Source organism: Muntiacus reevesi, chromosome 4 (genome assembly GCF_963930625.1).
Source record: "Muntiacus reevesi chromosome 4, mMunRee1.1, whole genome shotgun sequence".
NCBI lineage: Eukaryota > Metazoa > Chordata > Mammalia > Artiodactyla > Cervidae > Muntiacus > Muntiacus reevesi.
The window spans coordinates 30,791,086-31,367,801 of record NC_089252.1 but is presented as its reverse complement, the minus strand read 5'-3'; the positions used below and the strand labels follow the sequence as shown (position 1 = coordinate 31,367,801).

The window sequence follows — 576,716 nt, the reverse complement described above, 5'->3', positions numbered from 1 at the left end:
CCTCGAGGAGAAGGAGGTAGGTGGGGGGTTTGGAAGGAAGGAGAGGAATTTTCTTGACTTTCAGATGGAAGAGTTATTTGAAAACTGATGGCTTGGAGGGTGTTATGCTTAGTGAAATAAGTTAGACAGAGACAAATACTATGTTTTCTTTTTTTTTTTTTTTAATTTATATATGTATTTTTACTGTGCTGGGTCTTCATTTGCTGCATAGGCTACTCTCTAGTTGTGGTGCTTGGACTTCTCATTGTGGTGACTTCTCTTGTTGTAGAGCACGGGCTCTAGGGTGTGTGGGCTTCAGTAGCTGCAGCATGTGGGTTCAGGAGTTGCAGCTCCCGGGATCTAGAGTACCAGCTTAATTGCTCCAGGCACCTGGGCTCTTCCCAGATCAGGGGTCAAACCCATGTCTCCTGTGTTGGCAGGTGGATTCTTTACCACTGAGCCACAAGGGAAGCCTCTATATGTCTTCATTAATCATTGGAGTCTAAAAAGTAAAACAAATGAACAAATATAATAGAAACAGATTCACAGATACAGAGAGTAAACTAGTGGTTACATGTAGGAAGAGGGATGGGAGAGAGACAAGACAGGGGAAAAGGATTAAGAGGTACAAATTACTGGGTATAAAATAAATAAGAATCAAAGATGTGATGTGCAACATAGGGAATATAGTCAATGTTTTATAAGTTTCTGTGAAATATAATCTATAAAAATCTTGAATCAGTATGTTGCACTCATGAAACTAATGTAATATTATAAGTCAGCTATAGTTTAGTTAAAAAATAAATACATAAGATAAAAGCTGATGGGAAGCCAACAGAAGGCAGGAGGGGAATGAGATCAGAGCACAGAGGGAGGGATTGGCTTTTTGCAGAGGAGTGGGGAGGCTCCTGCTCTCTTGGTCCAGAAGGAAAGAGGGGGCTGTGCAGATGTAAGTGTGCTCATGGATTTGGGATGGGAAGGCAAGGGATTCCTTTTTGATAGTCTTAATTTTACCAGTGAAAGAGTCACCTTTGAGGATGGAGGGAGAGGATGTGGGGTAGTGCGGAGGGGGCTCTGAGAATCTCAGAGAATCAGGTTCAGGAAATAGGCAGAAACCAAGGAGGCTGCACAGTCAGAACCACAGGTCCCTCTGCGAGGACTCAGCTGTGGCTGAGCGCTGGTGGCTGCGGCTGGTGATGGCCACACGGTCAGCTTGGAGCCTGGGCTCTGGACTCGGTACATTCCTGCTGGTGTCATTGCTTTCCCAGCAGCCAGATGGGGCTGCCATGTTTGTAGCTTCTAGAAACAGTTCTTCAGTGTCCCTGCCTTTTGGTATCATTTGCTCTAGATGCAAAATCTTGGAAGGAGACATCTAATCCTTGAGCTCGAATCAGGCACCCGTGCTGACTTACCCGTCAGGGGAGTTGGAAAACTGGCATTTTTCAGCTTCTAAGGGGCAGTGGGGAGGATTCATAGGGTGGGAAGGATTCATAGGGTGGGAAGGATTCATAGGGTGGGAAGGATTCATAAGGTGGGAAGGACATTTGGAGCCTCAGAAGTCCAACAAGCAAAAGGCAAAACCTCCGTCAGGTCCCTTTCTTCAGTCTCCTCACCCAGGCCTGGCTATGATCTTTCTCAGGGTGGAAGTTGATGTCTCTTCATATGCATAGTCTTTCTCCTTACTGGGGTTTGTTCTTGTGAATACCTGATGGCTCAGTTGTAAAGAATCTGCCTTCTAGTGCTGGAGATGCAGGAGATGTGGGTTCCGTTCCTGGGTCAGGAAGATCCCCTGGAGGAGGAAATGGCAACCCACTCCAGTATTCTTGCCTGGAAAACCCCATGGGCAAAGGAGTCTGGTGGGCTAGTCCACGGGGTGGCGAGGAGTCAGACACGACCACGTGACTGAACACGATTATGACAACCAATAAAAGACCCCAGATGGCGATACCATCCACTTTGCGAACTGCCACTCTAGGGGATTTTGTGTTCCCAAAGTAAAGACAGCTTTTGGCCAAAGAACAGGTTCTAAGATGAATATTTAATCTATAGCCCTGTTGATCTGAAATGACACTTTAGCCTAAAGCTCATTCCAAAAAAAAAAAAAAAATTGCTCACTAACAAAAATGAATATGCCGAGTCAATTTAAGTGACCAGCATTATTCCCTACAGAAAAGCACAGCTGCTGTCAAAAAGGTCTCCAATGTGCCCTGCCATTAGTAAGAGCATTGGAAACCCAGCCAAAGGGATGATTTTAGCCTTAGGTATCACTCTGATTTAGCATCTTAAGAAAGATGTAGCAGAAGGAGAAGGTAAGAGATGTGACAACTAAATTTAGGAAAGGAGCATTCTGAATGTAGGCTAGAAATGAGAATACTCATTTAAAAAAATAATATTAAAATTATTTATTACTTTATTTGGCTGCACTGGGTCCCTGGCATGCAGGATTTTCGATATTCATTGTGGCATGTGGGATCTAGTTCCCTGACCAGTGATTGAACCTGGGTCCTTTGCACTGGAGTATGAAATCTTAGCCACTGACTTGAAATGACACTTCAGCCTAAAGCTCATTCCCCAAAAGGAATATGCTGAGTCAATATGCTGAATAGACTTGGAAAGTCCCAAGAATACTCTCCAGTGAGAAAAATATTGGCAAAGAGGAGGACTGGAACATGATGGAGGGTGTGGACTTGTTTATGAAAAATGATGATAAATAACATCATTTATAATCTGATTTACAGTGAACCATAATCATTGAGAAATACTTTGTTGAACTTCATCATGGTATAAGTTACATGTAGAAATCAGTATTTTTTTTAGGAGTTGTGGAGTTTAAAAATGTGAATTCAAGGAGGAATTAGATACCTTGGTTGCTGATTATTAAAGTTGAGTTATTTAAATCTCTGCCTTGGAAGAACATGATTATCATTTCCCTTGTCCTGTATAGTTTGTCAAACAAATTCCAGTGCTATTTATTGGTTCAGGGAGTGAACTAAATGTCATCCTCAATTTTATTATATAGCAAAAAAAAGTGTGACTGAAGGAAAGTGTGTTTTATAGGGAGAATCAAGTCCTTGACAAAAAAAATTCCCTGAGAGTTCAGTGTAGCAATAGAGTTGGATAAAATATTGAGCTTCATTGTGAAGCTGAGCTCAGTTCTTGGATTCCAAAGCGCTTCAGCTAATTTAAAGTGAAAGTGTGAAAGTGAAAGTTGTTCAGTCATGTCTGACTCTTTTCGACCCCATGACCTATACAGTCCATGGAATTCTCCAGGCCAGACTATTGGAGTGGGTAGCCAGCCATTCCCTTCTCCAGGGGATCTTCCCAGCCCAGGGATTGAACCTAGGTCTCCCACATTGCAGGCGGATTCTTTACCAGCTGAGCCACAGGGAAGCCCAAGAATATTGGAGTGGGTAGCCTATCCCTATTCCACAGGATCTTCCCAACCCAGGAATCGAATGGGGGTCTCCTGCATTGCAGGCAGATTCTTTACCAGCTGAGCTACCAGCTGAAAGTAAAAAAAGTGAAATTGAAAGTCGTGCAGTCCTGTCTGACTCTTTGTGACTCCATGGACTATACAATCCTCAGCTTATTTAAAATCACCACCAAATCTATCTGTAAATTTTTAGTTGTGACAAAATGCTCTTGAGTAACATATGTTAATTTCAAACTCTACCTTTTGAGTCTACTTAGGAAATAATATTGAATAGTTAACATCTACAGGGACTGAAAACCATGCTATATGTCTTCAATCACTTTTTTCCTCCAGAGTTAAGAATTCATCAATCATGAAATATATATGCAAATGTTTCACCTTCTCCCTGCCTTTTGATTTTTTTTCTTGAAATCTTCCACTGAAAAATAGCAGTCTTGTCATTTTTCAAGTTATTGGACTGACCCAAATCTTTAGACTGTATTTCAGCTCAGGGTTTTATTGCATGGGGTTATTGTAGTTATTTTTAATGAGGAAGTGAGATATTTTAATTCTCTTTTCCTTCCCACTTCCTACCCTAATCCTTGCCTCCTGGTGACTTGAATCTTAATTCCTTAAAAGAAACCTAGGAAGATGTGTTGTTGGTATTTAAATTCTGGGCAGGCAGTAATGTGGGATAAATGGTAGAAATCTGTGCTACTTCAAAGAACAGGAGGAGGAATTATGAGAAAAAAATTTCAAGACAGCAAGGAAACATGAAGTGGCCAGAACTTGTTAGCAATGCAATGTTTTCTCTTAAAAGGAGATTCTAGGGTGAAGGTTCTTTCCCAGAGCAAGAGATTGACCTGGGACCTCTTAAGTCCCTTCCTTTAAGTTTCTGGAATGCTCTACCTTCCCTGAAAGGGGAGCAGGTGCTTTTGGGAAACAGTAAGAGGAGCTGAGGGACACAGTGACTTTTCTCCCAAGCACCCTCTTACCGATGGTGCCAAGGTCTGGATTTCATAGGGCAGGGTGGTGATAAACCCACAAGAAAGAAATGTCCTCCCCAAGCTGTTGGCAGACATGCTGTTTGGACCGGGATTAAAAGGATCTGTTTTCAGGCCAGCAGAGCCGTATTTTCGTCACTGGACTTGATTGTTTAATGGGGATTGTATTTCATTTTGTAAGAAGTTTTCAAACATTACTAAAACGGAGTTTAATTCCACATGACCTGCATTTTTCCTTCTCAGTTAAAAAGTTTCTATAATATTCAGTTCAATTCAGTTCAGTCACTCATTCGTGTCCGGCTCTTTGCGACCCCATGGACTGCAGCACGCCAGGCCTCCCTGTCCATCTCTAACATTAGCTCATTAGATAAAGTTTTCAACTGGGCATGAGCCTCAAAGGAAATGTAATTGTTTGGTTCTGGATTTTGGGACTTATTTTTCATAACTCTTACTTGTATTTTTACATAGATGTAGGAACATTTTTAATTGAGTTAATTACAATAAATGTTTTAAAATGTCTCTCTATGGGTTACTTATTAATGACACAGGAAAAGGTAACTTTATAATTGGGAAATCTGGTGGACATCTTAAACAAGTGGTCAAACATAGCATCAGTGATAAAGGACAGCCTGGCATCCCGTGCCCCCTGGTATGATGCCACGAGAAGAGGATGTCCCATGGGTAGTAATCCTGCCAAAATGTTTACCCTGAATCAGATCATGAGGAAATAATCAGACACATTCAGATAAGGGAACCTTTCTGTGATAGAAAAATGCCAGTACCATAAAAGAAAAATCATGGAAGAACTGCTATAGATTAAAGGAGACGAGAGACTTGAAAGGTAAATGCTATACGTAATCCTTGATTGCATCCTAGATCGGAAAAATACAATGGGCATTTTTAGGAGAATCAGGGAAACTCAAATATCCTATTCAAGATGATATATGATTTTTGTTTAAATGATAAAAATTTGATGGGCATCAAAATGTTTATGTAGAAGAAATGTCTGTTTTCTTGGAAGATACATGCTGAAATATTTAGGGTTGAATCATAATGACATCTGAAATTTGCTTTCAAAGGTTAGAAAAAGGTATATGTGTGTGTGCAGACACAGAAAGAGAGAAAATACAAATGTGGCAAATGTTAACATTAGGTGAATCTAAGTGAAAAGTGTAGGAATATTCATTGTACTATTCTTTGAGCTTTCCTATAGGTTTGAGAATTATGCAAAATAGAAAGTTGGAAGAAGCAAATCAGGAAATGCTGCACTGTGGAGCAATATTTATCAAATTATAAAACGGTGATACCAGATTTATTTCATATTATAACTTAGACTTTTTTGAAGGAAGGTGTCCTGTTTAGTTGAGTCAGAAGTTAATTTTGGATGTGACTTTAAATACATTTGCATAGTATTTTACAATTTCACATGTCCCACTGAATAAATTTCATTTCGATTCAATGACATTTATTAAGCACCTACTCTGAAGCAACAGGAGTGATTAAGACACGGAGATGTCAGTCTAGTGGGAATATCATATGAAAACAGATATATGACACAGAGCTTAACAGTGCTTTTTAAAATGGAGAATGTAAAATTTGTATGAAGTGGATATTCTTGTCCCTCATGTATGTATTAAATGTCTTTTATGATTGTTTTATATTATGATTTTATGGACAAGGAAATAAAATTGCAAAGTGCTTCAGTGATGGACTTAAGAGTCACAGGACTGATGGATCAGAGATTTGCTGCTGGAAATTGATTCTTCTCTGCCATTATCAGGCCACTGCCGAGAACACTTTGGGGCTCACCTCTGTCTCTGTGTTGCCAACGGGTGCCCACCCCCTCCCCCCAAAACTAGGTGGTGACTGCACAACTTTAATATTCAGCCCTTCATTTGTGGCATTCATTGCACACCTACTGCCTGCATCTGGGGAGGAATGAGTAGATGCTGGGCTATAGGAGCTGGAGTCTCAGAGGCTTCAGGGTGATGAGCATAAGGATCAGACAGGGCTGGCTCATCCCACCTGCTCTCCCTGGAGGCTTTTAAGTCAAAGTGCCTTGGGCCGAAGCTTTCCAGGTGGCTCAGTGGTAAAGAATCTGCTTGCCACTGCCAGAGACTCAGGTTTGACCCCTGGGTTGGCTGAAGATCCCCTGGAGGAGAAAATGGCAACCCACTCCAGTATTCTTGCCTGGAGAATCCCATGAACAGAGGAGCTTGGTGAGTTGCAATCCATGGGGCTGTAAAGAATTGGACTGTGCGTGCATGCCTTCTTATGATTATTATCTGCTTCATTAAAACATTATTTAGGAATTTCCTTGGTGATCCTGTGGCTAAGACTTTACACTCCCACTGCAGGGGGCCTGGGTTTGCCACATGCTGCAACTAAGAGTTTGCATGCCATAACTAAGATGTTGTGCAGCCAAATAAATATATTTTTAAAAACTTTATTTAAAAGACTACTTTGTACCTCTGCCTAAATACTCATTAGCAACGTTCAAGCCATCTTAGCTTGTCTTATAAGCACATGGAGAAAGAATGACAACTCAATCCTTCTCGGCTATTTTTCCCTCTTTACTTTATCTCCCAAATGTTATTTCTTCAAAAATGCACAAAGTGACCTTCTCTTTTCTGCTTCAAGTGACTCCATAGCCTGGCGCTTTCTTGTTTCACCAAGGGCCCTCCTTTACATCCGTGAGTCTCAAGTGTCGCTCCTGCTGCTTTGAAGTATTTTGAGTGATCAAAGAGCAAACATATGATAACTCGGGTTAACAGAAGGAGCCATTTAGAAGCCACAGCATTTAAAACTGTCAAGTAGAAGAGAATAAGTCCATTACCTGTTGGCTTAACACACGTGAACCCACCGTGAACCCACTCTGGAGGCTGCCTCCCAGTGCCATCTTGAATCTGTACGTTCAAGGGGAAGCTGGCGGCCATGCAGGAGAGCTTGGCAGGAAGCCACTGCATGATGAACCGCAGTGGTGGGGAGAGGGAAGCAAGAGTCCGTCAGTGCAGATGGACTCAGAAAGAATGAAATGGGGCCTCCCAGTGTCTGGGCACAGAAACAGGTGCTGAGGCATCTCAGGGTTAAGTGCCTAAGACAAAAATGGAAGGGAAACATTTGGAGTGGAAAGTCCTGTTTGGTATGTGGTGGAATCCCAGGACTTACTACACTAGATCCGCATGACGGCTCAGGGAATGCTGTGGTATGTCTTCCCTTGCTGCTAGATGTAGGATTTTTTAATTTTTATTTTTTAAAATCTTATGGCTACACCACTCAGGTGCAGGTACTAAGAATCTTAGTACCTTGGTGGTGGTGGTGGTTTAGTTGCTAAGTCATTTCCAACTCTTGCAATCCAATGGACTATAGCCTGCTAAGCTCCTTTGTCCATGGATTCTCCAGGCAAGAATACTGGAGTGGGTTGCCATTTCCTTTTCCAGAGGATCTTCCCGACCCTGGTCTTCTTGTGTTGCAGGCAGATTCTTTACCAACTGAGCTATGAGGGAAGCCCTTATAGTTCTTAGTTTCTTGACTAGGGATAAAACCCATGCTCCCTGCATTGGCAGATCAGTCTTAACCACTGGACAGCTAGGGAATTCCCTCAATGTCAGATTTTTAAATGCTATGCTGCTTTCAAGGAATCACGCATTATCTCAGAGTAGGATGAAGCAAAACAAAGAGAGGTTCCCCCTGAACCACCGAAGCTATTTCATTGATGAGAATTTGTGGTAGCAGAAAGTGCAGCTTTGGAAAACCAATGCACTCAAATATCCATCAAGATGTATGATCACATAGCTCCCTACCTCCTGGCTCCCTATGATGGAATCTTAGCCTATTTGGAAATAATGATGTTTAGAGCTTCTTTGACAGTTATTTCCCTCAGGATGAAACAGATCAAATATGAGGATTGATCAGGTTTGGTGGCATTGCTAATTATCAGTGAGTAGAATATACAAAAGTGCTGGATTTTTACACCTGCAAAACATGGGCAAGTTGCTTCACCTCTCAGAGTCACACTTTCCTCATATGTAAAGTGGAATGAATGAAGTTTCACTTTTATTGTGAGAATATTTGTGAGATGCTTAACATATATGGTACCTAGAATATAGTAACCATTAAATCATACACTATTAAATAAATAGGGTCTTAGGGGGTATGCTATGATTATAGTATTTTCATGGAAGAGATTAAGAACGTTTAAATGATTATTCTATCCTGCAATGTTTCCTTTGTATTCTCTTTCTCATATATCTGAAAGCAGTCTTCTTTTGGTGTGATCTAAGAGAGATGTGCCGCTTTTTTTGTTTGGTTGTGCTGCATGGCCTGTGGGATGTTAGTTCTCAGACCAGGGATCAAACCCCTACTCCCTGCATTGGCAGCACGAAGTCCGAACCACTGGACCACCACGGAAGTCCCAAGCTGTGTAGATTTTAAGGGAAATATATCTGTTCTGATTCTTCAAACTGGGAGTTCTCAGATTTCCTATGAATTCCTTCAGTATGTAATAATGGTGCATGTCTTCTTGGATTTATTTCTCCTATCTTTAGGGATTGTTTTATGGTTACCTTACCATTCTGAATTAGTTTTTCTCCATGACACTGGATCATTTTTTCCAAGGGTGGGTAGACAATCTGAGAATGTTAATCTGAACCCAGGGAAGCAGATTTTCCAACATCAAAGAACAAGTGTTTGGGACTAAACCGACTGAACTTAGGATTTCTGTAATTTGTATGACAGTTCTTCCTTCTTCCTTCCAGAGAAGTAAGAAATTGGACATCTTAGAGTGGAGGATAATCTCTGTGACCAAGAGCAGTCGTTCTCAAAGTGCAGTTGAGAACCTGTGTGGTTCCTGAGACCTTTCAGGAAGGTCCCCAAGCTAGGAGGTCCTTTTTCCTATTACGGATCTATGGGAGGCCAAATTTTCTTCCAGTACTTCAGCCAAAACATATTACAACAAATATGAGAATCCAGCTGTCTTCTATGAAGGCAGACATTTGAAGAGATCTTAAAAATGTAAATCAAAGCCACTGTTCTCACTATAATTTTTTATGTTTTGAAAAATATATGGTATTTTTCATCAAATATGGTATTTGTGTTAACATGTAATGGTTTATCATTTTAAATGAATTAGTAATAAATATTTTAAAAATTTCTCAGCTTTAATTTTTAATATGGTCCTTATTAATTAATAGACATAGCCCACTTAAAGAAAAACTTTTTGAGGTCCTCAGTAATTTTTAAAATGTTAAGGTGTTCTGAGACTAAAATTTGAGAATCATCATCCTAGAAATTTTGGCTTTGACATCAAGTTTAGAACATTTACAATTAGCTACTGGTTCTGAGACTTAAAAAAAAAATGACACCTACCGTACTATTGTATGTGGACAATATAAAAATGAAATCCCTTGTTTTTTGCCACCCCCTCCCCCAAGGAGTGAAAGGGCCCCACAGGGTCTGAGTACTGCCTCTCTCTCTAACTAGTTGAACTCATTATTGAAATATCTCTACTGGGCTAGTTAATAAGGTGGCAGAGTCCTGTTTTTATTTTTTCCTGTTCAAGGTCACACAGTTAAGCGGTGGTGAAGTTAGGACTTGAAAACTAGTGGTCCAGTGTCATGGTCCATTCAGTTGTTGGTTGTGGAAGTCCACTCCAGAAAGCCACAGTGCTGAGTGCTTTATGGTATCCTATTCACTCCCTGCAAGAACCCTTGAGAAAATTATAATTGTTTAGGAGATGAGAAAAGCAAGGCTAAATGGTGGTAATCTTGTCCATGGTCAAGCTCCTATTAAGATGCAGCTATACCAAAATAATAAATCCATACGTATCAAAGGACTAATATATGGAGATTATTAGGCTGTTTTTTTATATCTAAGCCCAAATCCTTCCTGTTCTCTTGCACTTCAAGCCTTGTTGCATTTATGTCCTCATCAATTTGCCTGATTCTGGAATTAGCCTGCTAAATAAATTTACTTTATCAAATAGGGCTGGCAGAGTTCTCTTCTCAAAGTCACTGTTGAATCTGTCCCCTGGTGTCGAGGAGTATGGAGGGTGGGGATAATCCTCACTCATTAACGTGTTAGCATATTTGTTTAACACCCCTATTCCTTGTCATTCTAGGCTTTTTGATAAACACATAGATTCTCAGGGTTCACAGGCAAGCCAGATGAGTTTGAGGGAAGGGGCAGGAGTAGCTTGCAAGGACTCCTGGGGTCCATCACTAAGGCGTGCTGGGATTCCAGGGTGGGAGGCTAAAGAATCTGGACCAATGCTGCACTTCATCTCTTTCATACCTTGGTGTTGTCCTGACCGTGGGCAAAGAGTGGTGAGGATGAACAAGAATATCAATGAGAGGGAGAGAAATCAGGAGAAGAGGTGATGAGTGGAGATGACACAGGAGTCGGAGATGCTCCTCTCTACCATGCAGCTGCTCAGGTCTCATCTTGCAGTCATGAGCTCTCCAAGACCTGGATCCAGGGTCATGTCACTCCTGGGAGACGCTTAGGGCTGTACTGTCTTCTCCAGGTCTTGGAAGAGCTTAGCACATGATGAGTGTTGTTGGACATCAGACATCTCAATGTACGGACTTGAAGATGCCGTGTAGGCTGGTTGAAATTCAAGGGTATAATGATTAAGATGTGACAAAGATTAATGTCTAGATTCAGTGGAGGAAGAAAAATGATAAGTTGGGGTATGAAAATGTTAAGCTAGAGAGGTCCAGTTGGCAGTTAGAAACGGGACCTGGATCTCGGGAGGGGCATGGCTAGATGTATCAGCTTGGGAACCAGCATCCCATAGAGATGGTGGAGGGTTTGGATAGACAAGGTGAGTTGAATAACTGTTTATCTTTTGCTCTATCAGCTTTTCCAGGTGGCCTATGTTTTAATCAAATTTGCAAATTCTCCTCGCCCTGATCTTTGGGTCTTGGAAAGATCTGTTGATTTTGGAAGCACCTACTCACCTTGGCAATATTTTGCTCGTAAGTAGTCTTGCCTACCATGTTATGAGAGGTTTGAATTATTTGCAGCAGACCAAGACTGGGGGTTTAACTAGAAAGTTAACCTTTCAGTGTGGGGTGTCAGGGACTGATCTGTTTTAACTTTGTAGCTTACCCTCGGAACTTCCGTTTCTCAAGCATGTGTGCCAGAGTACCAGGGATACACATGTATAACTGGGGTTGAAACACCTCTTATGATAATGGTACTTGCTACTATTCAGGGGGAAGCAATGTATCTATCTATAGGGCTTCCCAGGTGGCTCTTGTGGTAGAGAGCTTGCCTGCCAATGCAGGAAACATAAGACATGCGGGTTTGATCCCTGGGTTACGAAGATCCCCTGGAGGAGGGCATGGTAACCCACTCTAGTATTCTTGCCTGAAGAATCCCGTGGACACAGGGGCCTGGTGGGCTGCAGTCCATGGGGTTGCAAAGATTTGGGGCACAAATGAAGAGACTTAGCATGCATGTATGCAGTGTATCTATAACTGGGCCAGAGCCTCATTACACTTCCTTTAATGTAGAACTAGGAAGGAAGTTCCATCTTTATGGATCCTGCCTTTTCACATTACTTACTTTGACCTTGTTGTCTTCCCTAATGAAGAATGTCTGAGTCTCTGAACCCTATGATTAATTGAAGTGGACCAGATACTTGCTATAAAGGCATTGAGTTTTCCAGGAATGCTCCTTAGAGGGTTAACTTGTCTAAGAAAGAGCGAAGATTTAGAATGAAATCTTCAGACTATTCCTGTTGAAAGTTGCAACAGGGCTTTCAGTGACCAGCATTTAAGTGGCTTGAAATGGCTTGGTTTTTCTTTATGAATTAAGACTTTGATTCTAAGATTCTGTCTATATATCTTAAATGCTTCTCTGGTCTTTCCCTTTTTGTGTATTTTCTTAAGGAAACATAAGATTTCTTAAGAAATTTAGAAGAGGACATATTTTATTGTACAGTATTAATGTTTCCTTCCTAGATTCTAAAGTAGACTGTTTGGAACAGTTTGGGAAGGAAGCAAACAGGGCTATCACCCGAGATGATGATGTACTTTGTACTACGGAATATTCCCGAATTGTGCCATTGGAAAATGGTGAGGTAAGTAGCTTTGGGAAGCCTTGAGAGATAAGACTTAATTAAATATGAACATGAAGATGCACATTTTTTAATAATTGTGAAACTTGCATTTTCAAGGAAATCTAACATAGACAGAAAGAAACCACATTGAAGATGCCCAGATTGAGTTGCTGGAAATTCTTTTTTTTTTTTAATTGAACTATAATTGACATTGGAAATTCTATTTGAGGTCTTTGATTTTTCTTGGGAAGTCAGGATTCTGAATCCAAGACCCATAGGTCTTAGACTCTGTTTTCTGTTGGAATATTTAAAAAGTGGATCACTGGTGATTGCGGTAAAGACCCCTCCCACTGCTTCACAAACACCTTATCTCCCATGGGAGTAGGGGGATGAAGGGGTGGTGGCAGAGCTAACCCTGATCCTTTTTGGCAGGATCGATGTCATTTGTCGGGGAGGGTTGCCTGTGTTCCTTGTGAAGTCAGCCAGGCTATTGTTAGGGAAGATGAGAAAACAGCGTGGTGGGAATCAGAGAAGAATTTCGTGTAGTGAGTTTCAAGTGAATGTCTTTAAAGGGCACCAATCTCATTCTTCTTAGGTAGGGAGATCTTTCTTGAGCAACTGTATCCAGTATCTTCCAGTGACGGATCAGTGGTTCATGTCTTAATGAGTGGTTGGGACTTGGACTTCATCTACTCTAGCTTTATAACAAAACTTGGGTGGTCCAGTGGGAAAGAATTCACTTGCCAATGCAGGAGACATGGGTGTGATCTCTGGTCTGGGAAGATTTCACATGCTTCAGGGCAACTAAGCCTGTGTGCTGAAACTCCTGAGCCCACACTGCAGACCATGTGCATTGCAACAAGAGAAGCCACTGCAATGAGAAGCCCTCACCCCACAGCTAGAGAGTAGTCCCCGCTCACTGCAACTAGAGAAAGCCCACTCGCAGTAACAAAGAAGCAGTGTGGTCATAAATAAAGAAATTTTAAAATATAAAAAAATAAAAACAAAACCTGGGTTTTGAATAGATTTCTTTGTCCCCTTCACTGTGTATATCCAGAGACTTCCTTTTTTCAATGTCATTTAGGTTTTTAGATTACTTTAGCCTCCTTTCTTTGATGCAGCTTGACAAAAATTGTTTCCATAAATTCATAGATGTTAACATTATACTTTCAACATCTCATAGTGTTTATAGCTCCACAACATGGATACAGCAAATGGTTTGTGAATGGAAATGATTTACAAAACCCAAGAGCCCAGGTTTTGAAACATCGAATGACTCAAAGAAACCAAGAGTTTTGGAGCTTTAGTTGTGTGTATGCTAAATCATGTCAGTCATGTCTGACTTTTTGTGGACTGTAGCCCACCAGGCTCCTCTGTCCCGGATTCTCCAGCAAGAATCCTGGAGTGGGTTGCCATGCCCTCCTCCAGGGGATCTTCCTGACCCAGGGATTGAACCTGCATCTCTTGTAATCTCCTGCATTGGCAGGCAGGTTCTTTACCACTAGCGCCACCTGGAAAGGGGCACCTGGCAAGTCTTTAATAAAAGGACTTTTTTTCTCCTCTGTGTGTGTGGTGACCCTTTTAGGTTGTGGTGTCCTTGATAAATGGTCGACCAGGGGCGAAAAATTTTACTTTCTCTCACGCCCTGAGGGAGTTCACCAAGGCCACAAACATCCGCCTGCGTTTTCTCCGAACCAACACCCTTCTTGGACACCTCATCTCCAAAGCGCAGAGAGATCCAACCGTCACCCGGCGGGTGAGTGGTGCTCTTCACTGCCAGGACAGCAGCTTTTGGTACTTTGCTTGTTGAATTCATTGCCTCCAACTCTTTCAACTAAGCTTTTTTTTTTTTCAAATTGGAGTTTAGTTTCTTTACAATATTATGTTAGTTTCCACTGTGCAGCCAAGTGGATCAGTTTTCAATGTACACAATCCCCTCTTTTTTAGATTTCCTTCCTATTTAGGTCATCACAGGGCAGTCAGTAATGTTCCCTGCGTGCTACAGTAGTTCTCATACTATTTTACACATAGTAGTATATATATGTCAATCCCAATCTCCCGATTCATCCCACCTCCCCTTCCCCCTTGGATGTTTGTATGTGTGTTTGCTACATCTGTGCTTTCAAGTAAACTTTGCAGCCAGTAATGTCAGAGGCGTAGGAGTTGTTCTTGTCTGAAATATGAGATGTAGTTTAGAAGTTTGGCTGTTAAAGGCAAACCATTGTATTCAAAGGAGATGAAAAGCAAAAGATGACAGCCATCCTGGTATTGGTCTGCTGTTATAGCAAATGGTCCCCAAGTGTCAGAAATGAATACAATAAAGGTTTAATTTTTGCTCATGTCACAGTCTGATGTGGGGTCAGCAGATGGGATCAGCTCCACATGGCCATTCAGGGACTCAGGCTGTTTCTGTATAGAGCCACAGCCGTCCTAGGATGTCGGACCCCAGGTCCTCCTCGCATTCCCTGCACCTGGTCAGCTGATGAGGGAAAAGAGAGAGAGCAGAGGGAGGACGAGTCTCCTAACCACACGGCTCACTGCCATTGGCAGGAACTGGCTGTGGGACCCCTGGAGATGCAGGAGGCTGGATGATGCAGTGGAGAAAAGCAAGGGGTGCAGGCATTGGTGAGCATCAGTGCTCTCTGCTAATGTGAGGTGGCCATCCCTCACTGTGAATGTCAGGACAGTCCCCTGACTCCTGGGCACAGAGGGTACCAGCAGAATAAATATCCCTAGTTCATTCTCTTCCCATCCTCTGGTCCCTGAAGGAAAAGAGACCCTTGTCATCCCACGAAGTTCAGCCCCTGAGCAAAGGGCAGGGTGGAGAGGGATGCGTGGTGGACTTGGGAGGGTGAATGGAAGATGCCAGCTCTATTTTATAGAGTCTGGCTTCTTAGGTAGATAAGTGAGAGAGCTGGGAAAGGAAGGGAAAGAGAAAATTCAAATTTTGCTACAGTTTTGAGTGTTTTTCCAAAAGGCCAGTCCTCTAGAGTGTGGGTGGCCTATTTCCTACAATTTCAGCCCTCTTAGCTACCTCTGAGCTGCTGTACGTGGGAATTACAACTGGATCCGGGGGTGGAATTTACAAGGGAATCCTGGGTTTTCTGATCAACTGTAGCCAGACTGGGTTTCCTTTCCTCTGTATTTGAAGTCTCACCACAAATGTCCTCACCACATTTTTTTTTTTTTGTCTTTCTGAGGGTTGCAAGGATACTCATGTATGTAGGTTTCTTTTCACTTACATGAATGTAGTCTTCTCTATTAAGTAATTTTTAATGGAGTGTAATTGGTTTACTGTGTTGTGTTGGTTTCTGCTGTACAATGAAGTGAATCCGTTGTATGTGTACATATATCCCTTCCTCTCGGCCTCCCTCCCTCCCCCATCCCGCCCCTCTAGGTCATCACAGAGCACTAAGTTGAGTCCCCTGGTATACAGCAGCTTCCCACTAGCTATGTTTTACACAGTAGTATGTATATGTCAGTCCTACTCTCCAAATTCTTCCCACCCTCCCGTTCCCACGCTGTGTCCACATGTCTGTTGTCTGTGTTGGCGTCTCTATTCCAAAAGTCCGTGGACAGATGAATGGATAGAGAAGATGTGGTACATGTATACAATGGAGTATCACTCAGCCATAAAAAGGAACGAAATTGGGTCCTTAGTAGAGATGTGGATGGCTCTAGACTTTGTCCTACAGAGTGAAGTAAGTCAGAAAGAGAAAAACAAATATTGTGTATTAACACATATATGTGGAACCTAGAAAAATGGTACAAATGAGCCTACTAAGCAATTTTGTATGGCGTGCACCACATAGATAATCCACTCTCCCCCAGTCTAGGTTGCTTCTTTAAGTCGAGGAGCCCAGAATACCAGCTGTCCTGTTACATGAATGACGTGTGCCGCTGAGTGAAGGCAGATGGCGGGCTTCCCGCTTGCCGTTGCTGCCCTAACCCGTGTGCAGAGAGAAACTAGTGTGGCGAAAGCTTCTGAGTGTGCCCTTGTCTGAGAAAGCTCTCCAATGCTGCATTTATCTGTATTGACAACAAGGGCTGTTAATGTCTTCAGACTAAGTAAGACACTGTCAGGAAGTGTAGACGCCTCGCAACTTTTAGTGAGGAGATGGGAACAGAACCCTAACTTGGAGTGAGTGGGGAGGTTTAGAGGCTAACCTCAGCGACAGCTACCAGGTACAAAGCCCCTCCTGTCCTTGTGAGTTCAAAGACTTCCTCCCTGACGGATATATTCACTGATGACATCACCTCAGGGAGAAAGATTATTTTACACCCGTGACCCCCAAATTCCCTACTGAATCCTATGCTTCTCTGGCCAAGGGAAGGAAGGGAGCTGGCAGATGGTGCCACCCATTGTCACGAGTGGAGAGACTCCCGCCATGCTGGAGACGTGCCCTGTCCATGAGACGGCCGCCCATATGGCTGGACTGGCTTAGGGGACGAGCCTCAGCTGGGTCTGCAGCTGTCCGGCCATTTGGAGCTTGAACCTCTGCCTGTGGCTTTATTCACCCTGCCACAGGCAGGCGGACATCCACAGCTGCTGGTGGGCCTGCCAGTCTCAGTGCTGCATCTAATCCATCTTGGTGAATATTGTTCTCCTTTCCTGGAACCTGCACACAGCTGGTGCCAGATGTTTGATACAAAAATTATGTTTTTGGTAAATAGATAATGTGCAATATATTGTGCATTATATGGAACTCAGCTTTACATTAAAAAGAGAGAGAGAAGCTAGGAAGCAGGCAATCCTTTCCCCAAAAGCTATAGGGTAATTTCTTTTCCAAGGTAATTTCTCTTCATGCATTTAAAGCATTTAATTAAAAACTTTTAAAAGTTTAGTTTTATTAAAAAATTTTTTTTAACGTGGACCATTTTTAAAGTCTTTAGTAAATTCGTTACAGTATTGTTTCTGTTTTATGTTTTGGCTTTTCGGTTGTGAAGCATGTGGAGTCTTAGCTCCCCAATCAGGGATCAAACCTGTACCCTCTGCATTGGAAGGCGAAGGCTTAACCACTGGACTGCCAGGGAAGTCCCAATTATTTTTTATAATGTAACAATTTTTGATCATTAGTTGTGACCACTATACCATTTTTTTCATTTATTTTAATTTTTTTGTCTTTTGACCACGTGACATGTGGGATCTCAGTTCCTCAACCTGGGATTGAACTCACGTCCCCTGCATTGGAAGGCGAAGGCTTAACCACTGGACTGCCAGGGAAGTCCCAATTATTTATTATAATGTAACAAGTATAGTTCGTTAGTCGTGACAGCTGTACCATTTTATTTATCTATTTTTATTTTTTTTTTTTTTGTCTTTTGACCACATGTCATGTGAGATCTTAGTTCCGTGACGAGGGGTTGAACCCACGTTCCCTGAATTGGCTGCACAGAGTCTTAAGCACTGGACCACCAGGGTATTTTATTTTTAAAAATGGACAGATTCAGCAGGGTGCTATTACATTTGATTGGGGAATGTATTTCTTTTGTAAGAAAAGTTACATCCAAACGTGGCTCCCTTTTGTGCTGAGGGAGGCTTAGGAGGCAGGAGGGAGGGGAAGAGGTCAGTACAGGTGTGCGTTAAAGATCAGTAAAGTCTATGTCAGGGCTTAGTAAAACTGACATGTTCTGTTTTCTGCTCTATAGTATTATTACAGCATAAAGGATATCAGCATCGGTGGGCGGTGTGTTTGCAACGGCCATGCTGAAGTGTGCAATGCAAACAATCCTGAGAAACTGTGAGTCCCTTGTATAGATTTTTTTAACTTTCTGTGAATGTCTAATTGTTTCAGTGGTGTTGGCATCCTATTAAATACTTCTAAGTTCCTTCCCTCAACAGGAATGTTTCAACGTCAACATGAAGATGGTGTGTGTGTCTCCTCTCCTCCATCTCAACACCCCCCTTTCCCACCCCCGCTCCAGACGGTGCCCCAGGCAGCCACAGACAATTGAGTACAGTTGGCAGGAGAAATGTTTGTCATCCTTGGTGTATGTTTTCAAATCCTTTTTCATCTTTAAAGTTGTGGTAAAATACATATAAAGTTTACCACCTTAACCATTCTTAAGTGGTTTCCCTGGTGGCTCAGATGGTAAAGCATCTGCCTACAATGTAGGAGACCCGGGTTCAATCCCTGGGTTGGGAAGATCCCCTGGAAAAGGAAATGGCCTGGAAAATCTCGTGGCCAGAGGAGCCTGGTAGGCTACAGTCCATGGGGTCACAAAGAGTCGGACATGAAAATACATTTAAAGTTTACCATCTTAACCATTCTTGAGTGGGGGTGGTTTAAGTTCATTGGTTTTCAGTACATTCATAGTTGTGCAGCCAGCCTCCAGAACTCTTGTTGTCTTGCAGAACTGAGACTCTTTAAGCACTAAACAACACCTCTGCATTCTTTCCTCTCACAACCCCGGTAACACCGTCCTACTTTCTGTCTGTGAATTTGTCTACTCATAGAGTGTCTCATAGAAGACACAATATTGTCTCTTTGTGACTGGTTTATTTCACTTAGTATGAAGTCCTCATTGCATGTGTCAGAATTTCCTTCCTTTTTAAGACTGAATAATATTTCATTATGTATACACTGCATTTTGCTTACCCGTTCATCTGTTGATGGACGCAGGTCACTGCCACCTTTTATCTGTTGTGAATAATTCTGCTCTGAACGTCAGTGTCACTGTTTTGCTTTTCATTGAGGCGTATTTCACATGTAACAAGATGTGTGTACCTCTAATATTGTGTTCTGCAGTATGTGTGTAAGTGTTGCCAGGTGTGCTCAGTCATATCCAACTCTTTGTGACCCCATGGACTGTAGCCCACCCGGCTCCTCTGTTCATGGTATTTTTAAGGCAAGAAGACTGGAGTGGGTTGCCATTTCCTCCTCCAGGGGATCTTCCCAATCAAGAGATTGAACCTGTGTCTCTCTGCAATTGTACGCACTCACATTATCACTTCTAGAAGGATACTCTGAAGGACTGGAAATGACCAGATGCTATATATATAGTAATGTTTGTCTCTCAGTGTTTTAATTTAAAGTGTTCAATTCCCCATAGCAGCATTTACCAGGGGTACATTTTACTGTGAGTCAAATTCAAGTTTGTGCATTGTAAGGCCTAGCTACAGGTTTGGGCAGACGTGCCAGCTACCAGCGTATGTGGTAAGTTGGTGATGCCCTTCTGTCCAACTTGAAACAATCTCTAATGCTATGAGCCCCCCTTCAGGGATCAGGTGGTACTCTCTGAGATAGCACTGTGAATCTGTCAACCCACCGGTCCTTAATCAGTAAGGGTTTGCTTATTAATGATTAAATATCCTTGCCATGTAACTCCTGAACGGTTGGGCCCTCAGGCACTAGAAGCCGGATCAGGGAAGTCCAGAATTGGAAGAGAAGGAGAAAAGAGTTCACTGTAGGTCTCTGAGCCTGAGACAAAGTGGTGCACTGTGGGAGAGGAGGAGAAGTCATTGGAGAGAGGCTCAGCTTCCCATTTGGCCCTGTGGCCTTGGCAGACCTGCAGGGGTTCTGCACTCTGCAGTGAATTGCTCCCAGCATGTGTCATTGGACAAAATATCTCTCCATCCCTCAGTGAAAGGCTCAGAGTGCCACTGGTCTACATTAGTACAACTGCCTTGCCTCCCCATCTGCTGGTTGGCTTCTGCCCAACAGGCTGACCTGCCCAGATGATTCATGGAGCCCTCTATGAATAGGAAAAAAGTCTTCTGTTCAAGGGGATTCAATGACCTAATGGAGGGAGCCACGGCTGGGCAATGAGCAATCAAGTAGAACTCGTGGCAAGGCAAAAGAGGACTTTAATCAAGCATGGGCACTAGGCTGACTTTGATGTCCAGAAATGTGGAAGGGCCATGGGTTTAATTCTGAGCTTCCTAGCAGTCAACTCAAAAAGGGAAACCTGCTCAGTTTCATATTTCACTATGATCATAATCTTAAAAGTATCAGTTGTATAGGAGAAGGTGAATGTTGACACCAGGGCCCGATGAGACGTCTACCTGGAGGTGGATGGAGTGGTCATGAAGAGGATTCTCCAGTCAACAACATATTCAGTAACATCCTTCCAACAGGCACAGGGATAAATTTTCTACATCAGTCATCAGCCTGGGCTGAGAGAGAATCAGCAAAAGCAATTATTTGGGGATGATGATATGATTCAGACAGGTTCCCAGCTCTCTTTTCTTTTTCTGTACTCAACATGGATCTCCCTGTAAGAGTCATTGGGCACTTCACTGGTGGTCCAATGGTAAAGAATCAACCTGTCAATGCAGGGGACATAGGTTCGATCCCTGGTCAGGGAAGATTCCATGTGCCGAGGAGCATCTAAGCCTGTGCATCTCGGCTGCTGGGCCTGCACTCTAGAGCCTGGGAGCTTCAACAAGAGAAGCCACTGCAATGAGAAGCCTGAGCACCGCAATGAAGAGTAGCCTCTGCCTGCCAGCACTAGAAAAAAGCCCACACACAACAATGAAGACCCACCGCTGCCAAAAATAAATAAATACTTTTTTAAAAAGGAGAGAGAGTACTTGGATTCCACAATAAACTTCCCCTCCAGAAAAAGAAAAAAAAAAAAAAGAATAATAAGACTGTATGTTCTTTAAACAGTTTTCCCTAAATATTTGTTCAGTCCAGCTTAAGCAAATACCTCATTGGCAATGAGTTGAAAGTGCATCTCTGCCCAAAACCCATTTGGACTCCAGCTATTCTGTGCTGCCAGTTAAATCTGTGTCCATCTGCTTTAACAGGCAGCTGAGTTGGGAAAGGGATGACACCTTTTCTTAGGAGAGTAACTTTCCCATCTCCCCTGGGAAGGATTAATGGGATCCCCATGGGCACAGCCAAGAGTTTTCTTAGACTCTGTTTTGAATCCTCTTTCAAGCACAGATGAATGGAAGTTCAGAGCTTAGAGTTCTAATTCAGTGCCACGACTTTGGCATTTAAGCCTAGAAACATTTTAAGGCATGTCTATAGTGGAAAAGCTATGACAAACCTAGGCAGCGTGTTAAAAAACAGAGACATTAAAAAAAAAAAAAAAAGACAACACATCCCTTTGCCAACAAAGTTTCGTATAGTCAAAGCTGTGGTTTTTCCAGTAATCATGGATGGATAAAGATGCCATAAAGAAGGCTGAGCACCAAAGAACTGATGCTTTCAAATTGTGCTGGAGAAGACTCTTGAGAGTCCCTTAGACTGCAAGGAGAGCAAACCAGTCGATTCAACCCTGAATATTCGTTGGAAGTATTGTAGCCATGCGCTCCGGGAAACAAACTCACTCAGAAGGACAATGCTGATAGTGGAGTGCAGTTTATTACACCGGCAGGCCCAAGGCAGAGTCTCCTCTTAGCCAAGGACCCTGACCAGTTTTTGGGAAACCTTTTATACCGTAAGTGTACGTGCTCAAACCCACCTCCCCAAATTCTCTGAAACTAGTCTGAACAAAGGAAAAGAAAGATACAATCAAAGTTAACCTGTGATTCGTATGCCTTAAGCCTAGGTAGTTAACAGTGGACAACTATCACTAGGCCTGTGGTCATACCCCAATAAGCCTAATAGAATTTATGATTCTATTCGGTTACACAGATAATTAAGGTATTCTTTTAGGCAACGGAGTGTCTAGGTATGAACCCTGGGGCTCTTCCATCCGGAGGGGTCTGGTTTTTCCAGTTGGTATGTCGTTTCCATAGATCCTGGGCATATAGCTCAAAGGCCACAGTCTGGCCCAAGATGGAGACCTGCTTTCAAGATGGAGCCTGTTCTGTCTGTTTCCTCCTTCAGAAGGACTGATACTGAAGCTGAAGCTCCAATAGTTTGGCCACCTGATGCAAAGAGCCGAGTCATTGGAAAAGACCCTGATGCTGGGAAAGATTGAGGGCAGGAGAAAAAGAGGGTGACAGAGGGTAAGATGGTTGGATGGCATCAGCGACTCAATGGACATGAATTTGAGCAAACTCCGGGAGCTAGTCGAGGACAGAAAGGCCTGGCATGCTGCAGTCTATGGAGTCACAAAGACCCAGCCACAATTTAGCAATTGAAAAACAACAATTCTTTGAAAGTAGGTTTTTGGTTTACCCCATTGCCTTGCTGAGTAATCTGAGCTTTGGCCCAGTGATGGAGCTCTTTTTTGGAGCTGGACCCTTCAAGCAGGGTCCTCTGAGATGTTGTAAGTGACTGTCTCTTGGATTCTTTGTACCTCTGGGTCAGACACCAGGCTGAAAGTAAGAAATCTGACCCATCTCACAGACGACTCTAGATTTTTGTGAAGATGTTGATACTCCGCACACCTCAGTACCCTCAGCACTTGCTCCTGTGTTGATTTATTGTTATATAAGGTGGTAGAGAAGAGCTGGGAGTTTGGAGTCAGACAAACTTCCATTTGAAATCTGGCTCTCTGTTGATCAAATATTTAAATATCTCTGGATCTTAGTGTCACCACCTGTAAAGTGGAGTTATTAAGCAGGATGGAGGGATTTGAAATAACATATGCAAAGTGCTTTGTTCTCATAGTCACGCAGTGGTACCATAGGTGAGCATGATGACTCAGTTTTTCACGTGGGAGCAGCTGATCTTCAGTTCAAAAAAATGACTTTTCAGTAAAGATCTGCCTTGTCGTATGCCCAGGTTTCGGTGTGAGTGCCAGCACAATACCTGTGGGGAGACGTGTGATCGCTGTTGTACAGGTTACAATCAGAGGCGCTGGCGGCCCGCCATGGGGAAGCAGAGCAATGAGTGTGAAGGTGAGCCCTGGAGGAGGGACCCTGGGATGCAAGGCCCCACCCATGACCCCCTCCCTCATTTCTGCCTGAGGACTGAATGCATGCGTGCTCAGTCGCTTCAGTTGTGTTCGACTCTGTGCGACTTTATGGACTGTAGCCCGCCAGGCTTCTCTGTTCATGGGGTTTCCCAGGCAAGAATATTGGAGTGGGTTGCCATGCCCTCCTCCAGGGAATCTTCCCAACCCAGGGATCAAACCCACGTCTCTTATGTCTCCTGCATTGGCCGATGGGTTCTTTACCACCAGTGCCGCCCGGGAAGCCTGCCTAAGGACTGAGGGCAGTCCTTGCTTGTGCTTGTGACCAGGGCAGGGTCATGTCAGTCTTGGGAGTCAGAACTGTCCATCCCAACGAATAACTCACCGACTGGAGGTAAAAGTGCCCCTCTCTAAATTCAGATAGAAATATGTGAACAAAAATAGCAACAATCGTGACCATTAATATCTATATTAAACATTCACTGTATGCAAAGATTGGGCAGAGTGCTTTGACAATTGGCCTCTCTTTTTAGCAATCTAAAATGTGATGCAGCCACTATTAAATTTTAACCCCTTATAGTTTCTTAGGATGTGATACTGGATTGGAATCCTGATTTTTCTGAGGACCGACATCCAGAGAAGGTGGTGAGATTGATGTCTAAACAGAGAGCTGGAAGCACTGAGGGAATAGGACTGAGGGGGATGTAGGGTGGAGGGGACCAGAGAAGGAAGGAAGAAAGGCGAGAGGCTGCTTTTAATTATGGGCACAGTGTGAAGAAAAAAAAAATAAAGTGTTATTTTAACAAACAAGCTCTATGACAGCCAACTAAAGATTTTCTTTTAAACCCATCTTCTTAGAAATTCACATATTTATTCCATTTGCTAGAAACATTTTTTAACTTGTCGTTATTGACTTTGGAGATTGTGGCTTATTTTTTGCTGAATATTCTTAGCATCTGAAGATGAATTTGCTTTTATGAAATGACCAAAAGGTGTTTGGATCCAGGTTTGTGGAACTAGGGGGCTTCCATGGTGGCTTAGACAGTAAAGAATCTGCCTGCAGTGCAGGAGACCTGGGTTTGATCCCTAGTTCAGGAAGATCCCCTGGAGAAGGAAATGGCAACCCACTCCAGTATTCTTGCTTGGAGAATCCCATGGACAGAGGAGACTGGTGGACTATAGTCCATGGGATCACAAAGAGCTGGACACAACTGAATGACTAACACTTTCACTTTTTTGTTGTTGTAGTTTTAACTAGATGGGTAAGAAAGCATTTTGGCCAAATAATTCTTGTAACTGTTAAGAAATAAGACTGATTTCTGTCACCAGCAGAATTACTTAGAATGCATTTCTGGTGAGGCGTTCCAAGCGAGCTTGGAGAGATGCTAACCTTGCTGGATGGTGTGGATGCTGTCTGGGTGAATGCTCAGGTGATCTCCAGGTCCAGGGTGTTACCTGGATGGCCATTCTCACTTGATAGTCAGAGCTAACAGTTCCTTTGCAGTGAATCCCCTACTTCTTATCCCTAGATAAGAGGGCCAGGAAGAGGGAAAAGTAATAGTCAGGGGTCGTTTCTTTCAACACTTTCAGATGCTGGCTTAAAATAGCTTGATTGAGTAAATGTTATCACATAAACTCCAACACTAGTCATATGATTTGTTTTCCAGACTAACGGGACCCCTCAGTGAATCACATGCTTACTCCAACATGTGTGATGACTTTTAAGTAATTTCCTTTTATAAGTTTTTAACTTTCTTACACTTGCCAAAATGGCTAAAAATTACAGGCTGCATATGGAAATCAGACCTAGTAAGATATTTGCTAGATGCTGTCTAAATTCCATGTGAGTTACTGCAATTCAAAATAAAGACTTCTGAAGAAATAACTGATGTAGTAAATAGAAATGCTTAAAAAAAATCATGGTACCACTGAGGAAATGAAAATAAGAAAATGTTCAAGCTCTTAAAAACAGGATAACTGGGGACTTCCCTGGTGGTCCAGTGGTTAAAACTTCACCTTCCAATGCAGGGGGCTCTGAGTTGGATACCTGGTTGGGGAGCTAAGATCCGCATTCCTCAGGGCCAAAAAACCAAAACATAAAACAGAAGCAATGCTGTAACATATTCAATAAAGACTTAAAAAAACAGGTTAATTTGGAATTCTAACTCAATCTTCTTCCCTAATAGATTTATCTGAGAACTTGATTAGAATATACAAATTCCTGGAAAGATAGAAAATTCGATCTAGATGGAATGTAGTGAACATATATTTTACCTAAGAAACAACAAGAATTTTACTTGTGTTAAATCTTTTCTATCTTGGCAATGATGAAAATCCTAAATGGGTTTTAACTATATTTTCTAATTTTTTAAGTATCATATATTAACTGTAAATAATTTAGAAATTATTTCTTAAAGTAAAATTATCAATACTTTTATTACCCTAAGAGATCCACTATTAATATTTTGTTAGATATTCTAGTGTTACATACTTTAAATGCTCAAGAGTATATTATTTTATACAATTTTATATCTGGATCTTTTTCACTTAGTATTTAAAAATATTTTCCCGTATCATTAAAAACTCTTTGACATCCTTTTTGATGGCACATGGTATAGTCATTATTGATTCAAGTGTATCTAAAAAGTGTTTGTTTTGTTGAGTCCTTATTGTGTGCAGGGCACCCTGCTCTATTACAAACAAAACATGAGCAGTGCTTGCCTTCATAGAACTCTCAGCCAAGCAAATACACTGTTGTTTGCTTAGCCATTTCCCTGTGGTTAGATGTCAAGATGACTTCCATTGATCACTATTATAGATACAGCTGAGATGAAAGGCTTGGAATGTTGACTGAGAGAATAGGTTTTGGAGTCACTGAAAGACAAGTCAGGATTCTGCCTGTCTGACTTGTGAACTCTGTGAGTGAACACTTCCCTTCACCTCTCCAAGCTGCAGCGTCCCCATCTGGGCTCTGGACATCATCATCCCTCTCCTAGAAAGATATTATGCATATAAAATGAGGTAACGCACGTAATGCTTTCCCTAGTATATCAGGAGCTCAGTTATTCTCGGCAGTAGGAGTAGTAGTAATATTCATTTTGTGCAGCTTAATTGGCATTTGGTGTTCAGTCTTTGTGACCCCATGAGCTGCAGCACGCCAGGCCTCCCTGTCCTTCACCATCTCCCAGAGTTTGCTCAAACTCATGTCCTTGAGTCGGTGATGCCATCCAGCCATCTCATCCTCTGTTGTCCCCTTCTCCTCCTGCCCCCAATCCCTCCCAGCATCAGGGTCTTTTCCAGTGAGTCAACTCTTCACATCAGGTGGCCAAAGTATTGGAGCTTCAGCTTCAGCACCTGTCCTTCCAATGAATATTCAGGGTTGATTTCCTTTAGGATTGACTGGTTTGATCTCCTTGGCATGTTGGTTTATCTTACTTTGTTGTAATTACATATCTTATTTTTTTTTAAAAGAGAAGCTTTCTCATAGTTAATATCAAACAAAAGAAGGTATAAATTGCATATGGTTGTAGGCTGATCTTTGTGTAAAAGTCTCTAGAATTTTCCACTGAGGGTATCCATGGTGCCCCAGAATGGACTTTCTTGTAGTTCAGTGAGCAGTAATTCTCTTGGGGCGGGGAGTGCGGGGGTTTACTGAGGGTCTCCTAGTCATGATGCAGTACTAACTTAGAATGCTCTTTCCTCAGCATGCAACTGCCATGGCCACTCCACCGACTGTTATTATGATCCAGATGTCGAGAGGCAGCAGGCAAGCTTGAATATCCAAGGCCTCTATGCGGGTGGAGGGGTCTGCATTAACTGTCAGGTAAGGCGCTATTTAAGTCAGCCTCGGAAATGAACATTCAGGAAGCCCTACTCTAAAACAATATTACCGGCTTCCCTGGTGGCTCAGTGATCAAGAATCCGCCTGCCAGTGCAGGAGACATGGGTTTGATCCCTAGTCCAGAAAGATGATGCATGTGCCACAGAACAATTAAGCCTGAGTACCACAACTATAGAGCCTGGGAGCTGCAGCTACTGATGCTCATGTGCCCTAGAGCCCGTGCTCCACAACGAGAGAAACCACTGCAAAGAGAAGCCTGTGCACAACTAGAGCATAGCCCTGGCTTACTGAAACTAGAAAAAAGCCCACAGCAACAAAAACCCAGAATGGCCAAAAATAAATGAATAAGTGATATATATAATAAATAAAAATATATTTTAAAACATTTAAATTATAAGAAATTTAAAAAATAAATGATGTCAAGAAAGTGAAATGCAATTGAAAGGATTTTCTGACACCTTTTCTCCACTTTTGTACATAGAAAGCCTGCTTAGCTGGATGTAATTTAGAGATTGTAGGGAAAATGGACTGAGGTATATTTGCCCAAACTCTGTTGATTAGATTTTTGGGTCTTTGCCTAATTGGAGGGGATAATTCCTCTCGTCTCGACTGCTATCCATGTTATAGTAGAAAGGCTCTAAGATAGGACAATTTGGTATCAATTTCCATGCTAACTTTAAATCCCATTTTCAAATGGATTCTGAGTCTGTAGGAAGTATGTCATGATCAGTTAATGATGTCTGCCATTGACATTGACAGCAAATAAGAAAAACTGATTCTTCATCCCTACTGTAGAATGATTGGATTCACTGGAGTTTAGCTAAGAGGTATATATAGCAGAGGAGGGTATATGTATATCTGCCTCAAGATATTCATTAAAAATTGTGTAAAGTGTTCACGAATTTAGTCTATATTCTGTCTTGTTTTATTTTAGAATGATATTTTGTTAATGTTGCCATTAAAGAGGCATTTTACATGAGGTGCCTATTTGTATGGAACCAGGGATACACACCCTCAGAGAAACCCACCATTCTCTGCATGGCTCCCTCTCCACACATTTTATATCATCTGTCATCACAGTTAAATACAAGTAAATATGCACCATAGGTTTGTTATGAATCATTGGGTTTTGTGAGTCAGTGAAAGATCCCAGGATCTTGTTAAAGCTATGTATTACCAGACCTTCAGTTGATCTGCGTGCACATAAACGTTGCAGGTACACTGGATGGTCTGAAATTTGATGAAGGGTTTTTATGAAAACCCTATAATGGATGTCATGTTAGTGATGAAATACTGAACTCGTTCATTCTAAAGATTGGGAACAAGAAAGGATTCTTGTTAAAATGCCCGGGAGGACCCAACCACTGCATAAGACAAGGGGAAAAAAAATGTATTAAGGTCAGAAAGGAAGAAGTAGAACTAGTAGAACTGTTTTCTATTTGGAGATGACATGATTGTTTATGTAAAAAAGCCTAAGGAATATACAAGACAATTACCAGAACTAATAAGCGAATTTAGTAATATTGGAGGGTACAATGATAATATAGAAAAGCTAATTGTATTTATATATGCTAGTAACAAACAACAGGAAAATGAAATTAAAATTTGATTGAAACTAGTATAAAAAACATAAAATACTTAGGAACAAATTTAGCAAAAGACATATAAGACCTCTCTGTTAAAGCTAGAAAGCTTTGCTGAGAGAAATCTAGAAAAAACTAAATAAAATAGAAAAATGTAACATATTTATGGATTAGAAGACTCAGTAGTATTAAGATATCAGTTTTCCCCAAATTAACTCTGTACAGAGTTAATGGAAGTTCTTTTTTATTTTTTATAAAGACGTTGACATGTGGATTAAAATTTTATATGGTTATATAAATGACCTAGAATATTCAAAGTTGTCTTGAAGAAACTAAATACAATTGGTGAACTTATCATACTTCAAGATTAACTGTAAAGTTACAGTAATCGAAACACTGCTACTGACATAAGGCTGGAAGAATAGATCAGCATTGCACAACAGGGAGCACAGAAGCAGACCCAGACTTGGGTCATTTTATGTCCACAATGGACATTTTATTTTTGATAAAGGTACCGAGGCAATCTAGTGGCAGGAGGTGGGGAGAGAAGAGAAAGTCCTTTCAACAAATAGTTCTGGAGTGACTGGATTTTATATGGGAAAAAGTTAACTTTGACCATCCCTCTCAAACATACACAAAAAACTAAATTGATATGGATCAGACCCAAAACAAAGTTAAAACTTTAAGCTTTAGAGAAAAATATAAGAGATAATCCTTATGATTCAGAGGATGAGCAAAGTTTCCTTAGGTCACCGAAAACAATAACCATGAACAATAGACAAATTAGACTTCATCAAAATGAAAAACTTCTGCTCACAAAAGGCACTGAAGAAAATGAATAGGCAAGCCATGAATGGGGAGAAAATATTTCCAAAACATCAATCTGATGATTGGTTGGTATCCAGGATGTATAAAGAACTCCCACAGCTCAGTAATAAAAAGACAAATAACCTAATACAATTGCAGATGGTTTGACTATCCACTTCACAGAAAGTGGATGTATGAATGGTCAATAAGCATACAATAAACACTTCATTAAAGTGGGTATTTGAGTGGCCAATAAGCAGATAAAAGGCTTAACGTCTGCTTGGGTTGACGTTAAGTCATCAGAAAAAATTTGGACCCAAGTTCAACCTAATGTGCTCTATCTGTTGGAAGCCATAGTGGCCAAGAACAGAGTTGAGAGGGTCACTGGCATTTGATGTTTCTATTTCCTATAGCTGTTTCCTATTTGCCCAAGATATTTATGCATGTAAATGAAGTCAAAGAAGTGGCCAATGTGCTTTTGACCTCAATGTTAAAGTGAATTCAGATTTTAGCCCACAGGATAAGAAGTGGTAATAAATAAAAGTCTGTAATTAATAAAATCATATTAAAGGGGGAGAGGATCCAGAAAGGGTCCTTGTTCTCCTCTCTGTGTTCTGTGCAGACTCCTTTAGAATCAGTGTGTTATATATATATTTTAATTTCCTATTGCCTTTCCTTTCATCAATGAAAGAATATTGTCATTCTGATTGTTTTCCAGTGGTGGGGGGGGGGGGCGGGCAGAATTGAGTGAGCTAGATCCATCGTTTATAGTTCTTGGAGATTGATGGTGCATGTTGGGTAATTTGATTTTCTGACAATTACAAGGATTAGCTGTGAAGTATAAAAGGCTTCCTGTATTGTAGTTTAAAATGAGCTCTGTGTGTGACACACATGCCTACATCTTCAATTCTCATAGCAGAAATGTTTGGGAAGTGGTTTCAGAGTAAAGCACAGATACAATTTTGGAATGACGAAAGGAGTTGTAGATGCAGTTTCTTCCAAAATTGAAGAAGATAAAAATACACACATGGCCCTTTATTCCTAGGGTTAAGCCTAAAGGTGATCTGTTATCCATTCATCACTGTGGAATGAAGCTTGGAAGAGTAGCCCTCTGGAGTTTTTGCCCACTCAGGTATCAGGTGCTTCAGTGAGAGGTAGCGAGGAAAACTTGGCCTGTTCAGTTCGTGGCCTCATTTCCTCTTCCAATGGGAAAAAATTCCAGAGCCAAGTCAAGCCAGTGTCCTGTGATAAATCTTGGAGACTCAAGGTCAAGATCTGTGCTTTTTTTTTTCTTCAGTGGTTTTAACATTACAGTTGTGTACGGCAGAATTATTTCTCAGGATGAATAGCACAAAATAAGGGCTTCTCCTGTATTCTTCCCTCTAAGTTTCTTTTGTTTGTTTCTAGCATAACACAGCCGGTGTGAACTGTGAGAAGTGTGCTAAGGGCTATTATCGCCCTTATGGCATTCCGGTCCATGCCCCCGATGGCTGCATTCGTAAGTTTCATTCCAATTTGGTGTGTCTTAGACTTCAGGGAGATCATTGGACTAAATTACGGTTGGCTAATAATTCCTTTTGTTTTCTCTGTCTCTTCATATTGTTGGTTCTACTCCTTACAAACTGTGTGACCTCAGTTACATAGTCTTTCTGAGAATCAGATTTCTTCTATATAAATGGAAATGATAATCTAGTCTCTAAGATTAAGTGAATTGCCATCAAAACCGCCTAGGAAGGGATTTCCCTGGCAGTCCAGTGGTCAGGACTATGCTTCCAGTGCAGGGGTCATGGATTTGACCCCTGGTTAGGGAGCTAAGATCCTATATGCCACATAGCATGGCCACAAAAGAAAAAATAAATAAAACAAGAAGAAGAAGAAGAAAATAATTTTAAAAAAAAGAAAAAAAAGAAACACACCAAAAAACCACCTGGGAAAATACTGAGACTTGGGCTTGTCCCATACTAGGCTTGCAACAAATGTTTTCTGTTGTTTTGGCATGTTTCTGTGATATCCAGTAATTTCAGATTTCATCAGAATTAGCATAAGACACATAGCAATGATTTCATAAGGATTTATGAATATTCATAATATTCAAAATAGTTATGATTCTTCGAGCACTTGCTATATACCAGGCTTTGCCTGAATAACAAATTTCTTTTCTCACAACAAACTTAATGTATTATTAGTCTCCTTTTTAGATGTGGAGAAATCAAAGGGTCTGAGTAGTTAACTATTTTGGCCCAGAACCACTAACTAGTAGGTTAGGATATTGTTCACATCTGTCCAGTGCCGCTGTAACCTACTGCTTTCATTGTACAGAAAAACGCCACGTTTTTCCCCCTATGCAATTATTAGTCATAGATCAGATTATGGACTTTGTTATGCATGTGAAATTGTTTGATTTTTTTTGTTGTTGTTGTTGTTTGATTCTTTTATGTTCTCTGGCTATTGCAGTTAGAAAACAATTCCAGTCCTGAAGTTGACTTCCGTGCCCACCTTCCCCCCAAATTCATTCATTGTATCATTAAGGTTTGAGGGCATCATCGTTGTTAAAAGCCGGTCTCTGTTTTCCCTCGATCTTCCACATCACCCCATGAAGTATGCCCATTATTTTTCTTGTGTTCAGAAAAAATAGGCCTTGGCTAAAGAAAACAGGACATTGTGAATATAGTCTTGCCTTATCAGGAACCTCAGTTTTCCATCACTTTTCTAGTTTCTTTCTTTGTCACTGTGATGGTCTCCTGGAGGTATTAGAGGCGTAGCATTAAGAATCCACTGGACACATAAATAATAACAAATTAAACAAAGGACCCCAGGAGAGGCCAGGCTGGGGGATGCTTGATGCTCATGACTTGTGCAGCCTCCCAGGTCCTCACCGCACAGGGACTCGGCTGAGCTGTGACAGTATTTTCACTGCCCAAGGTGAGGACTCTGGCCAGGTCAGGGGAAGTGAGGGTGTTTCCAAGCCTTTAACAGCCCGTCTGTCCCTCTGGAGTGCAAACCTGACCATCATGTCGGTCACAAAAACTGCCTTCAGTCTGTCTTATCATTTGATTCTAACATTTGGATTACGGACGTGACCTTGCTGTGCTGTCCATGGATTATATATCAGTGTCTAGGCATCTCACACTCACGTCCACAACCCAGCTGTGTAACGAGGACCACTCTGGACATTGGTAGTTGGCTCACAGCCAGCAGAGGCTCTGCCTGACAGCCCTGCCAGGGGCTGCCATACAGCCCACCCAGCCCCTCCAATGGGGGAGAGTGCCTTTTGCCTCTTGCCTGGTGGGCTGGGTGGTGCGCACATCATAAACCTCATCCTCAAGGCCTTCCCAGTGTGACTAAGCATTAAAGCCTGTCTCTGAGGGCCACGGGGTTGAGTCACTGCAAACCATCCACCAGGTGTGAAGTGGAAAGCAGTGGCCTTTCAGGAACACATGTGGACCCACGATGAAGTACTGGATTGGCCAAACAGTTAGTTTGGGTTTTTCCATTGCACCTTATGAAAATACCCGAATGACCTTTTCAAACAACCCAATAATAAGGACATTAGGAAATGTTGGCTTTAAGAGGTGCAATGAAGGACGGACCCTCTGAAATCCGGGGTTTCTCTTAGCCTGCAGCTGCCACCCAGAGCACGCGGAGGACTGTGAGCAGGGCTCCGGCCGCTGCAACTGCAAGCCCAACTTCGGCGGAGAGCAGTGTGAGGAGTGTGCGGCCGGCTACTATCATTTCCCACTTTGCTCCAGTAAGTCCTGGTGGTAGAAAGGGAGGCCTGGCTCCTCGGCTCTTACCTGGGCTTTGTGCATCGACCTCTGAGGGCGTGGCGGGGGGGCGGGGGAAGAGAGGGGGACAGAAATAGAGCCAGGAAGGCTGTACTGGGTTGGCCAAAAATACGTTCATGTTTTTCCATAAGATGTTACAGGAAAACCCAGATGAACTTTTGGGCCAACCCAATATTTGTGTGAAAGTGTTTCCCAAAGTTTGGAACATTACATTTATATGAGTATGTTGTATAGTATTATTTATCTCCAATGTGTTAGGCTGTACCATAGACATGACCATCTCATCAGACCCAAGGGGCAAATATTGGCAATTTCAACTTAATAGTAATCCATGTGTGAAGTTTTTCTTCATAAACCTAGAAAAAAATGTCATGGGCTTCCAAATATTTATTTGCACACACGTGTATGTGTTGTATTTCTGGTGGCCAAGGGATGTGTCTGCTCTTACCCACTTTACAGGGGAGCCCCCCATCTCACCCTACTGTCATGACCTAAGAGAATGGCTCAGTACCTCAGAGAGAAAAAATATGTATCTGTTGGAAACACCGTAGAACAGGGAGCAAGTGTGTTAGTATTAGTCACTCAGTCCTGTCCGACTCGTTGGGACCCAGTGGACTATAGCCTCTGTCCACGGGATTCTCCAGGCAAGAATACTGAAGTGGGTAGCCCATTCCCTTCTCCTGGGGATCTTCCCAACCCGGGGATCGAACCCAGGTCTTCCACAATGCAGGCAGATCCTTCACTGTCTGAGCCCCCAGGGAAGAACACGGAGCAGGAGAGTCTGAAATCTGCCGTGCGGGTTGTGGCAAGAGCCATGGTTCTGTTTGCTCTGCGTCAGCCTAGAAACTGGAGTTTGGTGTCAGGACAGAGAAACACTGTCTCGGGAGGAGGCTGCCACACTGAGACCTTAGTTGTTGCCCATTCCCGCCTCACAATTCTATTATCCTGGGAAAATCACATTGAGTTTGAGGCTGTGCAGACAGGACGTGTATGGCCCCATCTGGCGTGTGGTCACCATCTGGCCCCGTATCCACCTGTGGTCCCAGGGTCACTGTTCAGTGAGGACCCACTTCCACTGTTGAGTGTCCCAGTTTAGAGGACGAATTATATAACCATCTTAGAGTTAAATGAGCCGACTTTTAAGCCCAAACATAGTAACACTGAATCAGGGCTTAATCAATTTAGAATCCTTAATTACTGGAGAGACGCCGAGCAGAAATTATATTTTCTTAAGCAAAGTTTTAGAGTGAAAACTTGTAAGGAAACATTTTTTAAAAACTAGTCTCAATTTTACATGAAAGAGCAATAAAGATACTAAAGGGACTTCTCTCGTGGCTCAGTGGTTAAGAATCCACCTGCTAGTGCAGAGGACACGGGTTCGATTCCTGCTCCAGGAAGATTCCACATGCCTTGGGGCAGCTCAGCCTGTGCAACGCAACTACGGAAGTCTGCAAGCCTAGAGCCGGTGCTCTGCCACAAGAGAAGCCGCCGCATTGAGAAACCCGTGCACAGCAATGAAGACCCAGTGCAGCCAAAGTTAGTTAACTGATTTTTAAAAAAGATACTAAAGAAGTCCAGTTCAGCCCTAATCGACTGGAACTTAGCTATTGTGAGCACAGAATATCCATTTCTGTTCATTAGTGTGCACATCATACTCATGTCTGACCTTCTTGGTTCTATTACTAGCTACCACACTTTTAAGTGTAGCAATATTTCCTTTTTTCTTTTTTGTCAGTTGGTTTTCACACACTGCTTTCACTTAAGTTGGAGCGGGTATCTTCCTAGTTACTGCAATTTACTGTTTTACTATGCTGTGTCCTTAATTTTTCTCTGTATTTTTTGATAAACTATTTTTCTAGGTATTCCCATCCTTCCTGTTTCTACTCCAAGTCCAGAGGATCCAATAGCTGGAGATATAATAAAAGGCAAGTAACTTCTGACTTGGTTTAGCTTCAGTAAAAGCGTTCTCCATATTCCTTTCCTGCTTCTATGCACACAGCTGTGTCCGAGTTCAAATCATCCTTACGGGACCTTGGTGGTGCCTTGTGGGCGTGTTGCATTTGGACTCCTCACCCCTCTGCCTCTTCATCCTCTAATCCTGTCTGTGCTTTGCAAAGGCACTGCCTGATGAAGGCGACTAAGCCATTTGGATTGTCTGTCTCCAGTTTGCTCAGCAACCTTCAGTGAGAGTCAGCTACCTGCCATGCGTCTTGGTTCTCCATGAAGGGACTCAGAAAGGGACTGAGTGCAAGCCGTTCATTTGGGGGGTGACCCCAGGAAACCTCAGTAAGGAAGTGAGTCTGAGACTGAAGGGGGCCTTTATGAAGATGCCTTAGCGAGCTTGGTCCTGCAGTAGCTCCTGGAGCTGCAGCCCTCGTGGCAGCTCTGGGAGACAGCAGAGAATTTGCTCACCGTTCTCCCAGGTGAATGGAGAACTTCAGTCACTTGCCGGGTGGGGAGGGCTGCCTCTGGGGCATTACCTCTCCGGACCTGGCCTGCAGGGGGTGCCAAGGAGCTGCTGCAGCCAGAAAAGTGCCCCGGGAAGAGTGGCCGGGTATGTGCGGAAGCAGGTTTTGGGGTGGAGAGGTGCTCTGCCTACATAATCCCTGATTCTGCATGTGTTTTGTGAGCACCTGCCATGTGTCTGGCACTGTTCTGGCTGCAGGGGACTTAGCAGTGAAATAAATTTCCCAGCTCTCCTATAGCTTATACAACTTAATATTTTAGTTCGGGGTAGGGTGGGGGCAACTCATACAGTAACTTATTTAACATATAAACAAGTAAAATCACTAATGTGTTAGATGGTTAATATGCAGGGTTGTGTCTTGTACAAGGCGCTCCTTTTAAATGGGAATCATTCACAATGGGGACCTTACGCATCCCTCAGACTGTGTCTCGTATCATTGGTGTAAAATATTCCAGTTAAGAATTTCCAAAGGCAGGTGATGGATCACACAGATTCAAGGTCGCTTTGGGGATATTTGAAGTTACTGTCTCCCTATAATAAAGGTTGGCCAGATTTCTGTTCATTTAATCTCATTAAAAGTATCACAAAAAGGTACTGATTTATTTAAAGAGAAGCAATTCATCTGCAACACAGAAGACACAGGAGATGCGGGTTAGATCTCTGGGTCGGGAAGAACCCCTGGAGGAAAAAATGGCAACCTACTCCAGTATTCTTGCCTGGGAAATCCCATGGACAGAGGAGCCTGGTGGACTACAGTAGTTCATGGGGTTGCAAAGAGTCAGACACAGCGGAAGCAACTGAGCATGCATGCGCACACACACTTGGTCTCTTGGGGACAGTAGCTGTGCTTGACTTACTTTCTGATCTCCACGCATGGTATTCTACCCACGGTGGGCACAGCTAGTGTGTCCTTGTTTGCCATTTGATTAGAATGGGGCTCCACTTTTGAGCCTGGATTACAATACACATCTCTGGTCTCCTTCCAGAAGCATGTTTTAGATACTCTGTTTCTGGTCTGTTTCCAGTAATCCCATTGTTATTCTGTTCCCTTTTCTCGCCAGATAGGCTGGTGGTGACTTAGGGAAGGAAATTTAATTGAGTTAGAAGGGAAGTTCAGACTTCTGTTACAAAATATTAGGGAAGCCTCAGAACACAGCCTGGAGGAAAAGAAATTCCACTTAGCGCAGTTAGATTTGTTTGGGAATTTGAAAGCAGAGAGATCCCATTCAATTTGATTTTCTACTAATGCACTTTAAAAAATACCCTGTTTGGGGCTTGACCTCTGGCAGTGAACCTTAGGAGCACAAACATCTCAACTGCCAGGAGATACACAACACTGGGTGATACCAGGTCTCTCCCGTCCCTGAGGATTTTAATTCATTGAGGCCCATTAATGCTTTCATGTCTTCTCAGTGGTTCTTACACAAAGCTGTGTTTAAGAACTTGCTTTTACAAAATGTAAATGCCTGTGTTTCACCCTGAGATCTTAAATCTAGATTTCCAGGGTGAAGTTCAGGCTGGTATTTAGAACAGATTTTCTAGATGATTCTGGCCTTTCTCTTGCATGCATGCCAAGTCGTTTCAGTCCTGTCCGACTCTTTGTGACCCCGTGGACTGTAGTCCACCAGGCCCCTCTGTCCATGGGATTCTCCAGGTAAGAATACTGGAGTGGGTTGCCATGCCCTCCTCCAGCAGATTTTCCCGACCCAGGGATCGAACCAGCTTCTCTTATGTCTCCTGCATTGGCAGGCGGGTTCCACTAGTGCCACCTGGGGAAATTTCCAGGGGTGAAGTTCAAGCTGGTATTTTGAACATATTTTCTAGATGATTCTGGTGTCTCTTGTTAAGAACCACTGCTCTGATTTAAAAAAAAAAAAAAAACAAAAAACCACTGCTCTGATTAGAAGAAATTTGTATTTCATGGTTGGCAGACTTTCCTGTAAAGATAATAGTAAGTATTTTCAGCTTTGTAGCCAAAGTTGCATGTACTCGACTGCTGTTGTAACATGAAAAGAATAGACAATATATGAATGAATGAGCTTGGCTGTGTTCCAATAAAACTTTGTTTACTAAAACAAAAGGATCTGACCCTCAGACCATAGTTTACAGATCGGGGACTCTATCAGCATCTCTTGAGTTTGGGATTCCACACCCAGGCAATGACGTTTTACCAGGAGATTCCAGTGTGCAGCCCAGATCGAGAAGTACTGTTCTAGAAATTCCATAGGCTCGGTTCCAGACACTTGAAACAAAGGAGACTTGAGGCAAAAGGACAGAACCATTTTGTAGGCCAGAATGTTTTTAGCTTTACATGACCGTGGATATTATTGGGATTTTTTGGGTCCAAGTGATCATTTATAACCACTGGGCATTTATTTTTAGAAAGTTCATGTTTAGTAGACATATCTTCAAGGGCTCTTTTGGAAAATGAAAGGATACATGAAACAGTCACTCTAGAGGGTCACTGGCCTATGGGCACTCTTTTATTCCTCCAAGTTCAAACAAAGAGTGATGAAGAGCAAAATCAACAGCTGCAGAAAGACTCTTAAGTGCTTGCTTTAGGAGAGTGATGCCATCTTGGGATGGATTTGTAAAGCAGCCCATTTGGTTGGAGGACAGGGCTGCCTGGAGGTTCCTTGACCCCATGAAAAGGTTTTGATTCCCCCGATCACTTTGTAAGGAGCTAGTTGTGATTGTTGTCTAGTTGCCAAGTCGTGTCCGACTCTTTGCGACCCCATGGACTGTAGCCTACCAGACTTCTCTGTACATGGGGTTCTCCAGGCAAGAATACTGGAGTGGGTAGCCATTCCCTTCTCCAGAGGAGCTGTTTGTCCTTGCCAAGTTGTGAGTCAGTGTGGGTGGGGCTGTGGCATGTGCTAATGATGAAAACTCTGAGAGTTGGGGGCGACAGCCTGCTGGGGCATGCCTTTGCGCTCTGTCCCTCCCCAGGCCGGGCATTTTAACCTGCCTGGCAGGGTGGGGCAGCCACTGTTGGCATGGAGACAGGCCACATATGGCTTAGAGAGAGACAGGTGAATTCTGATATCTTAGTTTGGTGGCTCTCTGTAGATGCCAGTAAAACAGAATTCAAGGAATGGTGTTTACTGAAGAGCACTGGAGTCTTGAATATTTAGCATATTCTTCATTCATTGAACTCTTATTAAGTGCCTTCTCTGTACCAGGCACGGCCAAGGCAGCTGCTAGTTCACAGTCGCTGCTCCCTGGAAGCCCCCAGGCCTGCAGGAGACACAGTGGCAAACAATTACAGCAGCAGGAGTTAATTCTATGACCTGGCAAGGTGGTGGTGGTTTTGTCTCTGAGTTGTGTCCGACTCTTGCAACCCCATGGACTGCAGCCCACCAGGCTCCTCTGTCTATGGGGTTTCCCAGGCAAGAACACTGGAGTGGGTTGCCTTTTCCTTCTCTAGGGGATCGTCCCGACCCAAAGATTGAGCCCGCATCTCCTGCATTGCAGGCAGACTCTTTACCACTGAGCCACCAGGCAAGAACACAGAGCAATAGGGGCAGACATGAGGGTCATCCTTATAGCTTCTTACAAAAGGGAGGGAGGGAAGGTAGGAAGGTAGATGGGAAGGATGGGAGGAAGAATGGAGGAAGGAAAGAAGGAAAGAAAAAGGTACAGTTCTAGAAGGGCTTCCTGGGACCAAGAGAAGGAGGCATTGAGGACATTACGAATTTCTATAGATTGAGGTGGCCTAAACATCATTTGAAGTTTTCCATTAGATGTTATGTTGACAATTTTACAGCAAGTGATAGGAAAGCATCTTGAAGAGACACCTTTTTTTAGTTTACACCAAAGTGCTGTGCGGGCTCTGGCAGCATGAAGATTTTGAAGGGTCTGTTGTGTCACACATGTTGAGGACTTTGAATTGTGTCCTGAAGGCATCAGGTCACCGTGGACGGGATTAATCAGGGAATGGTAACCCATTCCAGTATTCTTGCCTAGAGAACCCCATGGACAGAGGAGCCTGGTGGGCTGCAGTCCATGGGGTCGCAAAGAGTTGGACACGATGGAGCAAATAACACTTTCACCTTCTTTCATGAAATGATTGGCTTTTTAGGAAGATCACTCCTGCTACCAGTGTGGAGAGTGGGTTGGAAGGAGAAGATGGGAAGCAGACATCCTTGTTAGGAGAATCTTGAAATAAACCAGGCTAACAAGAGTGAGGTCCTGGAGGAAGGCTCTGGAACTCTGGAAGGAGGGGAGTATTCCAGCTCCCTTCCTAGGATACAGGCAGTACGACCTGGTGAGGAGGTGGGAGGTGAGGGTGGAGGAGAAGCAAGGGGCCTCAGAAATCTCTGGTTCCTGTACTGTGTGGGAGTATTTGCCAGATAAGTTAAAAAAAAAAAAAAAAAAGTGTCAGGAGAACATGATAATCACTGCACTATGGAAAGCACACCTAAGTTAAAAAGTAAATTTCAGAAACAGAAATTTAGCAAGCATAGGTACTCGATGCTTTCTTTCTGTTTACAAATGGTAGTAAATCTAGATTCCTTGGACTTCAATGCCAATGTCAAGTTCAAGTTTACTGAATTCCAATGCCTGACTTATCACCAAGACTGTAGTTGACAGTAAACCTCTGCATTTCACTGTGGTGGACTCAGCCTACGGGACTGTGGCACTGGGACCTCGTGTGGCAGCTGTGATGGACAGACAGGTTGGTGGTCATGCCAGCGTGAGCTCCAAGGCTTCTCGTGATCAGTATGCTCTTGGACACATCTAGTGCCACTTTTGTCAAGTTAGGTGACTGTTTGATTGAAGTACGAGCAAGTTAAAGATTATGCAAAGACTAGAATTGTTCTGACTTACCCTGATCTTTTTTTCTTCATTATCGTAAAATAATAATAATAATAATTCTACAGCTCTGTTACCAACCTTTTACATGAAAAAGGACAAAGGGAAGGAGTGGGATTTAGCTGACTCTTCAAATGATCTACTATTTTTAACCCTTGTAGAAAATCTTTCCAAAATGCATGAGACCTCTCTTGCTTGAGAAGTAGGGCTAACCCAGTCAGATCTTTGATCTACCTTAGGCCTCAAGGGACCGTGTTGCAGGTTTAGATGTTCACGTTCTTGATAGAAATGTAGATTCTTTAAATACAAGAATGGTTTGAATATGTATATAGGCTTCCCTGGTGGCTCGGAGGTTAAAACGTCTGCCTGCAGTGCAGGAGACCTGGGTTCGATCCCTGAGTCGGGAAGATCCCCTGGAGAAGGAAATGGCAATCCACTCTAGTATTCTTGCCTGGAGAATCCCATGGAGGGAGGAGCCTGGTAGGCTACAGTTCATGGGGTCCCAAAAAGTCGGACACGACTGAGCGACTTCACTTCATCAGCTTGTATCCTTCTTATCATATAAAGGGCATGGGGCTTTAAAACTAGGCTGACCTGGATTCACATTCCTACTCAGCTTTTCTGGCTGTGTGACCTCGTGCAAGTTAATTAACCTTTCTGAGCCTCTTTTTTCTCACCTGTAAAATGTTTATCTTAACAGGACTCTTGCTTGACCTCATTATCTATCCATCCGTAATGAAGTCGAGCAAGAGCCCTGTCTTTCTGAGAAATACTTACTGATTAAGACATCCTGTACATGGCAGCAGGTGTCCCGAGGTGAGTTCTCCCTAAGTGTTTAGTCTGATAGGTTTTTCCTTCATTTATTGCTGTCTTTCATTATCTATTTAGCCCCTAAATTTAATGGCTAAAGACATCATGGTTTATTTCTTGCAATCCTGTTGCTTGGCTGGGCAGTCTTTCTGCCGAACTTGCTGGAAGGTCCGCTGGGGACAGCTCAGTGTCTCTCTCCCTGTGGCCTTTTGTCCTCGAGGAGGTCAGACAGAGTACCCCTCCCCATCTCCAGCAATCTCAGGGTTCCCAGAGCATGAGAATGTAAGCCACAAAGCCTGTCATAAAGCCACAAAGCTACAAAATCTGGGTTCTGAAATCCCAGGACAGCGCTTTCCCCTTATTCTACTGGTCAAAGTCAGCCACGCAGCCAATAAATGTTTTCAGGAATTAAAGTGTGAAAGACAAACCCAAGTTAAGGCAGAGAGTGGACAAGGGACGGGGGAGCTGCCGGTACAGACTGGGGTGGGGGGGAGGCCTTCCTGAGGTGGTGACTCCCCGCACAGAGAACTGAAGGATGAGCGGGAACGCGGGAAGGGCGCTGCCCGCAACGACCCATCGGCCAGAGCGGAGGTCCTGAGATGGACAGGAGCACGCTATCTGCTGGGAAGGGCTGGTGCCTGCAGGCTTGAAACAAGCCCAGTGAGGTCCCCCAGAGCCACATCTGGCTCTGATCAGGGCTGAATGGATGTCTATCTCTTTTCTTCTAAACAATGGAAGTGGAAATATGTTTAATTCAAGATAGTCATTCAGTGGGAATCTATGAAGTTGAAATTTTACTAAATAAGGCTCGTGTGTGTGTGTGTGTGTGTGTGTGTGTGTGTGTGTGTGCGCGCGCACGCGCGCGCGTACTCAGTCGCTCATTCGTGTCCGACTCTTTGCAACCCCATGGACTGCAGCATGCCAGGCTTCTCTGTCCATGGGGATTCTCCTGGCAAGAATAGTGGAGTGGGTTGCCATGGCCTCCTCCAGGGAATCTTCCCAACCCAGGGATCGAACCCAGGTCTCCTGCATTATAGGTGGATTCTTTACCATCTAAACCACCAGGGAAGCCCAACTAAGGCTCAGTTGGGGGAAAAAATTGTTCCCACAGTCATGGATGCTAAAAGATTACAGATACTTTGTAAACTAATGTCTGCCGTAGAGGTTCCTGAATGGCATCTATGATCTTTCCTGTCTTACTCCCTTAAAGATGAATCTTTCTCAGTCTTCTGGGTTAGGACTGTATATAAACCATTTATTGTTCAGTCACTGAGTTGTGTCTGACTCTTTGCCACCCCATGAACTGCAGCACACCAGGTTTCCCTGTCCTTCACCTTCTCCCAGAGTTTGCTCAAACTCGCGTCCATTGAGTTGGTGATGCTATGTAATAGTCTTATCCTCTGCTGTCCCCTTCTCCTTTTGCCTTCAATCTTTCCCAGCATCAGTCTTTTCCAGTGAATTGGCTCTCCGCATCAGATAGCCAAAGTATTGGAGTTTCAACTTCAGCATCAGTCCTTCCAATGAATATTCAGGGTTGTTTTCCTTCAGGTTTGACCAGTTTGATCTCCTTGCAGTCCAGGGGACTCTCAAGAGTCTTCTCCAGCACCACAGTTCAAAAGCATCAATCCTTCAGCCCTCATCCTTCTTTATGGTCCAACTCTCATTTCTGTCCATGGCTAGTGGAAAAACCATAGCTTTGACTATACGTCCATTTGTCGGCAAAGTGATGTCTCTGCTTTTTTAATACACTGTCTAGGTTTGTCATAATTTTCCTTCCAAGGAGCAAGCGTCTTTGAATTTCGTGGCTGCAGTCACTATCTGCAGTGAATTTGGAGCCCAAGAAAATAAAATCTGCCATTGTTTCCGCATTTTTCCCCATCTATTTGCCTTTAAGTTATGGGCTTGGATATAAACTATAGATAACTCAGAATCTAGGTTTCCATGGCAGACACCTGGGTGAAGGAGAAACACACAAAGGGATGAAGGATGGAGAACCCCTCTGAACATCTCCTCCTCTTCGCAGGCTGTGACTGTAACCTGGAAGGAGTTCTCCCTGAAATCTGTGATGCCCAAGGGAGGTGCCTATGCCGCCCCGGAGTGGGGGGCGCTCGGTGTGACACCTGCCGCTCGGGTTTCTACTCCTTCCCTATTTGCGAAGGTAAGCAACCTTCATGAGCAGCATGAGCAACATGAACATAGTAACCGTCAGTCCCCTGAGATAAGTCTCCTCCTAAGGAAATTCAGAGTCTCCTTTTGGCACAACTGTGTGGCCTACCGTTTAAATGAATGAGTTGCTGGCTCATATGTGTACGTTACATGTGACCGTCCTCCTACCCCGGCCATGTCACCTCCCTGATTTTGCCTTTCAACCTCACCCTTCCTCCTCCCAGGGGTCAAACACGTGGGCTCTGGAGAGGAGGTGGTACCTGGACAGTGTTTAGGAACCTGCCAGGCAGACAAGGCGGACGAGGCTGGGGATTCCCGGAAGGAGGACAGCACCTGCCAAACCAGCCTCCTCCTCTCCGCTTGGTCTGTCTCTTAGTCTCCCATCCTAGTAAGAGTCACCGAAGGGGCTGGAGGGAGGGAGAGGGAGGAGTCTGGCCCAGGCCCCGAGGAACAATAGGCGTGCGGTCAGTGATGCGTGTGTGCTAAGTTGCTTCAGTCGTGTCCGACTCTTTGCCACCCGATAGACTATAGACCGGCGTGCTCCTCTGTCCATGGGATTCTCCAGGCAAGATTACTGGAGTGGGTTGCCATTCCCTTCTCCAGGGGATCTTCCTGACCCAGGGATCGAACCTGGGTCCTCCCCCATTGCAGGCTTCCCTGGTGGCTCAGACAGTAAAGAATCTGTCTTCCGTGTGGGAGACCCAGGTTCGATCCCTGGGTCGGGAAGATCCCCTGGAGAAGGGAATGGCTACCCACTCTTCTGAACTAAGGGCTTGAACCAAACCCATGAGGTAAATCCCAAATTAATTCAAGGTATCTTAACTCCAACATCTCATTATGTATCACAACATAATAATAGAAATAACACACACAGTAAATATAATACCCTTGAATCATCCCCAAACCATCTGCTCCTGCCCCAGCCTGTGGAAAAACTGTGTTCTATGAAACTGGTCTCTGGTGCCAGAGAGGTTGAGGACCGCTGCTGTACATCATTTTAAGAGCCTGTAACCCCAATCCTGGCCGATCTCCCTGTATGCACAGATGTCTGTGCCACATCCCCACTTGCTTTTCCTCTTGGTCCCTCGACCTGTCCTGGGCCTCTATCCTCTGTCCCTCTTCTCAGTCTTGGCCTCTTGGGCCACAGAAACCCTCTGCTGTCCCTGCCCAGAGATTTGGATCACCTGCAGATGGGAGGGTAAGGAAAGGAGTGGGGTATCTTTACTTTCTGTGCCTTGACTTCTGCCAGGGAAGTTCAGTGTTAGGAGTTGGAACACCCAGGTGTTTCCCGTTGAAACGTCAGTACAGCTGATCCTTATTTGGAGTTGTACTACTCATCCTAGAGGCAGATTCAGTACTGAGCTGACTCTGGTCTGGGGTGGTATCCTCATCCTTGCAGGTATGTTTTCTCCATGGAAGGACATCCCAAATAATGAAGGTTTAGAGCATGAGGTAGGGATGATTACATTTCTAATTTAAGCTGTATGCACCAAATGTCTCATTGACAAAGTGAAGAAGAATTAGCAGGTGGGAGATGAGTTGGAAACCTTCCATTTTAAGGTCCACTAGGGTCCAGTCTGGGCTTCCCTGATGGATCAGATGGCAAAGAATCTGCCTGCAATGGAAGAGACCTGGGTTCAATCCCTGGGTTGGGAAGATCCCCTGGAGAAGGGTATGACTACCCTCTCCAGTATCCTTGCCTGGAGATTCCCATGGACAGAGGAGCCTGGCAAGCTACAGTCCATGGGGTCACAAAGAGTAAGATTTGACTGAGCGACTGTACTTTGACTTTTCAAGGACCAATCCCAGAGGAGTTTATGTTAGGAGCAGGCGAGGTTATGAGTAGTGAAGATGAAGTCTGACAAAAAACAGGAGAAAGATCAGGGCAGCCTCGTTCCTGGTGGCGTGGAGAGGTGTGCCGCCAAGTTTGTTCTTCCAGATTTGAGCCATTAGGCTCTGGAAGCCTTTGGGATGCTCTCACATTCTGTTGCCAATGGTCTCCCTTCTCTGGTACTCACTTTTTCTAATGGCTTTTGTGATCTTTTAATTTTTTTTTCCTTTGGGCAGTGTTGAAGCCAGTGGCTGAAGGCCAGACATGCTGAAATCTGAACTTGGTCTAGCATCAAGGTCTGACCCAGTATTTCAATTTGTGATCTTTCTTAGATGAAGTTGATTGCTTGACCCATGGAATTTTAGAATCGAACCTGTATAGCCACAAATGCTACATCAGAGGGTCCAATATATCTAGCCAAAGAATGCTTGTGTGGCTTTGCTCTACATTGCCTTAAAATTTTTTAAAAAATCTTCTTAAAAAGAATCCTAAAACCCTTCCTAATTGTTCTTGCCAACTGCAGTTCAGCATTTATGTTTTGCATTAACTTAATTTGCTCCAGACTTTAAGCGCAAGGCTGTCTTCTCATTTTATTTTGGATTCACTGAAGTGCTTGCAGTTTTCTTGATTGGAGCTGAAAGTCAAATCATAGATGTGAGGCCATGACGAGAATCGTCTCTGTGTATTTCAGTTTTATGTTTGTGTTGAGGTCTGGCTTAACACTTTACCTGTAAGTGGAAAACATACCGAGGCTCTCTATGAACTTGGTCCTTTGGCGGGGGCAGGGGAGTTGGGGGGTGGGAGGTATTGTTCCCTTTCATCCTCTCCATCCATCCTTCCTTCCTTCCTTCTCCTTCTTCTTGATTTTTCTTTTCCTCTTCCTTCCTCCTCCTGCTTTTTCCCTCATGCATTTTGCTAAGTAGCTGCTAGTCAGCGCTTAGAGCAGAGACCAGGAGGGTGGGAGTGTAGAGAATGGGGGCCTCCCATGGCTAGCACTGAAACCTGTCACAGTGAAGCTGCCCCCAAACCTCAGTGTCCCGGGACCTGAACTGTCCCCCTTGGAGTTTGCCGTAGTCTTTGGATTGTGGTTACAGGTAGTTCCTTAGAAAAGTCCTATATATATGTTACCAGTGCATGTCTAACCTTTTCCTACATGTCAGCATATTCTCACAAATCAGACAAACTGGCCCTGGAAAGAGGCCAGATGCATCAGCGGATGGCGGGTGGCAGTTCAGGGGCAGGTTTCTGACCTGGGATGCTCCCGGGAGAACCCTCCCAGCCTTTCCAAGGGGGAAAACCAAATCCAGAGGGATGGGCCAAGTCCTGTGCGATTTTGCTTTGAACTGGCCCTTCGCTTTGCAGTTCAATGTTTATCTAGAACATTGAGGCGGTTGGAAGAAGCCTTGGGATTTTCTGTAGGTCTGATCAGTTAGCCAGAGAGGTGGAGGGTGTTCACTATGATGGAACTGAAATGCTGGCTTTGTGGCTCTGATGGAGAAGGCGCCAGCCTGCTCTTCCAACAGAAGGAAGAGCTCCAAAATCCTGGGCGTCGAGAGCACCCCTGAAATAATAAGGAGCTCGCTTTTTCTCGAAATTTAAGTGTTGCCTGGCAGTGTTGCCTCACTCTGAGTTTATTCACTGACACGGAAGAGGGTGGCGTTCCCCAGAGCAGTGCCTCACACAGCGGTGTTGCAAGATTCAACGAGAAAATAAACATCAGTTGAACCTCAGGGCTGGACCCGGGAAAGGATTTCAATAGTTGCTTATTCCTTCATTTAATAAATATCTGTTTGGCATGTCATAGAGACCAGGACCCTGTATGCAGGTCAAGAAACAATAGTTAGAACTGGACATGCAACAATGGACTGGTTCAAAGTTGGGACGAGTATGTCGAGTTTGTATGTGGTCAGGCTGCTTATTTAACTTATATGCAGAGTACATCAGGCGAAATGCCAGGCTGAATGAATCCCAAGGTGGAATCAAGATTGTTGGGAGGAATATCAACAACCTCAGATATGCAGATGATACCACTCTAATGGGAGAAAGCAAAGAGGAACTAAGGAGCCTCTTGATGAGGGTGAAAGAGGAGAGTGAGTGACAGAGGATGAAATGGTTGGATACCATCATCAACTCGATGGATGTGAGTTTGAGCAAACTCCAGGAGACAGTGAAGGACAGGGAAGCCTGGTGTGCTGCAGTCCATGGGATCGCAAAGAGTCAGACATGAGTGAGCGAGTGAACAACAACCAGAAAAAAGACCAGGACCGTGTTTGAGGCTGGAAGATTTGAGGGGGAGCACAGCAGACAGGCTCCCTGATTCCTTGTATTATTAAACATCATCATTTTTTAATACTCTTTAAGAATCAAAGTATCTCAAAGCAGAAGCACAGTGAAGAGCAGATGAGAAGAAAAGATTCCAAAAACTCAGAAGGACCTGGATCAAAGCAAAGAGCAGATTTAAAATATTTGCAAAGCCTAGTGGTATTTGCAAAGCCTAGTGGTATTTCCAAGAGTGAGAAACAGGCTGTCAGTGTTGGGGTTTGGGTTTGAGAGCTGGCAACTTTCATCGATAAGCTGGATAGAAACCCAAAGTGTGATGCCAGATTGAGTCATTCACAATTTAAAATACCTGTGTTTAATGCCGTGTCTTTGTTTTCACCTCTGGAGTGTGTCTGCGTCTTCTAAGGCTCCCTAGACAACCTCTCTGGTCCTGGGAGGAGTCAGTGTTTTTAATTTCACCCATGTGATGCTGGCTGGAGCTGCCTCCTCTGTTGCTCCAGGCTCCTGTTGCTGCTCCAACTGCCAGCGTGAGTGTTTGCTCTCTGCATTCCCTTCCTTAAAGGAAGAAGAGCAGAGAGGACCTGTGTCAGGGTCCCTCTCCAAAAGGACAAAGGGACAAAGGTTCTCTCCAAAGGGACAGAACCCATAGGATGTGTGTCTGTACAGTCATTCCCCCACCTATGAATGGGTTCCGGCCCCAGAGCACGTTCATTTGTCCTACAAAGTAAGCCTAGGTACCCACTGACACAATCGGTTATATAGTGCTGAACTCTGTGCATAGATGCTCAGGTGTGTCCGACCCTTTGTGCCCCCAGGGACTGTAGCCCACCAGGCTCCTCTGTCCATGGGGATTCTCCAGGCAAGAATACTGGAGTGGGTTGCCATGCCCTTCTCAGGGGCTCTTCTCAACTCAAGGATTGAACCTAGGTCTCCCACATTGCAGGTGGATTCTTAACCACCAGGGAAGCCCCTGTACCGTGCTGTAATGAATTTATAATACTTTTCACGCCAAGAATACATAAAAAACAAACACGAAAAATAAAGAAAGTGCTTTTAACCTTATAGTACTATACCTTGAAAAGTACAGTAGTACAGTGCAAGGGCTGGCACACAGGGGCTGGCATCACCTGACCAGGCAAGAAGAGTTACTAACTGGAGGAGGGAGAGGAGGTGGGAGATGGTAGAGCCGAAGCCTCGTCAGCAACAGGAGACGGAGGGCAAGCTGCAGTTTCGCTTGTGCCTGTCGTTGGAGGAGCACACGTTTGCATCTTTGAAAGCTTGCAACTTGAAGGTTTCTATATAAGGGACTGATTATATCTATAGATATAGATAGATGTAGATATAGATAGATAGATTTATTTTAAGGAATCAGCGCTTGTGTTTATGGGGCTGGTGCATCTAAAGTCTTCAGGGCAGATCAGTAGACTGGAAACCCAGGGAGTGAGGGGGGAGTTGATGCTGCAGCTGGCGTCCACAGGCTGTCTGGAGGTGGAATTACTTCTTCCTCCCGTACCTCAATCTTTTCTCGTATGGACTTCAACTGATGGGACAAGGCCCGCCCAGACTGTGCAGAGTAATCTGCTTTACTCGAGGTCAGCAGACTTAAATGTTCGTCACATCTAACAAAGCACCTTTTCAGCCGTACCTGGACTGGTGTTAAGCCAACATCTGAGCTCTACAGCCTAGGCAACGTGCAAGCATAAACCATCCCAGAGCCCAAGAACGTTTTCTCAGTCGTCTGCCCCTGGGTAGGGGCCTGATCTCTGCAGACAGGCCTGGAGGGAATCTGGGGCCTCGGAGGATGCTGGCCCAGATAGCCGAAGAGCTGAGTCCTTGTCCTGCTGTCTGACGTGAGCTGGCTGAGCAGCACTAGGCCTGTTTCTTCTTTTCTCTTATGTTTAGTTTCTTTGGACCATGTCACTAATTCTCTAGTCCCTCTCCTGAAGTTCTACCCCACTGGGCTCTTATCAGGTAGATGCTAATATTATTCCCACTTAAAAAGGGGGAAACTGCATTTTAGAGCAACAGAGCGATCTGTTTCAGGTTCCAAGTCTGATTAGAGGTGAAGCTGGAACTGCCTTTGGGTCTTTCGGGCCCCAGCTCCGTGCTCTTATTCGGGTCCCGGGTGCCCCTGCCGTGGCTCTGACTGAGGTCTTTTCATCCAGCCTGCCAGTGTTCAGCCCTTGGGTCCTACCAGACGCCCTGCAGCCCAGTGACTGGACAGTGTGCGTGCCGGCCGGGGATCACGGGGCGGCGGTGCGACAGGTGTCTCTCGGGCGCCTCTGATTTCCCCCACTGCCAAGGTAGGGAGGACCGCAGATGGCTGGGCGGTGGGCTCCCCTCCACCTGTGTGTGTGGCCAGCCTCCCAGCGAAGCCTGCAAGGCCTGCCAGGCCCACCGCTGGTCACCGCTTCACTTTTGACCCTAATCTGCCTGGTTCTTCCCCTTGTAATGTGAGATTGACGAAGGCAAGAAATTAATTAATTTTAGACATAATTTTCGTACGGGTGGAGAGCAAGGGGGCTGTGATAATGAAAGAAGTAAGTCTTGGTTAACTAAAAATTGTACTTACAAATTCTGTAACAGCTAATTGTTAGTATGTTAGTCACTCAGTTGTGTCCATGACTCCCACCAGGCTCCTCTGTCCATGGAATTCTCCAGATAAGAATACTGGAGTGGGTTGCCATGCCCTTCTCCAGGGGATCTTCCCTCAAACTCCAGTCTCCTACATTACAGGCAGATTCTTCATCTTCTGAGCCACCAGGGAAGCCCAGCATTGAATTGGACAATTAAAAAAAAAACAAAACAAAACAACAAAAAAAAACACCTCTTTGTATAATACTGCCCTCTTCTGGATAATTTTAAGGATGTTCAAAATTCTAGACTCATTTCCCCAGTCTCCTTTTCATCATTTAGAAATGAACTTTTAGGAGGAGATAGGGAAGAGAGTCGTTGAGTGACCAAAAGGGTTTGGGGAGTAAGCACCATGAAGGCTATTAGAGGTGTCTTTTTCTGAATTATTGAGGTGGCCCAGAAGTTCTTTTGGGTTTTACCATAAGATATTACAGAAAAATGCAAATGAACTTTTTGGCCAACTAAATACATGCAAAGTCCTTGCCACCCATCTATTAAAAAATATAAATATAGATGCACTAGTTTTAAAAACAAGGAAACCTTAAAAAAAACAAACCTTGAAACATCAAAACAAAGGGACAAATGAACATTAAAACCCCAGACATTTCTACACCATATAACTATTTATACATCATATCCAGGCTCAAGCAATGTCTGTGACCGAGCCGGAACTCTGGACTCCAGTTTGGTAAGTAGAAGATTGTTAAAGGGTTGCAGTTCTAACTATTATTCTGATATTTATTTGAGACTGACACATTTGTGAGCTTCCTGAAATTAAAAGTAAAGTAAATTAAGACCTGAGGCTGAATTGCTTGAAGAGGCTATTGCTCTTTTTCAAAGTGCGTATATGATATTGTAATTTCTTTTGGTCAAAAACAAAAGAATACGGTTTATTTAAACTTTTTGTAGAATTGTGGAGTCCTAGCGTTCCTCTGAAGGCATTGCCTCCCTAGAGACTTGCACATAAGCCTGACATACATAATTAAAATTAAGAAAATCAAAGGCCAGTAAACGTTTAATTAAGCTGTCTGTGTACAGAGTAATTGTAGTCTACTTGATGTTACTCCAAGCACAGTGCTGTGGCATTCTGATTCATTTTCTAAGCACTTTAGAAATTGTCTTCTTAGCCTCAAAGATGCAAAAGCTGGAACCCTAGGTTCTGGAGGGAAAGTGGGAGAGTGTCTCTGTCCTCACTGTGGGACTTGATGATGTTTAAGCAAGGAGGTGACTCTTGCATATTATAAACATGCTTGCAGATAAATCTAACTTCTACTGAATCTCAGCAAGTTAAATGTTCAGATATTTTCTGTTTAGATTTATATCCACAGTGTAACAGAATCCACAGATAATGACAATGTTGTAAATAAGAATCATTAAAATTTTTTCTTATTCTGAACTTTCCAATTTTAAGCACATATATGAATTCTGTGTATAACAAGTAAGTAAATAGTAAAACAAAAGCAATTAGCAGATTGTTAAAATCAACCCAGTACTTTCACTCCCCCTGAATATACTTATTTTACTTTTCATGACCAAAATATATTTCTGTGACCAGCTTTTCTCAGAATGCTTGTTTGGGAACCTCTTCATTCTAAGATGTCAGATAATTAATTTTCTTTCAAAGGGCCATTGCCAATGCAAGCTTCATGTTGAAAGTCCTTCGTGTAGCATCTGCAAACCTTTATATTGGAATCTGGCCAAAGAAAACCCTGATGGATGTTCAGGTAAGGTTTCCTATGTTCAGTGTTTTTTAATATATTGTAACTTCCTCTTAATTTTCTCTACCTCAGTGACTCAACTCACAGAAGAGCTATTGATTTAATCCATTCAGTTTGTTTGAAATTCTGTGTAAATGTTTTGATGTCTCACCCCTCCCCCCCCCGCCCCGACTTTTGGCAGAACTTCTATCATTTTCGAAATCTCAGCAAGGGATTTATATCCTGTTTCCATATGTATCATGTTGTTTGTCATGGCAGCTGCTTGATAAATGGTTTTTCCGCCTTGTTTTTATAATCCACACTTTCCGGTTTCACTTTATTTTCATTTTATGTTTAGTTGGAAGCCAGGATAGAACTGAAAAACACCAAGCTAAAGATAGCTCAGTGGAGTGAATATTTTTCAATAGGATATATTTTCATGTAAGCATATCAGTAATAACCTCGACCTTAGAATCGATTAAAATTCCCATGACGGTGCAGCTTTTGTCATTTATGAGTGGTCCTAAATGAACCAGTACTTCTTGTAGGTAGATGATATTGATCCAGTTGTTGGGTTCTGCTGAGCCCAGGAAGCAATCCAGTTTTAGGCCTGATGGATGCAAACTGGAATTCTGTTGGAGCATGCTGGAAAGTGATTGCACCTATGTTATTACTAGCGTGTCCTGTACCTAGAGGCGGAACTGGCCTTTCTGTAACCTTGATCCAAGAATGCTCTCTTCTCTTCCCAGAATGCCGATGTCACGTGGCAGGAACCATGAGCGGAATTGGAGAGTGTGGGCAGGTAACGTGGACCAATTTTTCCTGGGATGCTGGTAGAGTATAGTAACAGTTAATTATGGGGTTTATGCAAGAGGGGGTTAGTACCTCTGTAATTGTATAGCATGTGGCCATCTTCATGGGAGTTTTCAAATCCCATCTACCCTGCTTCATAGGACAAAACAAGCCAGTTTGAATTCTTGAAGATTAGCAAATTCTGTGAAAAAGCAGTGAAAGTGGCTCAGTTGTGTCCAGCTCTTTGCTACCCCATGGACTGCCAGGCTCCTTTGTCCATGGGATTTCCCAGGCAAGAATACTGGAGTGGGTTGCCATTCCCTTCTCCACGGGATCTTCTCAACCCAGGAGTTAAACCTGGGTCTCCTGCATTGCAGGCGGATTCTTTACCATCTGAGCCATTAGGGAAGCCCAGCAAATTCTGTAATCTCACCAAATTTTGTCATCTGCTCATTGTTCTGCAGTTAGATGGTGACTGTCATTGTAAATCCCATGTTGGTGGCGATTCCTGTGACACATGCAAAGATGGATATTTTGCTTTGGAAAAGAGCAATTACTTTGGGTGTCAAGGTAAATTCTCCCAGGGGTTCCTGTGTAAGGCAAAAATGTTGATGGGCAAAGACTGTCAGAGTAACCTTACTTCCAAGTTCACTGTCTTCTTGCTGACTTTCTGATAGAATGGGACTGAAAAGTTCTGTCTAGGGAAATTGGCCAAAATTCCCTTAAGACGAGTAGTAAATTTCAGCCAGAGCCGCTTCCCCTTGTCTTCTACCAGCATACTGTTGGGTCAATTATAAAAAATCATAATTGGGGTGCGGGGGAGCCCTGGGGGAGACGTAAGTAACATCAAGACTTAGTCATTTTAGAGATAAATTTAAATGTAAATAACATCTTGATTTAGTCATTTTAAAGATAAATTTGAAATATTAAAAAAGTTCACACAAGATAATACCACGTTAAATAATACAATTGCAGGAGTGGTTGCCCTACAAGGCCACTCTGATATCTTTCAAGCAGCCTCTCATTAGCACCTACTGTTTACAACATACTGTGTAGTGAATCATGTTTCGCTCCCGGGCTGCTGTCACCTTACGTGGTACAGCAGAGTTGGAAGTGGCCTACCAGTTCATCTCCGCGTTTCAGATGGACTCTTGAGCCGGGGGAGGGTGGGGGCGCTGTGCCATCTTTCTCTGGGATTTTCCTACAAATTTCAAATACCTCCTGGATGTAAAATGCGTCCTGGGAAAGAAGGCAACCCGGGCTTCCTGGTTTCCACTCCTCATAGAGGGAGGGAAGGCCTCCAGCCTGGAGATGCTGTGATGGGTGACCCCGGCTGTTTCCCGACTCTCAGGGTGTCGGTGTGACGTCGGTGGAGCCGTCACCCCTGTATGCAGCGGGCCCTCCGGAGTCTGCCAGTGCCGAGAGCACGTCGTGGGGAAGGCCTGCCAGCGGTGAGTCCTCAGGGAGATGCCTTCGTGTTCTGATGTTGTGAAGGTTTCCTCAGAGTCCCGTCTGTGCCGACGGTTCTGGGGAGAGAGGAGGGGTCCCACAGTGAGAGAGCAGGAAGCGAAGCTGTGCTGTCATTTGCAGTCTAGACACTCGTCTGTGAGTCCAGTTAAAGCAGGAGGTAGAGACTTCCCTGGTGGTCCAGTGGTTACCACTTCACCTTCCAAAGCAGGGGGTGTGGGCTCGATCCCTGGTCAGGGACCTAAGATCCCACATGCCTCACAGCCAAAAAACCAAAGCATAAAACAGAAGCAATGTTGTAGCAAATTCAGTAAAGACTTTAACAAAGGTCTACATCAAAAAGCAATCTTTTTTCTAAAAAAAAGCAGGAGGTACAAAGTTGCCCTAAAATGATTCCACTTTGCAGATCACAGAGTGTCCTCACTGGAAAGTTCCCAGAGGGGCAGAAAGCCAGCTGGGCAAGTCTCGGGCTGGAGGCAGAAGGTGGGTTCTCATGGCTGAACATCCATGTGAACTCCCAGCCTGGAGGAGCCTGGCAGTTGCACCGTCTGCTGCTTTTTCAGGACCCATGACTGTGGGGCTTGGGTGCTGGGGGTGGTAAGACAGCTTTAGGAATGAGAGGAAGTCCCCCATCTCATGCAGAAGCAAATCACAATGAACGGAAGGAGCAAGGGAGCCAAGTGGAAACTGAGGTCCCAGAGGGACTGCAGCGGGTATGGTACACGCAGCCTCTGTTCCGATTGTTTAGCAGTTTCTATATTTATCTGAAACCATGATCTATCCGTAAGTGTCCCTCCGTGGAGGGAGGAAAAATCTAATTTTTAATATGCCGACTTTGAATGATTTGCTGAAACTCTTGTGACATGCAGCATCTTCTTTTTTCTTTTCATTTATTTTTATTAGTTGGAGGCTAATTACTTTACAATATTGTAGTGTTTTTTGTCATACATTGACATGAATCAGCCACGGATTTACATGTATTCCCCATCCCGATACCCCCTCCCACCTCCCTCTCCACCCGATTCCTCTGGGTCCTCCCAGTGCACCAGCCCCGAGCACTTGTCTCATGCATCCAACCTGGGCTGGAGATCTGTTTCACCCTAGATAATATACCTGTTTCGATGCTGTTCTCTCGAAACATCCCACCCTCGCCTCCTCCCACAGAGTCCAAAATTCTGTTCCGTACATCTGTGTCTCTTTTTCTGTTTTGTAAAGACCCATACAGTATACTAATGCATATATATGGAATTTAGAAAGATGGTAATGATAACCCTATATGCAAAACATGCAACATCTTCTAAATCTCATCTTCACTGTTTCTGCCTTGTCATCAGGTTAATAAAGAGATCTTTAATGTAGTCAAGTGAACCGTCTTATTTATTGACAGAATGGAACATCTCTCCTTTTCCTTGATGTTCCCAGCATTTGAGGTCTCAGGCTCAGAGCTGCTCAGCTGTGCTTTCTCCTATCCTTTCTAAATAAATGATGGTCACAGGGGTTCATAATAAAATGAGTGTGAAGACGGGCGCGTCTGTAGTTTTGTCTTCCTGTAGACCAGCGAGGCTCATGATGGAACAGAGGAACTTTGTGAATTGGCTCAGAAACATTTTCCACCCATGCTTTGCCTCTTTCCTCCCTCTTGTTGATAAAGTGAGCTTTCCCCCTGTTTAACCAGCATGAGTTTTTTCTCCTTCCCGCTGTGTAGGTGATTGGCTAATTTGGAAGTTGAAGTAATGCGTCAGAATAAATTACCCAAATTATCCTGAGACCAAAATACTAACATTACAGTCAATACATATATACACGGGTTGTGTTGTGTTAAGTCGCTTCAGTTGTGTCCGACTCTTTCCAACCCCATGGACTCTAACCCACCAGTCTCCTCTGTCCATGGAATTCTCCAGGCAAGGATACTGGAGTGGGTTGCCATGACCTCCTCCAGGGAATCTTCCTGATTATGACGGATCAAACCCACCTCTCTTATGTCTCCCGCATTGGCAGGCGGGTCCTTTACTACTAGCGCCACCTGGGAAGCTCCACATATATACACATGGGATTTAAATTGTCCTTTGATTTAGTAGTGAATAATACTGAAATAAAAGGTTAGCAAACCAGAAATGTAGATGCCACACCACCTTTCTTCCAGGTTGATAAATCTTGCATCTTTTTGCCCTCAGTTCCTCCAAATATTTGTTTATAATATGCATTTTTAGTTTTCCCTACAAGTTGAGAAAGCAATCACATTCACTTTGTTTTCTAAAGTTTTTGTGATAATGTAATATGTATCCATTGTAAAATTTTAAGGAGTATGTGAAAGTAAAAAGGCAAAAGGAAGTCTTCATTCTACCACCCAGAGATAACCCCTTTTAATATTTTTTTGTATATTTTCTGGGCTTTGTCTATGAATAAAAATTAGTATTGAATTTGTTTATGTAATTTGTATCAATATATTCACATGATATCATGAACATTATCCATTTTAATTAAGTAGTGTTAAAATATTGTTGCATAATATTTTAAAATTTAATTATTTCATAATTGTACATTTGTATTGTTTCCAAGTTTTTCACTATTATAGACATTCTTTTATGTTAATTTTTGACCCTATAAAATCATTCTTTAGAAAATATTCCCCAAAGTAGAATTACTAGGTCAATGAGAATGAACATTTTTAGGACTCTTCATAAATTAGATCCAGAAAAATTGTAAGCACTCCTAATTCTACTTGCAGTATAGGAGCAGGCCTTTTATTTTCCTTGACTAATTGGTCTTTATGGCTTTAAATCCGTCGACACCTATTAGCTTAGGACTGGATTGTCAAAATCCTATCATTCTGAAAGACTTAAAGTTGTTTGAATATAGAATGTCACAGAAAGTTTAGAATATTTTGGTTTTGTTTTTTAACTTTTGTCACATGGCATGTGGGATCTTTGTTCCTCAATCAGGGGTGGAACCTGTACCCTCTGCAATCAAAGTGTGGAGTCTTAACCCCTGGACTACCAGGGAAGTCCTGCATTAGAATAATTTTGATCCTTCTCTGTGGTTACCAATATTGAATTCCTGAGTCCATTTACAGGTGTATGATAAGAGAAGACAAGGCATAGAAAAGTCATTCTAATGATCAAAACCTATATGTGTATGTAGAGAAAATGTATTTAACTTGTAAACTTAGCTTAGGAAAGTATTTGTCATAAAGTAATATGTATTCACGGTAAATTTCACGGTCGTGTTCACCATTACATCTATGCTGCTTAGCAACAGTGCTTGGCAAAGTCATTAATATTTATGTAATCAGTGAATATGAGTGTATAAATGAATGAATAATAGCAAATAACCCAGTTTGACTTTGCTAAATGGTTGGTAACCATTTAGAACATTTCAGAGGATGCCATCACTGGGTTGTTCTTAATTATTTTCTCTAACTGAAATGAGTAGGAGTTGGATGTATTTTTTGTGAATGTTTACATGAGTTAAAGCAATGATTTAGAGAAAAAGCAGGGGGCCTCTCTCCCTTGTCCATATTTAATGTGTCCTGTTAATTATGGGGAGTTCTTTTGGTGCCACCTACTGGGATTAAAGGATATTTGGGTTATCATTGAACCTCAGTTCACTGAATGCTCGTTTACTTTTTATTTATAAAAGGCCTGAAAACAACTACTATTTCCCGGATTTGCATCACATGAAGTACGAGATTGAAGACGGCACTACACCCAGTGGAAGAGCACTTCGGTTTGGATTTGATCCCCTGGAGTTTCCAGAGTTTAGCTGGAGGGGGTATGCTCAGATGACTCCGGTGCAGGTAAGCAGCCAAGAGGACCTGCCTCAGGGCAGAGCCTCCCAGACGTTCACCCACAGCCCTCTCAGTGGGTCCCCCAGAAGGTGGACTCTCCCCAAAACTGACTCCAGGATTCTTGTTCTTTGGAGTATGGATGGGGCTCGGGCTAAGGTTGGATTTTATATTAAGAGTATATATCAATTTCACAGCTTACTGTTACTTTAATTTGGTCACCAAATCAGAAAATGAAGCAATTAAAGATGGTATTTATCCCTGGAGACTTTTTAAAAAATCATATAACCTTTAAATTTCAACATAATAAAGATAATTCTTAAAAGTAACACAGACTATTGTCTAAAAAGTTTACAGCACATACAAAGGTAAGCGAAAAGCCACAAGTGAGAAATGTTTTCTCCAAAACTTAAAAAAACACAAAATCGTCAAATAAAAATAAATAATGTACAAAATAAGCAATGTATGAGGAGATAATCCTTTAAAGCAAAGAAATTTTCACAAACCTGCCCCTCTTTATTCTGACTGTATAAATTTAGGTGATACTAAACATAAATTACTCATGGCAAATAGATGGAGAAAGAGTGGAAACAGTGGCTGACTTTATTTTTTGGGGCTCCAAAATCACTGCAGATGGTGATTGCAGCCATGAAATTAAAAGATGCTTACTCCTTGGAAGGAAAGTTATGACCAACCTAGACAGCATATTAAAAAGCAGAGACATTACTTTGTCAACAGATGTCCACCTAGTCAAGGCTATGGTTTTTTCCAGTAGCATGTATGGATGTGAAAGTTGGACTATAAAGAAAGCTGAGTGCAGAAGAATTGGTGCTTTTGAACTGTGGTGTTGGAGAAGACTCTTGAGAGTTCCTTGGACTGCAAGGAGATCCAACTAATCCATCCTAAAGGAGATCAGTCCTGGGTGTTCATTTGAAGGACTGATGTTAAAGCTGAAACTCCAATACTTTGGCCACCTGATGCGAAGAGCTGACATTTGAAAAGACCCTGATGCTGGGAAAGATTGAAGGCAGGAGGAGAAGGGGAAGACAGAGGATGAGATGGTTGGATGGCATCACCGACTCAATGGACATGAGTTTGGGTGAACTCTGGGAGTTGGTGATGGACAGGGAGGCCTGGCGTGCTGCGGTTCATGGGGTCGCAAAGAGTCGGACACGACTGAGCAACTGAACTGAACTGAACTGAAACATAAATTATGTCCCATTGTGTGTCTAATATGTTGACTGTCAGCTCCATTCTTTTTATAAGAAGTTTCCCAGGGACTTCCCTGACTGTCCAGTGGTTAAGACACTGCACTTCCACTGCAGGGGGCTTGGGTTCGACCCCTGGTCAGGGAACTAAGATCCCTCATGCTTTGAGGTGTGGCATAAAAAATTTTTTTAATTAAAAAGAAGTTTCCCAAATGAGATTAGGCTCTATTTTAGCACGAGAGACCTTTTTCTTTAAAGCCATTTGTGGAGAATAAAAGTGAGTTGACAAATAATGCTAATAAAACCTGTATTGCTGATTTTTGACCAATACTTAATTTTTTTTTAAACTCTGAATTACTGTATGAACATAAACTAAGATAAAGGAGGAGTTGTGGTCAGTGCTATTCCGTTTTTCTTTCCATATTTCTTCTTTCCTGCAGTCCTCTCTACTGTATCCATTTCTTTTGACTTTGCAGTGGAATAATTAAGGAATTTACACATTGCCTGTTTGCCTTTGGAATTTATACTACATTTGTAACATTTCTGTATAGTCATTGAGTAGTTTTGTTGTCAGAATTTCTCTTTGAGGTTCTTCTCATTAAGCTGCTGCTTAGTGGAGAAATTGAGAATAAAGAGGCAAGTTGATGATAATTGTAAGTCAGTATGTGTTGCAACCAGGAGTTTGCAAGCCACAGCTGAAGTTCCTGTGTGCCGCAACTGAGATCTGGAACAACTAGACAGGTAGAAGATAGATAGATAGATAAAATAACTTAAAAATTCAGACAGCTCTTAGAGAAACAGGGATGGACTCACAATTCCCTAGGGGCCGTCATTGATTCTAACGTTGCTACTCGTTTGGCAAAGTCCCCTATCTAGGTTGCCTTTCTTTAACAGTACCTAGCAATCTTAGAGACATCACTGTTTTCTGTCTTCCCCAAATATAGCAGTTCTTTGATTCCCTACTCTTACTCCATTGTTCAGAAAAAGGCAGTGAATTCCACTGAATCATAATAGGATGTGAGTGGAGTGACTAAGAGCCCAGTTAAGGTATATACCTCCTCCCAGGTATTTGCAGTTTGAAAGAATAGCTGGTTAACACAGAGGAATGAATTTCTAATGATGGATTTTTCTGTTAGTATTCTTAGTCAGAGAACTTGGGTGGTGTTGCCTGGAATCACCACTTACTTTACTCTGCCCTTAATACATTCTTGCATTATTATTTTCCAGTGTGGACTTAACCCTTAATGATGTGAAAATGAAAGTGTTAATCCCTCACTCCTGTCCAACTCTTTGGGACCTCACAGACTGTAGCTCACCAGGCTCCTCTTTCCATGGGATTCTCCAGGCAAGAATACTGGAGTGGGTTGCCATCCCTTCTCCAGGTGACCTTCCTGACCCAGGGACCAAACCTGGGTCTCCTGCATTGCAGGCAGATTCTTTACCATCTGAGCCACCAGGGAAGCCCTAGAATCAACCCTTAAAGATGAATTCTGTCAAACTGTGAGGGCCATGGAGATCCTCAGGGTGGGTTGGCTGCCACCCCTTCTCCCAGAGCAAGGGATTCTACTTAGCACCAGTCTTTACTATCATTGATGTCCCATTCAACAAAAATCCCCTTCATTTCAACCAAAGGAGCTGGAGGAAAGACCTAAAGAACTACTGATTTAGAAATTTCCATGTTTCATGAACTTTCCCTGGGATGCAGCTAGATCTGGACATGTGATCTGTGGTTCGGAATTGAAGTAGTCTAGACTCTCCTTCAAGGTCATGGGCACAGCAACACTTACACAGCATTGTATGAGGACCAGGGGCCTGGGGACCAGCAGAATTCCCTGTCCCCAGCAGAGAGCCCACGTTTTTCTCCGATAGGGATTGAGATAAATTCCATGTTATTTAGCAGGTGTATTTTAGTTACCTCCAGATTTTATCACTGATGTATTTGGGGTCTTACAACCTCTCCTTGGGCTTCCTTGCTGGCTCAGGTGGTCCAGAATCTGTCTGCAATTCAGGGGATCCGGGTTTGATCCCTGGGTCTGGAAGATACCCTGGAGAAGGGTGTGGCTACCCAGTTCAGTATTCATGCCTGGAACATCCCATGGACAGAAGAGCCTAGTGGGCTACACTCCATGGGCTCACAAACAGTCAGACACGACTGAGCGATAACACTCACTTTTTCACAAACTCTCCCTAGCCTCCGCTGCTTTCTGTGACTATTTCAAGTGTTATGTATGGGAAGTAGACACTGGAGTTGTCTCTCCTGACGCGGCTGGTGGTGTTGTCTAATACACTCTCTTTTCCTTCTCTTCTGTCTTTTTATTTCTCCCAGCCAGTGGTGGTTGCCCCTGTCATTGTGGCTTTTCCTAAACTAGTTCATCTAACCTTCCGCTCTGTATGCCTGATTGCTGAAAGGGCAAAAGAGGAGCTTGGTTGCTGAGGGGAGTGTGTTTTCACTGTGACTTTAATTGTAAGTGATTTTAATTGATTGGCTGACTTGCCTGTTTTCATCTTTCACAGAGTTAGTCACTTGGTGCTTGTTGAGTGTGTGTGTATGTGTTTGAGTGTGTGCATGTATGTGTGTGTGTGGGTGGGTGGGTGGGTGTAGTGAAGCCCAGTAGTGAAACTTTTGAATAAAGTCGCTGTCTGGCTAGCATTTCTTTTAACCAGTTGTCTCTTCTATACTTTATGGGTTTTTGGTATTTTTCAGAATGAAGTAAGAATCATGTTAAATGTGGGGAAGTCAAGTCTCTCCTTGTTTCATGTTGTTCTAAGATATATGAACCCTGGGACTGAAGCAGTATCTGGTCGTATAACTATTTATCCATCCTGGGCTAAGGCAGGTGAGTAAATTTTCAAGCTGCTTTCGGATGAAGTGATTTATTAGTGAAACATTTTCTCCAATTTTCACAGAGTTGATCTCTTCAGAAAACATGAAGACTGTCTTGATTGGTACCCTTATGCTCTGTCCTTTGTACCTTTTCTGTCTCTGAATGTTCTTCATGTTTAAGTTGTGCTGTTAAATTTGTTACTAACTGTCATTTAAAAAACCAGTGAAACAGCCTGTGTACGCTGGCTGAACCCCATGGGCTGTCACATCACCACAGCTAATTTATAGCTCGTTCAGGTAAATTGGGTGTCACCTTTGTGGAGTTACTTGAGAGACCTTGGCCTTCTGCCCTAAATTCTCCCACTGTTTCAGGCAAACCAAGTAATTCAAGGAGAAACGGGTGAGGATAGGAATTTTTAAGATGAATGTGGTAGGGACTTCCCTGGCGGTCCAGTGGTTAAAACTCTGCATTTCCACTGCAGGGGACAGGGGTTCATTCCCTGATCAGGGAACTAAGATCCCACATGTGGTGTGGCATGGACAAAATATAAATAAATAAATACATGCTTTAAAAAGGATGAATGTGGCAAAGCATGAAGGCCAAGAGGGCTGCGGAGAGGAGCATGCCAATCTAATTTAGGGGTGACAGACTCCTGAGGAGAGAGGAGCGGCCCAGTCAGGGGGCAGGTCTCACCACAGTCAGAGATGAGGCCCGAACATCTGCTCTGCAGGGGGTGAGGGCTTCTCTTGGTCCTGGAAACAGATTCCAGGAATATACCAGTATGAATTCCATAGGGACACAAAACGGCACCAGTGGAAATCTAATTTAGGATGGAAATTTAAGCGACTTCATTGAGTATCCACAACAGATTGGGACTTGGGGTAAGAAATGGTGTTCCCAAGTTGTGTCAGTCAAGCTTGTAAGGCTGGGGGTTGATTTCTTGTTGTTGTTTGGTCACTAAGTCATGTCCGACTCTTTTCGACCCCATGGACTCTAGCCCATCAGTCTCTTTTTTTTTTTTTTTTTTATTTTATTAGTTGGAGGCCAATTACTTCACAACATTTCAGTGGGTTTTGTCATACATTAACACGAATCAGCCATTGAGTTACACGTATTCCCCATCCCGATCCCCCCTCCCACCTCCCTCTCCACCCGACTCCTCTGGGTCCTCCCAGTGCACCAGGCCCGAGCACTTGACTCATGCATCCCACCTGGGCTGGTGATCTGTTTCACCATAGATAATATACATGCTGTTCTTTTGAAACATCCCACCCTCACCTTCTCCCACAGAGTTCAAAAGTCTGTTCTGTACTTCTGTGTCTCTTTTTCTGTTTTGCATATTGGGTTATCATTACCATCTTTCTAAATCCCATATATATGTGTTAGTATGCTGTAATGTTCTTTATCTTTCTGGCTTACTTCATCAGTCTCTTCTATCCATGAAATTCTCCAGGCAAGAGTACTGGAGTGGGTTGCCATTTCCTTCTCTAGGGGATCTTCTCAACCCAGGGTTAGGGTTAGGGTTAGGGTTAGGGTTAGTGTTTCCTCCATTGGCAGGCAGTTGTTTACCCCTGAGCCACCCAGGAAGCCCAGAGGTTGATTCAGAATAACTAATAGGAAGAATTGGCAAGCTTGCTTTATTATTTCAAGAATACTTCAGCATCCATTTCCTCACATGGTGAGAATTTTGAGAGCTGAAGAGGGCTGAGGAGGAAACAGCTGAGAGACATAGTAAATTTTCTAAGCACACAGCTGATTTCTGTGGACAAGTCCCAGCCTTCAGACCCCAAACTCTTGTGGACCCACTGCCTTCCCGGTGACAGCGTCATCAGCAGTTTGTTCTTCATTAATTCAAACAGTCAGAATCCGCTGTGGCTTTTTTTCTTGTGCTTTGGGACACCTTTCCTAAGCCCCCACGTCTGAGTCAGGAGTCCAGTTGTGTGTTCTTTAGTGACCTGTACTGCTTCCCAGGTGATGCTAGTGGTAAAGAACCCGCCTGCCAATGCAGGAGACTTAAGAGACACAGGTTTGATCCCTGGGTCAGGAAAATCCCCTAGAGGAGGGCATGGCAACCTACTCCATTATTCTGGCCTGGAGAATCCCATGGACAGAGGAGCCTGGTGGGCTACAGTTCATGCGATCTCAGAAAGTCAGACACAACTGAGCGATTGAGCACACATCAATAGAAATTTTGAAAATTCAATTACCTATACAGAAAAGGAAAAAGTAGTTTAATATCTATGTAATATATTGAATACTTACTATGTGCAACAAACTTTTCTAAGCAGTTTGCATGTCTTCGTATATTTAATAAATTTTAAAATTACTCACAATTGCAGCATAGATAGCCACTGCTAATATCTTACCAATATGTCGCTAGTCTGTTTTGTACATAGGCATATGCAATTCATGGCTGTTGTTGAAGATAAGATCAGTAAATCTGATCAGTTCATATGATCAGTAAAGCATCTGAAAGTTTCACAGGTGTAAACTGAATGTTTTAAGTTGAATATATAAAATCATAACACTGACTGCTCAAAAAATGCCCTAAGCAATTCTTTTCATTTCTGATAGGTGCTGCTCAAAGCAAAGAGATCATATTCCAGCCGAGTAAGGAGCCAGCCTTTGTCACCGTACCTGGAAATGGTTTTGCAGACCCGTTTTCAATTGTACCAGGGATGTGGATTGCTTGCATTAAGGTGGAGGGAGTCCTGCTGGTAAGAGGGGGTTCTGAGTGGTGATTCTTCCCCCCCTTAGAGATGGTCCATCCATAGTGACCACAGTGAGCTGAAGACAGAAGAATCGTAGCTGATTCCCTTTTAGATATAGGAACCTGTAGTGACATTTGTCCTTACAAGGCGTAACAACATATGTTGTTCAGTCGCTAAGTCCTGTCTGGCTCTTTTGCGATTCCATGAACTGTAGCCTGCCAGGCTCCTCTTTCCATGGGATTTCCCAGGCAAGAATACTGGAGTGGATTGCCAGTCCCTTCTCCAGGGGATTTTCCCAACCCAGGGATCGAACCTGCATCTCTAGCATTGGCAGGCGGTTCTTTACCACTGAGCCATCAGGGAAGCCCGGCATAATAATATGGGAAACAAAATAGATTTTATAGTCTTTCAGCCAGTCTCTTACAGGCAAAAAAAAAAAAAAAAGAAAAGAAAATTGAACTCATGAACTTTTAACATTATCAAAATAAATACAAAACCTTGATGAGCTTATGTCCCAGCCTTTCAGAAATTTCTTTGGGATTCTTCATCATGAATCAGAAGGGTGATAAAAAAGATAACCTCTCTGGGAATCATGCAGAATGAATCCGAAGGAGCTAGAGGAAGAGAAGATGCTAAAATCAGTGCAGTTCTTGGTGGTGAAAAGAGAAGGGAGAGACAAAGAGCCAGTGCCTCTCTGTGACAGGCTTCCTGCCTCCTTCTGCCTTGACTGTGGTGATAGCATCACCAGATTACCTTGGACAAAATACTCTTTACCAGGGGAAGGGCCGTATCCTTACACTTTAATAGAATTGCCAGAGAGGCCAGGGGTGAAGCCTGCCTTCTCAGATCTCTGCTTTGATGTCTGCTTTTGCTTATAGCAAGGTCTTTTCAAAACAGTCTTTGGTAGTTCTTGGTTTCATGTGCTCAGAGTGGAAAATGTAAAGCTTTTCCATCTGGCTCAACTCTTGATTGGCTAAATGAACAGATCTCGGGCATGGTCCCCGCTGTATGGGGCAGGCATGGGGTTAAGGAACTTGTCCCTAGGAACTTGATCCTAGATCCAAGTCTAGGATCTTATCAACAGAATGTGAAGGTTTAAGCTGTCCCTGCCTTTCTTGGGCTTCTTAGTAGAAAGCTTTGTTGCTTTAGTAAAGTTTAAGGATGTTTCACAGATGTAGAAATGAAGAGGAAAATTCCATAATGGGGACAAAGTTGGACTAATGGAAAGAAGTTAATGATAAAACTTACTACATAGGCATGGAGGATTCTTCATGATGTTCAGCCACTGCAATTGTGTCATAATTCATATGTTATTGTTGTTCAGTTGCTAAGTCATGCCTGACTCGAAAATTCATATGTATGCTTCCATATTATGATCTCATTTTCTCTAGAAATATTTTATTGAGCATGCATTATCAAACTTTACTGTTTTAGAATCTGTGGGACCATAAAGTAATGGGGAAATACAGTGCTTACCAAAGGAAGCTTTTAATAGAGCAAAAACCATTTAAGAATTGGTATTGGAGAAATGCAAATCAAAACTATAATAAGGTATCACTTCACACAGGTCAGCATGGCCATCATTAAAAATTTTACAAATAATAATTGCTGGAGAGAGTGTGGAGAAAAGGGAACCCTCCTACACTGTTGGTGGGGATGTAAATTGGTGCACCCACTATGGAAAACAGTATGGAGAGCCCTTAAAAAACTAAAAATAGAGTTGCTGTGAAAGTGAAAATCTCTCAGTCATATAGACCCCTTGGACTATATTGTCCATGAAATTCTCCAGGCCAGAAAACGAGTGGGTAGCCTTTCCCTTCTCCAGGGGATCTTCCCAACCCAGGGACTGAACCCAGGTCTCCTGCATTGCAGGCAGATTCTTTACCAACTGAGCTATCAGGGAAGTCATATGATCCAACAATTTCATTCCTGGGCATGTATCTAGAGAAAACTAATTTGAAAAGATACATGTACCCAAATCTTTATAACAGCATTATTTACAATAGCCAGCACATGGAAGGAACCTAAATGTCCATCGACTGATATATGGATAAGGAAGATGTGGTGTATATATATACAATGGGATATTGCTGCTGCTGCTGCTAAGTCGCTTCAGTCATGTCCAACTCTGTGTGACCCTGTGGACGGCAGCCCACCAGGCTTCTCTGTCCAGGGGATTCTCTAGGCAAGAATGCTGGAGTGGGTTGCCATTTCCTTCTCTACAATGGGATACTATTTAACCATGAAAAGAATGAAATAATGCCATTTTCAGCAACATGGATGAACCTGCTGCTGCTGCTGCTGCTAAGTCGCTTCAGTCGTGTCTGACTCTGTGCGACCCCACAGATGGCAGCCCACCAGGCTCCCCCTTCCCTGGGATTCTCCAGGCAAGAACACTGGAGTGGGTTGCCATTTCCTTCTCCAGTGCAGAAAAGTGAAAAGTGAAAGTGAAGTCGCTCAGTCGTGTCCGACTCTTAGCGACCCGTGGACTGAAACCTGCCAGGCTCCTCCGTCCATGGGATTTTCCAGGCAAAAGAGTGCTGGAGTGGGGTGCCATTGCCTTCTCTGTGGATGGACCTAGAGATTATCATACTAAGTGAAGTAAGTCAGAAAGAGAAAGACAAGTACCGTATGGTATCACCCATATGTGAAATTTAAAATATGATGCATATAAACTTGTTTACAAAACAAAAACAAACTCATAGACATTGAAAACAAACCTATGGTCACCAAAAAGGAAAGTGGGGGGGTAAATTAGGAGTTTAAGATTAGCAGATACAAGCTACAGGGTATAAAATAGATAATCAGATCCTACTGTATAGCATAGGGAACTATATCCTATAATAAATCATAATAGAAAATACATGTATATAACTGAATCACTTTGCTATACACCAGAAACTAACACAACATTGTAAATTAACTATACTTCAGTCAAAACTTTTAAAAAATTTCATTAAAACCCACTCAGGTATTAAGACCACTGAGCCCCTGCTTTTTCTACTTTTTCTCTCCCACACATTTTCTTCTTCTCTGTTATAGACAAATTGAGGGTTGTGAAGAGAGAAAAGCCTTATGGCCAGTATACGAGTCTCACCGTTGTGACAGACATTCCCCCTCCTTCCCTGGGCAGATAGGCAGAGATGCTAGGATGGCAGAAGTCCAGCCTCTGCCCTTTTCTGAAGAACTGCTTCTCTGAATCCCCGCCGTGGGCTCCTCTTGGCACCCTCAGTGGAACATGTTCTTCCTCTCCGGTCCCAGGACAGGCAGTGGGCCAGGTTCAGGCTATGATTCACCAGGATCACAAAGCATCACTTTTTACATGAAGCCAGGAGAGCGTCGCTCCTGCTGGAGGAATAAAAAGCCAGAATACATTATCTACAACTCTGGATCCTATAGGGATGAAGGCAACCAGCGTGTCAAAAGAACATCTTTTCAATGGACAGTTTATTATTATCTTTAGTTCTGAGTTTATTAACAACCCAGAAGAACCGGTAAAACTTCCCTGAACTTTGAAAATAAAAATGTCTGCCTGAAACGCTTATCTCTGATGATTAAGAAGTGAAAAATGTTAGTCACTCAGTTTTGTCTGACTCTTTGTGACTCCATGGACTATAGCCTGCCAGGCTCCTCTGTCCATGGAATTCTCCAAACATGAATACTGAAATAGGTAGCCATTCCTTTCTCCAGGGGATCTTCTCGACCCAGGGATTGAACCTGGATCTCCCACATTGCAGGCAGATTCTTTACCATCTGAGCTGCCATAAGTTGCTTGGTGTGTTCTGATGAGTCAGGGGGCAGAAAGAAAAAGCAGTTGATATGGAGAATTTAACTAGAATGCTTCAGCTCATTATTATTCACTTAGCTAGTATGTGCAGCTGTTTTATCATTAACACTAACCTAGGGCTGCCCTCCTAATGAGTATTCATTGTTTTGGTCTTTATCTCCTAGGACTACCTGGTGCTACTCCCCAGAGACTACTACGAGGCCCCCTCTCTGCAGCTGCCGGTCACGGAGCCATGTGCCAATGTGGGCCATCCCCAAGAGAAGTTAGTATGGGCAGCAGGTGCATCACTGGGTCCTCTAACTCAGGAGCCTTGGGTTCAAGGATTCTCAATAGCCCTTAGGATCATGACTGCACAGGATGCTCTGGTTAATGACTCAATCGTGGCTTTTCTCTGTGATAGTGACTGTGTTTCATGTAAGACTCACAGACCACTTTGTATCCCGTAGCTAGGGCTTCAGAGTGACTCTCACCGTCTTAAATTAGGAAGTGGCGATGCATGCCTAAGTAGTACGCTCAGGGTCATGCATCTAGTGAGGGGAAGAGCTTACAACGAATCTGTGTTTGTGGACCACTGCTTCTCCCATTCCTCATGCAGATAAAAATTTATCACACAGTTCCTGTAGTAAGCACTTAGTAAGAGTTTGTTGAAGAGTGATGAGTGAATGAATGAATACTCGGGATGGATAGAAGTCCTGGGGAATGAACTTTGATCCTTTGTGTTATGTTCTCAGTTGTAACTGTTGTATTTTGTTGTTGTTGTTGAAGTTGTTTGCTTTACCAGCATTTGCCAGTAACCCGATTCCCCTGTGCCCTGGCTTGCGAAGCCAGACACTTCCTGCTTGATGGGGAGCTGAGACCCTTGGCAGTGAGGCAGCCCACCCCCGCACACCCAGTCATGGCGGACCTCAGTGGAAGAGAGGTGAGGCAGCCTTTTTTTGTTTTTCTATCAGATATTTTACCACCTCCCTGTCCTTCTGCTGAAAACCCTTGGCCACAATTGCATCTCATATTCAGGTAAATCTGGAAGACTTCCCCAGAGGTGTTAATTAAAGGTGTGCTGAGTCCTCTGGTTCAGGCTGGGGTTGGGCAGTCCACCACGCTGAGCCGTGGGAGGGCTAGTCTTCCAGCACTTTCTGTACATGGCAGGCAATGTAAACAACTTCAGAATTCTTTCCTTTTGATTCTTTGGACTTACAAGGGGGCATCATGTTCGCCCTGATTCAGGGCATGATCTCTCTACAAAGCCTCCAGAAATCACACAGCTCACCCTAAAAGGATACAATGCTCACTGACTGCTCATCCCCTCCGGCTAGACAATTCCTAGCAGCTGAATTCCTTGAGCTCAGATTCTGGAACTGCAACACCCAAAGGTACCTCCTTCCTGGCTCAGAGGACAGGTTACTACAGGTCTTGGCATTGCTTTTCTTCCAGGAGTTCTTTGAGCCTCAAAACAATTTAAGACTGTACACTTTTAAGATTTGAGTTAGAAGTACTGTGTATCAACAATAAGAACTCATTACTTCAAAATGAACACACACACACACACACACACACACACACACACACGAAAAAACAAAACCTTTCTCTACAATGTTTCCATTCCTTCCTTTTTACAGTGTTCTCTGTTTTGTACCCTTAAGTAAAACGTTCATCTGGGGGATTAAATCCGTGAAATGAAAATATATGCGGTGTTCTCACTCACCATTTAGATGTGTATCTTTTTGCAAACTACATTCCTGACATTTTCAAGGTAGAAAGCTGTAGGAGTTTAATGGTATTTCTTAAGTTTAGTCTTTATTTTAATTTGAGTTTTTATTTTACAACTATTAGTTTTACCAAAAAAGTATTTTGTTGTTCAGTCACTAAGTTGTGTCCAACTCTTTGTGACCTCATGGACTAAAGCATGCCAGGCTTCCCTGTCTCCCCACTCTCTCCTGGAGTTTGCTCAAGTTCATTTCCATTGAGTCGGTGATGCTCTCTAACCATCTCATCCTCTGTGCCTTCTTCTCCTTTCTACTTGTTATAATAAGAAAAGCAATATGCATGAATATATATGGAATCTATAAAAATGGTACAGATGATCATATTTGCAAAACAGAAAGAGACACAGACATGGAGAACAATCTTATGGACACCAAGAGGGGAAAGGGGGTTAGGGATGAGATGAATTGGGAGATTAGGATTGACATAATTACTTCCCCTATCTCTCAGCTGTAAAGAATCCACCTACAATTCAGGAGACTCAGGTTTGATCTCTGGGTGGGAAGATTGCTTGGAAAAGGAAATGGCAACCCACTCCAGTATTCTTGCCTGGGCAATCCCATGAATAGAGGAGCCTGGCGGGCTACAGTCCATGGGTCATAAAAGCATTGGACACGACTGAGTGACTAAACAACAACAACATAGAATAGATAACTAGTGAGAGCCTACTGTATAGTTCAGGGAACCCTACTCAGTGCTCTGTGGTAACCTAAATGGAGAGAAATCCAAAAAACAGAAGATATATATATTTGTTGCTCAGTCACTTAGTCGTGTCTGACTTTTTGCAACCCCATGGACTGCAGCACGCCAGGCTTCCCTGTCCTTCACCTCTTCTGGGGCTTGCTCAAGCTCACATCTATTGAGTCGGTGATGCCATCCAACCATCGCTTTCTCTGTTGTCCCCTTCTCCTCCTGCCTTCGATCTTTCCCAGCATCTGGGTCTTTTCTAGTGAGTCAGCTCTTCACATCAGGTGACCAAAGTATTGGATATATGATAGGGATAGCTGATTTACTTTGCTGTAGAGTAGAAACTATCATAACATTGTAGAGGAAATATACTTCAATAAAAATTAATGTAAAAGAAAAATATGCATAAGGAAAAGCAAAATGATCTTACTTCCTCTCCATTCTAATCTTCGGTCCACTGTCTCTCTCCCTACCCCTGTGGTGTGTGTGTATACAGATGCACATACATGCATACACATCCACAAATATGTGTGTGTGTGTGTACCCCACATAGGAGGGAGGTACCGTTGGGAAGGGCTGATGTCCAGGAAGTAATGCTGATGATTCATCAGGAGCTGTTCCTGCCCCTGACTTACCTGGAGCCATAACTCTGAGCTGTTCTATTTGCATGATGTATGCAACTCAGCCCTGGGCTGTCCAGTTTTATTTAAAAATCGTTTTTTACTGTTTTATCTGAAGGCCTGGAGACTTATGCTGTCTGATTCAGTAGCCACTAGCTCCATGTGGCTATATATATTTTAATTAATGAAACTTAAGTAAAGCTAAAAATGCAGTTCTTCAGTTGCACTAACCACATTTCAAGCTCTCAGTAATCGTGTATGTCTAGTGCCCACTGTATTGGACAGCACACATTACAGAATATTTTGCCATCACAGAAAGCTCCATTACACAGCATTAATAAAGCATTAAGATCACGGTGCTAAAAATCAGAGACTAACAGAGTTTGTTGTTGTTGTAAACAACAACAGCTAGAGTTGGACTCTTTGTGACCCCATGGATTGTAATCCACCGGGTGCCTCTGTCATGGGATTTCCCAGGCAAGAATACTGGAGTGGGTTGCCATTTCCTTCTCCAGCGGATCTTCCCAACCCAGGGACTGATCCTGTATTGGCTGTCCAGTTCTCTACCGCTTAGTCACCAGGGAAGTCCAACAGAGTTAGCGAAGGTCTTAGGAGTCATCCGATCTGTCTTCCTGGAAAAAATTATTTCTACATTATCCTTGTCAGATATTGATTCATTTAGCCTCTGTTGAATACTTGAATTGATGGGGGACTCACTTCTTTTAGAGGTAGCCTAATGCAACACCTGTGGTACCCTTTTAACCCAGAAACTTCTCTGGGAAACTTTGCTGAGTTATTCCTTTGATAAGTTATTTCTTTATCTTTAGCCCACCTTTTCAATATCCTTATCTAGTTTTATGTTTTGAGAGATTTCTTAGATTTTTCTCTTCCAACTCCAACCACAACAGCAACCTCAACCTCAGCCCAAACCTACACATACACACACACACACACACACACACACACACGTCTCATCTTTCTTTGGTTTGTTCAATTAGTTAACATCCAATTACATTCTAGCTTCCAAATTTTTCATGTCTCTGGTCTGTTATTTTCCTCTTCTCTATTCTCTTTTCTTTGTGGGTTTATGATTCAAAAAATATTTCCCCTTATTTTTGTGGATTTCTGAGAGCGAGGGTCAGTAAATAGGTGTGCTATATCCTATATGTTTAACCAGAAGTTCCAGGATGTACTTTGTGATGTTCTGAAGTTTCATTTTGATGTGTTTAGGTGCAGATTTATTTTTATTATTTTAGTACTCAAAGTACAATTTCATGTGAAGAGTCATGTCTTTTATACTGAGAATTTTTTGGATAGTATCTCTACAGATATTACTTTGCTGCAAATCCTTTCATCTTCTTTTCTTAAAGTCAGACTGGAAGAATGTTGGAGCCTCTCAATCTGGATCTAAACTGCTCTTTCATATTTGTATGTTTCTTTGGCTCTTTACACTGCTTTTTGAGTGACTTCCTCAAGACTCTCTTAGAATCCATGAATGTTCTAGTTCACCATCTCTAGTCTAGATTTTATTCAGCTTCCCAATTCCATGTAACATGTACTTTTCATCTCAAAAGATTTCTTACTAGCTCTTTCTTATATTTACTTTTTTCTTGTTTCTCCTCTGCCAATTTTTACTTCATAATTTCATTTACTTTTTAAAGAGGAGTTGCTCCATTAATCTTTTTGAGTTTCTCAACATCCTTGGAGCAAGGTATAGTTTAGAATTTAGAATTTTTATTTAAAATTTTAAAAAGATTGTACACACATATATAACATCTATAGTGGGTTCTGGAACAGTACCTTGTAGTCAGACAGGTTAAAATTTTTCCAGTGAAAAGCATGAATAGACACACCATGGGAGGTACACGAAGACTATATATATGGAGTTAGTTCAGGTCAGATTTTACCACCAAGTGATGACTGGTTAGAGTTAGGTCAGGTTTTGCAACCAAACACGTTTGAAAACAAGTTTTCCTTTTCAGACTTTTGGGGTTCTAGATTAGGGACCAGTGTACTTATTTTAAAACTTCTCCAGACTTTCATAAAGTTTATTTCATCTGAGGTAAACTCATCTTCACTTGACGATATATTATAGCCTGTATTTTTTTTTAAAAAAAAAGAGAAAAATTCTTTTTTTCCTAAATATTTATGTATTTATTGGCTGTGCTGGGTCTTAGCTACCACATGTGGGATGTGGGGTTCCCTGACCAGGGATCAAACCCAACCCCCCACATTGGGAGCATGAGGTCTTAGCCACTGGACTACCAGGGAAGTCCCCTTGACTGTTGTTAACATTAGATTTCTTTATGTTGTGAAGGCTTATTTTGTTTGCTTACCAGCTTACTTTGAATAAGAGGTTTCTATCTTCTCCCTCTTTCCCTACATCCGTCTCAGTTTGGCCTGTCTGTCTGGGTCTCTGTACCCTTAGCCCAGAGCCAGGCATAACGATGTGCCAATGTCTCTTATTGTGGTCCTGGGAATAGTGCAGATTCAGACACTGAGCCCGTGGGTGCTTAACTCAGTTCTTGGTCCTGGGCCTCATCTTGGATCTTTGTTTTCCACATCCCACCATTTTTTATAAAGCTGAAACCCAGATGGCAGGTTTTCAATGATTTTTTTTTTCTTCTTCAGCTTTTCATGATGTGAAGGAACCTTCATCCTTTGGCTTCAAAAAATGAGCCTGGATCTGGCCCCTGTCTCATTTGAAGCATTTTTAGTTCTCTTTACTCTGCATATTCTGAACTGCTGGCCCACGCAGCCTGCTTCCGGACTGGAGAACAACAAGCCTGTGGCTTCAGCCCTGGTGCCATTTCAAGTTTTTCTTTTACTTATGTTCCATCATCTGTCTCCTTTTAATCCCAAACTTCTTTTGTTGTTGTTGTTGTTCTACTATTAAAACATTATTTGGTGGCTCAGGTGGTAAAGAATCTGCCTGTGATGCGGGAGACCTGGGTTCAGTCCCTGGGACGGGAAGATCCCCTGGAAAGGGACATGGCAACCCCCTCTGGGGTTCTTGCCTGGAGAATTCCATGGACAGAGGAGCCAGGTGGGCTACAGTCATGACTGTAGGGTTGCAAAACAAACAAACAAAAATCCTTTTTTACAACTAATACACACCCATAGTTGCTGTCTCTTGGAGAAGGGGTACAGCAAATATGAATTCCTGTGCCGTCTGAACTGAAAGTCATCCCACATTTTAAAAATGCTAAGTTCTGTCCTATTTTTGCTTCCCTGATAGCTCTGTTGGTAAAGAATCTGCCGGCAATGCAGGAGACCCTGGTTTGATTCCTGAGTTGGGAAGATCCCCTAGAGAAAACAGCTACCCACTCCAGTATTCTGGCCTGGAGAATTCCATGGACTCTAAAGAGTCAGACCCAACTGAGTGACTTTCACTTTCATCCTGTTTTTATGAAAACCCTACTTCCCCTTCCCACAATCCTTCAACCACTGCTCCATAACTCTCTGTCCCTTCAAAACCAAGAATCATCTAGATTCACAATTTCTAATTCTTTACTTTCCATTCATTCCTCAACCCACACCAGTCTGACTTTCACCTCCCAGTCCCATTAATTTTTTTTGGTGGTGGGGGGCAGGATTTCCAGTGATTGTGTTAGTGTTGCTCTGCTAAGTCCAATGGATATTTTCCAGTCTTCATCTATTCAACTTCTCAGCAGCTTTCAATACTTGTTGAATACGCCTTCCATTTAAAAACAGTCTTTTTGCCTTGAATTTAAAAGCAGAATTTAAATTCCAGAACTTAAGAGCAGACTGGGTCTCGTTGTACCTCTCTGGCTGCTTCCTCAAACTATCATTTGTAGGCTTGTCCTCCTGTGTCTAGGCATTAAATGTTAGAATTTATTGAGGTTCAGTCTTAGCCCTTGTTTTACGCTGTAGTCCCTCCCTAAGCAGTGTCTGTTGTGTTAGGTACCAGTTCTACACAGGTGATTCTCAAATTGATATGTCCAGTCACACCTCCCATTTTATAGACAGAGTAGCACAGCCCACTTCCTTCACGACATTACCTCTTAGATATCTCAGTTGTTGTTGTTGTTGAGTCACCCAACTGAACAACACCCATGTTTGACTCTTTGAGACCCCATGGACTGCAGCACGCCAGGCCTCCCTGTCCATCACCATCTCCCAAATTTTGCCCAAGTTTATGTTCATTGCATTGGTGATGCCATCTAGCCATTTCATCCTCTGATGCCCTCTTCTCCTTCTGCTCTTGATCTTTCCCAGCGTCAGGGACTCCAATGAATCATCTATTCACATCACATGACCAAAACACTGGAGCTTTAGCTTCAGCATCAGTCCTTCCAGTGAATATTCAGGGTTGACCTCCCTTAAGATTGACTGGTATGATCTCCTTGCTGTCCAAGGGGCTTTCAGGAGTCTTTTCCAGCACCATATTTTGAAGGGGCATTCTTTGATATTCTGCCTTCTTTATGGTCTAGCTCTCACAACTATACGTGACAACTGGGAAGACCATAGCCTTGACTATAGAGACCTTTGTCGGCAGAGTAACGTCTCTGCTTTTCAACACACTGTTTAGGTTTGTCATCCCAGAGGGATCTCAAATTCCATTTAAGAGTTCCTTAAGTAAATGGCTTCACCATCCATGTAAATACACAAACCCAGGCCCTGGAGATCCGGTGGTTAAGACTTACCTAGTCTTAAGACTTATCTCCTGCATTGGCAGGAAGATACTTTATACTGCACCACCTAGGAAGCCTTCAAAGATAATAACTGATAAATAGCAACAGTAGGGTTTCTGTTTTCTATCATTTGCATCTTTTTTCTGACTCCTCAAAACCCATTTCTATCATCAGATATATTCAAAACCCTACCAAGTCTTCCAAAAGCCAACCCATATGGCTTGGAGTAGAAAGAGTAATAGAAATTTATAATAGAGTGCTATGATAGACCTGGAAGCCAATAATAACTCCTGGGAGAAAGCTCATCATTGGCCTTGTGTGTTTCATGGTGGGGTAAAGACAGACAAGCCCTCATTTGGAGATCCCAGGGGAGAGATGTTGGTAATTACCTCTCCATGTGGACCAGTGGCGGCATCATATTTCACCGTATAACAAGTGGGAAAGTGGTGTAGGTAATCTACGTTTTCTCCTGGAGGGAAGTCTTTCTATTATTTAAGTGATAGAAAAATCACTGTGAAAAAGAAGCAGGTGTGAGGTTCAGAGCTGTGTGGAAGGAACAGCAGATGTGAATTTCCTGAAGAAGACCAGAGGCAGGAGGATTTTAATTAAGTGTGGTGAAGCTTGACAGGCCCTGAGCTTATGGGCTGAAGTGGGTTAAACTGCCTAAGTAGTTCTGATACTGACTCGGGAATTAAATGTGCACCACATTTTGATCTAGTGATTCTAATTCCACTTCTAGGAGTCTTACAGAAATACTAGCAAAAGGATATAGATCCTGAGATAGATGTAAACAGGCTTCCCTGGTAGCTTAGACGGTAAAGAATCCGCCTGCAATGCATGAGACCTGAGTTTGGTACCGAGGTCAGGAAGATTCCCTGGAGAAGAGAATGGCTACCCACTCCAGTATTCTTGCCTGGAGAATCCCATGGACAGAGGAGCCTGGTGGGCTACAGTCCATGGGGTCACAAAGTGTCAGACATGACTGAGCGCCTAACACTTTCCCTTTCTTCCATAGATATAAATGTGGATATATACTTATGTATAGAGATATAGATAGATGATCATATAGCCTTATATGTTTTAGGAAAAATTAGAGCTAACCTAAATGTCTATCAGTAGGGGATTAGTTAAATAAATGATTTTACATTTGTGCTGTGGAATAGGAGGAAGGGCAGATCTTAGAAGAGTGAAGTATGTTTGTGTGGCGCACTACATACTACTGATTTAAAAACAAAAGTCATGGCAAAAAGTAGTAACCACAGTTACAATCATCACTGTTTATACAGTGCATGTTTGTGCGTGTGTGTTAGTCGCTCAGTCGTGTCTGACTCTTTGCAACCCCATGAACTGTAGTCCGCTAGGTTTTTCTGTCCATGGAATTCTCCAGGCAAGAATACTGAAGCGGGTAGCCATTTCCTTCTGCAGGAGATCTTCCCAATCTAGGGATGGAACCCAGGTCTCCTGCATTACAGACAGATTTTTTTTTTACCATCTGAGCCACCAGGGAAGCCCCTTATACAGGGCTTACAACAGGCCAGATACAGTTCTAAGAGCTCATCCCATATTAATTCACTTAATCCTGATAATCTTAAGAGGTGGGCACTGTGTTATCCTTATTTTTACACAGGAGGATACTGAGACATACAGATGTTAAGTGACTTGCTCCAGGACACACAGTTGGAAGCAGTGTAATTCCAGACTCCAGGCTCCTAGCCACTAGGTGATGCCAGGGCTGGGCATGCTTCTTCTGTAAAGAGCCAGGTAGTGAATATTTTCAGCTTTGTAGCCCATCGAGGCATACTTCCATTCCTTTTATCTCCCACTGGAAATTCCTTTTTACTTCAGGTTTTAAAGTATCTTTGGCCTTGAGAAACAAGGCAGATATATGGGTAATAATACCAAACCTGGGTCCAGCTGCTCGCCGCTCAAAAGCCATCAAAGAGGCCAGGATGGTGGAAAAAGAAAGTGTGCTTTATGTTGCATGCTGGCAGCAGCAGGAGGGGCAGGGGGGACAGGCTCCTGTCCATAGGCTGGCTCCTTCCACTGACCATGAGTGGTCAAGAGCTTTCATAGACAGAGGGAGGGGGCTACATGCAGAAATCACACACTCAGCCCTGACAGTCAGCTTGAAATTGGTCACTGGCGATCTGACCAGTGTCTTCTTGATTGTTTCAATAGATTTAATATGCAGTTCCAGGGTCAATTTGTTTCAATTTCTGGAGGCCAGTTCTTGCAGTTGTGGCATCTCATGTCATGACTGTGGTCTGGTTATCGTGTACTTCACTTCTCCACTTGGTGAGGATTTCAATATCTATAAGACAGCTCACAGGATATGGCTCAGGATATTATCTATAGCCCTTGAGAAGGAACTAAAAGTCCTTGACTATCTGTAGTGACTCCATTATGGTTATTTGGTCTCCTTTGACTGTTTTCCATTGTTTCTGCATTTTCTCACTTCTCTGATTAAACATTCTTTGGCTAAAGTTTTTCCACAGATAAACGACAAGCAGAGGACGTGGTCGGGAGGAAGGATCATAGAGTCCTGCTCCTTTTCAGTAGTAGGAGTAGACACCCCTATTAGTAGGGTCATCAGATTTAGACAATAAAAATACCGGATGCCCCCATTTAGTTTGAATTGTAGTTGAGCTATAATTATGTATTGTTTATCTGAATTTCAAACTTAACAGAGCACCCTGTATTTTATCGGGGATCTCTGCCTGCAGGACCACATTTCTTACTGAGTGCTCCATCACTCAGTCGTGTCCAGCTCTCGGCTGCCCCGTGGACTGTAGCCCACCAGGCTGTTCTGTCCATGGGATTTTCCAGGCAAGAATACTGGAGTAGGTTGCCATTTCCTACTCCGGGGATCTTCCCGACCCAGGGATCGAAAAGATCCTGTGTTTCTGGCGTCTTCTGCATTGGCAGGCGGATTCTTTACCACTAGCACCACCCAGGAAGCATCATGTTTCTTACTGTGATGACATATAAAACTCCTCCCAGGGGTCCGCTCAGCCCCAGTTTCGCTGTTGCCTGTGGAGACGCATCCAGTGCATCTCACGTCTCCAACATCTCGGGCTCTTTGACAGGTGGAGCTGCACCTGCGGCTGCGGGTCCCACGGGTCGGCCGATACGTCATCATGGTCGAGTATGCCTCGGAAGCAGAGCAGCTGTCTGAGGCCACAGTGCACGTGCAGAGCCCCGGGGCTGACCTGGTAGGCCGGGTGGACGTCTACAGCTGCAAGTACAGGCAAGTGTCCTGCCCTGGGGCGTCCGCTCTAACTGAACAGGCAGGAGGTCAGCCGTGGGAACTTTGGTTTTTATCTGACTTGGGAAATTGTTCCCTTTTTGAGGTTGAGCTTGAGAACCAGCAGGGGATGAGTTTTGCGATCCAGCATCACCCCTGCTGTGCTATTGGAAGTCTTCTCCGTAGGCAGCGCCTTAAAAATCTTGCATTTTCTAGAAAAGCTGCATGTTCTACTTAGCATTTTGGCTCAGATTCACAAGAAGCAGGGGCTTCCCTGGTGGCTCAGACAGTGAAGAATCTGCCTGCAATGCAGAACACCCAGGTTTGATCCCTGAGTCAGGAAAATTCCCTGGAAAAGGGGATAGGCTACCCACCCCAGTATTCTACCTGGAGAATCCAATGGACAGAGAAACCTGGAGTCACAGAGTCAGACAACTGAGTAACTAACACACTCACACCCACAAGAAGCAGCACAGTCTTTTTGTTTTATTCTGTCGCCCCCATGGCAGGCACTGAACCCAGGGCCTTTCTCTCAAACACGGTGTAGAGTTCATGCGTGCCTGGCACATTCTCCATTACTCCTGCATTCGCAACATGCCATTAAGAACTGGGAGTTATTAATGTTTGACGAGCATCACGTGAAAAATAATTTGACAGAGGAATCTCAAATTCACCCTGATGAAGTTCGTCTCTTCCAAAAGCTCTGACAAGGATTTATTGAAAATCGTTTTCTTTGCATAATGACTCAAGATGTATGCAGATGTTCAGAGTATTCTTTGATTAGAGAATCAGTGCAAAGGATGTTTCCCCATGGAATTAATTGTAGAATAAATAGCACTGGAAGGCAGAGTCTCCTGAGAAAGCAGGTGGGGAACTACAGTATGCATGCTGTTTAATCATTTCAGTTGTGTCCATCTCTTTACGACCCTGGACTGTAGCCCACGAGGCTCCTCTGTCCATGGGATTCTCCAGGCAAGAATCTGGAGTGGATTGCTGTTCCCTTCTCCAGGGGATCTTCCCAACCCAGGGGTCAAACCCACAATTCTTGGATTCTTCAACACTAGTGCCATCTAGGAAGCCCTTACTGTAAGCCCTCCCAGTTCTCCACTCAGACTTTGAACATGTTGTGACCTCTGCACTCACATGCCTTGTGTCAAACCCAAGATGACTTGAGGAATTGGACACTCTCTCTGTATTGCAAAGAAAAGAACTTATGAAAAGTGTCACTTTTGGTAGCTTAGAATGGAAAATTTTATGAGACTTGAAATGGTTATTAAATGAATATCACACGCTCGGCAACCCTAAAAAATTAACTGTGAAGGCTTCTTTTCAAAATCTTAAAAAAAAATCTCATCTTTCCCTTTCTCTGGGATGATTAAAAAAAAAAACAAAGAATGTAATTATATTTGCATTTTTAATAGGAGTACCAGATGGCCCAGCAGAGTTCCTCCAGAATATTCTGTCATTTTATGAAAATACTAGTTTCATCTCTAGGTGACATTAGCAACCACCAGGATGTACATTTCCAGATGGGTGGTTCACCTCGCTATTGGAATCTGGGAGACTGTCACCCATGTGACCTGGGACAGGACTTCTATATAACCTGTCCATCCAAACCCACCCTCCAGTTCAGTTCTCTGACCCCTTCTGCCTTCCAGATCAGGGTTTGACTCCTCCTCTACTGGGTACAAAGTGGAGATGGCTCAGGACAGGAAAAAACCTTCCTTATGACCTTTGTGACTCTTGACTATCTCAGGAGAGGCTGAGACATCTATGCCAAGCAGAGGAGTGATTTCAAAACTGAAGAAAGGAAGGACCCTCTTCTGGGGATGCATAAGTCTGAAGCATTATTTCAGAACCTTTGCTGAGCTGTGGCTTTTTTTTTTTTTTAAGCTCCATGTCCTTTATTCTGTTTGTATCCTGTTTCAGACAGTATTGGTTACATGTGGCTATTTAAATATGTTTCTGTTCATTTGCGGGCTTCATTGTGTCTGACTCTGCAACTTCATGGACCTTAGTCTGCCAGGCTCCCCTGTCCAGGCAATAATGCTAGAGTGGGTTGCCATTTCCTCCACCAGTGGATCTTTCTGACCCAGGGTTTGAACCTGTGTCTCCTATATTTCCTGCATTGGCTGATGGATTCTTTACCACTGAGCCACCCAAGTTTAAATCAGTTTGAATTAAATGAAGGAAGAAGTTTAGCTCCTGAGGTTCACTAGCCACATGCCAAGTCTCAATAGCCATGTGTTTTTAGTAGCTATAATTCTGGATGGTGCAGATAGAGAATATTTTCATCACCTCAGAAAGTCTACTTGACAATGCAGCAGTCTAGACCATACTGTTTCTCCAGGCTGGTTTGCTCTCAACAGGACTTGAGATTTTTCTTTTAAATATTATAACAAGGCTCACCAGCAGCAGCATCTCTGGTGGCTCAGATGGTAAAGAATCTGCCTGCAATGCTGGAGACCCAGGTTCAGTCCCTGGGTCAGGAAGATCCCCTAGAGCAGGGATTGGCTATCCACTCCAGTATTCTTGCCTGGAGAATTCCATGGACAGAGGAGCCTGGAGGGCTACAGTCCATGGGGTTGCAAAGAGTAGAGCATGACTGAACAACTAACACTTTCACATTCATCAGTAAATTATTTAACTCCTTGTAATAAAGATAACAGACTTTATTTTTCTGGGCTCCAAAAACACTGCAGATGGTGACTGCAGCCATGAAATTAAAAGACGCTTACTCCTTGGAAGGAAAGTTATGACCAACCTAGATAGCATATTAAAAAGCAGAGACATTACTTTGCCAACAAAGGTCCATCTGGTCAAGGTTATGGTTTTTCCAGTGGTCATGTATGGATGAGATGTATGGATGTATGGATGAGAGTTGGACTGTGAAGAAAGCTGAGCGCTGAAGAATTGATGCTTTTGAACTGTGGTGTTGGAGAAGACTCTTGAGAGTCCCTTGGACTGCAAGGAGATCCAAACAGTCCATCCTAAAGGAGATCAGTCCTGGGTGTTCATTGGAAGGACTGATGTTGAAGCTGAAACTCCAGTACTTTGGCCACCTCATGTGAAGACTTGACTCATTGGAAAAGACCCTGATACTGGGAGGGATTGGGGGCAGGAGGAGAAGGGGACGACAGAGGATGAGATGGCTGGATGGCATGAGTTTGAGTAAACTCTGGGAGTTGGTGATGGATAGGGAGGCCTGGCATGCTACCGTTCATGGGGTCGCAAAGAGTCGGACACGACTGAGCGACTGAACTGAACTGACTGAATAAAGATAACACGTTGGTATAGGTAGCCATGTTGTTGTTTAGTCACTAAGTCATGTCTGGCTCTTTTGCAATCCATAGACTGTAGCCCTCCAGGCTCCTCTGTCCTTGGGCTTTCCCAGGCAAAAATACTGGAGTGGGTTGCCCTTTCTTCCTTCTGAATGGTGTTTTAAGGAGAGAAGTGCATGATATTCTGCAGATGATTTTGACTCCAGATGTGGTGACAGCACCGAAGTTCTCCATCGTTAGATTTCGAAGACAGTGTTGCATTAGACCAGGAATCACTTTTATTGTATTTAACCACTCCCAGGCAAGTCCCGTGGTATCTTTTCCTTTGTTTAAAATATTCCCTTTTTCTCTACTTTGCATGTCATGTGATCAGTGTAAGTGACCAGGCTACCAAGTACCGAAGTCCAAAAATATGGTGCAATTGGAAAATATTTGACCCATAAAAACCTATTTCAAATGACAGACCCTTTCAACATGGCAGCTTCTCCTGCTGAGGTTTGAACCTTTCCCAGAATTTCTCAAGTGAGGTCTGTGTTGTTAAAAAGCAATACCCCAGCAGAAAGGCAAAAGAATACCACTTTCCAAAATAATGCTGTGATAACTCTTGATAGCATAAGAGTTATCTCCACCTGCAATGCAGGAGACTGTGTTCGATCCCTGAGTCGGGAAGATCCCCTAGAGGAAGGACATGGCAACCCACTCCAGTATTCTTGCCTGGAGAATCCCATGGACAGAGGAGCCTGGAGGGCTACAGTCCATGGGGTTGCAAGAGTCAGACACGATTTAGCAACTAAACCGCCACTACCAACGATATTGGTCAATTTCCAAGAAGACTGCCTTAGAGATCAGACTTTACTGGCCCTTGGGCTGTTTCTCAGAAGACCAAACCAGATATTCCGTAAAACCAGTGGAGATGGTGATGGCCATCAGCCCTGAGAGGTACAGCTCAGAGCACAGAAAGAAGGTTCTTTTTCCCACACCAATGATGGGTTGCATCCGTGCTAAACTCCACCTGAAGGGAAGTTCACTGTTGGTGACCCAGTTATGAACAGGAGAAACTGAAGCACAATCAGCCACCTCACAGGGGTGGGAGGGAGACCAGGGGAACCAGGCTAAGAGAAACTGTTTCTTCTTGCAGCGTTCTGTGCCGCAGCGCTGTGACCGACGGCAGGGGTCGCCTCACCGTGTACGAGCTGTTAGCAGATGCGGACGTTCGGCTCAGAGCCCGGATGGCCCAATTCCTTCTGGTATGCTTCTGTTTTGGCCACTGATTTTTAGAAAAATTTTTTTTATTGATAAGCATATATACTTCTAAAGCTTATTGAAGTTTTGGCTGTGTTTGCATTACATCTATAAAATTAACCTGCAGAGAATTGCTGGAGTTACGATGTTTATTTTCCCATCTAGAAATCTGTCTTGCCCCTTCATTTGTTGGAACCTTTTCCTATAGCATACAGTAAAGTTCAGTCATCAAATTTGGACATGTTTCACAAAACTCCATTTAATTCATTTTTATTTGTTGTTACTATTATGAATGAAATATCTTTTGTCAGTATATCTCCTAATCTATTATTATTGCTGGTATATAGAAATGTCATTAGGGACTGTTTATTTTCTTTACTCTCTTATTATGTCTGTTAGCTTCTTTGCAGATTCCTTCAGAACTTTCAAGGTTGCAATCACCTGGTATTTTTTCCAGACCATTGTTGCTCTGTTTCAAGAAGAGTATTTTCAATTAATTAGATATATATTGTTATCAGTTAAAGTGCTAGCTTTTACAGATTACCCTTTTAATAGCATAACTTTAGTATTGAGAATTGTGATAAACAGAGACAGTGGGATCTGGGCTAAGAATGGGGTACTCAGATTTATAATAAATATCTCAGAGAACATAAGATTAAGTATGAAGCAACTTCCTGTTACTGCTAATATTAAGCATGTGTCACACCTGGGAAATGCCAGTCCAGCCTGTTCTAATATGTTTTAAATATTTGTGCTTGACAGTATTAGAAATGAACTTTCTCTTAAGAACTACCTGGAATTCATATTTTAAAAGTTATTATATGTTATATAACTCAAGACTTTTCTTTTTTTAAGGACAACTTTCTTTTTTGAACATAATGAGCCAAGTGAATCTTAACCCTTTCATCTTTGGAAATTGTGATGGGGCTGAAAGTTCTTCTTTTAAGCATAAGTTTGCCCTTTCTGAAATAGTCAGATGTCATTCAGAGTCAAGGCTGGCTAGAATAAAAGCTCCATGAAAGCAGGAGTGTGTCCATCTTGGTCTCATACGATCCCCCAGTCTCAGTGCCTGGCATATAGTAGGTGTTCAGTTAAAATCTGTTGTTACTGAATAGCTTTGTGACCTAGCCGGTTATAGTTATTGATTTAAAATGAAAAGTGGTATTAAGTTGTTGATTGAGTTTCTTCTGTCCCTCAGAAACTAGCTCTGGAGACAGAGTTCAGATATGCCTGTGATATGAGTCCTCCTCTATTGAGAAGGGTTATTTATAGCAGGAGCATCCGTCTTTCTGAACAGCAAGCTCCCCAACTGCCCACCACATCCGCCTCCCCCTGCCTAGGGGTCTCAGGAGCCAGCATCAGCCCAGGGCAGGGGAGAAGACACTGTCCAAAGTTGCTGACAGAGTTGTTTTGAACTTCCACATGATTTTATTTGTTTATATGATTATTCCAGGAACAATTTAATCAGTGATCCTGTATAACAGTAAAAGAATTTGTGCCCATGTAATGATGCCATAGAGAATGCTATCCTATGATACTTACTGCTGTAGAGTGATAGTTTTATTTTCTCTGGATGAATTCTTAGCTGTTTTCTTTGAAGTGCATGTTTGGTCATAACCTTGACTTGGGTGATAACTGGTATGTACCTTGTTATGTTTGTTGTACAGCATCAAATTTGTATCATACCCATTGAAGAATTCTCAACAGAATATTTGAGACCTCACGTCAAATGCATTGCCAGTTATGGGCGATTTGTTAATCAAAGGTAATGTGTTTCCTTCCTTTATCCCTTGTTTGTGCTTAGTGATACTTAATGCTTTTTAGGTTATGCTTTATATTTCACTTTAGAAGTGATCCCAGGCCAAGATGCTAAAAGCTGGTGGTGCATTTTTTTTTTAAAGAGCTAAATCATTTATCCCAGCAATTTTTCCAGAATTCCGTAACATCAGGAAGCTGACACAGTAGCAACTGGGGGAAATGGTTAAGCCTTGTCCTTGAGGGGAGTTACTCTGATTTCTATTCTGAGCTCTCACTAAGATCCAGTCTGTTCCAATCCTTTAATCTCTGTGTCTGAGACTTTTCATTTAAAAAACCATGAAAATAATGACCCATCTCACAACTATGTTATGAGAATTAGGTAACCAATGATTATTGGGATTTGGGGAAGGTTATTTGGATGTAGATTCAAAAATTCTTTAGGGACACAGTCATGATATCTTATGCGTCTTTATGGAAACCACCAAGACAATAAAATCTGGCTGTACCTGAAAGAAATGATGGCTGTTTGTTCTCTTTGTTTTTATATAGCTTTATGTCAGCGTTGATGTTTAGAGGTGAATAATGTTTCATTCCATTGATCTCATTTAGCAATAAATTTTAGTACTAGAGAGGGAAGTTTCAGTAAGTTTCCCTCTAGCTTCCTTTCCTTCAAAATTAAGATTTTTTTTCTGGACTGAGCTCATTGTATTAGGCAGGCAACTGGGATATTCTTGGCCAATCCAGAACACCAAATATCTTTGTATAAAGATCTCTGCAGACCTGTGGTTCATTGGATCCGTTTTTTTTAAGATTTTTTTTTATGTGGACCATTTTTAAAGTCTTTATTGAATTTGTTACAGTACTGCTTCTGTTTGATATTTTGGTTTTTTTGGCCACGAAGCCTGTGGGATCAAACCCACACTCCTTGCATTTGGGGGTGAAGTCTTAATTTCTGAACCGCTAGGGGAGTCCCAAATGGTTTTTTTTTTGGCTGCACTAGGTGGTATGTGGAACTTCCCCAGCCAGGGGTCAAACCAGCATGCCCTACAGTGGAAGCACAAAGTCTTAACCAGTGGATCCCCAGGGGAAGCCCTTCTCTGGGTCCTTCTGGTGCTTAGAGTCTGTCTCTTCACCAAGGGACAGTTCTTTGAGTTTGGTTATTTTTCCACATTCTGTTTTCTAGTGCCTTCTGTGTCTCCTTGCCCCCCGAAACTCCTCCGACAGCACTGATTTTGGATGTCCCGAGTGGTGGATCTTCCCCTCTCCTGCCTGAGGATCCTTCACCTCCTGCCGATACTGTTCTTGGGGTCACCTTGAAGGCCCCACAGGTAGGGTGACCCCGAGTATGTTTCTTCTGAACTGGTGGTTCTCAAAATGTGGCCCCAACCAGCTGCATCCCCCTGGCAACCCCTGGGAACTTGTTAAGAATGCAGATCTCCAAGCCTCACCCCAGAACTGCTGAGTCAGAAACTCTGGAGGGTGGCCCAGGAATCTGTGTTTTAACAGACTCCTCAAGGGGTGTTGGCTGCCCCTAAAGTTTAAGCACCTCTGTTCTCAACTGTGGAGAATCCCAGGAATGAGGCTTGCAGTTAGTTCTGTCTGGGGCCAGCCTATCCCGACGCGCTCTTTCTCTCTTGCATCTCTGTCTGGACGGTCATTTGGCAATTTTTCATAACCCATCTTAGGATATGTCATATTTGCATGGGCTACTGCTACTTAACATGGTTGAGTTTATTAATTATCTTCTTAAATGAGAACATAAGCACTTTTAGAAATCTAACAGATTTTTTTGCAACCCCAATTTGTAGGTAGGAAATTCCCAATAAACATGTATTGGTTAATCATCTAGAGCACAAAGATGAAATATATGAAGGGAACACATTTTTTTTCATCATAAAACACAGAATTGCAGGACTTAATGTTTGTTCTGATGACATGTCTTTTTCATCCTAGAGATGGCTCGTGTCGTTTCATGTTGCATTAAGATAGGAAATATACGGATTTGGGAGAAGAAATTTAATAAGATCCCATATGGAGTAAGCAGCCTAGAGTAGTAGGGGGAAATTAATTACAGTCATGACAATAGAGTTCTAGTCCTGGTTTTGCTATAAAATTAGTCCCTGACCTTTAGTAAGTTACTTACCCTCCAAGGCCCAGCTCTCATTTGAAAGATAATCTTTTATTGTTGCTATTCTTGTAGTTTTTTAATTATTATTTTGAGGTTTGGAAAGACTTATTACTCACATGGTGAGGCCTTCTGGGGAGAACCTGGCTCACACACAAGCCTGAGCGAGTGTTGGAGTCTGACCCTGGTTTTCATTAGTGGTTAGGCAGGGGCCTAGTGGGGTGGGGTGGGGTCCAGGTGAGGGCTCCCTCTCTCATGGGCTAGAATTCATGGGGTTTGAACTTCCCACCTCTGCCAAGGGATGAACATGTAGGCTTTCTTACAGCTTGTCCAGCTGTAGGACAAAAGGCAAAAGATGAATGATGGAGCTTGAGAACCATCAAACAGAAGAAAATGGAGTCTGACTCGTTGTTACATGGTTATTACAAGTGGTGCTTGAATGCTGGGAGCATTCTTGTTGCCTTTTGCACACAGAGCATGCATTTCTCTTGTGACGTACCTAGAAATGCAATTGCTCAGTTATATGTTTGGTAAAAACCACAAGTAGTTTCCCAAAGTGATTGTACCAAGTGAGACTCCCTGTAGTCTTGGTTATGGTTGTCCCACTGTTGGCTTATCCGTTCTGCAGCTGAAAGTCATGTGGTTGGTTTCCAGTTTGTGACTACAAATAAAGCTGCTACAAAGATTCAAGGGAAGGCTTTGTGTGACTATGGGTTTTTCATGTCACTTGGGTAAATTGCTGTTGTTCAGTCACTAAGTCATGTCTGACTCTCTGCAACCCCATAGACTGTAGCATAGCCGACTTCCCTGTCCTTCACTACCTCCTGGAGTTTGCTCAGACTCATGTCTGTTGAGTCGGTGATGCTATCTAGCTCATCCTCTGCCCGCTCGCCCCCTTCTTTTGCCTTCAGTCTTTCCCAATGTCCCAGTCTTTACTGGATAAATACCTGCGTTGTTTTGATTTTTATTCTTGAAATATCCTCTGATTCTAATTAGTAATAGCTCTGCAGCTTGAGAAAGTTTTTTTTTTTTTTTCCATCTAGAACCAGGTGACCCTTCAAGGACTAGTACCACGCCCAGGTCGGTATGTCATCATCGTCCATTTTTATCAACCAGCACATCCCACGTTCCCGGCACAGGTGTCTGTGGACGGAGGACGGCTGCAGTCAGGTGAGCTACGGGGAGCAAGGCGGGTTTGGGGGTTCACCTGTCCTGGCAGGGGTGTGACAGGACTGCCTCCCTCTGCCCCCAGGTATCTTCCGGGCCTCTTTTTGCCCCCATATGCTCGGCTGCCAGGACCAGGTGATCGCCGGAGATCAGGTTGAGTTTGACATCTCGGAGCCGGAGGTGGCCCTGACTGTGACGATTCCAGAAGGAAAGTCCTTAGTTTTGGTGTGTTCTGCTTTTTCCTCTCTTGCTCTTCATGTGCTTGCCTTGGTCGGCTGCTCTGTGTGTCTGTTCTGGCTCATGAGAGTAATTCCTCCAGGGAATTGAAGCCATGTTTATAGAAAAATATTTAAATATTACAGCTGCCTTTAGCAAAAAAAGATCTGTGGCAATTAAAATCAAGGGAAATCAGAATACTAGAGAAGCGACTGGGAAGAAAAAACTCTGCTGCATGAGCAATATGAGCTGTCTCTCTGTCTCCATCAGTCCCTCCTCACTCTCATCTGACAAGTCTCTCTGAGGCATTGAACACTCCTTTGTTCTTGAAACTATCTTGTTTTGGCTCCCATAGCTACTTTCTCTTGGCTTTCCCTGCTTTCTCTGGTGCTCCTTCAGTGAGTTCTCTTCCCCTTCATCCCTTCCATGTCAGCGTTCCCTTGGGCTTGACGCTGAGACCCCTTGTTCTAAGGTTTCTTTTCATGTGACGTCATCTGTGCCTGTTGATTCTGTTCTCCCCTCTGTAGGAATGATACCCACCCCTGTGACCTCACTTCTCATCTTTCCTGAGCTCTAGGACCATCTACTGTGCATCCCCATAGCCAGAGCACACACAGGTCCCTCCAGCTTAGCCTGTTACCTGCATAGACCCCAGGTGCCCTGTCCCCTATTTATCACCTTGGCTGGTGGAATCATGGTCACCCAATGCCTGTAAAGCCTCTGAGATCCAGCAGACACTGTCCAGGCCTGCCCCGCACCCTCCAATTCTTGCTCATGCCTCCTTTCTCTCTGAGGATGTCATCTCAAGGACAGGGGACTGACCATTCATTTTGTATCCCTGTGCCTGAAACACCATCTGGCACAGATGTTTGGCAATGTTTATTGAACTGAATAACCTGAGAGCAATAGACTCTGTAAACTGTCAGTGGGTGAGCAGTTGACAAAGATGGTTGAAATTTCCTGCAGCATTTGTTACTGGTGTGATCTGATTTATACAGGTACAGAGAATACAGGGCAGTATTTTTAAAGACTGAGGCCACAATTATTCATAATAGAGTATCTGATAGGGTAGGCATTTCAGGGGCAAGCCACCATATGAGTCTCCCTATTGGTCCTGCCATTTCAGTTTGCTTACTCTCTGAAAATACAGAATGAGGACTTCCCTGATGATCCAGTGGTTAAGACTGTTCACTTCCAATGCAGGGGTTCAGGTTTGATTCTTGACCAGGGAACTAGCTTCTACATGCTGCAACTGAGAGTTCGCATGCTACAACTAAAATGATCCCAGATGCCCCGACAAAGATCAACGATCCCTTGAGCCGTGACTAAGACCTGGCACAGCCAAATAAATATGAAAGAAAAAGAAATACTAAAAAATATAAATAAATAAATAAAAATACAAAATTCTACCCCCTGAAGATCCAGGGTCATCCCAGGGATGGATCACACGGAGCCCTGGACATCATAACAAGTCCTTGTCTCCTGTCCACCCAGCACCCAAGGCTCCTACTCCTCTGAGCAGGTGCTCCAGGGGGTCTGTCCTCCCAGCTCATTATCATTTCCCAAGGGGGAATGTGTCCTGAGCTTTCAACACTGAGTTACGGTTGCTTTGTGATTCTTCTTTTGTAAGTCCTGTTTCATGTGGTCTTGGACTTAACAGTAAAGAACTCTGATCTGGCAACCCACTCCAGTATTCGTGCCTGGAGACTCCCCAGTGACAGAGGAGCCTGGCAGGCTACAGTCCATGGGGTCACAAAGGGTCAGACATGACTGAGATGGTTTAACACAATCTTAGTGAAGAGAAAGCATGGTGGAGCAGTGGGTGTGCCGGGCTGCTGAAAATCCAAAGACATGCTGACACTTTCCCTTATTTAGGTCCGTGTCCTAGTGGTGCCTGCAGAGAATTACGACTACCAGATCCTTCACAGAAAATCACTGGACAAGTCACTGGAGTTCGTCACCCATTGTGGAGGAGACAGTTTTTATATTGAGTAAGTATCACTTTGTGTGAGGGATTCCTAGGTGGCATTAGTGGTAAAGAACCTGCCTGCCAATGCAGGAGACACAAGAGAAGCGAGTTTGATCCCAGGATCAAAAAGATCCCCTGGAGGAGGGCATGGCAACCTACTCCTGTATTCTGGCCGGGAAAATCCCATGGACAGAGGAGTCCTTAGGATTGAAAGAGTCGGACATGACTGAAGCGACTTAACATGCATACATCACTTTGTGGCATGGCCATGGGAGGCCTGAGGCTCTCCCACTTTCCCGAGCAGGAGGCCCGGGGAGGGGTGGCTCTGGGGTCTGTCTTCCTCTTCTGGGCACCCAAGGGAGCAGCAGTGCGTCCCAGATCCTCGGCACACACTGACCTGTGTATTATCTCATTATGTACATTTAGGCGGGATTTCCCTCTTCAACTCTGATCTCAGCAGATCACCCCCAAGCCGGGATTCACAGGCTGCTTGGGGGTTTCTCTTCCTCTTTGTTGCTTCCTGTCGGCCAACTTGGATTCCTGAAAGATACCACACAGGGTTTCCTCTCCGGCAGGGCACATTAGCCCTGATTCCCGCTCTCCTTTGCCCTCTGATCAGTGGGGAGCATTACAGAGGGCCGGGCCTCCCTACCCTCCCTCAGTGGGTTCCCGGATGCTAAGAGCCCAGAACAGCCCTGAGTGTCAGTTCCTGGCTTTCTCTCCTGCAGACCCCTCCTCCCTGCCCCCTTGTAGGTTTCCTGAGGAATCTGGGCCTCCAGAGGGTGGAAACCTCTTGTTCAGAAAATATTAAGAGCAAGGCCTCTGAGGTCAGACCGCTGTGGATTTGAGTGCCTGCTCCACCCTCCATAGCTCTATGGCCTCAAGAATGTTGCTTAACTTCTGGGAGCCTTTGTCATCTTACCTGTGAAATGGGACTTTGGCCTAATTGGTTGGGTGGTTATCAGGTTGTTGTTCACTCACTAAGTTGTGTCCAACTCTTTGCAACCCCACGGACTGCAGCACATCAGGCTTCCCTGTCCTTCACCATCTACCGGAGTTTGCTCAAATGTCCATTGAGTTGGTGATGTTATCTAACCATCTCATCCTCTGCCACCTGCTTCTCCTTTTGCCTTCGATCTTTCCTAGCATCAGGGGCTTTTCTAATGAGTTAGCTCTTACCATCAGGGGGCCAAAGTATTGGAGCTTCAGCTTATGAGGTTAATGAGGTGACGGGAAAACTTTTAACGTACATGTTCAGTAAAAGTTGACAATTCACCTCTTCCTCATTATTATCCTAATTGGTATATCATAGTACATGCAGGTATAAATTTTTTGGTGACTGCTGTATTGAGATAGAACCTATATACCATATAACTCATCCTATAGGTGAATCTTCACCCTTTTATTCCAGCCCTGTGATGAGTCCTGAAGTAGATGGGGGTGGGTGGGTGGCTGTCAACCACTGTAAGTCCAGGGGTGGTGTTTCCTCTCACTTTTTCCTAGACTCCAGAGCCCCTCTCCCAAAACACCGCTTGGTGGGGCGTGCGGGAAGGGGAAGGTGGGACCATTTCTGGGCATGCCTCCCAGGATCTCACTGTGCGTTCTTGTTCCCACAGCCCCCAGAGAGCTTCTGAATTCTGTAAGAACTCTGCCAGAACCCTGGTGGCTCTTTACCACGAGGGCGCACTGCCTTGCGAGTGCCACCCCGCTGGGGCCATCGGCCACCCCTGCAGCCCCAAGGGTGGGCAGTGCCCGTGCCGGCCCCACGTCATCGGGCGGCAGTGTACCCGCTGTCAGACGGGCTTCTATGGGTTCCCGCACTGCAAACGTAAGTGCGCGTTCGGGGCCGCCAAGGTCATCTCTGATCCAGGCAGATGGAGCCCACCCAGGGCAGGGCCTGTCCAGTTTCACTGTGCTGGGGACTCAACTGGGGATCTTGTGAGAGTGCAGATTCTGAGTCAGGAGGCCTGGGCTGGGGTCTGAGAGTCAACAAGTCCCGCAGCCACTCAGAGGATTCCCATGCCGCTGGTCCAGCGACCACACTCTGAGTAACAGGCTTCTAGAAAAGATAGATTTGTGTCTCCCGGGCTAGGGGAGCCAGGCCCTTGGCATAGCAGGTGAAGGGAAATAACCTCAAGCTTCAAAACACTGGACAGCTCAGCCCTCTTCCTAGTGGGATGGGTTAGGCTTCAGTTTTTGCAGCCTAACCACCAAAGCTTAGTTGAGGTGGGAGGAGACCCAGGGTCAGAGGGCACATCCTCACTGAGGAGGCCGTGGATCTTCGTCTAAGAATTGTCCTGCCGCCCTCGACAAGGGGCAGCCCAGGCCATGTGAGGAGTGCAAAGTCCCCGTGTGGAGGTCAGCCTTTGCCTGCCGCAGGCCCCATCCCTGATCTTGGGCCCAGTGCCCTGGGTCGACGTCAAGGCCCTTCAGGGAGACTGAGAGGAGCAGACCCTCTGACGAAGGCCAGGCCTCATGTTAGAATGACACACAGCGTCAGCCTGGGGGTGAGGGGCGGCTCCTGCAGGGGTCTCCCTTGTGGTCAATAGGTCCAGTGATGCCTCACTCAGCGTCTACACGCTGTGTCCACCCTCAGCATTGGATGTGGTTGGTCTTGGCCCCAAGAAAGGAGCCTTTCAGATCAACCACACTCAGCGATGCCATAATGAAGGAAAAACAAGACCTTACTCCCAGACACCCTTTGGAAGCTTCTGGAAATCCTGGCGGTGCAGTTTTGCTGGAGGTCAGGGGCGTCTAACCCTTACCCTCTTCATCCTTGGCCAGCTTGCAGCTGCGGCCGGCGCCTTTGTGAGGAGACGGCGGGGAGGTGCCTGTGTCCTCCGCGGACGGTCAGGCCCCAGTGTGACGTGTGTGACGTGCACTCCTTCGGCTTCCACCCCCTGGCCGGCTGCGAAGGCTGCAATTGTTCCCGGACGGGCACCGACGGGGCCACCACCCCAGAGTGCGACAGGGACCACGGGCAGTGCAGGTGAGGTCTGGGGGGCTAGCCTGTTGCATCCTGTCCGGGGAAGGGAAGCTGCTGTCGGCCCCGACTCGGGTCCTCGTTTGCTTCAGCACTGCTCGATGGCGCTCCCCACCCAGGACGGGCGTGGTGTGTGGAGTAACTGGTCCCTGGGGCTCAGGGTAGCCTGGCAGAGCCTGGGTAGGCAGGTCGCTGTTGCCTGAGGTCCCAGCAGCCTCACTGTTCTCTCCAGCCTCGTTCTGTGTGTGTACGTGCCGCGCGGATGATAAAGTGATCGGCTCCATCTCCTGGGTCATCGGGTGGGGAGCACCTCTTGGCCTGTACTGAGGTTTGTGCTCCGAACCTTCTGTCTCATAAGCTGCTAGTTTTGTTAAGGACGGTACATGATGAAGTCTAAAATCCGGATCCTGCTACCCTGACTCAGACAGGCGAGCTAGAGGCCGTGTGGGGGGTCTCCACCTGGGGGGGTCGGTTGTGGGGAGGGCTGCAGGGTGAGCAGTACCTGTTGGAGAGCCTGGCCTGTGAGGGGGGCTTCCCCCGGGCCCCCCACGCACAGCTGCTGAGAGATGAGAAGGAGAGGGCGGCTCAAACAGATGCTGTGGGGCCAAGAGGCTCTTCCAGCAGATCGGCTCCGCATATGAAACCAGAGGCTGGTGTCACGTGATCAGCCTGATCTGTGCAAGACTGGCGAGTACGCACAGGGGGTGAAGAAGAGGACCCTGTCTCCTAGAAGAAGAGGCTGGAAAGAATCCCACAGGAATTATGTGGCAGGGAGACCGAAGCAGATCTTTTTCCATCCAGGCGTGTGTGGCATGCGTGGCGTGCGCGTGTGCAGGAGACAACATGAGACTCGGGTCCCTTCTGAGTCCCCTCCACATCACCCCCATGCCCACCCCGGGTACCAGATGTCTGGGTCTGCGTCTGTGATCCGGGTGTGACAGCCGGAAGGGGCCGTGGCTGCTGCTTGCAGGCGCCGGCACCTCCAACTCCCCTGCAGCTGTATTCATTTCCTGAGGCCGCTCTGACAAATGACCACATGCTGGGTGTCTTCAGAGTCAAAAGGCTAAAGTCTGAAATCAACCCGACGGCACCATGCTCTTCCTAAAGGCTCCAGCAGAGACCCTGTTCCGTGCTTCTTTCCTTCCGGCCTTGTCGACAGTCCTTGAAATTCCTTGACTCTGCCTCTATCATCTTATACATTCTCCTTGTGCATTTCCGTCTTCACATGGGGGCCTCCTCTGTGTGTGTGTCTGTGTCTTTTCTTTCTTCTCTAGGCCTTTGATTTTTTTTTTAACCTTTTCTTAGTTGAGGTACAGTTGATGTATAATATATACGTTTCAGGTGTGCAACATAGTGATGCACAATTGTTTAGAGTTATATATCATTTATAATTACTATAAAATATTTACTATATTTCCAATATTTTATAAATTGCTGTAAAAAATATCCTTGTAGCTCATTTGCTTTTCTATAATAGCTTGTACCTCTTAATCCCCTACCTCTTTTGTGTCCCTCGTTCCTTCCCTTCCCTCTCCCCACTGGTAACCACTAGTTTGTTCTCTGTATCTGTGAGTCTGTTTCTATTGTTTTATATCCACTAGTTTGTTTTATCTTTTTAGATTCTACATATAAGTGATATGCACTATTTGTCTTTCTCTCACTTATTTCTCTCAGCATAATGTCTTCTGGCCTTCCCAGGTGGCGCTAATGGTAAAGAATCTACTTGCAATGCAGGAGACTGGGGCTCGATCCTTGGGTGGGGAAGATCCCCTAGAGAAGGAAATGGCAACCCACTCCAGTATTCTTGCCTGGAAAATCCTATGGAACAGAGGAGCCTGGTGGGCTACAGCCCACGGGGTCGCAAAGAATCAGACATGATTCTGAAGCAATTTAGCACGCATGCACAGTGCCTTTCCAGTCCAAGCATATTGTTGCAATTGCGAAATTTCATTTTTTCTTATCAAGTAGTATTCCATTATATATATATATGTATACCTGTGTCTTTCTTTCCTTTTAAGAATACCAGTGGTATTGAATTAGGACCTGCCTTACTCCAGTATAACCTCATATTATATCTGCAAAAGTCCTCCTTCCTAGGTCACATTCTAGGGACTGGGGGCTTAGAACTTGGATGTTTAACAGCAATGTTGACTTTTCCTGAGGAAGGACCCTTAACCACACCTGTGATTGTTGCTTTATTCCTAGTAGTTTCTTTGTTCTTGGGGAAGGAAGCTGAATGAGAACTTGAGTCATGGAAGATTCCAAGACTTTAAAACCACAGGTCGTGAGTCTTCCCTGAGTCAACTTGGTTGTCTGTCCTTCTCAGACTATGGACTTAAATGGAATGTGACTTGCACAAAGAATTTTGAGGTGATACCAGAGAGTTCTTATCACAGTTAATGAACATACATTAGGATCTGTTCCCTCTGATGCATAAGCTGTTCTCTAGAAGGAAACCAGGGACTTAGCTCATTACTAGAGACTTTGGATCCTGACTGCACCAGTGGGCCTGTGAATATGTCTAACCCATTTCCAGTAAGTCCTGATATCTAAGGACAGTGATACTCAGTGGAAGCCCAGACTTCTATCAGGACCTGTAGAGATGCCGCGGAACAGAAGGGTGCACTGTGCAGGATTTGCTTGCTGTCTTGTGGCCGGAGAAGATGCGTACATGGGAAGCTCAAAGGGCCTAAACGTGCCAGTCATGACCCAGTCAATGCAGGAGAAGAGAACAGACTAGACCAAAGAAAACTGAAGAATTAGAACTGGCTTCAGCACATTATAAAGAAACTATCTTCCAATTAAAAAAAAAAAAAGAACTGCCCTCAGAGGAGGAAATCCAGGGTAACATAAAAAGGGAACTAGGATTGAACAGATTGAACTAGGAATGATATTCCTTTTAATATATTTGAAAAACAAATTAAAGGAAAGAATCCAACATCTAATTGTTCAGTGGAAAGAACAGTCTGACAAATAAGTGGAAGAAGCAGAGGGGGAGGTGTTAGCATTAAAATCCCTCCCCCACTCAAGGGAGTAGGAATCTGGATAAAAACAGACTGCAATTTTTAAAATAGATAAACTAGAAGGATCTATTGTATAGCACATGGAACTCTGCTCAATGTTATGTGGCAGCCTGGATGGGAGGGGAGTTTGGAAGAGAACGGATACATGTATATGTATGGCTGAGTCCCTTTGCTGGTCACCTGAAATTATCACAACATTGTGAATTGGCTGTACCCCAATACAAAATAAAGTTAAAGAAAGAAAGAGGATAAAACAAGGTTCCATTTGAATAGGAGAATGAGCAATGTACAACCTTGGGGAAAAAAAGAAAAAACCAGATGGAAGAGCAAGAGGGGCAGATAAACAAGGAGAAGTGGAATGAACAGTCACTGGGAGATGGAATCCTGGCAGAGTACGGAGCCCAGGACACTGTAGTGGCCTCAGTCGTAGCTGCATACAGTGTCCCCATATTTAACTGAAAATAAAAACTCACTAAGCTGTAACTGCAAACCAGTCCAACAAAGTTCCATTTTTCCATAATGACTTCTTTACCTTTTCTTTTGAAAAGAGGACACCCAAGGGAGGAGATTGGGGCTGAGACTGGAGGTTGGGGAACCATGTACGTGGGTGAGTTAAGAGAGGACCCCGAGGAGAAGGTGTAGACACACAGGAGGGAAAACAGGTGTGGGGTCCCTGTGATTCATCATAGGAGGCAAAGGAGCCACAGAGATGGAGAGGCAGTTTTCAGGCAGGAGGAGGAGGAGAATTCTCTGTCTTAGAACCAGTGGGAGAGTTTTAAAAGGGATTAGCTGCTCAACAGAAGAAATTGCTATGAACAGAACGTCACACACAGTTTTTCAATGTTGCTGACACAGAAAAAGGAACCTGAGAACGTATTGAAAACTATAAATATTAGGGCTTCCCTGGTGGTCCAGTGGTTAAGATTCCGCACTTCCACTGCAGGTGGTGTGGTCTCCATCCCTGGTCAGACGCATTAAGATCCCACGTGCCCTGTGGCTCAGCCAAAAAAAGAAAAACGCTTAAGGCCTCATCTGTGAGAGAGAGATTTACTGTGGGGTTTTAGATACAAATTCTAAGGAGTGTTTAACAAACCTTCACTCGCCAATGACAGTTGAGTAGACTAGAAAATGCCTAACTAAGAACTGAGGCAGGCTGTATAGCAGTTTTGCCCATGCCCGAGGGAACATCAGCAGGAATGGAATCTCACTGACCTGCATTACTCCCAAAGCAAAAGGTGAAATTGTTTTATCTTGTTTTATCTTTTTGTTACCAAAAAGACTGTAATCACCTAATGGGATGACATATCTATCCATGATCAAAGTAGATTTGTCATGAAAGGGCCCTCGCCAGATAATGTAAGAAAAACTTCAGTTTATTACATGACTGTAAATTGCACAAATTACCCATGATAATTCCAGTGTTGATGCTGAAAAAGCTTTTGACTGCCTAAAGGATTATTTCTTTAGAAAATATTAGAGGAAAGAATGCTCCCACCACCTCTGAAAAATTTCCTAATGAAAATAAAGAATGTGTTTAAAGGAACCTAACATTCAAGTAAAAGAAATAATTAAAGATAGCTGGAAGTGAAAGTGTGAAAATGTTAGTTTCTCAGTTGTGTCCGACTCTTTGTGACACCATGGACTGTAGCCCACCAGGCTCCTCTGTCCATGGAATTCTCCAGGCAAGAAAACTGGAGTGGGCTATGAAATTATGTAAATTATGAAAGTGTGACAACACATTTATAGGAAACTTGAAAAATACAGAATAAGATTACATATAGTTCCACTATGCTGCTGCTGCTAAGTCGCTTCAGTCATGTCCAACTCTGTGCGACCCCATGGACTGTAGCCCACCAGGCTCCTCCGTCCATGGGATTTTCCAGGCAAGAATACTGGAGTGGGTTGCCATTGCCTTCTCCAAGTTCCACTATATATTACAATTATTTTTTAGTAGATAAATTAAGATTTTTAATTGGAGTTTCAATATTGAACCCTCAAAAGTTAGTAGAATGAATATACAAAGAAGTAAAAGGATATAGTAGACCTGAAAAGCACTGTGAACCTATTCAACGTAATTAAGATTTATACAAAATCACAGGACAGTAGGATAAAAATTTTATTCAAATTCCCATAGACTGTAAACTGGGAGACACTGGAATATATCCAGGGACATAAAACAAAGTGCAAAAGCTTCATGGTCTAAAGGCATTGACCGACTTCCCCTGTGGTTCCGACAATAAAGAATCTGCCTGTAATGTGGGATACTTGGGTTCGATCCCTGGGTCGGGAAGAAGCTCTGAAGAAAGGAATGGCAACCCACTCCAGTATTCTTGCCTGGAGAATTCCATGGACAGAGAAGCCTGGTGGGCTACAGTCCTGGGGTTGCAAAAAGTCGGACATGACTGAGCAACTAACATTTTCATTTTTCACTTTCAACGGTATTGAAATCATACAGAGTCTGTTGTCTATCACTGTCCCACCTACATTTAAAACTCTAGATTCTATTTCTTCTTCAACCTCTGATTGCAGAAGTATATTGTATAAAAGATAAAAAGTCCATTGTTTGGGACAGCTCTCTGGACTCTGGTCTTAAAGGTTGATCAAAATTTCATTTTTTATAGCAACACAGTAATTTGCTTCTGCTTTTAATAATGGATGATTATGCCGTCAGATTCTTTGAATGAACGAAAGGTCTAGAATATCCTCAGAAGATTTTTATTGATCAGTGACAGTTACACGGATGCTGGGAATCACTGCTTTAAAAAAATACCATGATGTCGACCACCTTCAAGACATTTTAAGATTGATTACAGATGGCAGTTCACCTGGACATTCAGTGAAACCACAAGTACAAATATGCCATTTGAGAAGAGCAGCAGCTAAAGGAAAGCCGTTTGTGGGGGAACCTCAGCCAGTGTCACAGGTTTACTCCGTATTTGTGTTAGATGGAGAAACAAAATGCCTGAGAAGGTCATAGACTTGGCATCCTGGGAACAGAAGTGCTTCCAGCTCGGCAGAAATCCACAAGCCCCAACGACTTGGAGAAGCAATTCCTTTGATGCACCTCATCAAGTAATAGGAATGGTAAATTCCAGATGGCGTGCAGGCAAGCTCTGGGACACGGTGGTGAGCAGGGCAGATGGGGCTCCTGCCACAGGATGGAAGAACTCAGCGTTCTCACCTGTGTTCCCTCTTCCTAGAAGCTCCCACCTCTTAAAGTTCTTAAGAGGATTAAATAATCCTGTGCAAAGCCCTTCGAACGGTACCTGACACACACTAGCGCTGGTATTAGCTGTTGCTATTATTTGCCAAGCACTTGGCTGCCTGCCTTCCACCCTTTATACTTTGTCCCCCTGAAGCCCCACCCATCCTTCTGGCTTCAACCACCTCCACAATGGATGATTCCCAGACCCAGAGCTCCAGTCCTGGGCCCTGACAGACAGCTTATCCCCCCTTCATGGAAAATCATTTCTATGTTGGTTCCTGTACTAGCTTTTCTTATGGGTCTTAGAGGACAAGTCCCCTGACTTCTTTAAGCTCCTATCCCCTCACACATATAATGAAGTGTTATGTTAGATGATCTTTAGGGGCCCTTCAAGTCCTTGATCCTACCGCTGATTCTATGTCTGAAACCCATGCCGTTGTCTTGCTCTTCAGGCTGTTCCTCTCTTTAAACTTAAATTTTTTTTTTTTTTTTTTTTACTTATCCATAGCAGCCTCTCCCTGTCTCCAAAGCCTGAGATCTCTGTATCCCCTTAGAATCAAGCCCTTCTCCCTACAGCCCATCAGGTGTCAACTTCTGAAACAGTATGTATTATCTCCCTTCCTTTCATGGCCCCTGCAGGTCCTGCACCTGGAGAAGTCCTTTTACAATTGATCATCTCTGAATTGACCTTCCTTTTCCTGGCGTACTTTCTCTCTCCCACCCTCTCTCTGTCCTTCCTTTCTTTCTTCCTCCCTCCTTCCCTCCCTCTCTCTCTCCCTCCTTTCTTTCTTTTTCTCTTTAATTGAAGGGGAAATGCTAGTATGCAATCACCTCTCTCTGTCTTGTTTGGTCAGTCGTGTCCGACTCTCTGCAGCACCATGGACTGTCACCCGTCAGGCTCCTCTGTCCATGGGATTCTCCAGACAAGAATACTGGAGTGGGTTGCCGTTTCCTCCTCCGGGGATCTTCCCAACCCAAGAATTGAATGTGCACCCCTTGTGTCTCCTGCCTTGACAGCCAAATTCTTTACCACTGCGCCACCAGGAAGCCCATACACATTTATACTGGGATTTAAAAATCTATTTGCTCTGTAATTTTGTTATTAATGCATAGAGAATGTTGATAAATGCATATGTTTGTGATTTCATCTTCTTGGTATGTGGGGGTTTTTGAAAACAGGATAAAACATTTCCTTCAGTCCCTGTGATTTTTTTTTTTTTTTGGTCTTAAATTCTGTTTTATCAGTTAATGTGTTTTATGGCTGAAACTATTTAATATATCTAGCACCTACTCCAGTTTGGGTGCTGTTTCTCATACGGAAGGCACCCATGCCTACTAACAAGAGGTCATGGTCTGGTAGGGGAACCTCCACTAGTTATGACAGCGCGTCATAATGAATGCCGTATTGTGTGCAGGCTACTGGAGGGTGGGAGTGGCTCTGCCCGGTACCACGTCCATCGCATCACTCTTTGCACAAGAACCTTCCCCAATTACCCACTGTCTGAGAGGATAAAGACCAGCTTTCCATGATCTGGCTGCCACTTACTCTAACTTAAGCCTTTTCCCCCAGCTTCTGTGGTCTTTCTCGCATTCTCTAAACACTTATTGCCAGCCTTCAGTTCTTCAGTTATGGGTTGTCCTTTCCCCTCTTCTGTTGCTGCTGCTGCTGCTGCTAAGTCGCTTCAGTCGTGTCCGACTCTGTGCAGCCCCATAGATGGCAGCCCATCAGGCTCCCCCGTCCCTGGGATTCTCCAGGCAAGAACACTGGAGTGAGTTGCCATTTCCTTCTCCAATGCATGAAAATGAAAAGTGAAAGTGAAGTCGCTCAGTCGTGTCCGACTCTTAGCGACCTCATGGACTGCAGCCTACCAGGCTCCTCCATCCATGGGATTTTCCAGGCAGGAGTACTAAAGTGGGGTGCCATTGCCTTCTCCACCTCTTCTGTTACCCCCTCCCAATTATCCACATCCTTCAGGAGTTCTGTGTTAAGGGTACAAATGCAAAGAAGGCATGAAGCCTCTGCAAGGCCACAGGGATGCCTCCGTCATCTCGCTGCCGTCCCATCTTTCACATGATCACCTAACTTTCTGCATCTCTGTGTCCCATGTCCTCAGGGAAAATGCGCCAAGGTCAAAACTAACTGACTGTACTGTCCTCTCCCTCTCATGTCCCCTAACTCGAGGATGTGTCTATAGAAGACAGTCAGTAATTATAGGGTGAATAAATGAGCAGATAGAAGGTAGAGTTTGGATTCCAGATGAAAACTGGACTTGATGGGGGTGCACTATGACGGGACCCATGGTATTTAATGAGCAAAGGATAGAGTTCGCCCTCATGCCTGACTTTCTGGCGACCTGCGAGACAGGCGAGCACACACACATGCGCAAACGTCTTTACATAATGTTTGGCCCTGAGCCCGTTGCCGTGGAGACGACGTCACTTGACCGGCATCCTCAGTGCACCTCCTGGCAGCGGTGACGAGCCTTCCTGCCGTTGCGGTGAGGGCAACTCCTTGGGAAGCACAGCGTCCCCCTGGAGGAGTGTGCGAGGTCAGGCTGACTTCAAGTCGTTTTCTAAAGATGTTCAGCCAGCCTTTGGGGGAGGAAGTTTCCTTTTTACTCCCCATTGTCACGGCACCGCTCCAGACTCCTTTGCTTGTCTTTGCACAGGATTCCTGTGCTCGGGGCTCTCAGCACTGCGTTGCTCAGACATCGTGTTCTCCACATTTTGGTGAACGCTTGCCCATCAGGCCCACCTGGGATCCTTGGGGTTCAGCTCCCAGGCCACTGCTCTCATCACCATGCTCAACTTTTTGCTCTTTTCCATCCACTCATATGTGCTCGGTTGCTACCTACGTGCTAAGTGAGGCTCAGCGCTTTATCCCGTGTTACCAATGCGGTCACACCCTCTCCGCCCAGCTCTCCCACCACGTCATCCCATGGTTGCCTTGAAATAAACAGGCACACGTTTCTCCTTGTCTCGACAAGCAGCTTGCACAGCTGTCCTCCCAGAAAAATCCCCCTCCACCTTTCTTTTCCAGTGAAGTGGAAATATTAAGAAATAGGCTCCATCTGCCTGTCCTCACCCTCAAAGCCTGTGTCCAAGTCAGCACTCAGGGTCACTTGTCCCCCAGTGGCGCTCAGGGTGGGAGGGGCTCATGGGCACCGGCATCCTGTGATCACACCCATGGGCCAGCAGCCCTGTGTGTTTGCAGGACGACCAGCTGCCCCGTGGCACTCTGCGACAAGAACAGTGTCCGTGCAGAGTCCCTTCCTCACTGCCAGGTGGGAGAAGCAGAGAGCACCCTGCTCAGTGAGGTCACCCCCAGAGTCCCTCCTCCGATCAGGTCTCCTCTTCCTGTTTCTTCCCATCTCTCACACCCGTGCCCCCCTCCCAGAATTCTTATGCTCCAGAAATAGGGAACATCGTCTGGGAACAGGCAGTTTTCTGGAGGACCGTGATTGCATTTTAGTCTGGGATTCACAAGAAGAGAGTAGGTGTTATTCACCTTTGCCTAGGAACAAAATTTTGTGTCCTACACTGCCTGTGTGTGTGTGTGTGTGTGAGAGAGAGAGAGAGAGAGAGAGATGATGTAATCTGCAAGTGGGTATAAGTGTTGAGTTGGCCAGAACATTCGTTTGGGTGTTGTTTCTTTCTTTTTTTTTAATAACACGTTACAGACAAATCTGAACGATACTTCTCTGAGAAGATGGTCCATGGTTTCTGCAGCTCCCCAGACCATCCCCTATCCCTCCGAGCTGGCAGCCCACTGTACCAGAGCAATCACCCCAAGCAAATCACTTCTACCTTCCACCTATTTTACTAGAGGAGTGATTTGGGGAATATTTTTTCCCTCTGTAGAAGAAACAATCTCTATAGATATCAGGGAGGGAGGGAGATGAGGGGATGGGGCTGAAATGATATTTGCCCTGCCAGCAGGTCTTGTAGGTGAAACTGATTTCATCTTCTTAGGTGTGGTGGGTGGGATAAAGAGACCCCCATCTGCTACCCTTTGCTGATGCCACAACAAGATTACTTGTTTGGCTAAGGCAAACTTACTGGAATATAAAGTTATATTTATCTTTTTTGGGGTGGTCTCTGGGGTGGTCCTTTGGGCTTCCTCGGTGGCTCCTTGCAGGAATCCACCTGCAATGTAGGAGACCCAGATTAGATTCCTGGGTCGGGAAGATCCCCTGGAGAAGGGAATGGCTACCCACTCCAGTATTCTTACCTGGAGAACTCCATGGACAAAGGAGCTTGGCGGGCTACAGTCCATGGGGTTGCAAAGAGTTGGACACAACTGAGCGAATAACACTTTCACTTTCTGGGGTGAGATTTTTTTTTTTTTTTAATTGAAGTATAATTGATGACAATATTATATAAGCTACAGGTGTACAATATAGTGATTCACAATTTTAAAGGTTATACTCCATTTACAGTTATTATAAAGTGTTAGTTATATTCCCTGTGTTGTACATTAAATGTATTCTTGTAGTTTATTTTATACCTAATAGTTTATACCTCTTACTCCTCTCCCCCTGTATTGCCCCTTACTTCCCTCTTCCCACTGATAAGCACTGGTTTGTTCTCTGTATCTGTGAGTCTGCTTTTTTGTTATATTCGCTGTGCATTGTATTTTTTGGATTCCACACAGAAGTAAGATCATACAGTAGGTCATTCTCTGTCTGACGTATTTCACTCTGTATACTTACCCTTCAAGCCGCTCCATGTTGCTGGAGATGACAAGATTTCATTCTTTTTTATGGCTGAGTAGCAGTCCATTGTATACAGATACCACATCTTCTTTATCCTGGCATGAGATATTTTAATAAATATTAAGAGACAGGTGAAAGCTTACATTTGGTAGCCAGTTAATGACAAAATATTTCATATCAGGTTGTCCTCCTAATCATCTAGTGGAAAGCAGATTTCCTGATAGTTTCTTTAGACCCACAGGAAAGGCTCAGTGTGCAGATCCACCAGGCATTGGCTGTGGAGCTCAGTGGCCGAGCGGCTTCTTCCATCCCCACACCTCAGAGGTGGGTTGCTCAGTCCTGAGAAGCTGCTCGTGTTTTTCAGCCAGTCTTGTGCTCAGAGCTCCCTGCAGCCGCCTGGGTGCCCGGCCCCACACAGGGGCGCCGCCTTCCCCACCTTCAGCCGTCACTCAGCCGGACAACTGGGAGTCCTCCTTGCTGTCCCCTCCTTCTGTCCCCTCACGCAGACCACGGTGAGCCCAGCATCCTCACCCTGAAACAGTTTGGAACCCATCGCCCCCTCTCCGTCTCGATCACCTCTGCCCCCGCTTGGCACCCCGTCTCCCCGCCGCAGAGCTGCCCGCAGCTCAGTCCTTGACACACAGCCACCTGTCCTCCTTCCTCTCTAAAGCTTTTCAAGATGACGTCCCCCGTTTGAGAACTGGCCAGCTGCCAGCACTGCCTGGCGTCTCCACCACCGCCTCCCCTCTCTCTCACGGGGGGAGAACGGAGCCTTGAGAAGCTGGATAACTTGCTGAGACTCTGTGTCTAAGTCATGTGAGAGCTGGAGCAGAACTCCGGCCAGTCTACCCTCTGTGCAGGGCTCAGCCCCGCGCCCCGGGGCCCCGGGACTGTGTCACAGCGGCCAGCCCCTCCGTCCCCGTGAGCTGACCGCCCTCCCGCCTCTCCAGGCTCTCCATCTTGGGTGGTGACTTGGGTCAGGCTTGGGAGTAGGCTCTGGGGTGAGAGAAGGACAGAGGCCCTGGGCCTGAGAGCTTCCAAAATAAGAGTTAGGTGGGAATGTGAACAATATACACATGGGGTCTACACCGGAGGTCAGAAGGCCAACAGACTCAGTCTCCTGGAGGGAGGAGACTCCCACCTCTCCAGGCTCATGGTTTAGCATCCTTGCTTGTACCCCTGCTCCAGGAGCTCCCCACTGTGTTCCCTGCACACACCAGGCCGTGTCCCCCTGTTTTTGCTCTCTGGAATGCCTGCCCCACCTTCTACCCCAGGACGCTTGTCCTTTTACACTCAGCTCAGGCATCACCTTCCCCCGGGGAGGCTGGGTCTGTGTTGGCCTTCTGACCCCTGTGTAGACCCCATGTGTATATTGCTCACATTCCCACCTAACATTCACCCTGGGAGCTCTCATACCCAGGGAGTCTGTCCTTCCTTCACCCCCAGAGCCTAGTACCAAGCCTGGCCCAAGTCATCATCCACAATGCTCATTGCTCTTTGTTCTCAATTAAGGTATAACTGGCATGTAACCTTATGTTAGTTTCAGATGTAAACATAATGATTCAACATTTGTGTCTATTGTGAAATGGTCACCATAGTAAATCTAGTTAGCCCCCATGATCGTAAATACTTACAAATTTTTTTCTTGTGATTAGAATTTTTAAGATTTACTCTCTTAGCAGCTTGCAAAAGTGCAATATGGCATCATTAACTATAGTTGCTGTGCTGTACATGACATCCCAGGACTTGGTTATTTTATAACTGAAAGTCTGTATCTTGTGACCCATTTTTCATTAGGATGCTGGTCACTTTGAGCTGCTTTGTGTGAGCACCTTGTATCTGCTTCTCCCCATTTTGCTTGGAACTGGCACCTGTGGGTAGGCTCTCTGTCTACTTAACTGGCTTTAAAAAAAAAAAATTATTTATTTATTTGCATTGGGTCTTAGTTGCAGCACACAGGAACTTCATTGCATCATGCAGGATCTTTCCTTGTGGTACACAGACTCCCTAGTTGAGGCTCAGTAGTTGTGGTGAGCAGGCTTAGTTGCTTCGCGGCATGTGAGATCTTAGTTCCCCGACCGGGGATCGAACCCGTGTCCCCTGCATTGGAAGGTGAAGTTTTATCCACTCGACCACCAGGAAAGTCCCTGAACTGGTTTCTGACATGCAGCTGCTCTGTGGCAGCGCAGGTCGGCTTTAGAACCGAGTGTACAAAGATGACGAAGACTTTTGTTTCCTTTCCTTGAGCGCAGATGCAAGCCCAGGATCACAGGGCGGCAGTGTGACCGGTGTGCTCCCGGCTTCTACCGCTTCCCTGAGTGCCTGCCCTGCCACTGCAACAGAGATGGGACCGAGCCGGGAGTCTGTGACCCGGGCACTGGGGCGTGTCTCTGCAAGGTGAGATGGAATGTGCAACACTGGGGGTGTGCAGCACCGGCTCGAGTAGGGGGTCTTCATGCTGAGTCATACAAAAATTCACGGGAAACGAGACAGACCCGTGATCAATGATGCTGGGAAAGATTGAAGGCAGGAGAAGAAGGGGACGGCAGAGGATGAGATGGTTGGATGGCATCACTGACTCGATGGACATGAATTTGGGCAGGCTCCAGCAGTTGGTGACAGGCAGGGAAACCCTGGCATGCTGCAGTCCATGGGGTCACAAGGAGTTGGACACGACTAAGAGACTGAGCTGAACTGAACTCATTGGATAGAAACAGTTAGAAGCCACCCCAGCCTCACTGCTCTTGTCCTTTGCGGGGGAGGTCTACAGACCTCCTTAAGAATTTGATGACAGACACAGATGGTCTCCAGAAAAATCAGTACAAACTTTTGTCTGTAATTTCAAGAGGTTCATGGGTTTCCCTGAAGACTATTCCTGTCCCGTGGACCCCAGCTTCATCATCTCCGCTCCAGGGTGCTCTGCCGATGACACCTTGCAGTCCACAGTCCCAGCAGACGCTCTAAAGTGGGGTGAGCCAGTCTCCCCCACATTGTGAATCTTTCTGGTGCTGTTTTTCTACCTTCAAGATGCTGAAGGGCATCTGATGAAATTTAGGAAATCCTCTCTTCCATTTGTACGTGATATAAAAATTTAAATAGTTCCTGTGCTGTAACGGTTGAACAGTTATATAACTTTGGATGTTTTATGAGCATCCCGTTGTCTCATGTTGGTACTTAATTTGTGCATGTAGCTCTCTTCAGTCAAAGACCCTTCAGAAGGAATGACCTCTTGTTTCATGGTTTTCTTCGATAGGAAAACGTGGAAGGCACAGAATGCAACATGTGTCGGGAAGGGTCATTCTACCTGGACCCAGCGAATCCTAAGGGATGTACCAGCTGCTTTTGTTTCGGAGTCAGTCATCACTGTCACAGCACACATAAGAGAAGGGCGAAGGTAGGCAGGGCATCAGAGTCCTTCTGTTTATCTTTAGCACTTCTAAATGAGGAAGTGAGGGGTTCCCAGGTGGCTCAGTGGTAAAGAATCTGCCTGCAATGCAGGAGACGTGACTTCAATCCCTGGGTTGGGGAGATCTCCTGGAGTAGGAAATGGCATCCCATTCCAGGATTCTTGCCTGGAAAGTCCTATGGACAGAGAAGCCCAGTGGGCTACAGTCTGTGGGGTGGCAGAGAGTTGGACATGACTGAACATGAGCACACATTTAAAAAAGAGAGAAAGTCATGCATTCGCATGAAACGTGAAGAGTGGTGGGGTTTTTTGCGTCTTGCTTGGTTAGAATGTTAAGCACTATGTTCCCTGTCCTTAGCCTGCAGTGTTCTCTCCCCAGACGTCCTCACATCTCTTTTCTTTCACCACTCGCATGTAACCTCCTTGATGTAATCCCAGTGCCTTGAGCAGGATCTGAAATGGAGTAGTTGCTTAATAAACACTCATTAGCGTTAGTTGTTCTCCTCCCTCTCTTCTTCTTACTTACTTTCCTGCTTATCTTCCTTCCCACCTGCTTTACCACCTCTTATCTTTGGCCACTTTTAAAATCAACTCCAGAAAGCTAAAACTTGTGTTGCCTTCATGATCCCATGCTTGCTTCCTTGTGTGAGTCATGTATGTGTTGTTTAGTTGTTGTCATGTCTGACTGTTTTGTGACGCTATGGAGTGAGTCATGTATTATGTCCAGCAAATGTTCGAAGAAAGATTTTTGTGTCTGTTTTACTGCCTGCCTCCTGAAAGGGGGACAAGCTTGTAGTTGGGGGAGAAAGTTATTTTGTAAATCCACCCTGAAGGTGCCTCTTCTTATCCCCATGTGACCCCCGAAGCATTATTCCAAATCTATGCCTTGTTAGCTCCTTCTTTTTCTCCCCCTTGTAATTTAACTCCTGGCTTCCTTTGTGATCAGGGGAGTATTTCATTCTGATGCTCCATTTAGAGAAAAACAACGACAGCAGGCCACTGTATTTCACATCACATTTTCTCTCCAAGGAGCTCACCATTAAAATGCGCCCACGGTGCTAGTTATGATCCACACCCTTATTTGCATATTATTTGAACAGTTATTGGACACCTACCAAATGTCAGGATGTGTGCAGGGCTAAAGGACAAATCCCACGTGCATATGGCCACTATTCTTTGAGAACTCCTAGTCTCGATGGGTCAGTTGGGGGCTGAGCGGGAATCAGAGACAGGAGGAGACACCCGAGGGAGGCCTTTGCAGCAAGGTGGCAGCCCCACGGCTCTTTCTGCTCTTCATGATTCAGCCATCACCAGAGGAGCCACGGGCACATGGCTCCATCCCTTGCCTCTGTGTTTCAGTTTGTGGACATGATGGGCTGGCGCCTGCAGACGGCGGACGGAGTGGACATCCCCGTCTCCTTCAACCCCGGCAGCAGCAGTGCGGTGGCCGACCTCCAGGAACTGCCCGCCACGGTCCGGAGCGCCTCCTGGGTTGCCCCGCCTTCCTACCTGGGGGACAAGGTAACCACATCCTGCTGTTCTCCCGTGTCCTTGCTGGACTTCCTCCTTCACTACATGGGCATCATTAACCAGATGTCTGGAAGGAAGGTTCCAGAAGTTCAGGTTACTAAAATTGGAGAACTTAGGTTCAGGCTTCCCACATGGCTCAGTGGTAAAGAATCCTCCTGCCAATACAGGAGACTCAGGAAACCTGGGTTCTATCCCTGGGTCAGGAAGATCTCCTGGAGGAGGAAACGGCAACCCCCTCCATTATTCTTGCCTGGAGAACCTCATGGGCAGAGGAGCCTGGCGGGCTACAGTCCATAGGGTCGCAAAGGGTCGCGGACACGGCTGAGTGACCGAGCTCGCACGGGTTAATCATGGGTGCAGATGATGGAGGGACTGAAAGTGTACATGTCTCAGGGGTTCCACACGCATTGCTCACCAGCGAAGGAACAACGCACCAGGTTCTTCTTGGTTTTCACTTAATGCCAAAGAATTTCCCCCCATGGAAATAACCCGTTTAAATAATACCTGCTTCGAATGGCACATGTATCCTTTTAAATGCCAGTGCTGAGAACTCTTTGTTTTAAAGCAGAAGAAAGGCCCCTTGTCAGGAAAACAAAAGCTGCAAAGTGACTCATGAGCTTATTAAAAGAAGCCCAGGAACAGCACAGCTTTCATTAATAGAGTCACATGTGGCTATGAATAAATTCTTCCTTTTTTAAAAAAAAATTTATTGGGGTACAGTTGATTTACAATGTTATGTTAGTTTCTGCTATCCAGCAAAGTAAATCTGCTATCCACTCTTTTTTAGATTCTTTCCACATATAGGTCATTACAGAGTATTGAGTAGAGTTCCCTGTGCTATACAGTAGGTCCTTATTGTTACATATTTTATGTACTGTAGTGTATACATGTCCCAGATGTAGAATACAAGCTGATGATTACCACAGGGGACAGGGTGTGGGGGAGAGGAATAAATTGGGAAATTGAGAGTGACGTGGTTAGATGCTCCTCAGGGAGCTTATAAACAAGTTGCTTTTCCTTTGTCGCATAAATTATCATTCCGGGATCAGGCCACCTACACTCATTTTTAAGGACAGAAGTGTGAGCCTCCCATAGCAACATCCTCCGGTGACACATGCCTCTGGGGACCCAGGGTAGAGCTTTGGAGAAGAGGGGGATTTCACAGAGCCCCGCCCAGACGATGCCACGCTCTCACATCTAGAATGACTCGATGCTCGGGTCTTCTCAGCCTGAGCTCTCTGACGCTGTCTTTGGGTTGAAGGACTGTGGGTGCTGACCTCTTCTCACATAACTCTGCTTCTCCCTCTCGTGACATGCCTCTTCACGTCCACAGGGCAAGCCCTGTACTCACTGGGCATCTCGTCCTGGGTAACAGACCGCCTGCAGACTTGGCAGCTTAAAGCAGCAGACCATTAATATCTTGACCAGTTTCCGTGGCTCAGGGTCCCTTGTGAGGTTGTGGTCAAGACGTCAGCCTGGGCCACAGTCATTTGGGACTGGGGGATCCATGCCCATGCTCGCTGGTGGGGTCGTCAGCCAGCCTCTGTCCTTGGCTGGCTGTGGGTTGGTGGCTTCAGTTCCTGTTCATCTGAGGCCCTCCAAAGGCTGTGTGAGAGTCCTCATGATACTGCAGTTGGCTTCCACCAAAGCAAATGCAAGAGAAAAAAACAATATTTTTGTAACCTCATTTCAGAAATGACACACTCTTGTTTCTGCTATATTCTGTTCTTTAGAACACAGTCACTAAGCCCAGCCTATACTCTGGGAGGAGAATTAAGCTCCATCTCTAGAAGACAGGGGAATAAAAGAATATGTAGACCTATTTTTAAAACCTTAAATTCCTTTAAAAACTATAAAAATAAAGCTACCATAGGACCTTGCAGTCTCACTCCTAAGCATGTTTTTTCTAAAGAAAAACATGGTCCAAAAAGGCACACACACCCCAATATTCATTAATTACTGTTTACAATAGCCAAGACAGCAGAAGTGATCTCAGTGTCCATTGACAGGTGAATGGATAAAGAAGATGTGGTGTGTATATACAATGGAACACCACTCAACCGTTCAAAAGAATGAAATAATGCCACCTGCAGCAACACGATGGACCTCAAAATTGTCGTGTGGAGTGAAATAAGCCAGAGACAGACAAATATCATATAATGTTGCTTACATGCAGAATCTAAAAAGATGATGCAAATGGACTGACTTACAAAGCAGAAACAGACTCACAGGCTTAGAGAACGAACTTAGGGTTACCAGGGATAGATCAGGAGTTTTCAATTGATGTGTTCAAAGGTCTATATTTAAAACATCAATAGATAACCAAGAAAGACCTCCTGTATAGCATGGGGAACTCTCCTCAATATTATGTAGCAACCTAAATGGGAAAAGAATGTGAAAAGAATGGATACATGTATAACTTAATCACTCTGCTGTCTGCCTGAAACTAACAGTGTTGTTGATCACCTGTACCCCAATGTAAAATAAAAAGTGAAAAACAAATGATGTCAGGCCAGCAAAAAAGGAATACTTAATCTCCATAAGAGAATTCAAGATGTTATCTTGGGTACTTCCAGACTCTCTGGTCATAACTAGGTGAAGCTGTGTAGGCTGTAGGTTCTAGGGTAGAACTTCAGTGAACTGGCAGTCTAAAGGGCTGCCCCACCTCTCTGCTTCAGTTTATTTGCATCTCAGTAAGGGTGCTTTGTCTACCTACCCTGAGATGATGTTGCCTCTGATTTTCATCCCTCAGTCACTCCTTCCTTCTTGATCAGTTTTTACTTTGAGGGGGAGAGATGTCAGGACCAGATGTAAAGTCTGTCCAGAAAGATGCTGTCCAGAAAACCCTGATCATTCACTTCCATGGTCTCCGTTACCATCATGCTGCTAATGCGTCACCGAGAGACGGCCCATATGCCTGGTGGTACAGTTGGACATGGGCTTCCCCAGTGGCTCAGCGGTAAAGAATCCACCCACAGTACAGGAGCTGCAGAAGACACAGGTTCAGTCCCTGGGTTGGGAAGATCCCCTGGTGGAGGACATGGCAACACACTCCAGTGTTCTTGCCTGGAGGATCCCATGGACAGAGGAACCTGGTGGGCTACAGTCCATGGGGTCACACGGAGTTGGACACGAGTGAACTGACGTAGCCCAGACACACATAGTCGGACGTGGCTCATGCACCCAAGAGAATGCAGAATCGCTTAGGAAATAGTCACCATCTGTGCTCAGGGGAAGTTTTTTTTTTAGTTTATTTTTGGAAGTTCATCTTGTAGCTGATAGATATTAACCAGTTCTCTCAGCTAAATAGAAAGGCAGTGGCCTAGATTTCTTAGAATAACTGTGGTTTAGTAGCCATCTAGAATAAAAGGATCTTATTTGTTTCTGTGTGACTATTATTTTTCTTTTTAAGGGAAGGATCCTCTTGTAAAACTCAATCATCTTCACATTAAACATTTTAATCAATATAAAATGGTATAAAGTAGAGAGTTAAAATACCATCTTCAATTCCACTCTCTAGAAATGACTGCTGTTAACGGGCTGACAGTGTATCTTCCCAGAGCTGTGTGCCAGTGTACTTCATAGACAAATTGATGTGGCCATGGTGTGTTGCAATGCTTGTGCTATTAATGCTGTTATTTCAATTTTAGGTTTCCTCTTATGGTGGCTACCTCACCTACCAGATCAAGTCGTTTGGACTACCTGCTGACATGGTTCCTCTGGAGAAGAAGCCGGATGTGCAGCTCATTGTAGGTTTCAGAGCACGAGCCAAATGATAGGAAGTGGCGGTTGCAACTGGTGCCGATCTGATTTTATGACATCTTTTCTTTAAAAATAATTTTATTTACATATTTGTTTCTGGCTGTGCTGGACCTTCGCTGCTGCTCGGGCTTTTCTCTAGTTGAGTCTAGGGGGGCTACTCTTCCTTGTGATTCAGTGGCTTCTCTTCTCGCTGAGCACAGGCTCTGGGGCATGCGGGCTCAGCAGGTGCAGCTCCCTGGTTCTAGAGCACAGGCCCAGTCGTTCTGCAGCATGTGGGATCTTTCCAGATCAGGGATCGAACCCGTGTCTCCTGCATTGACAGGCGGACTCCTCACTACCGAGCTACCAGGCAAGTCCTAGGACATCTTGATAAGTGGCCTACAAGAAGTCTGGATTAAGTCATTTCCAGTATTTTGTAGAAACTCGAAGGGAGGTTGACAGCATGTAGCACCTCCTCCAGATCCTGGGTGCCTGACCATCCCAGCCCCGAATTGTTTCTCTTTTCTTCCCTCCCAAGTACTTAACCATTTCCCTCCTGGCTTCTCATAATCCTTACCTCATCGTAAACTTATTTTATGTTTCTGTCTTTCAATTTCATAGCACAAACGTTTTTGAGACTTCCCTTTGTGCAAAGTCACATTTCTGAGCTCATGAAGGACAGGTGGTCCCTGTTGTTAAAAAGAAAAAGTGTAATCTAAGGGGAGATGGGCTTCTCTGTAGGCTCAGTGGTAAAGAATCCCCCTGCAATGCAGGAGACCCAGGTTCCATCCCTGTGTCGGAAAGATCCCCTGGAGGAGGAAATGGTGACCCACTCCAGTGTTCTGGCCTGGAGAGTTCCATGAACAGAGGAGCCTGGCTACAGTCCATGAGGTCTCAAAGTGTTGTGACTAAGTGACTGAGCACAAACTCGAGACACTGGGGAGCCCTTTTGGTTTTTTGAGAAGTGACACCCACATGCTATGTACAGGGTACACAGTCCAGAACTACAATCTAGCAATTTCCTTGAGGGCAGGGGTGATATACCATCCTGCTTTGGATCCCTACAATGTACAGAACCTTGAACATGGGATGGGGTGCCATCGCCTGATCTTGACTCTGTTTCTGGTTCATGTGCTGTAACTAATGTGATGCAATTCCAGCTTCCTGAAGGAATTCTTTGTGTATTTTGTGTAAGTGATGACTGGAAAACCCGACACGCCTCATGCCAACTGAGGGCCTCGAATCCTGGTAGCTTTCTGTGTTTATGCATGGCTGTGCTATGTTCTGTTTCTGCTGGCACCCAAATGTATTGAACTGTTGTTTTAAAAACTCAAAGGAACCTTCCTTTGCAAAACATCTTGAAAATGAAGGACCCAGGACTTTAGAGTCCAAGGAAAAATAGTTCCACAATAAAAATACTATTATGACATGCTGTAGATAGGCTTCATTATTTTTTTTGCAGAGCATCTCAAATTCAGGCCATTAGTATGCCTATATTTTACTGCCTCTGTTATTATGCAAACTGTTGGGGCTTGTGGAGAAGTGATGTCCAAAATTTCTTTTTAATTTATCTTCAAACTTGGAAAGTAATTTAGGCTCATAAAACATATACTCTGCTGCTGTGTTCCAAACCACTGAAATTAAAAGCTTATTGGGCATGTTTCTTAGATTAAGGTTTTCGTTGAGTGATTGCAGATAATGCTCTTCTTTCTGAAAGGCCGACTCTGATGAATGAAACCTTTAGGGGTTTGGTGCCACAGCAGAAGAGCTGAGCTCCTCTGTGTGGTTGTGGGGTGAGGGTGCTGGTGGTGGGTGCTGACTGTCCCATTTGCCCTCAAGAGCCTCTGTAATGGGGACCGGCGTGCAGAGGCTGAGTGATGGGGCTGGTTCCCCATCACTGGTATTGGGCTGTGGGGTGAGCCCTGCTCCACGTGCCAGCCCCGCAGCACCCTGTCCATGCCTCCTGCGCAGCTCCCAGCCGGCCTACCAGCCTTCTGCCCTCTCTGCCCTCCCCACTAACCCACCCACCAAAGAACTTTCTTTCCCTGTCTGGTCCTAGACAGTAGGGGAACTGGTCCCTCATGTTATCTGCGAAGCATGTTTTTTTTTTTTTTTTTTTTTTTTTTAATTGTTTCCATCTTTTTAAGCCACTTTTAGTCAAAGGAACTTTCCTTTTCCTATTTGTGAAAATGAACTCCATTAGGTCTTATTTTTCCATTTCTGTGTTACTAATCCTTTTGCTTGTCAGTTCATCTTCTAGTTACTTTTTATAATCAGTCATTTTATGTAAAGCAGATCCATAGACATTTGTTCTCAAATGAGCCATAAACTTCGAAACATACCAGCCAAGCTTCCAACACTTTTCATATTTGTCTTCCACAGGGTCAGCACATGTCCGTCATCTACCACGAGCCAAATCACCCACGGCCAGACCGACTGCATCACGGGCGAGTGCAGATGGTGGAGGTAAGGGAAAAGTGAATGTGAAGTGGTTTTTTCTTTTGTCTTTTTTTTTTCTTTTTCGGTCACACTGCAATGCATGTGGGATCTTGGTTCCCTGACCAGGGCTCGAACCTGTACGTAACCACTGGACCACCAAAGAAGTCCCTGAATTGGTTCTTGATGAACTTTTCTGTCCTATGACTTAGTTCTTCCAAAGAGTTGGTTTTTCTTTTTGCTTATTTTATGAATTTAAAATATTAATTTTATTTATGTGAATATAATTTAGATATATAAATTAAAATTAGAAATTATATGAAGTATACAGAGCTCCAACCTCACAGGGCTTTGTTTGCACCATCTTTATGGCACTTAAACAGGAGACCATCCTGTCTTCTGTTTTACAGATAAGTGTCCTTATCTTATAAACTCCATGAGTCTGTCATGCTCCAATATAGCTCACATTTGTCCTCAGGATTCCCTCAGTGCCTGGAACCTGGTGACTGTCCAACAAGTGTGCTTGGGGTGAATAAATAGAAAAGTCACAAGCACATCTAATACCAAAAGAAATAAGAATAATATAGCTAAGTAAAGGAAAGCTTATCAAATTGTGTGTGTGTGCATGCTAAGTCCCTTCAGTCATGTCCAGGTCTTTGTGACCCTATGGACTGTAACCTGGCAGGCTCTTCTGTCTATGGGATTCTCCAGGCAAGAATACTGGAGTGGGGTGCCATGCCGTCCTCCAGGGGATCTTCCTAACCCAGGGGGATTGAACCCACATCTCTTATGTCTCCTGCATTGGCAGGTGGGTTCTTTACCACCTGGGAATGGTTTAGCGCCACCTGGTAAGCCCTATCAAATTGTAGAACATTGTATTACACCTACTTGGTTACAACTATTCCTTTAAACAGTGTTCCAATTATATTATTAAATTTGTCCAGGGATTTCCCTGGTTGTGTAAGACTTCTAGCTCCCAATGCAGGGGTGGGATGGGGGGGCAGGTTCAATCCTGGTCAGGGAGCTAGCTTCCACATGCTGCAACTAAGAGTTCAGAAGATGCAGCTAAAAGTCCCATATGAGGAAACGAAGATGGAAGATCTGAGTGCCACAAATAAGACATGGCACAGGCAAATAGAGAATTAAATAAAAATATTTAAATATGTCCAGTGAGAATTGTTAAGTATATCCTCAAGGGGATACTTTTTCAAGTACCTTAAACTTGCAGACATGCTGTAACATTTCTGTACTGGTCCATCCATATAGTGGAATACCATTTGGCAATGAATAGAACAGAAAGTATTTGTAGCTTCCACAGTGTGGATAAAACCCCAAAATATCATGCTGAAGGAAAGAAGCAAGACACAAAAGTCCACGTATTATGTGTCTCTGTTTATATGAGAGATGTTATGCCAGCAAAAATGGTGAAGAACCTCTCCCAATGTTTCCTTCACAAAAGCAATGAGAAAACTGGCAAATGTGGTCGGAATCAACTAGTTTAGAACTCTTGACAATTTACCAAAGGCTAGCAGTAATCTGAAAAGCATTTATTGCAGGAAAAAAAAAAGCCTGAATCTTTTGCCACTAAATACTATACTACTACGTTATCTGCAGTTGGTCGAATTGATAAATTTGAAGACACAGATGTGGAGAGTGGACTGGGAAGATTTTTGCAGATTTTTGACTCCCAGAGGGTTGTCACCTCTAATACCTGCTTTGTTCAAGGGTCAACTCTATATTCCAAATAATTGGAAATAGGGTTTTGAAGATATTTGCAGAGTCATGTTCACTACAACACTGTCCACAATAGCAAAAAGGTGGAAGCAAGTGAAATGTCTATTGACAGCCGACAGGATGAAGAAAATGTGGCACATACACACTGGAATGTTGCTGCTGCTGCTAAGTCGCTTCAGTCGTGTCCGACTCTGTGCGACCCCATAGGCGGCAGCCCACCAGGCTCCCCCGTCCCTGGGATTCTCCAGGCAAGAACACTGGAGTGGGTTGCCATTTCCTTCTCCAATGCATAAAAGTGAAAAGAGAGTGAAGTCGCTCAGTCGTGTCCGACTCTTGGCGACCCCATGGACTGCGGCCTACCAGGCTCCTCCGTCCATGGGATTTTCCAGGCAAGAGTACTGGAGTGGGTTGCCATTGCCTTCTCCACACTGGAATGTTATTCAGCCTTAAAAAGAAGAAAGTTCTGTCATATGCTAGAACATGAATGAAATTTGAGCACATTCCACCAAGTGAAATAATCAAGTCATGAGGAGGTAACTACTGTGTAATTCCACTTATATGGGGTATTTAAAGGCCTCAAATTCATAGAAACAGAAAGAAGGATGGTAGTTGCCAGGGGCTAGGGGAGGAGGAAATGGCAGTTATTGCTTAATAGGTGCTGAGTTTCAGTTTTGCAGGATGACAAAGTTCGACAGATCTGTTGCACAATCCCGTGAATATAGTTAACACTACTGTACTCTAGGCTTCCATGGTGGCTCAGGAGGTGAAGAATCTGCCTGCAGTGCAGGAGACCGGGGTTCAATCCCTGGGTCAGAAAGATCCCCTGGAGAAGGGACTGGCTACCCACTCTGGTGTTATTGCCTGGAGAATTCCATGGACAGAGGAGCCTGGTGGGCTACAGTCACAGGGCCACAAAGAGTCGGACTCAAGTGACTTAGCATGCATGCGCGCAGAGCGTTGAGTACAGTTCCCTGTGTTAGACAGTAGGTTCTCACTAGTTACCTAGTTATACATAGTAATGTTTAGTTTATCCATAATAAACTAGGGAACTGGAGAACAGTTTATTATGTATACATTACATACTATAAACTGTGTAGTGTATACATAGTAAACTAGGGAAGCCTGGCTTACTACAGTCCATGGGGTCGCAAAGAGTCGGACACAACTGAATGACTGAACAGCAATGTGTACATGTCAGTCCCAATCTCCCCGTTTATCCCGCCTTCCCCTCTTGGTAACCATCAATTTGTTACTTTGCACCTGATGCGTTTTCAGGGTCTCTTGTCGGGTTCCTTCTGGCTGGCTGTCTCTGCAGTCCCTGGGACTGAGTTCGCCTCTCTGCGTTCACATGTAGGGAAACTTCAGACATGCCGGCAGCCGTGCCCCCGTGTCCCGGGAGGAGCTGATGACCGTACTGTCTGGCCTGCGAGGTGTGCACCTCCGGGGCCTCTACTTCACCGAGACGCAGCGGCTCGCCCTGAGCGGGGTGGGGCTGGAGGAGGCCTCGGAAACGGGAAGTGGCCGCCGGGCACAGAGCGTGGAGATGTGTGCCTGCCCCCCTGACCACACAGGTGACTCATGTCAGGTAGGAGCTGCCCCTCCGCCACCAAATGCCCTGGAGGGCCCCTTTGGCCGGCGCTCCTGTCTGCTGTCCAGCCCTGTTGGGCGGCCTGGAGCCCTCGGACCACCAAACAAGTTTCTGCTGGGTTTCTAGCGTCTTATCTTACCTGGACCACCTGCAGGTATTAAAAGTGAAAAAAAAAAAATCACTTGTCTCAAAACCCATCAGAAAGCATTAGGAGCACAGTGGATCCTGGGAGTTGCAGAAATCTGGACTTTCTGGGAGGCAGGAAGGAAGTAACTGTGCACATCCCAATGTGTAAGCCCCTGCCTTCCAGGAGCTGACGCAGGGTCCTCTTGCCTTTCCTTAATCCAGGGCCTCATTCCAGCACCCATCCCCCAAAAGTTACAGTCCAGAAAACGTCCTGATTCTTCAGGGGAAATTTCAGTCCAAATTTCCAGCTCACAGCAGGTCCTCAGTGGAGGTCCAGTCAACTTGACTGTCCTTGGTGTGGTATAACATGAAACTATCTCATATCTCAAGCTGCAAATATTTCCTCTTCCTGAAGAGAGGGAAAGAAAGCACAGTGGGTAGTACGGTGAATAGGAAATAGCAAACACTGTCATCTTGAGATTCCAGATGCCTGTCGGATATGGAATTAGCAACCTCCTTCACTTTCCCTGCTGACCCCTGGATTGCAGAAAACCCTAAAGGTGATCTGCACATTGGTTCTTTTTTTAACCTGCAGGTATAGTATTTTTGCAGATTAAAATGCGATCTGTTTTGCAGGTTAAAATATAATATACTCACTGTGGTTTTCTCGGGATTCCTGCCAGGTAACTTTTAGTCCGCAGGTGCCTCCGTTCTTTGTCCCCCTGCCTTCTCTGTCTTTTCTAGCCCGATTAAGTGAAATTCCTAGCCCAAGGGAAAGAGAGGGACCTCTGGCTCACCACCCTCCTGCCCAGGGCGTGTTCTAGGCGCATGACTCAGCCTGTGATTTACAGCTTCGAGTGCCGTCTCAGGGTGAGGTGGGTAGAAGGTGATGCCTGCCCCGCCTGCTGGGAATTACAGAGTGGCGCGCTTCCCCGCGGGACTGTTATGCGCGCTCTCTCCCAGGCTGACTCACGGGTGAAGTTTACAGGTGGGGCCTCCTGCCGCAGACAGCCTGCCTTCTACCTGAGTCAGCCCGGCCTGGGCAGCGAGCAGGAAGGGCAGGTATAAGAGGAAGAGGCAGAGGTTTGCGTGCTGCCAGCAGGACACCCAGGGACCACGATGCCCCCGGCAGTGAGGTGGTCTGCCCGGAGTGCGGGGTGGCTGTGGATCTTTGGGGCGGCCCTGGGGCAGTGTCTGGGGTACAGTTCACAGCAGCAAAGGGTAATGCTTCCTCCATCTCCGGGTCAAAACCAGCTGCAAGCAAGTTATGTGGAGCTTAAGCCCAGCCAGGTAACGGCCCTTTTACGTTTTGCTTTGGGTGGGGAAGGGTTCCCAGCTCCCTGAGATTTCAAGGCAGGGTGATGAGTGAGGAGCGGGTGGGCTGGGGGAGGGGCCGACGGCTCCCCCATCTGCTGACTGGCAGTGTTCATTACAGGGCCTGACAGATCGCTCTCCTGGGCTGTTAACCACAAACCCTATAAACATCAGCCCACCTGGAAATGCCGAGGCAGCTAGAGTTTGAATGCCTGTGGGATGTGCATGTCTAGGGAACTTTGTGCCCTTTGTAGACGAACCCAAGCCTTAGGATAAGAGTCTGGATGCCTGTAGGTTTCCAGGTTCTGCTTGGGAGAAAAATTACCCATAAAGTAAACCGTGAGAATCAGTGGAATCCCTATTTAAGATTAAGAAAAGTGATGAGATTAATTTTGTGTAATACCTAACAAATGTGCTTCAATTTGCCAGGCTTTAAACACTCATAAATTCTAGTTTCACTGTATTTAAACTTCCTGGATGGTACCTGTATATTCACAGAGAAATAAACTCTATGGCTGCTAAAGTGATTCAGGAAGCTTGATAGAGACATCATTTTATCATTTGTACTGCAAAAGTTTATTGGAAAAGTTATCCTGAAAAATTATCACTTAAAAAATCATTAGTTGCAAAGCCCCTTTACTGAAGTAACATCTTAGGACACATTTGTTTTCATTTAGAATAAGTCTTCAATACAGTCTGAATAGTTGAACAGAATTGTATGTTAAATGTAGAGTTTGTATACTTTATAGAGGTGAGAAAACAATTATATTTCCATAACTGACAAATGTTCTGAGAGTCACAAGATACATAGTTCTTGCAGAATGCTTTTCTATTTCTAAGCAAAAGTAAAGTAAGATGGGTGATTTAACTTTAGTCAGGATAGACCATCCTCACTCACCAAAGAATGTTTAATTAAAGCTTTTACTGGGCTTGTTGTCATAAATAAATCTTGTTGTCATAAATAAATATAAATCATATATATTTATTATTTAGATAATTTGTTCTTTATTAAATTGGATAATTTTATAAGCATGTAATGGGGTATATGGTGATAATTATAAGGCCTTTGTGCCTTATTAGTAGAGATTTTAGATATGATCATACTGCCACTGGCTGAATTAAGTTCAAATGTATCTCTCAGTTGTACTTTCAGCTCAAGAACATTCCTTTCATGTTTGGATTCTCCTTAGACAAGCCCATTCAGTAATCTAAGTTTTTGTAGTGCATTCTTTTGCCTCAACATGGTTCCTAATAGCTGAAGGGAAAATTACATTGGAAATTATAGTATTGTTATTGTGTATGATTTGGCATCATTGTGTAGTTTTAGAAGGAATTTCTAGCAGCAACTGGAATATTCAACTCTGGGGAATGTGTGAGCTTCTTTTTCCCTCTGGCTTGTCCAGGTAGAGACCTTTAAGGCCATGAATGAATGAAAGCAAATTTCCCTTGGCTATAGCTCCAGAGTCTCATAGATGTATGTGCTGTTTAAAGAGATTAGATGAAAGATCATCATTATCTTGAAGTATTAATTTTTCTTGATGCCTTAAAGATAGGCCCTGTAGGAGATCAGTGAAGGACACTAGAGACTGCACTTGAGTTTAATCAGCGATTGGCTCTGCCAAAATGAAGCAAATGACTTTCAAGGCAGAAATTCTCTTTAGAGGCAGAAATCTAAGTAACTTTTAATGGCTGGTATAAGAATAATTGCTTTTTTTTTTTCTACTGAGGGCATTCTTTTTTTTTATTTATTTAATCATTTATGGCTGTTCTGGGTCTTCATCAACTGAGGGCATTCTTTTTTTTAATTTATTTATTTAATCATTTATGGCTGTGTATGGGCTTTCTCTAGTTGGGGCAAGCAGGGGCTACTCTCTAGTTTGCAGTGCTCGAGGTTCTCATTTTTGTGGCTCTAGGCACACAGGCTTCAGTGGTTGTGGTGCACGGACTTAGTTGCCCTGGAGCAGTTGGATTCTTCCCTCACCAGAGATCAAACCTGTTCCCCTGCATTGGCGGGCAGATTCTTAACCTCTGGCCCACCAGGGAAGTCCCAGGGACGTTCTTAACTAGACTTTTCAAAAAATATATCAGTCCATCAAAATAAAACCATAATTCTTCTCATCCACATGAAAAATAGTTACTTGCAGCATTACACTGGAAAGAGACAATATAGAGGAGATAGGGTTAATCAAAGCAATGTTGAACAAGAGAACGAGACCACACTCAAGGAAATTGCCTTAAGCTGGGTCTTTGTGTTCATTGGGAGGAGAATGCAAGCTGCTTCCTTTACCCAGGGTTCCCTGTCACCTATAGTCTGGTGAGTGGCAGTGAATGGGTTCCACTGGACCTGCCATTATTGCTTAAATCCCAGTGGTGACCCTGCCTTTCCCCTCCTCCCATATAGCTTCCCCACCAGCCCAAATCCACACTTGGAGAAGGAGTGGTTACCCAAAGAGAACTTGAACTTGAAGGGATTAGCTCAGAGGTCCTCTGTGCTGATGGACTGAGGACCTGATCCTCTTTGCTTTTTCAGCCTTCCATGCCTCCACTGGCCCTCAAAATGATTGACTTGAGAAGGAGAGGCACCCAACTTCCATAGTCCACCCCCCACACCCTCTTTGCTCTGATTTCCCCACCACACATCTCCCATTCCCGCACAAACTCACATACCTACCAGGATGTGAAAACAACAGAAAACCTGATGGAAAAAGTAAGCAAACCTGGCTTGCATTGGAAAGTAGAAGTTCTCACACTGACCAAAGTAGGGAAGATAGAAAGGTGAATGCTTGATGGTCAGATGGTCACCTGCCTTGGATAATAAATTTCTTTCTCTGTATTGACTCAACGCTTTGTTTGCAAAGCAGGGTTGCAGCCCTGGATACTATCGTGAGAACAAAGGCTTATACGCTGGACGCTGTGTTCCCTGCAACTGTAACGGGCATTCCCATCGCTGCCACGATGGCTCGGGAGTATGCATTGTGAGTAAACTGATGCGGAATATTACTAACAGGCCATCTGTGTTTCCCCTCCCCCCTCGACTCAGCTCTCAGACATCAGACGTCACCTCTACCGAACCCTAAATAGAGGTGACTTTGTGAGCAGGGGATGGGATTGGGGGCGGGGGGCAGGGTGCAGTGCCAGGTAACCAGGCTGAATTACTTCACACTCACTTTTCCCTCCATTTTTTTTTTTTTTTAAAGATTTCTTTTCCTGTGGACCATTTTTAAAATCTTTATTGAACTTGTTACAGTTTTGCTTCTGCTTTATGTTTTGGTTTTTTTGGTTGTAAGACATGTAGGATCTTAGCTCCCCAACTAGAACCCTCACTCCCTGCATTAGAAGGCGAAGTCTTAGCCACTTGACTGCCAGGGAAGTCCCATTGCCCTCCATTTTAATGTGTGCCGTCAGAGAACACTCTGTCTGAGCAATTAAATTACACCTTAGCTTCTGAATCTCTCTCACTAGATGATAATAATGGGTAGATGCTGGGGTTTAACTCATGGCTTCAGTCACGTCTGACTCTTCACGACCCCATGGACTATAACCCACTAGGCTTCTCTGTCTATGGGATTCTCCAGGCAAGGATACTGGCATGGGTTGCCATGCCCTCCTCCATCTTTCCAACCCAGGGGTTGGACCCGAGTCTTCTGCAGCTTCTGCATTGCAGGCAGATTCTTTACCCCTGAGCCACCTGGGAAGCCCTGACTCTTGCGAGGATATAGTAAACCAGAGCTATTCCTTTGGACCTCAATTTTGTTGGGGGTGGGGTGGGGCAGGAGGTTGCAGGGAGGAGACCTCATTGCTATCAGATGAGCAGTGGCTCAAGAAATTGATCAGAGGAGAAGGAGATGCTGGCAAAGGCTGAAGGCACACTCTCCATCCATCAAACACTAATCCCCATGGCTGCCAAGACAGTGCGTTTATGGGGGAAGACAGGCGAGGGGAGTCCCAGTGGTTTATGACTTAGCCACCAGAAAACTATCTTCTTTGGGTATGTTTTAGAAAATTTTCCCCCACAAAACTAGGTTCTCAGGAGATTTTTCTCATGCATCCTGAAGCAGGACAGTTTTTATTCTGCTATCTTCCTCCCTATCCTCAGAGGTCCCCGGTCCAGTAGCCAGGGCCTCCCCAATTAGAAGGAAGATGGACAGTTCCAAGGAAAGGAGGCCACATTGGTGCCTGAATACAGAGCCCCTGCTTCTTTTGTGTGGTTCAGAAATACGTTGTCCTGGTGCGGGATTCCTCTGCATTGTGTGAGGTGCCTAGAATGTGTTTCAGCTCTTTGAGTCCCTAGACTGTTTTATGCCCATTCAGCATATCCTGAGGAGCTATTTCCTCTGCAAGACGGAACAGGCCAGGACAGGAAATTGTTGTAAAGAGCCTGACAGAATATTCGGTAGGATTTTAGCCTTGTAAGTTCCCAAAGTGTAAGAGATGTCAGGCAGTATTATTTTCCAGCTCTTTGGTATCTCATGTAATAGTTTGTGTTTCATACTGTGTGATGTGTGTAACACAGGTAGACACTGTCACGAAAAATATTTATCTTGTCATTGAGTCATTGCAAGGCCACTTCATAAAAGCTGCCAGAGAACAAAGGGAATTTTCTCTGTAGTCCATCCACCCAGTGAAGGGATCACTAGTGAGAGTCATAATTCGTGTTTCAATCAAACAACAAGATTCTCTTTCTCACTTTTCTTTACAGCTCTGTCTTCCCTTGTCCTTGACGGCCACGCGGCCTCTAGATCTGATTCATTCAGGGAACTCTTGCTGAGTATTTGCTCTTACGGGAAGGAACCAAGCTAAGTGCTGGGGTTAAAACCATCGGACATAATCCCTACTCTCAGGAGGCTTGCTGTCTGGTGGGGGGTGTGTGTGTGTGTACGTGCACATGTGCACGTACACACATGTACACACATGAGTACATGCACATGGGCACAGCTCAGTGGCGGGCTATGGGTGCTGGCCCTGCTCTCCAACATGGCCCTTGCCTGGGAGCCACGCATGCAGCCCCATCCTCAGAGAACAGAAATGAGGAGACCCAGCCCCTTTTGCTAGCAGATGGGATGATTCTGTACATTGGCCTCCACTTCCCAAGGTCCAGAGTCAATTTTGAAATCTGGGACATTCACACATGTGCATCTCTCCCTGTCATTTCAAGTATGACCTTCGAAGGGTGAAAAGAAACCAGCCCAACCCCCCGCCAGTAAAGCAGCGTGGGTCCAGTGGGGAGGCAGCCAAAGCCAGTGATGTGTCCTGTGGGTGCCGTTGGCCAGAGGGAGCCCTGATGACCAGCTCCCTTCTCCCCACCGAGGCCCTGTTGTTCCCCCTTCTCCTGGCCGCTTTCTCTCCCTTCCTCTGCCTTTGCTTCCCAGTGACCTCTCAGCTTCCCTTTGTTTCTAGTTCCTTCCCTCCTCTCTCTTCTCATCCTCGATCTTCAGTTTTCCTCCTTTTTATTTATTTTTAAGGGAATTTTACTTTTCAATTATCTTACTTTATTTTTTTATGCTTAACACATGTGATCGCTCAGTTGTGTCTGACTTTTTGCAACCCCATAGCCAGGCTCCTCTGTCCATGGGATTTCCCAGGCCAAATTACTGGAGTGCGTTGCCACTTCCTGCTCCAGGGAATCTTCCCAATTCAGGGATCTAAACCACGTCTCTTGTGTCTCCTGTATTAGCAGGCAGATTCTTTACCACTGGTGCCACCAAGGAAGCCCATTTTATAGTTATTTATTTTAATTTATTTATTTGACTGCCCCAGGTCTTAGATGAGGCATCAAACTCTTAGTTTCAGTATGTGGAATCTATTTCCCTGACCAGGAATTGGACCCAGGCCCCCTGCATAGGGAGTTTGAAGTCCCAGCCACTGGACCACCACATTGGTTTTCCTCCTTTTTATTCCCTGCTGCTGGAGCCCATCTCCCCCTGCCCTCAGGATGATTTATCTGAAACTCACAGCTGACTCGGGGGTCCCCTGAGGCTCACAAGCAGACGTTCACACTCCTCAAGCAGCCTCAGGGCCCCTTGATCTGTGCGGCTGCCTCTCCAGCCATATCCTACTGCCTTGCACTTCACCCTCGGGAACACCAGCTGCTTCAGGTTGTCCGTCCACACCACGGTGCTCCTGCAAGACTGAGGTCCTGTGCACACCAACCCCTGGGCCCAGGGTGTCCTTCCCCACTTCTCCACCCAGCTCATTCCTCTCCTTCTGTCCTCCACACAGGCCTCATTGCCTCCCTGAGGCTCCTCTTGGTATTAAGGCATGGTGCCAACACCTTCATCATCATATTTCCCACATTGTATGGAAGATGTCTATTCACAGGGTTCTGTCTACCCCCGAGTCAGGGTGCCAATCCATCTTTGCATCCCTGGTACCTAGCATAGCTGAGCAGCTAGTTCATGCACAGTAGATGTTTGCTGTCACATGGGCCTTGGAAAGCACATGCTGTGAGGGTGGATATGGATTCATTCATTCATTCACTCATTCACTTATTCACAGTAAAACCAGGAAATCTGATAGATGCCTCAAATTTGCAGGACTGAGGAAGACAGATTTCAGGGTAGGTGCTTTCAGCTGAGAGTGAGTGGTATTTCAGACATTCTTATGGGCTTTTATCAAGCAACTCAGTTTCTAACCCCCTTCTATGCTCTTCTCCCTGTGCCCCTCTAAAGGCCCAGAGTTCAGAGGGGTTTGGGGAGGATTTATCATAGGATACAGGTAACCTCACCACAATTCTTGCTTCTCCACGTTCTTACTTCCTCAGTGTTTTCAGCTCAGATCTAAGTTGATGTGGGACTAAAACATCTCTCTCCAGGCAGTTCTTCTTTAAAACTGTCATTTGGAGCTATAAAAGAAAGGAAACTGGGACTTTCCTGGTGATCCTGTGGCTAAGATTCTGAGCTCCCAATGCAGGGGGCTTGAGTTCGATCCCTGGTCAGGAAACTGGATCCCCGCCCTGGCACAACTAAAAGATCGTGCATGCCACAACTAAGACCCTGCATGGCCAAATAAATAAATAAGAAAGAAAGGGAACTAATGTGAAATGGGAAACACTTAGTTCAAAAGAGCAGATGTTTCTGAGAGAGTCAGGGAGGCCAGAGAGCAAAGTAAAGGTAGAGGAAGCTGCCAGCACCCTCAGCTGACACCCCCGAGAGACTCCTCTCTGGATCCTACAAGTCCTGATAACCTCGGAAAGTGGGCATTATTTTAACTGTACAATTTAGGAAAATTAGAACAGTATATAAATCATACACCATTAATATTGACTTATATGGACCTTCCCTGGTGGTCCAGTGGGTAAGATTTCACACTCAACCACTTCCACACAGTGTAGGGGACGCAGGTTCAATCCCTGGTCAGGGAACTAAGATCCCACATGCCATGTGGCATGGCCAGAAAAAAGTTGATTTATTAAAAAACACCGAGGCCCAGAGAGGTGAAGGGACTTGCCCAAGATCCCACAGCTATGGAATGTTCAAGTGAGATTTTAACCCACTGATCGGGCTCCATTTCACCCTTCCGCCCCTTGATAACACCAGATAGCTGATGGAAGAGCAATTACACCATTTTTCTGGCACCAACAATGATTGGCTGGGTAGGAAAAGCACATGATTAGCAAAACCAATATTGCTGTGTCAGAGGGTTTGAGTTATAATTTTGTGAGTAATTAAGATGACAGCAATCTCAATAGTAATGAATGTAATAGGTTGTTATTAATTTTACCATTTCTCTCTCCCAAGAACTGCCAGCATAACACTGCAGGCGAACACTGCGAGCGCTGTAAAGAGGGTTACTATTGGAACACCATCCGTGGATCCTGTAGCGTCTGCCCATGTCCTCATTCAGACAGGTACTGTAGAAGTTTGACAATAATCTACAAAGACAGGAAGCATTGGGTTGGCAAAAAAGTTCATTCGGATTTTTTGTAACCGTGATGGAAAAACCCAACTGAGCTTTTTTGGCCAACCCAATAGTTTGATGGGTGTCTAGGGCTGGGGAATGGGTGGTGGGAAGAAACGGGAAGGGACTGTTAAATGGCATAAAATTTCTTTTAGAGGTGATGAAAATGCTCTAAAATTGATTGTGGTCATGACTGTGCAATTCTGTGAGCACATTAAAAGCCATTGAATCTAACATTTTAGGTGGGTGGATTGTATGATATGTGAAGTCTATCTCTCATAAAACAATTTTCTATTTTAAAAAAAGGAGTAAGCCAAAAATGGAAACAAAGCCAGACAAACACAGACTCTCCAAGTTGTGTTCTTCAGGGTTTTGCCTTTTCCTCTTTTCTTTTGCTATTCATTCAAGGGCTAAACAATTTGTTGAGCACCATCCCTTCTCCAGATGCTGGGGTAACTGCAGTAAAGAAGGCTGGCAAAGACATTAAGCTTCACCTGAAGAATGTGAGGAGAGAGTGGGGTTATTACTCAATAGAATGTGCACAAGTCAGTCTGAAGTATAACTTCAGAGATGAGCTACACCACTGATAAACGGGTTATATGATAGAGAGTGGATTCTTTACAGAGGGTGGTAGCAGGGCTTTCTGGAGTTGTTGGGCAGAGACTCGTGAGTGATGAGGTGGAGTACCAAGACAATATGATGAGGGTCCACAGCAAGGGGGAAAAAAGACAGATGAGAAAACTCCTGTGATGATGGGTTTGTGGACAGTAAGAAGGCATGGATGGCTTGATTGCACCGAGAGAGGGCTGGCTGCGAGATGAGGTTGGTGGGACAGCCAGGATACAGATCCTGTACCTTTCAGGCTAGAGTAAGGCACTTGGATGTTAAGGATTTTTATCCTCAGTGTGATGGAAGCCACAGGGCAGTTCTGAGCTGCAGAGAGAGATGTGATCTGCATTATCATCCGGGCTCCAGTGAGGTCAGTAGACTCTGTAGGTAGAAAGCCGTCATTTTCCTTTCGTGATAATTCATGTTCAGTTTGGCTTTGGCACCTTGTCCTACTCTTGCTCATCATCACATGTTCACTGTGAGTCCAGACAAAATATAAACAGGTAACTAAGTGAAGCAAGATTTGCTTTGAAAAATCAGAATGATGGTGATTTAGTACCAGTAGGGTACAGGTTCAGGAGCAAGTGTGGACCGCAAGGCTGGTTGATATCAGCTGAGCTAGCAGAGAAATTGGCCAAGTCTTAAAATTATCAGAAGCCACCTGCCCAATGTGGCTTTTCTGGAGATGCATATTTGAAATGTGCACCCTGGTTTGCTATCTGTGTGTTTGATACTCCTTAAACCTGCCTGGTCCTGTGGCTTTATTTGTAAAGGGATCTATCACTTGACACTTGCCCAGGCTTGTTTGAACAGAAGCTGGAGAGAGTGAAAAGCAGCAAGATGTTCACAGGGTGCTTGGGGAAAGCGTTTGATCTTTGGTTGCAAAGCATGTTATCATCAAGGTCAGCTTTCAGCTTCTGTGTAGTTGGAAGTAACACGCAGTTCCTAGGACGTATCAGTAAAATCCTATTTTTATCTAATTCTCCTTCCAGCAATATTAATACTGCTGACAAATTTCTAACTGCCCCTTTAGAGTTGTGACTCTATCTATCTAATTGGCCAAGAGAGGCTTCCCAAATAAGTACTCTTTGGAACTTCCCTTGTGGTCCAGTGGTTAAGAATCCACCTTCCAATTCAGGGGATGTAGGTTCAATACCTGATTGGGGAACTAAGATCCCATGTGTTACAGGGTGACTCAGCTCACATGCATGCGTGTTAAGTTGTGTCTGACCCTAGGGAGCCCACCAGGCTCATCTGTCCATGGCATTCTCCAGACAAGAATACTGGAGTGGATTCACCATGCAGGTTCTCCTCCAAGGTATCTTCCTGACTCAGGGATCAACCCCGAGTCTCTTTGGTCTCCTGCACTGGCAGACAGGTTCTTTACCACTAGCACCACCTGGGAAGCCCAGCTAAGTCCATGAGCTGCAGTTAAGATCCAGCACACCCAAATAAGTAAATAATTTTAAAAATCAGAATTCTCTTATCAGCTAGTGATAAATGGAGTTATTTCCCCTCAGATCTATGTCAGTGTAATGTTCAGTGGTCATAGATGTTTCTTCGTAAGGCAACAAGGACTTTTTCTTGGTCTCTTGGTTTAATTTTTTTTTTTTAAGAAGCTTATATAAATACACCAGTTCAGAATTAAAAGAAAAAGAATAAAAGTTCCAACAACCTGATTGGAAAAGTGTGGAAATCACTAGTAACCATGCCCACAGAGCTAGCTGGGCCCAAGCATGCTCTGTGCTTTAATCCCCTCTGGGACTCTGAGGGGACTCTGGGTGGCCCTGCATGCCCACCACCCCAGAACCCTCCACAGATGCTTTTTCTTCCCAGAAGGGACTGTACCCAGTATAAAATAAAAGAACTAGAATAAGCAAGGAAGGAAAAAAAAAAATTTTTTTTTAAAGAATCAGAACTCTGTGTTCTTCTTTTCTGCCCAGACTTGTTTGAGTCCTTCCTTGTTATTTCTGGAAAAAGTGCTGTCGTCACCATCTCTTCCCAAGTGCGTTACTTTATTCTGTCTTAAGGGAAGGAATGTATTTCTCCAAGCTGAAAATAAAAATGCCTCCAGTCCCTATTCACCCAGGTTTGCCCGATGTCAGCTGAAATCATTCATCATTCTCTCGACAAGTTTTGATGGGCAAAAGTTTTTTCACATGGAAGGTACCTGGACCCTTGGTTTCCAGTTTCACTTCATGTGGCAAAAAACAATGAGCATAAAAACCTGTGGGTTTATGTTTCTACTGGGGCTTTTTCCTGTCTTTTTTTTTTTTTAAGTTTTGCCACCGGTTGTGTTGTGACTGGGGAGAACGTCAAGTGCTCCTGCAAGCCTGGGTACACCGGATCGCGCTGTGAAAGGTGGGTGCCGTCCTCCTCCGTGCCCCCTTCTCTCCGCCCCATCTCACAGGTGGGGTGGGCTCTGCGGGCAGGCTGCTGCAGGCACCCCGGGTGTGGGTGGGGCGCTGCTGGGTCGTGGCTCAGAGCTGGGGTGGGGCCGCCGGTTTCCCTGAGGCTGGGAAAAGGTCTCTTGGGAAAAACACAAGACTGTCACTTCATAGATCATTAACTTCCTTCTCTTCCTTGCTTCGTACTTGTGGAAATTTGAGAATTAGGGCCACTATGTCTTAGTCCTATACACTTCAGAAAACGCCCCTGTATGCCCATGTACTTACATACATGCCTACTTACCTCCACTCCCACGCATACTCCTACATGCCCCTCCCCAAACATATATCTGCACACTCCTACCACCATTGAAACTCAAACTTCTATCCCCAAATATACACATCCCTGCTTGCCTGTACACAAACATGCAACTCTACATACTTCCATACATGCACACGTATCCACAGCCCTAGATGTGCCTACACACAGCCCCCTGTTAATGCACACACGACATTATGAGCAATGGCAGGACAGCCTGTGTCTCACTCATTTCTGAATCTCTTAGTGCCTAGTGTGCTACTATTCACATAATAGGTGTTTAGTAATGTTTGGGAAACAAAAGAATACATGTTATAGAATGGAAGGTATGTACTTGATTATAAAGGCCGCAGAGCCAAGCTTGCCTTTTTCCTGAACAATATTTCATGATTAGCTACTCTGCCCAGCTACTGTGAAGGGTACAAAAGATACTTGTCATCTAGACAGGAAGAAAGCATACACGTACATATGTATCTGGAAAAGTAACAGTAAAATGAATCATATGGATAACATTTTAAAATTTAAAATAACTATCGTAAGATCAGTACATAATTATAAAAAATTTTATAAATTATGAAAATGATGTAACACAGGTATGTGTGTGTGTGCTAAGTCGTTTCAGTTGTGTCCGACTCTCTGCAACCCCAAGGGGTATAGCACTCCAGGCTCCTCTGTCCATGGGATTCTCCAGGCAAAAGTACTGGAACGGGTTGCCATGCCCTCCTCCAGGGGATCTTCCCGACCCAGGGATCAAACCCATGTCTCTTACTATCTCCTGCATTGGCAGGCAGGTTCTTTACTGCTAGTGCCACCTGGGAATCCCCATAATATAGGTGAGCCAAAAGCTAATAAGGCAAAAAACTAGTAAGTACCACACCCTTACAATTGACCTATGCTCACGCCTGCCCACCTACAGTGCTATTCATAGTTATTTTGCCTACAGAAAACCATGGTTAAAACTTGTTGAAGGGAATTCCCTGGTGGTCCCCTGGTTAGGATTCTGTGCTTGCACTGCAAGGGACACAGGTTCAGTCCCTAATTGGGGAACTAATATCCCATGTGCAGCACCCCCCACAAAAGTTGTTATATGTTCTTACATATCAGTTCTACATGCACAGACTTTTTCTTAAAAAAAAAAATGTAGATTTCAGTTGTGCTTTTTGTTTTGACTTATTTTCTCATCTAATTATATATTAGTAGTCTGTTTCCATGCAGGGTGCCCTGGGGGCCCAGATGGTAAAGAATCTGCCTGCAATGCTGGAGACCCAGGTTCAAGCCCTGGGTCAGGAAGATTCCCTGGAGAAAGAAATGTCAACCCACTCCAGTCTTCTTGCCCAGAGAATCCCATGGAGAGAGGGAGCCTGGTGGGCTACAGTCCATGGGGTTGCAAAGAGTCAGGCATGACTGAGTGGCAAACACTTTCATTTTCAGTCTGTATCCATAGCAATAAGTATTCATTGATAACATCTTGTCAGGGCCAGGAAGTTCCACTTAAGTTCCATCATCCCCCACTCTTGACCTTGGAGATGAAAATGAAAGTGAAAGTGAAGTCGCTCAGTCGTGTCTGACTCTTTGCAACCCCATGGACTGTAGCCTACCAGGCTCCTCCGTCCATGGGATTTTCCAGGCAAGAGCACTGGAGTGGGTTGCCATTTCCTTCTCCAGGAGATCTTCCCAACCCAGGGTTCAATCGTTTTAATTTGGTAAAACGCGTCTAAAGTTATCCAGAAAAACAATATGCCAGAACAGTCCAGGAAAAAATTTAAATAAGGGTTATGAAGGGAACCTGACTCAACCAAATAGTCAAAGTCATTTTATAGTCAAATAAAACAATTGAATCCAGGTCTCCCGCATTGTAGGCAGACGATTTACTGTCTGAGCCACTGGGGAAGTCCAAAGCCACCTTGGAGATAGTTGGATATAAATGTTTATACCTATTTTGTTTTTTGGGGTTTTTTGGTTTTATATCACCACACCATGAGGCATATGGGATCTTAGCTCCCCAATCAGGGATTGAACCCATCCCCCCTGCATTGGGAGGATGAAATCTTAACAACTGGACCCCCAAGGAAATCCCTGTTTTTGTACTTTTGTGATTTTACTTCTTAACTTCAAATCTCGATGTTAGTGAAATATTGGAACCTTGCCTTTTTTATGGTGTTGCTTCTCACATGGCAGATAGACCTAGGGTCAACATATAAGACAAAAATTGACCAGAGCTCAAATAACCTTGACTGTTGCAGTATTTCATGTCTCAATAATCCAGGGGGGCCGTGCTGCATGAAATGTGCCTGGCGTCTGGTTACACCTGGAGCCACACTCTGTAGGGTGAAATGTTCGTGTGAGGAGGGGCACTGGGAGCCCCGCTGGGGCAGAGCAGGCTCCCATCCCTCATGTTATGCCCCCTGCCGGAGTGTGTTCACAGAGTGATGGGGACACAGACTCCCGTAGGCTCATGCTCTCATCCCTCTTTGCCTGGGTACCATTAGATGAACTCACTGAAGCTTCTCCAGGGGCACTTCCCAACCCAGGGATTGAACCCAGGTCTCCCACATTGCAGGCGGATTCGTTACCAACTGAGCCACCAGGGAAGACATTCACTGAAGTTAAATGTGTCCAAAATGTGTATGGACTTGGATTTGTACATTTTATTTGGTTCTTGTGCAGTTACCACTTCTGCATCATTTCTGAAACTATAAAATGACTTTGACTATTTGGTTGAGCCAGGTTCCCTTCATAACCCTTATTTAAATTTTTTCCTGGACTGTTCTGGCATATTGTTTTTCTGGATAACTTCAGACGTGTTTTACCAAATTAAACACACACACACACACACACACACAATCAACTGGATTTCATCGTAACGGGGGCTACTGTGGACTAAGGATATCTGAAACATTTTATGGACAAGGTGGGACTTACGTAGGTCAAGGGGATGGCGAGAACCCGGTGGAGCTGGGAGGTGGAGCTGGAAGACAGCTCAGGTCAGGGAAGTAATGTAAGCAAGTCAAAGGGCCTCAAGGGTACCTGCCATGGGTGGAAGGGGGGACACCCTTTTTATGGGCATCAGCTGAGGGTCTGGACACTATCCCATGGTAAAAAGGAGCAATTTGAATTTCTTCTGTTTTTCATTTCTGCATGGGAAACATAGCTCATGTTTGTCTCACATCTATTAGTCATTCTTTCCTTCAATGAAAAATGGATGGCGATCCTAATATCTGCCCGGCACTATGCTGAGCATTAGAGACACATGAGCAACCAGAGCACAGACTGCCCTCAAGGGTCTTCTAGTCTAGTGGTGAATGGGCATACAAACGGGCTGTTGAAATAGAGAAAGTGAAAGTGTTAATCACTCAGTCGTGTCTGACTCTTTGTGACCCCATGAACTGTAGCCCACCAGGCTCCTCTGTTCATGGGATTCTCCAGGTAAGAATACTGGAGCAGGTTGCCATTCCCTTCTCCAGGGGATCTTCCCAACCCAGGGATCAAACCCAGGTGTCCTGTATTGCAGGCAAATTCTTTATAGCCTAAGTCACCAGGGAAGCCCTAAAACAGAGGCAGCTGGGCTAAATCAGGCTGCAACAGGAGGGCATCCCACTGGAACTGAAGGGGGAGGGACGGAAGAGGCAGCCACCCTGAGACAGGAAAGATGGGTAGAGTGGGGAGTAGGCCAGGTCTTCCGGGCTCCGTGATTTAAAAGCTATGGGGCTCCCATCTGGGAGAGGCTTCCTAATTTAATCCTCTGTACAGTTCTTCACAACCAGTGAGGTGGAGCACCAGTCCGGAGGAGCCATCCATTTGGCAGGCAGCTGATTGGAAAAGGGAAATTGTTAATTAACAGTACTCCCAGCTTAGGTTTGTTACATTTGATCATACATCAAGGAAGCAAGTATTGTTTAAAAAAGAAACAAAACTTTTCCATCGCTAAAAACTTTTCTATCGCTTCTCAGCCTTTTGGCTAACATCAAGTGTAAAAAACTTCTACAGCTTAATGCCATTTTAATGTCAAATTTTTTTACTTGTTAGACATTTATTGAGCGCCCACTCTGTGCCAGGCTGCCAGACATCATCAGCCACTAGTGGTTAGCTCTGCAATGATAAATACAAGCATAGTGTGTAGTGAAAAATAAGGATGTATGCAGGAGAGCCGGACAGAGGTGGGGGAGAGGCAGGGAAGGGTTCCCAGCTCACATTCCAACCCTCCCCCCACCCCCCCACCCCCATGCTCTGGGACAAGTTTCTTCCTCAGCTGTTCAGAGTCACAGATGACAGAAGCTCTCTCTGCTCTTCATTTGCTATACCAATGTCACCTATGAAATCAGGAAGTTTTACTTTAGTCCATTGTGTTTAGCCACTATCATGGCTAAATAAGAAGAAAGGCACCAATTCAGGTCAGTTGCTCAGTCATGTCTGACTCTGCGACCTCGTGAACCGCAGCACGCCAGTCCTCCCTGTCCATCAGCAACTCCCAGAGTCCACGCAAACCCATGTCCATTGAGTCGGTGATGCCATCCAACCATCTCATCCTCTATCATCCCCTTCTCCTCCTGCCTTCAATCTTTCCCAGCATCAGGGTCTTTTCAAATTACCTTACTTAAAGTTACATAAATATTCCAGAAATTTTATTCTGCTTTGCAAGATTAAGGAAGAAGCAGAATAAGATTTCTGGAATATTTATGTAACTTTAAGTAAGGTGTTTTGTAAATATGTATCTTTTACATAGAAAGTTTACATACAAGTGAGACACCTGAAGAAAAAGTACTTTAAACAGATCTTTTGCGTAGCATGGTTAGGAAGCAGAATATGGGGCTGGCCACTTCAAGGAAAGCCCTATTACTAGGACAGCCTGCTGAGTAGACTTGGATAAGCCGCCTCAGCTTAGTTACCTTCCTGATAATTAGGGAATACATGGGTTTTCTGCTTCCTGTCCACTATCTGAAATGTAGTCATTCCAAATGATACCAGTTATACATACACGCCAATATATGAATATTTTCAACATGTCTTAAAATGGTAGTAGCTACCTTTTACTGAGCGTCTGTTATGTGCAGGCTTTGTACTAGATTCTTTACTGCTTTATCTTTTATCTTATTTCCATCCACCAAAATAGATATGGTTAGTACAATTTTTCATTCATTCATTCAGCATGTATTTATATCTGATATTTATATATATTTATATCTGTATACAAATATTTATATCTGTATTTATATCTGATCCTAAAATGTGCCCAGGCACTGTCCCAGGTGCTAAGGATGTTTCAGTGAGCAAAACAGGCCCCCAAAATCACATCCTCATGGAGCTTACATTTTCATAAGAGGAATAGATGAAGAAGTGGAAGCATGTGGGGTTCAGATAAGCCCAAGATTACACACACGGTGGTGAAAGCAGGAATCCATGCAGGTAGATCTTCCTGACTCAAAACCTGTGTCCTTTGTGCTATATCACCAGTTTATCTGTTGGAAAAGAGTATTTAAAATTGCCTGGTAAATTCTTTGGGACAAAGCTTAAATTTGGGTTGCATGCATGCTCAGTCGCTTCAGTCGTGTCCAACTCTTTGTGACCCCACAGACTGTAACCTGCCAGGCTCCTCTTTATGGGATTCTCCAGACAAAAATGCTGGAGTGGGTTGCCATTTCTTTCTCAGGGAATCTTTTCACCCCTGGGATTGAACCCTCGTCTCCTACGTCTCCTGCATTGGCAGGCAGAATTCTTTACCACTAGTACCACATAGGAAGCCCTAAATTTTGGGAAGAGAGTCAAATGCCTTATTTCCTTGATTCTATCAATCCCATTGATGATAAGACAGTACACACATACCAACTTAATGACAATTTTGGGGGGGTAATAGAGTGGAAGTGGAACTTTGCTAATGAACAGAAATGTTTTGATTTACCTCCCTGTTCCAGAAACATTAACATGGGTTTATTTTATTGTTTGAAAAAAGTAGAAATGCACCATCAAGGATATATGATCTTTTAACATAAATAAGGAGCTGACATCTCATCACTAAATCATCTAGAATAATAAAGCCTCGGGCCAAGGTAGCAGCTGTAACTGCTCAGTTATTTAAGCCCCTTATGTACATCACTGCAGTAATTAGTGTAAATAAATATGAATTATGCAGAGTTGGAATAGTACAATAAGAAATGTTAATAAAGTCTCCCTTTATGCAAAAAAATTGAAATTATATGAATTTTCCTTTCTTTTTTTTTACCTTTGAGGAAATTAGCTGTAAATTAAGCAGTATGTAATTATGTGATATCTTCAGAAATTCAGCTCTTGCATAAAATTCACCCATCCCTAATTTCCATACTGGTCAGACTACTGACTCCTGTTTGCGTTTTGTTCATGTGCCATTTGGCTGTAGGTATGTCATCTGCATGTCAAGGGGGAAGGGAAAAATCTCTGCCTGCCTCCCACACTCACCATTCCCATTCAAGTCACAGATATCTCTACTGAGATGCATTCCCTCATGCAAATCTATGTCAGCGTTTTCTCCCATAGGGTTACGATATCCCAAACAGGGAGCTGGAAGTTGAGAAAACTGGGTGGAGTAAATGATGCATTCTTTGGGTGTTTCCTCTCTTTTTCCGTATTCTGTGCAGGTGTGCTCCTGGATATTTTGGAAATCCCCAGAAATTTGGAGGCAGCTGCCAGCCATGCAATTGTAACAGCAACGGCCAGTTGGGCAGTTGTGACCCCCTGAACGGAGGTAAGACTGACTCCCACCTCTGTTAACCTACCTTTATCAAACTGGTACATCACAGCAGGCAAAGAAGCCAAACAGCCCTTTTCAGGAAGCACACACACAACTGCACATAACAGATTGTGCCCTTGTTTTGACAAAGTTGGGAATGCTTAGGTAGTACTCACAGCTTTGGTGAATAACTTAATTTCAAGTAGGTTTTTTTTTTTTTAAGGCAAATTGTTTTTATTTAATTAATTTATTGATTTATTTGGTAAATTGTTTTTAAAACTTCTTTAATTATAGTCAAAATAACTTTAGACCCTATTTCAGTGATTTTGGTGAGATCTCTCTTTGCCATTATAAGGTTATTCTCTCATCAGCTTCCTTTGTGTGTGTATCTGAAGAATTCAAAGTACTCTTCTCCTAAAGCAGTAACTGTTCTAGAATGTGAGTGTATAATTGAGATGGATTTTACCTACCAGGAAAAAGACATTAACTGGAAGTTAGTATAGATGGAGTAGGAGAAAAAGGAAGCTGGGGAAAAAAGGAAGAGTCTCCATTTCCTTCTTTGATAGAGAATATTTGTTGTCATTCAGTCACTAGGTCGTGTCCAACTGCAGCACACCAGGCTTCCCAGTCCACTGTCTCCTGGAGTTTGCTCAAACTCATGTCTGTTGTGTCAGTGATGGCATCCAACCATCTCATCCTCTGTCTAATGGAGGATATTAATGGATTTATCAGGAAAACGCCATTGATATAGTACAGTACCAAATCCTTAGATAAAATCTCTCATCTTATAGACAAGATAAAGAACTACGCCCTGGATGCGTGGATTAGATCTGCTCAAATGACTGTTCCCAAAGGGCTGCAGAGCAAATGGCTCCTTGTCAGTCTAGAATGAGGTGCCTGTTGTCATGTTTTGGGGCTTCATCTGAACTCCTTCTTGTTCAACATTGTTGACCTGAATGGAAATATAGAAGACCTGTCCACTCAGTTATCAGATGACACCAAGTTGGAGGAGCCAGAAAACACCTCCTGTGACACATTTAGAATAAAATAGGTCCTCAACAGCCTGGAGTGAGGGGCCAGTTCTAACCAGACAAAATTATGTTGAGGCTTGCATGTGGTCAGTCCTGTAGTGATAAGTGAGTCACGGCTAAGGTTTCAGTTAGTGGTGAGTTTGGTATGAATCAAGAGAGTGACATGGCCCCTTAGATGCCTCGTACCATCTCCGCTGAGTTCTGGTGTCCAAAACCAGGTGGCTTACTGTTCTTTGGTCTGCTGCCATGCAGGTCCTCGGTGGGGGGGGGGGGGGGGGGGGAGGGCGGGGGAGTGTTGTCCTCACAAAGCAATAGACACGCTTCAGTTTGTTCAGAAAGAAGGTGAAACTGTGAAGGGACTTGTAGCCCTGTGGAGAGGACAGTGGAGAGTAGACTTGGAAACGACGGATCTGAAAGGGGCATGTGTGGGAGAACAGTGGGTCGTTCTATGTGACAAGGGCTGGAACTCACTTCCAGGAGTGGAAGCTAGAGGGAGGCCTATTGTAAATCATTCCGAATAGAAGTGTCAGACGTTTAAAGATGAAAAGGACTGGCTTAAAAGGAAATGAGTTCTACTGTCCCTGGAGGTCCTTGGAGGTGTTCAGGAGAAATTTCAGCATTGGACACATCATACTGTGAGATGGATGCCTTTTCAAGCCTCCTTGTCCCTACTCTAATAACAAAAATAAGCAACCTGAAATGAGGATGGTAACTATTTGTTCCTCGAGTGGAATAAAATCCTCACATCTGAGACACATTTGTCCTTGTGGGATCCCCTCCCCCCCTTTTCTTTCATTCATTCTTTTTTTTTTTTTTTTTCCCTACCTAGTAACAGACAGATTCTTTGGTGGTCAAACTCAAACTTGTTGAGAAAATTGCACTGATAAATCAGTCCTCCTCATAAGTCAAGTTCCCCATAGACTGTCCAAGGTGCTGTGTTTGCAGAAGTTTGTGAAGGAAAGGAAACCTTGTTTCCTGCCTATAAGGGATTCATGGTCTAATTGAGGAAATAAAGGTGACACACCTATATGTATATATTGTTGTTGTTCAGTCAGCCAGCCCTGTCCAACTCTTTGTGACCCCATGGACTTCAGCATGCCAGGCCTCCCTGTCCCTCACCATCTCCCAGTGTTTGCCCAAGTTCACGTTCATGTTCATCCAGTGATGCCATCCAACCACCTCATCCTCTGACGCTCTCTTCTCCTTCTGCCTTCAATCTTTCCCAGCATTAGGGACTTTTCCAACGAGTCTTTTGTTCACATCAGACGACCAAAATACTGGCGCTTCAGCTTCAGCATCAGTCCTACCAGTGTCCTTTCAGCATCAGTCCTTCTTATATATACATGTAAGAGTGACTGGGTTTTTTAAAAAGGATGAGTAAGAGAAACCTTTGATTACATATAATAAATTAAAATGTACGCAAATATACACTGGGGACACATTGATTGCCTTTGAGTGGCAGGATCAAGGACAATGTTTCATCTCATTTTTCTGATCTTTCCAAATTTGCCATAGTAAGCTTATGTATTTTTTTTACAATAAAAAGCAAACATGGTTTAAAACATGTGTATACAGACAAAGTGTAGAGTATTACCTGCTGTTGAGAACACACCTGAAAGCCTCCTTGTTGCATGTCTAAGAAAGTTTCAAGTTTAGAGTTTCCCTTTGATGAAGTTAGATGGTTTTTCAGAGGGAAATGAGAGGACACTTTAGTATGCATGGTATGGGGAAAGGAGTAGACATTAGTGGAGTGAAGAATTTCCAAGGATGACTGTTAGGCTTTCCTGTCTGTAGCTGAGAACCTCAAGATTCAGCATGTACACACAGTAGTTGGTGGAGCTAGTCCACTGAGTGTGGTTATCTCCCTTACAGCATCTGTCACACTGTTGTGAAATGTGTCTACCTCCCCCGCAGGACCGTTACCTTCCCTGACCACTAAGGAGCATTAGTTCTCTGACCAGAGATTGAACCTGCACCTATAGGACAGCAGAGATTTTGTCTTCTGTCTTTGTATTCTGCCCCTAGCACAGGGCCATGGGACTTAGGGAGTGCTCAGAGGCCCTCAGTGAGTGTTTATTGAATGTTCTCAAATGATATTGGAAGAGACATCAGCAGTTGTATAAGAGGCCACCGAATGAAGGCAACAGTAACAACTTGGAGTGTTAACTTCCTAAGAATGGCATGACCCTTTGGAGAGAAGAAGCAATATATCATCAGAGAGGCCACAAGAGACATTCCTGCAGCCAGACTGCTGAGATCCAAGACAGCTCTCAGTGGCCCTAGGGAAGGAGGGAGAAGGGAAGAGCTGGCCTCCTGGGTGGGTGGGTGACTGAAATTTTCTGAAACTAGCTTCCCTAAAAGACAAGTTAAAAAGTGCATGAAGAGTAAGTTTCGTAGCACTGTCTTCTTTGTTTACTCCTCATTTCAGACTGCATAAACCAGGAACCCAAAGATAGTGGTCCCGGAGAAGAATGTGACGGTGAGTAAAGAAAGTGCCCCCTCCCTTCCAGGCCGTGGGGTTCAGCTTCAGATCTGTGAACCCCAGACTGTGACATGGGAAAGCAGTGATGGAAGGAGGTGGAAAGAGGGCTGCGTGTGTGCTAAGTCGCCTCAGTCATCTCCGACTCTGTGCAACCCCATGGGCTGTAGCCTGCTAGGCTCTTCTGTCCATGGGATTCTCCAGGCAAGAATACTGGAGTGGGTTGCTTTGCCCTCCTCCAGCAGGGCTACTTAGGGTCAAATCCAGTCTCTGCCAACTAATATCTGTATGATCTCATGCCAGTGACCTTGCTTCTTCAAGCTTCATCATTTGTACAATGGTGAAACTGAGGTTGATAGTAACTATACTAACTTCATATAGTTGTTGGAAAAATGCTTATGAATCCCTTATCATGATCCCTGCAAGCACTCAATAAATAAAAACTGTTTATTATTCCTTTCCCCATATACAAAATAAGCAACAAGTTGCATAGGTTCACCATTTATTTGCCCAGTTGTATTGGTATATAGTTGACATGCAATATTGTATTAAAGTCTACAACATAATGATTTGATATATGTATAGGTTGTGAAATGATCACCCCAGTTAGTTAACATCCATCAACTTACACAGTTACAGATTTTCTTTTGTGCACTAAGAATTTTTAAGATCTACTTTTTTGGTGACATTCAAATATGTAATAGAGTGTCCTTAACTATAGTCATCTTGCTGTACATTTTACATGCTAAGTTACTTCTCTTGTTTTTTATTTTTTAAAATGTTTTTCTTATAGTGTAGTTGCTTTCCAATATTGTGTTAGTTTCTGCTGTACAATGAAGTGAATCAGTTACATATATATACATGTATCCCCTCTGCCTTGAGCCTCCCTCCTGCCCTCACACCATCCATCCCTCCAGGTCATCACAGAGCATTGAGCCAAGTCCCCTTCACTATCCAACGGGTTCCCAGTAACTGGCTACTTTGCACGTGGTGGTATATATATGCCATTGCTACTCTGCCAATTCATCCCGCTCTCCCCTTCCCCGTCTTTGCCCACATGTCCATTCTCTACATCTGCATCTCTATTTCCATCTGCCCTGGAAATAGGTTCATCTGTACCATTTTTCTAGATTCCACATATATGTGTTAATATGCAATATTTGTTTTTCTCTATAACTGGATGTTTGTACCTTTTGACCACCCTCACTCATTCTCCCCACGACACCATTTCTTTGTAAAATGCTCCCATCTAGAGATCTCCCTTTTTCAGAATTGCATTCTTCTCTGAGAAGCCCCGGATGGTGATTTCTGCCTATGATGGGCTATGTGTGTATTAACCGGCTGCTCTGCAGCCCTGGGGCTTGGTCTGCATTCCTGTGGCTCCAGCCAGCAGCACGTGTGCCTCTGATTGTGGCCCCACAGACTGTGACAGCTGTGTGATGACGCTCTTGAACGACCTGGCCACCATGGACGACGAGCTGCGCCTGATCAAATCTCAGCTGCAGGGCCTGAGTGTCAGCGCAGGGACCCTGGAGCAGATAAGGCGCTTGGAGACCCAGACCAAGGACTTGAGGGTAAGTACCCCTCGGTCACACACGATGCCTGGCCCAGGGCAGTTACTCGATGAATTCACAGATGCTGCATGAATGAATATTCCTCATGCCGGGAGGGGTGGGGAGCTTGACTGCACTTAATTTTCAGGGCGGCTGTCCTTCCTCTGCTCTAAATGAAGATTAGATTTCTACTGGTGAAAAGTACAGTGAACACAGAAAACTGACTCTTCTAAGTGAACATTCCTTACGTACTGAATGTTTCTGGTCTCATTTTTCTTATAGTCTTTATCTCAGTATCTTGTGTTCAGAAGATTCAAACTCGAACTTTGGTAAAATTGTCATTAATTCTTTTTTAAATGTTTGGTGGAGTTTTCCAGTGAAGCCACGTGGGCCTGGAGTTTTCTTTGCTAAATTTTTTTTTTTTTTAAATTTAACTACAAGATCAATTAAAAATAGGTACTGGACAATTGGGATTATTTATTTCTTTTTCAGTGATATTTGGTAATGTGTGCCTTTCAAATAATTTTTTCATTTCACCTAAATTATTAATACCAAATATATTGACATATAATTGTTTATAATTTTTCCTTATTATCCTTCTAATAGCTGCAAAATCTGTAGTGATGCTTTCTCATTCATTCTGGTTATCGGTCATTTGTGTCTTACCTCTTTTTTTTTTATTATTCTGGCTAGAGGTTTATCAGTGTTATTGATCTTTTTATTTCATTGATTTCTGTTGTTCTTCAGTTTTCAGTTTCATTGATTTCTGTTCTTATCCATATCTTTTCTTCCTTATGCTTGCTTTGGGTTTAGTTTGCTATTCATTTTCTAGTTTCTTAAGATAAAAGCTTGTTTTCTGATCCAAAACATTTCTTAATATAAGCATTTAATGCTATAAGTTTTCCCCTAAGCAGTACCTTAGCTGTATCCCACACATTTTAAAGTGTCAGTTTCCATTTTCATTCAATTCAGAAGATTTTCTGATTTCCCTTGTGACATATCTTTGATCCCTAAGTTATTTAGAACTATATTGTTTAATTTCCAAACCGAAGATTTTCCAGTTAACTCTATTATCGATTTCTAGTTTAACTCTGTTGGGATCAGAGAAAATGCTTTATGATTCCAGCTCTCTTTAAGTATGTTGATACCTGTTTCATAGCTCAGAACATGGTCATCTTGGAGAATGTTTTATGTATACTTGGAAAGAAGGTAGCCAAGAGGGCATCCTGAGAAGTACTGGGGCTGAAAGTGCCCCATGGGCTGGAGTCGGGCTTCCTGGCTGGGGGCAATGGGGGCTTGTTTGCCTACAAATGAAGGTTGAAGAAACAAAGTTGAAACTGCCCAGTTCTCATTGTTAGGCAACAATTGCGTGAGAACTAGGAAAGCTACAACTTTATAGCCACGACGTGGACAAGACTCACAGACCAGGATCTGTGTTGCAATGTGACATTCTCAGCATCACCATAGTGTGCAAGTCCTAAGCTGCCGATATAAGACCTGGTCCTGGACTGGGGGGGCCTGGGGCAGGAGCGATGATGACCCTAAGATCACCAGACAGGACACAAGAGAATGCAGAGAGAAGAGGAAAACCCCCTCTCAGAATGAGTCTGCAAACACTGTGAAAGGTAATAAGAACGACATGCAGCAGAGGCAGCAGTCATGTGTTGAGTCCCTTTAGCAAAAACAGAAATCACAGGACAATCTGAAAACTACTTTGCAGGGTAACATCCAATGAAAGAAACAAGAAATTAGAAAAACTTTTTAAACACAAACCAAACAAGAAGAGGTAAATGTGAGAAGATGTAATTAAAAAATCACAGAAAAATTTAAATTTAATTTAAAATTAAATTTCTGTGATTAATTTAATCACAGAAAAATTTAAAAATCTACTCAAAAGTGAAAAAATTCAGTAGATGGACCCTAAGCTAGTAGGGAAAGTTAAATTAAAGGCTTTTGGAATGAAGGCTGCTTCGAAACCATTAGTGGCTGTGGTTGAGTACATACGGCAAAAATAAATAGTGCTAGAAAAAAATGGCTCTTTTCCATCCCATTAGGGTAATTTTAGTGCATGGTTAGGAGGCTTAATATGGAGAGGAGAGGGGGAAAGCCTTTGTGTGTTCAGAGGGGGGAAAAAAGGCACTTTAGTGACTGATGTCATCTATACAGTCTTGCACTGTTTCAAGGAAGGGAAGGGAACGAACATTGTGGTATCCATGCTGTGCCCAGGGTGCTGTAAGTGCTTTCCTTAAATGTCACAGCATCCCGTGAAGAAAATAGTGCCATTTTTTACAGGTATGTAAAGGCCAAGTAACTTGCCTACAATCACACAGCTAGTATGTGGTGGTTCTAGAAGAATTCACACCAAGACGAAATTATAAAGAGTACGTTCACGCGCTACACCTCTTATCCAGGTGTTCTGACCTGCAACCATGCGCTTCATTTTTCTGCAGCGCAATGAAAATAGAACCATCTTCTTGCAATATCACAGAAACACTGGAAACTGAGTAGGAATATGTTTGACAAAGCAACCAACTTTTTTGAATGGTTCTGTGTATACATGACATTTTATAATACATTAGCCCACTTTCCACCACAAAGAACCCAGCAGCTTAATATTACAGCCCCTGATAGACAGATGAAGGAGATAAGGCCCAATGGGCTTATCTATGAAGTGGTGGACCTAGGGTTTGGACCTCAGCTGAAAAGCCTGTGTTCTTTTACCCAACACTGGCTCTTATATACAAGTAGAGATAGTAATATTGCTTTTTCTTGTAAAAACTTTCAAGATATTAATACATTTTTTTTCCAAAAAATTGAGGGATTTCCCTGGCAGTCCAGTGGTTGAGACACTGTGCTTCCAGTGCAGATTCGATCCCTGGTTGGGGAACTAAGATTCTGTATGCTAAGTGCATACATTGAAAAAGTTCAAACTTAAAAAAAAAACAACCCAAAATTGAAAGTAATTGCTACTCTAGAAATCATACGCAGCAATAGAAATAGTGTTAGTCACTAAGTCATGTCTGACTGTTTGTGACCCTGTGAACTGTAGCCCACCAGGCTCCTCTGTCCATGGGATTTTCTAGGCAAAAATTCTGGAGTGAGTAGCCAGTTATTTCCTTCTCCAGGGGATCTTCCCAACCCAGGAATCGAACCTGGGTCTCCTGTATTGTAAGCAGATTCTTTACTGTCTGAGCCACCAGGGAAACCTGTATGCAGCAGTGTCCCCTCTAATAATAATGTTGCCATTCAGTACCCAAAAGAGGAAGGGGACCTGGATTTTGGTCTTGAAGCAGTCACTAATCATGTATACTTCCATGGCATGGACAAATCACCCAACTTTTTTAGGTTTCTATTTTCTCATTTTTTTCCTATTAAATGAGGGTATTCAATTTAATTCAGTTTAATGAGCTCTGAGTTTTTCTCTTGCTGTATAATTCTTTGAATTTATAGATCCTTTCAACAGAGTAGCCATAGACACTTGTTTTTAGCATAATCAAGTAAAATATAAGTTTAAAAAATTGACATTATTATAGAATCTAAAAATTAATACATCAAGTAAGTGACATCACCCTCATTTCTTTAAGGTTAGGTCATTAATTCAAGTAAAGTATCTTGTTTCTTCTTGTCTTTAAATTTTCCTACTTTATTTTAGAACCAGATCACAACATCAGAACGTAAATTCTTCATAAAGCCTGTTTCAAAGAACCATATTTTTTTCTAAGGACCAGCATTGGTCTTACTCAATGAATCTTTTCATATCATCGCCAGGTTTACCAAGTTGATAAGACTTACTCCAAATTTCTACTCTAGACTGTGATTAACTTTGTATTTTACTTTCAGAACCAGCTGTTCAGCTACCGTCCCACCATTTCAAATCATAAATCAAAAATGGATGGTCTGGAAAAAGAACTGAGTAACTTGAATCATGAATTTGAAACTTTGCAAGAAAAGGTAATACATTCGGTCAATAGCATTAACTCTTTTTTTGCTTCAAAATATTACTAGTTTTTTCCCCCCAACAACTTAATTTGTTGCTCATCAATTTACTCTTCATATAGGTTCAAATAAATTCCAGAAAAGCACAAACATTCTATAACGACATTGATCGGACAACCCAAAGTGCAAAAGAGCTGGACTCGAAGATTAAAAATGTCATCTGGAATGTGCACAGTAAGAAGAGTTACTCAGCCCAATTAAGTATCTTTTGTACTACTTTAGCCTTTGTTGTACAAAGAAAGAGTTCAGCATTATGAAAAAGAGCCTATAGAGATACTGAAAAACCAATATGAGTCCTCTATAAAAGTCTCTGCCTCTTTTCTTAGTAGTCTCCTGGAGTCCAGAATTCCCAGTTTAATAAACAGCTTGATGTTTTCCAGCTCTCATGAAGCAGGTGTCTGGGACGGAGGGAGATGGAAACAGGGTGCCTTCAGGTGATTTTTCCAGAGAGCTGGCTGAAGCTGAGCGCATGATGAGGGAAATGAGGACCTGCAACTTCGGGAAGCAGCTGAGGGAGGCCGAAGCTGAAAGAAGAGAGGCTCAGCAGTGTAAGGACCCTTCCAAATGCGTGCATCCAGTCTGTTCTGATTGGCTTGACATACAGGGTGCAGAGAACACCGTGCCAGGTTGGGGGAGGGGTCACCATTTCAGCCTCTAGTACTAGTAGAGTAGCACGTGGTACAAATGGGTGGCCTTTCCAGGTTACTGAGAGGTTGTGGAGTAGAACATCTTTTTTAAAAAAAAAGTTTATTAAATTATAGTTGATTTACAATGTTGTGTTAATTTCAGCAGTGATTGAGTTATGCATGTGCACACATACACACATATATATATAGAAATGTTTTTCCATATTCTTTTCCATTATGGTTTATCACAGGGTATTGAATGCAGCTCTCTGTGCTATTCAGTAGGACCTTGTTTATCCATCCCATATATAACAGTTTGCAGCTACTGACCCCAAACTCCCAATTCCTCCCTCCCCTACCCCCTCCTCCTTGGCAACCACAAGTCTGTTCTCCATGTCTGTGAGTCTGTTTCTGTTTTGTAGATATGTTCATTTGTGAACGTATCACAAATTTAGATTTAGAATCCACATGTAAGTGATATCATATAGTATTTGTCTTTCTCTTTCTGGTTTTCTTTGCTTACTTTGATAATCTCTATGTCTATCCAAGTTGCTTCTAATGGCATTATTTCATTCTTTTTAATGGCTGAATAATATCCCACTGTATATTATACCTGTATATATACATATACACACCACATCTTTATCCATAGAATAGAATATCTTACTATCATGCCAAAAAATAGCTTTTTCTCCTTAGATATTAGACACTGGTACCTCTATTTTGTTTTTAACTGCACTTTCATTTTTCTTTAAGCTCTACTGCTTCTCATTATATCATTTTTTTCTCTTTCACATCAGACGGGTAATGTGCTGGTGTCGTAACAAGGTTTGCAGGGAGGCACATGTCATGCAGCAGCATGAACACCCAATCACCATGCTCATGAACTACAAAAGGATCCATTATATCATTTTTAATAGTCCCCTCATCACCATTGGGGTTTTGAATCATACATTGATATTCGCATTACTACTACCAAAAAAAAAAAGATGTATTAGAAATTAAGAGAATATATCTAAAGATTTGGATTAAGGAAAATGCCACATTAACTCAAAACTTTAAAAATAATAGGCCTATATTTTTCCACATACTGAGCTTCATTCTGGAGTGGAATGACATATCAGTGGTTAATCTACAAACAGTGGCATCTCTCTTTTAGCATTTGTATTGTTTAAATTTAATGTTAGCCTTGGAGACAGTATTAGTAATAGAAGGAGCACGTGCTTTATATTTATACTCTGCAAGTTCAGTTCCAGTTCCAAGACTGAAACTTTGTCACCTAATTTCTCAGGCCATCCATTTTCTTATTTGAAACATGAGATAATCACTGTCTTCATGTGGTTGTCATAAAAGTTAATTGAGACAATGTGTACAGGGCACAACATAACATAAACACTAGCCTTCTTTCTCATTCCCTTGCAAGCTCAAGGAAAACCATGAAGTGAGTAGAAAATCAATTCTTCTGTAGTCTTTATGACTCAGTGTCAATGCACTCATTTCTCAAGTGGAAAACAAAAAGGTGATCTGTTTCAGTGCTGAATCAGATAAGGAGCTGGCCGGAAAACCACCAGGTGGAGGACAATGGATTGGCGAAGAATATACGAGATGCTTTAAATGATTATGAAGCCAAACTCAGTGGCCTCCGTGCTGCTCTACAGGAGGCCAGTGCTCAAGCAAAGCAGGCCACCGGCCTCAACCGAGAAAATGAGAGGGCTTTGGAATCCATCAAGGTGAGGTCATGGTCAGAATCTGCACGGTTGGGTTGAGGACAAGCAAAAGGGAGCAGGGAGCTTTAATGTTAATCAGCTGGCAGAGTCAGGAACCTGTCTGTGTGGGAAACCCTAATCAAAGAGGAACAAGGCATTAAATGCAAAATCAAAGTATCTCTTACTCCTCAATGGCCAGAAGAGTTTCTGAACTTAAACCACAGGGAAAGCAGACCCAATCACTTCACCCCAACTCCTGGTAGAGGACTGGAGGAATAATGCTGCCAAATAGTTGAGAAATTGCTATTGTTATAATTAATTCAAAGTATACAATATATGTTTCAAATAACTGACTTTTTGTGTCATGTGTGTGTGTGTTAATCACTTAGTTGTGTCTCTTTGCGACCCCATGAACTGTAACCCGCCAGGCTCCTCTGTCCATGGGGATTCTCCAGGCAAGAATACTGGAGTGCATTGCCATGCCCTCCTCCAGGGAATCTTCCCAACCCAGGGATCAAACCCAGGTCTCCCACGTTGCAGGTGGATTCTTTACCATTGAGCCAGGGAAGCCCAAGAATACTGGAGTATCCCTTCTCCAGGGGCTCATCCCGACCCAGGAATCAAACCAGGGCCTCCTGCATTGCAGGTGTATTCTTTACCAGCTGAGCTACCTGGGAAGCCCAACATAGGACTGACCCACTCCCCCCACCCTAAGAAGGAGGAATTTGGTAAAAGAAAATGAATGGTATCTTTGCAGATGGTAATATGGTTAACACCCAAAGCCTCTGCAGGCAACACCTCTGTTGGATTATGCCAAGGGGAGGGAGCAGGACCCAGTTCTATGGATCTCTGAATTCTGGCAGCCTCCACCCTGGTTTCCTAAGGGCTTGTGTGCTTTCTCAGTTAATTTTTTTTGGCTGCACCATGCGGCATGTGGAATCTTAGTTCCCGGACCAGGAATTGAACCTGCGTTCCCTGCATCGGAAGTGCAGAGTCTTAATCACTGGACTGCCAGGGAAGTCCTCTTGTGTGCTTTCTTATTGAAATGCCCCTCCATCTTCATCAGGATGGTGCTGATTTGCTTAGTTCAACTCCCTCGTCCTGATCCACTAACCAGAGCTTAATTATGCATCCACCTCACTGGCCTGGTTGGCCCTAGTGTAGAAACCTCCTCCAGTGCAACAGCAGGTGTTTCGTTGGCATGTAGCTTGTGGAAACTATGACAACACCTCCACACGACAAGTTGAACTGATGTCTCATGACTTAGGAGTTGCCTAGATGATCTTTAAGTTCAAGAAGACATTTTGACTCTGAAATTACCTCTATGATGTTGTCCAATATATATGCCTGTGCCTTTTGACAATATATCATGCAGCTCACCGATCTTCTTTTTGTCTGCAGAGACAAGTTAAAGAAATGAATTCCCTCCAGAGTGACTTCACCAAGCGTCTAGCCACGGCAGATTCTTCCTTAATGCAAACTAATATTGTCCTGCAATTGATGAAGAAAAGCCATGAGGTAGAGGCAAAACTTGTTTTCTAGAAACTCGAAAAGCATTTAAATTACATTTTGAGGAACTTATGAGATAGGCTAAACATTTTTTCCCTGAAATATATGTCTTTAGATGAAAGAAAATATACCAAAATGTTAACAGCGGTTGTCCCTTAGGGGAGGGGTGAACGATGTGTCTTCTTTTTTTTTCTCCCAAACTTTAAACTTTTTATCTTGCATTGGGGTATAGCTGGTTAAGAATGCTGTAAGTAGTTTCAGGTGAAAAGCGAAGGGCCTCAGCCATTCATACACATGTATCCATTCTCCCCCCAACCACCTCCATCCAGGCTGGCAGGTAACATTGAGCAGAGTTCCATGTCTTTGCTGGTTATCCATTTTAAATGAAGCAGTGTGTACATGACCTCCCCAAAGTCCCTAAGCATCCTTTCCCCCCAGCAACCATAAGTTTGTTTTATATCTATTTGCCTATCTACCTACCTAATTTGCCTGCAATAAGTGAATGTTACTTTTGTAATAAAAACAAATTGTGCTAGCATTTTTTAAATATCATTTTCACCAATGAGATGAATAAGGTCTGAGGAGCTAATATAAAACAAAAAAAGTGACTCTAGTTGATGACACTGTATTGTATATCCGAAATTTTTTACAAAAGGAGAATTTAAATCTTCTCACCTTCACCCCCACCCCCAAAGAAAGTAAGAGCATAAAATATGAGGTGATTGATGTGTTAACTCAGTGGGGGGAAATCCTTTCACAGTGTATACATATATCCAATCATCACTCTGTACACTTTAAATATCTCACAATTTTATGTCACTTATACCTTCTTGAAGCTGAAAAGCAATTAAAAATAAAATAAATCAGGCATGCATTAATTAACAGAAGACATTTAGGACTGGTAAAAGATTGGCAATATTTCTCAGAAGCCCACTGGGCATTTTGAAAATATCTTTTATGATCACTGTTTCTAAATCAGAAAAAGTGTTTAGGTTTAGTACAATGATACACTAAGGATAATGATGTGCTTTTATAAAATTCATCAAAGTGGGTATCCACCATATGGAAAATGCTCAAAATGGTAGTGAAACTTGGGAGAATATTCACAGTGCCACTGTGTGAAGTAACCAGGGAGTAATGGGTGTGGTGAATGGGCTCAGGAAACAATTTCTCATTGTTGCTTCCTGGAAACCTCATTTATGACAGAGTTCAAGAAAATGGCATATCTGTGCTTTGCTTAAATTGACACTATCTCTTGTTTACTTGGAAAATACAGGAGTATGAAAAATTAGCTGTCACTTTAAATGAAGCAAGACACGAACTAAGTGACAAAGTGAGAGAACTTTCCAGATCGGCCAGCAGAACATCTCTGGTGGAGGAGGCAGAGAGGCACTCGCAGTCCCTCCAGGAGCTGGCCAAGCAGCTGGAGGAGTGAGTGGGCCGCCTGGGGGCCTGACCGCAGGGGCTACTGGAGCCTGGTAGGAAGTACGGACCAGGGTTGGGGGCGGCACCCAGGGCCCAGGTCCGAACCCAACTGATTCCCAGCTGCATCTTTGGAGCAGAGCCTCGGAGCCCACAGCCCCGAATCTCCATCCGTCAAATGAATGGGGAGGTGAGGGGGCTTGGCTGCAGGCAGAGGCCCCAGCTGGAGCCCTCCTCCCGTACCATTTTCCAGGATCAAGAGGAACACCAGTGGGGATGAGCTGGTGCGCTGTGCCGTGGACGCTGCCACTGCCTACGAGAACATTCTCAACGCCATCAAAGCAGCTGAGGATGCGGCCGACAAGGCCACCACTGCATCTGAGGCTGCTCTCCAGGTAGGCCCCTGCCGTGACACCTTCTCTCAACACACTCTGGAGATGACTCACTTTTCTGTTTTCTTTCTGTGTGCACCAGGGAATAGGAAAAAACAAAGCTTATTTTAGATCAGAATTTGTTATGTAGAATAGACTTGCACTTGCTCTGTCATTTCTGTATTTACTTGGCTTTTGGATAAACATAGCCCAGTATTCAAAATCATTTGTAAAACCAGATAATAATCACTCTGATTATTTACTTTGAACCATGAAAGTATTATACCCTGATTCTTACCAGGTATGCTTTTAAGCTGTGTGATCAGGTATCAACATTTACCAAAGAAGAGATTTTTGTACACAATTTGAGAACCATTTATTTCTGTCATTTGTCATTCACCTGGGCATGTCTGTGGATCCTATGGAATCTGAAATGCATTATATAATAGGCCTATATCTAAAAATAAAGAACAAGTTATTAACTATGAGAGAATTAGTGAACAGACTTCTTGGAAGGTTGAAGATTTTTAATCTCCCAAAGATTAAAAGCCTAAAAGTAATTCAGCTTTGTCCTCTATTATTGCAGAGGGCATTGTACAAGTGACAGTGAGAAAATGAGAAGGTATCACATAATTTATCATTATGTCAACAGTGATGGGTCCACCTCCCCAAGCCACAAATGTCTACGTAGAGCCCTAACTGTAGCTTTTAAGGAACAGTCTTTTTAAACCTCTGCCTTACCTTCTAGCCTCATTCTTTAAAGATTAAAGATAAGGGCTAGGATGAAAACTCTTACTCCATATTTCCTAATGTATGTATCACATTTAAGACTGACAAATGCTTTGCTTTCAGACAGTAATAAAGGAAGATCTTCCAAGAAAAGCGAAAACTCTGAGTTCCAGCAGCGATAAACTGTTAAACGAAGCCAAGATAACACAGCAGAAGCTACAGCAAGGTCTGGAAGGGGCAGCTGTTGGGGGCTGGGATTGTCAAGGGCTTGGAAACAATCTATGAGACCAGGAGCAAATGCACTTCTTGAATCTCAGTGTCCTTCTAGGTGATACTTTGTAAAGTCATTGATTTGGTGTTTCTACCCTTCCCAGGTGGTGCTAGTGGTAAAGAATCCACCTGCCCATGCAGGAGATGCAAGAGATATAGGTTCCATCTCTGGGTTGGGAAGATCCCCTAGAGAAGGAAATGTCAACCCACTCCAGTGTTCTTGCCTGGAAAATCCCATGGACAGAGGAGCCTGGTGGGCTGCAATCCATGGGGTCACAGAGTCAGACACGACTTTGCAACTGACTACCACCAGCCGATATTCTAACACAAGTCAAATTAACTAGAGTCTCATGAATATAAATAAATCTTGAGACTGATAGGCTTGTTTGGGTCTGGCCTTGGATTTGGGAGAGGGGATTCTTCATTTAATCCCATATGCACATAACATTGGGGACCTACGTAGCTTTGAGGTGAGTACAGTGCTGCTGTCTTATTTAAGGCCCAGATAAGTAGTTTCAAGTCATTAGATCAACTGCTTCAAAATTTCTTAAGCCCTAAAATCTTAGTAAGTAAAAGCACGAAAAATCACTACCACTGTGATATATGAGGATTTTAAAAGTTTTGCCTTTGAATTTTTCCCTTTATTTAATTTGATTAAAAAAAAATTAAACCATCTCAATCTCACCAAATTCCTGTGTTCAGAAAATGCTGACCCTTGATTTTCTCTGGTCTGCTGTGGTCATTCATAGCTGAACAGCTATCTCAGCTCATAGCCCTCATTCACCTTCTTAATCCTTTCAAAGTGATTAGGTACCCTCTACTGGTAAATAAATACATTTATTTTTCATTTTCAAAAATGAAAATGAAAAATAAATATGAAAACATGAAAAAGAAAATACAAAAAAATATGTAGTCTGCCTAGCACATTTCAAAAATTAAAGTTTCCTGGTATGACACCTGTTGTCTTTACAAAAAAAATTTGAGCTAAAAGGTGATCTGTGTTTTTGAAAGGATTAGGATGTTAACTACATTGTTATTTAAACCAGTCCTGGAATCACAGTTTAAGCCGTATGTCATCAGCTCGATATTAAAGCATTCACTGGTCGTTTTCTATGACCCCCAAGGGGCAATATTATCAGCTAGAAATGCCTGTAAGCTTTGTTCCTTTCACTGAATATGTCCTGGAATGTGTCAGTTTGGAAATGAATGGAAACGGTGCCTCCTTTGTGTGTGTGTGTTTGCTTTAGTGGGGCTCTCTCAACAACATTCCTTTACTCTTTTTTTAAAAAGGCAGTTTATTTATTTATGGCTGAGCTGGGTCTTTGTGGTTGCTCAGGCTTCCTCTAGTAGTGGAGAGCAGGGACTGCTCGTAGTTGCCGTGTGCGGGCTTATTGCGGTGGCTTCTCTTCTTGGCGAGCATGGGCCCTAGGGCACTCGGGCTTCAGGAGTCATGGCACAGGCTCCCAGTAGCTGCGGCTCCCAAGCTCTGGAGCACAGGTCAGTAGTTGCTCCCCGGCATGTGGGCTCTTCCTGGATCAGGAATCAAACCCCTGTTTCTTGCATTGGGAGGTGGACTCTTTACCTCTGAGCCACCAGGAAAGCCCAATATTCCTTCACTCTTGACCAAAGGGGCATCCCTTATGCATTATTCATTCATTAGTTTATTCATACATGCATCTGCTTGTTCCATAAATACGTACTAATATTAAACCCCAAAGAGTGCCAGACATGGCATCATGCCCTGGACACAGCAGTGAGTAAGACAGACACATCCCTTTTCTTGGGTGGCTGTTGTATCTCAGTTGGTAAAGAATCTGCCTACAATGCAGGAGACCTGGTTTCAATTCCTGAGTCTGGAAGATGCCCTGGAGAAGGAAATAGAAACCCACTCTAGTATTCTTGCCTGGAGAATCCCATGGACAGAGAAGCCCGGTGGACTACCGTCCATGAGGTCGCAGGAGTCTTACATGACTTAGCGACTAGACCACCACCAGCATCCCTTTCCTTTACTAAGCAGAGACTTTTGCCCTGAGCAGAGTGGAAGTCAAGTCTTCCCTTGAATTGGTAGGCCTTTCCTTTTCTTCGTGTACATTTCCAAGGAGCCTAGTACCACAGGCTCTGTATGCTCCTGGCCTCTATAATGGAGGGGCTGGGGGTCTAGGAGCAAGCAGTGGGCATCTTGAGGATACCCCTAAGATGCAGGTCTGCTCAGTGCTATGCAGACCCTGGCTACTTCAGGGGCCGCCAGTACCCGTGGAGGATCAAGATCTTTAGGCTAATTGCCTCTTCCTACTTTATTTCAGAAATCAGCCCAGCTCTCAACAACCTGCAGCAAACACTGAAAACTATGACAGTTCAGAAAGGCCTGATAGACACCAATCTCACCAGCATCCGAGGTGATCTTCATGGAATACAGAGAGGTCAGCTGCCCCCTAACGCACTGGACTTGGCTTCTTTTGTCAAAGATTTTAGAGACTGACGCCTCCCTGTTTGTATGTGCCTTAGATGACATCGATGGCATAATCAATAGTGCAAAGAGCCTGGTCAGAAACGCCAATGATATCACAAATGAGGTCCTAGATGGGCTCAACCCCATTCAGACAGATGTGGAAAGAATTAAGGATACCTATGGGAGCACCCAGAGCGAAGACTTCAACAAGGCTCTCAGTGATGCGGATAATTCAGGTAGCAGGTGTTCTCTGGCCAGGACGTATTATCCATTTTCTCCATCATTATGTGCTTTGGTCTATTGTAATTTCTCCCCAATAAAATCTGATCTTAGAAATTAAAATATTAAGAAACAACTTCACATGATCCACTCAAAGAATTTGGCTATTCTGTTAGTTAAAAGGACCAAGTAGGACTTTGGAGGAGCCAAGGTGATTGGCAGTGGAAAGAATCAGAACATGTGAAATTTCTTAAAAATTTTTATTGACTTAAATAATTTTGCCTATGTCACACATGATTAGAAAAAAAACCTGTACGCTTTGAAAAAAATTCATGAAATATTGCTATTGATTTTCCCTTTTATAGAGATATAGTCCCTGAATCATGAACACTTGAATTATGATTAATATTAAAGGTCAAAAAGGAAAGATTTCTTTTCTTTTTTCAGCAAAGCTTTAATATTTATTAACTTGCACTCTGCAGTAGAATGAATGTTTTATGATCAAAAATTTATTTTTTAATTGAAGGGTAATTACAGTGTTATGTTGGTTTCTGCCATATATCAACATAGATCAGCCATAGGTATACATGGCTACCTATTTCAAGGGAAGGGTCCTTCCCCCTTGAAAGATTTACTTTTATACTGTCAAGAAAGATGATTTGATATCCAGAATAAAATCTATGATGTATTTACATATTATATATAGAAATATGTGTAACATATATTTCTATAATAGAGAAAAAGTATTACCTGATTCTGAGTCATCCTATCCAATGTGTGGGACCCAATCATACCACTTGACAAATACAATTCATGAGAACATCTCTATTTAACCTTTTCTCAACTCACAATGATAAATTTCTGTTTTGTAATCTCACCGACAGTGAAGAAATTAACCAACAAACTGCCTGATCTTTTGAGTAAAATTGAAAGTATCAACCAACAGCTGTTGCCACTGGGCAACATCTCTGACAACGTGGACCGCATACGGGAACTAATTCAGCAGGCCAGAGATGCCGCAAATAAGGTGGGTGTGTCCCCATTGCTAGGCACCAAGGCTCATTCTTTGATAAGTTACTCTATTCATTAAGTGAAAGATACCTAGGTACTCAAGAATCGGTTGTCTTTCTTGCCCAAATTCTTTGGGTTCTCCCCATGTGAAAGTTCATTTCCTCCCATCATCTTTCAGAAGTTCACATCATCTTCATCCCTTAAATGACCTGGTATGCCTGGGACAGTGGTTTCCTTTCCACTGGCTTATGGAGGCAGGAAGCAGGGTTCTCCTCCAGGCTCTAGGCAGTAAAGTGTTATTGGAAGTTCAAGTAAGGGTTCTATGATCAGAATGTGCAGATATGATACTGCACAAGCCCTATCTTCTCATGGTGACTCGGAAATTGTAGAATCCACTTTTAGTGAGGATGGAGGAGGGGTTCCTGCCCACATGGGCCGTGTTCTGAATATGAGATTACAGCAGTTTTCCTTCATTGGGAAGTTACCTTTCTTCTAATTTTAATCTGACATTATTTATTTGAATTTCTGATACTTCTCTCTCAATTTGTTTTATCCTAAAATAATGTAAATGAAATATTTTGTATTTTTCAGCCAACTCCCTCTGAGATATTTGGAGATAAGTGGGATGGAAACCAAGTCAGAATATCATTGTCTTTGAGGCACCATGGTTGATTTCTAGGCTTATATTCCTTACTTTGAGCCTCAAAATCTGCCTTTTCTTTTAAGAGAGAGAGCTTCCAACACAAAACCTTTAGCAGAAAAGCAAAGAGGCACAGTTTGGCAGAAACCACCCTCTTCATACCCATACACATCTTATAAAAAGCAAATGGAAAAGAGTGTGCTTCTAGCTTTTGCCTCTCTCTGTTCATCCATTAATTTAATGAGCAAAATATGAAGTGTATAAATAGTGCAGAGGTGTAGAGCTGATAACCAAGGCAGACTGCCTTGCTTTTATGTTTTTCGATATTTATTTATTTATTTGACTGCATCGGGTCTTAGTTGCTGCACGTAAGATCTTCACTGCAGCGTGGCTTTCTCTCTATTTGTAGCATGTGAGCTTAGTTGCTCTGAGGCATGTGGGCCCTTAGTTCTCCAACCAGGGACTGAAGCTGCGTCCCCTGCATTGGAAGGTGGATTCTTAACTACTGGACCACCAGGGGAGTCCCCAGACTGCCTTGTCTTGATCCCTGCTCTGTCACTTACAAAGCTAAGACTAGTTTCAGTTCATAGATAGATAATATTTCATAAAAATATTAAAGCACACATGAGAAGCTATGCAGGAATCCAGATCCAGGGTAGCGGTGACCTCTGAGAAGGGAGAGGCAGCTAGGACTAGGGTGGGCTATATAATGGGCTTCAATCATAACAGTCACGTGTAATTTCTTAGGATGGCCATGCATATGCAGGTATATTCTCCATTTTTGTGTGTTCATGAAATGTTTTCTTAATTAAAATTTTTTTTTAATGAGCAAGAGTTTTCCAAGTGACAAAAGTAGAAAGGCATGCCACAGACTCAGGATGTGAGTAGTGTATGAAGGGCAGAGGGCGAGTAGAAGAGACAGGTGTAAAATGAGCCTTGAGTGTGGGGGGGAAGCTCTGTCTCCACGGGCACCTTGGAGTGACTGCAGCTCAGGCATCTCTAAGCATCCCTGCCTGATGCCTGCGTAGACAGGGTCCTCCGTAAATGCATGCTTGGGAGATAAAATGTAGAGGTGGTATAAGGATCATTTCTAGAGTTATTCTTTAGGTAGTTAGAGAATATTTATTTTCTGCGTTTTAATGCAGAGCTACCCAAGGAGATCCACAGACCAGAGCTGGTCAGACGTTTGTTACTGCTTCATTATATATAAGTACAAAATTGAGAGTAAAGGCTTAGAAGCTTTCAGTAACTTGAATTGCTTCAATATCCCAGAATGGGATCAGTAAGCTTATATTTTGTACACTTTCTTCATTTCATTTTTTTAGTATTTAAGTTTTCGTATATTTTACAAAAGTATTGATCCAGGACAGATAGCAGGGGAAAAAATGGTCCTTTACCCTGAATTTAAGAAGCACATTCTAGAGAGCCTTGATGCACTTATTTTTAAGGACTGAGTGCCTATAATAAATGCAACCAGAACATGTAATGTATTAATGAGAAATGATTCCTTAAAGAGTTAATTCTTTAAAAAAATATTTTGATGTATTTTATACATCGACTATATCATACTGAATGCTTCCATACAGCTTAGCTCATTTGCACAAAAACCTTCTGGGGTTGGGATAATAGTAATTATTATTAATGTTATATATTAATAGCACTATGATACATATTAACAGGGTTAATTTAATATTAATATTATAACCCTATTACTAATTTTATATATAATTAGAGTTTATATTATAATATATAATATTATTACTAATAGGATCATATTATATTAATCCTGTTAATATGTATTATAACCCTAATTATATATAATTCCCTATATTACAATTATATTATGTATTATATAATATTTATATTATATATTATGTATCATATTATGTGTCATGTTATATATTACATGTAAAACCTCATTATTATAATACATTAATATATTATGATGATGGTGGTGGTATTATTATGACATTAATATGGCTAATATTATATTAATATTATAACCATAATAATGATGGTAATAATTTACTATAATGATTATTGTTGCTGCCACAGACAACAGAGTGCACCTCCCAAAGACCCTTGGCTCATAGGCAGGAAGAACAGGAGGGCTTTACTCCCCGACTCCTGGAGCGGCTGCCTGAGTGTAGACTCCAGGCCTAGGGGACAGCTATACATCTTTACTCCCACTTGGGAGCAGCTACAGTCACGAGCCTCCACCCCGAGCACCCCACCTTTCTCCCCTGGACCAGCTAACACCGTGGATCTGGTCCCTCGCAGGTCGCTGTCCCCATGAGATTCAACGGTAGATCTGGAGTTGAAGTCCGGCTGCCAAATGACCTGGAAGACTTGAAAGGATACACATCTCTTTCTTTGTTTCTCCAAAGACCTGAATCAACAGAAAGTGGTGGGACCGAGAATATGTTTGTGATGTACCTCGGAAATAAAGATGTAAGTATTGCTCTGACATTTCCCTGGTTTTTAAAACAGAATATGGCTTTTGAGGTGCGTGACACAGCCATGTCACTGCCATGCCAATGGCAGGAGATACCACTGCCTCTGATGGCTCCGTGGGAGATCTCTCATCAATTTAAAGTTGTTTTTGGAGGCGGGGATCTAGAAGCCTTGCCAGATGGGCCCAGCATGTGAGCACATGTGTGTGTCCACCTGAGCACATCCATACCTGGGGCTGAAGATCAGCACCCTCTCCTCTCAACCAGGCAGCAGTATCAAGGCTTTCTGGAGATCAGGGCAGCTCTTCTTCACTGCTCTGGACTCGGTCCTCTTCTCAGGGCACCCAAGCCGCAGACCCTCCCATGTCTCTGGGGTGGGGACCCTCTGTGAATGAGGCATGGAGAGAAATAAAGCCTCTCCTGCCTCATTAGTGAGAAACCCAATTGCTTCAATGCTATAATTCTAAATTCTTTAAATCACCACTGTTACTGATATTTTAAGCAGTTTATTTTAGCTTTTAATTCCTCCTCTTAAAATATATCTCTTCCACGTAAGTGTCAGAGGAACAGGTAATCACTGACTAGGTTATTTATACATGAATGGAAAAGAAATGGGCATCCCAGGTGGCTCAGTGGTATAGAATCTGCCCACCAGAGCAGGAGATGCAGGAGATGCGGGTTCGATCCCTGGGTCAGGAAGATCCCCTGGAGAAGGAAATGGCAACCCACTCCAGTATTCTTCCCTGGGAGATCCCACGGACAGAGGAGCCTTGCAGACTACAGTCCCTTAGATCACAAAGAGTCTGCCACTACTGAGAGACTGAACACATATGCTTGGAAAAGAAATGCCTGAAGTCTGGTTCTTGAAAATTCTGAGCAGTTAGCAAATTGTTGGCCGTCACTAGTGGACATTGTATTTAAGGATTCCTAAAATCAGCACTGTTGTTGGTAACTCGTTCATGCTCCAAGGATTGGGGATTTATTTGTAACTTTCTTATGACTCTTTGCTTTGTATTATGACAGAATACACATGACTTTATTCCTTCACCAAATATATGATATATCTACTACATGCCACACCCTGTATTTATGTAAACAAAAATTTGTTTCTTGAATGTACTTAATGTATACTTAAAACAGGTTAAAATAGTAAATTTCACGTTATGTATATTTTACTGCAGTTTTCAAAAATTTGTTTTTATCTTAACGTGCTCACATTCTAACAGGGAAGAAAGATCCATACACAGCTGACATGATAACGTAGAGCGAACAAGCATGCCCAGAGTATTGCAGGGACCTTGTATGGCATAGGAAGAACATAAATGGCTTATCTTCCTTCCCAGAATGGAATTGAATGGCAACCTGAGCCCGTATCTGGTTCATCTTTATGTCAGGTGCTTGGCAAATACTTGCAGATTGAGCGAATGGAGGAGTGGATAAATAATGCCCTCCTGATAACATGAGCAAAGACAGCCCAGACATTGTTAATTAACTGTGCTGTCTGTATTATTTTATACCAGAATGTACCTCATTCATTCTGTCTGCCCAGGGCTGACTAAATGAAAGCTGTTAGCTATTTGAGAATACAATATGTGAAATGCTTTGGTGTCTGCAGGCCTCTAGGGACTACATCGGCATGGCTGTTGTAGACGGCCAGCTCACATGCGTCTACAACCTGGGAGAGGATGAGGCTGAACTCCAGGTGGATCAGACCTTGACCGAGAGCAAAACTCAGGAGGCGGTGATGGACCGGGTGAAATTCCAGAGGTATGAGTCTGATTACAGCTCTTTGGTAATCTGACCTACGGTCACCAAACTTTAATTTTAAATTGCTGAACCCCCATTAAGTACTTTAGCTTTGATTTATTTCATCTCCTCATAAATCTTTTACAACTTTATTGTCTGACTTATTTTTTAAACAGAATTTATCAGTTTGCAAGGCTTAATTACACCCTAAAAGCCACCTCCAGTAAACCAGAAACACATCAATTCCATGACATGGATAGTGGGAATAGCAACACACTTCTCAATTTGGATCCTGAAAATGTCGTGTTCTATGTTGGAGGTTACCCATCTGATTTTAGAGTAAGTTCGAATGTTATTTCACGGAATGGAAATATTTAAAATTTAATTAGGCATAATGATGTTTTAATCAGTTATATATAAAATGAATTTAATGACATATTCTTAAAGCATCTATAGTGATAATTACTAAACTTATTGAATTCTTTTTTTTTAAACTTATTGAATTCTTTTATATGCAGTGATCTAGGCTTAGGTGTATAATTTAAATAAGCATCATTATCATTCCTATTTCACAGATGACAAAACTGAAACAGAGAGGTTGAATAACTTGCCCAGGATCAGACAGCTAGAAAACAGTGAAGCCAGGGCATCTGTCTTCAGGGTCCATATGCTCACCCCTATGCTATATTGATGGTTAAAAGCGATAGAGTTAAACTATTTCTCAGTCAACCTGATCATTGTCCTTTGTTCAATTAGTAAAAAATTTTTTGTTGTTTTTTTTTCAGCCTCCTAGTAGACTGCGATTCCCTTCATACAAGGGTTGTATTGAATTAGATGACCTCAATGAAAATGTTCTGAGCTTGTACAACTTCAAAAAGACTTTCAATCTCAACACAACAGAAGTGGAACCTTGTAGAAGGTAAATAAAACCTAGAAGCTGGTGTCTCTCTGTGATTTTGCAGTCATATAGCATAAAAAGCATATGTAATTTATACTTAAGGAATACAAATTAAATAAGGAAAAGTCTTTTCCTTATTCATATCAAATATTAAATGGACAGAATTTTCTTGATTTTGAAAAAAATAAATCTTTCTTCAGTTTTTGGTGCCTCCTACCACAAAATATTCAGCATTAGATGGTGCCTGATTTAGGGCACAAACTATTTATTTTACTGTAAACTTTTAAAAAAGTAAAACAGTAGTCCATAAAGAATACCATGACTTTGGCATATGAACCTATTTGAAAGTTGCTGATTGGGAAGATTCTGATATGAGACAGATTGAGTGTTTATTACTCATAATAAAATTTTATTTCATTATATATTATTTCTTACATTGCAAGGCCTTCAGCTGCTGGGTCATGCCTTCCTAAGCAGATGTTTGCAATTAGGGTCTCCTGAATAGCATCTCTGTTGAGGGTAGAGTTTGCTCATCATAGAGTATAAGAGCAGATCCAGGAGACACAGTGGACTGCTTCAACATTAAATTTAAAGATGTTTCCTCTTCTCTAACAAAATATGACAACTTGATTGCACAGACTTTGCTCACTTTTTCATCAATAAGGATAGTTTCCTGGCAGTCTTTTGCTGCTGTGTTCTCACTTAACGATGATTGGTGTTGGCAGGAGAAAAGAAGAATCAGACAAAAATTATTTTGAAGGTACAGGCTATGCTCGAGTTCCAACTCAACCAAATGCCCCCTTCCCCACCTTTGGACAGACGATTCAGACCACTGTGGACAGAGGTTTGCTGTTTTTTGCAGAAAACAAGGTAACGTATGACAAACATCCAGATATTACCAAATACATCCATTCATGTGAACAATTTTGGGGTAACTGAGTTATTATAAACAAACAATGTATCTGAAAAACAATGTGCAAATGTTAGCTGCATCCTTTCTCTTGGCCCATCTCTGTTGGATTGGCCAAAAAAGTTCATTTCCGTAACATTTTACGGAAAAACTCAAATGAAACTTTTTGGCCAACCCAACACTTCCTTTGGCTGTGCGAGTGTGTGTTTTGGAAAGGCAAGTCATCCAGAATTTGAGACGATGCCACCGAAAAGTGGGAGAAATTGCCACTTACCCATTCTATTCGCATTGTCAGTTTTATTCTTTGAAAACTACTGTTTGCCTAGTAATCTTTGCTTATTCTGCCTAAAAAAAAATGTTAAGTCTTCCTGGGGTCTCTGAAAGCTAGGCTGTTCAACCTTCTGCTGTTTGCTTCTTGGTCTGACTCTTTTCAGGCCGTAAGAGATTTCATCTCTTATCTGCCTGAACCTTGACTTTCCGAGATGTGGAGGCTTCTCTGTTTTCAAGCAACTGAGGTTCCGGGAGACCATACTGACATCTCCTAGTTTAGAAAAGGCCAAAAGTGTCTCTGAGTGATCGTCAGCACCATCTGCTGGTAGATAGGCCTAGACTTAAACTCTAGAGAATGAGCTCTTCTTGAAGATGCTGCATAGGACATGTCATTGTTCAGTCCCTCAGTTGTGTCTGATTCTTTGTTACCCCATGGACTGCAACACACCAGGCTTCCCTGTCCTTCACTGTCTCCCAGAGTTTGCTCAAACTCATGTCCATTGAGTCAAGAGATGCCATCCAGCCATCTCATCCTCTGTCACCGCCTTCTTCTTCTGCCCTAAATCTTTTCCAGCACCAGGGTCTTTTCGTGAGTCGGCTTTTCGCATCAGGTGGCCAAAGTATTGGAGTTTCAGCTTCAGCATCAGTCCTTCCCATGAATATTCAGGGATGATTTCCTTTAGGATGGACTGGTTGGATTTCCTTGCTTGTCCAAGGGACTCTCAAGAGTCTTCTCCAGCACCACAGTTCGAAAGCATCAGCTCTTCAGTACTCAGCCTTCTTTATGGTCCAACTCTCACATCCATACATGACTACAGGAAAAAAACATAGCTTTGACTGTATAGACCTTTGTCAGCAAAGTGGTGCTTTTTAATAAGCTATCTAGGTTTGTCGTAGCTTTTCTTCCAAGGAGCAAGTGTCTTTTAATATCATGGTTGCAGTCACCATCCATAGTGATTTTGGAGCCCAAGAAAATAAAATCTGCCACTGTTTTCATTTTTTCCCCATCTGGTTGCCATGAAGCGATGGGACTGGATGTCATGATCTTAGTTTTTTTAGTGTTGAGTTATAAACCAGTCTTTTCACTCTCTTCTTTCACCTTCATCAAGAGGCTTGGAGAAATGTGGACCAGTCCGTGGGATTTTCAGTTTGAGAATGCAGGATTGATATGGAGCTTGAGATTTTACCAGACACTTTGCCTGCAGGGTGGGGACACAGACCTGGTCCACCTCTCCTCTCTTGGGGTTCTTCTGGACTCCTAGGGAGAGTCCAAGGATGAATCAGTTTTGATGGTTTGGGGACATCCTGACCTGCCTGAAGAATGCAGAGAGCTGAGAAGTCACATAGCATTTTCAGGGCAAGGCAGTTGTTTTCTTCAACAAGGTCTTCTTTGTACTAGGTTTGGTCAAACATTTTGTAAGATGTTACAGAAAAACCTAAATGAACTTTTTGGTCAACCCAGTGCATTTTGAAGTTCTTGGAGACTAAGAATCAGAAATACTGTGTATATTAGAAGAAATCTTATGAAATGCTGTTCAGTTCAGTTCAGTTCAGTCGCTCAGTCGTGTCCGACTCTTTGCGACCCCATGAATCACAGCACGCCTGGCCTCCCTGTCCGTCACCAACTCCCAGAGTTTACTCAAACTCATGTCAATCGAGTTGGTGTTGCCATCCAGCCATCTCATCCTCTGTCGTCCCCTTCTCCTCCTGCCCCCAATCCCTCCCAGTATCAGGGTCTTTTCCAATGAGTCAACTCTTCGCATGAGGTGGCCAAAGTACTGAAGTTTCAGTTTCAGCATCAGTTCTTTCAATGAAATGCCTTTAGTAACCAGATAAAAGGAGCTTCCCTGGTAGCTCAGTTGGTAAAGAATCTGCCCGCAATTGAACCCAGTGAGACCTAGGGTCAATCCCTGGGTTGGGAAGATCCCCTGGAGAAGGGAAAGGCTACCCACTCCAGTGTTCTGGGCTGGAGAATTCCATGGACTGCTGAGTCCATTGGGTCACAAAGAGTTGGACACGACTGAACGACTTTCACTTTAACTTTTTCACTTTCAACCAGATAGAGAAAGTGATCCCCAGTGCTGCTGTTAAGTAGGATGAGTTGATGTTATTCTGTTCTTTATGTATGATGAACCCTCATTGACTTCCAAGAGCAAGGCTTAGGATCCAGAGAAGAAGAGTCAGACACGACTTAGTAACTAAATAGCAACAACAAAGCAACCGTTAAATGGAAGATAGAGGAGAAATAGGAATACAGCAGAAAACAGGTGGTGGAAAGTGGGGTTTGAAGAAGACCCTACCTCTGTCCAAAATGTGTGTGCATGCTAAGTCGTTTCAGTCATGTCTGATTCTTTGCAACCCCATGGACTGTAGCCCACCAGGCTCCTCTGACCATGGAATTCACCAGGCAAGAATACTGGAGTGGGTTGCCATTTCCACCTCTCGGGGATCTTCCAAACCCAGGGATTGAACCCACATCTCTTACAGCTCTTGTATTGGCAAGTGGGTGCTCTACCACTAGCACCACCTGGGAAACCCCTCCAAAAGGTAGCAATCATATTTTCCAATGATATTCATGATCTGTATCTTTTCAGTTGCCAGTTTTACATGCTGGTTATAGATTGATATAAAACAAAATCATGAAGATAGCTAGCATCATTGTTTCCTTCCTGTGTGCTAATTACTGTATAGATTGTTTAACATGATTGACAGGATTTAGCCATCATCCCCATCCCAGGAGTTGAGTATTAAGCGCTGTTGTTCCTTTGAACTCAGAAGGCAGCTGAAGCTGAGAGCAGGCTGGAGTTTGAGTGCATGTGGCTCTTCCTGAGAATTCTCCTAATCTACATTGTCCTCATGCTGTAGGATCACTTCATATCTCTGAATGTAGAAGACGGCCGACTCATGGTGCGGTACAAACTGAATTCAGAGCCGCCTAAAGAAAAAGGAATCAGAGACATCATAAACGACGGGAAAGATCATTTGGTACATCCTTTGAATCTGTTTATCTGAATCATTACATGTTTTTAGTCCTTTAAGTCAGTGCACAGAACACTTTTCTATTACCAGATGAACTTATTAGCTGAGAGACATATCCTTTTAAAATTTGAATATTTTTGCATGAAATACGTAACATCCATATGGTGTACACAAAACGTGATTAATTTCATAGATATATGTATATGTATGACTGAGTCCCTTTGCTCTTCATCTGAAATTGTCACTATATTGTTAATCGGACATACCCCAATACAAAATAAAAAGTTAAAAATAATAAAAATTTTTTAATATTAAAAAAAATGATTAATTTCAAATGCAAACATTTCGGGAATTCCCTGGTGGTCCAGTAGTTAGGCACCAAGTTTTCACTACCAAATGTGCAGGTTCAGTTTTTGGTCAGAGAGCTAGGGTCCTTCAAACCGTGTGGTGCAGCCAAAACAGACAAACAAATGCAAACATCTCTATTTAAATTTTTATTATTATAATTTTATGCAGATGTGCTACTGTGCTCAGATCCCTTGTATTAACATATTTACCATGTATATAAATGAATCTGAAGGAAGGCAAAAACATAATAGCTCTGAACCATCGTGAATAGAATTATTTTATTTCTCATTGCTGGCTGATTCATCTCTCATTTATTTTAGATTCTGATCAAAATTGGAAAAATCCAACAACGTATGTGGATAAATGTGGATACTCAAAGCGTTAAAATTGAAGATGAGATATTTGATTTCAGCACATACTACCTGGGGGGAATTCCCATTTCCATCAGGGAAAGGTAAGATGATCGTTTTTTAAAGGAGCAGGTCACCTCTCTTAATAGTTACGATTGCTACTGATAAATCTGCCTTGTTTAATCCCAGCAAAAAGCAAAGAATTACTTTTCTGTACTAATAGTGTTAGCCAACAGAGTTAATACTGGGTAACAGGAATGGCTGTTTGAAAGATGCGGGGGTTAGGGGTCAGGGTGGCGGGGAGATGAGGGAACAGTGTGCCTCTTCCATTGTCATTCCTGGAGGAGAAAAACCACATGAGTAGATTTGGTGTTGACAGCAGTGCCGTCAAAAATAGGGGCTATATCCTGGGGTCCTTGTGGACTTCCCCGGTGGCTCAGGTGGTAAAGAATCTGCCAGCAATGTAGGAGACCCAGGTTTTATCCCTAGGTCGGTAAGGTCCCCTGGAGAATAGAATGCTACCCACACCAGTATTCTTGCCTGGAGAATTCCACAGACAGAGGAGCCTGATGGTTACAGTCCACAGGGTTGCACAGAGTTAGACGTGACTAAGCAACTAACACTTTCACTTTCACTTGGGGTCCTGGTTGGTACAGAGGGGAGTACAGGCGGCCCTGGGTGCCAAAAACTGGGCACTGAAGTGTCTCCTAGGACATGAGGCACATTTGTATTACCTGCCCCCTTATGTGAGTGTTATCAAGGAGGGACTAGGGGCTTGATTGTCTCGGATGAATGGATACACAAATGAATTAACTTGAATGGAAGTAAAGTTTAATGGGAATGAGAAAAACAAACACCACTCTGAGGATATACTTAAAAATAACTTTCACATTTTGTTCGTTTGTTTACATCCTTCCAAAAGGCTGACAGTGATGTGTGGAAAGAAGATTCCTTGGAAGGGTTACTACAGCCTCATGACTAAGCTAAGAGAGCTCCCAAAATGTTTGATGATGATTGCTTTCATATGAGATCTGAGGCTGGTTAACTCTTTCCCTAATTTATCCATCATTTGTAAGGAGCACTAGATGTGATTTATGAAGTGTTGTGCCACGGTGGTCTTCTCAAATCCTTATATATTTGAACAGCTGTCCAGCCTCAATAAGGAGGCACTAATCTTTGTCTTTAAGTTGTCTGTGGACTTCCCTGGAGGTCCAGTGATTGACATTAGCCTTCCAATATAGGAGAAGCAGGTTCAATACCTGGTCAGAGAGCTAAGATCTTATGTGCCTCCTGACCACAAACCCAAAATATAAAAAAGAAGCAATACTGTAGCAGATTCAATAAAGACTTTTAAAAAATGGTCTACATCAAAAAGATTGTAAAAATTAAAGCTGTCAGGGTTGCCCCCAAAGACAGAGATACAGGTGAGAAAGTTCAGCACTTTAATAGAGTTTGGGAGTGAATGTCTTTCCTCCCTAGGTTCTTTGAACTGGAAGGGACCTTTTGGATCATGGTATGTAACCTCTGAATTTTAATGTAGAAATTAAGAGCCAAAGAGGTAATATTAATATTTAATATAATCAGTACTAAATAGCAGTTCAACCTTGAATAGCTAGTTATAAATGGCCAGTAAACTTGGTTGTATTCAATTAAATGCAATAAAATAAAGTAACCTAAGGCAGCACCATTCACACATTAGAGGCTGTCATTTGTTTGCTCATTGCACAAGCACTTATTGGCTTTCTAATGACCTTAGGTAGTGTGGTCAGTTCTAGGATGATGATGAACAGGGAAGAGTCTCAAGTATAGCAGAAGGGAGACGGTAGAATAAGGCCAGTGCCATCAGACAGAAAGCTCAGGGTGATGGGGACCCAGTAAAGGAATCTATCTATGCTTTAGGGTATCAGGAAAGTGGTCTCTGAGTAGATCTGAAAGACCCTGACATATGAAATTCAGCATAAGTAAAGAGATAAGAACCAAAGTGTGAACTCTCAAGAGGACACTATGAGGCAGGCCGTTGTGGCTGGTGTGGGAAGCAGGGGCCAGACCACAGAGGATCTTGAAGTCACAGTAAGGAACTCTGGGGGCTTCCGCAGAGAAAGGACATAATCAGACTTGGGTTTTCAGTGGCTTGCTGTAGTGCAGGGTGCAGATTGGATTAAGAGGGAAAAGGCAGAGGCAGGTGGAGAGGTTTGAAGATGAGCATAACAGGTGAGAGAGGCAGGTGGTCTGACCACGGAAACAGTGCTGACGAGGAAGAGAGAGTGGATTCTTGTTATACTTAGGGCAGCAGATGGGCAGTGCTGAAAGATTGCTTGGGTTTGAAGAATAACAAAGAAAATGCTCAAGAAGTACTTTGATCTAGCACTTGGACAGATGGCCAGCACCAGCAGAGAAACGGGGTGGTGAGCTCAGTCTGAGACAGGCTGAGTCCCAGGAGACAGCAGGTGGAGATGCCTGGAAAGGACTAGATGGAAGCCCTTGACCTCTGGAGAGACGTCCAGGCTGGAGAAAGGGTGAACAAAGCTTGAGAACAGGTGGCTACTGAGGTTATGGGGGCAAGTGGGTTCCCCCAGAACTGTGAGGGATTCTCAGAGGTGTTTGCCTTGGTGTGGCAACAGCAGAAAGTCCACAGACCGTGATGAGGGTGTTGGCCAAGCAAGGTTTACTAGGAAAAAGTAATGGGTGAGGATCCAAAGAAATGGTTCTAGTTTGGGCTTAGCCATCAGTGAGTAGAGTGACCTTGGATTAAGTCAACACTCATCCTTTCTTTGCCTTTTTATTTCTGTACATTAAAGAAATACATATATGGGTATTGTGGTAAAGAATTTGCCTACCAATTAAAGAAATACATAAAGAGACACAAGAGATTTGGCTTCAATCTCTGGGTTGGGAAGATCCCCTGGAGAAGGCAATGACAACCCACTCTAGTATTCTTGCCTGGAGAATCCCATGGACAGAGGAGCCTGGCGGGCTACAGTCCATATAGTCATGAAGAGTCAGACATGACTGAGTGTGCACGTGTGCATGTGTGTGTGCATGCACACACACACACATACAAATAGACATATAGAATTTTCCTAGGCATCTGTTTTAGGGTCTTTCAAACAGGGACTGCTTCCTTTTTCTGGGTAAGTTTATACTTTGAGTTTTGAGTCAAACTACAAGGACATGGAACATGCAGGAGACAGAGTCTGGTCAAAAGATTTCACTGAGCGTTTCCTCTCTCTCAACTAAAATGCTTAACAGTATTCAGCTGTTTCTGGCCCTGCTTCATCCCTCTGGTGCTGTTGTTGATGGTTCAGAGTCCTGAGACCCCCTCCTGACGTGGGTCATGGAGGATTTCTCCCCAGTGACCCACAGCTGAGTCTGTAGGTGCAACCAGCAGTTCTTTCACAGTGGGGAGGTGCCCTGAGCCCTAGCAGGGGGGTAGTGGAGACAGTCAATGCTTGAGCCTAACGTGGAGAGAAGCAAGCCTCATGCTAGCTCTGTGTACAGGAGCGTAGGCAAGAGACCGTGTGAGTGTGGTGTTTTCTCTCTCTCCCTGTAGCATACCTTCTGGGATTGGGGACCCAGACCTTGGAGTGACTTGTGTAGGATTAGAGTCAGAAGCCAAACCACAGTCTGTTAATCCCATCTGCTTCCCATGAGAAGAGAAGATCACCCCTGATGATGCCAGCGATGCACTGCCATCCCTGACAGTGCCTCAGACCAACAAAAAACACTTCCCAAGGAGTTATATACATCATTGCATCACAGAGTATGATAATATCACATCACAATGAAACAAACTCCAAAACTAAACACCGGGAAAGGATCTGTTGAGCATTTGTTAATACCCAGCACTGAGTTGGGGGTTTGATTTTGCTCCTCCTGCTCTCTGAGATCTGCCCACAGCAGGCTGGACCCAGCTAATCCTTTGTGAACAGCTTGGCCCGTGGTGTGTACACATACCCCAGCATACACACCCATTCTTGCGGCAGCCTACACGCCTCCTCAGTCACGTTCCTCTAGCAGGAGTGCTCAGACCTGAATTCTGGAGCAGATGTGGAACTCTAGGCCCTCCGATGAGCCAGAGTAACAAGAACATCCCAAAGAAGAGTGGAAATGAATCTTTCATTTTAACATCTCTGCTGTAGGTAACTGCTCTGTAGGGAAGAATCATGATCATTGCAGTGCTGTGGGTACACACCTGTGTAAACACAAAGAGCAAGGGATTCAGGTCACACTAGCTTGTGTGACACGCCGACCCCCGGGACCCCAACACTGCCACCTTCCTTCTGCATGACCTCGTGGGAGTCACTTAACCTTCCCACGCCTCCTTGTACATCTGTAATGTGGGCACAGTGGTCCACTAGCTCTTAGACTGGCCGTGAGCTTCAGAGTAAAGGATTTAGCACAGTGCCTGGCGCATGGTAAGTGCTCAGTAATGTCAGGTGAGAAAACATCTCCCTTGTGGGTAAACATAGGGGGAAGGGATAGTTAGGGAGTTTGGGATGGCCAGGTGCATGCTGCTATATTTAAAATGGATAACCAACAAGGATCTACCGTAGAGCACAGGGAACTCTGCTCAATGATATGTGGCGGCCTGGATGGGAGGCGAGTGTAGGGGCGAATGGATGCATGTGTATGTATGGCTGAGTTCTTTCTCTGTCCACCTGAAACTATTGCACATTGTTAGTTGGCTGTACTCCAATATAAACAAAAACGTAACAATAGATTAACGAAATGATGGTAAATCTTTTTTTAAAAAAAGAAAATATTTCCTTCAAAAGGTTATTGTGAGGATCAGATAATAGTTGTTGTTCAGCAGCTCAGCTATGTCTGACTCTTTGTGACCCCATGGACTGCCCCACACCAGGCTTCCCTGTCCTTCCCCATCTCCTGAAGTTTGCTCAAACTCATGTCCATTGAGTCGGTGATGCCATCCAGCCATCTCATCCTCTGTCAACCCCTTCTCCTCCTGCCTTCAATCTTTCCCAGCATCAGGGTCTTTTCAATGAGTCGGCTCGTGGCATCAGGTGGCCGAAGTACTGGAGCTTCAGCTTGCACAAAACAGGTGCTCCTTGTCTATCAGCTAGCTTCCTTTCCCCTTTACTTTTTCTGCCACCTTATTCTTCCTTCAACCTATGCTTTATGGAAAAAAGGAATCGGGAGATGTGGATGAGTTTAAAGCATGTTGAAACCCAAGAGAGAATGGATCAAAATATTAATATTAATGAGTTAATAAATATTAACATATGGACAAATAGACAAGCCCCAGGAATGGATATGAATTTTCCTCCTCTCCTGAGGCAAGAAGCCAGTTTTGTAAAATCATCAAGCTTGTGCTGTGATGCCCATGAGGATTTGTTTCTGTCTTTTAATGGAATTTAATTTTATGCATATTACATGTAGCTCAGCTGTTTATAATGAATTGAACAAAAATGAAGGCAGACATCTTTCCATTTAGAAAAGTGAGCCCCTTTAGGGATTAGTAATGAAGTCAGCTTTGTGTTTGTCTTAGTACATCATTTGCTTAAGAAACACAAATATTTGCCTGGACTTCAGTCATTTCACGTATGTTAGTGTTTTTGTGTGACATCCGCTCCAGATAGATCTGAAAATCAAAGGGGAAATGCCAAGGCAGCCACATAGGAAGAGCTGCTTTATCAATTGCTTCATTATAGGGGCTTCCCTGGTTGAGAGTCCACACTTCCAATTTGGGTTTGATCCCTGGTTAGGGAGCTAACTTCCCACATGCTGTGCAGCCCAACCAAACAAAAGTTTTTTAATTAAAAAAAAAGAAGAAACTGCTTTGTTATAGTGATGCACTTTTGGGGCTAGTTACAATTCTGCCATCTCACCGAGTCCTTGCTCTGTACTGGGCACCGTTGGAGTACGTTACCCACATTATCTCATTTAAACTCTGGGCTGGGAAGCAGATTACCACCTTCCCACGGTATAAATGAGAAGATAGACGCACAGAGAAGACACCCAGGACAGAACTTGAACCAACACAGCCTGCCTCCAGAGCCCAACGCTCCAGAGCAGCTTCTCTCAGAAGCTCCTCCTGAGTGCCCAGGACCGAGTGCCATGGAAGGTTCCGAGCACCTCCTGGACATGAACTTGTTTAATCCCCACAGTGACCTCTTGCCCAGCCTGCACAGTTAGGAGGTGGTGGATACAGCATATGAGGCTGGACAGTGCTTTCTATTGTTCCAGCTTGGCACTGATTAAATATACCAAGCCACACTTTTCCTAATTGACTAGGACCAAAAAGTAATCATTTATTTCCTTGGCGTTTACAGTGGCTGGCTTAAAACTGGACAGGAAAAAAGGATCAAGAAGTTTTCTAGAGTATTTCTGGCTATAATTATTTATTTATTTATTTATTCAAAGGGTTATTTGCTCAGTCGTGTCCAACTCTTTGCAACCCCATGGACTGTAGCCCACCAGGCTCCTCTGTCCATGGGATTTCTCAGGCAAGAATACTGGAGTGGGTTGCCATTCCCTTCTTCAGGGGACCTTCCCAACCTCCCGCATTGCAGGCAGATTATTTACCACCTAAGCCACCAGGGAATTTAATATATATTTATATGATGTTTCTAGTATATTAATTTATTAATATGCTTTTAACTCATGATGCCTTATCATGAATCCAGGAGAGGATGGGGGGAGCAGTTTCAGATGTTGTACATCTTCTATATGTCTATACTTTTGGGGGACACTGGCCACTCTTCTGTCAACATTATTGTGTTCATTTTTAATACTGAGAATGCAAATCACACAGAATGGAAATATCTAATGGATTTTCCCAGTATCACAAAATTAGTAACAGTATAGAAATCCAACGAGAAGAGATAACCATAAAACACGTACTTGTTCATGGGTGAGAAGCTGTAGGGAATGAGTGCCATGTTTCAGCTGCAGTTCCCCAGCAAGCCTGCGCTTGGTTCATCTCTTCCTTTTCTTGCATCCCCAAATCAGGTTTAACATTTCTACACCTGCTTTCCGAGGCTGCATGAAGAACCTGAAGAAGACCACTGGCGTCGTCAGATTGAATGATACAGTGGGAGTAACAAAAAAGTGCTCAGAAGACTGGAAGGTAAGTGAAGAGTTCAGAACCTTGCAAAGGAGTGGTTCCCAGCTAACCCATGTTTGACTTTCATTAACACACCAACTTTTGACATATTCTGATATGATGAACTGGCTCATTTATTACACTCTCCCTGTACTTGCAAAACCTCTTCAGGCTTGTATATTAAGTTTGTAGGAAGGTAGGAAAACAAGCTCTGCACACAAAAACACCAAGATGGTTGGCAAATTATCATGCAGAAAAAGCAAACTGTTTTTTCCCATGGGTCAGTTCAAGTGAAGTGACCTAGGTTAAGATACTATTATTTCAGCCGTGGCATGATTACAGGGCCAGTAATTTATTCCATGTTTGCATTTCAGCTCGTGCGATCTGCCTCATTCTCCAGGGGAGGACAGTTGAGTTTCACCAATTTGGACTTCCCATCATCCAGCCACTTCCAAGCCTCCTTCGGGTTTCAGACCTTTCAACCCAGTGGCATCTTATTAAGTCATCAGACGGGGGTATGAAATATTTTATGAATGTTGAACAAGATTTAAGCCTGACTCAAGGTTCGATGTCAAAAACAATAGAGGGATTTTGAAGGTAAATCTCTTGGGCATTTTTGTCTAGCATCACACAGTAGATGCTTTTGTGGATTTCAACCATGGAAGTGGTTGCCCATCCTGGGGTAGGGCCTAAAAGAAATCAGGCTTAGAAAGTACATTCTAGTTTACAAAAAAAAAAAAAAAGAAAGTACATTCTATTTTACAGAATGGGATTTATGTGTATTCGTGGGCTCCATTTTCATTCTTTTCAGGTGTATTTTGAGTGAAGGTGAAGTAGAACTGGTATAAGTAATAATGTAGCTTTAAGTTTTTAGAACTAAGAAAAAAAATCAGAATGTACACCCATTACTCGTTTGTGATTCCACAAAAGAGAGCTCTTGAGATTCCTTTTTTGGCAGCAGCAGCTTGTTGGACGATATTTGCATCGGAGAATGGAAGAAAGTAATGTCTTTTGCTCTTTGTTCCTATACAGCAAGCCACAGAGATTCTCTGACTTAAGAGTATTTAGCCAGTGTGGTCATGTAGGCGTAAAAGTCAGCTAATACTCCGAAATTGACCGGTGGAACAACTGGGATTTTAAAATAGAAAGAAAAGTAGGACACTCTTCTTCTTGGGTTTGTTTCTTCAGAACTGCCAGCACAGCGGACAACTAGTATTTGCTGAAAGGAAGGACTAGCTGCCTCTGTGGTTATGTTGTAAATAGAACTCTTCTCCTCTCTGGCTGTTGTTTTCAATCAGCTGTTAGAGATCTTTTTTTTTTAATTCACGTTCTATTGATTATTTTATTTTTTTATTGGAATATAATTGCTGTACAATATTGTGTTAGTTTCTGCTGCAAAACATTGTGAATCAGCCATGTGTATACATATATTCCCTCCCTCCGGAGCCTCCCTCCCACCCCCATCTCACCCTTCTGGGTCATTACAGAGCCCCGAACCAAGCTCCCTGTGCTATACAGTATGGCTTTGAGATCCTTTTTTTGAAAAACAAAACAAAAATACCCCTGAAAAAGCACATGCCTACATTTAGATTGCGAGCCTGGCTTTTCTATCAGAGCAGGATGTTTTGACCCAGCTCTTTGTGTCAAAAAGTATTTATTTATTTATGGCTGCATCAGGTCTTAGTTGCGGCATGGGGGCAAGGTCTTCGTTGAAGCACACAGGCTTAGCTGTCCCGTGGCATGCGGGATCTTGGTTCCCCAACCAGGGATCACACCCTCATCCCCTGCATTGCAGGGCAGATTCTTAACCACTGGAGCGCCAGGGAAGTTCCTTGCCCCAACTCTTCTGACACACTCTCCTGTTTCCTCCGGAGGAGTGGGGACACTTAATACACAGTATGCAAAATGGTCCAAAAGAGGCAGAAGACTTGGCTTAGCAAAAGATGAGGTCAATCCTGGACAAGGCAGGAACCCTTCAAATAACCTGGGAACAGTGCCTGCAACTTCTTAATGGATTCAACTTCTTAGGAAATACATTTCAGTTAGCATTCTTTTATCCAGTTTATAATAAATATTGCCAGTTGAAAAACTCAACATAAAGTGAAACCGACAATGGCTACAAACACACTCTGTAAACATTGTTTTAGGCTCAAAGCTCCCTGAAGAATCACATCTGACTGAAAACCACAAAAATTGTACCTGGTAGGAAAAACACATCAACAAAATGAAAATGACAACTGCCAAAACTACACCAATTTTTTTGTATTTTTTAAATATTTATTTACAACCACACACATTTAAAGAACATTAGCAATTAATAGAAAGAATCAAATTATCTTGCCAAGATTTATAGCTGCAGAGTTTGACATTGGAAAATTGAACCTCCTGGAAATTAGGACCCAAAAATAAAAAATTCATGACTGAAGGGAAGCTGTCATTGTAATCATCTATGAAGAAAATTGATGAATCAAGTCTTTGTTGTAAAAATGTATTCAGAAAAACATTGATCCTGATGAAAGTAACTTCAGCAGAGTGAAAGCAAAAATAGAAAAATTTAGAAATGGTGTAACTTTTGTATAATTGACGGAGACATTAAGTTGGTTAATGATTGTAGGTCCGTAAAATGCTTTTGACAGATTCATCAATGTTGAAATAATTTGCATAAGATTTTTATATTCATAAACACAGAGTCCAAATATTCAAAAATAACCTTTAGATCAAAATAGCAAAGTCAAAACATTGGGTTTGAAACATCCTGTTTTGTACATAGTTTTGCTTACACATTGAGTATTGATACATTCATAATCATTAAATGCAGGTGGATTGGCTGATTCATGTCAACGTATGACAAAACCCACTGAAATGTTGTGAAGTAATTAGCCTCCAACTAATAAAAAAAAATTTTTTTTTAAAAACATTAAAAAAAATCACTAAAAAAAATAAAATAAAATAAATGCAGGTGGATTGCACTGATGGGTACGTTGTTCTCTGATGATTGCAGGCAAGCAGTCTGCAGGTCACCCTGGAAGACGGTCACATTGAACTGAGCACCAGGGACAGCAGCAGCCCGATTTTCACGTCTCCACAGACGTACATGGATGGTTTACTGCACTATGTGTCTGTAATAAGCGACAACTCTGGGTGAGTGGAATGGCTCTTCTGCCAGAGCACTAAGAATTTTATTTTATTTAGTTTAGTGGAATTTTCTAGTATCTTTTCTGAGACATATTTGCCCTCAATGTTGACACTATTTTACTAGTAAATCTTGACCTTCTTCTTGGTACTGTATCAATTTTCTCATTGATTGAGAATCAACAGTTGGATGGATAAATAAGTTGGGGTACGTTCAAAATGGGAGAATGAGAATGAAGGATCTACAGCTGTGCACAGCCACGTGGATGAACCTCGCATGTAAGGCTGAGCAAAAGAGGTCACACGTGAAAGACTTCTTTTCCCATGACTTCATGTATATAAAATTCAGAAGCAGCAAAGCTAAACTATTTCATCAGAATTCACGGTGCTGTGTTACTCTTGGAGAGAGAGAACTGGAAAGGGAGCCCAGGTAGGGTGCCTGGGGAACTGGCGGTGTCGGTGTTTTCACATTTCAAAGATGCATTGAGCTGGGCACTTAGGACCTGTACTTTCTGTATATATACAGGTACACCTGGGAGTATTGTGGGTTCAATTCCAGACCACTGCAGTAAAGCTAATGACACAATAAAAAGAGTCACACAACATTTTTGATTCCCAGTGAATATAAAAGTTATACTTACCCTATACTATATCTATCAAGTGTGCAATAGGTGTCTAAAAAAAAAATATGTACATACCTTACGTAAAAAATACTTTATCACTAAAAATGCTAACGATCATCTGAGCCTTCAGGGAGTTGTAATTGTTTCGCTGGGAAGCGTTTGAAATCTTGTGAAAACTACCAGTGAGACTCTTAAGACTCGGAGTGAGGAAATGCTATTGGAAAAACAGTGCCAGTAGACCTGCTTGAGGCAGGTTGCCGCAAACTTTCAATTTTTCAAAAACCACAATATCTGTGAAGCATATTTTAAAAAGGAAGTCCAATAAAAGGAGCTATGCCTGTAGAGTACTTTAATAAAAATGCCATGTGCAAAAAGAAATATATGGAACAAAACTGCAAATGCTCTTTCAAAATAGCTTAGTGAGTTCTTTCAGGTAAAAGACTTTGAGTCTGAATCAAAGACAGTCAGTTGCCCACCTGGGGAGGATCGTTTTCACCAGCTGTTCTCACTCCTGTTTGTTTGTTTTTTTCAGACTCCGGCTCCTCATTGATGACCAGCCTCTGAAGAATAACCAAAGGCTTCGAGGCCTTTCAGAATTCCAGCAGTCCCTGCGTCTGGGCGGGAGTCATTTTGAGGGCTGCATCAGCAATGTTTTCATCCAAAGGTGTGTGTGCAGCTGATGAGAGGGGCCTGCCGACACAGAGAACTTGTCACCATGACTTCATGCTGCTCTCATCTGCAGACTTTCCAAACACCTTCTTTGGCACGATTTGTTGTTGTTCAGTCGCTCAGTTGTGTCTGACTCTTTGCGACCCCATGGACTGCAGCACACCAGGCTTCCCGGTCCTTCACTATCTCCCAGAGTTTGTCAAACTCATGTCCATTGAGTTGATGATGCCATCCAACCATCTCATCCTCTGTCACCCACTTCTCCTCCTGCCCTCAATCTTTCCCAACATCAGGGTCTTTTCTAGTGAGTCAGGTCTTCGAATCAGATGGCCAAAGTGTTGGTGCTTCAGCTTCAGCATGAGTCCTTCCAGTGAATATTTAGGGTTGACTTCCTGTAGGACTGACTGGTTTGACCTCCTTGCTGTCCAAGTGACTCTCAAGAGTCTTCTCCAGCACCACAGTTCATTGATTCTTAGGTGTCAGCCTTCTTTACGGTCCGACGCTCACATCTTTGGCACGATGCACACATTAAAAGCAAACTAACCGAAAGCTCTGGGGCCCGGCCTCCCTTCGTAGCAGCAGCTTTGGAACATAACCTTGGAAAAGGTTTAATTAAAATTAACGTTCAGATTATGTCCCTTTTTAGATGAGAGCAAAACTCTCCCCCGAGCAGAGGGAGGGCCCAGGCCTGCTCATGAGCCTTAGGTAGCCTGGTAGGCTTGTGAGCTGCTGTCAGGGCTTGGTGACCGTCATAAGATAAAGTAGATTTACCCATGAGATTTGTCTACAGAAATGCAGTAAGATAAATCCTTTCTCGAACTCTCTTCTGTGGTTTCCTGTTATTCATCATCATTCTAGGTCATCTGGTGTCTGTGCTTGTCCTCTCTGCCTATTTTGTTTTTCATATTTCTTTTTTTGTATGTTTTTTAAAATTTATTTTTAATTGGAGGATAGTTGCGTTACAATTTTGTGTTAGTTTCTGCTGTACAGTTACGTGAATCAGCTATAAATATACATGTATCCCCTCCCTTTGGAGCCTCCCTCCCAGCCACCCCTCATCCTACCCGTCCTGGGTCATCACAGAGCACCGGGCTGAGCTCCATGTACTGTACCCCAGCGTCTCACTAGCTCTCTGTTTTACACGTGGTCGTGTATATGTGTCCGTGCTACACCTCCAATTCATCCCACCTTCCCCTTTCCCCCACCTTGGGTCCACACATGTATTCTCTGCTTCTGCATCTCTATTCCTGCCCTACAAATAGGTTCATCAGTACCATTTTTCTAGATTCCACATATATGCGTTAATAATTTCCAGGTGGCACTAGTGGTAAAGTACCCACCTCCCAATGCAGGAGACATAAGAGACTCAGGTTCGATCCCTGGGTCTGGAAGATGCCCTGGAGGAGGGCATGGCAACTCACTCCAGTGTTCTTCCCTGGAGAATCCCCATGGACAGGGAAACCTGGTGAGCTACAGTCCATAGCGTCACAGAGTCAGACATGGCTAAAGCGACTTAACACACGTGCACACACACACCCTGTACTACGTTGAAACAGATGAGCGTTTAGCCAGAAATCAGGGCAGTAAGAATGTGTATGTTGGAAACAAATTCTCCCTGCCAGTGTGTCTTCCTGGATGTGTCAGAGTTTGTTTCCGCTGTCATTCCAGATCATCAGAGAGTCCCGAAGTCCTGGATCTGGCCAGTAAGTCTTTCAAGAGAGATGTGTCCCTGGGATTCTGCAGTTTAAATGAACCACCTTTTCTAATGTTGCTCAAAGGGTCCACAAGGTTTTACAAAGCCAAGACTTTCAGTATCCACCAGGTGAGTGTCAAGAACCTTGCACTGGGTTTTGCTTCTTTCAGTGATTCTCAGAAGAGAATCTTCCTCACTGGAGATGTTGGGGAGGAGTGTAGATCACCTTCTCCCATGGTAGCCAGTGCCTCCAGGAAGTGGGACTAATGGGTCATCCATAGCTGGATTATAGCAAAATTATACAAAAAAAAAACAGTTTTCTTTTTAGCTTCTCTTTTGAATCTTGAACACTTGGCAATTTTCGCAGCCCTGTAAACAAATAGAGGGGCTTCCCTGGTGGCTCAGTGATAAAGAATCCACCTGCCAATGCAGGTTCAGTCTCTGTCGTGGGAAGATCTCCTGGAGAAGAAATGGCAACCCACTCTAGTATTCTTGCCTGGATAGAGGAACCTGGCAGGCTACAGTCCACGGGGTCAGAAAGAGTTGGACAGGACTTATCGACTGAACTAAGAACAAACAGGACTTTGACTTCAGTTTCTCAGTATCTGCAGCTGATGAGCCTTTTCCTACCCACAGACATTTCTCTGTCTTGCATTCTATAACTGGATACACACATGCACCCAGGCCTTGCCATGACCTGTGTGACTTGACCTTGACAGCACATTAGGGACACCTGGGGAGTGTTTAAAATCCCAGTGCATGAGTTGCCTCCCACCCAATTAAGTCAAATACTCTTGAGTTAGGCCCAAGCAACAGGAGTTTATAAAGCTCCTGGGTGATTCTAATGTTTAGTTCTAAGAGAGGCTGAAAGGAAATGAAATTCCTGGTTTGGAAGAGTGGAAGCATTATCATAAACTGAACACAGGGTTAGAACTTGAATTCCTAGCTCTGCCTGAGGTCAACAGTGTGACCTCATATCCGAGGTTACAGTTAATATGATTAACGGATAACGCTGAGCACCTCCAATGTGCCAGGTGTTACACCGAGCTCTTTAAGTGGATGTTCTTACTAAACCCTCACATAACTGTGTGGGAGAAGTACTATTATCAGAGAGAAGGATGCAGTAGCCTAGAAAGGTGAGTAGTTTGTGCAGGCTCCCACAGATGGAAAGCGGCATTGGAATTTAAACTCAGCCTGACCCCAAAGCCGGGGCCTTCTTGAGAGCAATGCACTTCCATTCAACCCACTTTTCACTTCGAGTCAACCACATGCTGCTTGTCTGTCAGTAATTCTCCCACTGCACGATGATTCAGGGGAGTTGCAGAGATAGTACATAGAGAAACATTTAATGCTATTTAAGAAGAAATATATTTCATAAATCCCAAAGGGTTGTCATTTAACTCTTAGGAAGAGATCATCTTTAGAACACCCCCATCAGGAATGAAGTCACAGAGTCATTTTTTTTCACTGTTAGGCTGAGAGTTACTGAGAAGCTAGATTAGCACAGTCCTGGTGGAGATGAATATGGACTCGAAGTTATTCAGGGGATGGAATGTATCAGATCATATAATAACTGAAGGTGGGTGGCAGAGGAGAGGCAAGAGTTAATATAATTCTGAGACAACTAGTGCAGGTTACTAGGTGGATGGAGAAGTCAGTTGTGGAGAGAGGAGAAGGACAAGCCTTTAGGTGGAAGGAGAATGAATGGAGTAGGTGGCATATTGAGTGACAGGTGCCTCAAGCAGGTGGAAAGCTGGTGGGAGACTGGCAGGTGTCTCTGGGGGCATCAGCAGAAGAGTGGCATAGGGCAACTGATGTGGGAGACCCAGTGAGTACGCTGGATGTAATGTTCCCTGTTTCATGCAAGCCCTCAGATTAGACAAAATAAGAAACTAATTCTGCCTCCAAAAGTCAAAAAAGAGAGAGAAGACCACCAGGCTTTGTGGTTAAATACTGGACTTTGGGGCCAGCCTTCCTGGGTTTGCATCAGGTTTTCTCACTTACTACTGGCGAGTAGTAAGTGTGTGTTCTTGAATAATTAACTTTTCTGTGGGTCTACTTCTTGCAGCATCAATGAGGATAGTGAGTGAATGCTTAGTCATTCAGTTGTGTCCGACTCTTTCCGACCCGGGGACTGTAGTTCACCTGGCTCCTCTGTCCATGGAATTCTCCAAACAAGAATACTGGAGTGGGTTGCCATTCCCTTTTCCGGGGGATCTTCCTGACCCTGAAATCGAACCTAGGTCTCCTGCATGGCAGGCAGATTCTTTACCTGCTGAGCCATCGGGGAAGCCTTGTAAATGAGGATAGGTAATACAAGGCTATGATTTTTCCAGTGGTCATGTATGGATGTGACAGTTGGACTGTGAGGAAAGCTGAGTGCCGAAAAATTGATGCTTTTGAACTATGGTGTTGGAGAAGACTCTTGAGAGTCCCTTAGACTGCACGGAGATCCAACCAGTCCATCCTAAAGGAGATCAGTTCTGGGTGTTCATTGGAAGGACTGATGCTGAAGCTGAAACTCCAATACTTTGACCACCTCATGCAAAAAGTTGACTCATTGGAAAAACCCAGATGCTGGGAGGGATTGGGGGCAGGAGGAGAAGGGGACAACAGAGGATGAGATGGCTGGATGCCATCACCAACTCGATGGGCATGAGTTTGAGTAAACTCTGGGAGTTTGTGATGGACAGGGAGGCCTGGCATGCTGCGATTCATGGGGTCACAAAGAGTTGGACACGACTGAGCAACTGAACTCAACTCAACTGAATAGTAATATCTCATGGTGTTGTGAGGATTCAATGAGGTGATAGACATAAAACACGTGGCACATGGTAGGCATGCAGTAAATATTAGCTATTATTATTATCATTAAACACACTAATAACTTGAGAGGGACACGAGTGGTCTGCAGGCATTTTTCCTGCTACTGATCAGGGGGTGGAGGTGTTCTTTTTGGAGGAGGGGATAGCCAGACTGGGTCTGGAGTTTGGGTTAAATTTAGATGAGTGAATGTTGTTGCTCCACAAACAGAAGCCCAAAGCTGGGAGGCAGCAGGATGTGGTGGGACTCACAGGTACAGACACTTTGCAGTGTTTTCCTCTCATCTCTCAGTTCTCACCATATCCCTACAAGAGCAGAATAAAATCCCAATCTTACAGGTCAGGAAATTGAATCTTAAGTTAAAAAAACTGCCCAAGAGCACCCAGTAAGTAGAGTTGGAATTAAAACTTAGGGCTGTAGAACCCCAAAGAATGTGCTCTTCATAGTCATGTGTCCTCTTCACATGTGGTCTCTACAGGCTTGGGAAGCTCGGTGAACAGGTGAACAGGGATGGTTTGGAGGAGAAAGGGGACAGGGGGAGGTGAACTCAGAACCACTCACTGGAGCCCAATCAGATGAGCCTTGGATGGCTTGATATGAGGTGTTTTGTTTTGTTTTCTTTTTTTTAATAAAAATGGTTGAATGCTGCCTCTCTCAAGAACTACTATGGTTCTTCTCTTGAGAACCACTGTGGGTCTTCTGAAGCTCCAGGAAGAGGAATGTTAGTTGTTCAGTCATGTCCAACTCTTTGTGACCCCATGGACTGTATCCAGCCAGGCTCCTCTGTCCATGGGAATTTCCAGGCAAGAATACTGGAGTGGGTAGCCATTTCTTTCTCCAGGGCATCTTCCTGACCCAGGGATCAAACCCAGGTCTTCCGCAATGCGGGCAGATTTTTTACTGTCTGAGCCACCAGTGAAGCAAGCCCCCAGGGAGGGGAGGTGCTCTGGATACCTGCTGGTCCCACGTACCACAGACCTGTGTAGGATGGGAGCAACATGCATCCTTCCCCAGAATGAATTCATCCCTATTGAATTCAGCTCTTAGAATCAAAAGTCAAAACTGAGCAAGGCACTTAGCAAGACAGGCATTCTCCACCCTTCCCCCAGATAATTAGCTGTCCTGATTTTTGGTTTCTCTCCCACACAGCCATTGCAGGATGCGCCAGCCATCTCCCCGAGGAGCTCGAAGGCATGGGGAGAGGTTCAGTCTTGCCCACCACTTCCCGGAGCCCAGACCAGTCACCGAGCCTTCCGGTTTGGGGACAGTCCCACCAGCCACTTACTATTCATGCTTCCCCAGGATTTGCTGAAACCCAGGTATTATTTCATGTTCCTGCCCCATGCCAACTCAGACTCTGAGCCTACATAGGACTCTATATATTACTAGGGCAGGCTAACCTCTGTGATGCCAGGCACTTGCCACTGAGGAAGGGGCTTGTTGTTGTTTAGTCACTTAATCATGTCCAGTTCTTTGTGATACCATGGACTGTAGCCCACCAGGCTCCTCTGTCCATGGGGTTCCACAGGCAAGAGTACTGAAGAATTGCCATGCCCTCCTCCAAGGGATCTTTCTGACCCAGGGATTGAACCTGTGTCTCCTGCTTGGCAGGCGGATTCTTTACTGCTGAGCCACCTGGGAGGTCCAGTGAAGTGGGGAACAACCATGTTTATGAAAAGATGTGCCAGCCTGCCCAGCACACAGAGCCCAGCCACTGAAGCATCCTTCCTCCGTGCGGCCAGAGGCACACCTGACAGGTGCTGCCCAGACCCTGAAACAGTCAGCTCGGCTCTGGTTTAGAACTGACAGTGTGCTAAAAATAAGGCTGATATGTCTTTCCAAAGCTGCTATTTATTTGTGATACATCAGCTTTCTTCTCCTGCATTCTACAGTCAGAGAAAAATCATTCTTTCAGGACGACTTGGTGCCAGATAACATCATCTTTTGAGAATACATTGGGACGTTTTGTGCTAACAAGTTGTATCTCTTTGGGGGAGGAGGGAATGAGCAGAGATATTAATTGTGTCAGGAAAAAAAGAAAGGCGAGGCTTGTCATTTTTATATGATTTGAAGGAGACATAAATAAAACAGTGCCCAGAATTCTTTGGGGACTTATCTACCAAGGCATAATTGCCCAAAAGTCAAAAAGACTTGACTTTCAGATTTTGGCTTTCCATCCACTCGCTCGGCCACTGGCTGGCTGTGTGACCTCTAGCCACAAGCCAGTTCAGGTCCTGGCGATGCAGATGTCAAGATTAGGTTAGATGCGCAAGAGAATGGTTGTTCCTGTGGAAGATAAAAGAAGGGAGCAGGAGCTGGTGGGGAGAGCCTTCAGCTGAGATGCGGCAGGGGTGCTGTGAAAGGAGAGGGGAAGGCAGACAGAAGTGGGAAGAGCCTCAGACAGCAGGGACGCTCTGAGGAAGTCAGGTTGGCGGGTGGGCATCCAAGCAGAGATCATCACGAGTGTTGGCAGAATGACCTGGCTCTTTTCTGCTGAGCTTGATGTGTAGCTGGGAGTCGCTGGGTGCCACTGCGGTTCTGAGAGAGGGGCAGCTGGGTGCTGCCAGGCTACTGTGCCCTGACAGTGGTGTCTCCTGAAGGGAGCTCTGAGGGGCAACTCCAAGGCCGCCACACGCTGCTGTCTTATTATGCCACACTTAAAAGTGGCATAATTACACCTGCCTCACGTTTCCAGAAATTGCTCCATCTCTTTGAACCTCAGTTTTCTCAGCAGTTAAATAGGGTTGGTAATGTCTTGTTTGGAGGGAGGAGAGGTCATAGGTTGGAATGAGCTGGCCCTCGGAAGTGGCCCCAGTAAGCAAGTGTGTGATTCGCAGGCAGGTGTGAAAGCCGGAAGGGGAGGGGCTGGGTGTGTGAAAGCCAGAAGGGGAGGGGCCAAGCTATGAAGGTGAGCCTCAGCCCTGAGGTCCAGATTCCAGTAGACTTGTGGACATTATGGAGATCCCTGATCTGGCAAAGTTGTGTCAGTGGGAGACAGGCAGACAGCAGAGGTGGTGACCCTCTCAGCTCTCAGCCCGTCCTGGGCCTACCCCGCTCCCCAGCGCTGCTGTCTCAGTCACGCTGGCCATAATGTCAACAGTCTCCCTGGGATGCTGCATGCACTGCCCTTTTTCCACCCTTCAGCCCCCTCCCCTCTTCCCCAGTTCTGAGGCTGTTCTGCTAGCTTTGCACTCCCCCCTCCCTCCATGGCCCCTTCTCTCCTGCATCTTTTCTCGGCACATTCACTGTGATGACCTATCTGGCTTCCTCTGATGATTCAACACTGGCATCTTCCCATCCAACCCTGAATTATATACAATAAATGGAAAAAGTAATATTCTTAAAGGGGAAGTGGGAGAAAGTAATCCTTAGTACATATAATTTTAAAATTATTTTCGTCCCCAATATTGTGGCAATCAGTGTATTTTCAGGATCTTGCAAGATTTGGACTATTCTGTCATTCTCATCCTAGTTTCTATTCTTGCAAGTTTGATCTCTGCTTTAAAACCCTATACCACCATTTTAGGGACTTCCCTGATAGCTCAGTTGGTAAAGAATCTCCCTGCAATGCAGGAGACCCTGGTTCAATTCCTGGGTCTGGAAGATCCGCAGGAGAAGGGGTAGGCTACCCACTCCAGTATTCTTGGGCTTCCCTGGTGGCTCAGCTGGTAAAGAATTCGCCTGCAATGTGGGAGACATGGGTTTGATACCTGGATTGGGAGGCCCCTGGGGAAAGGAAAGGCTACCCACTCCAGTCTTCTGGCCTGGAGAACTCCATGGACTGTATAGTCATGGGGTCGCAAAGAGTCAGACACGACTGAGCGGCTTCCCCTTTCACCACTATTTTAACCTCTGGGTGAATGTAAAAAAAAAATGCTTCTTTGATCTCTGCCTTACCTTCTAATCCTCAGCAATAAAGACTTATAGCTGCAATACAATATGCCAGGATTTGAAGCTACTGATGTCTTTTTGGGGTGTTAGTCAGTTAGTCTTTTCTGAAAGAAAATTGCTTCAAAAAATAATGCTGGAAAGCAAATGTCAAGTCCAATAACAAAGCCCACATATGTGTAAAGTACTTTAATTCTGTAGCAAGTTCTAATATCCTCCTCAAATTGGCTAACCCTCATTCTCCAAACCTCCGCACTAACAGGCAGCTACACCGAGAGACATACTGAGCAGTGTCACCATCTGGTCTCTTTAATCTCACGAATATAGATTTCTTTTTCATTTTGAGGAACTCTACCCTCAAGGAAACTTGCAAATATGAAGCATGAAAGTGCATCTCCAGGTTTGCTCAACCTCACAGTATTAAAAAGCAAAGAGATGCAACAGCGTCAGTATTTCTTCCACTTCCTGATTCTGCCTCCACATTTTTCCATTTACTTCAATTCAGTAACTGTTTCTTAGGGCTTCCCAGGTGGCAGTGGAGGTAAAGAAGCCGCCTGCCAGTGCAGGAGACAGATGTGGGCTCCATCCCTGGGTCGGGAAAATCCGCTGGAGAAGGGCATGGCAACCCATTCCAGTATTCTTGCCTGGAAAATCCCATGGACAGAGGAACCTGGCAGGCTACAGTCCACTGGACATGACTTAGCAAGTAAACCACAACCAGGGCGTCTACACAGCACAAACCAGTCAAAGAATGAAACATCCATTGCTTCATTCTCAGAGCTCATCATGGTGCCTTGTACATACAACCCACTCATTAAATATTTGTTGAATTAATAAGTAAATGGATGAATGGATGTGAGTGTGCATAGAAAGTAAAGCTTGCTTAGCCACACGTGCCTATATGCAACCATCATGCAAAGGAAATTTAACTTTAACTCTTTGCTTTTACTGCATGATGCTTGCTTAATTCCTGTTCCATCAAAGGTGAAGTATTAAGGTCTGAGAAACATAAGGGTGGGCAAGAGAAGGTGAACTGGACTTCTGTGCCTCTGTGTTAAATATGTCTTATAGAAAGAAAATGCCTACCCAATGCTTAACTCAAATCCTTGTTATTCAAGTTTTCCCCTGACTTTTCCTCACAACTTTCTTTTCCCTGCATGTATATGAAATAGAAAGCATATTCAATGGGTTTAAAAATCGAGGCTGCTTGGTGAAATAAACCAGTTGCAAAAAGACAAATATTGTATGATTCTATTTCTATGAAGCACCTACAACAGTCAGATTCTTAGAGACAGAAAGCAGAATGGTGGTTGCTAGGCAGTGCTGGGAGGAGTGAATACAAAGCTGTTGTTTAATGTGTAGGGATTTTCAGTTTTACAAGATGAAAAGAGTTCTGGAGATTTGCTGCACAACAGTGAAGGTACTTAACACTTCTGAGCTCTATTCTTAAAAATGGTTAAGATGCTAAGCTTTATGTTATGTGTATTTTACTGTAATTTTCTAAAATGCAGATTTTTTTAAAAGTAGGGCATCTTCCTCCTTGCCATTCACTCAGACTTACATCGCTAGCTGAGGTTGTCATAAAACTTCCTCTTATTCCCCAACACAGTAAGGAAATTATACAACAAAACTTCTAACCGCTGAAAAACAAGCTTTTAAAAACTCCCAAAGAAATAGGTTGTTTAATCAATTACATGCCTTAGTTTATTCACTTAAATTATGGAGTAGTGGGGGCTTGCTCCTCACCCTCTCTCCCGGCCTTGGAGATTTGGAGAAACATGACAAACCTCTTGTTTTCCTTCTTTGCATTTTGCTGTCTTTCCCCTGCAGGTCACAGTTTGCTGTGGATGTGCTGACAACAGCGTCGAGAGGGCTCGTGTTTTATACGGGGACTAGGAACTCCTTTATGGCTCTTTATCTTTCAAAGGGACGGCTGGTCTTTGCCCTGGGGGCAGAAGGGAGAAAACTGAAGCTCAAAAGCAAAGAGAAGTTCAGTGACGGGAAGTGGCACACGGTGAGCTCTGGGGCTGCCTTAGAACCTCCCCCGGGGCCAAGTTCACTGCCGAGTAGCTGAAGACGGAAGTCTCAGCGTTCTTCCAGGTGGGAGGGCATGAGCACTGGGAGAGCACGTGTGGTCAGAGGCACCGAGCACCCCAGCATCTCGGCCCCAGAGACTCCTGCACATGCCATGCACAGATGTCATCCTAGATGCCAAGATGCGCTTTCCTCTCTGCTTCTTCAGATCCTCCCTGCCTCACAGCTCCGTGGACTGCTCCTTGCTTGTTCCCGTCCTTGCCCCCTGGACCATTTCTCTCCTTCAGGACAATTTCCAGGTCTCCAGACCCTTCTCTGAGTCTGGAATGCTTTCTCTGGAGCACAGGTGTAAGGGCCCACATCCTCAGCATCTCAGCTCTTGCCTAAAGGCATCCCGGGGTTAAAGAAATGCAGTTTAAGGCAAGTGTGTACATGCATGCTAAATCGCTTCAGTTGTGTTTGACTCTTTGTGACTCTATGGACTGTAGCCCACCAGGCTCCTCTGTCCATGGAATTCTCCATGGCAAGAATACTGGAGTGGGTTGCCATTCCCTTCTCCTGAGGATCTTTCAAGTCAGGGATCAAACCCAGGTCTCTTGCATTACAAGCAGATTCTTTACCATCTGAGCCACCAGGGATGCAGGATGAGGCAGGCCCAGGTCATTTAAGCACTGGATTAGGTGAGGATTTGGGATTTTATTCTGAGTCTCTGAAGCTTTTAGAGAATCTAAAACTTAAAAAAAAAAAAGCATTACATGATCAGCTTTATCTTTTTAAAACCCTCTTTAGCTGAAGCATTTATAAAGGAGCAAAAGTAGAAGACCAGATGGATGCTGTTGCCTTTGGTTCAAGAGACCAAGGTGGAGGGGGAGAGAGTGGATGTGTCAGAAGGCAGAGCCCAGAGGGCCTCTTGACTCCTCTGGAAAGAGAGGAGTCAAGATGGAGTCCTGTGATTTTGGACCAGCATTGGGGTCAGTAGTGGAGATGAGACGGAGAAGGTGTGGGGAAGGTGGGTGTGACTGGGGAAGAATGGTTCTGTTGTGAATATCCTTTGACTGAGTTGCCTGTCAGACATCCAAGCCCAGGTGTCAGTAGACAGTGGAGGCCAGCAGTCACAGCTGGGCATCTACACTGGGGAGTCGTTAGTGAATAGTCTGGTATCCAGGAGGTGGCAGAGTCCACACCAGAGTCCAGGGATCCTGACTTTTAGCAAAGAGTTGAAAACACTTGCTCCTCTTGTTAGACAAGAAGTAGCCCTTGGTCTCTTCTCCAGGACCCCTGCTCAGAGGAGCATGTGGCTTTCCCTGTCTCAGCTCTGCACAAACTCTTCCTTCCCCTGCGTTGCACGGATGTGTGTTTATTTATGACCCTTTGACTCTTCAGTTATTTGTCTTTTGTCTAAGTTTCCAGGCCAGCTATTTATTTTTGTTCACTTTCGAGAATTTTTTTTAGTTCATGTTTTAAGCTCACTCTGGTTAATATCTAACATAATCTCACAAAATAAGGATGATGAACACTAAGGAAACACTAAGGAAAAAAAATCTCTGATTTTTTTCAAAGCTACTGGAAGGGACAGAAAAAAAAATTTTTTTTTAAATTCCTGTGACCACTAATAAACTACAATGCCAGATGTTGAAGGTAAGAATACAGTTAACTTATTTTCTTTATCCTTAAGGTGACATTTGGGCAAGATGGAGGCAAGGGGCGCTTGGTTGTGGATGGTCTGAGGACCCGAGAGGGACGTCTGCCTGAAAATTACACCATCAGCCTCAGAGCACCAGTTTACCTGGGATTGGCTCCATCAGGGAAACCAAAGGTAAATAGGGATGCTTCGGAGCCATAGATGAGAACAAGTCACCTTCAAAGTTTTATAAGATATTCAAGAGTATCAAAATTCTTTAAATTATTTTAAAAACTGAATCTGTGTTTTAATGTTATTTAACATGTTATAAGATAAAATTACCCCAAGAACCAAACTTGGGGAAAATTTGGGCTAAGGAGAGTTACCAGTCTGTCTGTCCCCAGAAGGAGGGGCACGTGCCTGGATTTGTCAGGTTCAGAGGCTCCGATGGGGCTGTGGCCACAGGGCTGAGCTCTGCGGATGCCCCTTCCCTTGTCTCCTCCAGGAGGCCAGAGCGCTCACTGCCCTGGTTACTTGGGGTGGCCGAACTCACCCATGACTATTCTCCCAGATTTGCCCTTTTTGCTCGTAAAGTGAAGATGGGCCTGTCAACAGCTCCAACCCCGACACTGTCTTCTGGCAAATTCGCTACCAGACGCTCAGCCCCTCCTACCCCTTCCCTCTCCACGGGCACCCATTCTGGTGTGAGGGAAGGGATCAGATTCCATTCTGGGCCGGAAATGGACATAATTAAAGCAAGGCACTTCTGCCAGAGTGGGTTCTAGACGGTCAGGCTGACCTGGCCTTGCCTGTGATGTCTCCACAGGGCTCATCCTGGCCCACTTGAGTTTTACACTGGGGTTTGGGCCAAAACCCCAGCCAGTCAAAGTACTGTTTTACTCTTTGTATATAGTAACTGTTACATATGTATCATAAGTAATATGTAACATAATTTATGTATTATCTACTATGTTATAATGTATAACATATAATCTCTACATATATAATGTATACTGTATAATCTAGACATATATAATGTAATACATGTATAATGGATAACATGTTAATTGCTAAGGAGGTTACTCATTGCTTGTTTTTCTGCAACCTCTGTACCTGTTTCTCAGAGTAATCACAGGACAGAGTAGCAATTCAGGGTCACAATTTGGATGCTCTTTGACTTGGATAAATCACACTCAACATCCTAAAGTCTGAGACAACCAGTCACACCCCACTTACAACATCCTTTACACGCAAGGTCCCATTTACATGCCTTCCTTCACCCCGAGGATGGAAACCACTGGATCACCCTCCTCCACGTCCTTACAAAGGGCGGGCAACATCCAGTCCCCCAGTGGCTATCTCAAGACACACAGCATCTTTGGAGATTCTGAGTTAGGTTATGGCCTGTCCTGGAGGTTCTGAGCATCATGTCAGATATAAGCTCATCATTGTTTATGACAGCAAATCTGAAGAAACTAGAAATTTCACAGGAGGCCCAATCAGTACTCTGTTGTTGACACCGACACCACATGCCTCTAGAATGCCATGGGATTCCCTTAAAATGATCATGTTTTGCATCTGTCATGTAGGATGTCAGAGTCCTAAAGGCATTTGCTGTACAAGAGAGCTGAGGGATTTTTATTCAGTGATTTATTAACTTTTTGGAGAATTTTGTGGAAGTTCTAGCTCCTCTCCCCGGGAAAATGCACTGGACTTCTGAAATATAATTTAAGGGATCAGAGAACCCCAGAAGCTCATCCTTGGGCCCCAAGTGAGGAGCCCTTGTTCCAGGCCTGCTTTGGGCAGCTGTGGGGCTCCACGCAGGCCCTTTGATCCCATCCCCTGTGTCTGATCTTAACCCCTCCAGCGTTTGTGATTCGTTGACTGTGCACTGGGCCCAGCAATGTAGGAGCTTTTTTACACTTTATTATTTTGGGAATGTTTTGGCCTCTTTTTTCTGTCAGCTGCCCTGCCTTAAGCTATCACACGGGCTTATGAAACTCTAAAGTATTTTGTACCTGCAAAGAGATTGGGAGATCTGTGAACTGCAAGGTGGAAATTCCCCCTTGTTGCAGCTCTGGTGGTGGCCTGGGGTCAAGTCACCCCCTCTATTCTTTTTTCTTAAACTTTTTATTTTATATTGGTGTATAGCCAATTAATAATGTTGTGAGAGTTTCAGGTGAACAGGATAGGGACTCAGCCATACATAGACATGTAGCCATTCTCCCCTAAACTCCCCTCCTATCCAGGCTGCTACAAGACATTAGGCATAGTTCCATGTGCTATGCAGTAGGTCCTTGTTGGTTATCCATTTTAAATATAGCAGTGTGTACAGGCCCATCCCAAAGTCCCTATCTATCCCTTCCTCCCAGCAACCATAAGTTTGTTCTCTTAAGTCTGTGAGTCTCTTTCTGTTTTCTAAGTAAGTTCATTTGTATCATTTCTCTTTAGAGTTCACATATAAGGGATGGCATACAGTTTTTCTCCTTCTCTGTCTGACTTACTTCACTCAACATGACAATCTCTAGGTACATCCATGTTGCTGCAAATACACCCCCATCTATTCTTGATTCCACACCAGGTAGCCATCTCCACCACCCCTGCTCTCTGCACCAACACCCCTTGGTTTGGCAACACCCAAACTTTGACCACCCACGAGACACCTGGTATCCATGTTTTCTGACACTGTGGAGGGAGCCAGAATGGGCCAGTCAGGCCCACCTGACTCTTAGAAGCAGGATGGATGGATCCCCCTCCTTCCTGCTTTTTTGAACAACTGTCCTCACCCTTGACCTTGGCTGCTTGTGCATTTCTGGGAGCTGTGGGTCACGCAGTTTGCTTTCTCTTCTGCTTGGTTGCAGAGCCTCCCCCAGAACAGCTTTGTGGGCTGCCTGAGGAACTTTCAGTTGGATCTGAAACCCCTGGAAACCCCTTCTGCAAGTTTTGGGGTGTCTCCTTGCTTGGGTGGCTCTTTGGAGAAAGGCATTTATTTCTCCCAAGAAGGAGGTCATATCATCCTAGGTAAGGAGCAGTTTGAAAGCATTTCAATCTTCATAGTCTTGATTCTGAAGAACTTTTATCCTTTTTCTTGAATTATGATGGGTTACCTATTTCTTTAATTTTCTTTTGAAAGCTAACTCTGTGTCACTGGGGCCAGAATTTAAGCTTGTTTTCAGCATTCGCCCGAGAAGCCTCACTGGAATTCTCATTCACATTGGAAGTCAACCCGGGGAGCACTTATGTGTTTTTATGGAAGCAGGAAAGGTACGTGGTCCTCTGATGTCACGGGAGAGTGTGTGAATCTATATTAGAACCACATTCTATTTCTGGAGACCAAGGTAGGTGAAGTTAAGGTAGACTGGAATCTGATCTTGTATTTAAGAGACATAACTTCAGAGCTACTCTTTGGGTTTAGCAAGTAATTTGGTCATCATGTGTTCTGTTCTTCATCTTTATTTATTTTTTTTTTAAACTTAATATATCTATTTTTATTCTGTACTCTTTTTTTTAAATTAAATTTTATTTTATTAGTTGGAGGCCAATTTCTTCACAACATTTCAGTGGGTTTTGTCATACATTGACACGAACCAGCCATAGAGTTACACGTATTCCCCATCCCTATCCCCCCTTCCACCTCCCTCTCCACCCGACTCCTCTGGGTCCTCCCAGGCCTGAGCACTCGTCTCATGCATCTCACCTGGGCTAGTGATCTGTTTCACCATAGATAATATACATGCTGTTCTTTTGAAACATCCCACCCTCACCTTCTCCCATGTTCTTCATCTTTAAAGTTGGGCAGATGCAAACAGGCTGGGCTGAATTTCAGCTCCACCACTTGGTTAAATGGCCCTAGGGAACTTAACCTCTTTCAGATTCACTTTCTTTATCTTTATAAAGAGAATAGGACTTCCCTGGCAGTCCAGTGGTTAAGACTCTGAGCTTCCGATGCAGGGGATGCAGTTTCAGTCCCTGGTCAAGGAACTAAGATCCCACATACTGTGTGGCATGGCCAAAAAAATGAAAAGCTAAATTAAAATGTGGAGAATAATGCTTATACCTGAGGGCTTTCGTCCAACAGAAGAGAAGCTGCTGTATACTCAAAACAGTTTCATTTTTCTCACCTCCCCTTCACCCTTGTCACGTGTCTCCTTTTATTCATAAGGGCAGGGCCAGGATTCATGGGATGGATTTTCTCACCAGTTGTCTACACTGTGTTACATCCAGGCCCATGGCCCTGTGTCCTCTGGGTCAGTTTCAGATTCCCCTGATCCTGTCTACATGGCACACCGGCCTTTCTGGTCCCTGCAGTCAGGCCGGTCACCGGGTTTGCATCCAGCCTTCCTTCAGCTTTTCATGGATTCCTTCTTCAGTGTGTGCTTCTGCTGCACCATCCTTCCCATCACTCACAGGCCTACTCCATATCTTATTTCTACCCCCCACTTTTACCTCTTACCTTTTTAAAAAATATTCATTTATTTCTTTGACTGCGCTGAGTCTTAGCTGTGGCATGAGAACTCTCAGTTGCGACATGTGGGATCAGACCCAGGCCCCCTGCATTGGGAGCATGAAATCTTAGTCACTGGACCACCAGGGAAGTCCATCTCTTACCTTTAAAAAAAAAAAAATCTCTTTAAAACCAAATTCTTCTAGGAAGCCTCTCTCAATTAAGACCTTAAGGCAAAGATTGATAATAATGCCATTTTCTTGTACCTCTATCCTTCCAGTTTATTAAACATGAGGGAAAACTCTCAGGATAAAATATAGTAGCCCAAACTCTTGGATGCTTTTTTTAATTAAGCTACAGCTTGAAGTGTGAGCGGGCCTCTCATGGGCCAGAGGAGCGAGCGGCTATGCTTGAGCTGGTGCAGACAAGCCTCACTTTTCATGGGAGGGGCTGGGAAATGCCGCCAGTGAGTCCTTCTGGATAGGAAATAATCCGCCCCCCCCCCCAAGCGAAATCCAGACCTGATAACCTTCCTAACTAACAGCTGTGATGCTGTTTAGCTTGAAAATTGCCCAAGAAGAGGCTACACTGTTGAGGACCTGCAAATTAAGTGTAAATTATTTATCCACATGCTTATTTCAGTCCTCTCATTTCCTTGACCTTGATTCAGCCCATGGAGGATCCTGGCCCATAGTGGGAACGTGGGATTCTGCACAATAGCACATTGAGTGCCTGACCCTGGCACGTGCCCAGAGCAAACTTGGTCGGTTAGCCTGCTGAATTCCTTGGATGAGAACTCTCCTGAAGTCCTGTGTTCACGGAATTATATAAGTGGCTGGCCTTTTCAGCAGAGTGTAGGCCTCAGCCAGCACTTTTGCCTTCCAAATTTTACTTGTCTTCCTAAACAATCCTACTGTCACATGCTAATAACTCAGGCAGGTCTTGGAGGCTAATCAGTAACCTTTGAGTCAATCTGATGAGATCAGTGTTTAGGGTCAGAGGAAAGGCTCCTTGCCTTTGGCATCGGGTTCAGGCCAGGCCCTGGGTTTGAAGCTCACATGCCTGAAAGGGATGCTGCAGACAGATGCTTATGAAGCCTTGGCCCCCGCGTGACCACCTGGAATGGGAGGGGGCACCCATATTTCAAGGGCTCCTGGGAGGTCAGGGTGCAAGAACTGGGAAGGGACATGGCAGGACATGGGCTCCACCTGCCTTTCTGAAGGAAATAGGAAAATGCATGTATGTTCCAGGTCACGGCCTCTGTGAGCAGTGAAGCAGGTGGGGTCTTGACATCGGTGACACCCAAGCAGGCTCTGTGTGATGGACAGTGGCACTCGGTGGCAGGTATGATGTTCAGAAGCCTGTTGTTCACAGGCTGAAACAGTCTCCCTTCCCATCCAGACTTGAATGTCCCAATGTGGTGTCAGTTCATCTGTCCATTAGCATTTGACCAGGGTCAGCCCACCAGGCTAACATTCTGGGAACCTGTCCCTTCTCACTCAGCCCCAGTCATATTTACATAATTTTTGACTCCAGTTCTCTGTAACACTTTGAGGGGTTTTGTTTGTTTGTTTTTAAGGCTAGCAAACTGATGAGCTGTGCTTTTTTTCAAGGTAGGATAACATTGTGACTTAGATTTTGGCTCTAAAGTCAGAAGTAACCAAGTTCAGATCTCAGTTTCAGCCCTTACCAATGAGACCTTGGGCAAGCTACTTAATTTCTCTTTATCTTCAGTTTTCTCATCAGCACAATGGAGATAAAAATAGTGATACACCTGCCAGGGTTGTGAAAATTAATGGTATAATGCATATAAAGTACTTAGCAGTGTCCAATATATACTAAATGCTCAGTAAATGTTTGCTCTTACTATGGTTAAAGTTCATTGTTGGGTTATTTTTTCAACAACTATTTAATATTAATGCCGAAGATTTAGACAAACCACTTGACAGAGAACAGGCACAGCCTCTCAAATTGAATCTGGTATTTTATGAATAACTTGCACATATGAGTTTGGTGATACAGTAAACTGTATTGGCTGGAATACCAGGGACTTCCTTGGTCGCTCAGATGGTAGAGAATCTGCCTGCAGTGCCAGAGGGCTGGATTTGCTCTCTGAGTTGGGACGATCCCCTGGAGAAGGGAGTGGCAACCTACTTCAGTATTCTTGCCTGTAGAATCCCATGGACAGAGGAGCCTGGTGGGCTACAGTCCATAGGGTTGCAAAGAGTGGGACACGACTGAGCGACTAACACTTTCTTGGCTAAAAGCGAACTCCGTTGCAGTGGTTAAGGTTTGTAATATGGGAGGAGTTTTATTTAGAGGGTCAAAAGCCACTGTCTTTGGAGTCAGTTTTCAGAAGTCAGTCAGTGTCTTCTTGGAAGGAACCAGAGATCGTGGGAAAAGCTTTGGCTTCTGGAGCACAGGAAACTAGGTCTTAAATCCCAGCTCATTCAGTTTATAACAACTCCATCTTGTCAAGCTCCTCAGTGACTGAGGGAGATAGTCTTTTATCTGGGAAACGAGTGATAATACCTTCCTCACAGATTCATTTTCAGGATTAAATTCTGTCATGTATGTGGAAACACCTAAACAGCAATTAGTTGAATTTGTGTTGAGGTCGATGGAATTCCCTCGAGCAGCGCTCCCTCAGGTCCGACAGGAGTGAGTTAGAAAGGATTCAGCGTTGACGTGCAGGTGTAGACGTTACGCAGTGGGCGGGGCTCTCCTCAGGTGGCGGATCTGACCGCCTCCTTTCCCCCCAGTCACCATAAAACAACACATCCTGCACCTGAAGCTGGACGCAGACGACAGCTACACGGCCGGACGACACCCCTTCCCGCCGGCCCGCCCGCTGGAGCGTCTGTACATTGGAGGCGTGCCAGGTAACTCTGTGCCGACTTCTACACTGTGTCCCTTGTCAACTCTTAGCATGTCCATCTTAACCCAACAAATGCAACGCGCCCCCCCACCCCGCCCCTCCCCGCCATGGCTCATCAGCAGGGCATTCGTCCGCTGGACTGCGTAGACAGTGAAGCCCTTTTTCCAGCTTATGGGGAAACCCGACTGCCAGCAACAGACCATTTCCCAGCAGCCCGGCCCCATGGCTGTGGCTCCCTAATGTCCCACACTGATGATTTGTTTATCAACCTCTCTTAAGAGGCCACGTGAACCTAGAAGCCCTCTATCATAAAGAGTCAGACAAGGACCTCAGAAACTGGTCTCTCCCCCTCCAGGCACTGAGTTATGGTGAGGTATTAAGCCTTGTGGAGCCAGAATGGGGGACTCAGGCAGGTTGAGATGGAGTCAAGTTCAAGACTGGAAGTTTGCCTGGAAAGAGCCTCGTCAGTCTTCATTGTTTTATGTCCCTCCAGATGGTCTGGTTGTTAATTTTATAGTCTTCCATGACCCATGAAAAAGCACTGGAGCTTGGAGCCACTGTCTATTGCTTTGGGCTGTGGAATCTCCTTCTTTGAAGGATGTGAAGAGTAGCCTTGTGATTGATTTATCACAGCAGCATGTGTGTTGGGTACCCACCTAAGGCAAGAGATGACAGGGTGGCCTGAGACCTGGGGTACCTTTTGCTCTAAATAGGCTGTTTCTCACTTCACTAAGAATGCATTCACTGCATTAAATATGAATGATCCATCAAAGGCACCTCCTTTTGCTTTCAGGGAATCTGAAAACCCCGAAGCTTCCCGTGTGGACATCCTTTTTTGGCTGCCTGAAGAATATTCAAGTCAACCACATTCCTGTCCCTGTCACTGGAGCCGCAGAAGTTCAGGGCACTGTCAGTCTGAATGGCTGTCCTGACCACTGACTCAGACTCCCTTACACAGCAAGGAAGTTCATCTCCAGAAGCACTAATGACCCAGCACCCCTCCCTCTCCCCTCTCAAGGTCGTTCTTAACTTCAGACACCATCCGAATGTGTTTAATAGCAGATCTCATTTTTAATTCCAACCACGCGTACCCATCATTTTGGCATTCAGTGCTGCGTATATATTTTAAATCAAAATCCCATTTCTTAAAGTGAATCAACAAATTGTTACATGCTTCTGGTAATACCATTTTCCACTAAAAGTTCAGTGTCTTTTAAAGAACATTATTTGCCACTTGTTAAAAAAAATAAATATCTTTCAAAGCACTTTAAAACTACAAAAATTTTTATAATTTCTGGGGTTGAATAAATGCAGTATACTCTTTATGATGTTTTATCAACATAAAACCATTGATTTGATGGTCATTATTAATTGTATTAATTCTTTAGCACCTGTTCAGTGTGCTACATACAACACAATCTTCTACAAATAATTATCAAACACATGCTAGTGAGGTACTGTGTGTGCTCACTGTTGGGTCTGCAGTCATATATGAGGAGTAGTTACTTCTTTGAAGGAATATGCAGTCTGACAGAGGAGACACATAATACTCACAAAATGGTGAGTAACAAACTGAATTAATGAAACTATAACTCCACATGACTTCCCACATATAGTCTGCTACCAGCCAAGTCTAGATTATGATTTTCAATTCCTTGTGGGTGAAAACTTTCTAGTAGAGGAGATGAGAAGGATGTACTATGTGTACTATAATTAAAACTTTGCATGAGAAGCTAGTGGAAGTCAATGGGAAGTAGGAATCTAGTTTTATCTCCAAAATAATGAAACCATGCACTAGGCCAATACTTTTACCCAGCACCACTCCACTAGCAAAGAAGGCTATGTAAGCATTTCTGTATCTGCTGCATCATATTTGCTCATCAGGATTAAAATAGCAATTCTAAAATTCAGATGTAATAATTCTATGTGATATGCTTACAGCTACCTGCCCTAACACCGAGGCACATTCCCTTCAACCCTGTGCTCTTCCATGACCCTCACACTGCAGTCCCACCACGTCTATGCCAATATATCACTGCACACTGCAGTTTCTACCCACCATATCTATGCAGACATGAAATATTCTCCTGGAGAGGTGGCAAGGTGCCCATCACAGGAGGTATTCGACACAGGCTGCTCTGGTGGGTCAGAGGTTGAATGTCATGACCTTAAGTCATAGGTTTTCTAAAAAACATTGATTTTCAGATGAAAACTCCCAGTAGGTGATGAGTGCATGGACACTAAGTCTGCGTAAAGAACATCCATTTTACCTGCCTTTAGCTGGTCGACACTAAATGGCTGATTCTCTTTTCTGGGTTCCTGGTGGTGATCTAACTGAATCTGCAAAGTTATTCATTGGTAAATGTATTTTAAAGGGGCAATTGAATCTTCATTAATACCACTGCTTTTCCCTCCACTTTGTAGTAGCTCGAAGAACAGCCGTCCATCCGTATTTGCTGAGTATAATCCCAGCCCCCAGAAGGCAACAGAGGTCATCACAGATGGAATGAGAGGCCAAAAGCCCTCAGCGTGCCTTTGCTCAGATCATAAATGGGTGTTCTCTGAAAGGAGTGCCACAGCTCCTCACCTGGACCTTGATGGGAATGATGTGTAAACTGTGAAGTGCCGTACAGATGCCATTGCTGGGGTGAGAGGCTTAGGGACCGGCAGGATCACCGGTGGTTGACCTGTTCACGATGGGTCCGTGGTTGGTGTCATTTTGATCCCAGTGAATGGGGCCTGGATTGGAGAAAACCAGCTTGCATCTCCCCAGGTGAGTCAACCCAGGGGCGTCCGGTGACTGTGGAGTGATCCTGTGCCTTCATGGTCTGTCTCCTTCACCATCTCCCAGGGCACCTCTTGACCTCACTTCTCAAGACATGGGGTGGCTGGGTTTTGGCCACACTCCTGATAACCCCACGTCGGAGGACAGTGGCCCCTGGCAGGACATGCTGACCTTCCCATCCTCCCCGAAGGGAGGTAACCTCACTTCCCCAGAGACCTTTGACTCAGATCCTCTTTCCTCCTCCCCACCCCTACCCAGCGCTGCCCTGCCCAGAACCCCAAACCCTGCCTGCTGCCCTTCCTCACCACCTCATCCACTCCCCTCTCTTCCAGCTCCCCAGTTCTCTTTTCACTCATTCCAAATTTGGGTGGGTCTGTGCCAGCCCCAGAAAGACCTGACTCTCAGGAATGAGAACTCAAAGCCAGCATATGAGTAGAGTCATTTTTAAATAATATTATGATACTGAATACAAATGGTATAAATGTTGATTACAGAAAAATTATAGAATTACCCATAATCTCATCACTCAGAATTCTGTTTCTATTTGGTGATGTATCTGCTACTCAATTTTAAATGCATATTTATTTCCTTGCAAAATTATGATGATGCTGTAAATATTATTTTATATATATATATATATATATATATATATATATATATTTTTTTTTTTTTTTTTTTAAACTACCGGGTGTTTCCCAAGTCTTTGACTATGGAACATTACATCAGATGAATTTACCAAAATATATTTGACCAACAGTTATTAAGCAACTGGCTTGTTTCAAATTTTTATAGGCAATTATAGGCAACACCAGGATGAATAAGTCCTGGAATATAAACTTATTGGTTTTCTTAGGATTAATTCCCAGGTGGTGCTAGTGGTAAAGAACCTGCCTGCCAATGCAGGAAATAAGAGACACGGGTTTGATATCTTCCCCAGGGTTGGGAAGATCCCTTAGAGGAGGGCATGGCAACCCACTCCAGCATTCTTGCCTGGAGAATCGCCATGGACAGAGGAGCCTGATGGGCTACAGTCCATGGGGTCGCAAAAAGTCAGACACGACTTAGCACACATGCAGGATAAATTCTTAGAAGTAAAAGTCAAAGGATATGAGCCTTCTTGTTATTAGCTATTACCAAATTGCTTTCTAAAAGGTTTTATCCCCATACATCCAAATCTTTTTTTTAACTGACTTTAGCCCCATGCATGCATGCTCAGTTGAGTCTGACTTTCTGCATCTCCACAGCCTTAAGCCTGATTATCCTGGCAAGAATACTGGAGTGGGTTGCCATTTCCTCCTCCAGGGGATCTTCCCAACCCAGGGATCAAACCCTTGTCTCCTGCATTGGCAGGCAGATTTTTTACCACTGAGCCACCTGGGAAGCCCGACTATAGCCCCTGACATCACTAAATATAAACTCACTAAGATCAGCTCATGGTTTTCAAGACTGGAAGCAGCAGTTGGACCATGTTAGCTCGAAGAGACTTAGCATGCTCCAGGCTCATTTGAGCCAAATGCACACCACCTGGAAAGAAGGGGCAGCTGATGGGCTCTGATGAGTGATGCCACAAAATGCCGTAAGAAATCGAGCTGTTCACGTGTTTCTAGAAAGGAGTCAGGTACTTCTCGGAGGCTTGAAGAGTGGACTCTGCTCGCTGAGCAGTGGCCAAACCTCAGTCATAGGTTTTTTCTGGCAGCTTCTTCCTCCCCGAACTTGTAGGTTGTTGTTTCAATTGTTTTGTTTTTAAATCACATCATTGCTTTATTTCATGTATTTAGTTCTCTCCTTATTTAAATTTATTTTTTAATTGGAGGCAATTTGCTTTACAGTGTTGCGTTGGTTTCTGCTTTACAATGATAGGAATCAACTCTAAGTATACATATGCTCCCTCCCTCTTGAGCCCCCCTCCCCGTACATCACCCCTCTAGGTTGTCACAGAGTGCCAGGCTGGACCGCGAATGTCACATAGCAGCTTCCCTATAGTTATCTATTTTACATGTGATGTCCACCTTATAAGTTTGCCTTCTTTGTGATTGAAATTTTCATAAGGATTTGCTCAGGAAAACTTCAGGACAAAAGTTCAAGTCCTCATTGCCCTGCTTCACCCGCCACAGAAATCTAATTAACATGAATGATCATGGCAATAACAGTGGTGGCAGGTGACAGGGATGTCAGGGTTCCAGTTTTTTAATTTGCTAAACAAGATAATGTCTCTGCATAAAAATTCTAGCGTAATGTCTGCATGTCTTTGTATGGAAAGTGGAAGTGGTAGTGTTAGTCATTCAGTTGTGTCTGATTCTTTTCGATCCCATGGACTGTAGCCTGCTAGGCTTCTCAGATTGAAATTCTTCAGGCAAGAATACTGGAGTGGGTTGTCATTTCCTTCTCCAGGGAATATTCCTGACCCAGGGATCGAACCCAGGTCTCCTGCATTGCAGGCAGATTCTTTACCATCTGAGCCACCAGGGAAGCCCTTTGTAAGGAAGGCAGAGATAAAATTGGAATAGCTCTGTAAATCATTATCAGAGAGAGAAATAATTATTCTCCCAGAGTCAAGGGCAAGGTCCTGAAATGAATACTATTTACTGAAAATGCTTTTTCTTCCTTTGCTCATAAAGACTTCTCTGACCCCAGAATGCAAAGTGTATCTTTCCACTGCCAGAAGGTTTTATTTCCCATAAATTTTGAATGTGGGGTTTATTTTGCTTGACACCGAGTCCATGATAAAATGAGATTGGGGAGTTTTGGGCTGGGGGGAAAGGCCGGAACTTGCAGTCTTCATGAATGTACATGATGGCACAACTCACACTTACTGATTAAGCCATCTCTGGCTCAAAAGGCTTTTGCTAATTAATCAGTAATGAATTTCATACGCAGGGAGCATACATTCCTGGACAGTTACAGTGGAGCTGGGAGTCTGGTGATGTGGCTTGGCTTGTGGTCCATTCCCAAGGCAAATCTCTGTAGGAATTTACTATTCCTACAGGAAATATGCTTCCTCAGAAATAAAGTGTGTATTCTGGGAGATAAATGACTGCATTACCTAGCATTCAACTGCAGTGCTGTCAACAAAACAAGATCCTTCATGTCATGCTTTTACAGTGTCTTTGCTGAAGGGGAACCCCTGACAGGCAATAAAGTGTCTTGTGGGATTTCAGGGCTGTTTATCGGACCAAAAAGTCCAGCTGCTGCTGTGATGGCTCCCGACAGGCCGGGACCCCAGAGGGTTTGTCTCCGGCTCCACTGTTACCCGTCATCCATCTCGTACCCCTTCCCCTCCATGAGAACAAAGCCCCTCAGGAAAGCACCCCCCACCTTTAGGAAAAACCTTTGCTCTTGGAAGTCACTTGGCTTGGAGCCACTTTTTATTCCCTTGATTTTATAATCTCAGTTGCATTTCAAGCATACACGCTTTCTGTCATGTGGTTTCAAGTATTTTAGAAGTTCAAGGGACAAAAGTTACGTCTTTTATTTCAGATGTCTTCTCTGAGAGTTAACTGAGATGATGGATATAAAACTGTTATGAGATTACCATTGTTAATTTTACCACTGTTAAGAACACTGTAAAACATGGAGCAGAGGTATCCAAAGTTGGGTACTTTGTTATGGCTTTAGTTAGTCTACGAAAGGAATTCCAGTGTCCGGAAGTATGAAAGCTGGGGTGCCTCTGAGAAAGCCTTGACCCTGAGCAGGGTGATGGTACCTCACTGCATCCAGACCTCCCTGAAAACCCCACTTCTTGTGCCCCAACTTGGACAAGTGTCTCCTGCCTTTAGCCTTCACCTTAATTAGCTGGAGTCTCTGTAACAAAACACCGCAACCTGGGTGGTTTAAGCAACAGAAGTGTATTTTCTTGCAATTCTGGAGGCTAGAGTTCCACGATCAAGGTTCTTACCTGTTTGATTTCTGGTGAGAGACCTTCCTGGCTTGTATGTGGGCACTTTCTCACTGTGTCTTCATGTGGCCCTTCCTTGGGTTGTATACGTGGTGGAGAAAGCAGAGAGCTCTTTAGTATCTCTTCTTATAAGGTTAATCCTCTCTGATCAGGGCCCCACTCATTTTTTAAAAAGCCTTTATTTATTTGCCTGCATTGGGTTGTTAGTTGTGGCATGGAACATCTTTAGTTGTGGCGTATGAACTCTTAATTGTGGCACATGGGATCTAGTTCCCTGAACAGAGACTGGACCTGGTCCCTCTTCATTGGGAGTGTGAAGTCTTAGCCACTGGACTACCAGAGAAGTCCCTATTATAACCTCAATAACCCTAATTTTACCTCCATAAAGGCAGTATTTCCAAAACAATTTTATTGGAGGTTAAGTCTCCAATAGTGGGTTTTGACAGCCATGCAAACATTCAGTTCATAACAACCTTCAATAGATATTTTACCCCTGGTGACTAAGGCCCATTATGGTTTCCCTGTGCAGGGACCAGAGAAGCCATTTAAAATCTTCTCTTTTCTTCAAGATATATCACCACCTGCCCCCCCCCCCCCAAAATTCAAGAGCAATGAGGGGATATCCAAAGGTCACATCAAACTCCCAGAGACCTGGAGATGACTCCTTTGCTGTGCTCAATCTCTCTTTGAGAGCTAACGACCCCACTCAACCAGATGTCCTGACACTTGAACCACAGTTATGATTCCATGGCAGCACTGGGATGGGAAAATGTAACCTGGACTCACAGAAACTCACCTCTGCCCTCCACTCCATGCCTAATGCAAAATGATAATTAATGCATTTGGAGAAATCCAGTCTTGGGGAAAAATGAGAGGTCAAGAGCTCACTCATGGGAATGAGGTATAACAAGTGATTAGTTTTGCCTTGATCTCAGATGTTGCTCAGATGTCCCCACTCTCATTCAACTCGTACAGCGCTTCTTTTTAAGTAGGTAATTGGCAGGTAATATGCTTGGTTAGCCAATGTCGCTTACCTGGTGGCTGAGACAGTAAAGAATCTACCTGCCAGTGCAGGAGACATGGGTTCGATATCTGGATTGGGAAGATCCCCTGGAGAAGGAAAAAGCAACCCACTCCAGTATTCTTCCCTGAGAAATCCCATGGACAGAGGAGCCTGGTGGGTTGCAGTCCATGGGGTCACAAAGAGTTGGACTGGACTGAGTGACTTAACACCAACAAAGCCAAAGTCACAGACCTACTTCTCAGAAGATGACAAGATCATAAAAGATTCATGAATAAAGGTGAACCCCCCTGCTCTGGAGATTCTGATTCCCTAGGTAGGGTCAGGGTCCAGAAATCTGTATTTTTAATAAACACACCAGGTGATTCTCATAATCAGGCAAATTGGGAAATACATTGTTATAGAGCAAATACTTTTATTAAACAGGACATCACATTTCATTCCATTTTAGGTCTGCCTAGAAGATGATCTTGTTGCTAGCATCCAAACGAGTTCTCTCTCTGACAGAGAATCTGCATTAAATAAGGGTCGGTGTAACCTTAGGATAGATGCTGAGTAGCGGAAACCTCCTGAAATGTTACAGCTGAGGGGGAAACCAGCTGAGTAAAACCAGCTGCTTCTGACCTTGTGTCTCTGTGGTTGGTTACCTAGCACAGGTTGCAGTTGAAGCGTTTGAGATATCACTCCTAGGGTGCTACCATTGACAGCACTTTTTCGCGTCTAGTCTCTTCTCACCTTTGACCCTTACCCCAGGCTGACCCTCTCTGTGGTTAACGGGAGGGGAGGCTGACCCCTTGCTTCCCTCCTACCTTAACTATGCCTTGCTGCCTGCTGTGAGTATTCTTTGCAACGTAGTTGCCCAGTTGCTACAGCTGTTGCACATTAAAGGCTCCGCTTTAAATTCAGGCACTTGAAAGGCTGTAACCAGCGAGCTCGTAGGATCTACCAACGCGGCATCACCTGAGATGCTGGCTGTGGGATGGAGTCAATTGAGGAGGGGGCGGCTGCGCAGCCAACCTCCCTGGTTTCCCAGTGCTGAGCCTGCTGTCCCACCGGTGACCATAGGGGGCGCTGTGCGGCGTTATTAACCACACCTCCCTGACGCTTCCAGATTTCACCAGGAGTCGTGGAGCAAGCAAGGTGCACGGCGGCTGGTACCCAGTCCGACCTTGCTTGTCAATCGTTTTGGCTACAAGAGGTTAGTCTTTGGTGAGGGAGGGACCACCGGGAGGAGCTGCAGCGGGGGCTGCAGTAGCTGAGGATCCAAGTCCAGGGGCAGGTGGGCCGCAATGATTGAAGGGTCCATAAGGCGGAGAGTTCCTCGAGCATCTTCTCCCGCGTCTGTTGGAGCGTTCTCATTTTGTTTGTTGTTCAGTCGCTCAGTCGTGTCCGACTCTTTGTGACCCCATGGACTGCAGCACGCCAGGCTTCCCTGTCCATCACCAACTCCCAGAACCTGCTCAAACTCATGTCCATCGAGTTGGTGATGCCATCTAACCATCTCATCCTCTGTCGTCCCCTTCTCTTCCTGCCTTCAGTCTTTCCCTGCTGTTTATATTCTGTTGTTGAATTCTCACTAATGTCTCAGCCACTAATGTGGGTCCCTTTGGGTTTCGTGCCCCCTACAGACGTAGGAAATGTAGAGGGAAGAGTGTATGTTGTGAGCTCAGCGGAAGGGCTGGAGGCCTGGCCCTGGTTTGGAGCTGTCATCTTTGGCAGGTTTTCTCACCCCCAGGGGGAAAAAAAGCCCAACGTTGTCTGGCCCACCTGTTGTTGTTCTCTAGTCACTAAGCCCGTGTCTGACTCTTTTGCCATCTCATGGACTGTAGCCCGCCAGGCTCCTCTGTCCGTGGGATTTTCCAGGCAAGAATACTGAAATGAGTTGCCAATTCCTTCTCCAGGGGATCTTACCCACCCAGGGATCAAATGTGTGTCTCCTGCATTGGCAAGCTTGTTCTTTACCACTGAGCCACCAGGGAAGCCCAGCCCACCTGTAGCGTTAAGGAAAAAAGGCAAAAGACTCCCTGAGGCTCCAGGGTACAGCATGTTTTAGCTGGGTGAAAGTCAAAGCCCTGCCTGGTACAGAAGAGGATGTGTTAGCTTGGACCACAGTCTGTGCTCTGTACACTGAGGGTCCCACCACAGCCCCAGAGGAGGCTTGGTGAAGTCTGGAGAAGGGAGGCATTCTGACCCACGCATTCACTCCATCTTGCAGACCTGGAAGGCTCAGAAAGCTTAAGCGATTTGCCATAAGTTCAAAGCCAAGTCCTGGGTTATATAATGGGGACAAAAAGTGGAAAGACCAAGTTGGAGGGTACCTGAAGGGTAGTAGCAGTATGACCTCTCTCTGCAACTCTGAACCTGACCTGCTGCTGACCTTGGACTGGGAGAAGCTGGGGCTGCAGAGAGAGATGACTGCCTCCAGAGTCAGCTGAGAGGGGAATGTTTCAGGTCCTAATTACCCACTGTTGTTGAGCTGTCAGTTGTTCCACAAGTCCAAGAGCTAACATCCCTTTGCTCTGAAGACACTGCAAAATAATTACAAGCTGGGTGAAGCCCTGAGGTCGAAGGAAAGGAAAATTAAAACTAATTACTATCCAGGGCAGGCATTCTCTGACTTTATTTTCTTCTTTTGGTATTTTCATTTACACACTCACAAAAATGGAGATAAATCTAAAATAAAAGCAAAACCTGGTTACATAGTAAGAAAATGAGAGGCATCCTGAAGTTTGTGTGTCCTGTTTCCTTCCAGTAAATTCTTTTATGTAAATTGCTTCCTCCCTGCACTTCAGGCATAATAAATACTCATTGAAGGAAGGAAAGAAAGAAATAGCACAAGTGGGAGATGAACTACAATGTAGAGATTTCCCAACCTCACTCTCCCTAACATTGTCTATTTTATTACTAAAGGTTAGAGGGAAATCAGTCAATTGAAGACTTTCAGAGATGACTTAGCAGCTCATCTATTTGGTGAAAACTGAAAAAACCTCGTCCCTGGTGTCTCAGATGATAAGAATTCACCGGTAATGCAGGAGACCTGGGTTCAGTACCTGGGTCAGAAAGAGCCCCTGGAGAAGGAAATGACAACCCACTCCAGTATTCTTGCCTGGAGAATCCCATGGACCGAGGAACCTGGCAGTCTACAGTCCATGGGGGTCACAAGAGTTAGACATGACTTATCGACTAAACCACTAAATCACCAGTATTCTTGCCTGGAGAATTTCATGGACAGAGGAGCCTGGCAGGCTACAGTCCCTGGTGTCACAGCCAGATATAACTGAGCACACAACAGCAGGTATTATTACTCCATTTAGCAGAGGAGTAAACTGAAATTCAGAGAGTAAGTCCCAAGGTTATGTGTCCAGTCCTCATAGAATGATGATGACCACATTATGTGAACCAAGTGTTTCTGATGACCTCGGGGAGGTGGGGGCCTGCTGACTCTAGAGGGGCTGCCCGCTCCCAGAGACAGCTGACTCCTAGAGAGAGTGGAATACTCACCAGTGGGCACGTGCCTTTCATGTGCTAACAAAACAAGCCAGAGCCCACCACCTCCTCTGTGGCTCTCGCACTCAGGGCCACTTTTCCCCTGCCGTGATCACCTTGGGGCCAGTTACCATACAACTGGAGACAGGCCCAGGCCCCAGAATCACTGACATTATTCAAACTAGCCCATCCTCACCCTGCCTACCCTGCCTCTCCCAATCTTCTGCAGAAACCACAGTGCAGGGAGGGTCCTTGCCCACATTGTTTTCTTCTTCTGCCTCCTGACCGACCCTGAATCTTCCCTGGGTGGCTCCCCAGTGGCATTGCTATCTATGAGTATAAATAACAAGCTCTGTTTTCAGTGGCAGTTATCTCCTGCTGGTCTCACCTGCATCATCATATCTACATTTTTTGTTTCTATTTTTTCCACTAAGCAATTTTTAAAAATATAGTTGAATTACAGTGTTGCATTAATTACCGCTGCACCGCAAAATGACCCAGTGATACATACATACATATATGTGTTCTTTTTCATACTCTTTCTCATTATGGTTTATCACAGGATATTGAATATAGTTGCCTGTGCTATATACTAGGACCTTGTTGTTTATCCATCCTATATATACGTGTTTGCATCTGCTAATCCCAAACCCTCAATCCATTCCTCTCCTACCTGCTCCCCCTGGCAACCACAGGTCTGTTCTGTGTGTCTGTTTCTGCTTCATAGATATGTTCATTTGTGTTGTATTTTAGATTTCACATGTAAGTGATATATGGCAGTTGTCTGTCTGTTTCTGACTTATTTCACTCAGTATGATAACCTCTAGTTGCATCCACATTGCTGCAAATGTCTATAATTTTGTTCTTTTTTATAGTATTCCGTTGTATGTATCTACTGTATCTCTCTGCATTCGTTTGTTTCCATGTCTTGGCTATTATAAATAGTGCTTCTGTGAATACAGGGGTGCATATATCTTTTAAAATTGTAGTTCTGTCTGGATATACGCCCAGGAGTGGGATTGCTGGATCATATGGTAATTCTATTTTCAGTTTTTTGAGGAACCTCCACACTGTTCTCCATAGTGGCTGCATCAGTTTACCTTCCCATCAGCAGTGTAGGAGGGTTCTCTTTTCTCCACACCCTCTCCACCGTTTGTTTTCTGTAAACTTTTTAATGATGGCCCTTCTTACCGGTGTGAGGTGGTATCTCATTGTAGTTTTTATTTGCATTTCTCTAATAATTAGCAATGTTGAGAATCTTTTCATGTGCCAACATATTTCTTCTGTGGATAAATGTCTCTTTAGGTCTTCAGCCCATTTTTTGATTGAATTGTTTGCTTTTTGTTGCTGTTGTTGTATGAGCTATGTATGTATTTTGGAAATTAATTCCCTGTCGGTCGTTTGCAAATATTTGTCCCCATCCTGTGGGTTGTCTTTTTGTTTTGTTTATGGTTTGTTTTTGTTTATGTTTTGTTTATGGTTTCCTTTGTCATGCAACAGCTTGTAGGTTTGATTAGGTCCCCTTTGTTTATTTTTATTTCTATTGCCTTGGGAGACTGACCAAAGCAAATATTGGCATATGATTTATGTCAGAATGTTTTGGCTGCATTCTCTTCCAGGTGTTTCATGGTGTCATGTCTTATGTTTACATCTTTAAGTCATTTTGAGTTTATTTTTGTTTATGGTGAGAGGGTATGTTCTAGCTTCACTGATTTACATGGGACTGTCCAGCTTTCCCAACACCTCTAGCTAAAGAAAACCTGTGTTTCAACACATACATCCAGGGTTATCCCTGCATTAATTTGCCTCAAGAACAAGGAAACAACAGGAGGGAAACGTTGTATTTTGTGTACAACTAGTAGGTATTGCTGTTCTCAAAGACAAATGATAGCCTTCCAGAGTATATCCCAGAGGCGTGAAGAACCACTGCTAATTTCACCCACCAGCCCTCTCTAGCCCCAGACAGCAGCCATCCATTTCCTGCTGGGTTGGTGATGGGGAAGGGGAGTATCAGAATATCTGGGGGACCCCGATTTGCACACTCATCCCAGGGCGGGGGGGCAGTGTAGAAAAGACAGTGAACTCTGCCCTAAAACAGAGTCGTACTTCCCCTCGGATGATGGGTATCCATCCTTCCTGAAAGACTTCTTCCCCGGATGATGGGTATCCATCCTTCCTGAAAGGCTTCTTCCAGAAGCTTTTAAATGAGGGGGCTTCCCAGGTGGTGCAGCAGTAAAGATTCTGCCTGCCAATGCAGGAGACGCGGGTTCCATCCCTGGGTCGGGAAGATCCCCTGGAGGAGGGCATGACAGCACACTCCAGTACTTTTGCCTGGAGAATCCCATGGACAGAGGAGCCTGGTGGCCTCACATGAGAGTTGGGGGTCACAGAGGGGTCCGTGGGGTCGCAGAGAGTTGGACACAACTGAGTATGCACACAAAGTTAGCTCCCTAGAGACAACTGGCCAAATTAGCATACTGACAACAGATAATTAAGTCAAGACTTCAGATGAAAATAGTAATTAATCATCAGAATAACTCCATTCCGCCTGGCTCCCCCCACACTGTTCTGGGCTGCCACACACGCGTGTGCACCTCCTGGAGACCTCCTCACCCAGCCCCTCGTCTGTGGAAGCAGCTGACACCCAGTGATCTTAAGGTTTCTCCACGACTCTGATTCCTCTCACCCTCTCTTCCTTGCAGTGACTTCTGTACAGGAATAGAAAAATACCACGTAATCCTCTGAAAACTCAAACAGTCTCCACCTGGACCCACCTCTTCTTTCAAAGGCATGCTTTTCAGAGGAGGCTTAGTCACCAGAGACAGAGCCAGCTTTCACGGTGTGAGTCACACCATTAATAGGGCCTTGCTGTCCAGGGTTGACCCCAGGGGTTACGGTCAGTGCGAGATGGATATGCTGGGGACAGGCCAGAAATATTGGTGAACATTATTACTCTTCATATCAAACAACTGTTACCTGTAAATGAGGGTGGAGTTACTTCTGCAAATACTGGGGAGTCCTGGGGCCCCACCTGAGTTCCCTCCTCTGTACAGAAACCCAGACTCGCGTCCATCCATCTGCCTACTTTGTGACTCCACTTGGATGGCAACAAGGCATCTGAAGCCGAATGTACCCGAATCTGAACTGTTGATTCACCCAAAGCTGTGCACTTGGGACATTACCGAATGTCCCAATTTCAGTAAACAGTCTCATTATCTACCTCATGGCTCAAGCCAAAATGTTCTGAGTCCTCTTCAGTCACTTGTGATTCCTCAGGCCAGTCCTTTCAGGTCTAACTCCTACGTGCATCTCAAGTCTGTCCACAAGTGTGTTTCCACAGCACATCCCAAATCAGGCTGTCAATCTTCCTCCCTATCATGCATGATAGCATCAGCTTCGGCTCCCTTACAAGTTCACATTACAGCCAGTGATGATTTTTTTCTTTAACGCATCAGACAGATCACATCCGTCAAAAGAATTCTTTATTAAGAGATAAATGTTAGAGACACTTATTCCAGTGAATACATTAGAATCATTTAGTTCAATCAAAATGGAAGGAAGAAAGTCAAAGGCATGATACTTCTTAGGAAAAAGATGAAAAAGAATTCAAGTCCCTTAAGTATTATAACAGAGGGCTGAGGACAATTTTCTGTGCCAGTCAATTCATATGTTGCTTTAGGATTGATGGTTTCATTCTAAAGGAAGTAAGCAGTGTTACTGTTTGAAAGTCCTGATGTCTCTAGAGTTGTTCTTACAAAGCAGCCAGCACATTTTCCTAAAACCAAATACAAAACAAGTCGGTCTGACCCATCGGGGCTTTGGTTCACCCCATTGGATTAGGATTTATCGTCTAAGGCTTTCCAAGGCAGATGTCCTGTAAGCATTGCCAGCCTTTCTCCTTAACAGTGGGCAATGAAAGGCTTTAAAGCTCAGAGTCCCCTCCCCCCAAGACTGAGTCATCAGTCTCCTACCTTTTCAATGTTCTTTGCTAACAACTACTTATTAGTGGTCTTCAGTTTCTGGCTTCAGCATAATTTCTAATAACTTTTAATCCCCTTATCAGGATTATAGATCTTTCCATTTCAACGTCAAAGAGTATGGGATGTCTAACCTCCTGTGACCATGCCTTCCTCCCCTGCTTAAAGCCATCAGGTAACTTCTCTTGGTTTCTGGAAGTCCTCACCCTAAAGTCAAGGCTGCGGAAGGGTGCCCTCCGGCCACCTCACTAATCCTCTGTCCCCTGACCCCAGGTCACTGGCCAGCCGCCCACCCTGCCCTGTCCCTCTGTCACAAACTCCACTTCCTCCCTCGCCTGAACGCTCTTCCCTGGCTCGTTTTGTAACTGACACTTCCAGCCTCAAATTAAACATCCCTTCTGGATTCCTGCCATCGGCTAAGAGTGTGTTCAGCTATAACCAGACTAGCTGTAGCATTATAAAAAATAGAGAAACAGTAGAGGCTTATTTTTCCCACGTGAGCTGGGAGGTAATTTCTGGGTGTGTTTCAGCTGTTCTCTGACGTCATCAAGGACACAGTTCTTGGAGCCTTCTGCTCTCTGAGACTTTCATTAATGTCTTCATCCTTGCTGGTTTGTGATCTCAGAAAGGCTGGTGCTGGTCCAGATGGCTCGTTCATTTTGTCCAAGGCAGGAAAAAGAGGAGAAAGACACAAGGCTTCCTCCTCACCTAGCATCATCAGTGTCCTCACTAATTCCCCAGATGCAGGCTGCTTTCCAAATCTTCCTGGCTTCCGGGTCGGCTTTTGTGCCAGTTACTCGCCCAGGGGAGCGAGAGGACCGTAACTGATTTAGACCAGCCTCGATTCACCCCAGGGTTGGTGTGGGGGCTCCCCTCCCACAGTCACGGAGGCCCTGCATGCCAGCTGAATGCACTAGGCTCTTCTAGAAGGGAAGAGGGCCATCAGTGTCTGCTACACCTCTGTCCATTTACTGTAGGTCATGTCACCCTAACCTTGTCCTTTATTGCAGCAACCGTAACTTGTAAGACCTTGTATATTTATTTATTAACTTGCCTGTTACCTGTGTCCCCCTCTGGAAGAGAAGCTCTGTGATGGCAGGGTCCAGAATTCAATAAGAGTTTCTTGGATCCATGAGTAAAGATGCCCGCTGCCGTTTCTGTGACCACTCAGTATACATTAGCTGCTCTGCACACTCATCACTGCTCCAGGGGTTCCAAGTGGCTTCTCTGGCTAATAAATGTGGAAACCAGAGGCCTAAAAAGGTCTCACATTTGTGAAGGCCTCGAAGAGAGTGGTGGAGTCTAGTCTGAGCTCCAGTAGCCACGCTCCAGGCTCCAGTGTTTCTCAGGTCACGGGATAACCATCATTCCATGATGTGGAATTCACATTCCCTTGGCCGTCTGTTTTCAGGGTCAAGACACTTCCTTGTAAGTTCTTCTTGTTTGTGCTGAAAGGATCCAGTGTGCCCCAAACCCCAGCACACCTGAGTCCACTTCCTCGTCCAGGTACAGCCTAGAGGGGCTTGTGTGTGTGCTCAGTCGCTTCCATCATATCTGACTCTTTGCAACCCTGTGGACTCCTCTGTCCGTGGGATTCTCCAGGTGAGAATACTGGAGTGGGCTGCCATGCCCCTACTCCAGGGGATCTTCCCAACCCAGGGATAGAACCTGCATCTCTTGTGGCTTCTGCATTGCAGGGGTTTTTTTTACCCACTGAGCCACGTGGGAAGCCCACAGCCTGGAAGTACAGGTGAGTTATCTCCAGGAGGAATGGGAGCTGGTAGACAGGTTCTCCAGCCTCTTGCTTCAAGGGGACAGTTGTGACATTCCGTGTGCTCCTTGGGCTTCCAAGGGAAAAGAGCCCTCCCCTCACTGTGTAGCACCCACAGCCCCCTCTGACAGACAGAGATCTCCAAATAGTGACCCTAAGGGTGTCCATGTCCACACCCCAGAACCTGTGAATATTACCTTTACTGGAAAAAGGGACTTAGCAGACAGAATTAAATGAAGACCTTGAGTTGGGGAAGACTATCCTGAATTAGGTGGACCCAATCTCCTCACATGGGTCCTTACAATTAGAGCATCTATCCCAGCTGTGGTCAGAAAAAGAGTGTGATGACAGAAAAAAGGGTCAGAGAGATGGCAGTGTTGCCGGCTTTGAAGATGGAGGAAAGGGCTGCAAGCCAAGGCATGCCGGCAACTCTGGGAAAGGGAGGGAAGTGGATGGTCTGCTGACACCTCCAGAAAGGAACACGGCTTGCTGAGACCTTGATTTGAGTTCAGGAAGCCCTGAATTGGACTTCTGCTCTTCAGAACTATAAGATAATAGAATTATATTGTGTTGAGTTCTCCCACTGTATCTATGGTCGCTTATGTTGCTGTTGTTGAGTTGCTAAGTCAGGTTCAACTCCTTGTGACCCCATGGGCTGTAGCCCTCCAGGCTCCTCTGTCCATCCGGATTTCCAGGGAAGAATAGTGGAGTGGGTTGCCATTTCCTTCTCCAGTGGCCGCTTATAGTTAACCACAAACTACAATGATAACAAATACACTCCATCCCCTTAATAACATGAACTTATATCAGTTTTTTCTTCTTCCCTGTCTCTCTCTGCTCCTTAACTCCTACTTGCCAGGATAATTATTACTTACAGCCAAGTCCAGGTCTCAGATATTGTTTAATAGAGCAGCCAAACCAAGACACAAGTGAAAAGGATACACTTTTTACTGACCTTGTAGTTTTCATATTCCCCACTCCACTTCAATGATTCTGAAATTGATTCAGAGGGCAGTTAAGATTCTTGAAACTCCAGGCTTCTAGGCAAACTTTTTTTTTTTAGGCAAACTTTTAAGTTGTAATAAACTCACAGTTTTCTCAAATGAATAATTAACATGCTGTTGACATCTGATAATTAAGGAACGTGTAATCATTTCAAATTACATATATAATTGATTACTTCTAAATGTTGTCATCATGATTTGTGCTACGTGGGAGGAATTCATGCCTTAAAGAAACATTATTAAAATGAAGTGGAACCCAGCTGTTTTAATGAGCTAATGATCTTTTGAAAATGTGCTCGTTTATATTGCTTAATGATGAAATTGATACTGTGAAGGAAATATTACCTATATCATCACTTGTAATAAATATCACCTGTATTGGAAAGAACACTATCATCAATAGTCGTTCACATGGAGAGCTTTTTTTAATTCCTTTTTTTAAAGTATTTCTTTTTAATTGAAGAATAATTGTTCTATAGTATTGTGTTGGTTTCTACAGAACATCAACATGAATCAGCCATAGGTTTACCCATGTCCCACACAGGGATGTTTGCAGGTTTCACTAAATATATGTCTGTTCACTACACAGTTCAATGATACACCTTTCTTCTGTTTTCACAACTTCAAGAGTATGTTCGTGCATCTTTAAAAGGTACTCTAACCCATGTGAAAGAGTCGTGCGGTAAGTACAAGGCAGCAGGAATCCTGAGATTACAATGTGGGGATGGTACAGGAGCCTTAACCACATAACCAAGTCCTTACCCCATTTACATTTCTTTTCTAGTAACTACTCGGTACCCTTCTCAAGTCTGAAAAGGTGCAGGTCACTTTCTTTAGAAGGATTCATAACAAAAGGCGATTGGAACATGTACATGTCAGGAAACCTGGTTCTGGCTCACAAATCCTCTGGGTACCTACATCTGCCATAAGAGAGAGAGTTCTATAAATAGCAGACTGGGCAGTAGCCGGCTGGGCTCTGCGCTGGTGCCTCTGTGATGCAGAACTCGGATAGCTGACTCCCTGAGCGGCGGCGAGCAGGCAGCTGTCTGCAGGGCTCAATCGAGCTGACAGCTCGGTGCTGGGGAGGGAAGATGTGGGGGCCCCTGACCCGGCGGAGCCGCCTCACTGCAGCCACCCAGGACTGCTCCCAACTTGACACAGTGCATCTTTGGACAGTGAGGGCTCTAAAAGCAAAGGTTGCTCAGAGGAGACGGGGGTCTCCCTGGAGCTAGATGACAACTAAATAAGCATAGAAATCGCCCACCTGCAGTCACCAGGCAACTGGCGTCCGTGTCTGTCTCACTGTCAGCTTCAGGAACCTGAAGAACCAAAGCTGGCAGTGGATTCAAGAGCAAGAGAAGCAGGGAGATGGGACACGCTGAGTCTGTGAGATGCTCTGCTCCAAGGCGCTGCATAGATGTTGTGACAGTGTGTGAATCGGTTGGGATTTATTAAGTTTGTGTGCCTAAGGGTAAATCAGGGAAGGAGAACTGGACGGAGGGAGGCAGAGGGAAAGGAGGGAGGCTCTGCTCCAGGATCTACAGTGAGATTTTTGAAGCATGTGACATTCATCTTCATGACCTTCCCATCTCTCTGTGTTGGGTTTTGGAGCCTCCCAGGGCCCACACCTGGGGCAGCCTTGGTCAGATCAGGTCCCATTTCCAACCTTTCCTCCTCACCCAGACCAGCCTGTCCTGTGTCCACACACTGCGATAGCACTACATTCCGTTTGTTGTTGTTGTTTAGTCCCTGAGTCGTGTCTGACTCCCCGTGACCCTGTGGACAGTAGCCCGCCAGGCTCCTCTATCCATGGGATTTCCCAGGCAAGAATACTGGAGTGGATCGCCATTTCCTTTTCCCAGGGATCATCCCGACCCAGGGATCAAACCCAGGTCTCCTGTATTACCAGGTGGGTTCTTTACCCCTGAGCCACCTGGGGAGTCCCACAAACCTTTTAGAGCAACTAAAATTTAAAATATGAGCTACGCCCAGCGTTAGGTGACGATGAAATTCCCTTATACCACTGTCAGGAGTAGAGAAGGACACAGACGCTTGGGAAGACAACTGGCAGATCCTAAGAGTTAAACATACACCCATCCAGCCAGCTTCTAGGTGTTTGACCAAGAGAAAAGGAAATAGATGTCTGTACAAAGACATATACATGAATGCTCACAGTGGCTTTATTTGTAAGAGAAAAACTAGAAAGAATCCAAGTTTCCATCCAGATAAATTAACTATGCTGTATCTACACAATAGAATACTACTCAGTAACAAAAAGGGATGAACAGTTAATACATGCTTCAGCCTGTGTGAACTTCAACATGATTGTGTTGGGTGAGAGAGGCCAGATACTATAGAGTCTATACTATAAGATTTTCATTTCTATTAAATTCTAGAAAGTGCAAAATAATTTTTAATGACAGAAAACAGATAAATGTTTTCCAGGGATGGCTTAGAGCGTGGAGTGGGCTGGAGGAGGAATGACAAAGGGCCAGGGAGGAAACTCGTTGGAGGAGTGGATATGTTCATGATCTGGATTTGTGGCAAATTTGAATTTCTTCAAAATATACAGGTTTCTCTGGTTTATACATATGTCAGAATTTATCAAGTGGTATATATTTAATGTGTGCAGTATATCGTATGTCAATTATACCTCAATTAAGCTTTATTTTTAGGTTTAAAAATTATCCATGAATAATGCTTCTAGGCTTTAGCCTTTGACTTTGGCCAAGATGACTTCTGCATAATTCTTTGCAGAGGAGGCAAAGTCTCCTTCACTTCTGGTCATAAGCCAACTGTTGAGCAAACACTGTAATCATCATAATAGCTGTCATTCTAGCCCCTGGCTCATAGGAAGTACTTAACTTGTGTGTAGCACTAATCCTTCATGCTTAATAGTTATATGGATTTAAAAATTCATTAGCCAAAGGAATATAAGAATATGATTTCCCAGTAAGTTTTATATGAGGCGACACCTGTGAAACAGTGCACATGGCAAGAATGTGTATTTCTTCCAAATACACAGAAGAAAATGGAGGAACCACTTAGCAAGGCCTCACCTGCAAAAGGTCCTGGAACCTTCTGATGATCCAGCCAGTGACTCAGAACCTGACTTAATGCAGGGAGTCATCTCCATCAGGATGCTGATCAGGGCAAAACCAAAATGGTTGGAAGATGCCTCTGGGAAAGAGCTGCCTGGACATTGGGTAGTAGGAGCAAAGCATTTTAACTCAGGCAAACACAACTAAAAACAGAGCTTAAAGAGAGTGGCTGTAACTCACACCAAGTATTTAGTAGCTGCAGTTTTCAATTTTTTATTGCTGAGTTCAATTCACAAAAACAACAATAAATTTATTTAACATCTGTTCTGTGTTAGCAGTATGGTAGTCATCTTTAAGACTGTTATGTATTGGAATAAATTACAGGAGGCAATGAAATGTTATTGCCAAGACTTCTTTATTATTTGATTGGACAATCAGTTTTATTATTTGTCTTTCAAGAGACAAAGAAATGGAAACAATTGCCAGCTGGGGTGCTTCCTTGTATGACTTTTTTGGGAAAGTTTAATTTTTTATTGAAGTATATTTGACTTGCAATATTTTATTAGTTTCAGGCATGCAACATACTTATTCAATATTTCTATAGTTTACTCCATTAAAAATTTTTTAATTGGAGTATAATTGCCTTTTTTTTAATATGCAAGCTTTTGTGGTTATCATGCCTTGTTACCTGAAACATTAATAGCCACAATGTCATTTCCTCCATGTCTGGCCCAATAATTTAACACAAAAAATGTAGAGGTTATACCGAGTGTCCAGTTAACTCGGTTGGATAAGGTCCCACGAATAAGGAAAATGTGTTTGGAACTTCCGTCCTACAAATACAACCCTATAGTCATCCATTCATTAAACAGTTTTCTGAGTTCCTTCATGGTCCTGGGTATGTGCAATGGTAGACAATACAGACATATGGTCTTTACCCGGTGGAGCCTATGGGCAGAGGGTAGATCCAAAACTAAATGTATAATTACAGACTGTAATAAATAAAAAGATGTTTGGCCAAGAAAGCTCAATACACTGCTCCCTGTCCTTTTAGTTCTTTTCAGAAACACAAAAGGCATTCTCCACAGCCCCCTAATTGTAGCAGCTTTTCTGGGTTTTTGAATTAGTTATAATTATGTGCAGTTGACATTTTGTTCTTTGAGTGCAGCAGCCTGCTTGAGAAACATGGTCTGCTTCTCCCAAGGCTAAGTTCTGAATATCTGGCATGCAGGCAGGCTAGACCGATGTGCCACACATGGAGATGGAGCCCGCAGCCAACTTCTTCAACCACTGTGCTCCTGGGCATGCAGTGCTGAAAAGACACATAGGTTTCCTAATCCAACCAAGACATCTAGGTGAACCACAATGATGTAAGCAGGTTCTGAGCAAAACTACGGGTGAATTCTTTACCACTAGTGCCATCTTGGAAGCCCAGTGTCAAGTATGTGGCCTGCTTAATGACATTAAATAATTTAGCAGACCCCCACTTGTAGTTCTTGACCCTTGATTTGATTGAGAATATATAGAAAAAGACCCAGAAGTTCCCTGTGAATATCAGTTAAAGCTTATATAAGGAGCAAGGTGTAGTCCTCCAGCTGTGAGGCTTGGAATCTAGTCTTCCACTCTCCTTGAACTATTGTGAGTGAAATGGCAGATCAAAGTTCACGTTTCATAAATATGTAAATAATACCACAATGAGCAACACCAATCTGGATAATTATTTAAAGGCACTACATATTATAAACCAGAGATTGATTTTTTAAAATGGTACACCAGTTTAATTATATGGGGAAACATAATGGGAAAAAAACAATTTGATCTTAGAGGTTTAGGTAGTTTCTATGACTTCACTGAGACTCAGCCAGAAAGCTTTATTTTAATCTTAAATAATTGCACACCACTATTAGAGAGAAGCCTTTGCACCGCAAGTAAGACCTAATGCAGCCAAATAAGAAAAAAATCTTAAGTGAGACATTACAGGTAACAAAGCTTTCACATCTGAGGTTCAGCTGGAGGAATTCATTTTGGAAAGCATTTGAAACTATTAGGTACATGAACCTCTGGACCCATATGAAGCCATGGCAATAAAATAGCAAGAAATAAATGGAGGCTAAAATCAAGGGACAAGTCCTTAGATATTCTGGCTGAAGATACAAGAAGAAAAATATCAGTAACTGTCAGCTTGTTTTGTGCAATGGTTTTCATTTGTTTATGGTAAGATAATAGAGAAAAAGTTCTGGAGACTGAACCAATGGTAATAGCAAAAGGAAACTGATCGGTAGCTCTAAGGTCTTCTGTGAGTCCTTCAGCATGGTCAGCAGATATTTTACAAACACTTAGGGAATCTCTTGTGCTATGTGCTTGGTTGATCATTGTGTCCGACTCTTTGCCACCCCATGGACTGTAGCCCTCCGGGCTCCTTTGTCCATGGGGGGATTCTCCAGGCAAGAATACTGGAGTCGGTTGCCATGCCCTTCTCCAGGGGATCTTCCCAACCCAGGGATCAAACGTAGGTCTCCCGAATTGCAGGCAGATTCTTTACCAGCTGAGCCACCAGGGAAGCCCAAGAATACTGGCATGGGTATCCTATCCCTCTCCAGGCGATCTTCCTGACCCAAGAATTGAGCCAGGGTCTCCTGCTTAGCAGATGGATTCTTTACCTACTAAGCTACCAGGGAAGCCCAGGGAATCTCTTTGGAACCTCAAATAGAAAACCAAGAGAGCATTTGGTATCTGTCTAGAAATCTGGGGGAACAAAGGGAAGTGAAACCTAGGGTCTTCCTTGTAAGCATGTGTGCTAAGTCACTTCAGTTGTCTGACTCTTTGCAACTCCATGGACTGTAGCCACCAGCCTGCTCTGTCCATGGGGGTCTCCCAGCAAGAATACTGGAGTGGGTTGCCATGCCCTCCTCCAGGGTATCTTCTCAACCCAGGGATCGAACCTGTGTGTCTTATGTCTCCTGAATTGGCAGGCAGGTTCTTTACCATTAGTGCCAACTGGGAAGCCCAGAATCTTCCTTCACAAGTTCAACACCTTGTGCCTCATAGCCCCTACCTCACTTCTCATTGCCATTGGAACTATCACCAGTTGATCCAGTTTCAAGACTTTTAAAAACCTCATTGTTATGTAAGCAATGCTGGTCTTCACAGCCTTGCTGTACATTGGACAACTGTTTCTATCAAGTACAACTCAGCAGATGCCAAATTTGTGGCAGCAGAAGCTATGAGATGCCTTGTTACACTCGACCTCAGCCTTGGCTTCACTGGTCATCCCCTGGGAAATTTGTGATGTTTATGATGATGCTTGGACTTGTCCCACCTCATCCATCATCAGAGATTCTGACCTCATTGGTCTGGTGAGCATGCTGGGCATTGGCATTTTTTTCCCTGTTCTTTTAAAAGTAATTATATCTTCACAGGAGATTGCAAAGTTGTCCCTAATGGTTACATCTTCCACAGCTATAGTTACAGTATCAAAACCAGGAAGTTTGCATTGGTATAATGTGTGTGCATAATTCCGTGCCTTGTGTAACCACCACTGTAGTTAAAATACACGAACTTCCTAGGTGGCACAGTGATAAAGAATCCACCTACAATGTAGGAGATGCAAGAGAAATGGGTTTAATCCCTGGGCTGGGACGATCCCCTAGAGGAGGAAATGGCAACCCACTCCAGTTTTCTTGCCTGGGAAATTCCATGGACAGAGGAGCCTATCAGGATACCGTCCATGGAGTTGAAAAGAGCCACGACACAACTAAGCGGCTGAGCGTGCGTGTACAGTTAAGATACAGAACTATTCCATCATCCCCAATATCACCATTGTGTTACCCTTTATACTTTCACCTACCCTCTCTTTCTCCCTACCATTCCGACAAACACTCATCATCTGTTCTTCTCTTTACTTTTGTCATTTCAGGGATGTTATATTAATGGATTCTACAGTGTGTAATTTTTGAGGTTTGCTTTTTCACTCAGAATAATCTTCCTGAGACCCATCCAAGTTGTGTATATCAATAGTTCATGACTTTTTATTGCTAGTTAGAACTTCATCATATGGATGTAATCTGCTTAATATTCACCTATTGTGAAACATTTTGATGGTTTACGGTTCAGGGCTATTACAGATACAATAGCCATGAACATTTGTATTTTTGCATGAGCATAAGTTTTCATTTCTTTGGGATAAATGCCAGGAGCACAGTAACTCAGTTGTGTGTTAAGTACATGTTCAGTTTTTTAGAAGCTGCGAAATGTTCTCCAGAGTTGCTGTACCATTTTACTTTCCTACCAATAATGTGTATAGAGATCCATTTCCCCTACATTCTTGTAGTATTTGGTATTATCACTGTGTTTTATTTTAGCCATACTGGTCGGTATATAGTAACAAATCATACTGTGGTTTAATTTTCATTTCCTTCATGGCAAATGACTATCTTTGCATGTGCTTGTTTGTTGTCTGTATATCCTCTTCACGAAATGTCTCTTTATGTCTCTTGCCCATTTTTCTGTTGCATTTGGACATGGGGTTGGGAGGCAGATTCAAAAAATTCCCCAGATGTTTCTAAAATGAGGTCCAGTTTGTGAGGCACTGCCTTCTCCTATTGTCTCTGTGTAGTGTAAACTCTAAACTTAAGCTGTTACACCTGTGATAACCTTACACTAAGACCTGTTGGTCAGGATCTCCTGATTAAGTGTGCCTGAAGTACAAGGGAAGAGAGCTGGCAGTGTTTTCCAGGAGCTCAGGTTGTCCGCTTGTGCTCACTGCAGGACTGGACGGGTGTCTGAGAGTGTAGAGGAGAATTCTGAAAATGAGGACAGAGTGCCTTCTGCCTCAGCATTGTGGCGTGCATGTACTGTGTATGTCTACACATGTCACATATGTAAGATGCTCATTCACAGGCCCCAAACCCCAGACCTACAGAATCAGAACTTTTCAGAATGGGGCCTGGGAACCTGCATACCTAGAACAGGTGGTTTCTGTGCTGTCCATTTGAGACCCACCTTATTCAGGGAAGAATAGAGGCCCCACTTTCTACTTGGTGCTTCAAGTCACAGGTGATGCCCATCTACTAAGGAATTGGCCTCCAGAGGAATTCCCTTCAGCCAGTCTGGGCCTAGAAACTCATATTCTCCATCAGAAACCTGGGTCTAGGGAGGGCTGGTCTGGTGTTTGCATACTTCCATATCATATTCCAGAAGTAGTCCTCACATACAGTCTCATCTCTGCATTGAGAAGTAATCATTTGTGGTAATCAGTAATGGTAATGACAATAATGAACACTTACAGAGTGCAGATTATGTGCTAGACTTCTCCCACACACTGGTTGACTTAATTCTTATAACAAGTTACAGTGAGGTTATTATAGTCTCCATTTTGTAGAAGAGGAAACTGAGGTTCGGAGAGGTCTGGTCGTTTGCCCAAAGCCATAAAGCTAATAGATGACAGGACTGTCTTTCCTTCTGGAATTCTCTCTCATTTGTTTTTTTGTCCTTGGTTATCCCAAACGCCAGTTTTTATTAATTTTTTTCAGACTACTTGAACCTCACTGAAAACAAAAAGCAGCACTAATAGTTTATAATTACATCTACAGAACTCTGAGTAGCCTAACAGGTCACCATTTGTGTAGCAGTAATAAGTGCTCCATGGAGTTTGCATTTCTGAGGGTCTCTCTGGTGCAGCGTTGCCGTGCGGACTGTCAGCGTTGAGCTGGTTTAAGTGGAGAGAGTGGAGCTCTCAGAGGACTGAAGTGGGGAGCTACTGTACAGAGGCAGAAATGACTTCCCTCCTGCTCCTCAGGAACCTGTAATTAGGGGAGAAGAAGCCACACCCTTCTAAGTACACACGTGTGGCCCTGGCCCCATTTTCACAGCCACCCGCCCGTGGCTGGCTCAGGTGAAAGCTCTTTTGTTTTCCACCGGACATCCTGCATCATTTGGATGAGCGCCTGGCTTCTCCGAGTGGCTTTGACATGGCTGGTGTTTTCATAATATCCCCGGTCTCACTGCTCGCAGGTCCTGGTGGCCTGCCCTCAGGCCTGCCCTGTCTTTGGGCCTCAGGTGTGGTTTGGGGCTGTGGACACAGGGGTGTGAAGAAATGTTTCCGCCTCTGCCTTCCCAGCTCCTGAACCAAAGGCTTCCCACAAGGTTTTTGGGAATAAAAATGGATAGAAAGCAGAGGCAAAGCTTAAAGTGTATAGCTTTGTTCCAGGAGGGTGAGTGAAGGAGAAAGGAAGTGAGTCAAGGAGAGCGTGGAAGCAGGTGGAGGGATGGCCATGCTGGCCGCACCTGCCCCAGAAACCACGCCTGCCCCTCAGCCGGCAGGACTCCACGGGGAGGCTGGAGGGAACCTCTGCATTTGGGGTTGTGGGTCACCGGCAGGAAGGGCCAGGAGTTTATCCTCTGGCTTCCGCCATCTTGACGCTCACCGGTCTGAGCTGGTGCCACGGGATTCAGCTCTCCCTCTGCTCTGGTTGTCACCCACCCCCTCCGAGAAGCCATGGGACAGCCGTCTTCTGCACCCCCCCAAAAGGTGGCAGGGGCGTCACACAAGCCTTCACGTGACGGGAAGAGCCAGCTCCTTGCAGGCTCCTCAGAGGCCTGGGTTGGGCTGCAGAGCTGCCCCCATAGTGGCCCAGAAACAGTGTACCAGCGCCCCACACTCGGGGAAACTGTGTCCATGGTGCCAGCGATGAGACTGCAGCGGGAGGCGAGCAGCAGGCCCAGCCAGCAGAAGGGGGCCGAGGCGGGCTGGGGCGGGCTCAGAACTCAGGCCCCATGCAATACCCTTCCCAATGCATTGATGCAGTGTTTGAGTACCGGGTTTCTTCGTTACAAGCCACAGGGACACACTCCAGCTTTCTTAAGTCAGGGAGGAATTTATCGGGTGTAATTGAAGGGCTTTCGGAGATTGGAGAGCGGGTCATGAGGACAGCCGTTGGGAGCTGTGGCACTGGCTAGCCTAAACGGTGGCCCCCTGACACCCCAGTCCCGTATCATTGCCTCCCCACGAGACTACACACCACCAGACACATCTCCAAAATAGTAGAGAGAAGGGGATGCTGGTTATGGGGTGAACTGTATTCCCCTCCCAAATTCATATGTTCAAGTCCTAACCACCCAGTATCTCAGTATGTGACCTTATTTGGAGATGGCGAGGGGCGGGGCGGGGGGAGGTTTGCGCGCACCCATGCCAAGTCACTCAGCAGGCTCCTCTGTCCATGGGATTCTCCAGGCAAGAGTGCTGGAGTGGGTTACCGTTTCCTCCTCCAGGGGATCTTCCCAAGCCAGGGAACGAGCGCGTCTCTTATTAGCGTCTTGCATTAACAAGACGGTTCTTTACCACTTGCGCCACCACGGTGGTATATTGCAGAGCTCATTGAATTGAAATGAGGTCATTAGTGTGGGTCCTAGTCCAACAAGACCAGTGTACTTGTGAGGAGGGAAAGTTGGACACAGACATGCACAGAGGGAAGACAGTGTAAGGACATATGAGGAAAGACAGCTGTCTACAAGCCAAGGAGATGGGCCCAGAGCAGAGCCTCTCCTGCCAGCCATCAGAAGGAACCAACCTGCTGACACCTTGATTTTGGACTTCAATCTTCACCACTTTGCCGAACTCTTTGTAGATAGAAAAGGCACTTTGATATATTGGGTTGGCCAATACATTGTAAGTTACGGAAAAGCCCTAGTGAACTTTTTGGCCAACCTAGTACCTTATCCCTTGGAGAAGGCAATGGCAACCCACTCCAGTACTCTTGCCTGGAAAATCCCATGGGCAGAGGAGCCGGGTGGGCTGCAGTCCATGGGGTCGCAAAGAGTTGGACACAACTGAGCGACTTCACTTTCCCTTTTCACTTTCATGCATTGGAAGAGGAAATGGCACCCCACTCCAGTGTTCTTGCCTGGAGAATCCCAGGGGCGCCAGAGCCTGGTGGGCTGCCGTCTATGGGGTCGCACAGAGTCGGACACGACTGAAGCGACTTAGCAGCAGCAGTAGCTTATCCCACCTGGCAGGGCTGGGATCCGTATAGCCATGCACAGCTCTGCTCTGAGAAGCACCTGACACTAGCTTTAATGCACTGTGGTTGCCATCTTGAAAGTCTCTAGGCTTTGAAAACAAGAAACCCCACGTTTTCATTTTTCAGTGGGCCCCACAAGTTACAAGTTATATAGCTTGGTCCTGGCTCCTGGATGTCACCACAATCTGTGTTTACTTGTGAGGCAAACAGGGACTTTGCCATGATTTGTGTTTATTGATGATGAAACTGAAGCTGAAAGAGGTTAAGCAACTTGATCAAGGTCAACAGAGGTACCCAGAGTTGGATCAGGAGCTGAGGTTTCTGATGCAATGACCTCTGTGTTCCATCCAGTTTGAGGTTCTGTAACTCAAGAACTCATCTAAAATACAAAGAAATTTGGGAGGTAAAACCTTTATATGGTTTCCTTGCCTTCCTTCAGTTATCTTGACTAAAGTTCAGCACAAACCAGGCGCTATGTCCTCCAGGTGACCTTTGATGTCCCTGCCTGCCTAATTGAGAAGTTCCTCTGCCTCCTTCACCTGGTGACACTGTCCTTTTGGCTGGTCCCCTTTAGTCTCCTCTTATCTGTTTTTCTATCAGATTTTGTGTCTCTGAAGAAGCAGGTTCTTGCCTGCCTGCGGCCCCAGGTCAACCTAAGTTTGGGTTTAGATAGAAACTATTGACCTTGGGTCCCTGGATCTGTGCCATGGATGTTGGTCCTGTGGTCTGTGGTCATGGATATTGAGAAATACGTTCAGGAATCAATCGACCTCTTCCTTGGTTCTAGATATTCAGCTTCTTGGCTTTCCTGGGATAAACCAACCCTTCTAGTCTGGGTTTCGTGGAGTTTCATCATCTCTCCTTGTCTGTCTGCCTTTTCTCCTCTCTCTCTCCTCTTCTCTGCTTGCTTTACTGATGCGCCGCTGTCAGTGAAGTTCCTTAGACTCTCCTCTGATTTCTTTACCTTTGCTTCAGTCCCTGTTCTGCCAGTTTTCTCATAGTCCCTCAGTCCTTCACCGCTCTGCCCCCAGCATCACCAACACATCTTGGAGATTTCCAAGTCAGTTACATCATCAGTGTCCTAAAGAGACATTTAATAAAGTTGTGCTTAATTTACTCTTGGGTTCCACTCAAACAGATCATTTTCCAAACCCATCAATATCTTTGGAAGAGGTAGGAGGAGGTTTTAGGCTCTTAAAATGTTTTTTCTTTCCCCCTTTGTTACAGAATGGAACACTGGAGGGTGAGGTGTGCAGTAATTGTGTTGTCTATTCATTCTCTGAGGTAGATATAAGTTGCTTGCCTGCACTCTCTCTTTGAAAACAACTCTCTCCATTATGTGTGGGGCTGTTAGCCAGGATGCCTCTACCCACCCCCTGGCTGCCTCCCCACATGACCAGGGCTGACCAGTCAGAATGCTCTACTCTCCAGTGACGGGATCGGGGTTGCCAGGTGACTCAGGCAGCACTGATCAGAACCATCCTTGACAATGGCTGCGTAGAAACTGGAGAGTAAGGTATCCCTTCCTCTGGGAATGGGTGATGCTGACAGAAGAAAACTAAAAGTGGAGAGTGGGATCTAGATTTAAAGATGACTTGAGAAGATCTCTTATGTTGGTTACTAGTTCAAAGTCAGTAGAGACTGAATTGACCAGCAGCCATTTAGAGTTACTAAGACTGATGATGGGGACTTCCCTGGTGACTCAGTGGTTAAAAAAAAAAATCCACCTGCCAATACAGGAAACACAGGTTCGATTCCAGATCCAGAAAGATCCCACATGTCGCAGAGCAACTAAGCCCATGCCCCACAACTACTGAGTCTGTGCTCCAGAGCCTGCGGGCCACAACTACTGAAGCCCACATGATCTAGAGCCCGTGCTCTGAAACATGAGAAGCCACCACAATGAGAAGCCCTCACCCTGAAACTAGAGAGCAGCCCCCATGTGCTGCAACTAGAGAAAAAGCCTGTGCAACAGCAAAGACCTAGTGCAGCCTAAACAAATACATAAATAAAATGATTTTTAAAAAAAGACTGGTGGTGGTAGGGAAAACGCAAATCTGGCAAACAGGGATCTTGAATTGTTTATACCCCAGAGTGATGATTCAAGGTGGGGAATACATCACTCTGAGGCCTTTTTTTTTTTTTTTTTTTTTTGGATGTACGAGGAATTCCAGGAGTTGGGAAGTGCTTGGGTGGTGCTTTAGGCATTTGGAGACAGGAGTGCTAGATTCTTGCTGTGTATGGGACAGTCACGCAGAATGGAGAGTTGCCTTGTTAGCTGCTCTCCCACTACAGGAGAGAAAAAACTCAACTTGTAAAGAGAAGCAGAGAGAAGCGGAGTCCCAGAGTCCCTGAGAGAGCATCTGCATTCAGCTCAGCAGTTGCCCGAGACCCACACTCAGGTTGCGCCTTTTCCTGTGATGCCTGTTGGGTTGGTTTTGTTCACCCGCAGCAGCAGGAGAACGGAGAAGCTCACATACCAGGGAGTAATGAGTGCTCTGGTTTTCTGCAGTTGCCTCTTGTAAGTCTCTAGTCTTCTTCACATTTAAGTGGCCCTTCATATTAAGTCGAGTGAAGTCAGGCATAGAAAACCTTCATGTCCTGACTCCTGCCTGCTTCCCCAGCCTCATCCCTTGCCCATTCCTGCCTCAGCCCACACTCTAGAACAAGAAGACATCTCTAGAAGGGACGTCTGCTATTTCCCATGGCCACGCTCGTGCTGGTCCCTCTGTCTGGGGTACATTTTCTACCCTTCTCAGTTACAAATTTCCTCCTTCCTTCATCGGAGGAAGCCTTCATGAACCCCCACAGCACCCCACATATACCTCTGTCTTAAGACTTTTTTATGTTAAGATTATCTGTTGGTGTGCCTGTCTCAAGCACTAGACCAGAAGATTCCCAGATTCGGGGGCATCTTCTTCAACTTTGCCTTCTAGTACACCTAGCATACAGTGGCTGGCACCTGCTGTTGAACTGAACTGACCCTTGTTTTAAGTAAAATACAGTGATTAGCTCATCTTAGACAACATCTGGGATACACTGCAATTTATGTAATGCACCCTTCTTGGAGCGAATCACTAGTGGACCTATGACCACTGGTATGACATGTGTGAGAAAAGCTCTTCACAGGCGAGTGGTTTTTAGATTTGCTTGAATGACTGCAGAGAAAAACAGTAGAATGGTTATCTTAGTCTACAGGAATGAAAAGTTGTGTGTTTTTTTATTTTTAATTTACATAAGGTCGTTTTCGTTCACTAGGCATGTCTGGTAGGGCAGGGATATGGAAACAATGACTTTGCTTTTGGGGCAAAGGTGAAGGGCTGTCCACTAGAGGTGGTTTTCTTTCTGAAAAGTAGAGTAAAGAAGACCGATCCCAAGCCCAGAAAGCTGCTGTTCTTTCCGTGGTTTGGGAAATGAAGAAACTAGTCCCTGGGTATCTGGGCATCCAAGTCCCTTGTTGGTGGATGTAAACTTGTTCTCATGTTGCCTTTTCCATCTCACAGTTACCCCCTGTCTTCACTGTTTTTGTCTCAGAGGAGATGGCAGGGTGAAGGAGGTGAGGAGAAGTGAAGAAATGTGTATTTTTAGCGCTGACATAGCTGAATGTTCTGAGTCTTCTTTTACAACCACATTTAAAAATAAATGTCAAGAGTTAGGATTTAAGTGATTTCTCTGTGTCCACATCCTCCTTTTCTCCTTAATGAGGGCCTGTCTTCTTCTGTCTGGTCGCCACTCTCTGTGGAGCGTGTCTTTCAACTTTGAATGTATCAACCACTAATTGATAAAATGCACAGAATTTCTTAAGGTATTACATGACACATTTTTGTTTTAAAAGTCTAAGGATATCCCTTTATCCTCAGATCAATAACACATCCAAGGATACACAGATGATTTACCATCAGAATCTCATGGTAAGCTATACTTTCACTTATTTATTCATGCAGTATTTCTGAAACATATCCTATGGGTAAGAAATGTACAAAGATGAGCAGTAGCTGCTCTACTTTCAGGATTGTCACTCAGACAACTGTTTCTCAGAGGGCTGGTCCCTGACATTAGACTGACCTGGGGTTCTCAGTAAAATTGCAGACACTTGGGCTTCACCCTAGTATTAGTGACTCAGATTACATATGAGATCATGATCATGTTTTTTCCTGTATTCAAATTACATAAATGTATATTACTTTGAGCTTCCCTAGTTTCTCAGATGGTAAAGAATCCACCAGCAATGTGGGAGACCTGGGTTTGATCCCTGGGCCAAGAAGATCCCTTGGAAGAGGGCATGGCAACCTACTCCAATAGTCTTGCCTGGAGAATCCCCATGGACAGAGGAGCCTGGTGGGCTACAGTCCATAGTGTCATAGAGAATCGCACATGACTGAGCGACTAAGCAGAGCATATCACTTTGAGGAAGAGGTGATGAGATGGCCATGTGAAACTCAGAATAACACGTGTGTGCATGTGTGTGTATACGCACACCCCCTAGTCAGGTGTATGTGTGTGTGTACGTACTTCCCCCAGACCTCTAGGAGGTACCAGGTTTTACTGTAACAACTAAGACTTACCCACTCTGTTCAATAAGACCTGTGTTTAGACCTTATTTGAACCCTTACTGGCTGTGTGGCCTTGTGAAATTTATCCAACTTCTTTGTATATCTGTAATCCTGAGATAAAGTCCACCTCACAGGGTTCCTTTGAGAATTACGTGGAACAAAATGTGTGAAGTCTTAACACAGCACTGAGTGTGTTGTGATGGCAGCCAATAACTAATACTGGTTTATGGATACTCTTCAAGATGAAATTATTTTTAGCAATAAACTTTTTTCTGCGTCAGATATATGAAATAAAAAAATCAAAACCATAAATTCCCATCTTCCATTGTTTTTCACTCAGTCATTTAGAATGATTTAAATTTTATATAAAGTACAGCTTTATTGATGTATGAGTTATATACTGTAAGATTCACCACTTACAGTGTACATTTCAATGGTTTTTAGTATATTTGCAGAATTGTGCAGCCATCTTGGAAAAGAGAATGACTACCCACTCCAGTCTTATTGCCTGGATAATCCCATGGACAGGGGAGCTTATCTAATTATAGAAGATTTTCAAAATGAATTTTTAGTATGTTTGTGTGTGTGTATACTCTTCATAGGGAAGCAGACTGCTTAATAGAATATTTTAAAACAAATATCCAGTGTTATACACTGTAGTGGATTTTTTTCTCTTTTACATACAAAGTTTTTTGAAAAGATATTTTTCATCTTTCTAGTCCTTTTCTGGAATTGTCTTCAAAATTTTATTCATGTTCTTAAAACTATCTTCATTTGTGGATTTTCTTTTGAAGATAGATGTGAAAGTAACAAAAAATAGTGATTAGCCCCCTCTGATAGCTAATGGGGGAACTTAAATTGGGTGATACTATTTGGGGCTCAAAAATCAAGGACTGGTTATAAGTTAATGATAGAAGTGTTCTGGTGTGGTTCATATGCTAACTCTGAAAGGGTAAAGAATCAACAAATTAATAGAAAATCAGTGAACATCAGATCAAAAGCTAAATGTCTGTTATAACCATTTCAGGAGCAAATCCAGGAATTAAGCAGATTCTGATGAGCTTTTTACTGAGGTCTATGGGTATGTATTTGACTACATGTTTCATCCGAAGTGTTGAGAAGCCTCATAATGTTTGTCTAAATATTGGCAGCACTTACCCCTGTCCTGACACAGTGAGAATACTTAGTGAGTGCCCCGCGAAACGCCAGAATGTCAGGGCACTCCGCTCAGTGGTGTTCATTCATTTGCATAAGCAACACCAGTGTGGGATTACCCACATTTCTAGAAAACCTTTTCAACTAGTTCCTTAAGTTACTATGGGGAATTTAGTGGTGCTGAGTTTTGGATAGGCACACCCAGATTGCTGACTTAACCCCAGAACAAAACACAAGTGATTAAATGAATAAGGCATGATTTTATGTTAGCAGTGTGTCTTTCCTTGCAAAGATAAAGCAACCATAACTGACTGCCAAACATGTTACACAGGACGTAGAATATGCATTTTTAAAAAACATTCATACTAAATGTTATTTCTCTGTCCAATCCTTCAGGCAGTGTCAAAAACATATATTAATGGGTTATTAAAGCAGAGACAATTGAGATCCAAATGAAGAACTCTAAAACCGAGATATTTTTACTTAATATTTTTTATACTCCCTGAATAAAATCAGCACTTCTTCCTTAGGCTGCATTAAAATAGCAAACTTATACTGTTTATATTAGAAATGGTTTAAATTAATCATTTCCATATGATACATTTGGTTACTTAATTGCACAGATTTTCTTTTAGCTGGATATTTCAAGATAATGCTGTTGGGAAAAAAGATAATTCTGTTGACAATATAAGACAAGAAGGATCCACACACCTTCATTAATATTAGAAAACTAATTTTATAGATTCAGACAATATCTTGCAGCTGTAGCTTATTCATGTGCCTACCGTTTCAGCTACTTGCCTTGAAGGTACTGATTGTCTTCATATCATTAATGGGGGAATTGAAGCTAAAGCTGCTGCTGCTAAGTTGCTTCAGTTGTGTCCAACTCTGTGCCACTCCATAGATGGCAGGCCACCAGGCTCCGCCGTCCCTGGGATTTTCCAGGCAAGATCACTGGAGTGGGTTGCCATTTCCTCCTCCAATGCAGGAAAGTGAAAAGTGAAAGTGAAGTTGCTCAGTCGTGTCTGACTCTTCAAGACCCCATGGGCTGCAGCCTACCAGGCTCCTCTTTTCCAGGCAAGAGTACTGGAGTAGGGTGCCATTGCCTTCTCCAAGCTAAACAGATGAAGTAAAATTGCCCCAAGTCACAAAGGTAAGGCCTTGCAGAGCCCAAACCCTAGTCCATGATTTAAATGCCTGGCCCAGTCTCCATCTCCCTGCAACTTCCAGCTCACCATACAATTGACAAACAGGGGCTGAGCACTTACTCCGTACTCTAGACTGTCTGAGGGAATCTGACTACACTTCATGATTAAGAACAAGTCTACCAAGAATCGCTGCTGCTTCCCCTTACACAGATTCACGGGGCGGGGTCCCCTCCTTCCTTCTATAGTCAGGGGAGAAGCCTGGAGGTCAGAGAGTACCGAGGGGTGCCGTGTGTCCGTATTGTTATTGTTTAGTCCCTCGGTCGTGTCCGACTCTTTCTGACCCCGTGGCTGCAGCCCTCCAGGCTCCCCTGTCCATGGGATTCTTCTAAGCAAGAATACTGAAGTGGGTAGCCATTTCCTTCTCCAGAGGATCTTCCCGACCCAGGGATCGAACATGCATCTCCTGCATTGTCATATTCCCTGCCACCAGGGAAGCACTGTGTTGGAAGTTAGTGTAGGAGCGGCTTAATATCTTAGTATAATAAGGCCAGGATTGTTAGCAGGACATGGATAACAATACATGAAGAGAACGCAAATAATTCCCTTAGTAAAAATGGGGATTCCAGATAGAAATTAATCACAGTGGAAGTTGTGCTTGGTTTTAGATACCCCAGGAGAAAACCTACCAGGGCGCTTAGTACCTTTTGGCACCTCTCTCCTCCCTCATCCACGCGGACCAGAGCTCCTCTGCCTCCCCGAGCTACGTGCACCCCCACTGTACCCCAGATCTCAGCAGACCCAGACCTTGAAACCAGAGATACTCTGTCCCTCTCCAGAGCAACAGTCAGGGAACAAGAGAAGAGAAGCCTTGGGCATTGCCCAGAGGCTGCAAAATGCCCCAGTCAAGGGAGGGAACCAGGGGAGAGGGAGTCTTGATGATGTCTCTGAGGAGGAGGAGGGACGGTAGTTAGATCAGGGAATAGCAAGAACCAGTGCAAGGGAAGGAGAGAGGTTAAAGGGAAAGGATGAAGGAAGAGAGGCGAAAAGAACCATAGGAGGTTTCTTCGGTGCACGTGTCTCTTTCAGATCTGAAAAACCAGATCTGAAAGAGACACGTGCACCCCAATGTTCATCACAGCACTGTTTATAATAGCCAGGACATGGAAGCAACCTAGATGCCCATCAGCAGACGAATGGATAAGGAAGCTGTGGTACATATACACCATGGAATATTACTCAGCCGTTAAAAAGAATTCATTTGAATCAGTTCTAATGAGATGGATGAAACTGGAGCCCATTATACAGAGTGAAGTAAGCCAGAAAGATAAAGAACATTACAGCATACTAACACATATATATGGGATTTAGAAAGATGGTAACGATAACCCAATATTCAAAACAGAAAAAGAGACACAGAAGTACAGAACAGACTTTTGAACTCTGTGGGAGAAGGTGAGGGTGGGATGTTTCAAAAGAACAGCATGTATATTATCTATGGTGAAACAGATCACTAGCCCGGGTGAGATGCATGAGACGAGTGCTCGGGCCTGGTGCACTGGGAGGACCCAGAGGAGTCGGGTGGAGGGGGGGGTGGGAGGGGTGATCGGGATGGGGAATATGTATAACTCTATGGCTGATTCGTGTTAATGTATGACAAAACCCACTGAAATGTTGTGAAGTAATTGGCCTCCAACTAATAAAATAAAATTAAAAAAAAAAAAAAAAGAACCATAGGAGGGAGGAAGAGAGGGAGGAAGGAGCGGCAGGAAGATGGGGAGATGGAGAGGGAGGGTCTCTGAAGGCCAGGAGAGGACCCAGATTTCCACTGAAAGACACATCCCCATCAGGGGCTTGGTCGGGAGGCCTCACTGCTGGAGCCACCCTGGGGAGGACAGTGATCTAAACTCCAGTAAACACCTGTTTAAACACACTGGGGTCCTTTGGGTATTTGGTTTGGGGAAAGACAGATGGGGTTTCCGATCAGAAGGGGATGGTTTCCTGCTCTGTGGTCACTGCTCTTGTCTCCAGGGCAGGATGACTGTCCTGTCGGACACATTTCTCCTCCTGCTGGAGAAACAGCCTGGTGGACCCCCATGGGCGCTCCCCTCCTTAGAGGCCAGCTAGTGACCCACCTGTGACCAGAGAAGGAGGGCGCCTTCCTCAGAGTCTGACATAAAAAAGCAGTTAACTAAATCTGCCCTCACAGAGCTAGCCTACTAAATCTTCAGGAAAGTTCAAGGACTGAGTTGGATAGCAAAGCTAGCATGATATGAAAATAGAGTGTGATATTAATTTCTCTGTTCTCCTCCTTTTTAGGGTCCCAGACATTCTGGAGACCTGTGTTTATTTCAACTGGTAGTGCAGATTTACAGAGATACATTAAGGCATGGTTAGCATTACTAAAGAATTTTTTTTAATTGGAGGAAAATTTTTCCTTAATATATATATATATTTTGTTGACTTAACAATGTTTCCGGTGTACAGAAAGGTGATTCGGATATGCATATATTATCTTTGATTATTTTCCATTCTAGGTATTACAAGATATCGACTATACAGGAATTGGAGGCAAATTGCTTTACAATGTTGTGTTGGTTTTTGCTGTATCACTCAACTCAGTCATAATTATGTCTATATCCTCTCCCTCTTGAGCCTCCCTCCCCTCCCCCCATCCCATCCCTCTAGGTCATCGGAGAGTGCCAGGCTGGGCTCCCTGTGTTAAATAGCAGCTTCCCACTAAGTATTTTAATATACTGAAGCACAAGCAAGATTTTCTTAAAGTAGTGTAGTCTCTAAAGGCATTTAAAATATGATTCCAAAATCCAAGACATGTTAAAGAAGACAAGGTTAGGGGAGTTTGTTGGTTGTCTTTCTCACATCAAGTTTCTACTTCCCTTTTCCTAATATATATGGACTTTCCCAGCCAAGGAGTTTTGGGTTGAATTGATTACACCTTCCAGATCTGGGAGAAGACTCTGACAGACTTAATTCAATCATAATAAGCACCCCCCCACCCCGCTTTCCCCTCACACTGACTGGTTAAGAATAAGCACCTGAACACAGGCCAATCAAAGCCAGTGTGGCTGAATTAGGGAATTTTTGTTAAGAGTTGAAGCAGTGCCGCCTTACCGATGTCAAGAGGCATGTGTGCTAGGTTTTTCTGTTACTTGCAACCAAGACATCTTATTAAAAACAAAATCTACCAGGTAAAGGATAATACAGATATCTAAAACTTTTCACTGATCGTTTGAACTTGGAGTTTCATTTTCATAGTGAAATCTCATGAGGAACCACAAAATACTGACAATACCCACTAGAGGTCTATGGAAAGGAAATGGGTTCTTTCCTCCCCTTGAGAGCTTTGCTCTCCTCCCTTCCCCCTTCTGTCACCTCCTGTCTCTCCTGGCATTTTCCAAACAAGAGTACTGGAGTGGGTTGCCATTGCCTTCTCCCTTCCAAAGGAAACACTTGGGTAAATCTTATGGGACTGGCGGTGGTGCACTGAAGACTGCATTGGTTCTGCAGGAGGTGATGAGAATTTCAGCTTCAATTGCCTCATGCCCTAACGTGTTAGTAATCTAGTTTTTTTTTTTTTTTCCTTTTGTAGGTAATATACACCATAATCTCTTAAATATCTGTCATTAGCTGCCATTATTAGCCCGTGAAGAAGCACAACCAGCCTTAATTCCCCACCTGCTAGGTGAACCCTGAGCAGGTGGCAGTACCAAACAGCTGCAGCACGTGTAATTACATTTTGCCTGCCTTCATGTTGTCTGCCTTCAGGATCATGGAGCCTGTTTTGAATGCTCTTTGTGTGCCTCATCACAGAGCAAATATTTGAAAATGTCTGTTCGTGCTGCTGCTGCTAACCTAATTGTTTTTGGTATCTGGTTAAATCCCACTCGGCACACATCTGGTGTATATTACCTGGGAGAGTTTCCCTCTATCCATAATGCCCCCTCCCTCGCCTATTATGGGGTTGCTGGGAAGTTGCACTGGATCTTGCTCCAATCTTTCAGCAGTTCAATTTCACAAAGTCTGCATAGCCGATTGTGCTCGGTGCTTGAGATTGAACTAGCCCCACAAACGTTGTTTTGATTTTGTTCACCCCACCTCCCACCCTCAGCTACAGAGTCCCTGGAACAACTTGTTAACAACTCCCACGGTGCCATCAGCACCTTCACTTTCACCGCCCCCCCCCCCGCCCCCTGCCCCCTGCCCCCAAAGTAATAGGGATGTAGAGACCTGTGTGTAACTGCCTTCTCCAGTTGAGGGAGTACAGGCAATCTGCTAAGTTTGGTGTTGCTCTCCTGGTTTTGCTCCCTTGTTGTTGTTTTTAAATATTTATTTTTATAAATAAAGGCTTAGTTGTCCTGCTGCATGTGGGATCTTAGTTCCCTGACCAGGGATCGAACTTGTATCCTCTGCATTGGCAGGCAGACTCTCAACCCCTGGACCAGTACATAAGTCCCTCCCTCCCTGTTGACTAGATTGTTTCAGAGGTTTGGGGGTGGATGCTTCCACAGATCCAAAGTTCAGGCAGCTTGTAAACACTGGGCATGTTGTCAGCTCTCACGAGCGCTGGCAGTGTGTTCCAGGGGGGTTCCTCTGGGACAGAGGCCCATGTGAGCCACATGGTCACTATAGTACCTGAGATCTGAGTTACAGGACCCTGCTCATCAAAACACACACACATACACACACACATATTTATCAACACAGGCACCTCTGTCACTGGAGTTCTGGCATTGAGTGCTGGCTCACTGGAACTATAACCTGCTGATGCTTGAAAGTAACACTATTTTAAGTCCCTGTGTGCTTGGGTTAAAAAAAAAAAAGGTCAACTTGTCAAATCCTTTTCGGAGTACATTGAAGGCAATGATGTCCTCCATTACAAAGTATTGTTTCCCAAGGCTGGGAATCATTCAGTTTCTTGCTGCTTTTCACTGTTCTCCTTTTTGGCCCCAGAGGTACTCAAGAATTAGCCTGGTGTTGTAACAGTTACACCCAGCAACTGAGAAGTGGCAACAATTCACATTACTCTTAAATTTGAGATGAATGTTGGGAATACTGTACTGTATGGGATGGCACAGACTATAAAAATAAGTGATAGCCACTTACAGTATGAAATTATATTATTTTGGAAAACTTTTTGTGATCATTTATCTTAATGCTGGACTTAATACTTAGAATTCATGGGTTATTTAGAAACCTGAACATCATTTTAAGTTTTACAAACAATTTCAGTGGTTAAAGCTTGGTCAAAGTTTCTCCAAACTGAATTTAACAAACTACACTTAAAGAATCACGATGATTTAAGAAAGGTGGTTTAATTATACATTAAGATCATATCTTGATTGTAACAGCATACATAATTGACTTTGCTAAAATAAAAGAGGCAAAGTTAATTTATGGAAACTCACAAAAAGTTAACTTATGGAAACTCACAAAAACTGATTTATGTATTGTCTCCCTAATATTAACCTCCAACACACACCACCACCATCAGAATTTCGTAAGTAATGGCTAAATTCAGTCATCTTCAGCGTTTTACTGACTTTTCGGTCCTACGGAAACTGCAGCTTTATAGTCATTTGTTGGATTGATAGGAAAGTGTAATTGTTAGGGTTAGAGTATAACGCGATTGAACAGCTGAATTTATAACTTAAATATTAGGTGTTTGCTATCTGAGCCCCTATTTGTTTCCTTGCCCCACGGTCCGGAGAGGGTGGGTGGTCAGACCCGGCCCTCGCCCCTCTGGTTCTTCAACTCTGAGCTCCGGGCAGCCTTCGGGCAGGTGCCCGGGGCACCGCCCCCGCCGCCCACCTCCTCAGGGATTGGCTTCCGCGGCTAGTGGGCGGTCCCAGGGTGCGGATAAAGTTGGGTGGCGCGCGCGCCGCCTGCGTGGGGTTTCGGGCGCCCGGGGTAAAAGCACTGCGCGCTCTCGCCGCGGCCCGGGCGGAGTTCCCAGTTCGGTCTCCGAACCCGCTCGCCCTTTCCAGCTTCCCCACGACTCCTGGGTCCGGTCCTCTTGGAGGAGGGGGGTCAAGCGCCCTGTCTCGGAGCCTCGAGCGCGTCCGAGCAGGCTCAACGCGCTGGCTCCGGGCTGCCGGGCGAGGGGCGCGGTGTGAGGGCCGGGGCCCGGGCGGAGCGCGGGGGCTGCAGGAAGCGAGGGCAGCCGGGGCTCGGCCCCCGCTCCGCCGGGGTAGAGACACCCGGAAACGGATTCACCGCTTCAGTGGCCGTGCGAGCCGGGAGCCTCGGAGGGGGGCGGGCGGCTGCTGAGTAATCCCCGCGGCGGCGGCGGCGGGAGGCGGTGGCCTTGGCGCCCACGTCCCCGCCGCGCGCGCTGCAGCCCGGCCCCGGCTCCTCCCTCCGCGCCCGCCCACCGCGCCCGCGCCCCGCGCAGGTAGAGCCGGGCTCCGGGCGCGCGCGGGGGCCGCAGCGGCTGCCACCCCACCTCGCCTCGGCCCCGCGCAGAGCCTCGCGCGCCCATGGCCGGCTCGGAGCAGCAGCGGCCGCGGCGGCTGGACGACGGAGACGCGGCGGCGGCGCCCCTGCAGGACGCGGAACTGGCCCTTGCCGGCATCAACATGCTGCTTAACAACGGCTTTCGGGAGTCGGACCAGCTCTTCAAACAATACAGGTGACCGGCGCGCCCCGCTCCCCCGCCCCCTCCCGGCGGTCACTACTCCCTGGCGGGTCCTCGCTTCCCCGAATCGCATCCCCCGGCCTCTGCGCCTTGGCCCCGTCTCCCTTCCGCCCCCACCCCGGCTCCGCGGTCCTTTCTCTTCGCGGGACCCGCAGTGTCTCCCCTGACTTTCTCCCGGCCTCGTCCTGACAGAGGAGCGCCCGGTGTCCGTCCGCTTCTCTCTAGAGGGTCGCGTCCCCCCGCCGCCGCGTCCGGACCCCGTGGGCTTTGAGATCTGGACCGGACGCGATTTGAGGCGGCAGCGAGCCCCGGACTTGCAGGGCCGTGACTCTGGCGAGGCGCGCCGCCCTCGCTGCCTTTGTGACACGGACCACACCAGCTGCAGCGTGCCTGCTTCGTGCTCCTCGCGTTACTGTGTATCGTTGTGCATTCCAAACGCTTTCATTGTTTGAAAACATATGCATAACTGCCTGGCCATGCAAGAATTTAAAAAAATCCAGCCAAACTCTGCTCATTCACCTCTCTCTGCTTGTTTTCTCAAACTCAGTTCGCAAAATGAGTTGCTAATGCTTTTCAAGCAAGCGTATGTATTTATGATGGATTTCTCTAACTCAGAGGTAGAAGAAAATGGAGGGATTTTAAACATACGTAGCAGAGAGAGGAAGCACACGTGTGTTCAGTTAATTGTTTTATTCGTCTTTTTAAAAAAAATTGAAGCGAAAGAACTGAAACCTCGTAGCTTTCTCGTGTGTGTGTGGGAGGAGCCTTCAATTTCTTTGCGGAGCAGAAGAACCTGCTTTCTGGTTTAGGGAACAAGTTTGTGATTTGCCCTGTTAGTATCGACAGGACTCAAGGATGTTGATTGGCAGCTTCCCTGTCAGTGTTTTAAGGACCAATTGCTGCGGGTCTTTAGGGCCAGTGTTTGGTAGGAATTAGGGAACTCCTGTGCAGCTGTGATTGAGCGCCATGGCCTGTAAGCAAGTAAGAGGAGAGCCCAGCCCGTGGGATGCAGGCGCCTGAAGTTTTCAGACATAAAAGAGGGGTGGTTTCTACCGTTGGGAGCGTCCACAAACTTAATGGCAAAGCGAGTTATCTCACAACTATAAACTTTTTCACTAAGACATTTTACTTTTAAATCAGTTTTGAAGAAAAAAAAAACAAACCCGCAAATGGAAACTTCTTAGCTCTATTCAGAACATTTTATTTTTAAAGCATACAAAGCTGATTTCAAGCCAGAGTTTCATCAGGGATTTCTAGAGGATAGATTTAAAAGACTGACTTGTCTCGCACTCTCTCATACAGGGTTGGTTTTTTTTTTTTTTTTTTTTTTTGGAGCCAACTGAGATTGTACTTAATGAAAATTTTTTTTTATTGTGCTTTGACTTTTCCAAAAAGACACACTAATTTATGTTGTATGAGAGGGGATCGAGAAAGTCTTAGAGTCAAGTTTGTTTTCTTTGGTTGATCAAGATATGGGTACTTGCATATTTCAATACTTCTTGCTTTGAAATGTTCTGTTACTTATTTTAATGATCTCCCCCCCACTGCGTTAATGTACTTAAATTCCTATCTCATGGTTCACATATACTGAAAGCATGAAATAACTCACTCTGCCTCATTTAGACAACTCTGTGCTCTGTTGTGTTCAGTCATGTCTGACTCTGCAGCCCATGGACTGTAGCCTGCCAGGCTTCTCTGTCCTTGGGATTTCCCAGACAGGGATGCGGGTGGGTTGCCATTTCCTCCTCCAGGGGATCTTTTCCTCTCAGGGCGTGGACAGAACCTCTGTCTCCTACATTTCCTGCATTAGCAGGTGGATTCTTTACTGCCTGGCCACCGGGGAAGCCCCTATGCACTATTACTAGAGGGTGAGTTCTGAGTGCTAGGGAAGGTGTTTCTCTGCGAGTGTTGGGGGTGAGGGGAGGAGGTGTCCATGCAGGATTTCCACTGCATAGCTAGGAGCTGTGGCTGTCTGCTTGTGTTTTGAAATGGGAACCAAGCATAAAGGAACACGATGTTGTGGTGTTTCTTCTCTGCCAAGCATATTTCCTTATATTCGAGCTATTCTAGTGATGACAAAGGAGTGAGATGTATTTCATCCTCACAGTGTTTTTAGTTACGAGGCACTCAGCTTCTCAGCGTTTAGCACGGGCCAGGACACAGACACTGTGGTTCTAAATACAGGGCTCTTTTCATTAAACCATTCTGACTGTCCCACCTGATTGATTATATTTTGTAACTTGTCCGGTGACTTTGTTTGCCAGCAGCTTAAACTCTTTTAGGGGTGGATAGTAGTAGCATCATCCTGTCAGCTTCCCAGCAGCCAGGGCCTGCCCTAGTTTTGCTACTTTTGTAGCTGCTGACTTTGGTTTCTCAGTTTGCTTACTTGCCTGTAAAATGGGAGTCGCACACACCATAGGGTGATTAGTATTAGAATCCATGGTAGCTGGCACCGTGTAAGTCATCAAACACTAACCAGCTTTTGAACTTGATGCCTTCTCCACTCTTACTGTACTTTCTCCTTGATGGCGTAGTTTGAGTAGAAGACAAAACATCCTGAATGTAGGTAGCCTTTCTCTTTAAAGTTAGCCTGGACTGTGTGCATGCTCAGTCGTGTCTGACTCTTTGCTACCCCTGCAGGCTATAACCTGTGGGCTCCTTTGCCCGTGGGACTGCCTCAGCAAGAATACTGGAGTGGTGTGCCATTTCCTTCTCCAGAGGATCTTCCCAACAGAAGGATCGAACCCACACCCCCTGCATTGTACTAGGATTCTTTATCACTGCCAAGCCACCAGGGAAGCCCTCACATAATGCATTTCAAAGACTTAGGTCCTACTACACATTGGGACACTTCTCTTCCCTTTCCAGGGTTGAATGGCCTGTTGGAAAACACAGCAGTGATTTCATACATGTTTGAGGAACACCTCTAACTCAGTTTATTTGCAGAAGAGAGAACAACTTGATTATCTCATTCCTTAGGATTTTTCTGTCACCACCCTTCCCTTTGCAGTAAACATTCTAGAATTGTATCATTAGGGTTTAACAATAGAAACATTTGTGTCTAGTGTAACAGTAACACTTTAAGAAAATTAAAGCAAGAAGGTCACTTTCTCTTGCCACATTCCTAGGATGATAAAGTTTCACCAGCAGATACCTAATGAGAAATGATTACTTCATAGAAACATTATCGTGAAGGTCATTCTGAATTAGTGGAAAGCTGGGGTTGTATAATTTAGGTATTATACAGATAGGAACATGGGCTTCCCAGGTGGCTCAGTGGTAAAGAATCCGCCTGCCAGTGCCAGAGACACATGGGTTCGATCCCTGGTTTGGGAAGATCCCCTGGAAGAGGGAATGGCAACCCACTCCAGTATTCTTGCCTGGAGAATTGAATTGACAGAGGAGCCTGGCAGGCTACAGTCCATAGCAAAGAGTTGGATGTGACTGAAGCAACTTGGCATGCATGCACATGCGCAATAGAGTCTTTCTCTTGAGATATAAGACTCCATAGCTGGAGTTTCAAAATGTAGCTGTCACTTCTGTTGTAACTACAGTAAAAATATAACAAGCTGCCCGGCTGTTGATGTTGAGTCCCCATCATGCGCTTGGAGATGTTTTTGCAGAGGCTGAGGCAGATTGGTGCTGATTTAAGCCCAAGAATATACCTTTGTAAGTGTGTGGTCCTCACCCTCCAAAATCACATTCTTTGTGTTGGTCTGGGGGCTCCGTGCTGTAATCCAGCAGTGCTCACTCCCCTTCCTACACACACACACACACACACACACACACACACTCTTTTAACTGATGTTCATGTGTGTGATACACACTCAGACCTTTAGGAACTCAGAGTTGTGACCAGAGGCTGTGGTTATGTGCATGAGGCAGGCACTAGATTTTTAGATGTTGAGTTGCAGGTAAGCTTGTCTGGTGGGGAGAATCTGGAGATGTAGCCATGGCTGTTGTGGCCTGTAGGACTAGAGAGAAGCAACCGGTAACCCAGCTTGAAGGAAAATCTTACAGAGGAACTGAGGCTGAGCACTGATGGGGTGGAAGTGAGCAAGTTGAAAGAGAAGGCCTTGGGGGAAGGGTGGGGGAGGAGGAGAACGTGAGCGGAGGTGGGTGGACATGGAACTCGAGGAGAGAGATATGAGTTGGCATCTGGAGAAGGGGGGAGGGTGGTGAGATCTGCCAGCTGATCAGTGTTATTAGGTTGTCATGTCGGATGGGTTTTCTACACTTGTTTTCTTCTCAGATCTGCTGTTTGGTCCACGTTTCCTGTGAGTCAGGGTTGCCTTTCAGGCTGTTCAGTTAACCTACGCGCTCTCCATTGCCCTCACCCATCACAGTTGTGGCCCTCACGTCTGTAATTAACACCCAGCTGCTCGGGCCTCAGGGTCCTGATGTCACCATCTCTTTCTCTTTGGGGCTTGAGGTGTTACTTTTGTAATCGGCAGACTAGGAGGAGAGGTGAAACTCTGAACTCTAAGGAGGACAGGAGACATTTGGAGCTCCTGAGCCAAAGAACTTTACGGTTCTTATTTCACAGGACTGGCATTGACTGTCTCTCTTCCCCTTGAGGCCACCATCTCCATCTCCTGCTTTAATTCCTGGCATTCTTTCTGACCCTAAGACATCTGCACTATTTACCCCTGCCAACCCGACTGCCACTTTCTGGCTGTAGATATGATTGAAAAGTCCTGTTTGGTCATTGTTAGGTCAAACAAAAAGCATATAACAGAATGAATGATCACTGATGATAAATGCGCATAAATAAGGGCTTAATAGAGAATTAGTGCATAGTTGGTATTATGAATTGTGATATTCTTCTTTTCTGTCTTAAAGTATAAAAATGGCAAAAATGTATTAAAAACAAAAAGCAACAAAAACTCATGTTTAAAATGGATATATAGGTCCTAAATTGTTTTAACACAGTTTATGGCGCATACAATCAAACCGTATTACATGTGGCCTTGTTTCTGAGCAGGTTGATTATAGAGCCAGTCTCACTATAGAGATGGCTCAGTATAATTCGAGATTTTAGACTAGACCCCATGGGCCAAATCTGGTTGACTGGTTTTGTAAATAAAGGTGTTTTTTTTTTTTTGTTTGTTTTTTTTAAAGAAATGCTTTAAAAATTTTTACTTATTTTTGATTGCTGGGTCCTTGTTGCTACACGGGCTTTCCCCCAGTTGTGGTCAGTGGGGGCTACTCTCTAGTGGCAGGTCTGCAGGACTTTTGTTGCGGTGACTTCTCTTGTTTTGGGGCCCAGGCTCTAGGGTACGCAGGTTTCAGTAATTGTGGCATTATGGGCTCAATAGCTGCAGCTCCCAGACTCTAGAGCACAGGCTCAGTAGTGGTTAGCAACAGGCTTAGTTACTCCATATGCATGTGGGATCTTTCTGGATCAGGGACTGAACCTGTGTCTCCTGCATTGGCAGGCGGCTTCTTTACCACCGAGCCAGCATGGAAGCCCAATAAATAAAGTTATTAGGATACAGCTAGACTCACTTCCCAGATGAACTTCTTGGCTAACCCAGTATCGTCTTTGGTGGTTCAGAGGTAAAGAATCTGCCTACCAGTGCAGGAGCTGCAGGGGACATGAGTTTAATCCCTGGTCGGGAAAGAACCCCTGGAGGAGGAAATGGAATTCTTGCCTGGGAAATCCCATGGATAGAGGAGCCTGGCGAGCCACTGTCCATGGAGTTGCAGAGTGGGACACGACTGAGCGACTAAACAACAACAAAGTATTATGTCAACAACAACAAAGTATCTTCTCTGTGAAGAAATGAATGGCTATACAGAACCTACAGCCGGCAAAGCTTAACATAGTTACTCTCTGGACCCTTACAGAAAGAGTTTGATGACCCCTGGTATAAACCACTGTTCTCCCTGGAAAAACTGGAAAGGTGTAAGAGACCTGAACCCATATGTGTCCGAGCTTCTCGTGTGCCCAGCAGTGTGTTGGATGCTCTGGACTCCAAGGGGGCCCGCAGGTCACCTGTGGGCTCCACATGATCTGGCTGCTTCCAGAGCCAGGTGCCTGTACCTCGCTGCCAGAGGCCCCAGAGAGTCCATAGGTGCAGAGATATAAGAAAAGAGAAGCAACAGGAAACAGAAATGGTGTGGGCAACTGGCGGGAGGGAGGAGGCTCAACCACTGCCCTGTTCCACCCTGCTCAGCTCAGTGGTGTGTATATGCAAAGGCTGGGGGATTTTCTCTCCCTCCCAACTATTGCACTGTCTGAAAAGATTCTAATTAAAGATTCATTTGGCTTAATTGGGATGTTTAAAAAAAAATGCAGTTGCCTGTAGAATAACGGGTGAGTTTACAGGAAATAATTAGGAAAAAGTGACCACCTCTATGGTGGGGGTGGGGGTGGCATGAGGCTTTTTCTTCCTCTAGTTATATGAAACCCCCTGTGGACCTCCAAATACATCATTGTGCTTCAGGGGTTAGACTTTTTGCACACTCTTAAAAAAAAAAAAAAAAAAGCAAGAACATTTATTTATTTGGCTGTGCCGGGTCTTAGTTGTGGCATGTGGGATCCAGTTCTCTGACCAGGAATTGAACCTGGGCTTCCTGCTTTGGGAGCACAAGAGTCTTTACCACTGGACCACCAGGGAAGTCCTTGCACTGACTTTTAAATCCCACTTTTTACACCCGCGTCTCCTCTGGAGATCAAACCAGTCAGTCCTAAAGGAAATCAATCCTGAATATTCATTGGAAGGACTGATACTGAAGCTCCAATACTTTGGCCACTTGATGCAGAGAGCCAGCTCATTGGAAAAGACCATGATTCTGTGAAAGGTTGAGGGCAGGAGGAGAAGGGGATGACAGAGGTGGCATCACATCACCTCTGTGGATGGCATCACTGACTCAATGGACATGAGTTTGAGGAAGCTCCAGGAGAGAGTTAAGGACAGGGAATCCTGGTGTGCTGCAGCCCATGGGGTCACAAAGAGCTGGACATGACTGAGTGACTGCACAGCAATAATAACTCTTCTGCCAGGGTCACCCTCCTACTTACCCAGCGACAGCAGGGGGAATTTGAAGAGGGAATTTGCTGAGAAGGACTCTCAGAGAAGAGAGAAGATAAGGGAAGCCCAGAGAGTAGATGGCTGTTATTTCAAAACCTTGCTTAGTGCCAGTTCTGCCCCGTGAAAGAGGTTGGGGTGCGGGGGAGGAACTCCTCTCTTAGACTTTTTCCACTGCTTCCTGTGTCCCACAAGTTCACCGTATGTGTTTGGCTGGTAACATAGGTCTAATCTGAGACTGAATAGGTCTTTTGGGGGTGAACCTGGGGATCTAGTCCTTCTTTCAAAGCCTTATGATTTGGAGAAGTGCGTCCCAGTTTCTGGACAGGAGACTTTGCTTGCCTGTTCTTTGAGGTATAGTTGACATGCTGCACCCTCATTTCGGGTGTTAACACAATGATGTGGTCTTTATATGTGTTGTGCAGTGATTGCTACAGTGAATCTAGTTAACATTTGTCACCGTGCATAGTTACAAATGTACGTCCTAGAAGGCTGTTCGTTAATTGCTGTCTCGATGGTGTAGTGACTTCTGACATCTGATTTGAAAACAGAGACTGGACTCTCCTTCGTGTGTAAAGATGCTTGCTGGTTGGCCATCTCCACCCTTTTCCCTCTAGCTAAGGTTGCTTTCTCCATCTCTTCCTTCTTGCTCAAGAATTTCGGAACGTGAGAACGTGATACACAACAGGGAGTTACTCTTGTCTTACAGGAAAACGGTCAGCCTGTTATGACAGAGGAAAGCCCTTTGAGAAGGTCTGCTGTGTGCCGGGCTCAAAGGTGAGAAACAGGTCGCTGCTTCAAGCAGCCGTGGATCACTGAATCCCTGGAAATCTGCTGCACAGTCACGTCAGCAGTCTTACCCAAAGCTGGAATGTCTGCGAAATCCCTGGTCTAGGTGACTTTTCCTAAGATGCATCAAAATAAATACATAAGAATCATAAATTATTGGTAACTACTAGGTGGTCCTGTCTCTGTGCCAGGTCACACACTCCCCGTGTGTTCATCCTCGCCTTATCTTCCCACAGTCCTGGGCAGGGTGCTCTTGTCACCTCCCTCTTGGTGGGGGGTGCGTGGTGCACAGTGACACTGGATGAGCTGCCCACGGTCTCACAGTAAGTGGGTGAGCCGGGCTTGAACCTAGGGCGTCCGGCTGCAGAGCCTGTGTTTTTAACCACTGCACCACACTACCCTTTTGTAATAACCCTTACGCTATGAGAAGTTGGCCTGCATGCGGCTCATGTCATTTTGGGGTGAACTTCCCACTCCAAAATCTGCAACACACACTTGGGCACCCACAGGCAACCCAGTAAGCCACCAGAGAGGTCTGCCCGCAGGGAGTGGGTCACCCAGGTTTCAGATGCCCTGTGGCTCCCAGCTGGCCTCGGGGTGAGGTCCCAGGTCTTGTCCTAGATTGGATGTGCTCTGATCTGGCTGGTCTGCTTCCCTGCCTCCCTCTTGCCCCTTCCTCGGTCCCTTCCTCCTCAGCTGTGCTGGAGAATTTTGCGTTATTTGACTGGTTCTGACTTGTCCCTCCCGACCCAACTCAGGTTCCCAGGAGGAGGTGGTGCAGCCCCTGGGTCGCTCCTCCATCCCTTCTTCCAGCTCTGTGATGTGAGGTCCCTGTTGTCATGGCTGCCTGTCTGGGTGCGAGGGCTGAGATGGGTGGACGTCTCTTCGGGCGTTCCTGAGGTCGCTGCAGTCACGTGGAGTCCACGAGGTTTTGTGGACTTATCAGTGCCCCCTTCTCTGCACGTGCAGCCCACGGGCACTGCCTGTTAGGAGCCTTGCTTCCTCAAACCCCTCCTGCATCCTGATGTGGAGGGGCTCTGAGCACCCCTGAATTGATGCTGTGCATTTCATACGCAGATAGCAGGGCTCCTGTCTGGCCCTTCAGCGTATCCAGGCTGCCCAGTGCTTGGTGTGGGGCAGTGGGGAGCAGGGCTGCCAGCCAGCCTGTCCTGGTCTTGACAGGTGCCATCAAAGGAGAAGTGGAGGCTCTGATGAAGTCTTCTGCTTCTACAATGGCCATGAGTCTCAACTGCATCCAACCGGGACAGGTAGCTCCTGGGCTGAGCTATCCTCCGCTCCTTGTTGTCTCTGGCAGGCAGACCCGCTTTTCACGTCTCCCTTCAGCCACCCCCAGTGCGCTCGGTTGCCCTGGGTGGGGACGGCATGACGTGCTTTGGCGTAAGAAGGCGACAGTCTAGCTTCCCAACTCCACAGTCCCTGTCCTGAATTTCAGGATGAACTGGTCTCTGGAAAAACTTGGAGGCTGGAAGGAGAAGCTTTCCAGACAGGTAGCTAACAGCTCTCTCAAATCTAACACCCTCTTTCTGTAACAGATGTTTTGTAATTCTCCTATGATCCTGAAGTGAAATTGACAGATGAAATGGCCTAAGAAAAAAATGACCCGTGACATGTACACTGTCTAAAAGGCAGCAGAATGCCCAAATAGTATCATAAAGGAGAATTTAAAAATTCATAATACAAAATTACACATATTTCAAAACAGAAATGCTCAGCACACCATCAGAAGATAAAGTCATTAGGTGCTTGCGCCTGTGTATAATGAATAAATTTGGATTTGAGAGGCAATCCGAAGCCATTCCATAGGAGAAAAATGAGAGTGTAGGTGCACCTGAGACAAGAAGTAACAGACCACACTGTTTTGTATTCGTTAAGAGAAAGCAGGGAACGCCTTAATTGAAGTAAGATAATGTGCCACGGCAAACCACGGGCTGTTGACATGGAGAAAATCAGGAAGCATGGCATTTTTGTAACGAGCCTATGTCAGGGTTGTGTCAACATAATTAATTCCCTGTATTAGGACATGGGATGTGTGCTGACAGAGGGTCTCACAGAATGAACTCCCATCTTTAAATCCGTTGCCAAACCAAGTCCTCTGGAGACCACAGCCTGTAATAGACTTCTCAGATTAAAGGATGAATTGGAAAAAAGTTTATAAGGAAGCTGGGGCAGGAGATGTAGAACACTCCTCCCAGGGGCAGTGTCAGAGTAAGACAGAAAAATAAGAAACCCCAAATAAATAATTTTTCTGTGCACTTCTAATGATACAGATTTCAACATGCTATGGATCCTTCATAGTGGATGGCAAAAATGAAGCTTATTCGTGAAAATCCTTAATGAATTAAACAGTGAAATTATGAATGAAAATCTGGTTTTTCATGGGTCTTTAATAATTTGGCTTTAACTATATGTAAAAGAGTTTTCCGTATCCCTGTGAAATTCTGGCATGTGACTTTTGCAAACACGGGCTGGTGTAGCTGTGGTGTGTTGTCAGCTCATATGCCACAAGCGGTGTTGCTGTTGGTAGCATAGTTTTCTAAAATTGTGAAGACATCTTGACAAAGGGTATATTTAAATAAGGAGAGAATGGTCTTGTGCTTCTGTGTCCAGGGAAGTGGATTCTAGAACTGAACGATGGAAAATGGCGTCATGCATGTGAATTTCCACATGTTCAGAGATTGTGCAGGACGTGGGGTGTGATGATACTCAGGAGTCTGGCACATAGAGGATGGTCGGGGTCCTGGGCGCATTCTGCTACAGTTGTTGTGTTGCCCCCAAACAGTCCCCAGAGATTTCCCAAGCACCTCCATTAAAAGGTACTGGGCTTGCAGGTGTGGAGCTCAGGACAAGGTTCATCTCTGCCGCTGGGATCCCAGGGCTGCTGGGATCAGCAGCAGAGGAGGGCAAGCCCTGGCTGGCAGGGCCACCGCAGGGGGCTTGTGCGGGGGGGAGGGTAGTGCCCCCAGCGAGCCTGTGACCTGGTGCGAGGCGGAGTGCAGGGTAGGGCTCCTCCAGGAGTGGCCCCACTGGTTGCTGCTTCTAAACACCAGCTTTTCCAGGTCACACATGGCTGCTTCTAGGGCCCAGACACCTCCAGAAGGGGATGTCAGCACAGGTTCTTTTGTCCCCCTCCAGGTGGAGGGTGGTCCCCGGGGGCCCCTTCCCAGCTTCTTTCTCATTGCAGAGCCAGCCTGCAGGACCCGTGTCTTTCCAGCTTCAGATGATTTCATTTCAAAGGCCTCCTCTCCCGAGTGTCCCACTCAGGTCTTCCTAACTGTGAATCTCAGGGTATAAACTAGTCCATGTCCTTCCTAAGACGTATGATTGCATTAAAAATCTAATCAAAAGGCCAAGATTGAAGAGGAGGGCGAGCTTTTTGCTCAGTAGGTTACTCCCACACAAAAGGGGTCAAAACATCAGAAATCAGGATGCAATTGCCCCAAAATTAAGAGAGTCAGGGGGACCACAGAAGTGATTCCTCTAGAATGGAAGGAAATGTGGCAAAAAGTGTCATGTTGATTTTCTGAAAGCAGCTAGTAGGAACCCCACCATCACCAGCACGCACACACACAGAGTTTAATTTCAGGTAGGGCACCTCCCAGAACTTTCTGTGGTCCCACCCTCAGCCACACCATCACCTGTATTCCACAGTACATGTGCGCTCAACCTGTTCTTTATCTGCTTGATTGCAACATTGTACTCCTGGGTGGGGCTTTTCTAGGGCAAAGTGAATCTGAGGGTGATGCATCTCTTTCTGGGTTCCCATGCTTAGTATTATTTGCTGTTCTTCCCACTTTGGCTTCTGATTGTCTAGATGGGTGCCTTTTGCTTCAGAATTCACTCTCATGTCTCATTACTATAGCAACCCTCCCTCAGGTTTTACTTCCATGATGTAAATCACTCACTGGATAAATTTTCAAATGTTTGTAGCACTTCATCTCTATCATAAGTAAAAATTGTTGGTACTATTCTAACTGGACAGAAAAGGAGGAAACATGACTTTTTATATCCGAATCCAAGTTGAATTTACTAAATGACAGAAATTCGGGTCTTGGGAAAGCAATTGGTTTAAATGGAAATCCATACTGCATGGCATCTGGGGGACTGCTTTCAGGATGATGAGTCACTGTTAAGGCCTCAAGTGCTGCTTTTATGCCCTTCCCACCTTTGTTTGGAATAGTGAATTGCAAAATCTCTAGTTATGTATGTATTGTCAGCTCATCTCTGGAGCAAAAAAGAATGGAATATCTTTGTGTCTTTTCAGTCATGCTCACCCTTAACTTTTGCTGTTATTCATTTGCTCAGTCGTGTCTGACTCTTTGCGACCCCATAGGCTGCAGCACACCAGGCTTCCCTGTCCTTCACCATCTCCTGGAATTTGCTCAAAGTCACGTCCATTGAGGGCTTCCCAGGTCGCGCTAGCGGTAAAGAGCTCACCTGCCAGTGTGGGAGACATAAGAGATGCGGATTCGACCCCTGGGTTGAGATCCCCTGGAGGAGGGCATGGCAACCCACTCCAGTATTCTAGGGCTTCCCTGGTGCCTCAGACAGTAAAGAATCTGCTTGCAATGCAGAAAACCCTGGTTCAATTCCTGGGTGGGAAGATCCCCTGGAGTAGGGCATGGCAACCCATTCCAGTATTCTTGCCTGGAGAATCCCATGGACAGAGGAGTCTGGCAGTCCATAGGGTCACACAGAGTTGGGCTGAAGTGACTTAGCATGCACGTGTCCATTGAGTCGGTGATGCTGTTCAACCATTCTTATCCTCTGTTGTCCCCTTCTCCTTCTGCCCTCAGTCTTTCTCAGCATCAGGGTCTTTTCCAGTGAGTCAACTCTTTGCATCAGGTGGCCAAAGTATTGGAGCTTCAGCATCAGTCCTTCCAATGAATATTCAGGGTTGATTTCCTTTAGGATTGACTTGTTTGATCTCCTTGCTGTCCAGAGTACTCTCAAGAGTCTTCTCCAGCACTGCAATTCAAAAGCATCAATTCTTTGGTGCTCAACCTTCTTTATGGTCCAACTCTCACATCCAAACATGACTAATGGAAAAACCATAGCTTTGCCTATACGAACAGTTGTTGGCAAAGTGATGTCTCTGCTTTTTAATATGCTGTCTGGGTTTGTCATAGCTTTTCCAGAGAGCAAGAGTCTTTCAATTTCATGGCTATAGTCACTGTTGGCAGTGATTTGGAGTCCAAGAAAATGAAATCTGTCACTGTCTTCATTTTTTCCCCATCTATTTGCCATGAAGTGATGGGACTAGATGCCACAATCCCCTTAACTTTATTGGGGTCTAAAATAAAGAAACACATTGAACCCATCAGTTGCATACTGGTCTGATATATGACACTTGAACTATCCAAGGTGAAATGGAGCTGGCTATTGTAAGCCTGCAGTTGGAGAAATTGGCCATCTCCTGGCCAACAGCAAGATTTGCAGCAATTCAATTGCCCAGAAAAGAACAATTATGAGTTTATAGCTAGAATGCTGTTTGCTTCAGCTCTCAACCATGGGCTTTCACAAGTTTTTTGTTACTGCTGTATTGATGGTTGATGAGACACTCGAAATTATTAAAATTAAGATTGAGCTGAAATTACTCCTCTTTAAATACCACAGGGAAAGGAGGAGGGAAGGACCATGGATGAGAGGAAACAGCTGTCTAAAATAGTGTAGCCAAGAGTTGGAACCTGCTGTGGTGAAATTCCTCCGGATTCTTGTTCTGGAGAGATTATCACTGTAAAAATGGCAAGAAATGACAGAATGGTTTTTTGTGTGTCCCTTGTGTGGTATTCTTGGATCAGAGCTGGGCTTATGAGAGACAGTTGTTCAGTCACCCAGGCATGTCTGACTCTGCAACCCCATGAACTACAGCTAGAGAGAGGATAGTTGAGGCTGCGTTGAAATTGTGAGCTTTTCTCTTGATAGAAGACTGAGTTTTACCTCAAACTAAATCAAAACCTCATCAAGGGTCTATTCTGTTCAAGTCTAAGTTTATAGTTAAAGAAGCTTGTAAATAATGAACTAAACCCAAATGAAATTTTCCTGCCCTGTGAAAAGAAAGGGAAAGTGTTAGTCGCTTAGTTGTGTCCAACTCTTTGTGACCCCATGGACTGTAGCCCACCAGGCTCCTGTGTCCATGAGATTCTCCAGGCAAGAATACTGGAGTGGGTAGTCATTTCCTTCTCCTAAGGATCTTCCTGACCTAGGAATTGAACTCAGGTTTCCTACATTGCAGGTAGATTCTTGACCATCTGAGCCACCAGGGAAGCTCGTTCTGCCTTACGGTCTACTGAAAACTAAAGGAAAATAATAGTGTTTTGGTGAGAGAAAAAAAGCTTTCTTATGAAGTTCAGAGTTGTTTACTGAGCTCTAGTCTACTAAAAGTTTATTATGATGAGTACATCTCTATAATTTCACTTTGAAATGCCTTTTCAACTGAAAAATAGAGATACCTAAAATTTCTAGGTGATTTAAGATATTTAATGTTTGAATTGCTTGTATAGATAGCTGAGTGTACTTAATTCTCAATCAGAGTGATCATGCAGTTTGTGGATTATTGCCACAGATAATAAAGGGGATCCTATGTTAATTTAAAGATGAGAAAATTAATGAAAACATTATCAGTTTTGTTTACTTAAAAAATAAGCTTTGAAGGGTTGTTGGAAATGCTTTTTAACTAGTTGATAATGTGTGATTTGGATGACCTCTGTTTAAGTTACTTATCAACACCAGTGCTGTCTGCTATTAATGGAGATAATTGATTTGATTGTCTATTTGTATGATTTAAGATAGAGAAGGAACTAAATGCTGATGAGTTAGATATTTGATACACATTAATGACACAATTAGAAAAACTAGGAAAAAAATTGACTTTATTTAGCCTAGAGAGTTATTTTCAGAGTAGATCAGTAACTCTAAATGAGCATCAGGCTTTAGCAATAAATGAATATGAATTAGCAAAGCTAGAGAGGAGTCAGAATAAAGTAAGAGGTATTCCAGTCTGGTAATCAGACAGCAGACTCGGTCTTTGCTTGCATTCCTGTGCAGGCGAAGAGCAGCAGTGAGTGGTAATCAGGTGGGGGATCAGTGCTTACCGTTAATACACATTTTGATGGGCACATTTACCCTTAATCCCAGTGCAATCCGCAGCCCAGTAGATAAGTATTATCACTGTCACTTGGCTCGTGACACGATGAAGCCTTACTGAACCCAAGTTGAAAAGACTCTGAGTGGGACATCTGGCCCCAACCCCAGGCCATATGCCGTTCTCCCTGCTTCTTCTGAAAAGAACTCTGTTGCCCTGCAGCTTGGCATCAGCCAGCAGTCTTGCAAGCCTCAGGGTCTCCTGGGCATCTGCTCTTCTGGTGTCCCCAAGCTCAGTGGGCGGCCCCACTTAAAACAAGGTTACCGACTCCAGAAGTCTCACATGTCGTCTTGGCACCTCTCTCATCTTCTGCATTTCCCAGTTTTCCTCCCTGAGTACCTCTTGAATCCGTTCACTTCTGTCCACCTCCAGGTCATCCAGGCCACGTCTCCTTGGGCAGTTGCAGAGCCCAGCTGGCTTCCTCTTACTGTCTCTGTCCCTCCTCCCCACCCCCCAATGATCTTTCACGTCTTATTGCCTCTGCTGAGAACACTTTCATGACCTCAGTGGTGGGCTGAAAAGTGGTCCTCCAAAAGATACCTGTATCTTAATCCTTGGAACCACCGTGTGTTATCTTGCTGCCATTGCTGTTCAGTTGCTCAGTTATGTCTAACTCTTTGTGACCCCATGGACTGTAGCCTGCCAGACTCCTCCGTCCATGGGATTTCCCAGGCAAGAATGCTGGAGTGGGTTGCCATTTCCTTTTCCAGGGATCTTCCCAACCCTGGGATTGAACTCATGTATCCTGTGTTGGCAGGTGGATTCTTTACCACTAAGCCACCTGGGAAGTTCCTGGTGTTACCGTCTATGGCCAAAAAAAAAAAAAAAAGGATCTTTACAGACATGATTAAGTTAAAGATTTTGAGATGGGAAGGTGATCCTGGATTATCTGGGTGGATAGCCAGCCCTCCTGGAGTGAATATATGCAATCACACATATTCTTATAAGAGGGAGGCAAAGTAAGATTTTATATATACAGCAGGGAGACTGTTATGAAAACAGAGCAGAGAGATTTGAAGACATCAGCCTCGAAGATGGCAGTGATTGAAGCCACATCCCAGGACTGTGGGCAGTCCCTGAAGCTGGAGCGGTCCAGGCATGGGTTCTCTGGAGAGCCTGTAGAGGGAGCAGGCCAGCCTTGCCCATGTCCTGATCTCAGCCCAGGGAAACCCTGGACTTCTGGCCTCCAGAACTGAGAGAAGAAAAATCTCTACCATTTTAAGCCATCAAATTTGTGATAACCTACTGCAACAGTCCCAGGAAACTAAAAGTAACCTCCTCCTGCTCTCAGGATCAGGACCAAAGTTCCTGACAGCTTCTCTGCAGTGTGGCTTGGTTCTGTTTGGTTTGCCCCTAGACCATTTACTGCTTTATCTGGTTTCTTTCCTTATATTTCAAAATAATTTCATTGTGTTCCTTCTAGGCTGGGGCTGTGCAAAGCCAGGGAAGCTAATGCTGCAGAAAAGGTTCATAGCTTCTCTTTTCATATGATGAAGTGAGAGTGTTAGCGACTCAGTCGTGTCTGACTCTTTGTGACCCCATGGGTTATAGCCCACCACGCTTTTCTGTTCTTGGGATTCTCCAGGCAAGAATACTGGAGTGGGTGACCATTCCCTTCTCCAGGGGATCTTTCCAACCCAGGAATCAAACCTGGGTCTCCTGCATGGCAGGCGAATTCTTTACTGTCTGAACCAACAGGGAAAGCCCCCTTCATATGATGGTTTATATAAAAATGGAAAAGTAAAGTAGCTTTAAATTGACAGTGATTTTGGTTTCAACTTGCTTAAGAATCTAGATTAACCTTGATTTAAAACATTAGCGCTTTGTCGGTCATGTATTCTGTAGCCTTATATTGCATGACTGTGCTCCTCCCTTACTCTGACTACCTTCAAATTCTTAAAGATTCTCAAAGAATCATGTTTCTTTTCTCTGGGCTTTTTACCTCAATTTATAATTATACACAGATAGCACTTGCTTTGCTTGGTTCTAATCTGCATGCATTTCAGTTCCTGGAGGTTATTAATTAAATAACCAGTGCCCCAATAACAGTTCACATTTCAGTTCCACCAGAGTATAAACTGTGAATAACTATACACAAGCTGCTATTTCTCCAGCCCACAAATCACCATGGATGTAACAAATACTCAGTGGCCAATCACATCACCTCTTGCAGAGTGTGCTTGTCATTGATCACTGCACACCTCTTAGTTCCCACAGACACCAGAGTATATTGTTGTTGCCTCCTTGTCTCATAGTGATAAACCCATGTGACATTTTACAAAAGTGGCTGTTTGAAAGAGATTTGACCAAAGATAAAAGTGCAACAGAGAAAAAGGAATTACTTCACATTAAAGGAATCAGAAGCACTTTCACAGCCTTGAAAGCCCAAAGGCTACAATGTTGGAAGCCAACCTAAACTTGGTGAGAAGTATGACTGTTCACTGAGGCATAGCAGCAAAAATGCTCACTCTGCATCTTGAGTTCTGTGACAAAGAGAAAGCATGTGCTGCTAAAACCCTCCTGATACGTAAGTTACAGAGAAGTAAAACCCTCTAATGCTCAGTGTTTCTAATGGTTTCAATTACAGGCTTAAACTAAGTACATAAATTTTACTGTTTTTAATTTTCCTATACATTTATAACTGAGAGTAAGAATGTTTAAACTTCTCTAGATTGTGAAATATACAGAGGGATATGATTGCCATTTTAACCATTTTTAGAGTATGCTTCAGTAGCATTAAGTCCAGTTACGTCGTCATGCAGCTGTCACCACCATCCATCTCCAGAACTTTATCTTTCCAAACTGAAATTCTATTTCTGGTAAACAACAACTCTATTTCTTCCTCCTCTCAGTCCCTGGCAGTCACCCTTCTACCCTGTCATCTTGGATTCGATGACTCTGAGGACCTCATATAAATGGAATCCTATATTTCATTACTATACTATAAAATACATATAGTACTATAAATGTACTATATGTATAGTACTAATATGTATAAATATATATAGTATTTGTTTGTGATTGGCTTATTCACTTAGCATGTCTTTAAGTTTCATACACGATATAACATGTGTTAGAATCTCCTTCCCTTTTAAGGCAGAATGATATCCATAGTGCATGTGTATCACATTTTGTTTGTTCATTTATCTCTCCATCAAAGGGAGTTTGGGTTGCTTCCATGTTTTTGCTATTGTGAATAATGCTGCTATGAACACAACTATACACATGTGTCTTTGAGATCTTTCTTCAGCTTTGGGAGGAATATACCCAGAGTGGAATTATTGGATCATGCATCCCTGGTGGTTCAGACAGTTAAGAATCTGCCTGCAGTGGGAGGCCTGGGTTCGATCCCTGGGTTGGGAAGATCCCCTAGAGGAGGGCATGGTAACCCACTCCAGTATTCTTGCCTGGAGAATCCCCATGGACAGAGGAGCCTGGTGGGCTATAGTCAGTGGGGTTGCAAAGAATTGGACACAACTGGGTGACTAAGCACAGCCCACATGCATGATAATTCTGTTTGTAATTTTTTGAGGAACTGCCATACTGTTTTCCATAATTGTGGTACCATTTTGTATTCTCATCAACAGTGTACAAGAGTTCTAATTTCTCTACGTCCTTACCAACACTGCTTATTTTCTCTTTTTAAGTGTTATCTCACTGTGGTTTTGATTTTTATTTTCCTAATGATGAGTGATGGTGAGCATCTTTTCATGTGACTATTGACCACTTGTATATCTTCTTTGGAGCAGTCTCTGTTCATGTCTTCTGCCATTTAAAAGTCCTTGAAACTTTTATTCAGTATTGGAGTGTAGTTGATTAACAGCGTTAATGTTAGTTTCAGGTGTATAGCACAGTGATTCAGTTATACATATACATGTACCTGTTCCTTTTCGGATTCTTTCCCCATGTAGAGTATTACAGAACACTGAACAGAGTTCCCTGTGCTATACAGCAGGTCCTTGTTGGTTATCTGTTGATATTTTAAATATAGTAGTGTGTAAATATAGTAATGATTTCATGTTAATCACAAACTCCTGATCTATCCCTCCCCCTACCCTTCCTCCCCGGTAACCATAAGTTCATTCTCTGTGAGTCCTTTGCTGTTTTGTAAATAAGTTCATTGTACCATTTTTTAAGATTCTGCATATAAGCTGTATCATAGGATATTTGTCTTCCTCTGTGTGACTTATTTCGCTTAGTATGATAGTTTCCAGGTTGTCCATATTGCTGCAAATGGCGTTATTTTATTCTTTTTATGACTGAGTAATATTCCTTTATATATATGTGCCACATATTCTTTATCCATTTATCTGTCGATGGACATTTAGGTTGCTTCTGTGTCTTGGTTATTGCAAACAGTGTTTCAGTGAATGTTAGGGTACTTGTATATTTTCAAACCATGTTTGGTTTGCAAGTATTGAAAAATCCTTGTCTCCCTGGGATAAATCCTACTTGGTCATAGTATTTTATCCTTTTAATGTATTATTGGATTCAGATTGCTAGTATTTTTTTTTTGAGGGTATTTTCATCTGTGTTCATCAGTGATACTAGTCTGTAACTTACTTTTTTGTGGTATCTTTGGTTTTGGTATTAGGTGGCCTCATAGAATGAGTTTGAGTTTGGTAGTATTCCTTCCTCTGCGATTTTTTGGAATGGTTTCAGAAGGATAGGTATTAACTTTCTCTAAATGTTTGATAGAATTTGCTTGTGAAGCTATCTAGTCCTGGACTTGTGTTTGTTGGGTGTTTTTTAATCACAGTTTCAATTTCAGTACTTGTGATTGGTCTGTTTCTTCCTGGCATAGCCCTGGGAGATTGTACCTTTCTAAGAATTCTCCATTCCTTCCAGGTTGTCCATTTTATTGGCATATAGTTGCTTGTGGTCTTTTATGCCTGTTTTTTTATCTGAGGTGTAGCTTTCCCAAATATTAGCAGAGTGCCTTCTAGTACTGTGTTGAATAGAAGTGGTAAGAGTGGGCTCCTTTGTCTTGTGCCTGATCTTAGAGGAAAAGCTTTTAGTTTTTCACCGTTGAGTATGATATTTGTGGTGGGTTTAATGTTTTGATAAAAAAAAATTTTAGGGTCAGAGGTCAATCATCATTTTCCCCATTTATCATTAAGGTCATTTTGGGGATCCTGAACTGCTGTGTCAAGGGGCATTGCTTGCATCCCCTAATGTAATACTTTCCTCCACTAGACTATACTCCTTAAGATTAAGAACATTGTCTAATTTGTTCACTGTTGTATCCCCAGCACCTTGCCTAATGTCTGGAATGTGGTAAGTGCTCAATCAGTAAATGTTGCATGAATAGACCTTGCTTCCAAACATGAGTTTTACTGGGAGTCCTATGTACATGTCATGCATCTCCCATACTTCAAGTGTGCAGATCCCATGTGATAGAAGACTTGTCCGGGGTATTGGGAAGTAGCATTGGCTGTTCTTGGATCAACCGTCTCACTGGGAAGATTAGATAAGACCACGAGATGGTATCTCTCACTTGTTTTAAATCTTATGTATGTTGGACATTCTGTGTACTGTTCACTGGTTATTGTAACACAGTATTATCCATTTAATATCACTTAGTATTATCCATTTACTATCCATTTACTTAGTGTTATCCATTTATTATCCACTTAGACACTGGATACAATCCCTTTTAAAATACAGAATTAAGTACAAAGGTATGATGGTGGTAAAGTGACCTTGGTGTCAGCATTACTCTTGGGAACTCAGTGCTTCAGGGAGCTCATAAAGGGCTGTGGCATTTTGCATTGATGTGCACCTGTGGGAGACAGGTGCCTGAGATCAGGTCAAGAGAAAAGACATTTTATCTTTGTTCATTCTTTAGGCTACATATTGAGACTTCTCTGTAGGTAGGGCCTCAACTTGGGGATCAGTAAAAATGAACCTAAAAAAGCAGCAGTTTCTGTACTACACATTCACGTCTCTGAATAGTCAAATGCAAGTCTGGCAATGACATTTAGCTCTCACAATCCAGCAGCTTCTGAAAGGATGTATGTGTGCTAAGTCACTTCAGTTGTGTCCAATTCTTTGTGACCCCATGGACTGTAGCCCACCAGGCTTCTCTGTCCTTGGGATTCTCCAGGAAAGAATACTGGAGTGGGTTTTCATGCCCTCCTCCAGGGGATCTTTCCTACCCAGGGATCAAACCTGCATGTCTTATGTCTCCTGCATTGGCAGTCAAGTTTTTTACCACTAGTGCCACCTGAAAGAGTAATATTTGCTTAAAATTGAAATCTCATTATTTTAATTTATAAATTAAAGATTTATTGATTACCTACTGTTTTCAGATTACCATGGTAGGTCCTAAGAGGAAGAGACCCTTTCTGTACTCTCAAAGAAGTACTAATCTGGTGAGGAAGATCACACAGCATCTAATTTAAATGGAGTCTCAGAATGAGGAGGGAAACAAGAATAGGTATATTAGTCTGCTAGGGCTGCCTAACAAAACACCATGGATTAGGGGGCTCAAACAACAGAAACCTATTTTCTCACAGTTCTGGAGGCTGGAAGTCCAAGAGTGGAGTGCCAGCATGGTCAGGTTCTAATGAGAGCTTTTATTCCTGGCTTGCAAGTGGCCACCTTCTCACTGTGTCCTTGACCTTTTCTCTGAATACAAGTGGAGAGTGAAAGAGAGAGGAACCTCTTCCCCTTCTTATAAGGTCATCAATCCTTTTAGATTTGACACCCATCCTTCTGACCTCAGTTAACCTTAATAACTTCCGAAAAGCCCAGACTCCAAGTCCAGTCACACGGCATGTTAGGGCTTCAGCATGTGAATTAGAGGCAGGTGGAGGATAGCACAGTTGAGTCCATAATGATAAACATCCCAGACCTTGATGAGGACTCACCTCGTGCCAGGAACTTGCCGCATGTTCTCACTCAGTCATCCCTATGACCCTGTGAGATGGGAACTGTCATTTCCTTCCATTTTACAGATGAGGAAACCGAGCCTCGACAGAATTAAATTGTTTTTCAAGATCACACACTTCAGAGCCAGGTCTTGAACCCAGGGCTCTGGGAATTGGAGGAGTGTCTGAGGAGGTGCCCTGGGGATGAGTTGGGGGGTGGCGTGGGGGCCCTCTGCAGGTGGAGCAGCCTCTGACTCTGGGTGTGCTGTATCAGCTCCTGCCCGGTTGCCCAGAGTGTGCATGAGAAGCGATGATGGAGACTGTTGCTAGTGAAGTGGGTGAGTGTATGCTCTGCACTGCGGGTGGTTAATCTTGCCCTTTGGTGGGGCTATTGGTGGTTTGTGAGCAGAGGGGTGACGTAAGGCTTTTGTTTCACAAAGCTCATGCTGAGCGCAGTATACACAGTTAACTTCGAGCTAAAGAAGTTCCACGGCAGTTGTCACAACACACACCGGGACTGTGAGGGCACAGGCGGTCCATGAGAGAGGTTTAAGGAAGTAGAGTCAACGGGACTGTTTTCTTTTCATTTGATTTTTGTTGTTGAGAGAAGAATTTTAGATATTCTAGGTCACTGACTTGGTGTTGCTGCCATTCAGAGGGAGACAAGGAATATAGATAGAGGAACACATTGGAAGGATTAAGTAATGTAACAGTTTCTTCAGCAATTTGTCATCAATTGGGAAATATTATAGCAAGTGTTTTAACTGTCTTGGGAAAGAAATGTATGTTGTACTGAATATCAGAAAAGGAATTGAAGGAGCTAAGTGAATGTATTGGAGAGGCCTCTTGCAGACTTTGATGAATCACTAGTGATTATTTAAAAAGTCAGTTGGGGACATCCCTGCTGGTCCAGTGGTTAAGAATCCACCTTGCAATGTAGGGAGCATAGGTTTGATCCCTGGTCAGGGAACTTGGATCCCACATGCCACAGAGCAGCTCAACCCATGTGCCACAGCTGAGACCCGCCCGATGCAGCCAAATAAATTAATTTTAAGAAAAATCAATTATTGTAAGGAATTATATACTGAAAGAATATCTAGTAGACACTGTGTTCTGATTTTTCATGTCAGGCCAAGGCCTTGCCTTTTGTGAGTTTGCTGATGGATTCTCAATTGGATTCCCTGCATGAGCCTCACCTATAAAGTATTTCTATGATTTTGAGCATCAGGGTCTTTAGAGAGGAGCCAGAGGGTGAAGTCACTGGCAGAGCAGTCTGAGGGAGCTTTTAATCTAATCCTAAAGGAGTTTTCAGAGTCATATGCCTTTATCAGTCTTTTCAAGACATGATTATTTTTCATATATAACACTTTTTAGAGTCTTGTTTCATCTGTTTACACAGTAAACAATGAATTCGATAATTACAGTTAAGAAAGGCAACAGGCACAAACATGTTTGGGTACAATTACTGCCTTTCTCTCAGTAAACACAGGAAAAGAGCCCACTGCCTGGAGTGTTTGGTAGGTGAAGGGCATCTATTTCTCTCCCTCTAATCTTGGGTAATCTGGAGATTTAGGTGAGTGGAAAGTGGTTGAGTTTTGTGTGCTTGTATATGTATAAACAATTGCAGGCATCAGTTTGAGAGGGTGGTACCATATTTTTCTGGGCTGCAGTCTAAATTTCTGATTATAGCAGTTACAAAAAGGAATTGTGGGTTGTAGGACACATTCTACAATGAGAGTTTAAAATGAAGCTTGTATTAGTGGAATTTCTCATTAGATACAGTAGTGAAATGAATCAAATTCAAGAAAAGAAGTGGGGGACCCGAGGGATTGTTACATTCTTAGCGAGAAATGTGTACAATTATTTCCTTTTGAAACTTAGATATGTCCTTTCATAATTTATGACTTCTTAGATTCCTAATGCTGTCAGTGAAAATGATCATTGCTTTAAAATGAGCCCACCCACTCTCTAGAAGTGCTAAAGGCACGGCTAATTGTAGCTTCTAAAACAACCTGCACACGGAGTCCATTACAACAGAAACTCACTTACTTTCCCTTGATGACAGGATTAGCATTGATTAGCTAGCACAGGAGGAGAACACTCACCTCCCCCTGCAGAGAGTGCGGTGGGCAGAGCACCCAGCCAATGACTCCGGGTTTGCAGTGCAGTGGGTGGCCAGGAGTGCTCTCTGCCAGCTCAGAAGAGACCTAGCAAAGATGAGAAGCAACAGTTCTCTGATGCATGGTCCAGCGGCAGTATTGGTCTTTGTCACTATGATTGGAATAGCTAGTAATTGGAACTGTCTTAGTGATCTCTTCCCTCTCACCATGTTTTCCTGGTTTGCTTTAGTTGGTTTAACAATGGAGAGAGATCACTGCTCTTAATGATTTGAATGTGAGTATGATATCGTTTTTTATATTATCAAATATTTTAAATATATAAAAAGTACAGCAGATTATTAAAAAAAAAAATAGAGGTGTCTTTCATACCCAGAATTAACAGATGTTATCATTTGCCATATTCACTCCAGATATTTTTAGAGAAATAAGACATTGCAGTTACAGTTAAGATCCCCTTTGTGTTCCAATGCAGGGTCAGTTCCCCTGGTTCCTGTCCCACTGTCCTCAGATTGGCATGTCTTTTCCAACCACATTCACACCTTTATTTCTCTCCATAGACAACACATATATCTGTGTTTTTAACTGTATATAATAAGGATCCTTTGCAGATTATATTTTCCACCTAGTTTTTCATTTTTGAAGTCTATCCATGTTGATACATGTAAGTCAAATGTAATCATTTTAACTGTCCAGTGTAATGTTTACGTAAGTAGAGGATGTACTCATTCATTACCAGTAACTATTTAGGTAAGTTCTGTTTCCTTTAGACCCCTAGCAGGGCTTAATGAACATCTTTGTACATGATGGACATGTGAAAAATGTTATCTGTATATATGTCTGGACGTGGAATGATTTGTTAGAAGGATCCATGTTAATATATATTGCCAAATCTCTCTCCCAGGCCACACAGATTTTTCTTTAAATGCTTGTCCTCTTATACATATAGATATATACATATATAACTTTAAGATACAGTGCCCTAATGCCATTTAGGGTTGCAGGAATTTTTCAGGGAGCCAGTTGTATGTTGAGCATACCTGTGCACTGAGGCATTGAGGGAACATCTATAAGCAGTTGGGAGCAGGGACCATGCTTCTCATAAAAATTCCTGGGTACAGTGCCTGTGGAGCAGTGCATGTTGGTGATAAAATAAATGAAGTTATATGGGGGAAATAAGGCACGGTTTCTATCCTCAGGAAATTTTGCATCTAGCTGGGGTTCCACAGCATACACATATGAAAGACACTTGTGAAGCAAACTAAGAGTGGTGGAAAGTAAAATTTATAGAAATAGTTTAAATTCAACAGAAGCAGCTTAGGTTGAAAAAAGGAGGGGAATCAAAAACTACTTGGTGATGACCCTTTTTTCCTGTCTCCTCATCTTAGACCTGAAGGTTCAGAGAAACAAGTTACAGAGCACTTAGCACACTGGAAAATGAAAGCAGGAAAACCAGAGCTTTCTGAGAATGGACTGGGCCAGAGACACCAGGACCTGTGCTGAGCGGCAGGCCAGGCGCTCCGGACGTGTCCCGGACGCCTGCCAGGCTCTGCTGGGCTGCAGCTGCTTTACACGGGGCCCCAGACTTCCCCATGCTGTCCCGCACTCAGCGTTTCCATGCACACTCATGCCATCTCATCAGAGTTCACAGACGATTTCTGGCCCTGAGCTGTAACCCCTGGTCCTAGAGGGGGTGCAGGTGTGGGAGCTCTCGGGACGGGAGGGAAGCCTGCGGTGTGGGGCATGAAGGTGATTACAGCAGGCGCAGGATCGAAGGTGTTTTGCACCTGCAGAGCGTTTCAAGGAATTCCTCCCAGGCTCATTTACCTCTCACAGCCAGCATCTCACAAGTCAGGACAGCATGTTAATTTCTTCCCAAAAGTCTCTTTACCCTCCAGCTGTTGGATTCTTCACCTGTTGGGAATGAAACATCTGTCACAGATGTTGATGGAAAGAGTAGTTTTGCGCGTGTGTGTGCGCGCTTCATGACCAAGTGTGCTGGAGCCACGGGGTACACCGGGAATCCTGGCTGCTTTCTCTGGACGCGCTGCGGGCGCAGGTCACAGAGAGGCACCCTGCAAAAAGTGGGATCATTTTCAGGGTCGGAGTCGGGTATGAAGAGGAGAGGGGAGGAAATGCAGAGGCTGAGAGGAGACGGCCAGCAGTGAGCGGGTGGAGGGCTTGTGGGCGTGCGGAGCTGAGAGGTGAGACCCAGAGCTGGTGCGGGCCAGACAGCTGGGGGCCGTGGACAGAGGCTGCTGGTCAGGGGCAGGGGGCACGTCACGGTGTCCCCAGGGAAGGCTGCTTTCGTGGTGTGGGCGGGAGTCTGGCGGAGGCCAGTGTGAGACGGTGAGGCTGCGGCGGAGGCTGGTGTGAGAGGAACAGAAAGACAGGACCCTCCGCTCCCAGAGGCCGGAAGAAGAGGAGCTAGCTGGCTGTCGCGGTGGAAGGACTGAGAGATACTCTGGGGAATGGGAGCTTAAATTTGGCTTAACAAAGCAGGCCTTAGTAAACACAAGAATTCTTTATTTCTGGGAGAAGATACTAACAGTGTTCAGTTTTTCCTTTCTAAAAGGGTAACGTTAGAATCTGGAGTATTTCGGTTAGCAGGAGTCCGCCAGCATTGTTAACTTCAGCCGCTTCGTTGGAGCAGAAATTTTAACAAGGCCTCTGTGCTTAATGCTCAGTCTTTGCGACCCCATGGACTGTAGCCCACCAGGCTCCTCTGTCCATGGGATTCTCCAGGCAAGAATACTGGAGTGGGTTGCCATGCCCTCCTCCAGGGGATCTTCCCTGCCTGGGGATCCAACCCAGGTCTCCCGCATTGCAGGCACGTTGCCTCTAAGACTTTGATATTCAGAGTGTCATTGGGGACCATCAGCGTCAGTGAGGGGACGGTTAAAATGTGAGATCTCAGGCCTCAGCCCAGACCACGCGAATGAGAATCTGCATTAAAAGGCAGGATTTGAATGTGAAGTAAAGCTTGGGAAGCAAAGTTTCAACATACTGTCTTCTTGTGACTTTTAAAACAAATTTTATAACCTAAAACATTTTTATGACATATTAAGTTTTTTTACTGAAAGGTTGTAATAAATGCCAAGAATACCACTTATAAAATGCTTATGTGAGGCTTTATTTGAATCTTTGATAAAACTGTTGAAGAAAGAAATCTCACCTACTGTTAATATTTCAAGTCAAAGGAGATCATTATGGAATATAATGTTGATAGTGCTTTATTGGAGACCAAACCCACAGGGGAAGAGAAAAGGATATGAAAATGGAACACCATTTTATTCATTTAACTGTATTTACTTGATACATTGCCTTTTTTTTTGAGATGTTCATATGATTTTTGTTCAATTTGTCAGTGTGGTATATATCACACTGATTTGGGAATATCGAAAAATCCTTGCATCCCTGGAATAAATCCCACTTGATTGTGTTGCATGATTCTGTCAGTGTTTTGTTTGTTTCAGATTTACTGATTTGTTGAAGATTTTTGCATTTATGTTCATTAGTCATATTGGTCTATAAATTTATTGATTTTTTTTGTGGTTTTGGTATCAGGATGATAGTGGCCTCATAGAATGAATTTGGGAATGTTCCTTCCTTTGCAATTTTTCAAGTATCTTCAGAAAGATAGGCGTTAACTCTTCTCTAAACGTTTGGTAGAATTCACCTGTGAAGCCATCTGGTCCTGGACTTTTGTTTGTTGAGTGTTTTCAAATCATAGTTTCAATATCAGTACTTGTGGTTGTTCTGTTCATATTTTCTATTTGTTCTTGGTTCAGTCTTGGGAGATTGTACTTTTCTAAGAATTTGTCCATTTCTTCCAGTTGTCCATTTTATTAGCATATAGTTGCTTGTAGTAGTCTCTTATGCCTGTTTGTTTTTATCTGAGGTTTCCCAAATATCAGCACAGCATTTTTAATTTGGCAAAAAAAAAAAAAATGCTTTCATTCTGATATTGAACAGAATTTCTTGTAGACAGATTTAATCTGTTACTTTTTATATGATTTTGTGTCTGATAGAGGCTTTGCTAAAATAGAAATAAAATGCAGCATTATAGTTTAATAATTTATGTGAGACTAACCAGTGAATTTGGAAAACAGATACATGATCTTTCTAAAATGTTATGAAGGTTTGGAGTTTTGATATATTTCGTAAACTGTTAAGACATAGTTGCACAGGTAGTTAAGGGCTTGTGAGAGTGAATAGATTTTGTAAAATTTAATTAAGTGCCCTATTCTTACTTCCTTAAACAAATGAGTTCTTTTTACAGGCTGGCGTTTTTCATTTATGCAAAGCTGCACACTGCCTGAAGGCAGTCAGGCCAGGATGAGTAGGAAATCTAAGGGCTCTGTCATTTTGATTTGAATTACTTGTTGATTTAAAAAGAATGATGGGATAAACATTTGAATTCCACGTGAAGTTTTGGTTAAAAGAGGTAGCCTTTTTCTATATCCTTCTGGAGCAGCAGTTAGTTTTAGTGTAACTTCATTTGAGTCAATTGGCTTCCTTGCTAGCTCAGAGGTAAAGAATCCACCTGTAATACAGGAGATGTGGGTTAGATCCCTGGGTTGGGAAGATCCCCTGGAAGAGGGCGTGGCAACCCACTCCAGTATTCTTGCCTGGAGAATCCCATGCACAGAGGAGCCTGGCAGGCTATAGTCCATAGGATCACAAAGAGTCGGACACAACTGAGCATGCACACATTTAAGTAAATATTGCTTTCTTTTTGTGTACTATCATTCTGTTTATTAAAAAATCATCACAGAAATTTAAGATACTGCTTTCATGGGATGTATCAGTGACTGCTGTTTTGAATTTGGTTTTATCTTCAGTGGGCTTTTCAAAGCAGGAAGTTCCTTTGGGGTTTGGGCTGACTCTAAGAATGTAGGTTAAAAAAAGAACAGATTAGTTATTTCCTATTGTAGACTATACTCTTAGTGAAAACCACAGGTGATTATTTAAATTTCAGATTGTTAAAAATTAAATGCAGTTATAAAATGAACGTACCAGAGCATGGCTGAGAAGTTCCTAAGATGTTTGCCAACTCAAGAGAAAATTTATAATTACATAATAAAGCAGTTCTACTTTCAGAATCTGCCTTTATAATATCACCATAAATAGATTTAGAGTCCTATAGGTGAATAATTTAAGAAATTTGCTTGTAGGGTGAGTGAACAAGGAAGGCAAGAAATCACTTTTAAGTATCGTGTCTATTCTGGAGACTGTAGATAGCATCACCCACTCAATGGACGTGAATTTGAGCTAACTCTGGGAGATAGGGAAGGACAGGGAAGTCTGGTGTGCTGCAGTCCATGGGGTCACAAAGAGTCGGACACGACTTAGCGACTAAACTACAACAAGAAATGCAGGAATGAATCCTGTTGTCAGGAGTAGCTTCTTAGGTATGAGAAAGACGCTTTTCTTTATGTAGACCAGTCCCTTATTTGTTGCCCTTGTTCATTAAATACTTATATTTTACCTTCCCTATGCCAGCCACGGTTTAATGAATTTCTCCACCTAGCAAAATAGGTTGGCCACACGAAAGGAGATGTACACTTTCACCCTTGGCATGACTCAACATGCAGATATCACTTTCTCTGCCTTCTTTTAGTTATTCTTTTGCTTGTTTGCACTGTTTCATTCATTTATTCAGTGGATGAATGGCATTCTAGATGGCAGGCCCCAGGTTGGGCACCATTTTGTGGGAAAAGATACACTAGTATGTGAGTAGGATTCTGAAGGGCAAAGGCTGAGGGAGCAGCGATGGCCCAGAGAAGGGTACTCGCCTGATCAGAGGGACCAGGAAGCGTGGCCTGGAGGCAGCAGCTTCTGGACCAAGACCTGGAGGATGAACAGGAGCCAGTGAGGAAAGGGAAGGTCAGGGAACCCTGAGTGCAAAAGCCCAAGGCAACAGAGCATGATATTCCCTTCTCATAGTTTTTTTATCTTGATTTGGAAATATGGGTTAAAGTGAAAACTGGGGGAGGGCGGGCGGGGGCAGTGGGTAATGGAAACATTTATTTATTTATTTTTAGTGGAGTGCAGTTTATTACACTGGCGGGCCTAAAGCAGAGTCTCCTCTTAGCCAAGGGCCCCGACCAGCATTTGTGAAAATCTTTTATACCCCATGTGTATGTGTCCAAACCCACCACCCCAATCCCTTGATGCTTACAAAGGAAGGGTAAATACAATCACAATAACCCCATCATTCACGTGTTATGTGTTCAAACAGTTAATAATCAATAAGCCCACGGTTACATTCCAACCAGTTAATAACCGATAAGCCTGTGCTTACATTCTGATAGACAGTGTCCGGAGGCAGGGGTGATTAGTGTCTGTTTTCTCTTAGGTGATGAGTAACCTGGATATGATCTTCAAGGTTCCCCTGTCCGGAGGGGGTCTTATCCTTCCATTGTCATTCCCACAGCGAGTAAGCACAGAGTTCAGAGTCCACTGGAGAGGTGGCCGAGCACGATCAGCACAGACAGGCCTGAGATGGAGTCCAGGCCCTATGAATTCCTTCTTCATTCCCCCCTCTTGATGCTCTTAACTCATATTATGAGCATCATTCATAGGGATATATTGCACCTTGGCTCTCCAACTGCCAATTAGGGAGAATGACATCAACCTTCAGGTTACAAAGTTCATAATACATTGTAAAATTCAGGGTCCACAAAGCAGAACTATCAAGGCAACTATAACAGTGGTAAATATAGTTTTCCACCAATCGCTCTTCACCCAAGATAGGACCGAAGTCCGGAAAGGAATGTTCTCATTTGACACTGCTTTTACCTGGTTTTTCATGTCATCTAAAGTAGTCAATACATTGTCAGATAAGTCAGGAATGTATACACAACATTCAACCTTAATTATAGCACAGGTCCCTCCTTGAGCAGCTGTGAGTATGTCCAAAGCCATTTTATTATGAATTACTGCTTTTCTCATTTAGATTTGCTCTTCATTTAAGGCTTGGATGGCTTCTGTTCTATCTAGGAGGGCCTGTTTGTGAAATTAGTCAAGGCCTCTACTTTAATCATAATATATTTGTTGTCCCTACAGAGGGTACAAAAAAGGCAGCAATATAGTCCTACCATTGAAACAGATCTTGTCCACCTAGCATGTAAATAAGGTAGATTTACTGGGGCTTGTTGTAGGTTAGGCTTTTGTTACACTGGCATTTATATCAAATGTAACCCCATGACCCGAGTATATTGACTGTAGGTCTTACACCAAGAGAGCAAGGAACTTTAAAAAGTTCCCTGCTTTTGTCTCAAACACTTTTTATGTAGATGTTTTCCATCCTGAATATCACCACGCTCAATAGGCTTTAGACCCTTTCAGTGAATTAGGGCTTTCCAGGTGGCGCAGTGGTAAATCTGCCCACCAGTGCAAGAGGCATAAAGACATGGGTTCGATCCCTGGGTTGGAAAGATTCCCTGGAGAAGGAAATAGCAACCCATTCCAGTATTCTTGCCTGGAGAATTCCATGGGCAGAGGAGCCAGGCGGGCTACAGTCCATGGGGTTGCAAAGAGGTGGATGTGACTAAGCATTCATTGCACCAGTGAATTCTAACTCAGAAAATCATTTGGAAGTTGAAAGATGGGAACTCGGGGCCACACTGTTCTCCCTGGCTCTCACTTTGCTTTCAGGATCATTCCTCATCTCTCCTCACAGGCCTCACTGGCTGGGTGCTGGGTCCACGGGGGATACCGGGAGGGTGGCCCTCAGTTCTGCAGTCTGCCAGCTCCCCCGCCAGCCAGTTGCTCTGTGTCTTGCATCCTGCTTCACCATTTCTCTTCTGTAATTGGTCCCCAAATCTCCCTTCACCCCCAAGTCTAAGACCTATACCCCTGAATCTACTAGCTCTTCTTTGCAGGATACCAGAGACAAGCCTAAAAAGTGAAGTCCTGTGTTTTGCCGTGTAATTGTAGAACCAGTATGTGTTTTAAATTACTATAGTGACTGAGGGGTGTCTTGCCATATGCACTGGAATGCATTCTTCATGTAGGAACATCCTAGAAATACAACCATTGAGGCAGCTGTGCCTCAGAGGTTTTCCTGGGACGGTTGTCTGGAGGAAGTCAGGTTCAAGGGCCCAGTTATTTTCTCAGTGCTGTGTAGCAGGGCTCGTTTGTTCTGTCTACCTGTAGATAATTAACTCAAGCTGTAGGGAGGGACAGACTGTCTGTCTGTCTGCTGCTGCCCCTATGTGGGGAGGAGCCCCAGAGTCTCAGCCTGCCCCCAGAAATGCTCCCATACCCTGCTTCAAGCTGATGGCCTCACTTCACTCTCACTCCAGTGAGAGTCTTGCATGGTTTCTTGGCACCAGGCAGTGAATTGCAAGGTCATTTTCTGATAAGATGCAAGGCCACGTCACAAGCAGTCGATGCAACAGAAGTAAACAGCCACCTACCCTAGTGGCTGTGAGTGCAGATGCTGCTGAACACACGGCTCCCTGGGAACTGACGGCCTTCCTGGACCTGAGCGGGGAGCCCCTGGGCCCGGCTGAGGGAACACTGAATACTTCCAAAGCCCTAAGAAGAGTGGGCAGACGATAAACACAAGTCCCAGCAGATCAGACCTGATCCAAATGCTCATAAATCAGAAGTCAGCAGCTGAATGACTGATTGTTGAGGACCTATGTTTTTAGAGACAGTCTATCCTTTAGCTGAAAAGTTGCCCAAGGATCACACTGTGAATTATATCTGAAAAAGATACAGATGTAATTCCTCTCTATGAAATCCCCCACTGCTGTCTTCTGATCAAGGAAACAAGTGTTTGTTTTTTTTAGAGCAGAGTGTGTGTGGGCTCGAGTTGATGACAGTCTCACTTCTGGGAATTTGTTAGAACCTGTGGAGGAAGGCCCATCAGATGAAGTGGCATGAAGCGTGGACTTTGTGGGAGATGGGTGGTGGGTTTATTAGACAGGAATGGATTGGGGCCGGTGATCTGCTAGGTTCTGTCCTGTAAGCTTAACACAATGGCACTTGGCAAAGATGGTCTTCCAACCTTGGGGAGCTTTCACTTATTCAAACAAATGAGTGACTAATGAGATAAATATAAAATAGTAAGCACTCTGCAGAGGCTTAAAATGCAGAGATGCAATTAGTCTTATTAATATATCCTCTTAAAAAACACTAGAGAAAGCGACAGAGTTGGCAAGTAGCCTCTGTTAGGTTTCATCAAATGTGGTATTCAAGGACACCTTATTCATCCTTGAAAAGGATGATAACAAAGGATGACTGAGTAAAATTAACCATCCACTCACTTTCTGTCACCATTTGTTCTTGGAATATTTCTACCAGCCAAACTGGACCATGTGGGCTCCATGAAGAGGAATGAGCCTTCGTGTTTATGTTATATGTTTATGTTATGTGTCTCTCTAGTGTGTAGTGCAATATACTGTATACTTGGGATTAAGAAATGTAGTTTGTATGGAAGAATGACCTAAAGTTTATTAGTGTTTTTCCTCTAACACTGTGTATAAAAGAGGTCATTTTTCATTTCGTTTTAAATTACAGAGTGTTATGACCTGCATATATTATTTTAAAATTAAACATGTTTGTTTTTTTAAGTTAATGTATAGTTTTCACCTAAATAACTTTAATGATGAAAATGAAGAGCAGCCTGGAAAACCCTCCGTTGTTTCTTTGGTAGTGAATTGTTGGCTTTTGTTGGACCTGATTTCTTTTCTTAAAAATTTTATTTTACTTTTGACTGCACTTGGGCTTTCTCTAGTCGCAGTGTGCAGGGGGCTTCTCTTCATTGTGGTGTGCAGGCTTTTCATTGCAGAGGCTTCTGTTGTTGCGGAGCACAGACCCTAGGGCATATCAGCTTCAGTAGCTGTGGCGCGCACACAGGCTCAGTTGCCCCGCAGCGTGTGGGATCTTCCTGGGCCAGGGATTGAACCATGTCTCCTGCTTTGGCAGGTGGGTTTTTAGCCACTAGGAAAGTCCTGGGCCTGATTTCTTTCTCTCCTTATCATTTGGTTTGGATAAACCTGACACTTCAGTCCTTCGCTGCGCAGGCTCAGAGGTGGTTGTGTGCTATGGGGAGCTGCTTTAAAACTGGAAATTTATGAGGGAGAATTAGAAGGAAGGGGAGCAGTGGGTTCCGTGGACCGGCTTCCTAATTCTCAGATCTGTCAGGGGGATGATACTTGGTGAATGGGATAGATCCACTGGGATTCCTAGGAAGGTGATTTCTTTCTCGAAAAATCAGATCATGAATTTTACATTCCAGAGTGTAACAAGTTTCAAAGGGAAGTATTCCACTGATGTGCTATGATCCTATATGAGACCTAGGGATGCTGTATATCACATGTAAAGGAAGCATGTACTTCTTAACTAAGGTGATTTCAGAATAATTAGATTTTCCTTTTGAAAAATATCCTTATCTATCACAAATCATGTCAAGAAAAATCCTTTCACATTCTGTTTTCCTCGGTCACCGTCTGAGGGAGTAGGGTACTTTTCTTGCTAGACCTGTGCTCTAGAGATTTTCCTTCCTTGCCTCTGCGTGCCCTCTTCTGCACCCAGCACATGTTCTCTTTAGCCATGTTTGCTGACTGCATGGTGGTGAGTGAGTTGCTGAGAACGTCGCTGTTCTTCCTCGCTTTCATGGTATGAGAACAGAGAAAACTTTCAGTGTCTTTAGTCGGTGAGAACAGTGTCACATCTTGACTCGAGCAGCTTAGATGTCCCAGTCTGTATTATTGCTGCCACATCCTCAAATTAGGATTGAAACCTCCAGGTAACTCACTGGGAGAATTTCCCATTTCTGAGTAGGATTTAAAAAATATGTAAGATCAGTATATTTGGGAAACATAAATGATTGCAGAAGACCCAAGTTCATCTTACCTGTTACGCTCACAGTGTACTCACAGAACTTGAAACAGGGCAGTGAAAATTGAGCCGACCACTCAGGGGCCCACAAGTACAAATTAAGTGAGATTTGCATTCAGGTTGTTGGCATCCCCTGAAATCGAAACGTTTCAAGACTTAATCCAGTTAATACGGACTTCATTGTGCTTTAGATTTTAACTCAGCTTTCATTAAACTCCTTCCTATTGAGCTTTTTATGGATTATTTTTCTTACAAGTTGTAGGGGAGGAGTTAGGTAGATGGAAGATTTCAGTATTAAAAATGAAAAAAAATGAGATAATTCATTCAAATGGCAAAAAACAAAAAATTGTGGTTCTGTTTGATATCTTTGTTCTTGTTCAGTTGCTAAGCTGTGTCTGACTCTTTGCAACCCCATGGACTGCAGCACGCCAGGCTTCCCTGTCCTCCACTATCTCCCAGAGTTTGCTCAAACTCATGTCCATTGAGTCAGTGATGCGACCCAACCATCTCATCCTCTGCTGTCCCCTTGTCCTGCCCTCAATCTTTCCCAGCATCAGGGTCTTTTCCAGTGAGTCGGCTCTTTGCATCAGGTGGCCAAAGTATTGGAGCTTCAGCTTCAGCATCAGTCCTTCGGATGAATTTTCAGGGTTAATTTCCTTTAGGATGGACTGGTTGGATCTCCTTGCAGTCCAAGGGACTCTCAAGAGTTTTCTCTAGCACCACAGTTCGATAGCATCAATTCTTCAGTCTCCTTTCTTTATTTTGAAAGGTATGCATTTAAGATCTTACACTGCTTAAGCAGTAGTATGAAAAGCAATATTCAAGTCATTTGCACTTATTTTTGGAAAACAGTCCAACTGTTTGGGAGTCCCCTCTTATAAGTGTCTCTCTTTCCTTTGTTGGGGGAGGGGGTGCATTCCTCTTATCAGCCTTGTGTTAGCATGCTCTGGGCTGCAGTTGGGCACAGCTAGTCACTAAGTGAGGAACTCACTCCCATGTAAGTAGGTTTGGGCTGTTTTGCTGTTGAATCGCCCCATTATTCTGTTTGGTTGACTGGATGATATATAGATAGATAGATAGATAGATAGATAGATATTCTGTTGAGAAATTGTATCAAAGCAAAAACTGAAACACAGGGAGTACTTAGAACAAGTAAATTGACTTAAATGATGCACTTTTCTCTCTCAAAGGTGTCTAAGTGTAAAGAGAGAGTCTGCAGTGACATTCCTGAGGCACGCATGGTGATCAGAGCATCTTTAGTTGTGACTGTTTATTCCCCCATGTACACACGTTAATCATGTACAAAATCACCTTTAATCTTATTACACCTTCCCCACAACCAATGTTCTTTTTTTTTTTTTTTTACTATTTATACATACTGGAACATAATGTACCCAGAACTTTTGTTGTCATGTTAATTTCTGTCAGGCATTTTTCTAGGTGATAATATTCCATCTGGTTATTTCATGACTCATCTTTTCTATTGTAGACTTCTTTCCATTTTCAGAAAATTTTTAGTTGTAAAATGTGCATAACAAAGTTTATCATCTTAGCCATTGTTAGGAGTACAGTTAAGTGTGTTTAAGTTCATTCACGTTAGTCTGCAGCCCAAATCTAGAGCTCTGTTCATCTTGCAGAACTGAAACTTCATATCCCTTAAACGACAGCAGCTCATTCTCTCCAACCCCCAGGCCTTAGCAACCACCCTCTACTTCCTCTCTCTAAATTCGACTGCTCTAGGTCTCTCGTGTGAAATCATACAGTACTTTTCATAACTGGTTTATTTCGATTAGCATAGCATCCTGAAAGTTCATCCATATTGCAGCATGTGTCAGAATTTATTTCTTTTTGAGGGCAAATAATATTTCATTGTTTATATACACCACGTTTTGTTCATCTGTTCATCCATCAGTGGACAGTCAGGTTGCTTCCACCTTTGGTTACCAGTGAATGATGCTGCTAGACTCTGGGTATACAAAAATCTATTTGAGTTCCTGGTTTCAGTTCTTTTGAGTGCATACCCGTAAGTGAAATTGTTGGGTCATATGGTAATTCTGTTTTGATTTTTTGTGTCTGTGGAGCCGTGATACTGATTTCTACAGTGGCTGCATCATTTTACATTGCCACTCACAGTGCACAGTGGTTCTCATTTCTCCATATCCTTGTCAACACGTGTATCAGTATATTTTCTGCTACTTTGATAGTGTCCATTTTAATGGGTGTGGTGTGGTATCTCGTTGTGGCTTTGATTGGCATTTCCCTAATGATTAGTGATGTTGAGCATCTTTTCATGTGCCTATTAGTCACTTGTGTATCATTTTTGGAGAAATATCTATTCATGTTCTTTACTTACTTTTTAATCGGGTTGTTCGCTATTTTTGTTGAGTTGTAGAGGTTCTTTATTTAGTCTGGATATTAACCCTTTGTCAGGTGTGATTTGCAAATATTCTCTGCCATTCCATAGGTTACCTCTTCACTTTGATCTTTTGGCACAGAAATCATTGCCAAATCCAGTGTCATGAAGCTTTTTCTCTGTATAGACAGTTCTTTTTTCCACCTAGATTCGTCTTATTCTGGATACTGTTGCAGTGAATGACTTCATGGACTTAGCTTTTTTTCTTCTGTTGGCATTATTTTACTTTACTTGTAGAAAGACAAGTGAAATGTTGAATCAGTTTGTCTGCTTAAAGCCCGTGTTTGAAAATACTGATCAGAGTAGAGGCTATCACCGGTCCTGTTAGCAAACATTGTATCTCTGAAGGATGGTTTGAGGCTTCTAGAGAAGCACTTAATGATGCCTTGATGGGTGATTGATTGACCCCTATGATCCTCTGGGACTGTGATTTTGAAAGCAGCATGGGTCACAGAAAAGGCACAGGCCTCTTAAGAGCAGTCAGGGTAGGGGTTGAGTTTAGGTGACTGTTTTTTCAATCTCAGGTTTGAGCCTGACTGCCATGGGCTGATTAAGTTCAGATGGCCCCAGATTTCCTCGGTAATACACAAAGTTCAGTCTCCCCATTCATTTGAAGGGGAGAAAAGTCATTTTGGAGAATTCTAAGCACGTAACATTATATGAATATAAGACATTTTCAGAAAAATCAGTCTTAACTCTATCCATTTGCCATCATGTTTAGGGGATAAATTACATTTGAAAAAGCATATGCGGTTAGTTATAATTATTTAATGGAAGGATGTTCCTTTGAGAATCAAATATGTATATTACCTCCCACTGTATTTTAAGAAACAGTCTTCATCAATCCAATTTTTAATCTGTTGGAGAAACTTTGTTGTTTTTAAATTTCCATGGCAATGTTCATAAATTTAGAAACAGAATATCCACTGCATCTTTGTGTTTTTAACACTTTTTCCACCTTTGGGAGAGGCTTCAGACAGAAAATTTTAAGTCATTTTATTACTGATTGTTCATATTCAAAAAGCAAATTATGGCAGTGATTATTAGAATCCTTCTTAAAAAACATCACCTTTGGAGAGTGTTTTTATGCTTTTTTAACTTTTTATTTTGAAAAATAGTCTATAGCTTCCAAAGTATATAAAATAGTTTAATCAGGTCCCATGTTCCAATCAGGCAGCATTAATCATTATCAAATCATGGGAAATCGTGTTTTATGTATACTTCTGCTGACTTTTAATTCTCCTACTTCAAATTATTTTTGAAACAAATCTCAGTTGTCATTTCATCTGTAAATGCTTTCATATACATCTCTTAAAAAGTCCTTAAAATGTAGGAGTAATACCATTTTCATACCTAAAAAAATTAATACTGATTCACTAATAGCATCAAATACATATCAGTGATCATTTATCTATTTTTTGAATTTTCTCTTTTTCATAAGGAAAAACTTTCCATATAGTAAAGAATATGTAAATATCACAGTGTTAACTACTTATATCCAGATAAAAGATATTTCTAACATCACAGTATCCTTCCTTGGGCTCTTTCTCAGTCACTACCCCCTCAAAGATACCACTGTTCTGAAGTCTGTTGTCATTAGTGGTCAGAATAGTGATTTTGAACTTCATGTAAATGGAATCATTCAGTATATAATCCTATATGTGTGACTTCCTTCACTGTACATCTCTGAGATTAATTCATGTTTTTGCCTTCAGCAATAGTTTGTTTTCACAGCTGTGAACTATTTCGTTGACTGCTGCGATTATTTGATCCATTCTACTGTTCTTGGGCATTTGAATTGTTTCCAGTTTGAGGCTACTAAGAATAATACTATTAAAAAACCATACATGTCTTTTGGGGGCGTAATAATGCAATTCTGTTGTACATGTATCCTTGGGAGTGAACTTACTGAGTCATAGATAGGCCTGTGATTAGTAGATAAGAAATGTGGATGGGGTTTTAGTAGAGGAGGCATATCACTTTAGTAAATACTACCAGGCAGTGTTTGAGTCCAGATACTCCACATCCTCACTAACACAGGTATTATTACCAGTCCTTATAAGTGTGGCCAGTCTGATGAGCATTAGTGGTATCTCGTTTTGGTTTTAATTTGTATTTCTCTGATAATGAATGCTTTTCAACAGTTTTTTATATACTTATTAACTTTTGGATATCCTCTCTTGTGAAGTGCCTGTCCAAGACTTTTGCCCCCCTCCCCTTTTTTTAAACTGGGTTGCCAGTCTTTTGCCAGTCATTTTTTAAAATTAGTTTATGGCTGTTCTTTATGTGTTCTCAAGAGGGGCTCTTTGTTGGATATGTGCATTTGCCTTCTTCAGTCTCCTGAGAGTGACCAGAAATTCTTAATTTTAATTCAGTCTTATTGAGTAATGTAAATCTACGTTGGTCTTTCAAACTTGATTTGGCCATTCTAAGTATTTTGCTTTTCCATGTATATTTTTAGTTTAGTTATGGAGCACTTTTTATCTCCATGTAGATTCTAGAATAAACTTTTCAAACACCCCCTCCCCTGGGATTTTGCTTGAGATTGTACTGGAGCCACAGTTCAGTTTAAGAGAAGGTACTATCTCAGCAATTATGAGTCTTCTGATCTGTAAGAGTTGGATGTCTCTTTATTTACATTAGTGTTTCACAACTAGAGTTGATTTTGTCCTGACAATACATCTGGCAATCTAAAGACATTTTGGTTGTCACAGCCTTTGGGGGCGGTGTGTGCAGGGGAGGCAGTGGCTTGTATTCTGTCATCTTGTAGGTAGAGGACAGAGAGGCCGCTCAGCATTCTGCAATGCATAGTACCGCACCTCCCCAACAAAACTATCTGGCCCCAAATGTTAAGAGCACGACTGTTGCAAAATGTTGACTTAGATTTTTCATTTTCCTTATTGTTTTGAGTTTTTGGCATAGCAATGTTGCACATCTTGGGTAGAGTTATCCTTAACTATTAATATTCTGGTGTTATTGTGAATGATAATTTTTTAGGTTTCATTTTGTAATTGTTGCTAGTGTATGTGTGGATATAGATGAAAAAGATGTGGGTTGTATTCCTGGGTCAGGAAGATCCCTTGGAGTAGAAAATGGCAACCCATTCCAGTATTCTTGCCTGGAAAATTCCATGGACGTAAGAGTCTGGTGGGCTACAGTCCATGGGATTGCAAAAAGTTGAACATGACTAAGCACACACATGTATTTGTATTTGTTGTTTTGTATGTCTCTTATATCCCAGTTGTTTTATGTATATTTTACAAGCTCCCTTGCAGTTTTCTCCTCCTCACACTTTTTTGTTGTTGTAGAAACTAGCATCTTTCCTTCTTTGCCACCAACATTGGTGTTGAAGTGATGATCCTTGCACTCTTTGAGAACATTTCCAGATCTCCAAATTGAATCAGTTTTATGTAGAAACACATGTGAGGGCAAAGATTGATTTAGAGGAGCTCAATTAATACATGATCACCTGGATCATGTTGACTTAAAGAAAATCAGGTGAATGGAACAAGGGACTCTTGTTAGATGGAGTGCTTACAGCACCAGGCTAAGAGCAGCAGGAGGGTTCCTGCTTCTCCATCAGTTCATTATCAAGTGGCTAATGCATCTCGGTGCCCTGGGGTTTATGAAGACAAGGAGAGGAAAATGTTTCTCTTGGGCTGATTTGTCACTTAAATGAGACGAGTGTATGTGAAGTACTAAGGTCTTGGCTAGGACAACATGAATCATTAATAGCCTTGGCTCCCAGAAACCTAATTTTAGTCCAGAACAAGAAGCAAATGTAGCAACGCTAGGCTCTTGATTAGCTTCTTTCGTTTCTCTCATGGACAGTGGCTGATGTATAAGCAGGGAACGGGCAAGGATGGGGGAAGCCAGGCTGCTCAGCTCTTGATTGAAGTGTGTCTGTTTCTGAAAGGCAGAGCGCTTGCGTTCCATCACTGATTCGTCTTTGTTGGTTGCCCACTGTGTGTAAGGCATTACGATGAGGGGGACAAGGCAGAAAATAGCATTCTGGAGAGGACCCCGATTACACGATCCAGATTATAATACTGCAAGATGGGAGTCTGTTATGACAGGTTAGGGGAGAGCTGTGGAGTGGAAAACTGACCTCTGACCTGGCTGATGCAGAGTTGGGAGGATGGAGCCTGCCCTGCATGCTTGGGAGGTGTGTTAGAGCTTGTTCATGGCTGTGAGTGCTGGTGTGGGATTCATCACCCATCACTAGACCTTTCTAATTCTTGTAGATCTAAATACCTGTGATGTGGGGGTGGATAGGCTATTCTTCACCGTAGAGTTGGAGTAGCTACCAAGTTGATAGAGGATGAATATTTCAAATAAGAGTTGTTGATCCTCACCCTTGTCCTCAATAGACACCCCCGTCCAAGAGGAAAATGGATGTGCTTGCCATTTGACCCAGCAATGCGGCCTCTAGCAGTTTATTCCAAGAATACGTTTAGACTCTCTTCAAAGATACATGTACAAGGATATTCCCCGAGCATTGAGTATATGTGTATGTACACATACATATATCCATCTAAATGGGCACACTTTTCCTCCCATACATACCCCCAAACACACACATGGTTACATAGGACATAGACTAAATTTCCAACAGGGGATTGACTAAATACATTGCTCATGCCTTTGTTTATAATAAGCATATATTATTTACATAATAACAAAAGCCAGACCATTATTTTTAAGAAGGTTGTTACAATTTGCTTTCCCTTTAGTGCCATTTATAGAGATTAGGATTTTTGTACTAATTGTGAATTTGAAGCAGAACGTTTATCCTTATATTCTTTAAATTGGATTGGTACTAGTTTGATCTGGCTTCATATTTTTGGCTTATGTATGAAATCGGATAATGATTGTGTATTACAGCAGGGTGATGACTGGCTCCATGGAGGCATTCTGAAAGTTCTTTGGTTGGGATAAGTGAGTTTGGCTTAAGTGATAAAACCTTTTGATTTACTCTGAAAATAATATTTTATGTGTGCTAAGTTTTGAGCATGTTTGCATTTTAAAAGCAAATATTGATATCCGATGATATCACTTGTGTGTGGAATCTAAGAAAGCAATACAAATGAGCTTATTTACAAAACAGAAATAGACTCACAGACAAATTTATGGTTACCAAAGAGGAAAATGAAGTGGGGGGTGGATAAGTTAGAAATTTGAGATTAACATACCCACTGCTATATATAAAATAGATAAACAACAAGGATCTACTGTATAACACAGGGAACTATATTCAGTGCCTTGTGATAACTTACAGTGGAACAGAATCTGAAAATATATGTAGAACTGAATCACTTTGCTCTATACCTGAAACATTGTAAATCAACTGTACTTAAGTTGTTAAAATTTATAGAAAAATTTTTTTTAAAAAATGAATGTTAATAATCTTCCTTTGGCCACATTTTTCCAGATAATCAGATTGATTTACTAAAGCAACACCTATTTTAATATGACCTTCTTGTTCTCCTTGCTTTGAAGAGTCAGGTGAGGGAGAGGTTCTGTCCTGATAGATCTGTGAACTTCTTTGCCTTTTTTACTTTATTCTTATGGTCTTCAAGTCGATTTAATTACCCTAACAACTTACATTAAATAATTAGTAGGAGTCTGCAATGATCCTGGTATATCAAATGTTTCTAAAATAAAATTTTACAAAAATGTAATTTTAATTTTACTTTGTTTTCTTAACAGAAATCATAGCCCATTAATGAGTTTTGGAGCCAGCTTTGTCAGTTTTTTGGTAAGTTAATGTGGGAAGAGGTTGTGGTGGGAAGGAAGCAAACACATAATGTCTGTCTTTTAATGGTTACTGGCTGTATAGATACACTCTTGTGGAAAATCTTTTGCAGTTTAAAACTGGAATTTAACTTTTGCCTATACACCAACACTTATGAGATATCCTTCCTTAATTTAAAAAATTAAATGCTTATATTTTCTAGAGTATTATATTTTTTCCAAGCAAAATCCTTTTTAAAATTAAAAGGAGGGCTTCCCTGGTGGCTCGGCTGGTAAAGAATCCACCTGCAATGCAGGAGACCTGGGTTCAATCCCTCAGTTGGGAAGATCCCCTGGAGAAGGGAACAGCTACCTACTCCAGTATTCTGGCCTGGAAAATCCCATGGATGGAGGAGCCTGGCAGGCTACAGTCCATGGGGTCACAAAGAGTCGGACAGGACTGAGACACTTTCACTTTCCAAAAATTAAAAATGCATTAGAGTTGAAAATAGACTTTGGATAATAAAAGTTTGAAACTAAACTTTTGTTAAGTTTATCAAAAGTTTATTATTATTTATCAAAAGTTTAAAACTATTAAATGTGGACTGGAAGACAAGTTATTTTAGCAGACTTAAAGTTTCTCAGTTACTATTGTGTTTTTGAATGTTAGTATTTAGAAATTGAGGTAATAGGTTGCAGTTAGGTTTTAAAGTAAATTGGGCAGTGCAGAAAATTGAATGCTTTTATTTTTCAGAAATACTTATCATACAAACTACTTTCAAACATAATTTTAAAGAAAGTATCATGTAATTATATAACTGCAAAAAAAAAAAAAAAGTCCTGAGTAGAGACTGAGAGAAGTAAAGTGGAGAAAGCATTTAGATTCCAGACAGAAAAAGCTCACCAAATGGACATGTTGTATGCAGCCTTGCAGCATCAGTGACAGGCATCAGACCAGGTTCTGGTGACATGGGTTTTCATTCAGGCTTCTTTAGTCTTATTACCAGGTAATACAACAAATCTTTTTAACAATTCTTAAGGCCTTCTGTTTGCAGCATAGTTCCAGATCTTAAGGAAAGTGGTACTGGGTGGGGGTCATAAATGGTACCCACCCATGTAGCAAGGAAGGATGCTAGGGAGACATGGCAGAAGGCTTGGCTGGGTGGGGGAGGGAGCCTGTAGCAGGGTTGGTATTTGGTTGGAAAGTGTAGGAGGGAGGCTTGGGCAAAGGTGGCTAGTGTCTGGCTGGAATGGAAAAGTAGTCTAGAGTCATACAGAGAAGGCCTAGGGTACCAGAGTGGTCAGGTTGGATGTGATGGGAGTGGAGAGCTAGTCACAGTGAGTTCATCAAGTCCTTCCAAGAACCTGGCGCCCTGTCTCTGCCCCTGAAACCCGTTCATCTCAGCAACCTCAATTCTTCTGGGGGAAAGTAGCAGGTTTTCAGCAAAGAAGGGATCGTTTCTATCCCAGTGTGTCCTGAAAAAGTCTACCAGGATTGGGTGCTTGGAAATGAGCTGTCAGTGGGAATTTTTGACTGGGAACAATAAGAAATGAGTTTTTTATAAGTGAATCCATTGGAATTGCTGTCCCTGAAAAGACCGATAGTTTTCAAAGAGTACCTGCTGGCTGATATTTAATTGGCATTTTGTGCTGTGCTTGATGGACCCAGGGATCCCATGCATGGGTAGAAAATGTCTATTCTAGAAGCTGAATTACAATCAGAAACTGTATATAATAATTTTTTTTGTTACTGTGTTTAATAACAAAAACTTGTCAAACAGTAATTGCAAAGACGTGTTAAGCATGTATTTTTTCATGCTGGTGTAATGGAGATATGTTCTTGTTTCATACTGAGATTATATTTTTTTCAATGAATAGTGTATGTGGTAGCATTCTGATTCTTTTACTAAGAATAAATCATTTAGATGGCTTTCCTCCCTCCCCCCTAGTTTGGAGTTGTATTGTGATAAATTGGCTTAAATTTTCAGACACTTAACGATTCATTCATTCTTTCCTTATTTCTTTCTTTGGAAGAATGCCATGATGACTTTTGAGGAAGAAAAAATGCAGTTGGCGTGTGATGACTTAAAAACTACAGAAAAGCTGTGTGAAAGTGAAGAGGCTGGAGTAATTGAAACAATTAAGAATAAAATTAAGAAGAATGTAAGTACTATGTCTTTAGGTTATGATCTATGTGCCTCTTACTTAGGACATTCTTCATTTACTTGGTTTTTGGTGTTTAGAGTATGACTGAAGCACTGAGTGAGTCTTACAGTTTTTGATTATGTAAAGCATATATATATATTTTTTTAATGCGGACCATTTAAAAAGTCTTCATTGAATCTGCCACAACCTTGCCTTGGCTTTATGCTTTGGTTTCTTGGTCCCCAAGGCATGTGAGATCCTAGCTCTCCAACCAGGGATCGAATCCACAGCCCCTGCATTGGAAGGTGAAGTCCCAACCACTGGACCACCAGGGAAGTTCCTAAAGTGTGTTTCTTAAAGGAGTAGAACCTCCTTTAGTCATTAGAACTTTTCAGTGCATGTTCTCTTAGTTTCTTAACGTTATCTTCTTCCACCGTGGGCTGTGTGGCAAGGATGTTTGTCATGAGGCTTTCATATATGTATTTCATGTTTTGCATTTTGGCATAATTCAGGAATTTAGCTATTACCTCCTTTTCCCCAGGCCTTCCCAGTCTTGGGTAATAAAATAGTCACAATGACATCATAATCCAGTCTTCCTGATTTTTTTTTTCTTTCAATTTTCAGTGCAAAAGCACTAGACTTTAGAGAGGTGTCCTCCTACCCCTGATGTTTCTGGAGCACCCAGGGGTCTCACAAGTGTCACATGTTTAGCTGACACACCAGTCTGTCAGTTTCAGACAGCAAAAGCCGCTTGTCTTTTCTGCTCCCTTTTGTCGCTCCAGGTGGCTTCACCTCTGCTCTGGCTTATGGGGTCTACCATGAGGAAGCCACAGATGGGCCCAGAGTACTGTTTCCTGAGGCTGCAGAAGGGCCAGAGTTCTCGATTCCTCTCTCTCCAAACCCTGTGTCAGTCAGCGATCAAGTCTCATTGCCTCTTTCTTAAATACATCCTGCATTCATCTCCTTTCCTTGCCAGTTTCCTAGGCCAGCCACCGTCTCCACTTGCCCAAGACAGCCCTCACTGGTGTTTCTGCCTCCAGTCTCACTGTTCTCTAATTTGTTGTCCAAAGTGTAGTCACTGAGATGCAAATTACATGTTGCTGATTTCATTTGCAGTATCCCTGCCCCCCAACCCCTGCCACTGCACTGAAACCCAGGCTCCGTAATGTGACTGGCTTGGCATTGACTTCTCCTCTCCATCGAATGTTTGTATCCCTCCCGACCTGGTTCCTATCTGTCCTTTAGTTCTTCCTCGATGTCATTTTCTCCAAAGACTCAGGTATTAGTCCCCAAGCCCTGTTAATGTGTCCCCTACAGATTCCCATAGTTGCCTGTACTGCATCCTTCAGAGCATCTACTACATTACATGGTCCTCAGCGTGCCTTCGTTAGACTGGAAGCTTATTTACATGTCTGTCCTCAGCATCTAGTACCACGCCCAGCACGTAGGTTCATAATCAACATTAGTAATGGGTCCTTGCAATTTAAAAAGCATTTTCACATGCAGAGTATCTCATTAGCCCTTCAGAGTAGATGTTATTACAAGCAAAGAAAACAGAAGCATCAGTAGATTGACGTTTTCTTGAGTAAACAAAGTAATAGGTGCTGGAAGTAGGACCAGGAACAACAGTGACCGTGGGTGAATTCTGCTAATCTAGAAAAAAGAGAAGCCAGCCATTTTGTCACATATACTCTGCATACTGTTGTCATATTTGCAAAAAGTCTACCATTTCTCGTATCATCATGAAAAGTATTTAACCTATTTTGTTCAAGCTTACCTTGTGTTAAGAAGGCACTGTTCTATTTCATAGTGAATTTTCTTCATTTAGCATTCATAAAACCAGAATCTTACTAAAAAGTGGGCTTTTGGTTTTACTTTTTTCATGTTTTATAAAGGTAGTCACCTTTAGAGGTTATTGACTAAAATTTCAAGTTCAGTTTATGATTCATTCAAAGCTAATTTTTAATTGAGGGTGTTTTCTCCTTAACTAACGTTATAATCAGGTTCCATCCCTCAAATCTCAGTTGCATGCACCAAAGGAATGAACCCTAATATGGGTCCTTCCTGAAGGCAGATGGCTGCAAAGTAACTTTTCACATTGTTTACCTGGGGCAGTGTTTTATACCTTCAGTAATTTTTTTTTTTTTTTAATAAATAACTTTGTTGTTTTTGTCCCTGTTCAGTTGCTAAGTCATGTACAACTCTTTGTGACCCCATGGACTGTAGCACACCAGGCTCCTGTGTCCTCCACTATTTCTGGGAGCTTACTCAAATTCAAGTCATTTGAGTTGGTGATGTTATCTAACTATCTCATCCTCTGCTGCACCGTTTTCTTTTTGCCTTCAATCTGTCCCAGCATTAGAGTCTTTTCCAGTCAGTTGGCTCTTTGCATCAGGTAGCTAAAGTATTGGAACCTCAGCTTCAGCATCAGTCCTTCCAATGAACACCCAGGACTGATCTCCTTTAGGATGGACTGGTTGGATCTCCTTGTAGTCCAAGGGACTCTCAGGAGTCTTCCCCAGCACCGCAATTCAAAAGCATCAATTCTTAGGCACTAAGCCTTCTTTATGGTCCAGTTTTCACATCTGTGCATGACTCCTGGAAAAACCATAGCTTTGGCTAGATGGACCTTTTGTCAGCAAAGTGATGTCTCTGCTTTTTAATACACCGTCTAGGTTTTAAACTTATATATATACAACTTACATAATGTAATAAGTTTTTAACCTTAATTACATTGTTTTGAAAAAGGTAAAACTCTAAAGTTTTCTGTGGACTTTCATGTTTCCCATGAAGTGTTTCTATTATTGAGAATATTTGTCTTTGAGTTACAAGGCTGTTTGAGTTACAGCATTGTGTTGGTAACAAAATAAAGCTAGACTTAATGGAGGAAGCTGGAACTCCCAGGCTCAGAGTGTAGTGTAAATTTGGTCTTGGATTTTAGTGATACTGTTCCATACTTCCTATGTGAAGTTATTCTGCCTGGTAAAGTAATAGTTTCTTGGAAAGAGTGTTGTTGTTCTTGGGTGTGATTTATCTGTATGTACTTTCTTCCCACCAAACAGGTTGATGTCCGAAAATCTACCCCCTCTATGGTTGATCGGCTTCAGAGGCAGATAATCATAGCTGACTGTCAAGTTTACCTGGCTGTGCTCTCGTTTGTAAAGCAAGAATTGTCAGGTATGCTAAAGCATTGTTTTTAACAGTTTTTGCTATTCAATGGACACAATTGGTAATACACCATACCTTTTTATTTTTTTAGAACACGTTGTATTTCAGTCTTTGAAGACATGTGGCACCTGTTTGGGGCATGATTTTGATTTATTACTTAAGAAATTGATACCAGGAGTGCTTAATGTGTATTTAGTGGAATAATTTTAGTTCCAAAATCTTTTTCATCCTCTTGTCTGCAAATAGTCTGTCATACTTAGAGATATTACCTGTGCCTTAGATAGAGTGATAAATTGATAGGTTTTTGGTGTGTGGGTGGGAATCAAGTTGTGATAATCACCCTTTAAAGTGAAATATAACCAGTTTGTTTCTCAGCAAATTGTTATTGAAAGACTGAGCATGTACTAAAGATTTCCTAACATACTTGAATGACCAACATTTTAACAGCCCTTAAAGAGGAGTATAAGCTGATTCTTATTTAGTTTGCCCAAGACAAATGTCTTTTTGTAGCTTTGTATATTTGTAGCTTTGTATATATTCTTTGTACAAAGAATTTTGTAGCTTTGATATCTTGAGGAGTATAGATTGAAATGGAGACTGTCAAAAGTTCACTGTAAGTTTAGCTTTGATCCTAGTTCTTCCTCTTTTGTGGTTTTATATCTCTGTTCCTGATGGCAGATATCTGCCTCTTTGGTAGCTAGGGTCTACTTGAAAACATGAGTGTTCAATAAGGAAATCAACTATAAATCACAATGAGAAAAGCATTTTCTTCCGAACCTGAAGTGAAGAAGGGTTTGTTGCTGCTAAGTCATGACGTGCACTTTTCTTGATCTGGACTACTGGCAGCCAATTTCCGTTTCTTTCTTCTCTGTCTCCATCTCATGCTTGAGGATGGTTTGTTTCTCTTTGGCTCAAGTAAAAAGTAGGATTTAACTTTTATTGTGACCTCCTAAATGTGGACTTTCTAGAAATTATCTTTGTGGGCTTAAAAAAATATTCAGAACCTAAAAGTTGAGAACTCTTTTATTCAGTAGGAGTTTTTAGACCTTCAAGCCGAGGAGACAGTGTCTTAAGTAACTGAGAAAATGCTCCAAGGAGTTGAAGGAGGAGCCAGGTTGTATAGAAGTTTTGCAACAAAGAGCAGGTAGTCTGAACATCAAAAAAATGATTGTTGATTAAAGGAAACCAGATAACCCAAGTTAAGGAATTTAACCCTTTTCTATGTATGGGAAGATGCAAGAGTCTGGGCTCACTGAAATCATTCCGTTGATGTGCACCTCAGCTATCTGGGGCCGGTATCCTGTTTTCACATCCTGCGCTTCCTCAGGGCTCACTGGAGTGAGTGGCTGCGGTCTGATGACTGCTAGAGGGCAGGTATTCTTTCCTTCCTGAGTTCCCTCAGGGCTCACCAGCTTACCATTTGTGGTGGGGTGGCAGCAAGGCTGGGAGGGGTGCAGGTTCTTCTGTACTACCCAAGGAAGGAATCTGCACTGTTTCTTGGAGGTGTTGCTGCAGAACATCCAAGTGTCTGAAGTACAGGTGTAATAAGGTTTAGCCAAGAGCACTCCAGTGGTATCATAGAGACTGCCAGTGGTAGTTCAGGAATGCGGTAGAGGATTTCACACTATACGTGGGATAAGTTGGATTCAGAGGAGGCTTGCATCCATTCATTCAGCTGATAACAGATGCTAATTGGAAAAGACCCTGATACTGGGAAGAACTGAAGGCAAAAGGGAAAGGGGTCAGCAGAGGATGAGATGGTTACATAGCATCACTGACTCAATGGACATGAGTTTGAGCAAACTCCGGGAGATAGTGAAGGACAGGGAAGCTTGGGGTGGTGCAGTCCATGGGGTCGCAGAGTCAGACGCAACTGAGCAACTGAACAACAGCAAAGATCCTACATCCTCACTACTGTGTGAGTGACTCTATTTAATGAACAAAATAATACATGGCTCTTGCCACCCAGACTAGTAAAGTGAAAGTGTTAGTCACTCAGTCATGTCTGACTCTGTGTGACCCCATGGACTGTAGTCACCAGGCTCCTCTATCCATGGAATTCTCCAGGCAAGAATACTGGAGTGGGTAGCCATTCTTCTTGACCCAGGGATTGAATCTGGGTCTCCTGCATTGCAGGCAGATTCTTTACCATCTGAGCTACCGAGGGAGCCCCAAAACAGACCTCAAGTAAGGAATTTAAGCCATGTAAAGAAAAACAAGTTGTCATGGTGGATAATAGTTTGTATTTTTTTTTTAATTTTGGTTTTTTCAAATCATTCTTCAGTATCTTTATTATTAGTATAGGAAAATTATTTAAATGCTTATTTTTTTTCATACTTTTCTCCCCTTCCCTTTATAGCATATATAAAAGGTGGGTGGATCCTTAGGAAAGCCTGGAAGATTTACAATAAATGCTATCTGGACATCAACGCCCTTCAGGAGCTGTATCAGAAGAAGCTAACAGAAGAGCCTTTGACTTCTGATGCTGCAAATGATAACCACATTGTGGCTGAAGGGGTGTCTGAGGAGTCTCTGAACAGACTGAAAGGTGCTGTGAGCTTTGGATACGGCCTTTTTCACCTTTGCATATCCATGGTGCCCCCAAACCTGCTCAAAATCATCAACCTGCTGGGTTTTCCTGGAGACCGCCTGCAGGGGCTTTCTTCACTGATGTATGCAAGCGAAAGTAAGGACATGAAGGCCCCTTTAGCTACGTGAGTAGCTATATTGCAATGCTTTGGTAGATAATATAGTTGAAAGTAAGTAAGCGACAATCAAAACCTTTATAGGAAACTTCAGGTAAAATCAGTGCTGGGTTGGTTGACATGTTGCCATGCCTTTTATGTTTCAATGGAATGCCAAGGACCATGTTTTTGGTGATGTTTAGGAGTTAACTTTGGGAAACAGGGAGAAGGAAATGGCAACCCACTCCAGTATTCTTGCCTGGAGAATTCCATGGACAGAGGTGCCTGGCGGGCTATAGCCCATGGGGTCGCAAAGAGTCAGACACGAGTAAGTGACTGTCTTTTGGAGAACAGAGCACTGTTCTTAAGTCTCATGAGTCCTGTATTTGACTTTTATTTATTGATTTTTTAATTTTTGTGGAAAGCCCCTCTTCTTTACAATTTTCTTTTCAAAATTTATTTATTTTTTTTTTAATGAGTCCTGTGTTTTAAACAGGCAAAACGATCATGATTTTTCAGCATTTAAAAGCAGTGACTCTGCCAGTCACTGAGATTCATAATCCTGATTTTGGACTTCAGAGGATATAAATTTCATAAGGCTGTTCTGTGATTCTGAAATCTCTCTTCTTTTATCCTCATGTTGGATAATTTTTCTTGATGACTCTAGTTGGTCCATTGGTCTCTTACTGTGGCCTGGACAGTCTGTGCTATTCAACTAAATTGAGTTATATTGTTCAGACTTAAATGATAATTATTTATATAGAAAAATGTGAAGAAGCTGATTTAACTATCCGGAGCAAGGATTCATCCATTTCCTCTTCAATTAAAAACGATGTGGTTTTTTTTTTTTCAGTCTGGTAAATATCACCAACTCTATGGACATGAGTTTGAGCAAGCTCCGGGAGTTGGTGATGGACAGGGAGGCCTGGGGTGCTGCAGTCCATGGGGTCGCAGAGAGTCAGACATGACTGTGTGACTGGACTGAACTGAAATATCTGCTACCATTTGCAATTTGAATAATTTTATGAAATACTGTTTGTGCTTTGACATTGCACCACTTATCAGAATTTTTCCAAAAGATGTTGGTATCACAGAGAACCTTAGTTTGCTGGGTTTCTACGTACGTCAGTATTGAGGAATTTTGATGTTAACTCCTAATCATTTGGTAGCAACTATAAAAAAGTCATTAATTTTTCATTGTAAAAATATTAATGCCTTCCCAAACTCCTTATATTATACAAACAGTGGTCCTTCATTAATTTGACTTAGTGGATTTATAACTTGTGATAATATGTATTTTTTAATAACATTTTCTGAGAAAGGAATGAATCGAATTAAAAATAATGTAAATTAGTCTGATCTCCAGAAAAGGATCAAATTTATGCACACTGGAAGCATATATTTACATAAAAATACTTGTGTTGGTTACACGATTTTTGTCTTTCAAAGCCGATCCCAGTGACTCTGTTTTGTTTACCTAGTTTAACGGGGCCTTTTTCTTGAAAGGGATGAGTTTGAAGTGAGAGAATTTTAAGTAACTTATTTGTTTAGTTTTCAAAGGCTAGAGAAAGGGCCCTTCTTCTGTTCCTGTAACTTATTTTAACTTAATTTTGTGTAATTTTGCTTATGGTTCCTGTATTTAATTCAAGGTGTGAGGCTTACTTACAGTCTAACTTTTGTGAACACAAGAGAAAACAAATGCTTTCCTTTTGTAAAAAGTAATGTGGAAAGTAATTATAACGGGACAGTAAATTCATGATCACTAGTCACCGTTTCTAATTTATGCATTGATGAGTACAGAGTAGAATTCAGAGATTTACGTAAATGATGCCTTCAGCAATCCATCTAGAAGCCTCAGAAGAACTACATGCTTCTGTCACCTTATTCTCTTCCCTGGTGGGAGTATGCTGATTTATACATTGTGCTCGAAAGTTGTGGTTTTCCAAATATGGGTCAAAATAACACGGGGAAAGATACAGATTTTTACTTACTCAGGGACTGCCTAGGGAGTTTTCTGGAAGGAGTGTGTATGGGAGGAGCACAGACTGATTATTTTCGAGATTGGAAACACTGTCCGCGTCTCTCACGGGTTCTGTCCCTCTTCTTCAGATTAGCGCTGCTCTGGTATCACACTGTGGTCCGCCCGTTTTTTGCCTTGGATGGCAGTGATAACAAAGCCGGCCTGGATGAAGCGAAGGAAATTCTCCTCAAAAAAGAAGCTGCTTATCCAAACTCTTCCCTCTTTATGTTTTTCAAGGGACGCATACAACGACTAGAGGTACTGTGCCTGCTCCAGCTTTTTTAAAATAAAGCCTCTGTTGCTTGAATCTATCATTCTCGTTCGGAAGGGGCTAGTTGGTAAGGAGCCCGAATGCCACAGGGCTGACATCCTGTGCCTTGCGTTCGTCACTGCCGTGGGAGCCTCTCCAAGGAACCCAGAGTGTTTTGCAGTTACCTTGTGTTCACAGCTGTGGGTGAAGCAGGGCCGGGGTCCCTCAGAGGTAAGACCGAGATGCTGTGCCCTGAGCTGAAGACACGGGAGCCCTTGCGAATGTCTTAGTTAAAGCAAAATGCTAGGTTAGCTAAAGCATTTGTTTGGGTTTTCCCGTAAGATGTTACGTGAAAAAACCCGAACAAGCTTTTTGACCAACCCAATGTGATTTTTTTCCTTCTCTGGAGTTACTATTAATCTATTTCCAAATGTTCATCCCGGCTGACAGTTGATTCATGCTCGTGTTATTGCCTGAAATGTCAAGGACAGCAAAGCCTCTGAAACAGTAGTAGCCCGTATTACTTTTTCATGTGCTTCATGTGGCTAGGTCCCATGCCAGGGGCTTTCACACAAACCATCCCATTTAATCCTCAGAACAAGCCCACGACAGAGAGAATGATCCCCTGCATTTTACAGGGAAGGTCAACAGGGGTCTGAACAGGCTTCACATGACCTCTGAGCTCACCCAGCAAGCGAGGCTAGTCTATCTCATTCCAGAAAAACAACATACCCTGGCCTTTGAGGGGGTTCTGCTTCTCTCTGCACCTCTTTTTTTTTTTGTGGCTTCCCAGGTGGCTAAGTGGTAAAGAATCTGCCTGCCAATGCAGGAGATGTAAGTGACATGGGTTCAGTCTCTGGGTTGGGAAGATCCTCTGGAGAAGGAAATAGCAACCCACTGGAGAATCCCATGGACAGAGGAGCCTGGCGGGCTACAGTTCATGGGGTTGCAAAGACTGTGTCTGACTGACTATGTCTGAGTACAGTTAGTCTGTGCACCTAATTGTACACAGTCCTCTCCGGGAAGAACTATACCATCTCAATGCCTGCCTCCCAATACCTGCACCTCTTTTTTTATGTCAGCCTGCTTGAGGGCACAAGGATCTGAAGAAAAATGAAAATCTTTTTAAAAAAAAATGTATTTATTTTTAACTGAAGGATGATTGCTGTACAATGCTCTGTTGGTCTCTGCCATACAACAGCGTGAATCAGCCGTCGGTATACACACGTCCCCTCCCTCTTGAATCTCCCTCCCACCACATGCCACCCTTCTAGGTCATCACGGAGCACCAAGCTGAACTCCTTGAGTCATATAGCAGTTTCCCACTAGCTAGCTATTTTACATATGGTAATGAATATATTTCAGTGCCAGTGTCTCAATTCGTCGCACCCTCTCTTTGCCGCACTGCGTTCAGAAGTCTGTTCTCTGTGTCTGAGTCTCTATTCCTGCCCTGCAAATAGGTTCATCAGTATCATTTTTCTGGATTCCGTATATAAGCATTGATATGATATTTGCTTGTCTGATTTCACTCGGTATAACATCCACCTCACTAGAAGTGACTCACATGAATCCCTGTTTATGACTGCGTAATATTCCATTGTACTTATATATCACAACTTTATCCGTTTATCTGTCAGCGGACATTTAGGTTGCTTCCATGTCCTGGCTATTGTAAATAGTGCTGCAGTGAGCATTGGGGTACATCTGTCTTTTTCAGTTATGGTAAAATGAAAATCTTTATAAGAACTTAACCACGCGTGTGAAAGAAGGTGATTGTTAACACGATGTTCCACCCACATGCTCACTAGCAGCTACTAGTGTATCAGTGTGAGGTATAATAACCTCTGCCCTCAGTTAACCAGGCGTCCGCAGCATAATCGATGCTAGAAGTCAGCCCCTTGCCCCCCGAGAAAACCCTGCACATGCTTACAAAGATGTTTGCCTAGCAGTGTTTTCATAAGCACAGGAAGTGATTCTTTAACTAATTTTTTGTTGGCAGTGGAGTGTATGTTACTTTCCCAATAACATCTCTCCTTCATGAAGTGTCTTCTTAAACCCAAGGACGCCTTACGTTTATATATGGAATCGTATTTTAAAGATTATACTGATAATTTACAGCTGAAACAATGCTGAAAGCTCCCCAGGATCAAACTTATCTAAACCCATGTCCAAGTCATTTTTCTTCTTGTTACTTTGAGATTGTTTTTCTTTCAAGTCAGGCTCATGAGCCTTCAGTGACATTTCTCTTCTTTTCTCTTGCTTTCTTAAAAATGTAGATCATTTTGATCAGCCTCCTGTGTGATCCAGTCTGCTGTTAGTGAATTTTTCTTTCAAGCTCAGGATTAGGGCCCTATATGTGGGGAAGGATGTTCAGGCTATTCAAGTTCCCATACTCCCTTGGGTTTGTGCAGAGGGAAGTAAGCCTGTAGAAGGAAATTTTAATTAACTCAGCCTTCTCACTTCAGTGGCCATTTCTGAAATGAAGAAAGCTGGGGACAGGGTAAATGCTTTCTTAGGTGCATGATGGCTTTCCTTTAAGAAATTGACATTCTGATTAACTCTGAACATGACGATGCTAGGCTTAGTGTTCAAAGGAGACTTGCCTAGTGGGGGTGAGAGCCTGCCATTTGCAGTTGTGTGCAGTGCAGTAGCGAGGCCAGGCATTAGGCATGTCTAGATCTCTCTTGATCAGTGGATGCCCTTCCTTCTCTCCCTTGATCAATGAGTGCTCTAAATTGGGTTTTGAAACTGCTAAATAGAAATGCAAAAGTCAGGCTGGGAAAGATTGAAGGCGGGAGGAGAAGGGGACAACAGAGGATAAGATGGTTAGATGGTATCACTGATTCAATGGACATGATTTTGAGTAAGCTTAGGGAGTTGGTGATGGACAGGGAGCCTGGCATGCTGCAGTCCATGGGGTCGCAGAGTTGGACACTACTGAGCAACTGAACTGAATTGATGCTTTCCATTTTCATTAATTTTTGAGCTGGTGCTCTGGGACAACCCAGAGGGATGGGGTGGGGAGGGAGGTGGGAGGGGGGGTTTAGGATAGTGGGACACATGTACACCCGTGGCTGATACATGTTAATGTATGGCAAAACCTACCACAATATTCTAAAGTAATTAGCCTCCAATTAAAATAAATAAGTTAATTTTTTAAATTAACTTATTAAATTTTTAAAAAGCAATGCTTATCTTGTAGTAAAAACTAATAACTTATTTTTTTATAAAAAAAAAAACCTTTTATTTTAAAAAACAGTTATTTATATTTATTTGGCTTCCTTAGGTCTTAGCTGTGGCAGACAGGAAGCAGGATCTTCATTGAGTCATGTGGCTTCATCTTCTATTGTGGCTCACGGGCTCCAGAGTATGTGGGCTCAGTAGTTGTATGCGTCAGCTTAGTTGCTCCCTGGCATGTGGGATATTAGTTCCCCAACCAGGGATTGAATCCACATCTTGTGCATTGCACAGTGGGTTCCTAACTACTGAACCACCAAGGAAATCCCTAATAACTTCTTTTTCCCTAAAAAACTCAATTTAGCATGATTTTACCTTGTCCACAAATCCATCTCTGGTAGAGACTGAGTAAAAACTAATTCTGAGTGCTCACTCGTCACTGGGATGGTTCTAGAAATGAAGCCACAGCATCATCAAAGGGTCTTATAAGCATGATTTGGGAGGGCATATAGTCACCCTGATAGCCCCCAGCAGATGTTCAGTCTCTTTCACAGTAGGTCATTGGGATCTGAGTACTGGTGGTAGACTTTAGAGCTGCTTTTTCATGGAGCAGTTTGCTTATCCAGCTGATACTTGGTTTCAAGAAAAAAAGACTGAAAGATCCATTTCTGCTCATGATTGGTGAGCTGAAGCCCTGAGGGTCAAGTGAAATGTGATTGTTTCTGTTTGGCTCTTCCTGAAGGCTTACAGGATAAGAGAATTTTAGGGCTAACTTGAGATACTATTGGCATTATCTTCATGGCACCCAGACACTGGTGTTTCATTAATCTTCCCAAATGATCATGTAGCTAGGTATCAGATGGTGGCATCCTTCATTTACTGATGAGGAATTGCTCAGAGAGGCTGTGACATAGCTCTTCTCAGGCACTTATTGCAAGGCCTTTAAGCTCCTAAGTTAGTTTATGAAAACTCATAAGGTTCAGTTGATGAATTTGCTTGCAGAAAATCTTTTTTTCTTTTCAGTGAGCATTTAGGTTAGAGATAGACCTCTTGAGAGTTTTTTTTGAGGCTTTTTTTTTTAATTGGAGGATAGTTGCTTTACAATGTTATGTTGGTTTCTGACATGAATCAGCCACAAGTACATGTGTCCCCTCCCTCTGGAACCTCTCGCCCCCAACCCTTGAGGTCTTTTTATCCACGAGCTCCTAGGGAACATGGTCTGGGGGCTCCTAATTTTGGCAAGTGCATCATGTGACCCGGACTTCGATTCTTCGGTGACTCAGAACTTCCAGTTGTTTGAACAGCTGCTTCTGTGCCAGCTTGCTCTCTTGTACAGGACGACCAGCTCAACACCAGCTGACAAGTGTTCATTTTCCTTTACTTGTTACTTGCAAATCAAGTGCAGGTACATACTCTTTTAGTTCCGTGAACAACCTTTTACACAGTTTGCCCTTCGTTGTTTGGGACAGTTTGGAATCCATGGGGAGGATGGTCTTGAGCATATCCACCCCTTCCCACCACTTGCATAGCCCTTGTGGCCATGTCTTCATTATTCTGCATAGTCGTGGTCTAACTCCACACAGCAGTGAAGTTTGGCACCATCAGTCGTTCGTGGGGTCCTTGTGCATCTTCAGGATGCCAAGCTCCTCTGCTCTTTGGGAGTCTGGGTCAGGTTGCAAGAAGAGTTTGCTTTCTTTACCCACTTGGCTTTTCCCCACTGCGTGTCTATAGTACCCCCACCTCCAGCCTCCTCCACCCTCTTGTCTTATCCTCCTTACCTGTCCTGTCTCTAGACTTCTCCCATGTGACATAGCATGTAGCCGTGAAGAATATATGGGTTCACACAGTACTTGGCATGTGATAAACATTATCCAAGTAGTGGAGTGATGGTTGTTGTTACTGAGTGTTTAAGCTCGGAAAGTTGTGTTACCAAATTTGCTCTCTTTTTAGGAGAAAGAACTTGTTCTATTGTTGAGAGCTATCAACAGAGCTAGGTCTGTGATAGATAAAATCACAGAGGATTTAGAGTTACTGCACAGTACCAGTATTTACATTTCCCTGAATTTCCATAATGCACACAGCTGTTAGGAAGTGGACCCAGGGGTTACATAGCAATCTCCATTTTAAAATATGAGCTAATGGTTATAATTTTGAACTTTATATATTTTTCATCCCCTTAAACTTATGGTAGTGATAAGTCTGTTACCATCCGAGTGATTAATGAATATTTTTCTTGGTTATTTAAAATTATTAGGAACAAGTCTACATTTCAGTAAACTTCCTATTTCTCTCTAGTCCTCTTTTTTTTCTTTAAACAATATGGATTGGCACAATTCCCCTCTCCTCCCTTTTAATAATCTACTTAGTATGTAATATACAGATACATGTATTTGGTTTTATGTATATATACACACCTTACATGGTGTGACTGCTTAGTTATGAAACTTATTTTTTAATATTAGTCTTTCTCTCATTGCTGAAATATTTGAATGAATGACAGTTGATGGACATATTCTGAAGAAGTTACTTTATGCAGTTTGGGAACTCTGTGAAACTGTCTTCCAAACTTGCACCCGTACTTTCTGAGTGTCCTACATGCTGGCATGGAAAAACCACAGGTTTTGTTCTTCGGGAGCAGAAAAGGATCTCCCACGAAACTGGCCCTCAGTGTGTTGTTATCGAATGGACTGATGAGTCTGTTGGCAGGAGGTCCGTTGATCAGGGTGAGTGATGGTGTTTCTTTAAGAGAGGAAGCTGGTCGTCAACGACTATCACCTTTTCTTGGTGGCACCTCAGATTGTTTCTACAGCCAGCACAGAAGGTGATGATGCAAGAAGGTCTCAACATTTGGTGTCAGGGATCTCAGATACGGAAGTCCTGATGGGCTGGCTAAAGAAGCATGACTCTAAAGAAATGAATTAAATAAATTTACAGGAACTAAAGAAGTAAGTGGGTGTCGATGAGGTCTGTGATCGTTGCTGGAGGGCTGAGCCTCTGCACTCCCCAAGCTCAGGCGGGTGGGATCTGGGCTGTGACAGCCCCTCACGGCCACAATGACGACAGCCTTGCTGCACGAGAACCTAGGGGAGTGTGCACAGGGCCTCAAGGCGCCAGCCTGCTCGGGTCTGTACTCCCCCTACCAGCCCTTGCTTCTGACAAGGGTGTGTGATAGGATGTGGTTTCTCTTGCCCATGAGCAGTGCCCACAGGGACCGCCTTGATGGTTGCCCTTGACTTTGTCACCCTGGTGCTCCGTGGCCTTACTTTCTGTTACCTGCGCGGTTCTGTCTGTGTGAAAGGCCTTCATGCTTCTGCCGCATCATTCCGTCTCTGGACCTTCCTCCCACTCCTTATTTCAGGCTGTAGTTCTTTCTCTTTGTACTTTTATTGATGACAGTTAATTGTTTCACTGGAGCTCCCCACAATAAATGAGAGGTCTGTGTTGCTTTTTTTAGCCCCTCAGTTCATGATTGTGGCAGGGACAGAAAAGTGAAGGTTGATCGCCTTGGTGATTAATTTATCAGACAGAGACAAGAGGCAGGAGGACTTTGGGGGGCGTGGAGCTTAGGGGCCGGCGCAGAAATGGCAAACCCGGGGCGGGGGGCCTGTGCCCAGGCATCCGTCTCGGGGGCACATGACTAACCAGAGCTGTTGGGTGGCAGCGTTGACGAGCAAGCCTGCCTCTTGTATCTGAACAGCACGCCTTGCCAGCATGAGGTAATGTTGTTATTTATAGGATCAGGAAAAAGGCAATGCAGGAAGAGAAGTAATTCCCCAAGGTTCTATTAATTGTAGTCTTCTCTTCCGACCTGCGTGGTTCTCTTTATGACTTCAGGCCCCAGGAGGTAGGGCGGCCATTTATTCTTAGGACACAGAGTGAGAGACGGGTTTAATCTGGTGTAGGAGAGGTGGAGGATCAATTTGTCTTCACTTTCCAGTGTGATAAATCCACAGTGTGTGGTTTAATGACTGTTCACTGAAATGAGATGATGATGAGAACCCAAATTGCTAATAGGTTAAATGCATTTGCTCTTCTTTCATCTCTATCCTTACAGGCCCTTGGGTTGAAAAGCCAGTAGAAGGTTAACACCGATTTATATCCCCAAGCTCACTAAATGTGCATAAGAGGATGAGCTTTGCCTTGCTTACAGGAGCCCTGGTCTTAAGGGCAGGGGTTAAACGCAGGGTCTGTTGTTAGGTGTCCTTGACAGCAGTACTGCTAAAGGGATTCCACTGCTCAGCGGCAATAATGCTGAGTCACATGTAAGTGGGTTGTGGCATCATGTCCTAATGCTTGCTACAAGTGTCAAGGGGGCGCCTCTCTTTTTAAAACACATACATAATAGTTTATTTTAAGATGTTAAGCAACTTCATAAAAATAGCCTAGCAATAATTAAGATGTTTTGCTTCAAGTTGGTTTGTGATGTTTAATGTATAGATATGAAACTTCAGGCAGTTTTGCGTACAAATCTAGTGTTTATGTATTTGAAGATAGTTTTTATAGATAAGTGCTATGGAAACTATGTAGATTTCCATGGTTACTAATTTGATTTTTCCATTGTTGGGATATTTGACAGTTGTTATATACCTGTGATTTCCCAGCATTTCCCTGTGATAGAAAAGACCACGTATTATCTTAGCATATTTTTACTTTTTATTTTCTTGAATTATTTCCTTTGGTTATAGCTTCAGTGGTGTCGTCATTGTCTGAATCACAGTTCACACTTTGTAACTTTTACTGAATGATGAAAGATGATACTCAAAGAATAGTGAGTCAGAGTTTAATCATTCATTATTTTGTACATGGTATCAGCAGCAGTGTCTCAGATATTACTGATAAGACCTTCTGTCTATCTATCAGAAGACTCCATACTGCTAAGATGGCAGTACTCCCTTGATTGCTTTAGCTATTTCAGGTTCCTTGAATTTAGTATCAGTTTGTACATTTCTGAGAAAAAGCCCACTGTGATTTTTCATAGGGATTGCAGTAAATGTGTAACACAGTCTTGGAAACAAAGAGCGAAATTGGGAGATGTGTACTTCATAATCTCAACAGTATTGAATAGTATTTACTATTAAAAATGTACATGAAAGAATATATGCAAATGACCAATAAGTACATGAAAAGATGCTCATCATCATCAGTCATTATGAAGAAATGCAAATCAAAGCCAAGTGAGATGCTGTCTCACATCCACCAGAGCAGCTCCAATAAAGACCACCCAATAAGAAGGCAGGCATGTGGGGAAATTGCAACCCTTATTCATTGCTGGTGGGAATGAAAAATAGTGTAGCCACTTTGTAAAGCAGTTTGGTGGTTTCTCAAAACCTTCAACATAGATTAATTATATGACCCAGAAGTTCTACTCAAGAGAGATGAAAACATATGCCCATATTATTCATAACCTAGCAAAAAAGTGCAAACAATTCAAATGTCTGTCAAGTGATGAAGGATAAAACAATATGTATCCATATGATGGAATAACTTTCAGCAATTAAAAAAGGACTGAAGTACTGACACATGTTACAGCATGGTTGAACCTTGAAGACACCTTTAGTGAAAAAAGCCAAGTCACACAAGAACATACACTGTGTGATTTTATTTAGATGAAGTCCCCAGAGTATGCAGATAGCTTGCTTGGGGATGGGTGGGGAGAATATAGAGTAACTGTTAATAGGTACAGTATTTCTTTGGGGGTTGATGAAAATATCCTAAACATATGTTGTAGTAATGATTGTGCTACTCTGTGATTATACTAAAAAACCTCTGAATTGTATACTTCGTGAATTTTGTAATAACTTGAATTATATCTCAATAAAAATGCTTCCAAAAAGTGTTACTGAGGGTATTTTCAGTAGGAGTATATATTCTTTTTTCCTTTGCATATAATCTGTTGATCTAGTCAAGTTTGACTTTTGAGTAAGAAATGTTTTTATTTAATCAAATTCTCATGTCTAATATAATCACAGGTTATATTTGTCATGTATTTCCCCTTTTCTATTACTGTCATTTTGAGAACAGTCTTTACATTTTATTGTGAAAATTTGAACACTCAAACATACACACTTTTGTTGCAACAGATTTCATTTCTTCAGAAATAATGTTTGTCTTCTCAAACTGGGACACATAGACTATTTTTTCTTCAGATTGTAAAATGATATTTTAAAAACTCATGTTCCCATACCCCTTTGCGTGTACAGATGACTATTAATTCTGATGCCTACTAGATTTCAGGAATATTAACATTAAAAAATTATTATTAAAGTATAGTTGATTTACAATGTTGTGTTAGTTTTAGGTGTAGAGCACAGTGAATTAGTTATACAGATACCCACTTTTTTTTTTTTTATTCTTTTCCCACATAGGCTTTTACAGAGTAGAGTTCCCTGTGCTATATAGTAGATTCTTATTAGTTACCTGTCTTGTATATAGTGGTGTGAATATGTCAGTCCCAACTTATACATCCCTGCCCCCAGCCCCTGGTAACTATGTTTGTTTTCTATGTCTGTGACCCTGCTTTTGTTTTGTAAATAAGTTCTTTTGTACCCTTTTTAGGTTCCAAACACAAACAATATCATACATTTATCTTTTTGTGTGTCTTGCTTCACTCAGTTGGATAATCTCTAGGTCCATCCAAACATTGTTTTATTTAAGGTTGTTTATCTTCTTGTTATCGAATTAAATCCTTAAGATAGGTGGAATCTGTTTTTGACTTATCTTTATTTTCTACCTATTACAGATGTTTTAAAATGAAAATTAAGTGGCTTTGACAATTGTGGTTTTGTGTCTTAAATATAACAAATACATGACTATTGCCTTTAAAAATATATATTATTTAGTATTTTTATACATTTGTTTCTTACATACAGATATCAGTTTGTCAGGTTCTGTGTATTATAAGGAAATTTTAGTGTTTGTATTTCTTACTCATTTCTGATGGTATCTCTTCATTAACTCATGTCACCCTTAATGTCTCATTACTTTATACTTTTTACATACATCTGTATATAGTAAACAGAGGCTCAAGTGAAATAAGTATGTATACATGTACATAGTTATTTTGGATTAAGGAGAAACTAGAATTTAGGCCTTCTCTCTCAATCCAGTTCTCTTTTTCGCTTTTATTTGCTAATAAGTTATATATATATGTGTTATATATTTTATATATATTCTAAAGTAATGTTTTGTATATATAATAATAGTATATGTAGCTTACTAGCAAATAACATATATTTAAATATTATTATAAATGTAAATATAAATATCCAAGAGGGCTTATTCTTATTGGGCTTTAGAAATAAACTTACTATTTTTTAAAAAATGAGTTGCTTAATAGAATATTTTCTTCTACATTTTGGAGAAGCAAGTCAGTTAAAGTAATTAAACCATCATTAAACATTTGAAAGTATTTTTCAGTTGTTGTTAACTACTGTTTTGAAATTCTTTAATAACCTTTTATTTCTTCAATAATCTGAAGATGTCTACTTACTGTTATACTCATCTTAGTTTTATATTTTACTTTTTCTTATTTCCACACATTTTTAGACATATGACTATATCCAGGCATGTAAATATAATATTACTTTTTATTATTAGTGGTGTTTTTGTAAATTTATGTTTTCCTAATTTTATGATTGGGCTTTAGAGTTTCATATTGGTTTTTATAGCGAGATTTGATTTTTTTAATCAATTCATATTTTACTTCCACTTTATTTCTGGTTTTCCTTAATTTAGCTTGTTTTATAGTTCATTTTCTTAATACTTTATCATAACATATTTGACTTATAAGAATAGTGAAATGTTAGTGTTCTTGTTTAGGGATTTGATTGTATCCCTTGAAATTCAGCCTGCATTTCACTGGCTAACAGAGCGTTTGGGAAGCTGTGATACTGTGATGTAATAAGATACACATTGTAGCTGAGGGCTCAGGTCTGGAGGCTGACTGACCATGCTGAGTCCTGGCTCCTCCATTCTGGCCCAGCGGTCTAGATTTGTTCAGTCACTCAGTCGGTTCCAACTCTGCAACCCCATGGACTGCAGCACGCCGGGCTTCCCTGTCCTTCACTGTCTCTGGGAGTTTGCCCAGATTCATGTCCGTTGAGTCAGTGATGCTGTCTAATCATCTCATTCTCTGTTGTCCCCTTCTCCTCCTACCTTCTATCTTCCCCAGCATCAGGGTCTTTTCCACTGAGTCGGCTCTTCACATCAGGTGGCCAGAGTATTGGAGCTTCAGCTTTAGCAAGAGTCCTTCCAATGAATATTCAGGATTGATTTCCTTTAGGATTGACTGGTTTGAACAAGACCTTTAATCTCTTTTAAGCCTTACTTCTCTCCTTGTTGAGGTGAGGTCTGTGGTTGAGGTGGGACCCTGGGTGTAGTTTTGCTGTTGAGGTTTAGGGAGTGGTAATTTGGGAGGTGTGTGCTGCTTTGGAGCTCTGAGTGCAGGTCCTTGTTGGTGTTTATGACATGATGATAGCACTGCTGTGTCTCCTCCGGGGCTGCAGCGCTACTGGCCACTGCAGCAGAGCTCCGGGCCTGGGGGAGATGAGGGCCACATGGCAGGGAGGCATGTCAGCTGGTGCTGAGGTGGCCAGGCTTTGTTCAGTTCAGTCCAGTCTCTCAGTCGTGTCCAACTCTGCGACCCCATGAACTGCAGCACGCCAGGCTTCCCTGTCCATCACCAACTCCCAGAGCTTGCTCAAACTCATGTCCATCGAGTCAGTGATGCCATCCAACCATCTCATCCTCTGTCATCCCCTTCTCCTCCTGCCTTCAGTCTTCCCTAACATCAGGGTCTTTTCCAATGAGTCAGTTCTTTACATCAGGTGACCAAAGTATTGGAGTTTCAGCTTCAGCATCAGTCCTTCCAATGAATATTCAGGACTGATTTCCTTTAGGATGGACTGGTTGGATCTCCTTGCAGTCCAAGGGACTCTTGAGAGTCTTCTCCAGCACCAGAATTCAGAAGCATCAATTCTTGAGCGCTCAGCTTTCTTTATCATCCAACTCTCACATCCATATATGACTACTGGAAAAACTATAGCTTTGACTAGATGGACCTTTGTTGGCAACATAATGTCTCTGCTTTTAATATGCTGTCTAGGTTGGAGAAGACTCTTGAGAGTCCCTTGGACTGCAAGGAGATCCAACCAGTCCATCCTAGAGGCGATCAGTCCTGGGTGTTCATTGGAAGGACTGATGTTGAAGCTGAAACTCCAATACTTTGACCACCTCATGCGAAGAGTTGATTCATTGGAAAAGACCCTAATGCTGGGAAGGATTGGGGGCAGGAGGAGAAGGGGACAACAGAGGATGAGATGGTTGGATGGCATCAACGCCTCGATGGACATGGGTTTGGGTAGATTCTGGGAGTTGGTGATGGACAGGGAGGCCTGGCATGCTGCAGTCCATGGGGTCGCAAAGAGTTGGGCACGACTGAGCAACTGAACTGAACTGAGGTTGGTCATAGCTTTTCTTCCAAGGAGTAAGCATCTTTTAATTTCATGGCTGCAGTCACCATCTGCAGTAATTTTGGAGCCCCCAAAAATAAAGTCTCTCACTGTTTCCTTTGTTTCTCCATCTATTTGCATGAAGTGATGGGATTGGATGCCATGATCTTCAATTTTTTAATGTTGAGTTTTAAGCCAACTTTTTCACTCTGCTCTTTCACTTTCATCAAGAGGCTCTGTAGTTCTTCAATTTCTGCCCTAAGGGTGGTGCTATCTGCATTTCTGAGGTTATTGATACTTCTTCCAGCAGTCTTGATTCCAGCTTGTGCTTCATCCAGCCCAGCATTTTGCATGATATACTCTGCATATAAGTTAAATAAGTAGGGTGACAATATATAGCCTTGACATACTTGTTTCCCAAATTGGAACCAGTCTGTTATTCCATATCTGGTCCTAATTGTTGCTTCTTGAGCTGCATACAGATTTGTTAGGAGGCAGGTCAGATGGTCTGGTATTCCCATCTCTTTCAGAATTTTCCACAGTTTGTTGTGATCTACACAGTCAAAGGCTTTGGGGTAGTCAATAAAGCAGAAGTAGATGTTTTTTTTGGAACTCTCTTGCTTTTTCAATGATCCAGTGGATGTTGGCAATTTGATCTCTGGTTCCTCTGCCTGTTCTAAATCCAGCTTGAACATTTGGAAGTTCATGCATCACATACTGTTGACATCTGGCTTGGAGAATTTTGAGCATTACTTTACTAGTGTGTGAGATGAGTGCAATTGTGAGGTAGTTTGAACATTCTTTGGCATTGCCTTTCTTTAGGATTGGAATGAAAACTGACTTTTTCCAGTCCTGTGGCCACTGCTGAGTTTTCCAAATTTGCTGGCATATTGAGTGCAGCACTTTTAACAGCATCATGTTTTAGGATTTGAAATAGCTCAACTGGAATTCCATCACATCCACTAGCTTTGTTCATAGTGATGCTTCCTAAGGCCCACTTGACTTTGCATACCAGGATGTCTGGCTCTAAGTGAGTGATCACACCATCGTGATTATCTGGGTCATGAAGATCTTTTTTTGTATAATTGTTCTGTGTATTCTTGCCACGTCTTCTTAATATCTTCTGCTTCTGTTAGGTCCATACCACTTCTGTGCCCATCTTTGCATGAAATGTTCCCTTGGTATCTCTAATTTTCTTGAAGAGATCTCTAGTCTTTCCCATTCTGTTGTTTTCCTCTATTTCTTTGCATTCATCACTGAAGAAGCCCAGTCTTTGAGAAATATAGAAACAGGCCTGTAGGAAGGGCAAGCAGGGTGTCAGTCACCCATGGTGCATCCCTCATCTTCTGGGGAAGATGACCCAAGAGAGGGAATATTTGAGTTGGCTCTTGAAGAGTCAGTAGGATTTTCCAGATAAATATGAGAGCATGGGGCATGATCCTGCATTCAAGCCTAGACCCAAGAAGAGGCCCCATGATGGGGAGGTCCAGGCTCAAGGGGGCTGGAGCATTTTGTGGAGAGAGGCTGGTGGAGTTGGGGTGACCCCAGAAGCAACAGATGATCTGAATTCTTTCTCAATCCCACTCTCTTCTCACAGAGGAGTTTCTTATATTTGTTATCTATATGAAGCATGTGTTAATTCCTTTACTGTCAGGATTGCATTTATTATTATGTTTGTTTTCATTTCTGCTTACTCTGGGGTGGATTTTCCCTTCAATGTGGATTGAAAGGATGATCACTGTGTTTTAATTGTTTTTTCTGCCATTTTAAAAGCAGATTTACATATCCACACAGGTGGCATTCCAGGTCTTTGGTCTCCCTCTCCTAAGGCCAGTAAGTGTCTGGCAAATTCCCATTCCTGGGTTGCACAGAGCTAGTTTTAGGAAATAGTGTTCCCCACTTTACCTACCCCTGTCCAGAGCTCTTCTTTCAAATTCTATATTTTCTTGTAGTATTGTGTTGAACTTTTCTGTTGTTCTTTATGATTTTGGACTCTCAGCATGTGGGCACACTGGTTTCCTAAATCTGTGCATTTGTTTGTTTCATGTGCTAGTTCTTATTTTTCTGTGGCTCTGGGAGTTTGTTGTCATTGTTTCAGAGCTTCAGGTTTTGACAGGTAGCATTGTAAAAAGATCTTCCTGGTGGCTCCGACGGTAAAGAGTCTGCCTGCAATGTGGAAGATCCCCCGGAGAAGGACATAGCAATCCACTCCAGTATTCTTGCCTGGAGAATTCCATGGACAGAGGAGCCAGGAAGGCTGCAGTCCATGGGGTCACAAAGAGTCGGACACGATGGACCGACTGACAAATACACACATACACACGAGTTGTAGAAAGAGCGCTGGACTAAAAGTCTGAAGGTCTGGTTTTGGCTCTTGCATGAAGAATGAAAACCCTCTCTACTTCCACATGGTCGCTCACATGTCGAGCAGTTTTGAAGAACAGTGAGACCTTGGTGAAGCCACTGAGTCTTCTCTGGCCCTAGTCCTTCACCTGGAAAATCAGGAGGGTAGAAATAGATCAGTGTTTTCCTGAAGCATCTTCCCTGGAGCACTGATTTGGTGGACTAGTTAATACATATTCCATGAAAAGAGATTTCATATCATTTAAATTAGGATATCCTGGGGCTTCTCGGAGAGTTTAGTGTTGCATCATGAGGGAGATAGTCTGCACATCTGCTGTGTTCACCCAAGTTGCTTGACCAGGAAGATTCTTTTTCATACTGTAGCCTGTGAGACAGAGAAACGTTCAGTATAACACACTCCAGAAACACTACTACGGCGCTCTGCTCAGTCGTGTCTGACTCTGCAAATCCATGGACTGTAGCCTGCCAGGCTCCTCTGTCCATGGGATTTCCCAGGCAAGAATACTGGAGTGGGTTGCCATTTTCTCCTCCACGGGATCTTCCCAACCCAGGGATTGAATCTGTGTCTTCTGCATTGCAGGAGGATTTTTTTTTTTTTTTTTTTTAAACCACTGAGCCATTAGGAAGTCCTTGAGAAACACTAGGCTACATCATTTCTTTCAGCTTACGAGTTGCATGCTTCTGTGAATATACTAAAAGCCACTGAATTGTACATTTTAAAAGGGAAGAATTTTCTCAAAGCTGTTACATAAAAATTTTTTTCATAGTTCTTGAATTTTCAGAACTGTGTGACTACCTGGCATTTCTGCCTTTTACAATTTATTTTTTAATTCCTCTTTGGAAAAACCCATATACCAGCTTGCTCATTTGACATCCTTTACAGAGAAGGTCATTCAGCTCTAGGAAAAGTTTCAAAGTCACCTTCCTAATTATGGCTTCTATTTGTTTCTCTCATTTAAGTCTCTGTGGATATTAATCCCCTCCATCAGTTTCCCAGGTTTTTCTGTTTATCTTGAATTTCCTGTTTTATTTTGTGTAGGGTGTGACTCTCTGCAGACTTGTTTTTATGTATTTTTATGGTCTTTGTTTTTCTGGGTTAATTCTTTGTATCATCTTCTCCTCCACTCGTGTTGAAAATTCGTTGATAGCACCTTTAAAATAAATATATTTCTTTTAAATTTACTGCCATCTCTCATATAGATTCCTCCTCTGCAATTTTCAAAGGCAGCATAGGGTAGCTGAGCTCAAAACAGACTCTTCCACTTCCTGGCTGGCTGAGCTTTCTGAGCCTGTGTCCTTGTCTGTAAAGAGAGGACAGTGCCTCCCCTGTCAGCCTTAAATAATGTAGCATGGATTCTGCAAAGGGCTAAGCATACGATGCTTGGTCAGGACTTTTCCTGTTTAGACAGAATTGTGTCTTGGTTGTAAATCCAGGATAAAGCATTTCCCCTCACAAATTTTGTCAAAGTCATGGTCCTTACTGTTGAGGGACCAAGGAAATCCTGCAACTGGTGCATTATTCAGCTCCTCTACCCTTACTGGTGGATTTGGTTACATAACTCGCTTACCAAGGAGGGTGCTGTCCATTTACATGGAGGTGCTGAAAACACTGTCACTGTATTCCACTTGTGTGTAATCAGAGATTTGTAGCCTGTAATGGAGAAGGCCTTCTGGAGGGGATGCCAAGAGAACTAGAAAAAGCCTGTGTCCCAAAATAAACTTACAATTTGATTATGAAGACTGGAATGTGAATGCATGAAAAGGTGATTGTATAAGACAGTAACAAGGGCTAGATGAGTGGGTGGTGGTTGTGGGTGGTGATGACTGAAGAGGAACTGGAGGTGACTGGGAGGGGAGTTGGTCTGTAGATTGAGAGGCACGGAGGTGAGGACTGTTGGCTTTGGAATCTTGCTTCCCATTTCAACAGCTCTCCCTCTAACAGGCATGTGATAAAGAGTGCCACATGTTAGCTTTAATGTTGGCGATGATTAGAGCAGAATAAGCTTTTTTCAGCAGTGATCTTTGAAGGTAGGGGACTTCCCTCATGGTCCAGTGATCATGACTTCACCTTCCAGTGCAGGGGGTGTGGGTTTGATCCCTGGTCTGGGAGCTAAGATCCCACATGCCTCATGGCCAAAAAAACAGAACAGACACAGTATTGTAACAAGTTCAATAAAGACTTTAAAATGGTCCACTTAAAAAGGTCTTAAAAATTTTTTTTTAATGTAGCATAAGAATGTATATTTTCAACTACCTTGTTAGATCCCTTGGAGAAGGAAATATCTACCCACTCTAGCATTCTTGCCTGGGAAATCCCACGGACAGAGGAGCCTGGCAGGCTGCAGTCCACGGTCTCTCAAAGAGTCAGACATGACTGAGCAACTAACACACTTTGTAATGTCTAAAAAAATGCATATTCGTTTGGAAACATGGTAAAATATGAAAGTACTTCAAAGAACAGATACAAATCTTGTATTCCAGAAATAGCTACTGTTTACCTTTTTCCAGGTTCCAGAGTATTGCCTAGAATTATCAGTTGTAGATGTGTGTCTTCTAAATAGTCAATCACAGTAGGCTCTGGGGGAGTTCTCATGTCAGAAATGTGCACAGGCCATGAAAGAGTACGTGGGGATTCCCAGAGCATCCCTGTGGTGTAGAAGTCTGGGCATCATCCACTAATCTGTAATCTGTGTAGTTGGCAGGAACGCATGGCATTCGTCCAGTGCTTAGGGACTCACTGCATTTGCTAAGAAATGTGCTACAATGTCACCGTCTTTTCTTGCCGAGTCTCTTTCATTTCTCATGTTGTTCACATCAGACAGTCCCTCCCTTATATATGGGATTTCATTAGGAATTTCAGAGGACTCTTCTTATAGCCTTTGCACTTACTCAACGTTCTTACTTTAAACACAGTCCCCATCAACATTTCTGAGGAGGTTGGCTTGTATGAACACATCTCAGGAATTCTGCCTGTGTCTAACAAACTCTGCTGACCGATTACTTAAAACGTCTTGAGAGAACGTGCCTGTGTTTCAGACACTTAACTTGTCTAACAGAACTGAGGATTCCCAAAGCAGACACAGCGCCATCCACTGGGGCAGTGCCCTTCCCCAGTAGCCGGGTCCACGGGAGAGACTATCCGTCAGTGCTCTCTCCTCCCTGGGGTCTGACCCAAGTTAGGTGACACCAGCATCATTTGAAGGCCAGCGGACTGGCTCTGAGCTGAGACCGCTCTGTCTGGGAGTTGGTGCGGTCATTTAATGTTAAACACACCCTTGAGGTGGGACAGGAGAAAACTGCTCGCTTGGGAAGCAGAGTCTTGGCACTTCAGATTCAGGGTTGTCTGGAACTTGCTTTCCCTTTGGCACTGGAGTTTGGGCCAGGCCCCTGAAACAACTTGGCTTTGTTTCCATTTTTGCTTTTTTCGCAACTCTAGAAATGGGACTTTTTGCTCAGTCGCTGAATCAAGAGAATCCTGTCAGCTTGCTATTGCTAGTGAAAATCTTTGAGTAAAATAGGATGTGGCACTAAGCTTATATAAAATGCTGACTCTGAAAATTATTCATACTTACTATGACTTCACAGTGTGCTCTGAGATCTATACATTGATTCTTTTGTTCGTTTATTTGGCTTCGCTGGGTCTTAGTGGCAGCCCACGGGGTCTTTGATCTTTGCTGTGGCATGGGGATCTTTTTCAGTTGCAACGTGTGGGATCTAGTTCCCAGATCAGGGATCGAACCCAGGCCCCCAGCATTGAGAGCACGGAGTCTTAGCCCCTGGACCACCAGGGAGGTCCCACCATCTCTACTTTCTTAATAGCTTAAAAATATATTAATGTGGAGATATCAACAGAATAACTTAATTGTTTTAAATTGGGTAGAAAATGTTGCCCATGGTCTGTCTGTCCCTTTGTATTACATGTTTTATTTTCTTTGGTCCCCTTCAGGCAAGAGCACTCACTTGTAATATTTGTGGTAGGCTCTTGACTCAAACGGCTCTTACTTATACCTGTTAGATAAAAGAGGAATTTCTCTAGTTTTTTTTTATTTTTTAACCTCTAGGTGACCACAAGCAGAGTTGTAAAAACAGTTTACACCATCTAAAGGAATGTAGAAGATGAAGCAAATAAAAGAGTTTGTATAATAAGAAAAAAGTAACTGTCAGGGGAACAAAATAATAATTAAGTTAATTAATTTTAATTTAATTAATAAAATTTATTAATTAATAGAAATAATACAAAATATTAGTTGTCTAAATTCATTTATGTTTACCATATCTCTATACAAAAGATTATAACTAAGATTAGGATAAAAAAGAAATCTAACAAACTAGATACATAGCTAACTAAAAATATTTAAATGGTGATACAAAAATAAAAGCTTAAGTGTAGACAAAATAAATCAGGTGTATGTGAATGGAAAAAAAAAGACAGTAATGATAATTTCAGAATTGAAGGCAAAATGTATTAAATGGAATAAAGCTGGTTTCAAACGTTATGGTACTTGACAACCAAACTAACAATCCTAAAGTATTTCTTCCTAAGAAATAGTATTTTTTCTTAAACATAATAAGAATCTGGCAGAAATACAATTATGAGAATCTAACAACTCTTCCATTCTTCACTATATTTTATAATGAAGTACTGACTTCTCTGCTCAGTTTTGCTATAATCCTAATACTGTTCTAAATGCAGGAGACCCAGTTTGATTTCTGGGTCAGGAAGATCCGCTGGAGAAGGGATAGGCTACCCACCCCAGTATTCTTGGGCTTCCCTTGTGACTCAACTGGTAAAGAATCCGCCTGCAATTTGAGACCCCTGGTTGGGAAGGTCTGGGGTTCGACCCCTAGGTTGGGAAGATCCCCTGCTGAAGGGAGTGGCTACCCACTCCAGTATTCTGGCTTGGAGAATTCCATGGACCATATAGTCCATGGGGTTGCAAAGAGTCAGACACGACTGAGCAACTTTCACACTCTAATAGTGCTCTAAAAAAATTAACTTTACTAATTAAAAACAAACCTGGAATGTTTTCCAGTGTTCTGAAATAATTTGTGAGAAGCTGAATTACTAATTACTGCATTGTTGTTGTTCAGCCACTAAGTCGTGTCTATTTTCGACCACATGGAGTGCAGCACACCATACTTCCCTGTCCTTCACTTATCTCCTGGAGTTAGCTCAAACTCATGTCCATTGAGTCAGTTATGCCATCCAACCATCTCCTCCTCTTTTGTCCCTTTCTCCTCCTGCCTTCAGTCTTTCCCAGCATCAAGGTCTTTTTCAGTGAGTTGGCTCTTCACATCAGGTGGCCACAGTATTGGAGCTTCAGCTTCAGCACCAGTCCTTCCAAAGAATATTCAGGGTTGATTTCCTTTAGGGTTGATTAGTTTGATCTCCTCCTGTCCAAGGGACTCTCAAGAGTCTTCTCCAGCACCTCAGTTCGAAAGCATCTGCTCAGCCGTCTTTATGGTCCAGCTCGCACATCCATACATGACTACTGGAAAAATGACTAGATGAACCTTTGTCAGCAGTGTGATATCTCTGCTTTTTGATATGCTGTCTAGATTTGTCATAGCTTTTCTTTCAAGGAGTAAGCATCTTTTAATTTTGTGGCTTCAGTCAATCTGCAGTGATTTTGTAGCCCAAGAAAATGAAATCTGACACTGTTTCCACTGTTTCCCCATCTATTTGCCATGAAGTGATGGGACCAGATGCCATGATCTTCAATTTTTGAATGTTGAGTTTTAAGTCAACTTTTTCACTCTGCTCTTTCATTTTCATCAAGAGGCTCTTTGCGGGGGGCGGGGGGGGTGGGGGGTGGGAAGAGGCTCTTTAGTTCTTCAATTTCTGCCATAATGGTGGTGCCATCTGCATATCTGAGGTTATTGATATTTCTCCCAGCAATCTTGATTCTAGCTTGTTCTTCATCCAGCCCAGCATTTCACATGATGTACTTTGCATATAAGTTAAATAAGCAGGGTGACAATACAGCCTTGACGTACTCCTTTCCTGACTTGGAACCAGTCCAGTTCTAACTGTTACTTCTTGACCTGCATACAGATTTCTCAGGAAGGCAGATAAGTTGGTCTGGTATTCCCTTCTCTTGAAAAACTTTCCATAGTTTGTTGTGATTCACACAGTCAAAAGATTTAGCATAGTCAATGAAGCAGAAGTAGATGTTTTTCTGAAATTCCTTTGCTTTTTCTGTGATCCAGCAGATGTTGTCAGTTTGATCTCTGGTTCTTCTTTTCTTTTCTTAATCCAACTTGAATATCTGGAATTTCTCTGTTCACGTACTATTGAAGCCTAGCTTGAAGAATTTTTAGCATTACCTTGCTAGTATGTGAAATGCGTGCAATTGTGTGGTAGTTTGAACATTCTTTGGCTTTTTCCTTCTTTGGGATTGGAATGAAAACTAATGTTTTCCTTTCTATTAGAATAAAGCAAGTATGTGTTCAGAGGTTGCTAATAATCAGTATTTTAACTGGTGTGTGTGTGTGTGCATGCGCGTGCACACTCGCTCAGTCCCTCAGTTATGTCCGACCCCCTGGACTGTAGCCCACCAGGCTTCTCTGTCCATGGGATTTTCCAGGCAAGGATCCTGGAGTGCGTTGCCATTTCCTCCTCCAGCGGCTCTTCCCGACCCAGGGGTCGAACCCCTGTCTCTCTTGCACTGCAAGTGTGTCCTTTACCAGTGAGCCCCTGGGAAAGCCCTTTTTAACCAGTGGTCCTAACCAGTTACAGTTGTCTGTTGTAAATGCAGAGACAGCACTGTCATTATGTGCAAATGGTTTGAATGTTTCATTGGAAAATCCAAAAGAAAAACATTTAAGAATTTTAAGAATTCCTGAGTGTAACAGACATTATACTTGGAAAAAAAAAATCCAGAGATTTCCACATACCAGCACTATTCACTTGGAGAATAAAATGGAGCAACAGATCCTTTTTATAGTTCCAGCAAAAGATATAAAATGCCAAAGACGACTCCTCAGGAAGTCCTGAGTAACTGGAAAAACACTTGGTATCTCTGTAAGGACAGTGCAGTAGCTGTCAGTCCCGCTGCTTTTAATTTGGCAATAAATATGCTCCATTTAATCTGGCAGAGATTCGTGCTTTTATTCTTCATGGCTTCCTCTGGAGGCAGATTAAAGCTTGCCAACGCTTTTTCCTTCCTTTTACCAGTAAGGAAACTGAGGCGTGTAGTCGTTTTTATGACACAGTGTATCAGGGCACAGTTTATGAGACAGAAGCCTGTGTGATACTAACTCTTGATGTCCTAGCTTTTTCATACTAATCTGTTCTCTATATTTTCTTCAGGGTACATGTAGTTCTTTAAAAATTAAGCTGGGAATTGAGTGTCAAATTGAGACTAATTCTCCTTTCTCTGCTGAGTTGTGGATATTTTAATTTGTAACCATAAGGACTCCCATGGATCACTTTTGTTTTAAATTGTTTTGGTGAAAAGAGGGAAATATATTTCTACAATTTTAATGACTGTTCATCCTAATTCCTTAATGAGTGATCAGAATAGAAGTGGAATTAATTTTGTAGCTATGCTTGCTCCTGGGATAATGCCGTTAAGTTCCATCAACAGTCTCAGTACTTTCCAGTTCTGTTTGGGTGCTTATAACACAAAGAGCCTGGGACTTTCTTCACAGTTTAATTTTTATTTTATTGATTTACTTATTTAGTTGGCTAGCAGTGTCAGGTCTTAGTTGCTGCACGTGGCATCTTAGAACCCTGACCAGGGATCAAACCTGGGCCCCCTGCATTGGGAGCTTGGAGTCTTAGCCACTGGGCCACCAAGGAAATCCCCACAGTTTAAAGAGGTATACTGCTCTGGTTTCCCAAGACGTTCCTAACAAATTAGCACAAACTTCATGGCTTAAAATGACAGAAATTTTCTCTCTAACAATTCTGGAGGCTCGAAGTCCAAAGTCAGTTTCTCTGGGTACAAATCAGGGTGGAGGCTATAGGGAAACTCCATTCCTTGCATTTTGCCTCTGGTGGTCACGTAGATTCCTGGACTGTGGCTATATCACTCCGATCTCTGCCTCTGTGGTCACAATGCCATCATCTCTACTTCCATCAGGCTTCCCTGGTGGCTCAAATGGTAAAGAATCTACCTACAATGCAAGAGACCCAGGTTCAATCCCTGGGTCAGGAAGATCTCCTGGAGAAGGAAACTGCAACCCACTCCAGTATTCTTGCCTGGGAAATCCCAAGGACAGAGAGGCTGGTGGTCTCCAGTCCATGGGGCGGCAAGAGTTGGACACGACTTAGCGACTAAACCACCACCCAGTTGCATCAGCTCTCTCTCTCTGTTTCCCTCTTGTAGAGATACTGCTGATTGCATTTAGTGCCCTCTGGATAATCCAGGAACTGGCTCTCTTCTCCAGATCCTTCATTTAATCATACCTGCATCCCTCTCCCTGAAGAATGCATGCTCTGGAGGCAGTTGGAGCAGAATTTACATACTAGTCAATTCCTAGCCCCCAACCCTGGCCAAGCTACTTAACCTCCTTGAACTTCAGTGCCTTCATCTGAAAATGGAACTAACACACTCCTATCTCAGACTCTTTGAAAGGGTTAAGGGAAATAATGTTGATTCAGCTGTTACTTGGTTTCTTATTTTCTTGAGTTCACAGCTTAGTTTTGACTCATCTGTGTGTCTCCGGAGCCCATTCCATCCCGGGCACAGTGGTTGACTGACAAATGTTGACTGAGTAGTTTTCTGTCCTCTGAAGGGCAGTGTGGCATAGCACTGCCATCTGCTGGGGTCAGCTCGGTAGTGATGGCCCATCCCTGTGTGAGAGTTGAGAGCCATTAACTTGGGAAACTGAGGAGATCCATGCAAAGCAGAGATCCTGACACTGTGGTTTCTGTGTAAATGGGCTAAGTTGAGTGCATGTGTGATGCAAGGGAAGAACTTTTTTTATTAATTTATTTTTGGCTGTGCTGGGTCTTCATTGCTGTGTGGGCTTTCTCTATTGTGGCAGCTGGGGGGCTACTTTCTAGTTGCACCGGCTTCTGGTTGCTGTGACTTCCTTGTTGCAGAGTACAGGCTCAGAGGTTATGGTGCATAGGTTCAGTTGCTCAGTTCAGTTGATCTGTGGCATCTTCCCAGACCAGGGATCAAACTTGTGTCTCCTGCATTGGCAGATGGATTCTTGACCGCTAAACCACCAGGAAGGTCCAGGAAGGAACGATTGATCCAGAAAGTTATAAATGGGTATGATGAATGTACAGATCTTTCCACACACGTGCTTTTCATAGGAGATTGATTTTTTTTTACCTTTGGTATCTTGGCTTTGTGGCCTTCCCCGGTGGCTCAGCAGTAAAAGAATCTGCCTGCAATACAGGAGATGCAGGTTCCATCCCTGGGTCGGGAAGATCCCCTGGAGGAGAAAATGGCAACCCACTCTGGTATTCTTGCCTGGAGAGTCCTATGGACAGAGGAACATGGCTGGCTACGGTCCTTTGGGTCGAAAAAGAGACACAACAGAGCAACTAAACACATGCATACACACGGGCACACACACACACACACACACACACACACACCCCTCGGCTTTGTGCTCAAAATCAGTGTAAACATCTCAAGGTCAGAGAAGAGCGCTTGTTTCATTCCTGTGAGTGTCCCCTCAACGCGGTGTTGAGCTCCTTGAGAATACAAGCTAGTGGGCCACACACACACTGTGTGTGTGTGCTGTGACTGCTGGCGAGCTCTTGTGGGGGTGACACGAGACTGGGTGCTCAGTGTGAAGCTGGCTGCCGGCAGAGTGAAGTGTTACCGTGGGGCAGGAGCAGTTACTGGCCCAGCTGTGGCCTTGGGTCCTGAGTCATTTGGCTTCCAGTGCTCCTGAGTCGCAGACTGTCCTGCACATCTCCTTGCTGACTCATCTGTGCCCTGTGTAGGGTCCAGGGGCCTCCTGCAGTGATCGGGCATCACAGCACTGAGGAATGTGGTGGGGGCTGGGCTCAGGGGACCAACAGCCCCTCTTCTTAGACCCTTCATGCCCCAGTCTGGCTGCTTGCGGGGAGAAGAGGCAGCCTGACCATCAGAAAGGGAGTTCCCGGGGAGTAGCAAAAGGGGAGATGCACAGGATGGAGGGCTGAGGACAGGGTGGATGAGCATTGCATTGCAGGCACCCTCGGGAGGGAGAAAGGAACACTTCTGAGCATGCATCAGGACTTTGGGACATTTAGGATTTATACTCCTTAATGATATGTGATACTTAATGCCTGTCGTTGCCATATTTAGGGTTTAATCTACCTCCCTTTCATCCTGATGATGCCTTTTAGGTGTTCTTAACCAGTTGCTTATGGCCTTGGATCAGCAGACTTTGAAAGAGATCTTTCGTGGAAGGAAAAACTAAATGTATTTAACCAGGAAAGAATAGGACAGACGTTTGATGAGTCTCTCGGTTCTAGACAGTACTGGATGAATGCAAAGCTAGGAAGTAAAATCTGGATCCTCAGTTTCTAAAGTGTCCAGAGAAGAGAGGTGATGACCGGAAGCAATCTGACAACAGCCCTGAGTTGTGGGTCAAGAGTGAGGGGGTCCCAGAAGGGAGAGCAGCTGAGGCTGGATCTGGGGACTGGCTCCCGACAGTGCTGACTGCGAGTCTCTCGGGTCCAGTGGGTATACACAGGAGGAGGACATACAGTCCCTCTTCTGTCAAAGTCACCTGTACTAAGGAGCCAGATCAGCTCATCACTATAGTCCGCCAGAGCCCCCGGGACAGAAGGGGCTGTGGGCCAAGCCCTCCCGGAGGTCTTTCTGGCTGAGCAGAAGTGCTCTGAGCACTGTTTAGCTCACAACCGTGGACGGGGCCATTTCCCCAGAAGTCTTTAAATCACTCTTTTCTATAACTGCTTAATCTGTTTAAAGTAACTAGAAGGGAAAAGATGCTTTTGAATTTGGGAAAACAACGCTTTTGTTGTTCAGTCGCTCAGTTGCGTTAGACTCTCTGCTACCCCATGGACTGCAACACGCCAGGCTTCCCTGTCCTTCACCATCTCCCGGAGCTTGCTCAAGCTCATGAACTTTGAGTCGGTGATGCTATCCAACCATCTCATCCTCTGTCGCAGTGTTAATGATAGATCTTAAGCCAGTGACTCTGTTCTCATTTTCTTCCTTAGTGTCAAATCAACAGTGCCTTGACTTCCTTCCATACTGCTCTGGAACTTGCAGTAGACCAGAGAGAAATCCAGCATGTTTGTCTCTATGAAATTGGTAAGTGTTGAATGTCGGTCCAGCCTCCTGTCATGACATAGTATATTAACACAGCAGTTTCTGTCCAGCTTCTTGTCCTGCAAGTGTTAATGCATTCCTTTGCGCTTTGTCACTGTAAATGCTGTTCAGTTTGTGTCTTTGTGAAATGCCGGCTGCCTTTTATAATAACAGGACTTTGTTACTGTAGCGCAAGTAGCGATACTTATCTCAGTGAATTCTCATTACTTCTTTCCAATAATTTGTTCCTCTGACGATTTGACTCTAAGCTAATAGGCACAGTTAAATGAATTGAGTCAGAACCCAATTTTGACTCTTTTATTGGACTGGATATTAGAATTCAGAACTATTATCTCCTCCCTCCCACCAATGTGTACCTGAGAGGAAAAGTCCGGCTTAGGAGAGATTGAGTGCACGGATTCCAAGCCCAGTTAGCTCTTCTACCAGCTAACTAGGAGACTTCGCCCCACAATAGCCCTTGGAGCAGCTGTGTGGTTTAGATGAAAGTACCTGAATGAGTGTGAGGCAGGGTGCTTGGCACACGTGTTAGCCACTTCCTCCTGCTTCTCCCCTCCTGGAGATGCATATATAAACAGCCCTGGAGGCATTTGTTTGCCCAAGATTTAGCCCCCCTCTCCCCTCCGCTAAATCTGTTGCTATATATATATATATATTTTTTTTTTGGCTGACTGCACTAAAATACATTAGTGATTCCATAATCCTTGACTGTGACAGTGGCTTAATTATGCTGAGAAGCATAAACACAACCTTGGACTTGAAACAACAGGAACAAATTTTAGTAAGGGATTCATGCTTTTTAGAGTTTGAGCCAAGACTGCAAGCTCACACTGTATATAGCACACATACCAGGAATGAAGTGGGGAGCAGAGATGGGAGAAAAGATGAGATGGTGATGAGAACCAAAAGGGAAATTGAGACTCCAAAGGCTGTCATCAGAGACACCAAAGAAGAGATGGGGGAAGCCTGGGGAGGCAGTTGTCACCTGGCAGCGTGGACCTTACAGTGCCTGCTGCTTGCTTGCCTGCCATAGATGTATTTGTCTTCCTGAATCTTTTTTTTTTTTTTAAAGAAGAGTGCTGATTGAGAATTGCCCAGTAAACAGTATTATGTTTTATACATCTGTCATAGCTTAGAAAATGAAGATCAAATGTGATCCAGTGGGAAATACATTTTTCTGTAGTTTAAACTTTGCTGGGGGTCTTCCCTGATGTTTCAGTGATAAAGAACCCACCTGCCAATGCAGGAAGTTCGAGTTTGATCCTGGGGTCAGGAAGGTCCCCTGGAGAAGGAGATGGCAACCCTCTTCAATATTCTTGTCTGGGAAATCCCATGGACAGAAGAGCCTGGGGGACTACAGTCCATGGCGTCACAAAAAAGACATGACTTAGCAACTAGACAACAACAACCAGCTCTGCTGGAGCTCTGGTTTGTAGCCATAATATGGAATGGAATATGAGACACGGTAACTGTGATGTTTTGAGGAAGACAAGGCATCTCTAATTTCACAACTGATGAAGTAGTATAGAACTTGAAGAACTAGCTTTGCTGACCTTTCATGTTTCTTCTTTAGGATACTCTTTTTTTCTTCTAGTTTTATGGAGATAGAGTTGACATATAACATAATAGTAAAGTGTCCAACATAAAGATTTGATACTGTATATATTGCAAACCGATCATGGCAGCCTTTTCTTGTGTGTGTACCATTTCTGGGCCTGTGGTGGGGCAGAATGTTAGAGCTGACGAAAGCTTAGAAATCATGGAACCCAGTGCTAGGGACTTAGGAGGGTTAACCTGGGGTGCGGATAGAGGGTGGGAATAATGCAATCAGAACTCAGCCTCCTTATTCTGGTTTGGTGCTATCTCCTGCCTCTACTTCTGCACTGAACCCAAATCTTACCCTGAAGTCTATTTTAGGGTGGAAATAATTAGCCCCAGGTTTTACTCTAAAATACATCAACTTCATATCATATCCCGTGGAGTTTGATGCTGAATTTCCTGGAAGTGTGACTTCCCCTCATCCCTGTAGGGTGTAAGGTGACGTGACTACTTTGTGGTGCAGTGGATAACAGAATTTGTTAGGCAGACCTCAGACAGGAGAGCACGATGGCCTTTGATCCTCAGCCCTTCCCCCTTCTAAGCCGTGTGACCCTGAGCAAGTCACGAAGCCTCTTCATGCCTTAGGCTTTCTCCTTGGTCAGGTGCGGCACCATCAGCCACCTTTCCGTGACTGCACTGGGATTAGAGAGAATTACATCAGGTGCCTGGCGCACACACGGCTGGATATGATGGGGAGCTGCTATTACTAACAGCAGAGGATAAAACTCCTTATATGCTTGCTGCTGTTGCTTCTGCCCACCCCTACCCACCCCCAGGATGCCAGCCCAAGGATGTTTTGCTCCAAGAGAGCTGGGTCCTTTCTCTGCCCCTCAGAGGGAGGGTGGCAAGAACTTAATGTCTCACTGGCTCGCTGTCTACTCCTCTGAGCAGTTTGCTAATTACCAGTGATCATGAACGCGCTGGTGAGTGTGTGAGACTTCCAAGGTGGTCACTGTGTTATATCATCTAGTAGCGTCATTCCTTTCTCTCTGCCTGTTCTTAGGAGAGAAGCGCTGCTGTGCTTAGGTTTATTGCATGACTGGAGACAAATTAGACCATTTTTCTCGAAATCTTCACTCCCCTCCCTTCTATACTGCCTCACTGGTTGTGAAATCAGAGATGCCGTGTCTTCCTCAAAGCATCCCATTGAAAATGTTTAAGAAGAAAAAGAGAATTATGAAGTTCTCAGGTGGTTTTCATGGAACACTTGCAAAGGAAGTCAGCAGGATGAGAGATGTGTAACCTACAGATGAGCTGAAAAGTGTGTTATTTTGCTGTTCAGTCGCTAAGTCGGGTCCGACTCTTTTGCGATCACATGGGCTGTAGCTCACCAGGCTCCTCTGTTCATGGGATTTTTGAGGCAAGAACACTGGAGTGGGTTGCCATGTCCTTCTCCAAGGGATCTTCCCAATCCAGGGATCGAACCTGTGTCTCCTTCATTGTCAGGTGAATTCTTTACCACTGAGCCACAGGGAAGCCTCTGTTATTTTAGGATCCTTTTCTGAAAACATCTCTTTGACAGGTTGGTGCAGCATGATAGAGCTGAATTTCAAGGACGCGTTCAATTCCTTTGAGAGGCTAAAAAACGAGTCCCGGTGGTCCCAGTGCTATTACGCCTACCTAACTGCAGGTGAGTGGATCCCAGGTCACAGCGTGCCCTCCTGTCTCAGACTAGCTCCCTCCTGTTGGATGGAGAGTGACGGGCAGAGGATGCAGATCGCTAAGTTGTATCTGACTCTGACACCCCATGGGCTCCAGTACACCAGTCTCCCGGGTCCTCCACCATCTCCCGGAGCTTACTCAAACTCATGTCCATTGAGTCGGTGATGCGATCCAACCATCTTGTCCTCTGTTGTCCCCTTCTTCTCCTGCCCTCAATATTTCCTGGCATCGGGACTTTTTCCAGTGAGTCAGATCTTCAGATCAAGTGGCTAAAGTACTGTTTTGGACTGCAAGTGACTAGGAGCTGAATACCGCTCCCACCCACACAGTGGAACGGTGGGAAGTTCGATGCTACACGCCCTGCCTCTGCCCGTGTCCCCCCAGGACTGGGTCCGTCACATGCTGGGTCCTGGACATGCTTGTTATGAGCTTCTCGTTTTTGTACACTTTGTCCTAAACAGCCTCAACTTACCCTCACCCCTCTCCTTTTTCCCTCAAATCTATTTTTCATTTATTAGGTGCTTAAAGAATTTTAAAGCATTGAACATGTCTTTTAAATCGTGTTCATATCTTCGTTTGCATTGTTGGTGCCCTCGTTTTGAGTTGCCCAGGTTTTGAGTAGTCTGTTCCAGCCTTGTTTTGCCTCTTAACCCTGTTATAATTAGTGTGATTTTGCGGAGCACAACTTGTTTCAACACTGCGTGTCATTGTGGCAGAAACGACCTCTGCTTTCTGACAGGAGTGTGTGTGCATCGCCGGTTTCCCTTCAATGAACAGATCGGTAAAGACACGCTGCCACCTGGTGGACAGAACAGGTGTCTGTGCCCTGAGCCCCAGGAATTGCCTGTGGGGTGCCGAATGGTTTAGGTGGGGACTGAAGAGACCCAGGGAGTGTGCTTCTCCTGCCTCTAACAGTGAGCTCTCCTGACACACCCACAGAAGCCATTCTTTTACTTAAAATTTAAAACTGATCCAAGCGTTATTTTAGATATATTCTTATTTCTCTGAAGGTTTGCATTTAACAGGACATCTCCTGTCATTCCATCCCTGTAACTGGCCTCTTTAAAATGGGGAAGAATTAACAGTGACTCGTGTGTATATCCAGAATGTTCTGGAACTGCAGTCCATTAGCAATCAGGATGGAAGCCCTTACACCCACAGGCCTTCCTATAAGATCCCACAGGGTGTTAATCCGTTTTCATCTGGCTCTTGTTGTTGAGGTTTGAGTAGGATTATTCTCAGTATGCTGCTGGGATACGTTAAGGGTTGATTTACGGAACTCAGAGGCATCTCAGATGAAAGTTGCAGCTGTTTATTGAGTGGGCGTGGTGTGCCCTGCGCGGTGATGAACCAAGACAGAGGGGCTGCTGTCGTTGTGGTGTAATGGGGTCACGCAGTCAGTGTGGGCAGCTTTTTATTTGTTTGTTTTATTCTAATCGGAGGATAATTGCCTTACTCCATCGTGTTGCTTTCTGCCATACATCGACATGAATCAGCCACAGGTTTGCACATGTCCCCGCCCTCCTGAACCTGCCACCCCTTCCCACCTCGCTAGGTGGCCGCATAGCGCCTGATTTGAGCTCCCTGCTAATGCAGCACTTTTCCACCGGCCGCCTGTTTTGCAAGTGGCACTTACACGTTTCCATGCTGCTCTCTCAGTTCCTCTCACCCTTTGTGTCCACAAACCTGTTCTGTGTCTGCGTCTCCTTTGCTTGGTAAATGGTTAAAGCTGTGGTGCATATATACAATAGGACATGCCTTAGCCACAAAAATGAACACATTTCAGTCAGTCCTAATGAGGTGGATGAACCTAAGCCTGTTACACAGAGTGAAGTCAGTCAGAGAAAAACAAGTTTCATGTATTAACGCATATATACAGAATCTAGAAAGGTGATGAGCTATGTATTTTTTTAAAAATCTTTGTGGAGCATAGAGCATGAAGAAATAAATGTACAGTGTGGCTCTACAGAGGAGCATTTATTCTCACTGGAAGTCCCAGGATCACATCAGTTGTAGGAGATGATAAAGCATGAAAGACTCCAGGCTCCACCTCTCCACGGGGGCTTCCTGAAAATGATGTGTGAAGAGCGCCACATGAAGAGGCTCAGGGAGGTGTGGGAGGCTCGCTGTTGAACTGTCGTGCAGGCCGCTTGCAGGAGCTGTTATCTGAGTTGGCTTGAAGGACTGGTATGTGTTCCAGGCAGCGCCTGAGAAGATGGGCATGAAGGGACTGGAAGCACTGCCACTGGGGGCTTAGTTCCTTGCTTTTTTTTTTTTTTTTTTTTTTATCATTTTTCTTTTTTTTGTCTTTTTTCCTACTCTTGGCAGATCTCAATTATACAATACAGTATTATCATCTGTAGTCACCATGTTATTATACAGTAGATCTTCAAACCTTGTTCATCTTATAGCTGAGAGTTTTTTTTTTAATTATGTTAAAATAACATTTTAAATATGTTATTTTAAATGTTATTTTAGATATGTTAACATTTTACATAATGTAAAATCTACTTTAATCATTAAAAAAATGGGTTTTTTTGGCTACACTGTACAGCTTGCAGACTCTTATTTCCCCAGGCCTCTGAAGGTGAAAGCCCAGAATCCTAACTACTGGACTGACAGGGAATTCCCTGTTTTAACCATTTTTAAGTGTGTGGTTCAGTGGCTTTAAGTTCTTTGATAGCCATCACCACTGTCCAGCTTTCTTTTTGAAAAGTGAAACTCTATGATCTTTATTTTTTGTGTGTTTGTGTGGCAGAGTCTTATTAAAGTGAAAAAAGGACAGAGAAATCTTCTGACATAGACATCAGAAGGGGGATGGGGAGTGCCCCCCTGCTAGTCTTAATCAAAACCTTATATCCTTTTACCAGACCCATTCCCACAACTACATCTTAAATTAACAAGATTAGAGCTAACAATAGAAAGGTCTTACCAGATCCACTCCCACAACATACTTCTTAAGATACAAGATTAGTTAGAAGGTTCCTGTTAAAGAGAAACATGATACATTGTTACATTGACTTAAGACAAAGCCCTGTAGAAAAAAGCGCTTGTCCTTTTCTCCTTCTTGAGAATTCCAGACCTCTGTCCCCTTCTCAAAAGCCCCCAGACCCCTTTCTCCTCCTCAGGGACCCGGGACTTCTTATCAACCTACCTAGGAATTGACTCTTTCATTCCCCTCTTTTAGGAGTGAAACTCTGATCTTTAAACAAGAACTACCCACCCCCTGCCCATGCCAACCCCTAGTAAACTCTGCTCCTTCTGTCTACATGAATTTGACTTTTCTAGGTACCTTGAGTAAGTGGACTCAACAATATTTGTTGATTGAATCTGGTTTATTTCACTTAACATAGTGTCCTCAAGGTTCATCCATAATGTAGTATGTGTCAGGATTTCATTCATTTTTAAGGCTAAATAATATTCCATAGTGTGTACAGACCATGTTTTAACCAAACAAAACATGTTTTATTTGTTCATTGTCTGGGGACACGTGGGTTGTTTCCACCCTTTGGCTGTCGTGAATGATGCTGCTGGGTATGTGGTTCTTTTTAAGACCCTGGCTTCAATGCCATTTAGTACATTACCCAGACGTGGGATGGCTGGACCATATCCTTGTACTATTCTTGCAAATTTTCTATGCATTTGAAATTGCATAAAAAATAAGTTACCCCAAAAGATTAGAATATCTCTCTAAGGGCTTCCGTGGTGGCTCATTGGTAAAGAATCCACCTGCCAGTGGGGAGATATAGGTTTGATCCCTGATCCAGAAAGATCCCCTGGAAAAGGAAATGACAACCCACCCCAATATTCTTGCCTGGAAACCCCGTGGACAGAGGAGCCTGATGGGCTACAGTCCATGGGGTTGCAAAAGAATCGGACACAACTGAGCGACTTAACGACAACAATAAAGTTTAGTCCTAGTGGACAGGCCAAGCATCCTAAGTCTGTGTAGGTCTCAGACTTAGGATAAATCAGAGGTGCTCATGCTTTCTAATATCTGCATCCTTTGAGGCAGCTGTCTATAACTTATGAAAAGGAAGTGGTATATATATTCTTGAGAATCTGAGGTATTAGTGTTGTCGACCTGCAGAGATGATTCCGATCCAGATGCTGTTGATGTTTATGATTTTTGTGTGCCCACATTTGCTCATTCCTTTTTAAAAAATTATGTGACTATTTAATAATATTATCAGTTATGTAAGGAAACCTCAAGCTAGGGGCAGCAGAAATTACTCTCTTTCATTGATTTATTGTGTGACCTCAGGCAAGTCTTTTAACTTTCCTAGGTCTATAATATGATGGAGTTGTTTTACAAAACAATCACTGAGCTTCCTTCTGGTTTTGAAATGTTGTAACACAACAGATGAGGTCATTTTGGATGGGTTCGGACCCCACATCCAGACCAGTGCTGCTTCCAAAACTGGGAATGGGATTCTCTCTCCCTTTTCATATTCAGGCTAATCCCAGTGATTCCCAGTAGAAATCTTCTGCTTTTTCCCATCACCTTGATGTCTTCAGCTTTCTCCAAGCCTTGCTGCTTGTATTTCTTTGACCTTCTAGTAGCTGCTCATTCTCTGACATGCCACAGTCCTGTGCCCGGCTTGACCAAGCCCCAAAATGTGAGAATGGGACCATCTAGTTTTAGGATCGCTCAAATAAAGAAGGAAGAACTAGCAAATCAATAGACATTCCAAGTGGGGCTTGAAAAACAGTATGTGCCAAAGCCAAAATCAACAAGAAATTAATAGAAAGGAATTCAATGTCTTGGGAGTTGCAAAGAGGATGACAAAGAGTGGTTGGTAAAGTCAGATTAAGGAGGTGGGACTGCAGCCTGGTTTGAAGTTTGGAGAAGGGAGAGAGCAGGTCAAGCAGAGGCAGTGTGATTTGAGTCTTTGCCTGGGGCTTGGGGTAGATGAAGATTAAAATCGTAGCCCCCTCCAAGGCTCAGCTTGACTGCTTGTTCCTCAGAGCTGTCCGATCACTCCAAAGAGAAACCATCCCTTCCCATGTTGAGCTTTTTGAAAGTAACTTTGATGCCAGGACTCCAAAGGCTCTCTTCACTGCATCCATTGTAGCTCTGGGATTGTGGATGTTCTCTCTCCAACTGAAATTCAAGTTTCTTCTGGGTGTAAGCATGTATATTTCTTCTTCACATCCTTGATGGTGGCTGTAGGGAGTAGGTGCCCGATGAACACACCCGTGACTACTTCATGTCAGTACACGCATACAGGACCACTTCATGACTTTCTTTCCAGGCACCGGGATATCCCTCTGCCAGTGAGAAGCTTTCACAGTCTTCCCAGCTCCTCATTGTTCTTGCCTAGATCTCATTTTTCCTCCACTTTCCAAGTGTGCGAGCTCTCACTGGGCTGTGTTCTGTGACAATATCTAGGACCATAGTTTTCCCAACATGTTCCTGTGAAGCCCAGGGAACCTAGCAGCTGGGAAATAATTATTGAATCAGTGGAATGATGATCAGCAGGTTGGTGTAGTCCCACATGTAACAGTCTTTAAAAATATTTCCTCCCATTTTGTCCTTCGGTAATAACCTTTTCCAAGTGTCATCAACCTGGGTATCCCTTAGTGGTATTTTCCCCCTAAATACTTTAAAGATTATGACGATGGTTTCTTAACAGTTTGCCAGGGAGCCACCGGTGATGTGGACGGGGCACAGATTGTCTTCAAAGAAGTCCAGAAGCTCTTCAAAAGGAAAAACAATCAGATTGAGCAGTTTTCTGTGAAAAAGGTTTGTCGGAATCTGTTGATCTGGTGTGTTGTTTATAAGGGAAATTTCTAACCATGCTCACCTTGGGCAACAAATGGAAATCCTAGGAAATTAGGAAATCCTGTGCAAAGCTGATCTCCTTGCTGAGCAAGTAGCTCACCACTGTGAGGGCATGCTCCCTCACAGTCATCCTGCTCTGAATGCAAAGTCCTGGTTGGTTGCAAATAATTAAAGCTAATGTTTCTTTGAATGAACAGACATTACCGACCCTGCGGAGCTCATGAGCCCCTGGAGAGGGAGAGCATATATCTGAAGGGTGTGGTAGCCTCAGAGGAGTGCAGATCAGCAGAACCTGAGCAAGAGATACAGACTCTGGGTTCTCATCTAGTGAAACTGTCACATTGGGTGATGAATAAAAAGCAAGAGCATGCATCAAATTGACCAACAGAAAGGCCCAGGACTGTAGTGAGAGGGGCCTTCATTTATTTTTGTACTTTTTTAAGAATAAAGTTTAGCTGAATTACCACAGGTTATAGGACAGCTTGTCATATCCTAAATTCTGCATGTTTTTAGTTGGAAGTTTTTATTGAATGAACATTTAATGGCTTAGTGTGAGTATAAACTGGTTTGTAATGGGGAATGCCCCCAAGAGGACTGGGACTAATTAGAAAACTAAAAAGTCAATAAAACGTTAACTAAAAGGCCTCTAGTGTTACAGCCTGCATATAAACCCATTGAGTTAATATCTCACCCGGCTTTTATAAGTTCCTTTGACCTAAACCAAAATGAATCTGGTTTCATCCTGCAGTTTTTAAAATATGTCCTGGATCTTGACAGTAGATTAAATTGAATAACGAGAGAAAGGCATATCTACCAATATAACAAAAATAAGGAAGCAAAATTCAGAGAGAAATTTTCATTTTTAGCTTTGTGGGAGGGGATTGTTCATATCAAATATGAACCATGCATTTTTCTAATGTCTCTGAAGTATTTTTTCTTTAGTTTTTTTTTTAAATGTAGCCTAATCATTCTAACTGCTTGCAGGCAGAGAGATTTCGGAAGCAAACCCCAACCAGGGCGCTCTGCGTGTTGGCATCCATCGAAGTGTTGTATTTGTGGAAGGCCCTTCCCAACTGCTCCCCCCCCAACCTGCAGAGGATGAGTCAAGGTAAAACTCGAAGTACACACCGCAGCCTGTTCCCTCGGCGTCTCATTCATCTGCTCTGACTCAGAGAGTGCAGATCTGTCACTCTCTGGGACACATGGCCTAGAGGTTAAGACAATCCCATCACTTAGGTACTGGGGATAGAAAGCAATGGAAGGGACAGATTCAGGAGTGTGTGGTGATGCTCCGATCATCGGGGTTATTCATCTCAAAACTACCTATGGAAATGTCATCTCACGTATATGCTGCCCTTCTCCAGAATTGATTTTGTATTAATATTTTGGACTCAAATTTATCGGATTGTTCTGCAGTGACACTTGTGATCAAATATAGCATTTTCCATTGAATTCCAGTGGAATTAGGCTCATCTCGGTCTTTGTTGCTGCATGCGGGCACTTCTCTAGATGGGGCAGGAGTGGGGGCTGCTCTTCATTGCAGGATGTGGGCTTCTCATTGCAGTGGCCTTTTGTTGTTTCAGAGTACAGGCTCTAGGGTACAGGGGCTTCAGTAGTTACAGCTCCCGGGCTCTAGAACATAGGCTCAGTGGTTGTGGCAAACGGGCTCTGCTACATGGCAGGTGGGATCTTCTCAGACTAGGGATTGAACCCATGTCTCCTGCATTGGCAAATGGGTTCTTTACCACTGAGCCACCAGGGAAGCCCCTGAATCCCATGCTTTTATCATCAGACTTCTCTGCAGATGCCTTTTGCTTATTAAGAAAAAAATAGGTTTCCTCTCAAAGGTCAAAAAGTTTTGTCAGTATTGATATTCCAGAGCAGAGTAATACAACTCCAAAAGAAGTTGTACACAGAGGCCCTGTAATTAAAGTAGGTGTGTAACCCTCCCAAGGAGATTACTTGAAAGGAAATAAAATTGTTTTTGGATGTGCAAGTTCTGCTCTGTTGTTTAAAAAGATTCATAATTTTAAGCCCATTCCTGGTTGTTGATGCAAAGTCTGGAATATCTACCAATGTCTAACTCAAAGGAACAGGGAAGAATCTTAGGGACTATATTCTTTTGAATGCACAAGTGTAGGCTCTGTATTTAGAGATAATTCAAACACACGTGCAAATATAAAATAGTAATTGGCAGGCACAAGAAAGATGATCACTTTCTTGGACTAAGGAGACTCACGAATGGATGAGGAAGGGGAACCTTCTCAGTTTGAACTCAGTAAGTTGCTAAACAATGAGATTATTAACTCCTGATGATATTTAAGTGAATGTATTCCCTTCTTGCTGTCTTTACTTCTCTTTAAGCTTGCCATGGAGTAGATGACTCATCTGTCGTTGGATTAAAGTATTTGCTTCTTGGTGCCATACACAAATGTCTAGGGAACTCAGAAGATGCTGTTCAGGTAAACTGTTCATGTGGTGTCATAGCTAAAGGAACTGAACTATGAAAAACTATATATGGGCTTGCGAATAAGAAAAAGGAAAAAGCATTACACAAAGTCAGTCCTCCCATCACAGTGTGAGTTTCATAAACTTTATTAGATGAAGATCATCCTCTTCAGATGCCAGAAGTTGGTGATGTTTCATGTTTGTTTTTAATGTGACTTCAGAGCCTTTGAATATTTCTTCACCTATGGGCTCCTTTTCTGGCACTAGCTGTTTATCAAAGATGACAGTCTCAATTGGTGGAGGAGGAAGTGAGGAGGCAGACAATTTTGTTAGTTCTTTCCAATAACATCTGTATTACTTTCAGTTCTTTCAGCGAGCTGTCAAAGATGAATTGTGTCGTCAGAATAACTTATACGTTCAGCCATATGCTTGCTATGAACTTGGCTGTCTTCTATTAGACAAACCAGAGGTAAGATCCTGTTTTCTTAAATAGTGTTCATCAACAAAACTGTGGAAGTGAACAGGCACAAAACATCCTTTATTTAAAACAAGTTGGGTTTTTTTTTGTTTTTCCCTTGATTTCACATGGGATGCATCCAAAAAGCTACTAATTCTATCTTACTATGTTGAAGGAGGTAATCTGTTCCCTGGAGTTACAATGATAAACATAGCTTTTGGAACAAAAATTCATTTGAGGCAAAATCATTGTCTTTTTTTAGAGTGGTATAATATTATGTAATGTGGTTTATTCAGAAGAATACAGAATTACATTGTGATCCTAGTGCTATCATTTATTTTTAGTGTATGATACCAATTAAGTTACTTAATCATATACTTTGTTCCTAATCTATAAAACAAGATAAAAAATACTTGCCTTTCCAATTTAATAAAGACCGTAGTGAGAATAAATGAGGATGGTGTGTAGGATTACTTAAAATTTTTTAGAATACCTTGTAAATTTGATGGATTATTAAGATGTATATTTAAACACAATGGAGCAGTTTTTAAAAACAGAATTTTAATAGTGCTGGATTTGCTTAATATCTTCTTTTAGAAGCTCAGTTACATAATATTGACTATATAAAATTCTAAGTTTCAATAAATTCAGGTCAGCTTTCAAATATATGGATTTTTTAAAAGTTGAGCTAAATCAACAAATATTCTAGCCTAATCCTTAAATATGTCACCTGTCTTGCCAAAGATAGGCTTTTAATTGATAAGTCTTCTCATTTGAAATTCTAATTTTACCAAAATAGAAAATGCAGTTTTTATGAATTTTGGTAGAAATTTCTAACACCATATTCTTTAAAGAAATTTTTTACTCTTAATGCAGCCTAAAATACATATACATGAAATACAACAAGTATGATTTACCTCTTGAAAAATGAAGCTGATTGTTCTCAATTAGTATTACCTTCAAAAAGAGATCTAATTTACTGATTTCAAATAAATGATCAATTTTAGATTGTTAAGTAGGGTCTTAAACTATTTTAACTCTTTTAGCTGTTTACAGAATAATACTTAAAATTATGAAAAATTATCAAGTAATTCCTTGATGTAAACATCATTATATTAAAGAAAAATTGAGTCATTATGCTTGAATGAGCAGTCTGCTCCCCTTTAGGTCACCATGAATTGTTGGAATTAACAAATCTTCTATTACATTTTGTGCTTGAGTATATGTAAACATAGGTGTTAAGAGATAATGTATCTTTCTTATATTCATAGACTGTAGGAAGAGGCAGAGCTCTCCTTCTTCAAGCAAAGGTAAAAATGCCTGAAAATCCCCAATCTCTCTTTTTCCAATGACCCTTGTCCTCTGTGTATACTCTGGAGCCTGAATTCAAGAGGTTTTGTGAAACGATTGTCCTGGTTGATAATATTTCTGGAGGGGAAAGTGATAACTGAATCAGTGAGCAGTTGATTTTTAAGTAAAATTACACAAAAAATTCCTATGAAATTGCTCATCATGCTTTATAGAAACTCCTCTTGTTTGAGTGGGAAAATAACTTGATTTCACAGCTGTGTTCTTGAGTTAAGAAGTTTAGCAGTAACTTCCACTGAGCCCAGCTTCAGACTGCTACCTCAGGAATAACAGGAGGGAAATTTTCCAAAGACAGCATTTAATAACATTCAGTTGACATTTTAAAATCAGACAAGAATTTGAAGTTTGGGGAATTAAAAAAAAAAATCAAGTGAATGTGAAGCCATTATTAGGTGCATAAGGAGTTTTACTGTGGGAAGCACACAGTGCGGTGTGATTAATACCGTAGTCCGACCCCTTAGCTAATAGTCTCTCTCTCTGGTCTTGCAGGAGGATTTCTCTGGCTACGACTTTGAAAACAGGTTGCATGTCCGCATTCATGCTGCCCTGGCCTCAATGAGGGAACTGGTTCCTCAGTGACAGACCCCAAGTTCCTGCTGTGTCCCTCCCCAATACAGGTTCTGCACTTTAAAAGCAGAGCACACCGCTCTTACGAAGATCAGCTTTTCTTCCGAAAACCACCTGGGCCCAGGACACATTTCCTCAGTTAGGCTGATGTATTAAAGATCTCCTCTTTTAAACACATAGCTGAAAAAAAGAGATGATGATGATGATGGTAGTAATAATAACTAACCACCTGGGGAGAGGGTTAAGTGACCTTGTTCAAACATTTTAGTTTTGTGATTTATTATTTTTAAAATAAAAGTAAACTAAATATTCAACCTGCGATCTTGTAGGAATGCCTACCTGAAGCACACATCTGACTGGGTAACACAAAGTACCTGTAAAATTATTAACAGTTATCACAACATAGCATTTATATTGTGTTTTGAAAAAATAGCAATGCCTTCCAGTTTTACTTTATCCTCAAACTATTCCAGTGAATAACAGCACAGATATTCTAATCTCCATTGTCCAGAAAATGAGACTCAGGCACAAAAATGCAAATTGACTTATTGCAATTAATTATTTCTCTTATTATAGAGTCTTGAATAGAATGCAGGTCTCCTGACCACAGACCAAATAATTCTTCTATTGTAAAAACAAATATGTTAATAACCCAGAATTCCATGTTTTCCTTATTTTAAAAAAAAATACTTCTCAGCTGAAACATCATCAAAATATTTATCTCCAGATTGTCTACAGAAATGCTTCAAAGGACAAACACTTTTTTCCCTTTGAAAGCCAACAACATGAAAGCAAATAGAAAATAGTTTTACAGCCCACAGTATAGCTGTTTTGCGAATGTATTAGAAGACCTAGACTACAGACAGGATTAATGATACCTGCAGTGGAGGGGTTTCCCTTCCTTTGTGATTGTCTAATTTCCAGGTTTTGGAACTTTTTCAGCAAATTGCATGAAAAGGCTATTCTTGAAAGCACACAGATTTTTTTTGCCTCAAAGTATTTGCTGGGCTGTCTGTTGCCAGGATTTAAATCACTTTCCCCTTAGCTCAGGTTATTGATATTGTAAATAGACTTCGAAGTTATTTTTTAATCCTTTGTTGCTAATTTTTATTGTCATTGAATTTACCTCTTTGTTCAGTACTGCATACCTGTGTTTTCCAAGAATCTAAATACCTCAGTCATTTTAGAATTTATGTCATCAATTTGTGACTAACCTGGATCAATCTTAAGGGTAGTTATTTTTAAAATTTCCAGTGCCCTATAGAATATCCTCTTGGGGTGTCATTTAATTTTACATATCCTTTTAGCTGAAGTATGATCTCATAGAATATCAACAGTTTTAATATTTCACTTAAACATGGGAGGGTCAGCTAGAGCTTTGGCAGCTTTAATCTACTTAATCAGGTTTTGAGGGAATAATAGTTTCTTAAAAAAAAAGGCTTGCTCCTCACTGACTTTGGCTGAACTTGTTTCATGTTTTTTCCCTTACAAAATGCTTATTAACGTTGACTTTCTTTCCAGTGGGACTGCTGGATGGGTTTTAGATGCTAGCCAGAGAGAAAAGATGCCTACTTACTTTCATGAACGGGAAGATCCAGGAGCCAGGTAGATGCCTTCTGAAGGGAATAATTGGTGTCTAAAAATTTTAGATACCTGGTTTGAAGGAAAGGATGTTATGAATCTTTAAAATATGGCTCTCACCATTTTCATGTCCTCTTGGTTATAGTTTATGTGGCAGATTTCTCAGTAATGATTGTGGAGCGTTTGGAATAATGAAGTTCTTGCTCCAGTATTCATACTTACTTGAATTTTCAGATCAGGTATTGTTCAAACTACTTATTATTCAGTAGTAAAAGAGTACATAAGGCTCCATACTTTTCTGCTTTAACTGCTTTAAAACTTCTTGTTTTTCCAGAGAGATCTCAGGATTTCAAATAAATCTGTGTTCAGTTCACGTCACTGAATACACATGATTGCAACACTGTTCAGTGAGTCGTCTTTACGAGTCCATTTATAGACCTGTTTATAAACACTCTCTGCTAGGTTTGGTGCAGGATAGCCCTGGCGGTTTATCTGGGAACCTGGTGGTAGAGCTCCAAGAGGGAGTAGACAGTGGTTCTGAAAATACTAAAATAACAAAACTGCGCTGAGTACACGAAGCCATTAGATTCACTGAAATCTGAGTACATTATTGAGTGGAGTAATTTATAACAGTCTGGCCTGCGTGCCATGACTTATCCAACCTTTGAGTTAACTGTTATCTGCCTGGAAACCTAGTTTGGTGTAAATTGCTCTTTACCCTTCTCTGATGAAGAAAATAATCAATAATCATGTTTGCATCTGTGTGTGCTTTATTAATGTTGGCATTATTCCTTCCCCTTTTCCTGTTTTGGAGACTGTCAAGTGGACCTTCTAATTTATAGGTGTCAGATATATTTTTGTATTAGATTGTGTCTATGATGAGAGAAATCTCTAATGTATATTTTCAGTACTTGGAACACAATTATAATCTGACACACTTTGAGGCATGGCCTAGTCATAATAATATGTAACTCTGTGATGTATTTGAGATTTTACTTTTATTGGGATAGATATCTTTTTGATTTTAGCACATGATAGCTAAGTAAAGAATTATTACTTTCAGATGTGACAGAAAATTAGAATATTTATTGTCCTATATTGTGTAAGTCAATTATTTAGAGAATTTGCATTTTTATCTTTCTGCCAACTAAAATTGAAAGACAGTGCATACATAGTTTTTTAACACACACACACACACACACACACACTCCTTTGCTATGTAAACTTTCATAGTTGATTGCTTCCCTAAGCAGATTGTGGTGGCAAGTATTCAAATATGGATCTCTATCTATGAAGATACATGGTCACACAGTCATGTTTTGTTTGTTATGTCTTGTTTGTTTGGATGTTGTTTGTACATTTTATTTACATATTTTTTGGCCCCACCACTTGGCATGTGCGATCTTAGTTCCCCAACCAGGAATTGAACCCATGCCCCATATAGTGGAAGCTCAGAGTCTACCAGGGTTTTATTTTATAGAAAAAAATCTTTTTAGGCCCAGATCCTCCCAAAAAAGACATAGTTGGGGTGGGAGACTTGAACTTAGGAAGAGGAAATACTTAGAAAACTTAGAGAAAAGGACAGGGAAGGGAGAACAAGAAAAGGGAAAGTTAGTTCCTAAAAGGTGGGCTCCTTCAGTTAAAGTGAGCACAATTCACCTAATTGGCTAACTTGTGAAAAACTAGCAAGGGGGCTGAGTTCCTAGTTGATCAGGATATTCAATAGAAGCAACACACTTGTAACTTAGATGGACTCTGGAGTGGTTCTCAAGTTGTAGTTTTACAACTACAGAGAGATACTAATTCAGTAGCTTCTAAGTAGGGCTTGAGAAATCTGTATGCAGGTCAGGAAGCAACAGTTAGAACTGGACATGGAACAACAGACTGGTTCCAAATAGAAAAAGGAGTACGCCAAGGCTATATATTGTCACCCTGCTTATTTAACTTATATGCAGAGTACATCATGAGAAATGCTGGGCTGGAGGAAACACAAGCTGGAATCAAGATTGCTGGGAGAAATATCAATAACCTCAGATAGGCAGATGACACCACTCTTATGGCAGAAAGTGAAGAAGAACTAAAAAGCCTCTTGATGAAAGTGAAAGAGGAGAATGAAAAAGCTGGCTTAAAGCTCAGCATTCAGAAAACTAAGATCATGGCATCCAGTCCCACCACTTCATGGCAAATAGATGGGGAAACAGTGGTTGACTTTATTTTTTTGGGCTCCAAAATCACTGCAGATGGTGACTTCAGCCTTGAAATTAAAGGACACTTACTCCTTGGAAGGAAAGTTATGACCAACCTAGATAGCATATTAAGAAGCAGAGACATTACTTTGTCAACAAAGGTCTGTCCAGTCAAGGCTATGGTTTTTCCAGTAGTTACGTATAGATGTGAGAGTTGGACTATAAAGAAAGCTGAGCACCGATGAATTGATGCTTTTGAACTATGGTGTTGGAGAAGACTCTTGAGAGTCCCTTGGACTGCAAGGAGATCCAACCAGTCCATCCTAAAGGAGATCAGTCCTGGGTGTTCATTGGAAGGACTGATGTTGAAGCTGAAACTGCAATACTTTGGCCACCTGATGCGGAGAACTGACTCATTGGAAAAGACCCTGATGCTGGGAAAGATTGAAGGCTGGAGGAGAAGGGGACGACAGAGGATGAGACGGTTGGATGGCATTACTGACTCAATGGACATGGGTTTGGGTAGACTCTGGGAGTTGGTGATGTACAGGGAGGCCTGGCGTGCTGCAGTTCATGGGGTCGTAGAGAGTCGGACACGACTGAGCAACTGAACTAAAGTAGGGCTTAGGAAGACGTTTTTAACAGACTCCTAGGATGTGTCTAATGCAGATAGAATACATTAGAAGAGAGATGGGCCTAGGTTATCATCTTTTGGTAAGTATTTAGTAAATCTGAGAGAAGAGTCAACTATATGGCAGAGTTATATATATTATGGGGCTGCTGGAAAAAAATGCTTGTAACCCTTTGGTTTTCTAAAGTAGGAGATTGCTGAGCTGAGTTTTAGAGGAGGAGAAAGATGCAGTCATGTGAAAATGACGGCTAAAAGGATGTCTCAGGCCTTGGACCTGATGAGCAGAGGCACAGAGTGACAAACAGCATGTGTCTTCAGGTCCAGTCTCTCGAGGGTCAAGTAGAAACCACATGGTAAGATGAGATAGTTACACAGGTCACAGCAAGAACCGTGGATTGCTATAAAGTAAGGATTTGAAGCAGGGAGGGACAGGGAGCAATGGAGAATAAAGTAGGTTTGTATTTCAGTTAGATTCCCAGTGACTGAAAGAGATGAACACAAAGACAAGAAGATTGTAAAGCCACATCAGATCACTAGGAGTTCTAGAAACCAAGCAGCAGACAGAGGTTTTAAAATTTGTTAGGTGCTGTTAGGTGTAACAGTTTGCTTTTCAGAGGAACTTGGACAGAACAGTCATTGCAGAAATGTGGAAAAAGTATATAGGCTTGCCTTCTGTGTTGCAGATATTCAGCACAGTACATAACAGCTAATCGGTGTTCAAGGTGACCGACCAAGTTTGGTTAGGTGACATAAGTATATGTCCCTCATTCCAAAAGTCACCATAAATATCTAATGTTTGTACTTGGAGTTCTTAGCTCAGTGTCATTACACCTTTGACAATTAAATATAAACTGAACAAGTGGAAAGGAATCGTCCACTTTCATTACACTTTCATTTCATTTCATTACAAAGTCTGGGGGAGGGGGACGAGGAGACAGCGATGAGGACCAAAAGCTGTACCACCTGTAGATCTAATCATCACACTCAAAGTCACACTAAAAGAGCATTTCTTCTTTCAAAATGTAATCTTCATAAGAAGGAGGGGCTTGTCTGCCACATAACAGGCACTCAGTAATAGGTAATGGACAAATTAATATCCTCATAAAGGGGTGTGTGCAGCATAGATGTATGCCAGGGTTTTAACATTGCTCGTTACTGCGACGTGCTCTGGTAACCTTCATTTTTTCTCAAAGTTTTGTCAGATACATGCCCTGATGATGTTATTTAATCGTTGATTTACAGTGATTCTTGTTGCTTTTTAAACATGTGGAAATGGATTACAACGAAGGCTGCGTGTAATTTGATCATCATGACTCCGATGGTATTTAAATGCCCAGCACAAATATTAGGACCCGAACGGGGTAAAAGGAAGAGGGTGTTTTGAAGGAGTCAGTTTCACTTGGGTAAAAGGGAGCTAAAGTTACACACAGCCCTTATGGACTTGCAACCTGCAGCTGATGGTATGGTTTGGGAAGGATATACAGTGCCTGAAGTATTGCAAGATCTGGAATTACGAGAAACGGGAAGATTCAGGATCAATGCCAAATTCTCTTTCAGCAGGCATGTTTCTTGAGAGGAGTGCTGTGCTGCATCCTATTATTGTACCAGTGTGTGTTGTGTACATCGGCAGAATTTTTCTTCAAAAAGGTAAGTAGAGAGCAACAGAATAAGGGGGACGGGGGAGAGTAGTGTGATGCAGTGACAGTAAAACAAAACTGCCGTAAATGTTTTCTTCGAAGCTAGACCCAAAGTGGAGATCCTGTTATGGTGTGGAGACGCCAGTTTCCTATTCCCCTTTGTATTCTGCTTGAAGGCAAAGCACCCCGGAGTTCCAACCTTTTTCTCTCTCGGCTCGCCATTGGCTGTGGCCGCCAAACTCCCGCCTCCTTCCGCGCCCTTTCAGAGCCTCAGAGGGGGCGGGGCTTTGTGACGCAGGCCTGACGTCCCCCAGGGGTATAAAAGACCCTGCCGGGAGCGCCGTCTCTTCCAGGAGCCGCCGGCAAGGGGGCAAGGAGGAAGCTTAGTGGAGGTAGCCGGAAAGGAGAAGGTGGGGCGAGTCTGGAGGAAAGACCCCCACCCCGCCGCCGCCCCAACCTCCTCGCGGCTTGACGGCAGTTACGCCCTCGAGGCCTCTCGAGCGCGGTGTGGTTGCTGGAAGGTTCCTCTAGCGTCTGGGGAGTGGGAGACCTGCGGGGAGGGGCGGGCCCGCTTCCGCCAGTGAGGCGGACAGCGCCCTTGGGGCGGACTTGGGGGTCCGGGTAGGCGGGTCGGCCACCGCCGAAGTAATCCGTGTGGAATCGGGGCACCTGCTCTCCCAGGTCTCTCTGCCGTTTCCACCAAACCAACCAAACGGCAAAACGAGCACCCAGCGCAGTCTTTAGGGAGCGAGTGGTGGGTACCCTTGACGTTTCCTGTGACTCCGAAGCCCCCTAATCTCGCATCTTCAGCCAAAGGCGCCGTTCCTGCTCAGGTGTTACTCCTCTGTGGGGGTAGGGGTTGTAAAATATGTTGGTTTTAGACAAATATTTGTCAAATAGAAGTTTGGGGAAAACTAATAAGCTGTCATTTTACACAACCCTCAACGGCCCTATGTGTGACTTTACCCGGTGATGTAGGTGCGATTTATGTCACGGTCATTCCTCATCTTCAGGACGATTCTTTGTACGGCACTGCATTGCAGGATGCACAATCCTTGGTCCTGGGGAGCTAAATACCCCGCACATTCGCAAAGTGTGGGGTGGGGTGGGGAGGGCGCTCTCCTCACAGTTGGCAGCACCGAGTGCTGACTACAGTTAGCTGTCGGGGTTCCTGGTAAGCCACTTTGAAAACACCACCTGTCTACCCAACTCACACTGGGGTGCACAGGATATCCCTTAAAAAATACATACATATGAAATGTACATGTGTCATCCATTTAATTATTACCTATGTCCCTTAACATTCAGCATGTGGGCCTGCTAGAGGTGCACTAGTTATTTTAAAGATTTCAGTGAAGCTTCTGTTGGACGAAACTCTTAATAGTAAGTTTTCATTAGGGGCTTGAATACAGTATCCTGAATTATGTTCTCAAAGATTTTGCTTTGGCCCAAAACTTTTTTTTTCCCCCCTGACCTTTAGGAAGATGTACGTTTAAATATTCAGCATTTTGCTATGCCACATAAGTTGCTTTTTATTAGAGGCTAGCCCCTTGTATAATGGCTGTAACTGAACTGTGTCACTTAGCACTATGAAATTCATTATTTTATTTACTATAAAGATATTGTTGAGGACCTGGTTCATGATTACACTCTTCTCTTTATGAGGAGCCATAGGAGAAATTTCTCCTGGGACTCAGTGCCCAGAATAGCTGTGATTCTCCCAAGCATCTGATTTGTTTTCTAATCTTAGGAAACCTTTAACTGTTTATTATGTGATGGCTTCTTGGTAATTCAGAAGGCTGATATGACAATCCATCTCTAGTGTAGGACCTAAGGTTTGTATTGGGATACTAACTTTACCTGTGGCTTAATCCTATTTTTCCTACCATAATTTTCCTCAACTACTGAACTGAATTCCTTAAAAATTTTATTTTGTTCTTTATGAGTATAAGCCGCCTTAAATGTTTTTAGAATGAAACAACACACACACACACACACACACACACACACACAGAGTTTAGGGTAGCAACCTCTGCAGCTTAGAGTTTTACACAGTAAAGCTATGCAGTGCCCTTGGTACCACTTAAAATCCAGAAAGCCAAGAGAAGGGGGAGAGGAAAACAAGGGCAGAGGTTAAGGGAAGATAGGAGAAAAGAGGTATGAATGGTGGTGGGTGATATAACACCACAAGTAACTTAGAACAAAGCTAAAATATATACACTTAAGGATGATCAGTGTGTCTGGTTATATACTTAGGAAAGTGAGGGGAAAATATTTTCTTGTAGAAATTTACTTTGTAATAACTCTATTTGATGAATGTACAGAAAAGCCAGTTCCCATGTGGTTTGGAAGGATGTTTCTTGGGCATAGATAAATGAGCTTAATTTATCTTTCTTGAAATTCTACTGCACAAAATACTTAAGAGAATTTTGTAAAAACAGGTTTTGTCTGGTTTTTTGTTCTTTGTTTTTAGTATCATCCTGGAGTTGCTGGCAGGGCTTTTCCCATGGATTTCTTTAACAGTACTCGATTGCTCATCTGCACATGATAAATTGTTGGTAGTATGATTTTTATTTTTCAAACTACCATTAAACATTAGTCAGTTTTCCTTGAGTAAATACCTAGAGATCTGCACTAAAACTAGTAATTTTAATAGATTTATTCTTAGAAACTATAGTTAACTCCTATCATTTTCAATAATAAACTTCCATACTATTTATAAGACTGTTTTTCTTCATTGTAGTTGAGATTACAGACATCCCGCCAGCATGATTTCTTCAAAGCCCAGACTTGTCGTACCGTATGGCCTCAAGACTCTGCTTGAGGGAGTTAGCAGAGCCATACTCAAAACCAATCCACCAAACATCACCCAGTTCGCAGCAGTATATTTCAGAGAACTTACTCTCTTTCGAGAAGGTTTGTTACTGCTTTAGATTATACATTTGTTGCTTTGAACAAGAAAGCATTCTAAATTGGGAATTTTATGTATCTCATTTCCTGTACTTATTTCTTCAGGACATTCTTGTCTGGATATAAAAGATCTGGTTAAACAATTTCATCAGATTAAAGGTAAGTACCATAAGTAGTAACAGTTTCATAAAAACCTAGTTATGAATTACTGCATCTTACCTAACATGCTCAAACTTAAGAATGATACAAATATTGCCTGTTTAAATAATTACACTGATGTTTAATCACACTGATGCTTTATTTTTATTACTGAATCAGTTTTTTAAAGAAATCTGACACTTTGCAGGAAACCCTCAACTTTTGTTGGTACCATGAGATCTAGAAGGAAGGGTGTATAAACCCTTTCGAATATGCCATCTTTGAACTGAATTTTGTAGTGGTAAAGACTCAAATTATAATGAGATACATTACTTAGGAATGTTGTGTATAAACTCTCTTCTTGGAAGATTATTTTAATAGAAAAGGTTAGTCACCCTTGTTTTCCCCCTCCCCATGATGATTTAAACTGCAGTCCAGCTTGGAGGACAGGGCAGCAATTAGGTGTCATTAAACATACTTTTCATAGAAAATTTAGACAAATTTTTCATATTAAGTGGTCTCTGGCCTGTCTCTGCGATATAAGGTTGTATATATCTGCTTAGGGGAAAAAGTTGTTTTATGTATGTGTGTGTAAATGTCTATCTTATGTGAACGTAACAATGAAACTGAGGATGGATGAACAGTGAGGAAGTCAGAAGGGGAAAAATGTAAAAGGCAAAGTTTACATGATGAACATTTGGAAAGATCAATATGAGCAAAAGAGTCTATATTAGTTAAATCCTGAGAACAGGCACACATGTCTAAAAGAATTGTAAAAAAAAAAAAAAAAAAAAAACTTTTGGAAGAATTCTGTGGAGAAAGTGGTGACTTACAGTGAATGTGAGAAATAACTAAATAATGCTCCACTGGCCGACCAACATTTTGGAATAACCATAGAGAAAAAAGATAGGATCAGTGAGTTACATCCATGTTTACTCTCTGCTACTGATGTTAACAGATAACTTAGCCAAGATAGGGAGAAATTAGGGATAAAACCTAGGAAAATGTAAAAATCCTGAGGGCTCGGACCTACAGTGAAAGAGACACCCAAAACAGAAAACAAGATTAAGAATATCAAGAGTCAGCATTTCACAGGGTAGGGGAGTGAGTCGCCACTCAAATAGGAACGTTTTATTGTCTAGTCTGGCTGCAGGGTCCTGATGGCATTCTCCGCTTACCATGGGAAATAGGTCTGGGATTTGCTTATAACCTTGGGGCTTCCAGGTGGCACTACTAGTGGTAAAGAACCTGCCTGCCAAGGCAGGAGATGTCAGAGACACAGGTTCGATCTCTGGGTCCGGAAGATCTGCTGGAGGAGGGAGAGCAGGCGGTTATTGTGGCCCTTGTACTAGTTTATACCAGGAGCTGTTTGACAGGACTGGCTGTGCAGGTTGGCTGTGTTTGAGAATGGGAATAAAGTCAGTGAATCTTTATGGTGGCAGGTAACTAAGTGGCAGCCTCTGAGACTAACTTGTTTACTGCAGAGTTTATCCACCATTCAGTTTAGGATATGGACTAAAGGGATGGATTTTGGTTCAGCAGGGATTAACATCTTTGAATCTCAGGTTCAGAATAAACAGACTGAACTAATGGAGCAGCTGTACTTCTGATGGAGGTAAGGGGTAAGAGATACTGCTCTTTCTCTTCTAGAAACTAGGTATCAAGGAAATTGACAGAGCATGTACAGATAATCCTGAAAGCAAGCTCACAGTATGGCTGTAGAGACAGATTGTTCTTTAGACAGCAGAGCATAAACAAATGTTGCTTATTCTAGTTTACCAGAGAGTGGGGGAAGGTAACACGAAGGTATGACCAGAAACCCAGTATCGATGTCTGCCTTTTATTGTCATCCCAAATGGCTTCTGAATGAACTTCATTATTATATATAGGATGGATAAACAACAAGGTCCTACTATATAGCACAGGGAAGTATATTCAGTATTCTGTGATAAGCCATAATGGAAAAGAATATAAATATGTATATATGTAACTTAATCACTTTGCTGTACAGCAGAAATTACCACCACATTGTAAATCAACTATACCTCTATTCAAAAAAAAGAGCACCAGTTACTAAGACTTAATGATGTGGGCAAGAGCTAAATTGCCATCCCTAGTGTACTGGTGTCCACTCATCTCCTAGATACCAGGTGTATCCCCCAGATAAAGTTATTTCCAAACTGGTTAGTTTGCTGCCTGGCAGCATTACTACCAAGCTACCCGTATGCATGGGAAGTATGAAGATAAGTTTGTCCTGCACAAGACTGTTTGACTCAAACACTTCAATCTGGGATTTTTCCTAGGAGGAGCCCCACTGTTGTTAGGCCTCATCACAGGACCAGTCCTGTTTACCTATTGCCCCACCGCCTTCAGAATTTCATACAGAGTCAGGTGATGGAGAGAAAAGAACCAGACATGGGAGCAAACGTTTCTTACTTCTGTCATTTCTCATCTTTTCTCTCATTTTCCAGAGCCTGCCTCTATACAGCCTCCACTCTGGCAAATATTTCACCCATGTGTGCTCATTCCCAAAGCTGCTCATGTAAAACCCTCTTTTGGATCCTCTTGACTTTTCTGCCATTTGATTAAATTTTCTATTTCTCAGTCTTCTCAGGAGAATTTCTTCACTAATCTGCATGAATCATTGAGGGGACTTCAGAAACTTAGGCACTCTTTTAAGGCAAAACAGTTGTGTCAAGTTCTACCACTTAGTATATCTAGGAAAAGAAAGGAGGAGAATAGGATTTATTGACTACCTGTTTTGTCCTAGGCAATACAGTATGTTTTGCCAGTTAAAACAACTTTATAAAATAGGTGACATCCTACAGTTTTACTCAAGAGAAGTCTGATGCTTGGGAGTGAGTCGGTAACTTGTAAGTTTCTAAAATACTATTTGGTAGAGTTGGGATCTAAACTTAGATATTCTTAGTAGCATGAAGATTTTCCTAGTAGTATGACTCTCTTTCCAAAATAGACAGAGTAACACACCAGTAACATTCCTCTAGAAAAAACTTTTAATTTTTGAACTTGGAGTGAAATCTTAGTTCTCTTTTCCCACATTATCTCCCACTTTTCACTTCTTCCTCCTGTCAGCTTCTTGTATGGAGCCTACAGCCCAAATTGTACCTTTCCACCACTCCATGAGGAGGGCAGTGGCCTCTCCATCAGAGTGACGCCTTCCAAACCTAGTTGAGTCTAGTTTCCGATGTTATTCCTGTCTTGGCTTCCAACAGAGGCAGGAAATAGCCACTATTTTGGAAGAATCAAGAAGGCCTAGGTCACCAAGGTTCCCAACTGAGTTAGCCTAACTATTCTAACTGATTCTGGTTGGACGTTCCTGGTGTGGCCATAGAGTAGTAATTATAATCATGAACTGCTGCTGATCACTGAGCCCAATTTCACTTTTTACGTAGCATCACAGTAGTTATGTGTACCATTAAATATTGTCTTTATGAATTCATATTAGATATAATAATGTCTCCAGTTTCTTAAGCCCAATTCTATCTTTATGCCTTATAGAATTCATTACACATACTTGTAGCTTATCCACCTTTATTAAACAAAAAAGGAATCTATTTCAGGACTATCCATACCAAGTTTTATGAGGCTCTGGTGTTCACGCTGCTTTTCTGGGCAATTTTTTCAAGGAAGGCCATACTGATTTCCTAAACAGGGATGAGTACTGTCCAAAGGAGTCTTTCATTTCGTGAAATTGTGTGTGTGTCTAGGCAGGGCGGTAATTTGTACCAAGGTAAGAATTTCATTAATAAAAGCTGGAATGATTATCTGGCGATGTTGTTGGGAGTGGGGCTTAGGTCCTTCATGCTTTAATGCTGTGGTAAGATTGCAAATAAATCACTGGGGAAAAGGGTACAGTTGAGAATTGGGGTCAGATTGTCAAGACTAGGGACAGAAATACAGAGTCAGAATTAAGAGAGGAGAACGCTGGGCTGAGAAGCAGATAAGGAAAACCATGCAAGCCAGGCCAGAGAACCAGATGAGGTCAGGAACACAAGGAGAGGTCAGTATAAGAAGCAAGACCATTCTGGGCCTTATAAGCTAAGTATCTGACTCTGCTAGCCAGACACTTTGATAGTTCCCTGTCAATCCCAACTCTTCAGTGTTGTAGGTATATTTCTAAAAAATAATAAATTAGTATACCCCGGATTTAGATTACCTCTATTTTTTCCTATCTGCTCTCTTGATCTCTACCCATTGAAGCATTAATTTGCTTTAGGGAAAAGGCAAATACAATCTACAGCAAAGAATCCATCACTTGGTTCATAATAAAAAAGCTAACACTTTGGAGTTGTACAGGAGCCTGTTTTTGTTGAGAAAAGATTTTCTTGGAATTTTCAAAGGCATTTTAAGACCTAATGTTACCAGAATCAAGTTTTTACTTTAGATAAACCATAGAGGAGGCAGGAAAAAAGACAGGCTTGAAGGCCATTTCCTGCTGTACAGGAGAGGGAAATATAAAGTCCTTCTTGACAGAGGGACTGTGGTGCATGAAAAGTGCTAGCTGAGACTGGCGATAGGAAGGCAGGTGAAATTTCTGATCAGAATTCCCTAGGACCCAAGCAGCTGGCTTGTTCTCTGCATTCTGTGCTGTCTGGAAGAATGCATGCTCCTCAGAAGCTCACTGGGCAGCTCACTGGTAGCATGGTGCTGCATTTAGCACGTCACATGCTGCATTCAGATCCTACACTATAACTGTCATGATCAGACCTTCAGTAAATACTGGCTGAATAAACTAACTGCATTTGATGCACTGGATTAGAAATACTGGAGAGTCTTTCTCAGATAGGCCTGAGAGAATATTTGTTTCTAGGCTCTGTCTGGCTTTTCATGGGTCCAAATGTGTTTAGGCGTCTCAGAGTCCTGACTAGCAAGTAATCCAGATGGGAAAAGTGAAGTGACTCAACCCCGCAGAGAGCTAAGTGCAACACGTCCAAGCTGGGACTAAAATACTGTCAACTAGTCCTTAAATACTAAAGACAACCAAATTATGAAGAATCTCTCAGTCCTTCAAGTCCTCTCAAATCCTTCTACTTTCCACAAAGTAGAAGCGTGAGTAGTAAATACAGTGGAGTCAGAGACCAGCACCCAGGTAGTATGTGTTACGCTTCTACCTAGGTGACTAAGAGGCAGCAGAAAAGCAGTGTGGGTCAGAGCCAGAGCTCAGACACAAAAGTTCACAAAACTTGAGCCCCATATTCACCATGGTAGCATTTTTCAAATTGATGTGCAGGAAAAGAGACTAGCAGAGACTGGAAATCACTCCAGGAAGAGAAAACAGAGCAGCAGAGTTTGGAGCTCCTGAGGGGCTGGGATCTTGGTGACACACCAGAGAGGAGGCATTTGCAGAGAAGGGTTTCCCAAAAGTCTGCAAAGATGCTTTCTTTGGTTATTTTGCCAACTCCTAAGGTGCTCATGTGTGGCCTCTAAGGTTTGAGAAGGCTTAGCAGAGAAGAGCTGCTGGAAGACTGAAAGCTAAGTAGCATTTTCACAAGTGGTAGAGTGTTGAGGGGAGGCTTTGGAGTTTGGACTCAGCCAAAATGAAGAGACATCTGGAACCTGGAAATAAGGACAGTGTGCTAGGAGTAAGAACAAAGTGTAATATACCTACATTGACAAAATATAAAATGAAGTCTCAGGAGGATCATATGTGCCATTATTAGAACAAGATCAGCACCATTTAGAAGAAAATAAAAGATAGAAAGCATGGATGAAAAACTGGAGAACTTCAACAGAGTAAGGCTCTAAAAATAAAAAACAAACGGTTATTCTGTAACTTCAAATTAAATTTTTATTAAATAGCTTTACTAGCAGAAGACAAAATTAGAAACTAAAAAAAAAAAAACAGGGTAGTAGAAAATACCCAAATTGAAGCAAGAAAAAAACGAGGACAGTGTGTAAGATATTTGTGGGACATGATCAAAAGGAGGAAGAAAAGAGAGTAGATGAAAAAGTGGCCAAGAATTACCAATTATCTAAGGCTGACTGAAAGACATCAACCTGCAGATTCAAAAAGTTTGAACCCACAGCAGAAAATTGCTGAAAGAGGCAAAATCATGAGAGCAGGAAGGGTAGAAAGGCGCATTACTTTCAGGAGAATAATCTGACAAATAGCTGACTTCTTAACAGAAACTATAGAAGCCAAAAGACAACGAAATGACATCTCTAAAGTGCTGAAAGCAAAAAGCTGCCAACCTAGAATGAATATATATATACAGTGAATACATCCCTTAAAAATGAAAGCAGAGTACATTTTCAGGCAGACAAAAGCTAAGGTTACAAGTCAGCAATCTTTGAAACTGTTAAGAAGACCTATAAAACATTAGAGAAGCTCTTTACCTTTTGTAGTAATAAACAGAAACTCAATATAAATTTAACTCAATATAAATTTATATATGATAACTCATATGTATATTTGTTAATATCCTCTTATGTATTCTAAACAAAACCCAGTGGTTAATCTAGTGCTTTACATTTCAAAGCCATTATTGCAGCTTAAGGCACTTGATCTCAATGTGATGAAATAGGACATTTATGTGTGTGTGTGTATATATAGACATATAGTATAAATAGGGAAAAACACCCTGCATCTTACCACCAGATTAAGAGATAGCCAACTAATTTTAGTCAAAGCTGATTTAAAGATAGGTTTATAATTTTTAATTTGGTATTTAACTAGGTGTTGATTATTTCCCATTTATATGTGATTTATAGTTTATAGAATAACTTTTAGGTGAATGATTCCATTTAATCTCTACAAAGACTCAAGATCTTACAGACTAGAAGGCTGAAGCTCAGAACCATTGGCTTGGCCATTAAATCTATTCAGTCAGGACTGAGATCCAGACTTTCTCATATACCTTTTTACTATGAAAAGTTGTAGGGAAGGCAGCAATGTCATAAATTCTCTGATGAGTTGTCATGATTCATAATTATATAATGCTTTACCTTTCCCACTCCAATATTCTTGCCTGGAGTATTCCATGGACAGGGGAGCCCAGTGGGCTACAGTCCATGAGGTCACAAAGAGTCAGATATGACTGTGAGTTACTAACACTTACCTTTCCAGGATGGTGGTTAATAGAGGACTTCCAAAGGCAAAAATATGAAGTGTAAGGAGTAGTCTCTTAGATTTTTCAGGAATGATAAGCCTGTTTTAAAAGAGCACATGGCCTTCCCACAGTCGCTGAATCCCTTTAAGTGACATCTCAGATGGGTCCTGTGAAGGCGATCTATGGACTTCAGTGATCCAATCCCAAAGCTGGTTGTGTTCTTGAGAATGCTCATGATAAATAAATGACTGCCTGGGGAACTGAAGTCCCCATGAGGGAAAAGAGAGTTGCTGGCGTAGAGTGGGTAGGTGAGTCTAGAAAGGAGCGGGCTTGGGTTTCATGGTGGCTCTCCTACCTTCACTGCACTACAGGCCTCAAGTTCCTTTAGCAGTGGGCGTCCTGACCTTGCCTTGCCCTAAGGGTGGGCTTGGGTGTCCGGCTAGAGGAGTCCGGGACTCCAGACACGGGAAGTTCACACTCACAGGCCTTTTGTGAAAGATGGAAGCAGAGGCCAGAGAGGAGCCCTATGTCAACACCAAATAGAGGGCTCCTTCCTACCACTGGGGGAGAGGCAGAAACACTGGCTCAAGACGGACCACAGATACAAAGCAGAGATCAGCTGCCATGGATGACCCACAGGACAGTGAGAAGGCCCCACTGCCAGTGCCCGCCACAAGGCCCACCGAGTCCCTGCATCATCGATGAGAAACAGCAGGCTGCCCCCAGGAGGAAGAGCAAGAGTGTGGGGAAGGGGCTGAGGGAGAACACTCTCAGGGCCAGGACTGATTTCTTTACCATGAAGACACGTTTCCAAAGTTTTGACTTGAAGCAAATATATTCTCCTGAGGCAAATTTAACTTTTCTTGCTGATTTCATGATATTAGTGAAATGCTTCCCCAAAGAGGTAATCCTGAGTAAAGCAGGCAGATGTGACTCAGCTGGTTAAACAAACGTGAGTGACAAGCACAATGTTGAGTCCAGAAAATGACATTACAGCAGTTTTCCAGCTCTGGGAGTTTCTGTATGTCATCAGTTGACTTGACCTTGTGAGCCATGGTTATTTTCTTCCCCTCCAAGGACATTTCCGAATGTAAAAATATGCTAGAGTAGCCTAGTTTTACAGTTTAGTAAATTGAACTTTATATACCATTTTCTTAAAGAATGCCTTTTAATAAGACAGCATGTGTTTCATTTAAGTTAAGAAGTGTTTTTTTCTTTCCCCAGTTATGTGGAAGTTTGGATCAGGAGATTTTTTTCAGGGATGTTTTCAGCTGATTTTTAGGCAGAGTTATGATCCAGCTGAAGGTGGTATCTGATTATTAGCTTTTGTCGCTGTGCTTCCTAAGTAGTCCCTTATTTCTAAGGTAATGAACTGAGGTCTCTCTTCAGTAGATAAGGACAGGGGAGTTTCACTGCCCACACTTAAGTTACAGATGTTGGAGAGTGAAACAAAACTTTCAAAGTTGCGTACGTAATGACTTTGGTTTGCTCAACCTATGCTTCCTTTAAAATTGCTTTTTTGAGGACTATGTACTTGTTAACTCATTTACCATTCATTTTTAGTGGAGAAATGGTCGGAAGGAGCAGCACAAGAGAAGAAAGCAGAATGTGTGAAAGAGCCAGAAAGAGCATCTACCATCTCCCTAGAACCTAAGCGGATGGAAAAATCGACGGACACAGAGGAGGATAACATAGCAGCACCGTTGTTCAGCAACAAAACCACTCAGTTCCCATCAGTTCAGGCTGAGCTGGTCTCAGAGCCTGAGGACGCAAGTGAAGCACTCCGGGGTCCATCCAAACCGACCACCCCCAAGAACGCCACCCCACCGCCATCACCAGTGCCAGCAGCGGTCACTTCGGAGTTTGCCTATGTCCCTGCGGACCCCGCCCAGTTTGCTGCTCAGATGTTAGGTAATGTTCCATCTGTTCATTCTGATCAATCTGAAATTTTAATGGTGGATGTGGCAACAAGTATGCCTGGTATTTCCGAGGAGATGCTGAGCTCGAAGGCTACTGAAGAGAACGTGGTGGCCACTCCTAGTGTGTGTTCTGGCAAGATGGTAGCAGAGCAGGTTGTGAGCGAAAAATCTGTCCATGTACGTGTGGGCAGTAAGGCTGAATCACCAACGGCTTCCTCATTCCCCTTGCAGGGTGAACAAGAACCTCCTGCTTGTGACCATGCTTCTGAGGTCTCTTTGCAGGCTGACATTGAGGTGACATCCACCATGCACATAGCCTCTATCTATAATGATGAGCCTGTAATCGAAGGAGTTACTTATGTTGAGCAGTTACCAGAACAAATAGTTATCCCCTTCTCTGATCACGTTGCTCGTCTTAAAGGCAAGGAGCAGTTACCACCACACAGTCCCATACTTGTAGTAGGCAAGACAGCCTCAGGCGGGTCTGAAAAATCTGTGGGTTCCGCAAAATTTGTGCAGTTGGAGAATACAAAGTATGACTCAGTCAATGTGGAGGCAGACGGCTCTACCAAAGCAGTGAGCTCTGAGAAATCCATGCACCTTGAAGTGGAGATCTTTGCGCTGGCCCCTGGCAGTGCTGGGCAGGAGTCCGGGGGAAACCCTGCGTCCCAGGAGACGGAGGTCAAACCCGCGCGCTCAGGGTCCGTAAGATCATCTAGTGGCCCCCAACCTCCTGTTCCAGAAGGTCTTTATGAACCAGAAATGGAACCAGAACGGGAAGCAGCACCTTCCAACGAGGTTTGATGGAGCCAGGTAAGAAAATTACTTACAAAATTAAAAACTACACTTCTGGTGACATCTCTATTTCAGGTGAGGCAGACTGGTCAACGTCTTTCCTTTCACTAGTACTGAAAATGCTAAACTTATTTAAATAAAGGCTTTGTTGTATTTGAGATTTTACTCTCATGAGATGAGTAATTTTAAAATAACATCACCACCACTTGACCTCAAAGTTTGGTCATCGAGTGCTCTTCCGTTGTTTGGACATACCATATCGCCAAAGATGTTAGAACCTGTTGTCAGGCACAAACATGTCATGTGATCTGGATACTGCTATTGCAAAACTGTAATCATGGGGTGTTGGTTTGAAATTTCTCACTCATGAACGTAAAAGCAAATGACAACAACATATTTACCTAGGTGGTGGCACTGGAAACATGGAAGAAATGGTGGTGTGTTTGACTGCTTTCGCGCTGAGGGAGGAGAGCTCTGCAAGCTGGTCTGGGGGGGCTGGTTGAGCACTGCCGTCTTGCCTGGGGGCTGCCTGCAGCGGAGGGAGCAGCTTCATAGCTGGATGGAGAGGGGAAAAGTCAAGGTGAAGTTCTGTCCCACAGGGGAGCGGGGTGGTAGCGGCAGCAGGAAGGATGGACGTGTCAAGGCTGGCTGGCTTCCATCATTACCCCAACAGGAGCCTAAAACACCCCACTTGCTTGGCTGCTGAACTATCACTACTGCTCTCCTGTGACACAGACGCACCATCTGACCTCCCATCTCGGTCTAGTTAATGGCCTTTGGTCCACCCGCCCCCCCCTACTTCATCCAGATGAGCGCAGTGACCCTTCTCCCTTTAGGTAGGTGGGACATGCAGGGACCAACACCCCCCCATTCCTTTTGCAGCAGCTCTCTCTTACCAGAGTCAGAATGATAAAGAGGTGTTACCACAGCAGGTGTTTAGAGATGATTGTCTGGCAGTGTGACGGGGACTCTGCACAGCTGGAAAGGCAGGGGGCAGTGTTGGAGCGTAGCCTGTGGGGGCTGGCATTACACTTGTGGCCTAGGCAGCGCTTCATCCCAAGTTACTGTTCTCAAGCGGCTTAACTGCTTCCAAAGCACTAAAGGTATTTCACAGACACCTGACGACTTTGCTTGTGCTCATCTTTAGTTAGCTTCCAGAAGGATCAGTTTCAGCAGCCTGAAAATGTAGCTTAATCACGTGCATAGTGTCTTTTTCTTTTCTGAAGAAGGAAAAAAAAGCTGCACAAAGGCTATATGTTGTTCTTCCATCCCATCTTCTGGGACTCAGTTCTCCACAACAGCACTGGCTTCAAGTAGGCAACTCTAACCTGACATGATAGCATCCTTGGTGGAAGTGAATGGATGGCACCCCCAAGACTGTTTTTTTCCCTTAAAGCGCCACTATGCGAACACGCAGCCTTCTACTGCCACCTAGGACCTATAATTTCAAGTCTCGCCTAAGCCCGGGCAGTGCTGCCAAGTGCTGAGTCCTAGATTATGTGTTTTTTGTGTGGTGACAGACTGGCGGGCGACGACGGTGCCTGCAAAGGACCCAAGATACCTGATGATGTGATCAAAAGATGCCACCTAGTGCTGAGTGCCGATTTCTTCCATAGAGAAGAATCACTATGCAGATGCATTAACACTTTTTCTAGTGGCTTCACACGCTCTTCAGTTGATTGTTTCAGTGGAGCTGGAAGTGCTGACTCTTCATTTCCTGAGGATCCTGGAGAGGCCAGGTCTAAAGTTAAGTTCCTGGAAACAGCAGCTTAGAATGAGACTGCTCCTCAGCCACAACCCTAGTGTCCCCGCCACATGCTATCAAGACACTGTTCTCATTTTCCAACTGTAGAGAATCTCTCTTCTTTCACATTACCAAACATGATTTATTTAGCCCTCTCTATAGCATGCTTTATGGCACATATTACTACAGCTGTTTGTTTATATGTTAAAAAAAAAAAAATTAAGACATTTCTGTGCATAGCGCCTGATACAGAGACCAAACCTTTAACGCCTGCAAATTTTTTTTTTTTTTGTAGCACTAGCAGCAAGCGAAGCAGGACAACCACCACCATATTCTAACATGTGGACCCTTTATTGCCTAACTGATATGAATCAACAAAGCCGCCCATCACCGCCACCTGCACCTGGGCCTTTCCCCCAGGCAACCCTCTATCTTTCTAATCCTAAGGATCCACAGTTTCTGCAGCATCCACCGAAACTTACTTCTCCAACTTATGTGATAATGGACGACAGCAAGAAGACCAGTGCCCCGCCTTTTATTTTAGTGGGCTCAAATGTTCAGGAAGCACAGGATTGGAAGCCTGTTCCTGGACATGCTGTTGTTTCCCAGTCAGAGGCCGTGAAGAGATATGCCACAGTGCAAGTGCCCATTGCTCTTCCTGCAGATCAGAAATTCCAGAAACACGTCCCCACCCCCCAGAATGCTAGTCCTCCTACAAGTGGACAAGATGTGCCCAGACCAAAAAGCCCAGTTTTTCTTTCTGTTGCTTTCCCGGTAGAAGATGTAGCCAAAAAAGGTTCAGGATCTGGTGACAAACAGTCTCCCTTTGGGAGTTACGGTATTGCTGGAGAAATAACCGTGACTACTGCCCATGTTCGCAGAGCAGAAACTTAAAACTGGCAGGTAAATTCTCCCCCTCATGCACCTGGGCCTTACCATATTTGCGTGCGTTCTCAGCAGTTTGATTTGATGACCTGTAGACAGAAGTGGTTTTAAGACAGTGAGTTGAACGCATGCCTCCCTGACCCCCAGTTACTACTCGGGGCATGGCAGGCGCATGGCGCCAGGGACGCTCACCACGGCTCTGGTGTCTAAAACGTGCACCAGTCGACTCGTTTACCTTTGAACATCCAGTCCTGGATCTAGCCCTGCAGAAGAGGCCAAAGGGATGGTGTCACAAAAAGACAGCCTTATGTGGCCATTTTATAATCTAGTTGGCAGGTTTAAAGGGCGGGAGGAGCAAGTCGAGCAATTCTAGAGGGAGCACACTTAGGAGCACTCGGTCCATGTGGTAAGTCTGCTTCCTCGTACAGTGAGTACTCAGAGCAGAACAAAGAGGGTGGAGACACATTAAAGAGCTAAAAAAGCAGTGTTAACTGTAGACAGTTTTATCCTCACAAATCAATACATTTTTCTTCAATCAGTAGTTATTACCACATCCAGCGTCAGTCTTTCCTCCCTGATGCGAGCACAGAGGTATGGATCCAGGCCTCCGTCTATTAGATGGGGTGTTCAGGTCCCAATGTAATGGACAAGTGCCTAGGAGGAGCTGGCCACGCAAGGAGCCCACAGAGTCCAAAGGCAGGAAAGAACAGACGAGGGACCCTTAAGGTGAAGTCAGATGGGAAGAGGGGACCTGCCTCCCAAATGAAAAGATGGGATTAAGAGATCAGTGGGGAATCAGAAGAAAGACAGCAGCTGAACCCCAGAAGCTCGATGTCAATTAGAGGCAAGTTCAAGTGGCATAATGACTATATTTAAGAAGGCACTGTTTTCAAAATATCTTAGGACGTTTACTTACTCACACCCTTTGTAGACTTCCATGGAACTGTCCAAATGGCTGTCTTGAGCATGAGATGTGAGCATATTTCAGTGCAAATGCACAGGTAACATTAGTTATGAGCTGAGCAGAGCAGAAGCACAGAACTTGCATTTCTGATCACTCATTTTACATGTTCAGTTTTATGATTAAACAATTCACTGTTTACATTATTCCTAACAGATGCCGAAAATGACATTGTTTGAGTCGACGTTCAAGGTGGAGTCTGCCACCAAGCGTACTATATCAATAAACTTCATGCAAGCATAAAACCTTGTCATCTTGCTTATTTTGTAACTTAGGGGGTATACAAACAATACAACCAGGTCTTAATAGTTCCACTCGAGCAGTTTTCTAGCAAGGTTTTCCAGTTGACCATTCCCTATTTGGCATCCACACCGAGCGAATACAGTGCCACCTTACTCTGTACTGTACTTACCCAGAAGACCCTCAGTGCGAACTCTGACACCACAGGAACTTCTTTGTGAGGACATTCTTAACAATTTAGGATCACATGAATTGCAATTATGAGTATATTTGAAAGTTGAAATGAAACCACACTGTTTAGAACATTCTAAAGCCTTTATTAGCATCAGGTAGATTATTTCATTATAACACTTGTTAACTTTGAGACAGCCATTGAAATAACTTACTGGCAGTTATCTAAGGCCCCTGGGAGCAAAATCTCAGTCTGGGGTTGGGTAGATAAATACCATATGATTAATGTACCCCAATTAAAGGGGCAAAGCTACTGTACAGTAGGTCTCTGTACATATCTTAAGTACACAGGTGCCTTGAAAACCTGAAATGCACAAGACCTCCCTTTACATAGTTTGGTATTTATAATACATGAATACAACTGAGCTTCTCTGGTGGCACTTGCCACTGGAAGCTGAAGCATTTAAAAAGGTTTGTCATTATGTAATGATGGTGCCTAAAACCTCTATTTCTATGGTATTTTTGTGAATTGCTAGGTTTTATACATATTTTCAAACATACCATTCAAACACCTTTTAATTCTAATGACATTAATTATAGAAAATTGTAAAAGTAAATTCAGAGTACTAAAATGAGCAAATGAAATACCTTTTCCAGTTTCGAATTTTCAAATTAGGAATGTCTCTTCTGAACATTCAGGCTTTTTTTTTTTTTTTTTTCTTTTTAGGGATGGGAGGGGGCAAAATTGAGAGGATTAGTGTAAAGAAAAGCCATCTTTTCAATGTAGTCTTTACAAAATGACATACACCTTCTCTATATTTGAGCATATAAACCTTGTACAGGAGAATTTTAAACATTTCAAAGTTAAATCTAAAACATTCAAGCATGACGGCATAAAAATATTCAAAATAACTTGATCTGGGTTACTATATAATTCAATAAAGCTAAAGTTACATTTAGGTATAAACCTTCAGTAAATATGGCAACAGCAACCATCAAAAGCATATTTGCCAGCAGTTTCCCATACCTCTGTATAAAATAGTATTCCAAAGAAGCACGACCGGATAGCAGAATTACCCATTTTTCTTAAGACTTTCATCACTGGTATCACCCTATACCCCACTTTTGGGTGAAGTGCAAGTTATCATGAGAGGGTTTTTTCCTTTTTTTTTTTAAAGATGAGTAGAAACCAAGGAAGAAAATTTTAAAACATAGGTTTAAGACTTATCTGCAGATGAGTCAAAACGCCCCAACTTGTCTACATTTTAATAAATGTCAGGCAAATTGAAGTAGTTTCTGTCCCAGTAGCTGCCTGAATAAAGCCAGTCCTGGGCTCCGCTGTAGGGATTAGGGCCTTGATGGAACCACCTGTTAAGGAGAAGACAAGATTTACAGGGGAAACTGCAATCACAGGATCCTCACTGCTTCACCAGTCTGCAGACTCCCTTACTGCAGCGATTCACTTCATTCTGTGAGCTAGAGGTTTCCGAGAAGACTCAGGAAGTGTCTTTAGAGAGCACTTATGTAGAACAACAGGCTTCCCGGGTGGCTCAGTGGTAGAGAATCCACCTGCCAGTGCAGAAGACAGGTTCAATCCCTGGGTCGGGAAGATCCTCTGGAGGGGGAAATGGCAACCCACTCCAGGACAGAGAAGCCTGGTGGGCTACAGTCCATGGGGGTCGCAAAGAGCCAGACGTGACTGAACATGCACCCAGTCATGCTCAGAATATGTAAAACAGTATTCGGAAATCTGTAATAAGACCACTTGAAAGATTTAAGGATTTTCCATGGCATTCAGTAACGGTGTCTAATTGTCCACTGCTTACCTTCCAGAATAAAGCAGCTTTTAAGCAATGAGGAATAAGGAATCAGGGTGAGGAGACTTTTACAGTCTACCTACAGTAATAGGGAGGTGCCTGATTCAGAGTAAATCCCCCTACCCCAAATTATTATTTCCATTTCACAAATGAGGGACTCAATGTCAGAGAAGTTAAATAACTTGCCCAAGCTAGCCATGATATCAAATAAGCCTTTTTAAAGACCATCATTTTCCAAATATACTACGTTACACATAATCAATCCACTGAAATCAATCTGGCCCACATCTTCCTGGGTCTCTCTTTTCTCCACACTAATGTAGATTTATAGGCTGCATCTAGCTTCTAACATCCTTACCTGTCTGATCAAACTCTAGAAAGAGCTGCCCTAATTTTCTTGCCCTTTAAAAAACAATTTACCCATTTCCTAAATATTCCCAGCTTTCTTGAGGTAATGGAAATGCAAAATTACTTCAAAAGGTTCAAATTTCAATTTGTGTAACATTTTCTAGTAAGATTTAGTTTTTCAGAGTAATATTTATAAAAAATAGCTTCATGTCTGTCATTCTTTGCAAATAAATTGCCTCAAAAATATTTAACAATTAGAGTGAGGTTAGATAAATCCCAAGTGGTCCCTGTTAACCACTGAAGCAACACTAGAAGCCCTAAGACAGAAAACATGCTTCAGATTAGGCTAATTCCTTGAAGGCTGAGAAAGTAAATGCCCACTGGGCCCAAATTTCTAAATTATTACAGAAGTTATTTGGCTTTGGGGACTTTTCCCTAATTAAAAAATTTTAAAGTCAAATATCAATATCAAATATTTATGAAGACACATGTTTCTCAATACTTTGGTAACCACGCTGGAAATACTTTTAAGGATTTTTCTTTGATCAGAGTCACAGAATTTTTGTCTAAATGAAGCATACAATTTCACTCCTTTTCGTCTCAAAAATTCAAGCAATAAAAGCACTTTTGTAGTCAGGCTTAACAAAATCCAAGCACTTCAAAAAATCAATCAAATCAAAATCAAGATCATCAAAAATGACTCAAAATTAACCAAGCCTCAGGCCTACACCATAGGACTTCCTCCATACAAAGTGGACAGTGGGCAGGTCAAGTGCAGAGAGACTTCACAGAGCAGGAGATTCATTCAACAAGCAAAGGACTTTTCTGGGTTCACACTGAAGCCACTAACGGCCATGTCTGCCAGGCCTCCCTATGGGGAGCACTTGTTCTTGGGGAGAACTGGAACACCATATGAAGGACAATCAGGTCTGAGGATCTGATACTAAGGACTAACGTTTCTCGTGACGTCTGGTCTTCTCATCTCCAGCACTCAGGTCTGGAAACCTCTGCTGCTGTCAGCGTATCCCCTCCACAAACAGAAAAGCCCATGCTGTCTTTCCAGACTCAAACACTTTAGGTAAGCATGGGCAAAAGAAGAGGGGGTAGGAGAGGTGTCTTTGTTACCTTTCGGCCAATGTTTCTGAGTCTACAAATCCATGGGTCTCTGTCAGTAATGTGTGTTAGTCAATGACTGACGTGTGTGTTAGTCGCTTAGTCGTGTCCAACTCTTTGTGGTCCCATGGACTGTAGCCTGCCAGGCTCCCCTGCCCATGAAATTCTCCAGGCAAGAATACTGGAATGGGTAGCCATTCCCTTCTCCAGGCTATCTTCCTGACCCAGGGATCAAACTCGGGTCTCCTGCATTACAGGCAGATTCTTTACCATCTAAGCCACCAGGGAAGCCCCATGTCAGTAATACAACACTCTATAATGTAATCAGTAATATAACATTCTACATAATATAACATTCTAGAATGCTATTAATTCTGCATGATGCTCTTACTGGGGGGAAGAGATGACTTCACCAACTTTTGTGGCATCATCACCCACCTCTTCAAAGCTGTGTCTCTCACCAGTCCCACCACTTCCTCTCCACAAAACCCCACTTGCTAAGGTCTCTGGCCTTCTCTCAGAAAACAGGGCAGGATCACAAGCAGCCATTTTCATGTCTATGAACTACAGTTTAAAGCCTGAAAAATCCCACAGCCTGAACTTTTTTCAAACGACTGAAACTGGTATCAACAGGGAAGCCAGCTTTTAGTGTGGATGTCCCTTTTGGGACAGGTTATAATAAGTTTCTGGGTGTGATTTCCAAGGACTGGTTTCAATTCTCCTCTGCAAAACACATCCCTTTATAAGCTGCACAACCTCTACCCTGACACAAACTGAACCCAGCTGCTCAAAAGCATGTTATCAGCCAGGAGAAGACCCAGTCAGCAAACACCACCTCTCGCCCCTAACGGGAAAGGGCTCCAAGCACATAGTCTTTTGACCAAGGGTCAGCAGCATCATTTTTAAGGTCTGTATATCCATAGATTGACTCTGCCAAAGCCTTTGACTGTGTGGATCACAACAAACTGTGGAAAATTCTGAAAGAGATGGGAATATCAGACCACCTGACCTGCCTCTTAAGAAATCTGTATGCAGGTCAGGAAGCAACAGTTAGAACTGGACATGGAACAAGAGACTGGTTTCAAATAGGAAAAGGGGTACATCAAGGCTGTATATTGTCACCCTGCTTATTTAACTTCGATGCAGTGTACATCATGAGAAACGCTGGGCTGGAAGAAGCACAAGCTGGAATCAAGATTGCCAGGAGAAATAGCAACAACCTCAGATATGCAGATGACACCACCCTGATGACAGAAAGTGAAGAGGAACTAAAAGTCTCTTGATGAAAGTGAAAGAGGAGAGTGAAAAAGTTGTCTTAAAGCTCAACATTCAGAAAGCTAAGATCATGGTATCCGGTCCCATCACTTCATGGCAAATACGTGGGGAGACAGTGGAAACAGTGGCTGACTTTATTTTTCTGGGCTCCAAAATCACTGCAGATGGTGACTGCAGCCATGAAATTAAAAGACGCTTACTCCTTGGAAGGAAAGTTGTGACCAACCTAGACAGCATATTAAAAAGCAGAGACATTACTTTGCCAACAAAGGTCCATCTAGTCAAGGCTATGGTTTTTCCAATGGTCATGTATGGATGTGAGAGTTGGACTATAAAGAAAGCTGAGCACCGAAGAATTGATGCTTTTGAACTGTGGAGTTGGAGAAGACTCTTGAGAGTCCCTTGGACTGCAAGGAGATCCAACCAGTCCATTCTAAAGGAGATAAATTCTGGGTGTCCACTGGAAGGACTGATGTTGAAGCTGAAACTCCAATACTCTGGCCACGTGATGTGAAGAGCTGACTCATTGGAAAAGACCCTGATGCTAGGAAAGATTAAGGGTAGGAGGAGAAGGGGACAGGGAGGATGTGATGGTTGGATGGCATCACTGACTCAATGGACATGGGTTTGGGTAGACTCGGGGAGTTGGTGATGGACAAGGAGGCCTGGCGTGCTGTGGTTCATGGGGTTGCAAAGAGTCGGACACAACTGAGCAACTGAACTGAACTGAACTGATATCCATATAAGAACTACGGATGCTAAGAGACAGTGGTGGAAGCAAGCATGTGTAAGACTCCCAACTGGAGCTCACAAACCTAGCTTCTAGTTTTATTTCCAGGCCACCATAGAGCTGTCCAAAGTTCGTTGCTTTCTGAAAGTAAGACTTCACCCAACAGTAAACATGCTTACTGGACTTTTGCTTACTTCGCACACTTGAAAATGTGGTCAGAAAAATAAAGGAGTTAATTAGAAATACAGCACAAAGTGGGCTTTCTGCAAAAGAGACCAAAAATAATGATAAAGTCCTTTCAGAAGGGATTGCAGTAAAGCAGTGTGGTTTTGGGTTTTGTGGCTCTTTCTAATCATGGTCTGTGGGGTGTACTTGTCCTTGAGCAACTCTCTCAAATGAAATACAACCAGCATTTGTTTCTTCACATACAAGGGGATCTCTAGACTAATGGCTTTCCAGAGGCTCCCTGGATCCTGCATGTGTGCGGGTGGGAGAAGGTGAACCTCGATGCTCAGCCCTCATCCTACCCCAGCAGCTCTGTGGCCATGTGCTCTGTATTTGCAAATTCTTCATATGTTTGTTGGCAAGAAAGACTTTGATGCTAACAAAAAAGTCCCAAAACTGTTGGACTTGATGATACCTAAGATCATTCCTAGTTCTAATAAAGGTATAAGATGCCAAAGGGCTACCAAGTAATAGCTACTAAACTGGTTGTGAAATGATGCCCACACTGGCTCTGAAATTTACTTAACAACTTTGAATAATGGGACAATGGTTTCTATTACATAGTATAAATGTAAAAAATGTTTTCATTCTATTCCTGTTTACAAGAGATTCTATTACTCAACCCAAGTGACCAAGTAACCCCTGATTCTTTAGAAAAATTTTCAAAAACTTGCACATTTTACTGCCCACTCTCTGTTTCTTGATGGAACCCAAGATGTCACTTTAACAAATTGTATCTCCACGACGTGTGTCGTGTGTCTGGAAGAATAAAGGCATTGTCTAAATATCCTTGATACATGACATATGTATAAGCAAAGCTCCTATAATTTACTCAAACAACTCTGAACCTATTTCATACCCAAATCTGTAACTCTACTTTCCCTCTTATAGAAGGGACAAGTATTTTGCTGGATAAGGAGGAGAGTTTGCTTAATTGACATCAACCTGAGTGAACTGTATAGAAATATTTTAACCTTAACTTCCAAACAGTCCTTTTTCTTTGCACACGTGCAACCCTTTCAGCTTGAACTTGGTCAGAGGAAAGTACTTTTCTCTCAGGCCTGGGGACAACTCGCGGGGCGCAGTGGGCCCCCCACCGCACCCACATGCCCCAGCCCCTCAGCGCACCTCGTCTTCCAGTCCTCCTCCGACTTGGACCTGTTCTTGCGGGCTGCTCGCTGTTTCTCCTCGAGTCGCTTTTTTTCTTCACTAGCTTGATCTAGAATCAGCACAGCAGTGAAAACACAGTTATTGTACAAGGAGAGGCCGCCCGGCACAGCACTTGGCATGCTCACTCCATGGAGGCAGGTGTTAGCACCGCCGCCCTTTATCAGAACACAAGCACCACAGTCAGACATCACGTCGAAACTGAACACAGCCCCAAGCCGGTGAGAGGCGATGCTGGCATCCAGGACCTCTCACCTCCTTCCACAGCCTCTGTGTTTCCCCAAGGAAGCTGGCTTATTCTTAAGGCCTCAGAAGTCATGTTAAAATGCTTCCCTGATGGTCCAGAGGCTCTGCACTCACAATGCAGGGGGCCCGGGTTCAATCCCTGGTCTGGGAACTAGATCCTGTATGCCGCAACTAAAAGATCCCACGTGCTGCAGCTGAGATGTGGCAAATAAACAAACATGTGCTTTGTCACTTCAGTCATGCCCGGCTCTGTGCAACCCTATGGACTGTAGCCCGCCAGGCTCCTCTGTCCATAGGATTCTCCAGGCGAGAATACTGGTGTGGGTTGCCATGCCCTCCTCCAGGGGGTGGATCTTCCTGACCCAGGGATCAAACCCGAGTCTCCTATGCTTCCTGCACTGGCAGCGGGCTCTTTACCACTAGCATCACCTGGGAAAAGTGTAGGTTGCTCAGTCGTGTCCGACTCCTTATGACTAAATGGACTATAGCCTGCTAGTCTCCTCTGTCCATGGGATTCTCCAGGCAAGAATACTGGAGTGGGTTGCCATTCCCTTCTCCAGGGCATCTTCCTGACCCAAAGATCGAACCCAGGTCTCTTGCATTGGCAGACGGATTCTTTACCATCTGAGCCACCAGGGATGCCTTGTGCTAACATGTAAAATGCTAACATGTAAGATGCTTGTGCAAACATACAAAATGTTAAGCCCTAACAAACTAAAACGCAGACAGTGACTGGGAGTAAGGCAAACTATCCTCCTCAAAGAAATCCACCTTCCCTAGAGCTGCCAGGCGCGTTACCTATTTCCCCGTTCTCCATGGCTCTGATGTCAGGCCGCAGCCTGCAGTCTGTCTTAGGAATCACGCTCTCCATCTCCTTGTCTACTTCGTTCAAAACCATTGCAAAGCTAGTAAAATTGTACATCTAAAAAGAAGAAAATGTTCAAATTAACATGTACTGGAGGTTAATGCAGAATGAAACCCTGAGGCTAAAAGATTCGACAGGGATCCCCTGCTCTGTTCTGGGGTGATGATGGCCGGCCTCTCTGCACCCACACATCTCCATGTTTTCACCCAGGTCCACACTAGCTGTGGGTGTCTGTCTCAAGGAAACCCCTCAGGTGACATTCACCACCATCACCTCCAGGGAGAACTGTGAGTGAAACCAACATTCTTCATTCCATATGAGAAGTCTCACATGGTAAATCTGGCTGTATCATCATGTACTTAAAGAGAGTCAGTCTTACTCCTCAGTATGTATAGAGGAAGCCCCCTAAAGGCCCACCTCCCGTTATATATGGAGGAAGCCCCCCAAAGGCCCACCCCAAGGCATCTCGGCCAGACATCAGGAGGCCTGGGCAGCAGCAACCCTGGATCCCGGGTGGGAAACCAGAGGGATGACTGAGGACCAATTCGATGCCCCACCTCTCACCCCCGCCCTCCTCCTGGTTCTGTCCAGGCCAGGGAAAGAGCGCCGTCAGAGCCAAGTAAACAGGAGGCCTTACCTGGGCTGAGTTCGGAGGCCGCGGGGCTATTCGCCACAGGAGAACACTCCCGGGGATGACGAACACGCTCTCAGAATCCGGCATTGGCATTTCATCCGACTCCTCAGAAGCGCTCACCTGGAAGAACCAACAGAGGAACAAAACTGAAATGTTCTGAAAAGACTGTACTTACAACCGTGAATATTCACTGGAAGGTCTGACGCTGAAGTTGAAGCTCCAATACTTTGGCCACCTGATGCAAAATGCTGACCCACCAGAAAAGACCCTGATGCTGGGAAAAACTGAGGTCAAGAGGAGGAGGGGGCGGCAGAGGATGAGATGGTTGGATGGCAGCACCGACTCAATGGACATGAGTTTGAGCAAACTCTGGGACATACTGAAGCACAGGGAAGCCTGGCGTGCTGCAGTCCATGGGGTCACAAAGAGTCGAACATGAGTTAGTGGCTGACCAACAACAAAGCGTAAAACAAGCGGTTTTCATTGTGCGGCGTTAGACTAACCCCATGAGTGCCAGGGCGCCATGCCCTTCTCATGCTCACGTCCTCACCTTTCGACCCAGGCCAGGGAGCCAATAAATATGGGTCGAGTGACTGAGTCCATGCTGTGAGCTGCGCTGTGTCATTTTTAGGGGGTTTTGAGCATTTAAGGCATTACCATCTCCACTGTCATCATCATGCCTTTGCTGTCGTGTTTTAATATTTTTAAAGCTTTTTTAAAAATCCAAAATAACTCAAATATTTAAGTAGTTCGTGGAACATTATGAGGGCAAGAAAAGGTTAAATTCTTGGAGTATTTAACTAAATTTATCAATGACCCAAACCAGCAGGGATCCTGAAAGTATTCAATCGAAAGATGTTAGGCTAAAAAAGAAAGCAACATTTCCACTGGCTGCCTGCTCCCTCCCCTTCCCCAGCAGAGCTATGCCAGCAGCTCTCTGTATATTTAGTCCTTACGTAACTAGCCCATAAAGTTTTATATATAAAGAATTTAAGCCTTTGGAAAGCAAAGTCATATTCCCAATGTCATCGTTACCAAATCTAGAACTACTGGCTGAGACGTGGAATTTTAAAAAAGCAACAAGGAGGGGACAACACTGGTGACAAGCTTCGCCTGGCATCTGAATATCCTCAGAAGCATCAGAAACCCACAGTGGCCGAGGCCCTGGGAGGCGCGATTAGACACGGGGAGAGCATGAGGGTGCCTTCTCCAAGGGGCAAGGCCCTTCTGTCTACAAAGATCGACCGGGGCTTTATGGGACATGAGGGAGATTTTCTGGAATTTCCCCAATGCCTTCTGCTGTACTGAACCCCACTTCTGTAAGGGGAGAGTGAGGCTCTGCCTCTTGCAAGCAACACAGTGGGGAAAGGGGAGCCGGGAGCAGAGAGCCAGGCCGTGATGCTCAAAGGTGAGCTGTCTTCACCTGGGGCCCTGCCCTCCATCAACTGCTCTGACCCGAGGGTGCTATTACTGTCTCCATTTTACAGATGAGGTGCTGAGGCAGAGAGAGGGTAGGGATCTGCCTAAGACCAAACCACTCAGAAGTGGGGAAGGCAGGATTCTAAGCAGAGCTTGTGCTCTGATCCCTGATGCCCGTTACTGGAAACTAAGCAGTCCTCCAACGCTTCCTGTCCAAACAGGTGCAACCTTTCCCTAGCTCAGAGGCCACGGAGCAGTCCAGCCTCCCAGGGTCCTGCGACAAGAAGCTGTGGCCTCACAAGGGGAGAGTCTAAGGTTGAACTGCCCCGTTAGGAGGAAGCTTCATAAGAGGAGGATGGTCGTCCTGCAACGATTCCCTTAACTGCGATGCTCTCAGCTCCCGGGATCTCGGATACAGAGGAGGGCAATACCACTGCTGTCAGCATGAAAACCCATGTGATTATTCTGGGTGTAATTTCAAATATTCAGAAGAGCTCAACTGCTAATGCACATAAACAGAGAGGAGGGTAAGAATATCTGTCCCACTAAGATGAACTCCAACTTTCTAAAGCGGTGTGAATTCAACACTGTGTGTGTAACTGCATAGCACACACCCATACTCCATGGGAGATGATCCCAAACATTCACTAGCAAGTCAGATCACCTGTTCATTATTGTATAGCACAGGGAACTCTGCTCAATGATATGTGCCAGCCGTGATGGGAGAGGGGTTTAGGGGAGAAGAGATACATGTATATGTATGCAAGAATCCCTTTGCTATTCATCTGAATAGCGTTGTTAATCAGCCATATGAAAGTCACTCAGTCATGTCTGACTCTTTGCGACCCCATGGACTGTAGCCTGCCAGGCTCCTCTGTCCACAGGGATTCTCCAGGCCAGAATACTGGAGTGGGTAGCTGTTCCCTTCTCCAGAGGGTCTTCCTAACCCAGGGATCAAACCCAGGTTTCCCACATTGCAGGTGGATTCTTTACTGTCTGAGCCACAGGAAAGTCCAAGGATACTGGAGTGGGTAGCCTATCCCTTCTCCAGCAGATTTTCCTGACCCAGGAATCCAACTGGGGTCTCCAATTGGCTTTAGCCCAATACAAAATGTTTTTGGTGTTAAAAACAGTAATAAAAATAAAAATTTAAAAAAAAAAAAAAAGGTCAAGAAAAAACATCACATGCATGGGCACCAAGTCTAAAAGGTAACACTGTGACCCACTAACAGGCCACCATCCAGGGATCCCCTCGATTCCATCTTCTGGGATTGTTTACCTGTTTGCTATTCTTCTTCTCTTCAGTATTTTTCTTATCATTTTTTTTGTAAGCATCAAATGTGGCTGGGTCAACACTGTACAAACATTCTGTCCATTTCCCATAGAGTGCACAGAGCTTCTTTTTGCTGTCAAGAGAAATCAATGTTGAGCCAACAATTAAACCAGTGTCTTGGTGTAGTTTAATATTATCATAAACTGAAAGTATTGGTCACTCAGTCATGTCCAGCTCTTTGCAACCCCATGGACTGTAGCCCACCAGGCTCCATGGAATTCTCCAGGCAAGAGTGGAGTGGGTAGCCATGTCCTTCTCCAGGGGATCTTCCAGACCCAAGGATAGAATCTGAGTCTCCTGCATTGCAGGAAGATTCTTTACAGTCTGAGTCATCAAGGAAGCCTCTCTTTTCATAAATAAAGACACTTACAAATCAGATTCTTTAAAGAAATAGATATTTCTTTCAGAAGAGTTTTTCAATTTACTGAAATGCTGTTTCCTAGATAACGGCAGGAAACCTAGACAGCATGTTAAAAAGCAGAGACATTACTTTGCTGACAAAGGTCTAGTCAAAGCTATGGTTTTTCCAGTAGTCATGTATGGATGTGAGAGCTGGACTACAAAGTAAGCTGAGCACCAAAGAACTGACGCTTTTTAACTGTGGTGTTGGAGAAGATTCCTGAGAGTCCCCTGGACTCCAAGATCAAACCAGTCAATCCTAAAGGAAATCAGTCCTGAATATTCATTGGAAGGACTGAAGCTGAAGCTCCAATACTTTGGCTACCTGATGCGAAGAACTGACTCATAGGAAAAGACCCTGATGCTGGGAAAGATTGAAGGCAAGAGGAGAAGGGGACAAGAGAGGATGATACGGTTGGATGGCATCACTGATTTGGTAAGTTTGAGCAAGCTCCAGGAGTTGGTGATGGACAGGGAAGCCTGGTGTGCTGCAGTTCATGGGATCGCAAAACGGCAGACACGACTGTGTGACTGAACTGAGATAACAGCAGATTTTCTTTTTCTTCTTTTTAAATTTTTTTGGCCAAACCACGCAACATGTGGGATCTTAAGTTTCCCAACCAAGGATCGAACCTGTGCCCCCTGCAGTGGAAGCATGCAGTCTTAACCACTGGACCACCAGGGAATTCCTGGTGTTGGCAGATTTTAATAACAACACTTTCCTTAGTCAACAACACCTATACTAGTCAACATTTAAATGAAACTTTACCTTTTATCCTGAATGTAGCCTTCAACTTTGTGTAATTCTTTACCAAAAAGGCCGCACGGCTTAAAATTCAACACACATTTGTCCCCAGTCCTGTAAAGGAAACAGTGAGCTCGGGTTGTTGTTCAACACGGAAGCAGCAGGAGAGAACAGTGACTGTGATAACCTGTCTGGCAGTCCCTGCTGTTTACTGATTTTCCAACTCACACCAGGCTCCACACAGAGTATCACAATTAATCCACAATCAGTACTGAACCCACCACAAAGAAAAAGCAAGCAAGGTTCATAAAAAATAAGTGACTTGCTGCCATGGAATGAATGTCTGCCTGGCCCCCATCCCAATTCATATGGTGAAGCCTCGTCATCCATGCTATTTGGGGGTAATCCAGTTCTAAGGGTGGAACCCTCATGAATGGATGCATGCTCTTTGAATAAGAGACTTTGGGGAGATGATCCCTCTCTCTGCCATGCAAAGATTTGAGAAGATGGCCAACTTCAAACCAGGAAGAGGGCCTTCACCCAGCACTGAATTGGCCATCACCCTGACCTGGGCCCCCTAAGTCTCCAGAAGCATGAGAAATAAACGTCTGCCCTTGAAGCCACCCGGCCCACCGTGTTCTGTCACCATAGCCCGAGCTGACTAGGATACGGGTCTAGGGTCACAGTAGGATTTGAATACACCTTTTTCCAACTCTCCTGTTGCTCCTGTCACCTGCCCCCATGTGAACAGTACAAGCTAAACGGTGTCAGCAAGGTGAGCTGAGGGAGGCAGGAATGAAGATTCCCTGAGGCTGCCGAAGCTCTGAGTTCACCAGTCTTCCATAATCAGAGACTTAAATATAAACTCTATTCATTAAGGACTTCCCTGGCGGTCCAGTAGTTCAGAATCCAAGGAAGGGGACATGGGTTCAATCCCTGGTCCTGAATATTCCACATGTCATTGGGATAACTTAGCCTGGAAGCCACAACTACTAAATTCTGTTCATTAAATGGACTGGCTTCTATTTACCACAGTGTTATACAACCTGGTTCTTAAGTTGTCATTAGATTCTACTAGAATTAAAAAAAAAAAATTATCCATATATACAGAACTTTTAAAAATGCTTTATACATATATTCTTGGCCGAGGTGCATAGCTTGTGGAATCTAAGTTCCTCAATCAGGGATTGAACCCAGGCCTTCCACAGTGAGAGTGTGGAGTCTTAACCACTGGACTGCCAGGAAACTCCTTACAATGCAATGACTTTTTTTTGGTCACACCACATGGCATGTGGGATCTACATTCTCGGACCAGGGATCAAACCCAGACCCCTTCATGGGAAGTGCGAAGTCTTAACCACTGGGCCACCAGGGATGTTCTCTACTAGAACTTTTACAGAAAGACTACTGGACCCCTCTGATGCAAATGAAGGGATGGGGAGGACGATGAACCATCTCACTTGTGGTTTGTGATCTCCACGTTGCCGTATTGCTCAATCCAGAGCTTTCCCACGATAATGTTGTGCACACAGCAGGTAGGATTCGTCCACGTATATGCTTCATTGTGTCTAGAAAACAAAAAGAAAGCCAAAGCCCAGATAAAGAAGTGAGAAGTGTTACTCTGTTTAAAAAGTACATCTTCCTCAAATGCCATGACTCAGGATAACCTATCAGACTGCTGTAGAGCACTCAACTCTAATAAGACTATAAAAACTGCTGATGTTAATCCCAGTAAAATAGGTATCATCTGGTTAATTCTTATTGTTTCTTTAGTTCAGTTCAGTCACTCAGTCATGTCCGACTCTTTGCAACCCCATGAATCGCAGCACGCCAGGCCTCCCTGTCCATCACCAACTCCCGGAGTTTACCCAAACTCAAATACATTGAGTCGGTGATGCCATCCAGCCATCTCATCCTCTATCATCCCCTTCTCCTCCTGCCCCCAATCCCTCCCAGAATTAGGGTCTTTTCCAATGAGCCAATTTGCATGAAGTGGCCAAAGTATTGAAGTTTCAGCTTCAGCATCAGTCCTTCCAATGAACACCCAGGACTGATCTCCTTTAGGATGGACTGGTTGGATTTCCTTGCAGTCCAACGGACTTTCAAGAGTCTTCTCCAACACCACAGTTCAAAAGCATCAATTCTTCGGCGCTCAGCTTTCTTCACCGTCCAACTCTCACATCCATACATGACCACTGGAAAAACCATAACTTTGACTAGAGCGACCTCTGTTGGCAAAGTAATGTCTCTGCTTTTAAATATACTATCTAGATTGGTCATAACTTTCCTTCCAAGTAGTAAGCGTCTTTTAATTTCATGGCTGCAATCACCATCTGCAGTGATTTTGGAGTCCAAAAAAATAAAGTCTGACACTGTTTCCACTGTTCCCCCATCTATTTCCCATGCAGTGATCGGACCAGATGCAAAAACTTAAAAAACAAACAAACAAAACAAAACTATGTTTCTACCAAACTCCAAATTAAACTATGTACATAATCATTTTAAGCCTTCAAAAGTTTGGTGAAAACATATTAAATTAGAGGTAGAAAAGAAAAATGGTCTATCTGGTACTTTCCAGCTTGCTAAAGGGAAAAACTTGTGTATGTGAATAAGTTCCAATTTTACACATTCTTTGCTTTTGAAAACATTCATTTTACATCTTCATACACGTATGCTTAAATGTATTTTTAATTCACAAGCAGTAAAATTCACTTTTCTTGGTGTTATCTAGTTCTGTGAGCTTCAGTGCATGTGTAGATCATTGTAACTAGTACCACAACCACAAATTCCATCACTCCCCCCACAAGTTCACTCATGCTGCCCCTCCACGGTCAAACCTTCCCCCACCTGGAATTCCTAAACAACTCATCTGTTCTCCACTGCAATAGTTTTGCCTTTTCCAGAGTGTCATATAAATGGGATAATGTGCCACGTCACCCTTTGAGATTAGCTTCATTTGTATAATGCATTTTACATTCTACGTAACAATCATTTGTTCTTATTTGAGTAGTATTCTACTATATGAATGTATCACAGTTTAACCCTTTATTCACTGAAGCATGCTGAGTTGCTTTCAGTTCTTGGTGATTATAAGTAACACTCCTATAAACATCTGGGCACGGGTCTTTGTGAAAATACACCTCTTTATTTCTCCAGAGTAAATGCCTACGAGTGGACTGCTATCTGGTTAACACAAGGTCAACTCTGTAAGAAACAGCCAGACTGTTCGCCGGGGTGGCTCTACTGTTTTACCAGATCCCCCAGTAATATGTGAGATTTCTGGTTGCTCTGCACCCTAGTCAGCACTTGAAACTGTCAGCTCTAAAAATTTTGATTTTAGACATTCTAATAGGTGTGTAGTGGTATCTCACTGTGATTTTAATTTTGCATTTCTCTAATGACTGATGTTGTTGAGTGTTTTTGTGTGCTCATTTGTCATTCATATATCTCTTTGGTAAAGTATCTGTTCACATCTTCTGTCCAATTTCTTACTGGGTTGTCTGTTTTCTTACTGTTTTGAGAATGCTTTATATATTATAGATACAAGTCCTTTATTGATAACTGATTCACAAATAATGTTTATCCATCTCTAACTTCTCTCTTTGTTCTCTTAAGAGTGTTTTTCACCGAGCAATAGATTTCTATAAAATCTAATTTACCAATTTTGTCTCTTCTAGATTGTCCTCTGGTGTTATAAGACGTCATTGCATAACCCAAAGTCATAAACATTTTCTCCTGTTTTCTTCCAAAAGCTTAAAGCTGTACATTAGATTTTAGCCTACGATCTATGTTGGGATCATTTTTGCTTAGGGTGTGAGGTGTAAGTTGAGGTTCATTTTTTAACACATGCATGTCGAACTGCTCTCACACCATTTGTGGAGAGGACTACCCTTCATTACTGAATACTGCTTTCTTTCACCTTCTTGAAAAATCAATTGACCGTATTCCTGTGAGTCGGTTTTTGGATGCTGTTCTCTGTTCCACTGATGTATGTGTCGGTCTGTCAATACAACAGTCTTGATGGCAATAGCTTCACTGTAAAGTCTTAAAATTAGGAGGCAGGAGTCCATCATTCTGTTCTTCCTTCTCAAAACTATTTTGGCTACAGTGTTTCATTCATCTTTCCACATAAATTTTAGGATCCACTATCTCTTGATCTACCAAAATTCATCCTGGGACTTTTAAATTTGGACTGTGTTAATACACACTGTTTACAGATCAATTAAAGGAGAATAAACATATGAATTACATTAAGGATTCCAAGTATAGTGAGACATGGTAGACTCTCCATTACTCAGATAGTCTTTGATTCCTGTAACCGGGGTTTTATAGCTTTCAGCCTGTGGATCCTGTACATATTTTATTATCTTTATTCTGCAATTGAGTCTATCCCAGCTATTACATTTGTTATTGTATTTTTTTCAGTACTAAGATTTCCAGAAATACTTCAATGTCTTTCTATTCATTTTAAGAGTGTTTATCTTTATGTCATGGAGTATAGTTATAACATCTGCTTTAAAATTTTTGATACAAATGTCAATATCTGAGTCACTCTACGATTAAAGTCTGTTTATTATTTTTTTCTCCTCCTTTTTTCTTTTTCTCATATAAGAAGAGCATAGAGTATTTGTCTTTCTCTGACTTATTTCACTTAGCATAATGTCCTCAAGGTCCAACTATGTTCTTGCAAGTGGCAAGATTTCATTCTTTTTTATGGCTGAATAATATCTGTGTATGTGTGTGTACCACAATTTCATTATCCATTCATCCAATGATGGATACTTGGGTTATTTTCATATCTTGACTGTTGTGTGGAACAGGTATATATATATAACATATTAATATATTATACAGGTATAACATGTATAATAATGTCATGGGGGAGCAGATATCTTTTTGAGATAATGTTTTTGTTTTCTTTGGCTAAGTATTCCAAAATGGAATTGCTGGATCGTGGTAGTTCTACTTTTAATTTTTTGAGGAACTTCCAAATTGTTTTCCATTGAGACTGTACCAATTTACATCTGCCAACCATGCACAAGGGTTCCCTTTCATTGTGGTTTGATTTGCATTCTCTTGATTAATGATGTACAGTATCTTTTCATTTACCTGTTGATCATCTTGATCATCTGTATGTCTTCTTTGAAAAAATGTCCATTCAGATCTTCTGCCCATTTTTAATTACTTTTTTTTCTTTTGCTATTGAGTGGTATGAGTTCTTTGTGTATTTTGGATGTTAGCCTATATGATTTGCAAGTATTTTCTCCTATTCAGTAGGCTGCATTTTCATTTTGTTGATGCTTTTCTTTACTGTGCAGAAGCTTTTTAATTTGATATAGTCCCACTTGTTTATTTTTGTTTTTATTCTTTTTGGTGTCAGATTCAAAACATCATTGCCAAGACCTATATCAAGGAGTCTACCACCTATGCTTTCTTCTAGAAGTTTTATGATTTTCAGTCTTATGTTCAAGTTTGTAATCCATTTTGAGTCAATTGTGTGTATAGTATAAAACAGTGGTCCAGTTTCATTCTTTTGCATGTGCCTGTCCAATTTCTCCAACACCGTTTATTGAGGAGACTGTCATTCCATTGTAAATTCTTGCCTTCTTTGTTTAAATTAATTGACCCTACTTGCATGGACTTATTTTGGGGGCTCTCTACTCTGTTCCATTGTTTTATATATCTGTCTTAACGCCAATATCATATATTTTAATTACTATAGTTTTGTAATACAGTTTGAAATCAGGGAGAATGATGCCTCCAGCTTAGTTCTTCTTTCTCAAGACTGCTTCGCCTGTTTGGGGTCTTCCGTGATCCCATATAAACTGCGGCACTGTCTGCATTAATTTGTGCAAAAAATGTTATTGAAATTTTGATAGAGACTGCACTGAATCTGTACACTGCTTTGGATAGTATGACAGTTTAACAGTACTTTTTCAATCCATGAGCACAGAATTAACAATTTTACTTATAATTGCATAAAAAAAAAAACCTAGAAATAAATTTAAGCAAAGAGGTGAAAGACTTGTATATTGAAAATGGTAAGACGGTAATGAACAAAATTAAAGACAACACAAATAAATGGAGAGATATTTCATGGCATCTTTTTTCTATTGCAAAAGAAGAGAACTTTCAACTTACCTAATGTCTAAGATGTGCCAATGTGACTGTTATTTCAATATTTCTCAAAGTGAATTCATTGTAAAAGATGATTAAACAAGGTATTATTACCATGATAATGTCATGGAGTGATTAACTCCATTTAATCTTAAAATAGATCTAAACAAAACCACCATCATATATCAAGTTAAACTGTTTACACATACCTAGGCTGATTTACCATGGCTGTTGCCACATTTCTCAAATTCTTTTACATGATGTAGGAAATTTATATCTTATAAAAGCAGCTTCGTTTTCTTCAGCTTTCAAACAAGGTCAGGTCTGCGTGCAAGTGTGTATACTAATGAGTAGGTACACAGGGAAAGAGTAAAAGGTATGATTCCAACTCACTCAAGAAGCTCCAACGTGATGGTTCCTTTGGGTTCTGCTTCTACGCTCTTCCCCCAGAACTTCAGTTTGGGATAGATTGAGCCATGAAAGATGAAATCATTGTTTAATCCTTCAGCATGAAATGCACTAATGGGTGGGTGATGGCTGACCTGCTCAGAGATGAGTCTGAAACCAAGGTCATCTCTTAAGATTTAAAAAAAAAAAAAAAAAAAAAAGGTACTGTTAGGATAAATTCACCACAAAATATATACATTATTGTCATTTCAGTCTGAAAGCAATGTTAATATATATCCCAACATGTGTAAAATATCCATCAGAAACTGCTATATAGCACAGAGGGCTCAGCGTAGTGCTCTGTGATGAGAGGTGGGAAGGGGGGTCGGGGTTGAGAGGGGGGTTCAAGAGGGAGGGGATACAGGTGTACTTATAGCTGATTCATGTTGTTGTACACCAGAAATCAACACAACATTGTAACGTAACTATGCTCCAATTGAAAAGTCAATCTTTTTAAAAAGCAATGTTAAAGTATAAAGGAAATGGATTTGACAAACTAAACAATTCTTTGTTATCATTCTGATGAAAAGGACAATACATGAGAAACTGCAAAAATGCATCCCAAACAACTAAAACCAATGTTATTATACATCGAGCTACTTAAACACATTAAAATAAGGAACACTCATGAACTGCAGTGATTTCCATCAATTGGCAATACTAGCCATGTAAATTTAAAACTTATCATCCCATTTATACTAAGACAGAAGAATCTAAAGCGTCTCCTTTTCAAACACAACTAGGGAATAAATGAGATCAAAACTTAGGGACGGAAGAGAAAGATTCAGAAAAACAAAAGCCAAATGAATTCTCTAACTGTGTGTAAAGAAGTGACAGCAGGCAGACAGTAGTGCATTCACTGCCTCTATGCCAACAATCTAAGTCCATGCTAATATATTTTATGCAGTTATTTTTAAAAAATCTATCTTGTCTAATGGATACATAACTAGAAAGGATGATAGCTAATTCTGCAAGATCAGGAATACTTTAATAATGGTCCACTTTATATATGTTTTCATATTTTTGACAGTCTCTAAAATAACAACTATCACAGAAACAAACATCAAAGTTGTTACCTTTTCTCCAGTCATACAAAAAGTTGGTGAATGCTAAAAAAAATACCCATTTTCATTTGAAGAGCTATACAAATCATGCAAATTCAACTATCTGCCTGGAATAGAGTGGAAGATCTTACCGCACTAATTCGTAAGTCTCTCCCAGAAGTGGGTTGAAAGGCTTTCCAGTGCGTTCCCACTGAGAAGCAACAGCGGAGACAGCAAATGCAGCTACACACTGTGGGACAGAGCGTCAGCACAAGTTAAAAATAGCCTCGCCGGCTCCTCATTCTTTCAGGAACTGAAATTTTGCTGAAGACAGTAATTTACAAAATGATTCTGAGGAGTTTAATTATGTTGCATTTTTAAGATGGCTTAATAAGCAAACTAATAAGCCAATGTGGATTTTCAGAATGAAAATGACTCTTGAGTCTCTTCCTATAAGTCATCCCAACTGTGGTTTTTATAATATACTCACAGTGTTACAAATACTCTCAAGGACTTTAAAAAAAGACTCTCAAATCCAACATTACTTTTAATTCCTTTAAAATTTCTAAAAAGTATGTCACCAGATGATAAAGAATCTGCCTGCAATGCAGGACACTCAGGTTTGATCCCTGGATCGAGAAGATCCCCTGGAGAAGGGAACGGCAACCCACTCCGGTATTCCTGTCTGGGAACTCCCGTGGACAGAGGAGCCTGGCGGGTCACAGTCCGCTGGGACGCAAAGAGTCAGCCATGACTGAGTGACTAACACTTTCACATCCCTTTTAGAATGGGGTGAAGAGAGAAGACCAAACAAACTGGTATCAAGTCCAATGAGGTTGGGAAAAGCTGCTTTACATACACGAAAGGACACAAGACTCCATTTAGAATGCTATTGCTTTGTTGGAAGGAGAACAGTGTATCCACGCTCCCTGTGTCTAGTCCATCCATATACATCACAGGAATATCTCCCTTCCAAAAAAAATCAAGAAGTACAATTCCTTCTTGTCCTCTTTTTTAACCTATAGTAGTATGTGTATATTTATATATACATATAAGCATAATTTATATGTGTATATATATATACACATCTTCCTAGACACACTCTGACAAGTCTGAAAGGCTGAACTGTCTTCCCCCCAACACAATGCCACTTTCTAAAACAATGACTCAGAAGCAGCTCACCAAACTCAGGTTTGGTTTTGGACCTTTTTGCTTTCTTGCAATCCTCATTGGTCTGGGGAAGGAACACAGATGACACTCCAATGCAAACATGCAATGCATTAATAGCATTTCCTAACCTCACATTAAACTTAACATGAATTCTGTGCGTGCAGGTTGGGGGCGGAGAGGTAGGGGAGGTAGCAGAGATGACCTTCCAAGACTTCAGTCTTTCCCAGGGTTGGTGACACGTACCTGCATCCTTTCCACAGGATCAGCAAATGAACTGGCCTTGTGGATGAGGTATGTATGCTCCATATACTCAGTGAGTCGCTGGAGGAAGCTCAAAGGCTCATTAAATATAACTGGCATGGTGATCTTGGAGAGTTCCTAGTGAATAAGAAAATGGAAACTGTGATGTCCAAAATACACAGTAAACATATATGCTGCCGTCTCGACATAACATGTTCCTGGAAAGAAAGTCACAGAAAACAGCAACCACGAAATTTAATTAGTATTAGTTCAGTTTCCTAAGTCTCCCCAGATCATCTAACCATGTGGAATATACTGTCCTAGGCCTTGAAGGAAGTACAAAGACTACCCCAGACATTCTTCCTTGGCTTCGAGGAGCTTACAGTCTACTAGTGATCAGTGAAATGATGACTGTTAATGAGTCTGCCTCAGATCAGAATTAGCAAATGACAAATAAAGGTGATGGGGACGCAAAGACCAAACATCTCCACACTGGGCTAAGAAGCTACCACACAGACCATTTTTGTGGATGATTTTTCAAAAGAACTTCAAGACTGCTTTTCACAGACAATATTGAGGTTTTCTGAGCACATCCATATACATTATGAACTAGGGTGCTAGACGGCTAATGTATATTTTACAGAATAGATATTAAATTCTGTCTGACAGAATGACACAATCATGTAGACTTCCAAGAATAATTTAACGATTGGGCAGGGGTCCTCTAACCTCAACTGCAACCTTTTACCTCTGTTTACCATATCCTGGGGTTTCCCCGGTGGCTCAGATGGTAAAGAATCTGCCTGCAACATAGGAGACCTGGGTTCAATCCCTGGGTCGGGAGATCCCCTAGAGAAGGGAACGGCAACCCACTCCAGTCTTCTTGCCTGGAGAACTGCATGGACAGAGGAGCCTGGTGGGCTACAGTTCATGGGGAAGCAAAGAGTTGGATACAACTGAGCAACTAACACTCACTTTTACTACCATATCCTGCCCGCAAACAGCAGCACCACAGGATCTTTTAAAAAAATTCATTAGGTAACAAACTTACCCTGATTTTCTCTAGATTATTCTGATAATCTTCCCAACCTTCCACCTATCATTATTTATGTTTCTTGTGGGAATCAGGTCTTTCATGAAAACTGCTAACTAAAACCACGATCATGTGAACAACCTCAAGGCACCATCCAGGTTGAATGTCACCTGCTTCCTCCCACCCCTCTAAACATCTACATTCTTACAAATGTGCACAGTTAAGAATAAAGTGACCTTCACAGAACTACAACCCGAATGTGCACATGCACACACACACACACAAAAGAAGCTCATTTATTATCATAAAATACTGCAGAATGCAGACAGATGTAGCAGCTCAATGTAACGAAAAGAAATGATAGGCTTACACTGCCTCTCTGGGAAGACAAAAGAGAACAGGAATGTATAAGGAGATAAAGAACAGAAGGCTCTTCACTATTTAACACCCTGAGATCTTGGTAAATGCAGCAACTCACTGGTGGGCCAAATCAAGAAAGCGGGGACTGCCAAGGCTTGTCTTAACTGAGCTGTCTCAGACTCTCTTTTACTTAAAAATACCTTCATGGGTTTTTTTTTTCTTTTTTAAAAAAAAAAAAAAAGAGGAATATGCAATTCTCAGTAATAGAAGTAAAACATGAAAATGCTCCTTTCCTTAGAGGCAAAGCCTCAACAACAGTTTGGGGTACACTGCTGTGTATTTACACACATGTGTGTACATGTGTGTGTACACATATACCTTACTGGATTTTTTTAATGCATGGCATCTGCTCTGTGTATTGGCTCATTTACTCGCTTTTTTTGCTGTTCCTGTGTTTGGAGGTCTTATGCACACATACAGTACATCACTGAGTCTGTCAAGTTCTTTGTAATCTCTGTACTGTTAGTGGTTAAGACATCAGAGCCAGACTGGGCTCCATGGCAGGCTCTTTCATTTAGCAGTCAGGCAACTCCGGCCAAGTTAAACTCTGCCAGCTTCCTTATCAACACCATGGCATTAATCTAACAGTGTATATAGCATAATCTACTACAAAGCATTCTTCTAAGACCAATAGTTGCAAAACACTTAAGACTAGTTCTGGGCACATTAGCAAAAGGTACATTTATTTATTAAAAAATTTTAAATATATATATGTGTGTGTGTGTGTATATATATATAGCTATATCATGAACAATTTAATCTAATCTTTTAGAACATAAGCACATATGGTTTTAAAGTAAATTTCTATAAGGGGGTTTTTTAGATCAAAGGTGTGCACTCATTTAAAATTTTTACCATTACTACCAAGCGGAATGCCTTCCAAAAACCCTTTATCCTATTTGTACTCCTACTAATGCTGCCTGGAAGTCAGATTTTCTTTTAACATCAAAGGGAGGAGCAGTACTTCCAATCTATTCGTTCAATCATGATCACTTTCTTTACAGAAAAATTTAACTGAAGGATATTCAAATACTGATTGGGGCTAAGTAGTTCACTTATAACTCTAGAATGAAGATTTAAAAATAGAATTCTAAACGTAAACATTAGGGAGTATCAGACCACCTTACCTTACCTGTCTCCTGAGAAAGCTGTATGCAAGTCAAGAAGCAGCAGTTAGAACGACATGGAACAAATGCCTGGTTAACAATTGGGAAAGGAGGACAATAAGGCTATATATTGTCACGCTGCTTATTTAACTTATATGCAGAGTACATCATGTGAAATGTTGGGCTGGATGAATCACAAGCTGGAATCAAGGCTGTAGGAAGAAATATCAACAACCTCAGAAGTGGATAAATTCCTGGAAAAAGACAACCTAACAAAACTGAATCATGTAGAAACAGGAAATCTGAACAGATCAATTACTAGTAAAAAGACTGAAGCAGTAATCAAAGACCTGCCAACAAACAAAAGTCTAAGACCAGATATCTTTACTGGTGAATTCTGCCAGACATTTAAAGTAAAATGAATACTGATCCTTCTCAAACTATTCAAAAACAGAAGAGGAGGGAACATTTCCACAGTCATTTTACAAGGTCAACATTATCCTGACACTAAAACCAGAGAAGGACAAAAGCAGACCCAGAAAAGAAAATTATACGCCAATATCCACGATGAACACAAATGTAAAAGTAAACATTACCAAGCTGAACTCAACAATACATTTAAAGGGTCATATACCATGATCAACCGGGATTTATTCCAGAGAAGCAGGATGGTCCAACACAAGCCAATCAATCAATATGATACACCACATTAGTAAAATGAAGAATAAAAATACATGATCTCAATAGATGCAGAAAAAGTGTTTGACAAAATTCATCATTACGGTAAGAAATTCATCCTTTCTAGCCAGAGTACGAATGCAAGAAAAAGAAAAGGCATTCAAATTAGGAAGTAAAAAGTAAAATTATCTCTATTTGAAAATGATATTATAAATAGAAAACCCTAAAGACTCTACCAAAACACCATTGGAACCAATACATGAGTTCAGTGAGTTGCAGGGTACAAAACCAACTTACAAAAATCTGTTGTGTTTCAATACACCAAGAATAAGCTACCAGAAAAAGAAATTAAGAAAGCAATCCCATTTACAATATCATCAAAAAGAATAAAATACTTAGTAATAAATTTAACCAAGGAGGTGAAAGATCTATACACTGAAAACTGTAAGACGTTAACAAAAGAAATCACAGAAGACAGGAATAAATGGAAAGATATTCTGTACTCATGGATTACAGAAGTTGTTAAAATGTCCAAACTACCCAAAGTGATCTAGTCAATGCAATCCTTATCAAAATTCCAACGACATTTTTCACAGATAAAGGAAAAACAATCCTGAAATTTGTACAGGACCACAAAAGACCTTGAATAGCCAGAGCAATCTTGAGAAAGAACAAAGCTGGAGGCATCAAGCCCCCTGATTCCAAACTGTATTACAAAGATATACTAATCAAAATAGTACAGAACTGGCATAGAAATGGACAGGAAGATGAATGGAATAGAAAGCCCAGAAATAAATCCATGCATTTATGGTCAATTAATTCTTGCCAAAGGAGCCAATACACAATGGAAACAATCTAAGTGTCCATCAATGGATAAATGGATCAAGAAAATGTGGGGGGGTGTGTATATGTATAGATCTATACACACACGAATACTACTTGTCCTCACAAAAGGAAATCTTGCCATTTATGACAACATGGATGAAAATGGAGGTCCTTATGCTAAGTGAAATAAACCAGACAGACAAATATGGCATTGTATCACACACAGGTGAACTTTAAAAAAAAGAGAAAAAACTGAACCAATCAAAACACAGTAGAAAGTCATTGCCTAGGGCTTCAGGGTGGGGCAAATAGGCAGAAGTTGGTAAAAGTGTATGAACTTTCAGTTATAATATAAATAAGTCCTGAGGATCTACCATATAACATGGTAGACAACTAATAATGCTGTTTTGTATAAATGAAAGAAGAGTAGAACTTAAATGCTGTCACCAAAAAAAAACTACACATGTGAAGGGCTGGATGTGTTAATTAACTTGATGGGGGAATCCTTTCATAATGCATACATACATCCAATCATCTTGATACAGATTGTCAATTGTACCTAAAAAAAAAAAAAAGTCCACCAAGATCGTCTCTTTTAAAGCAACTTGACCATACAAAGTATGCATATAGAAATAAAATTCTCCCAAAGAATCTTTCTAAAAATTTTTAACAGCACCTACTAGGTGCCAGGCACTGCTTTAGACACCAGATTAAAAGTCTCCTTATGAGGCTCACCTGGCGGGTCCAGTGGTTAAGACTCCACACTCCCAATACAGGGAGTGTAGATTCGATCCCTGTTCAAGGGAACTAGATCCCATATGCTGCAACTAAAGATCCTGCCCAGTCTAGTTAATTAGTTAATTGTTTAAAAAAATAAAAGTCTTGTTATAGCCAATCCTGACCTGGAATGCCCTCCTCACTTCCCTTAACTCTTGTATCTCCTCCTCAGTAGAACTTCAAAGCCCAGTTCAAGCCTCTCCTCCTTGATTTCTCATCTCTCCCAGCTCCTGGAACGCACAATCTGTATTGTACAAGTGAGCATCTGATCACAGATTGGACGATCTGCTCCTCTGTCAGGGATACTAACCAGCACAACTTGCTAAGTACCCAGTGATACAACTCCCGAGGGAAGGGATAATACCTCCTACTTGCCTGTGTCCTCAGCCCCTCAGAACAGAGCACAACATAGGTGCCCCTGCCCCACGTGCTCCTGTGAGTTCCCACTGTCCCTGAGTTTACTCCGATTTGGGCATTTATCACAAAGCACTAGCCTCTCTCGACTCTTTCACTGGAATACAAACTCCCTGAGCTCAGCACCCTCTTGTTGAATGATGCACACTAGTTCACATGGGGAAAATGTGTGAAAAAGTAGGTTACAATGCAACATGTTTAAAAATATTTTAATTTTGTAAACTATATGTTATATAGACAAATATTAGAAGGTAGCGGTATCAAAAAGTTAACAGCAGTTGTCTCTAGGAGTTGGAAATCCAGGTAATCTTGATGATCTTTGTGCTTTTCTGTATTTTCTAAATTTCCTAAAAGGGACATGTATTTCTCTTACAGTCAGGGGTAAAACAAGAGATACGATTTAAAAATCTTAACACTTTCAGCCTGGCCAAAGGAAGGGATGGGGAAGCTGACAACCTCGTACCACGGAAAATGGACCACCTTCAGACACACACGCTGACATTCTGCCAGTCATAAAACGGACAGAAGAAATCCAGTGTATCTGGCATGATGGAAGAGGAGGAGTAGTTAGATACACTCAGGATGGGCCAGTCCCGGGGTCCAGGGACAGCAGAGTGTCGTGGCTGAAAGAATGCCTTCTGAACAGAGGGCACAACAGTGGCTGCCGGGGCTGGGTGCGGGGGAGAGGCGGGTAGGGAGGTGGGGAGTTGCTGATTCAGGGATGCAGAGCATCAGCTATGTGAGATGAAAAGAGTTTCGTGGGGAGATGGTGGTGACAGCAGCTCAAGGATAACGTACAACTGCCACTGAACCGCACGCTTACAAACCATCAAAACGCTAACTATTACACTGCATGTATTTTATAACTTAAAAAGAACAAAAGAAAAGAACGGGCTGAGAGCACATGCCCCTGCTACCTAATGCCTGTGTCCCTATTCCACCAAGTGGGGATGATGCTGTCAGCATTAGATTAGTTAGTTCCCACAAAATACTCACAGCAGTGCCAGGCATACATTAAGCGAGCAATACATGTCAACTATATGATCATTACTATTAACAGTACATGCAAGACTGCCAAGTCCTCCAAGGTTGCTAGGAGGCTTCAAAGGCTGGGATACCTTGTCCTGTCACCTGGCAGCCAAGACGCAGAAGTGCCACCCTGGGGGCAGCGTGGCTTGAGTTATGACCTTAAAAGTTGGGGGAGTGAGGGAAGGACACCTGTTTCTCCCCTCCTCCCCGCCCCATCCAGGAGGCATCGTGTAGTCCCACCAAGGCTCTCTGTTTGGTCCAATCGCCAAGAAGGCAGGGGCTCACCAGGGTGGCGACGTGAGCCCTGGCCCTTGACAGTAGGTGACATGAGTGAAGCCATTTCTGACTATGCTCTCGTTTCTACATTTTGCTTTGTGGTGCACAATAGCAGGGTGAGGTTTAAAGGAATTTTAAAAGGATTTATTCAGTAAAGGAATGAAGAACTTTACCTGTAAGTTTGAATTTGAACTTTTCCCCCTAAAAATACTAGAATGACCATCACTCACTCACTGAGGGAACAAAAGACAAGCCAGTGGGTGACATTTGCTGCTTTCATAATGATGGTGGGCTTCCTAGGTGGCGCTGGTGGTAAAGAATCTGCCTATCAAAGCAGGAAATGCAAGAGATGTTGAGTTCGATCCCCAGGTTGGGAAGATTCCCTGGAGTAGGAAATGGCACCCCACTCCAGTATTCTTGCCTGGAAAACGCCATGGGCAGAGGAGCCTTGTGGGCTACCATCCATAGGGCCACAAAGAGTTGGACATGACTTAGCGACTAGACAACAATGACGACGACAGATGGGAATCCAGGCCTAGAGACTTAATCTTTTATCTCTATAGTATGCATTGCCATACCCTCACATAAATGTTCCCGAGAAAATATACAAGCAAGAAAGGAGCAGTCACAAGCCTGCTAGATATTGGCTATTCAGCACCTGTTGGTTAGACTTCATATGAATCAGCAAGTCAATGAAAGAGTGTGGTGTCATCTCTGAAGACCAAGTTACAAAGGACATGGCTTTATCATCCATTCAATGGGCAGACTCCTTTTTAATCATTTGAAAAGCTCCCCAAATTCTAAAAGGGTCTTTAAATCCAATTTTGGAATCAAGAATAATTTAAACACCTTCCTCCTGCTTCTTTCAGTAAGGAAATGAAAAGGCAAGCTTGTGGCCCGGGTAACAGGGAGTGGAAGGGACAGAAAAAGCCCTGATGGAACATACAAATATAGATCCAGACAACCATAAAAACCACCTCGACTGTGTAAACAGTCTAACAGATTATTTAAAATATAGCAATGAACTTGCAATTTTTTTGCCCCATTAGCCTGTAATTATTATTAAACTTGGAAGGAAAGTTATAACCAACCTAGACAGCATATTAAAAAGCAGAGACATTACTTTGTCAACAAAGGTCCATTAGTCAAAGGCTATGGTTTTTTCCAGTGGTCATGTATGGATGTGAGAGTTGGACTATAAAAAAAGCTGAGTGCCGAAGAATTGATGCTTTTGAACTATGGTTTTCAAGAAGACTCGAGAGTCCCTTGGACTGCAAGGAGATTCAACCAGTCCATCCTAAAGGAGATCAGTCCTGGGTGTTCATTGGAAGGACTGATGCTGAAGCTGAAACTCTAATACTTTGGCCACCTGATGCGAAAAGCTGACTCATTGGAAAAGACCCTGATGCTCGGAAAGATTGAGGGCAGGAGATGAAGGGGACAAAAGAGGATGAGATGGTTGGATGGCATCACCAACTCAATGGACATGGGTTTGGGTGGACTCTGGGAGTTGGTGATGGACAAGGAGGGCTGGGGTGCTGCAGTCCACGGGGTCGTGAAGAGTCTGGCACGACTAAGTGACTGAACTGAACTGAATCTTAAATTATTTTAATTGCTTAAATTTAAATTTATATAATGAAATTTATATAATGGATATATAATGAAAAACTTGGCAATACAAATTATATTTCACTCCCTCTTGGAAATTCACAGAGACACCATTTTTACTTACAAGACAATGAAGCTTGGTACTGGATTCTCTAGCTACTGTATACAACCAACGAATATGGTATATATTCCAGTAACAGGAAAAGCAACAATGCATATTATGAAGGTCAAGTTTCAGGAAGAAACATGAGCTAGAGAATGATTTTATCACTGAAGGTTTCAGTCAGCTGGAAAAATTAAATATTTATGCCAGGCAATTCTACCTTGTGACCCAGCTGAAAGCAAAGTTTAAATTTATCGATGCAAATTAATAGCAACCAATGATGAAACCGAAGAAACTCTTAATTGCAGCTGCTCATCAGTTGACAAACTGAGAAGAAAAAAAAAAAAAAAAAGAAAGAAAGAAAAGGGCAGGCTCCTTTGTCCCTTAAGCACTATATAAACAACCCACAGGCACGGCCAAGTCTGAAATGAAAAACAGTTTATAAGTGTTACGCCTAGCATCATAATGGCCAACCGTGCAAATATTTAAGACCTGGGTTAGAGAGAGACTGGGTCTTTAGCTCAGCCTGGGTCTTTAGCTAAGTCAGTCAGCAGGCAGGATGCTCACCCAGGTGTGCAACCGAGTACTAAGAGGGCTTCTAGGTTCTTCACTGACGGGCAGCACTGGCAGCAGCCTGGGCTCTGTCCCCTGGGTGTGCCAAGGTTGGCACTGGATCCTCTCTCCACAACAGCCCTCCTACCTTGCATAGCTACCAAAGACATTAAAACGTGTCCTCCTTACACAGAAGGGCCTTGGGCAGTCAAAGGTCTCTTTCCCACCTCATGCTACCCAGCCCCCTCCCTCTCCACAGAGGTCTATCGTCTATAAGTTGGCCATCGCGTGAGGGGTTCTTGCCATCCTGATACACCAATCACTCCCAAAGTGGCCACACCAAGACCTCACAGGACAGCCCTTGGGGACCACTCTGGGTGCACAGACTGAACAAGCCTGCCACTCTCCTGTCTTTTGCTGTGGTTACACCTCTGCTCTCACAGACCAGCCCTGGGGAGCACGACACCCAGAAGCAAAGGAACTACACCCCGGACAGGGGTGTCTGTGTGTGAACTGAATGAACCGCACCATGGATAGCTGGATGCAGCCAGTGGTTAAAAAAAAAAAAAAAAAAAACAGGGAGGAAAAAGACAAGAAAAACATTGAGGGACAATATATTCCTTTCCTATTCTTCCTGTCTCGGAGCTGAACGTTTTCAGGGTTGGGAGGCCATGAGAGTCCTCTTACTAGACCAGCACCAGGCAGGAACATGGAAGGATGCCTAAAGCACTGGCTGGACACGTGGACCAGAGCCACGGTCTCCACACCGTAGTCCCCGAAGGTTCCCCGTGACTGTGGGCAGGGATGCTGAAGGGGAACTGACCCGTGGGTGCTCACCCTCCACAGGCACTCTTACCTAAGAACTGACGGGCCAAGGATGCACCTGCATTGGACGTCACACTGTGGCCTTTTTCCCACCTCTCCTTTTACAATGCCCTTTGTTTGATAAAGAATCTGCCTGCCATGTAGAAGACCCGGGTTCAATCCGTAGCTCGGAAAGATCCCCTGGAGAAGGGAATGGCAACCTACTTCGGTACTCTTGCCTGGAGAATTCCATGGACAGCCCACAGAGTTGCCAAGAGTCAGACACAACTGAGCAACTGACATTTTCACTTTTCACTTACTTGGTGCAGGGAGGGGTGGGAGACACCACCCCTCACACCATCCTGAATCCTAGCATGGCAGTTTTGCCCCAGTGTGTGAAAATCTTCAGGGCACCAAAGGAAGTTTAGAAATACAGTACTAGCCACACTGCTATATTTAAAATGGATAACCAACAAGGTCTTATTGTACTGCACAGCTAACTCGGCTCAATGTTATGTGGCAGCCTGGATGGGAGGGAGCTTGGGGGAGGATGGATATATGTATATGCATGACTGAGTGCCTTCACTGTTCACCTAAAACTATCACAACATTGTGAATTGCTATATCCCAATGCAAAATAAAAAGTTGAAAAAAAAATATAGTACTAGTTAGCACCAAGGAAATCTCCGTAAGTCAAGGCCCTTTGTTTCCGATAAGACAAAGAACCAACATTAGAAACAGGGTCTTCCGGTCACTTCTCGGGTATTTATTTCAGATCACTGTAGAGGAGGAGGTAGAGATGACACATTTTGTTTAACTGCTTTTCCTCTTCTGCCCCCTGTCTCTTAAGTCGGTATTTATGATATAATGATGTACCAGTTTGGGCAAAGCTCCAAACCTTATCTAGAGCTGTATCTGTCTTATATTTAGAATTCAAGAATGAGACAGTTGTCACAGTGACATAGACCAACGTGTTTATCTGAACCCAAAAATAACATCACAGTCCTGACGGTGACTGACCCGGGACGCGTCTGGTTCTGAGATGACTCGGTAGGTATTCTGCGTCAAGGGAATGAGATGAGTCTGAGGTTTTCAGGGAAAACATCTAAAGCTCATGGTAAGACAAAAGTATTCCATGAAAAAAAGATTATACAAGGCATGTTTTAGGGAAAATATTTCAGTTTTCTCAGCCCTTTCTCAGTATTGCAAGGTAGATGTGAGTTATCATAGGAATCGAAGTTGAGAGTCCTGGTGAGGTGTCTCTGCTGCATTTCCCAGAGACCCAGATGCCCATGACTCCAGAGTGAGTGACAAGACCTCCTGCAAGTTAGAGTTTTCAAATGTGGTTTCCAATAACGTTAAAAGAAGTCTTAATTAAGTTGTTAACTTGTGGATCATAAAAAATTATTTTTGGTGGATGATATATTACCATTTGACTCTTGACGTACTGCCAGGAAAAGGCCAAAGAACTGATGATATTGCTAGATATTAAAAAAAAACACAGAACTCCTACTCCCGTCTATTACTATAAGCAAGGCTTCTTAATCTTCGAATCTACTAAAAAAATAAGAACATAACTGTTACTGCCCTGTCTCATTCTAGCAGTGCATGAAATTCATTCTCGGGTATCTTAACCCAAGTGAAAAAATCCTTTTTAATGAATAACATTTTAACCTTTGTGGTATAGTTTCATAAATTTTGTAACATTTGTTATTTTGATCATTCATGTAAAAAGAACTTGAAACTTTTAGTACTCAAGTCTTATGGCCATAAAATATAAATTCTTAAATTCTAATTTTACTCTATATTTTTGGGATAGCAAAGTATGATAGGGTACTCAATAAAAGACTTACAAAGATGAAAAAAAATTAGGTTAGGGTAATACTCGATAATAAATATGGAGTGGAAATAGGAGTTAAAGGAGCAAAAAAACAGATAAAGTTTTCAAATCTCTTATGGAATTTGGTTGTACTGGGTAATGTTAAGAATGATAGAATATTTTCACTTTAGTAACAGTATTTACAATATACCAGATCTTCCTCACCCTTTTATAATACTCGAACAGTAATATTCTAGGACTCCAAGACATTTAGCAGAAGCACCCTCAGGTGCAGGCACCTATTCAAATTTTGTGTCCGGGTGCCTCGGTTGCTCAACCTGGAGCTGGTTCTGGTTTCCAAAGTCACTAGATATGGTGACCCATGACCTAACCACTGGGTGAGTCCTGCTGACAAATCGTAAAAGGACTGAAGAGAAGAGGAGAAAGAAAACAGGGGAAAGAGAAGACAATGGAATTATGACACTAGAATCCTTTCAAAGACAACGGGAGTAAGGAAATAAGGAACAAAGGGTTCAAACTCCTCACCAACACCAGTATTAACTCTCCGATGGGAATCTGTTTGATAAAAGCTTCAATCACAGAGAGATTTAGGATTGAGTTCCAGTTATGTAAAGTATTCATTTCGTGTACTATATAACCCAACATTGGGTAACATAATCCTGTCCAAAACAGATTGGGAGAAAAAAAAAGGGTGTCGTTAGTTTTGGAAATCTAAGTCTCTATATTCTTTTGGGAAAGAAAGCAAAGTAAAATGTGTTGTGTATGTGGCAGTGGAAGATGGAGCACAATGAGCCTGGCTGGAGCAGGTGCTCAGAGGCCCAGGTGCCTGAAGACACCGACTTTGTTCCCTGATTGGTCATGGTTTAGGCGCTCAGTCATGTCTGACTCTTTGCGACCCAAAGGACTGTACCCCGCCAGGCTCCTCTGTCCATGGGATTTTCCAGGCAGGAACACGGGAGTGGGTTGCCATTTCCTCCTCCATTCCTTACTGATAAAATGAAGCTATACCGAGACCACACCTGGCAGGTAAGCGCCTATCCCATGTCTTACTGGCTTCCTGACACTACTCCATGAACTACAACATCATAAATGAGCAGCACTGACTTCTGAGAAAGCTGGGACCAGACCCGAGCTGAATGTGAACTGGGAGGTTTCCAGCAGATTGTCCACACTCGCCACTCTGCTCTCATGTGCTCAAGTCGACAGAGATGTCGTGAAAAGCTACGGTGCATATCAGATTTCCTCTGCAACTTTGAAGACTTCTTATCATAAAAAGATAAGTCAGGGCTTCCCTAGTGGCTCAGATTGTAAAGAGTCCACCTGCAATGCGGGAGACCCAGGTTTGATCCCTGGGTCGGGAAGATCCCCTGGAGAAGCGAATGGCAAACCACTCCAGTATTCTTGCCTGGAGAAAGCCAAGGACAGAGGAGCCTGGTGGGCTACAGTTCACAGGATCACAGAGAGTCAAACACTACTGAGCAACTAACACTTTCTTTTCATCATGAAAAGAAGAAACTGAATGTGAAACTATGGAAGAGCTAGCTGACGGGTCTGTCCACGGCTTCTGAGATGTACTCACACGTAAAGGACCTGAAGCCAAGTGTCTGGACTGTTAAGTGGAATAGAATCACCAAAGTGCAGTGGGAGAGTTTTCAAATCTACCTTCACTTTGAATTCGAATTCCAATTGGTTTCACAGCCACCCAGTGCCTCACACAGGCTCTAAGTTGCTTCAGTCGTGTCTGACTCTTTCTAACTCCATGGACTGTAGCCCACCAGGCTCCTCTGTCTATGGGATTTTCTAGGCAAGAATACTGGAGTGGGTTGTCATTTCCTTTTCCAGGGATCTTCCTGACCCAGGGATTGAACCTGTGTCTCTTATGTCTCCTGCATCGGTAGGTGGGTTCTTTACCACTAGCACCACCCGGGACTGACACTTTGAAGTTAAGGTAATAAACTCTATGAATGCTAATACTCTATGAATGCTGATACCTTCTAATTTTTGACCTATTTTCCTTGGGAGGGGGGAGAAGGAGGCAGATATGAGAGGGATTGATACCGAAAACTACTTTAAAAATTTATTCTGGGGATGTTATTTGCTTTCTCTCTCAAGACCCGTTCTACTTTAAATCTCCACTGTGCACAATGCTGGCCCCTTTGGACTGATTCTGTTGCCCTTTAGAAGGGAGCCCACGACAGCACCCAAAGAACAATACTTCCAAATGCCAGATCACATTAATAAATATTCATCTAGAACATTACTCTCTTACAAAACCTCACCAGAGAACACTCGCCCCAAATATTACCTCCCCTGCAGCTCTTTCTTTATGATTTTATTCAGAAAGTTCTACAGACACAAGTTTCAAAACATGCCATGGTCCCCTTTCAACCCGAACAGCTCTGCTTTTATTTGCTTTATCTATGATTCAGTCTGTCTCTGTACAAACAGTTCTGCACCTAAAAATAAAGGCAAAACCATTCTTCTAAAGAAATAGAGCATCTTTCAAAGTATGCAGGTAACAAGCCAACATAACATTATTTACCGTCTTTTAAAAGGATGGTTAATTTCCATTTAGACACATACACCAGATGATTATCAGTTACTAGCCAGAACAAACTCATGACAGTACTGCTAAATCTGACATCCAGTGAGAAAGGAGATGGTAGGTGACAGACTTAAGCAAGAGAAATACAGAAAGCTGTACTTTCCCTGATCACCAAAAAACACCAAACCACATCTGGTTTTCATATGAATTCTGTTGACCCAACAAACGTGATAGCAATTCTACAGTAACTGTGGATTTCATACACTGTGCTGCGCTCTTGTCTCAGCCATGTCTGACTCTTTGCGATCCCGTGGACTGCAGCCTGCCAGGCTCCTCTGTCCCTGGGGATTCTCTAGCCAAGAATACTAGAATGCGTTGTCATGCCCTCCTCTAGGATCTTCCCGACCCAGAGAGTCAAACCCAGGTCTCCCGCATTGCAAGAGGATTCTTTACCGACTGAGTAACCAGGGAAGCCCTTTCATTAGCAGGTTACAAAATCAATTTAATGAGCTAGAGTCAGCATTGATCTAATAGAAAAATATCATTTGTTTTAATAATGAGTATTTTTTTATGAAACTAGCTTTAATTTTAAACACATACATACATATTGGATCTCACTGATAATTATGTTTACTAAGGGTCTGAAAATATTAATTCTATAGGATATAATTTTTTCGTCCTGAAAATTCCAGTTCTTTAGAGATTAATATGTATAATTAACATTTTATTTAAGAATATACACATTTGCTTAAATACATTTGCTTTGTCCTGATGAGTCTTAATGTAAACAAAATGGAGCTAAAAGTCTAGGTGTTCCGCTTAAATGAGATTGAAAAGCGAAAGTGAAAGTCTCTCAGTCAAGTCAGACTCTTCGACCCTATGGACTATAGAGTCCATAGAATTCTCGAGGCCAGAATACTGACTGGGTAGCCTTTCCCTTCTCCAGGGGATCTTCCCAACCCAGGGATTGAACCCAGGTCTCCAGCATCGCAGGTGGATTCTTTACCAGCTGAGCCACAAGGGAAGCCCAAGAATACCGGAATGGGTAGCCTATCCCTTCTCCAGCTGATCTTCCCAACCCAGGAATCGAATTGGGGTCTCCTGAATTGCAGGCAGATTCTTTACCAACTGAGCTATCAGGGAAATCCTAAGTGTCATTAACTATTGATAATAATGTTGAGCATTAAGCTAAACCAGGGTCTGTCCTGACATTTTACATAAATTTTCTTATGTATCTCTCAATGCAGTTATAAAGTACTAATTATTCTTCTAACTTTACTCAGGGAAGCAAGGCAACTTGCCCAGGGTCTCAAAGATAGGAAGTGGAAAGACTGGGGTAAATCTTGTTATCCAGCTACAGAGAGGTTAGCTGAATTACTCTCCATGTAGTAAAAGTGAAAGTTAGTTGCACAGTCGTGTCCGAGTCTTTGTGATCCCGTGGACTATAGCCTGCCAGGCTCCTCTGTCCACGGAATTCTCCAGGCAAGAATACTGGAGTGGGTTGCCACTTCCTTCTCCAAGGGATCTTCCTGACCTGAGGATCAAACCCGTGTCTCCTGCATTGCAGGCAGATTCTTTACCAACTGAGTCACTAGGGAAGCCCTTAAAATAGATGTTTCTGAGATTATCTCCTAGGAAATTATGTTCAGGAAGTCTCAGATGACATTACTGCATGCAGAGAATCCGAGCGTTCGAAAAATGCTAACATGAGCACCCCAGCAGCCGAAAGGATTTCACACGTCAGAGTGAATGTGTCTAGGAAGTGACTATACTTCCCAGGAGGCTTCCCAGGTGGCTCAGTGGGTGAAGAATCTGCCTGCAATGCAGGAGACACGGGAGATGCAAGTTTGATCCCCGGGTCAGGAAGATTCCCCTGGAGGAGGAAATGGCAACCCACACCAGGATTCTTGCCTGGAGAATCCCATGGACAGAGGAGCCAGGTAGGCTACAGTTCATGGGGTCGCAAAGAGTTGGACATGAGTGAAGCGACAGCAGCAGCAGCATGCCCAAGCAGATTCTTTAGCAGCTCAAGACTCACATGCTTTAAAATCTTCATCATTTTAGTTGGAAGAAGTTAAGAGAACTTTACTCAGAATCCAAGCCTGACTGGTGTCAGGGAAGTGACGTGGGCTACTATTTTAAAGGGAATCTAAGGATTTATACGGATTTCTCAGGTGGCTCTGAGAGTAAAGAATGTGCCTGCAAGGCAGGAGATACAGATTCGATCCCTGCATCAGGAAGATCTCCTGCAGGAGGAAATGTTAACCCACTGCAGTATTCTTGCCTGGACAGACTTACAGACAGAGGAGCCTGGGAGGCGACAGTCCATGGGGTTGCAGAGTTGGACACAACTGAAGTGACTAAGCATAGGATTTATATAATAGTAAGTTTCGCCATCCATCTCTCTCCTCCTAAAAAATCAGATCAAAATGTCTGCCATACACCACACTTACAAAGTACAAAAATCTACTCTGTTCACAGAAGTGTAAGTGAAATTATATTCTATACTGTGGGGACTCTGTTCTTTCTGAGAGTATTTCTGAGTAACTCCATGCTGCTGCTGCTGCTGCCAAGTCACTTCAGTCGTGTCCGACTCTGGGCAACCCCATAGACGGCAGCCTAACAGGCTCCTCCGTCCATGGGATTCTTCAGGCAAGAGTACTGGAGTGGGTTGCCAGTGTCTTCTCCAGAGTAATTCCATGGGTACATACAAATGTGCTGTGACAATGGGGCAAGAGCATTTTCTTTTCCTATTTCCTTATAATGAAAAGTCACATGAAAGTCATATTAAATAGCATAATGAATGGTTAAAATTCTGTCAGGAAAACCTAGTATAAGACTTTTCTTAATTTCTGATTCTCAAAGGTTTTCAGAAACATTGCTGTGTATCACTTATGCCAACATTAAGATTCTCTTCCAAGGATATGCATGAAACACATATCAGCTTCATATTGTGAAAATGAGAGTTAACTTACCATTCCAATACATTTTCTGAGGATGCTCCAGATACTGAAGTCATTTCTGGAAAACATAGGGGAGGGCAGGCTTGTTCTGAAAAAAAAGAAAGGAAAAATAATTTAACTTTAATAGCACTGGCAGTAAGGAAAAAAAAAAAGCTACTGTCACTACCATGAAAGCCACAAGCATACATTAATGAGACATTAATATGCATATAAAAATATGCATTGTGTGCAAATGCAACATGAAAGATACTAAATATCACTAGCAATTAGGGAAATGCAAATTAAAACCGCAATGAGATATCCCCTGATACCTGTAATAGCACCACCCAGAAGATAAGGGATTACAAATGCTGACATGACTGGAGAAAAATGAAGTTTGTACATTGTTGGAGGGACTGTAAACTGGTACAGCCACTGCAGAAAACAGTATGGAGGGTCCTGAAAAGATTAAAATTGAACTCACATAATATCCACCAATTCTACTTCTGGGAACATATTAAACACTAGCTTGAAAGATGTCTACATCCCCATGTTCATAACAGCATTATTTATGAAAGCCAAGACATGGTAACAACTTGCAGGTCCTCTGACAGATGAACAGAACAAGAAGATGTAGTATGTATTTCTCTGTCTCTCTCTCTCTCACACAGACACACATATCCACACACTCACAAAGAGAGGAATATTATTCAACCATAAAAAATGAGTAAACCCTACCATTTGCAACAAAATCAATGGACCTTGAAGGTATTATGCTAAGTGAAACAAGTCAGACAAATATTTCACAATCTCATTTACATGTGGAATCTAACAGTAATGACAAAAGCCACAAAAAACTCACAGAAAAAAGATCAGATTTGTGGTTGGAGAGAAATGGAGAAAGGTGGTCAACATGCACAAACTTCTAATTATAAGTACCATGGATGTAATGTACAACATGACTATAGGTAACACCAGAAGATATGATTAAGATACATTGTGAAGATAAGAAAGTAGATTTTAGAGTTCTCAACACCAGGAGGAAAAAAAAGTTCTCTTTTTCTTTTATCTATATGAGATGATGGATGATGACTAAACCTACTGTGGTAATCATGTCACAATACTGCAAAAAGTAATATACATGTAACTCAAACCACCGTGCTGTACACCCTAACCTTGGTGAGGTATATCAATTATTTCTCAACAAAACTGGAAAAAATGTGCATCATCATAGAAAGGCTAAAACAGGGTCACTCTGGGCTTATACCCCTAGCCACTGCTATTTTGGGCCCTGAAAAAGTTTCAGAGCAGATCAACTGGCCCCACATCTTCAGAACAGTCCTGATCAGAATTCTCCTAACCCTCCTGTGTTGGTGCCCAGCTATTCAAACCAACTCAGAGGGACACTGTGCTTCCACAAGCTGGCATATCTGACCTGCTGTCTGGTCTAAGACAGACCTATCACATTCTGATACTCAATAAATTATTTTCCTTTAGCTATTAAATAATGGAAACAAAAATGCCATCAGAGAACCCAGTATCAGGTTGTTTTAAGAAATTAAATGGGAAAATGCCGACTCCAAAGCCGAAGTAAAATTTAGGCTGTGCGTCATGTATCAGTACTTTCCCAGAGATACCAATACTGAACCAAACTCAAACAATTCTGGATAACCTCTAGAGAAGGAACATTCCCAAAGCCTCTGCAGGAGCTGAGAAGTTGCCGAGAGGAGGGTGGCTGTTGTCGGCAGAGAGTCTGCTGTTCCGATGAGCAACACACCTGAGCTCAGGCGTCCTGAGACCTCAGCGCTACCAGGGGCAGGAGCAGGGGGAGCCCGGAACAACTTCCTGAAACACCCTTATAATGACGCTTTCTTTTCCATTACCTTAGGTTATGGCCAAGGGTGCTGGTTTTCCAATGCTGTTTGAAACATACCCATGTAACTAAAATATTAAAGAAAATTTGAGAGAATAGCATTGAGACATATACATTACCATGTGTAAAATAGATGACCAGTGAAAGTTCGATGTATGAAGCAGGGCACCCAAAGTCGGTGCTCTGGGAGGACCTAGAGGGATGGAGTCGGGAGGGAAGTGTGGGGGGGCGGGTTCAGGATGGAGGGGACACATGTATACTGTGGCTGAGTCACGTTGATGTATGGCAGAAACCATCACTATATTGTAAAGTAATTATCCTCCAATTAAAATAAATTAAAAAAGGGAAAATATTAAAGTTTTTACCTTCTATAGAATCTATATTCTATAAACTACTTCAAATTATAGAAGCTACTAAAATTTTAAGTTTTTAAATAAATAATATTTTAAGATCCTCCGTGGTAAAATCCTTCTGATTATCCTTTTTTAGGAACATACACTGCTCATTTGGCAGATTTGTTATCTGCCCAATCTGCTGGATAAGTGGCCACAGATGGTACTGAAATCACATTCTCTATACAATCTAAGACTATCAATCTCGATGACATGAACAATCGAATCCAGTGGTAGAATCTCTGCCATTACCTAGCATTTGCATGTATAATACAGTTTTAGAGATGCATATCAACTACATTTTTCATCTCTTGTCTATTAAAAAACAAAATCTATGTCTAGGAAGTTATGAGCCTAAAATAAGTTTTGTGAAAACTGAATAAGGGACTGTATCTTCCCTAACAGATGCTTACATTAAATATATGTGTATACGTTACTATTCTAATTAAAGGCAAGAAGAACAAAAAAACAAGACATATTTTGCAAGCAAGAAAGCAGGAGATAAGAGACATCCAAGCTTTACTTGGAGTAGAGGTTTAAGTATTTGATGAATGTGCTTTGGAAATTTATAAGGCCTTTTGGTACACATTATTCCTTTCATAAAGAATCTAGGGGGGGTAGGATGGGGTGGGAGGGAAGTTCAAGAGGGAGGGGACATGTGTATACCTGTGGTTGATACATGTTGATGTATGGCAGAAATCAACACAATATTGTAAAGCAATTATTCTTCAATTAAGAACTGAATTAAAAGAATTTGGTTTATGTTGTGCTACTCAAGAGATCAGCACTAGGATCACTGGTGGAAGCTACAGGACAGCTAAGGTAAATATAATACAAACCAAACGCTATACAAGCTAACGTAACAGTTACGAGCCTCCCTGGTGGCTAAGTGGTAAAGAATCCACCTGCCAATGCAGGAGACACAGGTTTGATCCCCGGGTTGGGAAGATTCCCTGGAGAAGGAAATGGCAACCCACTTCAGTAATCTTGCCCGGCGAATCCCATGGACAGAGGAGCCTGGTGGGCTACAGTCCATGGGGTCACAAAAAAGTCGGTCATAACTTAGGTACTAAATAACAACATAACAGCCAACATAAAACATAACCTGTCTTATAGTTAATTCCAAATAGGGGAGACAAGAGATCTCAACAAGGAAGGGCTTCAAACAGATGCTGGAGGATCCCTTTCAGTCATGGCCCTGATAGGCATTCCTGCGCTAGGTAGGTAGTTGGTCTCCATCAGCTCGTGCAGGGATGCTGCTAAACATCCCACATGGAACAAGACAGGGCACCACACCAAAAAATTATCCATCTTCTAAAGAGCCTCTTGATGAAGGTCAAAGAAGAGAGTGAAAAAGTTGGCTTAAAGCTCAACATTCAGAAACCTAAGTTCATGGCATCTGGTCCCATCACTTCACGGGAAATAGATGGGGAAACAGTGGAAACAGTGGCATTGGCTGTTTTGAGGGCTCCAAAATCACTGCAGATGGTGACTGCAGCCATGAAATTAAAAGATACTTGCTCCTTGGAAGGAAAGTTATGACCAACCTAGACAGCATATTAAAAAGCAGAGACATTACTTTGCCAACAAAGGCCTGTCTTGTCAAGGTTATGGTTTTTCCAGTGGTCATGTATGGATGTGAGAGTTGGACTGTGAAGAAAGCTGAGCACCAAAGAATTGGTGCTTTTGAACTGTGGTGTTGGAGAAGACTCTTGAGAGTCCCTGGGACTGCAAGGAGATCCAACCAGTCCATCCTAAAGGAGATCAGTCCTGAGTGTTCACTGGAAGGACTGATGCTGAAGCTGAAACTCCAATACTTTGGCCACCTGGTGTGAAGAACTCACTCACTGGACAAGACCCTGATGCTGGGAGGGATTGGGGGCAGGAGGAGAAGGGGATGACAGAGGATGAGATGGTTGGATGGCATCACTGACTCAGTGGACATGAGCTTGGGTAAACTCCGGGAGTTAGTGATGGACAGGGAGGCCTGGCGTGCTGCGGTTCACAGGGTCACAGAGTCGGACACGACTGAGCGACTGAACTGAACTGAATGTCAGCAGTGCCAAAGCTGAGGGACTTACCATAGAAATGGGGCTTCCCCAGTGGCTCAGATCGTAAAGGATTTGCCTGCAATGCAGGAGACCCGGGTTCAATCCCTGGCAGGAAGATTCCCTAGAGAAGAGAATGACTACCCACTCCAGTATTCTTGCCTGGAGAATTCCATGGACAGAGCAACTTGGCGGGCTACGGTCCATGGGGTCGCAAAGAAGCTGGACATGACTGAGCAACTAACACATACTGTATACTGTATCACAGAAATATGAGAGTTTCACAGATAATTTTAAACTCTGTAGTGCCTTTTAAAAAAAAGCAATAAGATAAATTAATTTTAATAAAATATTTGATTTAACCCAATAGGGTCCAAAATATCAGCATTTCAAATGTAATCAATATAAAAATATTAGTGAGATATTTTATACTTCTCCCCACACCACATCTTCAAAATCCAGTGTTGATTTTACACTTAGAGCACATCTCAATTTAGCTACCACACTTTTAACAAAATGAAATCTAGTCTTACCAAAGCAGTAATGTATGTTTAATGGAAAAATACTTTGTACTGCTTCACTTTTATAAACTATATTATGAAATTAACACAATAAAACCTATCCTTATTAAAATTAAATAAGACTAAAGACTCAGTTTCTTGGTCACACTAGACACATTTCAAATGCTCAAAAATCACCTGTGTCTACTACTGGATATAATGGATTTCCATGATTACTTCTGAACACAAAAGGCTAGGACTGCTCTCAGATTGTAGAGAGGAGCACAAAATTCCTCACTTACATGAGTCTAAAGTCAATGAGAAGCAAAACAGTCCATAGCCCAACCATTAAGAGGATGTGAAATCTGCAGTATTATCTAAAGAAGCAGAGGGAATCGATTTTTTTTTAATTAGGTAGATCAAAGCTTTACAAAAATGATTTGTACTTAAAAGGGTATGTTTCTATATTTTAAATGTTCACTCCTTCCACGCAGGGGTAGGTAATAATAAGAATTCCCTACTGATCTTGGATGAGGTGGCGTTACTCCAGGCAGAAATCAGAACCATGGAGAGCAGGCCTCAGAGTTTCCAGGCTGCGCACACAGATCGATCATTCTCTTGCCTTCGAGTTTATCTGAGAGTCATTATCCTGAATTCTATGCTTCCTTTTTCCCTTCACACAGAGAGAAAACACCCTGTACCAGGGACTGAGAGCGATGCGGCCCGGTTCTATTTTCAGTCATACAGATGCCACTCTGAGTGTGGACACAAGGGCACAATGAGTGGTCTTTAAGGGAAGGTCCCGTCCCAGTCGCTTCATCTCCGAGCTGCCCCGACACCACGCCCTGCATCACAGGGCGTACACAGAGCCCCAGCTGAGCCAAGTTAACGTGAAGTGTGACTCACAAAGGCTGTGCTGGGTCCCCTTGCTCTGAACACGCTGTGCAAGTTCAGACCACCAGGCCCCCATGCCTCTGGGAGATGCTTCTGTCTTCACCAGGCCGCGGAGCTCCTCCGGGTCTTCGGAATGGGCATGGGTGTGCCCCGTGGGGATGCCAGCACATTCGGGTGTTGGCCCTCACACGAGGGCAGGAAAGACACATGGGAAGGGATCCAGGGCTGCAGCCCACACCCCTGCCTTCCCGCCTGGAAGTGAAAGCTGCTCAGTTAACCTTTTGCGACCCCATGGACTATACAGTCCCTGGAATTCTCCAGGCCAGAATACTGGACTGGGTAGCCGTTCCCTTAACCTGGGGCTAATCTCCAGCGGGGTGACCGGGCTGGCTGATCTATTTCAGGTGGCAGCTACATCTGCAGTAAGAAAAGGGGTATCCGAGATGGACCCAGAGCTTGTCCTCCTGAGTGGAGTCAGACAGGAAGACCTATACAGATGATGTCGCCTATGTGCTGAATCTAAAAAAATGGTTCAGGGTTGAGCTCCCTGTGTTACACAGAAACTTCCCATTAGCTAGTTATTTTACACATGGGAATGTATATGTTTCAATGGTACTCGCTCAATTCATCCCATCCTCTCGTTCCTTTTCCCCACCGTGTCCAAAGTCGGTTCTCTATGTCTGCATCTGTATTCCTGCCCTGCAAATAGGTTCATCAGGATCATTTTTCTAGATTCCATATGTATGCATTAATATATAATATTTGTTTTCTCTTTCTGACTTACTTCACTCTGTATAACAGGCTCCAGGTTCATTCACCTCACTAGAACGGACTCAAATTTGTTCCTTTCTATGACTGAGCAATATCCCACATATACCACAACTTCCTCATCTATTTCATCTGTCAATGGACATCTAGGTTGCTTCCATTTCCCAGTTATTGTAAACAGTGCTGCAAAAAGCACTGAGGTACATATGTCAATTTTCAACTATGGTTTTCTTAGGGTATATGTCCAGTAGTAGGATTGCTGGGTCAGATGGTAGTTTTATGCCTAGTGTTTTAAGGAATCTCCATACTGTTCTCCAAAGTGGCTGTTATCTATTTACATTCCCACCAACAGTGCAAGAGGGTTCCCTTTCCTTCACACCCTCTCCCTCATTTATTGTTTGTAGATTTTCTGATGATGGCTCTTCTGACGGGTAGTGAGGTGATAACTCACTGCAGTTTTGATATGCATTTCTCTAATGATGAGAGATGCTCATGTGTTTGCTGGCCATCTCTAAGTAATACGATTTTAAACGCACTCCAATGTGCTAATTTCAAGAAATGATGTTGGTTGGTGTTCCATGGTATGCTTAAATTCCACAGTTCTTAATTTTCCCTATCCTCCTTCAAATCCTCTGTTATTTCTGTACACGTCTGTCACTCACTAGAGACTGTGGTTCCCCTGAGGTCAGGGACTACGCCTTACTCTCTTCTGCATGCCCCACACTGCAGAGTATTTTGCATGGTAACAGGTGCTGAGTGTTTTACCTAACATCTCTTAAGTTAAAATGGGCAACAGAAAGAAAACCAGCCAAAAAATGAAAGATATGGATAAGTGGTAAGTGAGGCATGAAGAACACAGATAATCAAATTTTCTGCCTTTAAGTCATCTCTTAAGAAAACATTTTCAAAACCAAATTCCTTAACATACATTTTCAGTTCCATTTCTTAAATCTTCTTGATGGAATCTCCATTTTTAGCAGAATATTCATTAGGATATTTAGACAAGCATAAAACAATCTAATTCTAACCTTTGATTCAAGATCAAAAGAATCCTAAGAACTAAAAATCTAAGAAAATAATTTCATAGAGAAGCAGACTTTAATGCATGTACAACCATAACACTGAAAACGTGTATGTGTACACTTACACAGGTATTATGTGTTTTATACTTATGTGCATATATCTTCTTGCAATTCTTAGGTGCTTATCACTTCTCCTTTTCAACTATCAGATTTCTTCTTCTCTTTTCCCCCAAATCTTCCCTTCCACCAATTTAAACATAACCCTAATGAACACAGCCTGTATTTGAAACTAACCATTTGTAATTTTTATTGCACTACTGATGTTTGCTAAGCACCCAAAATGAAAGTCTTTCAAACAAGGAAGCTATTAGAAATAAACTGCAAAATAAAATTATATTCAAAAAATTGAAGACTAGATTTCAAAATGATGCTACATGAGTAAATCATCAAAGTAATTAAAAGCTTCGTTTTCACAAATTATGTAAAATCTTACATAGTTCATCTGGGGTACAATCTGCAAATCTTTTATAAAGGTTGAAAGAAAGTAATGGGCAGAAAAGCATAGTAATCTCAACACTAATGCAAAAAGATACTCTTACTTAAAAGAGTTAAAAAGTACCAAGTTCCATTTTTGGAAATGGATCACTCCTCTCTAACCTTTCCTCCTCCTGGTCAGGACAAAGAACCATAAAAAATAAAACACTCTTATTAACCCACAGCTCATTACTGAAGAACATGCAAGGCTTCTGTTAAGCATTTACTTAAATTCTTATTACATGAGATTCTAAACTCTGTTGAACTTGTGGTTGAAACACGGTAGGTACTCAGTAAAGGTTGAGATTTTATGCCAGTCGGTTTTCTATTTACTAGGGCTCTAGGTTGAGTCCCACAATCCATTTATCCTATAATTTTTCAATAGCAATCAAAAAGGGCTATTTACTCTCAAACTGTTATGTCATTCTCATTAAAAGATACTGATAAAGTTAACTTGAAAAACGCACATCATTAATGATACTAGAGAGAACCAAGGACAATGGTTAATATTTGGCGGAGGCAGAGGCAAAGATTTCTTAGAGTGGACACAAAAAAGCCCTAACATAAAAGAGAAAAGTTGTAAAATGGATTTCATAAAACTAAAAACTTCTGTTCAAAGAAGGTATTAAGATGTCTATTTATTATTAAGGCAATGGAAAGGTAAGCTATCAACTCAGAGAAAAAATACATGCTACATATGTCAATCCTAAAGGAAATAAGTCCTGAACATTCATTGGAAGGATTGATGCTGAAGCTGAAACTCCAATACTTTGGCCACCTGATGTGAAGAACTGACTCACTGGAAAAGACTCTGATGCTGGGAAAGAGTGAAGGCCGGAGGAGGAGGGGACGATGGAGGGTGAGATGGTTGGATGGCATCACCGACTCGATGGACGTGAGTCTGGGTAAACCCCGGGAGTTGGTGATGGACACGTTGCAAAGAGTCAGACACAACTGAGTGACTAAACTGGACTGAACATATATTTGATAAAGGATTATATCCAGTACTCACTTCAGCAGCATATATACTAAATTTGGAATGATACAGAGAAGATTAGCATGGACTCGGCTCAAGGATGACATGCAAAGTCATGAAGTGTTCCACATATTTATAAAATTGATAATTAACGAGAATCTATTATACAGCACAACAAACTCTACCCAAATGGGAAGGAAATCCAAAAGAGAGGGGATATATATAAACATAAGGCTGATCCACTTTGCTACACAGCAGAAACACAACACTGTAAAGCAACTATATTTCACTAAAAATTAATTTTAAAAATTAAAAAAAAGAATTATATCCAAAATATAGAAAGACTTCCTATAAATCAATAATACAAAGACATACAACCCAATTTAAAATGGGCATAACCCTCAGGCACTTCCCAAAGGAAACTTTAAAACTGACTCATAAATGCATGTGTAAGTGCTCAAAATCATTTACAAAACGTAAATTAAAACCAGGATGCGACTCTGTTATACCCATAAAGCATCAAATGTTGGTGAGGTTGCAGAATAACTGAAATTCTCACATACAGAGAAATGGTACATTGACTTTGGCAAACATTACAGTAACTTTCTGTAGCTAAATACACACCCTCTTTAGAACCCCCAAATGCTACTCCTACATAACAAAGTGAAAAACTGTCCATAAAGACGTGTATAAGAATGCTTAAAGCAGCTTTATTCAATAAAACTCCCAAGTGAGAAAAGCCCAAATGTTCATTAACAGGGATACAGAGAAACAAACTGCTGCATATTCAAACAATGGCATTATCACTCAGCATTAAAGAAATTGAACACTGATAAACATGACACGGATGACTCCCAGAAACACTTGAGTGATTAAAGCCACGCTAAAACAAGATCACATGCAACACATCGCTGTGTTTCAAATGAATAAGCAACAAGGACCTACTGCACAGCACCTGGAGCTCTGCTCATTGTGATGCAGCAGCCTGGATGGGACAGCGTTTGAGGAAGAATGGATACATGTATATAAGATCACAAAATACTCAAGAATGTTCACAGGTGAGATACTTCAGTTTCAAAATGCTATTTCATTTTTGGATTCTGTTTCAATACTTTAACAATTAAATCTGGGTATAAAACAAGTTTCTCTGGTCTTGCAACTCAAAGAATTTCAGCTTAAGCTGATGCAATCTGGTTTTATCATCATGAAAACAATGCTTTCATTAAACCAAGGAAAACAATGTTTGCCCTCCAAAGTTGATTTATGTCCATAGTCTTAAAAATGCTATCATTCTTCAGTCATGGAAGAGTAAATAAAGTTGTACTTATAATATATGTGGAGGTATAAGATCTTCAAAGGCATTTTATTTATATGAAACATTTCATAAGTGTAATATATTAGTATCAACACAAAATAACTAAAATATACCTATACAATACAATGAAATTCCTAAAATCTGTCTGTCTCCATTTCAACAGAAGCAAGCTTGGATGAGTCTTAAAAAGAGACCCTAGCGCTTACAACTTTTTCTTGCATGACTGATATTGTAAGGTACCTTCTACCAAATTCCAGACTTGAATTTGGACAAATAGAGGAATTGCAAGTTGCCTCTGCATACCTAGAATCAGCACCTAACTTAGGGCTGAGTCAGACATGCAGGTCAGGGGGTTGGGTGGACAGCTGGGTATTTAATCTGCTCCTAGACATCTTCAGATAAAATTAGCCTTTAGTCTTAGAAGAAAGTCCATACAAGTCTAAGATGAGATCCCTAAGACTAGTCGAGTGCCTTTTCAGGGACTATGGATATTTTAAAAAGTCCAACAACTTTGGTTTCCTATTTTAAGCTTATTGTGGTAACTTTAAGTAATTATCTGATATTGCTATCTGGTTTTGCAGTGTATTTTAAAGATTATTTTTCATTTTGATCTCTTACATTATGAAAAGCCTTTAATTGTCACTTAATAAATCTTAAATCTGGCTCTATATAGCAAGGAGATGAAGGTGATTATATGGCCTTGTTTTATAAGAGCTATTACTTATTTTGATTTTAATAAGTTAAAACGCATATTTAAAATTTCAAACTGCTTTCCATATTGGCTTTCTAAAATTTAGAATTCTTTGTCCAACTTCAGTAACATAGTAAATTGACTTCCTATTCTTGTTAGTTTATTACCTTTACCGGATTAAGAGGAAAGCCTACAGAAACATCACACTGCCAAGCCAACATGGACTGATGCACACATACCTAGGAAGCAGTCCTTCAGTTTAGAGAGAAGCTGGCCCCTTGGGCAACAGGATCTTGTCACGTCAAGCCTACTGAATGGTGTTTGGCACAGTTGGCAAGAAGGCAAGACACATTAAGTTAAGGCAGACCTCACTTAACTTAGGGACAGAGTATGTATCCTCTGCTCACCTTATCTCAAAGAATTAACTGACACTTCATGCAACGAGGGGGCTGGAACAGATGCAAACTAATGAAAGTATAGAGAGCAGGTCATGATAAGGTCATCTAAGACCTAAAGGAAATGGTCTTCATGACGGAGAACACACACAAAATGCAGGCTGCGCGCAGCACAAGCCAGAGCCAGTTTCTTCGTCCTTGTCTCACCTGAAAGGCTGACCTAAGCCCTCTTGCAGTGTGGACAGCTACGGAGCACAGAGGCGGAGAGCACAAAACCTTCCACTAAGACCTTCCCACATTCCAGAAAGGATCTAAAGCTGTTTTGCTGCCAGTAATTTTGCTGGCAGGAAACGGGAAAGCAGCCTTTCCTGACTGTAACAGGAGTTTCTTGGACTCTACACTAGGAAAGGTCCCATCTTAGAACCCGGGTGTGCTCCAGCTGGCCTAGGAGTCTGACAGCAGGCAGTGCGAGATATGGCAAGACCCCGGAGTAGCCCTGAGCGCTGACGGCAACGGTTGATACCTGAACACAAGTCAGGAGCAAAGCTGTGTCTAACAGGCTGCGTGTCACCTGGACACTGCAGTCAAGGCCTTCAGATTCCCCAAAACAAGAGTCTGGAGACTATGCAAACTGTGGCCAACACAAAGAGAAGACACACAGAGGAGCAGATACGCACTGGATAGTTAAGTATCCCTCTGCAAATGCGACTCTGCCTCTTTCTGCAGCTCTGAACTTTTTAATACCATTACTGGAGTAAGAGGAAAGCCTACAGAATCATCACATTGCCAAGCCAACATGGACTGATGAAAACATACCCAGGAACCAGCCCTTTGGTTTAGAGAGAAGCTGGCCTTTAAACCACATGCGCTTTTCTAGAATAAATATAACAGTTTGTGATCTGCTTTAGCCAGTTTAATAGCCTGATTTAACTTCCTTTTAGAGTGACCCGAGATCTTTTTGACTGCTTACCCATCAGAGGGATAGAATTTCTAAGGAGAGATGAATTTCTGGTTCCTTCCTGCTCTGTGACACATAACACCTCCATGGACGTTATTTGACATACATGCCAGTTTCCTTTCTGATTTCTTGGATCCCAGTAAGATTCCTGTACTGCAAAGAACAGTATTCCTCTCTTTACTAAGAGGGTTTCTACTGCTAATAAAGATTACATAGTGTCCTAAAACACAACAGTCAGAAAGAAGGAAGAAGTCTACCTCACCTTCTGAGATTTTCTTGTTCTTTCCAGTAAGATAATGTCAATCATAATCCTGCGAAAAAAGCCAAAAATCTTGGTCTTCACTCATAAAAAGAGAATGCACAGTTATTGAAGAGGGACTAATTTCCATGGAACATTACACCTTTAATCATCCCTACATCCTTTGGAATATTCTACTTTGGTAGGAAGTCGGTAGACAATAGAGATTATAGGAAGAGAAATTTTTATATCTGTTTGAAATTGGCAGAATTTTCAACGCATTCATGTGTTCTTTTGTATACTCATGTTAATACAAGTGGAAATGTACAAAGGCCCAGAAAACACATTCCATGTCCACTATAATTAGTAATAGTGCCTAGCTCTGAGCCAACAGCAGATGGGTGATTAATAAACTCTTTGGGACTATGATGTTAATTCTCTGCAAATTATTACATAAAAGAAACAAAACAGAACTGCATTAATTAAAAGCTGGGACAGACTGTTTTACATTTCAGAATATCAATCCAGGAATTTGCCTAGGCATATAAATCTCTGTTATTCTAAACATCTATGAAGACTCTAAATTTTAAGAAAAGAATGGAGGCTCTGAAGTCAGAATATCTGGCTTGCCTGCAGGTCCTATCACTTATTTGCTAAGTGATCTTGGGCAAGTCAACTAAACTTTCTGTGCTTCAATCTGTACATCTGTAGAACTGAGGATATAATAATAATTGCCCTACCTATGACTCAGAGCTATTCTGAGAATTGAAAGCTAAGGAGTTTGTTAAAGTATTTTATATATGTCAATTTATAATGCAAATGTACGTTGGGGCCATTAATATTATGCATCTGACAATGCAGAAGTGCTGTGGGTCTGAAGTTGATCACTACAGCCAGAAGACAGTGGCTCTAGCCAACAGTCAGGCCTCGGTTCTAACATCTTGCTTCTGGACTGTGCTTTTGTGAGGTGTTGCTCAAGTCAGAGGTGACGCATGGACGGGCCAAATGCTAACCGGAGCCACAAAGCTATGCTATGTCATATAGCCAGAACCAGATGCAGAAGGGAAGTGCACTATGTAGACAGTTCTCGCCTACTTTATCATCATGGTACACTTTCACCTACTAGAATTTTTCACAATCTACTTAAGGGACTCAAAGACCCAAAACATCAAAGCACAAAAGCAAGACAATACTGTGAAGGTTCTGTGGTTCAAGAACAATCAAGAACAAGACTGTTCTGAACAATCTACTTGGTTCACCCAGCCAGTCTTGCTAAAACTGGGCTTTCTCACAGCCCAGAAGCACACTGTTTCACTCCAGCGCTAGCAGGACACCAGGCTCCATCTCTTACCACTGGCTGTACGTGCTCTAGCACAAGTCATATTACATTCCCCATATATCGTCACAGCATGCAGATCTGATGACAGTCACCGACGCTTCCCACATTTGTCAGATGCAGGGGCAACGCTTCCTGCTTGAGAACCAGGATGTGTAATTAATGTGAGTCATTTCCAGAAGAGCAAGGAATTGGCTCTGAGAATACTCACTACGGCAGAATGGCAGCTCATGCTTAGACTTCAAATCCTGGCTGAGCATGGTGCTGCATCAACATGACTCAACAACAGGCTGTACCCCATGAATAGGATCTGTCATGTTCTACAAGCCCTGAATGTGCTGTGTAGAGTTGTGCATGAACCACATTTTCTGAAGATTTTAATGGTACAAAGCAAAGAAATGGTTAAAGGATCTTTTTGTTTTGAAAACAGTAACTTTCCTAATTTACATCTTGCAAATCCTTACTGATATCCCTGGTAGCTCAGATGGTAAAGAGCTGCCTGCAATGCAGGAGGCTGGGGTTTGATCCCTGGGTTGGGAAGATCCCCTGGAGAAAGAAATAGCAACCCACTCCAGTATTCTTGCATGGGCAGAGTAGCCTGACAGGCTACAGTCCATGGTGTCACAAAGAGTCAGGCCCGACTGAGAGATTCAACAACAATAACAACTTATTATTATTTTATACGGTGCTACCTAAAATAGGAAAATCTTTCTGTGTTAACAAGCACAGCAAACAATACAGAAGAACTCTATGTCCCCTGAGGCTGTTTTCTCCTTCAGGCAAAATTCAGGTTGGCACAGCTCCAATGGGAGACACTTCGATGTATTTGTAAAGACCAAATCCCACAGGCCATCAAAAGCCAAGATGCCCAGTCTATGAACTACCGTAATTAAGAAATGGGCAGAGTAAAGAGAATAAGGCAGACCCTTAAAAGACTAAGCTACACTGACTATTTCCCAGGCACTCAGAACCTTGTGCTTATGTACATGGAAGAGAAAGAGGGTACATCTTCAAGTACAGTAAGATGCCAAGCAAGGAAATACATTTTATTAAATATTTAATTTCTTCTTTCTTCTGACATTCTGAGGATTATAAGTGCATATAAAGCAAACTTGAAATAGAAAATCGATATTTACCTAAGAGATTCAAGAAGCCGAGGGATCGAAAAGAGAAGTAATGAGACCTCTGCATGGGGAAGGTAATGTCAAGGGACTAAGGAATGAATAACAGCGCTTCAAGCCTCTAGTCACCTCTTGTTTACATTTCTGACAACATACGCTTACAACCAGCCACAGCTTTGTAATCTTAATGAAGAAAAACTATGTTTAGATGTAACCATTACTTTAAAATGTCCTTATAAAATATAATGAAAAGCAACCGTAAGAGATAGTTTTCCTTATTTCGCATTCAAAAGGGAATAATCGTTATTTCAAAATGAACACTTTTATTTTAGCTGTTTCCCTGAATATTCACTGAAGGACTGATGCTGAAGCTGAAGTTCCAATACTCTGGCCATTTGATGCAAAGAGCTGACTCACTGGAAAAGACCCTGATGCTGGGAAAGATGGACAGCAGGGGGAGAAGGGGGCGACAGAGGATGAGATGGCTGGATGGCATCACCGCTCAATGGGTACGAGTTTGCGCAAATTCCGGGAGATGGTGAAGGACAGGGAAGCCTGGTGTGCTGCAGTCCATGGGGTCGCAAAGAGTCGAAAGTGACTTAGCTACTGAACAACAGCAACCTGTTTCCCAAATTTCAAAGGCCAAAGTAAACTTCTACAACCCATCCAAAGTCCTTTTCTTATGAGCTACAAGAAAAAAAAAAAAAATTCCATTTACTTTTGCTTAAGGTTTATCAGTTTTCTACTAATAACAGCACCTGAGATTTAATGAGTTAAAATCACTATGACTCCTTTGCATAGATTATCTCATTTAATTACCACAACAACCCAACAAGGTAGGTCATGTTATTACATCCCTTTTACAGAAGAAGTTGGGTTTCAAAGTGATTACAACTTGCTTACAGTCAGGAATGTGGTAGATATGAGATCAAACCCAAGTAGCTCTTAATAGCTACACTTTTCTAGGTCACATCTTTTTCAAAGGGCATATGGTGATAAGAATTACATGGTAATTATCTGCTACGTGGAAGGAATTAAGAGATTTTTCTAAGAATTATCTTCCCTTTTGACAAACGTGGAAAAAAATATTTTCAACTTGTATCACATACAAAAAGCTAGTAATGGTATTATAAAGCAGCTAAAAATTAGTAAGTTGAACACTCCTAGAAAAAAATGGGCAAGATGTACTAGCAATTCACAGGAAAAAAGTACAGATAGATCACAGAAAGATTCCCAACCTCCCTCAATTCAGAAATGGGTGCTTCAACAGAACAGCGGCTTGGCTTGTTCATTACTGTAACCTCAGCACTCCGAATAGAATGTGGCATTAATAGTAGCTCGAAAGGTATTTGTCAAACAAATAATTTGGTACATATACTATTTTTAAAAAGGGCAAGAACTGTATGCCTGCATTTTCTATCATTAGTGTGAAAAAACAAAATTGTATGTATTAATGGTTGCACTTGGGAAAAGGCAGAGGAGTGGCTAGTTTAAAAAGTGGATACTAACTTGCAAAATATACCCTATTACATTTCTGAATTTTGAACCACATGAATCACCAATTAAATATTTTTAAAGACAATCATCTCTACACACACACACACACACACACACACACACTGTTAAAGAGCTGCTGAAGAAAAACCCAACTGACTAATATCAAAGCAAAGGAGACCAGAGAATTGAAATCTGCTCATGCTGTGTGCTGTTTCTCAGTCGTGTCCAACCCTTTGTGACCCCACGGACTGCAGCCCACCAGGCTCCTCTGTCCATGGGATTCTCCAGATAAGAATACTACCATTTCCTTCTCCAGATGTTCCCGACCCAAGGATCGAACAAGAGTCTCTTATGTCTCCTGCAAAGGCACCCAGGAAGCCCCCAAATTATGACTTTAATTGTTAAGTATTTCGCTTAGAAATCCTAAGCATGACCAAGTGTTACTGGAAAGAGTCTGTATTTTTCCAACTGTGTTTTATAGATCCTCAAGCCCCCAAGAGGCATTTTAGGGGTCAGGGGCAAGATCAGAAGATGGGCCTGTGGGCGTCTAAGCCTCGGCTCTTTCTTTTAAAAGAGCAACTCCTTTTAACTGACTTTATAAAACTGGTTGGGAAGAGGTGAGTTCTCTAGAAAGATGCCTCCAGGACTTCCTCAGTGGTCAAGAATCCGCCTTGTAATACAGGGTCACAGGTTCAATCCCTCATCGGGGAGCTAGGATCCCCCTTGCCCTGGCACAACTAAGCCCAAGCGCCACAAGTAGAGAGCTGGTCTGCAACGACAGATCCTAAATGCCACAAGTAAGACCTGATGCAACCAAATACATAAATATTAAAGAAAAGAAAAAGAAACCCTCAGGAAGCCTTAAAAAAAAAAAAAAAAAAAAAAAGATGCCTCCATTTTCCTAGAGTCACTCCTGGCAGTAAGTTCAGCAAGTCCACTTTGATTTGTGAAGATAATTATTATAAATCTTGACTCACGCCGCCTTTTTTTCCCCTTCCTAACATAACCCCAAGTGACCGCAGCCTGCCAGCTTCTTATCCTACATAAAGTTTTGCTTATTGTTTCAGGTTATCTTCTGAACTCTTTTTGCTGGTTGACTAACCCCCATCTGCCAAGCTGGCAATCCCATCTCCTGGTCAAGGAATCTCCTAATATATTTTTGCTGGAGAGACAGGTGTCGCATGGAATCGGAGTGGCCTGCTGGCTCTTACTCCTCGGTACTCCTCGGCGTTAGCCACTGTCATCCAACTTGCCAATCTCCATGTCCTCTGATGACAGAGTCCTGTGGTTCCAGAGACAGGATCATGGGCGGTCTGCCCAGGCTGCAGCCCAGCGGGGCCCTGGCGCGGCCTCTCTTTAGAGGATCCAGCACCTTCTCTCTCGACTGATGCTCCTTGAGCTGATTCCTGTTTCCTGGTCCCGAGCGCTCTTCTCGCTTGGGCTGGTGACACAGGCTGGGGTCTGGTTTGTTAATGAGCGAGGCCCCACAGGAGAGCTGCGTGAGCTTCTAGGGATACCTCTTTTTCCTTTAATTACAGTCCTCTGCTTTCCAGAGCAAACAACTTCTCTGAGTCAGGGAGTAACACGAGAGCATAGAACACGGTGTCTCTGGAACCTGCATGCTTCAGTCGTGTCTGACTCTTTGTGACCCCATGGACCGTAGTGCACCAGGCTCCTCTGTCCATGGAGTTACCCAGGCAAGAATACTGGAGTGGGTCGCCAAGCCCTCCTCCAGGGGATCTTCCCCACCCAGGGATGGAACCTGAGTCTCTTGTGTCTCCTGCATTGGCAGGCAAGTTCTTTACCACCAGCGCCAGCTGGGAAGCCCCAGGCACTACCCCATATCTGGCTAATTCTGGGCAAGGCTCTTACCTCTAGGTCCTTAGGTGTCTCTAGACCCCGTCACTACATGACAACAAGGAGCTACCCCAAGTACTTCCTGACAGACAAGGGTGTTTTTCTGCCCAGGGTACCAGAGGGCCTCTGAGCGGGCTGACTTGCTAGTAACTCTATGTGTGTGTGTATGCTCAGTAATGCCTCGCTCTTTGCAACCCCCTGGACTGTAGCCCACCAGACTCCTCTGTTCATGGGATTTTTCAGGCAAGAATACTGGAACAGGGTAGCCATTTCCTTCTCCAGGGGGTCTCCCCAATCCAAGGACTCAACCCACATCTCTGGCTTCGGCAGGTGGATTCTTTACTGCTGAGCCCCCAGGGAAGTCCAGCTGGGTTTGCACTACTGATAAAATGGATTGGAAGCTGAATAATTTTTATTCACAACTAACAACATTTTCTCAGTATAACCCTGCTTCTTGGCAGACTGTCTTAGCTTATATTCTCAACCCTTTTGTTTGACTTCAACATGTCAGGATATTCTTCACACACAGAAAACAGCTGTTATTCAGTCACCTAATAATTCTAAAGCAGCCATGAAGGATAAACCAAGGGTAAACCAAGGGATTGTCTGGAGTCTGAATCTACCATTTCAGTAAACTAAACATTTAAGATTCTTGAACACATTTATGAAAGAATGCAAGGCTTTTATTCAGGTAAACACATCAAGAACAAGTATGTTAATTAGAGTTAGATAAAACTTTGTTCCTATCATATTTCTGTTGTAAGAAACTCTTCTGTAGTTTAAAATTGCAAAGGTATTTTTACATTTTCTTATGAAAATTTTATTAAGTTATGGTCTTACAGATATGTGTGTGGTTCATCTAGAATTTAAATTATATTTGTGAAATAGAGGACAATTTCTTTTTTTTTTTTTCTATGTTGAATGATTCTCCCAGCAGAACTGACCTAACAGTCTATGTTTTCCCTCCCCGATATGCTATGCTGCCTCTGTTACATATATCAGGTTTCCTTCTATGTCTGGGTCTTTGGATCTTTTACTTCCATTCTTCAGATCAGTCTTGTCTGCAGGACAATTCTGCACTAAAGATTTGTAACCAACCTGGCATTTAGTCTGGCAGATGCCTTCCCTCCCTCAAACCAGGTTCTTGAGCAGTATCTTGGCTCCTCAAAGCCCTCTGAGCTCAAAGATATAGCTCAGAATCCACTTTTCAACTTCCAAGGTAAAGTGCAACTTTAATTAAAAGCATGTTTGAGTCTATAGATCAATTTGGTAAATCAAACTTATGACAATGACTTTTCCTTCTTGATAAGTTTTATATCTTTCAGTATTTATTTCAAAGTAAGTGACTTTTTAATAAATACTCTAAAATCAACCCCACCCCCCAGTTTTAACTGCACCCTCCAGTTTTAACTGCAGTTTCTGTTGATGGTGCACAGAAATGTATTAATAGTTAGCTGACTTTGTAGCAAAGCAACCTTGCCAAACTTTCATAGTAACTATAATGATTTGTCTGTAGACATCTATGGTCCTGTTTATTTCTAAATCTGGGGGCTGTGTTATGTCTCTAGCTATGGCCTCCAATCAATGATGCACAGAAAAGGTGATGGCAGGCATCCTTGCCTTATTCCTGAAATCAGAAGAACTGTTTTTTATAGTGCATTATCAAGTACTTATTTGTTCTAACTTTTAACCAGATTAAAGGAGTTCTCTTCCATTTGTAATTGGCTAATGCTTATTAATCATGAGTGACTAATTTCATTGAATGTTTTTTCTTTATTAGGATGATCATAGGTTTTTATCTTTTAATATAGTAATATTGGGAATACCATTTAAAGCATCATAACACGAATCCAATATTTCAGATTCTTACTAACCTGTTCTACATTAGTATCTTTTACATTATATATATCCAGGTTAGATAAATATCAGTATCTTTACCAATTATGCCAACTTAGGTCAAACTCCTAAAAAGTTAAAAGAGGAGAGCTCAGAATAAGTGTACTAAATTAGGCTCAAGACTAGAGAACTGATCCCACAGAACACAGACCACCGAGATGACAAGAAGCCCTATCAACATAAACCTGACCAGTATGGGAAAGCTAAACCTTCCACAAGGCAAGTCAATGTATTTTCTGTAAAAAAGAAAGTGCTATCAAAACAAAGCATTTATTTTGTATGTTTTCTATCTCCGCAGTATTTTTGGTTCTAGGTCTTAAATCAATCTCTGATTCTTTCTGCTAAGATTTCTCTACAACTAACCTGAAAGCCCAAAGACACATACAGAACCACAGACAAGATCAATGCCCAGCAGAGTACATAGCCCATCAGTAATTCAGAGTGAATTAAAAAACACAAAATACTTTTCCCCCCCAAGTCTAATCGTATCAAAAGACAATGTATAAGTTTCCTAAACTTCAATATGGTAGAAAAACCATGTTTTCAAGATTTCAGTTAGCAATCACAAGACTTTCAGAGTGAGAGGAGAACTCAGTTCATTTAGTCCAAATTTTTATTTAAGAGATGACTTAATTTACCTAGTAAACAGATGAATTATTTTCTTGGTAATAATCACATAGGATGGATTAAAGATCCATAATATCTCTATTTTAATTATCATAAAAATAAACTCAGTGAGTCTGGCATACCTTGTTTTACATTAAATGACCACGACACAGGCCTTAAGCTTATGACTCTCTGGGTCAGAGATTTTTCAAACTGCACTCCATGATGTCATCCTGTGATAATGGGGTGGGAAAGGAAACAAGAGGGCAGAGGTTCTCCAGAGTTACGCAGATGGTTTTTGAGGAGAACGAGAGTAAACAGAGGTAAAAGAGGTCATTTGCATCGAGTGCTGCCCCTGGGGCGGGTACTCTCCTAGGGACTCCACGCTGACACCCCAGAGAAGAATAGGAATAGGGCCTGCAGTGGTTTCATATGTTATATTTGGGGGGAACGTGTTGTTTCCATAATCCATACTACAGAAAGGAAGGCCTAAGTACTTCTGTTGGCTAAGAATGTGAAATAGATAAGGTGATTCCAAGTACAGCAGGAGACGGGGCGGTGGAGGGGGCTTAAGGGGGGAGACTTCCACATCTGAGCCAGTCTGGGTTGGACTAATAAGAGACAACACAGGCTATGTGAATATAGCATTAATATAATAAATTGCTGTCAGATGCAAAATAACTCCTGTTATGATGCATTATGGCACACACACAAACAGGCTCCTGGGCTTTTGAAAAGCCAAGAAATCCCCCCTTCAGTCACAGGCTCTGACAGCATCTAATAAGCACAGCGTTCCTTCCGATATCTTAACAATTCTATCGACTACTTGTGTACTTCTTGGGATTTCTCCTGTGTTGTCACTAGACCGTCATGATGTATGTTAAACAGAGGCTGTCTTCTCTCTAGAGACCAGGAAACTGAGACCTGCTGGGTTTCCACTGAGGTACTTGATGGCCTGCCCAGAACTGAGGCCCAGATCACAAAGGAGAAGACAGCAACCTCAGCGCAGTCGGGACGGGCCCTCACGGCTCACGACAACATCTGCCATGATAACCTCCATCAAAAGATAACCATCAGCGAGCACGTTTAGAGGACACCCTCTAACTGCACAGAAGAAAACTCTGGTTTGTTTTCTAAAACTCACTGATTTTTTTCAAATAAGTACAAAGAAAAAACAATCCTCATTAACATGGGGCAGATACATACACATCAAAAGTACTGTGTGCCATTTTTCAGTACAAGAGTTGAGACCAACGGTAGCCAGAATCCTATACAGAAATGAAGTTAAAGCTATACAAATCTATAAATATTAAACAGTAAAAAACTATCAGGTAGTAATTAATAACTAAAACAAAAGTGCTTTTTACAATGACAACAGAATACAGTCTTCACTGACAATTTGATAAAATATTGTACCCCATGAATACCAGCAATATACACAAGGCACTGCACCTATAAACTTGTGTGAAACCAGAGAACTCAAGTGTCTGTGACACCTCATTAAACTGAGACAATCTCTAGGACTAAATCATCAAGGGAGTAAAAAAACAATACTAATGCTATTAGACAGTATTAAAGGGCTATGTTCAACAAACCCCAGGTCTTAATAAAAGTCTTTGTTTAAATGTAACTAAACTGTTTCAATAAGCAGGCAATATTACCATCCATTCTTAATAAAACCAACACGAAGATCAAATGACAAGAAACTAAAATAGCATTGAGAGGCAGAGTCATAAAAGATGCATGCTCAAAAAAAGGAAGCCAGCATCACTTTCAATAGGGAGCTCTGAAGAGCCCTTCTAAATAGCCAGTTGAAGGATTTACAGGCCCCTGAAATCATGGGAGCCAAAAACCACGTTTTGCGCTCAGTTCCTGCAAAGACAACTGATGATGTTCTTTCTATAAGTGGACAAAGTATTTAAGCCGAATCCTTTCCTTGAGGTGTTAGAGCAATATAAATGTTCAGCAGAGAGAAAAAAGCAAAAGAACAAGGAGACAGCCACACACTTTGGTTTACAAACCCAAATGCACTTGAGGACAGAGGCGGCAGTGATGGCTGAGAAAGGCCCTCCTACCTGTGTTTTTTGATGCCATTGGAGAGCGCGTCTCCACCACCACAGTCCTTGCCCTCGGACATTCTGTGCTGTCTGCTGCTCAGGGGTTCTGCTTCCTCGTCAAAGGAGTGCGCCGTCACTGCTTCCAGTCTGCTCAGGGACCCTTCGGACTCGGAATCTGTGGCAGAGCAGGTTCACAGTCAATGAACTGGGCTTTGGTGCGAGGCTGCCTTAACAATGGATTCCCTCCCTTCATGTATCAGGCTTTGAAACTTAAGCAGCCTACTTTGTCCTTCAACAATCCAGCCGTTACCACCTCCTCAGGGATTTCAGAGAACCTGCACCCAGTAAGGCGAAAGGGGATTTAGAAAACGGATACAGGATTATATAAACTTACAATGAAACAGATTTCGTACACTAAGAGAGACTTTACAAAGATTACCTAATTCTTTAGGAAATTGTATTCAGTGGTGTCCCCCCTAAAAAAAGTTGTTTTTTCCCTTCCCTTTTCAAAGCAGTTTAAACATAACTTTGAAAAAGCATTTTTTAAAAATTCATATATAAAGAAAAAGTTACAGTTGGCTGTACTTGGGGAAAACGTACATTTCATATGATACTAGAGGTACAAAGGTAATTTTTAGATACTTAAAGAAACACTTCTGATTTTTATACTACTTAAATTCTCAAGAGCAACAGCCTGAAGTAGCCATAGAGAATCTAACTATGAGGCAGATGTTTTTAGGAATGAAAACGCCACATTCCCAACTGCCGATGTACTGAGTGTGGAGCCATCTGCCTGATCGGGAACAGCAGGACAGCTTCTTTCCATACAATACGGTTTGGTTGTCAGGCATATGCATGTCCTTCCTATCCTTCCAGCATCTCCAGGGTGCTCTGGGTTAACGAGTGTGCTGACGCGCTCCTGGTTTATTAGTTGGGTTTTCTGACTCTTTAACGTTCTGCATATATATAAACATAACATATATATATATGCATATATATACAATGTTCTGCATAATGTTCAAAGTAGCAGTCACTCAATCTCCAAGAGACTTTAAAAGATGCCTACGCTTATATTAATAAGTCAATTCCAGATAACGTGCAACTATCCTTCAGCAGATGACCGTACACACAACTGTCCTCTGCTCTAGGGCAGTCTTCCTACATACATGCAAGCAAACTCCCTATTTAAATAAAAGCTTCACCCATCTGCCTAGTATGTATCATGGGTGCTCAGGAAATAGTACTTTCTTTTCCCACTACTGCATTCTGCAATTCAGCCCAAATCATGGGCCCTTCTTTAGATCACATTAGAATTGATTAATAACAACTCCTGGACAGCTGCAGTTGCACGCCACACCCTGAACTCTGGATCCTCTGAATGCTGCAAGTCATCTGCCCAAAAAACTCAGTACTAGGGAAGTTATCTTTATTTTCTGTAAATATAGCTTTGTCCTGATGTACACCTTATAGCAATGAAAAATATTTTAATGTTAAGTTTAAGGGACATTTATTTTTCATTGTCAATTTTGGCAGGTAGTAACATTTTATTGCAAAACCCTGAAAACCTGCATAGCCAGTGACAGGAGACAGTCATTCCTTTGATGAAATACGCAGCTGCTAAAATTATAATAAAATGGAAAAATACTTTTAACATAACGCTAAGACCAAAAAAAAAATCAGGCTACCATTTTACAACTCTAAGATACAAGCAAAAAAAAAATTTATTTTATTCTGCCTTAAAGAAAAATCAGTCTGGTTCAGGTAAGCAGGTTATCTGTCCAAACGAGAACAGTGAAGTGACAGAAGTTTGTCCTAGGCACAGTGAGGCCAAGAGGGGAACAGTCCATTTGCTGGGGCAGGCAAAGTATACAGGAGAGGTGGTATCTCCCAAAAATTGGGTTCATCTCTCAGGGGCTATCAAGCAGAAAGAGACAACCAAGCCAGAGAGTGGGAGAAGGAAGGATTTTTTAACTGCAGCAAATAAAAGAAAATACCAGGGATCTTTCCCAAAGCAATGTCTCCCCAACACCAAAACTAGGAAAGTTTTCAGGTTAAGTGTGCATGCATCCACATGAAGCGGCCTGGGTAGTGTATGCCTATTCATGAAGGGGTCTGGAGCAGAGGAGAATTTCTGCACAGAATTGGGGCAAAAGTTGACAAGAGCTTCAGCTGACTGAAGTTAGGAGGGTCAGAAAACGCCAAGAGTATCTTTCCTTAGGTTCCAGTTGATCTTGCGGTTGAGGGCTCAAGGCAGAGGGAGGGGTGTTGGAATTCTATAAAAGAGCTCAAAGTGCTTCAGGCTCATGTTTACTTTGAAAACAGAACTGGGTCTTTTTTTTTTTTCCATTTATTTTTATTAGTTGAAGGCTAATTACTTTACAATATTGTAGTGGTTTTTGCCATACATTGATATGAATCAGTCATGGATTTACATGTGTTCCCCATCCCGATCCCCTCTCCCACCTCCCTCTCCACCGATCCCTCTGGGTCTTCCCAGTGCACCAGGCCCGAGCACTTGTCTCATGCATCCAACCTGATCTGTTTCACCCTTGATAATATACATGTTTCGATGCTGTTCTCTCTAAACATCCCACCCTCGCCTTCTCCCAGTGTCCAAAAGTCTGTTCTGTACATCTGCGTCTCTTTTTCTGTTTTGCATACAGGGTTATCGTTACCAACTTTCTAAATTCCATATATATGCATTAGTATACTGTATTGGTCTTTATCTTTCTGGGTTAGAACTGGGAGTCTTTACAACTGATTTATTAAATTTGTTACTGTATGTAACTTCTCTTGCCTGATAACAGTTCTGTTTTGTTCCCTTTGATCATTAATTACTGAGACCTGCTCAAGGGCAAGCATTTTGCCCAGGCTTAGCTCTTCCCCTGGGGCTCAGTTGGTAAAGAACCCACCTGCAATGCGGGAGACCTGGGTTCGATCCCTGGGTTGGGAAGATCCCCTGGAGAAGGGAACGGCTACCCACTCCAGTATTCTGGCCTGGAGAATTCCATGGACTATATAGTCCGTGGGGTCACAGAGTCAGACACGCCGAGCGACTTTCACTTTCGCTTTAGATCACAAAACAGCTTAGGCCCAGAATGGCTTCTCTTGCGTCAAGAAAGCCATGCCCAGTTCGGTTCATTTCCTTTGGGCACCAGCCCCCCTCACCTTAGCTGCCTACACTGGCATGGCAGGTAAGTATCAAAACAATGAATGCTGTGCTCAGAGAGGAGCTTTCAGAGGAAGCGGCATGAGCACAACCCGGACCAAAGAGGTGACAGTGGTCTTGGCGGGCAGACCGGGGTGGTTTGTTCACTTCTACATATTCCTATTTGTTTCATATGAAAAAAAATTTCAAGTGCCAAATAAAATAATTTTGCCTTTATTGGTTAGTATTATTCAAGATGCATTGTTACTTTATAATTTAGATGTCAGGAAAAGCAAAAGCACTGAAGCAAAAACTTCAAGCGTTTATTGAACATCACTCTGCACAGGATACTGTGTTTGCTATTGAACGGATACAAATCATAAGACGGGGACAAATCTACCTCAAAAGAAAATTCTTAACAAAAAGCAGATACACAGTAAACACTAAAGAAGAGGTAAGGCAGAAAGAGCTGCTGTGAAGTAAAGACTTCACTCAAAATAAGATTTCACCATACTGAACACCAGCTGGAGACCAACCACCTTCACCCAAGCCTGGGAGCACTGTGCTTACCCCTAGAGACACACTCTCAGATGGCAGTATAGACTCTGATCGCTCCGCTCGACTTCCTCTTTCTGCCCCCTCTCCTAGGCTCTCTGTTCCTCCCTCCCAACCCTTACTTCTCTCTTCCATGCTCCCAGCCTCCTTCTCCCTCTAACAGAATCAGGCTATGCCCACCCTTCCCCTGAAGGGCTCTAGCAGAGGTCAGCAACTACCTCCATATTGCAAAGTCAGTCCAGTGACCATTCGTAAATTCTTATGGTGACTCATCTACCACATCTAACACTGCTTCATTCACTCTTCTCCTTTTTGACCTTGTGCAAGGCATGGTAGGATTCAAGAAATAGTAAGATCTGGTCCCTATCCACGGCTGAGCAGAGACAAGACTGTTTTGTGAACACGTGAGTTCAGTGAATTTTTTTCCTGGTGCTGGAACAGAAGTCTGCATGGGGGCAAAGGGTCACACAGGTAGTATCAGTCAACTTCACCCACTGAGGGATCAGGTGTCTAGAGGAGATTGTGACTGATGGTTGAGCTGAGTAAGCTGACAAGGAGTAACAGTTGGGGTGGGGGGAGAGAGTTACAACAGAGGAACTGTTCTGAGCAAAGGGAACGGAGGGTCCACGGCAGGGAGAACAGAACATTCGGGGAGGTGGGACTGGACGACATGACAAAGGAGTGGTGATGGGGCAGCTGGGTGGAAATGAAGCTATGACTCAGCCATGAAGTTGACCACTCAGGGTGAACAAAAATCAGGGGTGGGCAGTGAGACAAAGAGGGAATAAAATGAAGCAGGAACGGGGTAGTTACCCCAGTACCTGCCATGAGGTTCTTACACCTGCTAGAAGCAAATCGCCAGGTCATCTGTAAGCAGTCTAGCTTCAGAGGCAAAGAAGGAAATGAGATCAATAACATGATTCACAGTGTCCTTGAGATAAAAATTTGTTGATTGGGAACAAAAAGCTCAGTTGCTAATAAGATCCTACTACATAGCACAGGGAACTCTACTGAATGCTCTGTGGTGGCCTAAACGGGAAGAAAATCCAAGTAAGAGGGATACACATATATGGACAGCCAACTCACTTTGTTGTGCAGCTGAAACTAAGACTGTAAAACAACTGCACTTCAATAAATATAAAAGTTCAAAAACGCAGTGACTTCCAGTACTATGTATGTGGGACTACATGCTTAGATTTGCTTTATTGGCAATAAGGTTGTTGTTTAGTTGTTACATCGTGTCCAACTGTTTGGCAACCCCATGGACTGGAGCCGCCAGCCTCCCCTGTCCCTGGGATTCTCCAGGCAAGAATACTGGAGTGGGTTGCCATTTCCTTCTCCAGGGAATCTTCCAAATCCAAAGATGGAACCCGTATCTCCTACACCGGCAGGCAGATTCTTTACCTCTGAGCCACCTGGGAAGCCCATTGGCAATAGGGAGCCAACCTCAACTTCTATGCCTTCATAGTATGAGTCATACCAACCTGCCTCCAGCAAAGCATCATTTCATTTGCAGACCCACGGATTCAGATATATTGAAATTCAAACATGTTTACCTAAGTAGCAAAGAGGTCACAGCCACTGTGGAGGTTTATTGATTAAGAAGGCAAAGCCTGCCTGTAAGATTAATTTTCAAGTGACAGATCTTAGTGCAACTAAGGTGATAATTCAATCTTAAAACATCAGGTTTTTCAATTTTGCCTGAACATACAAATATCAAATAGACCAGACATTATCTTATCATTCAGTGTTACTTGGCAACGCATTAAAGCCTTAGCGGAAAGTATCAAGCATTGGAAAGACTGCTTAATGCGTCCTATGGTTGTCACGGTAGTAACAGAGTACTGTGCATGCTTTAAAAGCAAACAGGGCCAGGGAGGTGGGAGTTACTGGTGAGCGGGTACAGTTTCATTTGGGGGATGATGGAAAACTTCTGCCAATTGATGGCAGTGCTGGTTGCACAATAATGTACTTGATACAACTGAACTACGTGTTTAAAAATGGCTAAAATGGCATATACATTATGTATGTGAAGTTGCTCAGTCGTGTCCAGCTCTTGGCAACCCCATGGACTGTAGCCTACCAGGCTCCTCCATCCATGGAATTCTCCAGGCAAGAGTACTGGAGTGGGTTGCCATTTCCTTCTCCATGGGATCTTCCCGACCCGGGAAACAAACCCAAGTCTCCCGCATTGCAGGCAGACACTTTACCATCTGAGCTACCAGGGAAGCCCATATGTTATGCATATTTTACCACAATAAAACCAAGACAAAACTGAATCAAGCAAACGAAAACCTGTCAAGCCAAAGCCACACATCTATCATGCTAGGTGTGTGGGCTATATACTCGTCCTGTCATCTCTCACCTCAACGAAACAAAGCCACATGGACATAGTGCAATCTTGATGCATTTTTATACAGTGTATTTTTAAACACAGTAGCAGAAATTTTAACAAAATCCATAGTGAGATTTCTGACAAAATTAGTCTTTCACTCTTCCTTTTATTTCCCACAAGATAAATGCTCTAGTCTATGTACAAACGCTTAAGGCAGACAAAATCTCTGCCTGATTAACTTCCCAATTAAATCAATAGTCTTAGACTATTAATAGTCTAAACAAGTAGAAAGCTTGTTTACAAATCTTTGATGGCCCAGATCTTTAAAGCTCTGTCCAAATGGGGACTTAAAATTATTTCTAACACATTTTGGATTGAACACTATCCCCTTTCAACCAAACACCCTGGAAGCCAATGGCTGTGATTGGGTTAACCTGGCTTTGAAACTTCGCTCATCAAGTTGTATAAGATGTACAACTTGTATGTCAATCATATCTCAATAAAGTGGCTTAAAAAAAAAACTTTCAGATTAAGAGGATCATTACTTCTATGCTACTTTTTTTGAGGTATTCCTATTAGAAGGCTGAAAGAAGAGGTCATAAAGTTAACAATAGAAACAAGCCAAGACTCTTACCTTCTCCTGATAAACATTGTTTTAACATGACCTTTGAAAGCTAGCTTGAGAACAAATAGTACAAAGGAGCAAGATGTGGAAGACTGTGGATACTGTCCAAATAACCCCTCCCCGTTACTTAAGGAAATGGTCAAGAGGCACACACGCTCAATGTAATACCTTCATTGTTTATGGTTTCCCCAAGAACCAGGCATGTTCTAAGAATGCCCAAGGTAACCCAAAGTAACCCAGCCTGAAACTATCGGTGCCAAATGTTTATTCAGCTTTAAAATACAATTTTATAGACTAAAAAATAACATAGTAAATACAAAGGACACAAGGAAAATCAATGAGGTCTACCACAGTCAAAATAAATTGTAAACAGAAAATCAGGAATCAGGATGAGTACAGGAGGGGCTGCCAAGAGATTGCTACAATAACTTACAGAGGAAGTGACAAAAGCTTGAAACAGAATCTTGGCAGCAAGCAACAAGAGTCAGAGCCATTCTAGACATATCCTCCCCAAATGAGGCGCAAGGTCAACATGAACCAAATAGTATAGTGTTGATTACCACAGACTTTTTTTTAAAAGGACTGGCGTGTCCCCAAGCAACTAAATGTACTACTGTTTTTGGCAACTTGCAAAATCTGCACATGTAATTGCAGATGAGGAATTATTCAAAATGTGGTGTATGGGCTATTAAAAATTTTGTCTGTTGTGGATGACTAAATTTGGAGCTCCTCATTTGTCTTGTTGACATCCTTAAAATCATTTTCAAGGTCACTTACGCATACACTCTACAAAGAAAATAATTCTAGAACTAAGGACCAGTTACAAAGTAATTCATAAAAACAAAAATGAAGTATTTTCATGTGACTTCAGTTTAATAAATCAACGCTCACCAAACAGCTACCACATACCAGGTAAAGGGCTTGTTGCTGAAACAGTTTAGAAAGATTAATGAGATATGGGTGGTGCCCTCCAAGTAGTCAAAGTCCAATCTAGTGAAAGACACACAAGTAAACAAATGTTTACACAAAGTGTTTGTGGCAAGAGTTGAAGAAATCACTCTTAGGGAAACCAGGGGAAGTTTCCATGCAGAGATGGCATTTGAGCTGCCATGATGACTAAGAATTCAAGGCAAGGAAAGAGAATACCCGGGGTGAGGGGAATAGCAAACAGTCCAATGTCCTGAAAGAACAAGGTGTGTGTCCAAGAATATCTGGCATGGCTAGAGAGGAGGGCAGCCAGGAGGAAAAGATGTGGTCATCAGAGATGAGGTTGAAAAGTGGGTCAGATCACAGAGTTTGTACTGACCCTGTAAGTACGGAGTATGGAGCCACTGGATGCTCTGTCAGGGAGAGGTTAAGACCCATTTTAGACTTTACAGATATTTCTGGGCTTCCCTGGGTGGCTGAGTGGCTGGGTGGCTCTGGGCTCTGGTTGGCTCAAACGGTAAAGAAACCACCTGAAATGCAGGAAACCTGGGTTTGATCCCTGGGTTGGGAAGATCCCCAGGCAAGAATACTAGAGTGGGTAACTCCAGTATACTTGCCTGGAGAATTCCAAGGACAGAGGAGCCTGGCGGGCTACAGCCCATGGCATCTCAGAATTGGGACATGACTGAGTGACCAACATTTTCACCTTCTGATGCATCAGCATGACAGGGCCACTGTAACAATGACCATAACTTAGTGAATTCATTGACCGTGAACAAAGGGGGAGAAACAGACAAGAAGACAACTAGATACTTAGAAATGGGGAGGATGTGAGGAAAGCAGGTAAGAAATGACTTTCACATCTGTAGTTAGACGAGGAGGTCATCAGCCAAGACAGTCCATATACAAGGGGGCAGGTCAGGATGACAAGTCCAATTTCCATTATTTGGAGTTTGAGATGTTTTGGGCCAAAGTAGGACTTTTCAGTAAACAGATGGGAAGTCTAAGAACATCACTATCCTCCACAACCAACTCATCCTCAAGTTCAATTTAGCCTTTGAAATGTACCTCCAAACTTTTTTCACTCAAATATCTGCACTCCTAATCTGTGCTAGCTGCTAGGGGTGCAAAGTACCTGAAGGAATGTTCTGTCAGCTTGAGTGACAGGGCAGGGAAAAAAAAAACAATCATATAAAATGTCAACTACAGGAAATGCCATGGGACTATGACGCATGGAAAACTCAGCGGTGGCCACGGGACTGGGAAAGGTCAGCTTTCATTCCAATCCCAAAGAAAGGCGATGCCAAAGAATGCTCAAACTACCGCACAATTCCACTCATCTCACACGCTAGCAAGGTAATGCTCAAAATTCTCCAAGTCAGGCTTCAATAGTTCACATGAACCGTGAACTTACAGATGTTCAAGCTGGTTTTAGAAAAGGCAGAGGAACCAGAGATCAAACTGGCAACACCCGCTGGATCATTGAAAAAGTGAGAGAGTTCCAGAACAACACCTACTTCTGCTTTATTGACTATACCAAAGCCTTTGACTGTGTGGATCACAATAAACTGTGGAAAATTCTGAAACAGATGGGAATACCAGACCATCTGACCTGTCTCTTGAGAAACCTGTATGCAGGTCAAGAAGCAACAGTTAGAACTGGACATGGAACAACAGACTGGTTCCAAATAGGAAAAGGAGCACGTCAAGGCTGTATATTGTCACCCTGCTTATTTAACTTATATGCAGAGTACATCACGAGAAACGCTGGGCTGGATGAAGCACAAGCTGGAATCAAGACTGCCAGGGGAAATATCAATAACCTCAGATATGCAGATGACACCACCCTGATGGCAGAAAGTGAAGTACAACTAAAGAACCTCTTGATGAAAGTGAAAGAGAAGAGTGAAAAGGTTGGCTTAAAACTCAACATTCAGAAAACTAAGATCATGGCATCTGGTCCCATCACTTCATGGGAAATAGATGGGAAAACAGTGGAAACAGTGACAGACTTTATTTTTCGGAGCTCCAAAATCACTGCAGATGGTGATTGAAGCCAGGAAATTAAAAGATGCTTGCTCCTTGGAAGAAAAGTTATGACCAACCTAGATAGCATATTAAAAAGGAGAGACATTACTTTGCCATCAAAGGTCTGTCTAGTCAAAGCTTTGTTTTTTCCAGTAGTCATATACAGATGTGAGAGTTGGACTATAAAAAAAGCTGAGCACCGAAGAATTGATGCTTTTGATCTGTGGTGTTGAAGAAGACTCTTAAGAGTCCCTTGGACTGCAACGATATCCAACCAGTCCATCCTAAAGGAAATCAGTCCTGAATATTCATTCGAAGGACTGATGCTGAAGCTGAAACTCCAATACTTTGGCCACCTCATGTGAAGAGCTGACTCACTGGAAAAGAGCCTGATGTTGGGAATGTTTGAAGGCAGGAGGAGAAGGGAACGATACAGGATGAGATGGTTGGATGGCATCACCGACTCAACGGACACGAGTTTGAGTAAGCTCTGGGAGTTGATGATGGACAGGGAGGCCTGGTGTACTGCAGTCCATGGGATTGCAAAGAGTCGGACATGAGTGATCTACTGAACTGATGATGCATGGGGTATCTACAGCGGGGATCTGATCTAGTCCAAAAGTCAAGCAGGCTTCCCTGAGGAACAAAGGTCAGGATATGTGTTCATTAAAACAATAAAGAGAGGAACTGAGTTTGCTTTCATGCAAACTCTTGTCATCTCTCATTAAGGACACTTGGACCTCAAATCAATTTAACTGAGAGTTAAATTGATACTCATAACATACTCACTTGCTAACAGACTGCAGACTCCTGAGTAGGGACCATGCCTTATTTGCTCTTAATTTCCAATTCTTAGTATAATGTGAGCATATTATAAAAATCCACAATATTTACTTTAAAAAAGGAAACTTTATAAAATGCTAACCTGACATCATCCATATGTATACTTGTTAGATGCTTCCCATCACTTATAAATAAAAAGCAAATTCTTCAGCAGAACCTTATCACAAGACTCATTTCAGGCGGGTCTGAATTACTTTTGTGGCTTCGTCTCATCACCATTTCCCAGCATTTGGAACACTCAACCCCTGCTTCGGCACAGTGCATTTTCAAGACATCTTGGAAAACAATTCTCTACCTTTGTGTGTGTTAGCTTCTTCCACAGAGAATATTCCACCTCCATCTTACCCTGCTGGAGAGCTCTTTATTGACTCTTTACTCAGGCACCAAGAAAAACGCCTTCCTCACAGAGGAGCTTACACTCTACTTGTAGGAGTCCAGGAACAAATGAACAATATGTGTGAAAGATTTTTTTTTTAAGGCAAGAGAAAAAGGAGAAAAAATGATACAGGGAAGGTCTTTCTGAGCAGAAAAAGGAACGGAGTGGAGGGGTAAGCCCTGCAGGTATTTGGGATGAGAGAGCTCCACGTGAGGGGAAGCGAAGGCCTGGGGGAACACACCTGGCAGGAGCAGGGACTGCCGCTGAGGTCAGTGATGGAAGGAAGGGAATGAGGAGGACAGGGCAGATCTCAGAAGGCGGCAGGCAGCCAGATGGAGGGCTTCTGGCTTTTATTCCAGCTGGAAGCAAAGCCATTACAGGGTCCTGTGCAAGGAACTGACCTGAAGAAACTCACATTTGGAAACGATCACTCTGAACGCTGTGCTTGAAATATTGCTGGAGACGAAGATGCAAGCAGAAAGACCAGTCAGAAAGCCCCTGTTCACAATCCAGGCGAGAGATGACAGGGGTCTGGGTGGTGGAAGTGGAATGATAAGGGGTCAGATTCTGTTAAATGTGGTAGGAAGAGCTGACAGAATGTGTTGACAGACTGAACGTGGATACGAAGCCTTTCCCTGACACCCCGAAAAAAAAGAAATCAAAGAACAACAATTAAAACAAAACAAAACAACCCACAGTCCATGGCAGATAATTCAAAGGTTCTCAACCTCAGCTGAAGCAACTGTAAAGATGCATCCTTCATCCACAAAATATGCAAGAGGGGCAGGCTTGTGAGCAGGAGTGAAAAATTCTCTTCTGGACATTTTAAGATACTTAGGAGGTCTCACTTAAATGAAAATGCCAAGCAGATAATTAGACAGGAGTCTGAAATTCAGAGACAAGACTGAGCCTACAGACATAAAACTTACAGATTTATCAGAATATGGGCAATATTCACAGGTGTGGGACTAGGTGACGTCATGTAAGGCAAGCTGTTCAAACTTTAATGTCTGGATGATCCCCTACAGATTTGAAGAAAACTACCAATTCTTATTCACTAGTCTGAGTTGGGACCTCTGGTTCTGCAATTCTGACAAGCTCCCACATGAAGCTAACGCTACTCAGACCACACTCTGAGCACAAGGGCACTAGAGCAGCAGCGCCCAACCTTTGCGGCACCAGGGACCAGTTTCGTGGAAGACAATTTCTCCACAGACTGGATGGTAGGGGATGGTTTTGGGACGATTCAAGTGCATTATATTTATCGTGCAATTTATTTCTATTATTATTATTAAATTGGCATATATAATGAAATAATTATACAACTCACCATAATGCAGCATCAGTGGGAGTCCTGAGCTTGTTTTCCCTGCAACTACACCAGGGGTGATGGGAGGCAGTGACACCGCAAGTGCACTGCGTATCTTTGGCCTACTGCGTGAACTTTTTGATTGCTGTACTGCAGAAAACCTTGCTTCACAAAGAGAGAATGCTGGAAATGGAAGCAGGCTTTTCAGTGCTTTTGTAGTAATCTTAGGCCTTGACTTTAATTCAGAATGCATGGAGATTTGAAATTGTCTCAAACGTATTTTTAAGGCCATCATCATTTGCGATCTCAAGCGGTCATGTAAGCAATGAGGAGCAGCTGTAAATACAAATGAACCTTCACTCACTAGCCTATCGCTCACCTCCTACTGTGTAGTCCGGTTCCTAACAGGCCACAGACCAATACTGGTCTGTGACTAGGTGACTGGGGACCTCTGATCTTGAGGGTAAATGCAGAAAAGAAAAGAATGACTGCACTCTAAGACACTCTACTACCAAAAGTGAGAGAGACGCAAGAACATTAGCAAAGGAAACAGAAATAAAATCAAATGAGAGTGGTATTCTGGAAACCAAGTAAAGAAAGCGTTCCGTGAAGGAAGGGGGCATCAGCAACTTGAAGTGCTGGTAAAAGGTCGACAAAGATGCAAACTGAGACAGGGCCATGCAACTAGGCAGCTGAGCATGTGACAGTGGTGACCTGGTCAAGAGCACTGCTGGGAAATCATGAGAACAAACATAAATACAGGCTGTTCCAGAGAAAATGCTAGAAGAGCAAAGTGATGCAGGTCAAAGGTACTTGTATAGGACACAGCATTTTTGAAAGACAAGACAGCTGATGGGGACCAGGAATAACTGATTACCTGGGAGAGATAAGGAGCTGTACTAATATCCTGATGGAGGTTGAAGTGCCAGGTTTGATCCCTGGGTGGGTAAGATTCTCTGGAGTAGGAAATGGCAACCCACTCCAGTATTCTTGCCTGGAGAATTCCACAGACAGAGGAGCCTGACAGGCTACAGTCCATGGGGTCACAAAGAGTCAGACACAACTGAGCGTGCACGCACACACAAAGGATAAATTACATTCAGCAGTGTTTTACCTACAACATACACACATTATGAGTAAGCTGCTGGATAATTTTTAATGCTATAAGCACAAAGTGAGATTAAGAGCTCTGGGCACTACTTAAGATTTTCCACAGAATATTATACCATATTACATACAAAAGGTGTTTAATAACAGTCACAGTCTGTGGTACTCAATTTGCTGCACACCACACCAACCAACGAACGTGCTCTGTCCTGGGCAACAGAGGAAATACACAAATTCGCACGATAAGGTCTCTGTCCTTGAGGGAAATGCAGGCTTGGGGAAAGACAAGAAAGAAATGCACAAAAAGTTATATAACAAGAAACAGGGCAAGAACAAGGTAAAATGGCTAATCATCCAATACATAAATAAATAATAAATAAGGACAAGAGAAAAAAGTCCTAGGAATACAGAAGTGAGTGAGCTCTTCAAGTCCTGGGCAGGTCCAGGCCACAGCAAAGACTCACAGAAATGGCCCAGGCAGCAAATGTCCAGGTGTTTCAGAACTACACCACAGGACTTCCCTGGTGGTACAGCGGATAAGAAGCTGCCTGCCGACGCAGTCAGACACGGGTTTGATCTGTGGTCCGGGAGGATCCCACGTGCCAGAGAACAGCTGAACCCGTGCCCCATGTGCGGTAAGTACTAAAGCCCATGCACCCAGAGCCTGTGTTCTGCAACAAGAGAAGCCACCGCAATGAAGCGTAGGCCTGGCTCGCCACAACTAGAGAAAGACCACACGCAGCAAGGAAGACCCAGAAGAGCCAAAAAAAAAAAAAAAAAGAAACTAAATAAAAATAAATTAATTTTTTAAAAAACTTAAATGCAGGAGAGGACAATGGGCTTAGGAACATAAAGAACAGAGCACACGGTATCTTACCAGCCTTCCTGCCAACACTTCTGATCACTTTGGTCAAACCCTGCATCTTCTATGTGAAACTCTCAGCAGATGTCACTACTTTTCTCAAGTATTACCAGTTGTAGTTGTTGAATTAAACGTTATTTCACATGGGTCATAACTTCCTATGTTACTCTCCTCCAGACAAAATCAAAGTCATTATATTACCACTTTCCACTTTTAAAGCTCTGATTTAAAAAGACATGAGCACCCACCCCTGCAACTGCTGAGACATGCTAAAGCTGGCTTCGATTTCATAACCTAACTTTCCACTGGTTTTGCCAATCTACACTATAGGATTTGGATGCATTATTCATGCGCATTTTGACCAAAATAGCATTAAGAGAAAAACCAAGCAAGAAAGCCTTTTTTGCACAACTGATCTCAACATGTTTCTAAAAAGGAAAGCGAACAGACAGTAAGAAAAACAATAAATTTTGAAGTTTTAAAATTCAAAAGGCAGAAATTTTTGTGCAACTGCTATCTCAGACCAGTACTAAAGAACAAGAGCCATGAAGTTATTAAACTGGCTAAGAAATGTTTCAAAAATAATGCCTTAGGCAATCACTAGAGATTCATAAGGTCAAGCACCTTTCATTTTCTCCCCCTTAGCTACTTTTTCATTCACCCCTCTCTCTAGCCAATCTCTTAGCTCCCACATAATGGTAAATTCCTGGAGAACAAATTTTACCTTTTAAATAACATCTCATCCCAGTTCACGCCCTCTGTCACCCACCCCTCCTGTTCCACACAGTATCCAAAGTGGAGTATGGAGGCCACATGAAATTAGCAAGTGTTATGGATACTTTTGCCCTCTTGATTGAAAACCAATATATTTTTAGGGAGGACAGAAATATCAATGACATTTGTTCAACAACCTGCATTCAATAAACGTTTAGAGAGCAACTTAGTCTATGCTAAGTACTTCAGGAATATAAATAGACATGGTCTCTATCATCATATGGGCTTCCCAGGTGGTGCTAGTGGTAAAGAACCTGCCTGCCAATGCAGGAGACATTAGAGACTTGGGTTTCATCCCTAGGTTGGGAAGATCCCTGGAGGAGGGCATGGCAACCCACTCCCGTATTCTTGCCTGGAGAATCCCATGGACAGAGGAGCCTGGCGGGCTCCACGGGGTTGCAAAGAGTCGGATATGACTGAAGTGACTGAGCTGAAAAAAAGACAGACACAATACAACCAAAGGGCCTTGAAAGAGATGTAAATGGAAGAAACACAAAAGATAAAACAACTAACTGTGCCTGAGGGAGTGGGAAAAGCTACCCAGAAGAGGAGATATTGATTATTTATAGAGACATTTGAGAGTTTTGGTAGGAGAAGGGGGTGAAATGCAAAGAGCAGAAGGCTGGCAGGAACATGTAGAAAGAGCTGCTTCATTCTTCCCTGAAGTAGAACCTACTACATATTATAATTTCTATATTTTACTTGCTGGCAAAATAGAATTTTTCTACGGAACTAGTTAAGTCTCTAGTTTCTCATTAAACCCTTTGTTTTAATTCTTATGAATGTTTAGCCCTCTTCCCAGGAAGTGTTCACTTACAGGTAATAATATCAGAAATTTCACTCAACATAACCATTTCATTCCTTAAAGACAGACATGCAATGAAGATAGGAAGGGATGCTTCGTTAGGTTTAGTACCTTCTCATCTGTTATAGAATGGAATTCAACCCAACTGTGAGAAAGAATGTTTGCTGTATGGGATCTGATGAAATCTTAAGTCACTGAGCATACTGGAAAAAAATTTAAATAATTAAAAGACTCGCACAGGGTTGGAAAAAATATACTACACTGTAGGCTTATATCAAGGTTTGTCTCACCTACTGTATTACATTTTCACTGACCCTGCTTATCTGAAGAAATTTAAAGGGAAAACAGGAAGTCACATGGATTTAATTTTAAAGGAAGTAACAAGTTGTAACTGACTTTTAAAAAGCAGACTAAGCATTTACTGAAAATTATTTAGAAGTATTTTAAGAGAAGTAGCTTTAAAAGCCTTTTTTCTCATTTCTTTTAAACACTAAGGTACACTTGATTTAATCTATTATTCTGATTCAGAAATTGCATGAAATGCAGGTTTGTATATTTGTTTAGTCCCACTCAACAGCCTCTGTCACGGCTGTGTGGTGAGGATGGAAGATGCCCGGTGTGGCTGGAACGAACAAGGGACAGGCAAGGTGGGGGTCATGTCGCGAGCCTAGAAGGCCCATTAGCGAGTTTGCATTTTGTTCCAGGTGCAGTGAAGAGCCACTGAAGGATTCTGGGCAGGGGAATGTGATGCCGTGATTGTCATTAAAGCATCAGTGTGGGTGGTATGTATGGAGTGAAAGTCAAGAGGGCAAGGGAGGAAGCACGGCCATCAGTTAAGAGGCTGGACGAGAGCAGGTGCAGAGCAGGTGATGATACTGTGAGTGAACGCTGGGCAACCCCTCAGTGTGCCCGGCGCTGCTTACAGTACAAATATGAGGTGTTTATTCCCCCGATAATCCTATGACCCACCTGCAGATGAAGAAATGAGGCACAGGAAAGTGAAGTCATTTTCCAAAGGCTACAGGAATTGGTAGAACCACCATTTATCAACAGTCTTCCAGCAGCAGCACCTACGCCTTTAATGATCACCTTGCAGTAACAGAGCACAGATGGATTCAAGGCATGACTGAAGGGCAGAACGGACGGGCCCTGGTCTGTGTTTCAGGGAGGGGGGCCCGTAAGTGCCACAAATCTTCCCAGATTTCCAGCTTTAGGAGATGAAAGAGGCACCATTTACTAAAATTAAGCAAATTCCAGGAGGAAAAGGACCTAGGAGGAAGATCAAGAATCCACCTTTTATTTATCCAGCTAACAACTGAGTATATACGTATCTCACAAGAAGTCAGGGCTGGAGAAATAAATTCCGGAACTGTGGTAGTCAGAACAACTGTCTCTCCTAGTCTCTGGAACCTATGGATGGGTCACCTCCCACTGTAAAAGGACTCTGCAGGTGTGACTGAGTTAAGGACCTTGACTTGCGGAGGCTGCCCTGGATTATCTGGATGGGTCCGCTGTGATTGCTTTGGTCTTTATAAAAGGGAGGGAAGAAGGTCAGAGAGACTGGAAGAAGTCAACTTGCTGGCTTTGAAGATGGGAGGATGGGGCCTCGTGCCAAGGAATGCAGCTGGTCTCTAGAAACTGGAAACGCAAGGAGGCAGATTCTCTCTACAGCCTGCAGGGGGATACAGACCTGCCAACACCTTGATGACAGGACTTCTGACCTCCAGAGCTGAGAGAATAAATCTGCACTATCTAAACCACTACATTTATGGTAATTTCTCCTGGGAGCCACAGGACACTATTACAGGAATTCTAAGTTAGTATTAAGATAATGTGGTAGAGAAAGAAACACGTGACGGAGATGAACAGGTACAAACTTCCACATGCCTAGACTTAAGATGACCATTTAAAAATGTGCAGAAATATCGAATCACCATGTTGTGTAAGTTAGTGTTAGTCACTTAGTCGTGTGCGACTCTTTGTGACTCCAAGGACAGCAGACTGCCAGGCTCCTCTGTCCATGATATTTCCCAGGCAAGAATACTGGAGTGGGTTGCCATTCCTTTCTCCAGGGGATCTTCCTAACCCAGGGATCGAACCTGGGTCTCCCACACAGTGGGCATATCCTTTACTGTCAGAGCCACCAGGGAAACCCAAATAGCAGGGAAGGGCATCCCTGGGTAGGTAACAGGAATTAACACAGTGTTATAGGTCAATAATACTTCAAGAGCAAATAAGCAAATAAACCCACAGAAAAAGTCCAGATTTCTGGTTACTGGTGCAGAGAAAGGGGAGGGAGAATAGATGAAAATAGATTCAAGAGTTACGAACTTCTGGTTATAAGATAACTAAATACTAAGGATGTAACATAGATCAGGATAAATATAATCAACACTGCTGTATATTATACACGAAGTTAAGAGTAAATCCTCAGAAGTCACATCACAAGGAAAAAAAAAATTTCTCTTTTTAATTTTGTACCTTATGAGATGATGGATGTTCCCTAAACTTGTGATAATCATTTCACGATTTGAGCCCCATCATTATGCTGTACACCTTAAACTGACAGGGCTGTAGGTCAATTATTTCAATAAAACTTGAAGAAAAAAAAAAAAAAAAGAAACTGTAGGTGAAAAAAGTAATAACTAAACCTAAGTTCTGGAGGAGGCACAAAGAGATGGGTACCAGAACAAATCAGGAGGAAATGGCCTTAATTAAAAGGGAACACTTCTTTTGTAACAGAAGAGAAAGAGGAAGTGGGAATGGAGGTTAATGTGTAGATTACAGTGAGAAGATGAAGTCATTCCCAAATGATGGCTTTTATGATCTCAGTGAATTACGTGGCTAGGTCACCAGCAGGGCAAGACTTCAACCCTGGGCAGCCGACTCATAATTCTAATAGAGTTCTACATTGCACCAAAGGATTCCCGAGATTTGCGGCAGGAAGTAGGAGTGGCCCAAGAAAGGCTACTACGTTCAGGCAAATGTAATAAAACTCAGGTGGGTCACTCAGGGCAGCAGTCCCTCGCCCTCATCTCCAGCCACGTGGAACGCGCTGACTCAGCTCGGCACTGACTCCGCGCTGGGATCCTTCCCAGCACGGCAACCCATCAAGAGGCAGGTTCTGCAAACAGATCTCAACTGGCACTTGAGAGGAAATTCATTTTCCAATCCTGACCAAGGGACTGTAGTTCTTTTTATCTCCTTCTCCCCGAGGAGACAACTATGGAAATAAATGTTAAAATACACCCGAGAAGCAGAAAGATAAGAGTAGCCCCTAAGTGTCTATCAAGCCGAGAAGCAGAAAGATAAGAGTAGCCCCTAAGTGTCTATCAGGCAGAGAATGACAGAAAATTCTGCTCAACCGTATCACTGATTTTCACGGAAGCTTTAACAAGAATGAGCTACAGTTGTAGTACTGGTGGGAAAAATACTGGTGTGTATTTCCAAGATACATTATGCCATGAAAAGTAGACCCAGGACAATTACACAGCTACTTCCACTCATGATTAAAAAAAAACAACATAGATACACAGGCACATATACATGGGATTGATTTAAAAAGGTCTGCAAGAGAATCTATCAAGCTGTTAACAAGAACCTCTGAGGAAGTGTGCAATTAGGATGAGGGATGAAGGGAAAATTTCACCGGGCACTATAAGTACTTCTCTCTTGAAGTGTTCATAACAAATAAGCTTTTTCTTAAAAATTAAATTTTTTTTAAAGACATCAATGATGAATGCAACATGCAACAAAGGTTTACTGTATAACACAGGGAACTACAGTCAATATCTTGTAATAACTCACAGGAAAATAATTTCAAAAATAATATATGTGTATACATATAACTGAATCACTTTACTGTGCAACTGAAACTTTGTAAGTCAACTATATTTCAATAAAATATATATTTTTAAAAAAAGATTATCAATGATGCTGAAGCATCTAGGTTCTTTTACATTCACATCTCTTTCTGGATTTCTGAACAGAAGGAATACAGGGGATAACGGGACAGGATGTGGCAGAGGACAGACGGGAAGACAAGTCAGCAGCCTTGGTGCCCTCTCCTCCCTTCCCCGAACCAGGCTAAAAGCCTCCTTTAACCCCGCCACTCATTCCACTGCTTTCAAATCTGATTTCCACTTTCTCTTCCCAGTTTGAATCACTATTTTCACAAATACCCCATCTAATTGCCACCATCGTAGTCGTTACAATCCTTTCTCTAATTATTCCCCCATCTGGCTGTTAGAATTAGCTTTCCCCCATCTTTTGATCATGTCACACTTCTAAAATTAATGTTCCTGTGTGCTCTGCTGATCTTCGGTAATCACTCTCTTCTCTGTTAAGTCCGCCAAGATCATTTTCCTGGTCCTGTATCATCACACCACTTTAACTTCCTTAACCAAACTTTCTGTAGTTCTCATTTCTGTGACCTCTCACTGTGCTTCCTTTAGTTTCCTGTTATGAATGTGACCCTTTAACTCCATATTCACTGAGATCTCCTGCTTCCACCATCAAGTTCTATGAGACCCAACAATTGTACATGTTCATCTACTAAATGAGCATTTAATTTCCTCCCATAAAAGAATTGTTCTCAGTCTCAATCATCTCCAGTCATCCCCTCCATGATTCCTTCCATGACTCCACCCACATCTACCTCAAATTCTAAAGGAAATTCATAAAAAGTCAAAACTACTCAGCAGTACCTCCTCTTAAAAGTCATTCTCACCCCTCCACATACATCGCCCATTTTTTGAATACCTGGTACCTGTCAGGTACTACTGAAAGTATGAACTCATTTAATCCCGACTCAACACACTGAAATGGAAACTGCAATTATCCCCATTTTAAACATGTAAAAGCTGAGAACCAGAGAGGTCCTGGGACTTGCCCAAGGTCACACAGCTCACGCCAGTGTCAGGGGCAGGATTTCAATTCAGAGGATCTGGCTCTGAAGCCCCTGCCCACTGCCAGCGGGCTGCACTGCTCTGAGGCCAAGCTAAGTTCTTCCTTTCCTCTGCTCCAGGTAGACCGTGGCCTCACCTCTCCCTTCGGCACACAGCATGCCATATTGTAACCAATTCTTCCTCATCTGTGTCCTTTAATCGTAAGACCTCTCTGAGGATATAAACCATCCACCTCTCTGTCCTTTAACAGGTAATAGCACCTTGTACCAGGAGGTATTTAACAGTCAACAAATAAAACAATAAACCAGATTCACAGCCCTCTGGCCATAGCAAAGCACGGCTGTCAACCAAGGCAGACTCAGTGATGACTTTGGTTTCAAACTTTCGGGCTCCTGCCTTAATAACATCACACAAAAAGTAGGTCACTGGGGAGCTGTAGCAATACATTTCCATCTGTTCACTCCAGGAACTCAAGGTGACATCTACCCTAAGACGACATTTAGGTGGTCAACTGTGAATTGCCAAAGACCCAGATGGTGGGGTTCTGCAATTACCTGATAGAGCATCATAGAACTCGTCCTCACTAAAGATGCTCAGAGGCGGGGAACCTTTAACCAGAGACTGCTCTAATTCGTGGTGTTCAGTGGCTAGAGTCGCCAGCGCTTCTGATAAAATTTTGTTTTTTTCTTGTTCCTGTTCCAATTTAAAATTCCTCACCTAGAAGAAAACAGATAATACAAACAAGACTTCAGAGTGACAGGAGAGACAGACTCACTCAAAAGGATATGAAAATTACTCGCTTTAGATCCAGTTCAATTGCAACATCGGGAATGAAAACAGTGGTGCTACATGTGCACGGCTGAATGAGCAAAATTACTAAGCTAATTTTGTTCTTCCCGTGGGGCCTTTTTTCACAACAGCTCCAGCCAATGCAAATAGATTCAGAAAAAGCAAACAAATTCAGCCCAAGTGATCAGGACCCTAGTAGAAGGACATCAGTCAATTTGAAAATCATATAAAAATATTTTTAAAATAGAGAGTATTTCATTCAACATTAATCAAATTTAGCCAGCTTTTTAACAAAATAAAGAATTAAAACTGTTGTAAATATTAAAATGTGAATCACATCAAAGCTTAAGACATAATCCTCCAGTTTACTCTCAAAAGAGTTGGTATATCAAATAAAAAGAAACAAGAGGCTAGGAAAGGATGTTTTAATTACCATTCTGGTTCCATATTTTACCTTGAGTTTAGTGAACAAAAATAAATAAGTAAAAAGATTATAGAGAAGGCAAAGTCTTACTCCTTTGATGATATAATCTGTTCTTCCTATCTAATTCAAGAGCTTCTGAATTTGAAGTTAACTAAAGCCTTCTGAAATTTAAATAGTCTAAGTCTCATATAAAATAGCAGGTACCAGATTTGGTGTGAATAGTTTCATCCACTCTTGTATCAGAACTCTGACAATCACAGCTACTCCATGAACTCCCTCAACTTCTAGGGCCCATGTGGCTTTTTAGACAGGAGCTGGAAGAGCTGGGATCCACCTAATCTCAGATGTCTCTTGTGCCTGTTTCTTTACCTATAAAATCAGGATTCTACTGCCATGGAAGGGTCTCATTGGTGGCTTCAACTCAGTGGTCTTCAAAAAAAAAAAAAAAAAAAAATTCAACAGCACAACCTATTTCCCAAATCTCAACACATGAAATCAGATGTTTCAGGAAGCAGCACTGCATAGGAGGACGCAGGGTCCGGATCGGGAGCATCTTGGACTTTTCCCTCCAGGCCCAAAGCCAGGGGCTGTTCCGACAGTTCAAGAAGCATGAGATGGGGTGACCTCCGAAACCCCCTCCAGTCAAAACGTCTGCCCCTGGGTCTTCACCCTGGTGATCTCTCCCCACGGCTCCCAGCTGCGCTCTGCTGAACTCGCCTCCCCCTCAGTCTCCTTCCTGTGGTCCCTAAGGACACAGCATCTTCCTCCCCATTCTGACTCCACAGTCACACGTATAGGGACGATGATCCCAGAATCCCGGAAGTGACTTAAAATACAGCCCTACCAGAAAATGCTAAGTGTGTAATAAAAACAGAATTAAACCCTCATTATTTTGGGAACAGCTCCACTCCTTGGGTACCTTAGTATTTATTATCACTATAAGTAAGTGTAAGTCGCCCAGTCGTGCCCGACTCTTTGAGACCCCATGGACTGCAGCCTATCAGGCTCTTTTGTCCATGAGATTTTCCAGGCAAGGATACTGGAGTGGGTTGCCATTTCCTTCTCCAGGGGATCTTCCCGACCCAGGGATGGAACCCAGGTTTCCTGCACCACAGGCAGATTCTTTGCCAACTGAAGCACAAGGGAAGGGCTATTATCATTATAAGAACATGTTTATTATTAGAATTACAGTAATGAAATATAAATAGCAATAAATGGTAAGCAATAATGTGCAGAGAAGACCCAGAAAACAGGAAAAAATTAAATAGGTATATAATAATAATTTTTAAGAAACTGAAAAATACTTGCAAATGTTCCTTTAATCTAAAATTTTATATCCAAGGAGGATAGTATAATTGATACGCTTAGTAGAGTTGAAATCAACGTTAAAAAAAAAAGAGTTGTTTTTCCTCCACTTGACTGGTCAATTCATTTATCTATAAATAAGGACTACAGAATTCATCATAATATCCAAAACAAACCTTTCTTTAGATGGAAAAACATTAGCACTGTTGTAGATTCCAAAAAACACCACTGCAGATTCAAATTCTTTCACCCCTATCCACTCCTCTTTCATTTAGCTTTGGGTTTTTTTTTTAGTTGCTCAAGTATCAAAACGCAAATGTGCTGCTGACACTGTATTGTTCTACATAGGAATCAACTAAGTTACCTCTTCTGGGTGAAAAATATGTAAGTTCTATTTTATTAATTTTATTGTTAATCTCTTATGGTGCCTACTTTACAAGTTAAATTTAATCATAGGTATATGATTATGTACATAATCATACGTATAGGAAAAAACAGTATATATATTGTTCAGTAAATCCATAAAATTTCAGGCATCCACTGGGGGTCTTGGATTATACCCTCACCCAAGGATAAAGGGGGGAACTACTATAGTTACTGAAAAAAAATCGGTTTCATTGCTTTAAAAAAAATATGTTAAGTTTAAATACCTAAACTCAATCCCTGGATTTCAGAAAGGGGACAAAATAAATGATTGAGGCTCCAAAATATCAAGTTCCCCCAACAAGATTGTAGTCAAAATCCTGATCTTTTATCCGTGGAAAGCAAGCATCCCTGTGTTCTGCTGCCTCAACATCTGTTTTCTGAGAAGACAGTCTTCAGAGGAGGAGGGAAAGGGGTGGAAACAAAAGGGGGAGAAGACGCTCTGACAACAGCCTGGTTCTCACCTTGCTGTTCTCTCTCAGCTGATCTGAGGACGCGTATATTAGTTTCAAGCCTAACAGGATCTGCGATACTGAAGGCGCGTTACCCTCAAACTTCCTGCTGAATGGCAATACCTCCCCATCCGGAAAAGTGATGCAGCTGAGAGCGCAGGTGTGTGTAGCGCTGAAACTGCACTAGTGAAGAGCTGCAAAGAAGCACCTAAGCACATACTTCACTGGCACGATGCTTTCTGGTCAGTCAGATCAACCAACTGGAACAGTCAGCTGGAACAATCCAATTCTAAACCCGCTATCATCTCAGTATTTCAGAAACACTGGGGGGATACCTGCACTGGAAATAGTGTAAGTTATGCACAGCGTAACTTCATAAAATCCTTGTCTTACTTTCCAAGTCTGTCTCCAAATTCTCATTTGCTACTTTAGCAACTATGGTGTGGGAGAAACAGTACCTTCATGCAGTCCCTCCCTGCAATTCTAAGTGCTGCTCTTCACTCTCATGCGTGTCAATTCGTGCACACGGATGACTCAAATGATAACTACCCTATTATTGTTCAAACAACAGATAACTTTTTTTCACAAAATTAGTAAAACCCAACATGTGCTTTTATAAGCACATTTTAGATCATTTCTAGCATATGGACGACATTTTCTTTTTCAAATTCACATAAAATTCACACCCTCAGCCACTTTGCCATAACAGAAATCAACATAAAACCAAGTAAACGTAAATGTCAAACTTTTTATTAGAAAACATTTAAGGACTGAATCATCACACATTTAATAGTTACACACTATTAACTATTAATAGACACATTGCTCTGAGTCTATAGCCCCTTCAAACTAATGCACATTCAAGCCTTTCCAATAATCTCCTCAAATCACTTTAATATGATCCCCCTTTCATCTTGCTCAATTTCAAGCTGGCAGAAGAAATTCACAATGAATACTCTCAAAGTGTTCTTCACTCCATCAGGGAATGGATGCCAACAAAAGAATTCAGAGTTTTAAAAAGCCTGGTGCTAGCCAGTGAATATATGTTTTATCAGCTTTCTCCTTCTATAAAGCACCCTGCTATTTACCTATGTTCCCAAGAGGTTAAGTCAAGCAGAGGCAATGATTAAATCTGGCAAAGACACATCACTAAGGGGGAGTAAATGATTAGTATTCAGAGAACACCATGTCCAATTATCCAACTACAGGTTAGGTGACATTCTGGCCCTAATGATCAATCTAGTAAAGTTCTTTCAACCGGCTACACTCCAGTCAGTTAACAGAATCAGTCAGCCAGTTCAGTCGCTCAGTCGCGTCCGACTCTTTGTGACCCCATGAACCGCAGCACACCAGGCCTCCCTGTCCATCACCAACTCCGGGAGTTCACCCAAATCCATGTACATTGAATTGGTGATGCCACCCAACCATCTCATCCTTTACTGTCCCCTTCTCCTGCCCTCAATCTTTCCCAGCATCAGGGTCTTTCCAGATGAGTCAGCTCTTTGCATTAGGTGGTCAAAGTACTAGAGTTTCAGCTTCAACATCAATCCTTCCAGTGGACACCCAGGACTGATCTCCTTTAGGATGGACTGGTTGGATATACTTACAGTCCAAGGGACTCTCAAGAGTCTTCTCCAACACCACAGTTCAAAAGCATCAATTCTTCGGCACTCAGCCTTTTTTATAGTCCAACTCTCACATCCATAAATGACCAGTGGAAAAACCATAGCCTTGACTAGACGGACCTTTGTTGGCAAAGTAATGCATCTGCTTTTCAATATGCTGTCTAGGTTGGTCATAACTTTCCTTCCAAGGAGTAAGCATCTTTTAATTTCATGGCTGCAATCACCATCTGCAGTGATTGTGGAGCCCAAAAAAATAAAGTTTGATACTGTTTCCACTGTTTCTCCATCTATTTGCCATGAAGTGATGGGACCAGATGCCATGATCTTAGTTTTCTGAATGTTGAGCTTTAAGCCAACTTTTTTACTCTTCTCTTTCATCAAGAGGCTCTTTAGTTCCTCTTCACTTTCTGCCATCAGGGTGGTGTCATCTGCATATCTGAGGTCATTGATGTTTCTCCCAGCAATCTTGATTCCAGCCTGTGCTTCCTCCAGCCCAGTGTTTCTCATGATGTACTCTGCATAGAAGTTAAATAAACAGGGTGACAATATACAGCCTTGACGTACTCCTTTTCCTATTTGGAACCAGTCTGTTGGTCCATGTCCAGTTCTAACTGTTGCTTCCTGACCTGCATACAGGTTTCTCAAGAGGCAGGTCAGGTGGTCTGGTATGCCCATCTCTTGAGGAATTTTCCACAGTCTGCTGTGATCCACACAGTCAAAGGCTTTGGCATAGTCAATAAAGCAGAAATAGATGTTTTTCTGGAACTCTCTTGCTTTTTTGATGATCCTTCGGATGTTGGAGATTTGATCTCTGGTTCCTCTGCCTTTTCTAAAACCAGCTTGAACATTTGGAAGTTCACGGTTCAGAGATTGCTGAAGCCTGGCTTGGAGAATTTTGAGCATTACTTTACTAGAGTGTGAGATGAGTGCAATTGTGCGGTAGTTTGAGCATTCTTTGGCATTGGAATGAAAACTGACCTTTTCTAGTCCTATGGCCACTGCTGAGTTTTCCAAATTTGCTGGCATATTGAGTGCAGCACTTTCACAGCATCATCTTTCAGGATTTGAAATAGATCAACTGGAATTACATCACCTCCACTAGCTTTGTTCGTGGTGATGCTTCCTAAGGCCCATTAGACTTCACATTCCAGGATGTCTGGCTCTAGGTGAGTGATCACACCATCGTGATTATCTGGGTCGTGAAGATCTTTTTTGTACAGCTCTTCTGTGTATTCTTGCCACCTCTTCTTAATATCTTCTGCTTCCGTTAGGTCCCTACCATTTGTGTCCTTTATTGGGCCCATCTTTTTTCAGCATCAGTTTTTCTCATTTCATATTATTGGATGTACGGCTATAACAGAACATACTGGCCTCAGACTGAAATACATCTTAAATCCAAAAACATCTAATTTTACCTCTTAGATAAGGAATTACATTAACATTTATTTCTGTGGTTATAGCACCAATGATATGCTGACTTTTCTCTGCTGTTGCCACATTGCTGTTGAAAAGTGGGTCTGGTCCTTTACAGCTGGGCAAGAGTTCTGCTGGGCTTCCCTGGAGGCTTAGTGGTAAAAAAAGAAAAAAAAAAAATCCACCTGCCAAAGCAGAAGACACAGGTTCCATCTCTGGATCGGGAAGATCCCCTCGAGTAGGAAATGGCAACCCACTCCAGTATTCTTGCCTGGGAAATCCCATGGACAGAGAAGCCTGGTGGGCTATAGTCCATGAGGTCACATGTCGGACATGACTTAACTGAACACCACCTCCAAAGGCTCTTCTGCTTTGACGACAGCATTGCTGGAGGTGGGAGGCACAGAGCTCTCATGTGAACGCAAGCAGACGTTATTCTAGGTTCATAGCTAGGTTGAATCATGCTCTCAGTCCGAGAAAAATAAGATTTGATCTCATGTCCCAGGCATGATCAAGTATGGAAACACATCTTCAAGACTGGATGGCAGGCACGCACTTTGTTTTATAGATTCACAAAGTGCCCTTGCACACATGAGATTTTAGGGTTTTCATTGACTCTCATGCCCTGCTTCTATGCCATCTCACCAATGCCTCTCCAACTGCACAAATTTTCTTATGTTTCTCAAGCCCTCCCCCACCCCCACCACCCCCAGTTCTCCTCTTACTAAGAAAGATACTTAAAAATAAAGAAGCCTCAGTGGCCAAGCAGATTTGTCTGATGGGAGGAAATTCAGATGAGGGAGGATATGGAAGGAAGGTGTGGGTGGGGAGGGGGACTGCATGGAGCTTACTGTGCTGTGCTTGGCGGGTCAGCGTGTCTGACTCTTTGCGACCCCGTGGACTGTAACCCCCCAGGCTCCTCTGTCCATGGGGATTCTCCAGGCAAGAACACTGGAGTGGGCAGCCTATCCCTTCTCCAGGGGATCTTCCCAACCCAGGGATCAAACCCAGGTCTCCTGCATTGCAGGTGGATTCTTTACCCTCTGAGCCACCAGGGAAGCCCAAGAACACTGGAGTGGGTAGCCTGTCCCTTCTCCAGGGGATCTTCCCAATCCAGGAATCGAACTGGGGTCTCCTGCATTGCAGGAGGATTCTTGACCAGCTGAGCTACCCGGGAAGCCCACAGACCTTACAGACCAATGTAAGAACTCTGGCTTTGACTCTGACTGACATGAGGAGTCATTGGACGGCTTTGAGCAGAGAAGTAATGTTATTTGATTTACTTACATCTTAACACAATCTCTTTGACTGATAAGCTGAATAAGATACCTGGAGGGCAGGGCAAGCTTAGAATCAAAAGATCTCTAAGAGGCTACTGTGACAATCCCAGTAAGAGATGGGTAATAGCAATGGAGGTGCTGAGAAGTAGTCAGATTCTGCATATATTCTGAAGGCAGGTCTATGGGATGTGAGACAAGAGTCAAGGATGACTCCAAAATTAAAGATAGAGGCATCGTGACCCAATGCAGGAACACTACAGGAAGGACTTGGAACAAGGAGCAACTCATATATGGTAAGTGAGAGGTATCATCAGGCATTCAAGTGCAGACGTCATGTAGATAATCAGATATCAAATCAGGTCTTCAGGGACAAATTCCAGGCTGGAGATATAATCTGAGAGTCCTTCGCAAATAGATTATATTTTAAGCTGTAAAACTAGATAGAATCACTACGGGAGAAAGTAAGACAGGCACAGGAAGAAATCTAAGGACTGAGATTTCCCTCTGATGGGAGAGACAAGAAAGAACCAGCAAAGGAAACAAACAAAAAAGGTGGAAGGTGGGGGGTTGACTGAGGAAAACTGAGGAGTCTGTGCTAATTCTAGAAGCATAAACAAAGCACTAGAAGGGGGAACAAGTGATTATGTTGAACACTGATGACAGATCAAATAACATGAGGACTAAGAAAAGCCCTCTGGATTTGATGATGAGGAAATCAACGGTGACCTTGACAAGGACAGGTTTAGCAGAACAGTAAGAGAACGCTGAAGACAAAGGCGTCACAGGAATGGGTCAGAAGAAATGAGAGGAGAATTGGAAAGGGCAAGTATGGCCCATTCTTTCTGCTAGAAAGGAAAGGAGAAAATTGGGGCAATTGCTGAAAGGAGGTGAGGGTCAATGAGGCTTTATTATGAAATATATGCCAGCATGTTTCTACATCTATGGGAAAGATTCAACAAAGGGGAAATTAATGATATAGGAGTCAAAGGAGAGAACTGCTGGAATAATGTTTCTGCGTTTGCAAAAAAGGATGGGATCTAATCCATACGAGTACAACTGGCCTTCACTAAGACAGGACAGCTCTTCCTTAGTTGGAGGAGAAAAAAGCAGCATGTGTGTGTCCAGATGCAGGTTCCCCCAGTGGCTCAGCAGCAAAGAATCCACCTGCAATGCAGGAGGTGCGGGTTAGATCCCTGGGTCAGGAAGATCTCCTGGAGGAGGAAATGGAAATCCTCTTCAGTATTCTGGCCTGGGAAATCCTACAGACAGAGGAGCCTGGTGGGCTATGGGTCCATGAGGTCGTAAAAGAGTTGGACACGACTAAGAGACTAAACGACATGCGTCCAGATGCAGACAGGTAGATATGTGCAACCGAGTGTTCTTTTAGTGGTTCCTTTTGTCTTGGTGCACGTAAGAACTACAGAGAACAGGAAAACAAAGAGGTCTTCAACCAGTAGGTCCCAGCATATGCATTACACACAGCATTGAAAAGTGCAGCCTGAGATTTAAAAGGAGATCAGATCCAAGGCCCTCCAAAGCCTCATTCACACTAATCTGGTCAAAGTGAAAGTGAAGTCACTCAGTCAAGTCCGACTCTTTGCGACCCCATGGACTACTGCCTACCTGGCTCCTCAGTCCATGGAATTTTCCAGGCAAGAGTACTGGAGTGGATTGACATTTCCTTCTCCAGGGGATGTTCCTGACCCAGGGTTCGAACCCAGGTCTCCTGCATTGCAGGCAGATGCTTTACCGTCTGAGCCACCAGGGAAGCCCTAAAATGAAGTCACTCAGTCACATCTGACTCTGTGCGACCCCACAGACTGTAGCCTACCAGGCTCCTCCATCCATGGGATTTTCCAGGCAAGAATACTGGAGTGGGTTACCATTTCTTTCTCCAGGAGATCTTCCCAACCCATCGACTGAAACCCGGTCTCCTGTGTTGTAGGAAGACGCGTGATCGTCTGAGCCACCAGGGAAGTCTCAATCTGGTCAACCCAGCACAAAGCAGCTGTTCCAGCATTTTCCCTTTGCTTAGAGTGGACCAGGGCTTGCTCCAGGCACTGTTACATACTCCGTTCTTGCTGGTACTACCATGTTCCTCCATCTGGCTCCAGCCAGCAGGAAAGGAAACCCTGCTGGGAATTGCCTCTATACTTCTTTGCCCTTCAGCTCTGTCTTGGGAATGAAGGAGAGGGTGTTATCTGCTTGTTGACTTACTGATAAAGTTCTAAGTAAAACGGCTGCAGTGGAGCTAGGTAATTGCTAATCATCTGTTCAATCTATTACTCTCAAATGTATCTTCAGACATTTTAAATCAAGGAGGAATTGTGCAATAACTGTGTAGTCCTACATGTAGGACAGAGCCCAATAAATAGTCACTCAAGCAATGTAGTAAATAGATGAGTTTTAAAAGCCAGGGCTTAAAATACTTGAATCAATATAAACCCAGAATATTTGATAGTTATTTTTGTCAGATTGATTTAAAAATAACCTCTCATAAAAATAAAACCAATAGGAGTATAATGCTACAGACAAATGACAATATGTCTAAGTTGAGGCTTTACATGTTTAAAAAAAAAAAAAAGAAGCAAAAAAGAAAAATGTCTTCTAAAACAAAAGTACCATTCACTTCCATGGTATGCCACCAACAGCAGATTCAATACACATGAACTTCACTCCCTTGCTCAATAGTTCTGGCATTTAAAATAACTCAGTACAAGTAAGATCTCATAATAATTTTCTCTTTCAATTGCAAAGCTAAGTCAGTTGATACTGTAACAGTCACATAAGGAACTAAAATAACTAGTAATTTTCATAACTAAGAACATTTTACATTCTAGAAGCTAGCACTTATAGAATTACATTCCTAAAAGCACTACATCAATGTATAATCTCCAAATTATTCTAGATTATAGTGTATTAAAAATTTCAAAAGGTTTTTATGTGTCATGTAAATTACAGAACAGGATGTTAAACTGCCATGTAATGGTATGTATTAAACGCACTGCAAACAAATTCAGTATAATGTCAAAAATCATGGCTATATGAAAATGGTAAAATTCCAAATCAAGCTACTCAATAAAAGTTCTGGAATTTTAAAAGGCCTATTCTTTTAACCATGTCTCTTAAATTCTCCATTAAATAGCTGTCCATGACTGTATTCCCTAAGTGCCCAGAATGGGTTGCCTATGACATGCTCAATAGTTAACTGCTGAAACAGCATTTTAAAATGAAGAAAATTCAGGAGTGTAGTAACAGGAGAAATAGACAGGAACTGATGCAATACAAAATGACTTTTATCATAAAATCTCTTTAACCAGTATTAACAAGTATTACTTTTCACAGTTTATTCCAGAACCAATCATTTAAGTGAGCAAAAATGTCTCTTAAAATCTGTGTATTCTTAACTTCAGTATAAGAGTTCACCTAGCCAAAAAAAGAGAGGAAAAAAAAAAAAGGACTTCATAAGCATTTGTGTAAACAATGGTTCTGCTTACACAGGGCTATTACTGTGTCTACAACTGATAAAGTACATGCATAGCATTTTAGTTTTTAAAAGGCACTTTTACACAGTTAAAGTTCATTAAATCTTTGTAACAACACTATGAGAAATGCATATATGTATAAACTGAAGGTCATAAAATTTAAGTAACTTGCCAGAGTTTAGCAAAAGAATAAAAAACTGAAACCAAGATCTTTTACCTTGGAATCCTATAAGTTTTCCAACCCATGGCATTGCCAATACCAAGACACCCAATAACACTGTTGACAGCAATCCAAGATCAAGAGTCTTAGAAGCAGTTGTTCAGTCGCTCAGTCATGTCCAATTCTTTGCAACCCCATGGACTGCAGCACACCAGGCTTCCCTGTCCTTCACTATCTCCCAGAGGTTGCTCAAACTCATGTCCATTGAGTCGGTGATGCCATCCAACCATCTCATCCCCTGTGGCCCCTTTCTCCTTGTACCTTCTATCTTTCCCAGCATCAAGGTATTTTCCAATGAGTCAGCTCTTTGCATCAGGAGGCCAAAGTATTGGAGCTTCAGCATCAATCCTTCCAATGAATGTACAAGGGTTGATTGCCTTTAGGATTGACTGGTTTGATCTCCTTGCAGTCCAAGGGACTCTTAAGAGTCTTCTCGAGTATCACAGTTTGAAAGCATCAATTCTTCAGCACTCACTCTTCTCACATCCATACATGACTGCCAGAGGGTCTCACATTTCTGGGTAGATGGAGTTACTACACTGATGGGCCAGACAGATGAGGGAGGGCAAGCAGAGCTGCCTGGACCACAGCAAAGCACTTGTGATAAAACCATCCCTTGGACTCCTGTCAGGAATGACATCACTGTAAAATGGTGAGATTGTTACATAGACTAGGAACCTGACTGCAACCACACTCTCCAGGAGAAGGGTTTCTTTCTTTTTAAGATCTCTTCTGTTCCTAACCTGCTTAGAGCTAAAATTCTCCACTATAAAGAGTATACCTAGAGCAGCTGTAGAGTTGGCTTGGTTTTTAATCAGAAGGCCCAGTTTCAGCGCCAACCTACTGCCTCAAGACTTAATGAACAAGGTCCCTGTACTGTGATTTCTCCCAATATCTAGTGTCCTCTTCTTCCTTAGTAAGAAACCCAACTTGTTAGCTGAACTCACTGCCCTGCATCTTCTTAAAATTTTTTTGCTTTTATGTTGGAACATTGTTAATTAACAATGTCAGTCAATCCTAAAGGAAATCAGCCTTGAATATTCATTGGAAGGGCTGTTGCTGAAGCTCCAATTCTTTGGCCACCTGCTGCAAAGAGCCAACTTGTTGGAAAAGAACCTGATGCTGGGAAAGATTGAGGGCAAAAGAAGAGGGCAGCAGAGGATGAGATGGTTGGATGGCATCACCAACTCAGTGGACATGAGTTTGAGCAAACTCCAGGAGATAGTGGAGGACAGGAAAGCCTGGCGTGCTGTAGTCCATGGGGTCACAAAGAATCAGACACGGCTTAGCGACGGAACAAAAACGAACACCATCTTAAACTCTATTGCTTGGTCTTTCTGGTAGCTGTGGCCACATGACTAAGTTCTGGCCAAGATGGAAGTAATTTAAGGAATTCACCAGGTCTCCTTAAAGGGAAAGGCACAGTCCTATTTTCTGCTTGCTTATCTGCTTCCTTCCTCCTAACTAGAATTTGGTATTTGGAACAACCCCCAACACTTGAAACTGCCACGTAGTGTTTGTTTTTTTTTTTTCAGAAGCACCACTAAGTATTCTAATGTGGCTTCTGGATAAGAATTGCCAGTTTAGGGACTTCACTGGTAGTCCAGTGATTAAGAACCCGCCTTGCAATGCAGGGGACACGGGTTCGATCCCCGGTCCAGGAAGATTCCACACTCACAAGGCAACGTAAATCCACGAGCCACAACTACTGAGTCCACATGTTACAACTACTGGAGCCCATGCACCTAGAGTCCGTGCTCCACAACAAGAGAAGCCACCGCAGTGAGAAGCCTGCGCATCCAAACTAAAGAGTAGCCCCAACTCGAGGCAACTCGAGAAAGTTCGTGCACAGCAAGGAAGAACCAGTGCAGCCAAAAAATTAATTAATTTTAAAAGAATTGCCAATTCAGGAGAATTCCAATTTAGTTAAAAAATATTTTCTGGGCACATACTACTACATTTCAAGGCAGGGCTAGGGATACAAAGTAGAAGAGATTGGTTAATCCTTGGACAGTTTATAGTCTAGAAGGAGAAAAAGACAGACACCTCACACTCCTGCCCAATATACCTATTTATTTATTTTTATTTTTATTTTTTTTTAAATATTATTTTATTAGTTGGAGGCCAATCACTTCACAACATTTCAGTGGGTTTTGTCATACATTGACATGAATCAGCCATATAGTTACACGTATTCCCCATCCCGATCCCCCCTCCCACCTCCCTCTCCACCCGACTCCTCAGGGTCCTCCCAGTGCACCAGGCCCGAGCACTTGAGTCATGCATCCCACCAGTATACCTATTTAAAATGCAAACTCAGCATTACTTTTAAGCTTTCCAATGGTTCTTTATTTGCTTTCCTTTATTGTCTCCAAAGTGGAGTGTGTTTATCCATGAGACATATGAATATTACAAAGTCTTTTATATTTATTTTGTAAAAAAATGTTAAACCGTATGTTGCATATACAGATACGATATAGACAGACTCGACAACGGTGCCGTCACGTGCACCTCCATGGATCACCTGGTCAAGGGTCAAGTGCAGGATGCCCAGTAACTTCAGGGAAGAGTGGTGACCCCACTCAGAAGTTGACCGAACCGCCTGCTTTCAGGGTATCGTGACACATGCTGCACTTCATGAGAGCATGGTTAAAAGGACTTACGGATTTTATTACCTAGTTTTAATTAATTCACAAAATACAACCATAGCATCAAGACCATGCCAAAAGAACTCCAGATTGAAGGTGATATTAATCATGGGAACAAAGAGAATAGAGCAAAGGCTCCTACTGCCAGCGGGAGCTCTCTGTCAGCTACCCTGCTTAAAACAAAAAACAAAACAGAGCACATATAATCAGATGACAATAAACCAGTTCTCCAGAAGACCATATGAAATATGGATATATATAGATATATACACCTAGAAATCTGGATGTGTGCAGGTCACCCTCTATTTATGGGTTATTGGTGGCACTTGTGGTAAAAAACCTGCCTGCCAATGCAAGAGATGTTAGAGTCTCAGTTCAATCTCTGAGCTTCCCCGATGGCCTAAAGCATCTGCCTGCAATGCAGGAGACCTAGGTTCAATCCCTGGGTCAGGAAGATTCCCTGGAGAAGGAAACGGCAACCCACTCCAGTACTCTTGCCTGGAAAATTCCATGGATGGAGGAGCCTGGTGGGCTACAGTCCATGGGGCCACAAAGAATCGGACACGACTGAGCAACTTCACTTTCTTTCTTTCTTTTGATCCCTGGGTCAGGAAGATGCCCTGAAGAACGGAATGGTAACTCATCTCAGTATTTTCACCTGGGAAATCCCATGGAGCGAGGAGCCTAGTGGGCTACAGTCCATAGGGTCGCAAAGAGTCAGACATGACTGAGCACGTACGCATGCATTATGTCTTGAGACACAAACTAATAAGCACATGAAGTTGTGACATTTCCTTACCACTTAAAATCTGAGCATCCAGCAGATGAAGATATCACTGAAGAAATATGAGGAGGTTTATTTACAGTCACAAGACATACAGAAGTTTTAGCCTTTAAATTTCTTCACTAAATGTAATCAAATAGTTAGCAAGTCTTTTAATGGTTTTTAATAGAAAAGACAAAAAGCTACGTATCACTTGAGAAAATACTTATTCTCAAAGTACAAAAAACAGCAGACAGAAAATAATGTGATGAAAAATTCAGATATATTCCTTTGCCAGAAAATACTGCTGTAAAATAGAAAAAAAATGCTGAAGATATTTAGAAAAACAATTTAGTGTGGGATATTTGCTCTATAGAAAATCAGAGCTGCTTTAAACATGTCTGGCTAAAGCATGTTAGAGTAATGAACTACATGAATTAGGTTTTGTTTTTTAATGAACCTCTAAGGGAAAAACGTATCAAAGGAGATGTATTTTCAATAATAATTAAATAAAAATGTTTTAAGGAAAAACTGTGTATATATATATTAATGTAATATCATGATGAAGCAGTTATTTTGACCAAAGGTTTTTACACAACAACCCAATTTTAAAATGAGCAAAGAACTCGAACAGACTTTTCTCCAAACATATACAAGTGGCCAACAAGCATAAGAAAAGAGGTTCAATATCTTTAGTCACTAGAAGAATGCAAATCATAACAATGAGGTATCCTTTTATACCCACCAGGAAAATAAGTGTTAGCAAAGATATGGAAAAATAGAATCCTTGTGCCCTGCTGGTGGGAACATAAGACAGTGCAGATACTGTGGAAAACAATGCACTGGTTCCTTGAAAAAGCTAAACACAGAATTACCATATGACCCAGAAAATTCACTCTTAGATATATACTCGAAAGAACTGAACTGTGTCCAAACGAATACTTGTGTAAAAATGTTCAGAGTAACACTATTCACGATAGCCAAAAGGTAAAAACAACTCAAATATCCATAAATGGATGAATGAATAAGATGTCACACACACACAATGGAAAACTATTCCACCATAAAAACAAAAGTCCCGATACATGCTACAGTACACACAGTGCCCGAAAACAGGCTGAAGAACCAACACTAAAGCTCACATATTGAATGATTTCATTTATAGGAAATGCCCCAAACTGGCAGATCCACATAGACAAACACAGATTAGTCATTTTCGTGGGCTGGAGGCAGGACTGGGGGTGGGGGGTGACTGCTTAATGGGTACAGGGTTTTTGTTTCAATTGGAGAATGATTACTTTACAATGTTTTGTTGGTTTCTGCCATACAACAAACATGAATCAGCCATACATATACATATGTCCCCTCCCTCTTGAGCCTCCCTCCCACCCTTCTCGCCAGCTCATCTCATCCCCGGGGTTCTATTTTGAAGTGATAAAAATGTTTTGAGTGACAGTTGCACAACACTGTGAATTACCAAATGCCACTGAACCTTATGCTCAAAATAGTTAATTTTATGCTACATACATTTTACATTAAAAAATGTAATTTTTTAAAAATTAAAAACTCAAAAAAAACCCCCACAAAGATGCATTTCCTATGTGATCCAGCCATTCTACTTGCTCCTAGGTATTCACCTAAAACATATGAAAGGGTATGCTCACACAAAGATGTGCAGTAGCCAACAACTGGACACAATTCAAATGTCCATCAAGAGGGGAATAAACTGTGGTACATCCATAAGATGGAGCACTACTCAGCAATGAAAAAGAATGAACTATTGCCATGAGCAACACCACAGATGGATCTGCAAATAATTAAGGAAGCTGAACCTCCCCCACGCCCACAAAGGTATGATTCCACATATGTAAAATTCTAGGAAATGCCTACTGAGCACTAATTACTCTGTGACAGAAAGCTAACCAAAGCCTGTGAACAGGAAAGAGGGTGAGGTACTACTAAGGCAGGAATAAACTTTGGTAAGTGATAGAATTATTCCTAATTCTGAAAGTGATTATGGTTTTACAATGTGAACATGCATCAAAGCTCACCAAACTACATTTTAAATGTGTGCAATTTACTGTACGTCAATTATAGCTCAACACAGCTAAAAAATTGAGCGTATTTAGCAAGGGCATAATGAAAAGACCGCTCACTTAGTGACAATGGGAATTTAAATAATACATTTCTTACATATTCTCAAAGAATATGTATGACAAAGAAAAATACTCTGATACTACTGAAGACAATGAAAGATATTAAACTGCACTGTATACTGTTTTCATGTATTTACCAATATGAACAGACCGAGACAAACTAAAACCTCCTGCCAGTAGTTGCCAGGTTCTGGTGTTTATATTCTTGTCTATACTTTACAGAATTTTTTATGTCTTTCATGTATCTCATAATTTCACAATAAGCAAGATATCTTTAAATGTGTCTAGTTATGATGTTTGCAAACTTTTGCATCAGATTCACAAATATGAGAAACCTGTATTTGCATCAAACACGAAATGATGCTTACTTATAAGCGCAGTGTACAAGGCTCTCTTAGCCGTCTACTATAGGAACCCAATCTGAGATTCTGTTAAGCACACTCTTGCCTCACCATGGCTGCAAAACTTCTACCTAAAAATAGCTTACTCTTATATAATCACTCACCACAGATTTATATATCTTATGTATCCTTGAAATGCATTTCTCTTTTTAGAGATATGCCACCAGAGGTAAACAATCATTTTTAAAAGCAAAGAAGTTAAATCCTAATCTAAACAGATCTTATTGTCAGATGTTATTCCAGGGCTCTGTAGTTGAGAGTTCTGTTGATGAAAACAGAAAAAGTTATAAATAGAAAAAGAAACAACCTATTGACTCTTAATTTTTTAAATGAACTTTGAGAGATTACTTACATGCAATGAAACATCAATTAAATGTACAGTTCAGTGAACAGTCACAGACGTATACCCTATGTAACCAGCACCACTGTGAAGACACAGACCATTTCTCTTTGCTCCTTCCCTGGGGTCCCCAACCCCCCTTTACAGTCACTGTTCTCCCCAGGTCCAGCTCTGCAACCACTGCTCCAATTTCTCTAACTCAGGCCATAGAGCTGTCTGCTCTTGAACTTCAAATAAACGGAATCACACACAGTGTACTCCTTGTGTCTGGCTTCTTCAGCTCAGTAGAATTTCAGATTCATTCATGTTGCTGCAAGTATGAGCAGTTCTGTCCTTTTCACTGCTGAGGACTAATCCACTGCACAGCCATGCCACCATCGCTGACTCCCTGTTACTAATGCCTTCAGCTGTCTCTAGAAATACCGTTCTGCATACACGCTGAACACCATTAAGTCCACAGAATTTTGATGGTTTATTCTGTTTTAATGAGTGTCTTCATGGTTCTCAAACTGGGGGTGGAGGGGTGGGATGATACACCGGAATCACAACTAAGTAGGTTTTAACTCCACAAGAAAACATTTTAACACATTACTGACCGGAGATGTATTACTTACAATATGTCTTTTGTTACACAGACTTTATTGTCTGGAGACCGTTCAAGATTCATTTACAAAACAAATCGCCAGCCACAGGGGTCAGTTTCTGCAAAAATCCCCCAGTCAATAATGAATTAAGTAAAATAGATAGCCAGTGGGAATTTGCTACATGACGCAGGGAGCTCAAACCTGTGCTGGGACGATCTAGAGGAGTGGGATGGGATGGGAGGTTCAACAGCCAGGGGGCACCTGTGGCTGATTTATGCAGATATATGGCAGAAACAAACACAATATTGTAAAGCAATTATCCTCCAATTAAAAACAAACAACTTTTTTTTAATGAATTAAATGTCTTAAAGCAGTGCTTCCCAAGTTTTCCAAGTCCTGACACACAGCAGAGACCAGGCACCAGGGTTCCGGCCAGTCAAAGGGTTGAAAAGATCATGACTCTTAAGCCCATTACTTGGAAAGCTCTGTTAAGTTACATTTAAATAATACATATTCTTGTTTTAATGACCAATATTGATTTTTGCAAAACAAAAACCTTATGAGCAAATAAGATTCTATATAAAATATTGATCAAGCAATCAAAGTGACTGGAAAAATTTTCAGTCTTAAAACAATGAACATGGATTTTAATTTTTCCTACTTCAAGGGCACTTAAATCTTTTCCCGATTTTTTTTTCAGAAGAAAAAAAAAACAAAAAATGAGCCATGAGTGAACCGGCGGCGCCCAAGCACCCTTCCCAGCAGGATATGATCCAGCTTCTAAGGAGAGGTTAGTCAATCCTCGCTCCCATTGTGCTGTCCTGCCGCAAACGTTCATCCACCACCTACACCATGCCGGGCATTGCAGGCTGCGGGCGTCAGCAGGGAACGCGGCAGACAAACACACCTGCGCGCACGGGACTTCCGGTCTGCCGCGGGCAGAGAAACAGGTGAAGGCGGGAAACGCTAAGGCGGCCAGCGGACTCACCCGGGCAAGCGCCACTGGACTGGATGCTGGCCGGGGCGAGGGAGAGGCGGGCAGGTGTCAGAGAAGAGTGCTCCGGGAGAGGAGGAGCAGACGTTCAGAGGCCGGAAGGGGCCCACCAGTGAGTCTGTGGCACAACAGGAGGCCACTGTCCTCTGAACAAAGTGCGCTGGGTGAGAGGGAAGCAAAGGAGAGGCAGCCTCACCCCACAGGGCATCACATGGGACTCGCGCCAGGCTCATTTCTAGGGGACATATTTTCAAGACTATACCCGCGGGGGCTCGGTGAAGGGTGAGAAGGAAGAGTCTGGAAAGACTGACACAGGAGTAACTGTGGAAGGAACTTGGAGATGTCTGGCTTGGGGAGAGGAGGAATTTACAGGATGCTCCAAATACTGGAGGAATTTTCAAGAGAAGCAGTTCCTTTTCAGGGCTACTGTCCCCGGTGGCTCAGAGGTAAAGAATTTCTGAGGAGATTGCAGGAGACTAGGGTTCGATCCCTAGGTCAGGAAGATCCCCTGGAGTAGGACATGGCAACCAGCTCTAGTATTCTTGCCTAGAAGATTCCATGGACAGAGGAGCCTGGTGGCCTATAGTCCATGGGGTGGCAAAGAGTCAGACACGATGGAGTGCCTGAACGACAACAAATAGTTTCTTTTACTTTTCCGTGAAAAAGTTGCAGAGCACAGATTTGAAACCATGAATTTAAAAAGGAAAAAAGAAAAGAAAAACCTCATCTTAATTTTTTAACTTTCTAGTATTTACCATTTTCCTACAGTGGAATGGGTGGCCCTAGAAGATTATCCATGTGTAACAGCAGTAGTAGCACCTAGAAGAGCAGGAGGTAACATCTAGGTATGTCTTCCACCTGTCAGATGCTGTGGCAATAAATACTTGTGCGCCACCTCATGTAATCCTCCCACAATCCTATGAAGTAGGTGTTATTAATCATGAGGCTACTCCAGCTCACTGAGATGACATGAGCCGCCAAGGATCGCAGAACCAGTAAATGACGGAGCCGGGGCTCACACCCAGGTCTGTCTGACTGAGGCCCCAAGCCTGTAACCACCGGCACCCACCGCCTGTATGCCCATCAATGGCAGTGTTTACATGGCGTGTGTAAGTACCATCTCGCCGGCAGGAAATTGGAGATAAGATTCTTGCAAAGAGAAGAAAATTAGATAGCCTACAAGATCCCTTTTTATAATTTTGTGGTTACATTTTCCCAAGTTTCCATCTTATTTTTAAAATATTTCTTTGACTTCAGAGTTTATAGAAATTCTGTACTCCTAAATATGGCTAAAGATTAAATAATAATTTCACTACAGAATATGTTAAATTCCCTGTCCAATTCTAACACTTTAGAATTATCATGCTCTGGTCTTGAGTAACACATGTTACTTTATTACTTGATTATATTTACTTGATTACAACTGAAGGTAGGTCTGACTTTTCTCAAGTACAGCTGATCCTTGCACAATGCAGGGGTTAATCCACCGTTACCTATAATCTGCTTTCCAAATCCAAGATTCGTTCACATCTACTGATTCTACCAACTACAGACCGTGTGTAGTACTGTAGTATTTTCTATAAGAAAATAATGGCATGTAAGTGAATCCATGCAATTTAAACCCATGGTGTTCAAGGGTCAACTGTGCATCAGTTTCCTTGTCTCATCTTTTATATCTTCCATGATTCAAACATATCTTTGCTTTCATTTTCCTATGCAGACAAAATTCTTTTCAACTGAGCAATTATCTTTTGAAATGCAAATCAACATTTAGTATCTAAAGTACAGAAAGATAATATTAAAGTAAAATACACATACATGGGACTTAAACCCAAAGTCTAAAGTCCATGGAAACTTCAAGAACCATCCCTGGTTTGTGTGGCTGTTTTTTTACTGGCTGGAGGAAAAAGAGGGGACTAAGGAGAATTGAGAGTGTGTACCCTTCACACGTCAAACAGGGCAAATTCTGAACGGTTTGACAAGTAAGAGGAAGCCTACCGCTCTGGAGGTCAATTATGAACCAATATAAAAAGAGAGAGTCTGGCAACCTTGGGGTTAATATTTGGATAGAAAACAGGATTAACTCCACTTATAAAATATTCTTTTTTTTTTAAACCCAATAGGATGGCTACCATAAGAACAAAAACAAAACCCAGAAAAGAAAAAGTGTTGGTGAAGATGCAGACATTAGAACCCTTGCACACTGTTGGCAGGAATGGAAAATGGTACAGCCACTATGGAAATCAGTATGGTGAGTCCTCAAAAACTAAATAATAGAATGACCACATGATTCAGCAATTCCACTTCTGAGTATACACTAAAAAGAATTCAACACAAAGACACAAAGAGATATTTGTACACTCATGTTCACAGGAGCATTATTCACAACAGCCAAAATGCAATACTGATGGATGCGTGGATAAACAATGTGGTATATATACATACGATGCAATGTTATTCAGCCTTTAAAAAAAAAAAAGGACATTTTAACACAAGCTATAACATGGATGGACCTTTAAGGAATTACACTGAGATAAGCCAGTTAAAAAAAGACAAATAATGTATGACTCCACTTATATGAGATTCCTAAAGTAGTCAAATTCAGAAAGACAAAAAAGTAGAATAATGATTTCCAAGGGCTGGGAGGAGAGGAGAAGGCTGAGTTATTGTTTGATGGATATAGATTTTCAGTTTAGGAAGATGAAAAGAGTTTTGGAGATAGATGGTGGTGATGGTTACACCACAATATGAATGTACATCAACGCCACTGAACTGTACACTTATAAACGGTTAAGATGGTAAATTTGATGCTATGTGAATTTTACAACAAATAAAAATAATTAAACTTTTTTCTGCAAATAAAAAATATACAGCTAGTTTGATTTGCATTAATGTGGGAAAAAAAAAAGGCTCCCATTGTAACATTCATTATACAGTGTAAGTTGGGTTCTTGCAATGATCAAAGTCAACTAAATATCAAAATGTGTATGTTCTTCACATAAGATAAAACCACAGTTATTAAGTACAAATCTATTCCGAACATTTTAACAACTGATTTACTCAGAACTTACTACTTGCAGAAAAAGACTCAAATTACCATCATGATATCTGAATGCACTCTGAGGCCCAGCCACATCCAGTCAGCTCACAAGAGAATGCTGTAATCCAGTGACTTCTAAACCATGAAACAGAATGACGTCAGTGCAGATCAGGGTAGGACCTACAAGCAGTGGCGCCTACACAGACACCGCAGGCAAGTCACAAACCTGGGGCTGAATTCTCTTAAGGTCACCACAGAAAGTGAAATACAATTATGCCCTTTTAATTATCCACAAGGAAAAAAAAACAAAACTGGTTCTTTAGGGAAAACAAACTCCCTCTTTGCCCTTGGCTCTAATTTCTCATTCAGGGTAATATATAAGGGGATTAAGAGTATTTGCAGGAAAAATAACCAATAATGCCACCTTCAGCTCTTGAAATGCCCCCTCAATAGAAATCAAAGGTGTAATTCCAACTTAAAATTCAGTTAGGGACATTTTTCAGAAAATCAAGAAAATATAACCCAGGCTGTAGCATTCTGATAGTCTTGTTTAATTTTAGGATGAAATTTAGAATATTTAGAGACATGGATAAATTCTATGTATTCCAAAAGTATAATCTCTACACCAAGCAAAATTTTCACAAAAAGATAGACAGTGTTTCCTGTTGAAGACCTGGAATACAGCTATTCTGTGCAAAATGTGAAGACACTGCAATATTCTTGGCCATTCACTTATTTTTAAAATTGGTATCCTTTTGTTGAGCTGAGAAATTAGCTTATAAACGACCACTTCAGCTTCGAAACAAGATGAACTGTCTTCTCTATAACAGATGCATTTTCCTAATTCAAGCTGTGTGTGATATAGTGGCTTGTTCTTCAGCATAGCCATTAGAGGCAGATTCCTGGTTCTTGCTCTAAGAGTAGCCCCTTCTAAGTACACAAACTCAGGGAGGTATCGAGCCTTCTCCCCAGACCCTACTGTCCTCTGTAAAAATGAAGGAGAAGAGATCAACTGTATCAATCATTTCAAACTCTGCTGTTTGGAGGCACCATAGTGGAAGAGGTGTCTTTACTTTTTTCTCCATTGTGCACAGCCCATCTACCTGTGTTGTTGTTTAGTCGCTAAGCTGTGTCCAACTCTTTGCAACCCCAAGGACAGTTGCCTGTCAGGCTCCTCTGTCCATGGGAATTCCCAGGCAAGAATACTGGGGTGGGTTGCCATTTCCTAGTCCAGAGAATCTTCCTGACCCAGGGATTGAACCAGAGTCTCCTGCTTGGCAGGTGGATTCTTTACCACTGAGCCACCTGGGAAGCTCGGGGTCTACCTTAGCCCGCAATAAAACCTTAACAGCACTAGAGGAGACACTCTACAATCTAAGACTGAGCCTATGGATTGGTGATTTTAAACAACTCATCCATAACACAAAGTAACAAAAATAAGTGAAGAAAATACTGAAAGTTTAAATCATTTCTAAGAAATTTTACTGAGAATTATATCCCCCAACTTCATTTGTAATGCAGTTGTTTAGACCCTGGAACAACAAAATCTCCCTCATTTCAACATTTTCAGTGCAGAGTGATTTCTCAAGTGCCTCACAAAGGCACAGTGTCCTGAATGCAGCAACTAAAACCACAGGTGAAGGAACAGATGGTATCGATGCAGTTTAGGATCCGGCCGCCACATGTAACAACGCGCCCGTGTCTCTAGCCAGGGAGGCTGTGAGCTCCCTGCCCCAGAGGATGAAGGCCTCCCTATGAATCCTGCTGAACCGCTGAGCACAGCTCCTGGGCTCTGGTTGTTCCACCTGCTTCTTCCCACCAGGGTTTCTCTGATCCAACACCCCAGGCCACAAACCACTTTTATGCCACTTCTCTGTCCCTGAATTGAGCACAAAATCCTTTCAAGACATTTTTCTGAAAATTAAGCATGAGAAGGCTCTCTTACATACGACCGACGGGTTTACGCTTATCTTGAGTCTTGCACTAACTCATGAAGTAGAGAGAAGGGATCTATGTCAATAACCCTGTTACACAGGAGGAATGTGAGGTTCTGAGTCACTAACACTGGAGACCACATTTCAAGACTCTGAATAACAGCAGCTCATACTCCACCATCTAGGCCACCTCCCTAGGCCTACCCTATCCTCTCCCTAACCTTGCTGTCAGCTGGACTGCCTAAGGAATAATAAAAATCATGAGATAAAGAATGATGAAACTTTGAGCATCTAAAGGAAATTAGACCCAAGTTACTAGCATCTTCCTCCTTTGTGCTGCAGCCAGGGTTCTAAGAAGGAAGGAACAAGACGGACTATGTGGAAGCAGATAATGGAAAAATGCTCCAGGTATGGAGGTGGGGTGGGGGTCAGAGGGTAGGAAGCTCGGGAGACAGAAGAAAAAAGTAGGGAAGAGGGGAAGGTAAGACGGTCATCCTTCTTCCACTGCATGAAGTATCTAGGGATAACAAAGAGGGGGTGAGAGGGAAAGAGGAAGAAAGTGAGCAGTGAGGTGGGAAACAGAAATGGAGAGAAATGCCAAGCGACGAAAACAAGGAAAGTTGTACAAGAGAAAAAAAAAAAAAAAAAAAGTCATCAGAACCTTCTAGAAGTTTCAGGTATTTTAAATATTAGGAGGGTGTTATTCTACATATAGGCTTCCCTGGTGACTCAGTGGTAAAGAATCCACCTGCCAATGCAGGAGATGCAGTTCTATCCCTGTCAGGAAGATTCCCTGGAGGAGGAAATGGCAACCCACTTTAGCATTCTTGCCTGGGAAATCCCACGGACAGAGAAGCCTGGCAGGCTACATTCCATGGGGTGGCAAAAGAGTCAGCTACGACTCAGCAACTAAACAACAACAACTCTACATACATTAGCAGCCCTTAGTCTGGAATGATGAAGTCTAGAAATATTTTATTCAAGTTCATAAAATAATCAAAATAATGGATAAAGCTAACCGTGATACATTCACTAAATTAGAAAACACTAGAATTAAACATACAACTTGAAATCTGGAAAAGAATTTTGAACACATTGTCCACTTTAAGGAGACAGAATAAATGTATAGATACTCAAGGGTAAAAGAGATAACTACAGAAATTTAAGAGAAAAAAATGAACTAGATAAAGGCTAGATAATTCTTTGAAAAATAATCAAAGCCTTAATGAGTTTGATCTTACAAAGAGAGCAAAATTCATTTGGAAATGGCCAAATATTAGAAAAAAATGGGAAAAGATTAGAAAAGGGAATATATAATTACATAACAAACATAGGTGAAAAAGACAATAAAAGGATATTAAGAACTTCCTTATAACAACACATTTCAAAACCTAAATGGAAAAGGTAAAATTCCTTGAAATATATAACTCGTCAAAAGTGACCCAAAGAGAAACTGAAAACTAAAATAGCACTATAACCATTAAGTACATTTAATTAGCAGTCAAAAAATTCAAAGTTGGTTTTATAAGAAAATTCCACTAAATTTTTAAAGAATGGACCATTTCAATTTTATGTAACTCTTTCAGAGAACAGCAAAAGGGAACACTCCTGAACTCATTATATGAGGTCAATGTAACCTTGATATTAAACCCTGATGAGGACAGAACAAAAAAGGAAACTACAAACCAATCTCACTTATAAACAGATGCTAAAAACTGAAAGAAATGAACTAGAGTCTAATGTTGAAAATAATACATTATGACCAGATTAAGTTTATTTCAGGTACACAGGGATGGTTTATTGGTAAAAAGAATCTAAAAATATAACTTGCCATCTTAACAAATAAAAGAAAAATCTCATGATTCTCTTGACAAATGAACATTTGGTAAGTTTAACACCCTTTCATGATTTAAAAAACCCTCCGCAATGTAAGAATGATAGGGAACTTCATTTATCTTATAAATGCTATGCACCAAATATTTTTAATAGGGAATCATTAGATTCCTTTTAAACACTAGGGACAGGGGCTTCCCTGGTGGTCCAGTAGTGAAGACTCTGTGATTCCAATGTAGGAGACACAGGTTCAATCCCACATGCCTTGAGGCCAAAAAAAACTTACCATGCATGAACAAAGATTCCTACCATCTGGGCTTCTATTTCAACCTTGTCTAGAAGGCCCTACCAGGGCAGGAAGAAGAAAAATAAATAAGAGGTGAAGGACTGAAAGAAAGGGACAGACTGTCTATAGAGACTGAATCCCAGTCCATCTTCATCATTTTTACTTTCTACTCCCCGCTCAATCCTCTGCTCACTGCAGCCAGGCTTCATGCTATCCTGCTTTGAAAACTTCCCTCATCAAAGACACCCGGCTACCAAATCTCAGCTCAGATGAGTCTAAGTTGTTTCCTCACCTCCTGTCCTCTGGGCTCCCTGGTCAAGACTCTGCCTTCTCAGGCTGCTTTGCCTCAGTCCGTTCCACTGGCTCTCTTCCACAGGTAGGATTCAATCCTTTGATTTCAAAGGACACTTCTCTTAAGTGATGTTTACTCCTTCAGCCTGGATCACTATGTTGAACCCAGGTGACTCCCAATCTAAAGATTCCCAAGTTTTTACTGGACTAGTCAGGAGGATCTTATCTGCATGTCAGCGTGTTCAAAGGTGAACTCATTCTCCCCTTCACCCTCTCCGTCAGACTCCTTCTAGCCCACAACTTATGCCATGAGTCTAAAGTTATCTGACTTCACCTGCTTCATTCCTTTTATCCAATCTATGGCTCCTAGTCATCTTGTTTATGTCTTGTTTAAGTCTCCTCCTCCTCTCTGCTCTGTATCTTCCTTTCTATAGCCACCAGCTGGGCTCAGACTCTGATTATCTCTCTTGAATTTCTGCACCTGGCCGCCCTGCTTTCAGGCCTGCCCTCTAATCCTTCTCATAAGGAACAAATCTGATTAAATCTCTCCCCTGATTAAAATCTTCCAGTGAGTCTAACTGCCCCAAATAATCCAAAGTCTTCAGGTATGTTTTACAAAGTCTTCCAAGAAGTCTCTGCTTCTATTCATCTAGACTTGACTTCTCTTTACTCATCCCCCTCTGTTCCAGTCTTAATGAACTGTTTGCTGGAATTCATCCCTTTCTCTTCCCCACTGGATATGCTGTGATTTCTCTGAGAGCCCAGTCATCTGGCTCTTGCAGTAATCTCATAAGTTTTATGGAGACAGACTGCTACAGCAGTATCTAATAAGGTAAACACTCTGTAAATACTTACTGAACTAAAGAGAAGATTCTGCATTAAGTAATAGATATCAAGTCCATCGTGGATCATTATAAAGATGTACAGGGGTTATATCTTTAACACTCTGAAGTTAAAAATGAGAGGAAAATTATGTATGCCTATAACTCATTCAAAATTCTTTAGCTAGAATAGAAGTCAGGCACTGCACTGATAGGAAAATGGCAGCAAATACCACAATCACAACTGTATGCAGGTTATAGTGTGAGATACAAAAACATCAGGGTAAGTCACACCAAGCATCACAAGGCTAATACACACAAACCACACACTTCACGCTAATAGACACCTTATGCATTTCTCTTCAAAAAGCTCACAAAAGTTATCAAAATGAAAACCAGCTTAATTGTACATAAACTTGACATTTATGTATGTCCTAGCTGCCTCTAAGATTAGTTTGCAGCAGTATACTTCTGGATTACATACACAACAAGCTAAAAATCCAGGAATAATGCAGACTGAATAAAAATTCTAAATATCTACTTTTTAAAGGAATTAGAAGTTTCCTTACAATCTTCGTGGAGTTGATAATCATAACTATGTAATCACAACTCACAGTCCTTTTTAAGAAAATGTAAATAACAACAAACTATACATAGAGCTTAAAATAGGATGCTGCAATTATCTTACAAATTTCCTACAATATTTAAAATTGTGCTTGAACTGTACTTATATAGTACCTTGAACTGTACTTATATAGTACCTTGATTATCAGTAGATGCATTTGCTTTTAATATGGAAAACCTAATAAACTTTTTAATCCCCCCCCACTCCCATTCTGCACAGGAGACAACTAAGGGAAGGGAGATTATGTGGGCCACTTTCACCATCACAGAAATCCCCTAAAATTAACGTTTAAAGAGCTTCTACAGATGGAAGCCTAGAGTTCTGCCATTATATTCACAGTGATACAAATCCCATTAGGCCCCCAATTTAGTAAAAGCGACACTATGACAAAGGCTAAAATAGCTCTCAGGTCTTCTCGATCAGACTAAATATCTACTCAATTGAAGCTGAGCTAACTTGCCAAAGTCAACAGCTTCCGGGTCAAAATCAAACATTATTTGGCCCGGAGGTTAACACTGGTGTGTCCTCAAACTGAAAAGGAAATTTATATTTAGATCTCCAGATTCTAGCCTACACATTACTCCACCAACACGCATTTCAAGCATTTTTCTCTTCTGCAAAAGATTCCTGCTAAGCAATGCTATGTCTTCTAAATGATATGCCTTCGTTCTGTCTATGAACCTGATTAAAATTAAGAAACTTTTAATAGCTTTAATAACTCTCAAAAGCTGCAGAAGCTCTTCTCTGGCATGGTCCCCAGTACCACCCTCCCTCCAAATCCAGGAAGAAAAAAAACCCCGCACGACAGAAAACACAAAACAACTAGCCACATGCGATGAACGCTGCGGAACGTGACTCTCCACTGGTTTAGGCTACAAAGAAAGCCTATGAGTAATCAAAAATCGCTAATCAAAACAAAGTTAAAAGCCACTTCCCCGCTCCCCAACCCCAGTATGATTTCCCTTTCTCGTCTCAATCCACTCCAGCATTTTCCCCCTCCTCCGTTTTTTTCGGGGAATTTTAGCAGCCTCTGAACAGCGGACGGTTAAGTTCATCTCAATGTCAGCCAGGGCAGAGACAAACGAAAAAATCACTAACTTGGAAGGTTATTTAGGACAGCAATGTCTTTCACTGTCTTACTCCTCCCACTCCGGCCCTACTTGACCTACTACCAATACTGAGCCGAGAAAAATAGCCGTTCAAGGGGCTTCCACTACCGTCCCCCCTCCACCCGGACCCCAGCGGCTCTTCCCGCGGAGCCACTGCAAACCCACCGCGGCCGGCGGGCAGGGTCCCCGGCTCCGCGCACCCCTCCCCAGACGCCAGCGACCGCGCTCCACACGCTCGCGGCCAACTCTCCTCGGACCCACTCACAGCCCCCGATCCGGCCCGGCCGCCCCCTCCCCGGCGCCCCAGAGCGAGGCCGCCCGGGCGCCGGCACTCGCCCACCCACCTGGGCCGGGGTCGGGGCTCCCCCCGGCGGCGCGCTCCGCCCGGCGCAGCTCGCGGCTCCCGCACGAATGCGCTCGGCCTGTCTCTCCGCCTCCCCTCCAGCCCAGCTGGGAGGCGCGACCCAGGGCGGCACCGCAAGGTCTCTCTAAGTCACCTTCGCGCGGCCGGCCCCCGGCTCCCGGCGAGGTCGAGCGGGGAGAGAGGCGCGGCCCAGGACTAGCGCCCGGGCCGCCCGAGGTCCGCGCTGGCCCCTCGGCCGCACCGCCGCCCTTCGGGGCTACAGCCGGCGAATGGCCTGCGGCGGGCGGCTCCGCGGCGGCTGGCGTCGTCCGTCCCTCCTCCCCGCCCCTCCGCCCGCCCGCTCCGCGGCGCAGGTAGGGACCTGCTGGGGGGCGGCGGGAGCGGCGCGCGGCCGGGGAGCTGCCCGGCCGGGGTTCCGCGGAAGGCGGTCCGCTCCCCGCGCTCGCTCGGCGAGCATCCGCGGAGCGCCGGCCCGGCCCGGCCCTGGATCAGGCGCTGCGTCCCCGCCCGTCCTGCAGACGCGGCCCTGGCAACTTTTAAATCCGCCCCCAGGAAAGCAGAGGGATCCTCTCTTCTGCAGTCTTCCACTTGAAGGTAACTGACACTCAGGCTCACATTTAAGAGTTAACTGCAAAGCCCGAACTAGTCTGCACCTATTTATTTTTTTATGCACTCCTTGGGCTTCCCTTTGAGCAATGAGGAAAACAACAGTAATTAACCCTACTAACGTGAAACGTACTAACATGAAACGCACTCTCGTGAAATAGATGGTCTGAAATTCTGGCCACGCTTAAAGGGTGGATGAAGGCGCAGTGGTCAGGCAGACCCGCCACGTAAATGGCGATGTTCAGTGGGATGTTCAGGCTAATGAAATTCCCAGTTAATTATGAGGCTCTGTTGAAGAAAAACAAACCTTTTTGTTCCAACGGTAGTTTTAAACCTTTCTATGGTATATAAATGTGACCTCCACTTTGGGAAGCAGAGGAATACTGAACAAAATTAAATATTTCGTTGACAAGATCCTAGGGCACTTTAAGTTCACTCTTCTAGCAGTAAACTTGCACTACAGATGGGAAATGTATAAAAAATGAGACAAGGCCACACTTGGAAAAAGGGGAATTAATGTCAGCGAGGTTCTACAGTGTCTTTGAAAAGTCAGTTTGCTTTCTGTTTTTTCTTCCCATTCTAAATTGGTCACTAAGAAGTACCATATTTTGAAAGGTCACATTTGATACTAAAGAGGAGACCTTGCTACAGATTCTTTCTCTCTAGGCCCTGAGAATTAGAGAATGAATTTAGTTAACAAAAGTAGTACTAGGCAGCAAGAGGAAACAATGAACAATAATAAAGGCTACTTTGTTTCAGAAGGCAATTTACAGAGCACCTAAAATGTGCCAGCCACTGTACTGAGGAGCTTCACATAAAACAACTCATTTGTATCCTTATTTTCAGATTTAGAAACATAATTCCCAAACACATTAATTTGCTCAGAGTCCAGATTTTAGGTCCTGATTGGTCTGACCCAAAAGTCTGTGCTCTCTACTTGTGCATCTATTATTCATTTATTCATGTACATTCATTATGGACTGCAAGGAGATCAAACCAGTCAATCCTAAAGGAAATCAGTCCTGAGTGTTCATTGGGAGGACTGATGCTGAAGCTGAAGCTCTAATATGTTGGCCACCTGATGCGAAAACTGACTCATTGGTAAAGACCCTGATGCTGGGAAAGATTGACAGCAAGAGGAGAAAGGGACAACAGAGGATGAGATGGTTGGATGGCATCACCAACTCAATGACCATGAGTTTGAGCAAACTCCGGGAGATGGTGAAGGACAGGGAAGCCTGGCGTGCTGCAGTTCACAGGGTCACAAAGAGTCAGATAAGATTTAGCGATTGAGCAACAACAAAGTAAGCAAGCGCTATGCTAGACACAGATGCTACAAAAACAAGATACTTGAGTTCTAGTTAAGTAAATATATAATCAGACAAGTAAAACATACCCAATGTCATAAGCAATACAACAGCGTGGAAGCCCTAGAATAGGACGAACTTTAACTCAGTTTTGAAAGGTGGAACCTGAGGTTGGGAAATGGTAGCAGTTCTCCAACAGAGAGGAATCCTGAGAACTTTATCCAACAGAATGGTGATGAGGAATCTGTGTGCTGGGTTAGGGGAGCAACTAAGATAACTAAGATACAGGAAGTAAAAATAATCTTTGATTAACAGAGAAGATGAAGATGAACAAAGCAAATAGCTCCCAAGTTTCCAGCTTGAGTTACCCAGTAGGTAACTTTGGGTTGATCAACAACTCAGTTTTAGACACTTGGTTTTGAAACGCCGCTGATGTATCCATACGTAAATGTCCAAAAGGCATCTGGATATACTGGTTCACAGCTCAGGAGATCCAAGGTGGAGATATCTGAATCATCATGGATTGCTGGGCTGAAGGAGTGGGTGAAATCATCCATGGAGAATACTGAGTGAGAAGGTCACCCCAGAAACCTAGGGACTACCAACATGCAAAGCACAGGCAGAAGAAAGATGCTTTAGAAGACGACTGCGGAGGAGTGGCTATATAGAAAAGAGATGCCAGGAGAGGCAGGCGCCATGGACATCACAGAGAAGCATTCCAAAAGGCAAGCAGCAGTCAATGGCAGACTCTTCAAAGGACAAGCAAGATAATTTAAAGGTGTCTCTGATTTAGCAACAAGGAAATACTGGCAAGAACAGGCTTGGTGGACCAGTTGAGCAATAAAAAAAGTAGAAACAGACGGTATCACATTTCCAAAAATGGATCTGGAAAGGGATGCAGGGAGCTAGAAGCTATAAGGGAGAATTCAGAAGAGAGTAGCTGTTTTTGAAGCAAGATGGAGACAGATGCCACCAATAAAAGGAAAGAAGATAGATTAAAAAAAAAAAAAAAAAAACTGGAATCAGGGAGTGGTAGGGAGTTGATAGCATAATACAGTGATCACCTAATATTTAACAAAGAATTTGGCTTAGAATAGAGATTAGAGATGAGAGAAGTGTAAAGGCCTGAAAGATGTAAACACTGCAGATGAAAGAGAGGGGGATTAAAGGCCTATGAACAGCTCAGAAAGCTAAATGAGTAACACAAACCATGCCTTGATAAAGTTAGGAATCCACATGAGGGCATGAATTCTCTCCAAAGACTTTAGCATCTGGCCCAGAGCAGGAGTTCCTTAGGCTGGTTCCAATGGAGAGTCTGAATCGTTCTGTTACACCACAAGCTTGGCATCACTACAGTCCCAACCATACATTTGGGTTATATCTCTTTATCAGTCAGAAGATTTAATAGGAAAGTATAAAACATAAGCAAGTTTACCTTAAAAACTGATCAGACTAATCATGTTGCGGGGAGCTTAATAATACAAAGAACCAGAAGGTCACCAGTGATGACTTCTGAATGATCTTTTAACCACTGAGACCACCCACTGGTGAGAAAAACTACAGAAACAATGATTCACGAAACCAGTTTCTAGCCTTTTCAACGGAATTTGCACACAAAGTTAAAGAAAAACCATAGCCATTATATTGTTATGTTTCCCAAGCACATCACTCTAAAAACATATAGTAAGGTTCCCTTTTGGAGAAGGAAATGGCAACCCACTCCAGTATTCTTGCCTGGGAAATCCTGTGGTCAGAGGAGCCTGGTGGGCTACAATTCCATGGGGTTGCAAAAGAGGCAGAGATGACTTAGCAACTAAACAACAAAGGTTCCCTTTAGTAGATCAATCACAGACTCTACAGCTTATTTTATACACTGCTTTTTTTTTTTTTTTTTTTTTTTTTACAACTTAAGCAGTGTTATGTCATGTAAAATATGCCTACATAATGCCTCATTTATAGAGCGGTCACATGGATACTTGGAGTATCTAGGCCACATCAGAGCACCTCCAAGTGAGCAAAGAACATCACAGGCTAGAATGCTCCAGGTCCAGACTGAGGTCTGTGCTCATTGTCAACCCTCATAAAGAACATCTTATTCTTACTGTGGATGTAATTTTGCCAAGTTTGGTTACTACTGTTTTTCGTTTTAACAAACAGGCAATTAGTATGAGTAAATGAGAAAGAATCAGTATTCCACTGCTAGAGACAGGCACCCAGCTGATCTAAAAATCAGGAGAGAAAAAAATTTTAAACCAAGAGTATAAAAAGGAATTCAAAAAGCAGCTGCAGGATTGGGCCATTTAATCAAAAAGAGTCCTATAAACATTATCCCCTGAAGGTATCTCTGTATTAAGGAACAGAGTAATTATGAACATACAAAAGGACAATCCTGAGGCAGCCAGGAGAGATAAAGGATGAACATTTTAGTTTAAGAAGTTAAATGTGTAACATTTAGAGTAACTGTCCTCAAAAAAGATTAGAGTGGGAATTTTTTTTTCTGCCATTGGAGCTGGGATCACTTACATCTACTGGTCCCTATTCTGTGCTGTGTGCTATAGGACGTGTTTGCCAATCTGATCTCATTTACTCCTCAAAACACTCTTTTCTGGTTGGTTACCACTTTAAAAAGGAGATTGTATTTTAAAACTGAGTCAAAGACAGGGATTAAAGAGCAGAGTCAGGAACTGGACTCAGGTTTATGAGTTCAAACCTTAATGCTCTTTGAATAGAATTTCTAGATGATAAAAACGTAATTTATGATTCCTGATAAATAAGGCATTATGGTGCATAATTATTCCACTCTGACCTCAATTAAGCTATTAAAGTCCTATGTTGTAATCCTTAGCTACTTGATAAGACCAACTTCAGTGATACCATTTATCTTTCAAACATTTTTTAGGCCTTCACATATTCTATAAGCATATTTCTCAGAAGGAAATCCATGGATTTCTACTTAGGGACTCATGGGGTGATATTTTACAGAATTACGGTGGAAAAAAAAAAAACTTGAAGATATTCTGAAAGTTTGAAGCAATACATGCTATTTACTAAACGAATACCTTGGGCCCTTTTGATATGCTGATATACTCTATTACATATTATTCATCAACACACATTTGATCGCCATACCCAACATTTAGGAGTTCATATATTTTCATTCTTTAAAAACTCACCCAAGGTCCTACAGTTGGTTAGAGAAAGACTGAGATTTAAAAAAGGTCCATTAGACTTTCAGACCAGGGCTCTTAATGACTTTCTACATGTCTCTCCTCTTTCAAAGACGACATGATCAAAGTTCAGAGAACTTAATTGGACTATCATCTCTTAAATAATAAGGATGTGAACTCAGCACAGTCATTCCACAAATGGTCCAGTAAATATTCTTTATACCACACCACCTCCATCCAAAACAACACAAAACCAATGGTAAGGACACGGAAGCACCAGGCATCACAGAAAAGGGGTCGTAAGTGTTGATTAGACAGCATCCTGCAGTGACAACCGCTGACTTACACTCAGGGCTTGCTTAGGAACCATGCTAAGCATTTTGCTCACAATTATCTTATTTAATCCTCATGACAAATTTTAAAGGCTTATTTCATCCTCATGACAAATTGTAAAGACTTAAAGAGGTTAATTAGGCTAAACTTTAAGCTAATATTCTTGTACATGTAAATTTCCACGTGGAGGTGATTACCTAAGCTTTTTCTTTTTCTAATCAGTTAAAGATGAGAATAGGTCTGCTTCTTCAAGAATTACATTACTTCTAGTGTTTGCCTTGAAACTATACACTCCTAGAACAAAAGAGCCATCAAGACATTCTCCTGTACCACACAGGAGATGCAAATTTAGTTTTACAATGTAATAATAAATGCTACCTGAATCATGTAACATCAAAATTTGTTGTGTTTGTTCTGATAAGATGGTATCATCCTATGTGGATTTACTGAAGTCACTATATCATTCCTCATTTAAACAAGCTAGAATATGAAATTCAGAAGCCACCAAAAATAGAAATGCTGAGAAGTGATGATTTCAAACATGAGATGACTCAGCCATTTAACATGCTTAATGAACAATTCTTTTTTTCCTATGGTATTTAACAGAATCCTATTAATTTTCTGTAAGTTTGTTTAAACGAATTCAGATTATTATTACCTTTCCTGTTGACCGCACCTCACGGCTTATGGTATCTTAGTTCCCCAAGAAGGGATTGAACCTAGGCCCTTAGCAGTGAAAGAACCAAGTCTAGCCACTGAACAACCAGGAACTTCCCACACAAATTTTCTTGTTGCCCAAATAAAATAATTACAGAATTTGTGGTATAGATAACAAACACAGCATTTTTTTTAAATGTCCTATTAATTCTCAAGGCTTCTATTCTAAAGATGGGAAAACAGAATTTTAGATCCTTTATATAAGAGAAACATATATATATATAACCATTTTCATCTACCTTGTTTTACCAAAACCTCAACTCTAAACAAAAGGCACAAATCAATTGTAACAAGAATAAGAAACTGCGTGTCCTTGGAAGGTATTGTGCTAAGTCCAGTAAGTCAAACAGAGCAAAAACATATCCTTTGATTTTACATATATGTGGAATCTAAAACAATAAAACAGAAATTTGGTGTCAATCTAAAAAGTTGAAGATTAAACATATACCTAGAACTTATATGGAAGAATGCCTATTGCTATTTGGCTTGCATTAAAAATCATGAAAATGGAGGAATTCCCTGGTGGTCCAGTGTTTAGGACTCTGCAGCTTCACCACTAAGGGCACAAATTCAATCCCTGGTTGGGGAACTAAGTTCCTGTAAGCTGTGCAGCATGGCATGTAAACATATATACATGTATGCATAAAATCATGAAAATGGTGATGGGGGGCGGGGGGTAGCATACAAAAGTAAAGTCCAAGTTCAGGCAGCCAAAACGCACTTTAACGACTTTTCAGTCCGTAGAAAAACAGTCACTAATGGATAGCATACCACTTTTACTCATATCTGGAAGATCAGATGACAAATTTTTTTTAAATGGGAAAGAATAAATGGCAAAGAACAGAAAAGAACATTTAATCCATTAAGTTCAGTTCACACAGGTAAGTGTGAGAGCAATATACTATCTAAACAAAAGTACATATTTTTCACAAACAGACCTCTTGTTTCTAGAATATTTTCATACCCTTCTTATCGAAAGGCCACAACAACCCTGAATAGATCAACTATAAACATATTTGTTAAACATGGGTACATAAACAAATTAGATGATATGAACAGAAGTTATTTCAGAATCATCCTACTTAATCAAGAATAAGTAAGTTCTAACTTCTGGTGAAAAATGAAGCTTTCATTTCCTTTACTAACTCTATCTCCTCCTATCTTTGGACAATTGGAAACCAATGATGTACTGGATAATCAAGCAGTGACATGCAAATAATGACTGACAATTCAATTCCAAAGACCTACCCCTTCTTGTTTAGTGAAGAGATGAAGGCAGTCACTCAAAGCTACACAAGTTTCTCTAGAAGCTTCGGCGACAACTTCAACTTTCTGAAGAAACGATGGAAGCATTTCTATAAATAAAGTAAATATAATGAGTGGGATTTTAAGTAATAGTAAAGTAAACCAAGACCACGAACATATTTTCATATCCACTAACCTCATGTTTCCTTCTAGCTGCCTTAAGCATATAATTACTGTTCCTCTGGCATGATTATTAAGCACCTACTGTATGCAGAGCATATAAATTCATATAGAAAAAGCAAAGGCAAAAGCCTTGACCTAGAAAAGCCTATATCTTAAAAGGAGAAGAGCCAGGACTAAAAAAAAAGAAAGCAAAATTTTATAGACATAAATAATGTTTAAGAAAAATAGCTGTCAAGAAGGACTGATATCATTATTTATAAAACATTAACACTTCCTTTCATGATATTCATTACTAGATAAGTAATTTTATTCCAAGGCAAAGTGCTAAAAAGAGACAAAAATAATTCTGTAGTTGACATTACAGCTAAGAGATCTGAAGGCGGTATTAACTCAACTTCCTCTACTTCTTATTTGGATAAATGTTCTGTATAAATAGGTTCTTCGCTCTCAAAAATACAGCTTTGTCAAGGTCCAGTATCCTTCCGTATACATGTAAGCTGGGAAATAAATGATAATATCAGCATCTTCCTTGGACCCCTAAAGAAAATCTTAATCCACTTTTCCCACCATTAAATTTTTATTATTTTTTTTGCAAGAGAAAACCACAAGATGCATACATGTCACTTAAACAAGTGAAATGTCATATTAATGTGAGAAAAGTATACTTAGTTGAAATAGTGTATAATTAACATAAAATTCCAGGCTAAGATCCTTTAAATCTTTCCCTTCCATCAAAAAAAGAAATCATAACATAAGAAAGCTTTAAGAAAAAAATAAAGGGAGAAAGACAATTAAATCTGTCTCATCCTCTTGATGTACTTAAACCGCTATTCTTAAAACATCGTAAACAAAGTCAATAAACAAAAAGAATTAAGCGAATCAAACGCCAACAAATCTGAACAAAAATTTTCCAATGGGAAGAAAATCTATAGAAAATAATATGACAAATTATCTAGCCATTATTTCTAAGTGATAAAGTTATATTAACCTGTTCTCTTTTTAAATTTTCCAAATGTTTTATATGAATGAGATTTATTTTAGCAAAGACAAGTCCTTTTCTTAGAAAAATTATTTCTTAAAACTCATAAGGCAAAAGTATGCACTAAAAGGAAAAGATCATAGTGAATGAAGTAAGAACAGTCTTTTATTAGTATCTTGATATAAAGACCAAATGACATTTTATCATATTTTTCATCTCATGGGATAGAGTTTCCTAGGATTTGCTATTATTAATGACACACAAATAATTGAAAACTACTAAATTCTAAAATAAATTTGACTTTACATACTTTTTTTCAATCTTTGATACACATTGTGAAGATTTATTCTGTACTTAGTTGCTAAATAGCAAAAGAGAGTACCATATGCTAGATGCCATGTGACTTAAATAGTACCAGCTGGGGACTGGGGATGTGAGGAGATGCACAAGATAAAACAGACACAGCCTCTGCCTCCCGTAAATTATCTGGGTAATCTAGTAATCTTCCACCTTCATGGCACAAAGGATAGAAAAATGGAAGCACAGTCCATTTATGGATATATTTCTTTTTATTAGATGCCATCATCATCTCCAATTATGTCTATGTTTTAGATATCTAACACTTAAGACACTTATTACCATAAAACATTAAATGTCAAAATAAATTTTATTGTTGTTGTTGCTCAGTCGCCAAGTTGTATCTGATACTTTGCAACTGCATCAACTGCAGCACATCGGGCTTCCCTATCCTTTACTATCTCCCAGAGTTTGCTCAAACTCATGTCCATTGCGTCAGTGTTACCATCTAACCACCGCATCCTCTATCACCCAGTTCTCTTGCCCTCAATCTTTCCCAGCATCAGGGTCTTTTCCAATGAGTTTTAAGGGCACCTTACAAATTTTTAAACAAGCTTTCAAAAGGTATTCCAAGAAATATATATTAAAACAAGTTTCTATAAGAATCTCTTATTGAGTGTCAAATTCTTCTGTCCAAAATAGTCAAAAGTTACCTAATTTCTCTGACAATCTTTGTTTAGTGTCCAAACAAGATGCTAGAATTAATATTAACCTGCATGATGGGATGGTGTAAGAATCATGGACTTTGGTAAACACACTGGTTCGGGGCTATGTATCAAGGCCAGTTGGTTGACACCGGCATGCCTCTTATGCGATGACATCTCATACTGATTACATAAAGGAGAACTGCTAAGCTTCTAGAAAAGTTACCAGCTGGGAATCACTGCAAATATGCTTTAGCCAACTAATACTTAGAGACTGAGCTGTAATAAATGCAAAAAGGCAGTATGTTACCATCTCTGGCCTACCCTGAGGATTGGACACTTAAATAGTACCAGTTAATTTGAGAGAAAAAGTTATTTTTTGTACTAAAAATATTGTTGAACTCAGGAAAGATGCTGGAAGATTATATGTGAAAAGCTTAACTTTAGAGACATGTATAAAAAGCTCACAATCTGTCGTTTCCATGATTACAATGTACAATTTTTAATTGGATAAGTTTTAAAACTAGTGGGGAAGTGCTTGTTTCTTGCTGTTCAACTAAACCCTAATACAGAACACCTCCATTGTTCTCCTTATACAGAGAAAGTCTACACTCCTTAGATTAACATTTAAATCGTTCCATAAAGGGTCAGTTTCAGCCAGACTGTTTTCCCGGGAATATCTGTTTTCCTAGAAATATGATCTTATTTTACTACTTCTAAACTTCTGTTAAAGACATTCCCTTTTCTGTGAATACTGGAAATAGTAATTATTCATATTAAGAAGTTTCTCCTCATAACTAAAAATAAATTTTAAGGTCAAGTTCAAATGCCATGCTCCCCATGAAGCCTTCCTCAAAAATCACTGTGGGAGGTGACCTCTTCTACTGGACTCCATCCGTAGCCACATCCACTTGCTGAGAACTCAGGCCCTTTGCATGTGCTCTGCGACTATGCTCCTATGTACACGGTACATACGCTCACTGTACGTGGCTGCTCTCGGTAAGCTCTAAACCTCTTTAACCACCCCCCCAATACTGTACACCAAACCCTGTACAAAGAAAAGACTCAAATATTAAAAGAATAAGGAAAAATAATAAAAAATATTTTATTCCCACTGATTTGCATAGAAAATCCAAATCACTCTGGGATATTTTATTTTACTACAACAGAAGAATTATTATATTTTATTATTATATTTTAGCTAAAATATATAATAAATACATATTATATATAATAAATATAAATATTAATTATATTTTAGCTAAAAATATATAAAGTGTGAGTCATTCAGTCGTGTCTGCCTCTTTGCGATCCCATGGACTATAGCCCGCCAGGCTCCTCTGTCCATGGGATTCTCCAGGCAAGAATACTGGAGTGGATTCCCATTCCCTTCTCCAGGGGATCTTCCTGACCCAGGTATCGAACACACATGTCCCACGTTGCAGGCAGATTCTTTACCAATTGAGCCACCAGAGAAGCCCCAGAAATATTTAAGACATAAACATTTTCATTTATATTACTCCAGGTTGGCTAATTAGCACAGGTGGATAAATGTATTATTTTAAACTACATTTTCTTTTTACTTGAGGCACAAGAAAATCTCTTTTGTCTGTTTTTCAATTTTAACTCAAATATTTCTATCATTGGGGACAAGATATTTAAGAGAAAAAAACTGGATGAATGGCATTTCCTCACCCTCTCACCCTAGTCCTTTTGGACACAGTATTGCCTTAAGTGTTTTTTGTTTTGTTTTGTTTTTTAAGTAAACACAAACAGTAGAGGATAAATAGTCCCAAAGCTATCTAGTGACAAAGCTAAGGTCACAGGAAATAAAGAAAATATCAAAATAAGACAATTTTTCTCTTGTGGTGGAAAACAGAAAATGTAATGTATCTGACTATGTGCATGAGAAAAGGTATTTTTGAAATTGATTCATACTCCATTGGAATTATATAAATCCCTCAAGACAATCAATACTCTCTCCCCAAAATGGAGAAAAAGATTTCTGGACATAAAAATCAACTACTCTTCTAAAAAACTTCTACTACATAAAACCATAACTTTAAAAAAAAAATCAAGATTGGTGACATCATATAAGATATAAAAATATAAATTTATCTATTTCTTGTTCAAATTAAGATGATTAGCTTGAAATCAATCACCCACTAAACAAGTACCGCTGAGCATTTGATCTATGTATCTACATCTATAAATTTATACTAGTTGCAATGGAAGTATAAGATACATAATTCAAGGAGCATGTGTTAAATGAGTTAAAAGCATGAGTTAAATAAGAATAAAAAGATCATAACAGGGATGCTATAAGATATAAAGAGCAAACAAAGTATACACACATAAATGTCACATATTTGGAGAAAAGAGCTACCATTATGGGATGGAATAATAAAGGGGAGTTTGATAAAAGTAATGGTACTTGGGTCAGATCTTGAAGAATAAATTTGTTATTGTTAAACACAATGCCCAATAAAACAAATTTATCCAAAATATCTATAACTGTTATTTTCAGATAGTCTGAAAATACTGGTTCTGAGAAGAAGAGTCTCAGAATTATGATCAATGAGAACTTGAGAGGTAAGAGGATTTGCATCCACCATTTATTGAGTGGCTATCATGTGACAGGCACTACATTCCAGGTGCTTGAGATAAAGGGGTAAGTAAGTAACAGAAACAGTTTCTGTCCTTACAATACAGTCTAGCAAGGAAAACAGAAAGTAAAGCAATTATTATTGGATGAACAGTATGGATCAGAGGGAGTCTTTAGAATAGTCAGAGGGAAAACATTTATTTGTTAGAAAAACTAAAATGAATTAATTTAACAATTTTAGAAAAGAAAGCACCAGTTGGGAAGACCTTTTGGGGTCAAAATTAGGAAGCAGACAGCAGAGCTATGAAATGTATTTTGCATTCTTTTACAAATAAGAGTGAATAGAAGAAAGGAAGAAAACTGGATTAAAATCTCCACCAAAGGCTGTAACTGGATTTGCATCACCCCTGACTAAATTGCCCTGGCTGTGGCTCCTAACCTTTTGGGGATAATCTTAAGAGAAAACCCAATCAACAAAACAAATGATACAGAGTCACTGGGACCCAGGGAGCGCTGCCTCCAGGAAAGTCAGGAAGGAAGTGCTGGTCAGGTCTGCGCCCCAGTGAGGAAGGTGAGGAGACAGAACGTGATGATGTTTTCTCCTATGCACTAGCAAAGTAAGAGCACTAAATCACTCTGCTTCATGACCGCCTTGTCATCGGACTATCGGACTGCTCCGCCTGGCTGCCCAAAAGGAAGCCTGGACCAGGGCCGAAGCCTGCCGCCCACCCAGGGGCCTGTCCCTACTGAGATCAGGGAGAGCTCTCAGAGCAGGTGGTGCTGGCGGTGGTTTAGTCACTCAGTCGGGTCCAACTCTTTTGTGACGCTATGGGCTGCAGCCCACCAGGCTCCTCTGTCCATGGGATTCTCCAGGCAAGAATACTGGAGTGGGTTGCCATTCCCTTCTCCAGGGGCCCTTCCCGACCCAGGGATGGAACCTGGGTCTCCTGTGTTGCGAGCGGATTCTTTACCGACTGAGCCATCGGGGAAGCCGCCGTATTACAGGCCTGGGCAGGTGTAACAGTGCTGGCCTGAGCTTTCGCTTGTTCTTCTGTCCCCTTCTGAGACTTGAGGCAGCTAGGTCTGCCCAGAGGGGAAAATGGAAACAGAAAGAGGTACAGTGATGCAAATTAGCTGGAGGGTCATTTGGAAACACAAAGAAAGAACATGTAGGCTAGTCTTAGAGAAGCCAAGAAGTTTCTAGGAGCTACCTTTAAAAGATGAGGAAAAGCTAATATGTCACGTGATGGGAACAAGACCCTAAGGCAAGAGAAAAGTTCAGCACTGCTGAACTCTGAGTAAGAGGAAGGAAGAGGCGAGAGGTGATATTGCTAAAATGAGGAGACACAGGTCAAGGTGGAGTTCGATTCCCCCTAAGGCACTGAGGCCTCAAGACTGGATTTGTGTTTAGAGGCACCTCTCAAACCACAGTGCAACACCCCCTGGAGGCAGCATGGCCAGATGAGAAGGGCTGCGACCTACGGGCAGGATGGCTGTGGCCTGCGTAAGCGTAGGGACAGAGGAACAGAGAAAGGGACAAGGAGAGATACAGGAGACATAGGATGTGCGTCACATCAAGGATGCACTCCAAGGTTAAGATGACTCCAAGGCTGGGCTTGGGAAAGCGTATCAAATGGAGATGCGTTCTTTGAGATGAAAAATACCAGAAAGAACCTCAGGACAAGAGAAGAGGAAAAAAGAATAACAATAATTGACAGAAAAAATACTAAGGATTTTTTTGTTGTGAGTTGGAGACTTCAGCTCTGCATCAATTCCACCGTCCCCTTGAACTTCTGAACGGGAGACCCAAAGGACTGGAATAATACCTCAGCTGGAGCCGCCAAGTGACTGTCCTCAACGAGTTCTACCTTTCACTGTAGATGCAGATCTAGGCATGAAAATCTGTAACCTTTTCTAGCTCACAGATCAAAAGTTTAGGAGGAAATACAGAATTTTTTATTTAGTCCAGGCTCTTTACTGGTGAAGAGCAGTCTCTGCAGCCAGGCTGCCTAGGATCAAACTCTGTCTGGTTTTTACAAACTGTGTGACCCAAGACAAGTTACATAAGCTCTCTGTGCCTCTGTTAGCTTATTTATAAAATGGACATAATAGTTATGTACTAATACTGGGTTGTCATAAGGAATAAAAGAGTTAATATAGGGACTTCCCTGATGGTCCAGTGGCTATGACTCCATGCTCCCAATGCAGGGGGCCCAGGTTCGATCCTTGGTGAGGGAACTAGATCCCATACGCTGCAACTAAGGGTTTCCGTGCCACAACTAAGATCTGTTAACAGCCAATCAATAAATATTTTTTAAATGAATTAATATATGAAAAGTACACAAAACAATGCACACATACAAAGGGCTGTATGTGGCTGTATTCTAGATAATACAATTTGTGCATTACTGACATATTTCACATTAGAAAGTGCATGGGACACTTGTGGTACCTAGCTGACTACACTGCTAAGGAGACATCCTTCCAACCCAAACCCATAAAGATGCTGATAAAATAATAGTAATAAAATAATATATATCAAAGTTGGAAAGAACAAAATCCCAGATATGCTGGAAACCAACAGAAAAGCCAAGGCTGAGAGAACAGGAACAGGCAGGGGTGTGACAGGGAAGGCCACGCACTGGGAGGTCAGAGGTCAGCTGGACATAAACTGGGGAGCTGAGAGCTGCTCCTTCACATCCTCGTGAAAGGAGATGTGGCTCTGATCTCACCAAGCAGAGCAAGGCCTTGTAAAGGGCTGGATCCCCAGGGAAAACAGAAACAGGCAGGGCAGCAGTGAAGAAGGGCATTTGCTACCAGTGCTCTGGGTGGGAATCATGAAAAACAGAAATCCCTGGTTTGTGTCACATTTAGTGTGCAATCCGATTTTACAGTGATTACATCCTCAACAGAAACAAAACTACTGTGAAGGGACACTTCCAGAATCCAGGAGGAGGAAAAACACACTCCCAATAAAAAGTTAAAATCCAAAGTGAAGCAAGCAATCCATTCCAAGGGACAGTCAGCCAACAAAATAAGAGAACCGGCTCCACCAACAACTTGAGACATAAGAACGCACTGAAGAGGGCTTAGTTTTATATATTTAAAATTATTAGCAATAAAGTTAGAAACATATGTACTATGGAAGAGCAGTCCTCTATGGAAAAAAATAAAAACTTTTAAAACCACCACCTAGCATTTCTACAATGATGAAATACAGTCCATTAGGATTAGAAAGTCAAAGGACTAAACAGACCAACTAGATCAAATTGAGAAAGAAACGGAAACTAGAAAGTAGATCTGAGGAAATTACTCAGAATATAACACAGAAAAAATAGAAACAGAATGAGACACTAAGAGATGGGGGATAAAATAAGAAGCCTCCCAACATGACCACAAGAAGTTTCTGCAGAAGAGAAGAGCAGGAATGAAGAAGCGACAACCACAAAGAACTTTCCTAGCCTGAAGAAGGAATGAATGATTCTTTGAACTAAAAACAGTCTCAAATAGCAAATATAAGACAGTTTAAAACTGCAAAACGACAAAGACAAAGGGGAGATCTTTGAAAAGCAATAAGAGAATTTTAAAAAGAAAAAAAAAAAGCCTACCAAAGAATCATCATTAAAATGTCAGAAGCCAGAAGAAACTGGAGCTGCATCTTCAGAACACTAATGGAGGGGTTTCCCTGGAGGCTCAGTGATAAAGAATCTGCCCACCAATTAAGGGAACAGGGGGTCTGACCCCTGATCTGGGAAGATCCCACATGTTGAGGAGCAACTAAGCCCAGGAGCCACAGCTACCGAGCCCACGTGCCACAACTACTGAAGCCTGTGCACCCAGAGCCTGTGTCCCCCACAAGGGAAGCCACCGCAGTGAGAAGCCTGAGGCCATAACTAGAGAGTAGCCCCTGCTTGCCACAACTAGAGGAGAGCCCGCTCAGCGACAAAAGACCCATAGCCAGAAGTAAAGGATAAATAAAGTTATATGTTAAAAAAAAAAAAAAAAACAACTAGTGGACAGTAACTGTAACCCAGCAGAGGTCAAATAAAGATTTAGATGAGACGGAAAGTTTGCTACTCACAGATCCTCAGTGAAAAGAATGGTTCAAAGGTTTGTCTCAGGAAAAGCACTGAATCCAGAGAAGAATCCCATATAAAAACCAATGGCACTGACTTCGGAAACCCCACCCGTTCAAGAATGCAAACTGCCCCCGAGGGGAGGGCTGACAGTTTCTTCCCTCTTTAAGTCCCTACAAGATTTCACTGAATTGTATGATCTGTATACTCATTAACTTGACAGAACAAATGTAGTAAGTACTTGTTTCTCCCCGAATTCAACAGAAATGTTATAAATTTATTAGCTAAATATGTTACTCATTTCATTCATTCAAAATGTGTGTGTGTGTGTGTGTGTGTGTGTGTGTGTATGGAAGGGGGGAGGGGAGCTTGGACAAGAGCCAAGGGAACACAAGCGCCTACTATGTGCTATGCACATAGCTTAGGTGCTGAAGATAATCAGTAAATAAAACAGAGCAAAGTTCTTCCCTTTGTGGAGTTTATATTCCAACAGGAGAGGGAGACAGTCAACTCCACACACACACACACACACACAGAGGAAGGTTGGTAAGTAACAAAGAGAAGAACGACGCAAGGCAGGGGATGCAGAGAGTCCGAGTCGGACGTTGAGACAGGACTTGGTATCAATAATGTCATGGCAGAAAGAACCCACAAAGTCAAAGTGTAACTAAGAGAATTTTAAAAGGCGGTGACTCACAAACATGAGGATGGTGAGCGGACAGACAGGCAGGCAGGACCACCCTGGGGCAGAGGGCAAAGGGAGGGGACAGTGGGACCTGCAGGCATAGGCTAGGGCCCTGGGCCCATAGAGAGGGGAGTCCAGCCACAAGCAGACCACAGCCATGCAGGAGGGAGCGGGGTGACCCCAACCGACCCCTCCTCCCACCCTTCCCCCATCTCCTGACAAGATCCCTGTCAGCTGGAGCCAATCAGAGGGCCAAGGGCAAAGAAGCCTTAAAAATGCTTCTAAAGTTGATAGTGATCAAGGGCCTCAAGCAAGGTTCTGCTGGAGCAAGGGGGAAGGGGTCAGGGAAAGTCCTGGAGAAAAGCCTTCCAGGCAGCTCTGAGGGAGAGCAAGGCCAGTGATGCTGCAGAGAGGCAGGCAGGAGATGAGGACAGGGAGGTGAGACAGGGCAGGAAGACTCTGTAGATCATTAGAGGGACTTCATCTTTGACTCTAAGTGAGAAGACTTGGAAGCAAAGGATGTTTTAAGAATCAACCCGCTAATGCTTTAGAAGGATCCCTGAGGCAGGAACTGTAGGGACATGGGTGGGATTTGAATCAGGAGGCTGTTTTTAATAGCGCACAAAGGAGATGAGGGTGGCTTGGACTGGTATGGCAACAGTGAGGGGGTGATAAGAATCTTAACTCAAAGTCCAGGAGTTTGACTAAAGTTGTAAGTGGGTTGAATAAAAGTGCTTTTCAAGATTTTTTTCTTTTTGGTAACTAAAACATGATAATGTTTTCAACCAGGGATTTACTATACACATTAAGCAATAAAGTGCATGTATTAAACTTGGCATGTAAAGTAAAATATCTTTTTAGGAAAGTTACTTATAAGTATATATCAATAGGTTCAAAAACATTAATATATTTTTACCCATTAATCTCATTGCCAAGAATCCTATGGTAATAAAGTCATGTAATCAAATATAAGTGTACCATACAACATTATTTACAATGGTCAAAATCTGGCTATTACACCTAAGGGTAAATTTAGAGTTGTCAGGTAGAACAGATTGACTACATGGTCTTCAGGAAGTCTTCCAAAAGTTTTATAAGTTTGAGTGATTTTATTCAGTTTTGCAACCAGGTTTTTGGTAAAGATAAAATTGTAGCGATTTCAATACTGCATTCATTACACCTTGAATGATGTGTTGTCCATGTCAAATACATAACTTTAGCATTAATCCAGGTAGAAATCAGGTTTAAGGTTCTCTCGTGAAAACGATAGTGACTCAGATAGTAAAGAATCTGCCTGCAATGTGGGAGACCTAGGTTCAATCTCTGGGTCAGGAAGATCCCCCGGAGAAGGAAACAGCTACCCACTCCAGTATTCTTGCCTGGAGCCCATGGACAGAGGAGCCTGATGGGCTACAGTCCATGGGGGTCACAAAGAGTCAGACACAACTGAATGACTCACACACACATGAAAACAAAAGTATTACTTTAACAGAGGACCAAAAGACACAGTGTTTGGTCAAACGTGTTCACAGGGATCATGGGGAGAAGAACTGTAAATAAACCTAAAAAATCAGTTTGTGATCAGGTTAAGAATGTCCTTAAATGCCAAGATAAAAAGTTTGTATTTTATTCTGCAGTTTCAAGGACACTTAAAAGATTTTCTCAGGCAAAAAAAAAAAAAAAAAAACACATTTATAATCATTTTTAAACTAACTTTCTAAAATTAATCTGGCACCAATCATGCAGTATTTCACAGCATTTGAGTTGGAAGAGTTCCTGAAAGCCTTCTGACTCAATCCCTTTTAAGCATGGAATGCAGGGGGGCTTCCCAGAAGGCAGGGAGAGTAAAGGGCAGGTGCTGCAGTGATCCAGATGCAAGCGGCACAGAGCAGAATGTGTACCATAGAAGATGCAGTAAGAAAGAGGGCGTGGAGTCTTCAAGTTCACATTCATACAATTTTGTACCAAAACATAAACCAACTAACAATCCCAACCACAAGATCTGGATTCTGTCCACAAACATTTTAGTTTTTCCTCTTGAGATGTCACTGGAAACCTACGTAGGCAGTTTGGAGTAGGATGTGTATCTATCAACTTCCTTTAATAAAACTCATGTGCCAGGTTATTCTGTACAATCCCTTGGCATTGAGAAGACTCAGTTACCTTCAAAACTAACTCCATTCATAAAATTATCTCAACTCTATTTCCTGAGTGTATGTTGTTCTATTTATCTACACCAGTCTTTCAGAAAATAATGTCTATAATCGTTCACGTGTAAACCCACTGACTTTTACTGCAGATACAGGAAACAGTGCTGTCAGATCACAAACATTTTTCAAAGTTTCCCAGATGTCACCGTGCAAAGTGAACTCACTCTTGGTACTGAATACCATGTATGTCTCTTAAGAGCACAACTGATGCATGCCAACATTATGACTGACAAGTCATACAGATGATCTGAACCAAGACATCTGACTCAAGGTTCAAAAGAAAAAAAAAAAAATTGGTTGCAATTCTGATATAATTTCTTACTTTGGCTCAGAAGAAAAAAAATAATCTTTACATTTCACTTCACTCCGTACAGTTTCCGTATCTTTTTAAATGTTGTTAGTATCTCAGCTGAGTTTTGATGATTCTTGGTGAGGATGGTATTTTAAAAGCCCATTGATAGTCACAGTTGCCTAAGTCTGTAACCAAACTAAAAGCCACTGATATACTCCACATAGGTGAATTCTAGGCTTATGTGAATTAAATATAATGAGGCTGTTATTATTTAAAAGCCCATTGAATATAAACAGTACTAAGTAATAAAATATTCCAGCTAGCAGTTAATAATCAAAACGACTGCTATCCTTCCCAAGCTGTCGTCACTCATATAAATAATTGTCTGCTGAACTGAAGCAAAGTGATGCCTGAGGTGCATCTGGAAAGATACAGAACTTTTATGCTCAGTTTACTCTGATATCAACATTCCTTCACCTTCCCTGGGCACATACAAACTCAATCATGATTAAAATTGATATAGTCATAATCTCATAGACAACTAAGTTGATTAAATTTTAGTGAAGTTATTTACAAACATATCATAGCTGAAGTCTAAAGCAACTGTTAAGAGTCTCAAGTCTAAGGCACACTATAACTGTTTAATTTACAAAGTAATCAACTTTTTCTCAAAATCTAATTTGCATATTAGATTTTATATTGGGATTTTTGTATTTTGCACTGGGTTGTATTTTGATTTCTGGAATATTTATAATTAACTCTTGGTAATTCATAACTAAAGTAAAGGCATAAAAATTTACTTTTGAAAAGGAGATTAATCATTAGACAAGTTCATGTATACATTCACAGAATGGCAAAGACCAAGACCTGGGAACTGCCGACCCCTTCACTTTACAGACAGAGAAACTAAACCTCTGAGAAATTAACTGTCCCGCTTAAAAGTAACAACTAATAAGTGGCAGAACAAGGATTCAAATCTAAGACAATTTGACTCCAAAACCCAAGTCTTCTGGGATTCATAAACAGAGCTCTCACTGCATAGTCAAAATGAATTACAGCCCCAGAAGGTTAACTTTGTTTTTCAAATACAATTCTGAATTCAAAACCAAAAATTATCTGTAATGTATAACCAACAAGGGTGAACATCTATGATGATGGGTGTCTTAAAGAGTGGGGTTTTATTTTTTTTTACCTTGAGCCATGTCACACTCCTTGATCATCTTGAGAAAGTTGGAAATTTCTCTATCGAGTCTCTGTTGGCATATCTGTGCTTTCTGGAAAAGAAAACAAAAGTTAAATACAGGATTTTTACAGTACATATGCTTTAATGTTGCTATTGAAACTTTTTATCTCACAGGTTGATATACTGTAATAATTGAGACATGTTCCTAACAGAGAGAAAAGGGTGAGAGAAAACCGCCTTAGAAACTGAATATAACCATGTACAAATTAATAAAAACAATTCTAAATTTTAAATACATTCAACATGTCAAGTAGATACTCCACAATTTTATCAATTACTTCTAATAACTCATTACACAATATATATCTGACAGCTTTCTGATTTATTCACACTTAGTAGGCTTGATTAAATTCATCAAGAAATTATAAAATGCACTCATTAAGAATATTTTTTAGAAATTGTTTTTGTTTGAAAAAATCCAGATGGTACTAACATTTGGAGACCACAACCGGATTTTCCTTCAGCAAATCTAAGTGAGCACAGCCCCCACATAGTCAGACCAGTAGGACATTGTTTCAGTCAGTGAAAGCTTACGAAAATAAGGTAAAGCACTCTTCCGTGCAATCTGAAATTTCTACATATTTAGATCCCTAAAAGCAAAACATAGTTTCATGATGTAAACTGCACCCCATTTTAGTATAGATTTGTAAGTCCAAAAATGAAAAATCAGGTAAATCTAACAATGTAATTCTGAAATAAGTTTTTTTTAGTTTCCCTTTAAAGGAAACTAAGAAGCAAGAAGCAGCAGCAAGAAAATCATCATTGTAAAGTTGGTTGGTTATGGCAGTAAGAAAATATTCTGAGAACCTTGACCTTATCAAGATTATCACACTATTGGAAGTTGAGTAATACATTAAGCCTATGAGTTCTTCTCTGGTTGCTCAGTGGTAAAGAATCCGTCTGCCAAGCAGGAGACCAGGGTTTGATCCCTAGATCGAGAAGATCCCCTGGAGGAGGAAATGGCAATCCATTGCAGTATTCTTACCTGGAGAATCCCATGGACAGAGGAGCCTGGCGGGCTACAGTCCAAGGCGCAGCAAAGAGTCGGACATGATGGAGCATGCACGCATGAATAGTCTCTACTTTGTACTCCTAACATCAACTGGCTCATCACTAACATTTTTACTCCCCCTAAATCAGACCTATGTGCCAAGGTGATAGAGGAACACATGCTTCCCACCTGATAAATCTTCCAGTGGTTCAGCTCAGCTCAACCACAGCAGAATTAATCACGGTACCACATTAGTGACAGGCAATGTTCTCTCTAAAATGTACACTACTCCATTTTGAGAGCTCCAACAACATAAAAATGCGGGTAATTTTTTGGGGGGGGAGGGGGATAGGAAGAATACCTACATTGTGCCAATACCTTTCTATGCCACCACAAAAACAGAAACGATATGCTGGATAATTCTTTCAGACACAGTCTTTAAATACACATTTAAGGCAAGAGAAAAGTCCATCAAGGGCCACTGAAAACATGCACTGCACAACCAAATGTATCACTCATAATTTATTAATAGAAAATTGTCATTTCACTCTATACATATTTAATACCCCTGCTCATGTGCACGTCAATACTACTGTTTTCTGTCTCTCTTTTTCTATGGTGAAAAGTTCACAGGGTGCACAAAAGCAAACACTAGCTTCATTTGCAGACTGTGAGTCTATAATCGTAGCTCCTGTGGTTACAATTAAAGACAAGAAATACTCTCCTGCATCATCCTCAAATACCAGAATTACATTCATCATCCTTCAGCATCTCTAACAGCAAAAAAATTTACCCTGATCCACAATTTACCTAAGAGTTACTTGGTAGGTCAGCTGAAGAAGATTCCATCTACACATGCTGTTTCACAGTTGTATACAAACAGGTATCTGCTATTCTAAACAATTAATGTCGTCGTTTAATTGATGCTAAGAAGCGGCAGCGTTATAAACACTATTTTTAAAAATCCACATTCTCCAATTTGTCATCGGTTCCTCTTAGTGCCTATTGGTTATCGTACAAAAACCTAAAAATCTAATAGTGTGTGCATGCTCAGTCTCTCAGCCATGTCCGACTCTGCCACCCCACAGACTATAGCCCGCATCTGTCCGTGGGATTCTCCAGGCAGGAATACTGCAGTGGGTTGCCATTTCCTTCTCCAGGGGATCTTCCCGATCCAGGGGTCGAGCCCGGGTTTCCTGCATTGTAGGCAGATTCTTTACCATCGGAGCCACCAAGGATTTAGGAAGGTTAGCCTTCATACATTCTTCGCAGAGCCCAGCATGGTGTCTCACTGACTTCTATGCTACACTCCTTATGTCAGGGACTCTTAGGTTTCCATTTTTATTGACCCTACCTAAATGAGCTGCAAGCAGTGTTCTTATAGCTGAAGTGTGAGAGTATTTCATACCCAGGATACCTGGGCACAGAACCCAAGAACAGGAGCACACCCACTGACCTCGGCCACAGAGGGTGGCAGATGCCTGGGTGAGCAGCTGGGCCCCAGTCAGGACACAGGTCTCCTGCTGCTACTTCTTCCCATCCAGAGTTCTGCTGTTGGTTTTAAGTTGATGTTAAACTACTTTGTCAATCCTGGTATACGAGAAAACAGTTCAAAAGTGTGTATCAATGGAGTAGGCATCTACAGAGGAGTGGTTAGGGTAGGAGACAGGTCATTAATTCCAGCCTATTTGCCACATACAGACAATCCCACAGTTGGTTAATTGAGAGCCAAAGCATTAGTAGATATAAATTACTACATATAAAATAAACAATAAGGTGCTACTGTACAGCACAGGCAACTATATTCAATATCCTGTAATAAACCATAATGGAAAACAGTAAGAAAAGGTATGTATGTAAATATATAACTGAATTACTTTGATGTACACCAGAAACTAACATAACACTGTAAATCAATTACACTTCAATTTTTAAAAAAGGACCAAAGCAGACCGCCTTCTACTCATCAGTAAAAAGAAACTACTGATACACACAACATCGTGGGTGAAAGATGACAGGCACCAAAGAGACATATGGTGTGATTCCACGTAGCTGGAATCCTAGAGTGGGCAAGGCTGACAAAGACTGCGGTGACAGAGCAGCTCAGTGGCGGCCTCAGATGGAGCAGAGGACACTGTCTGCAAGGGGAACGGAGATCTTTTTGAGATGATAAAAACATTCCACACCTGGATAGGAGTGGTGGCTGCACAGGGTATTTGTCAAAACACATCAAACTGAAGATGCTACAATGCCCTCATTTTAACAGAAAAATTGTACCTTAATAACATTAATTTAAACTTTAAAATTAATGAATTACAGAACCCAGATAACCTTCCTCTGCAGACAACAGCCAGCATCCTGAGCCCTGAAGCCCCATACTGATATCCAAACTTTCCAAACTCCAGTCAAATCCACTTCAAGGATAACCCCATACTCCATCTTCCCTCAGTCTAAGCCAGTCCACGGCACACTGATTCTTTCTGGTACCTGGTGATTTGTAATATTCTTAATGTTGTATTCTGTATTAGTTATTTACACAAAGTGTGTGTATATATACATATATATAGAGAGAGAGAATGAGAAAGACAATTCTCCCTCACTTACTAATCAGTCCTAGAGTCCACATTTTCTCCCTTTCCCAGTCTCAAAGCAACAACTGCTAATACTTTTGCATCTTTCCTAGGATATCACCTACTCGACTATACATCCCTGATTTCTTTCTCCCATGTAGAAGCATATTGTTGTTCTGTAGTTGATAAGTCATGTCCAACTCTTTCCAACCCTGTTGGGGTCCTTTAATGGACCGGAACCTGGTGGTCCAGAGTCGACAATGAGAAAGTGAAAGAAGGAAAGAGGCTAATATTCCCTGGGTTATGCAATCGGCCTTCGTGCCCCTGGGAATCAGTCAGGCTCCTCTGTCCATGGGATTTCCCAGGTAAGAATACTAGAGTGGGTTGCCATTTCCTTCTCCAGGGGATCTTCCCGATGCAGGGATTGAACCCACTTCTGCTGCTTGGCAGATGGGTTCTTTACCACTGAGCCAAGGGAAGCCCAGAAGCATATTACATATTAAATTTTTACACTATGCCCTATTCACTTAGCTGTAAATCTTAAACATATCTATCTATATATATGTATATACCTGCCTGATTTCTTGTATGGATACCATTCATCAGCTTTGAGTTGATGTACACTCATCTTCTGGCACATTCACTTTAATTAGGAATCATTTATTCTTCAGTCAAGAAAGTCTGACATCACTTTCTCATATGTTTAGAAGTTTGCATCATCTGTTCATTACTTCTTATAACACAGGTATAGTTCAGAGCTTTTAAGAATCAAGAAAACCCCCACTTTCCTAGTGCCACCTCAAATATAAGAGCCTATCCCAGTTTGATCCAAAAGAACCTTCTATGATGATTGAAACATTCTGGATCTGCATTCTCCAAGCTGACAGCTATATGCGACTATTGAGTACTTGCTCAGGTCAGTCGCTCAGTTGTGTCCGATGCTGCAACCCCATCGACTGCAGCACACCAGACTTTGCTGTCCATCATCGAGTCGGTGATGCCATCCAACCATCTCATCCTCTGTTGTCCCCTTCTCCTCCCACCTTCAATTTTTCCCAGCATCAGGGTCTTTTCAAATGAGTCAGCTCTTCTCATCAGGTTGCCAAAGTATTGGAGTTTCAGCTTCAGAATCAGTCCTTCCAATGAACACCCAGGACTGAGCTTCTTTAGGATGGACTGGTTGGATCTCCTTGCAGTCCAAGGGACTCTCCAGAGTCTTGCTTCATCACCACAGTTAAAAAGCATCAATTCCTCGCACTCAGCTTTCTTTATAGTCCAACTCTCACATCCATACATGACTAGTTGAAAAACCATAGCCTTGACTAGATGAACCTTTGTTGGCAAAGTAATGTCTCTGCTTTTTATATACTATCTAGGTTGGTCATAACTTTTCTTCCAAGGAGCAAGCGTCTTTTAATTTCATGGCTGCAGTCACCATCTGCAGTGATTCTGGAGCCCCCCAAAACAAAGTCTCTGTTTCCACTGTTTTCCCATCTATTTGCGATGAAGTGATGGGACCGGATGCTGTGATCTAAGTTTTTTGAATGTTGAATTTTAAGCCAACACTTTCACTCTCCTCTTTCACTTTCATCAAGAGGCTCTTTAGTCTTCTTCGTTTTCTGCCATAAGGGTGGTGTTAATTGCATATCTGAAGTTATTGATATTTCTCCCGGCAATCTTGATTCCATCTTGTGATTCATCCAGTCCGGCATTTCACATGATGTACTCTGCATATAAGTTAAATAAGCAGGGTGACAATATACAGCCTTGATGCACACCTTTCCTAATTTGGAGACAGTCTGTTGTCCCACGTCCAGTTCTAACTGCTGCCTCTTGACCTTCATACAGATTTCTCAGGAGACAGGTAAGGTGGTTCAGTATTTGCATCTCTTTAAGAACTTTTCCACAGTTTGTTGTGATTCACACAGTCAAAGGCTTTGGTGTAGTCAATAAAGCATAGGTAGATATTTTTCTGGAACTCTCTTGTTTTTCTGATGACCCGACGGATGTTGGCAATTTGATCTCTGGATCCTCTGTCTTTTCTAAATCCAGCTTGAACATCTGAAGTTCATGGTTCACATACTGTTGAAGCCTGGCCTGGAGAATTTTGAGCATTACTTTGCTAGTGTGTGAGATGAGTGCAATTGTGTGGCAGTTTGAACATTCTTTGGCATCGCTTTTCTTTGGGCTTCCCTGGTGGCTCGGATGGTAAAGCGTCTGCCTGCAATGTGGGAGACCCGGGTTCAATTCCTGGGTTGGAAAGGTCCTCTGGAGAAGGAAAGGCAACCCACTCCAGTACCCTTGCCTGGAAAATCCCATGGACAGAGGAACCTGGTAGGCTACAGTCCAGGGGGTTGCAAAGAGTTGGACATGACTGAGAAACTTCACTTTCACTTCTTTGGGATTGGAATGAAAACTGACCTTTTCCCATTCTGTGGCCACTGCTGAGTTTTCCAAATTTGCTGGCATATTGAGTGCAGCACTTTCACAGCATCATCTTTTAGCATTTGAAATAGTTCAGCTGAAATTCCATCACCTTCACTAGCTTTGTTCATAGTTATGCTTCCTAAGGCCCACTTGACTTCGCATTCCAGGATGTCTGGCTCTAGGCGAGTGGTCACATCATTGTGGTTATCTCGGTCAAAAAGATCTTTTTTGTACAGTTCTACTGTGTATTCTTGTCATCACTTATTATCTTCTGCTTCTGTTACGTCCATACCATTTCTGTCCTTTATTGTGCCCATCTCTGCATGAAATGTTCCCTTGATATCCCTAATTTTCCTGAAGAGATCCTAGTCCTTCCCATTCTATTGTTTTCCTCTATTTCTTTGCATTGATCACTGAGGAAGGCTTTCTTATCTCTCCTTGCTACTCTTTGGAACTCTGCCTTCAAATGGGTATATCTTTCCTTTCCTCCTTTGTCTTTTGCTTCTCTTCTTTTCTCAGCTATTTGTAAGGCCTCCTAGGACAACCATTTTGCCTTTCTTTGTATCTTTTTCTTGGGGATGGTCTTGATCCCTGCCTGCTGCACAATGTCAGGAACCTCCGTCCATAGTTCTTCAGACACTCTATCAGATCTAACCCCTTGAATCTATTTCTCACTTCCAATGTATAATCGTAAGGGATTTAATTTAGATCATACCTGAATGGTCTAGTGGTTTTCCCTACTTTCTTCAATTTAAGTCTGAATTTGGCAATAAGGAGTTCATGATCTGAGCCACAGTTAGCTCCCAGTCTTGTTTTTGCTGACTGTATAGAGTTTCTCCACCTTTGGCTGCAAAGAATATAATCAGTCTGATTTTGGTGTTGACCATCTGGTGATGTCCATGTGTATTCTCTTGTGTTGTTGGAAGAGGGTGTTTGCTATGACCAGTGTGTTCCCTTGGCAAAACTGTATTATCCTTTGCCCTGCTTCATTCCGTACTCCAAGGCCAAATTTGCCTGTTACTCCAGGTGTTTCTTGACTTCCTACTTAAGCATTCCAGTCCCCTATAGTGAAAAGGACATCTTTTTGGGGTGTTAGTTCTAAAAGGTCTTGTAGGTCTTCACAGAACCGTTCAACTTCACCTTCTTCAGCATTACTGGTTGAAGCACAGACTTGGATTACTGACACTGAATGGTTTACCTTGGAAACAAACAGACACCATTCTGTCATTTTTGAGATTGCATCCAAGTACCACCTTTATCTTGCAAGATGGCAGACAGAAGGACATATGCTCATCTTCTCTTGTGAGAACTCCAAAATTACAACTCACTGCTGACCAACTGTTGACGAAGAATGTTGGATCCCACCAAAAAAAAAGAACCCAAGTCCAAGGGCAAAGGAGAAGCCCCAGCAAGACAGTAGGAGGAGAAAACTGCATTTAGAATCAAACCCCATACCTGCCGGAAATGCTCAGAGGGCTCAAACAAAACCTTGTGCGCATCAGGAGACCCCACAGAGACTGAGCCAGAACTGCCTTTGAGTGTTAGAGTGTCTCCAGCGGGGGTACAGGCCAGCAACGGCCTGCGGCAGGGGCAGGGGCTCTGGGTGCAGCAGACCTGGGTATGACGTAAGCCCTCTTGGAGGAGGTCGCTACTAACCCCACCACAGAGCCACCAGAGCTTATGCAGGACTGGGGAAACAGACTCCTGGAGGGCACAAACAAAACCTTGTGCACCAGGACCCAGGAGAAAGGAGCAGTGGCCCCACAAGAGACTGACCCAGACTTGCCCACGAGTGTCCAGGAGTCTCCAGCGGAGGCCTGGGTCGGCGGTGGCCTGCTGCAGGGTTCTGAGTGCAGGAGTGCATGCTTGGGAAATTTTGAAGGAGGTCGCCATTATCTTCATCACCTCCACCACAGTTTGGCCTCAGGTGAAACAGGGAGGGAACATAGCCCCGCCCATCAACAGAAAATTAGATTAAAGATTTACGGAGCATGGCCCCACCCACCAGAACAAGACCCAGTTTTCCCCTCAGTCAGTCTCTCCCATCAGGGAGCTTCCATAAGCCTCTTATCTTTCTCCATCAGAGGCCAGACAAAATGAAAACCACAATCACAGAAAACTAACCAAATTGATCACATGGACCACAGTGTTGTCTAACTCAATGAAACTATGAGCCATGCCACGTAGGGCCACCCAAGACGGACTGGTGATGGTGGAGAGTTCTGACAAAATGTGGTCCACTGGAGAAGAGAATGGCAAACCACTTCAGTATTCTTGCCTTGAGAACCCCATGAACAGTATGAAAAGACAAAAAGACAGGACACTCAAAGATGTTAGGTAGGTGCCCAATATGCTACTGGAAAACAGTGGGAAAATAACTCCAGAAAGAATGAAGAGACAGAGCCAAAGCAAAAACAACACCCAGTTGTGGATATGGCTGGTGATAGAAGTCAAGTTCGATGCTGTAAAGAGAATATTGCATAGGAACCTGGAATGTTAGATTCATGAATCAAGGTTAATTGGAAGTGGTCAAATAGGAGATGGCAAGAGTGAACATCAACATTTTAAGAATCAGTGAACTAAAATGAACTGGAATGGGTGAATTTTAACTCAGATGACCATTATGTCTACTACTGTGGGCAAGAATCCCTTAGAAGAAATGGAGTACCTCTCATAGTCAACAAAAGAGTCCAAATGCTGAACATTTGAAATGTGGCTAATTAAAATAAGGAACTAGGACTTCCCTGGTGGCTCAGTGGTAAAGAAGCCACCTGCCAATGCAGGAGACACAGGTTAGATTCCAGGTCAAGGTAAGATCCCACATGTCACGGAGCAACTAAGCCCATGTGCCAGCACTGTTCAGCTTGCGCTTTAAAGACGAAGAACTGCAACTACTGAAGCCCATGAGCCCTAGAGGCTGTGCTCTGCAATGAGAGAAGATACCACAATGAGAAGCTGGTGCACTGCAACTGGATAGTAGCTCCCGCTTGCCACAACTAGAGCAATGAAGACCCAGCACAGCTTCGAAAATTAAATTAAAAAAGAAGTTACTGGAGTTTTCATTTAATTCATTTAAATGTAAATAGTCACATGTTTCTAGTAGCAATCATATTAGACAGTAAAGTTCTATACCAACACCTGCTTGAATTTCTCTTCCAGTTTTTATTTCTGAACTATTTTCCAGTTGCCATGAAGGCAACGACTGTAAGGCCAATACAATATTTTTATGATTTGTCTTACACTTTTCTCCCTGTAGGCCAGACCTCAAGACAGTGACAGACTGAGGGCTAAGACAAAACGTTTTAAGTTTCTGAAGACCCCTCATTGAAGAGGTGTAAGGGGACCAAGAGCATCCTATGACATAGTCACTCTGTGGACACTCCCCTAATCCCCCAACTTCTTGTAAGTCTACTTACTTGTTCAAAAGCATGTTGAGGGAATGAGGTTAATTATATGTTAATTCAGGTAGTTTCAGAACATTCCAGTCCGAGAGTTCCTCATTTCCTTTAGAAAGTCTATAGACATCTAGAATAGATCTATTTCATGAATTGGTCCCAGTATTTCTCTGCAACCTAAGAGTCCAAGGACTGAGGGTGTTCTGGAACAGGTCTACCACAAGCTATAACTCAGGCTCATGTCAGATTTTACCTTTTCTGACCAACCCGCAGAAACTGAGACAGAGTGAAGATTCCCAGAATTAGCATTCCACTTCTGCTAGAAAGAGGTAAGTGTAAACCTGCAAAATCTCAAGTACTTAACACTGGTTCAAACTCTCATTGACTTCAGGTGCTATAAAACCTAGAAGGCAAAAACCTCATGACTTTAAAGTTAACATAAGAACACAGTATTCAACTAAGAAATAAAAGGTAGAGTTGTGCTTGATAACTCTAAAATTTGAAGAGGAAGCTAAAGAAGAAACATTTCTTCAAGAAAGTTTTTTTTAATGATATGCAACTTAGTATGCTTATATTTTACCTGTAGCTTCCATTAAAAAGGTCTTAAAATTACCATAATCCTGGGAAAGAAGTTGTCATGCCTTGTAAGCACCCTTCCAGGTTTTATTATTTATCCTTTTGTTGAGGGTGCATAAATAGGAAAGGAGTTCTTTTCATTTAAGGAACACTGATTAAAAGTTAAAATATTTAGCAGTTTTATTTTTTACTTGTCTAACATGACTTTGAGTATAGATATTTAAACCTTCTTTATTTATCTGAACAGCTTTAATGCTATTTAGACGTTCTGCTACATGTTACTTTTGCAAAGTTCACCGATCTGAAAATTATGTTTATGGTTGTCATGTTACATATTCAGCTTTAAAAGAGAAAGGGTGCTGGTAAGGTAACAGTCAACTTCTGGGAAATGTCTTCAACAAACATGGAAGGGCTCAAATTTTTTCATGTTCCATAATAAGATTAGGGATTCAAAATATCTGAATCTCTTAAGTTGATAGATCTTTAAGTCAATAAAACTCCTTAGAAATTAGTAAACTTAAATTCACTAAAGTTGTTGATGTAGAAACATTCAAATTCTGCAATAAATTCATTTCATTTAAAAAAAGATAGAAATTTAGTAGGCAAATTCACATGTTCTGATATAATTATTTAAATCAAAACACATTATCCTTTTATAGTTCTAATTCTTTCAAACTCATTCATTTAAAAGGTATAGCCACAAAACTGATGCCAAGAAAAAAGGTACCTATTTCATTTCAATTACTTATGGTGGTATGTCTCTATGGATGAGGCATTGATGTCACTTCAGATGAGGGCCTCTCCATTCATCACTGATGCTTTAACCTTACCTCTAATCAAGGAAGTTAGAGTTTACACCTGCTTTTAAATGAAACTACAGACCAGGGAAGGTATCACTATGGTTGCATTATTTAAACTCTGAAATATACAGTGAAGTCATAAAGGGCAGTAAGGCAAGCAGTGCACGCCTCCCCTCCTGGCGGCAGCTTTCAAAGAGAATGACAATCTGATCACAGCATAAACATTTTAACCAAAAAAGATATATGTAGGCACATGCCTATCATTACAGCCTATTTACAGATATTTGATAGTTATTACCATAAGAGAGACAGTATAAGTAGCAGAAGAATATTACTAAAAGAGTAATACTATTTGCATTGTGGACAGAAATCTTAATTTTAAAACCTCATATTAAGAAAAATATTCTTAGTAAAACCTGAGTGACAGAGCTAGCTGTACAGGTCAAGTTACATTTTCTACCTACCTCTAAGGATTCCTTCAAGTCTACAGCAGAAACTGCATCATCCTCTTCATCATCAGTCATTTGGTCTTGGGAACAGTAGTGCGTGCTGTAAGCAGAATGCTCTTCTATTGCTTCCAGCCAGTCCTGAGATAATCCAATGATTTAAATAAGTGAAATACACTTTTAACTAGAAACACATATTATGACAACAACCTGAAAAGCTTAAAATTTACCTGGAGAAAAAAAAGTATCATGGCTTCAAAAAAAAAAAAACCAAAGCAAAATACACCCAACAACAAAGTAACGATGAAAAGAAAAAGAAAGTAACGATACAGGTCTCTTGTTCATGACATGTCTGGATAAAAATTTTCCCAATCCTTTAAAAAACATCATCTGTAAGTCTGCGTATTCATTCATATTAATACTGAAACACACTACAAAAACAAAACAAGGGGTGGAGAATTTTTCACTTAAGAATTATAGGTTCGAAACTCTGTTGAATAAGTTATTGCATAATAATACATCTAGCAACAATTTACTAAGCTGCCATAGGCACAAGAAACTCCGATCATTTTAAGAGAGCCAAAAATTGCCCTGTTTTAACTTGTACTATTTCTAAAAAATCAGTGATTTACAAAATGATGGAATGTTTGCCCTAAAAATACCTAACTTCTATCTCATTTCTCAGGATAAAATCTCACCCTTTTACGAAACGTCACGGCAGACATGGTTTGGATTGTTTAGTGTTCTCTGCAAGGCAAAAGTTTATCATTCTGGAAAACACATTTTTAAAAAATTTTTATTTTATATATTTATTTTTGGCAGAATAGGCTTTTTCTCTAGCAGCAGAGCACGGGGGCTACTCTCCAGCTATGGGAGGGCTTCTCACTGTGGCGGCTTCTCTTGTTGCAGAGCACAGGCTCTAGGGCACATGGGCTCAGTAGCTAAGGCTCCTGGGCTGTAGACGACAGGCTCAGTAGGTGTTACATAGGATCCTCCCAGACCAGGGATCGAACCCATGTCCCCTGCACTGGTAAGCAGATTCTTATACACTACACTACTTACGGAAAAGTGAAAGTTGCTCAGTCATGTCTGACTCTTTGCAACCCCGTGGACTATACAGTCCATGGAATTCTCCAGGCCAGAATACTGGAGTGGGTAGCTGTTCCCTTCTCCAGGAGATCTTCCCAACCCAGGGATTGAACCCAGGCCTCCCACATTGCAGACGGAGTCTTTACCAGCTCAGCCACAAGGGAAGCCCAACAATATTGGAGTGGACAGCCTATCCCTTCTCCAGCAGATCTTCCCAGCCCAGAAATCAAACCGGGGTCTCCTGCATTGCAGGCAGATTCTTTACCAACTGAACTGTCAGGGAAGCCCACTACTTAGGGAAGCCCCTGGAAAAGAGATCCTTACATAATTTATAAAAAACAAGGTAAGTTTACAATATGCCTTGATCTAAAGGAATATGGAGTCTCCATTAAATAACTACACAATGAATTTTTGTCACATCAATCCCAATTTTCTTGCTTGCCGCTATCATTCAAATTACCACGGAGAGAGGCTGAGTCTACAGTGTAGTAAATCAGAACTCCTGGGCTGGAGCCAGGCTCTGTCACTTGCCAGCCGCATGACCGAAAGAGGGCCCTTCAACCTCACCGCCTTCAGTTTCCTCACCTATAAATTCAGGGGCAGACTGAATAATCATTTAGGCTTTTTTCTAAAACCACCAAGGGCCCCTTACTTTCACAGAAGCAAAATCTTTAAAAAAGAGAAAATACCTGCAGGTATATGTGGATAAGGAATTAATTCATAAGCCAAATTTCAAAAGTTCTGTATCATCACTCCCATTAAAAAGGCATAGTCAACAAGAGGGCAGACGTTAATATTGAGCCTATTTGATATTCTTTATGTCCTTAAACGTTGCTTTACGAAAGACAAATAAATCCATAAAATTACCTCTCTTGTCTGCTGAAGGCTGTTCTTGGGAACCCTGAAGCTATGAACAGTGTCATCGAAGCATTTAATAAAGAAGAGGCAGCTATCAGTGGATTTTACCTTGGATATAAAGAAGTCAGTAAGACAATACCATTCATGCCCATAAAACAGAACCCTTAAATGATCTACACATAAAATCAACACTATTAACATGACAATAATACCCAAGTAAACATTTAAAATACTGAGAAAGAAGTAATAATGTTGGGAGTATCAAATGTACTGTAGCTTATCTACACCAAGTCTGGCTTTCATATGCTCCATTACTCAAAGTAAATACTAATAATATATACTAGGTATATAGTTTTTCCCTTATCCTATTAAATTATTTAACATAGCATGCACTTGGGCTATAAAGTCCTTTAAATAGCAGAGCTCCAGTTTCTAATCCATGCCACTCTCCTGAACCTTTTGTTTGATGTGAGTATAGAAAATGAATTGCGTGTAAAAGCATGAGGAGCAGAAAAGGAAGAGCTGGAGTCTGAACAAGGGCTGGCCGACTTGATGGGATAGTGCGTCACCTTGCAACCAAGGTCAGCTTCCCAAGTGGCTCAGATGGTAAAGAATCACCTGCAATGCAGGAGACCCAGGTTCGATTCCTGGGTTGGGAAGATACTCTGGAGAAGGGAATGGCAACACACTCCAGTATTCTGGCCTGGAGAGTCCCATGGACAAAAGAGTCTGGTGGGCTACAGTTCAGAGGGTAGCAAAGACTCAGACACAACTGAGTGACTAACACTTCGATCCCCAAGACAGTTCACCTGAAGTAGCACAGTCCCGGGGGGACACACAACAGCAGCGGGGTGTACCTGGATAACAATCTGTCTTTGGAAACTAAAACAGCAAAGCTGGGCAGCCATATATACTAGAGACAGTAGGGGAGTCCCCCAAAGGAAAGAGAGAGACGGGATTCCCCAACTCTGCTAACATCTCTTACTGATGTGCAGAAAATAGATTCCAAGCAGTCACTAGATACCACCCTAGCTGAATGCAGACCAGAGCTGCCGTATGAGAAACAGAGTTTACAATCCAAACCTAGCCACGAAAATGACCTGAAACAATGGAAATAACCTTCAATGGAGAAAAATAATAGGCTCCAGGATCTCTAGAACTTAACATTAGTGATACAATCCAAAAAAGTGTACCACAAGCTCAAAAGAAATCTAATTAAAAGGCAAAAAATGTCAGAATGGTTAACAGGGACCCAAAAACACGCTATCTACAAGAGACAGAAAATAAATAAATAGGTAGGTTGAAAGTAGATACAAAAAGAGATATTATGCAAACAGAAACCATAAAAAGGGCTGAAAGGTTATATTAATGTCAAACAGAATAGATTTCAAAACAAAATGCATTATTACAGGAGATAAAGATGGCCACCACATAATGATAAAAGGGTCAATTAATCAGGAAGACAACAATCATAAATATGTGTGTGATCAATAACAGAAATAAATAATGCTACAAATATATTTGGAGCTTAAACACCATTCTCTCAGCAATTGACACAATGAAAAAAAAAAGTCAGCAAGACACAAAAGATCTAAACAATACTATCAACCATCATGACTGAATGTTTATAGGACATGACAACAAGAGCAAAATACAGGTTATTCTCTACTGCATTCTCCACAATAATCCATAAGTAGAGTCATCAAGCAAGTCTCAATAAATTTGACAAGATGGAAATCATATAGAATATGTGCAATGACCAAAATGAAACTATAAATCAAAAACACAGTCATGAAAACTCCAATTATTTGGAAATTTAACAACACACTCCCAAACATCCATTGGTTCAAAGAAGAAATCACAACAGGAATTAGAATATATTTTGAATTGTATGGTAATTTGAATAATCTAAGCTTCAATCTTAAGAAACTATAAAATAGAACAAATTAAGCCCAAAACACAGAGAAATTCTTTAAAACGAACGAAAATCAAAGAAGTAGCAAAAGCATGAGAAAAATTTCAATGAAATCAAGAGAATGAAATCATAAGAAAAATTTCATTGAAATCAATCACTTGGAAAATAAAAGTGACAAAGTGCTAGGCAAATTGATCTTTGAAAAAAAGAGAAGACATAAATTACCAATATAAAAAGTGAAAGAGTGTACAACATTATCTATCACACAGACATTAAAACACAAGGGAATAATATTACCCTAAGTTTTATAGCCAAAAGAAAATGGACAAATTCCTTGAAAGGCAAAAATTACAAACACCAACCCAGAAGAAATAGCCCTATAGCATATATTCATGTTTAGCCCTATAGCAACTGAACAAGTCAAATTTGTAACAACAGTCCTCTCCCCCATACACACACACAAGCATCCTGGCCCATGTGACTGCACAGGCAAATTCTAGCGAGTATTTAAGGAAGCAGTAACCTAATCCTATACAAACTCTTCTGGAAAACTGAAAAGGAACATTTTCCAGTTCATTATGTGAGACCAGATAATACCACAGGAGAAATACAAACACCACAGGAGAAATATAAACAAATATTCATCATGAACAAAAAAGCAAAAATTCTTAACAAAGTATTTATGAACAATATATTAAAATGGTAATATATCACAACCTCCTGAGATTTGTCCCAGCAGTGTAAGATTGATTTTAACACCCTAAAGTCTATCAATATAATCATATTAACAAAATGAGTAAAACTATATGAGCATTTTGAAGATATGGGAAAAGCATTTAATAAAGTTCAACAGATTTTCATAATGAGCACTCTCAGGAAGCTAGGAAAGGAAAAAGAACTTACTCAACCAGATTAAGGGCTTTATATGTTGAAGCCCTAATTCCCAGTGAAACTACATTTGGAGATAGGGCTTTTATAAGGTTTCATAAAGGGTAATTAAGGTAAAATGAGATCATAAGGGTGGGACCCTAGTCCAGTATGACTGATGTCCTTACAAGGAGAGAAAGGGGAAGCAGGGATGCCTGCACACAGAGGAAAAGCCATGTGAGGACAGAGCAAGAAGGCCACCCCCTACAGGCCAAGGAGAAACAGATGCCTCAACGTCAGAGCTAAAACCATAAAACTCTTGTAAGGAATCATGGGGAGAAAGCTTCACGGCACCGGACTTGGAAGTGGTTTCCTGGATGTGATACAACCAGTCCAAGTGGCAAAAGCAAAAAAAACATACATTATAGACTACATAAAAAATGAAAATGTCTATGCAAAGGACATTATTAGCAGAGTGAAAAGACAACCTATGAAATTGTAGAAAATATTGCAAATATTTAAATAAAAAAATAAGTATTTAAAAAAATAAAATGGTCCTGATATGGAGATAATATTTGGAATATACAAAAAACTACAACTCAACACCAACAAGGAAACAAAAGACCTGATTAAAAAATGGGCAAGAGAATTAAACAGGCATTTCTCCAAAGACAATATACAAGTGGTCAATAGTACATGAAAAGATGGTCAATATCACTAGTAATCAAGGCAATGAAAATCAAACTATAGTTAGATACCATTTCATACCTATTAGAATGGCAAAGAAACAAAACCCTCTGAAATGAGTGTTGCAGTGAGGATGTGGAGAAAGTGGAACACTGTTGATATGAATGTAAAACGGTGCAGGTGCTATGGAAAACAGTATGCAAGTTCCTTAAAAAACTAAAAACAGAATCACCATATGCCCCACCAATTCCACACCGAGGTTTATATCCAAAAGAAATGCAAGCAGGACCTTGACGAGACATTTTCACACTCATGTTTATAGCAGCATTATTCACAACAGCCAAAAGGTAGAAACAATTCAAACATCCATTAATAGAGGAACAGATAAAGATAATGTGGTCTATACATAACAGTAGAATATTATTCAGCCTTAAGAAGAGAAATCCTGTCACATGCTATAATATGGATGAACCTTAAGGACATTATGCTAAGTGAAATAAACCTGACAAGTACTGTATAATTCCACTCAGGTGAGACATCTAAAGTAGTCAAAGCATAGAACCAAAGTAGAATGGTGGTTGCCAGGGGGTGGGGGTATGGGAAAGAGAGAGGTGCTATTACACGGGTATCACGTTTCAGTTCTGCAAGATGAGAAAGTTCTAGAGATCTGCTGGTCAACAAAGTGAACACAGTTAACACTGCTGCTGCTGCTGCGTCGCTCAGTCGTGTCCCACTCTCTGCGACCCCATGGACTGTAGCCCGCCAGGCTCCTCTGTCCATGGGGATTCTCCAGGCAGTGGGTTGCTACTGGAGTGGGCTGCCATGCCTTCCTCCAGGGGAACCTTTCCAACCCAGGGATTGAACCCAGGTCTCCCACATTGCAGGCGGATTCTTTATCAGCTGAGCTACCAGGGAAGCCCCATAAATGCAGGCTTTAAACAGATGTTTATAGAAGAAGCAAAGACTATAAACAAGGTGAGGCATAACATAGCAGGATCTAAGCAATTCTAAAGAAATTAAAGATCAGGAAATTTTAAAAGGATCAGTAACTTCTGTAATTTTTTGTTTTAAGGTAGACAAGAATGAGAAATAACAACAACCAAAAACAGAAAGAGAAAGAACCCAATTGAGGAGAAACCTTGGAGTTTGGTAAATGAATCAAAAGCTGGAACAGATGAGAACAGCTGGGAGGCACCAACAAAAGGGAAGATTAGATGGCTGAGGCTAGACGGCACTTCCCTGGCCGACTGGTCCAACGCAAGGGAGAAAGAGGAGTAGGACACTAAGGGACCAGGTATGTACGGAGGCTGGGCTGCAGGGGCGGGGGACCAAGCCCGTGACACCTCTAGGGCGTGCTGCTGGTCCCCCAGCAGTGTTCACACAGAAAGGTGGGTGCTGGGGTTTTTGTTGCTTTTTTTTTGTTTTTGTTTTTAAACGGTGCTATCAGTTTATTTCTGGCTGTGCAGCATGTGGGATCTTAGTTACCCAACCAGGGATTGAACCCACACCCTGTGCAGTAAAAGTACTGGAAATGCAGAGTCTTAGCCACTGGACCACCCAGGGAAGTCCTGAGTTCTATGTTTTAAAAAAAGGGTGCACCCCTGTGGCATGCCAACAACCCTAAGAAACTGAAGCAGCAAGCTAACAAGAGTGTCCAGGCTCCAGTCTTAGACTAATCTCCATGGAGGAAAAACTCTTTCTCCTGGCTGGTAAAAGTAAAACAGCCAGATGGGATTATAGAGAACCTAAACATCCTGATTTTGATACAGGCTTTAAATTTTACCACCAGTAAAATTTTCATTATCCAGATGTACCCATGTTCAAAGATACACATACATGCACATATATAGATATCTACGTGCATACAAATGTGTGAATATATACACATACATATATACATACACATATAAAACAGTAAACATTCTGTATAAATGTTTTTGGATCATGCTTCTCTTATCCCACAATACACAGACTTTTTAAAAAAGCTGATTATAGTTTTTAAATGGAATTCCACAACTTTACTTGTTCTCAAGTAAAAACATATGCAGTCATCCCTCAGTATCTGTGGGCAACAGATATACCAAAATCTGTGGACGCGCAAGGCCCTTACATAAAATGGCATAGTATCTGCACACAACTCTGGCTTGCTTTAAATCACCTCCAGATTATTTATGATGCCTATTACAATGCAAACGCTATGTAAATAGTTGCTGGTACATGGCAAATTCAAGTTTGCTTTTTGGGACTTTCTGGAATTTATTTTTTTTCCTGTATGGCTTCGATCCACGGGTGGGGGAATCAGCAGATGCAGAAGTCACAAATAGGGAGGACCAAACTGCACACATGGTTTCCACCCCCAAGATTTTACAAAGCGGCTCATTCCGATGACTGAGCGCAATCACTCGCAGGACAGAGTTCACAGTTAAAGCGAAAGATGCGTGCGTCACCCTACCGTGCACACCGCTTGAGTTAGGTGTTTGCATCCTTGGCGATAAGTATTATGGACTGCATCGGGCCTTCAAAATAAATATAAATCATCAAGGCAAAAGGAAAAGAAATTAGTGAAAAGTTTTAATCACTCAAAATGTAGATGCTGAAACTCAATAAGTATTAAAGATCATAATACTTACTGCTTCCTATACCATGAGAGGACTCCATGTTCTAACACTACCCAGAATAACCTCCAGCCAAAAAACCTTGAACTCTAAGGGAAAAATAACAAAGATTTTTCCGAGCTGATACATCTAGATTCAAATACTTGACTGATAAAAAGTAATTAAGTTATGATAGTTCTATCTGAGCCTTTCATCTTGACAGTACCACTGCACACTCAAAAATGATCAAAAGTTAACTGGAAACTGAGTGTAGAAATGAAAACATACCCTACAGAGTGACAGGAACAGAAGCAATGCCGTACTGGTAAGATCAACAATGAACACAGTTTACAGTTCTGACAATACTGTGCTAGAATATTTATAGGGAAATGTATCAATGGTGGGCTTCAAAGACAATTTCCTCAAAGTTCTGAAAGAGCTTCTAAAAAAAGAAAATTATCCTAAATTTTATACACTACAGACAGACATGTACATAAATATATAGAAGGAGCACTTTCAAATGCAAAAGAAACTATGTGCTCCAAAATAGTTAATTCTAGAAAATAACTGAACTCTAAAATACAAAGAAATTTTTATAACCAGAAAGATTTTACATGTGTGCTCTGTGACAATTTAAATATTAAATTCCTCCTGAGTCTTCTACAGATTAATGTTCATAACAAAAATGATAGTGTAATCCTATGCTTAAGAAAAAAAATCCCTCCACTCTGCTCTGTACAAACTCAGCCACCTAAAAGTGTCAGACCAACACGAGACAGTTAATTGCTACAATCACTGGATGCCTGATGAAGTCCAGCAGTATAATAATGGTTTACATTATAAGATCAAATAGTTACTAAATCACATACTTCAGAAAATAATGAAAACAAATTTTAACAAGAGATCACCTAAGAAATCTTTTTTCTAGTATTATAATTAAAAACTCATTCCAACCTACCTTCCAGAGAGGACCTTCATATCGTTTCAAAGCTTTGTGTATGATCTATTAAAAAAAAAAAAAAATGTTTTTGTTAAAAGCACATCTATGTGTTTCAAGAACTCAAAAACTTTTTTTTACATATATAAATGCAATCCATTACCACATACCTTATTACCAACAAGAACATGTTTCATTTCAGCACCCTGGGCAAGATCAAGAGGCTTCTGATCTGTGTAAAATACAAGGAAGAAGGCCATCAAGTGCTTAATTCTACTATAAAACTGATGCTGCTATGATAGCACGTAATAATCTTTCCTGTTCCATCAACTACACCCCAAATCACCTACCTGAAGTTGCCATCTCAATTCTTTACAGCCTCTTTTTCAGTAACTATTAAGCCAGCAAATCAAACTAAACTCTGAACACTCTGGATAAGTTCTGTGATCATTCAGGCTTTCTTGCCGAAAGTCAATCTGTCAGTTTCCTAAGGTTGTTGTAACAAATTATCCCTGCAATGCAGGAGATGTAAGAGACATGAGTTCGATCCCTGGGTGGGAAGATCCCCTGGAGGAGGGCACAGCAACCCACTCCAATATTCTTGCCTGGAAAATCCCATGGACAGAGGAGCCTGGCAGGCTACAGTCCATAGGGTCGCACAGAGTCGGACACAACTGAAGCGACTTAGCATGCATGTCGTGGATTAAAACAATACAAATGATTCCCTTACAGGTGGGGAGGTCATGAATCCACACTCAGTTTCACTGGGCCAATAACCAGGTTACTGGAGGGGCTGCCATCCTCTGGAGGCTCTTGGGGAACATCTCTTTCTTTGCCTTTTCCAGAGGTTGCCTACATCCCCTTGATTCACGGCCCCTCCCTCCATCTTCAAAGTGCATCATTCCAACCTCTTGTTTAGATTTTTTCTCTATCAATAATTCTGATCCTCCTGCCTCCTCCCCAAAAGGAAGGACCCTCGTGATTACACTGGGCCCACCTGGAGAATTCAGGATTCTCTCACTACCTCCAGATACTCAACTAACCACATCACTGGGGGAGCATTATTCAGCTCATCACGGCTGCTCTTAAGCTATCTCACTGGAGAACAGGTGGCAGAGAGAGACAACTCACAGACTAAGTCTGTGATGGTCCACGACTGAGGGCAAAAGGAAAAAGTGACCACAGAGAATGAAACCATCAGGTGTCACGGTAACTTCTCAACTTACACACACGAGCACTCTGTGTTTGGCCAAATAACAAAAACAGAATTTGAGTGTGAGTTATTTAACGAGTTCTGAAGTGAGCAGAACACTATGTGAAGAATGCAAACTAAACAATCATCTCATACCCTCAAGAGTTTCCAGTTCCTAGAGAAACAAAAGTGAAAGTTAGCTGCGCAGTCGAGTCCAACTCTTTGCGATCCCATGGACTGTAACTCACCAGGCTGCTCTGTGCATGGAATTCTCCAGGCAAGAATACTGTAGAGGGTAGCTATTCCCGTCTCCAGAGGATCATCCCCAACGAGGGACTGAACCCAGGTCTCCTGCATTGCAGGCAGATCCTTTACCATGTGAGCCACAAGGGAAGCCCAGAGAAACAAAAGATATTTACAATTAAAAAGACAAAAAAACCCAGGTCTTTGAAGAAATAACCTATCAGACTGGAACTCTATTTACACAGGAAGTGACACATTCTATCAAATAAACTTTTTATAAATATCAATCACCTGGTATGTGTAGGACAATTTTTTGCAAAATTGTCTAATGAGTCTATTATGTGACAATATTTTAGGCACTGGGGATTCAGTAGTGAACAGGACAGAAAAAAAATTGGGGGGGGGGTGTGATATAGAAAAAGGGAAAGACAGGCAAATTAATAAAACAGGATACAGCAAATAATAACCCAAGCCATGACAAACCCAGACAGCATACTTAAAAGCAGAGACATCACTTTGTTGACAAAGGTCTGTAAACTCAAAGCTATGGTTTTTCCAGGTGTCAAGTATGGCTGTGAGACTTGGACCATAAAGAAGGCTAAGTGCTGAAGAGCTGATGCTTTTGAACTCTGGTGCTGGAGAAGACTCTTGAGAGTCCTTTGGACAGCAAGGAGATCAAACCAATCAATCCTAAAGGAAATCAATCCTGAATATTCATTGGAAGGACGGATGCTGAAGCTCCAATACTTTGGCCACCTGATGCGAAGAGCCAACTCATTGGAAAGACTGATGCTGGGAAAGACTGAGGGGAGGAGGAGGAGGAGGCCACAGAGGATGAGATGGTTGGATGGCATCACTGACTCAATAGGCATGAGTTTGAGCAAACTCCAGAAGATAGTGAAGGTTAGAGGAGCCTGGTGTGCTGCACATCATCGGGTGGCAAAGAGTCAGACACAACTCAGCAACTAAACAACCACCACCCAGGCTATGCCAACATTTTTAAGTGAATGTTCTGAAAAAGAATGACTGAGATCCCACTCCAGATTGGAGACTTGAAGACCGATGGGGAAAGTCTTTCTGAGGGAGGATGTTTAAACTGAAAGGGTCCAGCCTCATGAGAAAACAGGGGAAATGCCCTGCAAGCAGAGACCACAACTGATACGAAGGCCCTGAGGTAGGAACAGTTAGGTGGGCAAGAGAGGCAGAGGAAAGAGAAGTCACATCCTGTAAGGGCTTGTTGGTAGGTCAGACCTTTCTGAACCAGTACAAGGACTCTGGGTTTTATCCTCAATATGATGGAAAGCCACAGAAAGGTTTTAGGTAAAAGAGTAACATGATCTGACTTATGTTTCAAACTCTGTCAAAGTGTGTTAAAAGAACTTTTCAAGAATATTTGGGGAAATGTGGACTTTAGCTATTTGATGATTTTTGAGAAATTATAAAATTATTAATAGGATAATGCCATCGTGGTTATTTTTTTAATAGCTCTATTGAGAGAATTCACACACCATACAATTTACTCATTTAGAGTGTACAATTCAATGGTTTTTAGTATATTCACAGAGTTGTGTAACTATCACATGATTCTTTTTTTTCTTTCACATGATTCTTTTTTAAAGGAGACCATATCTTATACAAAAGAATTTAAGTATTTATAGACAAAATAATATGACACCTGGTGAGTGGATTATTAATAATGCCTGAGAGAGGATAATTTGTACATCAATTATACTATTTTTTAAGCTCTGATAACTTTTGTAATAAAAAAAAAATCACTACAGTGCCGTGTGGGAAAAGCTTGTAAATGTGGACAAGAGAAAAGCAAGGATACAAGTTACAAAGCAATAGCAAAGGTCCAGGTAAAAGACACTGGTCACATAGAAACAGCTCATTGAACTCAATATTTAAAAAAAAAAAAAAAACCCAGTCAAAAATGGGTGGAAGATCTAAATAGACATTTCTCACAGGCCAAGAGGCACATGAAAAGATGTCCAAAATCAGAGAAATGAAAATGAAAACTATAAGATATCATCTCACACTGGTCAGAATGGCCACTATCATCAAAAATCTACAAACAATAAATGATGGAGAGGGTGTAGAGAAAAAGGAACCATCCTACACTGTTGGTGAGAATATAAGTTTGTGCAGTCACTATGGAGAACAATACAGAAGTTCCTTTAAAAACTAAAAACAGAAAGAAAAAAAAAACACTAAAAAGAGACCTACCATATGATCCGGCAATCCCACTCCTGGGCATGTATCTGGATAAAACCTGCAACTCAAAAAGATACATGCACCCCAATGTTCACTGCAGCCCTATTGACAATAACCAGGACATGGAAGCAGCCTAAATGTCCATCAACAGAGGAATGGATAAAGATGAGGTACATATATACAATGGAATACTACTCAGCCACAAATAAAGAATGAAATAATGCCATTTGCAGTGACATGGATGGTCCTAGAGATTGCCATACTGAGTGAAGTAAGTCAAAGAAAGACAAAAATCATATGATGCTATTAAAAAAAAATGGTACAAATGAACTTATAAAACAGAAATAGAGTCACAGCTATAGAAAACAAATTTATGGTCACCAAGGGGGAAAGCAAGGAGGGATAAACTGGGGGACTGGGATGGACATATCACTTTGCTATATATAGATAACTAATCATCTACTGTAAATCACAGGGAACTCTACTCAATGCTCTGTAATGACCTGTATGAGAAAATAATCTAAAAATGAGTGGATATATGGGTATGTATACCTGATTCACTTTGCTGTAGAAGCTAAAACATTACAGATCAACCATACTACAATAAAAATTGATTTTAAAAAAGAGATACTGGTGACTTGAACTAGAGAGTTAGTAGCAAAATGGAGACATCAGTAGATATGGAGAAAAGTACATGGGTTTGAGATTTATTTTTGAGGTAGATTTATCAGACTGCTGATGGATAAAAGTTAGACTGGCCATAGATTACTTTCTTGGTAGGGAAAAAACTGTTTAAAATGTTAACTGAGCAACTGATAATCACTTTAGGTTTTCTAGCCAGCACATACAAGGATGTCTTATGAAAAGCTCTGGCAACTTGTTATTTTTATTCTATCTATAGTGCACTCTTGAGAAACTATTCCTTTAGGTAGAGAGAAGGACAATGTGATTTCTTTCACACAATTCTGTCCTAACACCAAAAACAAATTCTGAACTCCTGCCAACCAGTTGAAATTCCATACGGAGCCCTCATTTCCGGATTCAATGTCCACAGTACCAACCACATCGTGAGAATTTAATAAAATGTTTTTTGAGCTGAATGAAATAGACTTCTTTCCTGGTTGGGCACCATAACCAGCTGTTTCAGAATCACATCACCTCTTATCAACCACAACATAATAAAGTAAAAAAAGGAATGATGCTGTTTTTTCAATTTTTGCATGATATAGACTTGGCCCTTAATGGGAAAATCAAATACAAATGTCAACACACCTCAAAGACTGTAATCTCAATTAGGGGCCAGCAGCATTTTCACTAAGAACCTAAGAAAATTCAAGCCATCTGGAAAAACAGTCAAGGAAAGACTGTCAAGGAAAATCCTCAACAAAGAATAGTACAGGGAAACATTACCAGCTAGTTAAACCTTAGAAAAACAAATATTGAAAATGCAACACTGGTGAAGGAAGGTGACAGATGAGGCCATGAGTACAGAAAACACACACAGTCAGTTCTTCACGTGGATGAGAAAGGGGTAACAGAACAATGGAAGAGGAATGGATGCTTGATGAAGGGGACAGAGGTTAAGTGACTAGCAAGCTGAGGATCTCACATCCTGAGTACATTCTCACATCACCTTTTCTGCTCAAAACCGTCCACACTGGCCAGCAGGGCTGAGCCTCTGGCTGCTGTCTGGGGTTACCGCTCTCCCTGATGAGCCCTGCTCGAGGCACCCAGGCAGCTCTCTTCCTCAAATATCCCAAGTGCCCACTTACCCCGAGTTTTCACACTGGCCTCTCCTCTGCTTTCACTGCTCTTCAGCTCGAATCCCTCACCAGGCTCCCTCCCGTCCTTGGTCCGGCTCTCTGCTCAAGGTCACTTCAGAGTGACCTTCCCTTCCCTCTCTGCTTGCCAAAACAACAGCCCCACTGACTCACCCTCTCTTCCATTTGGCCTGTTTTATTTTTCCGCACATCACTGCCCGGCATTGTACATATTTTTCGCTTTGTCTGTCTCCTCCCACCAGAACACAAGCTCCAAGAGTGTGGAGACAGTCAGAGTTTGCTCACTTTTGGGTCACCAGTATCCACAACAGCAGAGATCGGCATGTGTTGCATAAACGTGCCACAGATACACTAGCGGAGGACAGAATCAGACATGCCCCAACTACTGCCTAAGCTTAGTGGTTTAGAACTCAAAGAGGAGGACCAACAAGTCTGACTTAAAACATCTTTGTTTCAAAAGATTTGGAAAATTTAGTCATGAAAAATATAGAAATTATCATTGTTCTTATGACTGAAGGTTTGGAGGCATGGAGCACGTTATATTATATCCACACAAAATACTATGCAGAAGGGAAGCTATGAAAACCATGCTTCCAAAAACAATATGGAAAACCATTGATGCATAACATAAGTAGGACTTTAATATGTCAACTCTATTTACAAGTCATAAACTAAAAAGAATGGTAGGTACTTTCTTAGGTGTTTGCCGGCCTGTGCTTCTCACCATCCTCTGGACATCTTCTGGACATCTCCTGCCCTTTCCACACCCCCGGGGGAAGCCCCTAGCCACCATGCTTGTACCTCCACCCCAGCTCCTGTTGACTGGACCAATGGCAGACACTTCACACAAGGCGCCATCACACTGTCTCCCACTTAAAACCAAGATTAACAGATAATGATCCGCTGAAAGTAGCTACCGGGCAGCCATCTTCCCTCACGTACGCTGGAAAACAAAAGAGCTCATCTCCTAAGCGACAGCAACGAGGGACCACACAGTGAAGAGACACACACACATATAGTGAGTGGCAGCCCTCCTGGGGGCCTCACAGCATCCTGTTTCCTGATTCCATCCCCTCTGATGGTGAACAGCATTTCCTCTTTTGAAATACAGAGAGATACCTCTGTATTCTTATATTAGTATATGATCCTTCTTTTGCTTACACTCTCAAGTTGATATCTATTATTGAAAATTTTAAAAATCTAGTCTACCATAGAACAGCAACTATAACCTAAATCTTTGGATGTTTCGGTAGAAGTGAATATACTTTTTCAGTGCCTTCATTTTCCTCATTTTGGCCACAAAAAAAGAAGTGTGTTTTGCAACTTTAAAAAATGCTCAAAATTAGGTATGAGAATAAATTCGAATGGTATATAATATGCCAAAATACCAGAGGCTATATTGGAGTAATTTATGTTCTTTCTCTATTTTTAAAACTTCCTAAAATGTGGACACTATTACTCTTATGGTAGTAGAATAAGAAAAACTCTTTTTTTAATAAAAAAGTGTTTAAAAAACTTATTATTTTTTCTTACTTTTATGTAAGAAAAAATACTTTCTCAGAAAGCACCATCTTAACTTTGATAAAGAACACATTAACATCTTTTAACGGGCATGCTGAACTTTCCAAATATCTGTATACACCTTCCATTACTTTTAGAAGTTTACCCTTCAATCATTCTGTAAACTGCTGCTGCTGCTGCTGCTAAGTCGCTTCAGTCGTGTCCGACTCTGTGCGACCCCACAGATGGCAGCCCACCAGGCTCCACCATCCCTGGGATTCTCCAGGCAAGAACACTGGAGCGGGTTGCCATTTCCTTCTCCAATGCAGGAAAGTGAAAAGTGAAAGGCAAGTCACTCAGTCGTGTATGACTCTTCGCAACCCCATGGACTGCAGCCTACCAGGCTCCTCGGTCCATGGGATTTTCCAGGCAAGAGTACTGGAGTGGGTTGCCATTGCCTTCTCCACAGTAAACTGCTACTAACTTCCAAAGGTAATCATGATGATTCTTCCCCACTTCCAGCTTTATTATTTTGTTTTCATATTTTTGATGACACAAATTGGTAGCATCATCATTCTCAAGCGTGTATTTCCACTTTTATTATATAGGAATGTACCCATAAAGTGCTTTTTAAAAAATTTTTTTCTTTTTGTCTATTTATTTGGTTGCACTGGGTCTTAGCTGCAGCATGTGGACTCTTAGCTGTGGCATGCAGGATCTAATTCCCCATCCAGGGATGGAAACTGGGCCCCCTGCAATGGGACCACAGACAGTCTTAGCCACTAGACCACCAGGGAAGTCCCCTATGAAGGGCTTTAACATGTTCAGTATGATGTTAATATTGAAATAATGGGATGTCTATTCTGCAACTTCCTTTCTTTGCTCATTGTTTTATTTATCCACATTGATATAAGTAGCCCCTGTTCTATTGATTTTAGTACTACTGCAAGTATTAAAGCAAACCCCAGCTGATTTGAGCTGTCAGGCTTATGTCCACCTTTTTAATATTTTAGATAGAGCTGAAATAAACATCATGGTACATACTCCCTGTATTTATGTGAATGCACTTTTTTCATGGAAATGAATTTTAAGTTCTATACCTCTATATGGATCTTTTAGTAATGCGATTTTTGCCATCTGTGTATCTTTGGTGAAATGGCTGAAACTTTTTAGAATTGGGTTATCTTCCTCTTAAGAGTTATAAAGGTTCTGTATATATCCTAGATAGAGGTTCACTGTTGTATATGCTTTGCCAATATTTCCTTCCATAGAATAACTTGCATTTTCATAACAGTGCCTATTGAAGAGGAAAATAATCTAATTTTGACAAAGTCCAATTTATCAATATTTTATCATTCATACTTGTGTCATATTTAAGAAATCTTTGCAAAACCAAAGATAACTAAGATTTTCTCCTGCATTTTGTTCTACAGTTTTATGGTTTTAACTCTTATGTTCATTTCTTTGATCCATGTAGATTCTAACATTTACACATGATCCCCAAATTTGTATCTCTACCCGGACCCCACCCCCCTAGACTCAAAGTTCTTTTTCCAACTCTATCATGTGGATTACATAATCGTATTTCAAAATTGTAATGTCTTAAAAACCGAGCCCCTAATTCTTAGCAACTGTTCGCCTGCCCCTCCTACAGTCTTCCCCTTCTCAGGACTGTAAATTCCAGTCCTCCAGGTCCACAAAAGGGGATGTGCAGCAGCCCTGCTGGGCTGTCCCCCCACTGAATACCCAAGACACGCTCTGCAGCTTCTCCTACGGTTACCCAACTCTGCCATTGACACTGTCCCGGGTGTGTAAGTCTATCCTTCTTATTTGAGAACTCCACATTTACAAACTTGCCTACTGTTAAAATTTACTTTAATCGCCAATCAATACTCGTGGCAATTTTCTGGGCATTCAGAGACACATTCAGATTAATAAAAATTTGAGTCTTCTGTTCACCTCTCCATGTTTCGACCCATCATGAACCCTGTACATTTGTCATTTTACTGCCTTTTTTTCATACACAAACCAGGTGCCTTCAAAGGCTGATTAAACAAACTTTTTTTTCTTTAAAGAGAAAAAAACTTGAGTCTTCTAATGCATTAGTTCCCTGAAGCAGAAAGGCTGATGCTCTGCCCTCTTGTCTCAGCTCTCAGACTATAAACAAGAGTCCTCGTCACAGTCTACCTAGGGCCTCATTTTTTACCTTTCTTGCTTCTTATTTCTGGTGATTTCACTGTTGAAACTGGCCCCCAAGCACAGCAATGAAGTGCTGTCTAGTGCTCATAAGCTCAAGAAGCCTGTGACATGCCTCCCAGATAGAATACGTGTTACAGGATCTTAGTTCAGGCTTGAGCTATGATGTTCCTGGTAGCGAGCTCAATGTTAATCATCAATAATATACATTAAATAAGGTGCTTTTACACAGAGGCTCACATATTACAAGGTTACATGTGATCTGTAGATGAAATGCTGTGACCAAAGGTTCATAGGAGCCTCACTCTGTATTTCCCTTATGAGCAATGGTTCAGTATCCACTAATTCAGAGGTCCCAGCAACACTGTATTAATAGAACAAAACTACCACAAATAACAAGAACCTATTTTGGGGGGCTCCAAAATCACTACAGATGGTGATTGCAGTCCTGAAATTAAAAGACACTCCTTGGAAGGAAAGTTATGACCAACCTAGATAGCACATTAAAAAACAGAGACATTACTTTGCCAACAAAGGTCCATCTAAGTCAAGGCTATGGTTTTTCCAATAGTCATGTATGGATGTGAGAGTTGGACTGTGAAGAAAGCTGAGCGCCTAAGAATTGATGCTTTTGAACTGTGGTGTTGGAGAAGACTCTTGAGAGTCCCTTGAACTGCAACGATATCCAACCAGTCCATCCTAAAGGAGATCAGTCCTGGGTGTTCCATTGGAAGGACTGATGCTGAAGCTGAAACTCCAATACTTTGGCCACCTCATGCAAAGAGTTGACTCACTGGAAAAGACCCTGATGCTGGGAAGGATTAGGGGCAGGAGGAGAAGGGGACGACAGAGGATGAGATGGCTGGATGGCATCACTGACTCGATGGACATGAATTTGGGTAGGCTCCAGGAGTTGGTGATGGACAGGGAGGCCTGGCGTGCTACGATTCATGGGGTCGCAGAGTTGGACACGACTGAGCAACTGAACTGAACTGAACTGTATGTTTCCTCCCCTTGAGGGTAGGAATCAGATTTTAAGTCACCTTTAGTGCCTCAGGTGAAATAGGCATTATTAAACATTTAGGTCTTAACTGGAAAGTGAATCAACAAATTTTTTCTTTTGTATAAATGACTTGACTTCAAAATTAAACAGTTTAACACAGGCTGGATACTAAAACGAAACGCTTTTTTTTTTTTTAATAACTTCAAAATGACCAACAATGGCTTTCAGCCACATGCTTACCATTCTTGTTCTTCAGATTAGGGTCTGCTCCATTTTTTAGAAGCTTTAATGCACATTGTTTATGAGCCCGGTAAGCGGCACAATGCAAGGGTGTGTTGCCTAACTGATCCGAACAGTTAACATCAGGAGGATTCGGCCGGTTGAGCTAACAATTGAAGAAATGCAATGTGAATTATATGCTGAAGACAGACTGTCTCCCATAAAATCACATAACCGATAATCCAGGTGGACCCTCACGCCCCTGAGCCTGGGCACAGCTGGGCTCCCTCGCATCTCGACTGTCAGTGGCTTCCTGCTCAGAAAAGCGGTAAAGCCACATCACCCTCCATGCTCTCCTTAAGCGGCCATGGGGCCTCAGGTCCACACTGCCCTGACAGCAGACACCACACAAGAGGCTGGGGCGCTGGGATTCCGCGAAGATCCACTCGCTCCTACCAGTCTTGCAACTCACACTCGTGACAACAGAACTGCAAGTTGGTCTACCAAAGACAGCCATTCAGAAGAGTTAAAACCATAAATGCTAAATGTGTAAATGTTAAAGGTCTACTGAATTGGTTGTTCCCGGTTGACTCCTTTAAAAACAATTCTTTACAGTCTCCATTTCAGAGAGTTTAAAAAACGTTTTAGGCTCCATACTTGGAAACCAGAGAAGCCTTTTCAAACAAGCTGAAATAACTTTAAGGCAAACAGCCATGCTTCAGTCTTGAATTTAGAACACATTCAGCGTTTTGTGTTTAATGAGACTATTTTCAGGAAATAGAAACTGAAAAGTAGGTCTCCTAAGGAGAAAAAAATAAAATGGGTAAAGTTTTCAGCCTGTTCAAACATGATATAAATATTTCAAAAATAATGTCCATTATCTGTATGTTAATTTCTGGAAGTACAGCATACCTTTCAGAAGTAATTACTCATCAAAATTAGAGAAAGATATTCCTTTATAGGATTCTATACATTACATGTCAATTTTAAATTGGCTTAATCATTTAAAAAAACTATCCTTACATTAAATGTTTACCTTGAAAAACTGGATTCTTAGCCATTAGGTTTTCATAGACAGTGTGGAAGTAAATCAGAGAAAAACACCATCATGTAAAATGAATCCTGCTTAAAGTTTCACCAGACTGTGTTTTTAGATATTTAAATACTTTTGTTCTATTACTTTGATCTCACGTAATCTGGCCCCACAGTTTGACTACGTTAGGAACTCAACATTAGATAGAAAATTTCCCGCAGCATAAAGAAATAACACATTTTTTTACCAGAGCTGTAAGTTCTGCTGTTCTGCCTTCTCTTGCTGCTGCTAAAAGTAATTCTTCAAGCTTTCTTTGTTGAGTCCTTTCTACAGCTGCAAAAGGAAAAGTACATATTACTCTACTTCTAGGCTGGATCCTATTAACAAATTTATCACAGAGATGTATAAAGCATAAAGGGATCGTGGTGAGAAAAGTCACAATATTTTGAATTGTAGTTCAAATGCTGTGAGACTTCATTATTATTCTCACTGCCTTAGACTTCAGATTACAGAGCTGAACTTCCCTCACGTTCAGATGAATTTATGTTTTCAATTCAGAGGTCTTTAAGTATGTTACTCACTACAGTACCCATCACAGATAATTATGAATTATTTTTTATACTGAAATATTATTATTTATGTGCCTTGGAAAGGCAGATTAAGTGGGGAGAGGCGCCCATATCTTCCAGAACTTTAGAATGTGAAAAGTAATAAGAAATAGTGTTAATAAGAACACATTATTGTTGTTCAGTGACTAAGTCATGTCCAAGTATTTGCAACCTCATGGACTGCACCAAGCCAGGCTTCCCTGTCCTTCACTGTCTCCTGGAGTTTGCTCATACTCATGTCCACTAAGACATACAAACCATATAAATATATTTAGGTTTATATATAAAGTACATATTTTTTATAAGAATATTTTATGTTCTTAACAAATACTATAGCATTTACTACAGGCCAAATACCTTTCAAAACACTTAAAAAATATTAACTCACTAAATCTGTATAGCTACTCTTTGAAGCATTACTATTTTCCCAATTTTATAGTTGAAGAAACTGAGGCAGAAACTTAACCTACGGAGCTTAATCTAAGTCACAGTCAGGACATGGAGGAGCTGGGACTTGAACTTGGGCAGGTGGGTTTCCGAGTACCTGCTCTTAGCGTTACTCTGTGCTGCTCATACTTGCAGGGAATGAGAGCGATCTGATTTAAAAGAGCGGAATATGTAATAAGGTCTCATTTCTACTATATCTGAGTTCTGTTTTGGCTTGCAGAAAAGCAGCAATTTCATAGAAAGGTTAGCAATAATCCCCCTTAAAATATGTGTATAATGTCCTGTGCAAAGGCTGCAGGGGAGGAATATAAAAGTTTCGCAGGTCTTCCTGAGAAATAATGAACATTTATTAATAGTTAGTAATTACTATGCACTAACAGTTGTTCAAGACACTATGCATGCCCTTGCATTTCAACTACAGGAAACACAAAGCTTGAATACCGGAATAGCTGGAGCCAGTAGCTTCGTCTAAAGAACTAACATTACTGTGCACCAGCATCTTCTATCCTCATGTTTTAATCTCTACGCCCACATCCCCTCCCTTTCCATCTTGGAGGAAGGCTGCCAAGCCTCCACACAGGCTCCCAGTACTGCCTTCTTTCGCTGGAATTCATGCTCTTCAGCCTTTCCTCTCACTGGCTGTATGGCCACCGGTCTGTGAGCTTTTGAGAACAGTCCCTAGCCTTCCCTACATACCTCTGCTACTGCATGTATTTCCCAGAGCTGCACTTTATGCCCACAGTCATTCCTGAAGTCAGGTACCTGTTCTTACTCTTCTGTGTATCCTAGGCACTTATGACAGTACGACACAGTGCATGTTCAGCCAGTAAATAGTCTGAGTAATCAAACAATGCTTAATAATGATCATTCTAGACTTGAAGGGTCATTATGCTTCCCTACGATTTCTCTCTAGATTGTCTAGGCTCATGAAGGAAGGAAAACAGGATCTGGACTTGAAAACTCTGCTTATGTTCCTGTCCTATATTCATTCTGGACACTGAAAAAAAGACTGCTGGTCTAGCCAATAAAACAAGTACTCCAGTTTAAGGGACTTAAAGTTTCTAGAGCGCCAGTAATATTCTACTCCTTGATGTGGGTGCTGTTTACGTGGATATGTTCCCTTGTGAAAACAGGAAGCCATACATTATTAATGCGTACTTTTATACATTTTATACCTCAAGAAATGTTTTTAAAGCCAACACTCTACCCCCAAATAACTTGTCCTTTAAATTTTAAATGTTATATGACTGTAAACTAGCTCTTTTCAATCAGAATTCAGAGTTAGGGAAGACCACAAAGATCATGAAGCCTAACTCCATCCTGACAAGACACTCACATACACGCCCAGGGTAGGTTAAATAGCAGTACACCTGAAATGCAGGTAAGAAACTAGCAAACATACTTCATTAACAACAGAAAATCACCATTTTGCAATTTCTATAGTAATGAGTGATTCGGGCAAGAATTATCAATGAATACTAAAATCACCGATTTGAAGTTTGTCGGTAATCAGGATACTTACCATGGTCTCAATTTTTCTTCCCAAGGATTATTTACTAATTACAAAAGTGGGACTATGTACTAAGTACCTTTACAGTGGACCACTAGTGATCAGAGATAATTTCACCAATAGTGGAACAAAATGACATCATGTACCTAAAACGATGCATTGATATAAAGCATACAACCTCATTCTATTGCAACTACAACTCATGCCAAAAACAGATAGCTTAAATCTAATTATATGAGAAGAGAAAAGCCCAAATTGAAGGGCACTCTACAACAGTAATATTATGATATTGATGTTACATCTCATGAAGTTGATCATTATATAAGGAAATATCCTTGTTCTTAAGAGATACATACTGAAGTATTTAGGGCTAAAGTATCATGTCTGTAAACTACTCCCTCACAGTGTAGGAAAAAAATTAAAAGTAAATAAGTAACATTAAATAATATAAACCAGATGTAGCAAAACGTTAATAACTGGTGATTAAGTGCAGACGTACAAGTGTTTGTTGTACACTTGAAACCTTCCTTGAAGGTTAGATATTTCTCAAAATAAAAAAAGTCAAATGATATAAGAGGATACTAGAGTCCTCTCTAGTGCCTGAGAAGTTGTAATCTATCCTCTCCTAGGATTAGAAGTGTTTGGGAAGCTCACTACCTCTTTTAAGGCAACCCAGGCCACTATTACAATAGACTGGATCCAAAGATAAACTCCCTGGCATTCCATTAACTAGACCATCAGCTGGCCCTGGTCGGCCTCAAATAAGAATATCCGTCTTCCAATATAACAGTTCTTGAGGTACTTGAGTATGATTGTTGTGTCTACTGAAGTCTGTCCTCCTGGGGTGAAACATTTCTTGTCTCTACATGCATTACCCTATGGTAGGGTTTCTGGTCTACCTGTGGTCTTGGTGGGCTGTGGATGCACTCCCTGTAGTCTGACCCATTTATCATGCTCTCCACAAACGATATCACACCTGGCTAAAGGAAGCAGAGCAAAATCTCTCAATTTCTATTTCCACTTCCCCAGCCAGGATCATACTGTAGCTGATAAATCATAGAGCCCATCAAGTCAACCAAACTCTTGCCCTTAACACAGCTGGGTTGTGAGGGTGTGAGGTCGGGTGCTTAGAGCATGTCTTTACAACGAGCCCCATTAAATGTCAACTTGTCACGCAAACCCAGTATCCCAGTCCGTCAGGAGACCATCAGTTCTGGGTTCTCATCTTATTATAAACAAAATGACAGAACAGTCATTACAAACACTTATTACAAACAAAGACAGTACCTCATCCTCCCAATCAGATCATGATTTACTAAATGGCAGGGATCACATCTAGCATGTTCAATCTCCGCCAAAATCACATAATACCGAGCCTTATAGAAGATGTTATGTGTTGATTTCTTTATTAAAAATGAAAGGGTTCATTTTAAAATCAAGAACAAGTAGAAATACTGATCTAAAAAGTGTCTGACAAGCAGACATAATTAGAGGAACAAGGGAGATTTTAGGTTTCAAGGCCAGCTGGGAAGTAATAAGAAGCAAGACCGTGCTTTGTACATAGATAAAAATACTATAATAAATAAGTAAATGCCCTTCAAATAAAACATTATCGTGCCCTCCTCTGAACTGCAAAGGAAAGAAACAAAGGATGTGTGTGAAACTGCAACTTAAAATTCAATACCTTTATTCATAAGGGAGTAAACAAGAAATCTTCCCTTCTCTTCTACAGAAATATTACCCAAAAATAATTACAGCCAAAGCCCTGGATATTTGGGTAACAATCCTAACAAACGAGGCTTCCTGATGTAAGCATTGAAATATTTTTGTCTTAAACTATTTTTAGAGAAATCCCTCCTATGTCTTCTTAAATGTAATTAAATCTTTGACGTTCATCCAGCAGTGAAGCTGATCCATGAAGACATTACCGCGGCCGTTGTGTTAGAATGATGCCCTCAGGATAACAGGGCGGCCAGAGCTCTCTCTGCCAGAATCACGAGACTCCCAGGAGCCCCACACCTCGCGTTTCCCTGCTCTGGGCTCCTGTATTCCTTCATTATCACACTTCTGCAGCCTTTCAGCTGTACCCTCTCATGTCTCTAGTTTTTACTTTTAATTATGCTGGAGACTGAATTTTTAAAACTTGCCATAATGTTATATAAAGTAAGAATTCAAAAGCCCTGAGGAAACTCTCATACAGTTTTACATCCAATCGATGACTCTCACATTACACTATCTTTAGAGCGCAGGCTCAGTCATCTATTTTGGCATCTCAGAAGCCATTTTCCACTTATATCCTAGGCCGTGGCTATAATGAAGATAAGTGCTGTTTAGAGTAAGATCCGTAATATTTTACCTTCAAGCATGTTTCTGATTTCTTTGTCATGAGTGACCTCCTTTGCTGTCTGTCCATTCCCATTAACAGTAGTAGTATCAGCGTTGTACTCTAAAAGAAGCATTACCAACTCCTAAAACAGCAGAGAAATTATTTTTAGCTATTATTAAACTAAAACTTTATTATAGCCCTTTTTCAAAATTCTAATTACCACTGAATGTTTACAATAGAAACAATGCCTATGTAGGAATCTTTAAAGTCTTTCAGCTCTGTTTAAATGCCTACTAAGTAAGCATCATAAATGGAATACTCTACAGTTCAACTAATTGTCATAACTGATGACTGCCTACACAGTTGCCAATCTCCAATTAACAGAGACAACTTTTGTAATTGATTTTTAAAGTAAATTATCTGGTTGTTTTACCAAATTGATTCATGTGGTCACGCTAAATATGAGTTAACAGAGCCATTACTTAAAGTAGTAATTTAAATTAGATAATTAGAGCAGACAATACATTCATTTAACATTACTCCAAGACCTGTTGAAAAAAAAATTCTTCAGCAGACTTAGATCTTTTAAAAATTAATTTTAATGTTTATAAGAAACAAGACACTATTTTCTGAAGTGATATAGACTGATGGGATACAACACTAACAAAGGAATGGAGTATAATGAAGGAAATGACCTCCTGAAGTCAATTTTCAACAGAGTATAAACAGATGGAATATAAACTACATCCTTCATATTTACTCTAAGTGGCTAACAGCTCTCTTAGGAATTTCAAACTAATCAGTCCAGTATCACTGGTTCAGTTATATAACTTAAGACAGTACAGGTGGATGAGAGTGCAAGAGATTTACAGGAAACTATTAGAGATTTGATGTTTAACTTCACTAGGGTGTGTAGCACTCAGGCAGGGGATGTGGTAACACTTGCTTTTTTAGTTCTACAAGAAGACAGGATGAAAAACAGTGCTACCCTAACCTCGAGGTTTTCAGTACACTGATACCGGTAGGAAATGATATTCTGTGTCATTACATGTTATATTTTCCTATGAGTTTCATTTTTCCACTGGGCCACACAATTTTCACCATTCTTTAAAAAGAATTTTTTGTAGTTAAAAAAAAGAAAACAACCCTTAAATATACATCCAAACACAGACAGGAAGAAGAAAACAAAATACTCATTGTCCTGGTCACTCCATGACCACCATAAACATTTTGGTTTCTTTCTAATCATTTTTCCATGCATAAGTTTGAGATTTTTTAAAAATATATAATTTTATTTGTGTGACATAAGTAAGTTATACCCCACTTGCCTAATATATCATTTTCTAGGCTATTACAGTGTTCATGAACATACTTTTCATTAAATGTTATTCTATAAAATCTACTACCACATTTTACAAATAGGAAAATTGCTAAGAAGTCTATTATGTTAGTAAATTCTTATAAAATATCTTAGCATTTCCTATCTTTTTAAAGGAAAGATTTTGGGGGAAATGTTTTCATGCTTCATGCAAAGAGTTCGTATTAGTAAAGAAAGTAGAACATGAAATGATAGAAAATATTTATAAATCATATCTGAAAAGGAAACCACATGCAGAATATATAAAGAACTTTTTACAACTCAACAATAAAAAGATAATCCAATTAAAAAATGGGCAAAAATAAAATGAACCACCAGAAAAGGAAATTAAGAAAAATGATTCCATTTACAATGGCATCGAAAATAATAAAATGCTTTGATGTAAACTTAAGCATGGAGATGAAAGATCTGTACACTAAAACTACTAAATATAACTGAAAGAACTTAAAGAAGACATAACTAAGTGAGAAGACATCTAGGAGTCATGAATGGGAAGACAATACTGTTGAGATGTGAACACTACCCAAAGCAATCCACAGGTTCAACACAATCCCTATCAAATCCCAATGTTTTTTTTGTCCAGAAACAGAAAATCCCACCCTAAAATTCACATGGAATCTCAAGAGACTCCAAATCACCAAAACAATACTGAAAAAGAACAAAGTTGGAGATCTCACACTTCTAGATTTCAAAATTTACCTCCAAACTGATCAATCAAGACGGCGCTATAATGGTATAAAGACAGACATACAGACCAACGGAAGGGCACAGAGCACCCAGAAATAAACTCACATGTGTTCAAATGATTTCTGACAAGGGTGCCAAAACCATTTAAAGGGAAAAGGACAGTCTCTTCAACAAACGGTGCTGGGAAAAACTGGATACCCACATGTGAAAAAATAAAACTGGGCCCACATACTTTACACCACATACAAAAATTAACAGAAAATGGATGAAAGACTTAGTGGAAAACTTAAAACAAAAACTCTTAGAAGAAAACATAAGAGGAAGCTACATGACATTAGATTTAGAAATGATTTTTTGGATACAGTGCCAAAAACATAGGTTAAAAAAAAGAAAGAAACTGGACTAAATCAAAATTAAACAATTTCTACAACAAATAGTACTATCAAGAGTGTGAAAAGGCAATCCAGAGTGGGAGAAAATATTTGAAAATCATGTATCTGATCTAGGATTTATATCTAGAGTATGTAAATAATTCCTAAAACTCAACACCAACCAACCAAACTATCAATTTTAAAAACAAGCAAAGAATCTGAAAAGGTCACAATACTGTATGATTCCAACTACATGACATTAGGGAAAAGACAGAATTATGGAGACAATAGAAAGATCAGTGGTTGCCAGGGGCTGGAGTAGGAGGAGAGATGAACAAGGGGAGCACAGAGGATTTTTAGGGCAGTGAAAACACTGTAATGATAGACACATTTCATTACATTTTTCTCGTTGCACATACAGCAAGAGTGAACCCTAAAGTAGTGAGGGTCATAACTTGCTTTAAGGGAAAAAAGTAAAAGGACCACACTGGTGAGGAATGTTGATAATGGGATGCATGTGTGTAACCACAATATACATGAGAAATCTGTATCTTCCTCTCAATCTTGCTGTGAGCCCAAAACTACTCTACAAATCTGTCTTTAAAATTAAAGAAATAAATAAATATATGGGCAATGGATTCAATAGATATTTCTCCAAACAAAAATGGCCAATAAGTATATGAACAGATGCTCAATAAATCATTATGGAAATGCAAATCAAAACCAAATGAGACACCATTTCACGACCCTTAGGATGCCTAAAATTAAGACGGACAACAAGTGCAATGAAAATGTAGAGAAATTGAAACCTTCACACGAGGCCAGTGGGAATGTAGAACGGCATAGCTGCTTTGGAAATCAGTTTCACAGTTCTGCAAAATATTCAACATAGAAATACCGTGTGGTGTGGCAATTCTACTCCTAGATACACACATAAATGAAAATATATGTCCATGACAAAAATCTTGCACATGAATGTTCAAAGAATATTCATAATATCCAAAATTGGACAACCCAAACGTCCATCAGCTGATGGTTGGGTAAATAAAATGTTACGTCCATACAATGCAAAGCTGTGCTTAGTCATTCAGTCGTGTCCAACTCTTTGCAAACCCTGGACTATAGCCCACCAGGCTCCTCTGTCCATGGAGATTCTCCAGGCAAGAATACTGTAGTGGGTTGCCATGCCCTCCTCCAAGGGATGTTCCCAATTCAGGGATCGAACACAGGTCTTCCACATTGCAGGCAGATTCTTTACCATCTGAGCCACCAAGAATACTGGAGTGGGTAGCCTATCCCTTCTCCAGGGGGTCTTCCTGATCCAGGAATCAAACCAGGGTCTCCTGCATTGCAGGCAGATTCTTTACCAGCTGAGCTACCAAGGGAACCCTTAGAATGGAATATTATGTGGAAGTAAAAAATGAAGTACTGATATACATTATAATCATGAATGAATCTTGAAAACATTATGTTGAATAAAAGAAGCCAGTCACAGAAAGCCGTGTATTAAACGCTTCCATTAATGTGAAATGTCGAGAATGTGTAAATCTATAGAGACAGTAGACTAGCCAGAGCCTGGAGAGAAGGGGTAACAGGGAATTACAGCTCATAAGTACAAGATTTCTTTTTGGGGTAATCCAAATGTTCTAAAATTGATGTATTGATGGTTGCACATGTCTGTCAACATAACTGAATCACTGAATTGTATATGGGTGACCTGTAAAATACATGAAATAGATCACAATCAAGTACCTATAGAAAGAGAGCAGAGATTCTTTAAGCCAGGTACCACATGCCACATTCAAGTTAATGAATGTTATTTCTCAACACACCTCAACTAATTGTTTTATACAATCTCTGCAACTGCACCAGTATTCTAGTAATTAATTGTCCCAATTTTCAAGAAAGTATAAGAACTAATGTGGTAGACTTCCTGTTCAGGGAAATTAAAATGAAGGAAGTCTTGTTCAGGCTTCAGAAGCAGGAGAGCAGACCTCTGACCTTGCTTCTGACCGGCCTGAGCAGTGCCCATGTTCTGTACTTCCCAAAAGCACAGTCAGTCAGGCAGCAATTTTTTTTAAATTTTAATTTATTTATCTGACTGCACCAGGTCTTAGTTGCAGCATGTAGGATCAGTTCCCTGACCAGGGATCAAACCCAGACCTCCTGCATTGGAAGCATGAAGCCTTAGCCACTGGACAACCAGGGAAGTCCCCGGGCTGCACTTTAAATAAGAAAGGTCTTGGAATTCTTGAGTCCCTGGAGGCATGCCAACAGGGGTTTAATGATATCCTGTGACTCACAGTTCAGTTCAGTTGCTCAGTCATGACCCCATGGATTGCAGCACACTAGGCTTCCCTGTCCGTCACCAACTTCCGGAGCTTGCTCAAACTCAAGTCCATTGAGTTGGTGATGCCATCCAACCATCTCATCCTCCATTATCCCCTTCTCCTGCCATCAATCTTTCCCAGCACCACGGTCTTTTCCAATGAGTCGGTTCTTTGCATCAGCGGCCAAAGTACTCAAGTTTCAGCTTCAGCATCAGTCCTTCCAATGAACACCCAGGACTGATCTCCTTGCAGTCCAAGGGACTCTCAAGAGTCTTCTCCAACACCACAGTTCAAAAGCATCAATTCTTTCACATTCAGCTTTCTTTACATTCCAACTCTCACATCCATACATGACTACTGGAAAAACCATAGCCTTGATTAGACGGACCTTTGTCAGCAAAGTAACATCTCTGCTTTTTAATATGCTGTCTAGGTTGGTCCTCGCTTTTCTTCCAAGGAGCAAGCATCTTTTAATTTCATGGCTGCAGTCACCATCTACAGTGATTTTTGAACCCAAAAAATTAAAATCTGTTACCATTTCCATTGTTTCCCCATCTATTTGCCATGAACTGATGGGACCAGATGCCATGATCTTAGTTTTTTGACTGCTGAACTTCAAATCAACTTTTCACTCTCCTCTTTCACTTTCAAGAGGCTCTTTAGTTCTTCTTCACTTTCTGCCATTAAGTGTGGTATCATCTGCATATCTGAGGTTATTGATATTTCTCCCAGCAATCTTGATTCCAACTTGTGCTTCATCCAGCCCAGCATTTCAAATGATGTACTTTGCATGTAAGATAAATAAACAGGGTGACAATATACAGCCTTGACGTGCTCCTTTCCCAATTTGGAACCAGTCTGTTTCATGTCCAGTTCTAACTGTTTCTTGACCTGCATACAGATTTCTCAGGAGACAGGTCAGGTGGTCTGGTATTCCCATCTCTTGAAGAATTTTCCACGTTTTGTTGTGATCCACACAAAGGCTTTGGCATAGTCAATAAAGCAGAAGTAGATTTCTCCTGGAACTCCCTTTCTTTTTCGATGATCCAACAGATGTTGCCAATTTGATCTCTGGTTCCTCTGCCTTTTCTAAATACAGCTTGAACATCTGCAAGTTCACAGTTCATGTACTGCTGAAGCCTGGCTTGGAGAATTTTGAGCATTACTTTGTTAGCATGTAAGATGAGTGGAACTGTGTGGTAGTTTGAACATTCCTTGGCATTGCCTTTCTTTTGGATTGGAATGAAAGCTGACCTTTTCCAGTCCTGTGGCTACTGATGAGCTTTCCAAATTTGCTGGCGTATTGATTGCAGCACTTTAACAGCATCATCTTAACTCACAAGATAAACAGGATTGTAAAAAGGTTACAGTAAAACCATAGCTGCGTTTTTGCATGCAAATTGATGGTGATATCAATTTGTGGCCTGGGATTATAAGCGGGAACCCCGGAAACTGCAATCTGAAGTCTCACCTGTGAAGTGGAAACACTGCTCAAGACCTTGTCCCAATTAGGACTCCAGATTGCTGTTTCTCAGGACTCCCGAGCATGCGGTTCAAGCCTGGATGTGGGTCGGCCCAATTTGGTGATGCATGTGCTATTATTCTACTCTATTGTTTCTATTTCTCTTTTCTTTTAATGACTGTATATTGAAATTAAGTTAAATAATCCTCTATTAAATCCTGAAATTGTTTATTTGTGTGTAATGAGTGGTTTCTTTTGTTAATCACTCCTTCAAACCTGAAACAAAAGTAAAACTTTTGTCTGGAGAAACAGACTAGAGAACAGACACCGGGGATGGTGGCGGGTAAGGGGGGAGAGGAAGGAGAGGGTGAGATGAATGGAGAGAGTAACATGGAAACTTACTATGCCATATGTCAAATAGAGAGCCAATGGGAATTAGCTGTATGCCTCAGGGAACTCAGACAGGGGCCTGTGACAATCTAGAGAGATGACAGGGAGGGAGTTTTGGGAGGGAGGGTACATGGGTGTACCTATGGCTGATTCTTGTTGATGTATAACAGAAAACCACAAAAGTGTGCAAAGTAATTATCCTTCAATTAAAAAAATAAAGTGGAAAAAAAAAAAACTACTTCCCTGGTGGTCCAGCAGCTAAGACGCTACACTCCCAAAGCAGGGGACCCAGGTTTCATTACTCGTCAGGAAACAAGATCCCACATGTTACAACTAAGTATCACACACTGTGACAAAGATCCCTCATTCCACAACTAAGACCCAGCACAGCCAAATTAACTACTTAATTTAAAAACATTTTCTTTTTAAAAAGAATTAATGTGGAGCCAGACTGATATAAATTCCCAAAGGAGTGGACTATAGAAAATGGGCAGAAGAAATGGTATGCACAAAGACAGACAGGTACCTTTAAGAAAACAGAATATGCTTCAATTTATGTGAAAGTAGGATACAGGGGGAATCAAGACAATGCAGAGGGTCGGAGCTGCTCCATGCAATCTACGGGGTTTGGGAAGGGAAGTGACACCTTTGAAAGGGTTCAGAGGAATGATATCAGACTGCAAGTTACAAAGAACACCTGACCACCCTGTGAAAAAGACAGAGCAAACATTCTCCGAGTGTGGTCCCCAGACCTGCAGTAGCTGCAGGAACCATGAAACTGGCAGAAGTGCAAGTTCTTAAGCCCCTCTCAGACACACTGAGTCAGAAATGCCAGGGATAAGGCCCAGAAATTTCTAGGTTAAGAAGCCCTCCAGGTAAGGAACTCAAGTGCTCAGGCAGAAGTCATCAGAAGAGGTTTTTATTTAAATCACAATTAGAAAAAAGAAGGCAGCTGAAGAGACCAGTGGTTGGATTCTACTGCAGGGATGGGAATGAAACACCCCAAACAGAGAGGTCCCCAGTGATTTTTAGTATCTCAGTGGGTAGAGGAAGTTTTAATTTTCTTCAAGGGTCTGCTGTAGTATTCTTATATTTAAGGGAAAGAAGTTTTTAAGGCAAACTGCTCCTCTATGCCAAAACTAAAGACCGTCCTGCCCTCTAACACTGTGTGCGCTCAGCTGTGTCCGACTCCCCACGACCCCATGCACTGCAGCCCGCCAGGCTCCTCTGTCCACGGGATTTTCCACCAAGAATACTCGAGTGGGTTGCCATTTCCTCCTCCAAGGGATCTTCCCTACCCAGGAATTGAACCCACATCTCTCATCTCCTGCATTGGACCTAACATTTTGTATAGATAGCAAAAGATTAGCTGACATCTTCTTCATCCCTCAGGATCTAGAATTCCTAATATAGTCCTAAGCAGTCCCTGATGCTTTTTCACAAAATTCCAGCTCCAACCACTGTTCCCTAACAAGTTTTCCTTGTGTCAACTGAATATGTGGTTCTCTTCTGCATGGTCTGCCAACTCTCCACACTCTTTAATTATTCAGTTAACATACTTAAGCTCTTACACTGTACAAGGCCCTCCACACGTCAGGGAAAACATATTTGGATAATGAATACTGAAGGGATCCGAGAAAGAGAAAGTGCTGACGAAAATCAGAGCTGAGATTAGGATACTGACTGGGGCATTGCTGGACAGGGTGGAATTATGAGATTGGGGGAAAAAAAGAAAAGGCACTGGGAAACAGCAGTCCAGGTAAAAAGCAATGAGCATGTTCTCAAGAAGTCAGTAAAAAAGAGAACTTAAAGTGACACGTACTTCAATGACCAATACAAATACTGCATAAAGAACTTGTGTGAAGGAAGAGACATCCCGTGTTAGACACGTGAATTCCAGATCCCCAAGCAGTCAGGAGCCCGAACACACAGCAAAGACAGAAGACCTGGATGCCTGGAAAGAAGTATGAGGTCAAGATAGATTTCCAAATAATCCCCCAGGAGAAATAATGAAGCCTTAAGGGTAAATGGGTTTCTTAGGGGGACGGTTTCAAGAGGAAAGAAAGAGAAGAATGATTTTAAAAAATCAGAGGAACACCTAAAATGAAAAGTAAGGAAAATGAGCAAACACAAACAGGTAGGAACCAGAAGAGCAACCAAGGATGCAGCAAGAGAAACGGACTTCGTAGAGCCTTTTCCCAGAGGGATGATCAGCTTTGTGAGAGCATAGCTCTGGAAAATACGGGACAAAACCTTAAAAGTAGTGAATCACTGAGACTTCCCTGGGGGTCCAGTGGTTAAGACTTCCTTCCAACACAGGGAGATAGGGTTCGATCCCTGATCAAGGAACTAGATCCCACACACCACAACTCAGAGTTCGCATGCTGCAACTAAGACCCAGTACAGCCAAGTAATTAAATTAAAAAAAAAAAATTTTTAAGAGTCAAAGGAAAATGCTAGAAATAAGATAAAGAATGCCTTCATGACCTCAGTAGACATCAGAGCACAGTTGAGAAAACAGTCAGTAAATCTGAAGACAGGTCAACAGAAATTAGTCAAACACTAAGAGAAAAAAAATGGCATGGAGGGAGGAAGAGGTAGAAAAAGGGGAAAAGAGTGAAAACAGAGAACTGAGCCCCCGTGTCTGTGGACAGTATCCATTTAACAAATGTATAGTAAGTACTGAAGAATCTGCATCAAGTAGTACTTTCTGAATCTAGCAAAAAAGAATAAAAAAAGATGAGGAAAGCAGCATCTGCTACCATTTGCCCTGGTAACTCCAGGGCAATTTGCCTTCTGAAACGCTATATCCTGTTAATTATTTCCATAACTCTCTGCAGGTCAGCCCTCTCAACCCTCTGAACTCACTCATTCATTACCGTAACTACAGCCACCTGATTTCTGATGTTTAAGTGCCACCTCCAGGCCTCTACTGTTTTGGGGGCCTATCCCTACCGCTACCAGTGAAGCAGATCTGCACAGCCATTTCCTTTTTCTTGGTGGCATGCAGGATTTTAGCAGTTCCCCAACCAGGGATGGAACCCACGCCCCGTGCAGTAGAAGCACGGAGTCTTAACCACTGGATCACCAGGGAAGTTCCTTGCAACGCAATTTCCTACAGGCAGTTCTTGGATCTCGGAGGACATAGAAACAGTTTCTCAGTGGTGCTGGCGCCTTTTTTGCCCATGATTTCTCAGTGTTTTGGTAGATGACGTATTTCTAGGCCCTCCCAGGGCACAAAACTATCTGGTATGATCCATATTCAACTCAGCCTGCCTGCTTATTTAAAACCTCCTTCAATTATCTGCCATGGCATTTCTGGCATTTTGACTCCTATAACGGGGGCCACTGCTTTGTTCATGCTGCTAGGAAAATTCCAGATACACCTCAACTTGTACCATCAAAAGAAATCAACAATGGTCAGAAGCCAAAGACAGATGCTCCAATAAAAGTCATGATACCTTGTCCAGTCTCTGGACCTGATTCAATTTCAGACTTAGAACTATGTTATCGAAAGAGAGGCCAGACCCTGGAAGCGAGGATTCTGCAGCCCCAAAGCAAATATTCAGTCATGAATCTCTCAGACCATCCCCAAAGGGATCAATGACCATTTACTCAAGTAACTGTACACCAGGGAAATGGGAAAACCCAAACATTTCACAAGTTACTAAGTATAAGATGCAAGAGACTCAGCATCATCTGGTCCCTCTGTTACACAGAAGGCACACAGAGTGAGATAATAAAAGACACCTGGGCCCGTCTGCTTCAGAGTGCATGCACTGAGTTCACAAACACATCCAGAGGATACTCTCATAGTCCCTAAATGTGTAATTGGAGCAGACGTGATAAGTTATTGGCGAACGCTCACATCCCTTCCTTGGCCTACAGTGTAAAAAAGCCACATGGAAGGCTCTAAGTCTGCCCTACCCCATATCCCGGCCAGGATTAATGAAAACCAAAATCTCACTTAGGGAGGATGACAGAAATTAGTGCCACCCTTAAAAACCCGAGTATGCAGGGCTGATAGTCCCTATACGCTTCCATTTAACTCACCACTCTGTCACTGCGAAACCAGAAGGAAAGTGGAGGATGGCAGTGGACTCCCACAAACTCAACCAAACAGCCCCAATTCTAGCCACTCTGCCAGATGCTGCATCTTTGCTGAAGCTGGCTAACAGTACCTAAGTACGCAGTACACAGCAACTGATCTGGCAAACATATTCTTCTCTAGCCTCATTAAGAAAAAAAGAGAAGACCCTGTATTCACACAGACCACAGTACACATTTACACTTGTAATTCTGCCTCAGAGCCATCTGGGCATCCGGCAGAAATCACCCTGGCCCACTTCACCAACGATGTCCTGGCAGTAAAACCAGATGAGCAAGGAGAATGCTGAAGGCCCTAATAAGACACATGTGCTACAAACGGTGGGCATTCTTATGATTCAGGGGCTTTTCTTGTGTCAGTAAATTCTCAGGGGTTCAATGGTATGGGTGATGTCAGGACACTGCCCCCCAAAGTGATGAACCTGCACTTCCATCTCGCACTTCCTGAAACAAAGGGGGAAGCACAATGCCTGGCTGTTCTTCGGGTTCGGGGACAGCATATTCCACATCGAGCAGCGACGTTCTGATTCCTGTGCCAGATGAGAGAGGGGACCTGAACATTCGGATCCTGTGTCAAAGGACCAGGAGGCGAGAAGAGTGACCACCTTAGCAGAGGTAAGTAACTCGAACATCAGAAGAAAGGAGAACTACACACAATAGAAACACAGGACCACATCTCATGTGCAGATGATACACTGAAGTGTCTCCTGGTGTTTCCTTGTCCAGCTTTGACAGTAAATGGACAAGTGTAACAACCCCAGTCTAAGAAGGCATGGCATCCAAGGACTGGGACCTCCAGGCTTGGGAGCCTGAGCCCCACCACCAGGTAAGCCCCCAAAACCAGATCTGCTAGCCGAGGGGAGGGGGATTCTAGAGCAGATAGTACAAGAGGGAGAAGATTCAGTTGAGGCCCCAAAGCCGATTACAGCAACAGGAGCTCCCCACGGTCAGCTGAGGCAGCCCTCGTGGGAGCATCAGCTTGACCCCAACCTCTGCTCACCCCTCCTTCCACAGGTGTGAGCCTTAGCACTCCGATAAGCCTGTTGCACACTAATCTCCATCTCCATCTGCCTTCTCAGAAGCTCAATCTATAAGAAATAGCAATATTTATACCTATATCTTAGGGATGTCATGTTCTGGTAAATACAACAATACATGTCAAGTTGTCTGGACAGTGCTCGACTCACAGAAGACACTCAATACATAAGCATGAGAAAGCATATCCTAGGGAACAAGACAGATAAGCTTATGTAGACATCAGGATTATCTGTATCTTCTAGATTCCAGGTGAGAAATACCTGAGACAAAACACAGGAAGCCTTGATTTTGACGCAGTCTCAGCTCCAGTAGAAGATAGTAAGTGGAAAAAAAGTCCACACCATAATCCAATTATTAACTGTATTGACTGTATTCCTATATTCAGCTGATTATAGAAGATGTAAAAACCCCAGAAATAGAACTACATTTGAAAAATAAAGGAACAAATGCTAAATACAACATCTTAAAATCCTGAAATATTAATTTTTATTAAAGAACAGTAGAGGTCGCTAATGGACCAAGAAAAGCCTACCAGGTTCCTTATAAAATTTTGGAAGCTGCATTTTATATATTTGAAAGGATAAGAATTTAAAGTGCTTTGTAACAAACCACATCCCTTTTCAACTCCTCATTCTATTTATTAAATCGCCACCCAATCATATTTTAAACTATCTTCGTGGTAAAAGATCACAGCAGAAGAGGATAATTTGATTCCTTTCATGAGTACAATTAGAAATCAAACTTTTTCAAAATTTAATCATGCTTAGATATTGAGCACATAAATTTTTAATGTTTCATCCGTGGCACAACCATTTAGTTTCAACTTAATCTTATTTTCTAACACAAGTGATAGCATCATGTGTATGCTAATGTTCAAATCAAACTAAGGCCTAATTTAGCATGGTCTTATGTTCCAAGTTCAAGGAAATAGTCAAATATGCAAAGAAGCCAGCACAGATCAATGAACTGATTGGATCTAGGTAATTACACAGATGGTAATTATGCAGTAAGACTGGTGCTTGTGGAGGATACAAAATAAGTGGAATATATAAATTCCTTGGGAGCACGATGAATACAATCTAGTGGTAGAATTAAGACACAGCAACTAAGATACCATGTAAAAGATGAATGACAATGCTATAATATTCCCAGGAAATCTGGAAGATAACAGCTTCCTTCTCATTGCAGGAAGTCAGTAAAGAATTTAAGGAAACACTTTCAAGAACGGGTAGACATGGGTCATGTAGAAATAGATGGCCAAGAACTCTCCTAGGTGCGCAGAGAAGAATGAGAAGGGCAGGGCTATGAAGGAAAACAGCAAGCAGTTCACATGAGTCAGGAAAATTAAAGTATGCAGCTCACTTTCTAACCTCCCCCCTCCCCTGACCTCAGAGTCAAGCATAGCAATTAACCCACTACCTTAATTTTTTTTCAGTATAATGGGTATTTTTATTCATTAAAGACTCCATATCTGGTCCACAAATATCAACATATGAACAAATAGACCAAATAGTGTGGAATGTACTAATTCAAACATGCTGAGCACACACTTACTGGGTTGATTAATAATTTATATGAAAATCAGTTAAGTCTAATCATAATAATGAAAAGTATAAAACCATATAATAAGCTAATTTTTAACTTGTGATATATGCACATAAATCTTCCAATTATGGGGATTACAAAACTACCTTTACGGAGTATGTTAGACAATGGTTAACAATCAGAACAAACAAGAAATGCACTCTATGTCAGAGTTAATTTACCAGATCATTGAAATTTAAAAAAAAAAAGTACCAGGAAAAAGAGGTGAAGTAAATTTTGGCTATGGTGGCATGGAGATCAGTGAATTATCGTCCTGAAGAATGGGGACAAAATTGGACAAAATTAGAAAACTACTCATTTCATGGGGTGAGGCATCAACTAAAGCAGGGGCCCCCAAACTCTGGGATCTAATGCCTGATGATCTGAGGTGGGGGTGATATAATAATAATGGAAGTGCACAATAAATGTAATGCACTTAAATCATCATCAAATCACCCCTACCGGCCCCCGGTCCTTGAAAAACTGTCTTCCATAAAACTGGTCCCTGGTTCCAAAAAGGTTGGGGATAACTGGATTAAAGACACAAATTGAGAGGCACGCTCAACAGGAACTACAACTTCAGATAAGAACAACAGGAGTCTTTAACCTAGCCATAGGCTATGGTCATGCCCCAACTCCCATTTCCCAAGTCTGACCAGGCCAGGACTGGCCATGAAAATCAGTAGCTCTGCCAGAGGGAAATGATTTGGAGCAAAAGGACAAGAGGTTTTGTCAGTCAAAGTAGCAAATTCAGTAGGAAACAAATGGAAAAACCCACATCACAAGGCTTCTTTTCCCATGAGAGTGTATCACCTTCTGAGTCTGTTTCCACAAACCCAGCAGCTGAAAACACCATAAATTTATCACCCAACAGTACCATATTTCAGAAGTTCAAAACGGGCCTTCCCAAGCTAGAATCAGGGCGTCAGCAAGGCTACCATCCTCTGAAGAGGTTCTAGCGGAGAACTCACTGCCTTGCTTTTCTAGCTTCCAGAGGTTGCCCACGTTCCTTGGTCCCCTTCCTCCATCTTCCAAGCCAGAATCACTGTATCTCTCTGCCCATTCTCTCCTCGGCCCCTCTCCTTCTCCCTCTGACCCTTCTGCCTCCCTCTCACTTTTAAGGGCCTCTGTGGTTACCGGGCCCACCAGATAATCCAGAACAACTTTCCTATATTAAGGTCTGCTGACGAGCAAGCTCAATTCCATCTGCAGCTTTGACTTCCCGTCGCCACGTAACCCAGCACACCCACAGGCTTCAGGAACTAGGATGAGCACATCTTCCAGAGAGCACATCTCTGGAAGGCCGTACTATGCCTACCACCCAGGGCAAACGGCAAAAGAGCCTGGAAGTGAGAGAACCAGCGAAGGACGAGGTAAGCCAGGCAGACACTCCTGGCTGAGAGTGCGGGGGCCACAGGAGAAGGCCCTGCCCAAGGCAACAGCAGAGGGAGAGGTGAGGAACGGCTTAAGGCTGACCGCGCTCTCCAAACACCCACGGACCCCGTCAGCAGAGGTAGAAGCCTCACGGGACTGAGCAGTGGGGTAAAAGCTCCACCCGAAGACTGGCAGAGCACCAGGCTACACAGACGCAGGGGGCGGAGTCTAGGAAATTTAGTCCATTGAGGCTGTTACAACAAAACCACCACAGACTGGATGGCTTAAATATGATTTCTTTCTCACAGTTTCGGAGGCTGGGAAGACCAAGATGAAGGCACAAACAGAGCTGGTGGCTGGTGCAAGCCTATTTGTTGGTTCACAGACATCCTCTTCTCACTTTGTACTGACTCAGCAGAAGGGGCACAAGAACCTCTGGGGTCGCTCCTGTAAGAGAACTGATTCCCTTCACAAAAGCTCTACCATCATGACTTAGTCACCTCCCAAAAGCCTGTCTCCTAATACCATCACACTGGGATTTCTATCTCAGGGGGACACAGACATCCAGTATGTAACAGAAACCATGCTCAGGCGTTAAGACCGTTTTTAAAAAATGAGCAGAGACCTTCCCTGGTGGTCCAGTGGTTAAGAATTCTGCTTGCGATGCAGGGGATGTAGACTTGACCCCTGGTTGGGGAACTAAGATCCCGTATGCTGTAGGGCAACTAAAATCATGCCACAACTACTGAACCTGTGAGCCGCAACTAGAGAATCCCTGGGCCACAATCAACGATCCTGTATGCTGCAACTAAGTCCGGATGCAGCCAAATAAATACATGCTGCTGCTGCTAAGTCGCTTCAGTCGTGTCTGACTCTGTGTGACCCCATAGATGGCAGCCCACCAGGCTCCCCCGTCCCTGGGATTCTCCAGGCAAGAACACTGGACTGGGTTGCCATTTCCTCCTCCAATGCATGAAGGTGAAAAGTGAAAGTGAAGTCGCTCAGTCGTGTCCGACTCTTAGCGACCCCTAGCGACCCCATGGACTGCAGCCTACCAGGCTCCTCCGTCCATGGGATTTTCCAGGCAAGAGTACTGGAAATAAATACATAAATATTAAAAAAAGAAAACTACTCTCTCTCTCTCTCTATATATATATATATATATATATATACGTATGTATGTTTAAAAAGAGAGAGAAGAGACATCAGCAGGTCAGACACATTCCAGATTTCACATATGAAGTTTATAAACTAGGCAAGTTTATAAAAAAATATATATATATAATAACCTCGAGGGGAAAAAAATCAGAATTCAGAGTTGCTAAAATACATTATATAAAAAAAAAATAAAATAAAATACATTATATAGAATGTTTCACAACTTTTTACCAAAAACTGAACAAACAAAAAAAGGAATTATGACCCATACTGCAAAAAAAGCAGTAGAAACTGACTTTCAGCGGGTCCATATGTTGAATTTATGTTCAGTTCAGTCATTCAGTTCTGTCCAACTCTTTGAGACTCCCATGGACTGCAACTCGCCAGGCTTTCATGTCCATCACCAACTCCCGGAGCCTGCTCAAACTTATGTCCATCAAGTTGGTGATGCCATCCAACCATCTCATCCTCTGTCGTCCCCTTCTCCTCCTGCCCTCAATCTTTCCCAGCATCAGGGTCTTTTCAAATGAGTCAGTTCTTCGCATCAGGTGGCCAAGTATTGGAGCTTCAGCTCCAGTCCTTCCAGTGAATATTCAAGACTGATTTACTTTAGGATTGACTGGTTGGATCTCCTTGTCTCCAAGGAACTCTCAAGAGTCTTTTCCAACACCACAGTTCAAAAGCAGCAATTCTTTGGTGCTCAGCTTTCTTTATGGTCCAACTCTCACATCCATACATGACTACTGGAAAAACCATAGCTTTGACTAGACGGACCTTTCCCGGGAAAGTAACGTCTCTGTTTCTTAATATGCTGTCTAGGTTGGTCATAGCTTTTCTTCCAAGAAGCAAGCATCTTAATTTCATGGCTGCAGTCACCATCTTCGGAGAAGGCAATGGCAACGCACTCCAGTACTCTTGCCTGGCAAATCCCATGGACAGAGGAGCCTGGTGGGCTGCAGTCCATGGGGTCGCTAGGGGTCGCTAAGAGTTGGACACGACTGAGCGACTTCGCCTTCACTTTCCACCTTCATGCACTGGAGGAGGAAATGGCAACCCAGTCCAGTGTTCTTGCCTGGAGAATCCCAGGGACGGTGGAGACTGGTGGGCTGCCGTCTATGACGCTGCACAAAGTCGGACATGACTGAAGCAACTTAGCAGCAGCAGCAGTCACCATCTGCAGCGATTTTGGAGTCCAAGAAAATAAAGTCTGTCACTGTTTCCATTGTTTCCTCATCTATTTGCCATGAAGTGACAGGACCCGATGCCATGATCTTCATTTTTTTAAATGCTGAATTTTAAGCCAGCTTTTTCACTCTCCCTTTCACTTTCATCAAGAGGCTCTTTAGTTACTCTTTGCTTTCTACCATAAGGGAGGTGTTATCTGCATATGCTGAATTCAGCAGATAGAAAGTATAAAGCTACTGTTATATGTCCAACAAGTTTAATATTCAGAGGGATAAAATGATACACTAAAGAATATTTGTATAAAACAAGAGTAGGCGATAAAGGAGAAACAAAGGAACAAAAAACTTGAGGCATATAGAAAAAGAATACAACATAGAAAATGTAAGTCCAAAGTTATTAATGATTAAATGTGAATAGATTAAACAAAGGTCCAATAATCAAAGCTATGGTTTTTCCAGTAGTCATGTACAGATGCGAGAGGTGGACCGTAAAGAAGGCTGAGTGCCAAAGAACTGATGCTTTCAAACTGTAGTGCTGGAGAAAACTCTTTAAGAGTTCCTTGAATAGCAAGGAGATCAAACCAGTCAATCCTAAAAGAATTCAATCCTGAATATTCATTGGAAGGACTGATGCTGAAGCTCCAATACTTTTTGGCCATCTGATGTAAAGAGCCGACTCATTGGAAAAGACCCTGATGCTGGGAAAGATTGAGGGCAGGTAGAGAAGCGGGCAACAGAGGAGGAGATGGTTCAATGGCATCACTGACTCAATGGACATGAGTCTGAGCAAACTCCGAGAGATAGTAAAGGACAGGGAAGCCTGGTAAGTTGCAGTCCATGGGGGTCTCAAAGAGTTGGACGGGACTGAGCGACTGAATAACAGGCTAAACACTACATCAAAAAGGAGAAATTTTCAGAAGATAAAAACACACAACTGAGTTATATCCTGCCAACAACAGATATGTTAGATTCAAAGATACAAAGATGTTGAAAGTAAAAGAAGGGAGAAAAAACATAACTAGTAACTGTAAGAGCACTAGAGTGGCTACAGTAACATAAAACAAAAGTAACTTTATGGTAAGAAATATTACTGAAGGCAAAGAAAGACATAAATAATGATAAGAAGTTTAATACATCATGAAGGTATGCATATCCCATATAACATATCCCACATAATCCCACTGTAAATGGATGCATCTAACAGAGTCACAAAATTCATGAAGCAAAACCTGACAAAATTAAAAATACACAATTCAAGAATTATAGTTGCAGATACCAATACCTCACATTCTCAGTATCTGATAAAACAAATTAGTTAAGAATAAGAGATTTCAACAGTCCTACCAGTAATTTAACCTCATGTGCATTTATAGAATCCTCTGCCTCAAAGTAGACATTTTTTCAAGCACTCAAGGAACATTCTCCAGGATAGATCAAATGCTATACTGTAAAATAATTCCTAATAAATTTTAAAAGTATTTAAAATACAGTCTTCAAAGAATAATTTAAAGTAAGTTATCTGATCATAAGGGAAGTTAAATTAGAAATTAACAATGGAAATTTAGGAAATCTCCAAATATTTGGCAACAGTATACTTCTATTTAACCTGTGGATCAAAGAAGAAATCACAAGGAAATTTATAAATTACTATTATTAATAACTTTACACAGACAAATTAGACAACTTGGGTAAAAAGGGAAAATAGAAAGACAAAATAACCAAAACTGACTCAGGAAGGAGTATAAAGTCTGAACAGATCTGTATTAAATGATTAAATTGATTTGGTAATTTAAGATCTTCTCTCACAGAAAATCCAAGCATAGATGGTTTCATTGGTGAATTTTATCAAATATTTAGAAAGAATAATACAAATCCTTCACAAGCTATTTCAGTAAGCAGAGAGGAAAAACCACTTCTCACCTCATTCTACAAGGCTGTTACCAAAGCCAGACAAACACATCTACAGAAAACTACAGAGCAGTATCTTTCAGGAATACAGACCCAAAAAAAAATCCTTAAGAAAATATCAGAAAAGAGAATCCAGCAACATATAAAAAGGATTAATCAATACCAAGTGGGATTTATATAGGAATGCAAGGCTGGCTTAACATCTCCAATTTAATGTAATATACCATATTAATGGACTTGGGAAGAATCTGGTAAAGAATCTGCCTGCCAAAGCAGGAACAGCAGGAGTCATGGGTTTGATCCCTGGGTTGGAAGATTCCCTAGAGTAGGAAATGGCAACCCACTGCAGTATTCTTACCAGAATAATCCCATAAACAAAGGAGTTTGATGTGCTACAGTTCACAGAGTCACAAAGAGTTGGACACAACTGAGCAACTAAGGACAGGCTCACCGTATTAAGAGTAATAAACAAAAATCCATGATCATTTCAAAAGACATGATAGCCATTCATGATAAAAAGAAAAAACAAACTAGAAACAGAAGAAAGCTTCCTGACCTAATGAAAGGCATTTAAGAGAAATTTACAACTAACATTATTCTTACTGGTTAAAGACCAGATGCTATTTTCCAAAGATAAAATAATCAAGGCAAAGATTTCTCCTCACTGTATTCAACACTAAACTAGAATCTAGTTAGTAAAACAAAGAGAAAAAAAGAATCCAGATTGCAGAGCAAGAAGTACATTTGCTTTTACCTGCAGATGGTATGATCCAGTATATAGGAAATACTATGGGATCTGCAAAAACATACTAGCACTAAAAAGCAAGTTCAGCATGAACACAAGAACAACATAAAAACTGTCTTTCTAAACAGGAGCAACAAGAAATCAAAAAAGAAATTGAGAAAAACTCCATCAAGATAGCACCAAAACAAATACAATGCACAGAAATAAATTTAACCACAAGAATACAAGATCTCTATTGAAAACTTCAAAACACTGCTGAGCAAAACTAAAGATCTAGATAAGTGGAGAGGCATTTGATGTCCTTGGATTGGAAGACAGTGTTTTTAATCTGTCATTTCTTCCCAACTTTATCTATAGGTTCAAGACAACAAAATCTCTATCAAAATCCCATCAGGTGTTTTTATAAGAATTGACTGAATAATCCTAAAATTTATATAGAAACAAACTTTTGACTGAGAACAGCCAAAATAATTTTTTTAAAGATTAAAAGTTTGGAGAACTTACACTACTCAATATCAAAACTTAATTACAAAGCTACTGTAATAAGACAGTGTGTTATTGGTGTAAGGATAGAATATAGATCAAACAAAGAGAACGAAAGTTCAGATACAAACCCATTTATGATCAACTGATTTCCACAAAAGGTGTCAAGGCAATACAGAGGGGAAAAGTCTCTCCAATAAACAGAAGACAGACTTAAAAATGTGGAATATGCACACAACAGAATGTTATTCAGCACAAAAAAGGAACAAATTACTGCCACATGGTATGCCATGGATGAACCTTAACTATATTATACTAAAGAAGTTAGACACAAATGTTGCTATGATTCCATTTACAAGAAATGTCTAGAAAAAGCAAACATCTAGAGACAGAAAGCATATCAGTGGTAGTCTGAGGCTTGACAAGAAACAAGAGATGAATACAAACAGGCACAAGGAAACTCTCTGTAGCAAATGGAAATATTCCAAAACTGGACTGTGGTCGTGGAGGCACAACTGTGTAAGTGCACCAAAAAATCACTTAGCTGTATACTCACAGCAGGTAAGTTTCAGGCAGTGTAAATTATTCCCCAATAAAACTGCTTAAAAAAATGATAAAGAAGGTGCAGGAGTTCCTCATTCCTGGGGACACAAGTAGAGACTGAATGAACTTCTATTAGGGCCACTAGAGTGGAGCCCCATGACCTTCATAATTGACCTGTCTGTTACTAAGAGCCTGTGGTCTTTTTGACCCAAAGTGCTGGTATATACATTTTTTGTGGCTTTTCCCAGTTGCTATTCCTAGGACTATAAAGGAGAAAACATTTGTGGCTGATTTTCCAAATATTTCACTTGAAAACATTGAACATGGAATGTTTTTCACCTTTCGTCCTGTAAAGGCAGCCCGATGAAGCGGCGTGTCTCCCATGTCATTTAATACATTTACTTCTGCACCAGCCTAGTAAACATGAAAGCTTTAAACATCTTCCACATATCAAGAAATATACAGAGGTGAAAATAATTTCCTAAGAATACAGTAAATATTTTTAAAAATTTAAATACTTAATAGTGACTGGTTGTCACTAGTAAAAGTAACTCAGTTCACATTAATATACTCGGTTGGCCAAAAGGTTCGTTTGGAAAAACCCAAACGAACCTTTTGGCCAACCCAAAAAGTAAGCCTCGTGAAATGAAAAATCTACTTAACAGAAAATAGTTTCTTTTGTTTAAAAATCTATCTGCCCTTCATTCTACTTTAGAAACACAAACATTAAAAAAAAAAAAAAAAAGGGAAAACCATCTCTGAATAAAACAGCATATTTTTTCCACCAATTTAATAAGTCTTAAGGGAAAAAAGAAACAGACATCACAAAGTAAATGGTGGGGGAACTGGAGTTTCAAGTGCTGCCTTGGCTCCTGGATTTCATATCTGGGGCCAACAAATCAATTTTAAAATGTAATCCAATTTCAGAAATATCAGTATGAGTGAAAAATTATTCATCACAGAACTGAGAAATACGAGTTCTTAAATTACACAGTGCTCATTAACAGATTATGACATTATTTTTTAAAATACATAAAATGTGCTTTGGCTATTTTTTTAAAGTATGCTCAAAAAAACAATGTAGTATCTCCATTAATTCCTATGTTTATTTTTGCAACTTTAAAAAGTCACTAATGTAAAAAACAAACAACTAAAAAAACCAGAATTTTAATTAAGCTAATCAAATTCGTGTACTTAGCAAAGAAAAATCAAGTGATAAGCGATTGCTAAGGCCATTATGCATTATGGTCCAAATGGCTTTTCCTAAGACTTCTATAATTTACATAGTAGCCATATTTTCTATTTCTTGAAAAATCAAAGCCATAAAAATACCTTTAACAGATCCTGGACCACCTGTCTATGTCCAAAGTAGCACGCCAGGTGAAGAGGTGTCCAACCCAAATTAGACTTACTTCTTCCTAAAAAAAAAAAAAAAAAAAAAAAAAAAATGGAAAAAGGCATTTTTAGATGTTAGTGAGGTAACTTTACAGTAAAATTTCTCCCTAGTAGCTGCTCCAACATACTGGTCAGGGGCTCCCTTTCACCCAGCACTGCTGATGTGTGAGAGGCATGTGACTTTACACTAAGAAGGGTGTGCAGTGAGATGGATTAGGACTCAACAGGGCCCAGATTCTTGCCACCTTCTAACTCAATGTCCTCGTTCTTAAAAGAGGGGCAGGAGACCTGATGGGGGTTACATTCCGACTAGTCTGTGGCTCTAACATGCCGAGTGTCTAACCATTTTGCCACCATCAAACGAAGATGTGGTTCTCTTGGCCATAGCATTTCATGAAAAAGCACCTCTTTTTGAAAACCTGTCCCTCATTAGCAGGCTGGGTAGGAAGGGGAAACTAAGAACCAGTCTTTCCTGTGTCTGGAAAGCTGTCAGCGCTGCAGATAGAGACTGAAAACGGAGTCCTGACTTCACATAAAACCTTAGGGAAACGAGGGTAAGGGTTACCAGTGTGGTCGAGTCCAACTAGAGAACAAGAACCAAAATAAAAAGCAATAAAAAGTCAGATCCAAGCTAAGGAGAGGTATAAAACAACAGTGTGGTGAAAGCAAGCAATATAACTCAGTTTAGGGAAGAAAAAAAAGGCGCTATGGGTTAGAGCTGAGAAACTTCTGAAGGTCACCCAACTTCCAAATCAAGCTTGAAAGAACGCAGCTTGTCAAAGCAGCAACGCCCACCGCCCTGGGGGGTCTACTGAAGCCCAGGAGAGGAGCCCCTGGGCTCCTCTGGACCCCCCGAGCTACCTGGCCCCCCCGAGGAGGAGCTGGGAAGTGAATGGCTGCTCTCAGCTCCTGGATTCAGGTTTGGGGCCCACAGAAAATCCACCATCAGCATCGCTCTGCCCAGAACAGACCTTTAACCGCTCCTAGAGGGACTGCCGGCGCCAACAGTGTCCCCGCGACTGTCTTCCATTCACTAGACTCCAGGACTGTTCCCTCTCCCATGGGCGCCCACCAGAGCCCCTAACTCCAGAGGCAACACATCCATGAGCCACAGTCTACTTCACGTAACATTTCTCTTTACCCTCTGTCCTTACCTGACAGCTAGCTCTTTCTGACGACAATGATTCTCCTTTATCTCTTGGACAGGGGAGGCCCTTCAGTTTCCACAGCCCCACTGGTCCTCACGAAACAGAAGCCCCGTGAATCTCGCCATCGAAACCCAACTCGGTCTTTGGCCAGTGACCTCCCTCACGTTATGATCCCTCTGTTCTGCCATTAAGCACAGCTACCCCAGCCTCTACCCCCCCCCCCCAGCAGAAGACTTTCTCTGATGCCATCTACAGCCTCCCAGTAGCTCACCCCTCACCGCCTAACTCTGGGCAACACGGTCTCTCTCTGAGGCAAACCCTGCCACCACTACATGGGTGTCTACTGCGACTCAGTAACCTGGGGTCTCAGACACTCAGCTTCCCTCAGCTCAGTTCAGTCGCTCAGTTGTGTTCACCTCTTTGCGACCCCATGAACCGCAGCACGCCAGGCCTCCCTGCCCATCACCAACTCCCGCAGTTTACTCAGACTCATGCCCATCGAGTCAGTGATGCCATCCAGCCATCTCATCCTCTGTCATCCCCTTCTCCTCCTGCCCCCAATCCCTCCCAGCATCAGGGTCTTTTCCAATGAATCAACTCTTCGCATCAGGTGACCAAAGTACTGGAGTTTCAGCTTCAACATCAGTCCTTCCAATGAACATAGGACTGATCTCCTTTAGGATGGACTGGTTGGATCTCCTTGCAGTCCAAGGGACTCTCAAGAGTCTTCTCCAACACCACAGTTCAAAAGCACCAATTTGTCTCATTTTCCCACAAACCTGGCCTCTGCTCTCCACTGGGTATCTGATCCCAGAGCCTGAGCCCGAATACCACCGTCACGCCTGAACTCAGGAACGCAGTCTCCACTTTCCAGCTTATTCACACAGGCAAATCCCACCTTGTTCTTCAATGGAACCAACTGTCAAGTTCTTTAAACACTTTGCTTATATGTAAACATCCCCACCATCCTCACTTCCTTCAATTAGTCCAGCATCTATTTCTTGGTCCTCACATCAACATCTCTCTGTCGATACCCTCCAATATCCCATCTTTGTCACAGCAGCTTAGAAAAACCTCAAAGCCTGAAAAATACATTTGCTCACTTTTTCTATAACCACAGTCAGGTCACTAACAGCGGTGGAAGAAAAATAACAGAACCCCGTAGATTCATGGCTCCATCAAGTCAGGATCTCACACCTCACTCGGTGAAGCCCTCGCCAGGGTCCTCGCCACAGTGCCCTGTTCAGGGGTCTCTCCTAAGCTCCCCCACAGGTACTTCAATCCCCACTACTCCCCTCAAGCCTCTTTTCCAGACATCTGCTTCTTAGCAAACGACCTCCCCTCAGCTTCAGGGAAAAGAGAAGTTTTTGCAGGACTCTCTGGGCTTCCTAGAAACCAATCCACCCCCGTACTTCTGCCCACAGGCACCCTTCCATCCTTCCTCCTGGGGCCTTAGGATAATCACACTTCCCATAACGTGGATGCCATGCTCGCCTCCTACTTCCCGGGCACTCCTTTTCCTCTTTATCTTTAACCTCTCCCTTTTTCATTGCAAATAGGAAGCAACAGGTAAGTATTTGCATCTCTTCCATCCAACGAGCAAAAGCACCCAACTCCTCTCTGGTCCTGAACCCCCTCTGACCATCGTCTCCTTCACTCTCGCCCTCCCTTCCCCATCTACACTCCTTCCACCTCGTTCCCTCCAGGAGCTACCCACTGACTGCGGACCAGGTTCACTTCCCACCACATCACTAAAGCCGTCCTCCCTTTATCCCAGTAAGTTGTGTCGCCGGATCCTAGGGACACTTTCCAGCAGGCAGCACCCTGCGTCATTGGCCAGTGTCGGCCAGCCCAGCCCGAGCCTCCAGAGCCCTGCACCCCGTGGGGCGTCTCCACGGCTCTGCACTTCCTCCGAGGGCTCTGTGCAAACTTCCACTTTCTCTACTTCCTCTGATTGGGTCATTTCACTGGAATCTCCAACAATGACACCTCCTGGCGCTTTCCCACAGCTTTACTTGCTTATATGCTCTTGACTTCAAACTCCACATTTCCACCTCTTATTCAGTTCTATTGCTCAATTCTCTACTGCTCACCTCCACCTGGAGGATACGGGAATACCTTCTGCTCTGGAAGTACAAAGCTGAATTCACTTACCTCACACTCGCACACAAAAATTCCCTGTCCCCACTCCCACTTTTCACAATCAACTGTCCCATTACTCACCTCACTTCTCAATTCAGAAATAAGCTGCTCATGCTGAAGCTCCAATACTTTGGCCACCTGATGCGAAGACCCGACTCACTGAAAAAGACCCTGATGCTGGGAAAGACTGAGGGCAGGAGGAGAAGGGGGCGACAGAGGAGGAGATGGTTGGATGGCATCATCGATTCAATGGACATGAGTTTGAGCAAACTCTGGGAGACACTGAAGGACAGGGAAGCCTGGTGTGCTGCAGTCCATGGGATCACAAAGAGTCAGACACGACTGAGCAGCTGAAGAACAACATCCACTTTTCTATGGCCATCCCACCATGAAAGGGCTCGATCTCATCCGATCTCAGAAGCTAAGCAGGGTCGGGCCTGGTTAGTACTTGGATGGGAGAAATAAGTACCATTTTGGCTGGCTTTCTCCTTTTCACCCCTCCCACAACTCAATCAGCCCTGTCAATTATACCTCCTAAATGTTAACTGTATCTAAACACTTTTCACCACTCCCACTGCTTCTAGTCCCAGTGACCTACCCCAGTCTCCTTTGAGTTACTCAGCAGCTTCCTCACATCTAGCATTTCCACATGGGATTCTGGACCAAGAAGTTCAAATTTCCAAAATCTTAAATTATTCTTATAATACTACAAATAACCTTTATGCTCTTCACTATTATGGATATCCAAAATTTTGATCAGTAAGAAATATCAAGTTTAGAAATATGTACAGAAAATTGTACCCTACACTGAAGAGGAAAACACTGGGAAACACCAGCAGATATTATGGGTGATGGGCTTCCCAGGCAGGGCTAGTGGTAAGGAACCTGCCTGCCAATTCAGGAGACAAAAGAATCATGAGTTTGATCACTGGTAGGAAAGATCCTCTGGAGAAGGAAATGGCAACCTACTCCAGTATTCTTGCCTGGAAAATTCCATGGACAGAGAAGCCTCGTGGGCTACTGTCCATGGGGTCACAAAGAGTCAGACACAACCAAGCAACTGAGCACATACACACATTATGGGTAATACTCAAGTATTTTCTCATACAGACCTTTCAACAAAGTGAGAGGACAGCATCATACAGAATCATCTTTATATTACCAATACAGGCTCTTATTTTGCTTTAAAAACATATTTCTTGGAGTACTACTCACAGAATTTATATAAAGCATGTTATTCAAACATATTAGCATTTATTTTATTTGCAAGAATGTCTCACCACTAGCAACAGACATGAACACACACTCCTAACATGGCAACAGCTGCAAACAAGACTGCCCAATTAGCTCCTCCTTTGTGGCCCAAGCCTAGAAGTACTGACCTTCACCTACAGATTCCCTCTCTCCCTTCAACCAGACATCATATTGGCTGGATTCCTTCCAACCAATAACATCTCTATGTTGACTGTTGAACTTTAAATCTTGCAGAAGAATTATACTACACTTTATCATTTCCTCAACTTCTCAGGGTTTGGAAAAACAAATGAGCTAGAAAATCAAGAAATGGCAGGCACCGAGATTCCCACCCGCAAACACTCACACACCCAGTCCCAGCCCTCCCCTCTCACTCCTGTGGGTGAACTCACCTCACCTGATTATAGCTGTTCCTCTGCATAAACCCTTCAAACCACCCTTAAGACAAAGCTGACTGACAAGGATAATGAGGGTGAAATTTTGAAAAAGCATTAACAGCTAGCTGTCTCTCAGTTTTACATTTCCTAGTAGGTGACTTCTCAAGAACTAGCCCGAGGTAACCATGGTCAGGGTGGAGGTGAGTAGAAAGTAAAGGGTCCCTGATGATGATCCAACCAGGCATGCTTCCAGCTTTCAGAACAGAACTCCAAGGTAAAGATTAAGAACCAGGTTTCCATTTCACATATGCTAATGTATATGTTTCAGTGCCATTCTCTCAAATCATCCCACCCTCTCCTTCTCCCACTGAGTCCAAAGCCAGAGATCTGTGACAACCTGGAGGGATAGAGGGGGGACAGGGGTTCAGGGTGGAGGGACACAAGCGTGCCCAGGGCCAATTCATGTTGATGTATGGCAAAGACCATCACAACATTGCAATTACCCCCCCATTAAAACAACTTTTTAAAAATAGAACCAGGTTCCTGGTGAAGGATGAGAAGATTTTTAGAAATCCTTTAGCATTCGATGAACCACCTCAGGCTACTTTCTGACAACTCAGAGCATGTTTTCTTCCCTGCTGCAAAGATAATACTCCATCTCCACTGAGAGTGAGTTGCTCGAGCAAAGGAGGGGAATGCAACGTGGCAGAACAAAATACCCACCAAGGACTCGGGGCTATGTGAGAGGAAAAGACGTAAGATGGGACGCAGGACTCCTGACCCTGAGCCCAGAGAGCGAGGTAGGTTCAGGGAACAATGTGAACAGGCAGTGACAAGTGGGATGCTAGGAAAAGGGCCCCCGGCAGGCACCAAGCCAAGCACCAACCTCACAGCGGCCAAGTCAAAGTAAACTCGGCAGTGCGGGCAGAGGGGAGGTCAAATGCTGGTCCCCAAGGCTGCTCTGAGCCCCCAGGTCAACTCAAGACCCTGTGGCCACACCCAAGGAGTGTGTCCAAGGTGAACCAGCAAGCCTAGGCCATGTGTCAGATGGAAGATTAAAGAGGGTCAGGGTGACAGGAAGCCAGCAAGAGCCAAGGTGAGACTCCTGAGGCAGCCAAGGAGCACATCTGTGCTTACGATAAACTGAAACACCTGCGTGTGACTCCCTGTGTTTTTCTTCAGCTACAAGGATGAGCTGGGAGAGAAGCTGCAGGGGAACCAAAGGCAGTACACACAGAGAAAGGCTCGCCTTTACACTTAAAGGCCACCTTAATGAGATGGGCTTCCCAAGTTGGCGCTAGCCTGCCAATGCAGGAGACAAAAGAGACCTGGGTTTAAACCCTGGGTCAGGAAGATAGTCTGGAGAAGGAAATGGCAACCCACTCCAGTATTCTTGCCTGGGAAATCCCATGGACAGAGGAGCCTGGCAGGCTACAGTTCATGGGGTCACAAAGAGATGGGCATGACTAAAACGACTTCACACACACTGAGATGGGAAAGGATACGGATGAGAGGCTCTGGGAGGCCAATCGTTTTACAAAAAAGCCACTGAGATGGAGAGACCCGAGGACGAACATATAGTCCTCCAAACTCCCAGAAGGAGAAGGCGCTTGTTGAAACATCTGAGCCAATTTAAAAAATAAACTCTATTTCTCTGCACACCTGAGTTTAATATATTTGTAACCATGCTACACAAGACACGCTGTGATTTGGCGGCAGTTACTTACTCACCCCTCCTACCTGCAAAATCCCTGCCATTGAGGCTGCTTCTCACTTCAAGATACTGGCACATGACCTTTCTTCTGCCGTGAGCCCTTTTCTTCTCTATTTTTACCTGGTTATGTCTATGTACTCTTCATATATCACCATAGGATGATTTCCTCCAAGAAACTAATCCTTCAAATTCTAGTTACACACTTCTTATACATTCCGTGACACTCTGCACGTCATAGCTCTTATACTCTGTACATATTGTGCAATAAAGACTAGTCTGAGCTAGTAATCTACTAATCTCAGTGAGGGAAAGATCCTGTCTGACAGTATTTTAAGGTACTTCACATGATCCTGGGCATACATTAAACATTCAAACCTGCTGCTTCAACTGCAATGTCTTCGAGAAGAAGAAATTGTCATAGCATGTATCCTGTGGGCTCAAGGATTATCCCTGTAGTTCATAAGGTTTAGAATCCATGACAATTTTAAGACTGGATCTCAAGTTTTGAGGAGAATGGATACATGTCTATGTATGGTTGAGTTCCTTTGCTGTCCACCTGAAACTATCACAACATTATTAATGGGCTATACTCCAAAATAAAATAAAAAGTTAAGAAAAGAAAGACTGGCACTCAATTTCTCTTACTTAGTGGGGAGTAGAAGAGTATCCACTCTTACAGGGCTTCTTTCTAGGATAAGAGATGGAAATTTATGGCAAGCAAGTTCAAAAGGATTAGCACTAAATAAATGATAAAGTAGTGTATACGTGTGTGTGAACTGAGTCGCTCAGCTGTGTCCGACTCTTTGCAACCCCATGGACTATGGCCCACCAGGCGCCTCTGTCCATGGGATTCCCCAGGCAAGTATACTGGAGTGGGTTGCCATTTCCTTCTCCAGAGGATCTTTCCAACCCAGAGACTGAACCCAAATCTTCTGCACTGGCTGGCAGATTCTTTACCACTGAGTCACCTAGTGCATACCCACAAGAAAAAGCGAAAAGATACATTCAAGGCTTACCTTTGCAGTTAATGTCAGCAATTACTTCATTCCTTTCCATGGTTTCTAACAGCTGTCTTACTTCTTCAGCATTGCCGTTTCTGGCATGATGGAGAAGCTGTTGTTCTGCGTCTGTGCTCATTTCTAGATTTAAAAAATAGTAACATTGATATTAATCTAAGAACATATTTAGCTTTTGGATATGCTGCCAACAGATAAAGGGGAAAAAGATGCTCTTCATTTTGTAGCTAATAAGACAGACAAAAGGAATAATTAAAAGAATCAGCTGCAGGGGTTGAGACTCTGTGCCCTGTGTATTATTACTGAAGCCTACACGACTGAGCGACTGAACCGAACTGAACAGCTTCCTTACCTGCAGAATGCAATCAACTTCATGACCTGTGGTAAGATTGTGTCTATGAAAGCTAACTGTCAAAGTATTTTGTAAATAGTTATTAGTACAACATTAATAATCTTATGACTATAAAGTTAAAATATGGCAATTCATCAGTTCGTATAGAATTATCAAGACTGAAATGATGTAAATGAACACATTGGAAACGTGTGAGAAAATAAATTACAGATAAGGATCCTGGAGTCACCATACTTACCAATAAACTCATTTTCTTATCAAGCCTCAAGCCAACTATAGAGGAAAACAACCAAATTTAAAGCATTTATATCAAAATGCTATGAACAGCAATTCCCAGAAAAAATACAAATTTCTTTCATACTAATAATCATTTGGGCTTCCCCGATGGCTCAGCAGGTGAAGAATCCACCTGCAGTAAAGGAGACGTGGGTTCGATCCCTGGGTCGGGAATATCCCCTAGGGGAGGGCATGGCAACCCATTCCAGTACTCTTGCCAGGAAAATCCCATGGATAGAGGAGCCTGGCTGGCTACAATCCATGGGGTCACAGAGAGTTGGACATGACTGAAGTGACTGAGCACAATAATCAGTTAAATGCAAATAGATCAAGCACAATGGTGTTTTTTGCCTACCTCATTAGCACAAATAAAAAAAGTAAACACACCAAATGCTGGCATGAACAGAAAAGGTGCAGTCCAGTAAACTGTTAATATTATGCATATTATATATAACTTGCACACAAGTTATAATACATATGTTATACACACAAGTTATTATACACATATGTTGCAGACAGAGGAAGAGACAAACTGTCAAGATGAAATAATTTCAAAATACACAAATACCCAGGGAGGATGCCAGAAGATGGCCAAGTAAGCAATACCAGGACCTGTCTTTCCACCTGCACAACAGGTGCATTTGCAGAATCTGTCTGATGTAACTACTGTGGAACTCTGGAGCCTACTGAAGGCTTGCAACTTGCCAGGGAAGGCTTGGAAGGCAATTGTGGTGATTTCAGAGAGCAGCAGTTCCCTATCCTTCAGCCACTCAGCAGGCATCTGTGCATATGCTCCTGGAGCAGCCTGCTGCAGTCAAGGTTGGCAAAAAGGATCCTGTCCTCCAAATACTGGGGAGTTAGGCTCTGATCACTGATTGTTGCTTCTGATCACAGATGTGCAGACAAACAAGTGGGCAGTCATTGTTGCTGCATCTGGCCCCTTGTTGCAAGCCTTTCCAGTGGGCTGGAATGCCAGGAAATTTAAACAGCTAGCACCCTTTTGCCCCCCATTCATTTTTCCGTTTTCCCCCTAAATTTCCCCTTAATTTTCCACTAGTAAAAACTAGGACATTTACAACCAAATGCATATGTGGGGGGAAATTACAACGTTGACTGCTCATTCCCACCTGAAAGCTCAAAAGACATGAGACAACCCTAAGTTTATACCTCAGGCTGGCCTTCAGCAGAAAGGCAGTCTACATCAAAACAAAAAAAAAAATAGCAAACCCTGGGGAAGAGGGTGTATCTGATTTCTAGAGCTACTGCATTAGATTCAAATGTCCAGTTTTCAGCAGTGCTGTTCCCTCCCAAAAAAACACAAGTCACACAAAGAAATAGGAAAGCAGGGCACACCCAAAGGAAAAAAACAAGTCAACATAAACTGTCCCTGAAAAAGAACAGATGGAAGAAATACCAGTCAAAGACTTTAAAACAACTGTCTTAAAAATGATTAAAAAGTAAAGCAAGAAGTAGAGAAAGTCAAGATGTATAAACAAAATGGAAATAAAGATAGAAACCTAAAATGAAGCCAAAAAGAAATTTTGCAGCTTAAAAGTGCAGTAACTAAAGTGAAAATTTGACTCGAGGGATTCAAAAGCAGATTTGAGCAGGAAGAATCAGTGAACTTGAAGACAGGACAACAGAAATCATTAACTCTGAGGACCAGAAACAAAAAAGATTGAAGAAAAGTGACCGCAACTTAGGAGATCTGTAGGACACCAACAAGCAGACCAACAGGAATCACAGGTGTCCCAGAAGAGAGAAGGGGGTAAAGCATTTGAAGAAAAAATGGCCAAAAAACCTCCCAAATTTGGTCAAAGACATGAACATAAATATCCAAGAAGTCAAGGAACACCAAGATGGAATCAAAGATATATAATCACATTTTCAAAAAACAGAATTTTGAAAGCAGACCAAGAGAAAAGCAAAACGTCACATACAAGTGATCCTTGATAAGATGATCGTGTATCTCGTGAGAAACTCTGAAGGCCAGAAGGCAGTGGGTAAAAGAGTAAAATACTTAGGAGTTAAGTGTGTGCCTGGCTTGGATCTTAACCATCCTTGGATTGTCTGGACGTCATGCTAATCACGCTTCTGCATGTCTGTGTTCTGCTGCCTGATCACCTGTGGATGCCCATGTCCCTTCCCTGCAAGTCTTCTGCATCCACCCATTCCTGAGAACTAGAGCCGGGCCTCCTTATCCTCAGAAGAACAGGAAGAGCAGCCTGTTCACCTCACAACTCCTGCCGGCCAGAGGCCCGGAACCTGGTCCCTTCAGAGCGCTACCAGATAACCCCTCTGTTCCCAGAACTCACTCACGTCCCCTTGAAAGGGCTCTTATAAACCCTCAGGAAGACAAACTCAGACTCTAACCCAGAGACTGATTTCAGAGACTATTTTCCTAGAAGATGTCATCTAGCAGTGACCATAATGTCCTTTCTTCGCAACAGATTGTTGATCGGCGTTTACACTAACCACCTTAATCACCTCTGCATTCATTTATAGTGCATATTTATTAAAACATTCGATTAGTCATTTAAAAAGCTTAACAATACTTATATTCACTGCAGCCCTATTTATAAAGCAAAAAAGTTAATGTCCATTAGTAAAGATTTGTTCACAAAACTGAATACTATGAAACAACAAAATTGTAAAAGGAATTTCTAAAACTATGGCATTGCAATGTATCATCAAGTCAGATGGTTTTAATGTAACAATCTCTGTATATATTTTACATATTCACAGAAAAAGAAATACACTAGGATGATAGCAGTGGTTACTTCTGACAGTGAAATTATGAATGGCTTTGATTGTCTTTTGACGGTTGTGCTTTCTAAGCTCCCTACAATATAACAGCTTTTAATCTTCTTTATTAAAAAAAAAAGTTACTGAAGATATAAAACAAAAAATCTTGTCAAATTAAATGAATATTTCACCACAGGTGATTTTTAATATATATTTTAGCGAGACAAGTACATTATATAAGAAGTGACAATCTACTTTTGCCGGCATAATACACAAAACATGTTCATTTAATACATTTTTCCTGCTTTTTAAGAATGAATCAAAGAACACTTGAAGTATCTTCAGAACATACTAGAAGCTGTTTAATGTTACCTTGGGTTCTTACCACACTGGGTTTACAGAAAAAAAAGTTGTAGTTTTAAGTTTTTCAACTTCTGTATAATAAATATGAAAAGGGTAAAGTCAAATCTATTATTTATTTAAGCACTCCACAGTAATATAATATTCATATGATATTCAAATGAATATCATATGATATTCAACAATAACATATTCACCACAACAGTTACTGATAAGCACTGGAATGAGTTAAGAATTATTCAAAGGTTTGGGAATTCCCTGGTGGTCCAGTGGTTAGGACTGCTGGGGCCTAGGTTCAATCCCTGGTCAGGGAACTAAGATCCTGAAAGTGGCATGGTCAAAAAAGAAAGAAATTATTCAAAGGTTGCAAAGTACCCACTAAGGACAGAAACTGCTACAGGCGCCGGAGGTATCACACAGTCTCTGCCCTCCAGGCAGGGCACACAGGCGCTCGGTCACACCAACACGCGCCTAGTACAGTAATGAGTAAGGGACAGTGGCTGTCCAGAGGACAAAGCGGGTGATTAGCCCTTTACCTGCATTAGTGAAGGAAGGAATCACAGAAAAAGTGAAATTCAAGCTGGGACTTGAAGACTGACGAGGTCACCAAGACCAGCAGGACAAAGGTTTCTGACCCAGCTGGACAACTGTTACACCAGGAACAATCTTGGGTGAAGATGTGATTCCATTTGGTCGTGGTGAGTTTGAGAGTCCTGGGAGAAAAAAGGGAGATGTCCAGTAAGCAACGAGCTTATACCAGCCTGAACACAAGAAAACAGTTCTAGGGGAGAATTATATTAGTCAGTACATTAGTATTCATTAAAATCATGAGGGTAATCAGGACCTCTTACTGAAAGAAGACCAAGAGTGAAGGGAAAATGACTATGATATAGCAAGAAAGGTCTAAATGTGGATAGGGGAGCAGGGTGGGGTGGTACCAGGAGAGGGTGGGAGTATCGAAACCAAGAGAGGAGAGTGTTTCCAGGGGGGGTTGACACTTTTTCCTTCTCCCCTAGTGGCTCTAACACTAAATCAAAGTAGCACAACTCCAAAAATATCTGCAATTTAAAGACCAAGCAAACTTCTTAAAATGATAACAGCATGATTTAATTAGCCTAGTAAAACATGATCGTTATGTTCCTTTCAGCTATGCTGCAAAAAACTAAGATATTCCAAACCAAGACATAAAAACATGTGCATTTTTTCTTAATCCAAGAACCATTATAAGGCAAAGTCTGCTGCTATCTATGCATACCTGAAGATTCAGAATTCGATACATCTGTAGTAGCTAAAACTTTACTCAGGTTGGCATCTAGGTAGCCAGCATGGGCTAGGAAGTTGTCCACCATGAAGTCCATGAGAAGCTGCAGTTTGCTCATCACCACTAGGCCAGCATCCCTTCCCCTTTCTCTCCTGTCACTGTATGACCATCAATAAATACTTCACTGACGGCTGACCACGGTACAGGCATTGTTCTATTAGGTGGTACTACACTAATGAATAAAACCAGGCCTTGCATTAGAATAACTTTGTTTTATGCTTCATCTATATATTTTTATATTTAAAAATATAAAAATCCATGTTTTATCTGTATATTTTTGTTGTGTTTTATCTATATATTTTTATATCTTATCTATATATTTGTTTTATCTATATATACTTTAATATATAGTACATATTAAATATATATAATATTTATATACATTTGGGGGTGGGTACCACACTGCAAGGCTTGCAGGATCTTAGTTCCCCGACCAGAGATTGAACTTGGGCCATGGCACTGAAAATGCAGATTCCTAACCACAGGACCACCAGAGAATTCCTGATAACTTCTGTTATAGAAAAGTCAACTATACAAATAAATTACTATCCACATTTCTCAAGAGGTCTAACTTGCCATCTCCACCTCCAACTTCAACTAGATCCCCTATCAAGCCTTCACAGCACTTCATGTTTGCCACAAACATTAGTCTGTAGGTGCTCATGTGGTCATTTCTTTGTTCTCCCCATATACACTACAAACTTAATTAGAAAAAGGGCCCCAAGTCTGCTATGTGTCCCCACTATATCCCTAGCATCCAGTAAGGTACCCAGAACACAGCAAGCAACCAAACATTAAATGGATGGATGGATGGATGAATGTGGACTTAGTTTTTCAAGATCAAAGCAATCAACTATACCGACAGGAAGGCCTAAAAGTAACGTGCTTATTATAAGTGGTACACTTTCATCCAGTGATCAAAAAATGAAGGCTTTTTTCCCCTTATATGCCACAAGAAATTAAAATCATAGCAAAAAATATAAATATATTTATAAATATACATTCCAGGATTTTAAAATATAAATTCTTTTAAAATATACATTCCAGGATTATTTAGGATGATCACTGCTTGTTTGATATTAATACATCTCTTAACTTATTAATAATTTGTAGTTAACAGTTAACAAATAGGAGGAGGAAAAGTGCAGACAGTGACAGATTTTGTTTTCTTTGGCTCCAAAATCACTGCGGCCCATGACTGAAGCCATGAGATTAAAAGACCTTTGCTTTTTGGAAAGAAAACTATGACAACCCTATTAAAAAGCAGAGACATCACTTTGCTCACAAAGGTCCGCATAGTCAAAGTTATGGTTTTTCCAATAGTCCTGTACAGATGTGACAGTTGGACCATAAAGAAAACAGTGCAGAAGAATTCATGCTTTCAAATTCTGGCACTGAAGACCCTTGAGAGTCCCGTGGACTTCAAGATCAAACCAGTCGATCCTAAAGGAAATCAGTCCTGAATATTCATTGGAAGGACTGATACTTTGGCCACCTGATGTGAAGAGCCAACTCACTGGAAAAGATCCTGATGCTGGGAAAGACTGAAGGCAGGAGGAGAAGCGGGTAACAGAATGAGATGGTTGGATAGCATCACCATCACTCATGACTCAATGGATGTGAGTTGGACAAAACTCCAGGATATAGTGAAGGACAGGGAAGCCCGGGGGTACTGCAGTCCATGGGGTCAGAGAGTCAGACACAATTTAGTGACTGAACAACAGTTGACTTTAGAAAAAATACAAAAATCAAAGAAACCAAATTCAAATGTTGAACAGATGTTAAAAAATATTCTTTGGACTCATGAGAATTTATTTCAGAAAAGCACTGTCTCTGATATTTAAGCCAAAAGAAAGACAAGTAGACCCTTAATGCATCTTATGAGACTAGATTTTGAACAACATTCTATCGGCACACATAGTATTGATATTTTTCAGTGTCACTTTGTGGATGTGTTCAGCCATTCTTTTCACATACATGTAGCTCCAAACTCTTGTTTTTAAGATTAATTAACGAGATTTTAATGGCCAAGAGAATGTTCAAGAAAATAACTAGACAAAAACATCTTGAGCTTCAAAAACTGGGAGACTAGAGGCCACTTTGCCTTGACTCCCCTCCTCCAAGGTTCACTGGGGAAGACAAGCTTCTAATTCTGAATTACTTTGTGGAAAGCAGATTTACATTTTGCTGTTGTATAAACACTGTGAGTGAAGTGAAAGCTGCTCAGTTGTGTCTGACTCTTTGCAGCCCCATGGACTATACAGTCCATGAAATTCTCTAGGCCAGAATACTGGAGTGGGAAGCCTTTCCCTTCTCCAGGGGATCTTCCAAACCCAGGGATTGAACTCAGGTCTCCCAAATTGCAGGCGGATTCTTTACCAGCTGAGTCACAAGGGAAGCCTGTAGATTACTTAAGTTGGTTTCCTATACTTGATATACACCACTAAATCTCCATTAATTACAGTGGATAAATTCTGTGGCCCCAACAACTCTGAAATCTTGACAGAGAAACCCTAAAACTGTAATTTAAAGGGCAATCAACTCGTTCAATTCAGTCAGAGGTCTATTATTTTACAAACTGAATGGCTATTTTTCTTTACTATTCCAGCTGAACTTATACAGAATCAAAGAAGAAAATTCCTAGAGAAATAAAAGACAGTAAAGTTCAATAATCAGAGCTAATTCACTCAAGTACCAGAAATTCAAAATATTAAATGATGTGCTTTTGGACTTCCCTGGTAGTCCAGAGGATAAGACTCTCTGCTCCCAATGGAGAGGGGCTTGTATTCAATCCCTGGCTGGGGAAACTAAGATCCCACATGCCACATGGTGCAATCTTAAAAGAAAAAAAAAGTATCTGCCTTTTAAGAGTTCTTAAAGGTGTCTGAAGTTAAAATTCAAAGACATCCACGGCTAACTTTATTAGACCACAAATATAGCAATGTTTAACAGGACATCATAAAGTATCAGTAAAGCATGGTGATGCTCAAAAACTTAAACATAAAATTACCAGATGATCCAGCAATTCCACTTCTGAGTGTACGCCCAAAAGAACTGAAGGGACTCTTGAAAGAGATATCTGTTCATGATCACAGAAGTGTTCTTCACAACAGCCAAGAGGTGGAAGTTGCCCAAGTGCCCCCTGGCAGATGACTGGATAAGCAAAATGTACTACACACATACAGTAGACTACTACTGTTCAGCCTTAAAAAGGAATGAAATCCTGAAACGTGCCACAATAACGATGAACCCAGAGCACATTATTTGAAGTGACATAAGCCAGACACCAAAGGACAAATACGTGACTCCACTTATATATTTGGAGTAGACAAATTCATGTAGCCAAAAATTGAAATGGTGATGAATGGAAGCTGGGAGAGAAGAAAATGGGGAGTTAAGTGTTTAATGGGTACAGAGCTTCAGTTTGGGATAAGAAAGTTCTAGAAGTGGACAGAGACAATGACTGCTGCATAATATATTTTAAAATGGCTAAAGAGATTTTATGTTCTATGTAATTTACAATTTTAAAAAATGAGGAAGCATCTAAAATTTGAGTCTAACAAGTGCCAAATAGCTTTTGTACTAGTAAAAAGTCAAAGGAAGCCAACTATTCAAAACACCTTATGACTATGTTGTGATTATTTTTAAAATTCTCAGATATCTATTTTATGCTTGGTAATACATTAAAATATTTGAAGTATACTGTATACTGGGAATTTTGAGTAGTGAGAAAAATTAAATATTTATGAATATATTTTACAAAGTCTTTAAAACCAAAAAAACCCCCAGTGTGCTCAGCACTACATTCCAAAGTACTCAACTGCTTAATGATATATTTTTTCCCCGATATTTTTCCAATACTGTATTTTAATATAAGGAAAATATTAAAAATCAAAGTGACTATGTTAAAACATGAAGACAGAAATAAAATAGCTTTGCTCTCAATCTTATTAGTTTCTAGCAAGTAATCATTAAGTTCTTTTATGCTATATATCCCAGGTGTATGTATGTGTGTATATATCTATTTGTACATAGGCATATACAAATGTATATGTATAAAATTATGACATTTGTGATAAATAATTAAATGCATTTTTGCTTGTTTCAGAAATCTAGCCTTGGCAGACAGATTCATATTTAATCTAACACTGCTTTTAGAGATGAAGAAACTGAAAAGCACAAAGGGTACTTGCTAAGAGTATGACTTTACTAGCCACAGTCAGAATTTAGAACTTCTAGTCAAGGGGTGAAATATTATTAATGCTACATATTTCATAAAACTCAATTCAGCCTCTAAAATTAAAGGTCCCCGATCCTAGTTATTGTTCACGTGAACACCAAGGAAGCTGAATCCGAATTTTAGCTTAATGCTCTCATTTTAAGAAGCTTTACTCACTGAAATAAGATATCCAAAATATGGCAATTTAAGGAAAAGGACAGCAAATTTTAAAATCATTTTAGGAAGTACCTGCCTCTTTCTTTTAAAAATATGAAATTAAGTTAAAAATCGCTTTATTTTTAATTCAGTGAAACTTTCTCACTAACTTCAACAGGTCTCTGTGCCCAGATCAACAGCATCATCCTTTTTGCAGGAGAAATGAGACACCCGGCTATAATTGTAGTATGTCTTACTGCAGTTTGTAAGCCACTGAAATCAATGTAAAATGCCTATACCAAATTATATTTAACCTATTTACATTATCTTCTCTATTCATATTCATTATATACCCATACTGACTTGGATGCCATACAGATATAATAAAATAATCACCCTTCTTGCTATTTATTATTTTTATCTTCTTTCAGTTGAAAATGTTAATGTTTAATAGAACCAGTAAAAATAAGCTTCCCTGCTTTATGAAATTGTTTAAACCTTAACTTGCTATACATTTTATCTGCTTTAACAACCAAGAACTAACCCTTACATTCATCCCTGATTTGAATTTGAACTTCATAGATTCTAAAAACTATTAACTATAGTTTCAAATTAGGTTGGACCCATAGAAGCAAGTTCACAAATTAGATGAATATAGTTTTATATAACAATAATACTCACCAAAAGAAGGCTGATCAACTATCACGTTCTAATGATAAAATTCCTTACATGTCAGATAGTGTATTTAAATGTTTCCTACTTTGATTATCCCACATTTGAAAATTATCTTCCAAACTTAATGAAATATGTTCCAGTACTGATCAGTTACCCACTATATGACCAGAATTTTTCTTTAAAGGAAAACTTTAACCAAAGTAAAAATGTGGTTACTTTTCATTGTCACATGATAGGAAACTGTACAGTTAAAGACCACTTTCACTGTATAGCACAGTAATTCCCTATTTGCTGGTTGATGAATATAGTGACTCAGATAAAGTGACCTACTACATCCTCCTACTTTAAGCGTTTAAAAGTATTTCTTATATTTGCCTACGTTATTAGTAAAAGAGGACAAGTGAGAAAATCCTACATTTCTAGGGATCAAGAACATCCTATAAGATAATTATATATGATCACCAATATATTCTGTATAAAATGCATGAAAGTATTTTTTCTGACCCCTCATTAATGACTTCTGGAATGATCGGTATAAGCTTATTGCTAACTATACTGCTAACACCTGTCCTTTCTCTAGGAATTGGAATTTACAAATCAATAAAGTTCTAATTACCACCAGACTTGGCTTATTAACCACTTCAAATTTTTTTACATGCCCTGGCTTTCTCCCCCATATGTTATTAGTTAAGCTGATTTCCACTTTCTCCTGACTACTTTTCTCAGTGAATACATATAACGTACAAAAGCTCAGCTCCTTGTAATAGCAAGAGGTAAGAAACTGTCAAAGCATGAAAATTGATATATTACAATTAAATATAGATGTGTCTAGGTAAAATCAAACCACATGAAGAAAATTTTTATTTTGTTAAATAGACATTGCATCACGTTATCATGCAAAAGAAACTGGCTGTATTTTTCTACCTAGTTGCTGGTTCCAAACAAGCACCATTTCCCTTTGCTTTCGAGAAAGAGTGGAAAAAGCAATGTTTTACAGAAATAACATTTAGCTGCTCTGAATTACAGGTGTAAGTGCTGTGCAAATAATACCTGTAAGGCTGAGAGCTTCCAGGGACAAGGATCAGCCACAACCTTTTACTGAGGAAAAAGATATTCAGCAAGTGTCATCTGATAAAACAGACCCTGGCAAAAGCCTGCACTAATACACAACAACTGCTTCAGATAAATCTATTCAACTTGCAGCAGTTAACTCCTGTTTTGCATATCAGCTGCTCAAGGCTAGAAGAAAAAGATACATTCTAAAAAGGAACATTACTAACAGTTTTCTCCCCTTTCTCTGCTCATAGATTGTAGGTAGAGCTCCTAGAGTAGAACTAGGGGATGAAAAGAGGGTGGATTTTGTAACTATTCTGTAATTAACAGAGACCTTTAAAATTTCAGCTGGGGGATCCAGAAATTATACCTACTACTCACTGCAAAAAATTTCCTTGCATCAGAGTCAGAACGCGAACACTCCTAAGCCATCAAAACAAATCGAAGTATTTTCCAAATCCTGAAATAAGAGGTGAGGGCATTCCGAACTCTAAACCAAGAATGCATCAATTACAATATTACGATATGGCTGCGATTGTCAAGAAAAACACATCACTGATTCTACCCACAACCACCTAATCACTAAATTTGCAACAGTCTAGTTTAACTTAATAGCACATGCCAACAGTTCAACTTTACTATCCGCATAAAGCTAAGACGTTCACAACATTAACTACATCAAGACAACCCTTTTCAACGCCTCCTGCCAAACAGCAGGGCCACCGGGTAAATAAATCTTTGGTTCTATTCAGTTCAGTCGCTCAGTCGTGTCGGACCCTTTGAGACCCCATGGATTGTTTCTATTAGGCAGCTGCAATCTTTCATACTGTTTCTGAACTCCTTTGATGGTCTTTGGTGCTAGTGGGAACTGACCACGAGGTACACAGTGAGAAGGGTCACGTGAACAGCTCGTGACTTCCACTGTGAATCAACCCTCCTCACGATAGTAGGAAACTCAAAGTTGGGATGCACACATCCAAGGACCTAGAAAGCACGCAGCTGATGACTTCTCAGGGAATGCATGAGGCACCGGGACGAAGTCCCAGCACCCAGAGTGGAAATGCAACACATGCCAACGTCTTACTACTTGCACAACTTCCCCGCAGCGTCGGAGCAGCCAGGGACTTCGGGGAGGTCGAGGTCTGGGTCCGAGGCCGGTACCTCCAGACCCAGACCTTGCCCATCCTCGGAGACGCGCCCTCACTCCCCACCACGCGCAGACAGACCTCCCCCAGCACCATGCAGGGGAGAGCCCGCTTGCCCTGGAGCGGGCCTAGGAAACTGACCTACGCGGTCACCCGGGTCCCAGATCTCCCGGGGTGGGGACCACAATCGCAGGCTGCCCGCCTCACGCCCAGGAAGCGGCCGTCACCTGGCTCGCACTCCCGGAAGACTCGCGGCCCCGCGGATCATCGGTCTCGGCGATCCCGGCGCCCGGCGGAGCGCGAGGCCGCTTGGCACCACTCCGCAAGGTGGCGCCGCCCCTCCGCGCGGCCAGCCCCGCGAGCGCGCGCGCGCGCTCCGGTTTTATTTACGCCATGCCCGGGCACCACGTGACCGGCGTGCCGGCCGAGTGGCGCGCTCGGCCCCCGGCCCCGCCCCCAGATGGCACACCCCGCCCCCGATCTGGCATGCCCCGCCCCCAGCACGCTCCAGTCCCGCCGGGATCGCCGAGGGTGGTTCCAGCATTTGCCAACTGCTGCCAGGAGAGGCAAGGACTTCACGCTCCTCCCACACGCCCCGCCCCAAGAGAAGGACGGACCCTACTTCGAGGACACCCAGGAGCTGTGGCAAGGAAAGGAAGCCCTCCAAGCCAAAGCAAATATATTTGTAAATACTCAACACATTACTCAGCTGCCCAGGTTTTTTCTTTTCTGCTTTGGTTGCGACTTTACTCTTGGGAGCTTAATAGGCAGTGTAAATTAGCTGCACCTCTCTTTTCACATGTCAAAGGATGATCTTTAAATGCTATACAGGTGTAAGCATCTAAGATGGATATGAGTAAGGTATGCTTAAAGAGAGATTTTACAAGTTTTCCTTCACTTCGTCCCCCCATCACACACCTTTCATAGAGTCCATCTCTACGGACTCGCACAACAGGTCTAGCCAGAGTAGTTAGCACATAGTCTATTATGTGAAGGTACACAGTCTAGTGTAATTACACGTTTTAAAAATAAGCATAGCTGAAAAAGACGAAGTTACAAGCCTACGAAAAATTTTTCAACTTTCTTGTATTTTCCAGTGTATTTAATGAACATGTTCTTTTGTAATGAACATTAATAAACAGGTATTGTATTTAAGGGGCGTAGGTTTTCAGTTAAGTCTAGAAACCTGGTTGAGAACCTATTACAGGCCAGTTGGTCACTGCACTTGTATGTGATACATGAGGTGTCAGATCTCTTAGAAGGTTTCTGGAGAACACACGAAAACTTGCTTACATGTCCTAGGCTAGCATCACCTTTTCTTAGTAAAAAAGGCACTTGAAGAGCACGATCCTTCAAAGCTGAATTCTGTGGTAACTAAGGCAGTCAAATTTGCCTCACAAAGAAACCTCAGAGCTTATTTTCTAAGAATACTGAATTACCTTCACAGCCAAAATAAAAATTGACTACCTGAATAATTATCCACATTATTCCACAAAAGCCTTAATTCTCACTAACATGATTTAATTGCCTAAATTCACTACTCATTTCTCCTTTCAGTTCACGAAATCGAGTTTGTAAACATCCTAGCCAATAGGAGGATGAAAGTAATAGGAGGTAGTCACCCTGACTACCAATAAAAAGTTCTAATTTTTTTTTAAGTTCTAATCTTGGTAAGATCATTCCTTGTACATGTTTTTACAGGTGTCTCTTTGATATCTGTGTAGACAATCTTTAGGAAAAGGTATCTCTTTGGTGTTTTTATTTCTGACTAGTACAGATATAAACACATCAAGGGTGTAACAATTCTTATTGTAAAGCACTACACTGTTCAATGCAACTTTCTGCAATGATAGAAATGTTCTATTAATATAATTTTACCCTGTGCAATACAGTAGCCACCAGCCACATATGCCTGCTGAGCTCTTGAACTTTGGCTAGTGTGATTAAAGAATTGAGTTTTATTTAATTTTAATTTAAATAGCCACCATGTGGCTGGTGGTGGTTTAGTTGCTAAGTCGTGTCCAACTCTTACAATCGCCATGGTCTGTAGCCTGCCAGGCTCCTCCATCCATGGGATTTTCCAGGCAAGAATAATAGAATGGGTTGCCATTCCCTCCTCCAGGGGATCTTCCCAACCCAGGTTTCCTGCATTGCAGGCAGATTCTTTACCAACTGAGTTGTGAGGGAAGCCCACTTCCTCATGTGGCTACCATGTGGCTAGCAGCAACCATAATGGACAGTGCTATTCTAGAACGACAAAGAATTACTATATTGCCCCCAACTGTGTCATACTCTATTTTGAGAAGCGTTTGGTAGACACAGGACATCTGGAAACAATTAATAAGCTCTTCCGAGCTTGTGAACAGGTAGATATTTTAACTTTGCAGATGGAGCATCTTAAAGTTACTGTGTCACCCTTTATCTACAATGAACGTAACTAGGACAGAATTAGTAGCTCTGGGTGCATAGAAAAGGGATTTGGGAGAAACTAACTCTTTGCCCTGCCATTCCCAGGCCTGCCTGACCCAACTGAAAAGTTAACCATCTTCAGATCACAGTGTGCTTCATCAGAATTACCCGTGGCCTGGTTCAGACTGAATCCACTTAGGGTTCTTTCCTTTGCTTGTTTCAGTTAATTTCGTCATCCTCAGTTGCAAAGTCATGTCCATCTCTTTGCGACCCCGTGGACTGTAGCCCACTAGGCTCCTCTGTCCATGGGCTTTTCCCAGCAAGAATACTGGAGTGGGTGACCATTCCCTTCTCCAGGGGATCTTCACAACCCAAGAATTGAACCTGTGTCTCTTAAGTTTCCTGCATTGGCAGGCAGATTCTTTTACCACTGAGTCATCTGGGAAGCCCAGGAACCCCCAACTACTACTGCCCACCCCGCATCCCGCGTTTCCCACCAGAATCAGATTCCCTCCAGATTATAGTAACCGATGTTTTTGTCCCTGCAGTTTTAGCCTGAAATGCCCCCGAATGCACTTCACAAACTGCATGTTTTGAAAACACTCCCCTGGTGCCCGTGTGATTTTGAAGTGCTGCAGAAGGCTCACTAAAGGCTTATTAAGGCTTATTAAAAGGAGGATTTTATGGACTGAGACTCTGGGGAAGGCTTTGGGTAATTATTGCCTGGAATGCTGAAAAATAGGTCAGATGTCATCAGGCAAATCCAGATAAACTGTTGAGTTGGGGGAAATTAACCAACCCTACACCTACATATTAAGTACTTTGTAGTTATCATTAACCCAATACTATCAAGGCTATGATGTCATTGTTTTTTCTCTCTTTAAAGCTGTCTAGCTTTTCTTGTCATTTGTACTGTACACTCAGATTTTTTAATAACTGAAATGAGTTGGTACATTTTCAGATATTAAATTATTTTTATCTAAACTTAATCCTGTTCCTGTCCCCCTTTTGCCAGGTATGAGAAACACAGATGTCTAATCAACTGCCTCCCACCGATGACTGATTCTGCTGGGTCCCCACACGAAAAGCTTAGGAAGGTCCCCTCTATCTATAGTTCCTTGATGGCTAGCAACAAGCAGTGACACTGGCTAACCTAAGCAGATAGAGGATGTTTTGCACAGTATCAAATAAACAGCTGAAAATCTGGCCCAGCCAGGACAGGACTAGGGCACTTCCAGGGATCTGGGTAGGAGGGACTAGTCGACAGGTTTTCTAGGTTGCTCCCACCAGAAAAGAGTAAGTTCCACTTATTTTTGTTTTCCTATCGTTTTGTCTTCCTCTTCAGAAGAGGCAAACTTGAGCGAGAAACAGAGAGAGAGAGACTTTTTGGTACACAGGGCAGGGCGCCTTGGCTGACGATCCCACGAAACCACCTTCCATAAGGGTAGTCGTGCCCCCGTGGCCCACGCGTGTGCACGCACGTGCTATCGAGGTCCAGTGCTGTTACCAGAAGGAGCAATGGATTATGAGCAATCGCAATCACAAAAATGCCCATTACAGTCTCTTTTTTTCAATCAAGCCCTTCCCTTCATGGCTTTTCCCATAAGGCACAGGCTCCTTGGGCAGTATTTCCAGCTCCACATTTAGCCCTTTGCTCTGTTCTTTACAAGCATACCCCTGCTTTTCCATCCACAGTTGTCTGGTCAAGCAGTGTGCCTGACAATTACACTACCCCTTCCTGGAAGCCTCAGAAAGTCTGCTTTGCCCACAGCCCCTCTTTGAGGTCTTCCTTACATAGTGTCTGAAGTCTAAGAAGGCACAGGGCCAGGACCTAAGCAAATGGCACCTTTTTTCAGGCTTACCAAAAGACTATAGATATGCTCTGCCCAACAGAAAAGATCACTGCTGGGCCGTATTAAACTACTAGTATAAACCATCTAGATTCTCTCCGTGTCCATTTGACTGTGCAATATACAAAGTACAGTGTTTAGGGTAGAAGCAGGAAAACATACAGAGGAAAGTGAAGGCAGAGAGAAAGCAGAAACCATGGGTCGTCACGAAGGAGAGGAGAAGAGAGGAGATCAGGAATCTGAGGCAAGAGCAGAGAGAGAATGAGACCCCAGGGTGTGGAAACACCCGTGAAGGGCATGAAGAGTGAGGCTCCCTGCTGAGAAGGAGCTCCCTGCTGGCTGCAGCTGTGTCTCCAGCCACCTGTCAGGGTAGCACAGATGTTTCTGCTTTTATCTCTCTATGTCGTTGCAGTAAATTCCTACACTTTTACACCAATGTAAGCTGTTTCTCTGCTCCTTGAACCCAGAAAGAGCCTCACACCGTGATGACCCCTTTCTTGCTCTCAGCTCTCCCATTCTTGATCTCTAACAAACAACCCTGTCGATATTGCCTTTCAACAGCCACCCTTCACTTCACCCTTCACATCAAGTCTCTGCAACTCTTGAAACTTCTAAAACACATCTTTTCCAGATCCCCAGTAACTCCCACTGTCCATTCCAGAATCACCTGTCAACACCTGATGAGCGGCCATAGCATGTCACATTAGTCCACTTGGTGAAATCACAAAGATCAAGGAAACGGGATTTGATGGGCCAGCCTGGGATCTGAATTGGAAGTACAGATCATATGCCAGACTCCTGGATCTTAGATTTGGAAGAGTCAGCAGAAACCTACCAGCCCAACATCACACCTAAAGCCAGATGGTCTTCAACCACGTTGCGAAAAGGAATTTGCCAGGCTGGAGCCTGGGAACCTCCTGGATCACTGCCTCATGTGTGTGCTAAGTCACTTCAGTCATGTCCAGCTCTTTGCGACCCTGCGGACTGTAGCCCTCCGGGCTCCTCTGTGCAACTCAAACCGCTCTCCTGGCTGAATTATTACTGGTAGAAGTTCCTCCTACAGAGGCAAATGCCCGCTCCACACAGCTCTCACCAGGTATTCATCGTAAAGATGAACGGAATAAACTGCATTAGCCTTCCACAGGCTGTTATTGTAAAAAGTTAAAGAATACTAGCGTGAGCTGCCTTGATTTCTCTTTCCTGGGCTTATATTTCCAGAGGCTCCAGCCTGTGATCAGGCTCCAGCCAGTCGTAGCATTCTGAAACCCCGTTTGTACTTCTATCTCTTAAAATTTAGCACCTAGGATTAAGCAAATCATATCTGTTTCTATAAAACTAAAAACAGTAATCTTAGTACTATTATATCCACTTTGTGAAACTAAACTGCCTTTTTCCCAACCTCATTATCTTGACCTCTCCACTGCCCTCTGGTGGTGGTTAATTTTTTCTCAACAGAATTTGTAGAGAAAAGAGATCAGAGAAAGAAGGGAGGTAGTGCAGAAAAAGTGATTACATTCATATGCAGATTCGTGGCCTCATGAAGTTTATAATCTAATTTTGGAAGCAAAGTACAATGGAAACTAACCAAAAAAACCCCATAACAACACGTATAACTGATAAAATGAATTCTAAAGAATTTGGGAAGACGAGATCAGTGAGGACTAGAACAAAGAAGATGTATGGAAGTGGTGGTATATATGCTTAGCTTCAGCTTTAGATCAGAAACAGCAGGAAATGGGAAATGAGTACCTTCAATAGAATAAGTTTGAGAGATGCAGCAAGAAACTGAAGATGTGAGAATTTATTTGGGGCAAGAGCTTAGGGCTAGAAACAGATTTGTGAATCACGCACAAATAGCCATGACATTGTAGGATTACCAACAGAAAGAAGATTAGAGTAATGACATGCAAAGACTTATAAGAGCAGAGAACCTCTCATTCATCATCGATTAATTCATGTCTTCATTAGTCAGTAAATACATATTAACCTAGTAACTGACATGACTTTGTGAGTGGATACATGTGCAAGGCACTGTTTAAGGCTGAGAGAAAAAAGATAACTCTGATAACAGCCTTGCCTTCAGGAATTTAAGAACCTAGGGGCACAGATGAGGCAATGTAAGACTTATAAATCAGCAGGTGAATTAAGAGATAGAAAATAATAAAGAACCATAAGAAAACTTCAGATAAAGGAGGAATAAGAGGAAGAAAGTTTTGTTTGCAAGCCGGGGCTGTTAGTGAATGCTTTAGAGGAAAGATGGCTTTTAAAGCTAAGCCATTAATTCACCTGAAACTACCACAACATTGTTAATCAGCTATACCCTGATACAAAATAAAAAGTTTAAAGTTTGGGGGGAAAAAAGTTCAGCCATTAATGGATAGGATTTGAGCATATGGAAATGCTGGAGAAGACTCTTGAGAGTCCCTTGGACTACAAGGAGATCAAATGAGTCAATCCTAAAGGAGACCAACTCTGAATATTCATTGGAAGGACTGATGCTGAAGCCGAAGCTCTAATACTTTGGCCACCTGATGGGAAGAACCAACTCACTGGAAAAGACTCTGATGCTGGGGAAGACTGAAGGCAGGAGGAGAAGGGGACGACAGAGGATGAGATGGTAACATGGCACCCTGATGCAATAGACATGAGTTTGAGCTAACTCTGGGAGATAATGAAGGACTGGGAAGCCTGGTGTGCTGCAGTCCATGGGGTCTCAAAGAGTCAGACATGACTGAGTGACTGAATGACAACAAAATTCAGGAATGTATACAACTTTTACATGAGAACTCTTGGAAAAGAGGAGACAGTGCTTGGAATATTTTAAATGTACTGTCTCAGCTAAACCTAAAAAATAGGAACAAATGGTTTTTAAGCAGATAATACTGTGAGCAAAACTGGCTAAGAGGGGGTGGGCAACATAAAACTAGCACAGGACTTTACCCAGTGCAGACCGCACTGCCAACTCATGAAATGAAACATTGGCTGGATTCTTAGCACTGCTCAACAATCCTTTGTCCTTTCTTGTTAGACGTTCCGAGTGGAAACTGAAGGGGCAGTTAGTGGAAAGAGCTTGGAGAGGCTCAAATGGAGGTGACAGGTAGACTCTGGTTGAGAGCTCAGAGGTGAGCTCTGAACCAGAGAGCTACATCTGTGACCATCTGTGTCAAGGGGACATGAGCCTTGAGCTTTGCGGGAGATGGCTTAGGGACAAAGAACACAGAAGATAAGGGGCCAGGACTGAGCTTCTTTTCCTGCTCTTCACTGCACTTTCTTTTCTCCTACAATCCCTTCCCCGCCAGCTCCCCAAGACA

General features: G+C 42.5%; 4 protein-coding genes and 2 non-coding genes across 19 annotated transcripts in view; 4 read left to right on the top strand and 2 right to left on the bottom strand.

The window, feature by feature from the left end:
- Positions 1-201,057, top strand: part of LAMA3 (laminin subunit alpha 3) — a 247,400-nt gene extending 46,343 nt beyond the window's left edge. For 3 of the 5 annotated variants that reach the window (XM_065932445.1, XM_065932448.1, XM_065932449.1), the window contains 73 exons: positions 11,255-11,372; positions 12,363-12,481; positions 14,046-14,216; positions 18,110-18,201; positions 23,086-23,201; positions 26,920-27,038; positions 30,854-30,944; positions 33,063-33,194; positions 35,091-35,156; positions 43,347-43,481; positions 49,766-49,903; positions 50,876-50,922; positions 51,859-51,958; positions 52,681-52,733; positions 53,188-53,293; positions 54,075-54,174; positions 57,830-57,986; positions 61,887-62,019; positions 64,582-64,724; positions 68,670-68,767; positions 69,271-69,424; positions 79,315-79,475; positions 83,892-84,000; positions 85,663-85,760; positions 86,937-87,081; positions 88,922-89,048; positions 89,131-89,270; positions 91,137-91,252; positions 92,847-93,058; positions 94,015-94,219; positions 107,409-107,553; positions 108,410-108,550; positions 109,922-110,083; positions 113,743-113,841; positions 116,216-116,299; positions 119,358-119,588; positions 123,890-124,006; positions 128,768-128,877; positions 131,817-131,897; positions 138,851-138,957; positions 142,402-142,452; positions 143,875-144,026; positions 147,846-147,956; positions 148,064-148,175; positions 148,382-148,549; positions 150,161-150,357; positions 151,735-151,851; positions 153,119-153,273; positions 153,518-153,659; positions 154,488-154,590; positions 156,938-157,054; positions 157,140-157,319; positions 158,187-158,329; positions 161,234-161,404; positions 163,022-163,173; positions 163,329-163,491; positions 163,938-164,071; positions 164,776-164,920; positions 168,096-168,215; positions 168,878-169,011; positions 175,877-175,994; positions 176,345-176,485; positions 178,972-179,111; positions 180,258-180,389; positions 182,063-182,216; positions 186,060-186,229; positions 190,629-190,812; positions 192,508-192,648; positions 195,315-195,474; positions 195,587-195,717; positions 198,148-198,241; positions 199,660-199,779; positions 200,569-201,057. In XM_065932445.1, coding sequence (XP_065788517.1) covers positions 11,255-11,372; positions 12,363-12,481; positions 14,046-14,216; positions 18,110-18,201; positions 23,086-23,201; positions 26,920-27,038; positions 30,854-30,944; positions 33,063-33,194; positions 35,091-35,156; positions 43,347-43,481; positions 49,766-49,903; positions 50,876-50,922; positions 51,859-51,958; positions 52,681-52,733; positions 53,188-53,293; positions 54,075-54,174; positions 57,830-57,986; positions 61,887-62,019; positions 64,582-64,724; positions 68,670-68,767; positions 69,271-69,424; positions 79,315-79,475; positions 83,892-84,000; positions 85,663-85,760; positions 86,937-87,081; positions 88,922-89,048; positions 89,131-89,270; positions 91,137-91,252; positions 92,847-93,058; positions 94,015-94,219; positions 107,409-107,553; positions 108,410-108,550; positions 109,922-110,083; positions 113,743-113,841; positions 116,216-116,299; positions 119,358-119,588; positions 123,890-124,006; positions 128,768-128,877; positions 131,817-131,897; positions 138,851-138,957; positions 142,402-142,452; positions 143,875-144,026; positions 147,846-147,956; positions 148,064-148,175; positions 148,382-148,549; positions 150,161-150,357; positions 151,735-151,851; positions 153,119-153,273; positions 153,518-153,659; positions 154,488-154,590; positions 156,938-157,054; positions 157,140-157,319; positions 158,187-158,329; positions 161,234-161,404; positions 163,022-163,173; positions 163,329-163,491; positions 163,938-164,071; positions 164,776-164,920; positions 168,096-168,215; positions 168,878-169,011; positions 175,877-175,994; positions 176,345-176,485; positions 178,972-179,111; positions 180,258-180,389; positions 182,063-182,216; positions 186,060-186,229; positions 190,629-190,812; positions 192,508-192,648; positions 195,315-195,474; positions 195,587-195,717; positions 198,148-198,241; positions 199,660-199,779; positions 200,569-200,714 — 9,576 coding nt within the window. In that variant the 3' untranslated portion in view covers positions 200,715-201,057. The remainder of the gene's footprint in view (positions 1-11,254; positions 11,373-12,362; positions 12,482-14,045; positions 14,217-18,109; positions 18,202-23,085; positions 23,202-26,919; positions 27,039-30,853; positions 30,945-33,062; positions 33,195-35,090; positions 35,157-43,346; positions 43,482-49,765; positions 49,904-50,875; positions 50,923-51,858; positions 51,959-52,680; positions 52,734-53,187; positions 53,294-54,074; positions 54,175-57,829; positions 57,987-61,886; positions 62,020-64,581; positions 64,725-68,669; positions 68,768-69,270; positions 69,425-79,314; positions 79,476-83,891; positions 84,001-85,662; positions 85,761-86,936; positions 87,082-88,921; positions 89,049-89,130; positions 89,271-91,136; positions 91,253-92,846; positions 93,059-94,014; positions 94,220-107,408; positions 107,554-108,409; positions 108,551-109,921; positions 110,084-113,742; positions 113,842-116,215; positions 116,300-119,357; positions 119,589-123,889; positions 124,007-128,767; positions 128,878-131,816; positions 131,898-138,850; positions 138,958-142,401; positions 142,453-143,874; positions 144,027-147,845; positions 147,957-148,063; positions 148,176-148,381; positions 148,550-150,160; positions 150,358-151,734; positions 151,852-153,118; positions 153,274-153,517; positions 153,660-154,487; positions 154,591-156,937; positions 157,055-157,139; positions 157,320-158,186; positions 158,330-161,233; positions 161,405-163,021; positions 163,174-163,328; positions 163,492-163,937; positions 164,072-164,775; positions 164,921-168,095; positions 168,216-168,877; positions 169,012-175,876; positions 175,995-176,344; positions 176,486-178,971; positions 179,112-180,257; positions 180,390-182,062; positions 182,217-186,059; positions 186,230-190,628; positions 190,813-192,507; positions 192,649-195,314; positions 195,475-195,586; positions 195,718-198,147; positions 198,242-199,659; positions 199,780-200,568) is intronic. The other 2 variants (XM_065932446.1, XM_065932447.1) reach the window with 2 other exon arrangements.
- Positions 149,422-149,526, bottom strand: LOC136168136 (small nucleolar RNA U13). The gene has a single exon (XR_010663284.1). It is a non-coding gene; the product is annotated as a small nucleolar RNA U13 (small nucleolar RNA).
- A 40,502-nt stretch (positions 201,058-241,559) lies between the features above and the next one.
- TTC39C (tetratricopeptide repeat domain 39C) lies at positions 241,560-337,981 on the top strand. Its single transcript, XM_065932450.1, has 14 exons — positions 241,560-242,275; positions 285,235-285,283; positions 287,293-287,421; positions 290,466-290,580; positions 292,931-293,285; positions 295,365-295,533; positions 321,656-321,749; positions 324,886-324,993; positions 330,662-330,771; positions 331,795-331,918; positions 333,175-333,272; positions 333,623-333,727; positions 334,987-335,025; positions 335,573-337,981. Exons 1-14 carry the CDS (start codon positions 242,124-242,126, stop codon positions 335,660-335,662), a joined length of 1,737 nt encoding a protein of 578 aa, XP_065788522.1. The 5' UTR covers positions 241,560-242,123; the 3' UTR covers positions 335,663-337,981.
- A 1,801-nt stretch (positions 337,982-339,782) lies between these two features.
- Positions 339,783-358,407, top strand: CABYR (calcium binding tyrosine phosphorylation regulated). Of its 5 annotated transcripts, XM_065932444.1 has the most exons (6): positions 341,943-342,095; positions 344,429-344,601; positions 344,701-344,754; positions 353,367-353,714; positions 356,557-357,164; positions 358,264-358,407. In XM_065932444.1, the coding sequence occupies exons 2-5, from the start codon at positions 344,454-344,456 to the stop codon at positions 357,153-357,155; spliced, it is 1,149 nt and encodes a 382-aa protein (XP_065788516.1). In that variant the 5' UTR covers positions 341,943-342,095; positions 344,429-344,453; the 3' UTR covers positions 357,156-357,164; positions 358,264-358,407. The 5 variants fall into 5 exon arrangements, with proteins under 5 accessions (XP_065788512.1, XP_065788516.1, XP_065788514.1 ...); XM_065932440.1 differs by lacking the exons at positions 341,943-342,095; positions 358,264-358,407 and adding an exon at positions 339,783-341,695 and having other exon boundaries at positions 353,367-354,535; positions 356,557-356,670; XM_065932442.1 differs by having other exon boundaries at positions 356,557-358,407.
- Positions 358,408-358,643: 236 nt separating this feature from the next.
- Positions 358,644-569,500, bottom strand: OSBPL1A (oxysterol binding protein like 1A). Of its 6 annotated transcripts, none has more exons than XM_065932433.1 (29): positions 569,288-569,500; positions 561,114-561,290; positions 556,845-556,967; positions 549,131-549,216; positions 548,138-548,212; positions 527,087-527,198; positions 522,413-522,498; positions 521,154-521,298; positions 510,955-511,016; positions 510,806-510,850; positions 509,884-509,957; positions 509,706-509,769; positions 503,794-503,892; positions 501,856-501,978; positions 490,582-490,663; positions 477,362-477,468; positions 440,933-441,095; positions 419,796-419,952; positions 396,837-396,912; positions 379,855-379,989; positions 378,594-378,691; positions 377,345-377,527; positions 372,295-372,402; positions 370,859-370,948; positions 369,637-369,763; positions 366,942-367,058; positions 366,238-366,361; positions 365,155-365,245; positions 358,644-359,886 (listed from the first exon to the last, which is right to left on the bottom strand). In XM_065932433.1, the coding sequence occupies exons 3-29, from the start codon at positions 556,963-556,965 to the stop codon at positions 359,784-359,786; spliced, it is 2,853 nt and encodes a 950-aa protein (XP_065788505.1). In that variant the 5' UTR covers positions 556,966-556,967; positions 561,114-561,290; positions 569,288-569,500; the 3' UTR covers positions 358,644-359,783. The 6 variants fall into 6 exon arrangements, with proteins under 6 accessions (XP_065788505.1, XP_065788506.1, XP_065788507.1 ...); XM_065932434.1 differs by having other exon boundaries at positions 569,374-569,464; XM_065932435.1 differs by lacking the exons at positions 477,362-477,468; positions 490,582-490,663; positions 501,856-501,978; ... (11 more) ...; positions 561,114-561,290; positions 569,288-569,500 and adding an exon at positions 470,117-470,251.
- LOC136168032 (U6 spliceosomal RNA) lies at positions 405,839-405,945 on the top strand. The gene has a single exon (XR_010663197.1). It is a non-coding gene; the product is annotated as a U6 spliceosomal RNA (small nuclear RNA).
- Positions 569,501-576,716: the final 7,216 nt, after the last annotated feature.

Excerpts from the sequence above, each read along its gene's own strand:
- CABYR (XM_065932440.1), top strand. The coding sequence starts at position 344,454 with ATGATTTCTTCAAAGCCCAGACTTGTCGTACCGTATGGCCTCAAGACT. Across the intron at positions 344,602-344,700 it reads ACTTACTCTCTTTCGAGAAG|GACATTCTTGTCTGGATATA; the intron begins GTTTGTTACTGC and ends TTATTTCTTCAG. Across the intron at positions 344,755-353,366 it reads ACAATTTCATCAGATTAAAG|TGGAGAAATGGTCGGAAGGA; the intron begins GTAAGTACCATA and ends ATTCATTTTTAG.
- TTC39C (XM_065932450.1), top strand. The coding sequence starts at position 242,124 with ATGGCCGGCTCGGAGCAGCAGCGGCCGCGGCGGCTGGACGACGGAGAC. Across the intron at positions 333,273-333,622 it reads ACTCAGAAGATGCTGTTCAG|TTCTTTCAGCGAGCTGTCAA; the intron begins GTAAACTGTTCA and ends TATTACTTTCAG. Across the intron at positions 333,728-334,986 it reads TTCTATTAGACAAACCAGAG|ACTGTAGGAAGAGGCAGAGC; the intron begins GTAAGATCCTGT and ends TTATATTCATAG.
- OSBPL1A (XM_065932433.1), bottom strand. The coding sequence starts at position 556,965 with ATGAGCACAGACGCAGAACAACAGCTTCTCCATCATGCCAGAAACGGC. Across the intron at positions 509,770-509,883 it reads CTCTCATGGTATAGGAAGCA|GCCCGATGCAGTCCATAATA; the intron begins GTAAGTATTATG and ends TTTATTTTGAAG. Across the intron at positions 501,979-503,793 it reads GCCTTCAGCAGACAAGAGAG|GACTGGCTGGAAGCAATAGA; the intron begins GTAATTTTATGG and ends GGATTATCTCAG.